Raw genomic sequence first — 537,230 nt, forward strand, 5'->3', positions numbered from 1 at the left:
ATAACTGGCCATATTTTGTTTAAAATGTACATTACCATATACTGACCTCTTGTTGCTTTTATACAACAACTTTATTAACATCACACGAGCAAAGGTGCTGTTGAATTGAATATCTACATTGTTGTGATTACTGCCTATAGCTGAATCATTCTTATTGGGCTGGTACAACATTCATGATTGTCCACACTTTATGACAGCTTTGTAAGTATAGTGAGTAATGTTTTTGTAGTCTCTCTCTTTCTCTCCCCTCTTTAAAAGGTGAACCCCAACACTGACCCCCCTCACCATTCTAAACAGCACTGTGGCAGCAGTGGAGTCATTCAGGTTCCTGGGCACTACCATCTCACAGGACCTGAAGTGGGAGACACATATTGACTCCATTGTGAAAAAGGCCCAGCAGAGGTTGTACGTACTTCACCAGCTGAGGAAGTTCAACCTGCCACAGCTGCTGTTGATACAGTTCTACTCAGCAGTCATTGAGTCTGTCCTCTACACTTCAATAACTGTCTAGTTTGCTGTAGCTATGAAATCAGACATCAGAAGACTACAAAGGACAGTTCGGACTGCTGAGCAGATTATTGGTTGCCCCCTGCCCCCCCGAACTATACACATGAAGAGTGAGGAAAAAGGCTGTAAAAATCACTCTGGATCCCACTCACCCAGCCCATTACCTTTTTGATCTGTTGCCTTCTGGCCGACTCTTCAGAGCTCTGTGCACCAGAACAGTCAGGCACAGGAACAGTTTTTTCCCTCAGGCAATCCATCTCATAAACATTTAAAGCTGCCCCATTGAGCAATAATTATGAGCAATACACAGTTTAAGTCTATTTATATTATCTAACATATCCTCTTCTGCCATTACATACAAAGAAAAAAAACGTTTTGCACTGTACATAACATGCTGTATTTTTGTACTTATATAATGGATTTGTTTTATATTTGCACTACGTATGTGTGTGTATGTATGAAGGTGTGTGTCTGTGTGTATGTACGTATAATTATATATATATATATATATATATATATATATACATATTTTTTTTTTTTATCTATGTCTTGCTGCTGTTTTTGTATTGTTTTGCACTGGAAGCTACTGTCACCAAGACAAATTGATAGGTGGGTTTGGGGCAGATGCAATGAGTGCCAAGTACAAACTAATTTAATTGTGTGCATGGGTTGCTGGCCCAGGCCGACTCCCCTCAACCTTCACAAACCGACATCCTGCAATAGGGAAACAACAATCTGCTGCAATGAGCAACTGGGAACAGACTCCAGTGACCACTTGGTAAAAAGTTTGCACCTAATTTGTCATAGTGTGTATGCATTTGTGCATAGTAAACCATAAATGGGTCTGATACACTCATATGCTTGATTGTTAACAAAGAAATTCACTGCAATTGTACAGTGTAAAAAAAAAAAAGTTGATAAAACTTAAAAAAGGCAACAACTGCAAAGCGTTTTAGAGTTTACTCAACTTTAGACAAATTAGTTTTACCAACTTAACAATCAAATTGGATTGTAAATTCCATGAATGTAATACAATAATTTGAGGGAACTCAAAAATATAAATGATTATTAAGTTCAATAAACTTTCATTTTAAAGTATAGCTCACCATAATTGTCAATATTCTTGAAAAGTATGTAAAAATATTATTTTTAACAGATCTATATTTCAACATAAGATCATGTACGTATCAGCCCCAACAAGAGTACAAATAGTTGGTCTATCTTAAAATGTATTGTAGATTACAAGTACTTCAAATTTTAGAAGCGGAGTCAACTCTATAAAGAAAGAAACTTAATCAAATTGAACTCTAATCACTCTGATGTGACTAAACAAAACACAACTTTTTACAGCAACACAATAAAAAACACAAAGTGCTAAAACATCTATTAATTCAAAGCAGTTTATTTTCAAATTATTAACATGTCCTCATAAGTCGTTGACCAAACACACATAAATAAATTCAAGTGAAGGGAATTGTGGGTAGTGTCTTCAGCCACAAAGCTTCTCCAGTGGGCATGCACAGTAGCAGACAAAACAGTGTTCCCACAGATTTCGCCCCATGCATTTTCAAGCTCTTTCCATAACTTTAACAAATGTATAACATCCTTAAAAATGAGTCAAATAAAATTCCCACATATTTCCTGATTTTCCATAGTAGAGTCTGTCCTTACAGACTTACATTAGTGAAATGTAAACTTCAATTTCACAGAGGTGCACTAAATGGACCATCATATGCAGTTATATTGCCAAAAACCTTTTGTCAACTAGTATCGTAAGGGAAATATAAAATCCAAAATCTGATGAAAATATTACTTGTATAATTTATTTATGATATGTAAATATTGATATTAAATAAGACAATATTCCTTGTCAAAGAATATGATTTATGCCTTCTGTAATCTCATTTAAGAATGCTCAAAAGCCTGAATGTTCTACCTTCACCACCAAACTTGATATTGTATGTGCTCACTGTTTAAAAATGCAAGTTTTTTTCTGAATTAAATGGCATAAAATTCACTTTTTTCGACATTAGATATCAACTTCTGAAATTGAGCTTATCTGAATTTTTTTTTTTTTTTACAGTGTAGCATTAGGGGAATAGATCAACAGTTTAGTCTCCCATAATTTACTCACCATAATGTTGTTCCAAGCATGTATGATTTACAATCTTCTGAGGAACTCAACTTTGGGGGTATTTACATTTGGTCACTTCATGCGTTTTTGTTGATCACTGATTTCTATCAATTCATTTATATTTACATTTATGCATTTGGCAGACACTTTTATCCAAAGCGACTTACAGAGCCCTTATTAGTTTAATGCTTTAGCCCACTATGCCACCACCAAGACCAAGTGTAAATGCCCTCCAAAATGGATTTGAGATGGATATAAATTTGAGATGGATGTATTTCATTCAAAACTCTGTCAAGTGTAAATGCATCTGGTTGTTCAAGCCACATAGAGCAGGTAAACTTTACTCTGCCCAAACAGCACTACATCAGTATATGGAAAAAAAACTAAACATAACAGCTGCTGCCAAATATTTGCATAGGACTCACGTCACACAATACATAATAACAAATTAAGACATGGATGCCCGTTGTTGGGGAGACAGAAATATTTTCTTTATTTATTTGCTGCAGATTGCTAACAAAACTGAAACTAAACACTGAATATGAGCGCAGCTGACACACATGATGCATCTTACCTATAAGAAGCTCGAGGGGAAAAATATACAGCTCAAACACAACGGGGGGTAAAGTCACATTACATCAAATAATAAATCGTATCTTTTAAATTTGCTGCCCTGCATTAGCATAATAACGAATGTGAACTCAGTTTTATCGGCATTTAGCACAGGAATTGAAGATCAGATTTATATCCATTTGGCGGAGACACATTGATGTGGCCAAGTACAAATGGAATGTTCTTATTCAATTGGATAGCAATCCGATTAGTAAAAAGGCATTAAGTGACAAAGTGTAAATACCCCCTTACATTTTCTAAGAAAATCCTGTTTTCTTTCCCTGATGTAGGCTTAAGCCCTTGATGCATAGTCCCAAGTTTCTGATCTTTTAGAAGACATATACACATTTCACTTCACAAATGTGTTTTATGACTTTGTCTTTGTTCGACCAGTAGTCCAACTGTCTGTAATGTGCGCTGGCTATAGTAGATTACTACTGAAGCATGCATTCAGTACAATGCAGAAACGATCATCAGCTGTGTTTTAAAGCACTCGCATAAGTAGGTGGGACTATTGTCACATGGCAGGTTTCAACAAACCGTCATAATCTTAAAGAACTGATGAGGTGATATGCAAGAGGAACTAGGCTAACCTTATCTAGGTTTAATATAGCTAGCTAGGTAGCTGCCTGATAACATCAGTTACTGTAACATTGTGTACCAAATGTTGGGCAAATCATTTGTTCCTACTTGAGCTCAGCAAGCTAGCAAGGTTACTCATTCAAGTCATAGTCACAGTTAAATCAGAGATTAGTTGGCTAGCTTGCTGCACCTCAGTTAATTAACCACTTTGCCCAAATTAATATGCTTGTAGCTTTGTAGTACATTGCTTGGAGTATGCAACATGTAGGCTGACATCTTAAACCATGACAGACCAGTTAATGAGAAGTAGATTGATTAATGCAGACAGTTATTTTTATTTCGTGCGACCCCAAGTCCTCATGTGCATACATTATGTTTTGTCTTTGCTATTTGTTACGCAAGATTCAAGATTCAAGATAGCTTTGTCACACCAGCCATATACAAGTATATAGAGGGGGTGAAATACAGTTCCTCTAAGACTCTGTGGTGCTAAATACAAATTAAGACAACATGAGAAGACAGAGTGCAACATTTAAGGCACAAGTGTCACAAGGTGCTAAAAAAAAAAAAAACATTCCTCTTGCTGCATTCCATTCAACTAGGAAAGTCTGATTTTCCAACTTCCTACTGAGAAAAGTGCAATGGAATGCCACTTGAAGTTGTAATTACACCTTGGAAATTAGTGTGAAAATGTTAAACTCTGATTTTGCCGAGATGCATGTGCATGATGTCACACAATCTTGTTGGCACCCAGGAAGATGTACAAAATAAGGGATAAACATTCACTTTTATTAAATAGTATCAATAAATTGGGAGTCACGTAATGCCATGCGAGGATCGGATATGTGAATGGGGAGCTCTGCACACTGCTAGTTTTAATACTTTAATGACATAAACCGGTGAGATTTAATACACTCGGTTCCATAACTGTTCTAGGAGGACAATATGTCAAAGAACTCAAAATTCTCGAGCTCTGGAGACATTAAAAGACACTTATGTGCTCAAGCTGACGCCCCCAAGCAGGCAGAAATCCTGGGAGTCGACTTAGATGAGGAGGTGCAGGAAATGCGGCGAGAGATGCTGAACATGTCGGCAATGCTGAAGGTCGTTGCTGACTTGGAGGATCTTGCCATTGAGGCGAAGTTCACTGATATGGTTACAAGAGTCGGGGATGCCGCCAGCGACCAAGGTGGATTTGGAGCATGTCTGGGAGAAGTTGGTGGACATGGAGAACCGTAGCCAGCGGAATAATGTCCATATCGTCGAAGTCCTTGAGGGAGCAGAGGGACAGGTTACTGTGAAATTCCTGTATGTGCTCTTTCTGATTCTGCTCGACATAGCAGGCCATAAGCTGGAAATCCAGCGAGCTCACAGGGTTGCTGTTCTGCAATCCAATAAAGATCTTGTGTTATGCGAGGCAAGGAGTAAAGGAAGGCTTTCTTGGAAGAACCACATAATTTTTTTTTTCCCCAGACTTTGCGAATTTGACAAGAGAGAAATGTGATCGATTCAAGGAATGCAAGAATCTTTTGCATTAACAATAGGTCGCTTTTGCACTGATATGACCCACACAATTTTTTCTGATATGTCATAATGTTAAATGTTAATATGAGTGGATTGTCTCTCTCCAAATGGAATGTGAATGGGTTGGGGCACCCAATAACAAGGAAGGTTATTTCTCTTCTTAAGCGTAAGAAATATGATATAGTGTTTCTTCAAGAAACACATCTTTCTTCATAGGAAGCAAAAAAAATTGGTAGTATGTGGAGTGGGCATTTGTTCTTTAGTGCTGGCTCGAGTAAGAGCAGGGGATTCATTAAGCTGATAAGTAAACATCTACAATTCAAATGTCTCAAATAGATTAAAGATAAATTAGGAAGAGTCATTATTGTTATAGCTGAAACTCAGGGGCAAAGTCTTATTTTGTCAAATATTTTTTACAAATCTTGAAGGGATTTTGCAAACCACTGGCACCCCTCAAGATGTAATATTGGTAGGAAACTTTAATCTTTTGATGGACTCAGTCCTTGATCATAGTGAAGCAAAGGTGTGCAAGCCCCCTAGAGCAACATTGACCCTTCACAGGATGTGTAAAATTCTTGGTCTTACAGATATTTGGAGACTTAACCCATCTGGGAGGAACTATACATTTTTCTTCATCATTTCCTAATTTTAGCTGTGGTTGATTGCTCAATTGGAGACAGTTTAGTTTCAGGTCACACCCTGGTGTTTTTAGAGGTGTTGCCAATAATATAGTTGGCAATTTAATTTATCCCTTTTGCAAAATCCTGAATTCCAACTAATGTTAAAGGTGGAAATCTATATGAAGACCAACTGGTCCTCAGTATCCTCTGTGGGCGTGGCTTGTGAGGCACTTAAAGCCGTTCTTAGGGGCCGGATCATAAAGTATGCCGCATTCACCAAAAAATCCAAAGTACAAGACCTCATGGAATAGGAAGGGAATATTAAAAGTGCCGAGGCAGAGCAGAAGCACCAAATGTCGTCTAATGACCACAGAGAATTGACCCGATTGAAGTACAGATATAATACTATTTTGTCACAGAAGGTGTAGTATTGGCTATTCAGGGCACGACAGTCATACTTTGAGTCGGGGGACAAGGCAGGGAAACTTTGGCTTGATATATAAAACAGAGAGAATCTTTTTCTAACATTCCCACAGTGAAATCAGCTGGTGTTGAAATATTTACCTTGGCCATTGATATTAATAATGCTTTTAAATAATTCTATCTTGATCTTTATAGGTCTATATCTTCATCTACTGAAGAGGATATTAGAAACTTTGTGGAACCATTAGAACTTCCTGAACTGAAGGCTGAGCAAAACAATTATCTTGATTCTGGGGATAACCTTTGAGGAGTTTGGCGAGGTAATTAAGGCCTTGCCTATAGACAAGGCTCTGGACCAGATGGCTTTGCTGCTGAATTTTTTTAGATCTTATGCAACAGAACTTGCTCCACTTTTGTTAGAAGTTTATATGGAATAATTAAAGAATGGAAAGCTTCCGCCAACCATGACACAAGCCCGGATCAGTCTAATTCTTAAAAAGGACAAAGATCCAAGTGAGTGTAAGAGTTACTGTCCTATTTTCCTTAAACAGCTAGACATTAAATATTGTCAAACATTTTGGCTAACAGATTAAGTTATGACATCTCTTCTGCATCTAGATCAGGTGGGGTTTATTCAGGCTGTAACTCGTCTGATAACATTAAGCGTTTTATTAATCTCATGTGGGCAGTGGCGAATGATCAGACTCCGGCTGCTGCCATTTCGCTTGATGCCTAAAAGGCATTTGATATGGTAGAATGGGATTATCTTTATAAATTTTGGAAATGTATGTGTTCGGAATAGTTTTATTGTTCTCTCTCGCCCTGGAACTATTAGAAATATATAGCGATAATAAACAAGGAGAATTTTCCAGGGGTGGTGGCGGGAGGTGTGGCCCAAATATTTTATTATTTGTCTCCGACCCTACTAGATCTATGCCTTGCCTCCACAGAATAATTAATCCATTTTCTAAATTCTCAGGAGACAGACTGAATTGGCCTAAATCCAAAGTTTTGGCACTTACAGCGTACTGCCCAGTAATGGCTTTTCAGCCGTGGGCCTTCCAGTGGACCAAACAGAGCATTAAGTATTTGGGTATTATATTCCCAGCAAATTTTGGTGATTTAGTTAGAGTTAATATTGACCCTTTAATAAAAAAAGTTTCTCGAGCGATGTGGGTAGAGATGTTGGGTGAGTTGCGACATGCGACGAGAGCGAATGCCACCTTGGCGATTTATATACGCTACTGTCACTGTGTCTGAGCGGATCAATACGTGCTTGCCATGGATCAGCGGCAACTCTAGGCAGTTGATGTGCCAACCCAGCCAGCGGCTGCGTGCCCTTTGCACACAGGGTCCAACTGGGAGGTGTCGGTAGTAACTACAACGTTAAACTCCCGAAATCGCATCCAGCGCCAGCCACGTTGGCCCTATACCCGTAGGTAGAAGGCTCGATGTTGGGGGCGATTAGAGTGGCTTTCCCCTGGAAGAAGGAAAGCCGCGACCGCAATGTTGATATGGTCATGAGCTGTCTGGGCAGCTGCCTCGGTGTGATCGCTGACCAGACACGTTAGGCAGCCCTCATGGCCGTCAGAAGTGTAGAGGTAATGTCCGCATCCAGGAATGACAAAAAGAAGGAAGGCCATCTTGAGAAGATGCATCTTTAAAAAGACGTTCAATGTCAATGTGTACTCTTTTAGAGAAATATACTCTTTTAGAGGGCTGTCGAAGTGCCCAGAGGCGTAGTCTGCACTGGCGTGTATAAGAAGAGGAAAGCCGCAGAAAATGCGCCGTATCTCCAACAGCGTATGCTCTTATAGAGGTGAGTGGAACAGCAGTGGGTTTACTCAGCTCGCTGAAACACAACCACTCGGCTCAGAAGAAAAAACCTGTCTGAACAGACACACGCTTCCCTCCTTTTATACCCATATGTCCGGGGGAGGGGCATGCAAATTCTGTTCACCAATACTCATTGGCCTTTTCTCAAAGATAAGAGGTAACCGAGGCTCTCAAGTGTAATGCTGAGTAACGAGGCTGACGAAGAGGTGCGGATCCAAATGCAGTTTGAACTTTATTTAGCTGAATAGACAGGGCAAAACACAAAGCAACAACCCACGATGGGGAAAAGAAACGTAAACTCGATAAGGAAACCACGGTAGACACAAACAGGGAACTAGGGAGAGAGGCACACACCAGGCTAACATCAAACGACGATCGACAAAGACAGCACAAAGACATGGGGTATAAATAGACAAACGTGGGAAAGGTGGCCAATGAAAGAACAGAACTCAAACAAGGTAACAAGGTGATAAACAGAAACCAAAGGCAAATTAACCAGGGCAGGTGTAAACAATGAACAGTGAATACTGAACGCTAACAGAGGGTTGTGGAATCAAATAAAGGACTAAAGTGACAACAAGATGGAAAACGAGAGGGCAACAGTGAAACGAGACAGGGTGGACTATGGAATTAAATAAGGGACTAAAGTGAAAACTTAAGAAGTGAAAAGTGACAAGATAGAAAACAAGGGGGCAACAGAGAGACAAGACAGGTTAATCATTACATAGCCCCCCTTTAAAGATCGGATTCCAGACGATCCAAAACAATAAAAAAAACACAAAAGACAAAAAAGACCCACAAAGAAAAAACAAAATGAGGGCACCAGGGGCACACACACAGAGACAGTCCACGGGGTACAAGGGGCACTGCGACAGTCCACGGGGGCCATTAGGCAGTCCAGGGAGGTGGAGAGGGTAGACTGGTAGACCATGGAGGCCGAGAGGGCAGGCAAGCAGTCTATGGGGGTGTGTCAAGGGACCAGGGTCAGGTGGCCGCAGAACAGAGGCCGGTTTAGATGGCCCGGGAGCTGGCCACCTGGCAAGGACAGGGACCGGGTCGGGGGCCTGGGAGGAGGCCACTGGGCAGGGACTGGGTCAGGAGGCCAGGGAAGAGGACTCAGGACAGGAACAGGGGCAGGAGGCCTGGGTGGAGGCCACAGGACGGGAACAGGGTCAGAAGCCCTGGGAGGAGGCCACAAGACAGGGACTGGGTCAGGAGGCCTGGGAGGAGGCCACAGGATAGAGGCCAGCTTCGGTGGCCTGGGAGGTGGTCGTGGGCCAATGGCCGGTTCAGGGGACCTGGGAGGTGTGGCCACTGGGGGAGCTGGCGGAGCCGTGAGGCGGAGCCAAGGAGGACCTCTGAGGCGGGGCAGTCGAAGACTTGGGTGGCGGCGCCAGAGGAGGCATAGGCAGGGCCGCAGGAGACCCTGGGGGCGGAGCAGAGGCAGGCAGAGCCATGGTGTACCCTGTGGGCGGAGCCGTAGAAGGCTTGGGAGGCGGCGCCGTGGAAGGCTCGGGAGACGGAGCCGAGGGAGGCTCGGGAGGTGGAGCCGGGGAGGCGATGGCGTAGAAGGCTCAGAAGGCGGAGCTGAGGGAGGCTCAGGAGGCGGAGCCGAAAGAGGTTCTAGAGGCGGAGCCCTAGAAGGCTCTGGAGGCTCGGAGGCCGTAGGAGGCTCGGGGCTAAGCCCTGGAAAGCTCAGGAGGCGGAGCAGAGGGAGGCTCTGGAGGCTCAGGAGGCGGAGCTGAGGGCGGTGGCGCCGTAGACAGTTCTTGAGGCGGAGGCCTGGAAGGCTCCGGGACCGGAGCCGAGGAAGGCACAGGAGACGGAGCCAAGGAAGGCTCAGGAGGCGGAGTCGCAGAAGGCTCTGGAGGCGGAGCCGCAGAAGGCTCGGGAGGCGGAGCCGCAGGAGGCTCGGGAGGCGGAGCCGCAGGAGGCTCTGGAGGAGGCTCGGAAGGCAGAGCCGTGGGATGGCTCGGAGAGGCTTGAAGGGTAGAGCCCTGGGAAGCTCGGAGGGGCTTGAGAGGCGGAGCCCTGGAAGGCTCGAGAGGCTTGAGAGGCGGAGCCCTGGAAGGCTCGAGAGGCTTGAGAGGCGGAGCCCTGGAAGGCTCGAGAGGCTTGAGGGGCGGAGCCCTGGAAGGCTCGGGAGAGGCGGAGCCCTGGAAGGCTCGAGAGGCGGAGCCCTGGAAGGCTCGAGAGGCTTGAGGGGCGGAGCCCTGGAAGGCTCGGGAGAGGCTTGAGGGGCGGAGCCCTGGGAGGCTCGAGGGGCTGGAGCCCTGGGAGGCTCGAGAGGCTTGAGGGGCGGAGCCCTGGGAGGCTCGAGAGGCTTGAGAGGCGGAGCCCTGGGAGGCTCGAGAGGCTTGAGAGACGGAGCCCTGGGAGGCTCGAGAGGCTTGAGAGACGGAGCCCTGGGAGGCTCGAGAGGCGGAGCTCCGGAAGGCCCGAGAGGCTTGAGAGGCGGAGCTCGGAAGGCCCGAGAGGCTTGAGAGGCGGAGCCCTGGAAGGCTCGAGAGGCTTGAGGGGCGGAGCCCTGGAAGGCTCGAGAGGCTCGAGAGGCGGAGCCGTAGGAGGCTCAAGAGGCTCTGGGGGCGGAACCGTCAGAGGCTTGAGTGGATCGAGAGGCGGAGCAATCGGAGGCTCTGGAGGCGGAGCCGTAGGAGGCCCCGTAGGCGGAGTTGCAGGAGGCTCGAGAGGCTCTGGGGGTGGAGCCGTAGGAGGCTTGGGGGGCGGAGCCCTGGTAGGCTTGAGAGGTTCAGGAGGTGGAGCCCTGGGAGGCTCGAGAGGCTTGAGGGGCGGACCCCTGGTAGGTTCGAGAGGCGGAGTCCTGGAAGGCTCGGGAGGCGGAGCTCTGGAAGGCTCGGGAGGCGGAGCTCTGGAAAGCTCGGGAGGCGGAGCTCTGGAAAGCTCGGGAAACTCGGGTGGCTGAGCTCTGGAAAGCTCGGGAAACTCGGATGGCTGAGCTCTGGAAAGCTCGGAAACTCGGATGGCTGAGCTCTGGAAAGCTCGGGAAACTCGGATGGCTGAGCTCTGGAAAGCTCGGGAAACTCGGATGGCTGAGCTCTGGAAAGCTCGGGAGGAGGAGCCCTGGAAGGCTCGAGAGGCGCTGGCTCTTGGACGGTCACGCCATTGGCTCTTGGACGGTCGTGGCTACTGGCACTGGCTCTTGGACGGTCAAGGCTACTGGCGCTGGCTCTTGGACGGTCGAGGCTACAGGCGCTGGCTCAGGGACGGTCGAGGCTACAGGCGCTGGCTCAGGGACGGTCGAGGCTACAGGCGCTGGCTCAGGGACGGTCGAGGCTACAGGCGCTGGCTCAGGGATGGTCGAGGCTACAGGCGCTGGCTCAGGGACGGTCGAGGCTACAGGCGCTGGCTCAGGGACGGTCGAGGCTTGCGGCACTGGCTCATTGACGCTTGAGGCTTGCGGCACTGGCTCATTGACGCTTGAGGCTTGCGGCACTGGCTCATTGACGCTTGAGGCTTGTGGCACTGGCTCATTGGCGCTTGAGGCTTGCGGCACTGGCTCATTGACGCTTGGGGCTTGCGGCACTGGCTGGGTTACCGTGGTTGGCGAGGATTCGGCTCGCCACGGTGACATGCATGGGCTCTAGCTCGCCACGGTGACATGCGTGGGCTCTAGCTCGCTCACCGTGACATGCGTGGGCTCTAGCTCGCTCACCGTGACATGCGTGGGCTCTAGCTCGCTCACCGTGACATGCGTGGGCTCTAGCTCGCTCACCGTGACATGCGTGGGCCGGGAGGCGGAAGCCCGTCTTCTCCTCCTTCTCCGGCAGACGAGGAGGACCGCGCTGGCTCGTTGACCGGCGCGAAAGGACGAACCACGGGCTGAATGGAGGGTCAATTCTGCGGGAGGCGCTACGGGGTTCTCCTCGATGATGTCCACAGTTAGATGAGAACCGCAGATCTGTAGGGTCTCCTCAACGAACGCTCAAGCGCCCAGTCGCGCGTTGCCGGTGGCAGCCGCTCCTTCAGCCCATCATTCAGGTTGCCTCGGAAGAAGACCACGAGAGAGTAATTAGGAAAGTCTGAAATGTTTGACAGAGCCAGAAAGTCGTGGATGTGGTCTTCTATAGGTCGGTCCCCTTGCTTCAGGCTGAGCAGATCGTAATTCGCTTGAAAAACTGCTGGATCCATAGGTGGTCGATCGTTCTGTAATGCTGAGTAACGAGGCTGACGAAGAGGTGCGGATCCAAATGCAGTTTGAACTTTATTTAGCTGAATAGACAGGGCAAAACACAAAGCAACAACCCACGATGGGGAAAAGAAACGTAAACTCGATAAGGAAACCACGGTAGACACAAACAGGGAACTAGGGAGAGAGGCACACACCAGGCTAACATCAAACGACGATCGACAAAGACAGCACAAAGACACGGGGTATAAATAGACAAACGTGGGAAAGGTGGCCAATGAAAGAACAGAACTCAAACAAGGTAACAAGGTGATAAACAGAAACCAAAGGCAAATTAACCAGGGCAGGTGTAAACAATGAACAGTGAATACGAACGCTAACAGAGGGTTGTGGAATCAAATAAAGGACTAAAGTGACAACAAGATGGAAAACGAGAGGGCAACAGTGAAACGAGACAGGGTGGACTATGGAATTAAATAAGGGACTAAAGTGAAAACTTAAGAAGTGAAAAGTGACAAGATAGAAAACAAGGGGGCAACAGAGAGACAAGACAGGTTAATCATTACATCAAGAGAGACCCCTAGTGTCACTACATCGACACAACATCGAGTGAGTGACAGAAGGGAAACAACCAATAAAATTTTATATATAAAAAAAAAAAAAAACATTTACCAAATAGTAAAATGTAACAGAACCCAAAAACACATATTACAATACACTCAAAATAAACAAGGAAAGATTTCTTTTACAAAAATGTACACCTTAATGAAAACTACTTAGGGTTCATAAGATTGCAAAATGACTGATAACACTAATACCACTTGGCCTTAATCGATACAATTAATGGAGACTGTTAAAGTCATAATCGAGGAAAGTGAGATTGTGACAGCAATACAAAACAAATCTTACACAAAGAAATAAACAAAAAATAATACCAACTCAACCATGAAAAAAACCTTCAACCCCACAGGGGATTGAATGCCCGAGCATTAGGAAGTGACTGGTCCCCAAAAGCAGTAGCATGGCTCAAAGTGTGAGGGGTAGGCAGAGAGCAGTATTAAGATGGCTGCTCTCACTCAGCCTGCTCCAACACATAAGAAAAGGGACATAATAAAAAACAAACAGATGTTACGACCTCAATTTAAAAAGCACACAAGGTCATCTAGCTCACAAAAAAATAAACAATTTTCCTACCCAGTGATCCGTTGATGTAACACTTGCAACAGTATAAACGATAATCATACAATAGCTTCTTTAGTGGCTATAACAGCAAGAGCTGGCACTCCGACCTGGGTAGCCTACTTTAAGCTGCAATGCCTCTCAAATGGGAGCCCTGAAGGCACACCGCACTGAAACATATAGCTGTGTCTCACATGAAATTAAACGTTAAAATTAAAAATGCCCCGAACACACACAGCATTAAACTTACCTAAGAGTAAGCAGCACACCACTCACAGTATGTCTCAGTAACCCAACATCACACTAAACAAGTAAATCATATAGTCACTGAATTACACTGGGATCAAACAGCTAATAGCTAAATGGCTAAAAACACATACCTCCGTAGTAATGAAAGGAAGAGGCGGGCTTTCGACCATGACGCACTCCAGAAGGCACAAACAACAGGCTTATATACTGTAGCGGGGAGATAGCTCATTGGCCACATATTTAATGATTGTGACGTTTTAAACACGTCACAAACCTCTCTACAAGTTGATTCTGTACATATATGTTTTTCTTTTCTGTTTCATTTGTTGGAATCAATAAAAAGTGTTAATCGGAAAAATAATATCAATAAATTAGTCAAAGTTCCTATATTACATGATATTAAAGCTTGTTTAACAAACGTTAGCAGAGTAGCAGGTATTCAAAACATGGTAAATTGATAATCGTACACCTGTAGCACAAATGCTAGCATTGCAGATTGTTTAAGAATTGGATTGTTAGGAGACATCTCTGGTGACATTCAAATACCTGCTAAGCTAATGGGAGTGTTGCAGTTTTGTTTCCTTAAATGTCATCTTCCGAGCATCTGGTATTGGAATACTTTAATCAGAGATCAGAGATATCAAGTGGAAAATTCCACATTTGATTTGAATGGAACTCAGCATCTGTACCTAAACTCATCTTCACCCCTCACCCAAAGAGATTTAGCGAGTATTAGCTATACACATTAGCTACTTATGTATTTACTGTTTTTAGGGTGCAAGTTTCAGTTGCTTGCCAATTATTTGCCACCTAGCTATGTGTGCAAGCTACCTAATTTAGTTAACCTATATTGAGGGATGTAGCTAATGCAGTGATAATCTTGCAGCGGGGCGGAGCAGGTAATGTGGCGTCGGGAGGCAAGGGTGCGTCTCGAGGCTCTGGTGCTGAGAGAAGACTCGAAGCACTTACCGGTTAGTGACTGAGGAGGAGGTCCCCTGGACTCGTCAGAACCGGCCGGCCGGTGAACAGTCGTGGGGCTGAAGGCGAGAGGTCTGCGTCCAGTGTGCCGGGACTGTTGAGGTGTGGCGGCAGAGTGCCGTGAGAATGGCATTTGCGGGCCAGGTGACCCAGAGACAAAGGAAATAGCTCTTTTATTGAAAATGTGGGTAACGCAGCCCGAAAGGGGTGCGGCAAAGGAAATACATTAAACTGAGGATTCTCGCAGTGAGAACTTGAGCCATCCACAAACGCTGCCTCGGTGTGATCGCTGCCCAGACACACGAGACAGCGCCTGTGGCCGACAGGAGCGGAGAGCACTCTACCGCGTCCAGGAACTACACAGGGGCAGAAGGGCATCTTTATAAAGACGCATCCTGAAAAGGACGTTCAATGCCAGCTGTGTATATAGTCTTTTAGAGAAAATAACTCTTTAAGAGAAATAAACTCTTTTACTGTGCTGTTGAAGCGCCCAAGGGCAAAGCTGCACTCGCCCGTCGTCTCCTCCTTTGACTCAAGTCGCTGCTTGCCACTCACATCCCAGGCAACCTCAACGTGGTGGCGGACGTGCTATCACGTCAACGCTTGCCCAGTGGAGAGTGGAGGCTTCACCCCCAGTCGGTCCAGCTGATTTGGGAATGCTTTGGAAAGGCTCAGGTAGACCTGTTTGCCTCCCGAGAAACCTCCCACTGCCCACTCGGATCTCGTACTCCTCGCAACAACCCCTCCCTGGCGAATTTCCCTGAGGAAGGACCTTCTTTCTCAGGGAAGGCGCCCGGAGGTTAAATCCCTCCCGGCCAAGCCTGTTCCCCTCCTGGGATCTCTCAGTAGAGACCTCCCTTCGAGCTGCTAGAATCAGTCGGACTCAGGACCCTCTCCCTGAAGACGGCCGCCCTGATCGTGCTTGCCTCCATCAAGAGGGTCTGGGACCTGCAAGCGTTCTCTGTCAGCGACACCTGCCTGGAGTTTGGTCCGGCAGACACTCATGTGATCCTAAGACCCTGACCTGGCTACGTGCCCAAGGTTCCTACCACTCCCTTCAGGGACCAGGTAGTGAACCTGCAAACGCTGCCCCAGGAGGATGACTCCTCCCTAGCCCTCTGGTCCGCGAATTCAGCGGAGGAATTCGCCGACTGAATCCAATGCGGGTACTCAATCTACCCTGTACTGGAATAGGTGCTCCACAGGACAGGCCCCTATGTGTATTTTCCACGGTACGGTCCCCTTGCGATCGGACCTGCGTCTCCCTTGGGCAGTCCTAACGGACACTCGGTCGCCGTGTTTGTAGCAACTCCTCCCTCCCAATGAGGTAGGATCTACCACCGCGCAATTCTCCACATGTGACCTAAAAGCCCATGTGATTGGTATTTCACCACTCTTTAACACCCCCATTCTGGGCAGGTGTGGTCTCCACAGGGTCTTTTCCCCCTGAAAGAATAGGAACTGGGTAAGATTGCCTTCCCCGATGCATATGATAGTGTTAAGATGGCCCCAGCCACTTTAACTCTATACAAGAAACATAGAGAGAGAAAAGGCGCAGCTGGCACGGCCAGCTCCCATGCTTGGCACATCACCTTGTTCCCCCCCTGTCGGGTGTAAAGAACCAGAAGGCTCTGACAATTTTATGGGGCATGGGGTAAGGGTACGTGCAGTCTGACACAGCTGGTTGCTTTGGCACGTAAATGATCTGCCCCCTCCTGTGTCAGCAGTACACGTACACAGTTCAGTGCATGGCGGGATTTAAATTGGACCCCTAGTGTCGCTTCTTCGACACAACGTCGAAGTGAGCGACAGACGGGGAACGTCTAGGTTACGAATGTAACCTCCATTCCCTGATGGAGGGAATGAGACGTTGTGTCCTCTCGGCCACGTCACTGAACCGAGCCACTGTTGCGGCCAAACCATTTTCGGCTCCTCAGAAAAATCCAGAATGAAACAGATGTATTTCCCCTCCTTTAAACCCATATGTCCGGGGGCGGGACATGCAAATTCTGTCTGAAAATTTCTCATTGGCCTTTTCTCATAGATCAGAGATGCAAAAGGCACTCAAGAGAGACCCCTAGTGTCGCTTCTTTGACACAACGTCTTGTTCCCTCCATCAGGAAACGGAGGTTACCTCCATAACCTAGATGTTTTGTGTGACAAACAGATAAAAATGTAAAAGAATAATTAATAAAAAAATGAAAACTCTGTCATCATTTACTCACCCTCACTCATGTTGTTTTAAACCAATATGTCTTTCTTCTGTGAAACAGATATATTTAAAAAAAAAAATTGCGACTCACTTTAAAGCTTAAAAACATCCAAAAGTGTCATACAATTTGTCAGTGCAACCCATGCATAATATTCAAAGTCTTCTGAAGGCATGCAATCACTGTGTATGATGAACAGATTGATATTTAATTCTTTATTCACTCTCAAATCAAATTATTGATGAGCCCAAATCATTGTCAAAAACATCAAACCTCATTGGTTCTTTAATGTCAAACAACCAAACACTATACTTTTTTGGAGCTTTTTTGTCATTTTCGAGCTTAACAGACCCACCAAAAAAAACAAAAGGGGTTTGAAACGACATGAGTATGAGTACTGTAAATGATGACAGAATTTTTCTTTTGGGGAAATCTATACCTTTAGGACAACAGACGCTCAGAAGATCTGAGAAAAAGATCAGAGGAAGTGAAGAGAGATCTGAAGAAAAAATAAAGCATCTCATAGGTGGATGAGAGGGAAGAGGAGGCAGAGATTGAATCGATTGAGATCAGGGAGTGATGGAGATTTGGAACATGCCACAGGTGTGTCTGTGACGCCACATGCTGTTGTGTAAGCCAAAGAAACTACAGGTGTTGGGTTTCTGTACAAACGCTCTTCCTTCTGACTGTGAGGAAATTGGAGTCGACAGATCTGTGAAGTTCAAGGCATGAAAAAATATAAACAAGAGATGCATCACTCACAGCATGGATTGGAAATCAAATGTACACACAGATATCAAAATAGGGGACATTGGTGCTAGTTGTCACACTGTTTACTCCAGTGAATATTTCTCATATTATATTTTTAAAATTCAATTCAAGTCAATTTTTGTATGTGCACATACCTTGAAATCTTGGCTACAAAAAACAATAAAACAACTGAAAATATTTACTGTTATTGCCCAGGAAAAAATATATATTTTATTAAACACACATTGACCAATAGCAGGGCACATTATATGTAGCATTATACTGTATATGCCCTGACCTGACATTTATGAAAAATATACGTTCAACCGTACATCACCCAGACATCTATTTCATGTGTGTGTTTACATCTGAAGACATATTTTTCACATTGTTTGCTCTTCTGCATAATGTCTGTAAGATGTATGTCAATTGGTATATCTTGGATGTTAATAAGACATTCAACAGATGCCTTTGATAAGTTTATGATTTAGAAAGATAGTAAATCTGATCTTTTTAAGATGTTTAGCAGATGTTAAATAGATTGTGATGCTTTTCAGGTTAAAAGATCTAAACCAGACATTTTGGTGATGTATGTGTGCTATCTGGGATGTTATATAGTTAACTTTGACTAGTGTGGTTTTAGTGTTCACTTTTTTACCTCAACAGCTATTACAAAAATATGATATTGAAATTTTAATTTAGAGGAAATGATTCACACATTTTTTCTAATTTAAAAGTTTTTTTTAATTAAGTGTTTGGAGACAAACCATATAGTTACTGATATATAGCTTGTATTACAACTTCCCCATATAACAAATTTCACTTTCACACATAAATTTACATGAAAGGACTTTAGACTGAGACTCAATTGCTGTTTTATTTGTGCTTGACTTTCATCCTGGTGAGTTATGCAGTAAGGGAAAAAATACATATTCAGTTGATTGCACAATAGCTACTATGATACAGAACTTAATATTATTTATTTTTCATTTATCAGGTTTAAGGCTTCCATGGCAACATCAATTTACGTGTTTGTTTGTCATTATAGCTTTGCTCAGAATTTCTTCCATACTGTACTAATTGCAATCTATTTCTCAACCAATTTTCTATTGTTTTCTCTTTATCTCCTCATGTGTGAATTTAAGTTTGAGTTAACTTAATGTGTGTTCACACTTGTAGTTCGGTTCTCTTGGTCCTCTTGGTCCGGACCAAAAATGAAAATGATACATTTAGTCCTGGTTCGTTTAGTATTCACACTGGCATTTTTAACACCGAGCCTAATGATACAAAACCAAAGGCATCAGAGAAAAGTCTCAACCTGATTGGACAGCTTTTATAATATATATTTTTTGACGGAACTTACCGAACATCCAAAACAATGCTGACGAAATGCGCTTGTTGGATGTATATATGTATATATTTTTACCAGCTGAGAACAAACAAAGAGTTAATAAAATGTGTAAAGGAGTCAAAACAATGCCAGGAATTCCTCCGTTGTACACACAAACGAAGATATGCTGCAAGGACAGCTGACGGGCGGTTCCGACGCCAGTAGCAAACTGTAATGGGAAACATAGCTCCAATGATGAAAAGAACCATTTATGCTTGAGGTCAGTATTACTTCCTGTTTTTGGTCCATTTAGACATCTTTGGTCAATGTTGCGTTCATATATCAATCAAACCGTAGCCTACCAGAGTTTTTTTGGAAGTGGACCGAGACCCACTGTAAAACAGTTAAAGGATGGGCAAGGAGGAGGCGAGAACCGGCTTGTCAATATAAATAATAATTTAATGAAAACTCAAAAACACATAAACAAACACACATGACGGACATGCCCGTAATTCTCTCTCTCTCGAACAATCGTCACCGGCCGCCTTTATCCCTCGCGCACCTCATCAGGCCGATTGGGGACCAGGCGCGCGATATTCCGACCCGGCCCCGCCCCCCTCCGTTCCACACCCACTTTTCAGGTGGTCTCGGTTCGCTTGTTTAGTGCCCACCAAGGTTCAGGTGACAGTGTTCACACTTGTTCAAATGAACCGCACTAACAGAGCAATTGCACCAGAGTTCGTTTTAATCGAACCAAAACTGCCAAGTTAATCTTGCTGTGGTGTCATCTCTGTGTTCGCTCTCACGCACATTTATTCAATTTAGAATTTTGAATCAGTTCATGCTGTCAATGTTTCTGTTTTTCTGTCACAATTAACAATCTCTTACCTCCTTAATGCCAACCTATAAAGGACAATTTTTTGCCCTTTTTGATAGATATACCATAGCCTATATGCTTTTAAACATCAAGCAATAACATAACATAAGCATTTACATTCAGTTTCCAATTATGCATTTGGCATATGCTTTTATCCAAATTAATATTTTAATATATTAAATATACATTTTTATCACTCCATCTGTTCCTTGGGAATCAAACTCATGACCTTAACATTACTAGTACTCTCCCGTACCAGTTGAGCTACAGCCACACTATGGCTTTGAGAGGAGAGTAAAGCAAGGAGTAGTTTTGATGAGAGCTCAACCTACCGTAGCCATCAAATTTTCTATTTTGATTTCTTACATCAGAGTAGCAGCTGTGGCAAACTGCCTAATATTCCATTCAACACACTAACTAATTGTCAAAATACACATAGTTTTGAATGCCTCATTGTTAAATTCAACTTTAGCTGTATTGACAGCATCTGTGGCTTAGTGCTGATTACCACAGAATAAAATTAGTTTTTGGAATTGTACAGGATTGTACATACAATGGGTATATGGGACAATCGTAATGATGTGTTTAAAAGCAGAAATGTGAAGCTCATATTTTTGTTAGTGTTTAGGTCTGCATTAATTATTCTGTAAAAATGTCTAAATCATACTTCTGAAGTGGGACTTCTTTTCAAGGCAGGGGCAGACTTAGCACTAGGCAAAGGTAGGCATCTGCCTAGGGCCCCCAGAATCCAAGTACCCCTAAAAATACAAATAATATGCTTTGTTATTGTCCATCCATCCATCATCCATCCATCATCAATCCATCTTCAACCACTTATCCGTAGTCGGATCGAGGGGCAGCTGCCCAGCAGGGGGCCCCAAACTTCCCTATCCCGAGCCACATTAACCAGCACTGACTGGGGACCCCGAGGCGTTCCCAGGCCAGTGTGGAGATGTAATCTCTCCACCTAATCCTGGGTCTTCCCCGAGGCCTCCTCCCAGCTGGACATGCCTGAAACACCTCCCTAGGGAGGTGGCCAGGGGGCATCCTTACCAGATGCCCAAACCACCTCAACTGACTCCTTTCGGCGCAAAGGAGCAGCGGCTCTACTCCGAGCTCCTCACGGATGACTGAGCTCCCTATCTCTAAGGGAGAAGCCCGCCACACTTCTGAGGAAGCCCATTTCAGACGCTTGTACTCGCGAACCTAGTTCTTTCGGTCATGACCCAGCCTTCATGACCATAGGTGAGGGTAGGAACAAAAACAGGATCCTTGCGAGAGTAAAGATCTGGTCCGTCGTTCCACGACCAGGATGAAAACCGCATTGTTCCTCTTCAATCCGAGGTTCGACAATCGGCCGAACCCTCCTCTCCAGCACCTTGGAGTAAACTTTACCAGGGAGGCTGAGAAGTGTGATACCCCTGTAGTTGGCACACACTCTCTGATACCCCTTTTTGAAGAGGGGAACCACCACCCCGTTCTGCCACTCCTTTGGCACTGTCCCAGATTTCCACGCAATGTTGAAGAGGCATGTCATCCATGACACCCCCTCCACATCCAAAGCTTTCACCATTTCTGGTTGGATCTCATCAATCCCCAGGGCTTTGCCACTGCGGAGTTGTTTGACTACCTCAGTGACCTCCCCCAGGGAAATAGAATCTGATTCCCCATCAGCCTCCGGCTCTGCCTCTAGCATAGAGGGTGTGTTGGGATTTAGGAGTTCTTCAAAGTGTTCCTTCCACCGCCCAATAACGTCCTCGGTTGAGGTCAACAGCGTCCCATCTTTGCTGTATGAAGCTTGGATCGTTCCCCGTTTCCCCCTCCTAAGGTGGCGGACGGTTTTCCAGAAGCACTTTGGTGTGGACCAAAAGTCCTTCTCCATGGCTTCTCTGAACTTTTCCCACACCCACTGCTTTGCCTCCCTCACGGCCGAGGCCGCAGCCCTACGGGCCTGTCGGTACCTTGCAACTGCCTCCGGGACAACAAATCCCAGAAGGCCTCTTTCTTCAGTCGGACGGCTTCCCTGACCACCAGTGTCCACCACGGTGTTCAAGGGTTACCACCCCTTGTGGCACCTAAAACCTTGAGGCCTCAGCTCTCCACCGCGGCTTCGGCAGTGGAAGCATTGAACAATGCCCACTCCGGTTCAGTGTCCCCAACCTCCGCAGGGATGCCTGAAAAGCTCCGCCGGAGGTGTGAGTTGAAGATCTTGCGGACAGGGACCTCCTCCAAACATTCCCAGTTCACACGCACTACTCGCTTGGGCTTCCCAGGTCTGTCCAGAGTCTTTCCCCACCCCTGACCCAACTCACCACCAGATGGTGATCAGTTGACAGCTCTGCCCCTCTCTTCACCCGAGTGTCCAAAACATATGGCCTCAGATCCGACGACACAATTACAAAATCGATCATCGACCTTCGGCCTAGGGTGCTCTGGTACCACGTACACTTATGAGCATCCTTATGTTCGAACAGGGCGTTTGTTATAGATAATCCATAACTAGCACAGAAGTCTAATAACAAAATCCACTTGAGTTCAGATCGGGGAGGCCGTTCCTCCCAATCACGCCTTTCCAGGTGTCCCTGTCATTTCCCACGTGTGCGTTGAAGTCACCCAGCATCACTATGGAGTCCCCTACTGGGGCCCTATTCAGGACTCCATTCAGGGTCTCCAAGAAGGCCGAATACTCTGAACTGCTGTTCGGTGCATATGCACAGACAACAGTCAGAGCTTTCCCCACCACAACCCGTAGGCGTAGGGAGGCGACCCTCTCGTCCACCAGGGTAAACTCCAACGTAGCGGCGCTCAGCCAGGGGCTCGTGAGTATCCCCACACCCGCCAGTTGCCTCACACCCTGGGAAACTCCAGAGAAGAATAGAGTCCATCCCCTATCCAGAAGTACAGATTCAGAGCCAAAACTGTGCGTCGAAGTAAGCCCCACCAGATCCAACTGGTAACGCTCTACCTCCCTCACCAGTTCCGGCTCCTTCCCCCCCAGTGAGGTGACATTCCACGTCCCTAGAGCTAGCCTTTGCAGCCCGGTTCTGGTCCATCGAGGCCCACGGCCTTCACTGCCACCCATATTGCAGCTCACCCTTCTCCTGCGGTTTCTCCAATGGGTGGTGGGCCCTAGGGATTTAGAGGGGGGTTTCACGTCGCTTCTTCTGGCTGTGCCCGGACACCAGGCGCTTGCCGATAAGCCCTCCATCTGGGCCTGGCTCCAGACGGGGGCCCCAGGCTTCCTCCGGGCAGGGTAACTCCTCCTCTTTCCCTTTTTTCCTTGGAGTCTGTGTGAACCATTCTTAGTCTGGCCCCTCACCTGAGACCACTTTGCCTTGGGAGTCCCTACCAGGAGCACCTGGCTCAAGACAACACAGCCCTCAGGATCATAAGGGCACACAAACCTTTGTTATTGTCATTAATGCTAAATGACTTGTGCTGAAATTTTAAATATTACTGTTACAGCACATATATTATTGATGTTGCTGTTCTCTTCAGCACTATCAATGCAAGTAACCTCCTTACCCCTCAGATCAGGCTGTAATGGAATATTCCAAGATTTTTATGCATATACACAAGTTCGTTAACAGGTGAAAGTGGGTCAAACGGCTTGGCAAGATTTGTGTGATTTCACTGTATACTCTGTTGCAAGTTAAAAGTTGAGCTACATTGTTGCTAGTTCAGTTTAGTTTGAATTTGTTAATGGAATCCAGACTTCCTAAGGCAACACTATCTTTCCAAACGGATCAGATTGCTGCACAGCCTGCACCCAGAGCCGGCTCCAGGCTGCGCTCAGCAGGGGGGCATTTATTTTCAATGGGTGGGCACTAGGTATGGGGACTTTTTTTCGGATATCAGATATCCTATATTTATTATTGCTACTGCCTTTTCTGTTAGCTATTACCATGAAGTGATGCAACCCATACAATAAACACATAAACCATTTAGGCCTACACATTGTTGCAAGACGTGCAACTCTTAAGAAATTTGATTAAATAAGGGTTAAATAGGCCTATAAAAAAAATTGCAAGACCGACTCTGACAACAGCTTTATTATTGCTAACGAACATACACATAGTGTCATACACACTGACAGGACAGTAGTTCTCCACGGCGGGAGTGACATTTCAGGACAACGGACAGCGTAAAAAAAACTGAACTAAATAGGCCTACTAAACTATTAGTCTCATCACAACAACATAACGTGACAACACAATATATTGAACTTTGACAGTACATAATGCCAGTTAGATAAATACACTAACAACCGGTCAGCATGAAACTTTAAATTTAACTTACAGTTAGAAAAGCTGAAGACGCCGCTTGTGAGATGATTGGAACTTCCTGAGAACAGCGTCCTTCCATGCACCACAACACTTTTTTGTCAAGTCCTTCTCGAATGCAAGTTGAACTAGTCTGGCCTTTCTTGTGTGAAGCATGCTGCTTCTGTGTTCTGAAAACACATTTTTGAGCGTGGAGAATGAATTTTCGCAGGTCGCGGTAGAAGCACCAAATACCAAAGCCAGTTGGAGTGCCGTCAACACAGTGGGCATCGCCTTAAGCGTTTTGTAATGTTTGGACAACAGTCTCTGAATTGTCCATTTCTCCTCTGAGTCGTTTTCCATTTGGGACTGGAGAAATCGACGTGTGACGCAGAACTCCAACTCCACTATCTCCACTCCTACTAAATCCATAATGTGTGCTAGCTTGGGAAGCTACGATGTTAGCGGCCACGCCGGCCACGGAGTCACAAATGTTAGCCGGGCTGTCATTGTCTTGCTGTATGGGGTCAGCAGAATCGTTAATCGGCGTGGAACTTGAAGGAGAAACTGTGGTTTTGAACCATTTCCTAAAGTCCATTTTTGGAGAGTTTTGAATGCAGCGCGCCAACTGAAAATTATTTCATTCATGTATTAACGATTTAACGTGCGTGATTGGGGGGACGGCAGGGGGGTTCCTCACAGCGCCACACTGGTTTTATGTTGGCTTTATTATATTTTCAGATAATGAGCAGTTTGTAGACATATATTTTTATTATTTCTCACTGAAATGTGAATTAAATTAAACTGATATTTTTTTGTAAATTATATCATAATTCAATTTTGGGGGGCATAAAAGACATAAAAGACCCCATACCGCCGGCGCTGCCTGCACCACCAACCGCCGCTGCTTCCACGAGCAGAGCACTGTCTATAGTCACTAATACACAGTGTTGATGATGATTATTATTTGTGCGTTGACGCTCGTATATAATTTTTTTTTTTAAATAATTAAAATTCCCAGACTGTTGCCAAGTTTTTGCCTTATTTAGCAGCGTAAATCTAGCAAACTTGTTTATGTTTTCACATTTAAAATTTATCAAGGCCTTCTGGAAATTTGTTAAGTCAACTTTTAGTATAATAATTTGGATATAGTTAATTCAAGATCAAACTGATGGAGCAAAAGTGCATTTTTTTTATTATTTTTTTAATGTGTTGTCAGACATAATTATTCACTCCTTTTTAGAAAGATGGCATGACCAGGGGAAAAGACACAAACGCGGACACATTTATTTGGCTTTTTGCACAGTCTAGAGCTGTAACAGAGACTGATGAGGTATCTCAGAACACTTACTGTATTTCAGTGATATCTTTCAGGCTGTAGGAATTTTTTCTAAATAATGATAATAATAGAAAGGATTAAGGCACCTCTTAGAGAAATTTCATGTAAATGTGTCATTGAAGAGGGCCCCATTTCTGCACTTTGCCTAGGGCCCCCAAATGACTAAATCCGCTCCTGTTTCTAGGTGTATGAAATCAAGCGTACCGTCAGTTCAGGTAGGTTACATGAGTCAAGCTCTCAATCAGCTGATGCTCTGCTAATCATGACATCTACCAATACAATTCAGATGCTTATCAGAGCAGTCCTATATAAGCCTTCAATTTATTCACTGCCTTAGCTGCCCTGCACTTAGGCTGTCAACTTATTTCTGTAGATTAATCTAAATTTCTGTCAGAGGGGAAGAGTCTTCAGGACATCTTCGGCTTGAAGGTGGGGCAAAATGCCAGAGAAATTTTTGCACTATTGAAGTAAGCAGCTGTTTTTATACGCTTACTCTGGCTTTATGATTGGTCGGATTAAATGAACATGCTTCTCCTAGTTTTGTTTTTTAAGTCAACATGTTTGGATAATATAGCATTTTTGGCCTGTTTGGCAGGGGGGAGCCCCAGCCGTGACCCTGGAAAACCGCAGTCCCCTGCCCCAACTCACACTCCTAAAAATGGGGGCAGAAGATGACGCAGAGGCATTCATAAACCTGTTTGAGCGAACGTCTGAGTGCTGGAGCTGACTGTGTTACCATTGGGCGGCCAGGCTCCTCCCACTCTTGTCCGGGGAAACCTCCTGGCCTACAACGACCTGAAGAAGGCAATCCAGCAGCGGGTGGGTCAAAGCCCAGAGCAATACCGGCAGCTCTTCCGGGCCCTGAAGCTGGGGAAGTCTGACCATTTGCCTTTTCCCAGCGGCTCCGAGACATGTGCCAGAAATGGCTGCTGGCGGAATCATAGATCAGGTGGTACTGGAACAACTTATCCTTCGGTTGCCAAAGGAAAGGCGGACTGGTCCATTGTTGCTGGATGAAGCTGTCCGACTTGCAGAGGATTCCCTGTGTGTTCCCCTCCTCCCTCTCACTCTGCTCTCTCCTCAGAGCCCATTCCTGCCCCGCGGGGGCAAGGACCTCCGCCACCGTGACTAGTTCCCCGCGCAAGGTAGTAGACATACACCCGACACAGCTGTGGGTATGGCGTCTGGGCCGGGCTGCTGGGGTTGCGGGGATCCGGGACACTTCTGGGATCAGTGCCCAGTGATGGAGGTGGGGACTGTGGTCCGGATCCCCGACACCCCGCAGGCTGCCCCTGACCGAGCCGGAGCGTATTGGATAATGGTAAGGGCCAAGGGGGCTACTCACCAAGTATTGGTGGACACGGGGTGTAATCAAACCACGAACTTGGTTGGAACAATGCTTGGTTCAACCCGAGGCATTGGACACAGCTAAAATGGTGAAGGTGAAGTGTGTGCATGGGAATATTCACAAATACCCTGTGGTGACACTTGTGATAAAATTTCGGGGAACAAAACATAGGGTGGAGGCCGCGGTTAGTTCCTGCCTCACCCATCTGCTGATTTTGCAGAAAAATTGGCATGAATTTAGGAATTTGTCTAGCGGATGTGTCCAGCGTAAAAGCGATGAGATGTGATATGTGCGATGCTCTAGCAGGGGAGGCGGAGCCGGGGCCGTCTTCATAAGCTCCATGTCATGATGACGTGAGGCTGCAGCCCCTCCCATCCTCAGGTGAATTCCCAAAGTGGATTTCCCTTTGGAGCAGTCGCGAGACGAAACCCTCAAGTGAGATTAATCAATGTTCAACAAATCCGGCCGAATGTCGCACTTTCGTATCCCTATTTTGCAATTATAAACGAGTGGTTGTACAGTATAGAGTGATGCAGGACACTCAAACAAAGGAAGATACAACCCAGCTCTTAATAACGTGGAGTCGCACAGGAAATGGTTTTCAAGGTGGCTCACTATAATCCGATGGCACATCACCTAGGGGATAGAAAGACACTGAACTGCTTAATAGCCTTTTTTTAATGTCCGGGCATTGCCGGCGATTTTTGCAAGTGGTGTGCGGCTTGCCGTGAATGTCATCTGGTGAATCCACCAGCCACCCCAAAAGCACCATTGCGCCCCCTTCCACTGATCATTTTCCCATTTGAGAGAATTGGCATGGACCTTGTCAGGCCATTAGAGCAGTCAGCATGTGGACATAGCTTTGTATTAGTCCTAGTGGATTATGCAACATGATATCCGGAAGCAGTAGAGATCCCGGGTGGGGATTCCAAAAGTAATTGTCACCGATTAGGGCACAAATTTTATGTCACGGACACTACGCACGCTCTCTGAATTATTGGGTATTAAATCAGTTCGCACCAGCGATTACCATCTGCAGACAGATGGCCACTCAGACAGATGAGTGATTTAATAAAACCCTTAATAACATGATTCGTAAGTTTGTGCACAACGATGCTAGGAATTGGGATAAATGGCTCGACCCCCTGTTATTTGTGGTACGAGAGGTCCCGCAAGCCTCTACACCATTCAAGCTGCTGTATGGGCGACGCCCGCGTGGGGTACTTGACACCATCCGCGAAGCTTAGGAGGAGGGACATTCAGATAGCAAGAATTAAATTTAGTTCTTTCTTGATCTTAGAGCAAAACTGCACACACTGGGGCAACTAACACAGGAGAATTTGCTTCAAGCTCATGAACGGCAGTGCTGACTGTATGACAGGGGTACTCAGCTAAGTGAATTTACACCGGGAGATATGGTTCTCGTATTACTCCCCACATCAAGCTCCAAATTACTCGCCAAGTGGCAAGGACCCTTTGAGGTCACACGACAAGTGGGGGAATTCGATTATGAGGTTAAGTGAACCGATAGAGTGGGCGCACATCAAACATATCTCCTCAACCTCCTGAAATTATGAAGGGAGGCAATCCCTGTGACGTTGGCTATGGTAGTTCCGGAGAAGGTGAGGCTCAGCCCGGAGGTTAACAATAAACCTAATCATAACACTGCAGTCACTTGCGTAGACCAACTCTTGCTGTATCAGCGCACAGAGGTTGTTAGGTTCCATCTAGAATCTGCAGATGTGTTTTCCCCTCTACCGGGTCGTACGAACCTCATCCAGTATCACGTCGAGACCGAACCGAGAGTGGTGGTACATAGCCATCCCTATCGCTTGCCCGAGCACAAAAAGAAAATGGTTCAGGAATAATTGGATGCAATGCTCGATATGGGGGTAATAGTGGAATCCCACAGCAATTGGTCCAGCCCGGTTGTTCTAGTGCCTAAGAGTGACGGGTCTGTATGGTTCTGTGTGGATTATAGGAAAATCAATGCTGTTTCTAAATTGGATGCATACCCAATGCCCTGCATTGATGAGTTACTCGATCGGTTAGGTACTGCTCGATTTTATTCGACATTGGATTTGACAAAGGGTTATTGGCAGATCCCCCTTGACACTAATATCCTGCAAAAAAACCCTGTTTCGATTGCACCAATTTGTGACACTTCTGTTTGGCTTGTTTGGGCCCCGGCTACATTTCAGCGGCTCATGGACTGAATCCTAAGACCACATACAGCTTATGCCGCTGCCAATTTAGATTAGATCATCATTTATAGCAATGATTGGCATCTGAGCAGCACATTCAGCATCTGAGGGCGGTCCTGCGGTCACTGCGGCGGGCGGGGCTCACAGCAAACCCCAAGAAATGCCCGATTCTCATGTGGAGGTATGGTATCTTGGGTTCCACTTGGGTCACAGGCAGGTGCATCCCCAAATAGACAATACTGCGGCGATTGCCAAACATCACCAGCCCGCTGACTAATCACAATAAAAAGGGGGCTCCAGACCCGGTCCAGTGGATGGAGCAGAGCCAACATGTGTTCAGTCAGGTTAAAGCCGCACTTTGTGGGAGGCCGCTTTTGTATACACCTAATTTCTCTCTCCCTTTTCTATTACAGACTGATGCTTTAGACAGAGGGCTGTTGGCCGTGCTCTCACAGGTGTTGGAGGGGGACTGTGAGGAGCGCCCGGTGCTGTACATCAGCCGTAACCTCTTCTTCAGGGAAACCAAGTACAGCACCGTGGAAAAGGAGTGTCTTGTCATCAAGTGGGCGGTTCTCACCCTCCGATACAACCTGCTGGGGTGGGCAGTCTGGGCCCAACCTCTGCTCGGATCACACCCAACTCCAGTGGCTTCACCGCATGAAGGATACCAATGTGTGGATTACCTGGTGGTATCTGGCTCTCCAGACCTTTAAATTCAAGGTAGTGCACAGCCCGGGGGCACAGATGGGGGCAGAGTGAGTGACAGAAGGGGAACATCATGGTTACTGTTGTATCCTCTGTTCCCTTATGAAGTGAACGAGACATTGTGTCCCCCTTGCCACGACACTAGACCTACCACTGTAAATGGCTGTACCTTATTCTTGGCTCCTCAGTGCAAAAACCTGACTGACAGATGCACGCCCACTTCCCTTTATACCCGTATGTTCGGGGGCGGGACATGCAAATTCTGTCTGCCAATTTCTCATTGGCCTTTTCTCAAGTTCAGAGGTATGCAGGGCTCTCGAGAAAAAACCCTTGTGTCACTACATTCGACACAACGTCTCGTTCCCTCCATCAGGGAATGGAGGTTACAACAGTAATCATGGCGTTGTGAATGTGGTAGATACAAAATGTATCATTATGCAATTTTTAACTGTGCATAATATGCTTTAAAAATGACTGTCCATGAACCATGTAGTTAAATCCATTAAAATAAGTTGGACATGGGATGTCCTACAAGACTAAGCAAAAAGACAGGAAGTCACTTGGTGGACATCTGTTTTTTTGTGGGATACAGGAATTCACAAAATATCACATTTAGGTGACTCTATGACTCCCTATGAACAACAGACACAAAACCTCAAAATTCAACTGTCCACAAACCACTTTAATTTTGAATAGGATAAATTGTAAGTGGGATCTGCATATCTCAGTTCTGGGAAGACTTACAAAGCTAAAAACCTGTGCTCCTGTGCTCATCACAGTCTCCGCTATCTATGGTGTGAATTTCAAGAAGATTGGAGAAAGTCAAACATTTAGTGCAATATAAACTCCAAGCACAATTCTTTTTTTATTTGGAAGAAATGACTGAGATGAGCACGGAGTGCATGTTTGAAGTGTCTAAGAAGTCTCAGTCTAGAGTTATGGAGATCCAACCAGCAATTTATCCTATACAAATTTGTACATGGTTCGTGGACAGTAACGTTTTTAGGTTTTAAAGGATGTATGTTGTTCGGGGGCATCATAGTGTCACCTAAATGTGATTTTTAATTTATAAAATGATCATCTACCTTGTCACATATTGAACATGGGATCATCCCAAATACAATCTGTTTATAGGCGACAAATAGATGGGCTGTGGACAATCATGCTTGTGGATTTTCTTGCCATTTATATGTAATATTATCAATCAAACATAGTGCATGGTACTGAGGACACACCTATAAATGTGTTTATGTAACTTAAAACTTAGAAAAAAAACTTATAATTAACAAACAATTGACACTCCGCGAACCATGGATTTGCCACCATTAAAATAAATTGCTTGTGGGCACTTCCTGCATGACTAAGCAAAAACACAGGAAGTTCCCACGTGCAATTTATTTTAATGATATAAATGCATTTATGTAACTTACAACATTAAAAAACTTATAATTAGCCAAAAATGACTGTCCACTGTCCACCTTTTTGCTAGCCTTAAAGTAGATTGCACATGGGAACTTCCTGTGTGACCTGGTGAAAATAACCTTAAATTTGATGCTAAGACCTAGAGGCTTTGAATACTTCATCTTTGGGCCCTCATAAACAGGGTATTAAAAACCTGTGTCTCTCACCGATTGGAAAATACAAAAAAAATCAAGAATCTGAGTCATTTGGAGCTTTCTTAGGGGAACACCTATAGAAATGTATGGAATAAATTGCTCATGGGATGCACTCTGGTAGCATTCCTAAAGGTCAGACAGATGCCAAATTTCACATAGTGACACATTGAGTGCCCCTCTTTACTATATTAAGAGGACTAAGTCCTAGGTAGCAGAAAAGTATTTTTCATTATTTTCAATATATCTCCCTGCTTGTCATAGGAATCAATGAGTGTAGAAGTACATTCATCAGATATTTTAATACTTAGCAAGCAGCTATGACCTCCAAATTCTAGAAGATGATTTGAGGGCCCCTGACGGTCAAGGATCTTGCATTTCAATAACCTGTGACCTTTTGACCCCTACTTTCTAGACTTTCTATCTCACTTGCCCATTTAAACTAATGCATTTTTCATAAAGGGTCTGTGGATGACACAGGGCCAATTAAGTGAAAAAAGGTTAACACTGTCCACCAACCACTTACCAAAAATTAACAGAATTAATTGCAGGTGGGACTTTTCTAGAAAGGTCCCGCAGCCCCAAATATCCTGCGGTGGTGGCCCGAGGCCCCTCAATTTCCATATTAAGAGGATTGATTGGGTATTTATGCAGGAATCTCTCACACAGGCCTCTTCAACTCATGCCCAGACAGAGCCTCTTGAATGTTCAGTCAGCTCGTTTTAGAGTTGGTATCTAGTTTCAGGAAGATACTAGAGCCCCCAAATTATGGGGCCCAATTCGGGGGCCCCTGAGTCTCTAGGATCTGGAGTTTCAAGTTCCTGCAACTTTTTGACCCTTCTCATCCGGATGTTTTACTCGCCCATTAAACCAATGCAATTTTCATAAAGGGTCTGTGGACAACATCCCTAATTGGGCCAATTAAGTGTAAAACAAGGTCAAATGGTGACAGAACTCTGGACACAGCCTAAGGGCACCCTGATGCATATGTCAATTTCGGGGAGATTGGATGTTTCTATATAAAAACTATATAAAAAAGGGTAATTATTTTTTTAGAGTTTATGTAAAATTCTCTCACATAGGCCTAACTAGGGTTAGGGTTGGGATCTACACTCAGGAAGGTTCTAGAGACCCCAAATTGTGGGCCCGATTTGAGGGTCCCTGATTGTGGAGGATCTACAATTTTAAGGTCCTTTAGCTTTCAAAACCCCCTTTTCTAGATGTCCAACTTGCCCATTAAATCAATGCAATTCCATATGGGTTTAATGGACAGCCTTAAATGTGGTGCTAAGAATGGCTTTGAATATTTCATTGTATGGCACTTAGAAACAATATATTAGAAAGCCGTGTCACTCAGAGTTTAGGAAGTACTTTAAAAAGTCAAGAAAAATATTATAGAAAAAATAACTGTCACTTTTCATTCACAAATCAGCCAATTAAGCACTTAATGAACTCATTCAGACTTCAAACTTTGCAAACTGTCTAAAGGGCTCCTGATAAGCTATAGATTTCAAATTGGAGTAATTTGGTTCTTTCTGAGGGGTCTCCAAGAAACACCTATAGAAATGAATGGAATAAAGTGATCATGGGATGCACTGAAGCATCGCTCTTTGAGGTCTTACGGACCCCATATTTCACATGCTGATACATCGCGTGCCCCTTATCAACATACTAAGAGGACTAAGGCCTAGGATGCAAATATTTTGTTTTTATTATTTTCAATAGATCTCTCTGCCTGAGACAGACTGCCTGAGAGGCCTAAATGCACCAGTACATTCATCAGATCATTTATAGTTATTAGGATGAGTTTTGGGATTAAACCACATGCACGGCTCTCAGGGCTTCCCACTGAACAGGTTTACATAACCCACAAGTCTTGAAAATTTTGATTTTACATGAAAACTGTCTGTCCACGGACCACCTAATTTGCAGCCTTGAAATAGATTGCACATAGGCAGTTCCTGTGTGACCAGGTGAAAATAACCTTAATTTTGGTGCTAAGATCTGGGGGCTTCGAATGCTTCATCACAGGGCCATTAGAAGCAACATATTGAAAAGATGTGTCCCTCAGAGTTTGGGAAGTACTTAAAAAAAACAAGAAAATATTATAGAAAAATAACTGTCACTTTTCATTCACAAGTCTGCTGTTGTGTATGCTGTTTACTTTACTAAATGCCCCGTGGGCAGTAGGAGGTTCGTGGGCACAACCCAAAGTGACCATGACAACTCGAGAGTGCCCCTAGAGGTGTCCATATTGCGAGGAAAGGTTGAAAATGAAACTTACCCCAAAGTAATGGCAAAGTGGCAGATGGCCATCAAGTTAGTGGGCAAGTGGGAGTCCACAGAAGGGGTATGATCCATTACCCCTACTATGGGTCCAATGGCAATTTAAATGAATAGGGCTCTCTCCCACAAACTACCTAGGTTCCCTTACTATAATTAGCCAACTCTACAGGATCAACTTTTAGTTTCTTGATAAGTTGTTTGATTAATTGCCATCATAAAATGTATTGGGACATGCCCTAAGGATAGTGAGGATTTAATAATATTAAGAAGAGGTTCTGAGATTACAGGAAACACCTCTGTCAGGATCTTTATGGGTATGGGGTCTAATGTACATGTTGTTGTTTTTGATGCTATACATGTAATACATTTTTCTTAGCTTTTCCTGATCTATAACAGCAAAGGCCTGAAGTTGCTCTTAGGGAATACTATGAGACATTGTCTTTTGAGTATTCTTTTGAATACTATGAGACGCTGTCTTTTGAGGCTGTGGGAGACGGTTGAATACATGTCAATTTGTTAAGTAAATACATTCAGAAATATATATATGTGTGTGTGTGTGTGTGTGTGTGTGTGTGTGTGTGTGTGTGTGTGTGTGTGCGCGCTTGTTCGATACTTTTTTAGGTTACTAACTGGTAATTATAAGAGTATTATGCTATACATGTGGTTTATGAGGTCATTTCTAGTTTCGCCATAATTAAAATGGTGTTTTGGGCCCTAGAGAAGTTTTGATATGCCTTGACATTTGTGCTTTTTTCAGTTGCTTAAAAACCTATTAATGGCTAAAATCTGATAACACTGTATTCAACACAAACTGGGCAACATGTGTGTACATGTTTGTATTTTTCAGAAAATAACATTTAATCAACATTTGTCCACAAGACTGGATCTTTCAGCCTAGAGTTTTTGCTACAAAATGATGTGAAAACCATCCTGGTCACTCATTCATACAAAACAATATAGTAATTTAACTTTTGCAAGACACGTTTGGTGTTAGAAAGGTCATATGCGAGGAGGTGTGAACTATCATGAATATGGATGTATTTCACACCTGAGGAGACAATGACCTCTCCCCTGGGCCTATCATTGAAGAATGTGACAGAAAGACTTTATGATCAAAATCAAGTTTGAAGTTAAAAGAAGTAATATGACTATATTTTCTTTACATAAAGACTTTACTTACATTTAGACCTACACTACCATTTAAAAGAAGTCTATTCTGCTCACCAAGACTACATTTATTTGATCCAAAATACAGTAAAACATTGATATTGTGAACTCTTTTTACAATTTAAAAGAACAGTTTTCTGTTTGAATATATTGTAAAATGCTATTTGTGATCAAAGCTGAATTTTCAGCATCATTACTGCAGTCTTCAGTGTCACATGAGCCTTCAGAAATCATTATAATATGCTGATTTTCTAATATGGGCATTTTTAAAGTGCATTTTACTAATTTAACCTGAACAGATATTTGCAAGCACAAGCTTTGTTGATGATAATGAAGCAGCATAAACACTAGATAAAATAGAATTGAAACATTCATATTATTTTTATATCATATTACATACCATATTTATATCATACAGCATACAATTTTTAGCCGAACTTGCGAACTAGAACTCGCTTATTAGGACATATTTCAAATTTCACTACTCTGAATCCTGGCTGGCAAGTCTGGAAACAGTCCCACTAGTAAAATATGTACATGTTTATATAAAATAGCATGTCAACTAATGAAAACTAAACAACTTACTCATCTGAAATTGTATCCTCGGCTGGTTTGAGTAACTTCAAAATATAAACGTTCATCGGAGTCCCGCTCATCTGAGGAAAATGTCAAATCTTCGTCACAATCCAGGAGTTTCCTCGCCTGTGTATCTTGCAATCTTTCAAACGCACAGAAAAGTGAATGAACTAGATGCTTTTTAAGGCACAGTCGGGGCGTTTACCATTTGCATTGATCGTCTCAGCATATTACCGTAAGAATAGCGCCCTCTGCCCGTGGGTGTGATCACATTAGGGATAATTAGCTAAGCCAGGAGAAATTGTACATCGCTTTGTTTCATACAGATTACAAGTAGACATTTTAAGCTTTCTTTAGACATATGTTTCATGTTTGTGTGATAGATATTCACGGAGTTTCAGTTTGACAGTTTTCAGATATATGCTCGTGAACATAGAGACTGCTGAAAGCGCACCCTTTTTATTTTCTTTATTTTACAAAAGCAAAAGATTTTGTTGTTATTATGAGTGCACACAAATAAAAGTAGACACTTTATAGTCTCTAATGATGTCTTACACTTATCTGTATGCCCTAAAATGACTGAGTATTTTATGTTGTTTCCACTGTAATGACCAAAATATCCAGCAGGATGCGCCGCCACGTCCGTCAACCCCAGAGGGTTAAAAACATACTAAACGTGGGGGCCTGGGTAGCTCAACAAGTAAAAACACTGACTATCACACCAGGAGTCACAAGTTCGAATCCAGGACGTGCTGAATCACTCCAGTCAGGCTTCCTAAGCAACCAATTGGCCCGGTTGCTAGTGTGGGTGGAGTCACATTGGGTTAACCTCCTCGTGGTCACTATAATGTGGTTCTCACTCTCGGTGGGGCACGTGGTGAGTTGTACGTGGATGCTGCAGAGAAGAGTGTGAGCTTCCACAAGCGCTTGGTCTCTGTGGTAACATGCTCCACGTGATAAGATGCATGGATTGACATCTCAGATGTGGAGAAAAAAAAAACATATTAAACAATGTGTTTTTATTGTGAGGGTTAGGTTTAGGTTTAGGGATAGAATATATAGTTCACACAGTATAAAAATCATTATGTCTATGGAGAGTCCTCATAATGATAGCCGCACCAACGGGTAGGTGCCTGCATGCGTGCGTGCGTGTGAATGAGTGTATGTGTGTATGTGTTAGTGTTGTCAAAAATACCGGTTCTCCGGTACCAAGTCGGTACTGAAACAAAACATTTTTACGATACCAGAATTTCTGAAGGTACCGGAGTACCGAGTACCGGGTCTACCCGGTACCCATGCAGGGTCGGGAACTTTTGAATGCTCACAACAAGCAAAAGATGGTGACAGGCAAAGTAGCTGCTGCTGCGGAGTCTCAATAGAATCTTGTCGAAAAGAAAAGTAGAAAAAGCCAGGTTTGGAAATTCTTTGTATTTGAGGCTGATGAAAAGGGAAACATCATAAAACCTATATGTAAACGGTGCTTTCGCAATTTTCGGATGAAAGGAGGAAACACATCAAACTTAATAAAGCACCTGAAAGACAAGACACACTGATTAATTCAAGCAACCAAAGCAGGTTAGTTTAAAAGCATATTATCATTTGCATTAGGGCTGAAACGATTAGTCGACATTATCAACAACGTTGAAAATAAAAAAATTACGAGAAAAACTTTCATTGTCGAATAGTCGTTTGATCTCATTTAACGTAAAATGAAATCATATTAAACTGTAATGACGCGCGAAAGCAGCACTGCAGTTCGCGCCTGACATAGGAGTGGAATAATTACACAGATCACAGTCCAGATGCACTTTAAACTTTCACAGCTTAATTTTATGTAGTTCCCAAAGTATTATGGAATTATATAAAAAAAAACAAAATTCAGTAGCAATCTCGTTGTGGAATAAGTGTAGCCGGAGCTCTTTAAAGGAAACATCCCGGCGTTACAAATGCAGTTATATTTTATGTGTTATAGCTTTATTCAAGTTCAAATAATACAGAAGCAGGTCATGTTAATAACTTTAAACTTCAATGAGTTGCACGAATGTCCTGATCTAAGGGGGAGAGATTGAAACTGCACCCGGCTGAGTGAGACTCTGCCTCGGGGACACTCATCCCTCGAGCGCGCAAGCTTAATGCAGCTAGATTAGAACGCGATGGCTCTCGACTTATTTAATCATAATATATGTCACTGTGCATTTCTTATCGTGAAGAAAATTGGCAATATGCAGCTTTATTAGTATGAGCGCACTTTGCACATTAGTTTGGAAATTGTTTTTTATTCATTCTTTTGTATGCTTGTTTATTTAGGTTTTTTTTTAGTACTTGGTAAAAACTTAAAGTAAAAGTTGCAAAAGTTGAAGCAAATCTTATATAAGTGTTCAAAAATACTTTAAGCATACATTGTACAGTTTTGTTATAATTCAAAAATAATATATTTAAATTAAAGTGTTGCTCAATGGCATATTTCTGTTCTTAGTTCTGCTGCTAATGTTTTGTTAACTTTGTTAAAAGGGTCATATAATGGTACATGCACTTTTTCAAGTTGATTGTACTGAAATGTGTGTTGGCTGTGCCTGTACACAACCATCCTATTATGATAAAAATCCATCCAGTGTTTTTGTTTTAATCTCCTTATATATTTTCCCCTGCCTCAAATCGAGCCGTTCGACCGTGTGACGTCACAGGGTCGGACGCCCCTCCCAGGATTGTTGATTGACAGCAGTGTTTCAACACAGACCCACCCTCGCTCGTGAGCGAGCTGTCAATCATAGTCCGTCATCATTGTTGATACACTGGAGCAGAATGGCGTCTAAGCGATTGTGGTGTTCTGTTCTTCGGTGTAATAACGAACACAGCAGTCATTTTAATGTTCCTAAATCTGAACTGCTGAAGACGCAGTGGCTGAGTTTTGTTTACGATGGGAATATTCCCCACGAGCAACGTCAATGCGTTCATGTTTGCGCGAATCATTTTTCACCAGACTGCTTTATAAACGAGGGTCAGTATAAAGCTGGTTTTGCTAAGAAGATGCTGCTGAAAAAAGATTCGGTACCAACTATTTATATTCCCTCTGCACCTCCAGAAGAAGTAAGTGTAACGTTTTATTAACCTTTATATTAATCTTTGCAAATCGCTTGCACGCTTCACAATGAATGTGGCTAATGTTTACGGAGGGGCGGGGTGACCAAAGCTCATTATCATTTAAAGTAATATGCACTGAAACGGCATGCTGAAATCAGAGCTGTTTTTGAGCAGGTAAAATTAGTGTTTTCTTAAAATACTAATGAGAATTTTTAATAAAAGTATATTACAAAGTTTTCATTTAGACCCTAAAGATTCATATTAACTTGTACAAAAATGGCATTATATGACCCCTTTAATAAAAGAGTGTTGTTTAGTAACCTGTTTTTGCTTTGGTACCAAAAATGGTATCGAGTACTGTGAAATTTCAATGGTATTGGTACCGATTACTGAAAATTTGGTACCGTGACAACACTAGTATGTGTGTGTGGATGATCCTGTCTTGGCACAATGGTGCATCGTCAAACAGAGGGCACTCCATTGGGGGCATTTGAGCCAGAAAAAGTTATGAGCCCTTTCATTTGATGTCCTCTTTTAAAGGGCTTTCCAGTTTGGGTTGTTGTGGGTGGTCTACTCTAATTAGGAAACCAACCTTAGATCAGGTCAGCTTTCTTTCTCGCTCTCCCTATTTCTCTCTCTGTTCCTCTGCCCCATTCCCTCAGTCTATTGCAGGTATGTATGGAATCATGCTGTTCTTGTCATGGCTCAGAATAGAGAGCTGTTACATATAATTGCATCCTTACAGCTGCCTACCTAACTTATCAATGTATTTATACAAGGCACCATAACAGCATCAATTCCAAGACAAAATATTATAAATGGTTATCCTAGTGAGCAATACTCGTTATAACATCTTTTTTCTATTGAACAACATTATATTTGTCAATATAATAAATTAAAATAAACTTTTATGGCACTAACATTCTGATAACCATGTAAGGGACTGATATCTCCTATGATTGAAATTGTGCATGCATTAGTGTATGAGAAAAGGCTGCTTTTTTCACACGTGAAAATGAATGTCTTCCTAAAATCTCAGCAAGGTGCTTAATCAAGCAAAACCAGTCAAACACTAATCACTGATTTGTGTGTAATAAACATCCAACAAAACAAAACAGGACAATTATATGAACTAAAATGTCAGTAATTATTCAAATCTATGGATTCTGATCTATATAATTTTTTTTAACTTTGGCCTCCTTCCGGTTGAGTCACGTAACGTCGTGAAAGCAGATCGATTACCTGGAGTCATCGGAGAGGGAATTATCTGCTAATCCGCTAGCAGCCAAGGTGGATATGGAGCATGTCTGGGAGAAGTTGGAGAATATGGAATACCGTAGCCGGCGGAATAATGTCCTAAGGATGCCAGTAAAGTCTGTGCATGCCCAAAGCAAGCGATGTCCTTCATAATGTCAACAGAGTAAGTCATCTTGTCTCTTGTAAGTCAAGAGCAGATGATTAATTACAGTGATTAGTAAACACCTACAACTCAAATGTCTCAAACAGAGTAAAGACAACCATAGAACATGACAAAACTTGCAAGAACTGACAAACTAACCAGGGATACAAGGGCTTAAATATAGAAGGGAACAAACAAGGGAATGAGGAACACCTGTGGAATCAATCAGGGGAAAACCAATCCATTCAATTACATAAAATGAAATTACAAAGGACTACAAAAACTAACAGGAACAAAACTAGACAACAGGGAATATGTGACAGAGCATTGTGCGTGCATTAGTGTATGAGAAAAGGCTGCTTTTTTCACACGTGAAAATGAATGTCTTCCTAAAATCTCAGCAAGGTGCTTAATCAAGCAAAACCAGTCAAACACTAATCACTGATTTGTGCATAATAAACAACCAACAAAACAAAACAGGACAATTATATGAACTGAAATGTCAGTATTTATTCAAATCTATGGATTCTGATCTATATAATTTATTTTAACTTTTTAACTCCAAAAAAAGTAAAAAGAAAAAAGAAATTGTCCATGGAGTGTAGGGAAAAACATGTTCTTCAGGGGGGCACAAGGGCAAACAGGCAGTTCAAGGGGTCACCAGGGGCAAACAGGCAGTTCAAGGGGGCACAAGGGGAACAGAGGAACAAGGCAAGATCAGGGAGCAGATCAGGCGGATGGCCAGGAGACCAAGGGGACCAGAAAAGATCAGGCGGCGACCAGTAGACCAAGTGGACCAGAGCCGAACAGGGGACTGCCAGGAGACCAAGGCGACCAGAGCAGATCAAGCGGGCGGCCAGGAAGTCAAGGTGACCAGAGCAGATCAGGCAGGTGGCCAGGAGACCAAGGCGACCAGAGCAGATCAAGCGGGCGGCCAGGAAGCCAAGGTGACCAGAGTAGATCAGGCGGGCGGCCTGGAGACCAAGGCAACCAGAGCAGATCAGGCAGGTGGCCAGGAGACCAGAGCATATCAGGTGGGTGGCTAGGAGACCAAGGAGACCAGAGCAGATCAGGCAGGTGGCCAGGAGACCAAGGAGATCAGAGCAGATCAGACGGGCGGCTAGGAGACCAGAGCAGATCAGGCAGGCGGCCAGGAGACCAAGGAGACCAGAGCAGATCAGGCGGATGGCCAGGAGACCAAGGACACCAGAGCTGATCAGGTGGACAGCCAGGAGACCAAGGGGACCCAAGCAGAACAGGACAGGGACTTGGTCAGGAGGCCTGGGAGGAGGCCACAGGACAGAGACTGGGTCAGGAGGCCTGAGAGGCGGCCACAGGACAGGGACTGGATCAGGAGGCCTGGGAGGCAGCCACAGGACAGGGACTGGGTCAGGAGGTGGAGCCACTGTAGGAGTCGCCGCTAGTAAGGCAGACAGAACTCTGGGGGATCAGGCGGAGCCACGTGAGGAATAGTCTCTGGATATTCGGGCGGAGCCGCATGAGGAATAGTCTCTGGGGTATCGGGCAGAGCCGTGTGAGGAATAGTCTCTGGTGGAGCGGGCAGAGCCTTGGGAGAGAGTGGATTATGAGGGAGGTTAATATGCTCGGTGACCTATATGAGAGTGGATTGTTGAGGTCCTTTGAAAATATGGTTCAACATTTTGGGATTCCCAGGTCTCAATTCTTTAGGTATTTACAGCTGCGAAAGATTTAAACTTGGTTTTGGAGGAGGGAGTGTGGGCTAAGATTCTAAAAACTTCAAATCTACATCTACAGATGTAAGGATGCATCTTATACAGTTTAAGATTTTACATTGATTCTATTGGACCCCCTCTAGATTGTAAAGGCTTGGTCTTAAAAACACACCCACCTGATGGCGATGATAATTAGAAGATGGGGACACAACCCATTTTGTTTTGGTGGTTTGTTAAGATCCAAGAATTTTGGTTGAGGGTTCAGAGTTTTATGTGTGATATATTGGGCACTCAAATTTCATTTTGCCCCAGACTCTGTATTTTAGGTGATAGTGATGGGGCAGTCATTAATATAGGGGATAGTTACATAACAAATTGGGTCCTAGCCAGTGTTATGATCGGCAGACAGATCTCAGGGGATGAAGTCGGCTGGAGCGCCCTAGTTTCAAGAGTGGCACACAGAGATGGGCAGGGAAGTGGCATTTGAGTGAATGTCATATAGAAGGCTAGGTAACCTGGATTTATTTAATAAAACATTTAGCAACTATTTAGCCTTTTTAGAAGGTTCTCTGGGAGGGGCAGTGGAGGGAGATTTGTAGTTTTAAATGTATGATTTTCTTTTATATATATATATATATAATACTGTATATCATATACTGTATATTCTAAAGTGTTTCCTCGTGTCTGTTTTTTTGTTTTGTTTTTTGCATTTGTATGCGTGTATAATTTCATTTTGTGTTGGACCACTGGATGTTTGTAGTGTGTGTGTTGGTGGGGGGGGGGGGGGGTATAATTTGATATAATTTGATTCTGTGTGTGCATGTTCTGTTTCTTCAATCCTGTATTTTTAATCAATTAAATGTTAATATAAAAAAACTTGGCCTCCTTCCTTATTCTCCCTGTGATCAGTCCGGGCAGCACTTCAAGAGCAAAACAAGATTTCAATTTTTTTTTTAATAGTGAAGATCTGGGAGGACATTGTGGCCTTTTGTGATGATCAAGGTTTTCATTGAACCCACTGATTGAGCTTTCAGCTCTTCATTCATAATTGAAGGCCATTAACTCCCATGGTAAGTGCCTGTAGTTTAATTAGCTGGTCTGATGGCCTGGGTTCTTTACTAGTGAGCACTGAGCTTTAATTGAGTCTTCGGTCAACAGGCAGACAGGGACAGTGGTCTAGTTCACCTTCAGCATAAAGAGCAGTTATGGTGGACTCCTTTCCATCTGTTCATGTGTGTCCATGGCAGTATGAAAATATGTTAATATGTGTTTATACAAGTTAAATTATCAGCATAATTTACATGAAAAATTTACAGTAATTGAAAAATTGTATAAATGTTATTCCAGAATGTTTTAAGAATGTTCCAAAGATATCTTGTGTGCTTCAATGAAAGCAAGGAAATCTGCAAAAACAAATCCCTTTTTGTTAATGTGATCAATATTACTTCATTTTGCTTATGTGATTGGAAACTGTGATAAAACTTTAATATCTCTTCTTCGTTTTATATAATTTTATATATTTTTTCAAAACCCTAAAATGTTCTGCTTATTTCCAGTTCCCCATCTGTCGCTCACTTCGACGTTGTGTCGAAGAAGCGACACTAGGGGTCTCTCTTGAGTGCCGAATATGCCTCTGATCTATGAAAAAAGGCCAATGGGAATGAGGCAGACAGTATTTGCATACCACGCCCCAGACATATGGGAATAAAAGCGGGCAAATATGTCGAGTTCATTCAGAAACTTTCTGCAGAGCCGATGGTAGTGTTGCAGTCAGCTGCGACTCACACACCTGTTCCTGTTTTCTCACGGGGCTCCTGGGCAGGTGTGGTCTCCGCAGGGTCTTTTCCCCCTGAAAGAATAGGAAACTGGGTAAGACCCCCTTCCCACAATGCGTGTAAGGGCCCCAGCCGCTTTGGCTCTATGCGAGAAACATAGAGAGAAAAGAGGCCCGGCTAGGCTCGGCCCATTCCCAGATTGGTAAGCGTTGCCTTGTTCCCCTGCTTAGGGTAACCAAAAGGGTTGTGACATCTTTTTATGGGGCATTGGGGAAGGGTACGTGCAGTCTGACACAACTGGTCGCCTTTGCACGTAAATATACCTGCCCGCTCTTGTGTCAGCAGTACACGTACACAGCTCAGCGCATGGCGTGATTTGAATTGGACCCCTAGTGACGCTTCTTCGACACAACGCTGAAGTGAGCGACAGACGGGGAATGTCTAGGCTACGGATGTAACCTCCGTTCCCTGATGGAGTGAACGAGACTTTGTGTCTTCCCGGCCACGTCGCTGAGCCGAGCCACTGTTGTGGCCGGACCATTCCGGCTCCTCAGAAAATTCCTGAATGAACTCAACGTATTTGCCCGCTTTTATACCCGTATGTCTGGGGCGGGGTATGCAAATATTGTCTGCCTAATTCCCATTGGCCTTTTTTCATAGATCAGAGGCATATTCGGTGCGCAAGAGAGACCCCTAGTGTCGCTTCTTCGACACAACGTCTCGTTCCCTCCATCAGGGAATGGAGGTTACATCCATAACCTAGACATTTTAAACTAGATTTTGAATCACAGGACAGGTTTCCAATGTTGTCTCAGCCTTTTAGACCCCACTGTACAATCTACTGTACTGTATGTATGAGTGAGTGTGTGCATGTGTGTTCTTCATTTGATTTTCTGATCTCTGTCTTTTCCCCCATTCCACATCTTCTTCCTCAGCATTGTTCTATCAATTGTTTTCAATCCTCTTTCTTCTCTCTTTTACTCTCCTCAACCTAACTGAGCCTCCGTTCAGGATCACTCTATTTTCTTATATCTCCCACCCCCTTCTTACATCTGTTGGAGCCTGTGTGTGTGTGTGTGTGTGTGTGTGTGTGTGTGTGTGTGTGTGCGTGTGTGTGTGTGTGTGTGTGTGTGTGTGTGTGTGTGTGTGTGTGTGTGTGTGTGTGTGTGTGTGTGTTTATGATTGTGGAGGAGTTGTAGGGAGGGGAAGCTCAGCTGTTCATAAGATGTGATGGGTAGAGGTGAGATTTTCTTACACTTTTCTCATTGCAGTGGAGCCAGGGGGCAACTGATGTGAACAGAACAATAGCTTTGGCACTTCTCCACGAGTCCAGACCTTATTGTATACCAGGAACACAATGGTGTATTTCACAAAGTATCCATTCAACATTGTGTCAAAGTTTGTCTGTTCCCATACAAACATGGTCATAGCAAGAGAATTCTCTTGGAGAGCAGACAAAACACAGATTACATGCATTCTTTATGGGAAATTTCCCTCTGAAAGTAAGGACAGGGGAAACGTTCCTCCTGTAGGTAGATTATGGTTTTGTAATGTGGCAACTCTTGAACATTTTGCTGACCGACCAGCCCCTTTGGGGTGCCCTTATGCGTTGCATACCCTGTTTTTACAATCCTGGGGACAACAATATAGCATACTACTTCATGAAATGCTTATCGTGGAATAATAGCAGGTATACAGTGTATTCTCTGCAGTAATTAACAGTATGTGGTAAGCTAGTATCCCATTCCGAGCATAGCCATTATCACTGAATAAGCTATATACAATAAGTTTAATCTCCAGATCAATAATTCTCATTGATGTCTCAAGGCTTTTGCCTGAAGACGAACAAAAAGAAACATTAGATCAGACTTCCAGTCCATCTGTTTCACCCCAACGTGATGGTGCATGCTCAGATAGTGTGTTTGTTTGTTGATAGACTCATTTGCAGGGCTCTTTAACAGACTGTTATTCAGGATATTTTGGCATTGACAATTGCCCTCTATTTCTCTTAATTGAAAATGTGTGATTCTGTCCATCTCTCTCCGCATCCAAAACTATGGGATATAAGGAAGATGTCATGATATGCTAGTGTCTATGTGACATTATCCTTGTTAAGTCTCATACAACAGTATGAAATTCATTCCTGCTGGCTTCTTCTACATTAAGGGTCTTGCAGAATTCACATTGGGTAAAGTTTCAGGTAAATTAAGCACTGTACCTTATTTCACATTTTCAAGCTCCTCTTTACTAATTCTTGTGTGATTACATTGTTTTGTTCAATCTTTGCACCCTGGTAATCATCAGGCCCAGACAGAATATATAGACTTTTTCACATTTTCTTGGAATTCTTTGAAACTGATTTAAACATGTAAAATCAAACAGAGCTGAGACACTCTTGTTGATAGCATTGAAGTCTATAATACCTGCCAAAAGCTATTCTGTTTCATCTCAATTGCAGTTGCTTGTTTGGTGCACTATTATGTACTGTGCAGTCCAAGACCAAGGTTTCAAAAGTCTGCATATTCCGTCTGGGCCTGATGATTACTAAGGAGCAAAATATTTAATAAAACATCATAATCACACAAGAATTAGTATAATGCAGAACTTTTAAGAGCCCTCCAAAACAGGTAAAACATATATTACAGCTATACTATAATATAAATATAGTATAAAATTATAATATGAGGAAATATGTGTAATCTTATGAAAATTGCGTAACTGTGATTAATTATATTGCTTAGATTGATAAAAAAGTAAAAAATACCACTGTTTGTACCCATGAGCCAAAGTGTCTTATTTGATTATCTTATAGTAACATAATAACACTTTAGAAGCATTGCTTGAGCTTTGACTAAATAACATCAGTGATCTGTTTTTGACCTCATGTGGTTCCACTTTCCCCTTCAAACACTGATCCCAGTCTTGGACTCTGTCCAAGGTGAGAAGATGAAATGAGATCTGACATATACTGCACCGAGGGAGCAGCCATAACTACGAGCACTGACACTCCAAGATTGATTGAGTGTGTCTGTCTTGGCTCAAACATGAGGCAGCAAACTACTAGACAGAACAAACTCTGCACTGCACTGCATTTTAGTTGTCCCAGCCCGCTTCCAGTTTATTACATTAATGCTGGGCGGCTCACCTCCTGTCAGCAGTAGAGTGACAGAAGTGAAGATTGTGACAAGGTCAGAGCAGGGTTCACAGTCTAACCAGATTACAAGGAAATTAGGAGAGTGTGCATGTTGCCACTGTTGCCTGGGAAATCACAGTTACTTTTTTGGAGTGGTGGTGGTGTAGTGGTCTAAAGCACATAATTGGTAATCTGGTATTCAGAAGGACACTGGTTCGAACCCCACAGCCACCACCACTGTGTCCTTGAGCAAGGCACTTAACTCCAGGTTTCTCTGGGGGGATTGTCCCTGTAATATGGGCTCTGTAATTCGCTTTAGATAAAAGCGTCTGCCAAATGCATAAATGTAAATGTAAATGTGCTTTCAGCTCATTGGAGAGTGTATTTTAAACCACAGGATGATCAGACTGTCTACACAGTCTCTTTGGAAGTATAAATGTGTGCATGGGAATGTGTTCATGCTGGTAGTTGACACATATCATGTCCATCAAGACTTCAAGTTGGACTTGGAATGTGTAAGGGAAAGTGTTTTACCATCATGTCCCACTGCAGGACATGTCAATTTCCTATGCTCTCACATGACCTTACGTTCAAAATACTGCCCGCTTTGGCCACTGGGGGCAGTGCTTCAAATTTCAGTAAGCACAGACCAACTTTAATTCATGGAATGTCAACCTACTGTTTGCAAATTCACAATGAAATCAGTCTGTTAACTACCTATAGGTCAGATTTGGCCTATATTGTGTGGACCAAATATGCCCACAAGGACAGTAAAACCTAAAATCACCTACAATGTACAAACCAGCGAACTGTCCTCATGTCCTCATTTTATATTGAATATAAAAATATTCAATATAATGAGAATGTAAAAATGCAAAAGGGTTATTTATAAGTATTGAGGATATCAATATAGCAGACAGACTTGGCCCAAGTGTGACCTCAAGCTGGCACTGATGGCTTCATGTTGGCAATGGCATGCATCCTGTCAGCTAAAGATGGGCCATGTCTTGTATTGGCGGCTCTGCATATGTGACAGCAAACAAAATGAGGGCCAATTGTTGGTGGGAGGTGTGTGGCCCAGATCAGGCATGTGAATCTCGAGCCACATTTGAAAAGTTACATTGATTTTATATTTTTTTAAATGGATCCCTAGATTTTATTCGTCTTCTTAGAAATAATAATTTTAATAAATGTTAGAATAATTGATCAGCGAAAAAATCAAGACATTGTTCATTGTTATAAGTCTTTCGTAAACCACCTACATCATCCATGTTTGTATATATTTATTTTTTTCCATCACATTTGTTAAATATTTAATATTTATAAAAAATAGGTCAAGGTTGGTCAAGATTACATTCAAAGAGCAAATTTTAATTCAGCAGTAATCTCTAACTACAAAGTTATCATAAATTGAGCTTCTTTAGCTCAGATAACAAAAGAAATTCAGCTAAAGTGCACGTGCGTACACGATTTGACTGACAGGCAATGTCTGAATCTAAAATGTAATTGGATCTCTTACCTTTAAGACGAGACTTTCTTTTCTACATCCGGACCATTGGTAGTTGGGTGTTTAAATTTAAACTGCTGTTCCCACCTGAATGCTCTTTTTTTTTTCTTCCATGAGGAAAGCTATGTTTCTATTATAACACTACATTGCATTGTGATATTATCCTTGTGTCTTCTTGTAAGTTGATATTTCTGTAGTCTAAGCAAATGAGGAACGAGACCACTTTCAGTGTTTAACTGTCACGACCTCGCTCACCTGCACCGTGTCTCGTGTCGTCTGCACCGTGTTTCGTGTCTTCTGCCCCGTGTTTTTCTGTTTCACCCGCCACTAGTCACTTTCCATGTCACGCTCCCTTGTTGTCCGCCCGTGTTTTCTGTTTTACCGTTCACGCTCCCTGTCATGTCTTCCTTGTTGTCCGCCCGTGTTTCACTGTCTCTGTGAAAACTACACTTCCCTTCTTCCCGTCGCTTCCGGCCCTGTCTTCATGTTATTGTCCGCACATGTCTGTCATTTTGTCATTACCGTGTCTCGTTATTTAAACCCCGCTGTTTTCCCTTCCCGTTGTAGTGCGTTAACGTTCCGTGTCTCTGATGTCTGGTAAGACGCTCTCTGTTCGTGTTCCCTGCCATTCTGTCTACGCATTCGTGGTTACCCAGCTATCTGTCAGTCCGTCCGAGGTTACCCTGCTCTTTATGTTCTCTGCCTGTTGTTCCCTGCTCGTTGGAGGTTACCCTGCTCTTCGTGTTCCCTGCTTGTTAACCCGTTCATGTTATCCCTGCCCTTCGTGGATGTTCTCCAACCTATGTTCATCTGTGTGTTAGTTTAGTTTTTCCCATCATGGACTTTTCTTTTGTTCCAGTGTTTGTTTATTTTATGTTATCAGTAATAAAAGCCGCATTTGGATCCACACCCCTGTCTGCCTTGTCCCGCTTCCCTCACAAAATCATAACATTAACACTATCACACAAATTGAACCAAACAAATAAATTAGCTACTAATTTATTGCGGTGCCTGATATATAAATTAATCAGTATGTATTCATAATGAAACAGTAATCGATTGTATTATTCAGATGTAGTCTGTTGCACCCAACGTTGACCATAAGTTACTTTATCTCACATCTTCAGTGATGTAATCTGTTATAATTTACAGTGCTTTATTGTTCAGTTGATTTTATTTATTTTTAGTAGGTTCTGATAATGCAGCATGATTTAAAAATAACAAGTGCAGAAATGTATATATGTTTTGGTATGCATCTATGTAGTTCACCAGACATTATTGTGATTATAATGATGATTCATAAGGATCAGTGTATCGAAACAAAACAGTTTAGTGGTTTATGTATATCTTTCATTCCCCTTCTGTCACTCACTTGACAATGTGTCGATTGTAGTGACACAAGGGGCTTCTTTCGGGAGCCTCGGATACCTCTGAATATGAAAAAGGCCAATGAAAAATTGGCAAACAGAATTTGCATGTCCCGCCCCCGGATATACGGGTATAAAAGGCAGGGATTGTGCGTCTGTTCAGTCAGATTCTTTTTTCGGAGCCTAGCGGTTGTGTGATCAGCGAGCTGAGAAACTCACTACTGTTCCACTCACCTCTAGAGAGCTTTGTTGTTGGATCTACAGCGCATTGCCAGCGGCTTTCTCCCTCCTCTGTATGCAAGTGCAGTCCATGGCCCTGGGCTCTTCTACAGCTTTTTAAAAGTGCAACAACTCCTCTAAAAGAGCAATCATTTCTCTAAAAGATTTAACGCATTGCGTCAAATGTCTTTTTAAAGATGCGTTTTCCTCAAGATGCCCTTCTGCCTTTGCGTTGTTCCTAGATGCGGTAGATATCTCTCCGCTTCTGACGGCCATAGGCGCTGCCTCATGTATCTGGGTCGCAATCACACCGAGGCAGCGTTTGTGGATGGCTCATGTACTCATTGCAAGAACTTGACCAATTCCTTCCTTAAAGGGAACACCACTCCAAACGCCCCCCAACACCCCCCACCGCGTTGCTCCTTCTTCCCACGGGGTTGAGGACCGGGCTGGCGATGGAGGTGATTTGGGTGTTCAGCAGGCATAGTTTCACGAACCAACCGCCCCCAGCACGCTCGATTGCTTCTGTCCAGGCTCGATGTGAGACTGGATCACCTCATGGCCAGTCTGATGTCTCAGTTGATGACGTCAGACTGCAGGATGACGACGTCACCGCTGAATCAGAGATTGTTGCGCCGTCTGCCGCGGAGGACTCAGCTGGGCTGCCAACTTTGGGTTTGCCCACCCAGTCAAACCCATACAGGCAATGTGGCACTCTGGACGTAGAAACTTCCACATCCACGACTGTACAATGTTCACAACCCCGGCCGGCCGGTTCTGACGAGTCCAGAGGACGCCTCACTAGGACCTCCTCCTCAGTCACTAACCCTCCCCCTGCCAGGTACGCAGAGGGAGGTAAGTGATTTGAGATTTTTCTCAGTACATATGCCTCAGGACGCAACTTTGCCTCCCGACCCAACACTACCTGCTCCCCGCCGCTGCGAAGCCCCACCGGGTATGTCAAAAACAATCGTCCCCTTAGTGCCCCTCTCGCAGAGCATGGACGTGTGGCTTACTCTCTCCAACCCATCGTGCTGGCTGGCCAGGATCATCCGACTCGACTATGCGATTCAGTTCACCAGGCATCCACCTCGTTTCAGCGGCATCCGCCCCACTTCGGTGCACAGAAAAAATCCAGCACCCTGCGCGTGGAAATCGCTACCCTTTTGCATGCGATAGAGCCTGTCCCTCCAGCCGAGATGGAGAAGGGTTTCTACAGCCCTTACTTCATCGTACCCAAAAAAGGAGGTGGGTTGAGACCAATCTTGGACCTGCGAGTTCTCAACCGGTCTCTGCAAAAACTCCCGTTCAAGATGCTCACGCAAAAACACATTCTAATGTGCGTCTGGCATCAAGATTGGTTTGCAGCGGTAGGCCTGAAGGACGTGTACTTTCACGTCTCAATTTTGCCCCGACACCGACCATTTCTTAGGTTCGCATTTGAGGGCCGATCGTACCAGTACAAGGTCCTCCCCTTCACCCTGTCCCCTCAAGTCTTCACGAAGGTCGCAGAGGCCGCCCTTGCCCCGCTAATGGAAGTGGGCATCCGCATACTCAACTACCTCGATGACTGGCTGATCCTATCTCACTCTCGAGAGGCACTATGCTCTCACAGGGACCAGGTGCTTAGGCACCTCAGCCGTCTAGAGCTTCAGGTCAACTGGGAAAAGAGCAAGCTCTCCCCGGTTCAGTGTATCTCTTTTCTCTAGTCTCAATGATAGCATGCCTCACAAATGAGCACGCACAGTCAGTGCTGAATTGCCTCTCATCATTCAAAATAGGCACTGCGGTCCCTCTAAAACAGTTCCAGAGGCTCCTGGGGCATATGGCATCCTCAGCCTCGGTCGCGCCGCTAGGTACTCCTCCAAAGAGGGTTAGGGCGCCATGTGCAACAGGCAAGCAGCCACCATTTCCTGACGTTGGCACATCAACTGCCTAGAGTTGCTGGCTGTATTTCTTGCCCTGCTGAGGTTTCTCCCTCTGATCCAAGGCAAGTACATCTTGATCCATTCAGACAGCACTGCAACTTTAGCTTACATAAATCGAAAAGGCGGCGTGCGCTCTCATAACATGTCACAACTCACCCTCCATCTCCTCCTTTGGAGTCAGCACCGACTGAGGTCACTGCACGCCACTCATATCCCGGGCAGCCTCAACATGACAGCAGACGTGCTGTTGCGGCAGGCTCCGCTCAACAGGGAGGGGAGGCTCCACCCCCAGGTGGTTCAGCTGATCTGGGACCGTTATGGCAAAGCACAGGTAGACATGTTCGCTTCCCAAGAGAAGGAGGCAAGTCCCCTCGGGACAGATGTGCTGGCACACAGCTGGCCCTGGGAGCTGCACATGGATGGATTTTGAATCTGGAATATTCTAGAATATTCACATCAGATAAGTGCAGTCTTGTAGATTCAGATTATGTTGAGTGAATCAAGTGATATATCTGTGTATTAATTAGTAAACATGTTATGTCCCACACATGTAGCATAATATCTTACCTTGACATATCTTAAAGCCATACTATATCATTTCACGTTATGTAAGAGTTCTGTCAAATTGAGTAATCTGAAATGTTGTTGGTGAAAAACAATGGACTGTATGATGACAGTCCTTTTTTGTAGATGATTACAATGAAGCAAGGTTAAATCTACCAGAAGATGTTGAACACACAGATCCTGGGACAGAGTATCCTCCAATAGAAGTCAAACGAAGAAGAATGAAAGTTATATTTTCTGTGTGAGAAAATGTGTGATTTCCAACCAAAATGTAATAAAGTGCTTCATTAGATCAATATTAAATATTATTCATAATAAAAACATCAATATTATATATCTCTCTCTCTGTAAACAGATCATAAGAACTTCCTAGTACACCAAACAACTTTTACTCATTTATTCCTCACCTCCAAGGGTATTTGTTCAACCTTGAAGTCTGTCTTGGCAAAAATGAAGCCAAAGAAAATGTAAGGTTCGGTTGCATTTGACTTTTTTTTTTTTTTTTCTGTAAACAATTTATGAAATGTTTATTATATTTACCTATCAATCTCTTTCTGTATAGACCATAAAACCTGTCTAGTGCACCGAAGTTCTTACACACATTGGTTCCTGACTTCCAATGTGATTTCTTGTAAGAAATCTGTTTATTTGTGATTTAATTATTTATTCAACCTGTAAAATTTTCTGATATGCTTTGTAATTCACTCCAGTCACATTTATTTATAAGATTGAAATAACTATATAATGTTGATTTGTCTGTCATTAACTTGCGACTTGATTCTTTTGAATTTGTTCGCCAAAAATATTGATTCACTGATTCGTTAATTGACTGTTTTCGTAAAAAATTAAACGGTTAAAAAAAAATGAAAATGATCAAATTATTTATTCACGTTCATGCTATCCCATATGTGTATGTCTTTCTGTAGGTCCATGCAATGCAAGTGAATGGTAATGAGAACCTTGAAGGTCCAAAAAGGACATAGAGGCAGCATAAAAGTAATCCATATGACTTCAGTGGTTAAATCCATTTCTTCAGATATGATATGTGTGGGTGAGAAACAGATCAATATTTAAGTAAATTATTACTGTAAATCTACACTTTCTCATTCTGCTGTGGAAGTGACTTCCACACATTCAGCCACATACTGGTCGGGGCAGGTCAACGGTGGAGATTTAGAAAAGGACTTACATTTTTATCTTTCTCACCCACACCTATCATGTTACTTCTGAAGACATGGATTTAACCACAGTCATATGGATTACTTTTATGCTGCCTTTATGTCCTTTTTTGACCTTCTGAGTTCTGGTCACCATTCACTTGAATTGTATGGACCTACAGAGATAAAATATTCTTCCAAAAACCTTAATTTGTGTTCTGCAGAAGAAAGTCATACACATCTGGGATGGCATGAGGGTGAGCAAATGATGAGTTCATTTTTCTAACCAACTATCCATTTATACCTTTGACAACGTACAGTCATGTGTTGATCATGACCGAGTTTTTCCCACAAATCAAAACAAAGCATATCTTTCATTTTGTGAACTGCTGTGCATGACTATACAAAAAAGACAACAATATGGCCCAAAAATTATTCAAATTTCAATTACATCCTGATGTCAATGTAATGTCATAACTCTAAAAAAAATTTTTATCTAGCCCCTTTCTCATTATACAAAATTGCTAACTAAAAGAAAGACAAGCCATCTCCTCTTGTTCAGTCGGTCAGCATATCCTGATCTTTGCTCGTTCTGCGCTCGACCCTGCTTAATCACCCCTAAATCGTATCTAGCAATGCCTGTGTTTTAATGATTTGTATTTATTTATTTTTTTAATTTTGTGTCCTTAGCTGCTGTGAGGGGTGGCAAAATTGCCTGGCATGCAACACCACTGACCAGGAGACTGAAGTTAATGTAAATAGATGGCTTCAGTTTGCCCCTGAAAGAGATTGAGGAAGGAGGAAGCAGTTAAGGAGAAAATAATCGGTTAAGGAGAAAAGCTTACTTAAACAAGTAAGCTTTTAACTTACTTGTTTAGGAAAATTCTGACTAAACTCTCTCTCTCTCTCTCTCTCTCTCTCTCTCTCTCTCTCTCACACACACACACACACACACACACACACAAAGAGAGAGAGAGAGAGAGAGAGAGAAGGAGAGAAATGCAGCTAGCTTTCAGCGGCTTAGTACAGTGTTGTGGCAAGAGGGACACAACGTCTCGTTCCCTCCATCAGGGAATGGAGGTTACGACAGTAACCAAGACTGTACAAAAGGCGCGGATGCCCTTAAATGTCCTGGACGATTTCGACCAATCACAGCGCACAAGGTTGCTATAGTGACATTCGTGCTGAGGCGAACTGTGAGGGAGAGAGAAGAGGCATCACAAATGTTAGTGAAAATGCTCGATAGTTTCAGTATAGTTAATCTGTAGTGTTCGACGATTATTCAGCTGGTATATATATACATTGAGTCGCTGTGTGCGTATATGCCAAGTAAGTTCATATTTCCATGTTTGTTCCGTTAGTATTCAGAAACTGTTCAGTCTATGTTCATCAACATGAGCGGTAGCCGATTAGTATAGATCGGCCTGTATTACTTCCTATTCGGAGTTTCTGTATATTACTTTATGTTTATGTATTAGACATTATGTTATTATTGGTTGTACGGATACTTTGGAGATGATTATTATCACGCAGTGATCAGTGTCTTATCCTGGGCATATGGCATGCCTAGTTAACCCATTTATGTGTTATTAGCCCCTTCTTGTGGCGATGTATAGAATAATTATTCTGTCTGATAGGACTTCTTTAATGGGATTGTATATAGCCTGAATGCTGTTAATAATGTTTATGTTATGTATAATGTTTATGTATATTAATGTTTATTTCTTGTTTGATTTGTTATAGAACCACACACATACATACCCATATGTAAATCTACCAGCTCTTCAGTAAACAAGTGAAGCTTGAACCTGCTTAGTGTGTCTGTTCAACCAAGCGTCAGCTCATACAGTTCTGACCGACTGCCTGCTGTGTTTCACATCCATTTAAAATTAGTCTACAATTGAACCTCTCCATTTCAAATGGTCCTTCGAGCCGGATAGTGAATCACAGCAGAGAGATGACATCCCACTTTGAGCTAGATACTCCTGTTGTTCGACCTAGACGACAGATAAGGCTACCTGCACATCTAGCAGATTATCAAGTTACTGATTCAGCGAATATGAAGAGATCATTACCTCTGTTTCCGCCCACGGCTGAGAGCGTGTCACGATCATCTTCTCCAGAGAGCCAGTCACCGTATGCAGATGATCTACTACTATGTGATGAATGGCCAGATCGAGCAGAAGATGTGGCACCAGAGTATAATGAGCTCCGCCTCCAAGACCAACAGCTATACGATATTAAATCGATGTGGTCTGAGATGAAAAGAGATAGCAATGAGCTTCGCAGTCAGATCCTACCTGAAATATTGTCCACGCTGCGTGGGCTCCAGGCGGAGAAAGTCACGTTAAAGCAGGAGATTCAGCAGATAGCCACAGGAAGAGGGAACCCTGGTTGACCAGTAACGCCAGTTCCAGCCCCTCGCACCCATGTGCCACCATCCGCCCATAGACAGAGAGGTTCTGCAGAGTATGCTGGAGAGGTTTCTCCAGACCGATCTGCCCAGTGTGAGCAGCTGACAAAGCAGATGGGAGACTTCACGTTTTCACCCAGGTCAGAGCACCCGTATGCTGGAAGGAGTCGCCCTGTCCCCTCTCAGAGGTCCTACGCCCACTTAGCACAGCCTGTAACAGCTGTTCAGCATGACGATGAGATGCCTAGTGCCAGACGCAGCCGTCACCAAAGTGATAGAGACTTCTGCCAGACTCCATGCCCAGAGCTGACGCCTAGAGCAGAAATGCAGCATGTCTATGAGCAGGTATACCGAGGCCCTAAGCCTACCATCCCCAGTCTGACAGCAGCAGATCCCAGACAGTTTTCGAGATTACGGATGGCGCTAGAGAACCTTCTGCCAACGAATGCGAGTGAACGCTTTAAGTATCAGATCCTGACTGATCATTTAGAGCTAGAAGAGGCCCTACTAGTAGCAGATTCCTACTGTAACTCTGTGAGACCCTATACAGACACTATGCGAGCTCTTGTGAAAATGTATGTTCAACCCCACAAACTGGTGCTGCGAAATATCGCTGAAGTACTAGAAGGTTCCAATCTCAAACCAGGTGACGTTAAAGCATTCAAGTTCTTCGCCCTCCGTGTACGCTCATTAGTGAGTATGTTGGAGCAATTGGGGTCTGAGGGAGCATCTGAATTAGAATGTGGCTCACACGGCAAGCTTCCAGACTCCAAGGCAAGCTTCCCCACAAGCTTCAGATCAGCTTTACGAGATATGTCCACCCATCTAGGATCACCGTCCCCACCCTCATCGACTATGCAGACTGGTTAGAGTATGAGCTCCAGGTCCAAGACGACACTGCCAAGACAGCTACTTATGCTCCACCCTTAACTATTAAGAAGCGAGAAGGTCGTTACAACCCCAAGCCTCCTGGGAGATCTACAAGTTTCCTGCTGGGTACAGAGAAGCCTGCTGCAGACAGTGAACACAGAGCGTACGCTCCAGAGTCCCGGCCTAGCTCCGCCAGGTACCAAGAGAAGTTATTGTGATAATGCCAGTCATTTCCTTAATGGATGCCACAACTTCAAAGAGTTAACAAAGGATCAGAAAGAGGCCTGGATTCGTAAGAATAATCGTTGTTGGAGATGCGGCCGCAATCATCACGCTTCCAATGCACACTGAAAGCCTTGTGCAAGACCTGTAACAGGAAACATCTCCTTATATTGCATGATCTAAACGAGAGAGCTGTGACTGCCAGAACAGTGCCCAATCCCCCAGAGAACTCCTGTTTTGTGAGTACCACGAAAGACATCCTGTTCGTTGACCATTCTGTCAGTAGCCGTAGAGTTATGTTGAAAGTGAGTAAGGTGATCATCACGAATGGAGATATATCGTTAGAGACATATGCAGTGCTCGACAACGGGTCTGAGAGGACTATCCTCCTTCAAGCAGCCGCACAGCAGTTGAATCTCAGAGGACAGCCAGAAGACCTGATACTGAGAACAGTGAGACAGGATCAGCAGGTGCTTCATGGGGCGGCCATTTCCTTCACAGTATCATCGGTGTCTCATCCCCACAAGAAATACCTCATCCAACATGCCTTTACATCTGAGAGACTAGGTCTTGCTGAACACACCTACTCGGTGGCTTCCTTAAAGAAGAGGTATCGACATCTAACTGGCCTCCCGTTGCAGCAGATGGATAAAGTGCAGCCGATGTTGCTGATTGGGTCAGATTGCCCACACCTCATGTTGAACCAGTCCGGTTAGGCCCACCAGGTGGACCTGCTGCAGTCAAGACCCGCTTGGGATGGACTCTTCAAGGTCCTACGCATGAGATTCGTCGTGAGATTAACACGCACCAGTGCTTCTTTACCTCTGTCATCCCTAACGCAGCTCTGTTTGCTCACGTAGAGAGATTATGGCAGATGGATGTGATTCCGTACCGCAGCGACAAGGTGGTGACGAGATACAAGCTAGACCAAGAAGCTATTAGGCTCTTGCAGGAGAAGACCGTGAGAGTGGAGGTAGAGGGGACGATGCGGTATGCTACGCCACTGCTTCGGAGGCAGAGCATGCCACAGCTGACCATGGCCGAAGAAGCCGTTCTCCCTCAGCTTAGGAGTGTTGAGAGGAGACTGCTTAAGAATCCAGATCAGGCTTCGGCCTACCAGGCTGAGATCACTAGGCTGAAGGAGGCAGGGTACATAGCCAAGCTGGAACCGAGAGAAGTTGCGAGCTCTACAGAGTCATGGTACATTCCCCACCATATGGTGCAACATAATAACAAGAATCGGGTCGTCTATAACTGCTCCTTCCAATATGAAGGTCACAGCCTTAATGAGTTTCTTCTTCCAGGACCCACGCTAGGCTCATCACTGCTAGCAGTTCTGCTCCGCTTCCGAGAGCATCCGGTAGCCATAAGCAGTGATATTCGAGGTATGTTTCACCAGGTGAGACTGCTCCCTGATGACATGCCCTTACTCAGATTCCTGTGGCGTGACTTGAAGCCAGAACAACCCCCTGACATGTACCAGTGGCAAGTCCTCCCCTTTGGTACCACATGCAGTCCCTGCTGTGCCACTTATGCCCTTCAGAGGCACGTCATAGACCACAGCCAGTCTGGAGACCCAGTCAGAGAGGTAATTGAGAGATCATTCTATGTTGATAATTGTCTACAAAGTCTTCACTCCCCCCGAGAGGCCCGAGACCTAGTTGATCAACTATGTTCTCTCTTATCCACCGGAGGCTTTGAGCTTCGACAATGGGCCAGCAATTGCCCGTCAGTGATTACTCACCTCCCTGCTGAGTCGAGATCCAATACCTGTGACTTCTGGCTTAGTCAAGGCCAACAAGACGTCCATGAGTCTACGCTCGGATTACACTGGCATTGTCAGTATGACACCCTACATTACAAGCACCGAGCTAGCCGTTGCTCCACTGTGACAATGCGCAGCATCTACCATGTACTGGCCAGCCAATATGACCCCCTCGGTTATATTGTCCCTTACACCACCAGGGCGAAGATATTGGTACAGCGATTATGGGATAAAAAGCACAACTGGGATGATCCGCAGTTACCTGAGGAACTCCTTACTTCATGGTTCGAGTGGGAGAAAGAGTTGAGTGGACTAGAGAAGATATCCTTACCCCGATGCTATGTCAGCTCACAGATGGATCACCTGTCCTGCAGATACGACATCCACGTTTTCTGTGATGCATCTGAGCAGGCATATGGTTCCGTCGCCTATCTGCAGACAGAAGACAAAGAAGGTCAAGTAGAAGTCATCTTTATCGCCGCCAGATCCCGCGTTGCACCCCGCAAGCAGCAATCTATACCCCGCTTAGAGCTGTGTGCCGCTCTTACTGGAGCACAACTCTCTCAACTCCTGACTACAGAGCTTACAATTCCCATTCACTCCACCACGCTCTGGTCAGACTCCACCACCGTGCTCACATGGCTTACTTCCAGTTCATGTCGTTACAAGGTGTTCGTAGGAACACTGGTGGCAGAGATCCAAGAAATAACAGCTTTGTCCACCTGGCGCTATGTCAGATCCGCAGACAACCCAGCGGATGACATCACGCGAGGCAAGCCTCTTCATGACCTTGCTACAGGGAGCCGGTGGAGCCAGGGAGCGGCATTCCTCAAGCTGCCACCTGATAGTTGGCCCGGACAGCCCTCTCTGTCGTTTGAAGATCCAAGCAGTGAGTTAAGACAGTCAGCCTTCTCTGGGTTAGTGACCACAACTGCACACTCTCTTCAGTCACCGCACTATAACACGCTGTCGGCGTGCCTGAAAGCCTATGGGCAGGAGCTTCACGGGGCGGCCTACACCTCCAGTGCTGATCTCCAAAGAGACGTTCAACAAGCAGTCCTTGGCCAAGCTCAATCAGAGTCCTTTCCCGATGAGCTGAAGCTTCTAAAGTCAGGCAAACCAGTGTCAGCCACAAGCAGACTGGTTTCACTTTCCCCTGAGCTTGACGCTGCTGCTGGATTGATTCGTGTAGGAGGCCGTCTCCGACACTGTGAGGTACTAGAATAGGATGTTGCTCATCCGGTGGTCCTCGACCCTCGACATCCTACTACAGAGCTAATTAGGATTATGATGAGAGACTGCGTCACCCCGGAACAGAGAGACTGTTCACAGAGATCAGAAGGACATACTGGATTCTGAGAGGCCGAGAAGCTGTCCGCCGATACCAGCGCCAGTGTACAGAGTGTAGAAAATGGAAAGGTCGTCCAGAAATTCCCCTCATGGCCGACCTACCCCTGACCAGACAGAGATATTTCCGTCCGGCCTTCTACTCGACTGGCATGGACTTTTTCGGCCCTTTCATAATTAAGATCGGCTGCCGTAACGAGAAGAGGTGGGGCATAATCTTCAAGTGTATGACCATCAGGGCAGTCCATCTCGATTTTCTCACCAGTATGGACTCTGATACGTTCTTGATGTCTCTACGGCGGTTCATTGCATGCTGAGGGAAGCCTTATGAGTTATTGAGTGACCAAGGTACCAACTTTAAGGGAGGGGAGCGGGAATTAGATGACTCTTTCGCCACCCTCCAAGATGAGCTACAGAGTCACCTCGCCAGCCAGCAGATAAAGTTTGTTTACAACCCACCAGGTGCCCCTCACTTCGGCGGGTGCTGGAGAGAGAGATCCGCTCGATCAAAACAGCCCTCAGAGTGACCATCGGGGCTCAAACTGTCACTGAGGAAGTCCTAAGAACAGTTCTGGTAGAGGTCGAAGGTATTCTCAACTCAAAGCCCCTTGGGTATACCTCCTCGGACGTGGCTGACCCTGATCCAAAGGTACCTAAGGTAGTCTACCAAGAGTCTGAGATCCTGAGTCGCAGACGCTGGTGCCACAGCCAACTATTGGCTGATCATTTTTGGAGACATTTCCTCAAGTACTACTTACCTAGTCTCCAAGCGCGCCAGAAGTGGAGGACCGAGAAGAAGTCGTTGGAGAGTGATTGTCGACCCCCAACTTCCTCGTGCTCTCTGGCCAGTAGGCAGGATCACCCAGGTGTTTCCAGGCGCCGATGGGCGGGTCCGGACAGCCAGTGTAGATGTCAAGGGTAGGACTTATACACGGATCGCGGCTCGCCTCATCCAGCTTCCAGCTCTACCTGAGGATGACCAGGACAAAATATAGACCTTTTCGAGATGATCGAATTCAGTTCTTGAATTCGGGGGCGGCTGTACAAAAGGCGCGGATGCCCTTAAATGTCCTGGACGATTTCGACCAATCACAGCGCACAAGGTTGCTATAGTGACATTCGTGCTGAGGTGAACTGTGAGGGAGAGAGAAGAGGCATCACAAATGTTAGTGAAAATGCTTGATAGTTTCAGTATAGTTAATCTGTAGTGTTCGACGATTATTCAGCTGGTATACATATACATTGAGTCGCTGTGTGCGTATATGCCAAGTAAGTTCATATTTCCATGTTTGTAAAGTATGGATCCTTCAGGTCTACCGCTGCGAACCAATCTTGATGCAAGAAGCATGTCAGAATACGTTTCTGCATTAGCATCTTGAACGGGAGTCTGTGCAAGGCCTGGTTCAGAAACCCTTCTCCATCTCGGCTGGAGGGACAGGCTCTATCGCATCCTTGCGCAGAAGGCTTGCGATCTCCGCATGCAGGGTGGTGGTGTTTTCACCCCAGGCAGGTGCCTGGTGAACTGAATCGCATAGGTGAGTCGGATGGTCCTGGCGAGCCACCGCAACGGGTTCGAAAGCATAAGCTATGCATCCAAGCTCCAGGTGAGGGGCACTTAGGGGACGATCACATGTGACATACCTGGAGTTGGGGCCTCGCAGTAGGGGGGAGCAGGTGACAACACGTCGGGGAGCATTGCTTCGTCCCGAGGTGGTTGTGCAGTAGGGGGGAGCAGGTGACAACACGTCGGGGAGCATTGCTTCGTCCCGAGGTGGTTGTGCTGAGGAGAGGCTTGAAGCACTTACCTTGCTTCACGTACCCGGCCTAGGGCGGGTGTCTGATCGCTGTGAGATCGGCGGTTGTGGGCAAGTGACCCAGGGAGTGAGGAAACTGCTTCCTTTGCGACAACATGGGTACCGCAGCCTGTTGGGGGTGCGGCAAGCAAAAGAAAGGAAACAAAAGATTTTCTAACCGGCCCTCCACCAGGGAATGGAGTGGTCTGGATGCAAGCTCCGTGGCAGACATCTCTTTCCCTGGGTTGACGTCTCTGGAGCACTTGGGAGCCTTCTGGATCTGGGAGGTTGTCCGAGATTGGCAACCAAGATGGCGGCGCGGTAGCACGCAGCGGCCACTCCGGATCCACAATGGTGCTATTTTTGTTAAAAAAGCCCGACTTTTGCAACACATGGACATCTGAGCAACCGGTGTTCGTGTCTACCATCGCCAGACACTACTGAAATATAAGACTCATGCAAAAACCAAGCTGCATGATGACCTGCAGGAGGCGCTACGCGTACTCGGCTTGCTGCGGAGACCAGGCCTCCAGCCCTCGGCGTCGCCTGATGCCGGTGGCCGGGGGAGAGGACGTCGTAAGCGGTGTGCGAGAAAGTGGAAGCGTGGAAAGAGGGCGGGGGTCCATGCTAGGCTAAAAACAAACCCTAGCCGGCCGGCTCTCCTGTCTATCCTGCTCTCAAATGTTTGCTCCCAGGACAATAAACTGGACTATATCCGACTCCAGCAGGCTACGCAGCGTGAGTTTAGAGACTGCTGCGTCTTTGTTTTCACGGAGACGTGGCTCAGCGACAGAGTTCCGGATGCCGCCATTCAGCTAGACGGGCTCGGCTCGTTTCGTGCCGACAGAAATACAGCTCTCTGCGGGAAGACTCGCGGTGGTGGCTTGTGTGTTTACATCAACACGGAATGGTGCAAGAACTCTATGCTAGTCTCTAGTTACTGTTCATCGCTGTTGGAGCTTGTGACTGTTAGATGCAGACCTTTTTATCTACCACGGGAATTCACCACTGTTTGCATAACCGGAGTTTACATTCCTTCCTTAGCGTTAGCACTCTGTGAACTGTATGGGGCTATGAGCGAACTGCAGAACGCTCACCCCGACGGACTGTTTATTGTCGCTGGAGATTTCAACCATGCAAATCTCAAGACAGTGCTCCCTAAATTCCATCAGTATGTTGACTTTGCAACGAGAGGGGCGAACGCGCTTGATCTTGTTTACACAAACATCCCAGGCGCGTACCGGGCGGAGCCCCGCCCCCACCTCGGCTACTCAGACCACATCTCTGTTATGTTAATTCCAGCATACAGACCGCTCGTCAGACGCACAAAACCGCTTCAGAAGCAGGTGAAAACCTGGCCAGCAGGAGCCATCTCTGCTCTTCAGGACTGTTTTGAGTGTACTGACTGGCACATGTTCAGGGAGGCTGCAACATATGGCGATTCTACCAACTTGGAGGAATACATAGCATCAGTGACCAGCTACATCAGCAAGTGCATTGATGATGTCACTTTCTCCAAGACCATCACCACACGCTCCAACCAGAAGCCGTGGATGACTGCGGAGGTGCGCACGCTGCTGAGGTCCCGAGACTCGCCTTCAGAGCAGGCGATAAGGCAGCCCTAAGAACAGCTAGGGCCAAACTGTCACGGGCAATCAGAGAGGCAAAGCGCGCACACGGCCAGAGAATCCACAGTCACTTCCAGGACAGCGGTGACACGCGGCGCATGTGGCAGGGCATCCAGGCCATCACCAACTACAGGACAACATCAGTTGCCTGTGACAAAGATGCCTCCCTTCCAGATGCGCTGAACGACTTCTACTCTCGGTTTGAAGTGCAGAACGACGTGATGGCGAGGAAGTCCACCCCTCCTCCCAACAACCAGGTGCTCTGTCTTACCACGGCAGATGTGAGGAAAACTCTACGTAGAGTCAACCCACGGAAGGCTGCTGGACCAGACAACATTCCTGGCAGAGTGCTCAGAGGATGTGCAGACCAGCTAGCAGATGTTCTTACCGACATCTTCAACATCTCTCTGAGCAGCGCCATCGTTCCAACGTGCTTCAAGGCCACCACCATCATACCCATGCCAAAGAAGTCTTCAGAGTCCTGCCTCAATGACTACCGTCTCGTCGCACTTACACCCATCATCATGAAGTGCTTCGAGAGGCTCGTCATGAGGCAGATTAAGACCCAGCTGCCCCCCTCACTAGACCCACTGCAGTTTGCGTATCGTTCAAACCGTTCAACGGACGATGCCATCACCACAACCCTCCATCTGGCCCTCACCCACCTAGACAATAAGGACTCATACGTTCGAATGCTGTTCATAGATTTCAGCTCAGCATTCAACACAATCATTCCCCAGCACCTGATTGGAAAGCTGAACCTGCTGGGCCTGGACACCTCCCTCTGCAACTGGATGCTGGACTTCCTGACTGGGAGACCTCAGTCAGTCCGGATCGGGAACAGCATCTCCACCACCACCACACTGAGCACTGGGGCCCCCAGGGCTGTGTGCTCAGTCCACTGCTGTTCACTCTGCTGACTCACGACTGTGCAGCAATGCACAGCTCGAATCACATCATCAAGTTCGCCGATGACACGACCGTGGTGGGTCTCATCAGCAAGAACGACGAGTCAGCATACAGAGAGGAGGTGCAGCGGCTGACGAACTGGTGTAGAGCCAACAACCTGTCCCTGAATGTCGACAAAACAAAAGAGATGGTTGTTGACTTTAGGAGAGCACAAGGTGAACACACTCCGCTGAACATCGACGGCTCCTCTGTGGAGATCGTCAAAAGCACCAAATTCCTTGGTGTTCACTTGGCGGAGAACCTCACCTGGTCCCTCAACACCAGCTCTATCACCAAGAAATCCCAGCAGCGTCTCTACTTTCTTCGAAGGCTGAGGAAAGCACATCTCCCAACCCCCATCCTCACTACATTCTATAGAGGGACTATTGAGAGCATCCTGAGCAGCTGCATCACTGCCTGGTTTGGGACTTGCACCGTTTCGGACCGCAAAGCCCTGCAGAGGATAGTGAGGACAGCTGAGAAGATCATTGGGGTCTCTCTTCCCTCCGTCAAAGACATTTACAAAAAACACTGTATCCGCAAAGCAACCAGCATTGTGGACGACCCCACACACACCTCACACAAACTCTTTACCCTCCTCCCGTCTGGCAAGAGGTACCGAAGCATTCGGGCTCTCACGGCCAGACTGTGTAACAGCTTCTTCCCCCAAGCCATCAGACTCCTTAATACTCATAGACTGGTTTGACACACACGTGTCCTGAGTTGCACTTTAATTACTGTCACTTTATAACTGTCTGCTACCTCAATAACTGCTATGTGCATAGAAAATTATCTCATAGTATGTTATGTTTACATTTTTAGAAACTGTCATCTTTTTGCACTACTGAGTACTGGTCGGCGCTGCACTGTCTATTGTCCTGTTCATTGTCAGAAATTTGTTGTACTGTCCTGTACTTTTTGCACATGTTTGCACGTGCACTTTATATAGGTATATATAGGTTTTTTATATAGGTATTTTATTTCGTTGTGTTGTCTCATGTGGTCCTGTGTTGGTCCTTTGTTGTTTTTATGTAGCACCATGGTCCTGGAGGAACGTTGTCTCGTTTTGCTGTGTACTGTACTAACTGTATATGGTTGAAACGACAATAAAAACCACTTGACTTGACGTGACTTGAGACGTGGGGCGTCCGCTTCTTGCGGGGAGCTGTACGCTGGGGCTGATAGCTGGGCCCAGGCTGGGGTGGAGAGAACTGCTGGGCAAAGCCCTCTACAGTGTCGCCGAATAGGCCGATCTGGGAGATTGGGCGTTGAGAAAGCGAGCCTTGTTGGGGTCCCGCATCTTTACCAGATTCAGCCACAGATGGTGTTCCTGGACCACGAGGGTGGCCATCGCCTGTCTGAGTGCATGCGCTGTGACCTTCGTGGCCTGTAGGGCAAAGTCGGTTGCTGAGCACATTTCCTGCAGCACATCAGGATCTGGACTACCCATGTGCAGATCTATTAGACCTGGAGGACTTGTTTTCAGCAGTGAAAGGTGCCCTCCACGAACTCGTCAGCTCATCATGCACCTCCGGGAAGAAAGAAACCAGTGGGGGGGGAGGGGTCGTGGTTGTGAGTGGCACCCCAAATCCAGGAACCAATCGTTCAGTCGAGTCCGCCAAGACACTCTCCGATGCAGCGTCAAAACTCTCATCCAGCTCAGGGGCTCCGAAAGAGACATCAAACTGGCCGTAAGGTGAGCCGGTCTCATTTCGGAACCGGACGGGGGCAAACAAGCGTGCTGGGGAACGGGTGGTCTGTGTGGATTTACCCAGTGAAACCACGCCTGTTAAATTCCAAAAATGACCCCCAGCGTCATCCCTGCCGGCCCTATACCCATGGGTAGAAGGCACAATGCGGCTAGAGTTGCTTTTCCTCAGAAGAAGGAGAGCCATGACCACAACAAACGCTGCCTCTGTGGGATCTCTGCCCAGACACCAGAGGTAGCGCCTGTGGCCGTCAGAAGCGGAGAGGTATCGAACGCATCCAGGAATGGCACAAAGATGGAAGGGCATATTCAAAAAGACGCGTTTTAAAAAGATGTTCAACGTCAATGTGATTACTCTTTTAGAGAAATGTATACTCTTTTAGAGGGCTGTCAAAGCACTCAGGGGCTTAGTCTGCACTGATGTGCAGAAGAAGAGAAAAGCCGCTGAAATTTGCCGTATTTCCAACATTGTATACACTTTAGAGGTGAGTGGAACAGCAGTGGGTTTTACTCAATTCGCTGAACTACAACCACTCGGCTCCGAAGCAAAACTCTGTCTGAATAGATGCACGCTTCCCTCCTTTTATACCCGTATGTCTGGGGGAGGGTCATGCAAATTATGTTTGCCAATTCTCATTGGCCTTTTCTCAAAGATAAGAGGTAACCGAGGCTCTCAAGAAAGACCCCTAGTGTCACTACATCGACACAACGTTGAAGGGAAACCTTTAGTTAAGATCATTGTATCTTGTTTTGTATGTGCACTGAACAAAAAAACATACAAAATTAACAAAATTGTAATTTGTCCAATTTTCTTTTTTTTGCTGTGCCAGACAAAAATTGCTATACTGTACAGGCACTGGTTTTTTGGTGCATTCTTCATTCTATTCTATGTGAAAATGTAAACCAAGGTGTTCTTGTTGGAACTCCTGAATCAGGTGACACTGATGCCCTGGTGAGGGCTGGATGGAGAGGGATCAGTGTCTCCCTGTGTCCCCTATGTCCTACCTGCATGCTGACAGGGAGGACAGGACCCATTCTGACCCCTGGCTTTCACTCCCCTGAGGTAGCTAACTTCATTTTGACAAAATTGAGTTAGATTAAAGATTATCCCTGCATATTCAGCAGCCCTCCCTGTTTCGTCTTCCACCTATATGGCCATCAAAACAAAAGTGAACACACACGCTCTCTCTCAGATATATACATATTCATGTGTGTCAACCTACATATAATGCCATGGACAGTATGTATTGTGTAGTATTTTGATGTGGAGTATGTAATGGGTATATTTGTTCACACAGATGTATTTGTGTTTAACTCGATAGACAGCTCTCATATGAACTGCTTTATGAATGTTTTTAAGGAATAACACACAAGGGATGTTAAAGGAATATGTCACCCAAGTGATAGTTTACGCACACCTCTGTCGTCCCAAACCAGAGTGACTTGCTTTTTTCTGAAGGGAGACATTTTGAAGGTTCATGCTGCTCTTTAAAATACAACCAAAGCATATAGTGGGCATGGGCTGTCAAGGGGCTATAAAGGGCATCAAAGCACCATGATAGTACATACAATTAATTCTCTGTATCCCAAGTCTTCTGAAGCCATAAGATATAGTAGCTACATTTTTGCAAAGCTCATTTTTAACTTAAGCATTTTGCTGGCTGGATAGCTGCTATTTACAGATATTTGTGTATTTTTTTAACTAATCAACTAAACCAGGGTTGTGCAAAGCACCATAAATCACTTATTGCCTTAATGCAGACAATGCTGCTGGATTTCTCCCATCTTTCTCCCTCCGTTGCCATTGAGTGTGTGTGCATGCGTTCATGTGCGTGCGTGCGCGCGCGCGTGTGTGTGTGTGTGCGTGCGTCTGAATGTGGGGGTAGCTGTGTGTAGATGAGTCTTGCCTTGGCTCTTATGAAAGCTTTATTGGATTCCACCATCCCCAAAGGGAAAAAGCTTTAAATGTCTTTGCAATTATACCTCTAATAACAGCACTGTGCACTTGGGCCAAGCCAATGATAAGAAACTGCAAGTTAGTCAGTCAATAGAGGGGCTATTAATCTCTGTCACCTGCCTGTCAGGATGAGTTGGGCGACAACAGAGGCATCTCTTGACCTACACGTGCGGCCTGGAATCGTTGAGGTTCTCAGTCAGAGCGTCAGACTCTATCAGAGAGGAGGGCGAGTAAGTGTGTCTCTATAGAGCAGAGGAGAGAATTCTACAAGATCTCACAGGACTCACTTTAGGCTGAAGTGTTCAGACAGCGATGTAAAGAGAGATGGCCGTGAATGAAGAGGATTAGGTGCTGCCTTTAGTAATTTGCTAGATACACTCGTCGGTGTAACAACACCTGTCTCTAATTCTGTACTTTGTTTAAACTGAAACAGTTATTCACTATACTATATGTAAATGGATAAACTGATTCAATGAGATGTTGCTGCTTCAAAGTAGGCCTTTTTCTGTAATGATATTGAAGGAAAATTTTACTCAAATATTAAAAATCTTTTTTTTTTTGTCTTCTTCCTTTTTTTTTATATTCACTTTTTACTGCTGATCTCCAAAAAAGCATCCTAAAAAGTAATCTATGTGCTCATCTTTTTATTTTTGGAAGAGTATTCCTTCAAGGCAATTTATTTAAAACTTTCTTTCTCCCTCCCTTCGTCCTTTCTATCTCAATTTCTTTCTTTCATTCTCTCTCTCTCTCTCTCTCTCTCTCTCTCTTCCCTCCCTTCTTTCTTTCTTTCCTTATTTCTTCATTCCATCCTCCTTTGGGCTCATGCTTTCTTTCTCATTCCTGGATCAAACACTCATCATGAACAACCCTTGTTCTTTCCAGTCTCCCCTCTCTCTCTGACCTTCCTCCCCTTCTCTCACTGTTTGATGAGGGGAATGTGATTTTAAATTGCCCTTGCTGTGATAGTTCTCTTAAATATCCGGGTCACACAGCTGCTGAAAGACACTACCCGAGCCGCATTGGAAAAATAACTAACAAGGAAGTGGAGAGGAAGAGGAAAAGAAAAAATTATTCTGGTGTAGATTATTGCTGGTGCAGTTTACATAATGGAATGTGTGACCTGGATGGTCTCTATATATGGAAATTTTTTAGATATTTGTTGTGATCTTTACAGATTTCATAAAGGTCACCTGATGTTTTGAGTGCAAGCTGAAAGGAAGTTTGTAGTGTTAGTGCTGATCATAATGCCAGGGTATAGCACGAGCCCTGAAAACAAACAGACTGTTTAAATGTAAGAAAGAGGAAGAGGGGAGAGATTTACAGAGGGGAGTGAAAAATTCAGTGTGTATGCCAAAGAGGAAGCGCTGCAAGGTATAACATAGTGATCCATCCAAGACATTCCACCTTTCCCCATTCATTTTTAATGTGCCATATATCTCTGCTACACCGGGACATGACATCTACCCTGAAGTGTGGGAGACTTTCATCAAGGATTCTGTGTGAGTATTTTTGTGGGTGTGTGAGTCTGTCTGTCTTGGAAACAGAAGTGCAGGCCAGTGAGAATGTTTCTCTCTGATAATTAGGAATATCTTCCAAAAACTAATTTCAACAAGTTTAAAGATTTGCATATGTTGCATAACCAAATACAAAAACTAAAATCGTAATGCAGTGCTTGAAGTAGGCGGAAGTTACCTCACCGGTACGCAGTAACTGCACTTCTCTAATTTAGTCAACAGAGTAGTGATGGGAAGTTTGATTCTTTTCCACGAACCAGTTCTTTCAGATGGTTCATTTCTATGAACTGGTTAACTGGTTAAAAAAATGTATTCACCAGTTAATTTACATCGTACCGTAATGACGTCACTATATATAATGCTAATACACCGCCGTTGTAGAATACATGCACAAACATTTTCAATAAAGCCATATGTAAGTGTGTATTGCTGATTCTAACATTTAATTCAATTAAGTTATAATAATATGGGTGTTTATTTGTCATCAGTATTTCATTCAGTGATCTTACAATACATCCTTCATTAAAGTTTTGCACCTAAAGCGCCCAATACTGACACTGATATACAAATGTGGATGTTCAAGTCAAGTCATTTGTATTTTTATAGCGCCTTTCACAACACACATTGTTTTCAAAGCAGCTTTACAGAAGATCAGGCATTAACAGAAGATAAAACTGTAATGTCTATAATGTCAATGAGTCATCATTGTGTAATTAGATAAAATACAACTGTTAATGTGTTTAAAAGTAAGTAATTAAATAATAATTGTATTTATAACCCCAGTGAGCAAGCCGAAGGCAACTGTGGCAAGGAACACAAAACTCCATAAGATGTTGATTAATGGAGAAAAATAATCTTGGGAGAAACCAGACTCACTGTGAGGGCCAGTTCCCCTCTGGATTAACGTCATGAATATAATGCCAATATTAGTTATGTACAGTGAAAGTCATGGTTTAAAATTATTAATCTAAGTAAGTGTTAAGGGACAGTGTTTAAGCAAAGATTTTGTATGAACATTAAGATTAATGACTAATGTCTTTGAAGTCCATCCTGGATTAACTGCATAAATTCACATAGATGCAATTGTCCTTGTTAATTGGCTGATGAAGGCTTTTGTTGGCAATTGATAGTCTATGTATTCCATTCCAAGAGTGTAGTCCATCAATAGACCAAGGTGATGCAGGCAGATATCAGTGAGGTGCATTGCAGTTCAACCTGGCCAGTAATTTCAGTGAGGTTCTGTGTGGTCCATCCTAAATCCAAGGTTCAGACAATGGCGTATGAAGTATCCCATGTCTTATGGTTGGAGTTGCCATCAGTTCGTCCTCTGAAGTCCATCATAATAGACTGAAGTGATGTTTGGCTGGCACTGGCTGCATTTAGTCATCATCACACAGCGACATGTAGCAGTGGAGTCCAACACGAAGCAGGAATTGAGCTGGATCCAGCCGGTTCTCGTGACCTCAGTATAGGAGTCCGAGGTTGAGACAGGGAAACAAATAAAATAATATTTGCATAGATGCCATTCAATTTATTGCAGAGTTATAGATCATGATCAATGTTTCTGGTTTCTGGTTCCGGCAGACCTAACTAAAGCAGCCTAATTGTGGGTTGGAGGGTAAATTAGGTGTATGCCTGGCTAAAAAGAAGAGTCTTTAGTCTAGACTTAAACTGAGGGAGTGTGTCTGCATCTCGAACAGTGTTAGGGAGACTATTCCATAGTTTAGGAGCCAAATACAAAAAGGATCTACCTTCTTTTGTGGATTTTGATATTCTAGGAACAATTAACAGACCAGAATTTTGTGATCTTAGTGAACGTGATGGAATATAGCATGGTAGAAGGTCACTTAAGTACTGCAGAGCTAGTCCATTCAAAGCTTTGTATGTAGTTAACAGAATTTTAAAATTCATACGAAATTTAATAGGTAGCCAATGTAATGATGATAAAATGGGGCTAATATGATAATGTTTCTTGGGTCTCATTAGCACTCTAGCTGCTGCATTTTGAAGTAATTGAAGTTTATTTATTGATCTTGCTGGACATCCTCCCAGTAATGCATTACAATAATCTAGTCTTGAGGTCATGAACACATTAATTTGTTTTTCAGCATCAGCAACAGTAATTTGATTTTCAAAGGACAGATTGGTATCAAATATAACACCTATGTTCTTCGATGTTGAAGATGATGTTAAAGTACATCCATCGAGAGTCAAATTATATTTTAGTGGCTTATTTTGAGAGTTTTTTTGTCCAATAATTAGTACCTCTGTTTTGTTGGATTTGAGTAGAAGGAAATTTCTGGCCATCCAATCATTTATTTCATTGATACACTCAACTAATTTGGAGAATTGTGAAATCTCATCAGGTTTTGAAGAAATTTAAAGTTGGGTATCATCAGCATAGCAGTGGAAACTTATTTCACGATTCCTGATAATATCTCTCAGGGGAAGCATATACAGGAGAAAAGCAGAGGCCCTAAAACTGATCCCTGTGGCACTCCATACTGTTCTTTTGTTTTGTTTGACAATTCCTCATTTACATTGACAAAGTGGTAGCAATCTGCTAAATAGGACCTAAACCATGCTAATTCTCCACAAAATGCAACATAATTCTCTAGCCTATTCAAGAGAATGTCGTGATCTATCATGTCGAATACAGCACTAAGATCTAAAAGCACTAGAAGTGAAATGCAGCCGTGATCAGATGATAAGAGCAAGTCATTTGTAACTCTGATAAGTGCAGTCTCTGTACTGTGATGAGGCCTAAATCCTGAATGAAATTGTTCATATATACTATTTCTCTGTTAGAGAGAATGAACATATTTGGGAGGATACTACCTTTTCTAGTATTTTCGACATAAACGTGAGATTTGAAATCATCTTCTCCAGGATCAAGTTGTGGCTTCTTAATAAGCGGTTTGATAACTACCATTTTAAAGTTTCTTGGAACATGTTCTAAGGATAGCGAGTTAATAATATTAAGAATAGGTTTTGAAATTACAGGAAATACCTCTTTTAAGAGCTTAGTTGGTATTGGATCTAAAAAACATGTTGTGGCTTTTGATGTTTTGATAAGTTTTGTTAGCTCTTCATGACCTATGAAAGCGAAGGATTGAAGTTGCACATTAGGAAAATGATGAGACACTGTTTTCTGAGGTGCTATGCCAGATGATTACATAATTCCAATTTTATTTCTGATATTTTATCTGTAAAGAAATTCATGAAGTCATTACTCTTGTTCTGCGGCATAATATCTGGTTCTGTTGAGGCTTTATTCCTAACCAATTTAGCCACAGTACTGAATAAACACCTAGAATTGTTGTGGTTATTTTCTTTGAGTTTACTAAAATATGCTGACCTGGCAGCTTTTAGTTCCTATCTGAAGCTACAGACACTCCATGCACCACGAAATACTTCTAATTTTTTATTCTTCCACATGCACTCCATTTACCAAGCTGCTCTATTGAGAGCATGAATGTGATCATTGTATCATGGTGCAGGGCTTATTTCTTTAATTTTCTTTAATCAAAGGGGGGGGAGTTGACACTATCAAGAGTGCATAAGATGATTGAATTTATATTTTTTGTTATTTCATCAAGTTCTTCTAGGCTTTGGGGTTTACTGAGTGTATGAGTTTATTAGTGAAGCTATCTGTAGTGGTCGAAAGAATAGTTCTATCTGAACAATAGTGTGGAGTAGAATGAGTAACATTAGCTGATCGCAGCATACTAGAGACAAGGTAATGATCCGAGATGTCATCAATCTGCGGCAGAATTTCTATAATATCAACATCAAGTCTAAATGCCAGAATTAAACCTAGCATATGATTATGGCGATGAGTTGGTCCTTTTACATTTTTTCTGACTCCAAGAGAGCTGAGAATATCGATAAATGCTAATCTCAATGTGTCATTTTCATTATCTATTTGAACGTTGAAGTGACCAACAATTAAAGCTCTATCTACAGTAACTTCAAGATCTGATAAACAATATGCAAATTCACAAAGGAAATCAGAATAAGGGCCGCGAGATCTATATACAGTAGCAAGGGTAAAAGACCACAGAGTTTTTATTTATATCTATTTCTGACGGTGTCACATTAAGCATTATTAGTTCAAAAGACACAATTACACCCTGTCCTCTGAGTAACACCAAAAAATTCACTGTAACTTGTACCAACACCTCCTCCTCTACCCTTCAGTCAAGGCTCATGTTTATAACAATAACCTGGGGGAATAGATTCATTTAAACTAATATATTCATCTGGTTTAAGCCAGGTTTCAGTCAAACAGAGCACATCCAAAGTTTGATCTGTAATCATTTAATTTCAAATTAGTGATTTGATAGAAAGAGATCTAATGTTTAGTAGCCCTATCTTTATATAATGTTAATCTTTAATTATTTGATTTGATCAAGTTTGACTTTCGTCAAATGTTTTCTAAATGATTTAGTGAGGCCAAGTCTCTATATGATATCTAGGTGATACAGTCTCTATGTACTGTAGTTTATGTGACCTGTGTGGCATCTTAAGGTAGCTAGCAGACATTCAGATTAATTTATGTTCTTCCCAACCTGGGCCCCAGTTAGTCAAATACTATAAATTTTAAGACTATGAGCCAAATTACAAGAGAGGAGAGTGGCACCTTCCCTGGAGGGATGGAGTCTGTCTCTCTTTAGCAGGTCAGGACTACCCCAAAAAGTCTCTCAATTGTCTATAAATCCAATTCTATTCTCCAGACACCACTCAGTCATACAGCCATTCAGTGACTCTAATCTACTATAAACCTCGTCACCATGACGAGCAGGGAGGGGGCCAGAGCATAATACAGTGTCTGACATTGTTTTTGCAAGTTCACACACCTCATTACATCATCACACATCATTAGTGCTGACATGGATATCAATTTTAGAGAGTCTACGTGTCAGCAACAGGAACAAGAAGTCCAGTGACGTGTCCATGAGATGGTATATTTGATGTGCGCCCCCTGTATTGGTTCGGTTCACCTCATAATCGAGATCTCCCATAAGAAGTGTGACCTCAAAGGGTCCTTGCCACTTAGCGAGTAATTTGGAGCTCGATGTGGGGAGTAATACAAGTACTTTATCTCCCGGTGCAAACTCACGTAGTTGAGTACCCCTGTTATACAGCCGGCTCTGACGTTCTTGAGCTTGGAGCAAATTCTCCAGTGTTAATTGCCCCAGAGTGTGGAGTTTTGCTCTAAGATCAAGGACGTATTGAATTACGTTTTTACAAGTTGAAGGTCCCTCCTCCAACGTCTTCCATGGGCGCTGCCCATGAAGCAGTTTGAATGGGGAAAACCTGGTGGAGGCTTGCTGTGCCACTCGCACTGCAAACAATAGGGGCTTATCCCAATTTCTAGCATCTTCGTGTACAAACTTACAAATCATATTCTTCAGGGTTTTATTAAGTCATTCCACCAGGCCATCTTTCTGCAGATGGTACACACTGGTGTGAACTGATTTAATACCCAATAATTCGTAAAGTTCACGGAGTGTTTGTGACATAAATGTCATGCCTTGATCAGTGAGGATTTCTTTCGGAATCCCCACTCAGGAGAAAATTTTGAAGAGTTCATCCACAATACTGTGTGCTGAGATGTTGCGCAGAGGCACCGCTTCCGGATATCGAATTTCATAGTCCATCAGGACCAATACAAAGCGATGTCCATGTGCAGTCCAGTCTAATGGCCAGTCTTCACGGTATGCCACACACCACCTGTGAACATCATCGGGAATGCCTGGACAATAGAAATGGGCCATTAGTTGGCTCAGTGTTTTCCTCTCCCCTAAGTGACCTGCCATCGGAGTATAATGAGCCAACATTTCCCACCGGCTCTGCAGTATTAACATCTGGGATGTATCCTCCATTGTTTGAACATCCTGCTTCACTTGATTCAACCGCTCTCTTATTATTGCAAAATATGGATATGAAAGTGCGATGTTTGGCTGGAGTTGTGCCAGAGGGTTTCGTCCCTCTACTGCTCCAGAGAAAAATCCCTTTTGGGAATCCCCCTGAGGATAGGAGGGGCTGCAGCCTCCCCCTCCCTCACGTCACCCTGATGTGGAGCTGACAAAGTTGGCCAGCCACCTCACCTGCTAAAGCATTGCACATTTCACATCTAACAGCCTTCGTGCAGGACCCATCGCACATATTCCCTTCAACAGATTTTGGAATTTAGGACAATTAGTTCCCAGGATTAGCTGATGGGTGAGGTGGGGACTACCACCACCTCCACTGTATACATTGTTCCCTGAAATTTAATAACAAGGGTCACTACAGGGTAGTTGTGAATATCCCCATGCACACACTTAGGAGAGAGGTGAGGCACTGAAGTCGCCAGGGGAGGGACAATCCCTGCAAATGAGGAGCCAGCTCCAGCAGTGGAATACCACACCTCCATGGTTCTGGGCTGGGCTGTGGAAAGAGAGCAGAGTTAGAGGGGAAGGGGGAGGGGGAGGGAGAAGATATTGGGGAAAACACAGGGGGAGGGGAGAGAGAGTGTGAGGGTACGCCACCATATGGTCCTCCTCCTGTTGGACCGCTTCATCCAGCGGGAGATGGCACTGGATCCATTCCACTGTCCCTTTCGGTAGCCGACAGATCAGCTGCTCCAGCACCACCTGGTCAACAACTCCCTCGATGTCGCGGTCCCCCGCCAGCAGCCACAAGCAAACGGGCGAATGGTCCTTTCCAAATTCATTGACCAGAAGACCTGGCAGTGCTTTTCTTGGCTCTGGTCAACCTGCTGCAGGATTGTTTTCTTCAAGTCACAGTAGACTAGGAGACTAGCTGCCGGAAGTTGTTGAGCTGCGAGTTGGGCTCATTGCCAGGTCTTTCTCCAGGCTGAGGAGGGTCCAGGGCGCCTGCTGGTCCTCTGCTTGAGCTCTAAGGATCTCATGGAAGTGGTGATCTTGGTCCTGACAAAGCTCAAGCAGGGCCTGCTGGTGGCAGTGGTTCAGGCCAGCGAGGGACTTGAGGACTTCAGTCAATGGCGAGTACACCATGAGGTGTATTTTCTTCAGTTCAATCCTGGTTTTTGGCACCAATGTAACAAACTTCAGGTCAAGAGAGGAAGGAGGACACAGGGAACTGGTTTCTTCCACTCACAGGTAAGGGTTTTTAATGAACAAACTTCAGCGCTTACAACTTCAAAATAATAACACATCAGCTTCACAAATAGACTTCAGCTTCACAATAGGTCTCTGGACCCAGACTCTCTCGACTCTTGCCGGTGGCATGGTCCCTTATATACCGCTCTCACCAAGCTCATTGCAATTGGAAACAGGTGTTCATCATAATCTGGCTAAGGCGTATACACACTTACCGCTTTCTCTCTCTCCAGATGGACACTCGACCACGCCCCCGAGCATTGAGTGTTCATTTGGATAATCTCACCCACGAAGATAGTTAAAGAAACCTGCCGTATAGTAACCCCTAAATGTATTTATTAATTTTTAAATAAAAATATGTTGTGAACAAAAGCGATCTCAGAGTATCATTTACCAATAATAATAATAATAATAATTTAATACTAACTGGGAGAGTACCTGCACTTTTTTTCTTCTACTTCAAGCACTGGCATAATAACATTTAAGACATGATGTAAGTTGTTCCACTCACACACATGAACACCCACACTTCCACAAGCCTTCCATCATCTGTGCTGTAAAAGTTAAATGCCTTGGGCGGTCCCTGCCTGGCTCTAAACGCTGTAGAATATCATTGTTTGACTGCTGCTGTAAAAACAGAGTGCCTCACTCATTCTTCCATTTATCACTTCATCCCTCCATCTGATCTCTCCACTCTATATCTCATAAATCTCCTAACCTCGTGCGCTTGCTCTTTCTCCACTTCGTATATATCCACATCATATTCATTTATTCTTCAGTCTGAACTCTTATCTTTTCACTTTTTCCTTATAAATGTGAGTTTTACAGCGTACAAATCCTTAATTTCTATTTTTCCTTTAACATATGCATTTTCCTTGTTTTTATCCTCTGGCTTTCCTGAATAATTTCTCTGTTCCTTCCTGTACCTTCCTCCTGTACTACTCTCCTTTCCCTCTATATGTTTTGCAGCATGTGCTTTATTACATTCGGCAAGGCATTCTTAAAAAGATGTCAATTTATGAAAATGTGTGGCTGAAAAATTAGTATTCACCTTCTTGCAGGGTACAAAGAACAGCAGCGACTACAATATTTTTCCTTTGTTATGAACCTGCACAATAATTATTAAGAATAATTTGTGACCTCGGTGAAATTGTGTTTTTTTTTTCTAGTGGTTAAATAAAGTATACACTTTCGCTTAGACCCCAGCTGATATTCCGCAGTCTGGCTGATTAGACTCCTGTGTAATTTTGCTCAGTTGCAGTTTTTAATAATACCCGGGATAGTTGCCAGCACTTATTCACTCTGCACGATTGGCACTTATGGAAATGAGTACTTACACCCATGTTTTTCTCTATATGATCGAGCCTATATATGTGTATGTCTTTGTGTGTGTGTGTGTGTGTGTGTGTGTGTGTGTGTGTGTGTGTGTGTGTGTGTGTGTGTGTGTGTGTGTGTGTGTGTGTGTGTGTGTGAGCGTGTATTTATCACTTTGTGGGAACCAAATGTCCCCATAAGGATAGTAAAACCCGAAATGTTTGACCTTGTGGGGACATTTTGTCGGTCCCCATGAGGAAAACAGCTTATAAATCATACTAAATTATGTTTTTTGAAAATGTAAAAATGCAGAAAGTTTTCTGTGAGGGTTAGGTTTAGGGGTAGGGTTAGGTTTAGGGGATAGAATATAAAGTTTGTACAGTATAAAAACCATTATGTCTATGGAAAGTCCCCATAAAACATGGAAACACAACATGTGTGTGTGTGTGTGTGTGTGTGTGTGCCCAGATGCAGCAACAAAAAAAAAACATGAAACCAGCCTAAGCTAGTTTGCTGGTCTTAGCTGGTTTGAGCTGGTCATAACTACTCTCACATCCTGACTGAGCTTGTGATTTGTTAGTCTTGCTGGTTTCCTTGCCTGACCAGCTGATAAGTGCTAAAAAAACTTTTAACCAGCCAACCAGCATAGGCAATTTTAAGATATGCTGGTTTATTTTAGGTTGGTTTGGGAGTGTTTTCATTTATCCAGGTCTTTACAAAATGTCAGCTGGAATTAAGGTCAGTTTATACTTCTGCACTAAACCTACAGAACGCTGTTGGCTCCATATAGTGGCCTGTGCAATGGTTTGAATTTATACGTTGTTGTGTCTGCATTGTTCTGTGATTACACAGAGTGCCAGTGTCTTATAATAATATTAATACCTTTTATTTATAATGCCCATTTCTTGCACTCAAAGTGCTACAAGATTAAATAAACACATAACATACAACAGCAACTACCATAACATCAAATTTAAAAAGACTAAACACAAAATGACTAACATACAGCAGCAACCACACATAAAACTAATATTAATAAATATTAAAAGACTAGCTTAAATAAATGAGTCTTAAGTAACTTCTTAAAACAATCCAAGGTTGGGGCGTTTCTAATAGTAAAAGGAAGAGCATTCCATAGCTTAGTGCCTCTGAAAGAGAAAGCTCTTTCCCCCATAGATTTAAGTTTGCAGGAGGGCTGCTGAAGAACAAATTAATTGGCAGAACGAAGAGAACTGGAGGGAATGTAGGGCGCAACAAGACTGCAAATATACTCTGGTGCAATACCATGAAATGCTTTATATGTTAAAATGAGAGTTTTAAAATCAATATGAGCGTGAATGTGAAGCCAGTACAACAGCGAGAGCACAGGGGTATTGTGTAGACATGGTGAGGTATGTGTAAGAACACAAGCAGCAGAGTTCTGAATATACTGAAACCTATTTATGGTTTTTGCTGGTAGGCCAGAGAAGAGGGCATTTCAGTAATCCAGCGTAGAGGTGAAAAAGGCATGGATAAGCCTTTCTGCATCAGCCAGAGAGAGGAAGGCACTAAGACGGGCAATATTTCTAAGGTGATAAAAGCTGTTTTGGAAATATTTTTAATGTGTGCATCAAATGTCAACTGAGTGTCAAAGATGACACCCAGGTTCCTCACTTGGGAGGAGAAAGGCACAAGGCTGTTGTCAACCATCAATTTGAGATTTAGGTCAATGTACCAAGCTCAGTTTTGGAACAGTTCAGCTTCAGAAAATGATGCTGCATCCAGGTACTAATTTCATGCAGACAAATCTGTCAGCACAGTTAAAGTGCATTTAATATCAGGGCCAGTACTGATGTAGATTTGTGTATCATCAGCATAGCAGTGATAACCAAGGCCATACTTCCCAATAATCTGCCCAAGTGGAAGCATATAAATGCTGAATAGAGTGGGGCCCAATGCTGACCCCTGTGGGACACCCTGATGCACTGGTATAGTCTCAGACTTATTATTACCTAAGATGACAAACTTACAGCGACCTGTAAGATAAGATCTAAACCAGTCCAGCACTGTCCCAGAGAGACCAAGCCAGCTGTGCAGCCTATCCAGTAAGATGGTGTGGGATATAGTGTCAAATGCAGCACTGAGGTCTGCATGTACCTGTGTCAGCTGCAATAAGGATGTCATTCATGACCCTCACCAATGCTGTCTCAGTGCTATGCCCAGTTTTACAACCCGATTGAAATTGTTTAAATAAATGATTTTGAGATAAGTGTGTATGTAATTGTGCTGCAACAGCATGCTCCAGAACCTTTGCCAAAAAAGGAAGATTTGATATGGGTCTATAATTTGACAAGTCAGAGGCATCACATCCAGGCTTTTTTGGGACTGGTGTGATTTTGGGTGAAGGGAGAACCGATCCAGAATTTAATGAAGAGTTCACAATTGAGGTGATATGAGGACTAATAGATAGAAGATAGTCCTTGAGAACAGATGATGGAAGGGGATCAAGAATACAATTAGTTGAGTTCATGGACATAATGATTCTGACAATGAAATCAATATCGACCATTGCAAATCTTTAGTTACTGGATTTGTAGGTAGAATCTGAGGCAGCTCAGACAGAGGGACAAAAGCTATTGAGTTGTTTATATTCTTAATCTTACCAATGGATTAATTGAGAAACATACTACATTAGTCAACAGATGAACAAGTAGGAACATTGGCTGGATTAAGTAGTCTATTAACTATCTTAAATAATACATTCGGTTTATCTACCCCATCACTAATGATTTTAGAGTAGTAATCCTTACGTGCAGCATTGAGAGAGTTATGATAATCAGTTTGGTGTTGAACAAACATATGCCTGTGAACTGTTAGTCTAGACTTTATATTGCCGCTCTAGTTACCTACCTCTGGCCTTCAGTAAACGTAACTCAGTTGTATACCAGGGACATGGTTTCCTAAAGGTGATAACACGTTCTCTCAGTGGTGCAAACTCCTCCAACATAGTAAATAAAACAGAATTATAGTCCTTGATTGAATTGAAAATTGGAAGCACAGAATCAGAATTAGTGAAAAGGCCATAGTCCATGTGCTTGATATTTCTAAATGTGATAACACGTTCAATCAAAGGTGTTGAGTTCAAAAGTAATGAGCTTATAGTCACTTATACACATTTCAGTGCTGTCCTGCGACTGAATAGCAACACCAGTGGAGCAAACCAAATCTAATCCTAACCTATGAGTAGGAAAGTTGACATGTTGGGTAAAACCATCAATAATTTCCAAAACATTGACAGCATTAACACAATTCAGATTGTCAACATGAATGTTAATATCTACAGTTAATACCATAGCTGAACAAATAGGACATAGAAGTGTCAACAGTTCAGTAAGTTCAGAGAAGAAGAGTGGGTTAGGTTTAGGAGGATGGTAAATTAGCAGTACAAGAACAAACAAAACACCATTGATTTGACGAAACAGAGGGAGCTGATATTTCATTGATTGATACATCGGATCTGTAAATAACAGAGAGTCCACCACCTTTACCAGTGGATCACAGCATATCAATAAACGTATAACCGGATGGGGCACACATATTGAGATAGAGGTAGTCATTGTCTTTATGCCACGTTTCACTGAGAGAGAAAACATCAAGGTTTCTGTCTGTAATAATGTCAGAGATGAGAGCAGTTTTATGATTCAGTGACCTTGTATTTAAGTGTGCAAGTATAATCCCACCATGCTTGTCAGAGTGAATATCAGGATAACATAGGTTACAAGGACAAATACACCGGCAGATTGAGTAATGACGAACCAAGCGCCTATGACTTGACCAGGATATGGTGATGCCAGCTCCAGTAATGCAGTGTTTCTGGCGAGAGCCTCTGTGTGCATATCAAGGCCGACGGAAAAGTTGCATGGAGCGCAAAGTCTGAACACTGTCAGGACAATGTCAGGACGGGCATGATGTAGAAGAGAAGTTCGGAGAAGGTGTACCTTATCATAGTGAGATCCACTTGTTTAATCCACTGCTTTGCACAAGTCCCTGATATAAGATGGAGATGTTCCAAATAGTCAGAAAAAGCCACATGATGACATACAGTGCAGATTTAGTACCCCTCATGCTCTGATCAAAATCAAAGCAAAAATGCTGAGAAAGCCCGATCCCGACTCAGAAAGCAGCAGCAGAACAGGTCAGAGAGACAGTAGCACATCTGATCCAAGTGAGGTTCGAACAATAAAATCAAATTATAAAAAAGCAACCCAGCTGCAGAAACCCCGGCTGCAGAAAATGTAAATTTAAAATGAAAATTTGAAAACTAACAGTAAAAACAAACAAACAAACAATAAAGCCAGAGTGGAGAAGTGGCAGCTAACATATGCCAGCATCCTCACCGAACCGGAAACAATTCTAATAAAAAAATTTAAATTACAAAAAAGAGTTTTCTTGAGAAAAAACCTTTTCATTTCTGAAATAATTGTAAATTTTATTATGTGCTTTTACATTTTCTGACAAATTAGAAGTGTTCTATTTTCATAAGAAATATAATTATTGACTGTACACCATACTATCAAGCATATGGCCAAAACATTACACATATCAGAAAGATCTCAAGTAGAATACATCAAGCATATTGTTTGACTTACATAACAAATCTATATATATAATGAATAAAAGCCCCCCTTAACATAAAAACATGAATCTGACAGTGAAATGAGCCACTGAAGGACTTTGTCACTTTGCAGTGCTGACAGTGTTACTGCCGACTGCTGTACACTACCCAGCAGGGGTCAGAGGTCATGTCAGAGGGGTCACTGCAGATTGTGTACCCTCACACAGATTGACAGATGGGTATGTCTCTGCAGTGCAGGTCAGTGTGGGCAGAGTAGGACTACAACGGGTCAACTGATGCACCACTTGGCTGACGCAGCAGGCACGATTTCTACTTACTCTGCATTGTTCCTACCCGACCCAGTGCTGAATAGCTTGATGCTGTGATAACAAACAGTGCAAATACAAGTCTTTTAAGTAACTTTTGGTAGTTCTATAGTGCCAAAGAAGAAATGCCTGTTTGTTCAGTACTGATTATGAAAGTTTAGAGACCCCCAAGAAATCTAAATTGTGACTTAATCCATATCTGTTTGCTTTGAAGCATCTACATGCTAGTTTACTTCTAAACGTTCACAAACTATCAAGGAATTTCATGGGATCTTTAAGGTTAATTTTATTTACAGTATTTGTTGAGCATTCATTCCATTTGTTCATTTAATTCTATATTTTGACTCCATAGGGACACCGGAGGACAGAAGGATGCCTGCCACACCAGTCTCATTATTCATCAACAGCTTGCAGAGGCTTTTAACTGCATTTGCATATTACCAGGGAATTGAGGAAGATGTTCTCTGCTGGTGCCCGGACAGGGTGCTGTGTGTCTGCTTTGCTCTTGAGGAGTCATTGAGTGAGTCGGAAAGAAGTCCAGTCAGACGGCATGTTCTCTGTCTGTGTTGCTTTAAACTGCTCGGCTCCACGGCATTAAGCATCCTCTCCGTTTAATGAGTGTCTGCACAGTGAAGGGGCCTGCATTCCCACTCTCCTCGTCTCTCATTAACATGCCGTCTGAGGGGATGGGCTGAAATGGAGAAATAATTGGCAATTTAGTGGTGTGTGTAGGATGAGAGGGAGGGCAGGGTCATCCCTCGCTCAGTTTTTTAGGGGATCCTTTTCTGTCATCCCTGCTGAGCCGCAGGCGGATAATGAGCAGTCGCTGGCACCATAAATAGGCTTAAAATAGAAAGAAGGAATAAATAACTTTAATAGAAGAGATAGTGGTGGGAGGAGAGGGAGAAGGTTGGATGCTACCTGGCTCTGCCTTTGACCCCTCCCCCTGTTCACTGTCCATCTCACCGCATGCCCTGTCCCACTGTTCTGTCTCTGTCCTTTTCTTCAAACCCATCCTTAGCAGGACAACTGCTGGACAAGGACACACACAGACTTGTCCAAAAACACTACAGTGTTGTTGTCAGAAGCACCATGCCTGTGTTTTGAGTCAGAAATTTGAAAGCAACTTCCAAAGAAAAAAAAGTTTTGTATCTTTGATAATTAAGCTGCATGATTATTAGATAAATGCTGTGCCAGAGACCACGTCTAAATTTGGTCACTCCATTCGAGTCTTTTGCAGATAATTTGATTGAAAATCTTGTCTTAAAATCTGGTTTGATCTTCATCTTTTACAATATATTAAATTATTGTATTATTCTTGTATTGTTTTTGTAAATTATGAACACATCATATAAACTTTCAGTGCAGGTTGTAAAAAGTATGTGAACCCCTAGGCTAATGACGTCAACAAAAGTTAGAGTCAGGAGTTGGCAAACCTGATATCCAATTAATGAAATGAGATTGGAGGTGTGGGTTAGAGCTAATTTGACTTATAGAAAGCACTCAAACATTTTGAGTTTGCTATTCACAAGACGCATCTGCTGATGTGGACCATGACTCCACATAATATTCATATTCATACTCATAATATATATATCGAGCGGTCGCTATTTCATTGAGATATAAGCAAGCTGAATTCCCACGGATTCCATTCATCTCTGCTGGATTCTGACGGTGCATTACAGCAACTTCTCCCCCTCTCTGCACTGGTGCACTGCAGAGATTGCCTCTGGGTGCTTCGGTAGAACAAACTAAAAGAGAATATTCAAAAAGAGTATAATTCCTAAAAGAGTATATTCTAAATGAACAGCACACACAGAAACATCTTTTTAAAGACGTGTCTTTTTAAAGATGCCTCTCCGTCTGTGTGTTATTCCTGGTTGCGCTCGTTATCTCTCGCCTTCTGACGGCAACAATCGCTGTCTTTTGTACCTTGTTAGTCCAGGAGCGCAAACTTTGGCTCAACCTGGTCGAGATGAGAGAGGCCGACAAGGCACAATTCCTTAACACCCCCATTTCCCAGGCTGGCCTATTCGGCGACACAGTTGAGGACTTTGCCCAGCAGTTCTCGGCAGTGAAGCAGCAGACGGAGATCATCCTGCCCAGAAAGCGGCGTGGTTAAAGACCCTGCACCCCGTCTGCTCATTGCCATGGGCATCCCCCTGCGGCGGCTGGCATCGAAACCCCTGCAGGAAGCAGACGCTACCTGTCTCCCGGCCGGCCACCAAGAAGAAGGCTTCAAAGCGCCTTGGAGACGGGCGACCCAGGGACCAGGAGACCCACTGTTCCGGAGCTGGTGAACTGACCACTCCATCCCCCGGAGGAGGGCCGGTAGGAGAATCTTAATTAATTTCGCCATATGCTGAAGTAGCTGCAGTACCCAAAAGTTTAACAAAAGAGCGGTTTCCTTATTCCCTGGGTCACAGATCCAGTGTGCACAGCCATCACTACGATGGCATCACCAACGTCCTCCATTTTGGCAGGTCTGGCACAAACACGCCCACACCCGGACAGTTTCGACGGACTGTGGGGACGATGTACCTCCTCCCCCCTCCTCGACCAATCCTCTGGTGGGTATCAGGAGCCAGGTAAGTTCTTCGCTGTCCCTCTACTCAGCATAGCCACAGGGCTCAAGCCCCTTCAATGTGGTGCCTCTGGCTCAGCCACGCCGCGAGGCCCCACCCGTAGGTATGTCCGACAAGATTGTCCCCTTAGTCCCCCTCGTCCGGAGCTTGGACATGTGGCTTGCGCTCTCTAACCCGTCACGATGGTTGGCCCAGACCGTCTGACTCAGCTACGCAATTCAGTTCGCCAGCACAAGGTTACCATTACAAGGTCCTCCCTTTCGGCATGTCCCTGCTCCCTTGCGTCTTCACAATGGCCGCAGAGGCAGCTCTTGCCCCGTTAAGGGAAGTGGGCATTCGCATCCTCAACTATCTCGACATCTGGCTAATCCTAGCTCACTCTCGGGAGTGTTGTGTGCGCACAGGGACCTGGTGCTTACACACCTCAGCTGGCTAGGGCTTCAGGTCTGCGAGGAAAAGTGCAAGCCCCTCCCCGTTCGGAGAAGCTCTTTTCCTGGCTTGGAGACTCAGTCTCGATGATGGCGCACCTAAAGAAACGGGAGCGCACAGACAGAAGGACCATCTTCCTCAGGGACGGGGCACCATCTGGCACCCGCGATTAGACCTCTGGAATCTCCATGTCTGTCCCCTGGGCGGGATGCAGAAGACCTAGGTGGCCAACCACCCGCCATGTTAGACCCAGACTCAGGCTAGGGCCCCCTCTACGAGGTGCCCGTATGCCTTGAAGTAGCATCTGTTCAGCTAAGTGGTGTTCTTCCCAACGGAGATGCTCAGTCGGATCAGTGATTTCCCCCCAAGAGATGCGCAGTCGGATCAGTGATTTCCTTCCTGCAGGAGAGATAGGAGGGACAGATGTCCCCCTCCACCTTGAAGGTGTATGTAGCCGCTATAGCAGCATACCACGACACAGTGGACAGTAAAACACATAAATGTGTTCCCGCACATATGCCTACGATCAAGAATTGTTGCTTTGCATAAAACTGGAAAAGGTTTCATAGTTATCTCAAAGAACTTAGACATTCACCTGTCCACAGTTAGTCACATTCTCTATAAATGGAGATGATTTAGCACTGTGGCTACTCTCCCTAGAAGTGGCCATGCAGCCAAGATCACTCAATGGGCAAAATGCAGAATGCTCAATGAGGTATAAAATCCAAGAGTGGCAGCTAAAGACTTGAAGGAATCATTGAATTTTGTTAACATCTCTGTTCATGAGTCCCCTATACTGAATATATTAAACAGGCATGGTGTCCATAGCAGGACACCACAAAGGAAGCCGCTGATTTCCAACAAAAGCATTACTGCGTGCCTGAAGACCACCTTGACACTCCACAATGCTACTGGGAAAATGTTTTGTGGACTGATGAAACTAAAGGTTGAATTTTTTGGGAAGCACACACAGCACCACACACCAACATGAAAACATCATCCCAACGGTGAAGTACAGTGAAGGGAGCAACATGATTTGGGTAAACTTTGCTGCTTATGGGCCCTGGACCTCTTGCCATCATCGAGGCAATTATTTATTCCCAAGTTTATCAAGATATTCTACAAAATCCACCTTTCAGAGTGGCCCAGTCAGAGCGCAGACCTTAACCCAAAAGAGATGCTGTGGAATGACCTCAAGAGAGCCGTTCACATCAGACATCCTAAGAATATGGCAGAGTTGAAGCAGTTCTGTAAGGAAGAATGATTCAAGATTCCTTCTGAATGTTGTTCAGTCCGATGAGTCCCATTTTATTTTACATCATATGGATGGCTGTGTATGTGTGTGCCATTTACCTGGGGAAGTGATGGCACCAGGATGCACTGTGGGAAGATGGCAAGCCAGTGCAGGGTGTGTGATGCTCTGGGCAATGTTCTTCTGGGAAACCATGGGTCCTGCCATTCATGTGGACGTCAATTTGACACGTATCACCTACCTAAAGATTGTTGCAGACCAGGTACACCATTTCGTGGAAATGACATTCCCTGATGACAGTGGCCTCTTTCAGCAGGATAATGCGCCCAGCCACACTGAACACATTGTTCGGAAATGGTTTGAGGAACATGATGAGGAGTTAAAGGTGTTGCCCTGGCCTCCAAATTCCCCAGATCTCAATCTGATTGAGCATCTGTTGGATGAGCTGGACCAACAAGTCTGATCCACATCGGCTCCACCTTGCAGCTTACAGGACTCAATGGATCCGCTGCTAATGTCTTGATGCCAGATACCACAGGACACCTTCAGGGTTCATGTAGAGTCCATGCCTTAGTGGGTCGGTGCTGTTTTGGTGGCATGTGGAGGACCAACAGCATGTTAGGCAGGTGGTCATAATGGTTTGGCTCATCAGTGTATATATTCATACAGTGCATACATACTTTATAGTAAGTATGCATATATACATAAGACTTTATAATAAGGTTGTATTTGTTGACATTATAAAATGCATTAGGTATAATGAACTAACATTGAACAATATTTTTAACAGCATTAATTAATCTTGGTTAATATCCATTTATAAAATCACAGCTGTTCATTGTTAGTTTGTTAGTTCGTAATGCATTATTAACTTGTATAATTTTTTATTAGTATATTTTGAAATTAATATTAACTAATAATAGTAAGTGCTAAAAAATAGTATTGTTCATTGCTAGAGCTTGTTAATCGATGTAGTTAACTTACTGTATGTTAACGAATACAAACCTTTTTATAAAGTGTTACCCAAAAATATATAAAATGCCATTCAAATGTCTGATTTCTAATCTCATTTAAAATCTACTTTAATCCTAGAAATATCAAATCAAATCCCTTTATTATCACTCAACCATATACACAAGTGCAACAGTGGGTGAAAGTCTTGGGTGCAGTTTCAAGCAGCATAGCAGTCATGACAATGATGAGACATATAACAATTTACAATAAACATCAGATTTACATATCTAATATGCACATAATTACACATAACACAATATACAAATAATAACATACAATGTACAGTATACAATACACACAATATAGAATACACATACACATAATATAGAATACACAGTATACAATAAAAATAGTATATATAAAATATACAGTAGGTTGTACCGTGCTGTATTGACATTCAGGCTGTCGGTTGATAGTCAGTTGCCAGTGTGTTAAGAGAGAATATTATTTATGACAGTCCAGTGTAAGATTAATAAAGTGCATAGCTGATGTATATTGATAGTGAGAGATCAAGAGTTCAAAAGTCTGATTGCTTGGGGAAGAAGCTGTCATGAAGTCAGCTGGTGCGGGTCGTGATGCTGCGATACCACCTGCCTGATGGTAGCAGTGAGAGCAGACCATGGCTCGGGTGGCTGCAGTCTCTGATGATCCTCCAGGCTTTTTTCACACACCACCTGGTATATATGTCCTGGAGGGACGGAAGCTCACCTCCGATGATATGTCTGGCAGTTCGCACCACCCTTTGCAGGGCTTTGCGGTTGAGGGCAGTGCTGTTGCCTTACCAGACAGTGATGCAGCCAGTCAGGATGCTCTCTACAATGCTGGTGTATAACCGTGTGAGGATGTGGTGGTTCATTCCAAATATCTTCAGCCATCTCGGGAAGAAGAGGCACTGTTGAGCCTTCTTCACAACGGCCTCAGTGTGGACGGACCATGTGAGTTCCTCAGTAATGTGGACATTGAGGAACTTAAAGCTGCTGACTCTCTCCACCGGTGCTCCATTGATGGTGATGGGGCTGTGTTCTCTTTCTTTTCTCCTGAAGTCCACCACAAGCTCCTTGGTCTTAGTGACGTTGAGGGAGATGTTGTGCTCCTGACACCAGCGTGTCAGAGTGAGTACCTCCTCTCTGTAGGCTGTTTCATCATTGTCAGTGATCAGACCTACTGCCGTCAAATCATCAGCAAACTTAATGATGGCATTGGAGCTATGTGTTGCCACACTGTCATATGTGTACAGGGAATACAGGAGTGGGCTGAGAACACAGCCCTGCAGGGCTCCAGTGTTAAGGGTCAGTGATGAGGAAATGTTGCTGCCCATTCTAACCATCTGGCATCTGCTTGGTAGCGAAAGCTCTGCTACAGAGACAGTGAGAGTGAACTAACCTTTGGCTCCAGCTGTGAGAGCTCTCTCCTCAAAACAAGCATAAAAATTAATAAGCTCATCCGGGAGAGAGGCAGCGGTGTTCACGGCAGAGTTTTTATTCCCTATGAAATCAGTTTTTTCCCATTCCCTGCCTCATGCTTCTAGAGTCTGTGGGGTGTAACTGTCCTTCAATCCTGTCCATGTACTGGCGTTTGTCTGCTCTGATAGTTTTGCGGAGGGCATAACTGGCTTGCATTCCTGGAATTAAAAGCGGAGGTCCATGCATTAAGTGCCACATGAACATCGCTATTAATCCATGGTTTTTGGTTCGGGTAGATCCGTATAGATTTAGTTGGTACCACATCATCTATGCACTTCCTAATGAAACATGTTCCGCTATAAGTGTAGACCTCAATGTCGTCATCAGAGGCGGCCCAGAACATCTCCCAGTCTGCGTGATCTGACCAGTACTTGATCGTTCTGAGGGCGGGTGCTTCCTGTTTCAGCTTCTGCCTGTAAGCGGGCAGAAGCAGAATGGAAGAGTGGTCCGATTTGCCAGATGGTGGGTGGGGGAGGGATTTGTAGCCATCCCAGAAGGGAGAGTATCAGTGGTCCAAAACCCGGTCCCCTCGTGTGTTGAAGCTGATGTGTTGGTAGTATTTTGGTGCTATTGACTTGAGGTTGGCTTTGTTTAAGTCCCCGGTCACAATGAACGTGGCCTCAGGGTGCAAGGTTTCCTGCTTGCTTATACTACCATACAGTTCCTTGAGTGCCCGGTCTGTGTCGGCTTGTGGCGGAATGTACACAGCTGTACTAATGACTGCTGTGAATTCCCTTGGTAGCCAGAATGTTCGACACAGAAGCATGAGAACTTCAAGATCAGGAGAGCAAAAAGACTTGATAGAATGTACATTCCTCTGAACACACCAGTATTTGTTGATCATAAAACATACACCACCACCTCTGCTTTTACATGAGAGGTCTTTTGCTCTGTCCGCTCGGTGCATGGAGAACACCACGGGTTCGATGGCTGAGTTTGGAATCTCTGCATCCAAGTTTCTATAAGGCAGATAATGCTGCTGTCCCTTGTCTCTCATTGGAAAGAGATCCACACTCTCAGCTCACAGAGCTTTTTGTCCAGAGACTGAACATTTGCCAGTAGAATACTGGGTAACGGGGGTCGATTTGCAAGACGTCTCTCCTTCCCCTTTTCCGGCTGCGTTTTTGAAAACAACGGCATTGAGGTATTTAAAGTCTGGTTTTCAGTGTGCTATTGCAGAACCAATGACCAAAAGTGTTTGTCTATCGCATACAATAAGGCAGACAACATCAAAGACAAAAACATAAGAATTGCTATGCTGATAATATAATTTGTAATAAAAGAATATATAAAATGCTAAATAGAAGCATTTACACAAGTGGATTCAGATTTTGAATGGCACATATTACGCTACGATTTAAAACCAGGTACACTTGCATGCACAATAAAATCCACAAGACGAACACATCCACTGCATACATGCAAAACTAATCTGTAAAGAAGTGTTTTATTTTTCTTTTTTCTTTAGTCATGTCTTATTTTGCCTAGGCCACCATGCGAGCTACTACAACTGGTGGCCCCTCCAAAAAAAATGCATGACTCCCACTGGTTTGTCCTAATTAAAGGAACTATAGCCAAAAAACAAACCCCACAAAGACAGACTGACTCATGACAACTGTGCTTTACTGTAACATGAAACCAACAGGAATTGGGTTTCTAAATTAGAAAAGGTCTCAAAGGTCAGATGAATTTGTAAAAATGTTTCATACAGTAACTGTTAACAACTGTTAAAAAGTACTCTTTTTTCAGGAATATTTGAACCCAAAGAATCAGTGGTGGTTCTAGCTTGTGCCACCCCCAGCAAAATTTATATACTGGGGGTGGGGGGGGGGTTGTGCAACACCCATGTCGCCCAAGCCAAAATTGGCCACTGTAATCTCGTCATTGTGTCATCTCGGCACAGTTTTTGATGGAATAAGATGTGATAATGAACATTTTGGACAGGTGGGAACATCAAGGCAGCAGGACTGTGAAATAATTAAAACTTAATTACAAGCTTTTCAAAAGAAGCGTTCTCAGGTTTTGCTCTCCTCACCTGTAGATTAGCCTCCTCTTAATTGCTGCCTCACAAGAACAGTAGCATTAGACGATTAACAAAGACTTTATTTGTATGTGCAATAAGACATAAACAGGCTATGGTTCACAGCTGTGGTAGAAGTATAACTGGGTTTTATTTCTAACTTGGTGGCTCTCATGTCTGGCAGTGGCAGGGAAGAGAAGAGGAAATCTGAGTAATTATTCTCAGTGTGCAAGGGAGCCAGCTGGGGACCCCTTCAACAACATAGGCTAATTTATATCTGCATGGCACTTTCCCAGTTTGTGACAGAGCCCCTATCCACTCTCCAGACTCTCCTGTCCGTACTTCTGGGAGTCCTTGTGCAGTTACCACAGTGCTTATAGACCACACTCCAATCTTCTGCTATTCTGCTGCAATGTGTAGCGAAGGAGCGAGTCATTATGGAAACAGGCTGATGGCTCAGATATTGTGAGTCACTCTCAGTTCAAATGGACTATTGCCTTCTTAGATTTAAATTTTATTCATTGACTTTTAAATGAGAGGTTACACAAGGCTTTTGTTTTGGCATGTCTGATTTCTTTTTTTAAAAGAGGCCTACTTCAGTAACAAATCATTTATTTTATGAGAAGTTAAAATGATCTCTCTGTATTTATGGGGGTTGGTGCAACCAACTAGTGGTCAACTAGTCAATTAGTTCTGACACTAGTTGATAAATTGGGTGCGTGTTATCACTTGACTTAAGTTGGAGACATGCACGCTTTCTCACCTGCATCATTCTGTCCACTCACACACACTCTCCATCTACACAGTGGTAGACCAGACTAGTTGACTACTCAGGACAACTAGTAGAAATGAGTTGTCACACATGCTCATATTTGAGCACATGGCTATCTCTTCAACCTGTAATCCTACTCACTAAAGCCTAAGACTGTTTAGCCTAAGACGGACCACTTGTATTCAAATTAAGGTGAGAAAATAGAATGCCCAATATACTGGATTAGGACGTCCCTCCGTACAGGTAAAAGAGACTATCAACTCGAGAACATGCATGTGCATTAGCTTGACAAAATAGCATTTTTAGCATGATCAGAGCTAAAGAACCACAATTTATGATACCATTGTTGTCAGATTTAACTACTGATTTGAAATATGTTGTTTGATTATAATCTTGACCAATTATTTTGGAGATTTCGGCCTTTCCCCATTCAAGTAGATAGGAGATGTACTTTTATACCACATGTATTCATAGAAAATAGCTTCTAGGTAATATTCCAAAGATGGCCGACGAGTGCCTTGAAAAGGGACTCTGCTAAAGCTTAGCACAAAAGGCACAACTCAAGCTCATTGCCTTTGATGGTTTGAGTTGGCGACTATTAGGCAGCTTAAAGTCTCAGATCACACAACAAATAGTGTAGTGTGTGTGCACTCCTGCGACTGATGATGCATTTCAAATGTGTGCACTGAGCTGACAAGCAAGAGACCAACGGCCAATTAATTATATATAGAGAGCAAGGCATTGGAAACCAGAAGACACAAATAAAATAGAAAATAATATAAAACATTACCCCCGTCTGCTGAACCGCTGTCTGTTGTGTAGTGTGAGCTTGGCTTAAACTGGTTAAGAACAGAATTTTATGACCCGACTATAGATTTTACACAAACAATAGCAGCAACTAAAAACAACTACTCCCTATCACCTAGTAGAGAGTAAATTAGTACCAACATTTACTTGGATATTCAAGAACATTGCTGAGGTATGTGAATCTCTGCTCTCTCAAGAATAAAAGTGATCAAAATTAATGACTTTTGACAAATAATTTTATTACATCTTGTAGCTGCTCAACTCAGTAAGTGTATAATTGATGCAAACACTATTATCTTCTACTAGAAATATGTTATGAATTCAAAATAGCATCAGCATGAAGAACAGCAAAGAACTGAAATAGCTGTATGAATAAGTGGATTCTAAGCACGCTGTTGTATTTTCCATGTGTACAGCAGCTGTTGATTTGATCTTCCTTTCAGCAGCTAATTAGAATCTTTTAGTTCCTGTGAGAAAAGGTCAGTTTCTCCCTCTCCACAGATGCATTAATAAGCCAAGTAACAATACACTCACCTCTGTGTACAGGTCAGACATCTCCTTTAGATTAAAACAGCCATTTCCCTCAAGCCCCTCCTCCAACTTAACTCTCAATTAAACCCACTCTTCTCTTTTGATGTTACAAAAAGGTAGGGGTGCATACTAGTCTTAGTATTTTTTTTATATTGTTCGTGCATTTGGTAGACTTTTGGTTCTCTTACGAGAGGTTCTCTCGTATTGCATAAGCTAGCTTACGCTACGGGAAAGATTAATCTTTTCTGAGATATTGAAGCCAAAAAATTATCCTTAACTTTGTATCCATTGTCAACGCAGTGCAGCAACTGCATACCTTGAGCGGGCTAGCTAGCGAGCTCATAGGTTGCTCTGCGGCAACTGCTGCAGCCTATAGACGAACTTGAGTGAACTTGTGTCCAATGACAGGCGCCCGTGCCGTCACTGTATCAAAGCCCGCCAAAATGGGCGTGGCTAGAGTGCATATAAGCATAAGTTCGTAGGCTGGAACCCTGATTTTCATCTATTCAGCGAAGCTCTTCGCATCTCTGAACTGCAGAAGCCGCGTCGCCGTTCGAGGGGCATCTAGTAAGCTTGGACAGCGCTCGAAGAAGCCGGCCGTCTTCGCCACCCTCAGCCGTCCTGCGAGCTACGCCATCCGGTGACGTATCCTTTTTAGAGCAAGCTAGTTCCTCAGCGAACTTCACAAAAAGAGCAACAAGCGTCTTTTTAAAGATGCCTCGCACCACCTGCGCCTCATGCCGCGCCACTCTCAGCGCCGGAGACCACCACCTCATATGCGCTCTCTGCCTGGGACTGAAACATGCAGAGCTCGCCCTCGCTGACGGCGGATGCGACCTCTGCGAGGAGCTTCCGATGTCGACCCTGCGGGCTCGACTCGAAGCACTCAAAACCGAAGCCGCCTCACCGCCTTTCGTTTCGCCGCGCAGAAAGAAGCGCCGCTCCCAAAGGCTGCCGGAACCGGTGTTAGAAGCAACTACCTGGCCGGAGCCTCTCCCTCGAGCCTCGCTTTCACCCTCCCCGCCCCCCCGGGACGCACAGTTGCCGCCGAGCGGCCACACTGTTGCCATCTCGGATGATGAGGCGGAAGATAAGGGCTGCTGTTCCATCATGGCTTCGGACAGCGAGGAGTGGTCAGGCTCCCAAGCCTCCTCCTCGGCCCAGGAATCCAGCAGGACCCGCGCTGGAGTCGAGGAAGAACTAACGCGCCTCCTCACACAGGCCGTCGACCACCTCGGGCTCGAGTGGTCACCGCCCTCTGAGCAGGCTCCCAACAGACTCGACGGCTGCTTTCTTCAGAGCCGTCGCCGCTAGCCGCGGCCGGGCCGCTCCCTTCCTGCCGGAACTCCACGCCGAGCTCTCTAAATCGTGGAACGCGCCTCTCTTGGCCAGGAACCGATCCCATGTCTCCACCTCTCTGGTGTGAAAAGCCCCTCTCGGTGGACGGCGCCACCGAGAGGGGCTACTCTTCCATCCCCCCGGTCGAGGATTCGGTAGCAGCACACCTTTGCCCGCCCTCCGCGAGATGGCGGTCTAAGCCAGTGCTCCCGTCTAAGGCCTGCAGAACTACTTCCGCCTGTGTTGGCCGCGCCTATGCCGCCGCCGGCCAAGCCGCATCTGCTCTGCATTCCATGGCCATTTTACAGATCCTCCAAGCGGACCTTCTTCGAGAGTGGGATGAGAAAGGCAGGCACCCAGAGGCTGTTTCAGATCTAAGGAGCGCGACGGATCTCGCCCTTCGTGCCACCAGAGCTGCAGCTCAAGCCCTAGGAAAGTGCATGGCCGCGCTGACTGTGACCGAGAGACACCTATGGCTAACGCTAGCCGACATGGGAGAAGCTGAACGCTCCACGTTCCTCAACGCGCCGCTCTCTCCATCCGGTCTCTTCGGTTCCGCGGTGAGTGGCATTGTTGACCGTTTCTCGGAAGTCCAGAAAGCCACCCAAGCCATGAATCTCTTCCTGCCTCGTCGCGCTAGCTCCTCTGCAGGCCGCCCACGTGACCAGCCTCCTGCACGAGCCTCTTCACAGCGCCCAGCTCAGCAAAGCCAGACTTCTCAGCATCGACAGGGCGGCCGCCCTAGAACGCGCTCAGACAGCCACCGCAGACCGCCGCCCCCCACCGCAGGCCTCGGCCTAAGATTGCGCTGAAACCTGAGCAACCGAAGTCCTCCTAGCTTTGTTAAGGAAACGACGGCTCAGTCCCGCCGCGGCCGGACCACCGTCAAAGCTTCGCCCCCTGTCAGTCCCCTTCTCTCAGGCTACTGCAGTGGTGGATTCAGCAGCCAACAAGCCGGTGATACTGCCCGCTTGCCTGCACTCAAATGCCGTTTTCACGGCGACCCAAAGAAATCTTGTGAAAAGCAAACATGCCTTATGTGTAGAAAATGTGCCCACAATCCAGTGTTCACCCCTACACACAAGCATTACACTTCCCGTGTCCCTATCAGAGCCCACTCACATAAAGCAGGCACAGCCAGCTCGAGTGTTAGAGTCAATAAACGCGCCCACGAATCCGTGCGCGTGCCCCTTCTCTGCCCGCTCTGTCACACGGCCAGCAAACACCTCTCTGTATGTAAGTCCCATGCCTGTGACTATGCTCGCGCATCACTTCACAGATGTGACTCTTTCCCCATTCACCTCAATCGGGAAGTCACTCACAGAACAGCCTGTCCCTGCTGTCTGCGAGCAGTCATGCATAAGCACAGTAAGCGCGCTCACGCATTCTGTTCAGCTCGCTGTGTGCGGCAATCAGGGCGACTTGGCCATTCGCCCTCTAGCGTTACACTTCAAAGCGTGGAAAGCTATCCCAGGGATATCCAAATGGGTGTTAAGCACAATAAAACAGGGCTATTTGCTACAGTTCGATCGCCGCCCTCCCCGCTTCAGAGCGCGGCTCGAAACTACTGTGAACACGGCAGCAGCCTGCATGCTTCGTTCAGAAATAGCAAACCTTCTGTGCAAAAGGGCCATAGAGAGAGTGCCACCTTCTCTGAGCGAGTCGGGGTTTTACAGCCGTTATTTTCTTGTTCCCAAGAAAGACGGTGGCCTCAGACCAATATTAGATCTCAGGGTTTTGAACAAGGTGCTCGCAAAAAGACCGTTCAAAATGCTTACAATCAGGAAACTCCTCGCGCATGTGCGCCAGGGGGACTGGTTTATTTCTCTCGATCTGAAAGATGCCTACTTTCAGATTCAGATAAATCCCCATCACAGGCCATTCTTGAGATTCGCCTTCGACGGCCAGGTTTATCAATACACCGTCCTTCCGTTCGGCCTGTCTTTAGCACCCCGTACTTTCACAAAGTGCATGGATGTGACGCTCGCACCCCTGCGGAGTCAGGGCTTGCGAATTCTGAACTATTTGGACGATTGGCTGATTTTGGCACAGTCACATACGGAGCTTCTGTCTCACAGGACAGTTCTCCTCAGTCACCTGAACAGTTTGGTTCTTGCAGTCAATTGGACCAAGAGCTCACTACAGCCCAGTCAGGCAATTTCCTTCCTTGGAATAGAACTAGACTCCATGGCGATGACGGCTCGCTTATCTACACAGCGCGCGCGCCGTGTTCAGCGACTAGCCGCGTCCTTTCAGATGAACAGCCTCACGCCTCTGAAAAAATTTCAGAGAATGCTAGGTTACATGGCCTCAGCCGCAGCAGTACTTCAGCTGGGTTTACTGTGCATGCGCCCGCTTCAGCATTGGCTAAACACCCGAGTGTCTCGCCGGGCTTGGGCCATGGGCCGCCAGCCGATCAGAGTGACTCAGACCTGTATCTCAGCTCTGCAGCCCTGGGCAGTGGCCGAATGGTATCAGCGGGGAGTGACGATGGGAGCTGTATCTCGCCGAAAAGTCATCTCGACAGAAGCGTCCAACACGGGTTGGGGCGCGGTCTGCGACGGCTCTCCGGTTTTTGGCCTATGGTCAGTTCAGGAAAAGCTCCTTCACATAAATTGTCTGGAAATGATAGCGGTCGAGTACGCGCTCGTGCGCTTCCTCCCAGTCATTCAGGGTCACCACGTCCTGGTCCGTTCGGACAACAGATCTGTGGTATCCTATCTAAACCGTCGGTGTCAGATCCAGGAACCTCTTCCATCTGACAAAACGCATACTGAGTTGGTCCCAGTGCCACCTGCGCTCGCTGAGGGCAACGCACGTGCCAGGCCACCTGAACGACGGCCCAGACAGACTGTCCAGAGACAATATTTCCCCAGGGGAATGGTCCCTGCACGCTCAAACAGTCCAGAAGTTATGGAGCATATTCGGCAGAGATAGACCTCTTTGCGTCAGAAGAGAACTGTCACTGCCCAGTATTTTTCTCAAAAAGCGAGGACGCGCTGGCCCAGGACTGGCCCAACCACCCGCTTTACGCCTTCCCTCCCGTCTCGCTATTGCCACAGGTAATGCAGAGGATCAGGGAAATGCGTCACTCGGTGCTCCTCATAGCCCCGAACTGGGAGAATCAGACATGGTTCCCGGAGCTTACGCAGCTGTCACTTGCAGCCCAGTGGCCCATTCCAGTGAGAGCAGATCTCCTCTCTCAAGCTCGCGGCACGATCTGGCATCCCCACCCAGAGCGCTGGGCGCTGCACGCGTGGGTGATCAACGACTACCCGTCGCTTTGCCAGAAGGAGTAATAAACACTATCATACATGCTAGAGCCCCTTCCACGAGAAGACTCTATGCGTCCAAATGGTCTGTGTTTTCAAAATGGTGCACCGACAGAGACCTGGACCCACGGACATGTGTGGTGTCGTCGCTGCTCGTGTTTTTACAAGAGCTGCTGGATAAGGGCAGATCAAAGTGTACGTGGCGGCCATCGCGGCGTTCGCTGAACTCCTGCACGGCCAGTCACTGGGAAAAAATGAGCTGGTCATCCTGCGATTGTATACTGCGCGCTCCGCCTCTTTCAGACGCTCTGAGAAGCTTTTAGTTTCGTTCGGAGGGCGCACCAAAGGTTTCGCCGCCTCGAAACAGACACTGTCTAGATGGATAGTGGACGCTATTGCTGCCGCGTACGCGTCAAAAGACCTACCATGCCCGTTAGGCATTAGGGCTCACTCCACTAGAGGCATGGCCTCCTCGTGGGCATGGTCCAGCGGGATTTCCATTCACGACATATGTGTGGCAGCGGGCTGGTCTTCCCCTCCACCTTTGTCAGATTTTACAATCTGGAAGTGCCCGCCCTGCAGGCAAAACTACTAGCGGTTTAATACGCTACAGCTCCCCTGGTGAGCTGCACTGATGGGACACATTCCACACAGACCGGCACCGCGCTCTGTCTTTTCCTTCCCACTATGTGCTTATGTATTACACACACACTGGCCCGCACTCTTGCCGGCCAAATATTATTCCCCACTCACAAGGGCTCCCCGGGTCCCCCCACCCCCGGGGCTCATGCAGTGGATGCTTGGCGCGCACGGCGTTGACAATGGGTTCCCGTAGCGTAAGCTAGCTTACGCAATACGAGAGAACCTCTCGTAAGAGAACGAATCGGTTACCTTACGTAACCTCGGTTCTCTCTAGAAGAGGGAATGAGTATTGCATAGCCGGCCGTGCTCGCGCCACGAGCGATTTTCGCTTCATTCAATGAAAACCAGGGTTCCAGCCTACGAACTTACGCTTATATGCACTCTAGCCACGCCCATTTTGGCGGGGTTTGATACAGTGACGGCGCGGGCGCCTGTCATTGTACGCAAGTTCACTCAAGTTCGTCTATAGGCTGCAGCAGTTGCCGCAGAGCAACCTATGAGCTCGCTAGCTAGCCCGCTCAAGGTATGCAGTTGCTGCACTGCGTTGACAATGGATACAAAATTAAGGATAATTTTTTGGCTTCAATATCTCAGAAAAGATTAATCTTTCCCGTAGCGTAAGCTAGCTTACGCAATACTCGTTCCCTCTTCTAGAGAGAACCGAGGTTACGTAAGGTAACCGATTCGTTTTAGGTTCTCTTAAGTAACTGATACAGAGAGGAACACTACATGTTTGAACAGAAACTTTAATTATTCTCAAAATGTCTCAAATATGGGGATAACATAATAGCCACCTCTAAGTAAACATTGAGATGTGTGTCCTGCAGATGCTAAAGAACAAATTAACTAATGTAATTCCTGTTACTTTAAGAAGACTTGAGCACAGTGACCTCACTGTTTCCTCCTCCACCAGATCTCACAGCATCTTTTCTACATCCAGAACTTAATGTGATTGCTTTTGGAAGCTTTATAATGAGGCAAGTACAAATCCAATATAATTTTAAAGGCAGCATTGGTCCAGTCTTCACTGGCTTTGACATCCCAAAATCCTGCACATGCAGATTGCTAATTGATTGAAAGAATACAAATGGTGTCTGATGGAGCGGGTAAAAGCAGTAATTCGTTTATAGATGCTCAGTTTTCCATTTCATTTTCTAGCAAAATATAATCAATGTAGTTAATAAATATTTGCTTGGTTCTGTCTAATGACCCCAGCACACTCACAAAGAAGTTCTTTGTTCAGAGCCAAAAAGAAGTTTGGAACAGCTGAGCAACGACATACTGTTTGCGAACATTCAGACACCGGCCACACTGCTGTTGGAGGCGTTTAGAGGTACATTTATATATGAGGACCAGTGTTGGGTAAGTTACAAAAAAAAGTAACCCACAGCAAATTACTACTTTTCTAAAAATAATCAGATTACTTAATTGAAATAGTAATCACATTAATTACTTTACATTTAAGATATTTTCAAAAACTCTTGACAATGATTTTTTGTTTTTTATGCTCAAATTCAAAATAATGTATATTTTCTCTGTTCATTGTCTTACCCTTCAGCTGTCAGAGAAATGCAAAAATACATAAGAATTCACATTTTACACATAATTTTTTTATTTGTAACCCAAGTAATGTACTTAAAAGTAATTATTTTCAATGAAAGTCAGTAACTGTAATTTGATTACAAGAATTTAAAATATGTGTTGCAGTAATTGTTGTGCTTAAATGTAATCAGATTACAGTAACTAAGTTGTAAACTAATTCCACCCAACACTGATGAGTACGCTGAAGACTGCATGTAAAACATCAACAAATATGATATTAAAATGTGTTAATCAAGTCAAGTCAAGTGGTTTTTATTGTCGTGTCAACCATATACAGTTAGTACAGTACACAGCGAAATGAGACAACGTTCCTCCAGGACCATGGTGCTACATAAAACAACATAGGACAAACCCAGAACCAGACAGTGCAGTACCGACCAGTACACAATAATGACTTGAAGCCTCAATCTATGAGGCTTCTTTTTTTTTCTCAGGCTTATTCGTAAATTGTTTTCACCATTAGTACAATTATTATTTAATATTAAATATTATTATTTTTTTCTCTCCTGTCTGGTGACGCATTGTATTATATTGATATTTTCTTTTTTCATATTTCATTTAATGGGTTTTATTGTAGGGGGATGTGTCATTTTATGACTGTTGTGCAGCACCTTGGTTAGCAAAGCATGTAATATACTTTATATGCAGTAGATAATGTGTAATTAGTCTAGTTTACATTCTGAATGCATGCTGCTAATGCGCTAACAAGCTACAGTATTAGCAGCCATAATTTGCGCCAATTACACTTTGTAATTTATGATGACACTGGTACTACTGCAAATATGTGTGTATAAATGTGTTAATGGGTAAAATAAAACAAAAGAATGATGATAGGCATATCTTACTCAGGGCAGATATGTGATTGGCTTCAGCTGCAGACCGCACATGATTGAAGTAGCATGCAGTGTATGGGCACTTAAAGAGTATTTTAAATCCTTTTGTAGATTAATTAAACCAACAAAAAAAAATTGCATGACATGTTCTTGGAGAACGTCTATGTGAACGATCGTACAGATGTAGGCACATTTGTTCTAGCTCACTATAAACTCTGCATGCCATTGGGTTCATGTTGACTGAACTGGAATTAGTTGTCTGCCTCAAAGTAGGTGGAGCTCCAGATCACACCTACCGATGACTTCGACCAATGGCAGTAAAAATGTGTACATTTTTTCTAAATTACATCACACCCATTCTTTCTTCAATTTCGTAGGAAGTGTGTAGGGGCCTTAAAGCTCACGTTTTTGTTTTAGATCATTAGACATGACATTATGGTGCCTTGGAAGGCGAAACCATTGTCCTTTCGAAGTGCCTTCATATGCAAATCACTGCCTGTGAAGTCACTGGCTGACTGCAGTAAGGCAACTGTTTAGCTTTTGGATGCAGCCTTTGTCTAACAGATCTTCCTTCCTCTTCCTCTAGTAGACATCACTGCTTTCTCCGTCAGACTTCACTTCTTTCTCCACTCCTGAAAATAGCAATCCAGAGAAACAGATGTAGTAAACCACCTTGCAACTCACCAGAACATACACTCCGTGTTCATGTGATTCATGGAAGCACATACATCCTCACAAAAAAGGTCAAATGGTTCACCAATGGTCTAAAGTTGTTGTTTTTCTACTAATCTGGTTCATGCTGTTTTCATCTTCCCGGCAGTATTGATTTGTCTTTGGTTCATCTGTAGCGAGGACCTATTCTTGTCACACAGACACTTAGGTGAACAGTCCTTTAATTGCTTGCCATCTATTCTGAAATAACACTACCCTGGGGTCCCATCGTATGTTCACGGTGGGATTGGGTATAGGGAAAGGATGCAAGCAGAGTAGCTGTTTTGAGAAATCAGGAGAAAGTCTTTACCTGTGAACTTGATTTATCTGTGAAAAAGATTAGGTTTAAAGATACTCCTTGTCAAATGTCAAGGTTACTTTCCAATGTACAATAACTTCTGTGCATAAAATAGGTTCAGGGTAATTACTGAACAATGACCTTGAACAGACAAACACACTGTTTTGAATGATACATGGGTTATTGACCCATAACATGTCCATGAGCTTTTTTCAACATCAAGATTTTAAGTTCAAATTTATATGATTGTATAAGGGAAAATCTTTTAATATTTTCACAATTCTTAATCACCTTTCTGGCTTCACTAGTTCATTTTAAATGGTTCTGCCATGTCATGTTAACTCATTTTTGTTTGTATAGTATTTTTCACACTACACATAGTTTAAAATCAGCTTTACAGAACATCATGCCTTAATGTGTATTCATTACTAATTAAATACAAATTACAATTTCTATATTATAGTATTATATATACTAAGTATTTTATAGTCTATCAAGTCAATTTCATACACACACTGTTACACACATACAGTGTATATATAGTGCTGGATAGATTACTTCTGAATTGTAATCTGCTAAAGGTCATTTAATATTACTTTTTGATTATTACTGACCTAATGAATGGGCACTAAGTCAGCATAGTCTGCCATCATGGCTGCCTTGTCCCAGTGGCTCCGTCCTCGGATTCACTGCATCTCTGACCTCCGAGTCCCCAGCGGCTCTGCCCTCACTCCTGTGGTCTCCTATTGCCTCATCTGTTCAGCCCTGGTCTCTGGGCCATCTCTCATCTCCTGGCCACCTGCCTGGTCCACTCTGGTCTCCTGCTTGTTGCCCACTCTGTCCCTCCTTCTTAGAAGTTTTTGTTTGAGAGTCAGCAGCCACCCAACAAATGTGTTCTACCTAGCAGCCAATAGGGGGGCTAGTAATGTTGGACTTTAATTTTGAATTTGTTCTTTTTACTGTTTCACATCATATGATTTCCCTGTTTTTCATGTCACCCTCATGTCCTCTGCATGTCATGTATTCAGAGAGTAGGCAAAAACTGTACTCAAGTAAAAGTGCAATTACTTTTAAAAAAAAATTTACTCAAGTAAAAGTAAAATTACTAACATAAATAAGTACTTGGAGTAAGGAACATATTAAAGTACTCTAGTGAGTAACTCATTACTTTCACAAATGGCATAATCATTAACTGCCCTATTTTCCATTGCATAATACACATTTAACATGTATTACAGAATAATTATTAATGGAAATTGTCATCCTTCATCATGTTGTTCCAAACCCATATGACTTTCTTCCATGCAACACAAAGAGATATTAGACAGAATATTTGCCTGAGTTACTACTTTCAGTGAATTTGTATTTTCTCCATATTGTGTGATTGTTGTTCACATTATACAGGGTCAAACAGGTTTGGAACAACATGAGGGTAGGGAAATTACAAATATTATCACTTTAAAGGGATAGTTCACCCAAAAATGTAAATTCTCTCATCATTTACTCAACCTCATGCCATCCTGACTTCCTTCATATGGCTGACTTCCTTACTTCTGCAGAACACAAATGAAGATTTTTAGAAAAATATTTTTGCTATATAGGCCAAAATGTTGATGCTCCAAAAAGCACAAAGGCAGCATAAAAGTAATCCATAAGACCCCAGTAGTTAAATCCATATATTAATGAGTGATATGATAGGTGAGTATGTGAAACAGATCAATATTTGTCATTTTTTGCTAAAGATTCTCCTCCCTGCCCAGCAGGGGGTGCTATGCAGGGAAGAATGTTAATCACCAAAAACACAAGAATGTGATCTGTTTCTCATCCATTCATTCTCATCTCACATTGCTCCTGAAGATACTGATTTATCCACTGGAGTTTTATGGATCACTTTTATGCTGACTTATGTGATTTTGTTTAGCTTTAAAATGTTGCCACCCATTCACTTGCATAATATGGACCTACAGAGCTTAAAAATTCTTCCAAAAATCTTAATTTGAGTTCAACAAATCTCATACATATCTGGGATGGCATGAGGTTGAGTAATAATGAGAATACATTTTTGGGTGAACAATCCCTTTAATATCCCTTCAGACCTGGATGAATTTGTCAATAAGAGGAGGTTTGGAAACATTTCTAGTAGGGATGTCCCGATCAGCTTATTTTTCCCCCGATCCGATATTTAAATATCTGCCAATACCAAGTACCGATCCGATACTTGAATTTGCCTAGATAAGAGCTGTAGACTGTTTTTTGCTTGTTTACAAAAATAACCAAGTAAACAAAGTAATTAAAGATGTCTTCAGCTTAATGCATTTAACTTAGTGCAGCTAACATTTTTATAAAAATCAACTTCTACTTAGAATGGTGAAATAGATTATTTTTACTTTAATATTGAGGTACAAAAACAAATCCACTGAGTTCTGTATAGATTAATAGAAATCTTACATACAAATGGTGTAAACAGCTTTACTTTAATAGTCACATCAAAAAATGTCTTCTATAAAAACTAATTCAAAATTTCGCAATTGCACTTAAGTGGTGTAAACAGTTACACTTGAACAGGCCCAAGTTAAACAATAATGAAACAGTTATTAATAGTTCTGTTGTCAATATCAAAATGCCAGTGTGACATACTGACAACCAGTAAAAACCATGAAAGCATCACACACTGCAGAGATACATTCAAAAATAGTTTCATAACAAGCTCTAAAACATGCTCCAGTGAGAGATCAATATCTATGATCAGTTTACAGTCATTGAGTTTTGCTGTAACACAAATCACTAATTATTAAGCAAATGCATGAAGACGCGGTGTCGTTATTGAAGGTTAAACAGTTATATTTATTATTAGTGGTATTGTGACCAACATTAATCTGATTTAAATTGGGATGAGTGACTGAAGATGAGATATTGAGAGCACCTGAAGAGTGCACGTCTTTGATTGACACGGAGTCCAGGTTCCCATGCTGTCAGCCCTTTGGACGCGAGTTCAGATTTCCCCATCCCTACTCGCAAGAGGAGGAAACTCTCAGTTGGTGGGGTTAACCCCACCCCACCCATGGGTTCCCATCACAGGGTTTTGTGCACGATAGCACCAGTGCAATCCTTCCCAGGTAAAGTCTCACTTCCAAGTGCACAGTTTTGAGGGTTTTCACGATGGAGAGAGACTCACAAGTGCACAAGCAGTGTCACCACAATAAAAAATCTAAAGAATCAAATGAATCAACTAATCAGAGGCCTGGGTAGCTCAGCGAGCATTGATGTGGACTAACACCCCTGGATTCGCGAGTTTGAATCCAGGGTGTGCTGAGTGACTCCAACCAGGTGTCCTAAGCAACCAAATTGGCCCAGTTGCTAGAGAGGGTAGAGTCACACTGGGTAACCTCCTCGTGGTCGCGATTAGTGGCTCTCACATGGACAGTTGTGCATGGATCGCGGAGGGTAGCATGAGCCTCCACGTGCAGTGTCTCTGCGGTGTCATGCACAGCGAGCCAAGTGATAAGATGAAGATTGACGGTCTCAGAAGCGGAGGCAACTGAGACTTGTCCTCTACCACCTGGATTGAGGTGAGAAACCACACCACCATGAGGATATACTAAGTAGTGTGAATAGGACATTACAAATTGGGAGAAAAGGGGATAAAACAATTTAATTAATTAAGTAATCAAGCATAGCTATAGTTCAGGCAGGCCACGATAGGCAAAGCTCAGCATCAGCTGACACCCAACTGGCCTACTTCCTCCAACTCCAGGATCAAGGTCGGCATATATATATTCATCACAGCCATTCATTGGTATCTTGGAGTATGGGTTGGACAAATCCAATGGCTAATCCAATGGTTCAGCTTGTGGTTACTTCCATAACCTCCATTCCCTGATGGAGGGAATGAGACGTTGTGTCGATATAGTAACACTAGTGGTCACTCTTGGGAGCCTGAGACACCTCTGATCTTTGATAAAAGGCCAATGGGAATTGGCGAGTGGTATTTGCATGCCACTCCCCCGGATATATGGGTATAAAGGAGCTAGCAGGCATACCGCTCATACCGGTGCATACCGAGAATAAGTTCCCGGTCATTTCAGTGGGTAGTTCAGCATTGTGGTAGGAGGGACACAGCATCTCGTTCCCTTCATCAGGGAACGGAGGTTACCGAAGTAACCAGGACATTCCCTATCTGTCACTCACTTGACATTGTGTCGATGTAGTAACACTAGGGGTCCCCTACAAACATGCCACAACTAGCTGAATTGTGTTACGTTGCTCGGCGGTGTGAGACGGGTAGACTGCTGTGTGCTGCATAGCCAGTGCCCTGGGCTGGCAAGCAATCTCCCCTGATGCTAATATGAGTGTCGAACAACCCTTTAGGGGCAAGTCGACTGCCCAAAGGATAAAGATAGGCTAGCCCAGTTGTGCCTCTTCCCTCTGTATTCTTTTTCTCCCCAGAAAAAGAGAGAAATCATTAACCGACTGGGACACCAGTGTCTAAGTCACTCCCAAGGGGAAGACACTGTAGAGACCACACTTCGCCCAGAGAGAGGGGGGGTATTTCGAGTGGAGATACGTTACACGGTCTTGCCAAGTCTAGTCGGAAGTATGTAATGTGGAGAAGTCCCACGGTAGGTCCTACCCAATAGTAGAGGAGGCTCTACGAACATGGGAACTGGGGCAGAGGGGCCACTGCCCAAGGAAGACGCAGTTTACCAACAGGGAAACATTTCAGCTGAGATATACGTCGCAAGAGGTTACCTACGGGGAACCAGCGGATGCTATCCCTGTACAGGGCTTAGCAAACTCGGCTGCCACAGGGCTAGGAGGAAGTCAACCAGGGAACACATTTGTGAACGCTACTGGGAATCAACAATGCACGTCTTCAGCTCAAGGGAGGTGAAAGATGCTATGCGCAAGTGATATACCCGGCCGGCTGACCTGGACTTACCAGTTTGTTCCTGCTAAGACACAGGACAAATTTGGCTCAACCCGGAGATTGTAGAATCTTGTAATGGTGTTGGGTGTAGCCCAGCCCGCTGCTCTGCAAGTATCTGTTAGAGAGGTGTCACTGGTCAGAGCCCAGGAGGCCACAAGACTCATAGTAGAATGGGCTCATAGCCCTGCAGTGGGCGGCACATGCTGAGCTTGGTAAGTGATAGATATGGCGTCAATGATCCAGAGGGCGTTTCTCTCCTTCCGTTATCCACCAAAGCAGACAAAGAGCTGCTCAGAGACCCTAAAGCTCTGCATGCAATCCAAATAGATGCGTAAAGCATGCACCAGACAAAGTAATGCTAAGGCTCCTGGGGCAGCGCTTGCAGGTTCACCACTTGATCCCTGAATGGGGTTGTGGGAACCTTGGGCACATAGCCCGGTCGGGGTCACAGGATCATGTGAGAGTAGCCTGGACCGAACTCCAGGCACGTTTTGCTGACAAAGAATGCTTGCATGTCCCCTACCCTCTTGACGGAGGTGAGCACCGTCAGGAGGACAGTCTTCAGGGAGAGTTCCTTAAACTCTGCTGACTCTAAGGGCTCAAAGGGAGCCCCTTGTAGGCCTTGCAGGACTACAGAGAGGCCCTACGAGAGAACGAGGCACGGTCTGGAGGGATTCAACTTCCTGACACCTCTCAGGAACCTGATGATCAGGTTGTGCTTCCCTAAGGACTTACCATCCACTGTGTCAGGGTTTGAAGCTATAGCAGCTATGTACACCTTCAAGGTGGAGGGGGACAGACATCCCTTCAACCTCTCCCGCAGATAGGAAATCACTGAGCCGACTGTGCATCTCTAGGGGTCTTCGCATCTGGAAGAACACCACTTAGCGGATGCCACTTCAAGGCATACAGGCACCTCGAAGAGTGATGGTGCCTACCACGACAGTTGGTAGACCACTGAGGTCTTCTGCGTCCCATCCAGGGGCCAGACATGGAGGTTCCAGAGGTCTGGTAGCGGGTGCCAGATGGTGCCCCATCCCTGAGAAAGAAGGTCCTTCCTCAGGGGAATTTTCCAGGGAGGGGCTGACATGAGGAGTGTGAGGTCCAAGAACAAAGTCTGAGTGGGCCAGTAGGGTGCTACTAGGACAACCTGCTAGGACGAATGCATACTTGTGTAGTCCAGGCACCAGCTGTTTGCTAATGTGTGGCACCTCTGTCAGGGTGTACCAGAGCGGGTAGTGGGAGGATTCTGAGGAGGCAAACAGGTCTACCTGTTCCTGCCCGTATCGACTCCAAATCAGCTGGACCATTCTCTACTCTCCTTTGTGGGTGACCTGCCATGACAGCGCATCCGCTGTGGTGTTGAGTTTGCCCAGGATGTGCGTCGCTCGCAGTGACCTGAGGTGCTGCTGACTCCAGAGCAAGTTGTGACATGTGAGGGGAACGTAAACCACCTTGGCGGTTGATATATGCTACCATTGCCTGGATCAGTGGCCAGAACCTCTGCAGGGCGAAAACTCGAGGCAGTTGATGTACCAATGTAGCCATGGGCCTGTCCAGGAGCCGGCAGCTGTGCACCTGTTGCATAAAGCACCCCAGCCCGTCTTGGAGGCGTCGGTCGTTACCACCACGAGTTCTAGGGGAACATCTGCCCGTAGAAATGCAAGGTCATTCCAAGGGCTGAAAATGCGGTGGCAGATTGGCGTGATGGTCATGTGATGTGTCCCGTGCACCATGCCCATCTCGGGACTCGAGTCCTGAGCCAGAGCTGAAGTGGTCTCCCCGAGCAGTGTGGCCACCGCTGAGGATGCCATATGCCCCAGGAGCCTCTAAAATAGTTTCAGTGGAACCGCAATCTTCTGCTTGCATGCCTTCAAACAGGTCAGCACTGACTGGGCACGCTCATTCATGAGGCGTGCCATCATCGAGACTGAGTCCAACTCCAGACCAAGAAAAGAGATGCTCTGAACCGGGAGGACCTTGCACTTTTCCCAGTTGACCCGAAGCCCTAACCGGCTGTTGTGCGAGAGCACCTGGTCCCTGCGCGTGCACATTATGTCTCGAGAGTGAGCTATGATTAGCCAGTCATCGAGTTAGTTTAGAATGTGAATACCCACTTCACTTAGCGGGGCAAGGACAGCCTCTGCGACCTTTGTGTAGACGCGAGGGGACAAGAACAGGACGAAAGGGACGACTTTGTACTGGTACGCCGACCCTCAAATGCAAACCAGGGGAAGGGTCTGTGTCGAGGTAGAATCGAGACGTGGAAGCACGTGTCCTTCAGGTCTACTGCTGCGAACCAATCTTAATGCCGGACACTCGCTGGAATGTGCCTTTGCATCAGCATTTAGAACGGAAGACTGTGTAAAGCCCGGTTCAGTACTCCCAGGTCCAAGATTGGCCGCAACCCATCGCCTTTTTTCGGTACAATGAGGTAGGGGCTGTAGAACCCCTGCTTCATGTCAGCTGGAGGGACAGTCTCTATCGCACACTTCAGCAGAGGGTAGTGATTTCTACGTTCAAGGTGGTGGCGTTCTCGCCCTTCACCGAGGTGAAGTGGATACCACTGAACCTGGGCGGGCGCCTGGCGAACTGAATCGCGTAGCCGATTTGGACTGTTCGGGTCAGCCATCGTGATGGGTTGGAGAGTGCAAGCCACGCGTCCAAGCTCGAGGCGAGGTGTAAACCGGGGTGGGGCCCTGTGGCGGTGCTGAGTCGAGAGATATCGAAGCACTTACCTGACTCCTGATACTCACCAGCAGATCGGTCAAGGACGGGGGAGGAGGTGTTTCGTCCCCATGGTCCATCAAAACCGTCCGGGGTTGAGCTTGTTTGTGCCACAGCTTGGCGCAGGGGCAGGGAAACCGCCACCAGGGTGCTGGACCTGCCAAAGAGAAATGGTGGATGGTGGTTGGGGTGACGGCTGTACACACCGGTTATGTGACCCAGGGAATGAGGAAACTATGACTGGGTGACCACGCCCGAAGGGGGAAGCCCAGCAGAGGTTTCCGTGTCTGAGTGGATGAGCCCGCTCTCAGACTCTGCGCTCGAGAGCTCATCACCTACGCGGGCACCAAACAAGAGGTCAAACTCGCCCTGAGACGAGCCGCCACACTCATCTGGGCACCTAACTGGAGCAAAACGAGCACCGCATCCAGGAATAACACACAACCGGAAGGGTATCTTTAAAAAGACGTGTCTTTAAAAGATGTTCCGATGTGTGCTGCTTTTATCACATACTCTTTTAGGTGGAAAATACTCTTAGTAGATCTGCCAAAGCACGCAGGGGCCATCTCTGCAGTGCACCCATGCAGAGAGGGGAGAAAGCAGCTGTAATGCACCGTAAGGATCCAGCAGATGTGAAATGGAAGCCGTGGGAAATTCAGCACGCTGAATCAGACCGCTCGGCTCCAAAGAGAAAATCTGATTAAGCGGTATGCACACCAGCTCCTTTATACCCATATGTCCGGGGGATTGGCATGCAAATACCACTCGCCAATTCCCATTGGCCTTTTATCAAAAATCAGAGGTGTCTCGGGCTCCCAAGAGTTATCCCTAGTGTCACTACATCGACAAACGTCGAGTGAGTGACAGATAAGGAACTAAAACTAAAAGTAACAAAAATAATGAAATTATTGGAACTAAAATACATTTTCATAACTCAATTAAATGCATTCTAGAACGAGCGTTTTTTCCTGAGGCCAGTGTATTTTTTCAATTGTTTGCATTGGGACTATTGCTAGGCTATTCCACCCTGAATGCTGCGCACTTGATGTTTTTTCTGGTCGCCGAGAGTTTAAACATTTTCAGCTTTGGGTAAAACGCATCGCTCGTCACTGTCACTTTTTACCTAGCCGTCTAATCACAGTGGAGGAAGGCCGGGAAAAATACCACACCAACCGTCACATCATAGTTGTACAAAGACTGAACAACAGTGGAGGAGAATTTTATATTGCTGGTCTCTGAGTATTCATGTCTGTTACCAGAAGACATTCCCGGACTAACACAATATTAATATGAAAAATAATGCTTCAAACTTTTGTTACGTTCATGTCCTACCCACTCCGTATGGGACTTGACCGGCATCTCCGGCATGGGAGGTGGGTGCACTAACATGGAGGCTAAAGGCTAAAGCCTCTAGAGTCAATCACTAGAACACCACTTGAGGTCAGGAGAGTGAGGTTTATACACATTGCACAGCTATCTGTCAGCTGGCTACTGTTAAACTCACCCCCCTAAACCTCACTCCCATCTAGGTCACAGCACCATTGTTACTCTCCTGTTCTACCCGCTCACATGGGACTTGAACCAGCGTCTCCGGCATGGGAGGCGGGTGCGCTAACAAGGAGGCTAAAGGCTACAGCCTCTAGCCTCAGTCGGTTTGTTCACATTGCACAGCTATCTAACAGCTGGCTACCATTAAACTTCCCTTCATCCAAAGCAAGAGCCAGAGCCAAGTACTCTTCCTTATGCTGACATTTTTACATTACATTTACATTTACAGTACTTGTTGATAACACAAACTATCTGCGAAATGAGATACTTGTAACACATTACTTCTGTCGATATTCTGTATCACAGCAACCAAAGCGTCTTAGCAGAAAAAATGCTGCGCCACCAAAGCACTCTCAATTGCTCTCAGCTGGGCATTTTCAGAAGAGCACCTGGAATTTTCAGCTGCTAAAAAACACTTTGGCGGGCAAACAGCCTTAATCTGCTCACACAACCTGGCTGTGTTCTCACCTGCACTGATGATTCCTCTGCAGGGCACTTCGACGAGAGCACAATTCATTTTGTGGGGTTTTCCAAACAGAATTATAATATTAATCACTGTAGAAGTGAGTTGTGACTGACTGTTATCACCTTTCAGCCCCCTGAAGCCCTCAGAGTGGAGGGTGATTGTCTTTGAAGAGAATAAGGCATAGGGACTATCACTTCTGATTGGATCGCGCTCGCGGGAGTTAGATACGATGAAACAGTCTGATTTTTATATTTAATGCAGACGTTTTACATAGGTTTCTTGGATATGCTCCACAAGTATTTACCTTGCTCTTCCATTTAGTGTAGTGTGATTCAAAACACTGATATGTTGTAATGTTCATGACTTGCATAATGGCTCCTGCCTTGACATTAGTGAAGACGATGATGCGCTGTTTTAGTTTGTGGGCAGGTATACTGTATAGTCACAGGGTCAGTTTTATCATTATTTGGATTTCAAGTCAGTGGAAAGTGGCTGAACAAGGTTGAGATTACTCAGTTTCTGTACAGTTCACACTCTAAAACCAGCAAGGTAGACAGAGGAATGTGTGTGTGTGTGTGTGTGTGTGTGTGTGTGTGTGTGTGTGTGTGTGTGTGTGTGTGTGTGTGTGTGTGTGTGTGTGTGTGTGTGTGTGTGTGTGTGTGTGTGTGTGTGCGTGTTTTTGTGATTTACGAGGACAATTTTGTAAGTTACAAATTAGTAATTACAAGGGTATTATGCTATAAATGTGATTTATGAGGACATTTCTAGTGTCCCCCATAATTCAAATCGCTTAAAAATCATACTAAACAATGTTTTATTGAAAATGTAAAAATGCAGAAGGTTTTCTGTGAGGGTTAGGTTTAGGGGTTGTGTTAGGTTTAGAGGATAGAATCTATAGTTTGTACAGTATAAAAGTCATTATGTCTATGGAAAGTCCTCATAATGATAGGTAGACCAACATGCGTGTGTGTGTGTGTGTGTGTGTGTGTGTGTGTGTGTGTGTGTGTGTGTGTGTGTGTGTGTGTGTGTGTGTGAGCATGTATTTATCACTTTGTGGGGACCAAATGTCCCCATAAGGATAGTAAAACCTGAAATTTTTGACCTTGTGGGGACATTTTGTCGGTCCCCAGGAGGAAAACAGCTTATAAATCATACTAAATTATGTTTTTTGAAAATGTAAAAATGCAGAAAGTTTTCTGTGAGGGTTAGGTTTAGGGGTAGGGTTAGGTTTAGGGGATAGAATGTAAAGTTTGTACAGTATAAAAACCATTATGTCTATGGAAAATCCCCATAAAACATGGAAACACAACAAGTGTGTGTGTGTGTGTGTGTGTGTGTGTGTGTGTGTGCGTTGTGTGTGCGCGTGCGTGCGCACGATTGTGTTAGTTTTACTCCCGCAGTATGCTAAGCATTGAATATTAAAGTTTGATCATGAGCAAAATCCTTGTGAAGTGCCGAGGTGGTGTGTAATGTTGCAGCTTGGTCTTTTCGGAGGCAGAGAAGGAGTGTTTTGATGGGGATATGCTTCCTCTTGGTTGCGGCTTCCATCCCTATATTGTATTGATTGTATTACATGTAAACACTATCAAAAGTCATAAACATTGTTGCCCATAGACCATTTATATATTTAGCGCCTTTAAATACAATGCAGGTGGGCACTTCCTGACTTTTTGCTTAGTCATACAAGAAGGTCCCATCAGCAGCTTATTTAATGCCCCCCAAATACATGGTTCATGGACAATACTTTTAATGCAAATTATATATTGCTGAGTTGTAAGTTGCATAACTGTGTTCCACGGAGTATGCTGTGTGCTATACAGGATGTTTGATTGATAATATTACATGAAAAAAATATTATTAAAAGTTGTGGGATCTTTATATATCAGCCCTAGATAAACTTAGGATGCTGAATCCTGTACTTCTGTGCTCATCTCAGTGTCCTCTATCATTTGTTGTTAATTTCGAGAAGCCGAAAATATTTTGACTACATTTTTTACTTCCTCCGATCCTCTTGAATTTCACATCATAGATAGAGGGGGCTGAGATGAGTACAGGAGTACAGGTTTCAGCTTCCCAAGTCTATCCAGAGCTGAGATATGGAGACAGATCTCACATACAATTTATTCTATTGAAACATTTATGTGGTTCATGGACAGTGGAATTTTGAGTTAAAAGGGTGGAATGTGCTCCACTGAGGGTGCTGAGTGCCGAACAAGTGCTCCTATCAAAATGAATCAAGTAAAAAAAATGTCCACCAACCATCTATCAGGTGCCATTTAAATACATTTTAGATGGTGGAATTTTTTTCTAGATGCTGCATTTTGAGAAAATAAATATACAGAACTCAGCACACCCCCCTGATGCTATCGCAACCACATACATGTCTTAAATACTTTAATATAGTCAAAGTGGACAAATAATGTATCCGTGGACAGCCCCACCCCCTTCCGCACACACACCAAGAATCCTCGGACCAACAGTGAGGAAGTTGTTTAATTTAATAGATAAGTGAACAAATAGTGTTTGTTGCCAGCCCGGACACACCCCAACAGTTGGCCAATCAAAGGCTCACTTCTGTGGGCTCTTCCCCCAAAATAGCTAGGAAGGGGCTATTTAGTGTCTCTGTGGAACATGGGGGGGGGGGTCCTATGTGATGTAATATAGTAGTTATTTGGATGGAGAGATAGAAAGGGGGAGGGGCACCCCTCAGCTACTTGTTCAAGCAGGCACATCGCTTTTGCATTTCCACAGCGCGTTTGAGGCCCTCGACTTGTCCCGAAGTCCTCTCACTACAACGGATATAAGGCAAGTCCATCTACCATTTTCATTACTTCTTTAAGAACAATTCACTGCTATTAAAGCAAAATGCCATTAGGCAAATTCGGAGCTGCACAACTTAAACTACAGTGTTGGGGGGGGGGTGATTCATGTAGAGCTACCCTCTCCTTCATTTAACCCCATATGGAACCATATCGCCAAAGTATATTGTTGTATCCAATATTGTTTGTTTGCCAAAGTGGTCCTGACTATAATCAAGAATATAGCGATTGTTCAGGCAGGCCACGATAAGCATAGCTCAGCATTAGCTGACACCCAGCTGGCCTACTTCTTCAATCCACAGTAGTCTCTCTATCAAGGGCAGCCTATATACACTTATCTGCCACAACAATAAAACCACCTCCTTAATAATGTATAGGTCCCACTTGTGCCACCAAAACAGAACAAACCACATCTCAGAATAGCATTTTGAGATTCTATCCTTCTCACCACAATTGTACAGAATGGTTCGGTTTTTTTTTTTTTTTTGCACCATTCTCTATATACTCTAGAGACAGTTGTATGTGAAAATCCCAGAAGCTCAGCAGTTACAGAAATACTCAGACCTGCCTGTATAGGGGGGCCTGGGTAGCTCAGCAAGTATTGATGCTGACTACCACCTCTGGAGTCAAGAGTTCAAATCCAGGGCGTGTTCAGTGACTCCAGCCAAGTCTCCTAAACAACAACATTTCCCGGTTGCAAGGGAGGGTATAGTCACATGAGGTAACCTCCTCGTGATCGTGATTAGATGTTCTCGCTCTCAATGGGGGCGCATGGTAAGTTGTGCGTGGATCGCAGAGAGTAGATGAGCCTCCACATGCGGAGTCTCCATGGTGTCATGCACAACGAGCCATGTGATAAGATGCGTGGATTGACTGTCTAAGAAGCGGAGGCAACTGAGACTTGTCCTTCGCCACCCTGATTGAGTTGCGTAACCGCTCCACCATGAGGACCTTCTAAGTAGTGGGAATTGGGCATTCCAAATTGGGAGAAAATGAGATAAAAGATAAAAAAAATTAAAACAGCCCATCTGGCACCAACAATCATGCCACGGTCTGGCATTTTGTTGACATAACATCGTCATGTCAACGAAGTTGTAAAATTGGCTATAACTTTACACAGAAAATGTTGGTATGTGATTTTATCATGTTTACATGCATATTGTTTATTTCTTAAGGCTATACTTTTGAAAAAGTATTTTGACATTCAAAAATTGGCCCCATTCACTTCTAGTATAAGTGCCTCACTGTAACCCTGTGGTTGCTTTTTTTAAAGAAAAGGAGGGGCAAGTCAAATAGAATTTTTGTGGTAGTCAATATTTTGCCACAAATGCTGTCGATTAAGTATAACTTGTATTGAACACGGAACATTCCTTTCAGCTCCATCAAAAGCATTTGTGGCATACTTTTGATTACCACAACAATTTATTTACACTATTTTGAAAGCAAAAATCGAGGTTACAGTGAGGCACTTACAATGGAAGTGAATGGGGGCCAATTTTTAAACATTAAAATACTCAATGTTTTCAAAAGTATAGCCACAAGATATAAAGTATATGTGTGTAAAAATGATATCAGTTCGACAAAATCACATACAAACCTTTTCCGTGTAAAGTCATAGCCAATTTTACAACTTCGTTACCATGACGATGTAATGTCAACAAACCCTAAAATGACTGTAAAAATGGCCATTTAAACAAATTTACAGCTTAAATAATACAGAAGTTTTAACAGAATAATGAATTTAAGTGCTTTTATAAAATGTTGAAGGAGGGACGAGTCTAAATAATTTTATGTCATAATCAACATTATGCCACAATTGCTGTCGATTGAGCTTAACTTGTATTTAACCTGGAACATTCCTTTTAAGAAAACCTTGTTAAATGTGTTAATTACTGCGTAAACTCTGTGTGGCAGGGTGGCGGGCGGGGCCGGGTCGTGATTCTACATACTCGGTCCCTTATGAGGCTAATCAAGCCTCCGAGAGGGTTAAAGGCTGACTGCGGAGGAATGTGCGGGAGAGAGAGATCATTTACGGACATGTCCGCATGTGTGTGTTTTTGTCTTTTGTTTAAGTTATTCATTAAAATATTGTTTTATTGACAACCGGTTCTCGCCTCCTCCTTTCCATTGAACTGCGTTACACTCTGGTTTCAGAGTAGGAGGTGTGCACACACAGATGTTTATGCACACACTAATACAGCAACTAAATAATGCAAACTTCTGATATCCTTGATATATCAATCTCCTGAGAAATTATAATATGCATATTATGATAGCAGCGCTGTCTTCAACCTGATATCCCCCAGGTGCCTAGTTGTGGGAAAAGTCATTAATGGACGAGCTGCTGAAACTGATAAGTGAAGTGGTTAATCTCTGTCAGATTATAGTTTTGCCCCCTACGTAGTGTGCTACCTCCCCAAAGCTTACAGACACACACCAATAACAGGGTAAACCAATAATTTGAGTAAGGAGTCAGTGTCTCACAAACACATGAAAATGTATTTAAAATAAAAATACCTCAGTTTAAATGTATCAAAATAAAATACCAAATACTGTGTGGAAAAAAAAATTATCAAAATAAAATACAGTTGTACGTATCTTGAAAATACACAAAATATATGTCAATTTGGCCATTCAATGATGTATCACTATTAGGCTGAATAATTAGTCTCTCTGGACCTATTCTGAATGCAAAGAAAATATTGGTGTACAACTGCTTAGAAACTTTTGATTTCATTTCACCTACCTCTTCCCTTCCCCTGCCCAGAAGGAAACAAGAAAAAATATATAATAATGAAAACACCTTTATTTATTTATTTATTTATTTATTTATTTATTTGTGTTATACCATGGTTTTGGGCATATCACCTGATGTAAACTATGGTAATGGTTTATATTAAAGTACCATCTGGTGCTATCACTGTATGGCACTGCCACAGTACTTTTTTGTAAATGTTAGATAATATAAGGCAATCAATTAAAGACAAGTATAAACAGGTACATGATTACAACTTAAGTAGTACAAAATGCCAAACAGCAGTCATTTCTATACTTATTTCTGTCCAGGTTACACTGCAGCATGCTATTACTTGTGGTGAACCTATTAAATAAATCAAGTGTGAAACAGTGGGTACATATTTTGCTATCTAGCAAGGAGTAATGCTTTACACACTTGACTAGCTAGCTAGTAAATACACAAGCAGTTGCTGACCCCAACACCGATTCGCTAGCAAGACTGACTAGCTAGCGCTAATGTCTAGTGCAAGTGCTATCATTATTTTCCCCTTGCCAGTGCTTTTTTATTCCTTCATATTAACTGAAGGCAGATCTGAATGATGTTCCATTTTAGATTGTTAGCTAGTGATTTAGCTAACGATAGCTAGGGACATGCAAGATTTTAAAATACAAAGTAGTAGTATTTGTATTTCAAATATCTGAAATACTGCCCATCCCTGTCTATAGTTATATTATATAAAGTCTATGTATAGCTTGTGTGTGTGTGTGTGTGTGTGTGTGTGTGTGTGTGTGTGTGTGTGTGTGTGTGTGTCCATAAGGGTAACCCAACATTTTTGACATTGTGAGAACATTTTGTCAGTCCCCAAAAGACCTACTTTCAGATTCAGATAAATCCCCGTCACAGGCCATTCTTGAGATTCGCCTTCGACGGCAAGGTTTATCAATACACCGTCCTTCCGTTCGGCCTGTCTTTAGCACCCCGTACTTTCACGAAGTGCATAGATGCGGCGCTCGCACCCCTGCGGAGTCAGGGCTTGCGAATTCTGAACTATTTGGACGACTGGCTGATTATGGCACAGTCACATACGGAGCTTCTGTCTCACAGAACAGTTCTCCTCAGCCATCTGAACAGTTTGGGTCTTGCAGTCAATTGGACCAAGAGCTCACTACAGCCCAGTCAGGCAATTTCCTTCCTTGGAATAGAACTAGACTCCGTGGCTATGACGGCTCGCTTATCTACACAGCGCGCGCGCCGTGTTCAGCGACTAGCCGCGTCCTTTCAGATGAACAGCCTCACACCTCTGAAAAAATTTCAGAGAGTGGTAGGTTGCATGGCCTCAGCCGCAGCAGTACTTCAGCTGGGTTTACTGCGCATGCACCCGCTTCAGCATCGGCTAAACACCCGTGCGTCTCGCCGGGCTTGGGCCACAGGCCGCCAGCCGATCAAGGTGACTCAGACCTGTATTTCAGCTCTGCAGCCCTGGACAGTGGCCGAATGGTATCAGCGGGGAGTGACGATGGGAGCTGTATCTCGCCGAAAAGTCATTTCGACAGACGCGTCCAACACGGGTTGGGGCGCGGTCTGCGAGGGCTCTCCGGTTTTTGGCCTATGGTCAGTTCAGGAAAAGCTCCTTCACATAAATTGTCTGGAAATGATAGCGGTCGAGTACGCGCTTGTGCACTTTTTCCCAGTCATTCAGGGTCACCACGTCCTGATCTGTTCGGACAACAGATCTGTGGTATCCTACTTAAACCGTCAGGGCGGTGTCAGATCCAGGAACCTCTTCCATCTGACGAAACGCATACTGAGTTGGTCCCAGTGCTACCTGCGCTCGCTGAGGGCGACGCACGTGCCAGGCCACCTGAACGACAGCCCAGACAGACTGTCCAGAGACAATATTCCTCCAGGGGAATGGTCCCTGCACGCTCAAACAGTCCAGAAGTTATGGCGCATATTCGGCAGAGCAGAGATAGACCTCTTTGCGTCAGAAGAGAACTCTCACTGCCCAATATTTTTCTCGAAAAGCGAGGACGAGCTGGCCCAGGACTGGCCCAACCGCCCGCTTTACGCCTTCCCTCCTGTCTCGCTATTGCCACAGGTAATGTAGAGGATCAGGGAAATGCGCCACTCGGTGCTCCTCATAGCCCCGCGTTGGGAGAATCAGACATGGTTCCCGGGGCTTACGCAGCTGTCACTGACAGCGCCGTGGCCCATCCCAGTGAGAGCAGATCTCCTCTCTCAAGCTCGCGGCACGATCTGGCATCCCCACCCAGAGCGCTGGGCGCTGCACGCGTGGGTGATCAACGACTACCCGTCGCTCTGCCAGAAGGGGTAATAAACACCATCATACACGCTAGAGCCCCTTCCACGAGAAGACTCTATGCGTCAAAATGGTCTGTGTTTTCAAAATGGTGCACTGACAGAGACCTGGCCCCACGGACATGTGGGGTGTCGTCGCTGCTCGTGTTTTTACAAGAGCTGCTGGATAAGGGCAGATCCCCATCCACGCTCAAAGTGTATGTGGCGGCCGTCACGGCGTTCGCTGAACCCCTGCACGGCCAGTCACTGGGAAAAAACGAGCTGGTCATCCGCTTCCTCAAGGGAGCTAGAAGAATGAACCCCCCGCGCCCCCCATCGGTTCCTATCTGGGATCTTTCTATAGTTCTCGAAACTATGAAAGCCCCTCCTTTCGAACTGCTTCAATCTGTGGATTTGAAATATCTTTCACTCAAAACCGTTTTTCTGAATGCCCTGTCATCAGTCAAACGTGTGGGAGACCTTCACGCGCTGTCTGTCAGCGCTGCGTGTCTTGAGTTTGGACCAAGTGACTCCAAGGTCATTTTAAAGCCTAGACACGGCTATGTTCCCAAGGTGATCGGTACTCCTTTCAGAGCACAGGTCATTTCCCTATCGGCGCTGCCAGCATCCGATAGCAAACGCGACGCCAATCTCCTTTGCCCAGTCAGAGCACTGAGATTGTATACTGCGCGCTCCGCCTCTTTCAGACGCTCTGAGCAGCTTTTCGTTTCGTTCGGAGGGCGCACCAAAGGTCTCGCCGCCTCGAAACAGACACTGTCTAGATGGATAGTGGACGCTGTTGCTGCAGCATACGCGTCAAAAGACCTGCCATGCCCGTTGGGCATTAGAGCTCACTCCACTAGAGGCATGGCCTCATCGTGGGCATGGTCCAGCGGGATTTCCATTCACGACATATGTGTGGCAGCGGGCTGGGCTTCCCCTTCCACCTTTGTCAGATTTTACAATCTGGAAGTGCCCGCCCTGCAGGCAAAACTACTAGCGGTTTAATACGCTACAGCTCCCCTGGTGATCTGCACTGATGGGACTCATTCCACACAGACCGGCACCGCCGCTCTGTCGTTCCCTTCCCACTATGTGCTTATGTATTACACACACACTGGCCCGCACTCTTGCCGGCCAAATATTATTTCCCCACTCACAAGGGCTCCCCCGGGTCCCCCCACCCCCGGGGCTCATGCAGTGGATGCTTGGCGCGCACGGGGTTGACAATGGGTTCCTGTAGCGTAAGCTAGCTTACGCAATACGAGAGAACCTCTCGTAAGAGAACGAATCGGTTACCTAACGTAACCTCGGTTCTCTCTAGATGAGGGAACGAGTATTGCGTACTCGTGAAGCGAAAGTCACCACGAGCGACTTTCGCTTCATTCAATGAAAACCAGGGTTCCAGCCTACGAACTACGCTTATATGCACTCTAGCCACGCCCATTTTGGCGGGCTTTGATGCAGTAAGCGCGCGGACGCCTCTCATTGGACGCGAGTTCGCCCAAGTTCGTCTATAGGCTGCAGCAGTTGCCGCAGAGCAACCAATGAGCTCGCTAGCTAGCCAGCTCAAGGTCTGCAGTTGCTGCACTGCGTTGACAAATGATACAAAATTAAGGATAATTTTTTGGCTTCAATATCTCAGAAAAGATGAATCTTTCCCGTAGCGTAAGCTAGCTTACGCAATACTCGTTCCCTCATCTAGAGAGAACCGAGGTTACGTTAGGTAACCGATCTGTTTGTACCTTATAAAAACCATTATGTCTATGGAAAGTCCCCATAAAACAAGGGAAACCCAGTGTGTGTGTGTGTGTGTGTGTGTGTGTGTGTGTGTGTGTGTGTGTCGCGCGTGTGTGTGTGTCCATAAGGATAATCCAACATTTTTGACATTGTGAGGACATTTTGTCAGTCCCCATGAGGAAAACAGCTTATAAATCATACTAAATAATTATTTTTGAAAATGTAAAAATGCAGAATGTTTTCTGTGAGGGTTAGGTTTAGGGGTAGGGTTAAAGGATAGAATATAAAGTTTGTACCTTATAAAAACCATCATGTCTATGGAAAGTCCCCATAAAACAAGGGAAACCCAATATGTGTGTGTGTGTGTGTGTGTGTGTGTGTGTGTGTGTGTGTGTGTGTGTGTGTGTGTGTGTGTGTGTGTGTGTACACACAGGGGATCCTTATAAAAATCCAAAAACTGTTTCTCCGTGTTGAATTCCCAAAGGCACAACATCATTTTTATTGACTCGTATTACAAGCTTCCATTAATAGCCGGTCAATAATCAGTCAGTTAAGTTAACTGCGTGTGTATGTGCATGTGTATTTGTTTTCATGGATTATTAATTTCCATCAGTGCAGAAAGGCACACCTGTGTGCCATATAAATCTCTGTCACTCACACACACACACACACACACACGCACACTGTTCACCCAGGTAAGAATGGTCTGTTGATCCCTGAGCTCTCAAAGCTGAGAAAGAGGTCTATTTTTGTTGATTGCTGCGGGGAGTGGGGGAGGTAGTGGGACACAGACTACTGTAAGTTCGTCCAATCAAAGCCCTCCATGCTTTGTGCATGCCATGTTGAGGAGTTAAATGTCATGAATTCTTAATGCTTAATGAGCCCATCAACCCTTGAGTAAAAGTGCTCTGTGGTGATTTTGCTAATTGGCTTCAGTGGCTTGCAACTCTCCCATGCCAGGCTGGACCTGGAGAAGAGGAGGGAGGGAGGAGGAGAGGGAGGGAAGTGTTGGTCTGTTTTGGGCTGGGGGTCCAAGATGAGAGGGTCGGCAAGGTTGAGTGGTATGGAGCGCCTGTTCCTGGTATAAGCAAGTTATTTCCCTACCACTCTATTGCTCTTATTAGCTTGCAACAGTAGGAGGTTGGTAAAGCAACCTCTGTGGTTTGTTATTATGCATATTTATGTAACCCCAGTGATAATACCTGCTATGTTAAAGCTGGGGCCTGGGTAAATATTTGTTTCACAGTTATGATTACCTATAATAATCACATGTATTTGCCATTCCCTTCAGCAGCAATAAAGACTATTGAATCCAATACTGGTCTTTATGAGTCTTTTTATATATTTGAATAACTCAATGAATTAAGAAAATGTGAAAAGTAATAAAATGTGAAAATACACTCTTTTTAAATAAAATAAAATGTCAAATTACATCCTGTTAAAGGATTTACAATTTCAAAAAATAAACCAAACACTTATCTTCACAAGTGTTAAACACCCTGAGTTTGTATGTATGTATAACTCAATAACACAATCCTCCAGTTGTATTAAACCAAATGAAATATTCAGCAACTTAAATTCAATAACAAAACTCACTTAAGTGGGCCCACATTCACGCTCTCACACACACACACACACCCACCCAACGTTGCAGGCCTGGTGTTTTCCAGAACGCGACGTGTCCCGCGATATGATGATGTCGTGGCTTCGGCTTGCACGAGCTCTGTCTTTCTCTCCCGCGATGCAACAGAGGAACTCGAGGCTTTTCCGGTCACCCCGAGCGCTATCTGTTTTGACGTTACCAGAGGAACTCCGGGTTTCCTGGTCGCCCGGAGCGCTATCTGATTCGCCTCCTCTACGATGAATGTGATCCGGCTCGTCGCTCGTGCTTATCACCACACGAGCGCATGGAGTGAACGTGCTGAGTGAAATCTATGACAAATATCACCAATACTTGCTAAATAAAGTCCTTATTAGCAAAATACAAATACTAATGACTGATTCACTCGGTATATACAGGATTATCGTGTGAAAAATCCTTTTATTCAGCCTCTACAATCCTCTTGTTCTCCGACTCGTTTCTGCTTTCTCCTCTCTCTCTCAGCCACGCCCTCCTTTTTCCAATTGCGTGAGACGTGAGTACGTCAATAAGACATTAAACAATATTATACATAAATATATAACTATATTTATACGCATGAAAACACTGTAAAGGCACATAATAAATAAAATACACACATTATAATGTAAATAAACATATTACTTTCAAACAGTAAATTAGTGTCTTTAGACTCACTGGGCTACACCCTCCCCTTCTAAATGTTTGAGGTCCCATCAAACTTTTGGGTCTTTACAGGTGTTTAATTATTTTTCTTTCAGGTACTCTACTGCATTTACTGGCAAGTAGCCAGAGGGTGGCACCAAACAGTGTTACAATTACTTCTCCTACCCTCTGAAACAAAACTGCAGTGGACTGGCATACCATGGGTAATGGTATATATCGGGCGGTTTGTAGATTTACCTAACTCATCATAACTGAGTTTAACTACAGGCTTTATTTCTCTTTTAGACCTAATTTCTCTAGCAGGCTCCAGACCATTGAGATTCATTTCACCGTCAGGTTCTTCCGGAAAAGGTAAGTTATCCCCTTCTACCACTGGAGAGTTAGGTCTTTCAACTTCTTGCATTGTCTCATTATCATGTCTTTCCCTTTCCAGAATATCACCCATCCTCTTGGGCTCAGAATTTTCAACCGAGTGTATTACTTTCCTCTCACTGTTGTCACAGCTCCTGGATGGTTCACTCTCTACAGGAACAGACACTCTTCTTTCCTGTAGAACAGATCTCAGATTCTGGGATTCTGGTAGTCTTCGAAGTTCTTCCATGGTTTCTAGAGGTATGTATGCTACATCCACATCCTCGCAATCTGAAGATAACTCATCCTCTTCATAACTTCCTTCCACAGGTACATCGGCTGTTCCTGCTTCATGGAGAGGAGGTCGTTGAAGAGCCTGGGACCTTGTCGCTGGTCTCTGAGGTACTTTATTTTCCTCGGTCTCCTTTGGCATTCTCACCAGGTATCCGATAGGCAGAAGATGATTTCTATGCAATGTCTTGACAGTTCCCTTACCTTTCTCAGGTTTTACACGGTAGACAGGTAAGTTTGGCATCTTACTGACAACCACATATGGTAAGGAACTCCATTTGTTTCCCAGTTTGTTCTTTCCTGCAACTCCTAGATTTCTCATTAGAACTCGATCTCCTTCTTCAAGTATTTGATCTCGAACTCTTTTATCATGGAGTCTTTTGTTCTTCTGGTGGCTTTTGTTTGCAGCATCTGAAGCTACTTGGTAGGCCCTTTTTAGATCTGTTCTTAGCTTAGATACATATTGCTGGTAATTGTCTGCTTCACCTGCAGATGAGACAGAGAAACAGAGATCAATTGGGAGTCTTGCTTCTCGTCCAAACATGAGGACATAGGGGGAATATCCAGTTGCGTCGTTTCTTGTACAATTATAAGCATGTACTAGTTGACTGACATGCTGACTCCACTTTTGCTTCTGAGACTTGTCAAGAGTCCCAAGCATCGACAGCAACGTTCTGTTGAATCGTTCTGGCTGCGGATCCCCCTGAGGATGATATGGAGTCGTTCTTGACTTCTGAATCCCTAACATCTTCAGCAACTCATGGATTAACTTGCTTTCAAAGTCACGCCCCTGATCCGAATGTATACGTGCTGGTAATCCGTAATGAACAAAATACCTTTCACATAACACTTTGGCAACCGTGAGAGCTTTTTGGTCTTTCGTCGGAAAAGCTTGAGCGTACCTAGTGTAGTGATCAGTGACTACAAGGATGTTGAACACTCCTTTTGAATCAGGCTCCAGGGACAAGAAATCGATACAAACAAGATCCATGGGACCATTGCTGGTGATCTGCTTCAATGGTGCGGCTCTTTGGGGTTGTGTCTTGCGAAGAATACACTTTCCGCAGTTCTTTACATATTGGTCAATTTCATTTGACATCTTTGGCCAATAGAAACGATCTTTTATTAAAGCAGTGGTCTTATCTACTCCTAGATGTCCAGTTTCATCATGCAGGGACTGTAAGACCATGGACCGATACTTCTGCGGTAAAACAAGCTGAAAACACTCTTCATGTTGTTGTCTCTGTACCACCCTAAATAATAGTCCTCTTCTTACTACAAGTTTGGATCCCTCTTTCTGTAGTAGGTGTACTTCAGGATTTTTGTCCCTGGATAATGAAAACAACTGCCCTTTTGTCACAGCATGTCTCACTGGAGAAATAGCAGGGTCTTCTTCCTGAGCTTTTATTAAGTCATGGGAACTCAAATGCTCAAGGGAACCAATGTCTAGTCTGGTGGGAAATGCATAGCATTCAGGTATGACTTCAGGGGACACCCCCAACTGCTCTACACACTTTTGAGTGTTCATTGTTTTGCACAGGGCCTGGATACCAGAAGGTGATATTTCATGCCAATCTAGTTCTTCTGTAGTGGGAGAAAAGTTACGCGACAGTGCATCAGCATCAATGTTGCTTTTACCAGGTTTATACTGTATGTTGAAGTTGTATGTGGATAGCGCAGCCAACCACCGGTGACCAGCTGCATTGAGCTTTGCAGTGGTAAGTATGTAAGTAAGTGGGTTGTTGTCTGAGTTTTCTCACTTCTTTCTTCAGAGCTTGTACTTCACAACTTTCATCCATAAACTCTAATGCTGGCTGGCTTTTCGGTTTCTTTTCAGAAATCGCGTCATCCTTTGACTTAACGGTTAACTCTGCCACCATAGTTTGTAAGTCTTTGATATCAGTTGCAAGCTCTTGAAAGAATGGATCTTTGATACTCTCGCTTCCAACTTGCACTTGACGAACTGTTGGATTAGACTTTCGTCTTTCAGTTTCTCGTACCTCCTCTTCCCGAATCTCATGTAGCAGATCTAGGAAATCAGGTGGGTTACTCTTTCGTTCCCTTAGCCGTAACTGAAGCAGCATGATGTCAGACTGGGTTGCTCCTCTGAGGAGTTGCTCCAGACGTGCTTTTCCAGCAGACTGGGCAGGTAACCCTCCTCTTTGTACAACTCTGATCAAGATTTTCTCAAGTCTTCTCAGAAAATTCGACAAGCATTCTCCTTGACGTTGCCGTACTGCTCTGAACTTGAAATACAGATCTTCACCAGACTCTGAGCTTCCAAAAGCACTCTCTATGGCTGTTAAGTACTCTTTTGGAGATGCTTCAGCATTGGTAAACCTTACCGCTTGGATAATCTCCAAGGCAGGTCCACGTAAACTCTCCATAATCCTTAACTTCTTTTCTTTTCTGAACGATCACTTTCCTCAACCATGAGCATTGCTTGTTCCATCCAATTCTCTAAATTATCTTCTCCAGCTGGAATGGGAGTGATACCCGAAAATGTCCTCAGCCGTCTGAAGGAACTGCTATCACTTGAGATTTTGGTGGTTTTAGCAAGCAATTCACCCACCGCCCTGATGATAGACTCAGGCGTAGAAGCATTTAACAAGTTAGGTAAACTTGACTCTTGATGTTCTTCTCTTAGCTCTGATTCATCAGGTGCTACAAAACTTTCCCTTTCACCATCTAAAACATTACTCTCCATTCTGTCAGCACTCAGGATCCATGGATCTGATCCATCCACAGGCAATACATCAAGAGGGAGTCTCTTTCCATGCACCTTCTCACGACATTCACATAGCACTATCAGAGACTGAGATTCCTGGCTATACATCCGTCCTCTTACCCTGACTCTTCCAAGGGCTTTGATAGAATGCATAGTGTCTTCAATTTTAGAAACATCTGTCTCTTCTGGAATTCTACTCACAATGATGGCATAATCTGGATCAATGCCTTCACCTCGACACCAACTTTTCAAGTCAGGGACTGAGAAAGGGGTCTGCAAACAAGCCATAGCTAGAGCTAAACTGTTACTTTTTACTAGAAAACTTCAAACCTGATTTTCTTTTTTCTCAATTACTAATGCTGCTGCAGTAATAAGGGAAATGGATCCCAGCGGTGCCTCCAATTTATGTAACCCCAGTGATAATACCTGCTATGTTAAAGCTGGGGCCTGGGTAAATATTTGTTTCACAGTTATGATTACCTATAATAATCACATGTATTTGCCATTCCCTTCAGCAGCAATAAAGACTATTGAATCCAATACTGGTCTTTATGAGTCTTTTTATATATTTGAATAACTCAATGAATTAAGAAAATGTGAAAAGTAATAAAATGTGAAAATACACTCTTTTTAAATAAAATAAAATGTCAAATTACATCCTGTTAAAGGATTTACAATTTCAAAAATAAACCAAACACTTATCTTCACAAGTGTTAAACACCCTGAGTTTGTATGTATGTATAACTCAATAACACAATCCTCCAGTTGTATTAAACCAAATGAAATATTCAGCAACTTAAATTCAATAACAAAACTCACTTAAGTGGGCCCACATTCACGCTCTCACACACACACACACACCCACCCAACGTTGCAGGCCTGGTGTTTTCCAGAACGCGACGTGTCCCGCTGATATGATGATGTCGTGGCTCGGCTTGCACGAGCTCTGTCTTTCTCTCCCGCGATGCAACAGAGGAACTCGAGGCTTTTCCGGTCACCCCGAGCGCTATCTGTTTTGACGTCTACCAGAGGAACTCCGGGTTTCCTGGTCGCCCGAGCGCTATCTGATTCGCCTCCTCTACGATGAATGTGATCCGGCTCGTCAGCTCGTGCTTATCACCACACGAGCGCATGGAGTGAACGTGCTGAGTGAAATCTATGACAAATATCACCAATACTTGCTAAATAAAGTCCTTATTAGCAAAATACAAATACTAATGACTGATTCACTCGGTATATACAGGATTATCGTGTGAAAAATCCTTTTATTCAGCCTCTACAATCCTCTTGTTCTCCGACTCGTTTCTGCTTTCTCCTCTCTCTCTCAGCCACGCCCCTCCTTTTTCCAATTGCGTGAGACGTGAGTACGTCAATAAGACATTAAACAATATTATACATAAATATATAACTATATTTATACGCATGAAAACACTGTAAAGGCACATAATAAATAAAATACACACATTATAATGTAAATAAACATATTACTTTCAAACAGTAAATTAGTGTCTTTAGACTCACTGGGCTACATTTGTTTATAGTATTTTTAGCCTTATACAGAATGGGGCACATGAGAGGTTTTCAGGTTTTCAGGTTTCTGTGGCAAGCAATGTTAATGTCAGTGCCTAGGATTAGTTCACTCAAAAATGAAAATCCTATTGTCATTAATTATCTTACATGTTGTTCCAAAACCTGAATGAATTTCTTTCTTTTTGCGGAACATAAAAGTTCCTTAGAATGTTATCCTCAGTCACCATTCACTTACATTGTATTGAGAAAAGAAAGATCCAATGAGTGGAGAGATATTTGAGTTTTAAAAGTGATAGGGGCCATGACAAGCTTAATAAAGCAAAGAAGTGACACAGCACTAAAAGCAGCGGTCCACGGAGAGAAAAACCTGCATTATTAGCTTTACTTGTGGCTGAAACAGAACGTTAAACACTGTGACATCACCCTAAACAAACTACTTTTAAAACAACATCACGCATAGGATAAACGGCAGCTTCATTCTCATAGGGTGCTTTAGTTTGTCTAGGAGAAAAAAGTAAAAAACATTTCTGAAGTGTAATATAGCCTTGAGCCTGAGCTCCTCCCCATTAGGCCTTCAGAATTTCTACAGAATCCCTCAACATGGCAGTGAATAGGCATCTAAAGTCATATTTTCAGATTCATCTGCCAATCAGATTGATTTATTTGTTCTTAGTGGGTGCGGTCTTTTGGAGGCCTTCTAGCTGGCCTTGAGTGATGCAATCACGCTTTAAGTGATGTATATAATAGGAAAGCAAAGAGCACGAGATCTTTAGCTGACGAGTCGGCTGTCATCACCATTGAGAAAGAGATCCTTATAAAAACCAGATATGTAAACAGGAAAGAAAGAAAGGGTGATTTTCACTTCACGCAAATTGTTAAGTGCTTTTTGCATTCTTATAGCAACATCAGAAGTTTTCTAAGTGTAAATTAGGCTGGCAAGTTACATTCAGTGTCAGTTCAAGTTTTGAAAAATAACCATATGCCCTTACAAAACTAAATGTATTGCAAGCAACATTTAAATCGCATATCTGGATATAGTGTACGATGGCTCCACAGATGGCCGCCTCGGTGTGGAGCTCTCCAATTCTTTTGTTGTTTTTGTTTGTTTTTCCTGTGTTTAGTAATCTTTTTCCAGTCAGTTTTACCAGGGACGAACTGCTGAACATTCGGCAGCACATACCCGATAATCTTTTCCCGGTTTTTGAATATTCTGACATTTTACTGAACATTTTAGTCGGGGGCACAGCTGTGTTGTTTAAACGTGCTACAAGACGCAGGCAAGGGAGACGAGCTGGCGCGCTGGTTAAACTCCATCAGCGCGGCATTCGAACAGCACTGCCGAGCATTCATCTTGCGAATCTGCGCTCTCGAACAGACGAACTGTTGCACTGTGCTTCACAGAAACCTGGCTGAGTGAAGCCATTCCGGACAGCGCATTACATCAGCCGGGCTTTCAGCTGTTCAGAGCGGAGTTAACGGGGAAAACGAGAGGTGTGGAATATGTTTTACATCAATGAACGCTGGTTGTACGGATGTAACAACGTTAAAGAGGATGTGCTGTCCTAATTTGGAAGTGCTCTTTATTAACTGTAAGCCATTCTACCCGCTGCGGGAGTTTTCTTAGTTTATTCTGGTGTGTGTTTACATTCTTCCAAACGCATCTGGGAACATAGTGTTGCAACAGCTGGCTGATCAAATCACAGACACAGAACAACAATACCCAGACTCAGTTATTATTATTCTTGGGGACTTTAACAAAGCAAATCTAACATGTGAACTGCCCAAATACAAACAGCACATTACATGCCCCACCAGAGACAGGAATATACTGGATCACTGCTACACAACAATAAAGGATGCATATCGCTCTGTCCCACGTGCAGCTTTGGGACTCTCTGATCACTGTCTGGTTCATCTTCTTCCAAACTACAGGCAGAAATTAAAATCAACAAAGCCAGTAGTAAGGACTATTGAGAAATGGACCAATGAAGCAGAGCTGGAACTACAAGCCTGCTTCAATTGCACTGATTGGAGTGTTTTTGAAGCTGCAGCTAAAGACCTGGACAAGCTCACAGATACTGTTACATCATACATCAGTTTCTGTGAGGACATGTGCATTCCTACCAGGACATTTTTATCATTCAACAATGATAAACCATGGTTTACAGGAAAACTCAGACAGCTTCATCATGCCAAAGAGGCTGCTTACAGGGGTGGGGATAAAGTCTTATACAATCAGGCCAGGAACACACTGAATAAGGAAATCAGAATGGCTAAAAGAAGTTACTCTGAGAAGATGAAAAACAAGTTTTCAGCTAACGACCCTGCATCAGTGTGGAGTGGCCTGAAACAACTTACCAATTACAGGACTCCTACCCCAACCCTGTGGTGGACCAACGACTGGCTGACGACCTGAATGTGTTCTACTGCAGATTCGAAAGGCCCAATCTCACACCCCACACGCACTCGGACCTTCACTTCACACAAACATTAACACCTCCTGCAACCCCCCTCCTCCCCCCTCCTGCTATTCAACCTGCACTCAAGATCTGTGAAGACAATGTGTGCCGTGTCTTTCGGAAGCAAAGGTCAAGGAAGGATTCAGGCCCAGGTGGCGTCTCACCAGCATGCCTTTGATCCTGTGCTAACCAACTGGCCCCCATCTTCACTCAGATCTTCAATAGATCACTGGAGCAGTGTGAAGTCCCATGCTGCTTCAAACGCTCAATTATTATCCCTGTCCCTAAGAAACCAAAAATCACAGGACTTAATGACTACAGACCTGTCGCCCTGACGTCTGTAGTCATGAAGTCATTTGAGAGACTGGTGTTGGCCCACCTGAAGGACATCACTGGACCCTTTCTAGATCCCCTTCAATTTGCTTATCGAGCGAACAGGTCTGTGGATGATGCAGTCAACATGGGATTGCATCATGTCCTGCGGCATCTGGACAGACAGGGGTCATACGCAAGGATCCTTTTTGTGGACTTCAGCTTGGCTTTCAACACCATCGTCCCAGCTATTCTCCGGACTAAGTTAAACCAACTCCTTGATCGCATGTCTATCTGTCAGTGGATTACCAACATTCTGATGGACAGGAAGCAGCTTGTGAGACAGGGAAAATTCACTTCCAGCACCTGTACCATCATTATTGGTGCCCCCCCCAGGGATGTGTGCTCTCTCCACTACGCTTCTCCCTCTACACCAATGACTGCACCACCAAGGATCCTTCTGTCAAGCTCCTGAAGTTTGCAGACGACACCACTGTCATCTGCCTCATCCGAGATGATGATGAGTCTGCATACAGAAAGGAGGTTGAACGGCTGGCTCACTGGTGCAATCATAACAATCTGGAGCTGAACACGCTCAAAACGGTGGAGATGATAGTGGACTTTAGGAGGAACACCCCAACATTGACCCCCTCACCATTCTAAACAGCACTGTGGCAGCAGTGTAGTCATTCAGGTTCCTGGGCACTAAAATCTCATAGGACCTGAAGTGGGAGACACACATTGACTCCATTGTGAAAAAGGCCCAGCAGAGGTTGTACTTCCTTCATCAGCTGAGGAAGTTCAACCTGCCACAGGTGCTGCTGAAACAGTTCTACTCAGCAGTCATTGAGTCTGTCCTCTGCACTTCAATAACTGTCTGGTTTGGTGCAGTCACGAAATCGGACATCAGAAGACTACAGTGGACAGTTTGTACTGCAGAGAGGATTATTGGTTATTTATAAATAAATAAATATATATGGGAATATATAAATATGGAAATAAATATATGTGGGAATAAATAAATATAAAAATAAATGAACATATAAATAAAAAAATTAAAAAAACAATGCAAAATAAATGAATAAATACAAATAAAGTTAAAAATAATTATAGAAAATAATAAAGGAATAAAGTCATACAATAATAAATTCAGGAATACATTTAATTACAAACTAATTATATTTGTTTTATCAAGACATTTATTCCTTTATTTATTTTTGTATTATTACATTTATTTATTTATTATTTTTGCAGGTTTGGGCCTCAATACAACATAGCAAATATTATTTAAATGTAATTAACTGCGGCCTGATACCAATATGGTCAAATCAAAGCCGTGTTGACATTCACTCCAGTAATTAATTGATACTCTTAATTAATATGCTGTAGTTTCCTTTTTATATTCGTCTTCATTTATTCTGTCCACCATAGAGGGATGTCACTCTAGATAGCATGTTGTCAGCTTAATAAATCGCTATCCACAATATGCAAAGCTACAGCTTGGGGTTAACACATCAGACACCTGAAGACAAGTGCATGTGTGTGAGAAAATGAGTAAGTGGGAGTTTAGAAAAGATGGATGGAGTGAAAAAGAAAAAGACATGAGGGGGTTGTGTTACGATTGGTAGCACAAGGACTTTTACCTCTCATCCTAGCGACTCCCCTGTGTGCTCATTGACTAGTGTGAGCCGTCGCCGCCTCCCCTGCCGTCTGTGGCCAGCTTCTTCTAACCACTGCAATTGGCGTGACCGGCACACAAGCACACACTGCCTGCCCCTCCCCTCCCTCACCTGCAAGCACTGTGCCATTCCCAGCATCGCTACCAATTACCATCCAGCCCAGCTGCCAGGTCTAAATCTGTGGATGAGAAGAAGAGGCATGTTTGCTGATTCAGCCCCTGCAGAGCTTTTACTCCCTAAGTATGGGATGTGGAGTGGGCTGCCACTGGTGGACATCTGAGGAAAGACACTGTCCCTACAGTCTTACCTTCCCACGTCACTGTGACGCCCATAAATATCACAAGTATCGATCTAGTTGAGATAATTGTGTTGAGCATGCTGTGTTCTCAATTTGCAGTTTGTGATATGTCATTGCTGCATGCCACATTCTCGATTGTATCAGTGACAAAGCAGAATTGTATTTGGTTGGGATATGCTGCTATTCCTATGCTATTCCTATTCCTAAATAGGATAAAAGAATAGTTCACCCACATATGAAAATTCTGTCATTATTTATGTCATTATTTATGCACTCTAATATTGCTCCAAATCTGAATGACTTTTCTTTCTTTCAAGCATTTCTTGGCTGCAGTTGTGCTAGTCGAGCTCCAAACACACTGTTTATGAAGAAGGGTGTTAGGAGCACTTAATCCATTGCTTCTTATCTGTGTGTCAGATTATGGACATGTCAGAATGGACCACAGTCCATAACAGCACCGAAGCGAGCATGTGTGTTGGCCGGCCACTGTTGCGCTTCAAACATGAAGCAGCAGTGTATTTCAAGTGCATTTGGGGAGGCTGTTCTGTCTCGCTCTCGGTGGGGCGCGTGGTGAGTTGTGCGTGGATGCCGCAGAGAATAGCACGAGCAGAGGCAGATTAAGGTGGTCAGGGGGCCCTAGGCAGGCGCGGAGTTTGCGTGGGGGCAGGGGGAGCATTGCCCACCCCCCCTGGTGGCTGAAACGGGTAATTGCATATTTTCAACAAAAAAAAATATTGCATTGTTTAAAAAGATATTATAAATATTTTAAATAACACAAAACAACTAAATGGTGGTAGGTAATACATCTGATTTTATATACTGCTTTAGTAAAAAAAAAAAAAAATTCAGGGCTCTGGGTCATGTGATAGGCCATGTAATAGCGCAGTTATGTGGTCGGACTCGTTACACCAAAATATGGACATAAAGAGATTTTTAAATCGTCGAGCTCCAAATGACACAAATAGTCAGTCATCGGGATCTAAGGATACAACACAAACAACAGTAACCGATGATGACGATCTGCAAACAGACACTGCTGTGAAATTGGAGGGAACACCGAGCAGCTCTGGATCAGCAGCAGCAGCAACCGCTAGCAGTCCTGATGTTCACTCCACGCCCACAGATGCGCTAGCTGCAGGTAACACCAACAAAGATGATCTTGGAGAAAAACACAGCTGTCCCAAATGTTTTAAATGTTTCATGAAGTAGGCTACAACAAAATGCGAAATATAACTTTGCCACAATGTGTTTCAAAAGTGGAGAGTATTGTGTGATTGTGTTAATTTTTCCCTCTCAAAATGTTTTAACCTGTTAACCTGCACCCCACTCAGGGGCTCACAGCTGAAAATGACATACCTGAATTAAAATAAATATAGCTCCTGAGAACAGTGTACCACAGGCACAATTAAGGTCTCTTTGGAAAGAAGACACTTGGCACTCTACTACCAATAAATCAAAGTTGATAATGCTCAAACAAATAAAAAGTTATAAAAGTTGAAGTGCCTCATAAATAATGTGAACTTCAAAAAATGTTTTATTATTTCATGTACAAATATATAAAAATAAACCTGGAGGAATCCAATTAGGTAAAGGATTGAAAGCCACAAGTCTCATCAGTTTATATTTCAAATTTGAGGAAGATATAATGAAAAATGGGGTTCCTGCAAGCTTTTTTCCAAGACTATGTCAGTTCCCTTTCTCCCTTCCCCTGCGCGAGGCACATCCCCAGAAATGACATCCCCAAACTAAAATAATTGTAGTTACTGAACAATTTGCTCTACATGCACAATTTAGACATATTTAAAAAGAAGACACTTTGGAGTTTATTACCCAAATGTAAAAGTTGAAAAAAACTTACACAGACAAACATTTATAGAATTTAAAGTGTCTTGAAGATAATTTGTACTGCAAGTAACATTGCATTATTTTATGAAAAAAATAAATGAAAACAAACCTGGAGGAATCCAGTTAGGTAACTGATTGAAAGCCACAAGTCTCATCAGTTTATATTTCACATTTGAGGAAGATATTATGAAAAATGAGATTTCTGCAATATTTTTTCCAAGACTATGTCCAGGTACCAAGAAGCCTCCTTGGATACCTCAAAAAGCAACCTAATGACCAAATGTTATGAAGGGTACTGCAAGCTATTTTAGTCATCATATACACTGTTCCATGCTTTTTCAATTGTTTCATGAAGTACAACAAAATGCGAAATATAGGCCTAACTTGTTTTTTAATCCCTCTCATTACCACAATGTGTTTTGAAAAAAGGAAAGAAAAACTTTAAAAATCTTTTCGTTTTGGTTGAAGATAATATTTTAACAGTGCAAAAGTGGTCCACATTTCATTGATCCTAATTGTGTCAGAAGTTCCGAACGAAGATGCGATGCGAAGTCAAGTGGCTGTTTATGCGAAGTTCTACCGGTTTACAAATATGACTGTATTGTAGGCCTACTGTTTTTTTCTTGGGTTAAAAATAAATATGTGTTTATTTAGCATGTTTGTTTTGTCCATATGTGCTAGTGCTGAGTTCCCCAATAGACCTTTTTCACAGACGGCGATGACGCGTTTCCACCTTATGTAGCAGCGTAAATCTCACGAATATATGTTCTTTGCATTAAAAATAATAATAAAAAAATATATAAATAACGGTAAAAAAGAATTGAAAAAAATCTCACGAATATTTTTATTTTATTAATTTTTAAAATATTGAGAGTAAATTTATAACATTATTCTTTGTGTTATATTACCATGGAATTCGTTAAAAAAAAATAATTACCACAGCTGTGAGGGGGTTTCTATTAAAGCTGTTGAGGGAGTGACAGTAAATTTGGCATCATCTCAAATTTTAACGTCTTATTCCACCACTCTCTATTTTTCTCCTTTTCTGGAAAGTCATTCAAACGTAATAGTTGATTTTTTCTTTTGGTCTTGGGGCAAATGGGTAAGTGAAAATAATATTTGCTGTGATCTCCCATTCACCGCTGTCGAAGTTTACCCTGCAATCGTTTACTTCCGCGTTCCAAAACCTGGAGTGTGAAAAGGTCTATTGATAGGACATGCAGGTCCCAGCTGCTACAATGATTTTTTTTTTTTGCCCCCCCTGGCTCGAATGTCAAACTCCGCCTATGGCCCTAGGCTGCTCTTTGTGTGCGGCCCCCCTTAATCATTTGCTGGAAAAATTTATTTAGTGCCATACATGGTCCACATGCAAATAGTAAGGTGAACCTGCATACACACACACATTGAGACAACCAATACTACAGTGTTTCCTCTACATTCCTTAAAGTGGTGGATCACCACAGTAATAAAATTTCACCACACCACATAATTAAAATGAGAAACTGAACATTACAAACAAAACACAAATCAAGCACAAGGCCCAGTGTTTAGAAGCAGCCCTTTAATTATGATCAAGAAACACCGGCACTACAACCAAAACTCACATCAACAGAAATGTAAGTGAAAAAAATACCAGATTTTACCCTCTGCCACCACAACCACAAAACAATTACAAAGGAAATATGTAACTATAAACAGCAAAGCAACAGAATTCCCTGCATTCAAATTTCAACTGCAAGCTGGTAACCGCTTTTTTCTTTATAAACCAACAGGTAGGCTACAGCAAATACATCAGTGCAGAACACCTTGATTTTCTGAGGCAAAATCACCTGTCCTTTTCTGCATATCGCGGCACTATTTTGTTGTCCGTTATGCATAACGCGGCAGCTCATTTTAGCTTATCACGTCCCAGTTTTGAAAAAGAGCGCTCCCCGCTGGCGTTGGTTACAGGCAATGTCATAAATAGCTGGAGTGCTATATCAACATTTGGAAACACTGATTGTAGTTTCCTTGCTCTTATAAATTGCAGCAGTGACATTGCTGAGGTGTCCTCGTTTTCTTTGATATATTGTCTGAATTGTCCAGTTTTGTCCACAAAATCCTCCTCTAGATCACTTGCATATTTCTTCTGCAGATTAGCTTCTCCTGTGCGAAGATCTTGAAGTATCCAGTCAATTTAGGGATTGTTTTTCGTATATCTTGGTCACGTTGTTTCTTTAACCTTTGTATTTTCCATTTTGGTGCTCCACTATCGTACTTTCTTTCGGACATTTTGCCGCTATGCCGTCTAGCAATAACAGTGACGTAAATGAAAATGATTGACATGATTTGACCAGCAGCTGATTGGACAGATGTGTCTCATCTATCCAATCACTAGCTTATTTTTATTTTTTTATGTTTCTTATGGACCAATGAGGGTCTTTTTTGTTCACGCTGAAGTCAATCCGGGGCCCCTGCACACGTGGGGCCCTTAGGCTGCAGCCTATGCAAGCCTGTGTGTTAATCCGCGCCTGAGCGTGAGCCTCCAAACGCGCTACATCTCCATGGTAACACACTCAACAAGCCACGTGATAAGTCGCGCGGATCGCCACATGGATTGAGTCAAGTCACTACACCACCACGAGGAATTAGAGCACATTGGGAATTGGGCATTCCAAATCTCTTCCCTCCATCAAAGACATTTACACAAAACTCTGCAGCCGCGTAGCAACCAGCATTGTGGATGACCCCACACACCCCTCACACAAACTCTTCACCCTCTTGCCATCTGTCAAGAGGTACCGAAGCATTCTGGCCCTCATTCGGCCAGACTGTGTAACAGTTTCTTCCCCCAAGCCATCAGACTCCTCAATACTCAGAGACTGTGCTGACACACACACACACACACCTGTACACATCCAACTTTTGCACATGTCCAGAATTGCACTTTAATTCTTTGTCACTTTGTACCTGGCTGCTACCTCAATAACTGCTACCTCAATAACTGCTATGTCTATAGAACACTATTTCATAGTATGTTATGTTTACATATGGCATTTTTAGAAAGTGTCATCTTTTTGCACTACTCAGATTACAAATGTGTACTGGTCGGCACTGCACTGTCTCTTACTGTGCCTATTGTCCTGTTACTTTTAGTAATTTATTGTACTGTCCATACTTTTTGCACACGTTTGCACATGTACAAAATGTTATTTAGTCTGTGTAGTCTCATGTGGTTCTGTGTTTGTCCTATGTTGATTTATGTAGCACCTTGGTTCTGGAGGAGCGTTGTCTCATTTCACTCTATACTGTACTAACTGTATATGGTTGAACGACAATAAAAACCACTTGACTTGACTTGACTTGTCTACAGGTTCACTGAATTCAACAGATGAAAGGTAGCTATGAAATAGGCTACTGTGTAAATTTAAAATTAATTGATTTTTGATTGTTTAATGTATAAACAACATGAATAAAGTAAAACCTTATGAACTATTTTAGACAAGTTTGAATAAATGAACAAGACAATCGCTAGAATTAATCAGTTTAATTAGGGATGCGCAATATATTGGCAGCCAATATATTATTGGCCGATAACCGGGAAAATCCAAAAATTATTATTGCTCCGATAATGGAATTGCTGCCAATATTTTCGCTAATAATTTAAGTTTTATTTACTTGCGGCTGGACTTGTCTTTCCTTAAGGAAGAGACACAGGCTGTCTTAAGCGACAGTGCGCATACATAACATGTCTGTTTGAGTGAGAGCCAAGCTCATGTTGCTCTGGGAGGATTATTCCAATATTTTGGTGCTGGTTTTAGTCATCTGTTAGTATCAATGGGATTTCCCATTGTCGTTTTTTCAAACAAGCACTTAAAATAAGTGTACAATCTTATTATTTGATTTGCACAATTGGATGAATGTGACACCTATTTCTACTCATTGGTTAAACCTGCAATGTCATCTGTCCTTCCTTATTCCTTTTCTTCAGAAATAAATCCTTTTCAAATAGGACATGTTGAGCACTAAATCACTGCAAGTTTATCACAATGAGGACAGCTTTTTTTTTTTACAGTCAATGCGGTGCTCGCGATGCCGTTTCAGGAGCGCACGTTGCCATGGCAACAATCAGAAAGGACTTTATTTTGCCCTGTATATCTGTATACCTTTTTTAAAGTGAAATATCGGTGGGGGTGTACATTTGTGTCCATATACAGTATGCTATTTGTTAAACAGAACAGCTACAATAGTTACAATTAAATTTTTAGCATACAACATCTAACCATGAACTGATTGAATAAAATGACACCCTTATCTATTATGCAGTTGGCTCTCTTTAACATCTGGACTATATGATCTGCATACAGACAAGATGTTAACTTCACTATATGCGTTCAACCATTATGCAATAAAATATTATTTATGGACAGCAAATGTGTTTAAAACTTAATGGGAATTAAGTAAAATAATGCTTAAAGGCTATTCTAGCCACAAATTGATTATGTTTTTAAAATTATTACCCCATTATAATAGCTAGCCTTATTAACATTAGGCCTATCCTCCATGTGAGTGCCTTGGATATTTGGCTTTATAACAGGATTCTCTAAGACCAGGTTGGATTAACGGGCAACACTTTTAATACACTTTTGGTGTAGGCCTATTACATTATCTTTTGGATAAAAAGAAATGTTTAATAAAACAGATTATCAATTACTGAGATGATCATGAAATGAATAATTCTAGGTATTCATGCTTTCAGCATGAGGGGCCATTTTCAGGTTCAGATAAGTAGGTCTAATGATTTTTTATTTTATTTTTTTTATAAATCATGCAAAATGTAACTTCATGTCTGCAAAAGTAAATCAGGAACAAGGCTCGTTTATTTGCATTTTATTTGATAAATTCAGTGGAATGGCTAGCTGGCCTCGGATAGGCGGTGAGTGAAGAACTGCGTGCGACTTGCGCCCCAACAATGAACTTATCACTTGCCAAATAAAGACTGGAAAGCAAAAGGTGTAACTACGAATGAAAAACTATTTTAAATAGAGAATAAAATAAATAATAATACACGGATAATACAGACTGAGATCCTTCCCTCAAAAAATCCTAGATCCTTTTGTGTCCTTGTCCTGCGAGGCATCCGATGAACATTTATATTTCCCCTTATGTTCCCCTGCAATTATTGGCTTGATTTAATTATCATTAATAATAACAACAACAATAATTACCAGATTACAATGTATATTTAGTTACACCCCATCCCGCGGTGACAATAGCTAGTTGGTGAGGTCATTGGTTGTCGTATCCATGTGGTCATCTCTGCAATAAACATGCAGCAGTCAGACGTTTTTCTAAGAAATATTAATATTCTTCAATAAAATGATTAGAATCTATCTGCAAAAGCAATCGGCAAACATGAACTTGGTGAACTCTTATTTGCTATGAATGGGATTGAGGAAGAACAGATGATGGTGCGCATTGACCAATCAGTGGAAACTGGATTGACAGGCCCGACCATAATATTAAGATATAATATAAGTTGTAATCTCTAGTTTATATGCATGAATGAAAAATGTCTTCCCTTACGACACAGTACACTTGACATTATGTCACTAAGCTGATGCATATAAGGAGTGTCCTTCTATATGACCTAATTGAAACATCTCTACAATAACGCCAATTCTAATATTAGCTATGGTGTTTGTGCCCCGTCCTTTTAGGCTCGAAGCTGTCCGTTATAAAAGCGGGCATACAAGCACCATTCCTCAGAATTTTCTTCTTTCACTACAGCGATTCATATCTCATCTAGAAGCCCTCTCCTACTTCACCATCGACAAACACGAGTCAGCGGGCGGGATCTTCATGGCAACGAGAAGACTCTCCGCTCCCCTGCAATGTTCCAGCAAACATTTACTCCAACCTTGAAGCTTTGCTGGTGAACGGGCCGCTTCAGCTTCCTGATTCCCAGCAGTGCTTCGGCAGGAGTTTTGTATCCTTATAAGCTATTGTGTTAATGTGTGTATGTATATATATATATATATATTTATAAAAAAAAATTCTGTCTTGAGGAATCTCCAGAGCAACATGAAAAACCTCACCTTGATGAATGTTTCTTGCAGTCCGGATCACATTCCGCAGATCTGCCATGCTCTTCCTGAAAGTTCATAATGATCTGACAAAATCCTGGTACACGCCCTATTCAGCTCACTTTTACAGCGATTCCACTCTTCTCAATAAAGTGGACCACGAGGAAGACAAAGGTTATGCCTAAGTACCTCCCCAAATGAGGCGGTAGCAGCACATCTCTGCCCGGTGAGTAGAAGGGTGTGGAACTCACGTCTCCAGCTGGCCTTTTCAGAGGCTCTGTGGATAGATTTGCTGAGCGATACGTCAAGACTCAGACACACTTACAGGCTAATGCCAAATCTCAGGCAAGCGACTGGCTAAAACCTCAGCACTGCCAAATGTTTCCGCCTAGCCGCTGTTAAAAACCATGCAAGCCATAGTCCAAACGAAGTCGCGTGCCGACAGGAAAAATTCTTCCAATGGTGAGCATTGCATTATATCATGTTGTTTCATATGAATTAATAAGCCTGCTGTCCCGCTGCGTGAAAGCATTGCAAGTCCTCACGGGCATGTCAGATCTGATGTTTACAATGATCGAGCACAATCTTTGGTCTGACCACAGGATGTGCCGGTGTTGCACGCACGGAATGCAACAAACACATGGGGATTTACAGTCATTATTTCCTCGTTCTGGAGAAGGATGGCAGGCTTTGGCCCAATCTAGTTCTGAGGCGCTTGAAACGTGCACTCGGGACATGCCCATTCAAAATGTTAACTCAGAAACAGGCCTTATTGCACATCTGTCCTCAGGACTGATTTGTTTCAATAGATCTGAAGGTCTTGTACTTCATGCACCAATTGCACCGCGTTAAGCGGGGTGTACATGGTGCGTGTTCTGATACTCGGGAGGTTGTGAGCCCTAGCACACGTTATGAGTCAGTATGTCTGGTGTACAGGTGCAGTGGTACACAACACGATTTTACGACCTGGCGAATTCTGAAGCAATCACATGAATTTCATGTTATTTATCATTATAAGACATAAAACCAGAGGATGACATTGCTTTAATTTCTTGTAGCTTGCGATTTAGAAATAAAAAGATGATTGGGATGGCCAGGGGCTGCATTAGCTGAAAACTCATCGGCAGATTTAAAAAATAAATAAATAATAAAACATGGATAATTATTCCAAATGCTGTCCAACATTTGACAGATTCAGATTTTGAAGGGAGGCTGTGTGATTTTATGACTTTATACATCAGTCATAATGTCAGTGTGTTGCTGCTGCCAATTACTGCATGACAAAAAGTGCACAAACTGTACAAGATTAAAAAGAAAGTGCGGAAAATTCTAACATTGTTTCTGACGGTTATACTTGGATTTAATCTAAGCACAAACATGACCTTTAGTGCAGAATTCAGAGTTATTTTAGTGGAGTAGGCTATCTGTATTATTCAACTTTCATCTGTTACTGCTTGTATGTGAGCTTCCCTCCCTCCAGGACATATATAACAGGCGGTGTGTGAAAAAAGCTCGGAGGATCATCAGAGACTCCAGCCACCCGAGTCTTGGGCTGCTCTCACTGCTACCATCAGGACCCGCACCAGCCGACTACATGACAGCTTCTTCCCCCAAGCAATCAGACTTTTGAACACTTGATCTCTCATGATCAATAATCAGCACTGCACTTTATTAATCTATTATCTCACACTGGACTGTCAGAATTATAAACTACTGTATATATATATATATATATATATATATATATATATATATATATATATATATATATATATATATATATATATATATATATATGTTTTTTTTTTTTTTTTATATACTCTTTATCTATTTTTTTTATTGTATGTGTATTCTATATTGTGTGTATTGTATACTGTACATTGTATATTATTATTGTGTTGTGTAATTATGTGTACATTAGATATGTAAATTGTGTTGTGTAAATATGTTGTTTATTGTAATTGGTATATGTCTCGTCACTGTCATGACTGATTTGTTGCTCGGAACTACACACAAGACTTTCACCTATTGTTGCACTTGTGTACATGGTAGTGTGACAATGAAGTTATTTGATTTGATTTTGATTGATTGTATGTTGATAGTAGACATACTGTAGAATTCTTTATAGCCACATGTAGCAAAGTTTAAAGCTCTTGTTTTAGCACAGCGGTTGATTGACAGGTAGAACTTTCAAACTAGAACTCCTTGGTATCATATGACACGTGCTTGGGGAGTTAATAAAAATCTATCACATATCCACTATCACGTATATACAATTATAATATGGGGGGTATAGCATATACCCCCCTAAATGTAGCCCTAGAACTGAAACAAATGCAAGTATGATTAATAAAAATAGACTATAACAGGAATTTTTCAGTGGTGTCCGTCAGAGTGATAAAGACTGTTTTCTAGCCGTATGGTAAATGATTACTTTGAAGAGCAGAGAACAGCATGGCATTTCTGTAGAATCCTTCCCAGTGATGTGGTCATGAATAATATTGGAAAAACCAATGAATTGGAACGCACACACCTCATGAATTCAAGCCAACAGCGGCAAATATTTTAGACAGTTTTAAAAATTATCAGGACCGCTTGTAATTCCTCTCACACACTGTGAGCTGTGACCACACAAGCACCAACGATTTCCACGCGTCCTCTCCTGAAATTTGGTTGGGAGCTCGCAACACAGCCTAAAATAGCACCGTGTACACCCGCCTTTACAGGCGGCTTTTTAGATTCACGTTCGAGGGAACTGTGTATCAATTTAAAGTACTTCATTTCAGTCTGTCTCTGGCTCCCCACACGTTCACGAAATGTATCGATGCAGCCCTCGCCCCATTGAAAGTGTTTTGAATTACCTCAGTGACTGGTTATTACTAGCCAATCAGAGGCATTAAGGAGCGAACAGAGAGACTTGCTGCTTTGCCATGTCAACTGGGTAAAAGCACACTTTTTACTAGCCAGTATATCTCCTTTTTAGGAGTTCATGCCTGCGCACCTCATGAATGACCATGTACAGACTATTCTTCGGTGTCTGTTTCAGTTCAAACTGAAAAAAACATTACCACTGAAGTCATTTCATTTTCATGCGTATCGCGGTGACTCGCCACTGTCTGGCTGCTCTAGCACCATAGACAGTGCCAACTTTCTACCAACAGGGTGTAATGCTGGGTCACGTTTTCAGAAGGAAAGTGCTGATCACAAATGCTTTCAACACAGGTTGGGGTGCAGTGTGTAATGGACACCCGACTTTCGACACCTGGACAGGTGCAAAACGGCCGTGACAAGTCAGCTAGTCTTTCTAGCTTTGAGAGCTTTTCATTCCGATATTGTGAATCACCACATTCTGGTTCATTTGGACAACACAACAGTAGTGGCTTTATATGTCGCCATGACATGCTGGCCCCCTTAAAACCGGTGAAATGCAAGTATGCGTTTCGTCTGGTGCACATTCTATCATCAGCAAAGTCTGAGTGGACATGGAAACAGTACTGTTAATTGAGCCAAAATGGCCCAATCAGTCCTGGTTTCTGGAGATGGTAGAAATACTAGATGGGCCTCCATGGGAAATACCACTTGAAGAAAGATCTTCTCTCTCAAACAGAAGGCACGGTTTGTCATCCCCAGCCAGACCTGCGAACCGTACACGTGTGGCTTTTGAACGGAGCACAGCGGACGAGCCAGAATTGGCTTGGTCGGTTATGAACACCATATTACAGGCAAGAGCGTCGTCCATGAGATGCCTTTATCCACTGAAATGGAATGTGATCACTAATTGGTGCTTTTCACACAAAGACAAAGATCCTGTGAACTGCCCCATACCTGAAATTCTTACATTTCTGAAGAGAGATCAGATACAGGGCTCACTCCGTCTTTGCTCAAAGTTTATGTGGCAATTATATCTGCATGTCGTTCAACTGAAACCAGCACTTCTATAGATAAACATGATTTAATCATAATTCCTAGGGGGCAGGGCAGCTAAATTCCCCTTGCCCGGCTACAGCCCCAATTTGGAATCTAACTTGGTCCTAAAAGTGCTCGCAGGGCCTCCCTTCGAGCATCTGGACTATGTTGAATTGCGTGTGTTTTCCGAATCATTACCGAATCATTGCTGGCTTTGGCTTCAGTAATACAGGCTGGTGATTTGCAAGCGCTGTCAGTTGACAATTCATGTCTGGAGTTAAGTCTGGGTCTTTTGAATCCACTTTCAAACCCAGAACATGCTATGTGCCTAAGGTTATAACAACACCCTTCAGAGCACAGGTGGTTCATCTTCAGGACTTTTTCCCTCCTCCATTTAATTTGGATGAGGAACAGTCCTTGCATTTGTTATGCCCTTTGCGAGGGCTACACACATATATTGAGCACACACGTTAGTTTTTCTGTCTGACCAACACTTTATGTGCTGTGGAGGATGCACTTAAGGAATGTCCTTCTCCAAGCAAAGACTTTATCACTGGATCGTTGAAACGGTCACCCTGGCTTACGAGTCGAAGTGGGCAAATTGCCCAGTTGGTGTTAACGTACACTAAACTAGAGGCGTGGCCACTTCATGGGCATGGACGAACAGTGTGTCCTTACAAGACATATGGTTTGCATCAGGATGGTCTTCTCAAAACACATTTGTTAGGTTTTACAACCTAGACATAACGTCTCTCTCAAACATGTTTCTGTCTAGAGCGCTTGCTATTTTATTGGCCAAATATATACTTATGCCCCTCTTTTTAAGTACAGGCTCCCTGTCACTTTACATAACCGCCTGCTTTGGACCATTGTGTTCCCAAAGTTACAGGCACTTTATTTTAAATAAACTTCCTTTCCCACTTGGTTTGTGAAGGGGTTAATCCATACTAAATTACCATAATTCATATATATATATCCTGGCTGACCATGAGGGTCATGCACTTGCAATACTCATGACGGTTGCTGTCCCGCGGGACTGCGCCGTCATGTTTCCTCTCTGGAAAGTTATATTGTGTAGTACGCCGTGATGGGACTCTATTACTCATATGCGTCAACTTAGTGATGCAATGTCAAGTGTAAGGGAATGTCTCTGTTATCTACGTAACCTCGGTTCCCTGAGACAAGGGGAACGAGACATTGCATGCTGGCTGCATTACAAGACTCAGAGTTCTTAGAGGTGCGAGTGATGCACTCTTTGTCCCTCAGTCAGAAAATTCTGAGGAATGGTGTTTATGCACCTGCGGACAGCTTCGCGCCTAAAAGGGTGGGGCTCAAACACCATAGCCAATATTAGAATTGCCGTTATTGTAGAGAGGTTTCAACTACGCCGTGTAGATGGACCGAGATGTTTTCTTGCTGAAAAACCAGCAGATACAACATAAATGTTTTGTGATAAAGAGAGATAACGGAAATGTGATAAATGAACGGTTTATAGGTTATTTCGTTTTGAAGACAAAAATGAAAAAAAAACAAATTATCCAAAGGTACACAGACCACCGTAACATGATGATGCCACTAGATGGCGATAATAGACAGAATCTGTGTATTCTCTTTTCATTCCATACTCATTTTGAAATAAAAAAAAAAAACAGAAAACTACAACTTGTCTTTTTATTCAGCAATTATTTGCCTTTGTAAATCATTCACTAAACAGGCTTTTCCCCTTTTAAAAAAATGCATTATGCATTCAGAAAATTCAGTTTTAGAAAAAATTACCTTACTAACATTTTTTGTAAATTCTGTTTTCCAATAATCTGTAACACACTCTGTAGGCTGTCATTTCCCGAAATGACCATGGAAGTTTGCATAAAGGCTAACGAGGATTGAGACTTTTAACCTACTTTATGTACTGCTGTTCCTCTGAGGATCATAGATGCTGGATCCTAGTATAGTGTGGGGAAATGTAATCATTACCAGAGTTTCTCCCTGATTTCTTCATGAAAGGGAGATTCGTTTAAAAAGTTTAGGAACCACATTTATATATATATATATATATATATATATATATATATATATATATATATATATATATATATATATATATATATATATATATATATATATATTATTTTTTAAATCATTGCCTCTGTAAATGGGATACATACTTTCTCTCCAATAAGTGGTTTCCCAGGACAGTGTGTTTTTATCAGCAGGCATCCTGCAGGGTAACCAACCCAGTACATTGTCTCTGGAACCAGGGCTAAAGTGTTGACTCTGATGAGCCCTATTCTTGTCAGGGGTTCCAAAGAGTGCCTGAAAGACCCTATTTGTCTCCCTAATCTTACACGAAATAACATTTGCATTCAGCCAGCTGCCTGTAATAAAGGCTGGCAGTTATGAGGCCCGCTTCTATGTATTATCATTAATCACAATTAAATAGAGCTTAGCGCTTGGCGCATGAATATTTACAGTGTGGCAGGGGCCATCTCACACTGTAAATTCATAAATCATTTGGCCAGATTATGGAATTTATGGCTGTTTTATTATTCATGATCTGCCTTTTATGTGGTGTTATATTTATTTCCCTTCCAACTGGATGGGCACGTTGAGCTGGGCTTAGTGGGCTGTCCATCATACCTGTCATACACATCTGGGCTGTCACACACATACACCAACAGGGAAAACAACATGCACTTTTCATCCACACTTCCTTGACAACCTGGGTCCATCTCTTGCTCTGATTCTTGCACTTACTCTACAGCACATCAGAGAAGCAAATTAGATTTTTCTGCATAGAAAGAGTGTTCAAGTGTTCAGAATGGAATACTAGCTTACTACATATGAAATACTGCACAGTAGACTGGCTTCCTATTTTTTATATAGTAAGTGAAACAGTTGCCATTATTCGTCAAAAGGTATGATGCAACAAATATAGAACAGGAATATCTGAAACATTAGCACCACATTGAGTAAGAAAAATGTATGTGTAAATGCATATGGAATCCTGATAAATGTCACAGAAAATCAGCTTGATATAGTTGTCATTTGTATGAATATAGTACTCATTTATCTTGTAATAAACAAAAAAAATATTTATCCTGTGATAGTATACTTATATAGATCAATAATGTATGATATAATCATAAAAAACATGATTTTATGGAAGAGCAAAAAAAGTGACATTATAACATCTCATTTTGTTTTCATCTGTATATCGGGTCATGACCCTATACACTTTTGTTAATTAAGCAGTTATAATATATTTATAGAGGAAATTGAAAATCACAAGATAACGTCACACTAACATGTCAGCACCCAAGGAGATTTACAGTTAAGAATAAACATTCAAAAATAGTAAAATTCACTATTAAATAATATGCATCAATAAGTCAAATTTCCTACATTACATTTGTAGAGACTGGTGAATATAAATCAGTAAATTATACATTCTTTTGACAATCATACTGTACACTTGTAGAACAAATGCTTGCATTCCAGGGCATTGATTATCCCTTACTGTTGACAATCGAACACCCTGCTTTTTGTTTGCTTCTATATCATCTTCCAAACATCAAGCAATGGAATGTCTTTACTGTCTGAGAAATTAGGAAAATGTCACATCCGAATTTGAATGGAACGAAGAATTAGCTAAGTTTAGAATCGAATACTAGCTTACTACTTACTGAACACATTTTGGCACATGTAGTAGGTAATCTGTGTATTCTATGCAAATAGAAAATATGCATACTATGTACTGCAGCAATAGTAAGAGGAGTATGAATATTCTGAACATATCCTGTGTTTGGCTTCCTTCTAAAGTAATCTGATCTGTCCTTCTCTGTGTTTCAAGTTGTCAAGAGCTTCATCTCGAGGCTGAGTCCAAAATGCTTCACCCAGAGTGTTACAGCTCCATTGGGACATATGACATGATGAATTCCACTGCATGGCATCACTTCCCCACAATGCAGCTTTCCCGTTATATCGCACAAAGAGCAACAGATGGCTTTGATATGCATTCCTATAAGAGAGACTGTGAAGTCACTATCCACCCCCTCATTTTCTGGCTGAGAAAATGATGAGGGCTAGAAAAATGGAGTGGTATAAAAGATTCTGCATATGAATTTATGTGAGAGTGAAAACTGTTAATTGAATATTTTCAGGTTTTGCACCTGAACATTTTTACACTTTTCATATTCACCATTATTCTCAGCGATTCGAAGGCTGAGATTTGCTTGATTTTGATTGCTGTGATTAACAGCTGATTTAGCCACTGACCTGCACTGTGCACAGCTGTGGCCTGAGCCTAGCCAATCAGAGCTTAAGTGCACCTTGTGTTCAGGGTCAAGACGGCCGGGCCCAGCAGCCGAGAGGCCACCAGCAGCTTCCAACTACAGAGCCAGCCTGAGAGACTGCACAATGTGCACAGCCCACAGTGGGTTCTTAATGTTTGCCCAAGCCAAAGCAGGTAATGCCCACCTTATTATAATGAATGCAACGTGCCACCAATCTGATCTGTTTATCTTTTATGATTCCATCAGGGTAGTTAATATGAAATAATTTTGGGAAGTTGACATGTCCTGCAGTTTGACATTATATAGGCCATCTAAAACTATTTTAATTAGGGTGAATTCAGTTAAAATGGGCCACTTTTTGTTTAATCTTCTAAAAACCTGTCAAATTAAGTAGGCATAGAATCAAATCATGTTTATTTTTGTAATCCTTTATAATTCTTTATATAATTACAGTATGTTTTTATTCCACAGCAATTAGTCTGTCAAAAAGACAACCATACCATTATCATGTAATATATATATATATATATATATATATATATATATATATATATATATATATATATATATATATATATATGAATGTGTGTCTGTATCAAATACAAATCTGTCATATCCATTCCTGAGGGAATGTATGGCAAATGTTGGATGAACAAAAATAGACTAAGCTGTGTATTGCACATAATTATTGCTCAATTGCAGTTTTAACTGTTTATGAGATGGATAGCCTGAGGGAAAAAACTGTTCCTGTGCTTGACGGTTCTGGTGCTCAGTGCTCTGTAGCACTGTCCAGAAGGCAACTGTTCAAAAAGGTAGTGGGCAGGGTTAATGGGGTCCAGAGTGATTTTTCCAGTCCTTTTCCTCACTCTAGAAGTGTACAGTTCTTGAAGGAAGGGCAGGGGGCAACCAATAATCCTCTCAGCAGTCCAAACTCTCATTTGTAGTCTTCTGATGTCTGATTTCACAGCTGAACCAAACCAGACAATTATTGAAGTGCAGAAGACAGACTCAATGACTGCTGAGTAGAACTGTATCAGCAGCTGGCAAAGGAAGTGCAACCTCTGCTGAGCCTTTTTCACAATGGAGTCAATGTGGATGTCCCACTTCATGTCCTGTGAGATGGTAGAGCCCAGGAACATGAAAGACTCCACTGCTGCCACAGTGCTGCTCAGAATGGTGAGTGGGGTCAACTATCCACTGATGATAGTCCACTATCATCTTCACTGTTTTGACTGCACCAGTGAGCCAGTCATTCAACCTCCCATCTGTAGACAGACTCATTGTAATCTTTGATGAGGCTGATAACAGTAGTGTCATCTGCAAACTTCAGGAGCTTTGGTGGTGCAGTCATTTGTGTAAATGGAGAGGAGTAGTGGGGAGAGCACACATCCCTGAGGTGCACCACTGCTGATCGTACAGGTGCTGGAAGTAAATTCCCCCAGTCTCACTAGCCGCTGCCTGTCCGTCAGAAAGCTGTTGATCCACTGACAGATAGAAGTGGATCATGCCAATAAATCAATGAACAATTCATTTCATTTTAAAACAAAATTACATGACAAATGTATCATAGGACAATGAACGTGTGTGTGTGTGTCTGAAAGTTTCTTAAACTGTGTAGCATCACAAAAGTTAAAGGTTGTTCACTTAAAAACATTACAATAATACTTTAGATATAAATAGGATATTTTTTACAATCTTTAGACCATTACAATCATAAAATTACATTAAGTTATTCTACTAAAACATGAGAAAACCATAGTTCTTGCCTAGGTTTTCTGTCAAAAATAATGTTGGTTGATTGAATAATTCCATATACACAAAATATAATTTAAAAATATAAATGTTACTCTTTATTCTAGGCCTTAAAAACTAGTAGGCTTATACAAATTATTATTTACTGTATATAAGATATTCCTAAAGAATGAGGCTTAATGTCAAACTGAAGTTGAACTGATAACCCATTGGTGTAATTAAATTTAAAGTGAACATTTTTATTAGTTTGTCACCATTTAATTTAATAATTTGTATTCATTATTTTATTATATTTAATTTAGCAATGCACTATATTATAGTAACTCAATATTTGATATAGATTTATTATATGTATGTTCCTTCCTTTTCATTTTGTTGGATGTTGGTAATATTAGTTCCGCTTTCACTTGTTTCCGTGGGGAGTGTAATAAGGGTGACACTCTCTCTCGTGAGGTAAACAAATGACAGGAGACTGGAGGATGAGATGTTTCTGGACTCTACAGGTGTTACTGTTAATGCTGTTTGCTCAGCAATCATTTACTAAAGATGTTTGAATTATACCCCATCTTGTATTCTGCGTTATTATTATGATACCTGTGCCTTGCGGAGACTGAGATGCTGCTACCGCAGATAATAATAAAAAACGCTTCATGCAGGACGCACCAGTTTAGTGTAAATAAAGCGTTTAGCGCACGTAAGCAAATGGAACCGAACTCAGAGCACTTCTGTTACTCTAAGCAAGAGAGGGAGTTGTGGAGCACAGAACCACTCTGAAAACACAATGCTCTAATTTAATATAGACTGGACAGAGCAGCGCAAATAGACTTTGAAGGGAGCAGACGATTTATTTATTTAATTAAATCGCAGCCCTTTGCAATTTAATAATCGCACAAGGTCATATTGCAGTTTCGATTAATTGTGCAGTCCTAATATATATATATATATATATATATATATAGACAGAGCGACAGGTCTGTAGTTATTAAGTCCTATGATTTTTGGTTTCTTTGGGACAGGAATGATGATGGAGCATTTGAAGCAGCATGGAACTTCACACTGCTCCAGTTATCTATTGAAGATCTGTGTGAAGATGGGGGCCAGCTGGTTAGCACAAGATTTTAGACAAGTGGGTGAAACACCATCTGGGCTCTGTGCTTGGGGGATGGTCTCTTGAAGTTAGTAAATTATCTCAAGCCACTACACACAGGGTCGTTAGCTGAAAACTTGTTTTAAGCTTATCAGAGTAGCTTCATTTAGTCACTCTGATTTCTTTATTCAGTGTGTTCCTGGCCTGATTGTACAAGATTTTGTCCCCACTTTACTAAGGGATATCATTTTGGTGCCTTTATATTTTACAGTTCATCACTGTATGTATTATAAAATTGTATAATGTTAATGTACTAACCTACTGAGACTACAGCTATCTGCTTTGCACTTTAAAGTGTACTTTTACCACCATAGTTAACGAGGTTGTAAAGCAAGGCCACATGATGACTTAAATTTCACCAAGAGTGGCCCTTTCAGGAGTGATATCCAATAAATACAGTATAAACAATGCATAGGGTCACTAAGACAAACACAAAACACTATCAACGTCACACTAAAAGAATGCAATAAGCATGAACTAAAAAACATAAAATACATAACACACCCCAATATACACAATTGATTTCCAAAAAATAAAACATAATAATTGTAATAAAATATCATTAAATGTGATGGGTCACATTGACTTCTGGGAATGCCAAAATATTGTTTATCATAGCAATTTTAATGATAGTATAATGCAAATGTACAGTACATGTATTGTCTTGTTAAACAAAATATAAGATTTCAGAGTTAACTATAAGATAAATCATACTTTTTTCTTCTTTGTTTTGTTAAATAAAATAAACTGTAGCATTTTTACATTCTTTTTGTGTTAAAATTACAAACATTTTACAGAGCAGTTTGAGAACCTAAAATAAACACTTCCCCCTTATACACAAATATAAATTTTAACCTTAAGTATATTTGATGTTGATAAAGCTCATGGACATGTTTTGCATGACGTACCAATCAACAATGCTTTACTTTTTTATAATAAACAAAATGACATGACAAATGTATCATAGGACAATGAACGTGTGTGTGTGTGTGTGTGTGTGTGTGTGTGCGTGCGTGCGTGCGTGCGTGCGTGCGTGTGTGTGGGGCGGGCAATGGCAGGGGGATCAGGAACCAATTGAATGTGGCAGGGAGTTCAAAACATATTGTCAATCTGAAGCAATATTTGCACATATAATAATAATACAAGCCATCCTTTCCTGCATTACTAAGTTTGACATATTTCAACTGCTTCTGCAGATGTGGAGGACAGACAGCATAGTCACTGATATTACAGTAACGTTTCCCATTGGATGGACATAATGTACTTTTCCTTTCCTGTATTGTACAGCACTACATCTCTTCTCGCTGAACTTTAATAAAAACTGTATTCCCTGATCTGTACGTCTGGACTCCAAATAATGAAACATATTGATCACTGAGTTGGATCTCGCTCAATAGTCAAACTGCAGCTGCAATAGAGCACAATGTTAGACATGGTCCAAACAGCATGCAAAGTGAGAGAGAGAGAGAGAGAGAGAGAGAGAGAGAGAGAGAGAGGTGCACCATCTAGTGGTCATAAAACCAACACTCGTGGCAGATGAGCGGCATGGTATTAAAAACTTAAGTTTAGAAGTGCACATTTATGAGCATTTAGAGCAATGTTTCACAACTGGTTTTGCTTTAGGACCCAGTTTTTACATGTAGTGACAAAACACAGTACCAAAATGAACAAAAATGTCCTCAAAGTCCAACATTGAAATGTATTATCAACATGAACTACATAGGCCCAACAAAATGTGAAATATTTAACATGACTTTGGCATGTTAGTTATTTGCATTTTTCATCAAATCTGAAACTCATTTTAGGCCACGACCTAGCAGTTGAGAACTAAGCTACTGTTTTACAATACAGAATCTAATGTGAAATATGAAATACTTGATAATATACACTCACCTAAAGGATTATTAGGAACACCATACTAATATTGTGTTTGACCCCCTTTCGCCTTCAGAACTGCCTTAATTCTACGTGGCATTGATTCAACAAGGTGCTGAAAGCATTCTTTAGAAATGTTGGCCCATATTGATAGGATAGCATCTTGCAGTTGATGGAGATTTGTGGGATGCACATCCAGGGCACGAAGCTCCCGTTCCACCACATCCCAAAGATGCTCTATTGGGTTGAGATCTGGTGACTGTGGGGGCCATTTTAGTACAGTGAACTCATTGTCATGTTCAAGAAACCAATTTGAAATGATTGGAGCTTTGTGACATGGTGCATTATCCTGCTGGAAGTAGCAATCAGAGGATGGGAACATGGTGGCCATAAAGGGATGGATATGGTCAGAAACAATGCTCAGGTAGGCCGTGGCATTTAAACGATGCCCAATTGGCACTAAGGGGCCTAAAGTGTGCCAAGAAAACATCCCCCACACCATTACACCACCACCAGCAGCCTGCACAGTGGTAACAAGGCATGATGGATCCATGTTCTCATTCTGTTTACGCCAAATTCTGACTCTACCATCTGAATGTTTTCAACAGAAATCGAGACTCATCAAACCAGGCAACATTTTTCCAGTCTTCAACTGTCCAATTTTGGTGAGCTCTTGCAAATTGTAGCCTCTTTTTCCTATTTGTAGTGGAGATGAGTGGTACCCGGTGGGGTCTTCTGCTGTTGTAGCCCATCCGCCTCAAGGTTGTGCGTGTTGTGGCTTCACAAATGCTTTGCTGCATACCTCGGTTGTAATGAGTGGTTATTTCAGGCAAAGTTGCTCTTCTATCCGCTTGAATCAGTCGGTCCATTCTCCTCTGACCTCTAGCATCAACAAGGCATTTTCGCCCACAGGACTGCCGCATACTTTTTTTTTTCCCTTTTCACACCACTCTTTGTAAACCCTAGAAATGGTTGTGTGTGAAAATCCCAGTAACTGAGCAGATTGTGAAATACTCAGACCGGCCCGTCTGGCACCAACAACCATGCCACGCTCAAAATTGCTTAAATCACCTTTCTTTCCCATTCTGACATTCAGTTTGGAGTTCAGGAGATTGTCTTGACCAGGACCACACCCCTAAATGCATTGAAGCAACTGCCATGTGATTGGTTGATTAGATAATTGCATTAATGAGAAATTGAACAGGTGTTCCTAATAATCCTTTAGGTGAGTGTACTCCTGCTACTAATATAATACTGCTCCTTTCCAAATATTGACATGACGATCATCTACACATGTGATTTAGCTTTGATTTGGACAACTTCAGTATTTTATACTCATTCTGCAATGCTCATAACAATTGAACCAATTCTAGTTTGACAGAGAGACAGTATGTATGTGGGTGTCAGCACGCAAGCACACATGTGTGTGTGCAGGGGCAGCCCAAGCCTTTATGGTGCCCTAAGCAGAATTTGATTTGGGGGCCCTCGGTGCTGCCAATATGACTGAATATTGTCAATGCTTGATTATTCGCACACTATAAATCTAACACACCCCTTATCAATTTTATTAGTTGTAGATGTTATTGCTTACAACATACCAATGTCTGCCTGGCATGATTTTACCCTTCTACGGTTTTAAATGTAACAGTAGCACACCTATATTTACCCAATCCTGTTGTCCCTCTGTTACCAGTTTTGTGGACTTCCTAGAGAACAATTTGCAGCAGAAGCTGTAGACAGTATCATTTCTTTTTGAATAAGTGAGCAGCTCCACTTACATTTTTTCCCCATTAATTAACTTTCTGTAGGTGTAGTGGAAGCTTAGGCCATCAGGTTTTTCAGGGAATGTGAAGTTTTCCTTTATAGGCAGTGGCCCTCTGCTTACCAGATCAGTCCTTTCAGAGTCAGATGACCACATCAGTGGATGCACGTGCTGGGAAGTGCTCCTCGCATGCAGAGGATGGACCTGATGAAAGATGAAAATAATAATAAAAGCTAGCCATGTTAGATGTCATATTAAAAGGTAATGCAACTGTCTGTCAAAAACAAAGGCATGGTTTATCCATATAAATATATTGATCTGGGATTGTTGAAAAATCATCATTAGCTGTAGCACTGGAACTTGGGGCAGGTGGCGTTGGTTGTGCCCCACGTCCAAAATATTTCAACAGTGCTCCTAGGGAAGTTTCATAAGAGTTCATATTTGACAGAATATTTGACAAAATATGTTATTTTCTCAACACAAATTATTATACACAGCAGCAAGCCATCTGTACACCTAAACAACAACTCTTAATCTATAACTAGCTAACTGAGGCATAATGATATTGGAATATAATAGCAAAGACCCCAAAATGGTAGACTAATGTAAATAATGTTAAGCTGTTATCAGTACAAAGTTTATGGAACAGAAGCTTATTTTTATTACAAAAAATATATACACAGGAAAGTTATTTTTACACAGAAGACAAAAACTTTAATCTAAACTTGCTAAGTAATATGTGGTACTATAATATATTAAGATGTCAAGGCTATTTACTGATGTTTAATCAAACTTTCCTAAAAAAGCAGATATGCTACAAAGGCTATGTTAACTAACTAGCCAGCTAATGTTAGCTCTTAACAGCCTAGCTACTTAACATACCTTTATCATGCTGTTTTTCTCTTCCTCTGTTTTCTTCTTTTTCCTATTCTCTGTACCAGAGGATATGTCCTTTTTTGTGACATTGCTGTTTTGCTGTCTGAATGTGCTTGCATCCTGCAGCCCATTAACATAATATTGCGTTTTGTATAATGACAGTATAATCACACAAAAAAAAAATGTGCTCTTGGGGGCCCCCTGGTGGCCACCGGGGCCCTAAGCAGCCGCTTAGTTCGCTCATGCCTTGGACCGGCTCTGTGTGTGTGTTTCTGTGTCTGTATACAAGCGCTCTTTTGTGCTGTCTGAATATTTCTAATCTCTTCTTTGTAAAGAGTGTACTCTGCCATGGCCCACAATGGATAACAGTCTGAGATGATGAAAGGATGGATGGATGGATGGATAGATGGATGGATGGATGGACGGACAGACTCACAGACAGACAGATAGACGATACAGTTGAAGTCAGAAGTTTACATACACTTAGGCTGAAGTCGTTAAAACTATTTTTTTAACCACTCCACATATTTAATATGAATATAAAAATTATTGTGAATATATTGAAGCAACAGCTCAAGACATCAGCCAGGAAGTTAAAGCTCAGTCGCAAATGGGTCTTCCAAATGGACAATGACCCCAAGCATATCTCCAAAGTTGTGGCAAAATGGCTTAAGGACAACAAAGTCAAGGTATTTGAGTGGCCATCACAAAGCCCTGACCTCAGTCCGATAGAAAATTTGTGGGCAGAACTGAAACAGCATGTGCAAGCAAGGAGGCTTACAAACCTGACTAAGTTACACCAGTTCTGTCTGGAGGAATGGGCCAAAATTCAAGCAACTTACTGTGAGAAGCTTGTGGAATGCTACCAAAAACGTTTGACCGAGGTTGAACAAATTTAAAGGCAATGCAACCAAATACTAACAATGTACACTTCTGACCCACTGGGAATGTGATGAAAGGAATAAAAGCTTAAATAAATAATTATTTCTACTATTATTCTGACATTTCACATTCTTAAAATAAAGTTGTGATCCTAACTGATCTGAGACAGGGAATGTTTTCTACAATTAAATGCCAGGAATTGTGAAAAACTGACTTTAAATGTATTTGGCTAAGGTGAAATAAACATAAACTTCACAGACAAACTGACCGTCCGTCCGTTCGTCCGACCGACAGACAGACAGATAGATAGATAGATAGATAGATAGATAGATAGGGCCTATGGGTTTTATGGATTATTATTTTATACTTTCAAGTAGAAACACTAGTAGCAGTAACAGTGTTGTTTTGGCGGAAACTATGGTTACCACTATCAACTGTTTAGTAATCAGCTCAATGTGGGCGAAATTCCAATCTAAACTGATCACCCCATGCCCTACTAAGGAAGGACAGAGATCTTGATGTGGGGAGCATGGCATTACAGTTTGAATGTACCCTTCACTCTTGTGAAAGGGCCCTTTGTGGAAAAAAAAATAACTTTATAACTTTTGTTTGGAACGACACTTCGAGTGGCGTCCCATTCCTGAAGTTCCCTTTAAGGGCGCAAAAATGCAGTTTAGGACACTCAGCTGCAAACGACGTCGTCGTCTGTTGATGGCGTCAGAGGGGATTTCCGGGTGCGACGCTTTGGGATGTTGGCTAGCAGGCTAACCGAGAGTAGCGTCAAAACACTGATTCTACAGCGGTATTGATTAATGTCAAGAGAAGCGAATATGAAGGGGGTAAACTATTCATTTTTCCGTAAGTGTTTTTTAAAGTGAAGTTGCTGTGATCTACCTAGATTATTATAGCTCAAAATTAAAATGTCAACAACGCGGCCCCTCCTCGGGATGAAGCGAATCACCGAGGTTACCTGCACAGAGCCGCCAGGAGGAAGGCAGTCTCCTACCGCCATTAGAACGCAGCCTGAATCGCTCACCGTAGACGAGTTTGCGGTCCATGAAGACAAACAAACAGAGCTCAGATGCAGCAAAAATAAAGTCGAGCAGGTTTTCCAAGTGACATTCACGATAATTGGGTTGTTGGATCATACTGGAGACCATGGGAGTAAGGCTTCCAGGCAGATCTGGCTCCAGTTGAAGGGGATAAAGGAGGATGTGTTAAAAGCGAAGGTAGGTAAAGTGAGCGAACTGTCAGTGTTTAGGGTAAACAATGTTGATGCTGTAATCGACTAGCTTGTTTGTTTGACTGTCATATATAAAAGGACTTATTTTAGGTCATGTTCAACGCAATAACTGGAGAAAGCTGATGGCTTGGAGTGTGTTGTAATTTCAGTTTTGCTGACCCCAACAAAATCATTTGTCAGTATTTTACTTAACCCACTAAAAGCATGTTTACTGTCACATAACTCAGCATTCCAGTAATAAGGTATCACAATTGTGCTTTATTATAACTTCACTTGAAAATAAGAATCACCAAACTCTGAACTTCCTGCGTCATAGTCAATGCAAATGGGTTTCGTATCGGTGTATTTCATTATGCCTCAGCTGAGAAACACACTAGTAAGCTTTAACGCATATTTATAATCAACCCTGTACATTTGTACACAACTGTTTCCCATTACTTTGGCTTAGAACAAAATTAGTTACCACCTCGACGACAACAACGAAACACCAACACCATTGCCATTGTTTGCAAAACTAATAAGGAAATTAAAACCACTAAGTGCCAGTAAACGTGGAATATCCTCAATGTTAAACACTGGAACGGAAACACCAGTAAGTAGATGTGTTTCGCCACCTCATGCAGTTCCTCTTCGTCTAAAACATTTTGATTATTGGATTTATTTCTATTGTCAGTTATGTGGAATCTCTCAACTCTAATTATTCAGTCTAATATCTGGATGCCTGACAGACTAGTCAACATGGATCCAATTTTAGTCCCTTTTCTATTCAAACACCAGATAGGTACAGGTATCTGCTTCTCACCTAAACTGTGTCATGAATTTTCTTATGTGGGTCTTTGACTTGGAACTATTTGCTTAGTCAGGACAAGACGGGAGGCCCCCAGTGTATTTCACTTTTGGTTTTAGTTACTTCTCAGAGTAGTGGCTTTTGGCCTGGTGTCATTACTGGTACTGTATATGAGTATTCTTTTTACCGTAACTTGCGCACTCAGATCAAAGAAAGAAAAAGTTCAGCAGAGTTGTGGCAGAATGGTCCACCCCAAGGGGTTCCTGTGTTGTTTTTGCAGTTTGCGATCTACTCTTGTATCAAGAAAGAGGAAGAAAAATTTTTTCATTATTCACTTGCATAGGCACACCAACTGACTAGTACTACATTTGCATAAGTTTTGATATGACTGTCTGTCTTATGTTAAAGAACCCAAAAGAAGCCCATTAATGCACTCTAATTGTTTTTCTAGATAATTGAGTTTTATAATATGTTTGCTAGTTTATGTTTTCCTACTTGTCAGATAGTGTTTTGTTCAAAATTGTGTTTGCCTACAAGTCAAGGACTCTGACCTAATGTTTTATGTTACTTTCACTCAGTGTTGGAACATTGTGAAATGAGAAGCTCTTTGTTTTAACTTGTAACAATCGACATAGGGGTGTGGTTTCATACTTGCAATAGCTGTAAGGCTTTTCACACACTCATTGATATGATAATGTATAAATGAATCCACCCTAGAACGAGGTAGCTGTACACTTTGTGGTAGCTGTACACTGCGTACTGTGTCAACAGATGGCATAGCTCTTGGTCATTTAGGCTCTGTCCTCAATAAGAAATCAATACTCGAGGCCTATCATATGTACATGCTATTAGTTTGACTGGTTTGTGCTGCTTTTTAATTTATTTACAGTATTATTTTGAATTCTAGACTCAACATTAGGATTGCAGCGGTATACCGGTATACAGAGAATCTCACATGCGCTTGCACATCTCCTTTCCTCCTCGTCTGCCTGTCAGACTCGTCAACTTGCGTCACACACAAATGCAGCGGAGAAAATGTCAGAGAGAAGCGAGGTCTGACATGAGTTTGTGTGTGAATTAAAGCAGTGTTTCTCAACTGGTTTATTCGGACGCGGTCGCGGACAGCAGGGAAAGAGCAATGCCGTGGTTCCAAGATATTTCGGCACCGAAGCAGAATTAATGATTATCTCGCAAACAGCTAAAGTAGACATGGGCAATTTACAGCCCACGGGCTGGATCAGGCCCTCCACATGTTTTAATGTGGCCCGTGGCTCATTTATCGTAAAAGCGTTTTTATTTTGTATTTTTTTGTTAACATGCATTGAGACATAACGCGTCTCCACAAGCATTTACCATGCTCATGGTTGCCAAATAAGAGACGTAACACCCCCAGTTTGAGATGTGAACTTAGGCAAATTGGAAATATTCTGCCAAATGTAATACTTAATTTGTGCAATCTGGCAACCATGCACGCGAGTGCGCTATTTCTATCTGGCTTTCCCCTATGAACAAACTTGGCGATCTGTTGTGCAATATTCTGCTCAAGGAAAAGTGTTATATGGCTACTCTGTGTCCATTCTTAAGGCTGCTTATGATGTTTGGTGCTACTAATTTTGCAGGTAAACCTTCTCAGTGATTAAATTAAATATAAAAGTAGATCTCTGCATCATTGACACACAGAGGAGTAATCATTGACATGCGAGCAAAAGCAATCCAGTGACATATATGTATATGTATTTATTATTTGTGCAATTTAGAAATGTTGAAGTCCCTTCGTGCCTGTATGTTAATCTAACTCTTGCAGTATTCATTTATCATAATCATGCAGTCTGTGTTATTCAGTTGTGTGCTGAAAGTCAAACGTTGACATCAACAACAAAAATAATGTCACTTGATGCATGTCCTTGTACTGGAAAACCATGAACAAAACTATGCAACATAAAAGGAAATGCAACCCAAGATACATTAAATACAGGTTACGTTTAATCTATGGCAGGTCACCACTTGATTTCCAATGTAAAATCTGCCTCCTGAAGCAAAACCAGTTGCTGTTAAAGGGACAGACAAGAGCAGTCTGCAGTATATGTTAACTGTTAATAATCATAGGACATTACTTCAAAAGCTCACACAGCTGATGTTATTTTTCATTTAGTAGTTAATTTAAAATATAAACTAACATGCTTTAGTTATATAACATGTTATAGTTGCATGCTATTTTTATCATGTTTATAATTCGATTAATTATTATAATTCTCTTAGCTTATTTTTTCTATTAATTTTTTTTTCAAAAGGAAGACTTTTGTTTTATACATACTACAATAAAATAAATGGTTTCAAGTTTCAATTATAATAAAGTATTTGCTCAAAAATAAATAAATAAAATAACTCTTCTCTTTTCACTGATAATAGTAATTGTGTAATACCGTGATGCTGTGAAACCGTGATATTTTCTGAGACGTTATCATACCGTGAAAATCTCATACCGTTGCAACCCTACTCAACATTGCATTTGAAGGTTTGCAAGGTATGCATTGTAATATGTTCCTGCTGTATTTGTTTTGTAGGAGTATGTGAAAGGCCTGTGTAACCCAGAGCTTCAGAAGGAAGAGCGCTACCCTGTGGACATGCATTGCATTTTTGCTGGTGCTCGTGGACTCTTTTTGGACCGGTTGCTTAGGGACACAAGTGCAGAGGTCCAAGTGGTGGAACCAGGCCGTCTGAGGTTGATCGGTTGTGCAGAGGCTGTCGTCATGGCGCAGAGTCGTGTTCAACAGTTTGTTGTGCTCTTTCAGGAGAAACAGAGCTTGCCTGCTGATAAGGAACCCTTGGTTAAGCGCACCTTTAAGACCTTTGTTGAGGACAGGGCTGATAAATATGCCATGGAGCTGCTCTTGCTGCCTAGTGCCCTCAAAGAGGAACTTCTTGGCTTGGCCCAAAGCCCAACCCAGCTTATGGATCTCATAGACCTAGACCAGGACCGGTCTCAGACCAGCACACCCGTAACAGACCTCTCCAACCGTATCCTGGATGCCACTTTTGAGGACAAGTCCTCAGGTCCTCCACCCTCTCCTGACATTGTGACTGGTCTGAATGGTCGGCCTTGCTGCAAACGGCGGTCATCTGAAAGTGAGCAGAGAGACACTAAACGACAATACTCATTGGAGAGGAGAGAAGAAGAGCAGTGGGTAGAGCGACAACGAGAGCCCAGCCAGACTCCTGCAATAACGCCTGCAAAGGGGGTGCAGGGCGTAATGGGGCTAAACTCTAGTGAGGGGATGAACGAAGGTGAGACGGTGAGTCCTGAGACTAACTTGCGCTGCCTGGTTAACTTCTTCAGAACTATGGGCTACCAGCAGGAGGTTGTAGAGCGAGTGGTGCGGGAGACGGGCCAGACGGACGATACATTCTTGCTGCTGGAACGGATAGTGGAGGAGACTCAGAGGACCCAGAGCACACAGGGTTCACAGCGGACCTCTCGCACACCCGACCCTTCACCATCTGCAAATGCTTCCTCCACCACCACCTGTGCCAGGCTCAAAGAGAAGGAACGAGTGCAGATGCGAGCTCTCACAGAGATCAAGTGCAAAGAAAACATTAGGCCTCCCAGTAGTAATGGCAAAGGTCAGAAAAATCCAACAAGCCATGTGCCACTGGCTTCAGCGACTCTCAAAAGAAACAATGGCGCACAGAATGACATGTGTGAAGTCATCCTTATTGATGATGATGATAACGACCTGACAGAGGTGGAGAGAAAGCCTCGAATTGCAGGGCTAGATTTGAAGTCAGAGTCCAAGTTTGATTACCTGCCGCGTGGAAGCTCTCAAACGATGGTCCCGGTGCGGACGGAGAGTGTGACAGCTCTCCGCAGCTCCTCTCAAGGCCCTCCTCTCCGCAACACGGACACGCGACCAGGCTGCTCTTATCAGACTCTTCCTGGAAGGGCTCCACTACATCGCTCTGAAGCAATTTGCACCCCTAAACCAGCACCCCTCACCGGTATGTCTCGTTTCCAGCAATCCCTGAGAACCCCCTACCGACTAGTCCTACAGAACGAACCTGGTTGCCCTGATCTGCGACACATCATCATCGATGGCAGCAATGTGGCAATGACGTAAGTTTCCATCAGATTGTGTCATTTTTGGTAGGAATAATGCAGCAGTAATTTAGACTCTCTCATTCTTTTGGATACGTAATGGAATAATTCACCCAACATGAAAAGTTCTCATGTACTCACCCTCAATGTAGTTCCAAAGATGTATGACTTTTCTTTTTCCATCTAATACTAAATTAGTTATTGTACAGAATATTTAAGTTGCTCTTTTCCAAAAGTAATTTGTAGCTTTGTAAGAGGAACTGACCAAATAATTAATTATACTAAGAAATATTCCTGTCCACCGTAGCTCTCAGTTGGTCAAGAGAGCAAATGCCATTTGGCTTCATTGATGTCAAACATGGTGCACCCTTTTTTTTTTAATCTAAACCCAAATTAGATTTGAGAGCTGTTGTGGAGGGAAAAGTTAATAGCAACATAAATGTAATTTGTTTTCCTCACACAAATCTATTATATGGTTTTAGAAGACGTGGAATGTAGTGTACAATTAGTGGTGACTACTTTTATAGTGCTTTTTTGCCATTTTTGGTGTTATAAACCTTTGGTCAACATTTAGAAAAGAACAGTGTGAAGATTCTTCAAAATGTGTCCTTTTGTGTTCCACTGAAGGAAGATAGTCATACCTTTTTAGTCATACATGTTTCAGGTTTAGCAATTGAATAATGCTTGTGTTTTCAAACTATTGTAAAGGACAGGTGTGATTGATGCTTTTTTTTTGGAGACAATTCAAGGAATTGTGAAAAGGTTTTTGATTGTGTAAGCATTCTTAAAGGTTAAAGTAAGTCTCTTCCAGTAAGCTTTGTGAGTTTATGAACTGTAGTTTGTAAATGTTTGTGTATGAAATCTTAAAACCAGGTGCAACCCCCTTCCTTTCTGCAGAGCTGCATGTCTTTCTCACCTACACTCCCTCCCCCCTAAAAGGCAACCTCTCAATGGGTCTCTCCCCTTGACAGCCCCTTCTTATGCCCTTTAAGCAGCTTACCGGAGGTGACTGAGGTTCTTAGAAAAAGCACTAGTATAGAAACTAAGGTGTTATAACAGAGTGAGGAGAGAAAAATATATTTTAAGACCCTGTTTTGCTCACTAGTAATAGTTGTGGGGTAAGGTGTAAAGTAGTTCTTAAAATACCTTTTCCCCTTTACAAAAGACGTGGGCATATACTAGAAAGATGTGAGACATGGGGTGTGCTTGAGTTTTTAAGAAATATTCCCACTAACTCAAATAATATTTAAGAAAGTATGTGTATGGTATGCATAATTAGAAGGTTGTTTTAAGCTACCCAAGGAAACAAAGTCCTTTTGTGGGACAGTGATGCACTACTGCAGAGCATTTGTACCTTGACTAATTACTCCATTTTATTCATGCAGAGCAATGAACAGTCAGCCTATCACATGTTCAACCAGTCTTGAAGACAAGAGCTCACACAGAGTTCCTCAGGGCTGATTTGTATGCTTGCATGACAATGAGACAATCTAAATCCGTAGGTGAAATCTTGTTTCTGTAGCAGCCCAGAAATGTAATTATCAAGAACTGCCACAGCAGATAAGAAAGGTGTTGATATTTTGCATTTGGGGTTGAAGTCTTGATGTCATTGTGAAAGAGAGATTTGACTTTCAGCAGCAGGTCAAAGGCCATGGGTGTGAAACTGGTGCCGTGTAAATGCAGCAATTCCTGATTCTGGTGAAATGATGTCAATCATGGCTCTAGTCTGGCTCTTATCCAGTATTTTGTTTCCATTTCATTTCTCATTTTTGCTGTTTTCTTAGGTGGTATGATTGTTTTGGCCCCTCGACCTGTAGAATGTTTGGGTTCTAAAAGGAAAAAATCCCATGTATTTTTTCCAGAGTACAGCAGTCGAGTTATAGAAGTAAAAATTCCATTAATTTTCTCCAGAATGCAACAGTCGAGTTCTGGAAGGAAAAAAAAATTCCTAAACCAAGGCCACATTAAAAGTGAGTGATCGCTGATGCGCTCTATACTAGCATTGACTATAGTAATTCAGGACAAAGGGCAGCTCTGGATGTTTGGTCCTCATGTGTCTCACCTGACTCTTTCAGTGCTAGATATTCAGGTCAGAGTGAAGACTCACTGGATAAGATCTTCATTAGGATGAGATAGAGGTAAACCACAGGGGTTTTTCATTTGGTATTTTTTGCCATAAATACAAGGGAGAAATTAAAGTATTTTTTGCATGTTTGGCAATTTACATTTACAGACTGGGAAAGTTATTTTACTCTACGTCAGTGGAGGTTTATTTAGTAACATTTCCTGTTTAAATTAACTTTCTCTTTGAAAGTGTTCTAGAATTTCCCCATGACCCCTCTGTGGTTCAATTGTGTGTGGACAGGTGGGCGTGTGTGTACACCAGACTACATCTGTGTGTGTGTGTCATTCTGTCTGACCGCTCTAAATGGGTGGAGAGATGTGCATCTATTTTTGCACGCTTTTGCGTGCGTCACTGTTGAGGCTAATCGAGAATTGTTAAGCAAAAGGAAGTAAATGACAAACAACTGTTTTCAGATTCATTTACATCTGACGTTATCTCTTTATCACTGAAAGTTACATTGTGAAATTAAACTCAGTGCTATTTCCTGATTGCATCAATTGATATTCAAGAGGGAAACTTTTGTCTTTAGTTATTTAATCAGCCTTTCACATGACTTAACCAATTTTATGTTTTAAGTATGATAATATACTATTCCAAACATGGCCCACCAAAACCACCAAACTAGCTACGTTTATTTGAAACCAAATAATCAGTTTATAATCTGACTGATAGCTGAGTCGGATTTAAAAGCCTTCATGTAAACCCCTCAACTGATCCAATTGAGCTTGGCCCCCTGAAATTTCCAACTGATTTAAAGGGGTGGTTTAGACCTAAAATAATCAGTTTAAATAAAAATATTAGCTACTGTATGTAAACGTTTGCATCCAACTACTTTCTTAATCTGATTCTAAAATGACTTGCTCTCAGGCTCAGAGTAGTGGTGCATATGTATGATCCGTGCGTATGTATGACATGATACTCATCGTAGGAACCTAATTTATACAAAGCAATTACAACACTCATTATTAAGGGTATGGGGGCTCATGCTGAGAATTTTTTAGAGCACATGTAGAGTTCATGACATCACAATGCAAAAAAGAACATTGTGACATTCTTAATAGAATCTTTAAGCAGCATGTGCGGCTATACAGCATTCTGTGTTCCATTTCATGTACGCGACTTCACTCACTTCCTCACATCGTAACCATAATTTTTAATGCATTTCTTCTCTGCCGTACTAACAATCGATACTATGTAACAGATTAGGAAAGTAAATGTTAAACTATGTTTTACAAGAGATGAATCAAAGTGAACAGCTTAAACATCCTCCTCAAAACTGTTACATTTATTACCCACTGTTGGTTAGAGTAGACTTAGAAAACCAAAAAATCGAATATATTGATAGCCTATTAATAATGATATCTAGGTTTTAGACTTAGACTATTTGGATTGTAAAAGAGTAAAAACTCTTCTTCTGACAGTTATTTAACACTTCAAGCACCCCTTCTCTTGCTATATTAACCCTCTGGGGTCGACGGACGCGCCGGCGCGTCCTGCTGGATATTTTCGTCATTACAGCGGAAACAACTTAAAATACTCCGTCATTCTGGGGCATACAGATAAGTGTAAGACATAATTTGAGACTATAAAGGGTCTACTTTTATTTGTCTACACTCACAATAACAACAAAACCTTGTGCTTTTGTAAAATAAAGAAAATAAAAAGGGTGAGCTTTTCAGCAGTGTTCGCGAGCATATTTCTGAAACCCGTCACAAAAATGAACTGAAACTCTGTGAATACTTATCACACAAACATGAAACATATGTCTAAAGAAAGCTTAAGATTTCTACTTTTAAATAAAACAATTAAAATTTAAAACAAATATTCTCCTGCAATGTAATCTGTATGAAACAAAGCGATGTACATTGTTTAACGGTTCATCTAATTATAGGTAATGTGATCACACCAACCAGCAGAGCGCGCCATTCATACGCTAATTAGAGATGCACCAAAATTAAAATTCTGGGCCGAAACCGAAATGTACTTTTTTTTTTTTCTTTTTTTTTACCTATTTAAGAAAAAAAATTATAATTGTATTAATATTATACTTTTTCATTAATTTCATGAATTTAATGAATCTGAATTGAAAAACTACAAACCAATAAAATAAATCACACTTTTATTGAAAGTAACACACCAATATTGGACAAAAAATATATTTAAATATTATTCTTCATTCAATTCTGTAAAAATCTAATTTTACAGATTTTATTAACAATTATCCAAATAATGTAAAGTTTTAGAAAACTATTATATGAAAAACAACAGTCAAGTAATGAACTTAGCTATCATCTTTCAAAAAGTTTAATTATGCAACAGTAATTTTTATTAAAACAAAAAGGCAGAACACAGAATGGCAGAGGGCCTCTATTCCACTAATCTATATATAACTATAATATATAAATATATATATAGATCAGTGCTCTATTCTGTTTATGTAAATGTATGTACACTTTAAGTGAACATTATTGTGCAAAACAACAGTGCAAAACAGCAGTAATTGAACTAAATCCAACCTCAACTGTAAACGACAGATGTATCCTCAAGTGAAGAACAAGTGTAATGTAATTGCTATACACATCATATTGGACCGATTTCTATTTAACTACAAGTGACAGGTTTCTCTTCAAGAACAAAAGTTGCTAAACTTTCTGACAGTCTCTCCTGTCAGAAAGCTCATCAAGAACATGAGATGCTGCACTGAACAGTCTCTCACTCTCTGTGCTGGTGCTTGGGCAGATAAATACCTGTGCGCAATCCGTGCAAGCAAAGGAAAGCGGTCTTTGTTTATGCGACAGTAGTCAAGGGGGTTGTCGCTTCTGGCGTAGTTCAGCTAGATACGCCTCAAGTTGTGTTGTAGCTGCGCTAGTTGTGACAATTTCCTGTAGAATCTCTTGCTGTACTGTGTGTGTGTGTGTGTGTGTGTGTGTGTGTGTGTGTGTGTGTGTGTGTGTGTGTGTGTGTGTGTGTGTGTGTGTGTGTGTGTGTGTGTGTGTGTGTGTGTGTGTGTGTAGGTGTATATATATATATATATATATATATATATCTTGAATGTTCTGCTGAACAAACACTGCAGATCGCAAATGTGATGTCCTTATCAGAAACTTTGAAGAATTTCCACAGCGCTGACATGATCGGCCTTTGTTTGGCAGCGCCGTGATAAGGGCTAGATCGATCCAGAGTGAAATCTGAGCACTGAGGGGCGGGGCGAGGAGGTATATATTTTCGGCCTTTTTTCTCTTTCGGCCGAAAACCGAAAGTGCCATTTTCGGCCGAATATTTTTGGCGGCCGAAATTTCGGTGCATCCCTAACGCTTATGTGCTGAAGCGATCAAGGCAAATGGTAAACGCCCCCGACAGTGAGGTTTGATGTAAACACAATTCATTCACTTCACTGCGCGTTTGTAATGATACACAGGCGAGAAAACTCCTGGATAGAAAGGAAGAGTTAACATTTTCCTCAGAAGAAGAGCAGGACTCCGATGAACGTTTGTATTTTGAAGAGAGACTTGATCCAGCCGAGGATACAATTTCGAACGAGTAAGTCATTTCGTTTTCTTTAGTTGACATGCTATTTTATATAAATATGTACATATTTTATTAGTGGGACTGTTTCCAGACTTGCCAGCCAGGATTCAGTGTATTGACAAAAATGACTCCTAATAAGCAAGTTTTAGTTACTTTAAATGCTGTTTCGGCTAAAGCAGGTATTTAAATTGTATGCTGTATGATATGTAATATGATATACAATTGTATGAATGTTTAGAATATATTTTATCTAATGCTTATGCTGCTTCATTATCATCAATGCTTGTGCTTGCAAATATCTGTTCAGGTGTTAGAAAACTGTTATTTTAAATTGTAAAAAGAGTTCACACAATGTTTTTACTGTATTTTGGATCAAATAAATGCAGTCTTGGTGAACGGAAGAGACTTCTTCTAAAACTTTTATACGGTAGTGTAGGTATAAAATCTTTATGTAAAGAAAATGTATAGCATGTTACTTCTTTTAATTTAAAACCTGATTTTGATCATTAAGTCTCCTCACATTCATTCTCTTTCTGTCACATACCTCATTGATAGGCCCAGGGGAGGGGTCTTTTTTCTCCTCAGGTGTGAATTACAATCAATATTCATGATAGTTCACCCCTCCTCGCATATGACCTTTCTAACACTAAAATTGTCTTACAAAAGTTAAATTAGTATATTGTTTTAAGTGATCTGGATGGTTTTCACATAATTTTGTAGCAACAACTCTAGGCTACAAGATCCAGTTCTCAAAAGTCTTGTGGACAAATGTTTATTATTTGTTATATGGCCTTATTTCAATTACTTAAAAATTTTGTTTTGTAAAAACCACACATAAACTTTATTTTCTTAAAAATACAAACATGTACACACATGTTGCTCACATATTATTGTAGCCCAGTTTGTGCTGAATACAGTGTAATCAGACTTTACCCATTAATATGTTTTTAAGCAACTGAAAAAAGCACAAATGTCAAGGCATGTCAAAACTTCTCCAGGGCCCAAAATACCCTCAGACCCCAGAGGGTTAAATGCCTTTTTTTTTTATTTAATTTTTTTTATTAAATGCTTTGTTGCACAGTCATTATTTGCTTCTTGATTTTTCCACAGCTTTTGCTGAAGTCCCTATTATTTTGTTGCCATTCCACATCTGTAAAATACTTAAAGTACAACTCTCACCCACCTGTCTTTACTTTTTACTCACATCCAGCGGTGCCCTCAGTTATATTGTAGGAGGAATGGGCATGAGGCCGAACATGATATTGGATGCTGCTTCTTGGGCTGGGCTATATGGCCAAAATTCTTATCACGATAATCTTTTTTCATATTGTTCAATATCAATATTTATCACAATATACATTTACACATTGCACTTTTTTTTCGTTTTCTTTTTTCCAAAGTTGATGGAAGAAAAAATGAATTCTAAACAGTCAAAATAGTCTCTATAAAACTGCACAGGGGTCCAGAGACAGCCAAAGCAGTGGGGTCTGCAGGATCTTTTACCAATTTTACCGTCTTTTACCATTTATAAATTGAAAATGAATGTTAAAAGATCATCTGTTTGTTCTGAAGCATAGTGACAGCAGTCCAGTATTTGTTGGAATATTTTTACATTAAAATTAAATATTTTATTGTGACTGTGGAATGATGCTGAATGTGGGTTCAGGGGTGTTTAACTCATGTGGCGCTTCATGTCTACACACATGCAGGGAAAAGAGGCAACGCATGCAGAGCAGGACAGGGCAGAAATGATTCAAGATTACAGCTCAGAAAGATCAGAGCTGTTGTCCACATCACTTTTGTTCTGTCGCGCTCTTCACTAGAGACGATGAGAGGGCGTTGTCATGAAGTCTTGCGGTGTGAATGGAATCAATCCTGTGTCCGACGTAACCTAAGGCAGCTAGCATTAGCAAGTTCATCTAGTCAGCCCTACGTTACCATTGGCACGTTGTGAGCAAAGTTGTGAGCGTTTTCAATTCATTCCGATGAAAGCCGAGCATCATGCTCGCAAGGTGGATTGTAGGATTGGCAGTGGTGCGGAGAAAGCTCTCTCATAGCGCTGTGAGCGCCATTGAGCGGATTTCGGTCAACCCAGTGGAAACGCAGTCTGAGAATGCCGAACTGTTTGTGTTTTAGCGACACAAAGTGAATATCGAAAATTCCTCAAAAGCTTATTGTGGATTTTCTTTATCGTGATATATATAGTTTTATTGCCCAGCCCAGCTTCTAATTCTTTGTTTGCCAAGTAAAGGGAGAAGCATAAAAAAAGTGTTTCTGGCATATTTTTAGATATCTTAACAAAGCAAAAACACCTTTTACGGACTTTGGTGTCATGTACGGTGGCTGTCTGCCTCTTTTTACTCTTTTTCAGAACACGGCAACTGACGCGCTTTGTATGTGCAGAAGTTTTGTTACAGAATACATATAATGCACATGTAAATAAAAATGTGTATTGGATTGCAATTTTTAGGGTACATACAGTATAAACCATACATTCTGAATCTGCAGTCGGATTTAATTTCTTCGGATTGACAAAAATTAGTGCACGTAAACATACTCACTGATTATGACCTTTTGACCTTCCTTCTGGTTCTCCCCAGGCATGGACTTCATCGGATCTTTTCTTGTCGTGGGATTGCCATTGCTGTAGAGGCCTTTTGGCGCAGAGGTCACAGAGAAATCACTGTCTTTGTACCTCAGTGGAGACAGAAGAGAGACCCCAACATAGCTGGTAGGAGTTCAGTAGACCCTTCTGATAAGACATTTGCCAGATGTATCAGCCCACCAGGATTTATTTTTTATTTGTATTTTTTTCTGATTATTGCTGTGCAAAATGACTGAATTTTCAGCAGCTTTCTCAAAAATGGTTATTCCATGTTGTTGTTTTGCAGTCAAAACTCACCACTAGTTGTTTAATTATTATCAGTGTGTATAATAACTGAATATGCAGCAAGTATGCAAATATAAGGTGCAAGACAACAATTATACAATATATATTTATACATTTTGCATTTATCAAATAAAGATGATAACTTTGGTCACAATGTGGTCTTTTTAACAATTTTTACATAGTGATGCTCAATTTCAAATGTAATTGCAGCAAGACAACAGCGGGACATTTCAATTGACCAATTTTATTGGCCTGGAAATCTAAGTGTATGTGTGTGTGTGTGTGTGTATGTATATATATATATATAATACATTTCAGTTTTTTTATGTGGAAGAAAAGTAGTACAGACAAAAAAAAATTAAGATTGTTGTGTTTGGTTGAATTTGCATTAATTATTGTGATCACAAGACTGCAAAATCCTAGAAGGACTGATTGATTGAAACTGATTGATTGTTAAAGTGGAGAAAATTGCGTTCTCTTTTATATGAAGTTAAAATGCTATTTTCCACCTATTTTTACAGAACAACACTTTCTGACCCAGCTGGAGAACTTGCGACTTCTCTCTTTCACGCCTTCTAGAGAAGTGTGTGGACAGAGGATTTCCTCTCATGATGACAGGTACAAGATTCAGTCTTAGTTTGAGCTAAATAAATCGTGCAGGATTATTTCTGTCTGTTCCTCAACACATTATCACACAACATTGACTTCAGTTGCTTATGGCTTTTCTTTTATTTATTTTTGTACATATTTTCAGGAAATCATTCTCAGATTCAGTGCATTCAATTAAAAGAGACAGTATTTACATTTATCTCTGTCTAGCCAGTCTGATTTATGACTTTTCTCTGACAGGTTCCTGCTTCATCTGGCTGAGAAGACCGGAGGGGTCATCGTCACTAATGACAACCTGAGGGACTTTGTGAACCAGTCAGAAGCGTGGAGATGGATTATTCAGGAGAGGTCAGCTGTATACCCATATTTTGTCATGCACTCCTTTACAGCCAGATGTTATCTAGAACACTTTCAAAGCTTTCAACTCATGTTGTTAGTAATCTGATTTTATTTTTTTGTTATAATTTAGTGTGTGTTCCCTGAAATTTAGAGCTATATGTTTGTTCTTGTTTTTTTCCAGACTCTTGCAGTTCACCTTTGTTGAAGACCACTTTATGATCCCAGATGACCCACTTGGAAAGCACGGACCTCACTTGGATGAGTTCTTGCTTAAGGAGAGACGGTGAGTTAAAAATATTTTTTTTCAGTGTTGTCACAAGTTCACAGGCTTTTTAAGGTAAATCATAACTTTTCTGTCCTCTTGCAGAGGTAGTAGCCCTATCATGCCTCCCTTGAGGACAGACCTCCGAGCTAGTCCGTCAGTATACTCCCAAACCACGCAGTCAACACCACATCCCCCCTCCCCATCGCACTGGCCCCACTCTGGCCCTCCTGACTGGCACCTCCCTCAACCGTCCCCCTCTCCACCCCCCCAGCGATCACCCTCAGAAACCACCGAGCTCAAGAAGAAGTTGTACGACATCTTTCCTGACCAAAAGCAGCGCATTGACCGGATTCTCAGCGACAATCCATACATGAGGGACCTGAATGCACTGTCAGGCCTCTTGCTGGGCTAATGCAAACTCACACACCAAGCACATTTTTACTTTTGGCTACATCCCAGTCTAAGATGTGACTGTGGCAAACAACAGCGTAAGTGCATGAGGTCACAGGGCTTTTTTTTGCTTATCAAAGACTGCCATGTTGGAAAAGTGCTGCTACAAGCATTTTATTTGGATCTCTGTTCCATTAACTAGACAAAAATATCTGTGGCCCTCCACTTTGACTGCAAGCACAGTAAACTTCAGTTATGATTTGTTTTCAGCAGGAACTTTAACTATACGAGAATGTACAGTTTGAATGGCATACATTTAAAGTAAATATTTATGAAGAATAATCTTCCTTTCCTGTAAATTGTGTTCAAAAATCTTTATTCTAAAAGGTGTTCCAGCTACACAGTTGTTTGAACGGGCTTTGCTGAAATTATGGCTGAAGGACAAATGTTAATTTGGTGTTTTTTTTTATATGATTTTGTTTTAAATGTTTTTTTTTGTTTGTAAATATTTACATTATGGAGCCAAACAAGTGCTAGTCTCCAGTAACTCAAAAATGCCCTACTGTAGTGCCCTGTCATTTGCTTGCACAATAGAATTGCTCCACTCTGTCCAAAGTGGCATTACTTCCTGATTACTAATTTTAGTTTGTTTACCATTTTCTTTCCCCATCACCATATTAATCTATTTTTAGGAATCCCTGAAGACCCCCCATGTGTCCTAGGAAGTAATGAGTCAGTTCAGGTTAAATGGCTTCAAAAATTTCCAGATTACTCGGCGACCTGGCACTCCCTTTCCACTTCTCTGTTGTGCAATCCACCACCAATGGTTACCAAAGGCCAAATGTGACCATTAGAGGGCGCTGTGGGTTTATTTGTTCGCATTATTTAATGGAGAATGAATACAGTGCACAGTTGAAAAAAATGCTGTTTTCTCATTCATTTTAAAAACTGTAAAAGCATTTATTATATTACTACTACAGTGAAAATATATTACTATTCTTTAAACTGTAATTGTTGCCATGTCAACTTGTCGCTGTTTCTGAAATATGTCTAGCGTTGGGTTTTGTGAATTGGTATTCAATTTTGGGAATAAAAATGCATAAGCGTTGAACCCATAGTAGCATCACAAACTCTGCAGGCACTGTGGGTATCTCACAGTATGGCTGTTGAAAGCTTTTTGGATGGCAGTGTTAATAAAGGCCATTTATGTGTTTATCATGACTTCTACGGAATGTTGTTGTTGGGTTTTTTTTTACATACAAAATTAACGGATGGTTTTACCATTCACATTTTAATGGGGGCAGAACGTACACTTCAAACTGGATGGCAGTGTTTATTCGAATGAGAGAAAGGATGTTTTACTGCATATGATCGTCTACGACAGTAGGGGGCGACATTTCATACAAATCCAGTGCTCGACGCTTTAAGCATGAACATTCAGATGCTTGAACGGTGACAGAGATCTTAATTATACCACAGCATAAAATGCGTGTACGTTGTCACATTTTATTTCCCTCTCTGCCCAAGTAATTTCAGAAAATCATTTATTTTACTTTTTGAGAGAAAAGAAAAACTGCATAGCGGATATTGGCAAAAAGATCACAAATTATTCTTTGTTTTTCAATTATTTTTGTGATAACTTTCAAAACGGATTCATTTTGACAGGAATCTTAGGAATTCGTTTTGGCAGTGTTACAGAAGGGGTGTCCTTGTCTTCCTCTGTTACCTGGCTTGTGGCTCAGGTTCTCTAAAGCAACCCAAGATGAGACTACTTCAATATGCAAATCCAGCACACCTGTAGTTTGAACTGAGTTTTACCAGTCAACTGCATGCTGTTACAATAGTACTGGTTTCTTTGCAACAACAAAACAAAAAAAACACAGCTACTGTCACACAGCAGATGCTCTCAGACTTCTGGCAAAGCTTAGAACAAGGCTTTTTTTAACTGAGAAATAAAGATGAACACTTGATGCTTTTATATAGTGTTTACTCAAGTTCTGCATAGAAAATGAGCTATCATCACTTTGGATTAGTGATTATGTAGGCCTAATTGGTATTTTCTACCGAATTGCTCTGGTTCACTTTGTTAATTTATTCGGCTCTTGTAGATTCTTAGTCAATATTGCGGATCAATTTAGTATGAATGGCACTTTGTATTAGGTTGTAATCAGTTGTAATTTAAGTATATTAGCATTAATCAAACTTTTGTATTGTTTAGACTTGAGTCTAAAAGTTTTTAGAAAAGAAAATGGGGGCTTAAAGACATAAAGCTTAAAGAAAAGCTGAAATCATCAGTCTAGTCTCCCATCTGTTCCCCCATCTGTCCCTTTTTCTGCTGAACATGGTGAGAGAAATCTTTATTTATTCGGTCATGGTCGGGCGGTTCAAATACCATCAACATTCCAGAAAAGCTCAGCATTCTCAGGAACACAAAGTTTCTACTCCCACAAAATTTCCCGCTTGTTTCCCTAACTTTACTTACATTTCCACAGCCTCCATCTTCCTCTCTCGCTCCTTCTGTTTGGACAATGTGCTTGCATAGTCAAAGTAATCTCCCCCCTCCGTACCCATTGGTTTAAACTGACCCTGCAACACTCATCTGCTTTTATTTCCAGTGATAAGATATATTCCCATTTAATCTTTAACTGTAACCTTTCACTTAAAGGAAGCAAGACTAACTGAACAGAAGCAAGAAGAAATGTAGTAATTCATTCATAAATTGCAAAAGTATGCATGGAAACATTTAGTTCTGGTAGACCTCATTGAATAGGGTCATTGTTAGCACAGATTATCATTAGCAAGGAGGCTGAGAATATTTGGGGAATGTGGATAATATTAGTTCCATAGTTTGTGGCGATGGACTATTCCCATAGTATGCAAATAGAAGCTGAGCAAGATCAAACGCTGACTGACTACAGAGGCCAGTTTCATATTTGGTATCTATACTTAAGCACTGTTTGTATTGAAAAGTTGCAACAATATTGAAACATTTTCTTCATACAGAGTAACTGAAAATGAAAATTATCATAATACTCACACTCATTTTGTTCCAAAATCATATGACTTTCATTCTTCTGTGAACATAAAAGGAGTTGCGAGGCAGAATGTTAGGATGTCATAAATAATCACTTCCTTTGCATCTTTCCGTACAATGAAAGTGAATGGTGACAGAGAATGAAAATTATGCCTATTATGTCATTTTGTGTTCCATGGAAGTAAAAAAGAAACATGGTTTTGGAACAACATGAGGATTTAACTCATCTCACAGAAATAAATGAAGCAATTTTTCAATAATGTAAAGTATGTCTGCATTAAGGGGTTTGCTGACAGGGCAGTTTCAGGCTGCAGTTGTCAGTGATCTAGTGAGATCCGGAGTGCTCTGGTATTTTAATATGGTGGTCTGCTCTAAGGCAGAGAGAAAAATAGACTAATATGTGTGACTAAATCCTGTTTTGTATCCTTAGTGTGGCACACTTGTTGCTCCCGTGGCTAAGGGAGGGGCCACTCCTATTCCTCCATCTGCTGCAGAGCTGTAAATGATGTTATTTCCTCTCAGTAGCTGAGTTGGCAAATGTGGAGACTTAAAAGAACACAGGGCTAATTTACAGTGAAAGTCTAGTCACTATCACATTTTTTGTTTTTACTTTTCAAGAAATATTAATATTTGTCCATGATGTGCAAGACCAAAGATGAAGATGAAACCTAATGATTCATAATTAGTCATTATCTATATACTGCTACACTGGTGAAGTTTCATCCTTAGTGACATCATTAAAATTATGTCACTTTGTAATTATCGGGTCGAGTTGTGCTTCTTTGAGTTTTGGCTCTATTTGCACAAAGGTTGTTGCCAGGATCTCATTTACTTCCAACACCTGTTTTATGCAATTTAGATAAATACAGTAGTTACCTCTTACTAATGCAGATGAGACTGCTAATGTGTTTCATGTCTGATAGATGCATGGAAAAGTTAATAAGTGTTGTTTTCTTATTGTCTGTAACTCTGGACCTAAAATATGGAACAAACAGAATCTTAAGTTACAGCTAATACTGTTGTATGCACATATCTGATTTTGTCTTTGTTAAATTCATGACATTAAAAAGAACATATCAGCACCATATAAAAAGGTCAGAATAGTTACAGAAATTATGTACAATGGAATGACAGCAATGGAAGTCTCTGTTTTACAATTCAGATACATACACACAAACAAACACACACATATGACTATTTATGTACGTATTTATACACAGTGTGTGTATATATATAGATATAGATACATAGAGAGATATGATATTAATACTATATACACACACACACGTTAAAATTCTGCACTAATATTCAAATAGGTTATTAGATCTGATTTATTGAATAATAAACACAACAGTGTAATTGTTTGTTTTCTTTTTTCCAACAAAAAAAAATAAGAAAAAAGCAATAATTTATTAATTGAAATAAATATAAATATATAATTGGCAAGACACAACTTGCTGTTTTTTGTTCTACCTTTTGTCTCATAGTTGTTTTTAGTCACTTTGTTGTGTTTCTTGTATTTGATTCAATTATTTTCCCTGTAGTTTTGCCAATTATTTTCCTGTGAATTGTTGTGCTAATAAAAGGTGTGTGCACTTTTCCACATCTAATGGGACAGCTGCAGGCCCTTTTGGTGCCTAGAAATAGCATTTCTGTGTTAAAGAATCACTTAAAAATAAACATGTAGAACACTTTATGGTGGTTATCATCTGAAATATGATAGGTACCCAATTGCAGGTAAAGGTATCCCTGTTCATTCTAGACAGGGAACTCTCTGGAGTCCTCAGTCAATAAATAATTTAAAAACCTTTAAGTAGACACAGCAACAAATAGACTTGTGTTGCTTAATTACACCGTCACAGCCTTTTAGGCTAATTAAAAGAATAGTTCACCCAAAAATTTTAATTCTCATAATTTTCTCACCCTAGTGATATACCAGGTGTGTATGACTTTCTTTCTTCAGCAGAACACGTTTGAAGAAAAATATCTTAGCTCAGTAGGCCCTTAAAATGCAAGTGGATGGTGATCTGACTTTTGAAGCTCCAAAAAGAATTAACAGTCAGCATAAATGTCATCGATACGACTCCAGCAGTTAAATGAATGTCTTTTAAAGTGGCACGATCACTTTGGTGCAAAAATAAATAAATATAAATACTTTTTAACTCTAAACCATTGCTCAGTCAGCAGCTGTATGTATGAAAGCCCTTTTCCACCACATCAAATAAAATACATATCTAGCACACAGCTCATTATTTTGAGAACCAATCTCCTTATTTTGAGATAATATCTCATTATTTCAGGAAAATATTTCATTATTTAAAGAAAATATCTCAATGTTTAGAGATTATATCACAACATTTAAACCATTTCCATTTCAAAATAATCACATTATATCTCTAAAATCATTGAGTTAGTATTCAGTGGTATCACTTTATTAGAAGTGGCCTCAAGGTATACATATATCCCTAAGAACAGAGAATGAATGTGACAATGGATGTAATCATTGAGGTCTATCCAGGGGTGACACTATAAGATTAGTTATATTAGTCAATATTGCATTTTTAACTCCAGTAAGGGGATAGCATATACCTTTTCTCCTCTGATGCGCAGGATTGCTGATGTGGCAAGGGCAATGGCTACCTTTGCATGCTGTGCTTGATTGTTCTGGATAGACTTAAATTTTTTAATTATTTTCTAAAATTAATGGGATAGTATCTCAAAATATTGATATTATCTCGAACATTTTAGATATTATCTTGAAATAATTAGATAATTTCTCAAAATAATGATTTTATCTCAAAATAATAAGATATCTCAAAATATTTAGATATTATCTCAAAATAATTAATCATGTGCTAGATTTATTATTATTTATTTTTTTATGTGGTGGAAACAGGCTTCCATAGGTACAGTATGTGGTTTGAAGTAATCGGGTTGGCACATGAGACACGCGAGAACTGACGCATGTGCGACACACACGGAAGAGCGGTGCTGTTTACAACTGAGTAGGAGAAACGCTGTACATAAGCTTCACTGGTTTTGGTTTAGATATGTATTTCTATCTGTATGTTTACTCACAATTATATATATATATATTTTTTTTTTGCATTCCTGGATGTCTCAACCAAGAGGAGAACGCAAGATTACATCTGTAACATGGCAATGCAAATACATGAGACTGCACTCCACTCTCTTGTGAAACTTACCGGAAGCGATGGTTTATAGTTAAAACGTACTTAAATACTGATCTTTTTTTGCACATAAAGCAATCTATTGCTGTAGAAGACGTTCATTTAACCGCTGGGATCATATCGATGACATTTATTCTGACTGTCTGTGATTTTTGGAGCTTCAAATGTCTGATCACCATCCACTTGCATTTTAAGGCCTGTTTGAGCTAAGATATTTTTCTATTTTTCTTCAAATGTGATCTTGTGAAGAAACAAAGTATACACGCTTGGGATATCACGATGGAGAGTAAATGATGAGAGAATTTTCATTTTTGGGTGAACTATCCCTTTTACATCACTAACAGACTGACAGTTGCTCACATGGTGGGCCTATTGGGATTATGCAATCCATTGAAATAAATAGACTGTAAGATATTCAATATATTCATTGCGCTATCTAGAATCATCAACACAATTTCTGTTGCCTGCATCCTCGCAGACAGAAGAACTTTCAAATAAATCGTCTAATTGTTGTCTGTTAACCCAACGTCCCCTTCCCGCGTTCATGTGTCTGAGTGATGTTAGACGGAGGCGCGTTCACGTAGCCCCAATGAGCAGCTCTCGTGTAAAAATACATTTTCGACAGCTTCCAGTTAGCGCGCGAGACCGAGACTGCCGGGCGACCGCAGCGTCTCCTTTTTTAGTGAATGTTGGAACACAAACATTTCAGTGATTAACGGACTTATAACCCAACGAGGATCGACGTGTATTGGATTACATTTTTTATTGTTAATTTTTTGCAGCATAAGGATATTTCTCTAGAGGTAAGCGGTGACTTTAAATCCCTCGTTCGAGGATAATGGCTCTGTTGTTGATTTTACTGGGTTTAGCGGACAGCGGTTAGCCGACCATGCTATCTAACCTTTTACTGTCTTTTTTAAAACACCTCTTGTGTATGCTTATTGTTCTGTTAATACATTACAGTTGCAGGTGTGGTTCATATAAAGTCACGAAGTGTCTAAGTTATAAGTGATCTAAAACGCTGCTATTTGGTACATGTAGCCTTTATTAGCCTGGCTAGTCTTCTCTGTGTACTAACTGAGACAAACACTGTTTATATTAAGCTACAAAGTGCTGCTATTATAAGTGTAGTAACGTGACAATTGCAGTTTATGTCTCTCTTAATAATATGATGCGTGCAGCATGCTGTTTGTGGGTTGTTTGTATTGTATTTGTGAGGTTGCGGCCTCGTTAATTGCCATTGAATCAAATGAGACCGACTGTCTCAAACAGGACTGACCAGCTAAATCGGTAATATCAGATATGCTTATGGATGAGATTGCTTTGAAACAAAGAATGTTCATGTCATCAATGCCCGTGTCTTTGCTATGCATGGAATTAAATGTTAACCTTCCTTGCTCGCAGACGCATTGAATTGGCAGCGTGATCATCACTCTGTTGTGTTTACCAAGCTGCTGGTTTGCATGGATATGGTACGGTTGCATCATTGTTGCCGGCTAGATTAGGACTGAATTGTGCTTTAAGGTTTTTGTTGTTGTCTACCCGTAAAGATCTGTTTAAGCACCTCCCCTATCGATTACTGTAATTAGTGTAATTTGCAGTTGGTTGAAGAATCAAAATTAGCTTTATTGCCAAGTGATAGGAGAACCAAGTGCACACAGAACATTACAGTGAGACAGAATATAAAACAAGATAAGAGTATAAATAAACATGCAAATAATAGGACATATAACATAATGGTGTTCACTTTTTTCACATTTTATGTTACAGCCTTATTCCAAAATGGATTAAATTAATTATTTTCCTCAAAATTCTACAAACAATACCACACAATGACAACATGAAAGAAGTTTGTTTGAAATCTTTGCAAATTTATTAAAAATGAAAAAAATCAGGCTGTAACGTAACAAAATGTGGAAAAAGTGAAGCGCTGTGAATACTTTCTGGATGCACTGTATGTACAAGTGCAAGGGGTAATATATGTGCAAGGTAGGGGTATGTATAGTTATTGAATTAAATATGTGAATTTACATATGTACATGTGTTATGTATTTACATTATTGCACTATGGAGGAGTGGGTAATAACTGTTCTTGTGCCTGGATGTTCTGGTGCTCAGTGCTCTGTAGCACCGGCCAGAAGGCAAAAGCAACATAGGGTCAAGTGAGCGCAATGAGCAAATATAATCCAAATCAAGCATCGCATTTTTTATTGAAATGAAATGACTTTGTTTAAAGTGCATTACATTTTAAACAATCGTTCATAGATCAAATATAACTTCCTAAATGTGCACGCAAGGAAATTGAGGTAACAAAAGTGCATATAAGTGGAAGAGCATCAGTAATGTGGAAAACACTCATACATCTACATATTGTTTGTCAAAAACACCAGACGGTCAACTTGATCTGCAGCAAGGGCTGAGCGTTTTTGTTGACAATATTTCCAGCTGATGAAAACTCATGCTCAGCTCTGACCGATGTGCCAGTAATACCCTGGACTGTTTTAATAATGGCCTCGTCATGACATTCACGAGAAAACTCTTCGGGATGAGGGATGGAGTGATATAGCAATGGTTTCTTACACACTAAATGACATTGGTTTTGTCAACAATCTCACCTTCGATACTCCAGAAACCGAAGAAGTGCCACACAACACTTTTAAGATGTTTCGGTGGAAGATCCTCTCCGACCCAGAGTCCTCACTCTCTTTTTCAGCATTTTTCAAATTATCAACGCAGCCGTGCCACATCTAATGGGTTGAACTGGATATGCAAACAAAAACAAACCGCGTCAGCTACTTCAACATCATATCTCATGCGTATCCTGACACACCTACAGAATGTGCATTTTTTTTTCTAATTATTATTAGACGAATAATCGAAATTCGAATTTTAATTTGACTGCTCTAATTTGAATGTAAAGAAATATAAAAATATATAATCTGAATGTAAAAATACTGGACTGCTGTCATTATACTTCAAAATTAATAGATAGTCTTTTAACATTCAAATCCAACTGGATTGATAAACTCTATAAAATATTTGTATATTTTGGTAGAAGATACCTCAGACCCCACTGCTTTGGTGCTGTCTCTGGGCCCCAATGCAGTTTTGTAGATATTATTTAGACTTTTTTTTTTTCTTTCTGCCAACTTGGAAATTAAAAAAAAACATGTGCAAATGTATATTGTGATAAATATTGATATCAATCATGTCTTTAAAGTAGACTCCACAGCTTCAGAGTAATTGTGAAGTAACCTGACTCTGTTTACAGTAGTTGAAACAGGAGGATTGAGCAGGAAATCATGCCATTTCATGCTCTCTATCCCATTTAGCTAAGCTATCCTTCTCTCTACCCTTTTTTCTCACTATAACACACCACTTTTCTCCCTGCCCTCGTGTGCCACCAATATGCCTACTAACTAAAAGCTACAGTCATAATTGTGATGACCATCTTTCCAACTGTAGCAAACAAGAAGCCTGATTGTTTATGTTGTGTGTATGAGCTTGTGTATGTGCACTGAACTGAGTGTATTCAGTCTTCACATTCTCTCCCTCAGTGTTCCATGTCAATACTGGTACTGAACTTTGCATTTCTAGATTAGCCTGTTTTGTATTTAGATGATGCAATTGCTTCTCATAGAGTAATTGTCATTTTAATATTTGGGCTACTTTGTTTTTTGTTTTGCTAAGCTTTATTTTATGTATTTTATACATTTTAAACTATTTGCATAGTGTCCAGAATAGATTCTGTAGTTTTCAGTACAGTACATTATAGCATGCTTGCAGATTTGACATGTCTCTTGATTGACAGTTGTGGCCTGTGAAGCTTTTCCTGTTTGGTCACACATCAGACAGAGTGGGTGTCGTTTATTAGCACTTATTCACTTTGACTGCATAATAGCTCTTGAATTTTCAAGATGCAAATTCTCCACCCCCTGTCTGCACTCCACATACTTAAATAGAAATGCATGCCCTAATACTCAAAATGCCTTATCATGATTATGTCTAGATCTAACCTGCTTGCCCACAGCATCAGTCTGATGATGGTTATACAGTAGGGATGTGTAGAAGGACTAATTTCACTGACTTTTAAATGAAAATTTTGAAGTCTACTAGTCTAAAAAGAAGCCAAACTTCTGAAAACGGTAAAAAAAAAAAAAATGCGACCCATTCCAAACATCTATTCCAAATCCGACACTAAATTCCACTGAAAAGGGGCTTTTATCTGCGACATGCTGGCCTTGAATTATGATAATTTTACATTTAAATATAGAACATGACACGCATTCACTGAATCAACGTAGAGCAACTTAGCCTGTTCTGAATGAAATTCACCAAGTAAATGTAACTTATTAAAACAGTCAGGACATTGTTGAAAATAATTATCATGTAGGGTAAGGGAAATCTTCGAGAGAAAAAATATGCTCTGAAAAGTTTCACGTTTTTAATGACTTGCAGTCGTGCATTAGCCATTGATGTAATATGACAGCTGCTCGGTAAAGAACATTAACCAATAACAGTTACAATGTAAAAAAAGAAAAAGAAAAGTAGCTATAGGATAGAAAAAATAGGCCTGTGATGTAACCTACAATCAACTTGATTTATTCTAAACCTGACGTGTTGTGCACACAGATTAAAAGATTGTTTAACATTTTAAGCAGTCGGCACCTCGTTGAAAATGGCCTTCTTAATCAGCAAATTAAAAAAAGCTCATTAAAATAAAGCTACTTGCTCAAAAGCATATATTTTTTGATGAGTAAAATTAACACGTCAACATGGTCAACTGAGGCTGTATCCTGCTCTTGAAAAAGCCTGCACAGCGGAAAAATAACATGCAAGCATGCACACATTTAAAGAATACTCAAATAGGGACTTTCAAACATTTGGAAATTCGATTCCCGCACCTCTACCGAAAGGATTTCATAACTACTTTGCTGAGTTTGCTTGTCTAGCGAGAGGACATTTTACTGTGCGCACCACGAGTGAGAGAGGGAAGAAGCACATGCAGCCTGAGGTGAAATTAAACTTTGTATCTGCTCCAGATATCCTATTTTTTTTTTAATAATATTTGTATTATTAATTCTATTTAAATATGTAACCTTAATGACTTAATCGCAGCTGCTTTAAAAATACGAAGACAAGCATAACTGTGTATAAATGTTGATGAGTTTAATGGGGGGAAATGTTAACTGACTTAATTCCAGTGTTGACTAGTAGCATCAGAACTGTTTAGTTGACTAGTCTCGCACGTCCCTATTATACAGTAGCTGAAGGTTACCTTAGTAGCCCAGCCCAGTGCTCTCTGCATATAGAGTTACGGCATAGAGCTCTAATGGACTCTGTGCATCAAGAAGATATCTTGGAGCAGGAGATAATGGATGGGATAGAATTGCTAATGAAGTGTGCTTATTCTGCTTCATTTCCCCCTATTTGTCTTCAGATAGAAAAGCTTCTGTTTCCCTTTTGAATTTAGAGGCCAAATTGGAACAAGTGTATTGAAGATGGTCATGCAGATGCAGTCTGTTTGGCGGTGTGTTAATAGTGGGGGTTTTCTATTCACTCTTGGTCATATCAGGCATTTTTACAGGTCATGAAAAGACCAAGTGTAAATGCCCTCCAAGACAGATTTGAGACTAATCTAAGATCACTCTACCCATCTCCAGAGGTGGTTTGAGACTCATTCCAGGCAAGACTTGGTCAAGTGTAAATGCATTTGGTTGTTTAAGGCACATATGCAAACTTTACTCTGCCTAAACAGCACTATGTCAGCATGGAGAAATTGCGAAATATAGCAGCTGTGCAGGGAATTTTGTTTAATTAAGTTTAATTCAGTAAAGATTCACTGCAAAAAAAACAAAACCTAATGTAATCAAGAGTTTTTGTCTTGTTTTCCACATATTCTCTTAAAGAAAGTCTAAATATCTTATATTTTGTTTCTCAGGTAAATGTATCTTGTTTTAAATAGGCTGTTTTTAGATATTTTTCAATATTTAAATAATAAATATTGTATTCAACATTCTCCAAAAAAGAATGTTCTTCTACAGTATAGCTATTAATGTAAATGTACATTGTTTTAAAGGAGTTTTTGATATTATTTTTGGAAAAGACTTATCAAAGACTGATCAAAAACTTTGTTGCAGTGTATAATTGGCTAAGACTACACTCTCACCTTTATTTTCACTTCGATCCATCTTTAACTCACAAAAACAATCTTCTTAATAGAGCTGTGTATCGCAGATTCACTTCACAATAAGATACACGTGACACATAGGCTACAGTATATTATGATTCAATATGTTTCAATCCATTACGTTATTAATCTAGCTACATGAGGGACGAGTGTTCCCGCGCCAGAGGGTGCCTCAGTCGGGGTCAGTTTCAATCTCTTCCCCCTTCACACGCTCATAGACGTGGCACTGAACGCACAGAGAAATGCCATTTTTGTAGTTTGTTTATGATGCACTTCCTTATAATTTGAACTTTAATAAAGGATGCATTGAAGATATAATGCCAGGTTATTTGCTTTTTAGATGCTCTGACTTGCAGGTTTTGCCTAAGTGGAATGCCAGATCTGGCTCTGCTTTATTTCACGATGACAGTGCTTCTGTATTTCCTTATTTTGCATTTTTGCATTATAATTCCATTATATTTTGTGATCTACATTACCTGAAGCTGTTTGGAAAGTTAGAGTGCATCTGGACATGTTTTCAATTCCAACAATTGTTGGAAAAATTACTTGTGTCATGCACAAACTAGATCTCCTAAATGATTACCCAAAACTATAGTTTGCAAATATTAAATCTGTGGAATGATTAAAAAATCTGTTTTAATGACTTCAACCTAAGTGTGAATTTCTGACTTCAACTGTATATCCCATTACATCCCATTGTGTGTACCAAGGGTGCATTGTCATTGTTCAGTATGCGGCCTCTAGAGGCGAAATAAAAACTATCACTGATGCCTCGTGGTTGTTGTTTTGACTCGTGAGACTGCACATTGAATGCAGTGGAACACTGAACGGAGCTGAACAATGCAGATCTAAAACACCAACAACTAAAAGGTATGTATACAGTACAATATATGTTGTCATATCATTATAGAATAATTATTTTCTTGACTAGATGCTGCATTACTCGAGAACAGCAGTATGTTTGCTGACAATCTGACAGGATGCTAACAATGTGACAAAAACACGCAAGTCCTACTCAAATGTTTAGATGTGAGGAATATTAAAATTGATTACCATCTATTTGCATTAGTTTATATCCAGGCATGTTTATACTTTAGCCAGCTAAGATGTATATTTAAAGGTAGTGAGTGATTTGAGAAAAATATCTTCATGCAGTCAAGAGAAACATATAAATATAAAATCTGATTTAAATAAAAAATGTTATCCTCACAGTTATACATATTTTTGTCATTTTGATTAGATGATCGGTGTGTGTGTGTGTGTGTGTGTGTGTGTGTGTGTGTGTGTGTGTGATGAGTTTCTCATGGAGAATTTAAACGAGTGTAACAGCGCAAAATACAAACAAAAAAACATAACTGAATCTTATAGAATCGTTAAAAAATCAATAAGACATTGCAGTTAATTTATTTGTTTGCCCTAGTTTCACATTAAAGACCCCATTACCAGAAGTGGAGTGATCGTTGTCTTGGTTTTAAGATAATAAAGAGTGTTTAACGCATGCTTTTCATGAGAAGATAAACCCTAAGGCATGTAAAAAGTGTAAAATGCTGTGTACGTACTGGTTCATTGTTAGTTGATGTTAATTTCAACATTTACTAAATACATTTAAAACATTTCTGTTATATATTTTAACTTTTGTTAATGCATTTACCTTATTGTAAAGTGTTACTTACCAATTAGATGTTCACACATTTGACCTGTAATATTCATATTTTAATTATTTTCAGATGGCAAAGGCTTTAAAGAAAGTACCAATGTGGGAGTATTTTACTGAAGTGTCGCCAGGAAAAGCACTGTGTAATATCTGACAAAATAATATGCATGGGGCATCAATATCTGTACAAATTCCACCATCATGTTGAGTCATCTCAAGCACAACCATCCAGCAGTCAGTGAAGAGGAGAAAAGAAAAAAAAAAGGACCGAAAGATCCTTCTCAGCCATCAGTGTCAACTTTTTGAAAGCAAGACAGTATGAAGGATACAGATTGATGCAGCTAACATTGAAATGATTGCCACTGACAACCAACCATTTTCAGTCGTTTCGGACCTTGGATTTAAAAGGCTCATCTCCCTTAACCCAGTTACTAGATTAAAGATGAAAAATTTTACAAAAAAAAAAATGCTTGATTAAACATATTGCAGAGTTTTGACAAAAGTTAAAATTACACTCACCTAAAGGATTATTAGGAACACCTGTTCAATTTCTCATTAATGCAATTATCTAATCAACCAATCACATGGCAGTTGCTTCAATGCATTTAGGGGTGTGGTCCTGGACAAGACAATCTCCCGAACTCCAAACTGAATGTCAGAATGGGAAAGAAAGGTGATTTAAGCAATTTTGAGCATGGCATGGTTGTTGGTGCCAGACGGGCCGGTCTGAGTATTTCACAATCTGCTCAGTTACTGGGATTTTCACGCACAACCATTTCTAGGGTTTACAAAGAATGATGTGAAAAGGGAAAAACATCCAGTATGTGGCAGTCCTGTGGGCGAAAATGCCTTGTTGATGCTAGAGGTCAGAGGAGATTGGGCCGACTGATTCAAGCTGATAGAAGAGCAACTTTGCCTGAAATAACCACTCGTTACAACCGAGGTATGCAGCAAAGCATTTGTGAAGCCACAACACGCACAACCTTGAGGCGGATGGGCTACAACAGCAGAAGACCCCACCGGGTACCACTCATCTCCACTACAAATAGGAAAAAGAGGCTACAATTTGCAAGAGCTCACCAAAATTGGACAGTTGAAGACTGGAAAAATGTTGCCTGGTCTGATGAGTCTCGATTTCTGTTGAGACATTCAGATGGTAGAGTCAGAATTTGGCGTAAACAGAATGAGAACATGGATCCATCATGCCTTGTTACCACTGTGCAGGCTGGTGGTGGTGGTGTAATGGTGTGGGGGATGTTTTCTTGGCACACTTTAGGCCCCTTAGTGCCAATTGGGCATCGTTTAAATGCCACGGCCTACCTGAGCATTGTTTCTGACCATGTCCATCCCTTTATGGCCACCATGTACCCATCCTCTGATGGCTACTTCCAGCAGGATAATGCACCATGTCACAAAGCTCGAATCATTTCAAATTGGTTTCTTGAACATGACAATGAGTTCACTGTACTAAAATGGCCCCCACAGTCACCAGATCTCAACCCAATAGAGCATCTTTGGGATGTGGTGGAACGGGAGCTTCGTGCCCTGGATGTGCATCCCACAAATCTCCATCAACTGCAAGATGCTATCCTATCAATATGGGCCAACATTTCTAAAGAATGCTTTCAGCACCTTGTTGAATCAATGCCACGTAGAATTAAGGCAGTTCTGAAGGCGAAAGGGGGTCAAACACAGTATTAGTATGGTGTTCCTAATAATCCTTTAGGTGAGTGTATAGTGACAAAGGACAAGGTGCCATTCATTGCCTTCACATTGTCTGACTGTTGGTGTGGAACTACAGAATCCCTGATGAGCCTTACTGGGCATTTAATCTAAATGTCAAGCCCATGACTGGATCACACGTACCCAGTTATATTCGATAAACCTTCCTGAACATGTTAGAAGATTAGGATATTGCAACAGAACGTGTAGTTCTTGTCCTAAGAGATGGGGACGCAAACATGGAAAAGGGTATGAAACTGGCTGATCTTCCTGATTTAAACTGCACAACTCAAAGCTCATTATTAATAATGGCCTATCTAGTCAAAGAGGACTGGACATTATTGGCAGTTTGAAAAGCTGTGCAACTGACTTTGGCCACTCTGTACTGGCCAAACAGATGCTAAAGACCATTTAGGAGGAGCTGGGTCTCCCAAAACACAACATAATCCAAGCAGTCCAAACTATCTGGAATTCCACATTTCACTTGCTACAGCGAATGTATGAACAGAAACGGGCACTGAATGTGTATTCTGGTGATTCACAGCATATCAACTGCTTATCTGCCACACAGTGGGAAATTTTCGGTAACCTGATTGACACTCTGGCTCCCGTAGAAGAAGTCACAATGGAGATGAGCCACTCTGAGTCTTCAGCAGCGTGTATTATCCCCAGTGTGTCTGTTCTGAAGCTGATGCTGCAGGCATGACAGCCTGACAAAGCGGTTCTCCAAGGCAGAGGAAACCAAAATTCTGGTCATAGCAACTCTTCTAGATCCCAGATACAAGGGCCGTGCCTTTGCTTCTGAAGAAACACTTAAAAAAGCAAAACTATGGCTAAAGGAGGAAGCTGAAGGGCATGGCAAGCACAGAGAAGAAGATCTGAGCCCTTCTCCATAAAGTCCTGAGTGGGATGAGGAGTGAGTCAGATCTAGAGGTAAAGAAGCAGAGAATCCATCAGCCCGCATTAGTGTATGCCAGTATGCCAGGGTCCTTGGAGCAACAGCTGTGTCTCAGGAGCTGTACAGCTTTGAGAGTGAGCTTGAGTTATATTTATCAGAGCCTGTCATTGAAAGAAGTGACATGCCTCTGCAGTGGTAGCAGAAAAATTAAGTGCGATTTAAAACACTTGCACTACTGGCCAAGAAATTCCTGTGCCCCCCACCCTCCACTGTGCCAAGTGGAAGAGTGTTCAGTGGAGTGGGCATAATTTATGACCCCAGGAAGAGACGACCAACTCTGCTTTCTGCATTATAATTAGTAGTTTCTTAACTTTTAATATTAAAATAGAACTGCCAGAACTAGAAATAGATCACGTTATACTTTTGATCCATTGTAGTTCTTTAACCAGACCTGATCAAATTTCTCCTGTTAAACACAAGTTCGAATTTTGTTCTTTTAAAGTGTTTTTTTTATATTCGTTTTTGATGTATCTATTTTTATTTATGCTATTTGGAATGTTACTCTGGTTAAGTTTGGATATATTTCTTTTATTTACTTTAATATTCATTAATATAGTTCATATTAGGGCTGTCAAATTAAAATTCGAATTTTGAATATTTGTCAATTTAAAAAATCTAAATGCACATTCGAATGCAAAAACAGTGCATTCTAATTTTAGGTGTGTTTGGAGGCGCCCGAGACATGTTGACGACATAGATGACGTGGTTTGTTTTTGTTAGCCTATCCAGCTCAACCCATTAGATGCAGCACGGTTGCGTTGATAATTTGAAAAAGAGAGTGAGGACTCTGGGTCGGAGAGGATCATACTTACACCAAAATATCTTAAAAGTGTTGTGTGGCGCTTCTTCGGTTTCTGGAGTATCGAAGGTGAGATTGGTTTTGTCAATAAAGTAATTGTGAGTTGTATAAGAAACTGCTGCTATATCACTCCACAGCATCTAACTTGAGAACACACAGTCTTCTCATCCCGAATAGTTTTCTCATCCTGAAGAGTTTTCTCGTGAATGTCATGACGAGGCCATTATTAAAACAGTCCAGGGTATTACTGGCACATCGGTCAGAGCTGAGCATGAGTTTTCATCAGCTGGAAATATTGTCAACAAAAACGCTCAGCCCTTGCTGCAGATCAAGTTGACCGTCTGGTGTTTTTGACAAACAATATGTAGATGTATGAGTGTTTTCCACATTACTGATGCTCTTCCACTTATATGCACTTTTGTTACCTCAATTTCCTTGCGTGCACATTTAGGAAGTTATATTTGATCTATGAACGATTGTTTAAAATGTAATGCACTTTAAACAAAGTCATTTCATTTCAATAAAAAATGCGATGCTTGATTTGGATTATATTTGCTCATTGCGCTCACTTGCGTCCGCTTGTGGGCTTAGGAGGCAATATAGTACTTTATTCCTCTAACATAAAGAAATGTCTTTAGAATTTGAATATAATTCGAATATTTCTATTATTTAAGAAATTCTAATTTAGTTTTTCAGCCATTTTGACAGCCCTAGTTCATATATTAATATTTATATATTTATTTTAAAGTACAAAAATGTTCATGTTTCAGTCAGTACTGTTTATTTTTGTAATAAAGTTAAGCATTATTTTACTTTCTTGTTTTTTTTTATTCAGTATCCATTCTAAAAACTATCGGTCAATTAATCAGTTATCAGCTTGTCTTCCCAACTTGGTTATCTGTGTCTGCAAAATCCTATATCAGCCAACCTCTAATTTGTTTACTTTCTTTGGTGTCTTGTAACTTGGGCTGTCAAACGATAAAAAATGTTAATCTAATTAATTACATGGTGTCCCGATTAATTAATCTCGTATACAAATATTTGTTGAGAAAGCCCCTCATATAACAATAATTCAATATATACAGTGAGGAAAATAAGTATTTGAACACCCTGCTATTTTGCAAGTTCTCCCACTTAGAAATCATGGAGGGGTCTGAAATTGTCATCGTAGGTGCATGTCCACTGTGAGAGACATAATCTAAAAACAAAAATCCAGAAATCACAATGTATGATTTTTTAACTATTTATTTGTATGATACAGCTGCAAATAAGTATTTGAACACCTGAGAAAATCAATGTTAATATTTGATACAGTAGCCTTTGTTTGCAATTACAGAGGTCAAACGTTTCCTGTAGTTTTTCACCAGGTTTGCACACACTGCAGGAGGGATTTTGGCCCACTCCTCCACACAGATCTTCTCTAGATCAGTCAGGTTTCTGGGCTGTCGCTGAGAAACACGGAGTTTGAGCTCCCTCCAAAGATTCTCTATTGGGTTTAGGTCTGGAGACTGGCTAGGCCACGCCAGAACCTTGATATGCTTCTTACAGAGCCACTCCTTGGTTATCCTGGCTGTGTGCTTGGGTCATTGTCATGTTGGAAGACCCAGCCTCGACCCATCTTCAATGCTCTAACTGAGGGAAGGAGGTTGTTCCCCAAAATCTCGCAATACATGGCCCCGGTCATCCTCTCCTTAATACAGTGCAGTCAGCCCTGTCCCATGTGCAGAAAAACACCCCCAAAGCATGATGCTACCACCCCCATGCTTCACAGTAGGGATGGTGTTCTTGGGATGGTACTCATCATTCTTCTTCCTCCAAACACGGTTAGTGGAATTATGACCAAAAAGTTCTATTTTGGTCTCATCTGACCACATGACTTTCTCCCATGACTCCTCTGGATCATCCAAATGGTCATTGGCAAACTTAAGACGGGCCTTGACATGTGCTGGTTTAAGCAGGGGAACCTTCCGTGCCATGCATGATTTCAAACCATGGCGTCTTAGTGTATTACCAACAGTAACCTTGGAAGCGGTGGTCCCAGCTCTTTTCAGGTCATTGACCAGCTCCTCCCGTGTAGTTCTGGGCTAATTTCTCACCTTTCTTAGGATCATTGAGACCCCACGAGGTGAGATCTTGCATGGAGCCCCAGTCCGAGGGAGATTGACAGTCATGTTTAGCTTCTTCCATTTTCTAATGATTGCTCCAACAGTGGACCTTTTTTCACCAAGCTGCTTGGCAATTTCCCCATAGCCCTTTCCAGCCTTGTGGAGGTGTACAATTTTGTCTCTAGTGTCTTTGGACAGCTCTTTGGTCTTGGCCATGTTAGTAGTTGGATTCTTACTGATTGTATGGGGTGGACAGGTGTCTTTATGCAGCTAACGACCTCAAACAGGTGCATCTAATTTAGGATAATAAATGGAGTGGAGGTGGACATTTTAAAGGCATACTAACAGGTCTTTGAGGGTCAGAATTCTAGCTGATAGACAGGTGTTCAAATACTTATTTGCAGCTGTATCATACAAATAAATAGTTAAAAAATCATACATTGTGATTGCTGGATTTTTTTTTTTAGATTATGTCTCTCACAGTGGACATGCACCTACGATGACAATTTCAGACCCCTCCATGATTTCCAAGTGGGAGAACTTGCAAAATAGCAGGGTGTTCAAATACTTATTTTCCTCACTGTAATGATGAAATAATTATACATGGTTATCTTTAAATATTTTAAAATTGTATATATATATATATATATATATATATATGTATGTATTTAAAATATTCAGATAATTAAAATGCATTACATTCTTGTGGCAGAATAGTTAATCATTGATAAGGCAATACAAAAAGCGGCTTTAGAATACAATGTATTGTTTACTACCATATTATTGATCATAAGTCAATCATTGGCATACAGTTCACAGCAATCCATTTCACAAGTGATTTGTCAATCGACTCCAGGGGGGAGTCGGCGTCTTTAATTACTGAGCCTCCCAGGTCCCCCTCTTCTACTAACACTTATTAAGCATTTGGTCACTGAAGACTGAAGTTTAAGTCCAATCATCCATTATGTAGGTCTTTAGCTGCACAATTTTACGGGATCTTCGTTGCCGTATGGTGTGCGTCATTATGCACCACACATTCTCAATTGGAGACAGGTCAGGACTGCAGGCAAGGCAGTCTAGCACCCACACAGCCATGCACTTGTAATCCGGGCAGTATGTGGTTTGAAGTTGTCCTGCTGGAAAATGCTGGGACATCGCTGGAAAAGACTGTGCTTGATGACATATGTTGCTCCAAAATTTTACATATCTGTCTGCATTCATGGTGTTCTCACAGATGTGCGAGTTACCCATGCCATGGACACTGACACCCCCCTAGCCCATATAGACACTAGCTTTTGGACCTGAAACTAATAAAAGCTTGGATGGCCCTTGACTGCTTTGTTTAAAAAAAAATAAATAAATAAATGTCAGACCAAAGTTCAGACAAAAAAAACAAAGTTCCACTGTTCTACTTTCAAATCCAGAGAAATCGGCAGTGCTTCTGGACAGTGTTGAAGTAGAGCTTTGCTTTGCATATTAAAGTCTTAACTTTCATCTGTGGATGCAGCGGTGAGTGGTGTTGACTAGGACTGAAACGATTAGTCCACGTTATCGACGTTGACAATAAAAAAAATTTTGACAAAAAATTGTGTTTGTGTATAGTCGTTTGATCTCATTTAACGTAACTTGGGATCACATTAAACTCTATTGATGACGCGTGAGAGCAGCACTGCAGTTCGTGCAAGACTGTGGAGAGGAAGAATTACACAGCTCAGAGTCCAGATGCACTCTAAACTTTACAAACAGCTTCAGGTGATGTAGGTCCCAAAGTATGTGGGAATTATTCAAAAAATAACAAAAGTCAATTCAGAAGCACTCTCTTTGTGGAATAAGCGGAGCCAGAGCTCTTTAAAGGAAACATCCAGGCATTACATCTTTAATTCAGTTTTAATGCGTTATAGCTTTATTAAAATTCAAATAGTACTGAAGCAGATCATTTAATAATTACAAACTCTGAAACTGGCATTTCTCAGTTGTGCAAATGTCCCGTTCTAAGGGGGAGAGATTGAAACTTCATCAGGCTGATGCACACACTGTCGCGGGGACGCTTGTCCCTCAAGTGCGCACTTTCTGCAGCTAGATTAGAACATGATGGCTCGTGACTTATTGAATCATAATATATGTCACTGTGCATTTCTTATCATGAAGATGATTGGCAATACGCAGCTTTATTAATAAGAGGCAGTTTTTTTTTTTTTTTGCAAGTTAAAGATGGATTGACATGAACAAAGTTATACACTGCAACAAAATACATTTTTGATTTGATTTTGTTTTGGCTTGTTGTCCTATATAAATATCTAGCTCTCCTTTAAAACAATGTACATTTTCTTTAGCCGCTATACTGCTGAAGAAAAAATTGTTATCTGACAATGTTCAATATAATATAAAAAATACAAATATTTCTAAAAAAGATGCATTCACCTGAAAAGCAGTATAGAAGATATTTAGACTTGCTTTTAGTGAATAGAAGTATATTTTGTCTTTACTGCTCTCGCAGAATTATAACCAAGTGAAAAAATTCACTTATATAAAAAACACATTAATATTTAAGAAACATTCTCTTAAAGCAAGTCTAAATATCTTATATGTTGCTTCTCAAGTAATTGTATTTCATTTTTTTTGAACAATTTTAATGGAAAACAAGACAAAAAAACTTGAGAATAATAGGATTTCAATGAAAGTTAATTGTGAGGCGGCATGCACTCGTTCATCTAAAGTGTGGGAATTCTTTAATTTAAAAGGAAACAATTCCATGATATGTCGTCTTTGCAAAATGGAGATGGCCTTCCATTCTAGCACCACCCGGTTGCAGCCGCAGATGACAGAGCACTGTAAGTTTTTTTTCAACTCCCCACTTTGCACTCGATGTTGGAGTAGGCTATAATACATTGTCGACACCTAAAGTTTTCGCTTATAGTTATTAATAATGCGCTTATAGCTATGAATGTCGTGAAAAATACATAGAGGACACTGACAACGCACTGACAGACAGGACCAAGCAGGTAACATTTAATAAAGTCTCAACTTTCAAATTTGGACATTCAAAGAAAATTAAACTATAAATAGGCATACTATTTTGTGGCTCTTTAATGTGTCGTGACAGATTGCCTCAGTTAAAGCTGCTCGTGAACCGATCATCTTTTCCTTGGTTAATTTATAGCATCAAATAGGCTAAACATGAATGTAGCCTACATCAGAAGGACTGTTGTTTTAACCGCGGAAAGATGTCAGTACAGTAGCCAGTAGCCATTATTCAAATTCAAATCCACCGACGTTAATCTTCTCTCTCCTGACTACTTTGTCGGACAAAAATGGCGTATTATGATTGATTGATCAGATCGCCAGTCAATCAAACTCCCAGCAAATGTTTTTTTTTTTTTACATTTTATACACCCCCACCCCTGATGAAACCAGTATTACCGGTGTTGTCACAAGTCGATTAATCGAATCGAAATCGATTCGGACTGAAAAAAATGAATAGTTAGATTAATCGATGCATCGAAAAAAAATAATCGCTAGATTAATCATTTAAAAAATAATCGTTTATCCCAGCCCTACTGTACAGGCATGAGTCTTGTGCATTTCATGTGGATTTCTTAACTCAGGGAGGTGGAGAAATGAGCTGCGTGTCGTATCTGAGTTTCTTTCTTCATCAAAACAGAAGTGAATGTACTCAATTGTTTTGGACGGTCCAAAATGCATATTTTAGGTGTATCAGAATAATCCACATGACTCCCAGTTAACAAATAAAGTTCTTCTGAATCCAAAGATTGATTATTTTTAGAAATAAAACAATACGTCTGTACATCTCTGTGACACTCGCTCATGAGAGGGATGAGGTAAAATGTTCACTGCACACCTTCCAGTATTTGAGAGAATGTAGTGGTGTACTGATATCCAGTTTCAGTGCGATAAGCCTGAGCTTCAATCGCTCATGATCATGTAAAGGCAATAGATGAAAAGTTTATATTTTTCCCGCCATAGCTACATTTTCTTTGGGGTTTCTGGAGGTTGAAGCATCCAGCAAATGTAAATTTTGGGTGAACTTCTTTTAAGCACTCAAAGCCGCTGTCACTTAGTTATGATCTGTTGGATGAGAGCTTGCGGTTTGATTGGACTCGTATAATAACGCGGCAGCAATTGTGATATGACATGCTGGTGTTATGGACGTCGCCATTTTAGTCACTGTCTCTATGGTTACAGCTGTTAGAATAAGGTTGTGACTTTGGTTGTTCGTTCATACAGACAGCATTCAAAATGCAACTGCAACTGTATGCTGTTATATGACCGGGACATTGCAAGACTCACACCTTTAAGTAAATACGGTTGTCAATCCCAATCACTGACTGTGTAAATAGCCTTAGATTTTTGCAGATAACCGATAGTTTTAAAAAGCAACTATCGGCACAGTTTAAAAGGTAAAGCTGATATATTGGTCTACCTCTTCTTGAATACACTTTTATGATAAACATGTTTTACATTTCTGAATTAATATTCATTGTAATATATTTTATTGCACTTAAAGTAAAAATTTGTAACAAGCATCTAAGAAGCCTTATTGTTGTCATGTGACATGAAATTATAGGCTATATCAATGAGGACTCCGTAGACACTCAGGGCTGTGTGTCAAGGTCAGTAATAGTGGTGGGTGACAAGACCAAAATCTTATATCACGATATGAGTAATTTAATATAATGATATATATATATATAGAGAGAGAGTTGAAGTTGTTTACATACATTTACGTTGAAGTTATTAAAACTCATTTTTAGCCACTCCATAGGGCTGGGTGAAACAACAAAAATGATCAAGGTTTATTGTTTCATATCATTCGGTATCAATAATTGATACATTTTAATAACCTTTTTAAACAAAGACCAGTAGAATTTTTTAGTTTTATTTAACCAATGTATTTTTAATTTACCCACTCTAAGGCAAAACATTTTTAATTATTTTTGTTTAAACTAAATAAAATTTAAACAAATATCTTCTATCTTATATGAAGATTAAATAAGTGTTAAAGATACTCTTCAACTTAATAAATAAAATGTTACACAATGTGTGCAATGTAAAAGTGTAAACGCAGAACAATCAAGGCAAACTTTGAGGTAGATCAACATCTGTAAGATGTAATAAAAATACAAACCTCTAAAACTCCGTAAACAAAACAAGAGACAAATGTAATAAATAAACCAACTTTGTCTTTTAAGTAGAGTGACCAAACATCATTATGTAATAACCTATATTAACAGATAATAACTATACACAAACATTTTACAAAAATAAACCTCAAATAGTAATATTCACATATACACTCACCAAAGGAATATTAGGAACACCTGTTCAATTTCTCATTAATGCAATTATCTAATCAACCAATCACATGGCAGTTGCTTCAATGCATTTAGGGGTGTGGTCCTGGTCAAGACAATCTCCTGAACTCCAAACTGAATGTCAGAATGGGAAAGAAAGGTGATTTAAGCAATTTTGAGCATGGCATGGTTGTTGGTGCCAGACGGGCCGGTCTGAGTATTTCACAATCTGCTCAGTTACTGGGATTTTCACTCACAACCATTTCTAGGGTTTACAAAGAATGGTGTGAAAAGGGAAAAACATCCAGTATGCAGCAGTCCTGTGGGTGAAAATGCCTTGTTGATGCTAGAGGTCAGAGGAGAATGGGCCGACTGATTCAAGCTGATAGAAGAGCAACTTTGCCTGAAATAACCACTCGTTACAACCGAGGTATGCAGCAAAGCATTTGTGAAGCCACAACACGCACAACCTTGAGGCGGATGGGCTACAACAGCAGAAGACCCCACCGGGTACCACTCATCTCCACTACAAATAGGAAAAAGAGGCTACAATTTGCAAGAGCTCACCAAAATTGGACAGTTGAAGACTGGAAAAATGTTGCCTGGTCTGATGAGTCTCGATTTCTGTTGAGACATTCAGATGGTAGAGTTAGAATTTGGCGTAAACAGAATGAGAACATGGATCCATCATGCCTTGTTACCACTGTGCAGGCTGGTGGTGGTGGTGTAATGGTGTGGGGGATGTTTTCTTGGCACACTTTAGGCCCCTTAGTGCCAATTGGGCATCGTTTAAATGCCACGGCCTACCTGAGCATTGTTTCTGACCATGTCCATCCCTTTATGGCCACCATGTACCCATCCTCTGATGGCTACTTCCAGCAGGATAATGCACCATGTCACAAAGCTCGAATCATTTCAAATTGGTTTCTTGAACATGACAATGAGTTCACTGTACTAAAATGGCCCCCACAGTCACCAGATCTCAACCCAATAGAGCATCTTTGGGATGTGGTGGAACGGGAGCTTCGTGCCCTGGATGTGCATCCCATAAATCTCCATCAACTGCAAGATGCTATCCTGTCAATATGGGCCAACATTTCTAAAGAATGCTTTCAGCACCTTGTTGAATCAATGCCACATAGAATTAAGGCAGTTCTGAAGGCGAAAGGGGGTCAAACACAGTATTAGTATGGTGTTCCTAATAATCCTTTAGGTGAGTGTACATGGCTTCATTACAAATTTTGAGCAAGGAAGACAAGTTGGTTCACACTCTGGTTTTAATGCTGCCCTGGTACATGTGACCACATTACCCCCTGTGCTAAATTTTTTTTCAAATGGGGTGCTGGTGGCTGGGATGCACAAGTATTTCTTCAAGCTGGTTCACTCTTGGGAAGTTTCACTCATGTAGCCTCCACTACTCCAGCGGTTCTGACTCACTGTCAGCATCTGGAGACATCATTTAGCTTTCAATTGTAGACTTTGTTGCTTCTTCATACTCGGAGGTGGTTGTGGTTGGGGGGATCATCTAATGTGCATCATCATTAGAGTTTAATGTGATCTCATGTTGCATTAATTGAGATCAAACGACTATTCAACAACAGAAATTTGGCAATTCTTTTTTTTTTTTTCGAAGTTGTTGGCTAATTGTTTCAGCCCTAGATTAGAGCCCTACTTAAGCAATGCATACTTAATTGAGAAACAATTAAAGGAAACATGAACATCTTTTATTTTATTATTTACATTGAAATTTTACTTTAAATAGGCTAAAGAAGCGTGTTCAATAGCACATTACCATTTTAGCACATTTTTGCTCTGGTATTGAAATTGGGATCGAGAACCAAAATATTTCCATGGAATTGGTACAGACTACTGAAATTTTGTATCGTGACAACACTAGTTGAAACCGTATTCATTTTCTTCATCTCAGACATTATTATTTGTCCTTTACTTATAGACAAGACATTTCCACTGTATTATTGCAGACAAGTCAGTGATACATTTCAATAACCATACCTTTAACTTATTTTATAGAAAAGGCTGCCTGCAGGTGTTTTGATCCACACTATGACTAAATAAGGCAGGACTTTGCAAACCCCATTTTTCAAGCGTGACCCCTCACATCTGCCCTTTCTAATGATAATGCAGGAACAAAAGACTTCGCAAATGGTCTTCAGCACTTGTACTTTCAAATGCTTTCATGTGTTTTGCAATAATAATCAGCTTCATTATATTTAACAGCTCCATTTTACATATAAGACTGTTTTAGATCAGAAGATCCTGAAGACTAACACCTTTTACAACAGAAACTCTCAAGGAGATGTGTTTTTTGTAAGAGGTATCACAAATGCAGCCTTGTGGAATTTGTTGTTTTGGTTTTCTTATGACTAGTTTAAATCTACAGGGCATTTTTTGATGGGGTTCAAGGACCAAAGGTCACACAAGACAATTGGAGCCCTGTAGTGACATGCTGAAAACGGCAGTGGTGATCATCTTCCAGGCTTTAATGTCAGTTTCAAGAGCTGAAAGGTCATTCTAAGCATGTGGGTGTGCGCTAGGGTATTTTGGGTAGCGGTGAGAGTGTGGTGTGTGGTGATACTTGGTGGTAAACATCTTTGTGCCTTGTATATGATTTGGGTTGTGATGTCTATGCCCTTAACTTCTGTATCCAAGACTGGTGACACTGAATTTATTGTAGTTACACATTCTCTCTCAAATAATTTTTTTTTCATTGCAGTGCATTGAACTGAAAAGTTCTTCAAAGCCTGTATGACTTTCTTATTTCTATGAAGCACAAAAGATGTTAGGCAGAATAACATCTCGGTCAGCATTCACTTTCATTGTATAGGAAAAAAGTTTCAATGAAAGTTAATTGTGACTGAGGCTAACATTCAGCCTAACAACTCCTTTTGTGTTCCAGAATCCAGATATTAGGCAGAATATTAGTCTCGATCATCTTTCACTTTCATTACATCTTTTTTCCCCCCATACAATAAAAGTGAATGATGAAGTTATATGGGTTTGGAACAACATGAAGTTGAGTAAAGAATGACAATTTTCTTTTGTGGGAGAATTAACTCTGCATTATTTTTCTTAATTGTTCCCTCTGAGGGTTCTGTGGTTTTATTAGTGTCGTTTATGAGTACCGTGTCTACCTGTCAAGTTGAGTGTTTGTAGGTTGGCGGCTGCCGCAGCAGTTCCATGTTGTAATGTCTCTTTGTCTGAGCTGCGCTAGTAGAGGCAGAGACAGCAGCAGCAGGAGGAGGAGCTGTGCAATCTGACACTGCTGGGCACATGAACAGATCCCACCCCTTCTCCTCAGGGAGAGAGATAGCGAGCAAGCATGCTGACTTCAGTCTGACATTTGACTCCTCAACCCACAGGCAGCAGCGGTGACTGTGCAGGCGGTACTCTGCCTCGTCCGTCTCTCCCTTCTGCGGTCATTCTGAGTTTACTTCTCTGTGAAACACCATATTGCTTCCCTCTCTGGTTTCTCCTCTGGAGAGCTGATGGGATACTCAAAGTCCAGGGAGTGGTCTCTCTAACACGGATCCTATAATGAACTTTAAGAGGGGGAGAACGCGAATCAGCTCTGCTCACCCCTGTATTTCGCCTTTTTTCTCTCTCCCTGGATTGCTTAAGTCTCCAGCCAGGCGTTGGGAGCTGGATCTACGTGTAACATTCCTGGATTACTTCGACTTTAGTTCTTTCACCTCTTGCTCCACCAACTTTCTTTGTGTCCTGGACTGTACTTTTAAGGAGATGTTTATTACCTCAAAACACACATCTCCTGTTCTACATTGAGGAATCAACCAGGTGGTTGCTAGAATTAGTTTCGCAAGTCTAGGTGTTTATGAAAAACTCTTCCCTTCCTCCTTTGGGGAGGTCAGGGGCAGGGATAACTTACCACAGCCCGAGGTGACCTGTTGGAGCAGTTTTGTAATAAGACTAAGAAAACTAGGGTGAAACGGGAAAGGAGGGGCCCTTGCTTATGGGTTCTTTTGTTTTTATGGAAAGAGCATGAAGATTAATCAGTCTGTTTCCCATGTCTGCCACTGTTAGGCTGCAACCTGTGTACTCATGGAAGGGTATGCTCAAGCTGTTCTCTTGCATAGCAGTCCGAACTGCTAGTAAACCTAAAGGTAATGGCAACATGCTCTCATTACAGCTTGCATGCACACTACCCACTCACCTGTCTGAGGCAGGCCATGTGCAAGGGCTCTGTTTTGTTCACGTCATATTTACCATGTTAACACCTGGCTTACCCCTTTTGTTTTATATGAAAGAAAGCAGCCCATTCACACAATTGGTTTTCTTAAGGCCTCTGGTTACATTCCTGGGTTTTCTGCTCCTTACAAAGAAGGGAAAGTTGTCTGTTTTGAGAGACAACACTTGCTATTTTGTTTTCTTTGTCTTTTGTACATGTTTGTAGAAAGCTTGAGTTTATGGTGTGGAAGTAGGGCTTCAACTGAGCTGTCATCAGATCTACAGTGTGCAACTGTGCATTGTCCCAGGGTCTTTCACACCGATGTGTTTTTTTTCTATGGTACTTTAGTAGTGTATTCTGGGTACATGTATGTGGTTTGGGTTGGTGTGGTGGGGGGTTGAACATTAAAGTGAGACTGTACAGTCAGGGCAGGCTGGGACTTGTCTACCTGCTCAGGCAACACTGACTCACAGGCTGTAGGATTACATGCATTTATGTGACCTGTGCTTAATGTCTTGATCAAATGTCTCTTAGTTTGACCGTTTTTACAACTTTTACAACACAGCAGTGAAGTACCACCCCTCACCCGTCTATCAACCTCTACACTAAAACAAGAGTTTAAACTTTGTTGGTTACATTCAGATTTGAAAGGAAATTACCATCTGAATGGAAAATTTGAAAAAGCGAATACATGAGCATGAAAACTTCACTTTTTTGTTACTAGCGCATGTACTGTAGATCAGTTGTTTCTGCAGCGCTCAATGTTGTGTTGCTTGGTTTTAATTACTTTATAATGTGTTTATTGATTGTACAATACATATGGTATTGTATATTGGGTGTTGTATCGATACAATAGAATATTTGTTACACCCCAACCATTGACTGGTCCACCTGATTTAGGCTTCTATACCTATACTTATAACTGCTGAATAATTTCACCAGGTACTTAAATTGACCGGCCTTCCATTCAGAATGGCATCTGATGAAATATTGAAGTGTGGCCTAATGTGGAGAAATCAATGCTAAGCCCAGCCGGTATTGTGATGTCTGTGCATTAGTGCTTAACCATGTGGAAAGGTTGTTGCATCTGATTTAATAGACTTTGCATTAGAAAAGATAAAATGGAGTAAAGCTGTATTCTAAGGGGCAAAAAAAAGCAAGTCAGGTGGAGTGATGCATTTATGTGCAGTGTTGCTCAACATCACAGTATGAGGAAATATCTTTTCTTTTCCTGAACCTCAACTCTTCCGCGCTGATAAATCTTCTGATAAAATCATTTGTTGTTCAGTCGCTTTAACAAAAACAAAAGAGACCAAATAGGAAAAAAGATTGCAATATGTGTAACTTTCATACTAGAATTCAAGAAATGTGCCACAAATCATTTGACTTCACTAGTTGAACTGAAGAACACCACCGAATTTCAGAAATAATAAAACACAAAGTTAGATAGCATTTAGAAATGTTATGCTAAATGTTCGGGCAATTTTAAAGTAATTCAGATCTCCGTTGGATGTTTGGTTGCAGGGTTAATCTCAGGCTAATCAGTCTTAATGTCTTAAATTCAGTTTTCCAAAATGTAAGGTCGTTAAAAAGTCTTAAATGTCTTAACTGATACAACAAAAGTCTTAATTATCATTTAAAGATGTCTTTAAGTTTGGAAGTGGAAAGACAGGAATCCTGATATGACCTAATGTGATAATTAAAATAAATGCATGCACTACATCCTTCAGAGTGAAAACGTGGCATTGTTGTATTTTCTCCAAGCATGTGGGGTCTTGTGAGTGTTTCCAGCTGTTGCAGAGCAGTTTGCAATAATTAAGCCATATCGGAAGTTTATGACAAGCGATCACTAATGATCGTCTGTTGATGATGATATAGTGTTGATGAAATATGATAATGTTTACATTTATTTGTTATATTGTAATACATTGTATTTTATTGTAGGAGTATACATTTTATTTCTTATCTGTTTGAATGAGCAACTAGAAGCAGTGAAGTGCATACATTTCAAAATAAGAGTCCCCAGTTTATTTCAGCCTTTAAAGTTAAAAGTTCAGCACTATGAATCAAATCTATTTTATTATTATTTTTCTTGGTTATTGGTATATTGGTTGCACCCATCAACTGCATCTGGAATTTCATTCAGTTTGAACTCTTGTGGCATCTGTCTGGCCCTCCCTATCACAGACAAAGACTAAGAACTTTTAATATAGGTTACTAATTTTAAAAAACTATTGGCAGATTTATTGCCTTTCAACAGATCATCATATCCAATAGAAATCCAAAACGGTGGCTTGTAACACTTAAGCACTTGCTAGTTGCAAGTTTATTCTTATTGGGTGAAGCTACTGAGATGTTATGTTTGCTGTTTTTCACTTGGACTCCCAGTACTATGTATTTATATTAGCAAAAATCTAACCAAACACCCTCTCTGTCTTTCTCACTCTCTCTCATTCCAGAGGTCAAAACATTTCAAGGAAAGAAGAAAGACGTACTTGGGAATCATATGGACGAAGGCAAGTGTTCCGTGTTATGTTCTCGCTGTTTGAGTTCTGTTGTTCTATTTTCAGTAAATGTAACATTTTAAGTTATCCAAACATAGTTCTCTGCCAATTCCCAGCCTTTAGAAATGTAGGTTTGCTAAAACTTGCAACAGTTATAGGATTTTCTTGGCCATGTTACTTCAATTAATTTTCATGAGAATGTGGAAAAGAAGTGCCTTCAGTGGAGATAATAGGGTAAAATATGGGGAAAGATAGATACGAGTTTGTCCAGCATCCAAAGAAAAAAAGTCTAATCACTCTCAATCCCCATCTGGAAGAGCAGGGCATATCTGTACCATCAGACCCCTATTCCCTCTGTCTGATCCACCAGAAATGGTCAGTGTGGCCCATCTCCAGCAATACTTTCCTGTGACGCATTATACTGCTTGATTTTAATGTATTTATCCACAGGACCTTGTGTACTAAACTCTTGTCTGTGCCTGCCATCAATTTCATAAGGACTTCTTCCAAAGAACTGTCATCCAGAAGCCTGATTATTTACAAATGAAACCAGTCCAAAATCTTTCCCTTCAGTTCATATTATTGAAACGTATCCCAGAATATATCCCACAAATCTCTTCTGCAATCATAAATGCATACTGTACAAGCTTGTTACCATAGTACATACAAACCACATACAAAGATTCAGTTTCTTATAGCCCACAAAGCTTTTATTATTCATACTGTATGTATACTGCCTATAGATCTCAAGAATTTAAATTATATCCAAAAGAGAATGCTATAGACCACTATCCACATTGCAAGGACTGCAGCAAGCATAAACCCAATGCTAACACCTTCTGAGTGAACAAAGCATTTTACTACAAACATATTAGTACCAGGCCTTACATTGGATTTGCTAACTCATTTTTGAAGTTTGACATTAACTCTTTCCCCGCCAAACACAGAATTTTCCGGGTTTTATGAAAAAAACGCTTCCCCGCCAAACACGGAATTTTCCGGGTATCCGTGTTTTAGGTGGTATACGGTAAGGAAGACCCGCACGCATCTTTTGAAAGAGTACGCAACTCTTTGATCAAAGAAACAGACTGCGATCGTCTCAAACGTGGAGTGGAACACCATACTAATACTAAAGCACTTGTTTGATAAAAATTCCTTTTTCTCAGCTTTTTGTCCGAAATGTTGTTTTTGACAAAACCTACCTCTGTTCAAGTGGCAATAAAAAAAAGAACAAATGAAGATAAAATAAAATCGGTTTTTTTTGCCTAAAAGCAGAGGCTCAGATCTTTATTTTGATATATAGCATCTTCATATATTCATGGAAGAAAATATTCTGTGGGCCATTAAAGTTTAGCAAAAATCATCAAAAACCCTGGCGGTGGCTGGCAACTTTTTTTAAAAAACGCTGGCGGGGAAAGAGTTAATTAGCCCCACCATGTATTATATGGGTGTAGCTGTAAATATATACAGTTGAATTCAGAAGTTTACATACACTTAGATTGAATTCATTAAAACTCATTTTGAACCACTCCACCGTTAAAGGTACAGTTACGTTAACTGTGCCTTTATGCAGCTTAGAAAATTCCAGAAAATTATGTCATGCCTAATAAGCTAATTGGAGGTGTATTTGTGGATTTATTTTAAGGCCTACCTTCAAACTCAGTGCCTCTTTGCTTGACATTGTGGGAAAATCCAAATAAATCAGCAAAGACCTTTTAAAACACAAAGTTAGATAGCATTTAGAAATGTTATGCTAAATGTTCGGGCAATTTTAAAGTAATTCAGATCTCCGTTGGATGTTTGGTTGCAGGGTTAATCTCAGGCTAATCAGTCTTAATGTCTTAAATTCAGTTTTCCAAAATGTAAGGTCATTAAAAAGTCTTAAATGTCTTAACTGATACAACAAAAGTCTTAATTATCATTATGTGGACATCCATGTCTGGTTCATCCTTGGGAGCAATTTCCAAACAACTGAAGGTACCACGTTCATCTGTACAAACAATAGTATGCACGTATAAACCACGCTGCCATCATACCAGGAAGGAGACGACTTCTGTCTTCTAGACATGAATGTAGTTTGGTGTGAAAAGTCCAAATCAATCCCAGAACAACAGCAAAGGACCTTGTGAAGATGCTGGAGGAAACAGGTAGAAAGTATTTATATCCACTGTAAAACGTGTCCTATATCGATATAACCTGAAAGGCTACTCCGCAAAGATAAAGCCACTGCTCCAAAACCACCATAAAAAAGCCAGACTACAGGTTGCATGTGCGCATGGTGACAAATATCTGATGACATTTTTTTTTTTTTTACCGTTTGGTCATCATGACCATCGTTATGTTTGGAGGAAAAAGGGCAAGGCTTGCAAGCTGAAGAACTCCATCCCAACCGTGAAGCATGGGGTGGCAACATCATGTTGTGGGGGTGCTTTGCTGTGTGGCAGGGATTAGTGCACTTCTGAAAATAGATGGCATCATGAGGAAGGAAACGTATGTGGATATTTTGAAGCAACAGCTCAAGACATCAGCCAGGAATTTAAAGCTTGGTTGAAAATGGGTCTTCCAAATGGACAATGACCCCAAGCATATCTCAAAATTTCTGGCAAAATGTTTTAAGGACAACAAAGGTAATGGAGTGGCCATCACAAAGCCCTGACCTCAATCCGATAAACAATTTGAGGGCAGAACTGAAAATGTGTGTGTGCGAGCAAGAAGGCCTACAAATCTGACTCGTTACACCAGTTCTGTCTGGAGGAATGGGCCAAAATTTCAGCAACTTATTGTGAGAAGCTTGTGGAAGGCTACACAAAATTGTGAGAAGCTTGTGGAAGTCTACCCAAATGAAACAATTTAAAGGCAATGCTTCCAAATACTAACAAAGTGTATGTAAACTTCTGATCTACTTGGAATGTGATGAATAAAATAAAGCTGAAATAAATCATTCTCTCTACTATTATTCTGACATTTCACATTCTTAAAATAAAGCAGTGATTCTAACCAACTTAAGAAAGGGAATATTTTCTACCATTAGATGTCAGGATTTGTGGAAAACTGAGTTTAAATGTATTTGGTTAAGGTGTATTTAAACTTCTGACTTCAACTGTATTACTTGTTTCACCTATTAATTAGCTGCATTCTCAGTAACTGTATTCAAGTGCATGGACAAGTCCTTAATTAATGTAGATGTTTTTACATTAAAGTGCCTATTCACTCAAGCACACTGCACATGAAGACTGTATATTTACTGATTAATAGGATGCTTAATTTGACACATTCATTTAGTGCAAATTTTAATTCTATAAAAAAAACGTGTACATAAATTCCATGATAAAAGTACATATTTTCATACCATGCAAGCAGTTAACTCTTCACTAAGCCCTGCCTTAAGTGTTTCTGACCAATCCTGTCTTGCAACTGTTGCCATGCCGCCATTACTCTGGCAAGCGTTTGCCTTTTTACAATGAGAAACTTTGGGAATAATGTGTGTTTGAGTAGTTTTAAGTGGGATTTTATCGAAATTATAAAAAATTAAAAAACGTTGTTGCTGGTCAGTTATTAAATTGATGCGAGGTTCCTAGAGAGGATACACAGTTTTTTTTTTATTGTATTTTTTAATTTAAATAAATATTTAGAAGAGCTTGCTGTGGATTAAAGTGTGTCATTCCTCATTCCCAAATGATACATGTATAATAACATCATCGCGGACACCTACATTTCCTCCAAGGTAAATTAAAGCCAAAAACCTAACAGTAAACCATTTACGTATTGATTCAAGTCTTTGTACATGTGATAGTAAATAAGAGTTCACAGCATCTAAATGAGGGTGTTATTGGAAGTTGTAAGCCGTTCTTTTCACTTACACGAATGTTATGAAATTTGTAATCACTATCAAGTGATGCGTCCATTTGAAGCATGCACATGTAGGCCTACAAAGAGTGACAAATAAAAATGGTGCATACAAAACGCAAGAACGTGTACTATGAGAACTGGACACAATGACGAACTCAATGCAAAACAACTGTAGGCTTGTTCAATGATATGTGAATAAAACAAACAATATATTGAGTTCTTAAGCCACTTCATCTGCCACAATAATGCAATTGATTTCAAACTGAATGTCAGTGTTCTATTTTAATGATATTATATTATTTTTATAAATATTTTATGTAAATATGCATTATTTTCATCAAATAATGATGTATGCCATAAATTGTGATTTAATTCTATTAATTAATCATCATGTAATTAATTCTATTAAAAATTTTAAAAGATTGAAAGCACTAATTAAATGCATCCTTTGCAATTCTGAAAACTATTGTATGGCTACAAAAGACTTGTAAAGAGACATGATTTAAAATGCACGATTCATATGGACTACTTTAATGGTGCCTTTATGCTTCTTTAATGTCATTGTAACAAGTTCGTAAGTGGGGAAAGGAGGAATCGGGAGTTTTTTTACACTCTTAATGCAGCTCAAATAAAAATAACGCTTTTCAGTGGCCAACATAAAATTGCTGCTTTTCAGCCAGACAGTAAAGCTTCCACAACACACTCTACACTTGGGTTAAGCTCTCTCTCCCCTCGCTGGCGTCTGGCTCGCTCTTTAATCTTTCTCCAACTCACTGCAATGACAAACAGCTGTTCGAGACAATCATTACTAGGTGATGATTCTCACCATTCTCATCTCCTGATCTCACTCTCCATTCACAAGCTCAACCACGACCCACACCACCACAGTCATATTAAAGCTTGACATAATGGCTATGACACACAAAACACACATTATCAGAGCACTGTAAAACACACTTCATTAATGGGCTATTGACGAAGAGAGCGATCACTTTTGGGGATGTGGACTTTAATGTGCAACAAACAATAATTTTTATCCATGCAAGTGCATTTTAACTGAATTATAAATAAACAGTGTCTGTTCAAATTTTCGGCCAAGTTTTTTAGCCTTTTTGTCTCTCTTGGTCAAACCAAAAATAGTATTTTTTTTTTTTGTAGTGCATCCTTAGAACTCGATTATTTTGCCTCAATTAAAAGGGAAGTTTAGTAGAATAATCAAAATAATAGCAAAGATTATTATCTGGTGGCAACCTGTGAGATCATGGTTTAAACACATGGAGAGGAAATTCTTGCATTACAAAGGTGGATGTGTAGGAGCTACAAAAGCTGCAGAATTCCAGAAATCCTGCCCATTTAAAACTTGAATTAATAAGTAGGTTGTTCTTTACCATTATTGTGTAATTCTAGTGGGTCTGCTAGTGAAACTTCTAGTTAACTTGTTTTCTTCTGTATGACTCATGTTTGAGGTTGCAAAGACTTTGACAAAGATTTTCCCAAAATTTTGTCTCGCACATGCAGATGTTCAGCTCAAATATACCATTTAGTTTTAATAATTTTAAGACTATAAATAATGTTATTTTGTCATCTTCTCTGTCAGAAACCAGCCCATATCTCTTACCGGACATGTGGAGTCTAAACTCATGCCTTCGGCATGACAGACTTGCAGTGTTGAGGATTCGACAGCAAACATTAGGATACTTGAGACATGACTTTGACTATATTGCAATTAACTGTGAATTTACTTGGAAATGAGTGACAACACCAAAGGCTCGAGCTTGTTGTACATGCTGCAGGGTGATTATTGTAGGCAAGCCTAAAATGGGTGTGAGGAAAAAGTACCATTCTATTATGTAATTGAAAACAATTCTGCTGTGTGAAATATACTTGCAATATCCTAGTTTGCAAATAAATTATGTCTGGACCAGTTTGATGGTTACATTGAACATGTGTAAGATCAAACCTGTAATTAGAATATGGTTAGAGCTGTTCTTTATATTTATTGTATAAATGGTTCTACGAGTATGTTTATTTTTTTCTTTCTTTCTGAAGTAGTTGCATTACAAATCCATAATAAACATGAGGTATTTTTTTTTTAGACTAAAAGACTTACGTTAAGATTTTAACTTATTACTTTTTAAAGAGTCATAGGTTAAGGCCAGAAACATACTGGACGCATGTAGGGCTGGGCGAAAAGACTATATATATTGTGGTGACGACATAAATTGCCAATTGATAGAGATTTTGCTATATCGTGTATATCATATGTTAATATCCATGTGCACAGCGTGGCCTTATATAAGTGGGTAGGGCTTCATGTGAGACTGAGAGTATTTAAGATGCATGGATAGGATTAAAAAAAATATTAGGAAGCCGGCCAATTAAATTACATGCATTTCGTGTTCAGCACACTTGATATGCTTCTCATCTGACACGCTCATCTGTGTTTCATGTGAGCGTTGCGTGCGCCATCTCTGGAGCACACAAGTGCACACAAGTCCCACACAAGCTTCCCGAAATTTACAGGAAATCGCAGAGCAGGATCAATTGTGCTACTATATCATATTTTGACCCAAAATATCTCCACAAAATGAGATGACTGCCAAACAAGTTAAGAAAAAGAAGAGAATATTGTTATTAATATAGGAGCGACATCTGTGGTGTAGTTTCACAAAAGCCAACACGGAGCAGAAAAATATAATTGTAAACTGTCGCATGATGATAATTACTCGTAATACAAGGATTCTGCCCATGACAGAATATGATGAAAACCAAGATGCACTCTGCAATAATTCAGACATTTTTCCTCCTCCTTTTTTTTTTTTTTTTTTTTTTGCAAGAAGTGTGTGTGTATATATATTTATTTGATATTTATTTTGTGCAAGAACTGCTTATTTTTGTTGAATAATTTTATGTATTTGTGTATTTTTGCTTTGGGAAGATCTCAAGTTTGAGGAAAGTTTATAATGATATTGGTCAACATCATAGACTGAAATGTGGCATAATGTGAAATTTAGCATTATGGTAAGAATAATTTTAAACCAGGTTTCATATTTCTGTACTTTGACTAATGTCAAGCTCCAAATAAAGAGGAAATATTTAAATGTAATTCACTGACTGCATTACCCAAAAATAGGCATTTCAAATGGTTTGTTTATGCATAAGCCAATTTTTATTATCCATCCATCCATCCATCGTCAACCGCTTATCCTGTGTACAGGGTCGCAGGGGGCTGGAGCCTATCCCAGCTAACATTGGGCGAAAGGCGGGGGACACCCTGGACAGGTCGCCAGTCCATCGCATAAAATTGCATTTTATAAAAATTACTGTGTTGTGATATCGTTATCGAGATATAACTGATATAATATTTTGGTCATATCATCCACCTCTAGACACCAGTATGCGAAAGCAGACCCAAATTGGCCAAAGCATTGTAACCATGTGGTTACACTGTACATAAATGTGGTCCTTGTGTGACTGCAACAAACCTTTTAAGGATCACATTCAAATATCTGTGTCATTAAACCTGATGTTATTATTCAGGTAGCTATCTATAAACATGTTGACAATTTAACTAACTTTAACTATTATGATCAGCAAGATTGTATTCAGACAGTTTCTCCACCATGCTAGTAGTTTGCCTAAAAGAGACAACTGACCATATAAAACCACTAGTAAACCACTTACTAGTGCCTGCTGTAGCAGCCATTGTGGCAATGCTGAGAATGCACATACTTGCATTGCATTTGAATTGCATTACAATATATTTAGAATGCAAAGATGTGTGAATTTGAGCTCACGTAGCAGAAGCATTTGTTTTCAAATACTTGCATAGTATGTGTTTCGGGGCTCCCACAATGACTTGCCCAACTTACTTTGTCATTACCTCAGGCTAATGTTACTCTGATATCTTGGCTCAGGCTCTGTTAATCTTGTGTATTAAATTTACCTGGCATTGCAGACAGCGTTTATAAACCCTAGCTCAGGCACCATAGGCTTTCAGAATTCCCTTTTTGTTCTGTATTCCTAACCCTGTAGAGGACCTGACAATGAGTCTGCTCTAACTGCTTCCTCTGGGGTTCCAGGATTTCCTGTTAAATATAATGGACTGCAAATTTCAAATGATACAGCAGCTCAGCACTGCTGGAGGAAAGAGATCTGCCACAGTTCTCCTGATTCCCAGACAGTTCAGAGCTTAAAGAAAATCAGCAATGCCATAAGGACTGCTGATTGGACTACCTCATAATGGCAGTCTTTTTTTTTCTCCCAATATGGCATGCCCAATTCCCAATGTGCTTTTAAGTCCTCGTGGTCGTGTAGTGATTCGCCTCAATCCTGGTGGTGGAGGACAAATCCCAGCAACCTCTTTTATGAGTGGCGCAAATGTCCCGATCTGAGGGGGAGAGATTGAAACTGCACCCGGCTGAGGCGCACACTCTGTAGCGGGGACGCTCGTCCCTCGAACGCGCACTTAATGCAACTAGATTATAACGCGACTTATTGAATCATAATTTATGTCACTGTGCATTTCTTATCGTGAAGATAATTGGCAATACGCAGCTTTATTAATAAGAGGGAGTTTGTTTTTTAGTGAGTTAAAGATGGATTGACGTGAACAGAAAGGTGAGAGATGGTAGTCTTTCCCCCCATTATACACTGCAACAAAATACGTTTTTGATTTGTTTTTGTTTTGGCTTGTTTTCCAATATGAATTTGTAAAACTCTTTTGAAAAAGCAAATTTTTTTTAATCAGCTATACTGCAGAAGAAAAAATTGTTTTCTGAGAATGTTGAATATAATATAAAAAATGCTAATATTTTAAAATATCTAAAAAAAAGTCTAAAAAACGATGCATTCATCTGAGCAGAATAGAAGATATTTAGACTTGCTTTTATAGTATAGATCTTGAATATACCTATATTTTGTCTTTACTGCAAAACACTTGATAACAAGAGATTTGTTTACAGTGAATTTATTTACTGGATTAAACTTATTAAAGTCTTTTTCCCCCTTTAATTCAGTGAATGTCATTTCCTCTTTATTTTCCTCTTTATTGTTTAGTAAGCATGTTTAATACAACCTTTTAAGTCGGGACACAAGCAGAATAATCGGTTAAGAGCTAATGATTAATTGCAATAATCGCTGAATAGTTGAGTAATAATTCTAATAATCATTTGGTTGATTATCAAAATAATAGTTAGTTCCAGCCCTACTCGGCACTCCCTGGGATTCGAGCTAGCGAACTCCAGGGGTGGTAACCAGCATCTTTACCACTGAGCTAACAAGGTTGGTTGATTTGAATTGCCTCTAAATCTTACAAATGACATTAAAGAATATTTAAGATAATTCATCAGAAGTATGAACAAATACATGATGTTTTAACATGCTGCTCTGGAATTCTGTTTTTCCCCCCTTGGGAAACAGATTTCTGATGGATTGTTTTTTTTAGCCTTGGCAGAAGTAGCCTGTTTTGCCTGCCAACCACAACTTATAAAAGTCAGTAACCATAAATAATTATTTCTCACCATTCAGGCTGTATCTCTCAAACTGTAAATTTATTGTAAACTTGACCGTAGTGTTTTTTTTAATCTGTTCCCAAAATCTCCAAAATCCAATTCATTTACGCTTTTTCCTTTTAGTGAGAGACATTCATCAATTCAGCTGTCGTCAATCCTCTGCTTAATGGAGAGCTGGAGCGGTACTGTTGTAACAGTACAAGAGCAATTGGCTGCTCCAGCCTGTTTCATGGTTGGCTTGCTGTCTCTCTGGCTCAACAAGACACTTTTTGCTTCTCATTATATCATTAGTCATGTTTCCATCCAAGTTACAAATTTAATTTATCCAAAAACATCAAATATCACAAAAACTATTTGCGAATGAAGCAGCGTTTCCATTCCATTTGTTCAAAAGAACAACATTGTCACTTTTGAGGAAAATGGCCCAAAATTGAAGTTTTAGCCACTGGGGAAGCCACTGTGTCATATAAGTTAAATGTAATAAATTACTTGTGGTTTAGAGCACCCAGACAAAATATTCTGTGTACCTCATGTTTGTTTGTGATCGGAGGCAAATGCTTTTTATCTAGGAATGAAAACGTATTTGCTTTGAAATTTCAGAATAACCAGAGCATCATTTCAGATGCTATGCAGTGATATTGGTCGACTGCTTAGTACAGTTATGAGTGAATTGTTCAGTCACATTACTTATTCTATGTGCACCTATGTGTCTAGTTTATGCGCATGACGTCTTATTGAATAAAAAGTGTATGCACATGACGTCTTGTTGAATAAAAAATATATCCACTTTGAGCAAATGTGTACATTTTTAAGCCAATTTTATATTTTATTCGCATCTTGGTATTTTTCATCCAGTAATTGTATGCAATATCCCAAAAATGCTCATCTCCACATGTAAGCTCAGGTGTAAACTGGGGGCTCTTCCGGGATTTGAAGCCTGGACTTCTCATGCCCCAAACAAAAATCGAGACTCATCTTCCTACAGAACTGTGGAAAAATATTTGCCCCATACTGATTTCTTCTGTTTTTTTGTATTTTTTATGCAAAATTGTTTTAGATCTTCAAATGAGATATAACATAAAACATAGGCAACCTGAGAAAAGTCAGAATGCAGTTTTCAAATATATATATATAAAATAAAAATAATTATTGAAACAAAAAAGAGATCCAACACTTATATCACCCATGTGAAAAATGAACTGCCCCCTTAAATTCAATAGCTGGTTGTGTCACCTTTAGCAGGAACAACTGCAACCAAAGCTTCCAATAACTGGAGATCAGTCTTTCATAACGCTGTGGTGGAATTTAGGCCCACTGTTTGCAGACCTGCTTTAGTTCATTCACATTGGAGGGTTTGAGCATGAACTGCCCATTTAAGTCCTGCCGCAGCATCTCAATCGGGTTCAAGTCAGGACTTTATCCTTCCAAAATTTTTATTTTGCTTCTTTTGAGCCATTCAAAGATGAACTGACTTATGCTTTGGATCATTGTCTTGCTGCATAATACAGCTGTGCTTGAGCTTCACCTCATGGACTGATGACTGGATGTTCTCCTTAAGGATTTTCTTGTAGAGAACAGAATTCATGTTTCCCTCAGTAGCCGCTATCGGGCCAGTGCAAGCCAGGGCCATAAACTGGTCAGTTGTGGTCAATAGCCTTGGGCCACAAGACCAAAATCACCCTGCATTCCCACCTTCGGGCCAAAAGCCCCTCAGCATTGCCCTAAAACCCACCTTTAATACGTCGCCCTGGTGCAAACATCACACACCCTGCCCATTTCAAAAGCAAAACAAACATGCATGTTATCTAGTTATCTAGAATATCAAGTGTATATTATATGGAAATGTTAGCTAGCTAGCAAGATAATTTAACATTGACAGCTCCGTGACTTTAAATGCCATGGTATCCCGAGTTGTCTCTCCACTTACAGCAGGACGATGTCCCAGGACATTGTCCATGATCTTGAAACATGGAAAGTTTTTCCTTTTGGCACCGCGTTGTCCATTGTGCATATTAATGGATTTGTAAGGTGTCCGGAATTAGGATTTGTAAGGTGGGTGTACTCTTAATTTATGCCCCCTATTTTTTGTAAAGTGTCCCAGCAAAGGAAGAATGACCTGTGTTATAAACAGTGACATGTAAGACTAGTCTTGCATATTTAGTTCACCCCAAATGGGCCAATAGTATTTGCACACTGTCACTTAACTTCTGCTACTTGCTACTCATGGAATAAGGATCATTATGAAATTAATATTAGCCACAGAAGAAGTGCAGATTTTGCAATCAATACTGGCCCAAAGACTATAGGAATTACATAATTATGAATTTTGGGTGAACTATTCCTTATTCCTTAGTCCATCCACACACGAAAATTGGACAACTATTCTCGAACCTTGCAGGTAGTCTACGCCAGTCTTTACTGGGTGTTTTTAGGGTATATTTGCATTTATTCACATGCGACTGCAGTGTTTCCCATGGGATTTTGTGAGACTATGAGGGGGGGTGGACCTCCGATCCACTAGTTGAGAGCAAAATAAAGAGGCTAGTTTTGTGCTCTTAAAGCTGCAGTAGGCAACTTTGAAATACATTTAATTGAGAAACAGCACCCCCAATTCTTCCCCATATACATGATGCTCTTCACCCCCAGCCAGGGTTTAATTGACAGCTGTTAACAAACAGAGCCAAGACCTGCCTCGCCAAAAGCGATTGGCTAAAATTAGATGGATTGACACTACCCGACCCACATTTTTCACTCAGACCTAGAGTCTGTGGTGCTGACTAATCTCTCACAGGGCCTCATTTAACAAGACACCATGTTTATATAGAAACATTTTTTTCAATTAATAAATACTACCTACTGTAGCTTTAACAATTTCATGCTCTAACCATTCTGAAAAGCAGGGTACAAACTAGGGAGGTCAGTTTCAGCTTTATCTGCTAACGATAGCTAACTAGTGAAGGCTTAAGCAGTGTTATAGTATACCAATTAACCTAGTAATGCTAACATTCATTTATGTTAATCATCATGATGCTAACTTCGCCAGTAATATTATCTGTTTGCTCTTGTACACTGATGATGATAAATTGTGTCGAGTAGTGTATAAATGCAGTGGATACATCTAATGTTCTACGTTCATGTTGGAGAAAAAAATCGTCATTGGATAGTACATTTTTGTATTTAACAACCCTCTATGTTCATGTTGGAGAAAAAAAATCGTCATTGGATAGTACATTTTTGTATTTAACAACCCTCTATGTTCATGTTGGAGAAAAAAAAATCATCATTGGATAGTACATTTTTGTATTTAACAACCCTCTATGTTCATGTTGGAGGAAAAAAATCGTCATTGGATAGTACATTTTTGTTTTTACTTGCCAAACGTTTGACCTCATGCAAGCACAATGTAACAAATAAAATATATTAAGCAAACAGAGAGAGGGGGCCTCTTCATATATATTCACAATATAGTATATTGTAAGATTTATTTGATTTTGCTTTATGATTTTAATCACATTTTGGCTTTTAAATTTTTTTCAAATTTCACATTATATCAATTTTAATGATGTCATGAAATTACATTTTTACTAATGAGACAAGCTGTTGTCACTGTTTGAAATTTCATACATATTATTAACCAAAAAATTCACAAGGTGGGAGCCTAATAATGAAAAGTAGATGCTGACAATTAATTGTCAAACAAATAATTGCGATTATGATGATTAATTGCCTGTTTTAGGTGTTTCACGAATATGATGATTAATTACCATACAAACTAACTATAACCCAGCCAACCAGTATAGTTATTATATTGTATTGTATTGTATTGTGCAATAGTAAAATATTTCTGCCTTAAATTCTTCACTTTCACACATTATTGTCTCATGAAGGAAGACTTTGAGATTGTGTTTCTTGCATTTTGATCATCTCCACAGAAATAGAGCAGGATATCTCATCTGTCTCACTGCGTGAATAAACCCCATTTGCATTACATGGCCGTTAATTGAAACTGGAGTCCGTCTGCGTTTTTGCACAAAATTAATACGTTTATACCTTGTTTATTTTTCACGGGAGTTTGGCGAAAGTCTCTGTAGACGGCGTGCACATCAGAACGCTTGAGAAGTGATTCATCTTCACAACTGAATGACACAAGTGCTTTTTCCTGTGCTCATACAACACCATGCAGGGAAAGATGAGGCTGAATCCAGCTTCAACTGTTTGTATTCAGTAAAGGGACTCTGTGTTCGAAACTACACAACTCCATCACTGGCGACTGAAATGTTAATTTCATATTTAAAGTGCGGCATCATTTTATTATGTTATTATTCTTTGATTTATTCGCAATTTAGAGGGCTGAGTTAATGTTACTTACCTCAAAGATTACTTCAGTGCATATACTTCAGTGCATATATCTGCGAGGAACTGACTGACTGGCGCGTAAAAATATTTTAGATGAGAACTGTAAAAAATTCGGTTCATTATGAGACCGTGGCGGGGCAAATTAGACTAGTCAATTAATGGGAAACACTGTGATTGGATTAGCTACTCATGTGCTAGACTGTCATGTTTTTGGCTAATGCAGGACACTACTGAATGATGCGCATCAGAGGGGATTTAGAAGTGGGTATACGCCGTATACCTGCGTATACCCTGCACTACATCCCTGACCTGTAGCACAAATGCTAGTGTAGCAGCATTGTTTATCAGTTGGGTTGCTAGGAAACATTCAAACCCCTGTTATGCTAATGGCAGTGTTACAGTTTTGGTTTAAACATAATTTTCCAAGCATCTGGCAATGGAATTCCTTTATTGTTGGAGTTTGGATAATTCAAGTAGAAATATCCCACATCCGACTTGAATGAAACACAGCACAAGTGTCTCGCTTAACATTGACTTTCACCGTGCCTCAATCCTCAGTTGGCCTTCTTAGGCCCAAAGGCCATTGACCATTGGCCCCCAGTAAGCCCAGAGGAGGCACGATTAAGCCCCAGAAGTGAAAATGGGGACGCAACTGGCCTTGCATGCACTAGCACGCCTTCATTTGGCCCGACAGTGGAAACGTGGCTAATTATTGCAAATCGCCCTGGTCCTGTAGCAGCAAAGCATCCCCACACAATCACCAGCATGCTTGACTGTAGGTATGATGTTCTTTTTGTGGAATTCTGTATTTGATTTACACCAGATGTAGCAGGACCCGTCTTCCTAACAGTTCCACTTTTGACTTTTCGCCCTACTACTCTTGGAGTCTCAGACCTTTATTGATACGTGAGAGGTCTGCAGTTCCTTAGATGTTGTCCTTGGCTTTTTTTGTGACTGTCTGGATGAGTCATCGCTGTGCTCTTCGAGGAATTTTGGAAAGTCAGCCACTTCTGGGAAGCCTCACTAGTGTGCCAATCTTTCTCCATTTGGAGATAATGGTCCCAGAGCCTTTGAAATAGCTTTGTAACCCTACCCAGACTAATGTATTTCAATCACCTTTTTCCTCATCATTTCTGGAATTTCTTTCGACCATGGCATAGTGTGCTACTGGGTAAGACCTTTTAGCCAACTTCATGCTGCTGAAAACATATTTAGGTCTTGATTTGATTGAACAGGGATACCCAGGCTTGACTGTAATCAAGCCTGGGTATGTCTAGTCCAGCTGAACACCATTATGAATGCAGTTTCATAGATTTGGGGATTTAATAACTAAGGGCAAATACTTTTTCACACAGGCCCAGTTGGTATTTGGTAACTTATTTGCTTCAATAAATAACATTCTCATTTAAAAACTGTATTTTGTGTTTGCTCTGATTGCCTGTTTTATGTTTTATTTGATTACATTTTTTTAAACAATTTGTACGAGATGTACACAAAAACAGAAGAAATAAGGATACGGCAAATGCATTTCCACAGCACTATAAGTCAGCATCCTTTGTTGTTTCTGAAAAATTTCAACCCCTGTCAACCAAGCCAACCCCTAAAACCTACCCTGAGATTGCAGCAATTGATAGATGAGAATGTTGTTCTGGCTTAAGTCTGACCCTACTCCTATAATCTGAGGCCACTGATTGGTTGATAAGAAGGATGTTCCAGGCTAAGAATGCATACATAAGCTTTACAGTGATACACTTAGCAACAAAATGGTTCTATCACCTCTGAATAGAAGTGGGGAAATAATGTATAGTTTGATAAAATATTGCAATATTTTTTGTCATGATATTGTATTGTGTGTGTGTGTGTGTTATTTTTCCACATTCATTTTATGGTCATGTGGGAAAAAAAACGTTCTTTAACCAAAAATCAATCTAGTACTTAAACAACAGTCCATTAGATGCCGCAGTTATAATGCTTTTTCGTTTAGATAGAATGGAAGTATTTTGACGTCACCCACAACACAGAAAAATTATCGACAGCATGAATACTTCAGATAATCCACTTTCCGCTATCAAATCCAGAGTTTGGCAGCATATTGTTTTGTTCAGGGTTTTTCCTGCACTAAAAAGTTAATAATATTCTTCACACATTCTGCGCTGTACACTCACAAAATATGCAGCGTGAGCCATCACAGACCAACTAGCGCAAGGAATCTGCTTTGCTATATTATTTTGGCATCTGCCAAAATGAAGGTTTTTCAAATTACACATCACCCAAACTAAAATGTATCATGATTTTACAGTATTAACAGTAACTGTGGAATTTTTACAAAAATGTTAGTTTCATATTAAAAATACAAATCTATTAGGCGGAATTTATTTGACTTTTTGTGTAGGATGTGTCTGTGTTTGAGCTACTATTTTCATACATTTTCAACAAAACAAAATAAAAAACATTTAGAAAGAGAAGCCACATTGACCTAACCACAGAAATAAGGCGCTATGTGTGGTCTTATGTATGATTATGGCTTTGCACTATAAATAAAAGTGCAACAACACAAAGGGCTTTATGGATATATTATGGATGGAATTTCCTTCTGTGTCATATATAGCATGTTCTGTTAGAAGGGTGTTTGATATTAGGAAATAAAATGGCCTTGTTTGCGTTCAGATATTCCTAAAGATATTACTTAAATCGTTAAAAGTCTGATGAAAGGAAAACTATTTGAAAACAAAATATATTTATGGTGTTAATTAAATTAAATAAGGTGTTAAGTTTAGTTAAAATATGTGTTGAATTTCAAAGGTTCCATATACTTGGATGATGAAAAATATCTTATATCCAATGTAAACATGAAATGCAAATAATAATTGATACAAAAATATATTAATTAAATGCAGTTTTGTATAAACCAGCTTTGCTCATGTGGATGACCATATTCATCAGCCACCACTGATGACAAAGGCTGCTGTTTGTTTAAACTATTCCTTTAAGTTGCAAGGAATGCAGAACTTAATATTTAATATATTCACTTGTTATAAGGCTTCTTTTTTTTTAAAGGCCAGTCAAATATAATACTTATTTGAGGGTCTGTATTGCATATGTCCACAAATAAATGGTTACATATAAATTATTTCAGTAACTTTTTTTATATTAATTTAACAATGCATTTGGTGATTTGGGAAGTCCTTTGAAGAATAATAAGCAGTGAGTAAAATATCACAATGTATCATTGTTTTGAATCGCAATGCACCAAAAATAAAGAACGGCAATAATATTGCATTGTGACCTTGATATTGAGTTTATATCGCCAGTTACCTTGTGATTCCCACACCTACCACTGAACCCTTGGTCTTTGACTACAGGCCTAGATAGGTATGGAGGAAGTGGTGATTGTATAGCAGCAGGTTTTTTGTGCTTGTGCTAATTTTGGCCTTGTTTATTATACCCAGAGAGCTGCTGAGTGAGAGAGCTAAAAATACTTGGGCTTTATCAGAGCAGATGTGTTTACTAGCAGATTCTAAGCCATCTACATGCATTGCTCCCCGTCCATCCACACTCCCACCCTCTCCTCTGGCACTGCCCTTATTCCTCTACAAGAGACGATTTACTGTGCCATACACACTGTATATCGTCCTGTACACACTGCTCACTGCTAGTTGCCATAGGAACCCTTCTGCAGCAGACATGCGCTCTCAACATCTGAATTTACTGTCTCTGTCTGGCTTTTAAAAAGCAAGAGAATCTGTGCATTTTGCTCATGCCAGAAATAGCTGCCCCAGAGGCCCACTTTGAATTTATCAGTAGCACTAGACATTTATATCTCTGAGCCACTCAGGGAGAACAGGCAAGCAACTTAGAAAGGCATTCCTTGGCTCATAGCATGGTTGAGACTGTCATAGCTCTGTTTAGACTTACGACTGTGTATCAGCAGAAATGTGCACGTTTTACCCTGATGCTCATATTTAAAATGTCTACTGTTTATTTTTCGAGAAACATTTTTGTCTGCTTTAACAGTTCCAACTCTTCCCTCTCTGTTCTGTAGAAATGAGTCGCCAGACTGCCACAGCGCTGCCCACAGGAACCTCTAAATGCCCTCCTTCTCAGCGCGTCCCAACCTTATCGGGCACCACCGCGTCCAACAGTGACCTTGCCAGTCTGTTTGAGTGCCCGGTCTGTTTCGACTATGTCCTGCCCCCCATCCTGCAGTGCCAGAGTGGCCACTTGGTTTGTAGCAACTGTCGGCCTAAACTTACCTGCTGCCCTACCTGCAGAGGCCCGCTTGGGTCAATCCGCAATTTGGCCATGGAAAAAGTGGCCAACTCCGTGCTGTTCCCATGCAAGTATGCCTCGTCAGGCTGCGAAGTCACGTTACCGCACACAGACAAGGCAGAGCATGAGGAGCTTTGTGAATTCCGGCCATACTCTTGCCCGTGTCCTGGCGCCTCATGCAAGTGGCAGGGCTCGCTTGATGCTGTCATGCCCCATTTGCTGCACCAGCACAAGTCCATAACCACGCTACAGGGTGAGGATATTGTCTTCCTGGCCACAGACATCAACCTGCCTGGTGCGGTGGATTGGGTCATGATGCAGTCATGCTTCGGCTTCCATTTTATGCTTGTGCTGGAGAAGCAGGAGAAATACGATGGTCACCAACAGTTCTTTGCCATTGTGCAGCTGATCGGCACACGGAAACAGGCGGAAAACTTTGCCTATCGGCTTGAGCTGAATGGCCACCGGCGGCGACTCACCTGGGAGGCCACGCCACGTTCTATCCATGAAGGTATTGCCACCGCCATCATGAACAGTGACTGTCTGGTGTTCGACACCTCTATCGCTCAGCTGTTTGCAGAGAATGGCAACTTGGGCATCAACGTCACCATATCAATGTGCTGAGGACTAACAGCTGTGCATACTTGAACACACACACATACATGCAGACAAGCAAGATTTCTAAACACCGCAGGATACCTTGAGTTGTGCATTGGGGACAGGGGCATAGCTGACCTAGGGAACTCTTTGCTGTTGTATGCTCCAAGTTATCAAAAAATAAAAACAACTTATTGGTTGGAGCTTGGCACGTCCAACCAGACTTGGCTCCTAGGTTCTCAATTTTATGCTACAATGATATATGTTAAATTGTTAATGTATTCTACATTTTTGAGAGTAACAGTCATTGACCTTGAAGTTAGAGGGGAGCCCCCTTTGTGGAATGGACGTTTGCAAATGTGCTGTTTGGAATGATGGAAGGCACACTGCTGGATGGCGGTTGGGGAATATTGATCAATTTCAGGGTGTTTGCTCAAAAGTTGCAACACTTAAAGCAAGTTCTTGTTTCCCCAAGACATTTTGCATTTCAGTTCAGATAAAACACTAACTTTTATTTTCAAATATAAGGATTTGTTTTATTCTAGTCTCATCTTTCTTGCCTTTTTTTGTTTTGTTTTTTGTTCCCCATACAGAAAGTTTCTGGTAATTGGTGCATGACCACTGGATAAATTCATTAACATGTAACAAGTTCAGATTTCATTTTAGAATTTGTTTGTTTCTACCAATCACTGCAGTGAGTCTCCTGTTTGTTTCGAAGGGATGTTTCAGTCATAACTTGGCACAAGCACATCAAATCAAGTTACAAAAATAAGGAAGCCAATAATTTCTTCAAATACGATGGGACGCATTTTAAACTTGTTAACAGCTGGATTGAATTTGTACAGCACAGGCGAGACCACACAATGTTGATATGGAACCCCTCCATTACAAACACTGGAGAAACCACTGCATTGAGTATCAGGATAGGAACAAGAGCAATTACTACAGTTATTAAAAATAAATTACTTTTAAGAAAATGAAATGAAAAAGGCTGTTGTAAAATTGTGGCTAATCTTCAGTGTTTGTAGATAGTGTTGTTCTTCAGAAGACCTCTGTCTTTTTTTCTCTTTTTGTAAGTCAATATTTTTGTTGCTGTTATTCTTTGTATGTCTGTATTTCTGTTTTTGCAAGATAGGGTGAAGCAAAGCCAAACATCTATGTGGAGACATTGTACTGTTGCTAGTCCTGATCTCTAATTTTGTTTTGTTTTATTGTTTGTTTTTGTTCTATTTTGCCAGTAAATAAATCTATCTTTTTCATACCTTCTTGAATTTCTCACTCTTTATTGTAATTTACTGGGGCTGGCTTTATCTGGTTTTCTTTCTCTGTTTCCCCAATTTCCTGATACTTGCATTGTCTGTTCCCTGTGTCTAGGCTAGTGCTTATCAAATTATTCTGCTTCAGGACCCATATTTTACATATTTGGACATCAAGTGGCAACCCAACACAGTAACCAATGTGTCCATGTTGGCATCTGCCTAATTTATCTGGCTTCTAGATTTTGTGTCAAAATTTTCCAGAGCTTGATTGGATGCATTGTTTTTGTCATCAATAAGAGTGTTTTTTCTCCTTTTAAAATTTGGTTATGTTTATTTTGCAATCAAAACTGTGTATGATTATTTGTGTAGTTCCATTTTATTATGTACATTTTCCATTGTGTTTCCTGCTATCTGCTACCAAATTAGAATACACTTGTAACCCAACAGTTGAGAAGCACTGCACCTTATCGCCATCCTTTGGTGCATCTGCTCTGTATTGTGTAGCTAGAGGGCAAACTATATTCTGTCACAACTAGAATCAAGCTAAATGAATGGAGTAGTTTTATATTGCTTAGGATTACTCAAGTTGTAGCAAGATTGAACAGGTAATATTTTTAGTGCAGGTTTTAAGAAAATACTGCTTGATTTTTACCCTCCATATCGAACTGACAGGCTTCAGTTAAACTGAATTAATTATTAATCTTAAAACATTTCCAAACATGCCTTACATATTCAGGCCAAAGCTGTCATTCAGGTATTAGCATCATCAAATAAGAATGCCTTCATTGTTCTTATCTCCCAAAAGAAGGTCAAATGTAAACCGTTGGCAGTTTAATACATCTAATTAGCATATTAATGAAAACTAGCAACAATATGTGGACTAGATGTCACAGTAAGTTACTTTTAAAGCATTTTAGGTGTTCAGATAGAAAATTGCATTTGCATCTGATGTACAGTGCATCCGGAAAGTATTCACAGCGCTTCAATTTTTCCACATTTTGTTACGTTACAGCCATATTTAAATGGGTTAAATTCATTATTTTCCTCTAAATTCTACAAACAATACCCCATAATGACAACATGAAAGAAGTTTGTTTGAAATCTTTGCAAATATATAAAAAATAAAAACATAAGTACATAAGTATTCACAACCACTCAAAATTGAGCTCAGGTGCATCCTGTTTCCACTGATCATCCTTGAGATGTTTCTACAACTTGATTGGAGTCCACCTGTGGTAAATTCAGTTGATTGGACATGATTTGGAAAGGCACACACCTGTCTATATAAGGTCCCACAGTTAACAGTGTCAGAGCACAAACTAAGACATGAAGTCCAAAGAATTGTCTGTAGACCTCTGAGGATTGTATCGAGGCACAGATCTGGGGAGGGTACAGAAACATTTCTGCAGTATTGAAGGTCCCAATGATCACAGTGGCCTCCATCATCTGTAAATGGAAGTTTGGAACCACCAGGAATCTTCCTAGATTTGGCCACCTGGCCAAACTGAGCAATCGGGGGAGAAGGGCCGTAGTCAGGGAGGTGACCAATGGTCACTCTGAAAGAGCTGCAGCATTTCTCTTTGGAGAGAGAACCTTCCAGAAAAACAACCATCTCTACAGCACTCCACCAATCAGGCCTGCATGGTAGAGCGGCCAGACGGAAGCTGTTGGAGTTTGCCAAAAGGCACCTGAAGGACTCACAGACCATGAGAAACAAAAGATTGAACTCTTTGGCAAGCGTCATGTCTGGTTTCCTCCAGACATGACGCTTGCCATTCAGGCCAAAGCGTCATGTCTGGAGGAAACCAGACATGACAGTCTTGAACATCTCTGGAGAGATCTGAAAATGGCTGTGCACCGACGCTCCCCATCCAACCTGATGGAGCTTGAGAGGTCCTGCAAAGAATAATGGGAGAAATTGCCCAAAAATATGTGTACCAAGCTTGTAGCATCATACTCAAAAAGACTTGAGGCTGCAATTGGTGCCAAAGGTGCTTCAACACAGTGTTGAGGAAAGGCTGTGAATACTTATTTACATGTGATTTTATTTTATTTATTTATTTTTTTCATTTTTTATTGTTATTACATTTGCAAAGATTTCAAACAAACTTCTTTAATGTTGTCATTATGGGGTATTGTTTGTAGAATTTTGAGGAAAATAATTAATTTAATCAATTTTGGAATAAGGCTGTACATTACAAAATGTGGAAAAAGTGAAGCGCTGTGAATACTTTCCAGATTCACTGTATAACCATTCAGATTAATATGACCTAGAAAGCAGTATTTCCATTTATTTGAAACCCTGTGAATGAACATGGAAATATTATGGAAATTATATAATCTCAAACTTGACATATCATAACCAAATCTATATGCTTATGTAAAATTGTACTTCGTTTTCATCATGCTAAACATAACATTAACATTTTCCAATCTGAACATTATTAATGAACACTATGAAGAACACTCATAGTTAAATTACACCTTTTAAGAGTCACAATTAACATCCTCCACAGAGTTCATTTCTAATCTACAGTATAAACAGCTAATAGTCTGCTTTGCCAACATTAGCTTATTTTGATGTCAGATCAACAGGAGCATAATTACATGAATTACAATTACAACAGATAAATTATATATTATTAATGAAATAAAGGAAAAAGAATAAGGGATCTTAATCTGATTCATTACCAAAAAGCCATTCTTTGTAGATGAGGGAATCATTAAATAAAAATTTGTGTTGAAAATACTTTGAGAAGAAAGTCTTGAGCACCTTTGTGTGCATTAGTTGTCTATCAACTGCAATCTCAGAGTTTGCTAACAACTTGGGGATGATTGACAGCTGAAGGGAAGCCCCCATCAAATGCCGCATTTAGGACTTCATCTAGAGTGCTGGCGAAAACAAAATCCAGGTCAGCTCGCACATGGGCAGGTATTTCCTCCAAGTCCTTCTCATTGCGCTTGGGGATGATGATTCGTTTCAGATTGGCCCGGTGAGCTGCCAAGACTTTATCCTTTATGCCACCCACCTGTAGAGAGACAAGACACGTCTTGTGAGTTAAAATATATCAATTACTTTTAATGATGAACGATCTTTGAATTAGTACATGAACAATGCGTGTTCGGCTGCAGGTTGTAATTTGCCCTGTATTTTTATGCCCTACAGGTGCGATTGTGAAAATTGCTTTTGGGTTCCTCACCGGTAGCACCAGTCCCCTCAAAGTGATCTCTCCTGTCATGCCCACATCAGAGCGCACCAGCCGCCCACTCAGCAGTGAGGCCAGGCACGTTACTATGGTAACACCAGCCGAGGGTCCGTCTTTAGTGACTGCACCTGCTGGGAAGTGCAAGTGGATGTCGGTACCCTCCAAAAGATCATTGCCTGAAAGGTTTCAAACACATTTTGCAATTTAAATCAGTATATAAAAAATCTGTTATATATATTAGGTAAGAGTGGAATTTAAAATGGAAAATGAGAGCAAAGAATGAATTAAATAACTAACAAAACGAGGAATGGGTCTCACTTGGCTTTGCTGTTTTCGCTATAAAAGTTTGTGTGTACAGGTGTACATTTAACTTGCCATTTGTGAGGTGGTAAGTCTTGGCATTGCTGCGGAGCCAGCTAATAGCTAGGTGGGCTGATTCCTTCATGACATCCCCCAACTGTCCTGTCAGGGTCAACTGCCCTTCCCCTTCCATACGGCTGGCCTCTACAAACATGATTTCCCCACCCATTGGAGTCCAGGCCAGGCCTATCGCCACACCCGGTAGGGTCAGTCGCTCTGATACCTGCACACATGGTCATATGAAAGCATAAAAGTTCTGAAACACAAACTTCCTCAAATATTTTCATATTTTGCATACTGTATGTCTGGAGGGAGATCTTCAACCATTAAAGTCAATTTCATAAAACACCAACTTTGGTTTGCTTTTGTACTAAAGTAAAACCATCTGTCCAAAGTGAGTTCCCTGCCTTAACCCCATTTAGCACACATCATTTTTGTTATGACTATACTGTGTGTGTGTGTGTATATATATATATATATATATATATATATATACACACACATACACACACACACACACACACACACACAAAATAGTTAGTTCCGGTCCTCAAATCTGATTGGACGAGAGACGTTCCATGAGCACTAATGGTCCGACACCATCAGCACTCTGATGCTTCATTGTGTGTATCACTCCGCTTGTGTTCTTTCTAAACTAAAGTGTAAAAGTCATGCATGTGTTAAGAGTTACAAGTGTCTCTCTTACATGTATTTTTTATTTAAAAAAAATTACATTACATATGTTAGCCAGCAGGTGGTGGCAAAATATATTTTTGGTGTAATATGAGCAGTTGGTGACGTGAAGTGAATCTGCATCAGCCGTTTACATATAACAGTGCTCCGTGACCCCTCTTTTACTACTACACAACTACAGCTAGAAAATAGCTTCAAACGAACAACTTCAGCATTACGGCTCATCACAGCTGAGAGACACAACAGACTGATTAATTACACAACTCAAGGCGCTTAGATGTTACTGGAGTTTCCACATTGGAGAAAAAGTACTGTTTAAATTGGCAGAGGACATTGCGGTATCTGTAGTGAATGACTCTTGCGCACCGGCTACCGCGAAATAGGGAGAATTACTCCCGCTTGGACAGCTATTTTTCCACTTAGAAGATCTCTGCATGGGTGTGGCAACAGGTGATTGCACACGCTCCGTCCGTCTCTCTCGCTCTCTAACACACACACACACTAACATCTATCCTTGTTTATCCAATAACTTGTTAGAAACAGCACAAGCCGTGATACTACTTCTGAAGTGACATTTTTTAATTACTAACAAAGGCTTGGACACATTTGAATCAGCAATGGGTTTTATTTGCAAATGGAAGAAACACAAAAGAACTGTCAATCTCCCTCGGTCTGGGACTCCATGCAAGATCTCACCACGTGGAGTTGCAATGATCATGAGAATGGTGAGGAATCAGCCCAGAACTACACGGGAGGATCTTGTCAATGATCTCAAGGCAGCTGGTAACACACTACGCCGTGAAGGACTGAAATCCTGCAGCGCCCGCAAGGTCCCCCTGCTCAAGAAAGCACATGTACAGGCCCATCTGAAGTTTGCCAATTAACATCTGAATGATTCAGAGAGAACTGGGTGAAAGTGTTGTGGTCAGATGAGACCAAAATTTAGCTCTTTGGCATCAACTCAACTTGCCGTGTTTGGGGGAGGAGGAATGCTGCCAATGACCCCAAGAACACCATCCCCACTGTCAAACATGGAGGTGGAAACATTATGCTTTGGGGGTGTTTTTCTGCTAAGGGGACAGGACAACTTCACTGCATCAAAGGGATGATGGACGGGGCCATGTGCCGTCAAATCTTGGGTGAGAACCTCCTTCCCTCAGCCAGGGCATTGAAAATGGGTTGTGGATGGGTATTATATATATATATATATATATAGACACACATACAGACACACACACACACCAACACCGGTGGCCAAAAGTCTGGAATAATGTACAGATGTTGGTACTTTAATTCACCAAAGTGGCATTACATTTATTAGAAAGTATAGTCAAGATATTACTGGTGTAAAAAACAGCATCATCACTATTTGAAAAAAAGCTATTTTTAATAAAATCTAGACAGGCCCCATTTCAAGCAGCCATCACTCCAACACTTTATCCTTAATCCTTAATAACCCAAATTGCTAATTTAGTACACAGTTGAAAGCTATTTGTTTCGTTAAATGAAGTTTACATTGTGTTTATTTTTGAGTTGCCACAGTACACAATAGACTGGCATGTCTTAAGGTCAATATTAAAAGAAACAGCTTTCTCTAGCAACTTGTAGGTCAATCATTGTTTTGAGGAATGAAGACTATACAATGCTTGAAACTGCCAAAATTATTGTTTTTGTATTGGAAGGCCAGATGTACAACTAAATAAGAGGATAAGTACATCATAGTCTCTAGTTTGAGAAATAGACGCCTCACATGTCCTCAGCTGACAGCTTCATTGAATTCTACCCGCTGAACACCAGTTTCATGTACAACAGTAAAGAGAAGACTCAGTGGTGCAGGGCTTATGGGAAGAATTGCAGAGAAAAAGACACAGAAAAAGTTTTGAAACAGAAAAACAAAAAGAAAAGGTTAGAGTGGGCAAAGAAACAGACTTTGGACAACAGATAATTGAAAAAGAGTGTTATGGATCTTAACTCCATTGAGCTTTTATGGGATCAGCTAGACTGTAAGGTGCGTGAGAAGTGCCCGACAAGACAGTGTACATTTGCTGTCCCCTCAAAATAACTCAACACACAGCCATTAACGTCTAAACCGCTGGCAACAAAAGTGAGTACACACCAAAGTGACACATTGCCCTGTGATTTCTAGAAATCACCCAAAAATCTCCATAGGGCTTTTCACACTGTGCTCAGACGATCAGACTATCTAGCTAATGCATTTTCCTTCTCTAGCTTGGTACACAAAGGTGTAGTGAGGCTTGAAGTGTGTGCTTTGAATTCTAGAAACATTTCATGCAGAGATACAAGGAGATTTCAGGTATTTATTTGATGCTAACCTCCATCTCAAAAATTGGTGGGCCAAGAATATCCTTAAGGGCAATGTGATCGATAACAATGGGCATCTCTGGAGGTGCTGCTATCCCAGAATCCTCCTCCTTGCTCTCTGTAGTCTTTTCTGAAAGATAGAAAGAAATTATGGTAAAGTGGTAAACAAAGAGGCTACATAAAAGGGAACTACAGGGTTCCTGTTGCTGAAGTGGAAATACACCAACTGTTTAAATGTCTACCTTGAATGCACGGTAAGCTGCTTTGGATAAAAGCATCTCCCAAATGTACAGTACTGTGCAAAATTCTTAAGAAACTGTAAGATGTTTCACAAAAGCATTTGTCTTAAGATGGTTATTTACATCTTCAGCTTTAGTGTGTCAATAGGAAATATAAATGTTAGACTCCCAAACATTAGTTTTGAAAATGGAAAATATTAGAATAGAAGAACAGGGAGCCCTGCAACAGATGTCATGTCCCCCACAAAACCCCCCACGAACATCAAGTCAGTCTGGGATTACATGAAGAGACAGAAGCAATTGACACAGCCTAAATAGAAAGAAGAACTGTGGTGAATTCCCCAAGAAGCTTGGATCATCCTGTCTGCCCACAACCAAGAAAAACTGTGTCCAGGTGTACCTAGGAGAATTGGGGCTGTTTTAAAGGCAAATGTGGTCATACCAAATATTGATTTAGCTTTTTTATGTTTACTGGACTTTGTATGATGTTAAGTGATAAATGAAAACTATTATGTCATTATTTTTGAAGACATCCTCACTATGCAACCTTTTTCTCAAGTGCCTAAAACTTTTGCCCAGCACTGTATAATTGTAAATTTACATTACATATCAATAGGTGCTTTCCCACCATAGGGCCGAACAGTTACCGTTGCTGTACATGCATGATTGTTGACAAGGTTTTCCATTGTGGTTAGCTAACCATGTTGAGAAATTTGCAAAGGGAATGGTTTGTATTCACACCATTACCAAACCATACTCAAGTGGAAATGCTACTGAAACCATTACTCAAGGGGTGGTCACACTAGGATTTAAGCAGGCAATTGTTTTTTCATACAACGCAACGGACAGGATATGATGTCATGAAGGAGATTTTCTGGTGCAAGTAAATAATACATCACAAATAACAAATATTCTTAGGGCTGCAACTAAAGATTATTTTGATAATCAATTAATCTACAATTACTTATTCAATTAATCATATAAAAAAAGACATTTTATTATTTTATTAGAATATTTGTTTACATTTACATTTATGCATTTGGCAGACACTTTTATCCATAGTGACTTACAGTGCACTTATTACAGGGACAATCCCCCCGGACCAACCTGGAGTTAAGTGCCTTGCTCAAGGATACAATGGTGGTGGCTGTGGGGATCGAACCAACGACCTTCTGATTAATAGTTGTGTGCGTTAGCCCACTACGCCACCACCACTCCTATATTTAAAAACAGACACGATAAAGGGCGTAAGGATTTGTTTTGATTTACATTACTGAATTCATTGATTTTATACTCTCAAAAAACGTTAATACTAAACAAATCCTGAATCCTGAAAAGTAAGTTCAATTTATTATTATTATTATTATTACTTTCAGTACATATTCAAAAAAGTTACTTTCATTACTTGTAAAATTTTGTAGAACAAAAAGTACTGTTCATTAAAAGAGTAAAATGATCTATCAGGGATGGAGTGTGACAAAAACATCAGCCCTACAGATGACACGAGAATAGATATAGAAATAATTCTGCCCAGTTGAAAAATCCATAATTATGTTAGATGCACAATCACTCTTTCAACGAATGCAGCAACCGCCCAACGTTAAACTGCCTGCTTATCATGATTTTCTTTGAAGTGTTTATAAAGTACTCTCATGCGCTGGGCAACTTGGGTCATGTTTTTTACACTTCATCTTGTCTCCGTTGTTTTTCAAATGAGTTTCATCATACAACACATTTTCAATGGTCTGTAAAGTGACGTCACTGTCTGAGCTTCTCCGTGCTCACGGTATATATCCAAATAATCGATAATGAAATTCATTGTCGATGATTTCCATTATCGAAAACAATCGGTTTTAACGATTATTCTTGCAGCCCTAAATATTATATAAAAATTTTAAATATATTGAACTCGTATGTATGAAACAGAGTGCTTAATTTCTGCGCATGAACTTGTGTTCCTGGTCTACCATGTTCGGATGTGTTTGAATGGGAGTGAATGGAGCATGAACTGTAGCGTGACTGCCCCCAAACCATGCGCAGACTGATGGTGACAAAGTGGCTAATTCAAGTTTGTGTGTTCATTGTCTGTCACATTTATGTATCAACATTATGACACCATGTATGGTTGACTGACAGTCGAACCACACCATTCAGAAAACTAATAATAATAACTTTTACTGTGCCTGCACTTACAGTGAGGAAAATAAGTATTTGAACACCCTGCTATTTTGCAAGTTCTCCCACTTGGAAATCATGGAGGGGTCTGAAATTGTCATCATAGGTGCATGTCCACTGTGAGAGACATAATCTAAAAAAAAAAAATCCAGAAATCACAATGTATGATTTTTTTTAACTATATATTTGTATGATACAGCTGCAAATAAGTATTTGAACACCTGTCTATCAGCTAGAATTCTGACCCTCAAAGATCTGTTAGTCTGCCTTTAAAATGTCCACCTCCACTCCATTTATTATCCTAAATTAGATGCACTTGTTTGAGGTCGTTAGCTGCATAAAGACACCTGTCCACCCCATACAATCAGTAAGAATCCAACTACTAACATGGCCAAGACCAAAGAGCTGTCCAAAGACACTAGAGACAAAATTGTACACCTCCACAAGGCTGGAAAGGGCTACAGGGAAATTGCCAAGCAGCTTGGTGAAAAAAGGTCCACTGTTGGAGCAATCATTAGAAAATGGAAGAAGCTAAACATGACTGTCAATCTCCCTCGGACTGGGGCTCCATGCAAGATCTCACCTCGTGGGGTCTCAATGATCCTAAGAAAGGTGAGAAATCAGCCCAGAACTACACGGGAGGAGCTGGTCAATGACCTGAAAAGAGATGGGACCACCGTTTCCAAGGTTACTGTTGGTAATACACTAAGACGTCATGGTTTGAAATCATGCATGGCACGGAAGGTTCCCCTGCTTAAACCAGCACATGTCAAGGCCCGTCTTAAGTTTGCCAATGACCATTTGGATGATCCAGAGGAGTCATGGGAGAAAGTCATGTGGTCAGATGAGACCAAAATAGAAATTTTTGGTCATAATTCCACTAACCGTGTTTGGAGGAAGAAGAATGATGAGTACCATCCCAAGAACACCATCCCTACTGTGAAGCATGGGGGTGGTAGCATCATGCTTTGGGGGTGTTTTTCTGCACATGGGACAGGGCGACTGCACTGTATTAAGGAGAGGATGACCGGGGCCATGTATTGCGAGATTTTGGGGAACAACCTCCTTCCCTCAGTTAGAGCATTGAAGATGGGTCGAGGCTGGGTCTTCCAACATGACAATGACCCGAAGCACACAGCCAGGATAACCAAGGAGTGGCTCTGTAAGAAGCATATCAAGGTTCTGGCGTGGCCTAGCCAGTCTCCAGACCTAAACCCAGTAGCGAATCTTTGGAGGGAGCTCAAACTCCGTGTTTCTCAGCGACAGCCCAGAAACCTGACTGATCTAGAGAAGATCTGTGTGGAGGAGTGGGCCAAAATCCCTCCTGCAGTGTGTGCAAACCTGGTGGAAAACTACAGGAAACGTTTGACCTCTGTAATTGCAAACAAAGGCTACTGTACCAAATATTAACATTGATTTTCTCAGGTGTTCAAATACTTATTTGCAGCTGTATCATACAAATAAATAGTTAAAAAATCATACATTGTGATTTCTGGATTTTTTTTTTAGATTATGTCTCTCACAGTGGACATGCACCTACGATGACAATTTCAGGCCCCTCCATGATTTCGAAGTGGGAGAACTTGCAAAATAGCAGGGTGTTCAAATACTTATTTTCCTCACTGTATGTCTATTTGAGACTTTCCAGTAAGGGAGATAATAGACACAGGGGCCGGAGGGGAGAATACTAAAAAAGAAAGAGCAAGAAAGAAAGCTGTCTGAAATAATGGAATATTATGGGCTGTAGAATGAGGCCACATGGGTCCAGCTATGGGGGACAGCAGGTGCTATCTTATTTTGTGAGGAAACAATAAGGTGTGGTCTTCATACATAATAAGGAAAATAGCTTCAGGGTGTATTTACAAATAGTATGTCTATGGGTCTAATTAGTTGTTGGTAGTTTTTTAGCCCTGGGCAAGACTCACTATTATGTACATGAACCTTGCTGCCCACAGATCATGTGACTAGACTATTAATGACATGCAAAGGAGGAGTGTCATGTTTTGAAGAACAAAGAACGAAAGGAAATGGATATGCCATGCAGAAGACAACATGAAACTGACTCTATTTAGTCTCTTCATAAATGCCCTGGACTTATTATTCATGATTCTGTTATTCTTAAGAAAAAACATTTGTTGAATAATAATTGATTAAATTGTAGCAACTTCCTCCATCTCTGAAACAACTTTTATTTCCTGCTGACATAACCAAGGCTGATTGAATAGGCAATAATCAGATAATTTATTACAGATTTATTACAATTTACAGATAATATTACAGTGTACATTTTGCTATTCAGTGTTGGTTGTAATCTGATCACAATGTAGTTTGTTGCTGTTAATTATTTACTTTTTTATTTAAAAAGTAGTGTAACAACATTAAAAGTTTAACACTATTAAAAGGCACTATTCCTTTAAGAGAATGAGACTCATGCCTCTTTTTATGAGGAATCAGAAGGGTGGCAGCAGGGGCGTGGTCGAGTATTTGTACAGAGAGAGAGAGAAAGCGGTAAGGGTGCACACACGTGAGCGCTAGATGTCTAACACCTGTTTCTGACTGCAGTGAGTAACGGGGAGAGTGATATAAGAAGGAACCACGCCAGAAACGGGGAGAGAGTGTTGCGCTTCAACAGCCAGAGTGTGTTCATTTATGTTGAAACTAAAAAGCTGTTTTAAGTTACATGTTATTAAAAAACCTACCTTTTGAGTTGAAGCCCCACGTTTCCCGCTTCCTCCTTTCACCATCCACGAACCCCGTTACACACAAACTAAACTCTTCATTTATTTCTCTGTAATTCAGAGACTAAGCTGTACTGAATGTACCATGAGAGTCTAGATAATAACAGCTGGAAGTGCACGAGACATGATGTGAAGACTAAGAAAAACACCTGCTAAAGTGAGCAGCAGAGGATTGGAGAAAGCAACAGGAATTGAGGCATACATAAATCACTCATTTCAAAGCTTTATTCAGTCTGCAAATAATGTCGCCTGGCAACAGGAACATCCACATTTTGATCAGAGGAGGAGCTAAAAGGAACCGTTCACACAGTGATGCAAATTCTGTCATAGCATCATATGGGCCACTTTTATAATACTTTCATGGTTCTTTTATTGACATTTTAGAGCTTGACAGCACAAGCCCTCATTCGCATTCATTGTATGTAAAACAGTGGTCACTAAATGTTTCCAATAATTTTCATTTTTGGGTGAACTATCCCTTTAAGAAAACCCCTGACCCTCATGTCTCTAAATCTCTCCTCGCACAGGGGCCATGCAGGGGAGGATTGGGAAACATTAGGGCTAAATCTGATTTTGAACAGAGCCCCAACTGCCCCCTCCTCTCCTTTCTCTGACTGTGTTAACTCGCATGGCTATAACTCCTGTTACAGAAGAGCAGCTGCAGCGAGACACAAAAAGGAGGGGTGCCTGCAGCCGTCTGTTAGCACGCTTTACCCTCCCCCAAACCTCAGGGGGTCCATGCTTGGAGAGATTGATGACCAAATGTGCATGTGTGTGTGTGTTGAGGTTTTACATTCATTTGAATCTGAAGTGTGAGAGTGTTTTTTTCTTCTGAGTTAGTGTCTGATGTTTTGTCAGCGTGGGGTACCCACATTCAAGGCTCATTCACACCACCAACAACATTGTCGCTTGTTGTCGCAAGCCCCTGTACTATAAAGTCGCCAGTGACCGTCATTACTGATGTCGCTCAAACTTTATTGGTAGACTGCATGTATAGCCATAGTAGCGTTTGAAATCCTTGCACAGATGATACTGCCGGTAAAACTAAGATATCGTTCTAAATGGAAAAGGAATCAATTCTCTTGACTCTAAAATTTACCATTCTGCAAGGGAGAACATTATATAACCTGCAGCTATAAATTTATATAATCTATCAATATATGAATGAAATCCACACATAATTATTTTATTAAATCGGTTTACATGGTTACAGACAAATGATATAGAGCAGTGAAATCCCTCACAACATTATAACTTCTCTGCCTTGTCTGCACTCCACACCAGTATCTCACAGGAGACGGATGGTGTGAGCTCCACTGCCTTTCTGTTCTATTGGTAGATGCTCTTGAATGTCATTTGCATAAAGTTAAACTTTTCTTAACTTTGTCCTGTTGCACGCCATGCCCACATCTTGTTGCAAACGATCATTGTCACTCGTGAAATCGAAAATGAATGGCATCCTGTTACTTTGTCACTCTGTGTCGCTTGTGGTGTGAATAAGGGCTTCACTCCTAAGTCTAAATTACACCTCAAGAGTTAGCGTGCATCTGATTGTGTCTGTATAGCACAGTGAGTGCGTGAGCATGTGTGAGTGTGTGGGGCTGTGCTGTCAGCAGTCTGTATGTGGCAGGGAATGCTAAGCTGTTTCTGAGCTGCTGCTGCTGTCGTGAAGTGTAGCATAGTACAGAACAGTACAGTACGGTACAGAAACTCACCCACTCTATCTAATACGCAGTTGTCTTACCTGTTCCATTACCCAAGCTAGGATTTAAATTTGTATAAAATTTTGTCACTGAATTCTAATTCTGCCTCAAGAGTGTGTCCTTAACAAGCATGATGTGACAAGCTGCCAGTGTAATTTTCCTGTCCTCAATCAAAGCAAAATACTACTCTATATGAAGCAACATAATCAAAGTCAATCAGATCATTCTTAATATTAAATATGCAGTGAAGTAGGAATGCAACGATTAAAGGGATAGTTCATCCATAAATGAAAACTCTCTCATCATTTACTCCACTAAAGGTGTTCCAAACATGCATAACTTTCATTTCTTCAATGAAATGTAGAAGTTAGACAAAATGATGGCCTCCATCTCTATTCACTTTCTTTGCTTATTTTATCTATTTACTCTTTTAAAGTGAATGGTGACTAAGTCTGTCAGTCCCACACATTCTGCCTAACACATGTCCTAAACAGATGTGCTGTGATGCCACGCACGGGATAAAAGGTATCTTTTCCATGTAAATCAGTGTTTTTGTCCTAACCAGCCATGACACATGACGAGCAACAGGACATTCTATTTTTTAAATAGTTTCTATTTCTGCATGTCACGCCGGCCAGAGCAGTCACCAAATGGTCTAAAATTATTGTTTTTGCAGTATATTAAAGCTGGCATCTCACTAGCCGGTTCAAAACAACTTGATTTTGGTGGGGGGTGTTACACACATACCGAATGTAGTGCTTGAGGTCTCGCTCTCTTCAGCCGGAGCTCTGTCTCACACACACACACACACACACACACACACACACACACACACACACACACACACACACACAGGTTCAGAATAGCAGAGGGGAGACATACCTGCTCATACTTCCCTGTCACGTGGAGATCGGCGAAATAACAACAGGTGTAACGTTTTAAAATAAACAATCGTAACAGACTGAATTCAAATGTGATTCATAAATTAACTTTGCCCAGTGTATGTGTGTGATTGTGTATTTATCCCCTCGGGTTTGCTGTAGAAAGTAAATGCCCATACCGGGCTTGAGTGAAAAAATTAGTTGCATTCAATAAACTGTTTCGTCTTTTATTGATCTGTTTTCTGAATTTTTTTTGTCAATTATTCTCTTTTTAGTGTATTAATATTGCCGTGTCAGGTTGAGTAAATAATTACAGAATTTTAATTTTTGAGGTAACTAACACATTATATAAAAAATCAAAAACAAATATGACATTTTGTTCCAAAAATAACAGATTAATTGATTCTCAAAACAGTTAGTTGCAGCACTAAAGCTATGCGAAGCAGGATTTCTCTGCTAAGCTGGTTGTGACAAAAATATAAATCAAGTGACCAGGATTTCTTTTTTTTTTTTTCATTTTCAGAGTTTTTCCTACATAGAGAATTATTAGGCGTGCCGCCTCCGGCTGTCTACAAAAGTCTGGTAGGTGTCTTCATGGAATACTCGCCGGTTCGCATTACTCGCGTGAACATGAGTTTAAACAAATTTAATCCAGCGTTCAAACTCGCGCGAGCAATGTGAGGCGAATGTTTTTCCGCGTTCTATATGAACGCACCATAACACGTAGATGCTCATCTCACACCCCCGCTGTCGTAATCGCAATGTAATCATCATGAGATCATCACGATAAGATCAATCTTATGTGAAAAATAACACTAAAATTACAACAACAATAAAATGTGTGTGTGTATATAAATATATATATATATATTGGTTTTGGATAGACTAAATTGACAAACGCTTATTAATAATACTTATTGCTAAAATGTTTAGTGTTCAGTGACTAAAATGTCAACATGACTAAATGTTACTAAAATATGACAAAAATGTCAACAGTTTTCATTGACTAAAACTGTATTAAAAAGCCCAGACTTTGTCAAATAAAACTTGACTAACATATTTTTTTAAAAAATAGGATAAGGTTGACTAAATATGATAAAAACTAAAAAGAACATTTGACACAGGATTAAGACTAAGACTAAATTAAACAGCTGACAAAATTAACACTAGTATTCAGTTGCCAGGTCATTAGAACTGTATTAGCGCAAAGCCAATGTTTACATGTTTTTAATATCACTTTTTTTGATCAGTATGGTACCACCTCATTTTGAGCCAGGAAAACCCCTGAATTGTATGTAATTTTATCACAATATGCCTGGTAAGGACATTCGTTCAGGCTTTATCTTTGTACAAAATCTAATACCTTCAATAGTAAGTCTATGACTGAATCAATCCTTAGGGAACTAATATAACTCCACTGTAGAAACAAAATTGAGAAGAGAAACACATTTTGAGGGTTGAGTCCCTCTTTACCTGCATGTTGTTCAGTTGGGGATTCTGCTCTAGAGATCTTTCGACCTTCAGCGACCTTCACAGCCACTGCTCGACAGATGGCCCCAATCTTCCTCTCCAAAGAACGCACGCCTGCCTCTCGTGTGTACCTACAAACACACCCAAATCACTTATTACAGCTGACACTCCAGGTCCGGGGCCATGTATTGATTGCTTTTTAGCAGATAATCATCCAAAAAATTAGCACCTCTGAGGTAATTAGTAAGCTTTGCAAATGTGCATCTAATTGACTCTCCCTGATAAACTATAAATACACTTAAAAGTGAAGCTTGGCCAATACTGTTTTAAAGGCAAGAGCGAGACAGCGGAGTAATATTACAAGATTCAGTTTATGGAAGGAGACCCGGTTGGACGACCTCATCTGTGACATAAGCTGACCCTCTGTTCGAACTGCTTAATACGTGGACATCTTTGCATTTCAATCCTTAGGTATGCTAGGTATGTTTTATATAAATATTTCTAAATTATAAATGTGATATTAATGAGGAAAGTCATCTAAATTCCACTATTGGCAAAAATAATTCCACTTTACGCCCCTTAAACTAGACTTGTTCATTATTTTCACATTACTCCATGTTTCCTGTTTATATGTAAATAATGTAAAGCAGTCAGGTCTACTACTATCCTGTGCAAATATATCTACCACAGTGTAAACGCTATAGTAAAATCTCTACTTTTCTAATATTGCACAGGATATATATATATATATATTCAAACACACCCCATATGCGTTGATTATACATCTTGCATATTTTTGCTATTCAGCGGCAATGTTGGTGGCATGCTTTATGGACAGCTAATACCAGCACATCTGAGTGTGTGCATGTTGATAGAGGGAGAAACTCATTTGTAAGTGTGTGTGATTAGTTCTTAATTGACAATGACTGCTCCTTGACCTGTCTGGACACTTTAATCTTTTCCTTCTGTTCTGCATGTGGGTTAAAAGGAGGCGTTATTATCCCAAATCTCTTTAGAATACAGAACACAGTGTGTTAGGGATGGATCATGATTGTCGACTAGTATTCTGACAACCGACAAGTCAATCAGTGGGATGAATATTTTATCTAGATGTTCATTATATACTTATATACTATATTTTAAGCAATGCTACCTTAATTAGTGTGCTATTTTTTAGCTATCAGACACTTTGCCTAGTACAACCCGTAGGAAAAGTTGCATCTTTAAATCAATCTACAGACCATGCATATTCAGCCAAACGTCTTTGCCCAATGCATCACGTCTCATGCTGTTTTTTAGTATCTGGTGACGAGCATTGCGTTTTTAAGACTTTGCGTATAGTTAAAAATTATAAAACTTTTAGAAACACATCCCCAAACCACTTCAGTTTGTTCCATTCCATTGCACTCCATTTAGCCATTTTTTTATGGAAGAACGCAACTTATGTAAATGCCCATAAAGAAACCAGCCTAATTACCAGTATAGGACTTCCTTAAGACCCAACAGTTGACAAGTCAATTTTGAAAATGTGTAGTTTTGCACATCGTTAGTATTCATACTTGCTAATTATATCCTGTGTGGTGTCTTGTGGGATCTGTAGTTGTTGTGGGGTCAGTCCATGCTGCTCCAGCTGATGAGGGATCAGGTGCCGGTGGGCTATTTCTACCTTCTCCTCCTGTGTGTACCCTAATGAGACAAACACAGTGCATATTCAGCACACAAATTACACTAATGAAGTGTTCAACTACAAAAACCATCTGGTCACTTATGGGATTGAGTTCATTGTGTTCAAGTTAAAATTGTCTGGAATCAATCACTGATAATGTCACATCATCAATGCTGCATCCTGCTGTCCTGTTTTGTCCAGTGTTGAACTCTGACCTGGCACCTGGTGGACCTCCATTCTGTCCAATAAGGCAGGGGGGATTGTCGCAGTCGTATTTGCAGTGGCGATGAAGAGCACTTGTGAGAGGTCAAAAGGTACGTTGAGGTAATGGTCAGTGAAGCTGTGGTTTTGCTCTGGGTCCAGAACCTGATAATGACCACAGTTAGAGAGAGACATAAGTGCATTGGTCTTCCCATTCAAAAAACATGCCAAAAACTCACAAAATGTAGTAGGTATGCATTATGTGAAGTTAAGCAGGAAGGGGGAGTCAGCTTCCAAAATGACTCGTCTACTTTCTCCACATTGTGACGTCACACTGTGGTAAACATCTGACCGCCTCCACAACAACACATCAACACCTATTTTACCATGAATCACTTTTGTACCCCGCCAGTATTGATGAGCAGTGAGTTGGCAAGGAGAGAACAGGTCAGGCAAGAGCAAAGAGCCAGTGTTTACTGTCAAGATTAAAGGAGCGATGTTTCTTAAAGGGGGTCTGAATGAGGGTCGAAAATGATAATGTTTTACAAATATATGACTAATATTATAAGTGAACCTCGTAAAACTTTTAAAAATAATAAAAAAATAAAAAAATAAAAAAGACATGTCGTGAGCCCATTAAATCCTGATCCCTTCCAAAGGATGTCAAAAAGGTTTTAAAATACATATACGAAAATATATATTTTTATACATATAAAGGAATGCTTTAACACAAGTTACATTACAAGTTAGACCCTATATGTTCACATTTTGTGTGATCCACACCAGTGTCCCCAATATCCTGGCCCACAGATATGGGTCAGGTCCCTCCTTCAATGTAAGTCTAGGTAAAAAGAAATTAACAGTTTCCAGGTGAAAGACAACCACTTTGAAAAGTAATTGCCCATCTTTGCAAGCCGCACCATGTTGATTTTAAAACAACGCAAGATGAGTTATTCATTGAACTAGCAAATACTGCTTTACCCATTTTTACTCGTAAGCAGGTGTCTGATATAAAACTTGATAAAATAATTAGATATTTAAAAAATTGTAGAGCTAGGGATAAATATGGATTAGATTAGATTTTTTAAACAACTTATAATGAATCAATCATAGGTCCTTTAACTTTTTCCATGGAGTAGGAATTTTCCCTACTCCATGGAAATTTGGAGTAATTGCACCAATCTATAAATCTGGAAATTATGTAGAAATGAGCAATTATAGACCAAAAAGTATTCTTCCGGTAATGTTTAAAGTTGCTGAGAAATGGGTGGCAGAACAATTAATTACATATCTTAATAATCGTCCATTTCCTCTACTATATCCTATGCAGTTTGGTTTCAGAGAAAATACTCTACAGAACCTGCTAATTGTTTTATGCTGGAAAATATCAAATAAAAAATGGTTTGAGGTGTGGTTGGTGCTGTATTTTTTTTATTTAAAAAAAGCTTTTGATACTGTATATCATGATATTTTGCTTTCGATGTTATAATTTTTTTTATTTCTCAGCTCATGGCATTATATGGTTCAAATCTTATTAAGAAAATAAGAAACAATGTGTAAGTTATAAATACATCAGAATATTTAGATTATAATATTGGTGTTCTACAAGGATCTGTATTAGGTCTGTTGTTGTTCAGTATGTATGTAAATGATTTACCAAATGTCTGTCCCTCAGATGTTGTTTGTCAAATGTATGCTGATGATGTTGTTTTGTATGTGTATGCAAAAAGTCAAGTTGCACAGAAATTGACTTCTGTCATGGATCAGGTTTCACAATGGCTTACTAAATCATGCTTACATGAAAAGAGGTATCTCCTGTAATTTAAGAACCTCTTCTTAATATTATTAACTCCTCGCTATGCTTAGGCCATGTCCCAAGAAACTTTAAAATGGCAGTTATCAAACCGCTTATTAAGAAGCCACAACTTGATCCTGGAGAACTGGCTAATTATAGACCGATTTCAAATCTCCCGTTTATGTCAAAAATACTAGAAAAGGTAGTGTCCTCCCAAATATGTTAGTTTCTACAGAAAAATAGTATATACGAAGAATTTCAGTCAGGATTTAGGCATCATCACAGTACAGAGACTGCACTTATCAGAGTTACAAATGACTTGCTCTTATCATCTGATCACAGCTGCATTTCCCTTCTAGTGCTTTTAGATCTTAGTGCTGCATTCAACACGATAGATCACGACATTCTCTTGAATAGGCTAGAGAATTATGTTGGCATTTGTGGAGTTGCATTTGCATGGTTTAGGTCATATTTAGCAGACCGCTACCACTTTGTCTATGTAAATGAGGAATTGTCAAACCAAACAAAAGTAAAATATGGAGTGCCACAGGGATCAGTTTCAGGGCCTCTGCTTTTCTCCTGTATATGCTTCCCCTGGAAGAGATTTTCACAAATCGTGGGATAAATTTCCACTGCTATGCCGACGATACACAACTTTATATTTCTTCAAAACCTGATGAGATTTCACAATTCTCGAAATTAGCAGAGTGTATCAATGAAATAAAATCCTCTAAAATATAATTTGACTCTCGATGGATGTACTGTTACATCATCTTCAACAGCGTAGAACTTAGGTGTTATATTTGATACCAATCTGTCGTTTGAAAATCAAATTACCAATGATTGTAGAACAGCATTCTTCCACCTAAGAAATATTGCTAAATTAAGGCATATGCTCTCTGTTGCTGATGCCGAAAAATTAATTCTGCGTTCATGACCTCAAGACTAGATTATTGTAATGCATTACTGGGAGGATGTCCAGCAAGATCAATAAATAAACTTAAATTGGTTCAAAATGCAGCAGCTAGAGTGCTAATGAGACCCAAGAAACATTATCATATTAGCCCCATTTTATCATCATTACATTGGCTACCTATTAAATTCCGTATTTATTTTAAAATTCTGTTAACTACGTACAAAGCTTTGAATGGTCTAGCTCTGCAGTACTTAAGTGACCTTCTACCATGCTATATTCCTTCACGTTCATTACGATCGCAAAATTTTGGCCTGTTAATAGTTCCGAGAATATCAAAATCCACTAAAGGAGGAAGATCCTTTTCATATTTGTCTCCTAAACTATGGAATAGTCTCCCTAACACTGTTCGAGATGCAGACACACTCCCTCAGTTTAAGTCTACACTCAAGACTAATATATTTAGCCAGGCATACACCTAATTTACCCTCCAACTCACAATTATGCTGCTTTAGTTGTGTCTGCCGGAACCAGAAACATTGATCATGATTTATAATTCTGCAATAAATTGAATGGCATCTGTGCTTATATTATTTTATTTATTTCCCTGTCTCAACCCCGGGACTCCTATCCTGAGGTCACAGAACCGGCTGGATCCAGCACCATTCATGCTTCGTCCACTGCTACGTGTTGCTGAATGATGATGACTAAATGCAGCCGGTGCCAGCCAAACATCACTTCAGTCTATTATGATGGGCTTCAGAGGATTAACTGATGGCAACTCCAACCATAAGACATGGGATACTTCATATGCCATTGTCTGAACCTTGGATTTAGGATGGACCCGACAACCTCACCGAAATCACCGGCCAGGTTGAACTGCGTTTCACATCCCTGATCTCTGCCTGCATCACCTCGGTCTATTGATGGACTATACTCTTGAAATGGAATACATAGACTAACAATTGCCAACAAAAGCCTTCATCAGCCAATTAACAAGGACAATTACGTCTATGTGAACTTCTGCAGTTATTCTAGGATGGACTTCAAAGACATTAGTCATTAATCTTACAGTTCAAACAAAATCAATGTTTAAACACTGACCCTTAACACTTACTTAGTTTAATCATTTTAAACAATGACTTTAACTATACATAAGTAATATTGGCATTATATTCATGACGTTAACCAGAGGGGAACTGGCCCCCACAGTGAGTCTGGTTTCTCCCGAGGTTATTTTTCTCCATTAACCAACATCTTATGGAGTTTTGTGTTCCTTGCCACAGTCGCTTTCAGCTTGCTCACTGGGGTTATTAATACAATTATTATTTAATTACTTATTTTTAAACACGATAAACAATCATATTTTATCTAATTACACAATGATGATTCATTGACATTATAGACATTACAGTTTTATCTTCTGTTAATGCCTGATCTTCTGTAAAGCTGCTTTGAAACTATGCGTGTTGTGAAAGGGGCTATACAAATAAAAATGTCTTGACTACATCTTAATGTCATGAAAACAGTTTGTATGTTTTTTCCAAAAGGGCATATCATGATGTAAAAGCAGAAGTGTTTGTCCATGGACAGAAGCTTGAGGTAGTAAATTAATTGAAATACTTAGGAATAATAATAGATTCTCAGCTTTCTTTTTAAAAAAATATGTGAAAGTTGTTAGCACAGTGAAATTTTATTTAGCCCATTTTAGATTTATCAGAAACAGTTTGACTAAAAAGGCAGTAGTGTTAATTATGAATTCTATGATACTTCCACATCACAAAGTGCATGACTACATGGACACAAACTTGTAAGTCTATTTTAAAAACCAGTTGAGACTGTTTATAAGCAAGCTCTTAAGGTTTTAGATAAAAAGCCAAATAGTTTTTATCATTGTAGTGTTTTAACTAATTACTCTTTTTTTTATTTGATTAAATTTGCTGACTTAGTACTTGTTTTTAAGATTTGAAATGGTTTTGGACCACCAATTAAGGATTATACATATCAAATAACAGGACACAAGAGCGGGTATAAGGGGTGATTGTAATATACCATTGAGAAGAAGTACCTTTGGCCAGTTATCATTTGTTTTTAGAGGAACCCATGAATGGAATAGACATTCAACAGAACTAAAAGAAGTAAAATACATAAAAAGTTGTTGTGTTTTTTCTAGAAATTTGAAAATGTGGTTGCGGTCGAATCAAAATTGTGAGTATTTGTAGAGATTCTGGTATGATAGTTTTGTATTTGTGTAATGACAACTTTATTTGTTTGTTTGTTTTTTGGTTATTATAACATCAACCTGCCTAGGGACTACAGATGAAAATCAGCCAGTTTGGCTAAATCTGGCACATTTTACATTTCTTTTGTATTATTAATGTGTATTGTCTCTGATTAAATAAATATAAAAATAAATAAGTTGAATATTTATGATTTGGGGTTTAGAACAAACAGTAATAGTAATGCTTGCCTTAGCCTATGCAAAATTTAGTTTTAAATTGTAGACCCTGGTGAAAGTTAGTGTATGATTTGTAGGATGCACTGATATGAAAATATTTGGCCGATACCGAAACTGATTTTGCTCAGAAATTAAATTTAAAAATGTACAAAAGCTTTTTTTTGTTCTAAAAATATATAATTTCCATTGATCATGGATTGGATCTGTTGAACACACGACAAGCTAACATTTTAAAGAGGGCCAGCCAAAATGAAAATAAATAAAGATTTTTAAAAAAATGACAAATGCATAAATATCAAAGCATAATGATTGATGTGAAAAAATATTATTTTATATTATTTTCTTACAATTCCCCCCTCAATTTCCCAGTTCATTATTGTGGTTTTTTTCCTTATTGATAACTACCTGTATATCTACAAACAGCCATCATAAACCAATGTATTATGAAATGCTTTCCTACAATAAGCCTGCTTCACCTCAGCTTCTGACAAACTTAATCTCTCAGTTTTCTGCTGAGCTTGCCATGTCACGTAACAAACTCCTCTATATCTCTCCCTCTATCTGATGCACAATGAGTGTGGTAATTTGGCTTTACAGTATGAGATGAACGCCACTCCCCTGGATGATTTTTAGTAGTGATCGTGTGATTACAAGATGCAGACTGTTGATCTATGTTGAAATTTTAAGATGCACTTCCCTCACTCGGATGGATTATTGCAAAAGTATGTCACACCAAGAGATAAGAGGATTACAATCAAGATACACAGATGCACAGTAGGAACAGCTGCGTCAGAGTGTGTATGAGAGACATTTGGATATTTATCTCAGGGAAAACAAACAGGCTCATGTGTAATCGGGTGTAAGCACATGGTAATGTGCATGTGATATTGTGCACATTCATTGAAAGCAATGGGCAGAGAGACAATACATTATATTTGTATTGTTTTATTATAGCCATATGACATATGCTAAATACAAGCGAAAATTGTAAGAATGTTGATGCCGCTCTTTTACATAAAATTAAAGTGAATGGTGACTGTGGCTGTTCCTAACATTCTGGCTAACATCTCCTTTTGTGTTCTATAGGATAAAGAAAGTTTGGAACAACATGAGGGTGAGTTAATGATGGGACATTTTCATTTTTGGGTGAACTATCCCTAGGTTCTCCAGTTATGCATTCTTACACAGATTTTACACCAAGTGGTTCCTCACCTTGATGTGCTATGGTATGCATGCACATACCAACAAGCCTTGCACAATAAACTGATCTTGCAGACCACACATGGTTTAACTTCTTTCTTTTTTTCAGTAGGATGATATACAATAAATTCAGTGTTTTCGTAACTCCGAAAACATGTATTTGCATGCCAAAGTCTATTCTGATTCTGAACTGCTCCAAACAAATTAATCTTTCATTATAGTTTCCAGAATATTGTCTAGCCTGCAAAAAGTCCAACTATTGCATAGAGGGCATGGTAATACCATCCTCGCACTTTAACAGAAGTACCTGTAAAGTAAGTATCATTGGATCTTCTCTAAAGTCTATTTCTCTCTCCTCTCATATCTCTCTTCAAGATTAAAATCTCTTCAATGACAAGGGCCAATAATATAGCTAATCTAAGTAGCTAACACCAAACTTTCCAAAGTCCTGCAGTCATTTTGAACTTAAGTGTGTAATATTAATCAGTCACAACGTTTTCCCCTAGCAGACTACATATATATCTGTCTATCGATCAAGGTTATCATTGTAAACTAAAACTAAATGTACTATTTGTTTCGTAAACTAAAATAAAGCTTAAAATCAACATAATTGGTTTCTTATTATACTAAACTGAAATACATTTTCATGGCTCTAAAAAAACTAAAATAAAATAAAAATAATCATAAAAGATATTTTGTTTTTGTTGCAATAGGTTTTTGAAACTTTAAACCCGCTATCACCTTAACATGAAGATTCCACTAGGTGGCGATAGCACTAGAAGATTACTTATTGCCCTCATTACATTAGCAAAGACAGAGCAGGAGGGAATTACTTACAGTACATCATGGAGAGAAGCACAGCAGGTAGAAAACTAGGGTGACCAGAATAAAAATGTATAATAAAGAATGAGTGTTTCAAAACTTTTTACCGGTAGTGTGTGTGTATATATATATATATATATGCATGTATCGCGATGCCTCAGCTGTGTCTGGGACTTTAATTATGACAAATTTGAACCTTTATCGGAATGACTGTTTGTTGTGTTGCCAATGCATGATGTTAAAACAAAGAGAACAGAAACAATATGGAATCCAGTCATTTATTCTGGCTTTCTTTCTCACACACATGCACGCATAAACACACACAGTCTTTTCACTCATTGTGCCTTACACCTTTTACATTTCATTTGGAATTGGTATACATTTTTGTTTGATGTTCAGTTTTCAGAGTTGTGACAAGACTTCCTTTCTCATGTAAAATGCACTGAAAAAGGACTTTGTGGTTAAAGTTAAATTAAAAAGAAGCATTCTTAAATTGGATTCATGTGTTTTCTTCTACTGTAAAATCAGTAATGAAATTCAGTTGGTCTTAGATTTTTAATATTAAATGTATTATTTAAAATTTTTACATTTGGGTGTCCAGCTATACGATTTAAGCTAAATTAAACATTTTAAACTATTATAACCTTGCTATCTATCTGTCTGTCTGTCTATGCATCCAGCCATCCATCATCAATCAATCCATCCATCCACAGGTTGCAGTACTGTAATCAGCATGTAGTTTCTCTCACCTCCAACAGGGCGGCGGCAGGGTCTCCCTGCATGCTCTTGCCAAGTTTGTCCACCTCGTCCAGTAAAAAGACAGGGTTGTTTACACCAACAGTCTTTAGTCCATTTATAACGCGGCCAGGCATGCTACCAACGTACGTGCGTCTGTGGACAGAGACAGATGGAGAAAATGTGGGAGTGAGAAAAAAGGAGATAAAAGAGGAAGAACGTAGAACAAAGGAGTAAGGAACGATCAAGTGTGATCAAGTGTGCACAGGAGCGTAGACTCCAGGAGGGATGATGGGGAGGTAACCCCCCCCCCACACACACACACACTATTTATACCACAATCAATGGAAATTCTTCACACTGTAACCCCCCCCAATGTTCAAGCCAAACCTACGCCCTTGGATGTGCAAAAGAAACATAAAACAGGTAGACTGAAATCAGACAAACAAGATACACCACAAACATTGATAGGAAACTGCTTTTCAGAACCAGCATATTGACCTGAAGTGCAATTGTTTTAACACAGTGGCTACTTTCACACTATCATTATTAACCCGCTTTGTTTCATTGATGTCTGTTCTAATGAATTTTACTGTTTAAGAGTGATTTTAACGATTTCACAGGGTAACATCTGGTTACCTATGTTAATGTGTGACATTGGTTTGAATGGGAACTGGTGATTACACTTGTCTTTATTTTATTTGAAAATTTTAATGCAGCATAGTCTGAAATCTCTCAATAATTGGCCTCTACACTAGAATAACATTTATTTATGACAAATAATACATTGCTAAAATTATAGATCTCTTTTCATTGGTTCGGTTGGTCTAGTGGTAGAACGTCCACTAACAATGCATATCGACCTGGATTCGAATCCCCTATGATCATCTGTATTTTTATTTAGATTGTTATAACAGCATCCTCAGTGTTGTATGTTTACAACTACCCATGACACCGCCAAAAGATCTTTCAGAACAGGGCTTTTTTTGTTTCGTGGAGAGCAAGTACAAATGCCATATTGACCAATTGGTGAGAATTAATGAGAATAAACTCTGAGAAAGCATGAGATATTTCTTCAGAATCTTAATAATTCTGTTTATTTGGCAAAATCTTAAGATTTTCAATCTTAAATTGGTGTGACAAAAAGCCTCTTAACTGGGGGGCCTGGGTAGTTCAGCAAGTAAAGATGCTGGCTACCACACCTGGAGTCGCAAGTTAGAATCCAGGGTGTGCTGAGTGACTCCATTCAGGCTTCCAAAGCAACTAATTGAATAGCTTGAAGCCTCCACACACGCTAGGTCTCAGCGGTAATGCGATCAACATACCACATGATAAGATGCGAAGATTGACGGTTTAGGCTGCTGTAGTTAGGTCTGCTGGAACCAGAAACAGAAATCATGATCTATCATTCTGCAATGGCATATATGCTAATATTATTTTATTTGTTTCCCTGTCTCAACATCTGGACTCCTATCCTGATGTCACCAGAACCAGCTGGATCCAGCTCCATTCATATTGGACTCCACTGCTACGTGTCGCTGTGTGATGATGACTAATAGCAGCCGGTGCCAGCCAAACATCACGTCAGTCTATTACGATGGACTTCAGAGGATGAACTGATGCCAACGCCAACCATAAGACATGGGATGCTTCATATGCCATTGCCTGAACCTTGGACTTAGGATCGACTGGTCAGGTTGAACTGCGATGCACCTAACTGATCTCTGCCTGCATCACCTCAGTCTAATGATGGACTACACTCTTGAAATGGAATAAATAGACTTTCTATTTAGATAGGCTATTTGGGCATTCCAAATTGGGGAGAAAAAAAAAAAAGCTAATTCTCAAATTCTATAGATTATACTATAATTGCTGGCTGTCAGATGCAGTTACAATTTTGATTGAGGATTTAAAACAATTTTATAAATATTTTGTCTATTTATGTGTGTCAGTGTCCCAGCTCTATTAAATCCGTCACTTTGTTGATTTTCAGGTTAATCAAGTCATTAATCATTATGAAGAAATAAAAGTAATTGAAAGTACAGTGTATTGTTGACACATATCAGCCTATGCTTTAATGTTGCAAATAAAATAATTCCACTAGCGATTTACTGCTCTAACAAGTGTAATCACCTGTTCCCATTCAAACCAATGTCCCACATTAACATAGGTAACCAGATGTTACCCTGTGAAACCGTTAAAATTCGCTCTAAAACTGTGTCAAATTCATTAGAACAGACATCAATGAAACAAAGTGAGTTAATAACGATACCAGCATTGTTTTTATAATGTGCAAAACGTCTTTTCTATGCAAGCAAAATTAATCACATGCATGCGCAAATCCCAGTTAACCCAAGTATACAGTAGGTCTCTGCAAAACATTAATGGGTGTTTTCATGGGTGGACATTTTAAGTATTCAATGAAAGCACGGAATCTCAATGGTTTGAAAACAAGCCAATTTTTGTTCAGCAGATACATAGGTCTCAGTTTAAACCTTCCCCAGTTGATCCATAACACTGGCTCTGCTTTGCCCTAACAAAAAGTTGTAAGCTGGTGCTGTAGCATGACGTCATTGCATACAAAAATGCCCCATTTCATTGGGGCATCAACCAACAAAAACGACTTCACTGACCCCTCCCTCTCCCCAGCCAAACACTGGTATTGCTCTTTTGCATCAGTATTTACAAATGCACAAGTGAGTTTTGCTACAGTTTCTTTGCAAAAAGTAGTTGCAAAAGTCAAGTGAAGATTTAAAGTTGCAGTGTCAGATTTGAGAGGTTGTAAGTGCCGATTTGTTGTTGTACTGCGAAAATGAATTAAAGTACAAAAGTTAATGTGTAATAAAAGTTTGTGTCTGTAATTGTATTTATGTGAATATAATTTTACATATATGTGACTACTTGTCTGCAATTGTGAATTCAAAACACAAACTTTGAATTATTGTCTGTGAGTGCAGTTTGCAACATTCATTTATTCACAAGTTTCCACATCGGTGCTGAGAGTTTAAATTTCAACTTCCGAGTAAAAATGATTACTGTACAAGTTCTCAAATCTAAATAAGCAAGTTCTTGAGTTTTGCTACGGATTTACCTTCATAGAATAGAACCACAATGAACACCTAATGAAGCGAATCATGCCATGCAATGCGATGGAAACTATCTTCTATACACATGCTTGTCTCGTATGTTGCATTTTTTTTCATGTGGGGTTCTGACAACACGGAGATTTGAGCTGTGAGTCATCCAAAGGTTTTAGATACAATCACTGTCCCATGGGAGCTGCTCCCACCAGTTCACAGCTATCGCAAGAATAGGAAAGGGTTCACTTCTGAGCTACGTCTTCAAACAAAAAGCATTAAATACGCTCCTGTACGTAGCTGTATGAACAGAATAATTTGGGAGTCACACCTGTTAGTAAATGCGCTGGTCAATCCAAAATACTGACTGTGTGAACAAAGCCATTAAGCTTGGATCATTCTGAAGACATTTAACAAAGTGTTATAAACACTAAAAATCACTAACAGTATTTTCTCCAACTGGATTGACACAAAGGCAGGATACGAAAACTGCCCTAATAATAGTCATTAGCGGCTGTAACATTGACATTAAACTTTTAACACACTACTGTAGTATAACTGTAGAGTGTAAAGTAATGCACACTCTTTTAAAGAACCAAGTAATAAAGAGACAAAGCAAGAGAGTGTGTGGGAAAAGTCTATTAGTGCCGTTTGTTCAAGGATACAATTTGCATGTGTTTGTGCTTGAGTATGAGTTTGTTAGAGCTTTGATTTTAACCAACCAGAAAACTCTGAGACCTGCCCTGGCCCGCAGGGTGCTGTGATGTTATCACCTTCTAGTTTCTATTGTGACAGAAGATCAAAGGGACCATCAAAGACAACATCACGGTGCAGGTCAAGGTTTAAAGTTTCTCCCATTATTGAAGGCATATGTCATGTCTCTTTGGTAGACCCATCATAGTCTGACACCTCAATCCGGCCCATCTGCCCACATTTGCATCACCACATGCTACATATGTTGGCTAAGACTCATTATTAAATGGCAAGGAAATGCTTTAATGGTTATTTTGAAATGCAAATGTTTGAATGATCTTGCATTAGTCATAACCCAACACCAGGGTTAATCAGAGTATCATCAGGGTTAGGTCACGGAAATTTGCAATACAGTGGGGTATACGTGTGTGTGGGGGGGGGGGGTTCACACTTATGCAACCAGGTTATTGGGAGGTTTTTTTTTTTTTTCCCTCAAATATTAAAGTTTGTTTTTCAATTGAATTGTTCACGTTATAGGTCACATTAAAGGTTGAAAAAGTTCTGACATGATTTATCTTTATCTCATTCTTTTACATCAGAAGAACCTGGCATTTTAACAGGGGTGTGTAGACTTTTTATATCCACTGTATACAAATACATACTGTACGTAGTTTGAGTGTGTAAGGAGTCTGACTCGGTTGCATGTTTACAGTGCGTCATTGCTTGATGGCAACACTTTGTTGGCAGCAATTCTCTGATTGGTAGTGTTGTTCTTCAACAGAAATTCAGCTAATAAACAAGTCATTTTTTTTTTTATGAAATGAAATTGAAATAAAGTGGACATAACCTCAGAGCTCAAGTTAGATCTGTTTTTAAAGCTATCATTAAAAAATCTATTAGACTCTGGAGAAAATTAATAGGATTTTTACTTCCGGAACCCGATTGTTACACTTTATTGGAATGGAACTGTCAATATTAGCCATTTCTTTTCACTTTTTGAGTGTAATATGCATCAGGGTCAGTCAACAGACTGTGTTAAGAGATATATGGGCATGAGGCTGAGACAATTACCATATAGTCTTCCAGTGTGAAGATAAGGTGTTTTAAAGCTGTACTACCTTTTGCTGCTTAAACTCTCACCTGTGGCCACGGATGTCTGACTGGTCACAGACTCCTCCCAAGGCGATGCGGTGGAACTCTCGACCCAGAGTGCGGGCGATGGAACGTCCAACGCTGGTCTTTCCCACACCTGGGGGTCCCACAAAACACAAGATGGGCCCCTTAAGAGAACTCTTGAGCTGGCGCACAGCCAGATACTCCAGCACCCTCCTCTTCAGCTTCTCCATGGCATAGTGATCATTATCCAAGAGTATCTGTGCGGCACGGATGTCCAGGCAATCTAATTAGAGAAAGATGCAATAGACTTAAAGTAGAAATAATATCTCATAATATAGAGTTAATATTCATGCACATGAATGGGGTTCTGTGGCTTTGTGGTTTGAACTGGTCCATTTTGGTTTCTGTGTGGTTGCTAGAGCATTGCTAGGTGGTTACTAGAGTGTTCTGGGCGATTTCTGGATAATTGCTTAACAGCCCAAGTCAAAAGAGCCCACCCCCAAATCTTATATGACATATTGGGGGGGGCGCTCCTTTTAATAAGTCTGTGGGATTTCTTCACCCGTTTAAATGTCTGGTTGTTCAAACACCACTAATTTACCAAAGAGTAAAAAAAGAGAAAATGTGGGTTATTTTTATTATACCAATTCATTTTATTGTCATCGACTGATCATTTTTAAACCTTATAAAAGTAATATCAGAGCTCGCCCACTGCAGCCGCACACATGTTGTATAGATTTTGAAAGGAATGTAAGTATTATATCAGAGACATATGCATCATTCTCCACACCTCATATAACCAGACACAGACATATGTGCAGCTGTCCCATAAAGTAAACTTAAACTAAGCACAGAATTTTCTTTATGGTTCTCACAAATCATGGAACGTCTTTTCTGCATTTACAGAACAAAATCCCTGTACATCCACCTCTCTATTCCCAGGCTCTTTCAAGCACCAAAACCACTAAATCAGTTCTCCTCTAATGCTGTCCCACCCTTGAGCGCTGAGCTCAAAATACTGTGCTCGTTATGTACATGAAACTTTCCCAGCAGAATTCCAGCCTCAAGGTCTGTTACACATCTAGCAAGAGAAATAAAGAGGTATGTAAGGCATTGTATGCATGTGTTTGTGTGTGTGTGTTCAATCACATGTTTGTTTGAGTCTGAGCTCTTCATGGAAAGTCAGGGATCCTATTTCAAGGATCCTGTGTGTCATGGTCTGTTTGGGTGAATGTGTGTGTGGTATAGGTAAAACAAAAAGATTTAGCTATGCACATGGTATAATAATACAAGACACAGAACATGAATGAATATAAGGTATGTTTAATACTTCTCAACATATGGTCAAACACTCTAGCTGTACTTGTGTACTCTTGTGGCCATGGAGAAAATGACAAGAATTAAACAAATAAACAGCTCCAATACTCCATCTTCTGGTGGCCAAACACAATGCAGCCATTTCCTTTGCATAAATAGATTGGAACTGGCATATTTATTTAAACTTAAAAATGAATATTTAATTTTATTACAAGCTTATTTAATCCGCTTACAAAGGTTTTACCTAGAATTAAAATTGTTCAAGTTGAAAAAGTTTAAAGATAATGAACCCTTTTTGTTATTGTCACTTTTTAACCTAGAATTTTAATTAAATAAGTAAAAAAAAAATATTAAACAACATTTTCGACATTCTAAATAAATTTATTTTAAATAATTAGCAAATTTATGGGGGACCATGCCATCTGTTACAGGGCTCCCTGTTCTTCTATTCTAATCTTTTCTTGTGGCACATAGGAGGGCGGGGCCAGACCGTGATGATGCATGCCCGGCCCCTAATAAGGCTAATGATGCCAACGAGAAGGATAAACGCAGACAGCCTAAATATTACTTTTGTTACATTGTCTGGTTCTCACCTCCTCCTTTCCGGGCTTTTACCCTGTTACATGCCGCCGAAACGGGATGAAAAGCCCAGAAAGCAGGAGACGAGAACCGGACGAAGTATCAAAGTAATATTTAGGCCATCGGACTTTATCCATCTCGTAGGCTTCATAAGCCTGATTAGGGGCTGGGCGTGCATCATTACGGCCTGGACTCACCCTCCTCATGCCACATTTCTATTTACAAAAGAAATGTTTGGGAGTTTAAAATGTATATTTCCTATTGACACACTAAAGCTGAAAATATAAATATCCATCTTCAGACACATGTTATATATATATATACTACCAGGGGTGGTAGCCAGCGTCTTTTACACTGATCTACCCAGGCTCCCCGAACAAAGTAATTCATTTTTTTAAAATCTGACATACTTGATTTAAAGCTGAATTATGTCATTTCTGCAACACTAGCGCTACTGAAAAGAGTTGTAAACATAAACGTTTTCAAATCAGCTTTCTGAATATGCCCCTTGTCTGCCATTTGTCAAACAAAGTGATAGTCCCACCCCCAACACACAACACTGGTTGAGTAGCATTGTTGGGGCAGGTCTAAGTGGGTCGCCCAAAACAAAGACACAAATTTTTATAGTGACACAGACATGAGTGTGACAGTTTCTGAAAATGTACCTATAAATGGCTTACATCTTGTTGTCTCTGCATATTAAGCTGAGATAGAAGAAATGATTGTCACACTGAAAAAGTTCCATACAGTACTTCAGCTTTAAGGTTTGATGCAAATATCTGTGATTATTAATATGATCAACCCCGTTTAAAAACCTTCCTGTAATTGTAAAATTATTTTAAGGTACTATTGTTCTGTTAATAAAATCATTCTTACCGGTAGTACTCTTGCTCCATGGCAGCTCCACCATCATCTCCAGGTAGTTGCGGGTGAGGACGTACTCTGGCATGGACTGCGGCATCTTTTTTAATCTATATTAAAGGTCACATACAGTCATTACAAATCAGTACACCACACAAGAATGGTTACAGCCACTCAGATACGTGTCATAACACGTGTTGTGAAAAACAAAAAAAGTGCTTTATATCTCAAATTGATTTTAGGTAGATGAGGAAGAAACCTTGGACTCCTCCTCTAGGAGACAAATATTTAAAGAAACTTCCCTATTTCAAATATTAACCAGTCAAATAATATTGCCAATAATAACCATGTTTATATTAATAAATTAATACATTATTTAATATGTTACTACTTAAGATAAAGATTCAATTGTAAGCTTAAGATTTCACCCTGAGAAAATAGGAGGAATGCAGACAGTGGTCAGTGAAGCATTCCTTGCTGTCTGGAGTGCATAGTTATGATTTAACTCTACTCTTTAGACAGTGGATAAACATATCAAATAGTTAATCGTCCAAAATGAACACTGTTTGCAAAATGTCTACTGATAGGGATCAAAGGATAATACACACCTTCTAAGCTCTTTGAGACACACGTGCAGTGCTGCCTCTGGCATGGCTGCAGCCTTCACCTTCTTCTCCAGCAAAGCCATATCATCACCATCTTCATCCTCCCCCTCATCCTCCACCAAGAACTGACGGCCTGGGAACACTCCACCTTTACGGATGGCCAGCACCTTCGAGAAAGAGGAAGAACAGCAGTTTGGACCAGGAAGTTGTGGAGGTTAAGGGTAGAAGTTAAAGAAGTTGTAAGGCTTACTCTCTTGTCATCGCCAGGTCTGAGTTTGCGGGTCTTCTGCAACAGTTTGAGCCCCTCAATTTGTCTAGTGAGCAGCGGAAGAGCCTTCTTAAACCGCTCCTCCAAGTCTACTGCATCCAGCACCTGCCAACAACAATATTCATTTCAAAAACATAATGGCACATATGACCTGCAGTGTGACATGGTAAACTCTATCTAAAACTATTTTAATTAGTTATTTGATATTTTTTTTTATAATTTTAATGCCTCCAGCTTTAATAACCTCATATTATATGAGAGATACAGATGTACTTTTAAATTAATTTGTCAAATCGCATGACTATTTAAAATTAACTAGTAAAATCATAAAAGGTTATTAATAAAAAAACATCACATCACCTAAAATATACACTTTGCATTAATATACATTTCAGAAAAGGTCATTGACATGTTATACATCAACAACCTATATGTAATAATTATGGATATGCACAAGATATTGACTAATTGAGGACTTGTTCAGCACCAACTAATCCACTACTAAAAATACTACTCGGATACCACAAATTGATTTTCCTTTGTGCAAAAGCAAAACAGTATTTGACTGTACTTTCCCTCTAAATCTCTCACCAAATCTCGCAGTTACAACTGAGTGCATTGAGAAATGTAATGAGAACTGAATTAATGCTTTTTGTTTATTATTTCATTTTTGCCAAAATAAATGCAAAGTTGTTTAAGTTAGCTTATTTTGAAACAGTTCTTGGTAACGTTTGTTAATAAAGCAAAGTCTTAGTTTCGCATGCATGTCATACCTTTTATTTGTAACTTACATTTTAATTCACAAGTAATAAGTTACTTGTTTTTTGTGGGTTAGTGTCAAGGCCACATTAAGGTATGCGGGGCCCTGAGGCTTACCCCTCTGCTGGGCCCAGCCAGTTGTTGGGGGGAAGCAGGATGTTTTTACTCTATGAACGTGCTACATGGCCCACTATCCCTGTTGCACAACATCTCTGTGTTTACATTTGTGCCTCCCACCGCACGTATTTACATTAGCTTGCTCCTACAAACGTTGACAGGGGAAAATAGCATGACCGATGCTATTCTATATATTAGGGGGGTTTCAGCCCAGGTAAGCCTGTGCATTAATTTGGCCCTGTTTAGGGTACTCAACAACAAAATTACCTTAATTATTAGTTTATTAGTTTTAATAAAGGCAAATTCAATAAGGTATGTTTCACAATCACTCTAGGCAAAACAAACTGACTCAAGAATCAATATAACCCTTATTACTGGTGTACCTGCAGTTTCTCTTTGTTAGAAGTGCGGATCATGGAGGCCAGGACATCAGGCAGTGTTTCTTTAGGTAAACTGTCCAACAGCCGTCTGAGTTTCGCAACCACAGGCACCGACATGTCCAGCATCCCGACCAGCTGGTCAAAGAGAAGCCAGAGCCCACTTATAATAGACTGAGTTAAAAGCTGACTGCCAATGAAATGTCCTGCACATTTGGCAACAAATGAAGACCCTGTATTTCATTCATTCCGTTTTTAAATAATGACTCACTGTATGGATGACTGGTGCCAAAACATTGGCTGCCATTAGCTCTATATATACAAAGTGCTGCCTTTATTTGAATGGTATTCTTCAGACATCTATCCCCAAAAAATCTATCAAATCTCCAAGTGGGATTACTGTATATCATTATCATTGCTGCCAAGACAATGAAAGTATTTGGTGAAAGACTCTCAGCCAAACTAAAAAAGCTAGATTTTCAAAGTAAAATAACATGTATTAACATTATTACATTATATTATATTATGCTAATCATATTTTTTCATCAAAGTTCATTAAAATAGTTGAAAATGTCATGAAAAACTTCTCCACTGACCCCCAGCAGTACCTTCCTTGGACCCCTGATTGAAAACCCTAATTATACACAGAATGCATTTATGCAAACATAGATAGTTCAAGTCCTCTAACAGCATTAGACAGAGTAATACGAACTTGAGCTTTTCAGTTGCACAAGCAGTTAGAGGTCAGGGTACAACATCAATACACACGTTTATCAGTGTACCACGAGACATCATAAAACACACCATCGCAATATAAAGACAAACGACTACCAGCAAGTCTTTTTCCTTGTGTGTGTCAGCCCTCTAACCTGTACAGCAGCCTGATAGAACCTCTGTGACAGCTCCCCCAGCTCTCCATCTCCCTGGTCTCCATCTGTGTACTGCTCCAGTTTGTCTAGCTGTTCAACCTCTGCCACTAGGAAAGGTGTTTCCTTCAGCAGCTGGGTCACACGGAAGCGACACAACCCTGTAATGAGCAGTGTGTAGTGCGGTTTCGGCCAGTTACTGCCCACTACTTGCACTGCCAATCCAGCAGTGCCAATGCTGAGGCAGAAGAGATTAGGGAAATTAGTCTTGTATTATACAATCAAACTTATCTTGTGAATTCATGTATGTTTCAAAGTGGTTGACCAATATGGATTTTCAATAGTCAACACCAATAACTAGAGAGCATGGTGGCCGTTGACCACTATAATATATCTGTATACATTATAATACAATTTAATGATTAAAAACGAGACATCAAAATTTAATGAACAATTGTTTTACACAATATTAGTTTTTTTTTAAAACAGTAAAATATTAAGTAAATCATGGACATAATCCCAGGCTGTTGGTAGATTTTGGAACTGACATTATAAAGTATGTTTATTTTGTTATATTTGTAAAAAGGATAGTTCACCCAAAAATTTAAATTCTCTCAACATTTACTCACCCTCAAGCCATTCCAGATGTATATGACTTTCTTTCATCTGCTAAACTCGAATTAAGATTTTTAGAAGATCTCACCTCTGTGGGTCCATACAATGCAAGTGAATTGTGATGTAAAGGAAACATAAAAGTAATCCATATTTTCTGATGTGATATGATAGGTGTAGGGGAGAAACAGATCAATATCTGAACAGTTTTTACTACAAATCTTTGACCAGCCCCAACCAGTAGTTTGGGAAAGTCACTTCCAAGCCAGATTGTGGAAGTGAAAGTGTAGATTTTCAGTAAAAATTCTATTCTGTTTCTCACCCACACCTATCATTCCCCCAAAAATGATAATTCTCTCATCATTTACTCTCATGTTGATTCACCCAAAACTGACTGGATCGCTTCAGAATACATAGATTTAACCACTGGATTATAATAGTTTACTTTTATGCTGCCTTTATGTGCTTTTGGAGCTTTACTTGCATGGTATGGAAAAAAAGACATCCTATCTCCATTCAAAGATCTTAGTTTGTGTTCCATGGAAGAAAGTCAAATGAGTTTGAGATGCCATAAGGGTGAGTAAATGAGTGAGATTAATAATTTTTGGGTGAACTATCCCTTTAAATTTGAATAATTGAGAGTTGCACAGGAATAAAGCAAACTGGTCATCTTCAAAATATCTCTCTCCTCACAAAGACAGCTATTTTGAACAATTTTCTGTCTTGTTTACATTACATTTTCCCAATTTATTTGAGAGATTCCAATTACTTAGGCTATATTAAAGTCATTTGTCCAAAACTGGGGATGAAATGTGTAACAAAGTCTGTAGTAAGGGCTACAAAGTCAAGGTTGACTGAAGACACGTATATTTATTTACATGTTCAAAACATTGACCAGCTTACAAAGTCCATCTGCTGCACCAACGAATATTCTGGAAAATAAGCCCTCTTCAACATGTAATAAGTAAAGTCAAAGTGTTGGTTTGTGTATAAATGTGTAGCATTTTTCAGCTACAGACACTCTGAGCAGCAGAATTCCTAAACATATTTTGTCTCATCGTTTTAATCGAAAAATAGCATACAGTTGTTAACTTTACCTTGGTAACCATAGTTTACAAAAAAATACCATAGCTAGCTACAACATTTATGGTTCCTTACAGCGTTAGAAAGTCTCAGAAACTTACTGTCATTTTGTTTTACACACACACATACATTTATATATCAAATGCATAACGAAGAGCTATAACGCATAACAGAGCCTGCAGTTTCATAACGAACCCCAATGACAGTTGCATCACACTGAAAAGTGTCACTCACTGATCCTGCAGCTGGTTTCACTATTTCTGACAACACAGACCCACCTGTGTAAGGCCGGGAGCTCATCGCTGTCGTGCTCGGGGTCTCTGGTGTTAGGAATGACCCCGATGATGGTGCTTTTGAGCGAGGTCCCCTTCAGCAGTCTGCTCTTCACTAACTGCATGTTTCTCGCAGTATCGACGCTGATTCGCATGGTCGAGCCGGGCAAAAGTACTCCATCATGTGTACACAGCAAAGGCAACCGGCTGGGGATCTGAATACCGCTGCTTGAAGACATTGTGCGGGATTTGGACAGATGTTTTTAGGCGAAAACTAATCACAGTGCACTAGATAATCAGGAACGCCTTCGTCGTATGACAAACTTGGGCGAATGAAAACAGGAAACTGATCTACGGCATGTACAGTAGGACAATCTTTGTAGTGTAAACGGAAACGCCTACTTTTATGTCCCCAAAAGTGAGCTTAAACGGACAAAAATGTATTTGGGGATATTCGTTGACGTTCTTAATGTGATATTTTACTAATTAATTGTTTTAATAATATTTATTTTAATCAAAAAATTCAGAAGTGAGCTAAATCTAACAGAACTGTTCTATTTAGCAACGCCCTCATGTGGAAAAACTACTAAAATAATGTACATATTTTATTATTTTCTTTTCGTGTTAGACTTTAGTATTTATAATTAGCTTTATATACAAAAAAAAATGGTATCTCATTTATATAGCTAAGTAAACGTGTGTATGTGTGTGAAAGGTGAGAGAGTATTTGTAAAGAAACCAAACCCATTTACACAAATAATGCGTGTGAACACATGGGGGTGATAGTGAGAGATTTATTTTTCAATCCATGTTACAACAGTTCCCAGAACATTCTGTGGCAGGAGTCCAAATAAATAACCACGACTAAAATCTGTGCATAAAACATATGAAAATATGGTATCAAATCCACCTGATCTCATAAAACGGCATTTTATAGGACATTTAGTAATAATTTGGTGCAATCTTTCAACATTGGACCAGCAGTAAAGCACAAAAGTACAGAAACTTTGGGTAAAAGCAACCATTGCCAACCAAGCCAGCAGTCAGCACAACATTTGCATGCAAATGATACGTACAAAAGAAGCTCCATGTTACTTGTACATCTTACATAAACAAATTCAGGAACATTTACAACGTGGTGATGACAATATACAATTTTGGCATACATCAAAAACACCATATTTATTTTCCTAGGAAATATAAGTCACAGTGGCAAAGACTTTTTGTAATTACCTAAATACAATTCTACAGTGCAGAATCAAAGCTGCTCTCCACAATAAAGCATGTGCACAGTGCATACTTGGTCATATATTAGCAAAATACTGCATAAATATAAAAATGCAAACAATTAAGTGGGCAGTTGGGTGGATGGACGTATAAAGGCATGGTTTTGAATGATGGAGAGCAATAGTTGCAGGGTTAGTACGTTTTTTCCAAGTGGTGAGATGGCTGCTGCTTTTTTCATCTTGGGAGACTAGGACAAAAGACACACAAGCACGCTGCGTGCCATTACATAAACCGAGTAACACCCATTTACACCTACGCCAACAACATAAAAACAGGATCAGAATGCTTGCATCTGCTGCTATGTTGTTTTTTTTCCTTTCCTCCAGTTGAGGACTTCACAATCTAGAAATGATCAAAGAGAAACAGCACGTATAAGTGGTCACACCTCTAAGATTTGACATCATTTTCTCACCCTCGTGCTGTTCCTGACTTATGTAACTTTCTTTCATGGAACACCAGAGGAGAGTTTTAACAGAATGACAGCCTCAGTCACCATTCACTTACATTGTATGGAAAAAAAGATGCAATACAAGTTAATTGTGAATGAGGCTGTACATTTTCCTAACATCTCCTTTTGTGTTGTATGAAAGAAAGAAAGTCATATGGGTTTGTTATGAATAAATTATTCTTTAAACATTACAAATGTTCCCCCCTAATATTATAAAAAAAAACATCATCAAAACAATCATTGTTCACAGTAACAACCATAATTCCAGTCAAGACACCACAAAGAATTGGTAGAAGGCATATACCAGGCCAGTAAGGATCATGTCATGGTTTTAAGTTATATTACATCTCTCAGACAACATTGGACAAAGGCTGAATCATGCAACCATCTAATTTATAATGGAGGGGATAAAGATTCAATCCCCTCTTTCTCTTTCACAAAGGCCAATGGTCGACCACAGACAAACATCAACAAACAGCACAAGCTTCCAGCTTTTTGCTACTATGGGCATACATTTTGGGATTGAGGGGATGGTGTGGTTATCAACAAAATTTGTTGGAATTGTGGAAGTACCCTTCTTGTGGTTGGAATCATACATTTCCCAAACCTTTCCTAGTGGTAAAACAATTAGAAGGACCTCAACTGTCATACCTCAAACCTCCAAATAACAATGAGTAAGTGAGAACCATCATTCACAAAAATTCCCAATTACAAATTACAAAAACAAGTACTCTCTGTTTGTTGAATCTATTGAGGGGGGCCTTCACACCCTTAATCGATTCATCAAATCAGAGTTGAATCAATTAAACAGATCAATATGTTAGACTACAGTACCACAAATGTAAAACTAAAAAGGGTAATAGTATAAAAACTTAAATCTGCATCTGAAAACTGCTTTTCACTTACAGTCATAGTTGCCATCTTCTGTTGAGAAGCAGTCTTTGAAAAGGCAAAGCATGGTCCGATAACAGTTGTCTAATAAGAACTTTGGTGTAACAGATTTCCAACCCTTGTAATATGGGTCCCTCAAGTGATCCCAGATGTGCTGTATGCTCTCTGGAAGTTCTCTCTGTTTGGACAGAGGTACAAATGAAGATATTTTTACATTAATAAAACATACTACTCACAAGTAACATCTGCAACACAGACTGAACAGATTCAAGAAGTCAAATCCAATTTAGTTTTAGCCAGTCTGGATTACAATATGCCTATGTTTATTTATTATTGCATGTGATATAAAATCCATTAGAATGCTTCTCTCATAAACAGCAAATGCAACAGATGTTTGTATTCAAAACGAGAAACATTTGGGGCCCTATTTTAAAGGTATAGTTTACACAAAAATTTAAATTCTCTCATTATTTACTCACCTTCATGCCATCCCAGATGTGCATGACTTTCTTTCATCTGCTGAACACAAATTAAGATTTTTTAGAACAATATTTCAGCTCTGTAGGATACAATGCAAGTGAATTGTTGTCAACATTATGAAGCTCCAAAAATCACAAAAGGCAGTATAAAAGTAATCCATAAGACTCCAGTGATTAAATCCATATTTTCTGAAGAAATATTAAAGGTGTGGGTGAGAAACAGATCAATATTTAAGCCAATTTCTGATAGAAATGATTCTTCCTGCCCAGCAGGGGGCGTATGCATAAAGAATGTGAATCACCAAAAACACAAGAAGAAGAATGTGAAAGTTAAAATGGAGGCTGACTGAGCAGGGAGGAGAATTTATAGTAAAATTTGACTTAAATATTTATCTATTTCTCAATCACACCTATAAAATCACTTCTGGAGACATTGATTTAACCACTGGAGTCATATGGATTACCTTTATGCTGACTTGTGTTGTTTTGGAGCTTCACAATTTTGGTCACACATTCACTTGCATTGAACGGACTTACAAAGCTGAAATATTCTTCTAAAAATTGTCATTTGTGTTCTGCAGAAGAAAGAAAGTCATACACATCTGGGATGGCATCGGGTGAGTAAATGATGACAGATTTTCATTTTGGGGTGAACTATTTCTTTAAGAGCTCTAGCATTAAGTGCAGCGCTATGCCATAAGTGGGCATGGCCATTACATTTTGTACTTGCATGCAAGCATGCGCTAAGGCTACGCGCAACTAGGTTTGGCGAAATCGCATGTGCAATGCGCAAATGTGCTGGATTAAGTGCAGTTTAATTCTGAGGTTTTCACCAGCTATTATTACACTGTCTCAGTCCAATTATATAGTTCATTCCCTCAAGCATCAGCGATATAAACCAAGACAGCACATTCAGAAGAAGTTGGTAGTGTAACGGACTGTATGCAGTGAATTAGAAGAATTGAAAATTACATTCTTTTGTGCATTAATATGCATCCTTGATGATTGTTGGGCATATTTCTATAACAGTGACGCTCCTTTTATACGCATGGAAAATGTGATTCTCCTCAAAATTTGGCTGTAGGCTCAGTTAAATTATAGAGAATGTAAATATTATTAATCCCTTTCATCAAATCACAAATCATGGCTAGTATTAACAGTGACTGTATCGGCATTTACTTCACTTCTACTGGTTGATTTTGATAAATGAATTTATTGAAACACTATAAAAATAAACCAAAAATATTCCTAAACTGAAATTACACTTAAAAAATCAAAAAATCATGGCCAACCAATTCCAAACATTTTACTCTCTCCAACTTCTTCCACCAGCCTGTTTTGCAGTGACTTAAAAATCATCTACAACAACAGGTGGAAAATACCTTTAGACTTACAAATTAGACCATAAATACAATTGTACATTTAAAAATAATAACAATAATAATTGAAAAATAAACCATGACCTATAGATAGGTTAATACAAATCTCATTGTTTTGTATTCTTTCCATATAAGACTCTTATAAAACTCTGAGTTTGAACATGAACTTTATTGCCAACTGCTGGTGGAATCTCCAAACTGCAAATGCAGGAACTGAGTTGAAACTTTGTGCCAAGTTAAAACATTGTTTTCAAACGTCTTAGCGCAATTACATATTTCTCAGGAAAATAGCAAATTGCGCTTTGCTCCACTTCATTAACATGCAATACACCCACAGTTTGCACGCATACACCCACAATTGCGCAAACACTCTGACCCATGCCCACTTGCGCTTTGCGCTGGCACAAAGATTTTGATTAATTAGCACTCTCACGAAAAGTGGATAAGACGTGTCCAAAAGTTGGCTATGAGACAACAAAAGTAAGGAGTAGCAATGAAAGACAGAATGATTCTTAATGTGTTAGCTGCTGTCATTATTGTTCTAACCTCCTCATCTCTGGGATTGTGTTGGTTATATAGCACCTGGAAATTTCTGATGAGGTTCTCCAGATTGGAGAGGTATTGACGGCGTGTAGGATGCCTCTCTGGCAGCATCCTTAAAATCTTCTTTATACCCTCCTGACTAACCAAAAGCCACAAATCCTGTAAATCACTCAGCTCTACCGGCTGCTCTTCATTCCTCTAAAAAAGTGAGAGAGGAACAAGATAAGATAAAAGGAATGAGACCAGAGGAAACTGTTATGATGAGGGAAATGTTTGATTTGATTAGAAAGTTTGTGATTTACAGACATGGATTATTTTACAATCCTTGTATGAGTTTACGAGTCAAGTAATGAAAGAATAAATGATAGTTAATGATAGAGTTAGGTCTAAGGTAAGCACTTGTATGGTAGTTCGGGCCAAGTGTTTGAGCCTCTATTAATAAAGTGTGATAGGATTTCAAGTACAAAGTACATTTTACAAATCAATCTATTTTTATTGACTTGTTGTAAGCTATACATCAACATTAAGATGGATCCATGGCACAACAATTAGGCAAATTCTCATTATTGTAATGCAAAAATCTTTATTATAATAATATATGTTGTATTGTCTTTAATTTATGCTGATTTCAATTAAAAAAGAATACATTGATCACAGTTAAACATGACTGTATTATGCATTGCATTATTTTATTTATTTAGTTAACATGTCCAGACACGTTTTGTTAAATCCCTCAAAAGTCTTATAATTGTGACTCAAATCTGACTCAACAACCTTAAATCTATGGTGGTTGCTGATAAACCGGGAAAATTAGCAAAATAATTTGGGAAGTTGTGGAGAGTGTTTCTTTATATGATGATGGAATATGAGTCAGTGGGTTGAATGAGGACTGGGTCATTGGGGTAAAAACTCACCAGTCTGCTGATGTTGCGCAGCCTGAACACCTCCTCATAATGCACTTGAATGGTATAGTTAATGGGAAAGTTTGTTTTCTGTAAATGCCAAAAGTAGAACAGCTTAATTGCATATCATTAATTCCCATTATCTCTCAGTAGCCTATGTGACAGACTTTATAATAAAAACATCTATTCTCACTTTATGCAAGTTCTTCTTTTTCAGACATTTACCACAAGAGTTGTTTATGACATGTTTATATGTTCTCAACATATATCAATGTAAGCTTTACAAAGCCCAATATGTTTCAGTTTCATATGTTCCCCGTTATGTTTCAGAATATAAATAAGCAATATTAAAGGCATTATGCATCTGCTTACCATATAGCGTCTCCTAAGAGTTATGTTTAGGCTGTCCCTTACTGTTTTCAGAGATGCACAGAGATCTGGTGCCGCACTAATGCACACTGGTAATACACAAATAAAACCTACAGGAGCAAAAGAAGAAACAAAGTGATTGAAATTAATGTAATTGCCTGGCAAAACATTATTACAATAATTTGTGTTTTGTCCTTAAACCTTCAGGTTTAACAGGTTTGGCTTTATTTTCTCTTAACACATTCAACTATCCTTTTCCAAAAAAAAAAAAAAAAAGTTTCATAATTTCAGATGATTCTATCACTTAAGAATAGCATTATGTCCCTAAACAAGATATTTGTAATTTAAAAGCCCATAGCTTTTTTTCTTCTGTTTGATATTTTTTTAGACAATACAAAAACTTTTGTTGTTTTTACATTTACTCAGAAATGTTTTGAAGATGTGTTACAACGGGCATTAATTAGTTCATGATGTTTACAGCTCCAGTTACTATTGCTGATGATTTGGTGTTTTTTGCAATGTACAGTATGATAGAGATACTGGTATGTGATAATGTCTCTTTGAAGAGCATGACGCAAAAAGTGGCTGATGAAGTGTGAAAGGTTGCTACTGTGACTCCTAGAAACAAACCACAAAACCACAGATCGACTTACAAGGAGAACAGAGTGTTAAAATACTTTGACAAACATTTTGTTGCACAGAAGCAAAACTAAATCTGAAATCACTTCCAAATTGGCATCTCTCCATCTACTCTCCAAAAAACAAAAAAAAAGCCTGATATAAACCAAAAATGTATTTTTGGTTTATATCATAATGCCACAGCACTACAACTTCTCTAATGCAATCCACATGTGGTCAAGGGGAGCAGACATAACATGCATGAGAAGGACACGCAATGTTTAAACAATCATTTTCCAGAAGATTAAAGTAAAACTAAAACAGAGGAATTGTGGTAGTAAACCTGAGGCCACGGCTCGGCCTGATCCTGTATCTATTTTAAAAGGAGGCTTTTATTGTTAAAGATAAGCCATTCTGACTGCCTAGCCCAGAGCTGTAGACAGGGCACCAGCAGTCATCTGTCACTTTGCTGTGGATCACAGTGCAGTTGGCCTCTGTGGTTGTGCTGCACAAAAGGCAGTTGCACAGACATCAACAGTCAGCGAAGTCTTCGAGACCATGAAACAGACTTCCGAGGGTTAGAAGAATTTGTTGTACCGCAGGACTTGGACTATTTTGTCCAATCACTCAACTCCCACATCTCAACTAACTTATTCTGGCATCCTTGCCCTCTCTTTTACATTCTGCATCAGTCTGTCTGGCTCAATCTCCACAGCACAGGAAGTGGTGACATTAACAGTCACTTCTTAGCATCAAATGCAGTGGCTCTCCTCAAGCATATGCTCATCCTGACACTCATTTTCAGAGAATGAAGGTGACCAAATATGCAGATGTTCATACTACACACTCTCAGAAACACTGAGAGTGTCTTAAAGGGATAGTTCACCCAAAATTGAGAATTCTTTCATCATTTGCTCACCCTCATGCCATCACAGATGTGTATGACTTTCTTTCTTCTGCAGAACACCACATTTTAAGAAGAATTTCTCAGCTCTTTTGGTCAATACAGTTGTGGTGGTAGGAGCGAGATCAGGAGATGAGAATGGTAAGAATCATCACCTGGCAATGATTGTCTCTAACACTTGTTTGTCATTGCAGTGTGAGTTGGAGATGGATTTAGGAGTGAGCCAGACGCCAGTGAGGAGAGAGAAAGAGCTACAACACGCAGCCAGAAACTGTGCTGAACGGTTTCCACTGAAAAGCGGGATTTTGAGTTTAAAATAAACATACAGTTGGAGTTGGATTCGCCGTCTCCCAATTCCTCCTTTCCCCTAACTGTGAACTTGTTACAACAATGCAAGTGAATGGGTACCAAAATGTTGAAGCTCCAAAAAGCACATAAAGACAGCATAAAAGTAAGCGACACCAGTGGTTAAATCTATGTCTTCAGAAGCAATATAAGTGTGAGTGAAAAACAGATCAATATTTCAGTACTTTTTTTTTTTTTTTACTATCAATCACCACTTTCACATTCTTCTTTTGTTTTTGCAGATTTGCATTCTTCATGATTATCGCCAGCAAAAAGGACTTTAATATAGATCTGTTTCTCACCCACACCTATCATATTGCTTCTGAAGATTGAGATTTAAACTCTGGAGCCTGATGGATTACATATATGCTGCCTTTATATGCTTTTAGAGCTTCAAAGTTTTGGTCACCATTCACTCGTTGGAATGGGCCAACAAAGCTGAAATATTCTTTAATAATCTTGGTGTTCAGCAGAAGAAATAAGGTCATACACATCTGGGAGTGAGTAAACGATGAGATAATTTTAATTTTTGGGTGAACTATCCCTTAAACAATTTGTTGTCTAAGCTTGCGCACACAATCAGCCAGAGCAATTCCCACTGAACATATCTGTGATATTTGTCATAAAGTGTAAGCACAAAAGAGTCTCTCTCCAGCTAGCTCAGAAAGTAATCTTTTTCATCTTCTGCAAAGTATGTCTAAAGCTGTGACATCTGAAATTCCCACACCACTCACAACACTTCCAAATAGTTTGAGTGTCGCTCATAGCTGCACGTGTCAGTTTAAATTCTTTAAACCCAGACATAGAACAAAATAATTCCTCACAACACTATATATGATCTTGCCAGGGTCAGAATGACATATAGCCTCAAATTAAAGAATTTAGTTCACTGAATCACTGGACTTCACTTACCTAACAACACCCTGAGGAGCCGGCATTTGGGCTTGAGCATGGTTCTGCTAATACTCTGCTTATTAGCCTTTGCACTGTAATGGGGCCCCGGCACAAACCTCTCTGAACTCCGGAATATTCTTCTGTCCTCTTGGTCTGTGGAAAGACATATTCAGAATGAAATCAGTGAAAATGTCGCACCAGTTAGATAGTTCGATATAACACCAATATTATGTGTACAATATCACACAATAGTGACATGATGTGCACACAACTGCACTTCCCTGAACTTTTTAGACAAAGAGAATCCAAACAAGAACCATGAATGGCACACCAAAATTCATACAGGCCTACTGTCCTTTTGGATGAAATTATGCAATATCACAGACAGACCTACCACATCTGATTTTAATGACAAAATAAAAATAAATAAAAAAATACCACAAACACAGTTGTAAGAAAAGGGGTACAGTGTTTATCCGAAGGGCAGGAACTCTATCAATAATATTCATCTGTTTTTCTTCTGCAGTCATATAAAGCTGTGTAAAAAAGAATCCAGATGTTATCTCTTTTTGCCTCATTCTGGAGGAAAAATAAAAATGCATTTTAATCCTAAAGGGAGCATAGCAGAATCCTGACATCAACAGCAAGTTGCTGACTAATATCCATTTGATGAATACACGGAACAGCATGTGAAATTGTGTGTGTGTGTGTGCGTATGTCCCTTTACCAGAAATGTCATCAGTAGTCTACCTTTAGATTTATTTCTTGGATATGGGAAATTAGCAAACCTTTTACATCAAATAGAAAATATATCAAACTGCATGAAGTAAAAAGCTGAGAAGTACACACCACGTGAACGCATCGTAACCTACACATCTTTTATCTCACGCACCAGCACGTTTTATTATTATTAATATTTTATTGTTATTTTCTTCTTCTATTTAGCAGTCAAGTCGTTTTCTATTCATAGATCAAAGCCAAATCAAATATTACACCAGTTTGATTTTTATCTCAATCAAGAATCAAATGCGCCTTTTTGACAAATCTAGGTCTGAGATGAGTCCAAATGGTGTGAGAAATACACATTACAGATAGGCTACATACCTACCAACTTTTCATATCTTCAGATCTTTTTGTTTGCATATTTGAGCCAGCTTGTTCCTACAATGACTTGATTTTTACATGAATTGACAGTTGTTCTTTGGTAAGAAATAAAGATGACTTTGAATATTAAAAATAAATTTTACAATTAGAGTAGGCTATTTAAAATATAAAGAGTATATACTACTACAGCTAGGCCTACTAATAATACAAATAAATAAATAAATTATAAAACACGGAAAAATACGCCAATATACATAATACAACAAGAAGCTAATACATGAATTATGCACTAGCAATGCCGTTCGCGTTTGACAAAAAGTAGTTATTAGTTTATTTTGGCGTCAGAACATAATTCACCTTAAATCTCAAAAATAAACCAAAAGCAACCCATAAACTGACAGTGCTTGAACAATGCTATATTTCGATGAAACACGTTTTTTCCCCCTTCGCGCAAAATTCCTTTGTAATACGCATTAATGACAACGAATGCGCTCACTTGAGCAGCGCGCGTGCAATTCAACCATTCAACAGTGCAACGAAAGTAAATAAGCCACAAACCTTTCGATGCGATAAGCCAGGCTCTCTTTAATCAACCACATATAATTGTTTGCATAACCTTGTGGATACGACCGCTGACAGTTCCAGGCGTGCAGAAAACTGGATGAAGCATTAAATTCGCCTCCTTTTCAATGCAATGTCCACCCAGATGACTTGGAAACTCCCTTTCTTAATATTACATCTGTAGGTTTAAGTCGCTATATGCCCATTTACAGCCTTCTCTACTGAGAAGTGCACACCGAGTAATTAGCGCCAGTCGATGGGACTCTTACTTTCACTTTTCAGTGGACTCAACTTAACTCATCAGTTGCTGAATGCGAGCAAAAAGGTTTTACAGCCTACCTGAAGTTAAAAGAATGAAGAAACCCTTACTTTGCCACCACTGCTACTGTTATAGGTATATAAATAAGTCTGAGTTACCACAAAACAGACACCAGACAGAGATTCGGCCCCCATAACATTGCAAAATCGGTTATCAATGAACCATCGATACACTTTTGGTCTATCAGTCATACCTAAGAAACATGTAGCCAAGTGTCACTTCAGCCAACTACAAAGTGTCTTTGTCCCACTCTCCCTCTAAATCTCATTCACCCACACACATTACTGATTCCTACATTTACTGTGGTTCTGTGGTGGCAGGCTTGGCAGAGTTGTACACATTTGGGAATTTCTTGACAAAACGACTTTTTCGGCCTTCAAGTCAGCTTGCAATACAATGGACAATGGATGGGCATATGGGTGACCAATGCTTGTTGTGCGTAGAACACCATTGTCAGTGGCCACAATGGCCCCATTGTTTTGTGGTACCTATAATCTGTATTTAGGGGTCGATACAACTATCCGTGATGTCCTAACAAAGGGCAGAGTTACCGAAGACCCAAGACGACAAATGAGATGGGCATTCCAAAGCCCCCAACCCCCCAAAAATAATAAAAGCAGCCAAAACACCATCTGCCAGCCCAGATTACATCACATCAAGATGGAAACCCCCCAATGGAAGAAAGGAGACAGAAAACGTCTAAACTTTCTTAACATCATTGAGAACTGGGTTATTAAAACATTCCCCAGAATATCTCAACCTGCATTTGCTTTTTTACACAGTCAAAAGCAAATCTAGCTTAGTCAAATTGGCTTTGATAAACTAAACTGACTTGAACAGAACATTGGGGTTCATTTACAGTTTGAGGGTTGTCCAATCACCAATAAATACATTACAAATTGCAGTAAACACACAAACAACTTTACACTCAGAAGTACTTCCAGGTTCCTTTGATTGCATCAGGTTAAGTCTAAGAATCAACAGATGACTGTGGATGACTCATTTACACACTGGACTAGAAACAGATACAAACAACCTCACAGCATGTTACTAGTCTTAAAGGGATCATTCAAATTCTCTAATCATTTAATCACCCTCATGCCATCTCAGAGATGTGTTTGACTTATTTAGAATAATATATTTAGCTCTGTAGGTCCATACAATTCAATTGAATGGTGATCAGACTTTTGTAGCTCCAAAAATCATATAAAGTGTGTTTAGAGGTAAATCCATGTCTTCAGAATTGATAAAGGTGTGGGTGAGAAACAGATACAAATGTAAAACCTTTTTAACTCTAAATCTCCACTTTCACTTCTGAAAGGCACATGTGGTGCCTGTTTAGTTTCACATCTGAAAGTAAAAGTTAAAGTAAAGATTTGTTAAAATGGGACTTAAATATTGATGTTTCTCTTTTACTTTCAGAAGTGAAAGTGGAGATTTAGAGTTAAAAAGGTTTTACATTTGTATCTGTTTCTCACCCACAACTATTACCACTTCTGAAGACTTTTTATTACTTTAATGTTTCCTTAATGTGCTTTTTTTGGAGCTACAAAGGTCTGATCACCATTCACATTGCATGGTCCCACAGAGCTGAAATATTCTTCTAAAGATCTTAATTTGTGTTAAAATTGTGTCTTCTGGGATGGCATGAGGGTGAGTAAATGATAATTTAAATTTTTCTGTAACTATCCCTTTAAGCACACTTGTACATGTTGTGGCCTTACTCAGTTTTGTAAATCTATACTACAAAATTCCATTGCAGTAACTTTTGAGATAAAGAATGGTAAATTATTTTAGATTAAGGGTGTCATTATAGTGTGGTGATTTGTCAGCAGGGGAGTTTGGTAGAGGGTTTTATTCCATTGAAATTGTGGGTGTTAGTGCAATCAGAAAGTGACTCGGCAAACAGCCAAAAACAATGTTTTCATCATCCATTTTCACTGTTGAAGATTTGCAGTGTGAGGTTTTGTGTAAAGTACTGAGGTAATGTGCTTCTACACAGATTACAAATGTATCTGAGATTTTGCAGGACACAGCTTGGCATCATTCAGGATTAGAGCGTGCTCAACATACCACTCCAAAACATGTGTACAAGAGTATCTCAGGTTAGATCAGTGATTAAATGAGTTAGCAAGTAAGCGTTGACTTACAGAGTAAGGTAAACTATCAATGTACTGCACTAAAATAAGCAAATTAGATTAAAAAATAAATAAAAAAAAAACACACTACATTTTTTCACTGTGCTATGTTAATATGTAATCATGTAATCTTAATATCACTCTGAAGAATATTTGGATCAAATAAAGCCTGTGTAAGTTCACATGAAAGAGATTAATACAGCATAATTTTTCTCTCTTTTTTCCATCAAGGAATGACCAAAGTATAACAATATTAAAAACAAGAGTGACTCATAATGAGAAAAGTACAAGACCACTGAGGCTTCCACTACAATGAAAAAATAATAATTCTCCCAAAAATGAAAATGCCCTCATTTTATCCCATCCCAGGTGTGTATGATTTTCTTTCTTCTGTTGAACAAAAATTAAGATTTTAAGAATATTTCAGTTCTGTAGATCCACATACAATGCAAGTGAATGGTGGCCAGAACTTTGAAGCTCCAAAACACAGACAAAAGCAGGAAGAAATTAATAATTACAGCTTCAGGTGGTTTAATCCATGTATTTTGGTTTGGGGTGATAACAGACCAAAATATAATCCCATATATTTTATATAAATATAATTTTCACTGTACATCTTGCCATGGCAGTCTCTAGGCACAATCATTTCAATCTCGATTACACATCTTAGTGCTTGACGCATGCACAGAGCGCTAGATGGCATTAGGAAGTGTAATCGAGATTGAAAGCATGATCGCCAAGGACACTTCTGTTGTAAGGTTTTTAGTGATTTTTATATTTTTGTCTGTTCTCATCCAAAACCGATCGGATTGCTTCAGAAGACATAAAATTAAATTAAGAGTCTCATGGATATCCTTTATGCTGCCTTTGTGCTTTTTGGAGCTTCAAAGTTTTGGTCACCATTCACTTGCATTGTATGGACCTACAGAGCTGATATTCTTCTAAAAAATATATTTATTTGTGTGTTATGGAGAAGTCATACACATCTGGGATGGCTGGAGGTTGATCAAAGCATTTTCATTTTTGGGTGAACTATCCCTTTAAAAAAACAAAGGGGTTCAGTGTGGAACGGTGTAAACCTGCTTTGCCGGTGTGTTCAGTTAGACAAACTTTAAGTCTTTTGACAAACATGGAAATACTGGACAATGTAAAAAAGGTTTATTTACAAAATTCTCACACTTCAAGAAACAGGACTATCTTTTTTTTCTTTTCAGTTTAAGTGATTAGTGCTCCAACACGATACAAAAACAGCAAGTTAAAACAGATTTGCCATTTCCCTTGACAAAAAAACAAACAAACCAAAAACCTAAAGCTATTTTACAAAGTCTGTTTTTACAAATTTAGGAACAGCATTTTTAACCTTAAAAAAAAAAAATTAAAAAAAATTCAAGATGTGAATAATTTAATGTTTTATGCAGAATACGATTCATTCAATAAAATGTGGATTTAGCTGGATTTCATTTGCACTGTGGTACATTTTCAAGGTTATGTCCATTTAGCTTGTACCATACATATATAATGGATGATATGATGTAGTCTTCTGCATGAAATTCACTCTGAAAATATTTGTCTCTAGATGCAACTGCTCAGTATGAACTTAATGATGAAACAGAGTTGCTTTATACGGAGTACAGTACCAATTGTAGTTTGTGTTTTTTATAGTCAAGCAGGACAGGGTCATTGACCACAGGGACCATGACCGCTCACAGCTGGCTCCAGTTAAAGGGGGAACTTCCTTGAGCTGTCACCAAAATGTTGCTCCTATACTTGTGGTAGGAAAGTTTTGGAGCCACAGCAATGGGAAGCCTGGAAAAATGGTAGTATTTCACATAGTTTGCTTGCCAGACGTGAGGACATTAGAAGGCATAGCGTGTTCTGATGTCTTCCAGTTTCTTAGACACCTCTGGAGGTGTGCGATCCAACTCCTCAGCCACACTCTTCTGCTTATGAGGGTCCATGGAGTTAAACTGTTCACATAGGTCTCCATCTATGACATTCTGGAGAAATAAATGCAAATTCAATGAGAAAGAGGGGCAAAATAAGTAGTTACTGAGTCTCTGAAAAGTGATGCTCCTATTTATCAAAAAGTTATTTTTTACCAAAATTGTCATCCAGTACTTACACTGACAACTACAGCGTGGGTGCAGCATCATGCAAAAGCAGCACTTTTTGGTTACCAATGTCATTGTACAAATGCACTATCCGTGATAAGCTATTTGCAAAAGTGTGATATGACTAAGGAAATAAAACTATGCATTTATGTGATCTCAACATGGTTAAAATAATAATAATAATAATATATTATATATAAATTTTTTTAGGGCTGTCAATCGATTAAAAATTAATCGAATTAATTACATGGTGTCCCGATTAATTAATCGTGATTAATAGCATATACAAATATTTGCTGAGAAAGCCCCTCATATAACAATAACTCAATATATAATGATTATACATATACATTTTCTTTTCACAGTACTAATCATTTCTTACGGGGAGAAAAAATTACTGTGTGCACCTTTAAAGCCATGTACAGCATTGATTGTGTTTTGTATTTTAGCTCTGACCTTCACAGGGAAATAGTAGGAACGAAAGCTGAGGTGATCTCTGCCACACAGAGGGGGAAACTCAGAGCGCATGTGCATCTCTAAATGCTGGAAGAAGTCATGATCCTGAGGACAGATGAGAAAGACAAATAATCCTTAAATCTGCACAATTCAAGTTAACAGCCTGGTTCAACCTCAACTACTAAGAGTGAAAAAATTATGACAAATATGGTACAATATTTAACACATTATGCAAAACCTCTTTCAGGGTTGCTGCAGAGCTTTTAAAATCAAATTTAAGTCTTTAAGACCCTTTTCAAGACCTGAACAAATAAAAGTAACAATGTATCCCCAAACACCACACAATCTCAAAATAAATCATGCATCACAGCCTCTTAAACAGGCAGGGGCTCACATTCAACATGGCCATAACATTGCTTGTCAGTAAATCACGGTAGGCTATTTTCAAGTTTAAATACTCAAGACATGTTTTCCACATATATACAGTAATCACTTTATAATTGGCATTTATTTATTAATGTACCATTATATAAATAAATACAAACTGATAGTCGACAAATATTGGATATTGCTGATACGATGATGTGTTGAAAAGCAATTAATCTGCCAAAAGTTTTTAAAACTGATAGGCCCTATTAAATGTTCTTATGGTGCGTTCACATACAACGCAAAGAAAATGTTCGCCTCGCAAACTCACGTTTGCACCAGTAACGCGAACCTGCAATTTTTCCCCCTTCTCTTCCGGGAAAGGACAGGAGGAGGGGCTTCTACGAAGTACAAATAATAGCTGGAATCAAGTAGATGCTCATATTTTCAGAACTTACAAGGTAGTCCAACATCCTCGCTCACTTTCCTCCAAGCAATGTCTTTTTTGGTCTGGTCTCTGTACATGTATGATGCTGTGTCATACAATTCTGGGTGCACACACACCCAGAATTTTTAAATGTTAAAAATTTAAACTCGCGCGAATGAAGCGATTTCGTGTGTTTGAGTTGCATCATTTGCATTGACTTTGTATGTAATCGTGCCGCTTCACGTTGTATGTGAATGCACCATTAGTATTTCCTTCCTGTGATGGGGAGGGCCAGACAGAGGCCACAAGAGTTCAAACTGAATGAAATTCCAGATGCAGTTTATGGTGCAACCAATATACCAATAAAGAAAAATATTAATAAAATTGATTTGATTCATAGTGCTGAACTTTTAACTTTAAAGGCTGAAATAAACTGGGGACTCTAATTTTGAAATGTTTGCGCTTCGCTGCTTCCAGCAGCTCAATCAAACAATGATCTGAAGCGTATTACAATATAAACAACTAAAAGTAAACATTGTCATATTTCATCAACACTATATCATCATCAACAGACTGGAAAAACTCACAAGCCCTCACAAGCTTGGAGAATATATAACACTTTGAAGGATGGAGTGCATGCACTTATATAATAAATCATATTCTTTTGAAGTTTGATACATTAGGTCATATCATGACTCCGGTCTTTCTGTCTCCAAATTTAAGACCTCTTTAAATGATAATTAAGATTTTGTTGTATCATTTAAGACTTTTTCAGACCTGAAATTTTGGAAAAAGTTATGTAAGACATTTTAAGGATCCGTGGGAACCCTGTCTTTTTCAACAGCATAAAGGTGTAACTGGCTTGATAACTGAAGTTGCACCATAAATGTCACAGTCCCTACTCTGCCTGCCTGAAGGAGCAAACACTATAAGAACCTCACCTCTTCTGCGGTTTTAGGATAAAAAGGACCATTGCACATTAGCACCCTTATGTTACTGTTTTTGTGCTTTAAGGAACTGTACCTCATGAGAGGTGAATGGTACCAGGATACCAATGCCTCCTGATAGTGTAGTGTACACCAGGGACTCCGATCCTCCAGGGATGAGGGTGGTTTTCTGGAGGGACAGCACTGTCTCTCCAATGTGATAGTTAATTATCACCTCAGCCTGCGATCAAAAGAGAAGAAAAATTATGAAAACGGGTATGCATTACAATGGGACATGAGAGGTCCAAACGTTTAAGCATTTACAATACAAATCACAATTATTAAAGCTGAAGTTTATAATTTTTGACCACTACCGTCAGCAAACAGATTTTTAAAAATGAATAACTGCCCCTGTCTTCCATTGTTTGTACAAACGGATCACACAACTGTTCGAGCCAATGTTGCTGTGTTAGGTCGTACAGGCTGCTCAAACAAAATGCTTTTCAAGAAATTCATATTTACCAAAATTGGACAAAATGACACTGCAGCATGTATAGACACACATAGACGAGATAAGTTTCACAGTAATGGATTCACAGCAACCCATCCAGTCCACCTCTGTCCTGCTTACACATGCTTTTGGCATGTCTGTCAAAGATAGACGCAAGTCATTGGTGTGCAAACAGGGACTTTCCCTTGTGCCCACCAAAACATTTCCATAGAATGATCTCTGAATGGTCTGAACCACAGAAGAGTGTGGACTAGCCAAATGTTTGGGCATTCAAGTCTGGGTGTATGTGTGTTGGGGGGGGGGGTTTGGTCAAAATCACTGACCAAAAAACAAGCAGTTACTCTTTCAAGGCTCTTTCGAGTAATTTCTGGAGCCTGTGGGAAAGAAGGTGTTGAGTAAAGGGTTCAGCAGATGCTTCTAACCTTTTGTGATGCTCCGTTAAGCAAGCCTCTGTCCCACAATGCTTTGTTTCCTGTGGGGTCCTCATCAACATCATCGCTGGTGTTGGGGGGCAAACGAACCTGAATATAAACATGTGCTCAGTATGCATTTCATGTCTGTAGCAATTGATTATGACACCTCAGTTTATTCTATTTTAAAGGAACAGTTCAGGCAAAACTGAAATTTCTGTCATTTACTCACACTGCTGTTGTTTCACAAATTTAAGGCTCTCTCTTACATGGAACACAGATGATGTTACCAATCATTTTCATTGCACATTATTTCCCCATTCAAAGGAAGTGAATGTTGACTTAAACCAACACTCAGCCTAACATCTTTTGTGTTCAATGGAAGAATGTCATATGGATTTGGAACAACATGAGGCTGAGTGAATAATAATATAATTTATTTTGGGGAGAATTATCCCTGAAAATTGACATTTTGAAATTTAAAAATGTGCAAATATGCATTATTTGCAAATGAAATTCTGGATTGTTTTAATTGGCCTAGCAAATATATTCAATAACTAGCACATCAGTAATTCTCGTAATCCCAAAGTTCTCAAAACCAAACAAGTGACAACACTCACAACGCTGATGTTTCCAAACTTATCAGCGGCGGCCATCGTGTCATAATCAAGCAGGCAGGCAGTCGTGACCCAGCGAGGGTAAGTATCGTCAGCAAAGATGATGAGCTGGTTTTCGTTGCGTCGGTAACGCACCCAGAATAGACTCTCCTGAACATCAGACACAATCACACGCTGCCCAATGGTGTGGATGCCCGTCACTAAGTTAGGAACGTGCTGCAAGAACAAGATGAAACTTAGTGAATGCAGTTTAGTAGAATGTACTATGTGCAGCACTATATGAAATGAAAAAAAAAAAAAAAAAAAAAAGTAGACTACAAACACCAGACAATCCTATATATATTTAATATCCTATATTTCACAAGAGAAAAGGAATAGGGTGGCTAACTTAGTTCACTGAAAATGTTAATTTCGGTCATCATTTGCTCACCCTCCTGTTGTTCAAAACCAAATATGTTAGGCAGAATTGCATCATCTTTTTTTTTTTTCATACAATGAATGGTGACGGGCTGACATTTTACAAAACATTTCCTTGTGTAGAAGTCTAAGTTTTATTTGTAGTGTTACATAGCAACATCAATAACGTCATATGAGTTGTGTGAGTGATTTTTTTTTGCTAAAAATAAAATTATAATTAAACAATTTAAGAAAATCCTCCATATAATACTTGCAAAACTATGCTGCCTGAGGTTGTTTGAATGTTTTTCACGTGGTTATGCATCAACAAAGACGAGCAAATGCAGTGTGTCACAGACATTACTCATTCAACACTTAAAAAAAATTATATTCATTTCCTTTGGGAAAAGGGCTTTTGTGACTCTTCACCTTGTTCTCACACTTGCGGAGAAGTTTCTTCTTTCCCAGGTCATAGATACGCAAGAGTTTGCCCACTCCCACCAACACTCGCCCCTGAAAGGGAGCAATAGCCAGGGGCACGTCCTCCACAGGCGTCTGTTAATCAGAACCCATGTTAAAATCAATTCACCTTCACATTTGTCTTGCTTAAAGGAAGCTGACAATACCAGTAAATGGATCTGGAATCATGAGAAATTAAGAATAAAACTCATCTTAAATTATTGATTCTTCTATTGTCTAATTTAAGATAAAAGCTAAGAATATTTTGTATTCTGGAAATTACTTTGCAATGTACTCATCTTTTTCCTTAAATCAACATTAAAGTCAGAAACCTTCTTATGAACTACTTATAATATATCCTAATACGCCTGAATAGATATGGCTTGGATATATAGTTGGGACAAAGAGTCACTGAACATCAATCTAGAGACACTATCCAAACAGTTAAATTTAATAGAAATTAAGCCCTGGACAGAGCACCTACACATTTTGTAATTGGCCACAACTAAATAATTTCTAGGGCACATTTAATTATATGTGGGAAATCCCCAAATTATTAGCCCTCAGCTCACACATGGGACCAATCAAGGGTTTCATGCCAAGTCATTTCCTGTTTCACTCACCTTGTGCAAAAACTCTAGCTTGTCCCCACCCCCTACCAGCCGATAGGTATAAATATATCCCCCACCAACGGAGCGGGGATTTAGTATCATATCTCTGGCTACGCCCACCAACACATACCAGTCATCACCTCCACTGGAGAAGCGACATACAGCCACACTGCAGAATTAAAGAGACACACACACAAAAAAATTAACAAAGTTGAGATGAGGGAAAAAAAAAAAAAGAAGACATGGCAAGATGGTATACCTCAAAGGGATACATCACCCAAAAAATTTAAATCTCTAATTTACTCACCCTCATGATATCCCAGATGTGGATGACTTTGTCTTCACCAGAACACATTTGAAGAAAAATATCTTAGGTCCTTAAAATGCAAGTGGATGGTGATTTTTCTTTTGAAGCTCCAAAAAGAACAGACAGTCACAGCATAAATGCCATCCATATGACACCAGCTGTTAAAATTAATGTCATCTTAAGCAACACAATTGCTTTTGGTGTGAAAAAGATTAGTATTTAAGTACTTTTTAAACTATAATCCAACATGTGGGTAAGCTTCATGAGAGGGTGGATTCCAAACGGTCTCTCGTGTGATGTATTCGTGTTGCCATGATACAGACATAATCTCATGTTCTCCTCTCAGTAGAGACATCAAAGCACACAAATGCATCATTGTGAGTAAAGATAAATACAGATCTAGACCAAAACCAACCACCTGCATTGTTTCTCCCATGTTTCAAATGCCTATTCGATTACGTCACATGTGCGTACCGCTGCCGATTGGACTTAGTTATAAAAAAAACAAAAAGTACTTAAATATTTATCTTTTTCACATCAGAAGTGATTGTGTCACTTGTAGAAGACATACATTTAATGGCTGGTGTCCTATGGATGACATTTATGCTGACTGTGCAATAGAATGGAGATTTCTCTTTTGACACTCCAAAAATCATTTGAAGGACCTATTGAGCCTAGATGTTTTTCTTCAAATGTGTTCTGGTGAAGAAAGTAAGTCATACACACCTGGGATATCATGAGGGAGAGTAAATAATAAGAATTTTCATATTTGGGTGAACCATCCATTTAAAGAGACCATATTTTGTAGTTTTATCAATCGACCCTTTGCTAAGCCCTGCATTAAAGGCGTTTGGAGTAATCCTATTTTAGCAACTGTTGCCGTGCTAACTTGTTTCTCTTACAAGTGTTTGCTTCTTTTTTTCGATGAGTCTATGGGAGTAATGTGTTTGAGCTGTTTTGGGGAATTTTACAGAAATGACCCGCAAAACCAAAAACATTTTTGCTGGGTGACTTGTAATAGTGACGCGAGGTATCTAGAGAGGATATACGCAGAGTTCCCTCTTTTTAAAAAAGAAATAAATAAAAATCTTTAAATAGTGAGAAGAGCATGCTAAAAAGGAGTCAATCCTCATTCTCAAATGAACATGCATTACATCAGAGGACATTTGCTCCAAGGTAAAATTATCCAGTAACAATGTTAACATTAATGCAATTTACATATTGATTTAGGTCTTAGTAAAAAATAAATAAAAGGAATTCTCAGCATCATAGTGAATGACAGATGTTTTGAGCAATTCTGTTCACATACATTAATAATATCAGGTGTGTAATTACTATCAAATGTCACTTCTCTTTTTGTGTGACTGATGATTGTTTGCCTCAATTCTGATGCACATACTCGTTTTCGATGAAATTACTGTAAAACTTTACAATTTTTTACAGGGTATCTGCAGGTGTCAGCTCATCCAATTTAATACTTTTTAATACACTTTTCAAAAATATTTAATACTTGCTCATTACTTCAATCATTATTGGACCCTATTGGCACTATTACCCACCACAAGATGCAACATGTCACATATTAAAAATACATTTATTTTATATGTATTACATGTGAGAGAAAAGGGCTGGTTTGATGTATGCCTACTGTGAATATTTTTCTGCATGCTTATGTTCATTACTATACACAAAGTTCCAGACTGGATGTCACTTACATAAACATCCATTTGAAAATCTTACATAAACATCCATTTGTTAGTTTTTTATTGCACTTATTGTGTCTCAAGTAAAACATGAGTACAAATGGCCCTGTAATATTGACACTACCAACAAGCTTCTCCTTGAACAAGACCAAATCTAATTATATATGCTGTCATGTATAGCACTCCTGGGCTTCCATACACAAAAGAATGAAAGAATAAATAATCAATCTATTAATTTGAATAAAAATGTGAATAAACAAATTAAACAAATTTACAGACACATTTTAATGTGTCTATTTAATTAATGTTTTAAAATGTACTTCTATTTAGCAATAAATCAGCACATTAATAAGTCGTTTTTAAATGCACCTTTTAAAGTGTGTTTTAAAAAGCATTTGGCAATTGCTTTTCTTTATCGTTTGACTTTTCTTTTGCCATTTGTCAATTCATACCAGCTGAAGCCCAGCAGTGCCAGTTAAAAAAAGACTGAAGGAATAAATAATCAATCTATTCATTTGAAAATAAAAACTTGAATAAATCAATAAATTTATAAATGGACAAATAAAAAGACATTTAAATGTGTTTTATTTAATGTTTAAAAATGTCATATTTAACAATAAAATTGTGCATTAATAAATTATATTTAATTAAATTGAGTCTTTTAAACGCATTTTAAAAAGGTATTTAGCAATTGCTTTTCCTCATTCATTTGCCAATGGATTTTATTCAGTTTTGTTTTTCCTTTTTTGAATCCCCATTTCTCCCTAATTTGGAATGCCCAATTCCCACTACTTAGTAGGTTCTCACGGTGGCGCGGTTACTCACCTCAACCCAGGGGGCAGAGGAAAATCTGTTGCCTCTGCTTCGGAGACAGTCAATCAGCGTATCACGTGGCTGATTGTGCAGGACACTGCGGAGACTCCACATGGAGGCGCATGCTACCCTCCGTGATCCATGCATAATTTACCACGTGCCCCATTGAAAGCAAGAACCACTAAATCGCAACCCACAAGGTTACCCATGTGAGTCTACCCTCCCTAGCAACCGGGCCAATTTGGTTGCTTAGGAGACCTGGCTTGGGTCACTCAGCACACCCTGGATTTGAACTCAGGAGTCCAGGGGTTGTAGTAAGTGTCAACTCTCGCTGAGCTACCCTTTAAAAAAAAAAACCCCATTGGACTGTTGACTCGTGAGAGCAACCAATGAACTTTTAACAAAGTTATAAGACACACCCCACGTGCCACTCGAGTATACACAGTGATGTGTCCAGGATGAGAGCTGGTAATCGTGACGCTGTCAACAGAACCACCACGCTGAACCACGTGACGGAGGTGAGCAAGAGCAGCAGCTCATGTCGCTGGAGAAAGCTGATGGGCTTTCTATAACATATACTGAAGAAAATGCACATCGCCTTTCAGTTATATCACATTCATTTTAAAAAACTATATTCATCTTTACATATTTAATTTTTATTAAAATAATTGCCAGTGTATGATCGTCAGAATGACGGTCAGATGATGACACAGAGAAGGCAAGCGAGCACACTTTTGGGGAACAAATGGTAGAGTTTAAACTAATGTCGTGTATTACTTGTTTGGCCATTATGACCATAGTTGTGTTTGGAGGAAAAAGGGTGAGGCTTGCAAGCCAAAGAACACCATCCCAACTGTCAAGCATGAGGGAGGCAGCATCATGTTGTGGTGGTGCTTTGCTGCAGTAGGGACTGGACACTTCACAAAAATGGATGGCATTTTGGAAGGAATATTATGTGGATATTTTGAAGCAAGACATCAGCCAAGTTAAAGCTTGGTCGCAAATGGGTCTTCCAAATGGCCCCAAGCATACCTCCAAAGTTGTGGCTAAATGGCTTAAGGACAATAAAGTCAAGGAATTGGAGTGGCCATCACAAAGCCCTGACCTCAATCCCCCCTGACTAAAATCCGATAGAGAATTTGTGGGCAGAACTTAAAAAGCATGTGCAAGCAAGGACTACAAACCTGACTAAGTTACACCAGTTCTGTCTGGAGGAATGGACCAAAATCCCAGCAGCTTATTGTGAGAAGCTTGTGGAAGGCTACCCAAAACATTTGAGTTTAACAAGTTAAACAATTTAAAAGGCAATGCTAACAAATACTAACAAAGTGTATGTAAACTTCTCACCCACTGGGAATGTGATTAAAGAAAAAAATATTTTTCTACCATTATAAACTATTATTCTGTCATTTCACATTCTTAAAATTAATAGTGAGCCTAACTGCCATAAGACAGGGAATGTTTTCTATGATTAAATGTCTGGAATTGTGAAAAAACTGAGTTGAAATGTATTTGGCTAAGGTGTATGTAAACTAGGGATGTGCTGAACAACTAATTTCAGAAAACAAAATAAAAATTATTTTTTTTAAAAGTGCTGAAAACTTCTGCATATTTCACGACGTGCATTCGTGCATTAGCCATTTATCTAATATGGCAGCTGCTCGATTTTTATTATTTTTTAAAGTAGCCATAGGACATTAGACCTGTGATGTAGACTACATTAACCTAATGTATTCTAAACATGACGTGCACACAGATCAAAAGATTGTTTAACCCTTTAATCAGTCGGCACCTTTTTGAAAATAAACACCTTTTTGCTCATAATTTATTGATGAGCAAAATTAACAGGCCGAAAAGGTCCAGTGAATGACATAACTCACCTGAGGCTGCAATTCTGCGCTTGGAAAAAGCAGACTAAGTGGGAAAATAATTTACAAGCATGCACAGATTTAAAGACTTAAATGTGAAAACATCCATAGTGACTTCCAAATGTTTGGAAATCCGATTCCCGCACCACCACCGAAGTGATTTCTCAACTACTTTGAGGAGTTTGCTGAACTAGCGAGAGAACATTTTCCTGCACGGGCTTGAGTGAGATGGGGAAGCACACGCAGCCTGAGGTGAAATTAAGCTTTGTATCTGTTCCAGATATCCTCTTTTTAAAATAGTATTTTTGTTATTAATTCTATTTAAAATATGTAACATTAATATGACAGTAATTTAAGCACTGCCTCTGTAAAAATCCAAAGCCAAACGTAAATGTGATAAAATTAGGGCTGTTGAGTTAACGCGTTAATAACGTGCGATTAATTATACAAAAAATAACGCGTTAAAAAATGTGCGCATTAATCGCATGCTTGTAGTACCACCTGTATACTCTAGAGGGCAGTAAGTGAAATTACAGCTGTGTGAGCAACACACAGTTACAGAGAAGAAAACACAGATGCGCGTTACTAAGGGTTCAAATGCGAAATAAGGGATCTCAAGATGTGTTTAAAGATTGAGTATTAAACTATATTTAACTTGACACAGTGACCTAAACACTTTGACGCAACACACCCGAGACGCGACACAAGCATGTCTGATGCAGGTCGTATGGTAGGGTGACCACCTTTTCCATATTTTGAGGTACAGTCCCGAAATTGGAAGCTTTGTCCCGCGTCCCGTAAGTCATAAGCAGTGTCCCGCATTTCAATTTTGTCTGTATAATTTTTTATCTTTATTATTATTATTATTTTTTCGGCATCATTTTATTTCATCGTCCTTTAATTAAAAAAATCACTATAAAAAAAGTTAATAAGAAAACACTGAACATGCGCAGCCTTTTTTTCTAGCCACAGCGGGGAAAAAACTGCAACAGAAAAATGGGTCTATCCAGAGCTCCCATGAAGAAAAAGTGTCTTTGTATAATAAAGAATTGGAGAAAATATATACATGGTTAAAACCAGTTACAGGTGACCCTAAAAAAGGAGAGTGCAGGGTATATAAGGGTATGCCACCGAAGTTTCACAGACAGCTCTGCTGAAGCATTTCAGTGCCCCAAACATGACAGCTCATATCTTTGGCTTTGAGCAATGCTGTCACAAACACGTTCGTGGAGAGGGTGTTTTCACTGATGACCGCTGCGTGGACAGAGACAAGGAACGGTGCATCGGTGGACCTCATCAAAAGTGAACTCCTGGTGAAAGTGAACACCTACACCTGCCAGAAGTTCTACAGTCAGAATGAATGAGAAGGCTCTACTTGAAGCAGCCAGATCAGACAAAATTTTTTAATTCAAGATGCACTATTCCGGTAAGATCACATTTAATCTTTCTAGTCTTTAATAATGGAATTGATGTGCTTATTTGGAAATGTGCTTTTTAACGATTAGATTATTATTTGAGTAGGTCTGAGCTGTTAAAATTAGTTTGTATGGTAGACCTTATGCCAAACTGAGTGACGTTCACAGCGCCGTCATTAACATTTAACATCACTGCAAAAATACATTAATATAAAATCAATATTTATTCACCTAGTAAGTTATCTCTCCCTCGTGTCCCGCAAAATCAGGTCTGCTGACCTGCAACAGAGCAATAGCCAGGTGGTAAACCTATCGTATGGTCTTTACCTCACAAATATTTAATTACCGGTTAAGGAGGTGTCCTTTAAACTGTTACACCGTTTTTACCAAGTCAATCTTTATTTAAGAAACATGCTCCCTGAAATAGATGCACTTTGCTCCTTCTGTAATGCTGTAGATGAATCTGCCCCTCATCTTTTTTGGGAATGTGCCCACGCAGTAATATTTTGGAGAATTTGTTTTAAATATATTATTTAAATACTCTTTGTACCTCCAAAAACTCCAAAGCATTGAAAACCATTACACTATGTAATTAATATAATTAAACAAGCCCTCATAATAAATCTCCAACTGATTGACAAATTCACTTGTGAAATGGATTGCTGTGAACTGTATGCCAATGATTGACTTGTGATCAATAAATAAGTAGTAAACAATACATTGTATTCTAAAGCCGCTTTTATATTGTCTTATTAATGATAAACTCTTCTGCTACAAGAATGTAATGCATTTTAATTATCTGAATATTTTTATATATATATTTGTATATGCGATTAATTAATCGGGACACCACGTAATTAATTCGATTAAAATTTTTATCGATTGACAGCCCTAGTTAAAATGTTTAATGTGGGAAAAAAATTTACCAACTAGTCATTCCAGTGTCAACTAGCAGCATCAGAACAGTTTTGCCTTGTTCAGACTGTCAAATCAGATTTGTGGCAAATCCAGAATGTATCCAGATGTGTTTTTGATAGTCTAGACAGCTAAAAACCCACATGAAATCTGATTTAAACCACATCGGCAGGTGGCTTAAAATGAGATTGAAATCAGATTTTTTTCAGATGCGTCTCAGTCCGGACATTCTGGCTGCTCAATTTGGATTTCAGATGTTTTTTTGCGTCATTCTTAATGCTACACACAATTCAAACAATAAATGTTGTATTTATACTCTTGCCTGTGACAGATTGCGGTAGCTGGCCATTCAAACAGAGCGGGGAACAATGCTCTCTCCAACTTATAGTATGAAAAAAAACAAACATGAATGAAGCTCTGAGGTATGTTGAAAGATAGGGTACAATTTACTGAAATGTGTCTTCTCTCATGTAATCACCCAGTCTGTGAACATTGAAATGACAATGGAGAAAATTAATGGGGAATATCTCGAGCCCCGGAGCAGCACTCATGGGACCCAGTGAATATGTACACTGAACCAGAGATTATTTAGCAGAGATGGGCCACTTCTATTAAAATGAAATGGAGAAATTGGAACGCCCAACCAAGGAGCTCTGAGTGCCCAACAGTCAACGGATTTAGAACGTCCCACCTTACAGTTAAAAGAGCCAATCACCTTTTAGATACAGACATCACCTGTCAGTCAACCCTAAAACGCATATGCGCATTAGCTATACAAGCCGGGAAAATCGGTACATCCGAATATCACACTAGCAGGACTGGTACAGGATGGCAACAACTGCCAGAGTTACACCAGGAACACACAATCCCTCCATCAGTGCTCAGACTGTACGCAATAGGCTGAGAGAAGCTGGACTGAGGGCTTATAGGCCTGTTGTAAGGCATCACCAGCAACAATGTCACCTATGGGCACAAACCCACCTTCGCAGGACCAGACAGAAGGGCAAAAAGTGCCCTTCACTGACGAGTCAGTTTTGTCTCACCAGGGGGTGATGGTTGGACGAAGGAAAGCATGTTATACTGAGGCCTGTTCACTAGAGCAGGATCGATTTGGAGGTGGAGGGTCCATCATGGTCTGGGGCATTGAGTCACTGCATCATCGGACTGAGCTTATTGTCACGGCAGGCAATCTCAATGCTGTGCGTTACAGGGGAGACATCCTCCTCCCTCATTGTGGTACCCTTCCTGCAGGATCATCCTGACATGGCCAGTGAAGAGCCCAGATCTCAATCCCATTTTGCACGTCTGGGACCTGTTGGATCGGAGGGTGAGGGCCAGGGTCAATCCCCCCAAAAATGTCCAGGAACTTGCAAGTGCATTGGTAGAAGAGTTTGAAGAGAACTGGCAAATCTAGTGCAGTCCATGAGGAGATGCACTGCAGTACTTAATGCAGCTGTTGGCCACATCGGATACTGACTGTTTCCTTTGATTTTGAACATGCATTACAATGTCAGTCTTCATTCAAGCCCACGTATGAATATTGTCAATTCCGTTTCTGAGAATATTTTGCCAAAAACTGCGCCGTTCATGGCAATCTTCCATTCATTCCCATGGGAAGTTCTGCAAAGCTTGTCAGAACGAGCAACGGTAGTCAAGGGGTCAACTAAGTGAAGGGTCAATTGAAATGTAGGTTTACATGATCTTATCCCAGCCTCTCTTTGATTCTGAATTAAAATTGTTCCTTTAAGACTTTTAAGTGTCCTGCTATGATTAGCTTACACGAGTATTGAAGTAGTTCACACTGTAGTTTATCAGAGCAGTGCAATTAAATACTGAATATGCTTATATTGAATATTGAATATGTGTCAACATGGGCAGTCATGTGTTACATGTGCTCATGATTCTGACATATCTGATTAAGCATGATTCTGTCCTAAACAGATGCAACAATGTTCCATTTTCTGTCCACAGTAGACTTAAATGAAAAAAATAAAATAAAATAAAATTGCCAAATCAATCAGACCATGTTTAATCTTTAACATACAGTTAGTTATGTGGAGCAGGAATTAAGACCAATAAGATATCAGGGTGGGCTAGTTTACCCAACACAAAGCCTTAGAAATAACAATCTATAAAAAAGAAAATATAGCTGCAAGTAGCGATGGCGGGCCCAAGCCGGTGGCACCGCCACCCCCGTGCATTTAGGGTCGCTGTGCACGATGGGCAATAACATAAGCTCGCTTTGACCGTCGAGGAGACGTGTGCTGTAGAGCTCGCATCAGCGCGGGCTCTGCAAAAGTGCGCATGGAGGGCACATATCGATATTCTGATACCTAAAATGAAAAATGAGACACCCTACGGTCTCATGGAGTTAATGGACACACGAAATAAGTACACAAGACTGAAAATTCATATGAAGTGTGCCATTTGGGACAGGGCCTATGACCGTGAACCACAAGACCGGAGGGAGGGAGGGAGGGCGGGCATCGACAAAATCTCATCTACCGACCTGATGTTTTGATTTTTTATTTAATAAATATATTTGTTTGACAGGGAAGCTGTGCGCAAACAGGAATAAATATATTAATTTATTTATAAAAATAAATAAAAAACACCCCAGAAAAAAGGGCACTTTCTCTCGAGGAAGAAAAAGGGCAGGTGCTCAAGCCCCCTTTCATGTCTATGTGTGCACGTGCCTGAGGGTGAGTAAATGATGAGAGAAATATCTTTTTGGGGTAAACTCATTTTATTTGAAAGACAATCTAGGCACATAATAACACTGCATTGATGTGACTGTTTATAACTATTTCAAAATGTACAAGCTCACACTTTAAATGGTCAGTGCTTTGATTTTTAAATCATTAAAATAGCAACAGATCAGTGAAAAAAATGGAGATTGAGTGATTATTTTTACATTTTACATGCCATTCAAAAACGTGGCATTTTACAACGTAAGACAGAAATAAAAAAAACTTTAAATAATACCATTTGTACTTTCCAATGACTTGGGATGTCTATGTTCAGGGCGATTTGGAGCTTCAAAGTTCCAACAGAGAAATTCCCTCCCCCTCCCCTCCCCACACACACACACACACACACACACACACACACACACACACACACACACACACACACAGACAGAATGGCAGGGCCACTATGTCTGTCAGAGAGAGAAAAATTCCAAGAAATCCACATTCAAACCACAATATCTGACTTTCTGTTGGTCGGAGCTAATGACTGTAAATTAGAAAGTTGTTCGGCTTGACGAGAACAATATACACGCCGAGTTTTGTAACTGTAGATAGAACTAACTAAGTTATAACACACTTTATGTGTCCTTTTTTAGTCCTAAATCAATTTCCTTGCCACGGCCAAACCATTCGAGATATCAATAATCCGTCCGGAATGTAGCATCCTCAATGTCTTGACTTCATGCCGACCGAGTTTGGTGGCGATTGGATTCATTCTCTAGGAGGAATATATTTAATTCCAGAGCATGTGTTTCCAAACAACCCATAATAGCCGACTTCCTGTTGGGCTGGCATGAAACTTAGAGCACGAAAGTTGTTCGGCCCGATGAGATCTACAAGTGTACCGAGTTTCATATTATTACATGCCAGCATGTTTGATATATGGACAAGTGTTCGAATCCCATTCCAGGGGGCGCTGTCGAGCCCCCCTGCCACGCCCGGGTACCATCTTCGGCCCGGCCCTGATGGCCGCGGGTTCTGACCCGTGTGCAAAGTTTCAAGTGTTTGAGCACGTTAAAGGCCCCAAAACCTTGAAAAACAAAAATAAAAGCATTCTCACTCAACAGCCAAATCATCCCCCTCCCCCCAGACACAGAGACGTAGGGTCAGTGGGAGAGGCAGAGAAAATTCTCCAAAACATCCACATTCAAACCAAAATATCTGACTTTGTTGGTCTGAGCTAATGACTGTAAATTAGAAAGTTGTCCAGCTCGATGAGAACAATATAATTACTGAGTTTTGTGACTGTGGGTCAAAGTATAAAACCAACCCTCTCACTTTTGTCAAAAGGTGGCGCTACTGAGCCACTGCACCACGCCCGTTTCTGAAACTTTGCACATGTCTACTGGCTAATAAATGTGATGTGTCTGTCGAGTTTCATGCAATTTCAAGAATGCTAAGAGTCTCAAAAGCATCAAAAAAAGAATATTCGAGTTTGAAGCATTGCCGCGGCAACAGTATCCAAGATATCAATAATCCTTTCACATGTCTACATCTGCCGTGTGTTTACATTACACACCAAAAGTTTTAAGTAAATCGGGTAAAAATAAGAGGGTGATTTCAAAGCATTTTGAAAGTGACACACTTCCTTCTGCCAGTTGGTGGCGCTATAACTTTGACTCACAATAGTCACATCCATGCGATCGGCCTGTTACAGCGAACACACTGCTGAAGTTTCATCGAGATCAATTAATGTATGCAGAAGTTATAACACACTTCCTGTTTCTCTTTTCGCGTCATCATTTCGTTTCCTCGCCACGGCCAAACTGTTCGAGATATCAAAAATCCGCCAGCAATTTTTCATCCTCAATGTCTTGACTTCACGCTGACCGAGTTTCGTGGCGATTGGTGGAATTCTCTAGGAGTATTTCAAATTCCATTGCATGCGTTTTCCAAACAACCCTAAATAGACGATTTCCTGTTGGGCTGGGGTAAAAAGTAAAAGTATGAAGGATATATGAAACGATGAGATCTATGTGTGTACCAAGTTTCATATTATTACATGCAAGCGTGTTTGATTTATGGACCAAGTTTTCGGACCCCGTTCCAGGGGGCGCCGTCGAGCCCCCCTGCCACGCCCCGGTACCAGCTTCAGCCCTGCCCTAATGGCCGCGGGTTCTGACCCTTGTGCAAAGTTTCAAGAGTTTTAGAGCACGTTAAGAGCCCCAAAAGTGCCCGAATAATCGTAAGAAAAATAATATTCTAACGAAAACAATAGGGCCTTGCCTTTTCAAGGCTTGGGCCCTAAAAAGCAATTTCCAAAATGTACACTTGCTTGTCACAACTGGTATGGACAATACTGATTTACATGGAAGAGACTGCTTTCATGTCTTATTCCATCACATCTGGTCAGGAAACTGTTTTAACACACTCTAAATTGTGAATAAAATGGTCAAGGTGGACTGAGGGAGCTTTGCATTGTAAATCTGAGTATAGTACATCAATCTCTTTAAAAGACCAAGGTTGATTTATAAATCCCCATTAATCCATCATTCTCTCTCGCTCAACGTCCCTCACCTGAAGGCTGCCTCGTTCTGCTCCAGCTGCACCAGGTCCAATGTGTTGCCCTGGATGGGGTTGATCATGCGTACCAGTGAAGCCCACTGACCAGAGCCTGCCTTAGGTGCCCCAAAGATAGCTTCTGGAAGGCTCTCATTCAAAAAGGCTGCTGCCATTTCTGCAGCCAGCTCCCTTTCATCTTCTCCCGCAGCCTCCACCATTTCCTACAGTGTACAGAAAATAACTTGTTTAAAAGATACTTGCTTTTTAAATTTTTCACCAGTTTGTGTTGTGACTGTTTATTCTGTCTGGAGATGCATTCAAACATCAGCATAGCTGCATCAATATCATTTCAATAGGAGCGACTACCACAGTACCCAAGGCTTTCATATTTCATCGTACTTGTTACTTTTACAGCTCATCTACGTGGAATTACCCATGGAAACAAGAGTCATGATTGGGCAGCCGCAAAACAGCAACACAGACATGATGGGCAATTTCCCACTCAGCTAGAGATTTCATTGAAATAATGAGCATATGAGTCAGACTCAAGACACTGACAGGAGAGACATTTCAGAGGAAATGAAAAGAGGGGGGACAAATGCATAATTTCTCTACGTGGCCATGTAAAGGGCAGTTTCACTGACCTCGGCCATCTGCTGCTTGCGCTGAGCTTTGGTGGCCTCAGTGTAGGTGTTGTGGTCCGTCTCAATCAGGATCAAGTTGTTGGTCTCTGGGTGGATGACAAACTTGCGAGGCGTGTACTGCAGTGGGAATGCCACCTGGTTGAATACAGCACCCAGTTTCTCTAGAGCCAAAATCCTGAGGGAGGGAATAAGTAAAAGATTAGATGGATAAGATTAGATATTAATAAAGCCAGAAAGTCAAAGCCTCCCAGTTTCCTGATTGTAATTTGGCAGAAAATCAGACTTGGAATATCATAAAAAGATACAACAGCAACTGACTCCTCACATTTCAGTGATGTTATCACAAACCATTTTGAAATAAAAGTTAAGTATCAAGCTTCAGAGGGGCCACTAGTGCAGGCCTCATAAAAAAATTATAATAAAAAAAAAGACTTTAGAAAATATTTAACCAATTTAAAACTGTAGTGTATAATTTCTGCACCACTAGTGGCACTTCACGATATTACAAAAATAATGACCATTTCCAAACCACTTTCCCTCGCAGTATTGGTTTGGACATACACACACACTCGCCAAACAGAAAGATGACAAATTCCTCTATTAATTTATATCAGTTTTGAATAGACAATTTTTAAGTATCAGAAAGAGTGACAATGCATTATGTGGGCAAGTTCAAAGCAATGAGTTTCTTTTAATAACAATATCAGATTATGTCTTCTTACTCAGCAGCACCAGCTCGTGAAAATGCAATGAAAATATAGAACAAGACGAAAAGAAATTATTCAGAAAAATAGTTACCAACTTATTAAACAGTAAAAAAAATAAACAGATATATGTGAATACTGACTATAAAAGTGGGACAATTCGCTTACAATCACTCTGTACTGTTGTGTGTAGAGCAGTTAATTTTATAGTTGAATCCTAAATAAGTAATATTATTTATTAACAAAAATTTGAGTCACTGTGGTAGTTTATGGCAGAACTATGGTTGCCATGGTACATGGTAAATCTAATTTTCAATTTTAAACTGGAAACAACTGATTTTCAGTTTCAACAGATTTTTTATTTATTTGTACAATTTGAGCATGCATGTTTGTTTTTGGTGTCTGTAAAAGAATCATTATGATTTCTGTAAAAGTCTGTCTGAACCAGAAATGCTTTAGTTATATAAATATATAAAAACATAAGTAAATGGATAGAGTAAAAACAGGGGCCATGTTACACAGCTTGAACCCACAGCTGAACCCTGTGGGTTCCAGGTAAACACAAAATATCAAAGTTGGATCCTGGGCAGAGAAAGTTTAATAATCCCAGATATGGGGTGTAAATTTCACTGAGGAACAAACTTCGTCTTCTTACTAATCTTGCTGTTAGTCAAATAATATTCAAATTTTAAGATGAGTCTCAAAGATTGGCTCATTAAAAAAAAAAGGATGATATTAGTGACCATGTAGGAGCTGAAGTCAGTAAAACAAAAGTAGGGATGAAAACAAGCCACCTAAAGCTAATTATGTTTCTTTTGGGTGTAAATGTATAAAAGGGAGTGTGTGTGGTATAGTGTAGTAGGGCTGCCCACGACCAAAGATTTTTCTAGTCGACTAGTCGCATGTTTATGATATATATTACACACACACACACACACACACACACACACACACACACACACTTAGGGGGGCATCAGAAAATGGTTTGAGTTCCAGGACTGAGAAAGAATGTTATAAGTAACATTGCTAACACTGTTCAACATTACAGAGAAATACTACCGTAATAAGCGAGATGCAGCAACACCGACAAAAGCGGTAATAATCCTGAATGTGTTGGAAAAACCAGCAAGAGACTGTCTGAACATTTTGTTAATTTATAGCGAAATGCACATTCAGGTAGAGCAAACAGATGATGATCTCAGGGATCGACGATGGTCAGAGGTCACCAATAGCTGATGCCTTTGACGATGTCAAGACGATATTTGGTTTGTTTTCCCATTAATGTATTAAATTATTATTATTAGGCTATTATCAAATTAATATTATAATAATTTGCCCGTAGACACACGGATGCGTGCTTGAAGAAACACTTCATTATATTATTAAGAACAGATGACAGAAAATGGTCTATACGCATGTATGACGCGCTGATACGGAGGCGTGCAGTCTCGAGGAACACGTGCATGTAAACGGTTCTTACTCTTTGTTCCTGTCTTCTGATTTTTTTATTTCGCAAGAACAGCATCATCAAGGAGTGCTGCAAATGACCTCAGACATCAATTCAGGAGGTGCTTTGAGTTCAGGTTACTTTATTTCCACAGAGCAGTTTATGTATATTTTTATGTATTCATTTGTGCAAGTAATTTTCCACCTGCATGTTTAGATGGATTCTTGTCTGATGGTAAATGGAAAGGTGGTTACTTATATATATATATATATATATATATATATATATATATAAAATAATTAAAATGTTATCACTTCATTATTTATTTATTTGCCTTTTCGTTTCGAAAGTGCAATTTTAATTTAGAAATGTATTTAAGTTTGTTTTTTTTAATAAATTATTTAATTTTCAATGCAAAATAACTAAAGCAAGAATATTCACTAATCCCTCAGGCCAATGTAATTATATTGTGAAGGAGGGAACAAAATTAATATTCATTAACATTTTCCTGGATAACGGCATACCAGACGGGTAGAGAATGCACAGATGAAGCTTTGCTAGAGAGATGTTCACAACTTGTAAAGCCATCTTTCAGAAAGTTGAACACCACACATTTTAAATGCACTTATTTTTTTTCCAGTTTCATTTGAGCTGTTAAAATAAATAATTTTAAAAAAAGTTCAAAGTTTGAAATCAAGGTGTCTTGCTTCATTGTGTTGGCTTAGCAGTAATACCTGAAGTTTTTTTCCGACCAACCCACCAATCAAAACTTGGTCGACCAAGATTCTTCTCATCAACTAATGATTAATTGACTATTAGGGGGCAGCCCTATAGTGTAGTTATTAAGAGTTGACAGTCGTTATACATGTATATTCTGTTAAATAGGTTTATATCGATTTGTATTTGTTTAATAAAAAAAAATAGTCTAAGCAATTTTCTGCGTTGAGGCATTTCATTATTTTTACAGTTATTACTACAGCTATCTGGGCTTCCAGAACCCTGTCAAAAGCTCCCAGTAAATACACACACACACATATAGGGCAAACACAAATAATCCATCTATTTTAAGATGGAAAAAATCCTGGGGGAAACACTGCATAGAATTAAGTTTTTCAAGGAAATGTGTGCCCAGTTCGAAAGCTTAAACAGAAAATACAAAGTTGATGTTATGCAGTGTGTGTACAGTACACTCACCTAAAGGATTATTAGGAACACCATACTAATACTGTGTTTGACCCCCTTTCGCCTTCAGAACTGCCTTAATTCTACGTGGCATTGATTCAACAAGGTGCTGAAAGCATTCTTTAGAAATGTTGGCCCATATTGACAGGATAGCATCTTGCAGTTGATGGAGATTTGTGGGATGCACATCCAGGGCATGAAGCTCCCGTTCCACCACATCCCAAAGATGCTCTATTGGGTTGAGATCTGGTGACTGTGGGGGCCATTTTAGTACAGGGAACTCATTGTCATGTTCAAGAAACCAATTTAAAATGATTCGAGCTTTGTGACATGGTGCATTATCCTGCTGGAAGTAGCCATCAGAGGATGGGTACATGGTGGCCATAAAGGGATTGGCATGGTCAGAAACAATGCTCAGGTAAGGCCGTGGCATTTAAACGATGCCCAATTGGCACTAAGGGGCCTAAAGTGTGCCAAGAAAACATCCCCCACACTATTACACCACCACCACCAGCCTGTACAGTGGTAACAAGGCATGATGGATCAATGTTCTCATTCTGTTTACGCCAAATTCTGACTCTACCATCTGAATGTCTCAACAGAAATCGAGACTCATCAGACCAGGCAACATTTTTCCAGTCTTCAACTGTCCAATTTTGGTGAGCTCTTGCAAATTGTAGCCTCTTTTTCCTATTTGTAGTGGAGATGAGTGGTACCCGGTGGGGTCTTCTGCTGTTGTAGCCCATCTGCCTCAAGGTTGTGCGTGTTGTGGCTTCACAAATGCTTTGCTGCATACCTCGGTTGTAACGAGTGGTTATTTCAGGCAAAGTTGCTCTTCTATCAGCTTGAATCAGTCGGCCCATTCTCCTCTGACCTCTAGCATCAACAAGGCATTTTCAGCCCACAGGACTGCCGCATACTGGATGTTTTTCCCTTTTCACACCATTCTTTGTAAACCCTAGAAATGGTTGTGTGTGAAAATCCCAGTAACTGAGCAGATTGTGAAATACTCAGACCGGCCCGTCTGGCACCAACAACCATTCCACGCTCAAAATTGCTTAAATCACCTTTCTTTCCCATTCTGACATTCAGTTTGGAGTTCAGGAGATTGTCTTGACCAGGACCACACCCCTAAATGCATTGAAGCAACTGCCATGTGATTGGTTGATTAGATAATTGCATTAATGACAAATTGAACAGGTGTTCCTAATAATCCTTTAGGTGAGTGTATATGTGCGTGTTTACCTCAGTGTGTTGGTGGAGATGGCAACGATTCCCTCTGGACACTGCTCGGATGCAAATCCTGAGGCATATTCCAGAGTTTCATATGAAAGAGGGGTCAGGTGGAAACGAGACTGATAAGAGTAACTCAGCCAAGAGCGACTGGACATAGCCAGAACCTGCAGTGGTTAAAGGTCACATTAAGTCAGCAAATTGGCATACTATGTGAAAATCTTTACCAAACAAGAAACTTTGGGATGACTCACAGCTTCCTGGGCCTGCATCCGGACTCTGAAAAGCTTAACAGGACGAGAACCGAGATAACGGGTACGAGTATCAGACAGGTCTCCGGTTACTGGGTCCAGGACTGTACGCAGTAACACTCCGTTCTTAAACAAAATAAGTAACTGGGTTATAACTCAAGCTGTGAATCCATTTCAACAAGCACATGGAACATTAAAGGAGGCTTTAGGAAAACTGTTAGCCTCAGTCATCATTCGCATTCTTTGCATTTTCTTACCATACAATACCAAAAATTACCAGAAACTGACTAATATTACCTTGTGTTTTACAGAGGAAAGACATACAGGTTTAAATAAAAGTGAGGTTCTTACCTGTAGCCCAATGTTGAGGTAGAGGAAGCCGATGGTGCCCTTTTCTCCAAGTTCATCCTGCTTTTCCACTCCACCCATCTCCACGATACAAAGAGACTCCGGCTGAGCCGGAAGAGCCTGCATACTCAATGGCTGCAGACAGTCCTGTGCAACAAAGAAATGACACACTTCATACACAAAACCACATAAAAATGACTGTGACCATAAGCATTTGGTGGGTTCAGGATGCAAAAGTCAGCAGAATGAAAAATGTATGCAGATCAGTTAGCATCTTACTGATGGATCCAGGGAGATGATGCGGACAGTATTATCCACCAACCCGACAGCCAGGAAACGAGAGCGCTGCTCACCAGGGGGCACGTTTGCCAAACTCATGCACACCACATCTGCAGACATCTCTTTCCTCTCTGTATATTCATTGAGCTGCCCAGACTATGGGAAGAGAGGGTAGCAGAATCTTAAAAGACAGGACATTTCAAACAAAATATTGAAACTGTGACAGTAAAGACATCCATACCGGGTCCATCTCAAAATAGACAAGCTCTCCTCCAGTCAAAGCAATGACCACCTGCCTCTGATTGACAGCACAGCGGACGATTGTCTTCTTCCCTGGAGTCTTCCATTCATTGACTCGCTTATCCGCACGGATGTGACGGATCCCGTCAGGGTAGACCTGTTGCAGCAAATGCAACAAATCAGTGGAAACCATACATAAAAATATGCTAGAGCTTTTTATGGACATATGGCAATGTGATTTTAAATTTTTTTTTTATTACATAACAGTTCTACAGTGACTGTTTTTAAATGCACAAAGAATATTCCAATATTAATCAAAATTGTCATTCCGGTTAATCAGGTGTCATGTAAATGCATTAAACTGATTGCTTAAAGCACATTAAGCAAACGTTATGGTTTCTAAAAGTTGAATTAGACAGTTGGCATTTACCTATATTAATCAGAATATGGGATCATACTTGCACCTTAATCGAATATTCATTTATATTTGTGCATGTCCAAACAAAGATAATTCTAGCTAATGTGCTGAATTACATATGTAAAATAAGATTACATGTATTTCAATAGCTGCGGATCATATAGGTCTAATGTCTTTTCAGATTAATGACTTAAACGGAGTATAGAAAATGCTGTGTTTGTAAAAATGGTCATTGAGAAGTCAGACAATGGTGATGATGGCCCAAGGGAGTTTGATTTACAACAAGCCACTAGCAAGCTTTAAAATGGGTTAGTGACCGGGAAGGCGATGTAGGTCAGGGAGATGTCGCTCACTTGTACAAGTGCATCTTCCCCTAGCAACGAGCAGGACAGGGTGGGTGTTGTGCCCAGGAATCCAGAGTCTGTCACTTCTTCCACTGTCTCCCCGATAGATAGCACCAGGGTGGCATTAACAAAGGACACAATGATGTAGGCATCAAATTCATCTGTGAACAGCAAACACATCATGCTCAAGCAATTATTTGGTTAACCCTTTACCACATGTGGGATAATTTGTAACTAGAAAGACAAACCAACACTCCAAGACGTCAAATATCTAAAATGAATCATTAGTCCATCAGTGCACGCTGGCATGTGTGTATTTCCTTCAAAAGGTTGAATTTATTCTTTTAAGAGATGAAAGATTTTTAAATTAACAACCTGCAGTAAGTGAATATGCCCATTTTTAGAATGAAACAGTATTTCACTATTTGCTTAGCTCACACAAGAATGCAAAGTCAAAATGAAACTGATTCTCTAAAAACACTCTTGTTAGCAAACCACAGTCTAAACCCTACAGAGAACAGACAGCACACACAGGCCAAAGATTTAATAGCAAATCACATGATTTCTGAGAACTATCTGGAGTCTGTTGTTTTTAACTAAATGTTACATAATGTGAAGCAGCAAACTCGGTACTGACAACAGGCTTATTTGTTATAAATAAATACATTTTGCATACATTTTCAAGCAAAAATATTAATAAAAAAATGTAAAGATCTAAAAATTCCTTCAAATTGTAAGGTATTAAAATCCACTACATTATCAGAAAAATAAATTTTTACATTTAATATAAACACATTTTGGGTTGAACTTTCACAAAAAACAACTATGTTGTGATGTAGATTATTACAGTAATAAAATACTTGATATGCCGTAAAAATAAATTTATCGTATCGCCCTCTCTTATCACATACACTCCTGCAGTCATTAGCCAGAGCCTTAAATGGAGTTAACACCTCCCTACATTTCCTTCCTGTCGAGGAGGTAGTGAGATGTCTAATTTTCCAGATAAAGATTTGCACTAATTTCAATCTCGTCAACCTTATTTAGGACAGCAGTATATATTGTATGTTCAAGCATGCATACATTCTAACCTAATATATATATATATATATATATAAAACACACACACACACTCACACTCTAACCTATATATACACACACACATATACATGCACACACAAAACATATGCGAGTGGATGTCTTTTACCTTCCACGTGTCTCCTGACAGTCCACACAGCATTGGGGTTACCGGGCAGTTCAGAAACGGCCATTTCCGACACCTAAAAAGACATGCACACACTTGAACACATTTCTATAGAAATAACCTCCGGAAAGCTGAAGTGTAAAACTACAAAAGCTGCACAGGACAGGTGTCAAAGTTTCATGTTGTGAAAACTATCATGGAAACTTGATTTTTAACACAAACCTCCAGTCCGTGTCTCAGAACTCTCAGTGTAGATCTGGGTCCTCTTCCACATGACACATACAGCTGTGGGGTGTCTTCATTAGCCAAATCGGCAATCTGTAGAAAAAGTAATTTTCGATTAGTTTAACAGCACTTATTGCTAAGTTTAAGAAAATACTTTAGGGTATAGATAAACTGATAATCAGATTTTCCAATATTTTTCGAACATGAAAGCATTTTTCTTTATTCAGATATCGTTTTTGTAATATCGGACCCACCGATAACTGTTGCCATCTAGCGGGAGTTTCTGAAATTGTGCACAAGACGGCCACTGCAGCAGTGCATGTGAGAGGAAACAATGCTGGGGGTTGTCACAAGTAACTTGCATAACAGCCATACATGCTCTAGTGAGATGCATTACATAAATGCTTGATGTGTTGTTTAAGTGCTAAGAAATGTAGACAAACTTGCAAAAGACAAGTTTGTAAAGACAAATACTACAAAGTCCCAAAAGATATAACATTACTTCACATTAATCAAATCAAAGAGCCTTGGATGAGTGCATGTTGGAAATATGACCGTTTAATTTTATTCTCTGTTGGCTGTGTTTATTAGTCTTGTAAAGTTGACGTTCAGGTAGATGCTCTTGTAATGGAATGACAGGCAGTATATCAGAATGGCCACCGTATGGCAGCAGTTTTTAATGAGAAACCACTGGTTTAAAATTCCATAAATTATATAAAAATATTATTTCACTATGAATCATCTTTTATGTGATTATAGCTCTGTGTAAATTAATTACTTTCCTGAGAATGCTTATTCTATTGGACTAGTTTACTTTAGCCTATTAACCCTCTGGGGTCGACGGACTGTCGTCATTACAGCGGAAACAACATAAAATTCTCTGTCATTTTGCGGCATACAGATAAGTGTAAGACATCAGAGACTATACAGGGTCTACTTGTGTACACTCACAATAACAAAACCTTGTGCTTTTGTAAAATAAAGAAAATAAAAAAGGTGAGCTGCCATCAGTCTCTGGGTTTGCGAGCATATACAGTGAGGAAAATAAGTATTTGAACACCCTGCTACTTTGCAAGTTCTCCCACTTGGAAATCATGGAGGGGTCTGAAATTGTCATCGTAGGTGCATGTCCACTGTGAGAGACATAATCTAAAAAACAAAATCCAGAAATCACAATGTATGATTTTTTAACTATTTATTTGTATGATACAGCTGCAAATAAGTATTTGAACACCTGAGAAAACCAATGTTAATATTTGGTACAGTAGCCTTTGTTTGCAATTACAGAGGTCAAACGTTTCCTGTAGTTTTTCCACCAGGTTTGCACACACTGCAGGAGGGATTTTGGCCCACTCCTCCACACAGATCTTCTCTAGATCAGTCAGGTTTCTGGGCTGTCGCTGAGAAACACGGAGTTTGAGCTCCTTCCAAAGATTCTCTATTGGGTTTAGGTCTGGAGACTGGCTAGGCCACGCCAGAACCTTGATATGCTTCTTACAGAGCCACTCCTTGGTTATCCTGGCTGTGTGCTTCAGGTCATTGTCATGTTGGAAGACCCAGCCTCAACCCATCTTCAATGCTCTAACTGAGGGAAGGAGGTTGTTCCCCAAAATCTCGCAATACATGGCCCCGGTCATCCTCTCCTTAATACAGTGCAGTCAGCCCTGTCCCATGTGCAGAAAAACACCCCCAAAGCATGATGCTACCACCCCCATGCTTCACAGTAGGGATGGTGTTCTTGGGATGGTACTCATCATTCTTCTTCCTCCAAACACGGTTAGTGGAATTATGACCAAAAAGTTCTATTTTGGTCTCATCTGACCACATGACTTTCTCCCATGACTCCTCTGGATCATCCAAATGGTCAATGGCAAACTTAAGACGGGCCTTGACATGTGCTGGTTTAAGCAGGGGAACCTTCCGTGCCATGCATGATTTCAAACCATGACGTCTTAGTGTATTACCAACAGTAACCTTGGAAACGGTGGTCCCAGCTCTTTTCAGGTCATTGACCAGCTCCTCCCGTTTAGTTTTGGGCTGATTTCTCACCTTTCTTAGGATCATTGAGACCCCACGAGGTGAGATCTTGCATGGAGCCCCAGTCTGAGGGAGATTGACAGTCATGTTTAGCTTCTTCCATTTTCTAATGATTGCTCCAACAGTGGACCTTTTTTCACCAAGCTGCTTGGCAATTTCCCGTAGCCCTTTCCAGCCTTGTGGAGGTGTACAATTTTGTCTCTAGTGTCTTTGGACAGCTCTTTGGTCTTGGCCATGTTAGTAGTTGGATTCTTACTGATTGTATGGGGTGGACAGGTGTCTTTATGCAGCTAACGACCTCAAACAGGTGCATCTAATTTAGGATAATAAATGGAGTGGAGGTGGACATTTTAAAGGCAGACTAACAGGTCTTTGAGGGTCAGAATTCTAGCTGATAGACAGGTGTTCAAATACTTATTTGCAGCTGTATCATACAAATAAATAGTTAAAAAATCATACATTGTGATTTCTGCATTTTTTTTTTTAGATTATGTCTCTCACAGTGGACATGCACCTACGATGACAATTTCAGACCCCTCCATGATTTCCAAGTGGGAGAACTTGCAAAATAGCAGGGTGTTCAAATACTTATTTTCCTCACTGTATCTGAAACACGTCACAAAAATCGCCATTCATACGCTAATGTGCTGAGACGATCAATGCAAATGGTTGTCTTAAAAACAACAAGTTTGTTCACTTTTCTGCATGTTTGAAAGACAGCACAATACACAAGTGAGAAAACTCCTGGATAGTGATGAAGTTACAATTTTCCTCAGAAGAAGAGAGGGACCTCTTTGAACGTTGATGAACGTTTGTATTTTGAAGAGAGACTTGATCCAGCCGAGGATACAATTTCGGACGAGCAAGTCATTTCGTTTTCATTAGTTGACATGCTATTTTATATAAACATGTACATATTTTATTAGTGGGACTGTTTCCAGACTTACCAGCCAGGATTCAGAGTATTGACATGTGAAATGTGTCCTAATAAGCAAGTTTTAGTTACATGTAAATGTTGTTTTGGCTAAAGCAGGTATTTAAATTGTATGCTGTGTAATATGATATAAAAATAATATGACTGTTTAGATTATATTTTATCTAGTGTTTATGCTGCCTCATTATCATCAAAAAAGCTTGTGCTTGCAAATATGCACTCAGGTGTAAATGAGTAAAATATGCCCATATTAGAAAATAAGCATATTATAATGATTTCTGAAGGATTGTCACACTGACGACTGCAGTAATAATGCTGAAAATATTTTACAATATATTCAAATAGAAAACTGTTCTTTTAAATGGTAAAAAGTTCAAAATATCACAGTTTTTACTGTATTTGTATACATTATATACATTTGCGTGCCCACCACCATGCTTATGCTGCTAAGCTAGCACCAAGAAAAGCTGCGGTCGGAAAAGATCGAAGTCAGCCATATATCATCGGAGCTTTTGCCAAAATCACAAACGAAACAGTGAAATGTGGGCCCAGTGCACAGCAGCTGTCTCCAATTATATGGTTGATGGTCTCCTATCATACAGTTGAGTTTTAGAGATCTACTTCAAACCTTTGACAAACAGTACAACCTGGAGTGGCGCAAGTACTTCACCAACACTGCTATCACTGATCTGTACAATAAAACGAGGGAACTAAAGATTTGAATGCGGCTGACTTTGTCGCTTTGACCACAGATGTTGTCAAACATAAACATGACCCCCTACATGTCTGCGACACCATTATATTTCGGAGGATTGGAAACTGGAGGCAAAATGTCTCGAAATGACATTCATCCCAGAGAACCATACTGCAGAGGTATGGATGGTTATATCATTTTTAAACGTATAATAACAGCAAATTGTTATTGCAGTGTTATTAGTATTATTAGTAGTAGTATCAATAACATTTTATTTTAATGTGCTATGCAAAGAAAACAAAATGCAGACGAATGACGATGCAGTTTTCACCATGGCTCAAGCAAAAACTGAATAAGAATGATGTGTCTCTTTTAGAACAAGCACTCTTGACATAATTTGTGAATATAGGTCTATCACCTTGCAATTTAATTATGATGTGGGATGTAGTTTTGTAGTCTGTTTTTAAAACATTTTAAATGTTTCATTTTTATAACCATCAGACGCGTGTCGTTGTCGCAAGTGTTGGTTATATGCGGTGATGTCAGTGTGAAAATATGGCAGGGCAAATTAATTGTAATATTTGATAATAATAATACATTAATTGAAAAACGAGCCAAATATCGTCTTGATATCGTCAAAGGAATCAGCTATTGGCGATATCATCCTCTATTGGCACAACCCTAGTGTGTGTGTGTGTGTGTATATATATATATATATATATATACACACACACACACACACACACACGTACATACATACACACACTTAGGGCAATTGAGGGACTTGTTCACAACTATTACGTTGTACTACGTACTATTGCACGTGGCGAGTTGTGCTTGAATGCAGTTTAGAATGGTGTGAAGCCTCCACACGCGCTACGTATCCGCAGTAATGCGCTCAGCAAGCCACAGGATAAGATGCTACGGTCTCATACTCCACCACCACTAGGATTTAAGAGCGCATTGGGAACTGGACTTTCCAAATTGGGGAGAAAACTACTATATGCATACTATTACTTTATGTAATTATCTGTAATGTAGATTGTGAATAGTACTATTAAATAAAAAAAATCTTATATTTGTAGAAATTATGAAAGGGGTGTGAACATTTGAGACGAAAGGGAATGCAAACTTATCTTCTCAACTATATACTGTTTATTAACCTCAGATTAATGTATTATCAACGGTCTTTTCTTCTGCTTTCTAGTTTCTGAACAGCAATCTAAATTGAACAATTCTGTGATTTGGCAGCCATTTGGCTCCTTAATGTTTCAGTTTAGGAGTCAATGGATCCTTAGTCATTTTTTAAGTCTGAGCCCTGACTTGAGGAATAGATCGGATTAGAGGCACTGTGACAACATTACGTCTAAAATGGTAACATGCCCCATTACCCATACTGATGTCTGATTTAATATAAAACGGCAATTTGATAGCTAGAAAACAAGCATGTCACAATTGCACAGTCATCCAAACAGTAATTCATTGCCAAACATCTGTTCTCATTACACATTGTTATAACATTTTCCATCAGTTATTTAGACACAGGCCTGTAGCCATTCAAGCATCAGTTACATTTCAAATGTATTCCCCTTTAGTTGAAGACTGACTGCAAAAAACACATTTCACACACCTGGCAGGACATTATGGGGGAAAGATTTTCCTGCTCATCCACCAGTACCAGGTTCTTTAAGGGACGGGGTTGGAAGAAGAATGTGTCTCCCTCCTCCAGAGGCATGGCAGAGGAAAACTCTGGTTCTTCATCATCATCACCCAAATGGGCAATCTGATACAGGTAACTAAAAAACAAAAATGTAGCTTTGCATTCACACTTTCAAAGTATTGTGTTTACCAGTGCATGCCAGCAGGCAGATTTATGAAGTGTCAGGTTAAACGGAGCATTGGAGCAGGCTGGAAACACTCACACAATGTAGGTTTCTAGCCACTGAAACTACTGCTCCCACATTGCTCTTTTTGATGTCAGCTTCAATTAGATATTTTTTGTATGAGGAAATGACACCATAGATTAAGTGTTTAGGTTTAGTTAATCAGGTACCCAAATAAACAAGGCTTGTCTCAGAACAAAAATGGGCATTTTCCAATCAGTGGGCGTTTTCAAACCGGAATGGGCATTTTTCAACTGCTTTACACAATTTACCTACAACACTGAGATTACCTACATTCGTTGGATAGTCTAGAAATGCACACCCTGGTTTGGAAACAGCCACCGATTACTACACTGAGATTAGATAGTTGAAAAACACCCAATACGATCTGAAAACGCCCACAGATTGAGAAACGCCTAATATTGTTCCACAGAGACCTATACTTCAAATAGATAGAAAGATCAGTTTAAATCATCAAACCTGGAACAACTTGTGAAAAATAGAAATACAACTTACTGGTTTCCAAACTCAGAGACAACAAATAGGAAGCCAGTCTTCAAAACACACATAGCTGTAGCCACTGGGATGGTATCAAAATACTTCATCCTGATCTCTGTTACCTAAAAGATGTGAATGAACAAACAATATGTAAACCAGATACACAGCATATCACAATTCAGAATCCCAACTTCTCATGTTCTCGGTATTCTGAGATCAGATCTTTCTCAAGATTGTCGCAGACATTTCACCACTTCATTGGCATCTTGAAAGTCTTTGATTTTGATCAGTAAAATGTTACACTACTTAAGACTGGGTACAATTTTTAATATTCACTTTTTATTCACAATGATTTTGCTGCCTTTATAAAATCAAACATCATGAATACCACATTTAAAATTTTTAAATTTGGCCAGTAAGTTTCCTAAAGACTGTGTAACTCCAATAAATGTATTCAATCCGATACAAACATTTGATGCACACATGGTTTTGAGTTGTTAAATCTGATTAATTCCTGTTTCAATAAATTAATTTAAAACTCTTATTTAATGATTAATTTGTGTCACTCAAATTTTCTCACAAGTCTCTACCTGGCAAGATCAGATATCACAAGATACTCTTCACCAAACAGTCAGAGAAGAGACATGAAGATTCATCATTTCAGCCTCAGAGAACTTTGTTTCAACTCAACAGAAAACCTTGCTGTTAATCTACATATAATATAAATCTAATAAGATATATGCAGTTGAAGTCAGAATTTTTTTTTTTTTAACCACTCCACAGATTTAATATTAGCAAACTATAGATTTGCCAAGTCGTTTAATACATTTACTTTGTGCATGACAAGTATTTTTCCAACAATTTTTCACAGACAGATTGTTTCACTTTTAATCAACTATATTGCAATTCCAGTGGGTCAGAAGTTTACATACACTAAGTTAACTGTGGCTTTAAGCAGCTTGGAAGATTCCAGAAAATAATGATAGGAGGTGGTGTACTGAACTGGAGGTGTACCGGTGGATGTATTTTAAGGCCTACCTTCAAACTCTAGCCTCTTTGCTTGACATCATGGGAAAATCAAAAGAAATCTGCCAAGACCTCAGAAAAACAACTGTGGACCTTCACAAGTCTGGTTCATCCTTGGGAGCAATTTCCAAATGCCTGAAGGTACCACATTCATCTGTACAACAAAAGTATGAAAAAAAAACACCATGGGACCATGCAGCCATCATACTCCGGAAGGAACATTCTGTCTCCTAGAGATGAACGTTGTTTGGTGCGAAAAGTGCAAATCAATCCCAAAATAACAGCAAAGGACCTTGTGAAGATGCTAGAGAAAGCAGGTAGATAAATATCTATATCCACAGAAAACTTTGTCCTATATCGATATAAAAAGAAAGGCTGCTCAGCAAGGAAGAAGCCACTGCTCCATAACCACCATAAAAAGCCAGACTACAGTTTGCAAGGGCACAAAGCTCTTACTTTTTGGAGGAATGTCCTTGGCCTAATGCAACAAAAATTTAACTGTTTGGCCATTATGACCATCGCTATGCTTGGAGGAAAAAGGGTGAGGCTTGCAAGCCGAAGAACGCCATCTCAACCGTGAAGCATGAGGTTGGCATCATCATGTTGTGGGGGTGCTTTGCTGCAGGAGGGACTGGTGCACTTCACAAATAGATGGCATCATGAGGAAGGAAAATTATGTGGATATATTGAAGCAACATCAAGACATCAGACAGTAAGTTAAAGCAGTCGCAAATGGGTCTTCCAAATGGACAATGACCCCAAGCATACCTCCAAAGCTGTGGCAAAATGGATTAAGGACAACAAATTCACGGTATCAGAGTAGCCATCACAAAGCCCTGACCTCAATCAGATATAACTTTTGCGGGCAGAACTAAAAATGCGTATGCGAACAAGGAGTCCTACAAACCTGACTCAGTTACACCAGTTCTGTCTGGAGAAATGGGACAAACTTCCAGCAACTTTTTGTGAGAAGCTTGTAGAAGGCTACCCAAAGTGTTTGACACAAGTTAAACAATTCTAAGGCAATGCTACTAATACATACAAAGTGTATGTAAACTTCTGACCCACTGGGAATGTCATGATAGATATAAAAGCTGAAATAAATAATTATCTACCATTATTCTGACATTTCACATTCTTAAAATAGTGATGCTAACATACCTAAGACGGGGAATATTTTCTATGATTAAATGTCAAGAATTGTGAAAAACTGAGTTTAAATGTATTTGGCTATGGTGTATGTAAACTTCTGACTTCAACTGTAACTATTAAATTATTTACCTGCATATATTTTTGTACTATAACATCACTGTTTCCATATTGGTGCATAATAAAATGTGGAAAAACATGCCTTGATTGATCTAGTATAGCTAAACTTAATCTAAATTAAGACATTAAATACTAATAAAGGCTGAATAATATATATCAAGTACAACAATATAAACAAATCTATTCTTGAAAACCTCTACAGATCCCTAAACTAATTAAAAAGACAGATGACCCAAACAGGTCTCTAGATCTGTGCTCTCACCATCTCTTCATCAGTCTCCAAGGTAACCTTAAAGATGTCTCCCTGCTCTGTCTGAGCCAGAAAAAAAAACATGGACTTGGTCTTGTGGGTGGCAGAGCACACAAAGATCATGCCTCGCTCTGGATCATCCAGGTCATTCTGTTACATGCAACAACATAAAAAGCATCATATGAGAAAATGGGAAAAGTGGAGTCATCACATCTGTAAGCACAATAACTGAAAACTAGGACAAGTCTATTAGAGTAGATATAACCACCACGACAAATATAACCAACACGAAAAATTAAGATCAGAGAACTTTTGAGTGTCTTCAGTTAAAGTCAGAGAAGAGACATGAAAAGCTCATCATTTCAAAACTCTTTGTTGTTTACATATAAACAGGTGGATGGATGTTCAGTGTATTGTGCTCAAACTGAGCTCCACACCAAACAACCTTACCCTTCTGCGTGGGATTGGGCAACGAATATCTGGCTGGTCCCCAAAGTTTTTGTAGGTGATGTAGTTCTCAGAGCAAATAAGCACACCGCTGGGTCCATCAGAACCACCAGGCACTATGACACAAAGGAAAGAGGACCAGATAACCATAGAAACCCATATGATCCTCCGATAAATTAGTTTTCTCTGAAAGCAAAACTTTGTTCTTGCTGAGTGCATGAAGATCAGATATCACAACATTCTCTTCACTAATCAGTCAGAGAAGAGACATGAAGATTCATCATATCTGACTGAGGAGTTAGGTAAAAGAACATTTGTTTTAACTCAACAGAAAACCTTGCTGGTAACCTACATTCATGCAAAGGGAGAAGTAAAAAAACACAAACAACAGTCTATAGTGAAAAACAGGAGGTGAATCACATCAATCCTGATCATCTTGACAACAATTACTATAAAACGAGTGTTAGACAGCAAATTAGTACAGCTAAAGGTATAGCAAAACAAGCATTTGAAAATCTTGAGAATCCTTGTAAGCATGTAAAGCCTAACACTTTTACAGCCCAACACTTTTCTGATCAGCACCTGTAATGAGAAAGTTGCCATGTTCCTCCAGCGCCTCGCTGTACTTGCGTACCACATGGTTGAGGCCCAAGTCCAGCTCATAGAAGGTCAGAGTCTGTTGTGTGTTTGCTGCAGCCTCCCCTGTGGGATCATTATCAGCCTCCTGCAAACCATTGAACACCACAGGTAAGAACCATGTGTCACCAAATGCGATTAACCATGACATGATCAAAATCAATGTTTGATAAGTTGCAGCCTGATACACATCATATAAATCCACTTCACTAAGATGAAGTAATGTAGCAAGATTTATGACACATATAAAAGACTTAATTTTTTTAGACTTTTATTACTTTATCAATTGTATCTTATTCTTGTTTTATTGGTTTTAAATGTTTTTTTGCATTCTTAAGCTGTATTTATGTGATTGAGGTGGTTTGCATTCCAGATGAAACTGGTCAAGTGTAATTGCATCCGGCTATTCAAACCACATATGTAAACTTTACTCCACCCAAACAGCGCTATGTCAGCACTGGAAAAATGCAAAACATTACAGCTTTCACAGAATATTTGCATTGGGCTCAGTCACGCAGTAAATAATAACAAAGAAAGAAATGAATCCAGGCGTAGGAGACACATACATTTTTCCCTCATTCATTTGATGCAGATCGCTGATGTTACAAACACTGACATTAGCACAGCTGAAGTGCATGACTCGTCTTAACTATGAGGGGCCCAAAGGGAAAAAACACAGTGCGCTCATTCACAGACACACACTCTCGTTGGGCAGTCACTTGGAATCAAATAATAAAAGCACATCTTTTTAATTTACTGCATGGAATTAGCATAATTATTTGCATATAGTGGAGGAATATAAGATCAGATTTATATACATTTACTTTCGTTTAGCAGAGACACAGTGTAATCTGAATTAGCTTTTTCAAAAAGGCATGAAGTGACCAAGTGTAAATAGGCCCAAATGTAAAGATGTCCTCCACTAAAGAATCTCTCAAGAATGACCCTGACCTCATAGTCCATCTCTAGGCAGGCAAACATGGGGTTCTCAAAGCCCACATCCACTCCAACCACATGGTACACGAGTGTATTAGCCTTGTGTGCCTCCAGAGGAGAGGAGATGGTAAGGCGGGCAGCTGCATCTCTGTTCAGGATGTATACCAGCTTCTGCTTTTCTATGGCACCTGAAATAATACAGTTAGAATGGGAGAGGAGAATGCATATCAAAATATTGCTTTGAATTTCTTTTTGCAGCATTTTATTTTTATTAACTACTTTCCTAATGCATTGTGAACTGCTACTGCACACTTTCATTGAGTGCCAAACAATGAAAAAAGGGAGTTTTTGATTACACTACACAGAGCTACAGTAGTTTTACCTATCATAACAGCTCTGCCTTTAGGGTCCACAGCAAGGAACTGCCCTGGTACGATGCGTCTGCAGCCACTCTTGCCAAACGTCTCCTGGTGTATCTTCTCAAACATGTTCTTGGAGGGATGGTACTCCAAGATTACAATACGACCAGAGTCACTCCCTACCACAACATAGTCTAAAATTACAAGATGAGAGAAGAGATTAACATGACTCCAAATCTCTGTATTCTGTATAATCCATTTATCAAGCAACAGAAGACAAGGGGACTTTAAAACCCTACAACTGTCTCTATGGCTGATGTTTTCATCTGTTTGTGTGTAAGCATGTGTTTAGGTGTGCAGCGTGTTTGACCGGCAGACATCAGTTAAGTATAAATTATGCATATAAATCGATTCAGACTTTAAGTCGCAGGACCTTTCAGATGATGAAAAAAAATTGTAACAATGAAAATATAAGTATTTTTTCTGGAAAATACCATAGTATACCCACTTCCACTGCAATAAAATTATGATCTGAACTTACCTTTAGTTCCACCCGTCAGCCTGAATGCCATAAGGGATCGGATGATACCAAACACCTCCATAGTAAGCAGAGTGTGGACCTTCCCCGTGTTGGCATCAGGACGCAGCAGCTCCAGAATTTTCCCACGGGAAACAACAATCTCCTGCAGCTTAGTTCCTAAAAAAATAAATAATACAAATTACATGCTTCATTCTAGCTAATAAAACAAACTTGGATACGAACTTTTGTTCAAATTCAGACTATAATAAAGATATCCAGAAAACCAACAAATACAGGTGGTGTAAATTGTTTTCAAAGATTTCCTCAGGATTACATGTTATACTGTACAATCAAATGACCCATGTGATATACCTGAGAAGTTGCCATGGATGGCATAGGAGATGCCAGTGGCCCGCTGCAGTGTCAGATTGTACAGAAACATGGCTGCTGTCGCTGGACCTTCAGGCTCAGGACAAAAGACCTAAAACAGCACCTGCAACCACATACAAAATAGTTTCCTTAGTAAGTAGATAGTACTGGGGAAAACAAACAAAGATGGCCTTCTGATATAAAAGACAAAAAATGTGCATTTACTTCGCATAAATACCACGAAAGTTAAGCTTCAAGCACTGCAGAACTAGGTAAACTTTACACTTATGGCCCAAGAAGACAGTCTTATTAAAGAGACTAAAAAAATTATTAACCATATCATTACTAATGAGCAGAAAACTATGCATGCTAGCTTTAAAACACAAAGCTAGGGTGAAACAGTCCGTACTTATAGCAACACCATATTTAACTTTTTATGACAATACCGAATCTGTTCAGGGAGAGGACGTTTCTGAATTTCTCTTTACATCGGCCGTCGAGTCAACCAGCATGAATCAAATATTCAGCAAAGCAATTGTTCATGTATCTATACTTTAGCGTAACTGCATTACACATAAGCAGCTAATTAAGACCGAATCTAGTACTACTGGCACATAAACTTGCATGAATTAGCAGGCAGTCCATTCATCTTAGCCGGTTGGCTAACAAACTTCGTAGTGAGAATAAAGGTTATAACTGTCATTTTTGAATAGAGATTTATGTACGACAATGGTGTCTGGGTTATTCAGGTAATATATTAAAATTGTTTACCGAAATAGCAACTATGATGTTGTAGATTTCAATCAGATGAAAAATATGTATTTCTTTGGCCTTGTCGCTCGTTGTTTCGAAACGGCGCATAAGCGACAGAGGGCTTTGCAGTTCTGTGTCTGGCCAAATAAACGCCTGAGAGAAAATGTCGGCACAAAAAAAGAGAATTAGGTAGAAACGTGTAAGAAATCGAGATTCCTTTTTTGTTTTTTACAGTTATATTATTTCTATTTGCTATTTTTTGAATGTGATGTTATGTTATATATATCAGAATCAGCTTTATTGCCAAGTATGCTTACACATGCAAGGAATTTGTCTTGGTGACAGGAGCTTCCGGTGTACAACAATACAAACAATACCAAAAACAGCAGCAAGACATAGGTAATTAAAACAAAAAAGAATAAAAAATAAACAATTATACATATAGCCTACGTACATACACTCACCTTCATACATACCCACATACACACAGTAGTCCCAATCTATTACAATCTGTTATATAAAGAACAAAAATAGAGTATCTTATGTAAAGAGCAATGTAAGTAATGGCAGAAGTGGATATGTTGGATAATATAAATAGACTTAAACTGTGTATTGCACATAATTATTGCTCAATGGGGCAATTTAATTGTTCATTAGATGGATCCCCTGAGGGAAATAACTGTTCCTGTGTCTGACGGTTCTGGTGTTCAGAGCTCTGAAGCGCCGGCCAGAAGGCAACTGTTCAAAAAGGTAGTGGGCAGGGTGAGTGGGGTCCAGAGTGATTTTACCAGCCTTTTTCTTCACTCTGGAAGTGTATAGTTCATGAAGGGGGGGCAGGGGGCAACCAATAATCCTCTCAGCAGTCCGAACTGTCCTTTGTAGTCTTCTGATGGCTGCACCAAACCAGACAGTTATTGAAGTGCAGAGGACAGACTCAATGACTGCTGAGTAGAACTGTTTCAGCAGCACCTGTGGCAGGTTGAACTTCCTCAGCTGGCAAAGGAAGTACAACCTCTGCTGGGCCTTTTTCACAATGAGTCGATGTGTATCTCCCACTTCAGGTCCTGTGAGATGGTAGTGTCCAGGAACCTGAATGACTCCACTGCTGCCACAGTGCTGTTTAGAATGGTGAGGTGGTCAGTGTTGGGGTGTTCCTCCTAAAGTCCACAATCATCTCCATCGTTTTGAGCGTGTTCAGCTCCAGGTTGTTTTGAATGCACCAGACAGCCAGCCGTTCAACCTCCTTTCTATATGCAGACTCATCATCTTCTCGGATAAGGCCGATGACAGTGGTATCATCTGCAAACTTCAGGAGCTTGACAGAGTGGTCCTTGGTGGTGCAGTCATTTGTGTAGAGCAAGAAGAGTAGTGGAGAGAGCACACATCCCTGGGGCGCACCGGTGCTGATGTTACAGGTGGTGGAAGTGAATTTTCCCTGCCTCACAAGTTGCTGCCTGTCCGTCAGAAAGCTGGTAATCCACTGACAGGTAGAGGTGGGAACAGGGAGTTGGTTTAATTTAGTCCGGAGTAGGCCTATAGCTGGGATGATTGTGTTGAAAGCGGAGCTGAAGTCCACAAAAAGGATCCTTGCGTATGTCCCCGGTCTGTCCAGATGTTGCAGGACATGATGCAATTCCATGTTGACTGCATCATCCACAGACCTGCATGCTCGATAAAAAATTGAAGGGGATCCAGAAAGGGTCCAGTGATGTCCTTCAAGTGGGCTAACACCAGTATCTCAAATGACTCAAATGATTCAGTGTGTTCCTGGCCTGATTATACAAGACTCTATCCCCACCCCTGTAAGCATCCTCTTTGGCATGACGAAGCTGTCTGAGTTTTCCTGTGAACCATGGTTTATCATTGTTGAATGATAAAAATGTCATAGTAGTAATGCACATACCCTCACAGAAACTGATGTATGATGTAACAGTATCTGTGAGCTCGTCCAGGTCTTTAGCTGCAGCTTCAAAAACACTCCAATCAGTGCAGTCAAAGCAGGCTTGTAGTTCCAGCTCTGATTCATTAGTCCATCTCCTTACAGTCCTTACAACTGGCTTTGTTGATTTTAATTTCTGCCAGTAGGTCGGGAGAAGATGTACCAGACAGTGACCAGAGAGTCCCAAAGCTGCACATGGGACAGAGCGATATGCATCCTTTAATGTTGTATAGCAGTGATCCAATATATTCCTGTCTCTGGTGTGGCATGTAATGTGCTGTCTGTATTTGGGCAGTTCGCGTGTGCGATTTGCTTTGTTAAAGTCCCCAAGAATAATAATAACTGAGTCCGGTATTGTTGTTCTGTGTCTGTGTCTATATATATATATATATATATATATATATATATATATATATATATATATACAGTGAGGAAAATAAGTATTTGAACACCCTGCTATTTTGCAAGTTCTCCCACTTGGAAATCATGGAGGGGTCTGAAATTGTCATCATAGGTGCATGTCCACTGTGAGAGACATAATCTAAAAAAACAAAATCCAGAAATCACAATGTATGATTTTTTAACTATTTATTTGTATGATACAGCTGCAAATAAGTATTTGAACACCTGTCTATCAGCTAGAATTCTGACCTTCAAAGACCTGTTAGTCTGCCTTTAAAATGTCCACCTCCACTCCATTTATTATCCTAAATTACATGCACCTGTTTGAGGTCGTTAGCTGCATAAAGACACCTGTCCACCCCATACAATCAGTAAGAATCCAACTACTAACATGGCCAAGACCAAAGAGCTGTCCAAAGACACTAGAGACAAAATTGTACACCTCCACAAGGCTGGAAAGGGCTACGGGAAATTGCCAAGCAGCTTGGTGAAAAAAGGTCCACTGTTGGAGCAATCATTAGAAAATGGAAGAAGCTAAACATGACTGTCAATCTCCCTCGGACTGGGGCTCCATGCAAGATCTCACCTCGTGGGGTCTCAATGATCCTAAGAAAGGTGAGAAATCAGCCCAGAACTACACGGTAGGAGCTGGTCAATGACCTGAAAAGAGCTGGGACCACCGCTTCCAAGGTTACTGTTGGTAATACACTAAGACGCCATGGTTTGAAATCATGCATGGCACGGAAGGTTCCCCTGCTTAAACCAGCACATGTCAAGGCCCGTCTTAAGTTTGCTAATGACCATTTGGATGATCCAGAGGAGTCATGGGAGAAAGTCATGTGGTCAGATGAGACCAAAATAGAACTTTTGGTCATAATTCCACTAACCGTGTTTGGAGGAAGAAGAATGATGAGTACCATCCCAAGAACACCATCCCTACTGTGAAGCATGGGGGTGGTAGCATCATGCTTTGGGGGTGTTTTTCTGCACATGGGACAGGGCTGACTGCACTGTATTAAGGAGAGGATGTATTGCGAGATTTTGGGGAACAACCTCCTTCCCTCAGTTGGAGCATTGAAGATGGGTCGAGGCTGGGTCTTCCAACATGACAATGACCAAGCACACAGCCAGGATAACCAAGGAGTGGCTCTGTAAGAAGCATATCAAGGTTCTGGCGTGGCCTAGCCAGTCTCCAGACCTAAACCCAATAGAGAATCTTTGGAGGGAGCTCAAACTCCGTGTTTCTCAGCGACAGCCCAGAAACCTGACTGATCTAGAGAAGATCTGTGTGGAGGAGGGCCAAAATCCCTCCTGCAGTGTGTGCAAACCTGGTGAAAAACTACAGGAAACGCTTTAATTGCAAACAAAGGCTACTGTACCAAATATTAACATTGATTTTCTCAGGTGTTCAAATACTTATTTGCAGCTGTATCATACAAATAAATAGTTAAAAAATCATACATTGTGATTTCTGGATTTTTTTTAGATTATGTCTCTCACAGTGGACATGCACCTACGATGACAATTTCAGACCCCTCCATGATTTCCAAGTGGGAGAACTTGCAAAATAGCAGGGTGTTCAAATACTTATTTTCCTCACTGTATATATATATATATATATATATATAGACACACGTTGCTCTCTAACATGGCAAAGTGACAGTTCTTATTAACTGTACAGGTCTCTCTCTCTCAAGTTAATTCAAATTTATTTGTTCGTGTTTTCCACAACAGGCGTTGTTTCATAGCAGCTGTAGGCTACATGAAATTATGCTATAACAGAAAATGAATTAATATAATGCCAATATATGTTTAGAACTATTTGTGGTTAAAGTAGTAAAGTGTTGAGGGTCAATGAATAAACAAAATTATTTTAAATGAAATATAATTTTTCGTGTTAAAGTCCCTGAAGTTATCTCTTCCTTATACACATAGATGCATCGTCCTTTGAAATTGGCTGATGATTTTGTTAGCGGTTAAATAATTTTCTATGTTGTCCCAAGTTGATATAGCTATCATTCAAAGAGGAGCATCGTAGTCTGGCTGGAAGCTTATAACAGATCATTTTGGTGAACTCCATCTTGAGCCGATGGAGTGGCACATGAAGAATCCCATGTCTTTTTTTGCATCAATTCATCCTCTGTAATGTCTGTTTTAGTGGACTGGAGTGAATTCTGCTGGCACATGCCGCAGTTGGTAATCATCACTCAGCGACACAGTGGGATTCGGACATCAGGCAGGACCAGAGATTTAAAAGGGAAAAAAATATAATAAAATTAGAATAAATGCCATTCAATTAAAAACAAGGTTAAAGAATTAGATAAGTGTTTTCGGCTCTGGCAGACCTAATTAAAGCAGCATATCTATTAATTGAGGGATATATTAGGTGTTTGTCTGGCTGAATAGATGAGTCTTAAGTGATATGAGATATGATGACACGTGATATGAGCTCGAAGCGATCATTTGTGTTCCTCAACTGCTTTCGGGTCCTGAAATAACGTATAATGTGCGAGTAAGGGCAGCCGGTGGACTTTCTAGTGCCCTCCTAGGGTAATATGGTGGCCCCCTAGGGAGTTTGTGCCCAATGCAGACTGCGTGGTCTGCTTATATGGAGCGGCGGTACTGATCAAAAAATTCTTTTTTAGCGATTTGCTGCATCATATTTTCAGCATAGCTTTAGGCTTACTCCTAACAGACCCACCCTCGCCCCATGCAGTTGGATGCTATACAGTACATCATCCTACATTCTAAAAAATTATTTTGGAGAAAAGACCCAAGAGCCAATGAGCACTGTCAGTATCAGTCCTAGGTCTTGGTCACCCTATTTGTGCCTCATCCAGGACAGCTACTCCCAGAAATGCTGTATAATTCATTCACAATGTGTCTGAGGTTGCACAGCACATCCCACAGAGGCATAGATTAATTTATCCCATTCTTTCTATAGCCTATACTATTATTTGTTTTATGATCAAATATTATGAGAAAATACAATATTTGTGTTTGTGTGACGTTTGATGGTGTACAGTATGCAAAGTAGACACAGGACGGCAGTATTGCATCAACTGTGATCATCGGAGATGAGAAATAATTGTAGTACAAAATGTCGTGTGGGATAATAAAAGCTGAAAACTTCACACAATTATATTACCCCAAATTCATAAGAACATTCGGCTTTTTGCCTGTTATATGCACTAAAACAGATGTTTATTATTATTATTTAAAATATAATAAGAGACACGACTCTTTTAGAAGTGCATTTTTTTTATCAAGCATTAGTTGGGAATAGTTTGAATTAATAGATGATCTGATGCTGAATTAATAGATAATGTTGCACTTGTGTATATGGTTGAGTGACAATAAAGGGATTTGATTTGACTCAGTGTACGCAAGCGAGCGGTGTGAATGCCATCAGTTCCTGATGCTCACAGGGAAATGTAGTTTAAATGTAGGGAGACGCGAGTGCATCACCATGAGCCTAATTTCTTTCAGCGGTTGTGTAATTAAATACATAAGAAAAAGACAAATTATTGGGTAAATTACTTGATAAATAGCAAATGTTATCTATTGTTTCATAAACACACTTTTAGCGATAAATATCTAAAGGACTACATATCCCGGTATATACTTTTAATGCGATTGGAGAGTGTGGGTGAGGGGTGTCTGGTTGAGGGGATGGCTGCCCGGGTGCGCGCTGTTGTCTGAGCTCCAGCACGATATTCTGAACACAGATGGAGCGTGCGAGAATTACATTGATGCACACTGTCCAAGGGGCTTAGAGACTATCAAATAACGGACAGCAGGACAAAATCTCAGTGCACATCTGCATCAGCGCGCTGCATGCGTGGACGTTGGAAAAGACCACCGATTGAAAACCATTTGAATAATCAGATTGAAGCTGAATGCTGTTCATTTAGTGCAACATCTAGAACTGCCTGCAGAAATGTACATTCCAGAGAGGAACTGAACTGGGTGTCTATATTTCCGAAAGCTGTCCTGTGCTAGTTTTATTACGAATAAAACCAGATGAAGTGTTGTGCATCTTAAAGGGCATTTTGGAGGTAAGGATACATTACCATCTTGATAAAATGCATGTTATTTGTGTCCATTGTTTGATATAACATGTTGTGGTCAATGCTTGCATGCGTTTCAATCTTTTTTTATTTTTAAAGCAGGTAGACCTAGATAGTTTAGCTAGAGAGGTCCCTGATCCTCATCATGCATAGAGGCATTTAAGAGGGACCCATCGCTGGCCCCTTTGTGTCCAAGCTTATCTCATTTATGTGAGGGTCTCATTCCACTCTGAACACATCTTACCGATCTGCCAGCGTTGCTTAGATACAGGAAAGAAGAAATGGTCGGTAAGGGATTTTCTTGGGGTTGATGTGACAGGGTAACCTAATCAAGTCTTTGTCTGGTCCCTATTAAGTTAAAAGTAAAGGTGCAAATGAACTTAAGATAATTGAGTGCAAACTCAATAAACTGTAATCAAATGACCACATAGCCTTTTGAACATGGTGGATTTCAACATCACCTGTGTACAGAAATGAACTATGTGCTGTAAAAATTTTCACCCTGGCTGATCATGAGTTCATAGATTTGAGCAGACAAGAACTTCCCAGTTTAGATTAATTTGCAGGGAAATTATACATGTGCTTATTATGTTGGATAAAACGTGCACTGAATTATTATTATTATTATTTTACCTATAAATGTGCTGCATGTTGAACTTCTTAATGAAATGGATTTATTCAAGTTAAGCGGTTAAAGGGTAAGGGTTCTATCAGGTAGAAGTACTAGGTGCACTCAGTAACTTTTTGTTCATGTCATCTTGGAATAACAGTGACACCTAGTGGTGTTGGTGCAGCAACAACAAATGCCATTGTAGAAATTCTCTATTCACAATCAGCCATGATTAATTTAATCTGAGTGTAGGTGTCCATTAGCAAAATGGTTACTGAGATTAAGTATGTAGTATCAAAGTCTTTCTAGCAAGTCTGTCCACTGGTGACCATCTTTGGAATGCTCATGGGAGACTATTTCCAGTCATGACAGTACAGCTCCTATCTACTTGAATGGGGGAACACTGGAATCTCAAAAATGGTTGGTCAAGATTATGATCAAAGAACATTTCAAGTCAGCAGTAAATCCTGACAACACTGGTATCATAAAGTGTGCTTCTTTACCTCAGATTACATAAAAAAAAAAAAAACATAGATTTTCCAGGCTTATATAGCTAATAAGTAATTATATTACTTTATTAATATGCCTATTAACCCTATCAAGGCAACTGCACAAAACATTCATGTCCTTTATGTTTTTTCAGTCTTGAGTGCTGCAGATTTGTTTATATAACTAGACTAATATTAACAAATATGGCCATTAACAATTAGCTATATAGGTTTTGTGCCTCTAAATTAATGTGAGGTCCTTGTCTAATCTCTAAGGCTTATGTTTATTTCCTAGAATTGTTATTATATATGCAAGTGGCTATGAAACAACTGAAGGAAGCTGGTAGATTATTATAGGATTTAAAACTGTAATTGACCTCTTTCTGTAACATTTAGACCATTTTGTGGTGCTTGAACTGCCATTAATAAGATGCCTGTCAAAAAATATGTCACTGTAAAACAGTAAACACAACATTGCTCAAATTTGCTTCAACACAAATATAAATATATCAAGACATGAATCATTGCTAATTATATGTGACACTCATTTATCATTTCTTAACTGATTACATCCTGTTCAGTGACAATCTGAGAGGATAGGTTCTGTTGGAGTTAATCGCATGACTCTATGGCTCTCTTTCAGCCTATGGTTAATTTGCAGAACTATCATGTACCATGGACACGTAGTCAAAAGGAATCTGTTTTGCAGCTCACTGTGGATATCAATCCAAGTTAAGCATTAAAATGAGGAGCTCCTAAGGCATAATAAAGGACCAGTTGTTTCTTATACCAGCTGCAACATTATTCACAGTGACTCAGAGGTGAAACCATGTAATGAATAAATCATTGCATTGAATATTTTAATTACTGCGTTGCATAAACAGGCATGTCCTTATCTTGAAATTACAATCTAAACTTTTCAAATGTCAATAAAGTGTAAAACAGCTAGGAAAGAAACTTCAAATGTAAGTCTGTTGTTCCATTTGACGGATGTTCATCATCTTCTGTAACTAGGCTAACATAGCATCAGGGGAATTTCATGAGCCAGGAAAAGTCCTGCTGACTTGGTCTTAACTAGGTTAACACTCCATACAGATAGAGCATGCTGTCAACGAGTCACAAAGAGCTCGTAAATAGTTTACTCTATTGGAAACCTTTTCCAATCAGGCACTCAAACTGGTTTGTTCACGGTGCTCCAACAGCATGGTCACCTGAAATCAATTCCTCTCACTTTAAATGGCTCAACTCAAGAGTAGAACAATTTACAGATATAGTTGCTTCATATTCTTTATTTGGAGACAACATGGAGTGTACAGAAAATAACAAATAGAGCACCTGCTCCAGAACACAGTGTATTTGTATGTAGGTCTGTATACAAGTGTGGATGTCCTCTGGAAGACTTTTATTTCACAGAGATCAGATCCCAGATCCCAGAAAATGTATTGGTTGCACATCAGTATTACATTAGATACTTATTATTTGAATTCAGCGCACTGTAAAAGGTAAAAATGTTGATTATTTCACCCAAAAATGGGTTCACCCCCCCTAAACAATAAATAAAAATAAACAACAACTAAAACATTCTGCCATCAACTACTAATTCTTTTTTTTCTTAAATGTGATCCTGGACATTGTTTCTCATATAATAAAACTGAATAAGGACTGGTCTGTAAAAATGAAAAATAAAAACGAAAGGAAAAAAAAAACCCAAACTAATGTTTTATACAATTTAGTAGAACTGGTGTTTTGACTGGTGTCAAAAGAACAATTCTTTCACAAATCAGACATTGTCACTTCCCTCATTAAACCTTATGTATGCACCAAGGAAAGCTAGAGCAGATGTCAAGATTTTTAGTGAATAATTTCTTACATTTTAGTCTGTTCCTCACACATAGCTTTCATATGACCAGAGGCATCATGCCCATTTTGAGCCAAGAGGATTTTGAATGGATTATCTGAGCTACCAAAAACATATTTGTACATTGAATAATTAAATTAAATTATTATTTAATGTAAAAACAGTAATTCCAGTATAAGTCATCTGTAGAAAAGAAACCAGTGTTTTATTTTTGCCTATTTTGTTTTTTCTCTTTCTTTTTTTTTTTTTTTTACAAAATGTTTCAGCTTACATCTGGACTTTTAAGGATTCAGATCTCTCTTTTTTGTTCAATTTAGTTGTAAGAGATCAGTTCATTTTCATTCACACAGTAATTTTTTGGAACCCATTCAACTTAAATATTGTTATAAATTGTAAACAAATACTAATGATGACAATAATAATTGTCATTATTATTATTATTATTGACTTTTAATTACAACAGTAATATATTTAAATCGTGCATTTTTTTAAACCCTCACACTTTTATTTTGACATTCTGAACTCTCCAGGAAGTCCTGTCTGTTTGTAGGCAAGCTCACAGTAGCTATTCAAATTCTGGCAAAATGCACCTCAGGTGCCGTTCTTAATGCATATTATAAGTGAACTGAACTATTGAGCATCTATATCTGAGATGTTGTATTTGAGTAGCGTTCAAATATTGCGCACTGCTGTGAACGTTAAATATAGCTGTGAGTGCATCACCAGCCTGTGCATGAGTTTGTGTCAACAGAGCAGCACTATTCACTAACGTGATGGCACTGCGCATACTATGTATTTACTAATTAAACACCCTTTTGCACATCTTCAGGTGGCTTTGAATAAAATGCACGAGTCATATTAACTACTTTAATGGTGTTTTATGGTTCTTTTATGTTATTTTTGGAGCTGGACATTAACAAACATGACTAACACACAATATTGGATTTCTATCGGGCTCGTCGGAATGATACCCGATCTGTCTAAAAGCTTCAGTATCGGAGCGTGCATCCCTAATTTTTATAACATTGTTATGGTGCTTTTTGTATCATTTTGGTGGATGACAATTCCAGTTCTCATTTCCATGGATAAAAAATTGGCCATCCCTTTTTTTTTTTTTTTTTTTTTTTTTATTAGCTTGTGTTAGACAGTAGAATGTCATATAGGTTTGGAACAGCATGAGATGAGGAATGATGACAGAATTGTAATTTTGGGTAAACTATTCCTCTACGGAGCTAGCCAGAAAAAACAGAGTGTCTAGCATCCAACCTTCTAACATTGTTTTGTCAACATGGTTGGCATTTCCAACAACGTTGCAATAGTAAAAATGGAACGTGTCAACAACATCACGAAAATGTAAATGCGGTTACCTGGTTAAAATAACTTCTGATGGTGTAACCAAATATAGATTGATTAAATTGTATTATATCATATTTGTTACTTGAAAAAATCAAGTAATTTAGATTTTACCACATAAAGCAAATTTTTTTAGAGAACCTAACAAAACATTTTACACTTAGACAGGAAGTGAACGTGGCACTCTTAGCTTCCCTCCCAAGGCCTCACTATTTAAACACACATTAGTTATATTAGATTATTGCAGTGTGACATTGAAAAAGCACACACAACTGTAGCCTCCCTCTTTCGCTAATTGTATGTTAATCCAAATTAAATGTTAATGAAAAAGGTCTAGGGCTTATTTTAATTTAGGAAATTGACAGATTTAATAAAGGTATAACATCCATTGTTGCAATGCTTTTTATACCATCAAAACCTTCCTTTCTAGTGTGAGGGACTTATCTTTGAGCTCGGTGTGAGGTGGTGAGATAAGGGTTAACAGCATTAAGGTTGTGCTGTGGTGTTCTGGAGCCCCGTTGCACCTGGTTTTCCTCTCGATCGATGGGCTTTGCGACAGGTCTTGGCACCAGGCCCCTGTGTAGGTGGTCTGAGAGGATCTCTACCGGATAAGCGAGGCAGGGACAGATACATTTTTTAGCAAAGGAGAAGAAACACTGTCATGCAGAGAAAGTGATGAAAAGCATAATTAAGTAAAGAATTGTGCAGAAAGAATGACTGAGAGAATGGAGAGGTAGAATATGGGATACAGTAGGCTGAAAAAGTGACTCTTTCTGGAAGCCAACTTGAAAAAGATACTGTAAGAGAAAGAAGGAGGTAGACAGAGATATAAGGAACTTTTCCACTGCACGTTACGGTTCAACTTGCCTCAACTCTACTCACTTTACTTTTCTGAGCTTGCATTAATTTTTTTACTTTTCCCTACACTGTTGGTAGGTCCGGAGGTAGTCGTGTGCGGCCAACAGCTGATACAATTCCTGAGAGACATTTTAGTTTCGATCATCGCTAATGAGTGGACGGTCCGCACTTCGTTTATTGACCACTGCATGGTTTTGCGCTATTTCTTTTTTCACAATTCGAAAGTTGCGTGAAAAAATTATACTGTTATCGCTGTTGCTAACTTTAAAACTAGCAGGTTGATGTCACGTGTTGGAAATCCAGTGACACTGGTAGTGATGATTCTCCTGACCAATCAGTGATTTTCAGGATTTTGACGTCACATTTAGTATCGGCTCGGCTCGCTTGGAACCTCGACCGAGGTGGTACTAAAAAAGTATCAGGTACCAGATACTATCCACAGTGGAAAACCATAAAAAAGCGAGCTTAGTCGAGTTGTACCGTGCAGTGGAAAAGTCCCATAAGATAGAACAGCTACAGATGCATGGATAATTCATGTATAGACTACAGGGAAACACTGAGATGTTAGGCATCAACCCTTTACAACAGAAAGAAGGTCAGTAAGGTGACAGGAGTGGGAACCTAAATGCAGATTGACCCCAGACTATTGATTTGTGGACATTTAACTCAGTTTATGTAGAAATCATTTGAAAGTCAATGGTCTTTTTGTTTATTTTATTGCATAAATCCATATCTATAGAACACATTCATTTTCCAGAGAATCAAAACTCAATAGATATTAAGACTTGTTTTCAGATAATGAATCTTGGATAGTCTATTTTGTCTTATCCCATTGACAGAATATTTTTATTTATTTTCCATTTGTTTTAATAATAAAGCTCACCAAATGTATTAGTTAATTTCTTGTTTTCTATATTTTAGAGTATTGGTATGGTTAGTCACTTGACCTGGCCTAATCACTGAAATTAATGTCAAAGTTCCTGAATAGGAGCCTACACACACACACACACACACACACACACACACACACACACACACACACACACACACACACACACACACACACACATGTTGTGTTTCCATGTTTTATGGGGACTTTCCATAGACATAATGGTTTTTATACTGTACAAACTTTATATTCTATCCCCTAAACCTAACCCTACCCCTAAACCTAACCCTCACAGAAAACTTTCTGCATTTTTACATTTTCAAAAAACATAATTTAGTATGATTTATAAGCTGTTTTCCTCATGGGGACCGACAAAATGTCCCCACAAGGTCAAACATTTCGGGTTTTACTATCCTTATGGGGACATTTGGTCCCCACAAAGTGATAAATACACGCTCACACACACACACACACACACACACACACACACACACACACACACACACACACACACACACACACACACACACACAGAGAGAGTTTAAGAGCCTTGAGCATTGATGTGGGTGCTGAGTCAGATACTTGCTGCAGCTGTTAAGAGCTCCTAGGGCGCACAAACACAAATGTCTTGTGAGGCTATGCAAGAATAATACTTTGTGGCTATTAAATCATTTGGTGGTGTGCTCACTTTAGATTACAATGATATACCACGATACAAACGGGTTTCTAGATTTTTGCTTTCCTTTTCTTTTTTCCGTGTCACACTTCTAACTCCAGAAACTATTTCTTTGGGTTGGTTTATTTATGAAATTCTGTTTCTAGCACTGTAAAATGTGGTAACCAGCTATTGTTACCTTAAGGAGATATTTCTACCTACTGTAGGATTCATAATTCAGTGTACAGTAGTCATCGATAAAACAAGTTCAGTTGATAATGGATGATCAGTGTTAATGCTGTTAAAGCTATAAATAAATGCATGTCGCCGGCAGATGCATAGTAGGCCTACACAATACAACGGGAAAAAACAAGAAAAATCCCTGTATACTGTAGTTTAGCTTGCAAATATTTATTAGCATACAGCAGTTCAGTCAAAGACCTTCTTCTGGCATTCTATTCATTTCTCTAAAGATTATTTCAGTTGCAAAGGAAATATCACTGTTACCATCATAATTTACCTGAGAAGTTTCACCAATGATGCTGGTGATGCGCTCAACTGAAGTTGGTGGACATCCTCCTCCTCCCAGCTAGAACTTAATTTTTTTTTTACACTAAAGCTTCATGTCAAACTATATTATTGTTTGATTCACAAAACAATTAATTTGAAAACTCTTTCATTAATGTTCGGCATATTCCTATTTGCATTTAATGCTGTCTGATGCCTTCCTTATATGGCGTTTTCATGGCTGTGGATATTGATAATTGTGAATGAACATGCACAAGCATGAGTTCTGGTAAGCTGGCTGAGACGTACATGGAGAACAGCTCTCAACCAATATATAGTTTTTCACATTCTAAAAAGCCGCATTGGGCTAAAAACTGTTTTAATCAGGTCTTTACAATTGGTCTTCAGAAGAAATTGGACTTAGAACCTAAGCTCTAGTGTAGTTTACAGAACAGTTAATTTTAGATGGACCATAGGTTGAGGGCAAACGCAAACTGAAACAATTCGTTGACAATGCCTGAGGCTGACAATAAGAATATGGCGACAAGCACCAGTTCCATGCTGCCAAACATGAAGAGGGAGTTTTGACCATCTCCTCTTTAATAAAAGAGCTACAAAAACATAACACCGATCTCACAGTGGAGATGGCAGTAAACCTAATGATGGCCCTTTTGCCTGTGCAGACATCCTTGGATGCCCTTCCGGCTTACTGTAGAGGTCTTCACGGATCCACCCGAACCCGAGGACCCGGGACACGACCCAGGATTTTTCAGATATTGTGGTTGGAGTTCTTTCGCTTTGTATATCTAAAATCTATGATCAGACACGTCTCAGAGAGCACAGATGACAGCAAATTAGGGATGCTAATGTCAGCGGCAGTGGCACTGAACGAGCAATTGTTGTTATAGTTCAGGGGTTGAGAACATGTGTCTCTTTGTAAAAAACACATGATTGTTTAAAACTTTCTAGAGATACTTTTCCAGCAGAAAGTGTGGGTGCGATTGCAAAGCTTGAAGTCACTGACACTGTTTTGGTTTCCTTAGACTTGTGGAGTAATATTAAATCTGTGAAGTGGTTAAAATATTAGTTTAAATGACTTCAACCTAAATGTTTGTAAACTTCTGACTTCAACTGTAGATATATGTATACCTATTTCAATACTTACCATTGTTCTTAACCAAATCTTCTTTTCGTTCAAATGACATCATGATTTCATCTTTTATTTGGAGAGGCAGAACTCCTAGAATCTGCAAACAAATACTACAGAAACAGATACTGGATGGAGGACATTCGATGCCAAATTTCATGCGTTATTATTGTGCCCCAAACCTGCATAAGATTCTGCTCAGGATACATGAGCCTGACAGCAATTGGTGCAAACTGGAAGCTAGCTCTTGCTACTCCTCATCTTTAAAAGCCCTGGTGTGTAGTAGCTTGCCCTTTCCCCCCTCTCAACACTGTTCAAATCCAATTGTTGTTTCAACTTTGAAAATCTGGCTTCAAATTAGGACGCATTATAGATAGAGTTTTCTCCCATGGGTAACACCAATCTGTTGTAATCATCCATTTCCCCCTGCACTACTGGACTCTGCATTTTTAACCTGGAGTAGAAAGGGACTGTCTACATTAAAAGATTTAATTTATTTTTATTTCAATTTTAAGTTGCAGCAACTTTTTCAGTTCACCATTTTATTAAAACCTATTCTCCTCATTCCCTCAGATCCCACCTGCTTCAGGCATTGACAACCTTTATGTAGGTGCCATGTTAAAAGGCCATATATCTTGCCTTTATTATCATATAGAGCCTGAACATATTCCAGCTTTACATAAAATCAAAGCAGGTTGGGAGAAAGAGTTAGATTTATATCTATCAGATCAGGTTTGGGAGAGAGCTTTGGAGGACGTAAACTCCTCTTCTTCCTGTGCAAACTTAACCTAATTCAGTTTAAGGTTGTCCATAGAATGCATCTCTCTAGGGCCAGACTAGCCAATCTGATACTGATGTTTCCTGTAATAGATGCTCTCAGTCACCCGGCCACTTAACTCACATGTTTTGGACATTTCCAAAGCTAGAAAACATTTGGAAGTACTTCTTTAAAGTGAAGAGTGAGATGAATGTGGTCACTATTCCACCATCGCCTCAGATAGTCATATTTAAAGCTGTAGCATTTAAAGCATGTAAAGCTGATTCTGATTCTGATTCTGATTTAGAATCCCAGAGGAAAACTTGTCCCTTACCACAAAACAGTCATTTATTTTACTTCCCTTATTGCCAGTCAAAGAATACTCCTGTTGTGGAAGGCCCAAACCCTCTGCTGCAACTTGGCTCTGGGATCTGATTAAATTTCTTAATTTTGAAGAAACATTATTTGCATTTAGAGGATGTATATCAATGTAAATGTGTGGAGAGTTGGATTGATGTGTTAAAAAAAAGAACAGATTTACGGATGTTTGGAATTCACTAACATACACATTTACAAATCTGGGGTGTACGAAGCATTTGTGAATCCTTAGGAAATTTTTCAGGAAGGTAAATTTGATGTGCAAATTACTCAGAATATACTCATATATTTATAAAAGTTTCATGAATGAGGTACTTAACTGCAGGTTTCTACTTTTTACACAGTACAACGTTTTTCTATGGGCTTGCAAAGTTAAATCCTTAAGTGCCTTGAAGGTCTGTGAATGTTGTTTTCTTCTCAGTACAGTCATGGTCAGCATTACATAGCAGAGACGTGTCAGTGGGTTATCATAATAGACCAGCTTCCGTGGGCTGAGCACAGAGGACCTGACTGGTGGCTTCCCTTGTGGATATCTGAAGTCTGCTCTGTCAAGCAAGGCATGACGAAGGGTCTACAGTTGCCCGAGGAGAATATGACTCAAGGAAAGGGAGCATATTAACTCATTGCTCTTGGGCACAAAAACAAAGAATGGGCACAGATACTGTAGCTATGCATGCTGTTAACTGATCCAGTGTTTCCTTTGGGCAGTGTCCCAATTAGCACGGATATGCTGTACATTCTCAGAGCAGAAAGTACAAAGAGAAAGTGTTTTGCATGTGCAATGTACAATGTAAGGACACAGTCAAAAATATTGACAAGAAATGGGTTATTGTTTAAGTAAGATTATTGTTAATTTGGTGTAGGGATGTCCCGATCCGAGCCCGACCCAAATCTGATACTTTAAAGTTTGTTACTTTCAAGCTCAAAAAAAGTACATAAAATAACTGTTAAAACGCCATTAAAGCAGATCATGACTCATGCATTTTATTCAAAGCCACTTGAAGACGAATGATAGCTCTGTGAATCACAATAGGCTGTGTTAAATAAGTAAACATATAAAATGCACTGGCAGTTGCAACGCGTTATTGAATGGCGCAGCTCTGTTTACACACACACACACCCGCGGCTATTTTTAGCCTTCACGTGTGCACAATATTTGAGCGCTACAAACGAACAACATCAGATGCTCAATAGTTCGGTTCAAGTGAATTAAACTGTGAAATACAAAGCGTGGTAGCAGGGTTTATTGAACAGAGGATTGAAACATTGATGTAAACATTGTGAGTAAATCCAGTTGAACAGAGCGGCAAACAGCAGGTGAGTAATATCCAGACAGTGTATAGACACGATGAGCGATAACTCACAACAATTTTATGATACTTGCAGGCAATAATGAAGACGTGCGTGCGTGCATGCGTGAGTGAGTGAGTGAGATATTTATGCAGTCTTTGATTAGCTACTGTATGCAGGTGCAGGGGTTCCAAAAAGTGACTGTGTGAATAAAAAGTGAGCTGATATCTTACAAATACATTGAACAAAAAAAGAGATCTGAATCCTTTAAAGTCCAGATACAAGTTAAAACAAATTTTGGCCAAAATTTCCACGGATGACTTGTACTTGAATTTCTGTTAATTTTGCTGATACATTATCTTGTATACTAGTTAAAAATAAAGTGTTTCTTAATAAGCTTTGAATTTATAGTGAAATAATGTGTAGTTAAAGGTTTGTGTTTCTTTGCATATTAAACAGTACTTCCAGTTATTTCCACACAATAATGCAAAGATGTTATAAACTGATTATGCAAAAAAAAACAACTCTGGTATCGAATCAGGATCAAAAGTGGAACGGGTGTGTAATTTGGTGTGTAATTAGGAATTTTCGTAGATAAGAAGTTAACTTTTCTCATCTATGCCAAGATAATTATGACATTTAAGTTATTCAGGCAGAAACGTGTATGAGTCAAAATATACCTAAGCTTATATCTGCTTTTATGTTGGTTGCACAAGACAAATGGATTGTCCTTTGAGAGGGTATTAAAAGGAGGAATGGACCAATAAGAATAATACTGAAATCAGAGCCTGGAATTTCTTAGAGAACAGAAATAAAAAAAAGTCTGAAGGCTAAACAAATTTAAAAGACATTTGAAGCTGAGAAAAAAAGAAATCAAGACTTTTGAATTTAATTTGACATGTAGACATTGTTCCCATGTTTTCCAGTTTTTTACTCACAGGCAGAGATCTGGACCATCATTTATTGAGTTTGATGCTTGAATCCCAAGGCTAGTAAGGGTTTGGACTAAGAGGTCATAGTTTCTTTTGACATTTTTGTGTCTCTGAGCAAGTTTAATGTGTCATTGTGATGCAAAAACTGATGTAGACATGCTCTAAGGCACTTTGAAGTTTCTTCATTTTGCTAAGCATCTTCCACTCATGATGTTCTGTTTTGTTCAGCCTGGTCTCATGAAGTTTACGTGAGCATTACAAAGTTTTTGCAAAACTGAAATTACATGCTTCATTCCATGTTTGGCTGCAGTTTCATAGTGAAATGTCCAGTGGGCAGAGGTGGGTAGAGTAGCCGAAAACTGTATTCAAGTAAAAGTACAATTACTTTAGAAAGTATCCAATTAAAAGAGTACTCAAGTAGTGAGTAACTCATTACATTCACACATGACATAATGGATGTTAACTCCCCTATATTCCATTACATAATACACATTTAACATGTATTACAGAATTATTATTACTATTAATGGAAATTCTGTCATCATTCACCATCATGTTGCTCCAAACTCGAATGACTTCCATGCAACACAATAAGGAGATATTAGACATAATGTTTGCCTGAGTCACTATTTACTTTCAGTGAATGTATTTTTCTCCATATTTTGAAAGTGAATGGTGACCGAGTCTATCAGTTCCTAACATTCTGTCTAACATATTTTGTGTTCCATATAATACAAAGGGTCACGTGGGTTTGGAACAAAAGGAGGGTATGGAAATGATGGCAGAATATTACATTATGGCTCAGCTATCACTTTAAAGGGATATTTCATACAAAATGTTAAATTCTCTCATCAATTACTCAACCTCATGTCTTCCCAGATATGTGTGACTTCCTTTATTCTGCAGAACACAAATGAAGATTTTTAGAAGAATATTTTAGCTCTGTATGCCAACATTTTGATGCTCCAAAAAGCACATAAAGGCAGCATAAAAGTAATCCATAAGACCCCAGTAGATAAATCCATGTCTTCAGAAGTGATATTATAGGTGAGTGAGAAACAGATCAATGTGTGTCATTTTTTGCTAGACATTCTTCTCCCGGCCAAGCAGGCAGCTATATGCAGAGAAAAATGTCCATTTATCCATCTCCATCCATCTTCAACCGCTTATCCGAAGTCGGGTCGCGGGGGCAGCTGCTCCAGCAGGGGGCCCCAAACTTCCCTATCCCGAGCCACATTAACCAGCTCTGACTGGGGGACCCCGAGGCATTCCCAGGCCAGTGTGGAGATGTAATCTCTCCACCTAGTCCTGGGTCTTCCCCGAGGCCTCCTCCCAGCTGGACGTGCCTGAAACACCTCCCTAGGGAGGCGGCCAGGGGGCATCCTTACCAGATGCCCAAACCACCTCAACTGACTCCTTTCAACGCAAAGGAGCAGCGGCTCTACTCCGAGCTCCTCACGGATGACTGAGCTCCTCACCCTATCTCTAAGGGAGAAGCCCGCCACCCTTCTGAGGAAGCCCATTTCGGCCGCTTGTACTCGCGACCTAGTTCTTTCGGTCATGACTATAGGTGAGGGTAGGAACAAAAATTGACCGGTAGATCGAGAGCTTTGCCTTTCGGCTCAGCTCTCTTTTCGTGACAACGGTGCGATAGAGCGAGTGAAATACCGCCTCTGCTGCCCCGATTCTCCGGCCAACCTCCCGCTCCATTGTCCCCTCACTCGTGAACAAGACCCCGAGGTACTTGAACTCCTTCACTTGGGGCAAAACCTCATTCCCTACCTGGAGTACGCACTTCATCGGTTTCCTGCTGGTTTCCTGCTGAGAACCATGGCCTCAGATTTAGAGGTGCTAATCCTCATCCCAGCTGCTTCACACTCGACTGCTAAGCGATCCAGTGAGAGCTGAAGGTCACGGACCGATGATGACATGAAGACAACATAATCTGCAAAAAGCAGCGATGAGAATCCCCAGCCCACCGAACCGCACACCTTCCCCACCCTTACTACGCCTCGATATCCTGTCTATGAATATCACAAACAGGATTGGTGACAAAGCGCAGCCTTGGCGGAGACCAAAACCCACATGGAATGAACTCGACTTCGTGCCGAGGACACGGACACAGCTCTCGCTTTGGATGTACAGGGATTGGATCGCCCTAAGAAGGGACCCCCCCACCCCGTACTCCCGCAGCACCTCCCACAGTCTCTCCCGGGGGACCCGGTCATACGCCTTCTCCAGATCCACAAAACACATGTAGTGGCATGATGGGCATACTCCCAGGCCCCCTCCAGGATCCTTGCGAGAGTAAAGATCTGGTCCGTCGTTCCATGGCCAGGACGAAAACCGCATTGTTCCTCTTCAATCCGAGGTTCGACAATCGGCCGAACCCTCCTCTCCAGCACCTTGGAGTAAACTTTACCAGGGAGGCTGAGAAGTGTGATACCCCTGTAGTTGGCACACACTCTCTGATGCCCCTTTTTGAAGAGGGGAACCACCAACCCCGTTCTGCCACTCCTTAGGCACTGTCCCATATTTCCACGCAATGTTGAAGAGGCGTGTCATCCATGACACCCCCTCCACATCCAAAGCTTTCAGCATTTCTGGTCGGATCTCATCAATCCATGGGGCTTTGCCACTGCAGAGTTGTTTGACTACCTCAGTGACCTCCCCCAGGGAAATAGAATCTGATCCCCCATCAACCTCCGGCTCTGCCTCTACCATAGAGGGCGTGTTGGGATTTAGGAGTTCTTCAAAGTGTTCCTTCCACCGCCCAATAACCTCCTCGGTTGAGGTCAACAGCGTCCCATCTTTGCTGTATACAGCTTGGATGGTTCCCCATTTCCCCCTCTTAAGGTGGCGGACGGTTTTCCAGAAGCACTTTGGTGCGGACCAAAAGTCCTTCTCCATGGCTTCTCCGAACTTTTCCCACACCCACTGCTTTGCCTCCCTCACGGCCGAGGCCGCAGCCCTTCGGGCCTGTCGGTACCTTGCAACTGCCTCCGGACAACAAATCCCGGAAGGCCTCTTTCTTCAGTCGGACAGCTTCCCTGACCACCAGTGTCCACCACGGTGTTCGAGGGTTACCACCCCTTGCGGCACCTAAAACCTTGAGGCTGCAGCTCTCCACCGCGGCTTCGGCAATGGAAGCTTTGAACATTTCCCACTGCGGTTCAATGTCCCCAACCTCCGCAGGGATGCTTGAAAAGCTCCGCCGGAGGTGTGAGTTAATAATCTCGCGGACAGGGACCTCCTTCAAACGTTCCCAGTTCACCCGCACTACTCGCTTGGGCTTCCCAGGTCTGTCCAGAGTCTTTCCCCACCCCCTGACCCAACTCACCGCCAGATGGTGATCGGTTGACAGCTCTGCCGCTCTCTTCACCCGAGTGTCCAAAACATATGGCCTTAGATCCGACGACACGATTACAAAATCGATCATCGACCTTCGGCCTAGGGTGCTCTGGTACCACTTACACTTATGAGCATCCTTATGTTCGAACATTGTGTTTGTTATAGATAATCCATGACTAGCACTTCTCCGGGAACCAGCACCTTATCGTGGTGGAGAGGTTTGTGTGCCCTTATGATCCTGAGGGTTGTGTTGTCTGGAGCCATGTGCTCCTGGTAGGGTCTCCCAAGGCAAAGTGGTCTCAGGTGAAGGGCCAGACTAAGAATGGTTCACAATGACTCCATGGAAAAACGGAAAGAGGAGGCGTTACCCTGCCCGGAGGAAGGCCGGGACCCCCGTCTGGAGCCAGGCCCAGGTGGTGGGCTCGTCGGCGAGCGCCTGGTGGCCGGGCTTGTCACGGAGCCCGGCCGGGCACAGCCCGAAGAAGCGACGTGAAACCCCCCTCTACATCCCTTGGGCCCACCACCCATTGGAGAAACCGCAGGAGTCGGGTGCGCTGCCATATGGGCGGCAGTGAAGGCCGTGGGCCTCGACGGACCAGACCCGGGCAGCAAAGGCTTGCTCTGGGGACGTGGAATGTCACTTCACTGGGGGGGAAGGAGCCGGAACTAGTGAGGGAGGTGGAGCGTTACCAGTTGGATCTGGTGGGGCTTACATCGACGCACAGTTTTGGCTCTGGATCCGTACTCCTGGATAGGGGATGGACTCTATTCTTCTCTGGAGTTTCCCAGGGTGTGAGGCGACGGGCGGGTGTGGGGATACTCACGAGTCCCCGGCTGAGCACCACTACGTTGGAGTTTACCCCGGTGGACGAGAGGGTCGCCTCCCTACGCCTATGGGTTGTGGGGGGGCAAACCCTGACTGTTGTCTGTGCATATGCACCGAACAGCAGTTCAGAGTATTCGGCCTTCTTGGAGACCCTGAATGGAGTCCTGAATAGGGCCCCAGTAGGGGACTCCATAGTGATGCTGGGTGACTTCAACGCACACATGGGAAATGACAGGGACACCTGGAAAGGCGTGATTGGGAGGAACGGCCTCCCTGATCTGAACTCAAGTGGATGTTTGTTATTAGACTTCTGTGCAGAGAAAAATGTGAATCACCAAAAAACAAGAAGAATAACAAAATAACATATAGAGACAAAACATACAGATACATTTTAAAATGTACTTTATTTGATAAAATTAGTTTACCCTTTATATTAGCATACAGTATATATAGAAAAAATAAGATTTATTAATATTATTATTAATATATTAAGATTCATATACTATTAAATAAGAATAACAAGTAAGGCCCAAGGATTTTAAAAGTGCATGTGATGTTGTTTCTGCGACAGCACCAAAGCTCCGACACTCGGTGTATACGTCAGCGTCCGAATTTCACTGTACTGAGGATAGTGGACACTGATTTGTTGTAACCTGCCTAGGGACTACAGATGAAAATTACATTATTAGCTAACTCTGGTACATTTACATTGAAGTATAAACTGAAATGTTGATTAATGTGCATTGTCCCTGCTATTTAAATAAATAAATAAATAAATACAAAAATATAGTGCACTCACTGCCATTCACTAAATAGTAAATGAATGAACGATTTCAGACTCTCTTCGCCATATGATCGCATCACGCCTGTTTATCTCTCATGTGTGCCCCTCGCTGTGCACATGCCGAAATGCCTGTTCGTGTTCCAGTTGTCAATCACGCAAACAGCAGGTAGTGATGTGAAATCCGATTCTTTTCCGTGAATCGGATCTTTCGAACGGTTCTTTTCAATGAACTGGTTAAAAAAAATTATTCACCAGTTCATTTATGTAATCACATAATGACGTCACAATTGTAAGCCCGTTTATCGGTCTTACAATTGTGAAGACAATACGGGTGAAGGTCTCTGCGCGTTACTGTCTTTCCTTTTACACAACACAACAAGATTAAATGAAATACATTTTCTCTTATGTATTACCCCGTTGTTCCTCGCATGTTTTTCTCTTTTACGCGGGTCTCACGATCACAAGCACATCAGTTTTGGATCATCAAACAGAGGTAATTGCTATATACCTAAGATCGGTCACATTCACGTTTACACAATCAAAGATACTTCAGTATAGAAGAACATTTTCTATCTGGAAAAAATATATTTTTCGAAAATATTCCAAAAAATTAATTACGTTATAAATGTAAAAATATGACATGATAATCACACATTTTTCCCAAGAGAGGCCTAACAAGCAATAATGTATCCATCTTTAAAAGGGTTTAATCATTTCACATGAAATTAGATTAAGCTTTTGGGCCAAGCCGTTGAAAATTACTATTTTATGATTAGATTAATCCTCAGCTGGGAGACAGTTAACCCTACAGTCACTGGACTGGGTTTCCCCTCCCTGCTACCAACCTTATAGTAAGACAGACAGACAACATTAAATTTGAGCTTTTGAATATGTGATAGCAACCTGGCCAGCAGCGAGTCAGTACATACAAGTCCACCCAGCATGTGAATGTCTGCTTTCTCTTTCAGTTACATTTCTGTTGCAGCCAGCTGTGAGGTTTCGTTGCCAAGGGAACACAGACACCTTCTCTACAGTGTTCGGCTCACCCTTGCTGAGCAGTCACACTGGTCAAGATCTCCAAAAAGCAACTTAAAAACAAAAGAGGGAGAGAAAGAGTAAGATATGGTCAGTGAATGTTGTTTGTGTTTTACCTGTGTAAGAGTCTTAAGAAAGGAGGAATAGGGAATTAGGAGTTATGTAAGGAATTTAAATTTTATTTCTATAAAGCATTAACTGAATGGAGTCCAATGCGAGTGTGAATTTGTCTGATGAGCCTGCTGGACGTTGTGGGTCTAGCAAACTGTAACTGTGCTTTTGCTATTATACAGTATATGGGGAGTTTGCAAATTGGATGGATGTAGGAGGATGTGATGATTGGTGAGGAAATGAAGCATGAATATGAATAGAACCAACTGGAAACATCATTCAGCTTTAAGATGATTTTGCATTTCAATGGCGATTATATACAGTATATGGCACACTTCCACCCTTTTTAGACATTGCTACAAAGGTGATGCTGCCTGCATGTGCATTTGTGTATCACACAGATAGGACTACTTACCTGTATTAGGTGGCACCAGCTGCCCTAAAATTCTCTCAATCTCTTTCTCTCCATAAGCCTGTTCATTTTGTATTGGAGTTCCAAACCAGAATTAAAGATCAAATACATTTTATAAATGTATAAAGTTATAATCATCAATTGTACTATTGTGTTCATTTCACCAGGAAACTTAAGCAAAACATAGAAAGAGGCACTTAAATGTCAGTTTGCAAAATGTATAGTAACATGTTCTTTGAGAGCATGTTCTATGAGAGCAGGTTGGTTTTGTTAATTCTGCAGACTATTGTCATGATCACAGTTATTATGTGAGAAATGTTGTTTGTCTCTAACAAACTGATGATGTATTAATGCACTGGATCTAAAAGAGTTCAGTGTTTTCATTTTAAAGGGAGATTCTGGGTTCAATACAAGTTAAGCTCAATTGACAGCATTTGTGGAGTAGTTTTGAATACCATATAAATTAATTTAGACTCATCCCTCCTTAAAAAAAAACAAAGCAAAAATTGAGGTCACAGCGAGGCACCAACAATGAAAGTGAGTGCGGCCAATTTTTTCGAGGCTTAAAAAGGCAGAAATGTGATGCTTCTAATTTGATAGAAGTCGTGATTATACACACCCGGTGCCTTATCAGGCTAATTAAGCCTCATAGAGGGATGGTGGTGCGACGAGCGAGAGAGATAGTTTACGGACATGTCCGTCATGTGTGTGTGTTTGTCAAAATATTGTTTGTTTCGCCAGGCCAGTTCTTGCTTCCTCCTTTCCATTGAACTGCTTTACACTGGTGCCGAAACCCAGGAAGGAGGAGGGATACGGTGTAGCTTGTTCCTTGGCCACTCCTCCACCCTCTAACGGACGACAGTCATGCCTCTCCGGGCAGATCGGAGGGAGTCCTCCAACCCCTGGCGGACTGAACGCCCCGCCGCATTCTCAGGGAACAGAAGGGGTCTCCCCCATCCCTGGCAGCGGTTCTCCCGCTCCAGGCGGTCGGCAACGAGCCCCTCCCCACTCTCGGTCGGCGGTCTCAGACCCCGGCGTGTTTCAGCGGCCGGTAGGGGACTCCTCCGCCCCTGACCGCTCCATGGCTCAAAAAGTGGCCAACATATTACAAGGACAAAAAAAGAGAGATAACAGACAGCACAAAATGGGAAACATTTTGTACATAAAAATTTAACATTTAATTATAAAAGGAAAATCTGGTAATACTTTACAATAATGTCCTATTCGTTAAGATTAGTTAATGCATTAGGTATCAATGTTAGGAGGTAGTAAGGGATAATACTGATGAACACAGAACTCCTAGCTGACACACACACACACACACACACACACACACACACACACACATCCATCCATTTTGGTTGGACTGACTCCCATGTTATATTGCGTGTTAGCTTGTTAGTCTGGAATAGGGTTTGGGATGGTTGAAGACCCAAGTTAAGGCAGCGTGGTCTGTGACTATCTTAAAACGTTGTCCCTCCAGGTAAGGTCTCCACTTTTCAATAGCCCAGATGACAGCCAAGCACTATTTCTCAGACAAGGAGTATGATTTTTCAGCACCATGGAGCAATCTGGAGGCATATGCAATGACATGTTCTTCACTCTCTGCTACCTGAGTCAGCACCGCTCTCAGACCACTATCGCTGGTGACAATCTGGACTTTGAATGGTTTGCTGAAATCAGGGGGAGACAAAAGAGGAGCTTCAGATAAGGCTTGCTTGATGTTATCAAAAGCCTTCTTGACAGTCCTCTAACCAGGTCCAAGTTGCGTCTTTTTTGTGGAAAATGTGTAGGAATGCTGCTCGCTCTGAGAAACAGGGAATAAATCGATGGTATCATCCTGCTAGGCCCAAGAATCTCTACAAGTCCTTGAGGGACTGTGGAGTAGGGAACTCCCTCACCACTTTCACCTTAGTTAATGCTGCTCCAATTGCTCTTAGTCTTTTACATCCTTCACTGTACCTCATAGCAAATTTGCTAGTTTGTGATTGCTAGTTTGGGATTGCAGTTTTGCAGGATGGTTTGAACAATCTCCTTTTCAGACATATCACTCTTGCAGGTCAGACACTGAGCTCTATACTGGAAAGCGAAATCTCGGATACATTCCTGGGCTCCTTGTCTCCTTTCCAAAAGCCATTTTATTGTTTCTGCTTTGTAATCGTCGGATAAGAATGATTGCAGAAAGGATTCTTTGAACTGCTCCCAAGAACTTACATTTCTCCTCTCTGCCGACCACCAATCTTTGGCCGTTCCTTTCAACACCGAGGTATGGGTGGCTAACACCTTTACATTGCAAAGGGGACATAAAGCCAAATACTATTCGCACCTTTCGATGAAGGAGACAGGGTTGTCACATATGAAAAACATATCTGATATCTAATCGTATAATCTGAATCATATTATTTCCCAAGGACATGATGTTATATTCTTCTAATCAGACCTGTTGTCTTTAGGTAATCTAATACAGCCTTAGTCACTTTTGAATTGTTATACAATAAATGAAAATCTGTCATCCTTTCTTTTGTCACAAACTACTCTCTCATTTCCTACCTATTTTTTACTTCCTGAGAAGAGAACCATACCTTTTGTGACAGGCTCTGTAACTAGTCATTAAACTATGTTAACATATACAACTTTTGATTTAAAAAATGTATTAGTATACATTGAAATTAACATTAACCAAGATTAATAAATGCTGTAAAAGTTTTGTTCATTGTTAGTTCATGTAAACTAATGTTGTTAACAAACTAATGTTAAGAAATGGAACATTAAGAAGTGTCACCTCACATTCTCAGTGGTTGTCATGTAAAACAATAAAGAAATGGTGCATTTTAAAATACCTCTAATTCATCCACAAACTAGGAAAATCATATAAATCCATACAACTATATATTAAGTACAATATATTTGTACAGATATTAGATAAACATAGATAGATAACACCTTTTATTAAAGTATAGGCCTATTGATCAAGGAACAAAATAAACAATGACCCATTTCCATATGGTTCCAAATTAAAGAACATGACTGGATGTTGACCTTAATTAAGAAACAAAATACTCAAAAATAAATAAGAAAAATAAAAGAGAGGCTTCCGGTTTGACGAACCAGGAGATGGCAGCTTAGAGAACGTGCTCCCGACAATTTCGGACAAAGTAACCCACTACAACCCGAATATTTAGAAACAAACTTAATTTAAAGTGTGATTTAAGACAGTGGGTTTTGAGAATGCCCAGAGGGAAAAATAAAAAGTCAAAGCAGACGGAGTTACTCGACGTCGAAGGAGCTAGCTAAATTTCATCGCCTAGCAGCGTAATGGAGGACGAGGAGGATATGCATACGCAACTCGAGCGGATCAAAGTGAGACCGAGATTCTGGCCTCATACTTAAAGAGCTGAGAGAGTTCAGAAAAGACAGCAGTCAGCAGCTGAACGCGATTCGGGAAGAAATTAATAAATCCAATACGAGGATCGAAGAGGCGGAGAGGAGAATTGACGCGACTGAAACACGGTTACAAGTGGCGGAGGATACCGTGCAGGAACTGCTACACCTTCAGATCCACCTAGACGCTAAGCTGACTGATTTAGAGGGCCGCCCAGACGAGAAAATATTAGAATTCACGGTGTTAAAGAGGGAGCGGAGGAAAATTCCCCATCGATGGTGGTGTATGTGGAGCATTTGCTGCGGGAGGGTTTGGAGCTTCCAGCTACATTTGAACTTCGAGTGGAAAGAGCTCACCGTGCCTTGATGCCGAGGCCGCCCGGGAAGCCACGCCGAGATCCATCGTTGTCAAGATGTCAAGCTACAGGATGAAAGAAGAGCTGTTGAGAATGGCCTGGCAAAAGCGAGGATTTCAATATCTCGAAAAGAGTCAATCTCGATCACGACTACTGACGCCGGATGTCTTGAAAAAGCTGAAGGAATATGCCAAGCAAAAGCGGTATTGAAGGAGAAGAAAATCCGATTTCAGACGCCGCTCCTCGCCAGGCTTAGAGTTTTCTACCAGGAGGGAGTTGTGATGTACGGTTCGGGCGGAGGAGGCTACGGAGGATATGGCGAGGAGGGGTTCCCGGTGTCGATAATTAAACACCGGACTCGCTTTTGGAGCGGATCCAGCGGTTCACGTGGCACACCGTCAAGAGACCAGGGAACCGACACAGAGCTGGCAGGGCTTTAGATTTTAAGGAAAGATTACAGGCTTTCAGACATCAGGATTCAGGATGACTACTAGTTAACTGAGAATTGCTTGGTGCGAAGTTTACTGGAAATATAACGGGTGAGTCTGTTGAGTCGTTGTTTTCTTTTTCCGCTTGGGACTCTCAGTAGAGAGAGGAATTAACGCTAAATCCTTTAACACGTCCTGTTTACTAAAGAAGCACTGAACGGGCTGCATAACTAATTAAGTTTATAATGTAAATGTCGGGAGATTTTCTTTTATGTTGCCAAGACAGTCATGCATGAAGGCCCTCACCCATTCGTAAGGGGGGAGGCTTTACCTCAGAGCCCTTTTTCCATCAGGGCTTCACCAGGGTCAATATTAAGACCCCACAGTTGGAAGTCTTTTTATTTCTGTCTTTATTGTTCTTATGGTGTTCTCGGTGTCGCAGCAGTTCTTGCTGCCGTTCTTTGTAGTTTGTGGGGTATATATTGTGATTCTCTTTATTACTCATGGTCATTTAGGGTTATTTTTATTTATTTTATTATTATTATTATTTATTATTTTTTTATTTTTATCTTTTTTTTTTTTTTTTTTATTTTTTTTTGTCGCTTATTTCATTTCTCATTTTTCCTCTTAGTATACACTGAATGCAATCAGTTAAAATAGCAACTTATAATGTGGATGGCCTTGTCAACCCCATCAAGAGAAGTAAGATATTAACTAAACTAAAAAGAGAGAGAGTTGAGGTGTGCTTTTACAGGAAACACATCTTTCGGATACAGAACATGCTAAATTAAATCGATTGGGCTTTAAGCATCAGTACTCATCATCATGATACGTGCGGGCACAGGAGGGGGTGGCAGTATTGATATCCAGCAAGACTAGTTTCGAACCCATTTTTGAAAAAAACGACACGGAGGGAAGATTTATTCTGGTGAGGGGAAATTTAGGGGCTCATTGGTTACCCTATTCAACATCTACGCTCCTCCTAACTCTGACTGGAAGTTTTTTAAACAGATATTCGATTTGATAACAGCGGAGACCCATGGGGTCCTAATCTGCGGGGGGGATCTCAACATTAGACTAAATCCCAAACTGGATGCCTCAAGTACACACACAGTCCAGCCCAATTGGATAAGTAAAAAGATCAATCTGTCTATGAAAGAAATCGGATTAATTGATATCTGGAGAGAATTAAACCCTTCAAAGAGAGACTACACTTTTTTTTCAAATCCACACTTGGTGTATTCGAGGATTGATTATTTTTTACTTTTGCTCAAGATCTAAACAGGGTAGTTGGCTGCGATGTGGGGAGCATGGACCTTTCAGACCATAGCCCCATTTATTTAAAACTAAATCTTGAACAGTACCGGAAAGACACTTTATGGAGGTTGAACACATGTGTACTAATTCAGATGAAGGAACAAATTAAGAGGGATATTGCTGAATACTTAGAACAGAATGACAATGGGGAAGTTCCCCACCAATAGTATGGGATGCATGTAAAGCTGTGCTTCGAGGCAAGATAATTGGGTACAGTGCTCACCTAAAGAGAGTAAGACAAAAAGAGTTAATTCAGTTAGAAGTAGAACTAAAACAATTGGAACAACACCACAAAGACACAAATGATGGGAAAAATAGAGAGCTACTTAGGAAGAAAAAGAACTAAATAAATGAGATTTATACAAAGGATATACAAAAAAGTTAATTTTACAAAACAGAAATATTATGAAGGGGGCGGAAAGCCAGCAAATTATTAGCATATAGGCTGAAAAAACAACAAGCAGAGAATTCAATTCATAAAATAAAAAATCCTATTACTAATTCGATGCATTACAAATTAAATGAAATACAAGATTGCTTTGAAAATTATTATAAAAAACTATACTCCCAGCCTCAAATAGAGGGAGAGAAAATGGAAGATTTTTTTCAGAAAATTCATCTGCCCAAATTGAATAGTGAACAAAGTAGGAATCTTGTAGCAGAAATTACAGAGAAAGAAATTCGATCAGCCATATCGCATCTTAAACCAAATAAGGCACCAGGTCCGGACGGGTTCCCTTCCGAATGGTACAGAGTCATGGAGGGTTCTTTGACCCCGGTGCTGCAGTCCACCTTTAACTGGGTTCTTAAAGAGAATAGTATACCTCCCTCTTGGAGGGAGGCGGTAATATCCTTAATTCCGAAAGAGGGGAAGGACAAGTTTGAATGCGGTAATTTTAGACCAGTAAGCGTGTTGAACCAGGATTATAAAATATTTACCCATATACTATACAAACGAATAGAGGGACTGCTACCATTAATTATTAGTATTGACCAGACGGGCTTTATTCGCGGAAGACAAACTCAAGATAGTATTAGAAGGACTTTACACGTAATTAATCATATAACAGAGTATAATTTAGATGCAGTACTAGTGGGGCTGGATGCAGAAAAAGCTTTTGACTGTGTAAATTGGTCTTTTTTGTATAAAGTTTTGGACAAATTTGGATTTCACAGTACCTTTATTAAAACATTACGAGCTTCTCACGATAGCCCAAGGGCAAGAATTAAAATAAATGGGGCTGTCTCTAGCCCCTTTTCATTAGAAAGAGGAACAAGACAGGGATGTCCAATTAGCCCCTCCTGTTTGCAATCTTTATTGAGCCCCTGAGCCAATGGATCATTCAGGACAACAATATTAAAGGAATTGTTATGCGTGGGGAGAACAAATTATTTCGTTGTTCGCTGATGATGTACTGGTGTATTTAACTGACCCTGAGCAATCGTTGGCACGGCTATTTGAATTATTGGAGCAATATGGATCCTTTTCTGGTTATAAGTTGAATGTTCCAAAAACACAAATTCTATGTTTTGATTACAACCCTTCTGTAAATATGAAAAATAAGTATAATTTGAAATGGGACTCGGTTTCAATTAGATATTTAGGGGTGAACATTCCAAGGGACTTGACAAATTTGTTCTCACTTAACTACCTCCCCTTGAACAAAAAGATCAGGGAAGACATAAGGAGATGGGATCTTTTACCTTTCCTCAATTTCGGATCACGCGTGGAATCTGTCAAGATGGTTATTTTGCCGAAGTTGGTGTATCTCTTTCAGTCTCTTCCACTAGATATTCCTGACCAACAATTCCAGGAGTGGGACAAGCATATTTCAAGGTTCATTTGGAAGGGACGAAGGCCAAGAATTAGATACCAGAGTTTACAATTGTCAAAAATCAAGGGCGGGTCAGCTCTCCCATGCTTAAAAGACTACTATATTGCTGCTCAACTGAGGCCATTAATATGCTGGTGCAACCCAGATTACTGTGCTAGATGGAAGGAGATTGAGGGAGCTATATCAGATGAATTTCCAATTCAGGCTGCAATTGGGGACAAGGATTTGCTATTCAATTTAAAGGAATTGGGAAACCCATGGATATGTTTGTCACTTAAGATATGGAGCAAGGTAATAACTCACAATAACCTGAAGGATGGGGTAAAGGTTCTGAAATGGTGTGCATTCGATACAGATTTTTTGCCTAATAGATGGGACGCAAGATTTAAGAGATGGACCTTGCAAGGTTTGACAGCATACTGTACATTTTTGTATAAGGGCACTATAAATAGCTTTCAAAATCTGAAGAGGCAATTTGGCTTAGATAAGGATGATTTTTACAGATTCCTTCAGGTCCGGCATCATATGGACCAAATGCAGAAGAGGTGTACAATAGTAGGCTGGGATAACATTTTGTTAAAAGTGTTTATGGAGGCCTATTTTGCTGGCTCTAACCGAAGCTCATCTCAAGAATATACAAGGGGCTACAACAAACAAAAGGTAGTTCACTGTATGTAAAACAAAAATGGGAACGGGAAGGAAACTTTGTTCTAAAGGAAGAAGATTGGGAGAACTTATGTAAGATACAGTGGAAAACTTCCAGTTCATCTCTATGGCGAGAGTTTTGCTGGAAAAACCTTGTGAGGTTTTTCATTACTCCAACTCAAAAGAAGCACTACACCAATTCTTCAGCGTGTTGGCTGACATTGTGGGTGCCTTGAAGCAAATCATTTTCACATTTTCTGGTCTTGTACAGTGCTGATCCCATTTTGGAGGGAGATATATAAAGTTTTGCAAAGCATTTTTCAGACGGATATTCAATTTAAATTTGAGTCTTTATATTTAGGGGCCTTAGCAACAGAAAATGTTTCTTCTCATGTCAAATACTTATTTCAGATCCTAAGTGCTGCTAGTAGAAAAGCTATTACTAGAAGGTGGTTAAAACCAGGAAGACCTATCGTAGAGGAATGTATTGACATTATCTATGATATTTTCAAGATGGAAAGGATTACCTTTGCTTTGAGATTGCAACAGGAAACTTTTTTTGAAAAGATGGGAAAGATGGATAACGTATATTACTCCATTACGCCCATCATTTGTTTAAAGTGGATTTTGGTTTTATTTATTTATTTATTTATTTTTTTCTCTACTTTCCCTCGGTAGAGGGCTTTATGAGTCATTGAGATTTACCCCAACATGTTTGTTTAGTTCTCATTTTGATTTTACTATGTCTAAAAATGGTTATGTGTATGTAATGTAGAATGAAGGCCTAATGGGTCCCTGATTACTATAGTAATGGTTACCGAGTCTGTGATACTTTTCTTTGTTTCTGAGTTATTAATGTACATTTACAGATGACTTAAGGAAAAATTTGACATGTAATATCATTGACTTTATTGTATGGACCTGTAAAATCAAAATAAAAAAAGAATTAAAAAAAAAAAAAAAAAAAAGAAAAATAAAAGAATACATTTATGAACAATTATACATTGTATAGGGATAGTTATATTTCCAATAAAAAGAAGTTAACAATATAATTTGATAAAAGTGTGATTTTTATTGAAAATCAACAATGAAAAAGAGATTTGCCAAAAACACACATAAAAGTCAAAACTTAAGCACGTTCACGCCTTTTAGAGCATCACGTGTATTGCACAGTCCCGTAGTTCATCTGTTTATTGGTAAGAGATGCAGAGTAGCAGAAATAAATGCTATCAGACGGGAATTGCTGTAACAACATTAAATGATGGAGCCCCCGGCGTCCTGCTTTTCGCATTGCACGTCATCTTGAAGTGGTGGCTTTAAGGATAGAAACATCTCAAACAAGTAGGCAAGAGCTTTGCTGCTACCATAGAATGTAAAAGCTGAAATGTATTTTTATAATTGGATAGGATGGAGAACATTATGCGATCTCAAGCGACTCACCCACACACGCAATCACAATTGCGTGATTTAATCTGCCTTAGCAGCAGCAGTGAAAGCAGCACGAGCCACCTGTTTGCTTGATTTCTCACCATAGTCCTCTAATAGCTATAATTGAGCTGTTGGCAACACACTAATGTATGTTAAAATACATTATTTCGTTGCTTTTACTGTGAAAATATGCCTTTGCATATTGCTTACAAACTTGGATATGATTAATGCAGTTGTGATTATTAAAATTTTTTTAATTGGTTCCTCAGGCAAGTCTGCACAAATTGGTTGTGAAAGCAGTGAAATTATTGCACTTCTTTTTTGCCTGCACTGGTTTCTGTGCTCCACATCTTTGGTAATTTAACTCAGCAGACGCTCCACAGAGAATGTGTGTCTCTTTTCAACAGAAATCTATGGTCACAAGAGAGAGTTCCAAAGATAGAAGCACTTCAACTGGAGTGCCTGCAAAAAAATGAGCTTGAGAGACAGACATCCATAAAGATGATGAAAATGTAAAGTCTGTGAACAAAAATGAGGTGAAAGAAGGTTTGGGAAATGAAATGAGAAAAAAGAAAATGCAGAGAGAGATGGTAGACAAAAGAGAATCTGCTTTTTTTTAGAAATGATCTTGTACATTATAGCATGTACCATAAAGATGTGCCAAATATTTAGTGCAATTAAAAACAAACAGCTTGCTATGCCTCCTCATGGGGTGCTGTAGATGTCCATAATGAATAGTTTTCACATAGAGAGTCATATACTGTAGGTCTTTAAGTCAGCTTGTTTTACTTGTTACAATGCCTATTTTTATTGTGTTGCTTCTTATTTTCTATTATTTCTCAAAATCGTATCTACAATGGGGTCCAAATGTCTGAGACCACTAGTAAAAATGGCTCTATTTTGCTCTTTTTCTTTTCTTCAAAATCTGATGATCCATTTTATCTCAACATGTTCCAAAGATAATCATGCGTGCTTCAGTGGAAGAAAGGAAACCATCTAGGTTACTGTTGTAACCTCCATTCCCTGATGGAGGGAACGAGACGTTATGTTTAAGAAGCAACACGAGGGGTCTCTCTTGAGAGCCTCGTGCATCTCTGTACTTGAGAAAAGGCCAATGAGAAATTGGCATACACAATTTGCATGTCCTGCCCCCAGGTATAAAGGGAGGGAAATGCGTCTGTTCATTCAGGATTTTGCCTGAGGAGCCGACAAAGAGGTTCGGCCGTAACAGTGGCTCGGTTCAGCAACGTGGCCAGGAGGACACAACATCTCGTTCCCTCCATCAGTTACAACAGTAACCTTGACGTTCCCCATCTGTCGCTCAATTCAACGTTGTGTCGAAGAAGCGACACTAGGGGTCCAATTTAATCATGCCATGCGTTGAACCGTGTACGTGCACTGCTGACACAGGTGCAGGCAGGCAGTTGCATGCCAAAATGACAGGCCGTGTCAGACTGTACATACCCTTCCCCAACGCTCCATAAGATCGTCATAACCTTATGGTACCCAGAAGATATGGGGGGAACAAGGCGACATGCCAAGCATGGGAGCAAGCCATGCCAGCCGTGCCTTTTCTATCTCCATGTTTCTCGCATAGAGTTAAAGCGTCTGGGGCCATCTTAACGCTATCACACGCATCGGGGAAGGCGTTCTTTCCCAATTCCTATTCTTTCAGGGGGAAAGACCCTACGGAGACCACACCTGCCCAGGCTGGGGGAGGTAAAGTGTGGTGGAATACATCACATGGGATTTTAGGAGAATGTGGAGAATGGCGCAGTGGTAGATCCTACCTTATTGGGAGGGAGAAGTTGCTACAAACACGGCATCCGGGGAGCCGAGTTAGTGGGATCTCCTGGGATAAGAGCGCACGGTTTTACCTCAGTGGAGGGAAAGGGCGCTAGGTGCAAGCGGTACACCCGTTCAGTTGTTACCGAGTTCTACTCAACCCTGAGATTGTAAAATCTCGTAAAGGTATTGAGTGTTGCCCAATCCGCTGCTCTGCACATGTCTGCTAAGGAGGTGCCTTTGGCCAGTGCCCACGAGGATGCCACACTTCTCGTTGAGTGTGCTCGAACTCGCAAGGGGGTGGGCACGGCCTGGATGTGATAGCCTCTGTTTGGAGACAGTGTTCCCTTTCCGCTGTCCACCAAAGCAGACAAAGAGCTGCTCAGAACGTCTAAAACTCTGCGTGCGGTCCAAATAGATACGTAAAGCACGCACAGCAACAAAGGGGCTGGGTCTGCCTCCTCCCAGGGCAGTGCTTGCAGGTTCACTATCTGGTCTCTGAAGGGAGTCGTAGGAACCTTGGGCACGTAGCCCGGTCGCGGTCTTAGGGTGACATGAGTGTCTGCCGGACCGAACTCCAGGCAGGTGTTGCTGACAGAGAACGCTTGCAGGTCCCCGACCCTCTTGATGGTGGCAAGCGTGATCAGGAGGGCCGTCTTCAGGGAGAGGGCAAAGAGTTCCACTGATTCTAGCGGCTCAAAGGGGGGTCTCTGAAGGCCAGAGAGGACCACTGAGAGATCCCAGGAGGGGAACAGGCTTGGCCGGGAAGGGTTCAACCTCCGGGCGCCTCTAAGGAACCTGATAACCAAGTCGTGCTTACCCAAAGACTTGCCGTCTACTACGTTGTAGTGGGCCGCAATAGTGGCAACGTACACCTTCAAGGTGGAAGGGGACAGCCTACCCTGCAGAAATGAGAGCACTGACACGACTGGGCACCTCTGTGGGTCTTCAGACCTGGAAGAACACCAATTCGCTGAAAAGGACGTTCAACGCTGCTGTGTATTGCCCTTTTATAGAATTAAACTCTTTTACAATATTCTCTTTTAGACAGCGCTGTCGAAGCGCCCAGGGGCAAAGTTGCACTGCCGTGCAGAGAAGGAGAAAGCCGCTGATATCCAACAGCATACGCTCTTAAAGATGAGGTGAACAGTTTTGTGAATCGCAGCTCGCTGCTCATACAAACGGTCGGCTCTGAAGAAAATGTCTTAATGAACAGACGCATTTCCCTCCTTTTATACCCGTATGTCTGGGGGCGGGACATGCAAATACTGTCTGCCAATTTCTCATTGGCCATTTCTCAAGTTTAGAGATGCGCGAGGCTCTCAAGAGAGACCCCTTATGTCGCTTCTTCGACACAATGTCAAAGTGAGCGACAGACGGGGAACTGACCTTTTCTGCAAATATATATACTGTACATACATACTGTATATATGTACATACATACATAGACATATAATAAACATACAATTCTAAAATTCTCTCCCTCCATAGTCCCACTATGAGAACCCCCCAAAAACATAAAGTATCTACCCCATTTTCCATTAAAAGAATCCCATATCCCCAACCTTCTACATGTTACCTCTTCGAATGCTGCCACCCTTCCCATCTCCTCACACCACTCCCGAATTGATGGTGCTCCCACCGACTTCCAACCGCTTAAAACAATCTGCCTGCCTTTCATTGCACTGGTGAGGACCCAATATTTTATGTATTTGTCACCTACATCGATGACTGCCCCATCACCCAAAACACAGAGTCTGAGGCAAAATGAAATCTCAATGCCCAACATGTCACACACAAAATTCTGTACCTTCAACCAAAATTCCTGAATCTCAGCACACCACCAAAAAACATGGGCCAAGTCCCCATCCTCTGATTGGTAATCCCAGCAGGTAGGTGTGTATTTAAGACCAAGCCTATACAGTCTAGAGGTGGTCCAATAGAGGAAGGTGCAGGAGAGAGAGATCGTTTACAGACATGTCCGTCATGTGTGTATGTTTGTCTTTTGTTTAAGTTAATCATTAAAACTATTATTTATATTTCCAAGCCGATTCTTGCCTCCTCCTTTCAATTTACAATACGTTACACTGGTGCTGAAATCCGGGAAGGAGGAGGGATGCCTGTCGTGGAGTCCTCGAGCGCCGCTGCCTTCTGCCGGGGGAGGGAGTAGCCTGACCGCCCTGACGTGGTGAATGGCCGCCGTCCACGAGGCGAGTGGGCACTGGACTCCCCGACCGCCTGGAGCGATGGAGCCGCTACCAGGGGCGGAGGAGTGCCCTGCCATCCCCCAGAAACGTGGAGGGGTTGACAGAAGACTGCCGTCCGCGAGGGGAGGAGGGAAGTGACTCCCCGACCGCCTTGAGTGGTAGGGCTGCTGCCAGGGGCGAAGGAGTGTCCCCAGGAGTCGCTGTGAATGCGGTGGGGCATTCTTTCCGCCGGGGGTCCTGGGTCTGACTCCGGTCTGCCCGGGAATGAGCGACTGTCGTCCGCCTGAGAGGGTGGAGGAGTGATCGAGGACCATGCGAAGGTGTATCAGAGAACCGTTTTTTTTTTTCCATCTCTCTCTCTCACTGCCACATTGGCCTTTTCCCTCTCGTTTAAATTTTACAGTGTTTTTTTGGGGGGTACTACACGGTTACAGGAAGTACCCCCCTATTTAATTATTTCTGTTTCTGAATCTCCCTCGTCAAGGTAGACGGGGATGACCTGCCGGCAGAAGGCACGCCCCTCCCCAGGGAAAGGGGGGGTGTACGTCATGCCGGGGGCACCCCAGCCTGAGAGAACGAGGGAGGAATGTGGCAGGGCAGAGGGCAGGTCCGGGTCGTGATTCTACACACCCGGTCCCTTATCAGGCTAATCATGCCTCCGATAGGGATAAAGGTCGACTGCGGAGGATGGTGCGGGAGAGAGATTGTTTACGGACATGTCCATTGTGTGTGTGTTTGTCTTTTGTTTAAGTTCATCATTAAAACTATTATTTATATTTCCAAGCTGGTTCTCGCCTCCTCCTTTCCATTGAACTACGTTACAAAGGCACACCCTTGTATCTGTAGATACAGACTTGTAATTTTTTAGAATCCCAGCCCACACTCCCTCCTCCAAGACGGTACCAAATAAAAATATTTCTCCCATAATCTCTTGATAAAGGTGAAAGCTCCATTCCCTAGACTCTGAACTAGCAGGGTGAAATACAATGATTCCTCATGACCTTTTCCAAAAGCAGTAATCACCACTCCAGAGTATCTGCCACTTTAGGGGGTGTATGCTACTCCCAAAAATAGTACAGAACAGGTACCTAAAAATGGGAATCCCAGAATGTTGAGCCAAATATCCAAAGGATCTCTACACTCCACTCTCATATAGGTCACCGAGTGTAGTAACTCCCCCTCACAATCCACTCTGACCAGCAGAAAAGGGACTTATTAATATATAATTTTGGGTTCAGCCATATGCTCGAAGCAGCATTCAAATAAATGTCTGAATTAAGATGGAAATAAGATAATGGAACAGTTGAAACTTTTTCAAAACACAGTTTTTTCCCCTTATGCATTTCATAGTTATATTTTTGTGCTGGAATTTGGGTTCAAATTTATTAAAGAAAAGTATTTTGAGAATGAGACACATTTTGGCATGTAGCTCTGTGAACTATTCTGGCGGTGCACAAATTTATTTGTATTTTTAATTATGCATGGCAGTATTATGTGCAATTTTCTTTTCCAGAGCAGCAGACTTTTAATAATGGTAAAAATGTGTAAAAAGATGTAAAAATTGTTTTACAGTTTCCTCGCTGAAAAATATTGGACCAGTTGTCTGACCATTTGAATGAGACCTAATCAGAGCAAAAAAGTAAAGCATTGGTTTATTGTCTTGCTTAGAATTTGGGCATACAAAATGTTGTTTTTTTTGTTGATAATTATGAAAAAAAACTTATAACATTTTTGATTAACTAACATGAGAATCATTATTAATTCCATCCCTGTATTTTTTAGATGTTATAAATAATTGTACTCTTGTCTATCACCCTGTAGTATGAAAGCTTGCCTTGAATTAAGATGAGCAGCTGTAGACAGCTGGATGTCAGCATGACTCTGATCCTGATGTGCTGCACCCTCTCTGACTGACAGGTCTCTCTGGCAGCAAACTGGCAAAAAAAAGAAAGAGCTCACACAGGGGAACCAGCACCAGCATTCCAGAGATTATATATTTGGAGATTACAGGACAACTGCAGGTCAGGACACACTGCCTCGTTGATATCAGAGTTCCCCACCCAATCCACCTCACCAATTCAGTTAAAAGCTCTCATTGTGAAATTGACTTCAGGACTGCAACGGAACAGGCATGTGTATGTACTCTGCTGCTATCTTTCCTGCTCATCGATGCTAGACAGATGCCATGTTAGAAGAAAATCTGATGGAGTGCTGACCTTTCTGGAGGTATTTTTTAAATCCAGCTCCTTGCAGGTCATAACTTTCTAAGCTGTTTCTCTCCCGAGACCACCCAGATCCTTTTTTTGTGTTTGAATCATTAGATCCATTTCTTCAAATGTTTTTATTGAGTAAATTTTTATTATGCAGGGAGCTGGAAAGGGTCAAAGTGGTCAAACTATCAAACATACTTTTTTGACTGTCAAATATCCAAGATTGGAACTTTCAGAGTGCAAAGTGTAACTGTTGGAACCGGAGGGCAGTTTAATGCCAGCTATGCAAAGACAAAGAGTTAATTTATCTGCAAACAGTTTCCATTGAAGACACTGTAAAGATGGGGACAAGCGCACTAAAGAGAGAACACTAAAGGCTGAATACCTACAGGATACGTAACTACAGAAGATCATAAAGAATATTTGGAAAGGTTTTAGGATGTACATTTGAGCTTTTTTTTTAAGTTTTTTTTAATTACAAGCCATCAAGAAAACTCCACCCTTTTCCTCCAGTGTCTACAGAGTTTCATCTTACCAAAATTGCTAGCTAGACGGAGTGTACAGACGCAGACAAACAGGATTACAGAGACACGCTCCAACAAACCTCGACTCATACAGAACCGTAATGGCACAGACACAAATGACTGCCTTGCTTGTCTGGCACTGAGATGTCAAAACCACAGAGTGGGCTATTCCTCCAACTGTCTCTGCGTGGAGAGTAGAACGCATCACACAAACGCCTACAAGCAGACAGAATTTTAGAGGTGAAAGACTGGTGTGTTTGAACTGTGGTTATACAGACAGTTTCAAGGCAAGCAGAAAGAGAGATCTGGTGGTGATCCCATTGTGTTGCATGGAGAGAACAAAAATTGAACGGTAAAAAGATCCACAGCAGACTAATGACACATTGAAAGGAGTAGACTGACATACGGAAAGAGCATTTTACACACCAGTTTTTGTGTGATTTCACAGACAGAGTGAGTCGTTTTGTTTATCTTGTTGCCCTAGTACACTGATTAGTACTGAGTCAGGACTGAGCACGGTGGCAGGTGCCGGTTTATGGCAGTGGGGCGGGCACATGCCGTCTGTGCCTCAGCAGCGAGAGGGACGCTTGGGGTTTGGCTGGGTTTGGGGCTGGGCTGCGTGGGTGGGAACTCAAAGGATGTCACCTGGAGCTGGAGCTGGAGCTACGGCTGCGGGAGAACGAGGAGCCCGGCGATGCTCCCTGCGGGTCTGTGTGCTCTTGGGATCCCTGGCACTCCTCTTTCTTACCTCACTCTTCTTCTCCTTTTCGCTGAGAGGAGGTGCCACCCTGCCTTACCTTGAACCCCCAGCATGGGAAGAATCCCACAGGGTTAAACTAGTGCCCAGCTATGCTGGTTCCCACCGGGTGATCCCTCCAGAGAGCACCCAACAGAAGACATGCGCCTGTGCTCGGTGTGTGGGCGACCCGGGCGTCTCCGACTGGTTCGATGAGAACTATGACCCAGATGTCTCACCCGTGTGGACACGGGACAACATTCGGCTGCCTTCAGATGTATATTACTGGTGGGTGGTAAGTAATCCTCTTATAAATCTCACCACTACTTTAACATAACATTGTGTCCACACCAGATGCAATAAAGTGACATATATAAACTTCTACAGTACAATGCAAAAGCCTTAGGCATATTAGTTGTTGAACAAAAACATTTGCCTTATGATGGTTATTTTAATAGGAAATTTGACTTTTAGATTTCCACACATTCCTTTTGCAAATAACTGTGCACAAGTGTACCTAGGAGAACTGGTGCTGTTTTCAAGGTATATTGATTTCGTTTTTTTAAGTTTACTGCAATTTGTGTGAAGTTACTTGATAAATAAAAAAATTATTCATTATTATTATGCATCATTTTTGAAAACATCCTCTCTATACAATGTTTTTCACAACTGCTGAAAACATTTGCACAATACTGTATATTAAGTTATAGTCCAATTATAATTAATGGTCCAATTCCACCATTATTTGGCAAAATATGTTACAATATGTGAAAACAGTCATTTTAGTATATATTTAGTATATTTGTATCAAAACTCAGATTTACATAGAAAAACACCTTCCCAGAAATCTAATCTAAAAAAGCATGTTCATGTATGATTTTCACTAATATCATTCACATTCTTGTCTGTATATACATATGTCATAACCAACCACAACAGTGGTAAGCAACTAATGACATTTTATCTTAATTTCACTTTGATTCTATTTCTGTAGCATCACTCTTGGTAGCCCTGCACACTGTGACATCTCAATGGTCCAAAATCCTGCTCAAGACTGGACATTAAACATTTCTGATTGGCTGTGATTGTGTCACATCATGCAGCAGTTTCATGCTCAGCTTGGACTGACAAATTGCTTGATCCTGAAAACATGTTTTGAACCTGGTTTGGGCACAGTTTTAGGAATCCTCTCACTTTGTTATGGTTAAAATGTTGTTAGACATTGTTGTGGTTAGATTTTCTGAAAAGCTTTTTGCCTCACACAGACCGTAATTTAGGTGTAATTTAAAAATAGTAAATTAAGCACTTTACAGTGGCTGTAAAATCATAGCGTAAGAGTTCCTATTGTACTTTATTAAAAAAAGACCTCCGTTTGGGGTGTGTTTCTCCTTTAAAGAAGAAAGTATAGGCCTCTGTGAATGTGCTTATTCATCATATTTATGAGATGGAGCCAAGAGGGTGTTTTTATTAAAGAGAACATGAGTAATGTCTGAGGAAAAATTAAAATAACTGTGTCAACTGAGGCAGAATTACAGAAATACACTTTTCAGAGTGAATTAAATCCAGTGAGGGTGCCTTATTGTATTAAGCAGCAGAAGTTTAAAGATTTGAGGAAGAGGATTGAGAAAGATTTTGGGGAGATGGTTGGTAGATACCATTTTGAATAGAACTTACAGTATATATTTTTCGAAGGCAATACGAGTGCTACTTGTCAATGCAAAACTCACTACCACGATGCTAGTGTGTTGTGAGTGGTTGCCTGACCATTGCTATACAGTTGCTAAGGTGTTCTGACTTCTTAGTGTTATTAGTGCATAGCTATGCGGCTGGAAAGTTGTTCCTTACTAGCCCAAGTCAAAAGAGACCACCTAAATCTCAATGATATTCTGGTCCCTATATATTGTTCGGGTCTCTCTTTCAATTTCTGCAATGTTTTTCAAAGTCCTGTTTTATTGCCTGCCAGATGATAATTGATTATCAGATCACTTATAAAAGTTATAAAAGTGGTACACCTCTCCTAAAACCATACAACACATACAATACAATTGATAACAATACAGAAAACACATAACACAAACCATGCGGAATAAATTGCACTGAAGTTCACCAAGCTGAGAATGATAACATAAAGTCCTTGGATAGATAGACATTGCAATGCATGTACAGTTCTGCCTTGTGAATGGATAGTGTGGAAAAACAACACAACCTCCTGATTGAATTTCAGGACCTCTGTCTGGCTGGAGTAAATAATGTCTTAAATGAGCAAACGTAAAGAGGATTAGGGAAGTAGAACCAGCCAGAGCCAGAGAAGAGAGGAAAGATTTTGAATTCTGTTTTGATTGTGAAAACTCTAGTATATGCAAACATACAGTATATACATTCCGAATTAGAGACACAAACACAATGGTTCCCTTCCTCCAATCAGTCTCTTTGTATAGGACTTAGATGGTCCCAGAGTAAAATCACTGGCTGGCATCTGTACCCAGAGAACATCTGCCAAGAATTATTGGGTCCAGTGGAGAGCTGGTGAACTCTGCCAACCAAGGGCTGAGGGAACCATGAGTGGAGGACTGGAGGGAATGGAAGCAGGGGCAGAGAGTGAGAGAAGGGATTTGGACAGAAGCCAAGCCATGGAGGGAAGTCAATAAATACAAAATATACTTCTAAAAGGGCTGGTCAATGTTTCAGACCTCTAATCTGATTGGACAAGTGAATTTCCAAGAGTACTGCTATTTATTGTATCACTGGGATGATATACTGTGTGCATTACTCCACTTTGTGTTCGCAGAGTTCTAGAAGGGCTGTCAGTCTGTGAGATGTCTGGCTATATGCAAAGTTTGAAGCTAATAGATATGGACTAAAAGCAGCAGATCTTTAATTTTTTGGTTAATCTTAATGGTTAATACAAAAAGGCCTACATCCCTACCCTAAACATTAAACCTAAACCTAACCAATAATGTCATAAAAAGCAAATGCAAGAAAAACATATAATGTTTTGAATGTTAAGGCTCTGTCCAGTATTAAATCAACAAAACCTACTTACTTAACCTAAATCTTAAACCTAACCAATTGTGTCATAAAAAGCAAATGTGAGGAAAAAACATAGTTGCTGAAGCAACCACATCATTTTGTGGTGTTTAATGACACTTGGCTAACGTGTTGACTCGCATGCTTTCTGGAGCTAGCACTTCGGTCCTTGAATCGCAAGTGCTACACTCAATCAGCTGAGCTACTGTACAGTTTGACGGTATTTGAACATGCTTGTAAATGTAGTTGGTTATGTAATGCAAATGTTAAAGTGAAGTTAAGTGTTTTAATGTCATATGATAGCATTGTGTGAGGAACAGGGCAAAAAGTGTTTATGAACTGATTATCTAGCATTCAACTCTTGATTTGTATAAAAGGGAATGCAAGTCATTGTTATTGTAGCCCATCTAGTTTTAGATTCACCATGATACTGCCGCAAAATGTACAATGGGCCATGTGAAGATTTTTTTGGATTTTTTGGTTTGGACATTCAGTACAACACAATGCTTGCTCAGGTGTTAATGCTAAAAATGATAAAATGTGCACATGTGTTTTTTAGACTTTTTTTATATACTTAAATATTAGCAGAGGGCTTTGGTGGCTAATTGGCTGCCTAGATGTTCATTTTAGGATGCATGTGTGTATGGGCAGGTGTGCAGATGGCTCAAAGTTAAAAGAAAACTGCCCAACCTTATGCTAATTTCTTTCTCTCCTTCACTTTTTTTCTTCACTTCCCTCTGGGCTCTGTGCAGATGTTGCAGCCTCAATTCAAACCCCACAATATCCAGCAAGTTCTACAGAAGCTATTCCAAGTAATTCCAGGCCGTTCCCCTTATGGTTCATGGGACCCTGGCCGCTGTCTACGTTGTGCTGTTGTGGGGAACTCGGGCAACCTCCGTGAGGCAGGTTACGGTCCAATGATTGATGGCCATGACTTCATCATGAGGTGAGAAAGAGTCTTGAAATGGAACTGGGAAAATAAAATGGAATCTTGTGGTAGTATTCTAAATTCCCACAGTCATGAAAAATCCTGGAATATCAGAAATTAGTGTTGTGATGAGTAAAAATTGCACTTAAGCATCACAATGTCTGATTTGTGAGCCAACAGATCTTTTGAATCAATTACTTTCAATGAATTAGGCAAACCAATTCACAAATAAACCAATTTTTTGCACATTGGTCAGATCATAATGATTTTTAAAAATCCTTATCTAGCAATCATAAACTACTGGAAGTCATACAAATTCATTGATCAGAAATGTGGGAACCCTGTTTATATCTGAATCTATTGATGTTTTGAAACTGCCAAGTAACATGATTGAAATTAATGCCCTTTCCTTCAGAATGAGATGTATTTTCTGGGGTACAAGTCACCTTCAGATCTGGTGGTTTGACATTTACAATTGCAGGTTTCAGTCGAATGAACATTGCAAAGGGCAGCTTGTGCATACCGTAGAGTTAATAATGACCTGGGGGGAAAACCAAGGGATGGAGTATGTTTAGTAGAGATCAGAGAGACTGTGAAACAGAAAGAGATGGTGTAAATTGAGGTGCTATTTCAGTGAAGTCTTTATTGATTCAGATTAGAACTGTTCAAATTAATCTTCCGTCCTCCTCCGTATCCATCTCTTTTTTTTTCCTCTTTTTGTTTTTTGCCCTACAGCAGCTGTCTCTTTGTCTTTTTATTTGTGTTTAACTGCTGTCTGCTCTCATTCTGGCACTGTTTAAGTGATGGCGGGTGTGCTCTCTCTCAGTCAGATGAGTTTGCGTTTGCTGGTTATTGCCTAACAGAAAATTCTATTGGCTGAAAACATTTCAGTCAATGTTTTAAATCAGCTAGCATCTTTGTATTATACCCACTGCTACATGGCAACAAGGGGTTTCATGTACTGGTAATGCATATTCGTGTTCGAGATTTGATTATGAATGAACACGTTCAGTACTGCTATGAAAATCGAATTTACCAGTTACTTGTCACAATGTATTTATTTTTTACCAGTTTTTTCACATTTATTCTGTTTTGAGTATAGTGGATATGTTTCAGAATGTGCAATAAGTTCCAAGAGTCTGAAAATGTTTCTATTTAGCATTTTTTATAAGTAATATAAACATTTAATTAAAGATTTTATTATCACAATAACAATTTGATTACAGAATGCACTTGAACTGGCATTACTTAAATGTTGTACAATGGAGTTAAAATGGTCAAAGTCACATAGGGGGCCTGGGTAGCTCAGAGTATTGAGGCTACCTGAGGCAACCCTGGACTCTTGTAGCCTCTATGTCTGTGCCCATCATAGTAAGGAAAGACTAAGAATAGTTTTTAACATTCTTTAAATTTATTTAAAACTATCGGCTGATTAATTGGTTATCGGCATTTCCCACTATTTTGTTATCGGTATTGGCAAAATTCACAAGAAAGGGGCCTGGGTAGCTCAGCAAGTATTGATGCTGACCACCACCCCTGGAGTCATGAGTTTGAATCCAGATGTGCTGAGTGACTCCAGCAAGGTCTCCTAAGCAACCAAATTGGCCCAGTTGCTAGGGAGGGTAGAGTCACATGGGGTAACCTCCTCGTGGTCGCAATTAGTGGTTCCCGCTCTCAATGGGGCGCATGGTAAGTTGTGCATGGATAGCGGAGAGTAGCATGAGCCTCCACATGCAGAGTCTCCACGGTGTCATGCACAATGAGCCACGTGATAAGATGCGTGGATTGACTGACAATTTTTCTTTCTCTGTTCTCCCATTTTGACAGTCACAAATTAGCTTTCATTTAAATATTTCAGCATATTTCTCTCATTTACATAATTTTGGCTGTTTTAAATATTTTTTTAAATCCTGAAAATGTGTGTATTACCAGGTTTAAAAAAAATCTCTTTTTCAAATTTGCCTCCTGCACTTTGCAGTTCCATAAGCAAAATCATTATAAATATGAGTATTGTGCCATGTACTTTGGCCTTCTTTAACATTGGTTTGTGTTTAGATTTGATTGGTAAATAATTTTCCTGGCTTTGAGAAAAGCTTTGAGTCTTAAGAAGATAAATAAAGACGGAGAGAAACATGCACATTTGTTATTGTGCATTAAAATCTCCAGGACTATTACATCTAGAGCTTTTTTAAATCCTGCTCCTGAGATTCCAGGCAGACAAATGCAAACATAACACTTAAATAAACATAATTTCTTAGAGATACAAGGTAGTGTTTGTTGAAAGAACATGAGTGGTAGAAATCTGACATCCATCAGAGCAACAGATGTGTGTTCCTGATAGAAAGCCGACCATGTAGTTGAAAGCAGTTTTTCTGTTTGTTTCAGTGGAATGCATTTAATACTGTCCAGAACTTTTATGTTTCCAGGAAGTGAGGTATTGTGTTCTCAGTCTAATTTACCCGGGGTCTGTGTGTTCCAGGATGAACCTGGCACCCACTGTAGGCTATGAAGAGGATGCAGGCAGCCGAACCACACACCACTTCATGTACCCAGAGAGTGCCAAGAACCTGGCGGCTAATGTTAGCTTTGTGCTGGTGCCTTTCAAGACTCTTGACCTGTTGTGGATCACCAGTGCACTCTCCACCGGCCAGATCCGCTTGTGAGAAGAGTAACACTGACACAAAAATAAAGAAAAACAGCTACACATCACTTTTTCTTACCCACATCTCTTTCTCATATTTTTTCACACTAACATGGTCAAAATTGCGTAACTGGTAGGTTTGGGATCGATGCCTTTTTCACGCATCAATCAGAACATTTTCCAGATGATTATCAGTCTATATCAGCATTTCTTAAGATGTAAATAATAGAGGTAGACCGATATATCAGTTTTACTGAAAAAAATCAGTAATGTTTGTTGCTTTTTGGATCTATCTATTATTTGTAAAAATCAATGCTGATAGTTGACAATATTTTTATTTTTTTCATTTATTCCTCTGTGGCCGGCACAACTTGGTTCAACAGTATAACAGATGCCTATAGAGGTGAAAGAAAAACAAACACTAATACCAAATTGGGATATGTTGCATCTAAATCTTTCATCAAAACATCCATATTTTTATCCTCACTTCAATGCATATTTAGTTTTTTTGATCAGATAATCAAGTGTTCTGAATTGAAGCGAGGGTGTGCAAAGATAAATCTGACTATATGGAAAACCTGACCCATCAGCACAAATATTGTGTCTGCAACTATATATCTTGTAAATAATAAAAAACCTCATATGATGAAGTATTTCTTTGCAAAATCCCTCATCTGGTGTATATATTGACTACAAAAAGCTTAATTTGGTAAATACTTAAATATGGAGCATTGTAACGGAGAAAAGTCTCAGTCGTTTCAAAATTAGAGTCTTAGGTGAATTTATTCATGTTGGACTCTTGTAGCCTCTATGTCTGTGCCCATCATAGTAAGGAAAGACTAAGAATAGTTTTTAAATTTTTTTAAATTGATTTAAAATCTATCGGCCATTTAATTGGTTATCAGCCTTCCCCAACATTTTTGTTATCGGTATTGGCAAAATTCACTATCGGTCGACCTCTATTAAATAAGGCTACACCGAACACTTAAATCTTCTGCAAAGAAGGGGGCCTGGGTAGCTCACCTAGTATTGATGCTGACCACCACCCCTGGAGTAGCAAGTTCGAATCCAGGTGTGCTGTGTGACTCCAGCAAGGTCTCCTAAGCAACCAAATTGGCCCAGTTGCTAGGGAGGGTAGAGTCACATGGGGGAACCTCCTTGTTGTCGCAATTAGTGGTTCTCGCTCTCAATGGGGCGCATGGTAAGTTGTGCATGGATAGCGGAGAGTAGCATGAGCCTCCACATACAGAGTCTCTGTGGTGTCATGCACAGCGAGCCACGTGATAAGATGCGTGGATTGACTGTTTCAGAAATGGAGGCAACTGAGACTTGTCCTCCACCACCCGGATTGAGGTGAGTAACTGTGCCACCACGACATAGTATGTAGTGGGAATTGGGCATTATAAATTGGGGAGAAAATTAGGAGAAGAAAAAAATCTACTGCAAAGGCTTAGCAGTATTTGTTGGTAGCTTGGAGTCGATAGTAGTTGCGATGCCCTCCGCCTTCTCGAGCTGAGTACGCACAATTGTCTTTGTCTCTTCATACATATTTTTCAACACAGTGTTAGTAAAGTGTGAGCAACAATGTAACAAACTCAGATTTCATTTCTTCTAACATGTTAAAAAACACGTTAAGCAGCTGCATATTCGCCTGTGGCAAATTAATTAATAATTTTTTCCTATGGTTCTGCAATTGTAGGTTGTACCTGTTTACTGCCTTTCACTGCACATCCTCTCCATTCGCCATGAGATCTGTTCAAATAGTGGGATAGTAGATTGGTTGTGTACCCGGAATTTGGCAATTCTGCCTTGCACTTTTTGCACACAGTTTTTGATTTTTCCAAGTATTGGCCTGCTCCATCAACTCTGAAGTGACTTCAAACTTTGTTTTGCCCTTTTCCCAAAACTCTCCCATTTGTTTTTCCGTCTTAACATTGCTCCCTATGCAAAAAATCTTCTGCACTATTGTAGGGTTGATAGAGGTGACGAGAATACCATGTATTAAGTACAGTAAATGTTGATCAACACCTTGTGGTCTCCCAAAGCTATTATGCCAGACTACATTAAATGGAAGACCAACTGAGTGTGAATTGGAAAGCACAAATTACCACTAGGCATCATATTTAAATGTCGGCTTATGGTAATGTATCGATGCCTCAAAAACATTTTGAGAATATAACGTTCTGATCGATAATCAATGTATCGATATTTTATGACATTCCTAAAAAGGTTATTTTAGAGCAAATGTTGACCCACAAATAAACTTATACCTTTTGATATGCACACAGTGATAATGGCCATGACTGTGACATTTCGGGAGTGACAGTTGTGAGAGTGAATCCTCGAAATGATCGTTCTATGTGTGTAGAGAATACAGAAGTCGCTCCTAAAATTGTGATAGTTGATATTAATAACGTAGCATATTTTTGGCATCTCACAACTGTTAACAAGAAACAAGGATGCCAACAGCTTAACCTGTTGGATTTTAGATAATTACAGACCAGAGAAATATTAGTGACTGACAGAGATTTGTGTTTTATGCTCAATGGCATCACTGCAGTTTGGAATATATGGTTACATTTTTTTTTTATGACTTGTTTTATTCAGTGCAGTCTTCAAACATCAGTCATGTTTACATTTAACATACAGTGAAGAGTAGTGTTAAGGAATTGGATTAAATAATAGTGAGAAGGAAAATACAATGACAGAAACTGGATTTAATAATTTAGAATTTTTCTGGAGTGAATTCTGTTTTAGAATGTGGTTGTCACTCCTGCAAATTTACAAAAAAGAATAGTGACAAGCACACAGAAGGGGAGAGACAACCCTTTTTTGCTTTGGTGTGTACTTGGCCAATGAAACATTAATTTATTCCCTCTATGAGCACACTGCAGTGTTCTGTACCCAGAAATCCATCATTCAAAGCACACCAACAACTATATTCTCTGCTTCAGTGAGAGACACTGGAAAGTCAGCATCAATTCAGTTCACAGGTCTTTAAGAAAAGATAGATAGAAGTCTGAAGTAGGATAACTTATCCTTTATCTCTCCCTCTTTCTTAGTACTTATGCTCCAGTGAAGCAGTTTCTGCGTGTGGACAAAGACAAGGTAATATATTCTCATCCCATCTCATAATCTCAAGGAGCACACATTTCACATCTGTACTGAATGACTTGTGTCATCATCTACCCACACTAATGTTGTTCCAAACCCCTATGATTTCCTTTTCTCTGTGGAACACAAAAGATGTTAGAATCAGGATCAGAATGAGCTTTATTGCCAAGTATGCTTGCACACACAATGAATGTGTCATGGTGACAGAAGCTTCCAGTGCAAAGAAAATACAACCATATATACATACATGCAAACTTATACATATAGTGACAAAACAAAATAAGATATAACAGATAAATAAAAAGAGAAATATACAATAGAGCAATAATATTGTTTGAATATTTGATATACTGATATAGCAGGCAAAATGTTAGCCTCAGTCACAATTCACATTTATTATATGCAAAAATATGTATGCAATGAAAGTGAATGGTGACTGAGGCTAACATTCTGCATAGCATCTTTTGTGTTCCAAAACATAAAGTCATGGCTTTAGAACAACATGATGGTGAGTAAACAATGACAGAAGTTGCATTTTTGCATAAACTATCCCTTTAAGGCACTCCTTTATGGTGGCTCAGAGGTGCACATCACAGCCAAATCAGTAAAACAAATAAATGCTGACAACACAATGAATCTAAGCCGCAACAGAATGAACTGAAAATAATCATTTGTTTTACTATTTGAAGAACAATCTTGTATTCAATCTGTTCTGGGCGACTACAAATCTCCTCATGTCAAGTTTGGTTATTGGATCCTCAAATAATGTCCTGTAGGTGCAGATCTTCAATCCGGCTTTCTTTAAATACATCCATGACCGGTGGACACGTCATCATGGACGCTACCCATCCACTGGCATGCTAGTCTTGTTCTTTGCTCTACATGTGTGTGATGAGGTAAGACCCAAGGATAGCAAAATAGACTTGTATATTTACAGTCCTTGTATCCAAAAATATGATTTAATAAGTCCTTTGATGCATAAGTGTTTTGGTGCTTTTTTATATCAGGATATTAGGTTACATCTACATACAGTACATGCATAATGTAAAATGTATATCTTAGGTCTTGCAACTGGTTACCATTTCTTTTTTTACCATTTCAGTTCATAAATTCAATGTATTTTCTCAAGTAAAATTTATTTTAGATGTGTCACACCGCAGGACATGTCAACTTTCCAAAAGTAATTTAATGTCCTTTACATTTGTTATGAAATTCAAAGTAAATATATTCCATACTTGACGTATAAATTATCTTCCAGAGCTTGTTCGTTTGAATACATTACCAAGCACTGGGAGAAGCTATGGATGATTCTGGGTCTGTCTCTACAGGTGAATGTATTTGGTTTTGGGTCGGACAGCCGGGGAAACTGGCATCACTATTGGGAGCAGAACAGGTATTCTGGAGAGTTCCGTAAAACCGGTGTCCATGATGCAGACTATGAAGCCCAGATCATCGACAAGCTTGCCAAGGCAGGCAAGATCTCAGTCTTTCCTGGAAAATTAATATAGGTACCAGTTGCGAAGAGATGGACCAGATGATGGACTAAAACATACAAAACCACCTATTATTCACTAAACACGCTTGGTGTGACTGTTCAAAGTGATCAAGAAGTGATTTATCATGATGTTATTACCATTCTGGGCTGTCACGATTGTACAGTATTCTGGGCAGCATCCCCCATGATGTGGTGGTTTTGAAAGGAGATACTAGTAATTTGCGCTGTTCCTTGCAGGCCTACCTCAACCAGGAAAAGGAACTCGACTAGCAAGGGACACCGATATCTCCTCACCACTAAAGAGCATGTTAGGTTGAAATTAACCAGCAATCACCATAGTGTATCATAGTACTCTTGTAATCCTCTGTGATTCATTCATTAAAAGCTTGGACACAGTGGTGGGTTGTTTCACTTCCGTTATAACGCTCCACAGCAGTTAATTCCTCATGTCACCAGGCGCATGTGGCTGAGTGGAAGTTTACATGTTACTACTGTTAAACTGAGCTTTTAGTCTTATTGAATATTTTACGCTTCAGTTGTTCGTGTTTATGGGACGATCATGCTAACGGTTTGCGATGACCCTGCATCACTGTGCTCGCAGCAATCTCAACTTTCTTTTTGTTTGGATAATTATTGCTAATTAATGTTGAGCCTCCGATTGATTTAGTAGAGGAGGATGGGCTGATGTTAACATAACTGAACCACTGACATAGTCCAATATGAACACATGAGCAATATATATGAAATATACTGTATGTGGCATACATTTAGAAATATTCAGAATGATAATCAAGCTGTGGTGATTGTTTTAGAGATGCACTGTGAACAGTGGTAGAGCTACAATATTAAGCTACTCTTGTAAAGCAAAATGTAACAATGTTAAAATGCTGCCACGAAGGGTTTAGTGATGGACAACATGAATTGTATATGGCAAAAGCATTGGATGTAGATTAATCCAATAGATTTCATCTGTGAAGCCCAGTGCATTACGATCAGGGCAACTTATGAGTCTCATCCTGCTACGTCATGTATCGCCATGTGAAATTCATGGGTGTACTTGTTTTCTTGAAAGCCTATAGTATATTTAACTCTTGACACTCCTTTGCTGCTCTTTAGCCATTTAGGTCAAGGTAACCTTTTGACATTTCTGCACAAGGTTTTGATTTCTCTTGTATCATTTGTAGAAGTTGAAGATTTGTACAGATTTGTAGAAGTTGAAGAGAACTGCGAGAACACCAAGATCTAGGCCCAGTTTTTACATTCAGGTGCCATAATTCTTTTTCCAATGTAGACATATCAGCTTTTTCAGTGTGTAAATGCACACACACACACACACGCTTACGTGCCTTGTCCTTGCTTCTGGACACATCCTCTCTCCAGAGCACAGCTAACCTTAGAACATGCATAAACACATGCTATTGTTTCTTTTCCCCTTTAGTCTTCTTACCAAGCTTTAATTGATGCAGATTCACGCACACACAAATCTGGGCTATAAACTAGGGCACAGATAGTCCGCCCACCAGCTGTCCTCCTACCCACACATGCTCTGGGAACATAATTCAGAGATTCTCCTGGGTGCCACCATCTCATCCTCATGTCTGTTCTACTTAGTACTAAGCTGAGTGTCGTGCCTTTGGGATCAGGGAGGGAAAAGCTCTCCTGAAGACCTTCTCTGCTTTTGATTTTAGAGCTACCTACTTGCATTTGCTGTTGCAGAAAGTCTACTGTAATCCGTAGAAAATCCAGACCTGTGGCTACACAATGGAGTCAATAATGTTAAGATTTTTATACGCGTAGTTGTCTTTTGAAGGTTACTGGATACTGGATGAACCCGAACTGTGCAGTTAAGCCTGCAGTGACTTTATTATATTTAAGCCTATTCTGGAGGATTTCTATTGGATTTTTCAGTTTAATTCTAATGTTATGGATACATAGGATGGCTGCCCTCTTCTTGGTAGATTATTGAGTTGTGCAGTTTGTCACCAAAGAGTTTTATCACATTACAAATCTTATTTGTATTGTTAGACATTTAGATGGTGTTTGCTAAATTTGGATCAATGACAATTAGTTGGATCTTGGTCTTTTACTTGAAGGTTCTCCATGTACCTTGCTTTTAAAGTATTCAGTTGTATAAATTGGCTTGAAGGGCTTTTGTTTCTTGGTACTGTGCCACAAGAAGACCATACTGCAGAATGATATTCAGGAAGACCTCAAACATTTTCTGAAATACAACTTAATGTCCACCTTCTTTGTTCTCTCTGTTTAATAAGATTTGTGGTCAAATTATGTGACCTCTTCCATATAGGCAAAATTAATTACTTTGTCCTTTGTGGATCAATATTGTAATGTTGAAAGAGCGTAGGACGTTTTGTATACCTTTCATTGAATCGTTTGTTTGAGTAAATTATTGGTTGGCTTTGGGATCACATAAATCCCCTTCAGAATACAGATATGCAATAGATTGAGTGATGCTTGTTTTAGGTAAACAAAGAAAAAGAGTGATTAAATTCAAAATTAGGTAGTAGTATTTAGATCTCCCTTTTGAACAGAACTGCACTAACTACTAATAATCTTGAAAACTGCACCATCAAACAAAGCTGTAATCCCTCAATACAGACTGTACAAATCTTCACTGTGCCACTGTGTATGCTCTCATTAACTTCTCTTTAATGTTGTAGTGACTATTGGGTCAGTGTTCTTTCTTTTCATTATCTCTATAAATAAACAGTTTAAAATGTTTGTGCTTTGCTGTGATTCATTGATTGTATAAAAGTAAAAAATTGTAGTACAAGTTGTTACTGTGACTCAATTTAATTTAATTAAGTTTTAACTGGATGATGCTAGTTTAGATGTACGATGTTCACACGGTTGAGCACCTGTAGGAGTGCGCACTAGTGGTACGGAGTTAAAACTAAAATTAATTGGTCGAAAGTTATGGGAACCCATATGACTTTTCCAGCTGATTTTTAGAATTTATTTTAAGATTGCACTCAAATTTTAGCCTATATATTTTAGAACAGAGCAGAAAAACTAGTTTGCCATTGAAATTTCCTTGATTTAAAATGTTTACAATACAATGACTTTTAAAGGCCTGGAAATCAGTTTTCAATCTCTAGGGCATACAACAATTAATTAATTTGGATTTGATTAATTATTAATAAAGCACTGTTTGATGAAAAACACCAGGTAGTGTGCAACTGATGTAATAGTTTGACAAGCTCTTTCAGAACTAATTTTATTCCTGAATGCAACTCATCCCAGCACAGTAGATTTATGTCAGTCATGTTACACCATTCCAATGCGTAAAGAACACAAGTCATATATGCATTCGAATTTATTGCGATTTATTATTACTACTGACAAGTGATACATTTCATGTGACAGATGATTGATGGCTGATTTACTCAAAACTAGTCAAAAGTTAAACATTAATTTACCTTGAACCATTACAACAGCTCTCCCAATAAAGAGACATATCCATAATGCCAAAGTTTTTATTGCAAAAGTTTTGATAAAAAGACAAGTTCTAGTAGTATGTTAATGACAATGATTTTCTTCTCATTATATATTCTAGTAGACAGCAATGGACATGAGAGAGCTTGTAGCTAGCAAGACAACATTAACTTTGTTGATCTAAATGTAATATTCCAATCAAAGAGCATGCTTTGCATCAGAAACTGGACAGTTTAATAGATCAGTTATATGCTCATGTGTTGCCCAGATGCAGTCCACAACGAACAGAGAGTGGGCATCAAGAAGGTTCCCTTCCAATCCATAATTGGCAAATGAGACATTTCTATACAATTTTCACATTTTCCAGCCTGGAATGTCAGGCAGAACAGAAGCAGGTAAAGGAAATCTCTCCTCTCTAGATTAAACTCCACCTACACCTCTCTCTCTCCTTAATTTTTACCCAATTTAAGTCTGGCAAACTCATTGGCCAGCTGCAGAGCCTCCTGTATGCAGTGCGTGTTTCTACCCGTGGCCTGGGCGGACATGTCTTTGCCACCTCCTTTTCCATCCAGCAGAGGGCACACTTCCTGAACCCATTCGCTGGCCTTCAGGCCCCGGTTTGCAACTTCCTGGAAACACACACACAGCAAGTGATGATTACTGCTGTGGAGATTTTAAAGTGATTACTGCTTATGAAAATATGTGTTTAGCACCATGAAAAAAGCCTCACTAATATTTAACCAGCGCTACATTTTAAAGAGGGGCAGGTTAATTATTTTAAAAGAACTCAGTCCTCTTTTTAAAATAAGGTTCTCTTCTAACCTGGGGCACTTGACACAAGCAGATAATTTTGCCAGCATCATTGTCGACAGCAAAGAGCATAGCAGCAGTCTGGGGAGAATTTGTCTTCAGCACCTTCAGAGACTCATTTAAAGCCTGTTGAAAGCATGGAGGAGACCTTACAGCATGACAACAACATGAAACGGCATTCGTAATCAGTTTTACTTAATGCAATGTATTTTTGAGTAACAGGACATTAAAATGACAGCAATTTCATTTTATCCATAAGGAATTGATTGTACCATGAATTTTGATTTCCCGTTTACTGAGATTTTCATATAAAACTACTGTGGCACTGCATTCAGTTCTAATTTTAAAGGACAGGTGGGAATGTTACCTTTGCAGATGCACCACTCTCCATCTCCATGACAATTAGAGGTTGGTTAGGGTTGCTGTCGATGATCTCCTTAGTCTTCTCCAGAACCTAAAATAAAGGCCATGATGTTGCTTATAGTCAGTCATTTGCTTTCCAAAAATCAGTGTGAAATTACATCTGTCAGATAGCCTTTCCATAATATCTAGGTCTCTTACCCTCTTCTGTACATCAGCCTTGCTGGCACGGTCCAGGTCATCCATGATCTTCTTAAGACCCTTCAAGGATTCCCTCATCTCATCCTTTTGCCACTGAGAGATCACAGCAGTTCCCAGGGACTGAGCGTGCACGCACACACACACACACACACACACACACACACACACACAGTACACTTTAAAATGGTGGAAATCAGCGGTTTAGACACTTCATTCCAGACAGGCAGGAGCTTATTTCTTTAGATGAGATAAGGGCTCACCTCTGTCATATCAGATATCTCCTTTTGAACGTCTTTATTGGGGGCAGTCTGAGCTTTTACTTTCTCTGCCATGGCATCTAGGCCCAGCTTAAGGGCATCAGCTTTCCTCTGAGCCTGAGAACATACATTCCTCTGTCAATGACTTCACATACAACAAAGTATCAAACCAAAATGAGAATGAGCAAATTAATGTTAGCCCCATCCCCTCAAACCTTATGAGCCTCAGCTCCAGTGACTGCCACAATCCTCCTGATTCCTTTAGCGATGGCCTCCTCTGATACAATCACAAATGGTGCAGCGTGACTCGAGTTCTGCAGGTGCCTATGGGTAAAAAGAAAAAGACAACTCAGAGCAGCCAGATTTAGTATACACAGGAGTCCACACAATTTATCCTTGAGTTTTATGTCTTTCTTACAACTAGGGCTATAAAGCTAATCAACATCATGAATTTCCCAACGATATTTAATGTGCTTTTTATTTCGTCGTTAATGACTAAGCCTTTCCTAAAGACCAGTTCCATGCCCGCTCCTTATTAATGACTTGAGCCAAGCAATAAGACAGATTTTAATAGCATCTCTGATTTAAACATTAGTAGCAAAAATGGCGAAAGGCTAGGCTAACCAGGGCAAAGTTCAAACTAGTTCCTTTTAACTGTCAGTTTCAGGGAATTGTTTTTTTGAGATTTGTTTTGCATTCTCACAGAAAAATGTGCACTGAAAAGGTCAGTGAGGTGTGGTATTTAACACACTTTCAAATGTTTTAGTAAAAAATATACAGAATTATAGTGCTGTTTATTACTATGAATTTTTATTTTGGTGCATATAGCAAAATATTTATTAAATATTCTTTGTGTTCATTTTGCTATAAATTGTGGAAAACTTGGCTTAGTTATTTTTAACTAGAATAAACATATATTTTACTTTCTGCTTTTAAAGTTTTTAATTTAATTGGCTACAACAAAACTGAAATATTACATTGACATAAGTATTCAGACCCTTGCACCTTTGGCAGCGATTACAGCATCAAGTCTTTTTAGGTATGATGCGACAAGCTTTGCACACCCAGATTTGGGGATTTTTTGCCATACTTCGCTGCAGATCCTCCCAAACTCTGACTGGTTGGATGGGGACCATCTGTGGACAGCCATTTCATTTTCAAGGGGTTTAAGTCTGGGGTCTGGCTGGGCCACTCAAGGACATTCAGAGTTGTCCCTAGCCACTCTTGTGTTGTGTGCTTAGGGTCATTGCCCTGTTACAAGGTGAGAAGTTCCTGAACGCTCTGAACCAGGTTTTCATTAAGAACCCTAGCCAGTCCCCGCCACTGAAAAACACCCCCACAGCATGATGCTATCACCACCACGCTTCACCGTTGGGATGGTATTGCGTAGGTGATGAGCAGTGCCTGGTTCCTCCAGACATAACATGTGGAATTGAGGGCAAACAGTTCAATCTTCATTTCATCAGACCAGAGAATCTTTTTTTCCTCAGTCAGAGAGTCCTTTAGGTGCTTTTTCATGTGTCTTGCACTAAGGAGAGGCTTCCATTAGGTTACTCTGCCATAAATCCCACATCAGTGGAGTGTTGCAGTGATGGTTGTCCTACTGCAAGTTTCTCCCATCTCCACACATGATCTCTGGAGCTCAACCAGAGTGACCATCAGGTTTTTGGTCACCTCTCTAACAAAGGCCCTTCTCCCCCGATTGCTAGGTTGGCCAGGCAGCCAGCTCTAGAAAGAGTCCTGGTTGCTCCAAACTTCCTCCATTTAAGTATTATGGAGGCCACTGTGCTCTTGGGAACCTTCAATGCAGTCACAATTTGTTGTAGCCTTCCCCAGATCTGTGCCTTGACACAATCCTGTCTCTGTGCTCTGTAGGCAGTTCCTTTGAACTCATGGCTTGGTTTTTGCTCTGATATGCATTTTCAGCTGTGAGGCCTTATATAGAGAGGTGTGTGCCTTTCCAAATCATGTCCAATCAATTGACTTTGCCACAGCTGGACTCCAATCAAAGTGTAGAAGCATCTAAAAGATGATCCAGAGGAATGAGATTCACCTGAGCAAAGGGTTTGAATACTTATATTTATTTTTTATAAATTTGCAAAGTTATCTAAAATCAGTTTTTTACTTTGTCATTATGGGGTATGGAGTGTAGACTGATGTGATTTCTTTAATTTATTTTTTTAGAATTTCTATTTATGGATGATGGGGGCCACTCTGCTCAGTGAGGCCTTATATAGAGAGGTGTGTGCCTTTCCAAATCATGTCCAATCAATTGAATTTGCCACAGCTGGACTCCAATCAAGCTGTAGAAACACAGTGTCATGGCAAAGGCTGTGAATACTTATGTACATGTGATTTTTTTTGTTTTTAATTTGAATAAATTTGCAAAGATTTCAAACAAACTCCTTTCATGTTGTCATTATGGGGTATTGTTTGTAGAATGTTGAGGAAAATAATTAATTTAATAAATTTTGGAATAAGGCTGTAACATCACAAAATGTGGAAAAAGTGAAGCGCTGTGAATACTTTCCGGATGCACTGTATATACACACACCAGCCCTACTTACAACCCATGTCAAATACAGTGTTATACGCCAGTGGGGTAAACCCACTTATGACACATTTGAAGTGTATGTCAAAGTCTGCCGTTCATACGTTCCACCGCAGAACTCAATGGAAGTGAGGGAGCCTGCAGGGCTGTTTGGGTCAGCCAGAAGCTCCTCCACAGGGACACCAATAGAGACCACTCTAACAGGATCAGGATACGTCTCATCAAACACTGCCCGAAGACCCTGGATGGCTTTAGCTGCTGCAAGGGGAGAATCCAGAGCATAGACTGGCTGGAGAAAGAGATACACAGATGCAACTCGTTATGTTTGAAAAGATACAAAAGAATACAGAATACTCTTACTCTCAAGGACAAGTTAACTTTGATGCTGCCATTAAAATGTAAAAGATTACAAAAGGTTGAATAGAGCAAAAATGCAAAAGTTCAGTTTCTATAATATCTGCACAGTCAAAACATGTGGAGAACGTTTTGACTGCCTTGAAATTTATATGAATGCAGAGCTTTAAATTGAAAATTGACTGCCTTGGTAGACTAAAGTCTGATGAATGGTCTGACCTTGGCATCACGAATAATCGCGCTGGCGATCTCCTCTGTGCGCCGCACTTCATCTGTGCTCATGGCTGCTTTAGCTGTGAAGTCAAACCGCAGACGGTCAGGAGCAACCAGAGAGCCCCGCTGGTCAGCCTCTCCCAGCACTGAACGCAAGGCGAAGTTCAGGATGTGTGTGGCGGTATGGTTACTCATGATGGGCCTACGACGAGTCTGAGAGAGAGCGAAATGATGTTATATCTTTACCTATAAACATTAATTCTAATACTATGTCCTAACCACGCACAACATGATAAAGCAACAAGTGGAAATCACATCTCCGCCATGTTAATCTATTTTTTTTTATCCTAACAAGACACAAGACAATTTGCTGGTCACTTGAGTTCTATATTTTTTTTTTTAAGAAATCTCATTGGTACAAATTACCACAACACAGCTGTTAAAGGGACAGTTTACCCAAAATGAAAATTCTGTTATCATTTATCTACCCTCATATTTATCCAAACTCATAACATTATTCCATCCTTGGAATACAAAAGGAGAGAGGTAGAATATTAGGCAGACTGCTTGCCTCAGTTACCATTCACTTTCACTGGATGGGAAAAAAAGATGCAATGAATGTGAATGGTAAATAGTGAATAACTCTGCCATTCCACCTAGCATCTTTTGTGTTCCAGTAGAAAAACAAAGTAATACGGGTTTGGAACAACCTAAAGTACATGACCGAATTTTGATTTTGTGGGAAAACTATCCCTTTAAACGCTAAATATCCTCCAATCCGCTGCGATTCTGTATCTTTGCAGCAGCATTTCGCTTGTGAGAACAGAAAAAATATTTTATATGTTATGCCAGGTTAGGACATTGTAAGATGATTTTTACAACACAGCATAGAAACCAAAAAAAGAAAACAAATACAATGACAAAAAGTGTCTCGCACCTCATCAACATGCAAAGTTACGCGGTCTCCAACCTTCATTGTACCGTACACTGTACCAATATGCAGCACATATCCTCCTCGCACCTGAGTATTCTTCACAGTAAACTCCATCCTCTTAAAGAGCACAACCAAACATGACAAAATTAGGCACACCTTTAGACAGTTCAACTCCTTTGCAAAACTGCTTTCAAACAGTTTCTTACATCCTCAGTGGAGTCATTCTCTCGGAGCATGTAGCCTTCATCAAAGCTCTGTCCACCCTGCTCAGCGTAGAAGGAGGTCTGATCAAGCAGCACTCCGCACTCTTGACCTGTGGTCACCTCATCGACAAACGCACGCTCCCTCCTCAGAGCAAACACTGTGCCCACCTCCAGTTCAAACTCTGAATGAAAAGCTCATAGCAGTCATAAAGGCACAAAACTTATAGAACATACAAACACTGAATTGTGATGACCAACAAGAAAAGCATCGGTATGACTTACTATAACTGCCATTATCATCTGAAGTGTAGTGGTACTTGGGGCCATCATCAGTGGCAGGGATGCCCTTGTTCCTCAGCTCCTCGATGGCATAAATGTCCAGCATGATGTGGTCCTCGTCCCCGGAGCCTTTGCCCTGAGACTTCAACTATGTGCAGACACTTTAATTACATCCATTTATATTAACAACTTTTAAATCCAATCTTTAAAGGGATAGTTCACCCAAAAAAAATAATATTCTCTCATAATTTACTCACCTCCATGCTATCCTAGATGTGTATGACTTTCTTTCGTATGCTGAACACAAACAAAGATTTTTAGAAGAATATATCAGCTCTGTAGGTCCATACGATGCAAGCAACTGGTGGCTAAATCTTTGAAGCACCAAAAAGCACATAAACAAAATATAACTTTTTTGGAACTTCAAAAGGTCTGATCACCATTCACTTGCATTGTGAGGACCTACAGAGTTGAGGTATTCTTCAAAAAGTCTTTGTTTTTTGTGTTAAACAGAAGTCATAAACATCTGGGATGACATGAGGGTGAGTAAATGGTAGAATTTTTTTTTCAAGCGATGAAATAAAAAATTTGTCCAGGCAGTCTACTCAATATCCAGTATATCTATGGTTGCCATTGTAGTGACTTAAAGTTTAGTATATTACAAAGAGACTTAAACAAAAAAAGTGCAAGCACTCTTCAGTCCAGGCATGCACATATAAAGCAGCCGTATGTCGATCAGACAGTGCACAGGTACGTCAGTACTTGGCACTACCACTACTGAGGAATCTTTAACTTTTCAGCATTGATTTGGTGGTGAAATACCAGTACTTTTGACATAACTAGTTCAGACTAGGGCTGGCCGATTTTTTTATTTAAAATCTAGGAATCAAGGTTATGCATAAAAATATTAGCAAATGTTTTAGTTAGATATGTTGTCAATCCTTCTAAATCTTTATTAATCAAAGGCTTAATAAGAAAGAGAAAAAGTTTCATAGCACTTGATTGATGCCGCCTCTAATCTGATCAGCTGCACGTGTGCACTCCAAATGAACGTAACAGGTAAACAACGTGGACATTGATATAAAAGACACTGGTTATATTTCCAATTTGATTGCACAATGTGATAGTAGCTCAACTTCATCCTTCATGCATTTATATACTAGCTTAAGACCATAACTAGCCTCAGCGTTCTGCACATGTTGGTGAATGATCTCCTTTCTTTCCTTTAAATATCCATAATGAAGTGTCAAGTTACATGACAGTTACCGGTGCTATAAATGGGAAAATCAAACACCACTGCTCCTTTAACCATGATGGTTCAGGTAGATCGCTAATTAATGCTTTGTTCTGTGTCCTGTTATAGTGTTATGCATCTATAGCCAACATTTGTCAAGCGATCATTTTTAAAAACTTTGCGAGTTGAATTGTGATAAATCATTTCAAATAGCTGCAATGCTCAGCGTGTACTGCATGCCCTGGACTCTATCTATAGGGTTTTATACATACAAATAGTTTGATATTAGGGATAGGCATTTTGGTCATTTTGTCTACTCAAGCACTCTGACTAATTAAGTACTCAAGGGGCAATTACATGTTCATAACTGTATATATAATAACATGTCTGACAAACGGCTATGGCTGCTGCATTCAGTCTTGTTGTTCCAGTGTAAATAGACTATTTATTATTATAGGCTGTTATAAAAGTGTGTTACAAAATGATTGAATTATCAAAATATAATGCACCATATTTTTTTCATTATGTGAAGATTCACTGTCCACAACTCTGAAAGAACGTGCACAACGCGCATCTGTCTGTTCTTCCTTTAGGTTACCGTAGTAATTTTGTTGTGCAATTTTTTTAGTGACTGTCTGAAAAGTATATTTTCAAATAACAGGAGATGCCATAACCATTGCGTTTTATTATGCATGTTAAGTTGAAGTTCAGTTTTGGAGATGCTGCATTGTGTTCCATTTAACTGTGCTCTGTCTAACTGTTTGAAACTTGTGCCTGCTGTACACTGCCACGAGTGCCTGGTGTGTATGTGTGTCCAAATGTTCACTCTTGTGAGGAAAGCATTTATGAAGCATTCCATTCAACTCGGGAGTCTGAATTCCTACCTTTCAAATGAGAGTGCAACGGAATGACACTTTATATCGGATCTCTAACTTAGAAACTCGAGCAGAAATCTACATTCATTTCGTCGAGATGTAGGTGTGCGTTCCGTCATGCAGGGAGGTTTAGTCAGTGACAATCATTCACTTTTATTAAATAATATCCATTAACAATTCAAAGTTCTTACATTAAACAATAATATAAGGTTTTTAGCAAACGTTTTGCAGAGACAGGTGTTTAAAACACGGTTAATTACAAAGTCATATCAGTTTGTTTGCCATGAGAAGTCTCTGATAATTAATGTACCCCTCAAAGTCACAATGTAATCAATCTCAAAATAAAAAAAAGCTCGCTCTTTGGCACATTTGTGTTTAGTTGTCAGGAAATTGTCACTGGATTTCAAATTAAGTGAAAAGTCACGTCATGCGCGATCACTATCGATCATCATTTTCATGATAGTTCATTGCTGCCACGTTCGTGTACCCGAGTTATCGCGCCAATCCCTATTTGATATACAATAGATAAACTAGAAAGAACATGTTATTTGATTCAGTTTGGAATTACTGATTATATAATATCGCCCTATTTAATCTACAAACAGTTACGTGGCTTGGAGTCAGATTTTTACTGTCTGTCTAAAAGCCTCTTCTGGTAAATGCAAAATATGAATTAATTAATTAATTTCAACCTGAGCAGCTTTCTTCTCCTCCTCAAAGGCCTGTATGTCCACCCCCATTCCTCTCTCCTCAGCGATCAGGGCAGTGAGGTCCAGAGGAAAACCATAGGTGTCATAAAGTAACCATGCAGTGTCACCTACACAACAATTGTAATATTTATATAAAATTCCAACCATAAGCTATGATCATTAGAAGAAGCAGTTAGGCCCTTTGTGGTAGTATGTGCTTTACCTGGAATGGTCTTGCTGTCTCCCAGACTCTGGATCTTGCGGTCCAAAATACGACGTCCCCTGGTAAGGGTTTTCAGGAACTGTTCCTCTTCCTCATTGATGATGTCCTTAACCATATCAGGGTCTTTCTTCAATTCAGGGAAAGCATCACCCTGTGGAGAGTTAAATTCTTTAATGGTTAAAAAGTGAACACAACACTGCATGAGGCTCTACATGTTGAAAAGTTGATCTAATGAAAGTGCATTTCAGTGGTGAATTGGGGACCAAAGAGAAGGATCTTAATGTGCGTAGAGTAGGAAGGGAAAAAATTAACGTGTCTGAGAGGTAGGGGCCTTACCAGGGATTTAACCACCACATCCACTAGGGAGGCAAAGAAGCCCCTCTGTGCACCCAGCTTCTCATGAGAGTATCGCACAGCACGACGAAGAATCCTCCGCAGTACATATCTGCACACATAAAAACAGGGTCACGTACCAAAAAAACATGTATATAAAAAGATAGAAACAACCAATGTGGATAACAAAGTAAACAATTACACAATCTCACCCCCTGCCTGTGTTGTCAGGTCTGCCGCCATCAGACAAGGCAATAGTAATGGTGCGGGCGTGATCAGCCAGGACACGGTATGCCATGTCGTTACCATCTGTGTCCTCGGCACCAACCTTTCCTGTGTACGGCCTGGCACCTGTACCCTAAGAAACACGGATATTCTTCAAGTCTACATACCAATAAGGGTCTCAATGCTTTTCTAAAATTCTTCCTGTACCTTCTGAATGGCCTCGAAATAAGGGATGAAAAGGTCAGTGTCATAGTTGGACATCTTGTTTTGCAGTACAGAGACCAGACGCTCCAGTCCCATGCCTGTGTCAATGCTCTTCTTGGGCAAAGGCTTTAGCACAGTCTCTGACTCCCTGTGTACAGAGGTGAGGTCAAGCCATGCATATGTGCATGCCAAGAATTGTGTGTTGTAATAGTTGTTTAATTCTCATCACATTACGATTACATATGACATGTTTGCATTTAACCAGTTACCAGTATAGTGAAAAAATGGGCTGTAGTGTACCTGTTAAACTGGATGAACACCAGGTTCCAGATTTCAAGCACATTGGGGTCATCCATGTTGACCAGGTGGGCGGCATCTCTCCCTCCAATACGATCATAGTGGATCTCACTGCAGGGTCCACATGGACCTGTGTCCCCCATCTCCCAGAAATTATCCTTCATACTGCCTGGCAGGATACGACTGTCATCCATCCTGAGACATAGAGCACAGATAAGCAAGAATATATAAAATATAAAAATATAAATGTCTTCAAATTTCATGTTAATAATTGATAAGTTACAGGGAATTTCACCAAAAGGTATGAGCCTCAGTTGCTATACACTTTCATTGCATCTATGCTCCATACAATGAATGTGAATGGTGAAAGGTGTAGGTTTGATTTGAAAGTTGGTAGGGACATACTGCATGAAGAATAATGTTCAGATTCTTGGTATTAAGAAAATTAGAATGTCAGTCTGGTAATAAAGGCAAAATAAAATTATTTCCTTATGCAAGAAGTCTCATTTCCTATTTCTCTAACACACTATATTAAAGTGTGTGTTAGAGAAATATGAAAGGCATAGTTCACCCAAAAAAATGAAAATTCTCTCATTTACTCACCCTCATGCTATCCCAGATGTGTATGACTTTCTTCTGCAGAACAAATTAAAATTTTCAGAATACTTCAGCTTTGTAGTTTCATAAAATGCAAGTGAATGGGTGCCAAAATTTTGACACTCCAAAAAGCACATAAAAGGCATAAGCACATAAGTGATCCATACGAGTCCAGTGTTTTAATCCATGTCTTCAGAAGAAATATGATAGGTGTGGGTGAGAAACAGACCAATATTTAAGTCCTTTTTGCTAGAAATTAATCTCCCTGCCCAGTAGGGGGCAATATGCATGAAGAATGTGGATCACCAAAAACAAAGAAGAATGTTAAAGTTAAAGTGGAGATAGAGCAGGGAGGAGAATGTATATATATATATAAAACAAAAGGACCTAAATATTGATCTGTTTCTCACCCACACCTATCATATCACTTCAGAAGACATGGATTAAACCACTGAAGTTTTATGGATTACTTTTATGCTGATTTATGAGATTTTTGGAGCTTCCATATTTTGGCACCCATTCACTTGCATTATATGAACCAAAAAAGCTGAAATATTTTTCTGAAAATCATTTGAGTTCAGCAGATGAAGGCAAGTCATACACATCTGGGATAGCATGAGGGGGAGAAAATGAGAGAATTTTCATTTTTGGTGAAAAAAATATTAGCTCGTTTTATACATATTTTTGTTTCTGAAGAATAAACTGGTAAAGAGCCGACTATTAGTTCTGGTGTGACAATATTTATCTTGAAATGAATGTTGCTAAAACCAAGGTGTGACGAGGAGGGTGTGGCTGAGCCTTGAGGGTGCACAGCCGGCACCGCCCTCCTCCTCATCACACAAGGATATGTGATTGATTTTAGAAAATGTCTGTCTGTTCATAAGCCTACAACCATAAAAGAAAATGAAGATGAACTGGTTGTCAACTATAAATATTTGGGTACCATCATGGATAACCGGTTATGTTTTGATTAAAATACAGAAGTTATCAGTAAGAAGGTCCAACAGCAGTTGTTTTTTCTTAGGAAAATGTGTTTTAATTTTTTTTTTTACAACTGTTAAAGTCTATGTTTTATCAGTGCTATGGAAACAGTCTTATCATTACCTATGTATGATGGTATGGTTTAGACAACTGAGCCTTTGTAATAGACTAAGATTTGAAAAAACAGGCCAAAATAGCTAGTAAAATGAGTGAGTTAAGAACAGATGTCATGTGTTTGATAAGCAGGTTAAAATCCGTTCACACCACCAGCAGCATAGCACAACATAGAAACACAATCACATTCATTTTTCAAGAGCTGTCGTGACCGTTGGCAACAGAGATGGCCATGGGGAGCGACAAGACAATTTGAGAAAATTTCAACTTTATACAAATAACAAGCAACATTCACAAGTGACTACCAATGAGAGTGAATACAGGAGCACACTTCATCCATCTCCAGGCAGTGAATGTGATACTGGAGTCAAGTGCAGGCATGATAGAGATGTTAAAGGTTTCTGTGAGCCATTTCACAGTTCTATATCATTTGTCTGTATACAAACATATGGGCTAATAAAAGGATGCATGGAAAACAGTGTCGGCTTTCCGAGTAAGTTTGATTCATATATTGATATAACGTTAGTCTTGTTTAACGATAACCTGCAGCAGTGCTTAATGCATCATATGTAAAATGCTCTCCCCTAGAGAATATACATTTTTAGAGGCAAAAGAACTGATTATTTGTAAAATTAGAATGATATATTAGTTTTATCAGCAGTATCATTTGTAATCAGCATTTTGAACGCAACTATGGCCAGTTGTGCAGTCAACCAATAACGTTAGTGGCAGCAGCCACAGATCGAAACATCTTGCGACATTAAGTGAGAATGCTGCCCACGGAGTGAACAGGGCTTTAGTGGGAAGGCTAATACCATCATTACTCAGCCTGGCCACCCCCTACCAGGACAGTTTGCACTGATGGCTTCTGGGAACCATTTAAGGCTGTTAAAGACAAGGACTTAGAGTACATTATTTTGACCCAACAACTATTCGGATGCTGAATTTTGTGAGAATGAGAGAGAAGATAACTTTCGGGGAGGGATGTATGACCGTGACATGTGAATTGATTGTGTTTGTCTATGCATTTCTGTATGTACTTGATATGATGTTTTGCTAAATCTTTGCGCACAAACTAAATTTCCCTCAGAATACAAATCAGTTTGAACTTGGACTACTAGGGTTGCACAATATGGAGGTAAAATGTCATATACGATACACTTATTGGATTATGGGACTACAAATTTTATTGAGCAGTACACAAAAAATATGCTTGTTTAAATCTATTCTTTTCAAGGATTGGACCCAAGATATAAACAGAAATCCACCAATGTAATCTCCAGAAAATACATTTATAAATGTATGCAGTAATCAAAAACGGCTATGACAGGTGCATCCTGAACAGCGCTGACAAAAGTAATTAGTGCCATGTGACAACGCTGTTTATGCGCTGCTTCAGAATTGGTCAGACAATAATTCACACATGAACAACGATACAGAGAAACTTCAATAGTTATTCAAATAAAAATAAAGTATAGTCTAAAATTTCCTACAAATTGCTTCACAGATTTTGTTCTCACCCCAAGTCCAGCCAGATCTGCTTACACTCCAGGTCAGGCTCCAGGCCTGCATCATCATGACCACCAAAGTAGGTGACATAAAGGCGTTCAATAGGAATGCCAAATTCCTTTGTCAGCAGCTCCAGTGCCATTTTGCAGGCCAGGTGCTAGAGACAGAGTGAGCAGGGAAGAAAGAAATTAAGGGACACTGGGGGTGAAACAAGGCCATATTTAGCAGTTTCAATGATAATTTTAGCATCACATAAATATAAAAGCATAAAAAATATCACACACCACAAAAACACAAAGCATCAGTCCTATAAAAAAAAAAAACAAGCAATGATTTTATAATTCGTAATGCCCAAATACTTTACTCGCTCCATCTCTTACTTTAAAATAGTCTCCAAAGGACCAAGAGCCCAACATCTCGAAGAAAGTGTGATGGTACACATCTTTTCCCACATCATCCAGGTCATTGTGTTTTCCGCCGGCACGAATGCACTTTTGTGTGTTTGCAGCCCGGCGAAGTCTGGCCATAGGGTGAGACGGGTCGATTGTGTTCAAGAAGATGGGCTTGAACTATAGAGTAGATGGAGGTTTAATCAAGTGTCCTATTATTTAAGCACTTACATTACACGCTATTCGTAAATAGGCTCAGATCTCTTTACCTGGTTCATGCCGGCGTTGGCAAATAGCAGAGTGGGGTCATCCAGAGGGATGGTGGCAGACGAGTGGACGTACTTGTGCTCATGATGCCGGAAGAAGTCGATGAACTTCTCACGGATCTGTGCAGCAGTCAGTGAAGTGTCCATGCTGATTCTGTTTTTCTCAGGAGACTAGTGAAACACACACACACACACACACACACACACACACACACACACACACACACACACACACACACACACACACACACACACACACACACACACACACACACACACACACACACACACACACAGTCAGCAAATCGGTTTTGCCTAAACACAGGGTGCAGAAAACATTCAGGTGCTTTGTAATGTGGTTAATTAAAAATCTGTTATGGGCAAGGGCACCTGCTGCCTGTATGAACAGCACCAGGTGCCAACACACCTCAAGATCACCAAGACCGCACTGGGTCATGAAAGCGATGAACCGTGTTAGTGAGGAGGCAAAGCTTGCAAACCCACAATGATGCAAAACGTTTTGAGTGAACCAGAACTCTTCAGTATTACATGCAGAAAAATCATGCTAGGAATGACATGTGACTCATCCTTCTTTATGGGGATAAAAGTTAATCGTTAATGTGAATGTGCCCAAAAATCACAAACAAAAAACATAAAATTATAAACATTACTAAACAACCCTTAATATCTAGAAAATACAAATATAAATTAAACATTCCATCCAAAAAAGTATTATTTGGCTCATACACTGATGCTGAATAATGCAGGAAACCTTTCAGTAGATGGAGTCCTCAAGTGTGCTCAACAACAATCAGCCGAAATCCCTGCATTAACTAAAGCGCCACTCCCATAACAACAGTCCCAAAACATCACGATGTACTTGAAAACATCAACTCCTAGCAGCTCAACCCATGCATGCCAGAACCTACAACCGTAGTGGAATAGTGGTTTAAACTGCAAACACATCAGCACACAGGTCTGAGAAGATTAATATTTTATTTGAAAAATAGCTGGACTTGATTTTCAATATGTAATAATCTGCATTTTGCAATATGATGCGAGTAACTGCAGAAATAATTAAAGTCAAATGGCTGTTCTCTATGAAACACTCTTGTGAAGAATCATCAGAATCAGACCTTCAACAGCAAGGACCATGATGCTTTCACACAAACATACTGTAAGTGAGCTGGTCAATCCAACAGCACAGACTAAGACCTGCACACTGTGAGGTTCACCTGACAACAGAAGAGAGCTTTGGCACAGAAAAGAGTGAGATGAAGAGCCATAGATAATGATGCTCTATGCTCCTAGAAGAGGTAAAGAAGATTTAAAGAAGTTCTTCAGTACAGTTTTAAAAACCTCCAAGACTTCATTCCCTGAAGAATTGCAAAAGCAACGTCATGTCAGTTTTCATGCACACTAGGCAATACTAGAGATGTAAAAATTAAAGGTATATTTAAGATACAAAAATAAATGCATAAAATATAATTAGGTGAGAAAGCATGCTTTTGCTTTCAGCTGCACTGCACTGATCAGTGCTCTGTAATAGGCCAGATCCCTTTAGACCACTTTGAGAGTGATGCATGCTAGTGCTTTCTTATGTACACCAAAACCTCCATCCTGATTTAAATAATCAGAATAGTAAAGCAGGCTTTATGTATAGGTGCGGTGGATAATACCGTCTTTCAGATTTATTTTACAATTGTCTGCTTCCATAAGCACGAGACATGGCTCGAGACAAGGCTAAGCTGACAATTCAGTCATTCACTGAAGCTAGCATAATTCCATTTGCACGGTCTCATGGTACAGGCTCAAAGACATATTATATTACATGATGAAGAAACATATACAAAAGAAGCAAAACTTACGAATAATATTCTTTCAACTGTTTCAGGAACCAGTCACACTGCTTCCCACACGCCGGTTGAAACAAAAAGTAGAGATTGAGTCCCTCCTCCAACATACATGATTGGTTGAGGAATGGCACAGCTTCAGTTTACGCAGATTCTATTGGTTTAGCGTGCTGTCGATCAATACAAAGACGGGACTGGATATGTCAGTGTGGCAGTAAGCGGAATTGGATGACGCAATGATATAGAAACAGTAGAGTTATATTTACGTTCTTTATTTTAAAATATAAGTGGATACAACCTAAATGTATAATTTAATTTAGTTTTCTTTTTGTCTTACTTTAGAAGAATTTCTCTTCTAGAATCTAGAAAGGAGACATTTACCGTATCAAAATTGCACCAGTTCTGAATGTAATTTAACAATACGATTTTAATTATAATAATACCAAATTTATAAGCATCCAAACATTTAATCATGGCACAATATTAAAACCTACATATGATGGAAGGCTGTATAATACAAAAGATAAGACAGATTATTAACATAAAACACGCATAAAAGGACAATACAAAATAAAACATTGTGTGCGCATGTAATTCTTTCAATATTATGTATGTGGTGTGTCAGAGAGTTTACAGAAAGCACTGCAGGTGGCGATCAAATACAAATGTTCTTGTTTATACACACACAACCCAACATTAAAGATTTATACGGGCAAAAGAGTAAATAGCCATAAAAAGATTTAACCCTTAAACGAATACCTTGGGTCTATCTAGGACCTAGGACCTAATCAGGTCCCAGTGACCCAGGACCTGATTTCACCCCTTGTTCATCATCCATACAGTTGGCATATATACAAATAATACCATAAATAGTTTTTATATATCAGTTAACGTCATACAAAGTCCAGTAAACATAAAAAAATGCTTAATCAATATTTTGTGAGGACCATGCAATCTGTTTCAGGGCTCCCTGTTCTTCTTTCCTATTTGCAAAAGTAATGTTTGGGAGTCTAAAATGTATATTTTCTATTGACACACTAAAGCTGAAAATATAAATAACCATCTTAAGACACATGTTTTTGTGAAGCATTCTAATTTTTTTTTTGCACTTCCATAAATTAATTCATATTTCTATATTTACTATCACAGGATATGGATTTATTTGATTATTACAAGAGAAATTAGTACTATGTTCATACAAATTACTTTTATAATCACAGATTTTTTGTGTGACAGTGGTGAATTATCAGTATTCCATAAGCGTGTATACGTACATATTGTACACGCTATTTCTTAATCAAGGTGGCGCTGATGTTTCAGTGACTGACTTGATTTACATTTGACATTGCTATTTGATGAAGAGGCATTGTGGAAGTGGAAGTGTAACACATGGACAGAATGGTTTGGCTGTTGTCAAATGGGGGTCCAACTGAAATTTATGTTGAAAGTTGTGTATTTAGATTAAAATAGTACCTGAGAAAATACTTATGTGTACTGTATCTTATGTTACATGTAGCTCAATATATGGTTGTGAGCAAGTTGCATCTCATGACATTTTTGTGTGAAAGTAATTAATCTAGTTCTAGATTTGACATGATTTGTTGCATCATCTTTTGATATATGAAAAATAAAACAAAACAAGTCAGAATATATTATTATTTATTATTTTATAATTGTCTTGAAAATTTTACATCTGTGCATTTTGTAGATCCATATGTGATAGATTTACGTACTGGGTCTCTATAGACATGAATGTGTAGGAGTGTTTGGTGAAATTCCCAAGCATTTAAGGGTTAAAACCAGCTGTAAACCATATAATTTGATACCATATGGGTGGATAAATCATGTGACAATAACAGCACTATTATTGACAGACAAATTTACCTGTAATAAAGGTCACCTGCTCGTTGGGAAGGTGACTCTTTAGAAATCACAGAGTAATTCAATTGTTACTTTGTCTAAAATCTCCAGTTGCATTTTTCAAAGACTACAAATACAAGATCATGTCTGCAAACATACAATAGCTGACCAAATGTAAAATACATGTATGTTTTATTTGGTGTAGCCTTGATATGTCTATATAGAACAGTTTATAGATAAATGGAGGTATGTAACAAGACATATCCCTTACAAAAGAGTACTGTGGTGTGGTGGTACAATAGTACATTGTTGCTATTAGGCAACAGAAAGGTATGTGATATACTCCATGGTAGTGAATGACTACCAAATTCATGTACCATTGTAATTACATGGTTCTCCAAGGGGCTTCAAATAATACCATGGCATTACTATGGAACATGAATAAAAACATGATATCGCCATGGTACATGTCCAAAAAGAAACATGCTAATATCATAGTACTTTTTTTTTTAGATATCATATTTATCATCATATTTACATTGTTTATGGATAAATTATACATTTTAAAGGGATAGTTCACTCAAAATTAAAAAATCTCTCATAAATGAATCACCCTCATTCCATCCCAGATGTGTATGACTTTCTTTCTTCTGCTGAACACAAACAAATATTTATAGAAGTATATCTCAGCTCTGTAGGTCCATAAAATGCAAGTGAATGGTGACCAAAAACCTGAAGCTCCAAAAAGCACATAAAGGCAGCCTAAAAGTAATCCACCCGACTCCAGCAGTTAAATCCATGTCTTCAGAAGTGATATGAAAGCTGTGGGTGAGAAAAAGAAACAGATCTAAGTCCTTTTTTTAAATAAATCTCCACATTTGACCAGCCCTGACCAGTAGACGCCAATTTGCACAAAGAATGTGAATTGACAAAAACAAAAGAATGTGAAGTGAAAGTGGAGATTGATAGTAAAAAATTACTTAAATATTGATAAATATTGAAATTTCACACCTATCATATTGCTGCTGAAGACATGGATTTAACCACTGCCGTCGGATGGATTACTTTTATTCTGCATTTATTTGCTATTTGGAGCTTCAAATTTCTGGCCAACATTCACTTGCATTGTAAGTTACTTGCACCTTTCTTTTCAGAAACAACAACAACAGAATTATAATGTAAGTACAATAAACCTTACACACTATGTATGTAAATAAATATACAAAACAAAATATGTAATTAAATGGTTCACCCTAAAATGAAAATTATTTCATCATATACTCACCCTCATGTTGTTCCAAACCCTGATAACTTTATTCTGTGGCAGGACTGACCGCTTCACTAACTATTTATTTAATTGTATAGAAAAAAGATGCAATATAATAAATGGTTACCAATGGCTAAAATTCTGGCTAACTTCTTTTGTGTTCCATGGAGGAACGAAAGTCACACAGGTCTGGAATTACATGAGGGTGAGTAAATGATGACAGAATTGTAATTTTTGGATGAACTGTCCTTTTAACACAACTGTAGCAGGTCAAGAATAAATTTTTCACATCTTTTACAACAGTGTGAATTACACGGAATAGTCTGTGGCTGTCTACAGTATATTGTACATGCTTGCCTAGATTTCTGGGAGAGTGTTCATGTTTTTCTTTTTTTGGCGAATAATGATAGTGGCTTCTCCTTTGACATCTCTCAGTCTGTCTGAGTCAAAGTCGATGAGCAGTTTCCTCAGTCCAACACGGGTAGGTTTGAAAGAGAATTTCACCATCACATTCTGACCAGGTTCAATATTACTACTATAGGAGAAAGAGAGACACAATAATTTAACATAAGTCAACCATAGTTCCCCATCTGTCACTCACTTCGACGTTGTGTCGAAGAAGAGACACTAGGGGTCTCTCTTGAGAGCCTTTCGCATCTCTGATCTATGAGAAAAGGCCAATGAGAAATTGGCAGACAGAATTTGCATGTTCCGACCCCGGAGATACAGGTATAAAGGGAGGGAAATGCGTCTGTTTCATTCTGAAATTTTCTTTGGAGCCAACTGGTTGTGTATGCAGTGAGCTGCGAGTCACACACTGTTCCTCCCATCTCTGAATAGCGATTGCTGTTGGATCTATGGCGCATAGATCCAACATATGAGGATATTTCCTCTGGACTGGAAGTGTAAGTTATCAGTCTGTAACTTTAGAACAGCGTTTATCAAACTGGGGTCCATGGACCCCTGGGGGTCCTTTTCAAATTTCCATGGGGTCTGTCGGAAATTCCTGAATTGTGAACATTGTGTTGCAATGTTGTAAGCAAATAGACAATAAAAAGCAATAAAAAAACACTCGATACAAAGCTATTGACTGCTATATACATGTATATATGACATAACATAAGTTTTGAACAATATATTCAAACAGACCATAGGCTATAAGTTGTAGATTCTGGACTGCAAATTTTAGTGTGGGGAAATCCGCCTATTGCCATGGTAAAAGCAACTTCTCTTATTGGTGAATGAATATCGCTTTACGTGCGTTATTTACAGAAGTTTCTGTGGATGATATTGGACAATACCCATCTGACATTGAGACATGGAGCTGTTGCTCCATCCAGTAAAAAGAAGGGGTTTAAAGCTGCACTTTTTTCCCTCATTAATAAACTTTTACTCCTAAAGAAATTAATTGACATTTTGAAACATATGTATAAAATCATGAATATTCACACAGGATGAGGACTGTAGTCATTTTAGTAACCTTATAAAAGCTATTTAAATGTATATGAAGAGGGTCCTCTCATGGGGGCTGCCATGTTATGATCACATGACCAGCCGAACACTACCCACAGTAACCACCTTGATATTGGACACGTTCACTCATGGATTAAATGAACCATGGCTGACTGTAATTATGAATTTCTACAATGGCATCTGAATCTGGAAATTGAAACTATTGATTTTGAATGATAGCTACTGCATCCACGCAGCAAGGAGTCATTGTAAGTCCAAGATATCCCCCCCTATCTGAGGGTTGTCCCCCCCCCAAAATATCATTAAAATATGTGTATTGTAAATAATATAATGATATATTCTTAAAATAATTGTTTAAGAAATAAAATAATACAAATGCAAACGGGGCAACAACAAAAAAACCCTTGGTGTTGGTGTCCCCTTCAAAAATTGCTCTTGAGAATTGTTATGTTTATTGTCCCCCCCCCCTCGTCTCGTTTGGAAGGCTGCGTCCTCCGGAGGTCGCATTCGTGATCGATCTCGTTTCAGAAAAGCGAGTAGGACACTTCGAATGCGACATTCTTTCATGGGAATTCGGAGGATACATGAGGTTTATCTTCGTGGGCACTCACAACTCACAATTCTTTGCTTCAACGGAAATGTCTAAAAAATGTACGCCAATTTGCCCGTAAATATGATGTTCAAACGCAAGGAATGTTAATTCCCAAGTTGAAGATCTGTGCAGAGTATAACAGGCCTATGTATAATTATATTAACCTGTCAACACTCCCGTTTTTCCCGGGAGTCTCCCGTATTTCACACCCATCTCCCGCCCCCCTCTAATTTTGTTATTTTTCCGGGGAAACTCCCGTAATTTGTACGGCCCAATCCTCGTTATATGTATGAATAATCACATAAATATATTATTCCAAGGTTGTCCAGTTGCCAGATCTTGTATCAAACGCATCCTATTCAAACAATCGACACCTCATACAAATTTCAACCCATTTGTGATCTCAACCTGGCAACCAGCAACACAGTTGCGCTGTTGATATTTGCGCAGTAAATTGAACCAAGCATCACTGGCAGATGGGAGGAGAAGACTCAGGTGGTGCTTCGGCGAAAAAAACTAAATATACATGTAAAAAAACAGCTGGACGGATTTTGCAATGTGCGTCGCACTGATTTTAATATCGGACACGAAAATGACGTTACTCAGCACATTAAATCAAAACGGCACGATTTGTATGCATTTAGCCTGCCTCTGCCATCCAGCTGTTGACAGGTATGATAACATATAATTCAAAAATAGTATTAGACTAAAAGTACACCTGTAAATTCAATTTTATTTTCTCTTTACATCATTATAACTCTCCTCAAATGTACCTCATACATTCTCTTCTAAAGGGACTTTGTTCTCCTCTCACTCAAAGTGCTCGCACTTGTTAAAGAGTGGTGTTCTGTCATAGCAACCATGTTACGTTCCATTTGTCCTACAAAGGCCATCTCGTTTAAACGAGGCTTGTTTAAAGCAGAGCCATATAAAGAGAGAGTTGCGACAACTCAATTGACTCCAATGGAACGTTTTTTTTACAGCAATGGCGGCTCGTGGAGCCTCCCAATAGTTCCCGGAAGTAGCAGCAAACACATGCCGCGCCGTAGAGATGCAGCAGAACAAACCGTTTGCGACGCACTTTTAAAAGGTGAGACGTTTAAAGGGTAACTAAACCCTAAACCAACTTTTTTTAGTTAATGATCTGTAAGCATGGGGCTTTATTAGTACTGGTCATTGATTCAAGTAATTTTTTTGACATTTGTGTATAAAGTGTTTTAATTCTACAATATATGGTGTAAAAACGTCTGAGTGCTGCCCTCTTCAGGTTGAACGGTGGCTACTGCAGTTAAATTTTCCTATTGGCTGTTGCGGTACTTCGTGACGTAAGCGGTGACAGCTGACGTAAGCAGGTTCCAGCTCACCACGCCAGATTCATGTACATGTCATCTTGCGACCGTGTGAGGAATAATAATAACATAGAGTCTGACAGCAGCTGTCAATTAATCCGTCACTACGAGTCTCAGGTGCCCCCTCCCCCCCACTCAGCCCCGCACTCGGTTCGTTCCCTCTATCCCCGCCGGGGTCTGCCCACTTTTCCAGCATTTTCAAATATTTCTAGTGGGTGGAGTCAGACTCTGAGCAGGTGTTTAGTTACCCTTTAAAGGATAATATTATCTTATTCTGTATATTATCAGTACATCTAAATAAAAATAACTTGTAAATTAAAACCTTATAGTTGAGTATTACTCATTAAATTAGGTGATAAGGGATGTTATCGGATAACTAACAGATTAGGCAAGGATTGGAGCTGGATAAAGTTAGTAACAAATTGTTTTACCAACAATTGTAAAATCTGTTCTCTTGATTCAGTTTCATCCATCGTTTTTTAAAAAAAAATTAATATATTATTACACATTTATTAAAAAATAAAAACTGAAGTATCACATGGTCCTAAGTATTCAGACCCTTTGTTCAGTATTTAGTAGAAGCACCCTTTTGATCTAATACAGCCATTTGATCTTTTTGGGAAAGATGCAACAAGTTTTTCACATCTGGATTTGGGTATCCTCTGCCATTCCTCCTTGCAGATCCTCTCCAGTTCTGTCAGGTTGGATGGTAAACGTTGGTGGACAGCCATTTTCAGGTCTCTCCAGAGATGCTCAAGTCAGGGCTCTGGCTGGGCCATTCAAGAACAGTCACGGAGTTGTTGTGAAGCCACTCCTTCGTTATTTTAGCGGTGTTCTTAGGGTCATTGTTTTGTTGGAAGGTGAACCTTCGGCCCAGTCTGAGGTCCAGAGCACTCTGGAGAAGGTTTTCGTCCAGGATATCCCTGTACTTGGCCGCATTCATCTTTCCCTCGATTGCAACCAGTCGTCCTGTCCCTGCAGCTGAAAAACACCCCCACAGCATGATGCTGCCACCACCATGCTTCACTGTTGAGACTGTATTGGACAGGTGATGAGCAGTGCCTGGTTTTCTCCACACATACCGCTTAGAATTAAGGCCAAAAGTTCTATCTTGGTCTCATCAGACCAGAGAATCTTATTTATCACCATCTTGGAGTCCTTCAGGTGTTTTTTAGCAAACTCCATGCAGGCTTTCATGTGTCTTGCACTGAGGAGAGGCTTCCGTCGGGCGACTCTGCCGTAAAGCCCCGACTGGTGGATGGCTGCAGTGATGGTTGACTTACTACAACTTTCTCCCATCTCCCGACTGCATCTCTGGAGCTCAGCCACAGTGATCTTTGGGTTCTTCTTTACCTCTCTCACCAAGGCTCTTCTCCCCTGATAGCTCAGTTTGGCCGGACGGCCAGCTCTAGGAAGGGTTCTGGTCATCCCAAACGTCTTCCATTTAAGGATTATGGAGGCCACTGTGCTCTTATGAACCTTAAGGGCAGCAGACATTTTTTTGTACTCATCTGTGCCTTGCCACAATTCTGTCTCTGAGCTCTTCAGGCAGTTCCTTTGACCTCATGATTCTCATTTGCTCTGACATGCACTGAGCTGTAAGGTCTTATATAGACAGGTGTCTGGCTTTCCTAATCAAGTCCAATCAGTATAATCAAACAAAGCTGGACTCAATTGAAGGTGTAGAACCATCTCAAGGATGATCAGAAGAAATGGACAGCACCTGAGTTAAATATATGAGTGTCACAGCAAAGGGTCTGAATACTTAGGACCATGTGATATTTCAGTTTTTCTTTTTAAATAAATGTGCAAAAATGTCAACAATTCTGTGTTTTTCTGTCAATATGGGGTGCTGTGTGTACAATAATGAGGAAAAAAAATGAACTTAAATGATTTTAGCAAATGGCTGCAATATAACAAAGAGTGAAAAATTTAAGGGGGTCTGAATACTTTCCGTACCCACTGTATAATATTTATAATACATAAATAATTATATTACTATATATAGAATTGTAAGAATTGTAAACAATAAGCTTCATTTCACAAAATTTTACATGTACGTAACTGCTGCTAATAGTTAATAGTTCATTGACCCATTGTGCGGTGCAAGCTGGAAATCACCTGTCATCAGCCTGCCTCCAGCCTGTCTCTGTACTATCTGAAAAGTCATAAATATGACATTAGTTACCATGAGATTAGTGAAAACAATGAACATGAGGTAACATAAAAAGGCAACAGAAACCCTAGCCTGAAATAAGTTGAGGCAAATAACGGTAAGCGAACACTAATCCTCAAATATTAGCTGATTTGATCTTTAAAAAAACAACATCCCTGTAACAACATACTCATGCTACATACATACATATGTCGGTGTGTTACATAAATATATAAAATAAATGCATTTATTGACTAATAATTACCAGAAATTGCAGTTCTGTCACTCTACTCTAACAGTTTGAAATGCCCGCCAAAGCACTTCCTGGAACTATCTGAAGTCTACGTGAATCACGTGACGATCAAGCATTTAGAACTTCCGTTGTCGCAACTCTCTCTATATGGCTCTGGTTTAAAGGAGGACACTCGGTATTGTCACGAACCCCGCTCCTCTGCCCCATCCCCGCTTCGTCGCACACACACTCACTCCCTCGACCTCACTCCCTCGCTCCGCCCCCTCGAGCTTTTCACGCTCTTTTTGCTCGCTCGAGCCCTCACGCCCACTTTGCTCCTACTCGCTCACATGCTCGTAGGTTATCTCCCTTCCTCGAGTTTCTCACGCGCTTCCAATCCTCCTGCACATTAGTTTCACCTGCACTCATCTCATCACCTTTCATTGTTTACACCTGCACCTTCCCCTATAAATACCACAGCACATCCGTTTCACGGGTGTTGGTTATTGTGTTTAGCTAGTCTCGTCTAGTTCTGACCTCCTCTTGTTTACCCCTTAGCTTGCCAGCTCCCCTTGTTCCCCTGTCTTTGATCCCACTAGTCCCGTCTAGTTCTTCGCCCTAATTGTTAACTGTTTTCCCGGCTTCGACCTCCCGCTCTCGTTTACCACTCTCTCCCGGATTTGCCCCTTACGATACTTTGAATCCCCGGCTTTTGACCCTACGCTTCCCTCGACAACTCTTCACTGGATTTGCCCTTTGTACTTTTGCCTGCACTGCTTTCTATTAATAAAGCAGTTTCATCCAATGTCATCCGACATTGTGACTGTCTCATCTTGTGTGTGTGTGTGTGCGGGTTACAGGTATACTGCTGCCTTCAAAGGACGCATCCTACCTAGCACGCAGCCTTCGAAACGAGACACAGCCAACATGTATTTTATCGACCACAATGAGGGTGAATATTCACAAGCCATAGACCAGCACTGGGTCCCTATTTCTGACTGTATATATTTATAATTATTTTGGTTAATCTTGCTAGATGAAGTATGCTACTGTCATATTAGTAGTAAAAGTTAGTAAAAGATGACAATTGACGATCCAGCTTGACGTCAAACACAATCATATATTTTCTCACACAGTGTCCCTTATTTTAACCAACCCATCTGTCTAATAGTGATCAATATTAGGTAATTTATTAGGTAATTTAATTGTATTTATGCAGTATACAGTATGTTTTTTTTCTCACTTCAGTGTAACTGTCATTTATGTGAATATAAATCGCGTCCCATCCGATACCGATAGGAACAGAGCTGTAGGAATAGGCCTATTTTACTGTTGATTAATTATCAACAATAATGTGATATTATAGTAACAAAAAAATCAATCAGTCCTCAACTGTTTATTTTTCTTCATAAGTATATGGAGCTTTACTCATGTTTAAACTCATGCTTTGACTATGGGGGAAATTATAATAATTTATGAAAAAATCACTAGGCAACTGTTTGAGATTTGTGGTGTTCTCAGTGATATTTAATCCTGCGGATTACAATTTCTGAAGTGAAATTTGTAATTACTAAAGGAGGCTTGGACGCATCATTTGTTTTGAAACAACAAACAGTGACAGCAGATTATGATCCGCCGCGTAATGAAGTAGTTCCATGCACAAATGCTTTTTTATGACCATACTCGGTTTTTCCTAATTGTTTTAAATGCACTTGTTCATTGAACTGTTGTATATAAGCAATATCACACTCGCAATCGTGCTATATGGCCCTACATCAGCACTGCTGTAATTACCTACGGCACTCAGCCTGAGGCCTCGTGCCTGCGGCCGAATCACAGCAGTGCTGATGTAGGGCCATATCGCACTCTTGCTCGTGTGATATTGCTTAAATATATATATATATATATATACATACACACATGTGTATAAATTATGTATCATTAAGCCAAACATCATGTTCTTGATGATTGGGCGGCCAATTAATTTGAAGGTCTTATTGGTTGGATTACACAATGAAACATAGCAGTATGGTCAATAGAATTCTTTTCAAGGCAGAACAATTCTGAATGATTTGGTAACTATGTGATATTACTCTGTCATGTGTATTACCCCAAAAGAAATGCATATAACTAGACATAAGTAATATTTTCCCAGTAATATTCCACACCAGTTCTTCCACTTTAATACTATGGTTATGGTTATATGGGGGCCTGGGTGTCTCAGCGAGTTTTGACACGGATTACCACCCCTGGAGCCGTGACTTCGAATCCAGGGCATGCTGAGTGACTCCAGCCAGGTCTCCTAATCAACCAAATTGGGCCGGTTGCTAGGGAGGGTAGAGTTACATGGTGTAACCTCCTCATGGTTGCTATAATATGCAGTTCTCGCTCTCAGTGGGGCATGTGTTGACCAAGTGGTGAGTTGTGCATGGATGCCACGGAGAATAGAGTTGGCCTACACACGGGCTACATCTCCGCGGTAACGCACTCAACAAGCCATGTGATAAGATGCGTGGACTGGCGGTCTCAGACACAGCGGCAATTGAGATTCGTCCTCTGCCACTTGGATTGAGGTGAGTCACTACTCCACCACGATGACATAGAACGCATTGGGGATGGGGCTTTTCAAATTGGGGAGAAAAGTACAAAGAAATAAATAAAATACTATGATAATACTATCTCTTTTTCTATGCTAAAACCAGTACATACTGTGTTTTTATTTCCTTTGCTTCTGTTAGCCCTGCCCCTTCGACAGTAAACATGCCTCCTTTAAGACTAACAGGCAGCGGATTGGTGAATGAGATGTGTGCCGTCAGCTTACGTGATACAATCGCTGTTCCAATAATCTAGAATGAAGAAATGTTTCAGTTATTAGGAAACATGGTCTGCACTAAGAGCCGAGGATATCATGAGGGTATGTGTGGAACAATTCATTACCTTGATATGAAGTGTGGGCATTTTTAAGGGTATGTTGATTTCTTGCAGGATGATGTCATCCTGTGTACTGGATTGGAGGAGCGCTGTGACCCTTATGATGTGATGCTCAGACAAACATGCTCCATAATGGTCATATTGAAGTCGCAGCACCTCTTTATGAGCTAAAAATGATGCATAGATATTTTTGAATTTATTGTCAAAAGGCTCTAAATGAGAGGTCAGTATTTCACTATACTGCACAAGCTTAATAAATATTGTTCAAAATGACTAAAGTATTTGGAAAATTTATTTTAGTAAAAGTAGGTGGAACATCTATTAAGTGTGCTACCCAACTGAGGTTATTCTGCTAAAACACTGTGAACTGGAGGGGTACTGACTTCATACATCCATTAAAAATGACCATGGGACAATTTGGTGAAAAGTAGTAGCAAAAATGGATGGTGAAGAAATGTGCAGCTAAGTGAATTAAAGTGATGAAAATAATTTGTTTGCAGATGCCACTTGATTTTACATTTTGTTGTTTAATGCAATGAAATTCTCTCAAAGTTTCAGAATACTTTTTGGTGGCCATTATGTACAGTATATTTCCTAATTTTCCTGGTCGTACCTTTGTGAGCTGGCACTGTGAGAGAGGTTGTCTTTCTCTGGCACTCTCCCCTGTGGATGCTATTATATGTTACTGCGTTCAATTTGACTGTGAGCTGTGCATCTGTGTCCTCCCCACCAGCATTATACACCTCTATGATCACATCAAAGTCTGTGCCATGGACAGCTGGAGCATGCTTGATGAAGAGCTCAAGCTGCACTGTCTCTTCATTCTGTTGAGCCACTTGTCTTCCTGCCTTTTTATAAACCTCTCGCTCCATCATTGAGCCTGTGGAGGAACAGGGGAATTGTATATGATACACATGAAAATAGAATAAGTTAGCATGGACAAATATACTTATAAAATACAACTTGAAATCTTAATCGATTCTGTTAACTTCCTTAATACACATTCCTGGTCTAATTGTGAATGATTTATCTGTACACATCATTCCAAAGGAAATTGTGTACAAGGAAAAAATTTTCTTGTTATCTTACCGTATATCAAAATGTAATCACTTGTACCACCTTTGAAATGACTTACCAGTATGGCTGATGTCATTAATTCCCTCTTATTTTTAAATCCCTCCCTTCCAACCTCCTGACATATTGAATATCCTTTCATTATGTAGCATGTTGTGAAAAACGTTTTATGAGACAGGTCAAAAATCTGTTTAATTTCAGATAAGTGCAGCTCAATACATTTGAACCTATTGAGTGCATACTACAGGCAGGCTCGTTCATGGATGTTACCTTCAGGATATTTGTAGTTCGCAGTAATGTCTTCTCTGAAATCACCATAGATACTCTTAGTGCTGATGTTCCGCCCTACTGTTTTGCTATTCTGGGACACTTGAGTTCGCTCCCCATCTGGATGAATAATCCAGACAACGAGATCTGCATTTATCTCCCTCTGGGACTCCCACGATATGGACGTTATTCCACCGGCTACGGTTTTCCATGTCCTCCAACTTCTCCCAGACATACCAAACACTTAAGTTGGAGTCGCAGCTGTGTTGTTCAAGCGCGCTATGAAAAGTAGGGGAAAAAATATTTTATAATAGGCCAAAAACACATTGATAAAGGAGTTTTAAAGAAGTTTTCAGCTAACGACCCTACATCAATGTGGATAGGCCTCAAGACATTATTAACTACAAGAAAACACCCCCCAACTCTGTAGGGAATCAACAATTGGCTGCAGATTAGAAAAGCCCAGTCTCACACTCCACACCCGCTCTGACCTTTACTTCACACTAACACCAACACCTCCTGCAACCATCCTCCTCCCCCCTCCTGCTACTCAACCTGCACTTAAGATCTGTGAAGAGGATGTGTGCAGAGTCATCTGGAAAGAAAAGACATGGAAAGCACAGGACCCAGATGGTGTTTCACCATTCCCTTCAATTTGTAGATGACACTACTGTCATCTACTTCAAATCTCCACTCACTTCCTAACAAAACAGATGAACAACACCTCACCAGTACAAACAAGGGCTTTTCAAACTCTGCTGCCTTGTGATTCACAGAAACCTGGCTGAGTGAAGCCATTCTGGACAGCGCATTACATCTGCCGTGCTTACAGCTGTTCAGAGCGGATTGCATTGCCATAGAGATCGTGAATGCATGAATTCGTTTTTCAGCATCAGCAACAGAGAGCATGTGTCATAACTGAGGTGGAAGAATGCTGTTCTACAAACATTAAACAGATTGGTATCATATATAACACCCAAGTTCTTCACTGTAGAAGACGATGTAACAGTACATCCATCGAGTGTCAAATGATATTTTTAGAGGTTTTTGGTCCAATAATTAGTACCACTGTTTTGTCGGAATTGAGTAGAAGGAAATTTCTGGCCATCCAATCATTGATTTCATTGATACACTGAATTTCCGTAGGGTTTAGAAGAAATATAAAGTTGGGTATCGTCGGCATAACAGTGGAAATGATTATTCCATGATTAATGATAATATCTCCCAGGTGTAGCTTATTTAGGGGGTTCAATGAAAGTTCACTAACTGGTTAGGTTAGCAGTGCTGTGTTATGCTATTAGCTTAGCTGTACTGTGTTGAGCTGTACAATATGGCATCGACAGGTTGCGCGTTACCACTTGTGTGGTTATTTTCCCCGGATTTCCCGTGAACTTTGTCGCCATAGCAACCAACACCAGTGATCTGTGATCTCTGAACGTCAGCGCATTCCACAATGCACAAATAAACATGTGGCAGCGGGGGCGTGGTCAAGCGCCCGTCCGGGAGAGGAAAGCGGTAAGGGCGCTTACACCTGAGCTAAATTATGCCTAACACCTGTCTCTAATTCCAGTGAGCACGAGGAGAGCGGCATAAAAGCAGACACAGAGCCTACAGTCAGGGAGAGATGACAGACTAACCCAGTGCGCTGTTATTGTGTTGTATGTGATAAATTATATTGTAAAGAACAACGAGAATTAAAAAGCTTACCTTGTGAGGAAGACGTGTTTCCTGTCCTCCTTCATGTGTAAAGTGTCACACTGGTGCCGAAACCCGGGGAATTTAAAGGAAACAACATTCCAAGCATGGAAAGTGGTCGCCCCATAGAGTCCTCCCAGCTGGCAGAAGTCCTCCAGTCCCTCGCGACGCTGCATCAAGGCCACCAGCAATCCCTGCTTGAGCTCCGGCAGGACCAAGATCGCCGGTTTTTCGAAATCATGCGGGCTCAGGCAGAGGACCGGCACGCCATCCGGAGCCTCCTCAGCCAGGAGGCTGCGTCGGTCACAACCGCGACCCCGGACACCCGCGCTACGCTGCCCCCCCATGCTACAGAAGATGGGGACAGCAGATGATCCTGAGGCCTTCCTCGATTTGTTCGAGCGCTCAGCAGAAATCTGGGGCTGGCCCCTCGAACAGTGGGCAGCCCGCCTGATTCCCCTCCTGTCTGGGGAAGCTCAACTTGCGGCACAGCAGCTGCCGGCGACGAACCTCCTGGCCTACGCCGACCTGAAGAGGTCTATTCTGCAGCGGGTCGGTCAGAGCCCGGAAGAGAATCGCCAGCTCTTCCGGGGCATGAAATTAGTAATGTCCGATCGCCCGTTTGCGTTCGCTCAACGGCTCCGGGATGCCTGTCGGAGGTGGCTGCTCGCGGGGGACCGTGACGTCGAGGGAGTAATCGACCAGGTGGTACTGGAACAGTTCGTTCAACGGCTGCCTCGGAAGACGACGGGGTAGGTCCAGTGCCATCGCCCGGCGTCGCTGGAGGAAGCTGTTCGGCTGGCGGAGGACCACTTGGCGGCGATCCCGAGGGCGGACGAGCCCTCTTCTTCTCTCTCTCTCTTTCCCCTTCCCTTGTGTCTGCCCCTGCCCTCTCCCCCTCCCCTATGTTCTCTCCCTCTGTTCTCTCCCCAGGGCCCGTTCCTGCCCCGCGCAGGCGTGGAGGGTTCCAGAGACCAACTTCCCGGCCTTGGGAGAATGTACCCTCCCATTGCCCGTCATTCAGCCGCTCTCCTCCTCAGGTGGGGGCGCCCGCCAGCACAAGTGCGGCCGCAACGCCTGGGCCGGCCTGTTGGAGGTGCGGAGACCCAGACCACTTCCGGGATCGGTGTCCGCTGATGGAGGTGGGGACGGTGGTGCGGGTCTCCGACGTCCCGCAGGCTGCCCCCTGTCGGGCTGGAGCATACCGGATTCCGGTAAGGATCAGGGGGGGTATTTACCAAGCTTTGCTGGATACCGGCTGCAATCAGACCACCATCCACCAACGCTTGGTTCAACCCGGGGCTTTGGGTTTAGCTAAACTGGTGAGGGTGAGGTGTGTGCATGGGGATGTTCACAAGTATCCCATGGTGACTTTGGCGATTAAATTCAGGGGAAGAAACCATAGTGTGGAGGCAGCGGTTAGTTCCCGCCTCACTCATCCGCTAATCTTGGGTACTGATTGGCCGAGCTTTAAAGATATTTTAGAGGGTATTTGTGCGGATGGGTCCTGCATAAAGAGTTGTGCGGTGTGCGATGCTTTGGCAGGGGAGGCAGAGCCGGGGCCGTCCTCGGCTGCTCTGAATGATGAGGAAAGGGGCGAGGTGGACGCCCTTCCTCTCAGGGAATTCCCTGAGGGGGACTTCCCTCTAGAGCAGTCGCGGGATGAAACCCTTAAACGCTCTTGACCAAGTGAGAGTAATTGATGGTCAACAGCTTCGGCCAGGCACGGCGTGCCGTGAATGTCAGCTGGTAAACCCACCGGCCACCCCAAAAGCGCCATTGCGCCCTCTACCATTGATCGATGTCCCCTTCGAAAGAATATACCTGACCCAACCATTATGGACCCAGCAGTCCGACTGTTGGATCTTCGTCAGGGGAATCAACCCCTGGAGGCTTATGTGGTGGACTTTCATGCCCTGGCAAACCAGGTTAACTTTGGTGAGGTAGCCCTTAAGGACATTTTTTACTATGGGCTAAATGAGCCAACCTCTTCTTGTATGCCTGGTGGTCGCTGTTCCCTCAGCCTGGCTCAATATATTGACCTCACCCTACTGTTCACTGGTTCAGCGTTCACTGTGGGGGAGGCCGAGCCAGTGTTCCACAACATAGCCGCAAGACCAGAGCCCCCAGTCTCGAAGCCTGCCACGGCCCCAGTCTCGATGCCTGCCACGGCCCCAGTCTCAAAGCCCACGCCTGTCACGGTGAGCGAGCCTGCGCCCACGCCTGTCACGGTGAGCGAGCGCCTGTAGCCTCGACCGTCCCTGAGCCAGCGCCTGTAGCCTCGACCGTCCCTGAGCCAGCGCCTGTAGCCATGACCGTCCCTGAGCCAGCGCCAGTAGCCATGACCGTCCCTGAGCCAGCGCCAGTAGCCATGACCGTCCAAGAGCCAGCGCCAGTAGCCATGACCGTCCAAGAGCCAGCGCCAGTAGCCATGACCATCCAAGAACCAGCGCCAGTAGCCATGACCGTCCAAGAGCTAGTGCCAGTAGCCATGACCGTCCAAAAGCCAGCACCAGTGGTCGTGCCCGTCCAAGAGTCAGCGCCTCTAGAGCCTCCCAGGGCTCCTCCTCCCGAGCCTCCCAGGGCTCTGTCCCTCAAGTCCCTCGAGTCTTCCAGGGCTCCTCCTCCCGAGCCTTCCAGAGCTCCGCCTTCCGAGCTTTCCAGAACTCTGCCTTCCGAGCTTCCTGAGCTTTCCAGAGCTCCGCCTCCCGAGCCTCTTAGGCTCCGCCTCTCCAGTCTCTCGAGTCTTCCAGAGCTCCTCCTCCTGAGCCTCCCAGGGCTCCGCCTCTCAAGTCCCTTGAGTCTTCCAGAGCTCCTCCTCCTGAGTCTTCCAGGGCTCCTCCTCCCGAGCTTCCCAGAGCTCCGCCTCTCAAGCTTCCCAGAGCTCCGCCTCCTGAGCTTTCCAGAGCTCCACCTCTCGAGCTTTCCAGAGCTCCACCTCTCGAGCTTTCCAGAGCTCCGCCTTCCGAGCTTCCTAGAACTCTGCCTTCCGAGCTTCCCGAGTTTTCCAGAGCTCCGCCTCCCGAGCTTTCCAGAGCTTCTCCTCCCGAGCCTCCCAGGGCTCCGCCTCTCAGGTCCCTCGAGTCTTCCAGGGCTCCTCCTCCCGAGTCTTCCAGGGCTCCTCCTTCAGAGCTTTCCAGGGCTCCGCCTTCCGAGCTTTCCAGAGCTCCGCCTTCCGGGCTTTCCAGAGCTCCGCCTTCTGAGCTTCCTAGAACTCCGCCTTCCGAGCTTCCCGAGTTTTCCAGAGCTCCGCCTCCCTAGCTTTCCTGAGCTCCTCCTCCCGAGCCTCCCAGGGCTCCGCCTCCCAAATCCCTCGAGTCTTCCAGGGCTCCTCCTCTCGAGCCTCCCAGGGCTCCGCCCCTCAAGCCTCTCGAGCCTCCCAAGGCTCCGCCCCTCAAGCCTCTCGAGCCTCCCAGGGCTCCGCCTCTCGAGCTTTCCAGGACTCCGCCTCTCGAGCCTTCTAGGGCTCCGCTCCTCAAGTCTCTCGAGCCTCCCAGGGCTCCGTCCCTCAAGTCTCTCGAGGCTTCCTGGGCTCCGCCTCCCGAGCCTCCTATGGCTTTTCTCCCCGAACCTCTTACGGCTCTGCTCCCAGAGACTCTAGAGCCCCCTCCGGCGCCACCTCCATCGGCTCCGCCTCCAGAGCCTTCCAGGCCTCCGCCTTTAAAGTCTCCTATGGCTCCACCTCCCTCGGCTCCGCCTCCAGAGCCTTCCAGGGCTTCGCCTCTAGAGCCTCCTACGGCGCCACCTTCCTCGGCACCGCCTCATCAGTCTCTCAGTGGAGTCCTCCTTGGCTCCGCCTCCCACGGCTCCACCCCCAGAAACCCTTCCTCACATGGTTCTGCCAGCTCCCCCAGTAACCATTACTCTTCCCTGGCCTCCTGACCCTCTTCCTGTCCTGTGGCCTCCTCCCAGGCCTCCTGACCCTGTTCCCAACCTGTGGCCTCCTCCCAGACCTCCTGACCCAGTCCCCGTCCTGTGGTCACCTTCCAGGCCCCCTGACCCAGTCCCTGTCCTACAGTCGCCTTCCAGGCCCCCTGACCCAGTCTCTGCCCTGTGGCTGCCTCCCGGACCTCAACCCAGTCACCTACCAACTTCGCCTGCCTGCTCAGTACCACATCCACCCCACAACGTCGGGGTCCAAGGTCCGCTGGCGCGGACTCTGGAGGGGGGGGTACTGTGAGAGATCAACCAAGCTTGATTCCACCCTCCACTCTACGATCACTCTCTCCGGATTACTAATCTAACACACCTGTTCACCATTAGCAACCTCATCAACACGCACTATAAATCACTCACCATAACCCCAGTTCAGGTTCAAGCCTCCAACAGGAACAGACCTTTCACCATTGTCTTCTGAACCCCTGATGCATCCCGATTGCTGAAACGTAACGTAGACTCACCTGAAAATCTCTAACATCTGTGTCCTCGCTCTGTTGTCTCCAGGACTCCTGTTCGTATGGCCAATCGCCAGTTCTCCTGTATCCCTCCGATCCGCCAGTGAGTCTTCCGAACCTGTTTGCTAGTGACTGCTTCTGAAAGAGAGGATTTGTATCACTGAACTGTGACTACTCGATGCCCACATTCCCGAAGTGGTTGTGCTTACCGGTTGCCCGTCCACCGAGTGATCTTCACCGTATCTGCACCTGAACTGACTAAATACTCACCTAACACTCTTGCCACCTAAAATAAAGCTGTGTTTGGATTCACTTACCTCTGCCTCCTTGCTTATATCCTGACAGTTACATTCATACGAGCAGACAGAGAAGTAAGTTTGAAGTAAGTTTGTAGCAGAAGAAATAGAAATAAACCTTGTGTAAATGGTCAGCTTTTCACTAAGCTAAAATGCTATTTCTATTCATTTAACGTGCACGTTACCTGTTACGTTCCCGTGTTGTCTGCCCTGTGCTCTCTGTCTCACTAGTCACGTTTATGTCACGTTTCCTTGTTGTCTGCTCCGTGTTTTCCGTTTCACCCGTCACCGATCCCGTTCCATGTCACGTTTTCCCTGTTGTCCGCCCTGAGTCTCACTGTCCGTGTGTGAAACTGCACTTCCCACAATTCCCGGATCACGCTCCCAGCCCTGATCACTGTGTCTGTTATTTTGTCATTACCTTGTCTGTTTATTTAAACCCCGCTTTCTCCCCTTCCCTTTGTCAATCGTTATCGTTTCATGTTCGTGCTTATGCCCGTGTGTGCTTCATTCGTGTTTGTGTTGCCATCTTCACTCGTGTTTGTTCTAGTTAACCCTGCCCTTCATAGATGTTTGTCAACCTGTGTTCACCCGTGCGTTATTTTGTGTTTGAGTTTACTTTTCCCATTGTGGACTTTTCATTTGTTCCAGTGTTTGTGTTTTAGTTGGTAATAAACCGCATTTAGATCCGAATTCCCTGTCTGCCTTCTCCTGATTTCCACACAGTCATTACATTACCAGGCACAATCATATTTTTTTATCAAGAAAATTAATGTAGGATCATAATGTCTTTAGTAAGTCCTTTGATATTAGGGCAAAAATCATATTCTTGATAATACTTTTTGTAGTATTTTCCTGTAAACATATCTAAAAATCCTTAAAACAAGATAAATTTGATTGATCTTGTTTTAGAATCAACACTGCATAAGATAATTAGGTTTTTCAGAGAATGTATTTTTAACATGTGTATTTTGTCTTACAGTACTGGCAGAGTTTTTATAGTCAAGTGATAAACAAGTGAAAATATCTACCAGTGCTGAAGAAGTAATTCAAAGTATTTAGAATACCTTACTGACCTTGAGTAATCTAACAGAATACGTTACCAATGACATTTTACAGCATGTATTCTGTAATCTATAGTGGAAAACATTTCAAAAGTAATCCTTCCAATCCTGCATACAAAGTAGCTGTGGTCTGATAAATAGGACCTAAACCATGTTAATGCAAGTCCACTAATGCCACCATAATTCTCCAGCCTATTCAAGAGAATGTTGTGATCTATCGTGTCGAAGGCAGCACTAAGATCAAAAAGCACTAGAAGAGAAATGCAGCGACGATCAGATGATAAGAGCATGTCATATGTAACTCTGATAAGTTCAGTCTCTGTACTGTGTTTGGGCCTAAATCCTGACTGAAATATTTCTCTGTAGAAATTAACATAGTTGGGAGGACACTACCTTTTCAGCATTTTCGACATAAATGGTAGATTTGAAATCGGTCTATAATTAGCCAATTCTCCTGGATCAAGCCGTGGCTTCTTAATAAGCCGTTTGATAACTGCACTTTTAAAGTTTCTTGGGACATGTCCTAAGGAGTTAATCATATTAAGAAGAGGTTCTGAGATTACAGGGAATCTGTCTTTTAAGAGCTTAGTTGGTATTGGATCTAACATACATGTAGTGGCTTTTGAGCTTTTGATAAGTTTTGTTAGCTCTTCATGAACTATGGCAGCGAACGATTAAAGTTGCTCATGAGGAAAATTATGAGACACTGTGTTCTGAGGTGCTGTGACAGTTGATTCAAATTTTATTTCTGTAAAATTTATTTCTGATTATTTCAATTTTATCAGTAAAGATATTCATGAAGCCATTACTATTGTGTTGTGACAGAATATCTGGTTCAGTCGATGCTTTATTCCTAACCAGTTTAGCCACCATACTGAATAAAAACCTAGGATAGTTGTGGTTATTTTCTATGAATTTGCTCAAATATATTGGCAGTTTTTAGAGCCTGTCTGTAGCTACAGACACTATCCTTCCATGCACCGAGAAATACCTTCCACTTGCACTCTAATTTCTGAGCTGCTCTCTTGAGAGGATCAGTGAGAACATTGTACCATGGTGCAGGGCTATTTTCTTTAATTATCTTTAATCAAAGGGTTTAGACACTATCAATAGTGCTGGAGAAGACTGTATTTATATTTTCTGTTATTACATCAAGTTCTTCTAGACTTTTTGCCTTACTGATTATGTTAGACAATTCTGGAACATTATTAGTGAAGCTATCTTTAGTGGTCAAAAGAACAGTTCTACCTGAACGATAGCATGGTGTAGATTGAGTGTCATTAGCTGATGGCAGCAAACAAGAGATGAGGTAATAATCTGAGATGTCATCGCTCTGTGGTAGAATTTCTATAGTATCATCATCAACTCCATATGACAGAAAGAACTGTACACTTCCAGAGTGAGGAAAAGGGCTGGAAATATCTCTGGACCTCTGGACCCATTTCACCCTGCCCACTACCTTTTTGAACTGTTGCATTCTAGCCGGCGCTACAGAACACTGATAATACTGCAATACACACCTCTTCTACCATTATATTCACTGTATATTACAGATTTGTATTTGAACATACTAACATTTATTGTTAGATCATGTTAACTAATGTACTAAACTAATGTTAACAAATATAACCTTATTGCAATATGTTATCAAAAATCCTTTTGAAGCCATATAGGAACAGACAAATATTTAAGTAATTATGAACTTATAATCTTGCTCTCCACTAGATCTCAAAACTAACATGGCATCTTTAGGCTCATTGCATCAGGTTTGATATCTATGTCTTCAAATGTCAAAGGTTCTCGAGACCAAACCTCATTGAAGTTAAACCTGATGCGATGAGTCTAAATCACATTCATAATATGGAAGAGAACAGCCAGGGTGGTCTTCACCTTTTATGTTTCACAGAAGAAAGAATGTGGGGCTTGGAACACCATGAAGGTGAGTAAACAATGACAGTTGAACTTTTGTTTTTGGGTGAACTATTCCTTTAACTTGCTCCTCACCTTTGCACCAGGGATTGAAAAGAAGGTAGAAAGTCTGAGGCTTGGTTTGCTCCATGAACTGTCCATCAGCTGAGAGCAGAACAACAGCCATGCGGTACAGACCCACTGGAGCATCAGCAGGGTTGTGGAGGGTCAGCATTACCTCACCCTGAGCATTACGCTGACTGAATCACCATTTCTCATGGTCTTGCTCTGAATTTGACACCTTTAAAACCACTTCATTATTCTTACCTGTAACACAAACGTGAGAAAATGATTCTGGCTTAAAGGAATAGTTAACACAAAAAGTTTAATTCTCATAATTTACTCACCTTCATGCCATCCCAGATGTTTATGACTTTCTTTTTTTCTGCTGAACACAAACAAAGAGTTTTAGAAGAATATCAGCTCTGCAGGTCCATACAATGCAAGTGAATTGTGGCCAGAACTTTGAAACTCATAAAGCATATTAAGGCAGTATAAACGTTATTCACATGACTCCAGTGGTTAAATCCAAGTCTTCATAAATTATATGATAAGTGTGCATGAGAAACAGATCAATATTTAAGTACTTTTCAACGATAAATCTCCACTTTCAGACAGCCCTCCTACGCGCTCTTCTCTCCTAAGAGTTCTTATTCTTTTGTTTTTGGCAATTCGCATTCTTCGTGCATACCCCCACCTACAGGGCAGGGAGGAGAATTTACAGCAAAAAATGTCTTAAACGTTTATCTGTTTCTCACCCACACCTATCATATTGCCTCTGAAGATATATATTCAACCGCTAGAGTCTTATGGATTACTTTTATGATGCCTTTATATGCTTTTTGAGCTTCTGAGTTTTGGAACCTGGTTGACCTGCATATGGACCTACAGAGCTGACATTTTCTTCTAAAAATCTCTGTTTCTGTTCCACAGAAGAAAGAAAGTCATACACGTCTGGTTGTACATTTTGGGTGAGCTATTTCATTGTAATTCCAGCTTTACAATATTTTTAATAGTTTTATCCCCTAAAACAACTCATAGTTTGGTTTTAGAAAGACACGTTCAGTGGGTCCCCCTCGTCACAGGGCCTGGAACAGCATTCCCAGTTGTCCCAGCTGAAAATAAAATAACTGGTCATCTAATTTGGGTCATAAAATAAGTGATGAACCTGCATTGCGTAATCTACAATATAATATTCTCTCCATTACCCATGACTTGTATTCTGTAAGTTTACTCACCCAGGTGCAGGATCAGATTGAGCTGGTGGTCTGGAGGCTGCGGAAAGGGTTCATTATACTGCAGCACCACAGAGAAGGGTTGACCTCTGCGCACCAGCAGATGCTCCATTTCCATCTCCTCTGTGTGATGAGCATGGTTATTCTCATAACACTGCAGATCTATTCCACTCAGTATTGCTGGACACATAAGAATGGAAAGCAATTTCTAAGCAACATTCTAAATATCCCTTTAGTATATTTTTAAAAAGTAACAAGTGGCCAGGTCTTGGGTTTAAATGCTGAGAAATCTTTGGCAGAAAAACTCTAATAAAGTGTTTTAATTTGAAATATCACTGCTCGGACATCTATTGCTTTTCATATGGGTTTATTTTTATTCTTAAAATTCATCTTTTCATCTTTTTTTTTAAACTATAACTTTTAAACTTTACATGCAGTTTATTTCGGTGGCTAAATTTCATTTAAAATGTAATAAATGGATGGATAAGTGACTGTCATGTCACTGTTTTTTTTTCCCCAAGGACACTTATTTTAAAAAGATTCTCAGTTTGAAAGTATGTATCTTCCTCTTATGTCTGTCTTCCTGTTATTTGCCCTAACTGTATCACCGGTGTTCCTCCTCTCCTTGTTGTCCCAAGTGTATATATATATATATATATATATATATATATATATATATATATATATTCCTCTTGGTCCTTGTTTCAGGGTTGGTTCTTGTATGTATAGCATTTTAAACCAGCATATTGCTGTTGAGTTTGTATCTTCTGTTTATTATATTTGAAAGTTCTGCCTTTAAATCCTCTCTCTCTCTCGTCTCATTCCTACACAAACCTTGACAGTGACATGGTTGCCTATGAACAGGTATGTCACAAACCCAGCCTTGCAAACCCATTGGTAACAGACCTCACATCTGCAGAACACAAACAAAGATTTTTCAAAGAATAACTGTTCTGTTGGTCCTCACAATGCAATTGAATGTTAACCAGAACTCAGGTGGTCCAAAAATGACAAAGCAGCATAAAAGTAATCCATAGGAGTACAGTGGTTAAATCCATAACTTCTTAACCAATATGATAGGTGTGGGTGAGAAACAGATCAACATTTAAGTCCTTTTTATGATCAGTCTCCAACTTTGTCCAGCCCCAACCAGTAGGTGGCCGAATGTGAAAGTCACTTCCACATACTTGTGAAATTTTAGTTAAAAAAGGACTTAAATATTGATCTGATTCTCACCCACACCTATCATATTGCTTCAGAAGACATGGGTTTAACCACTGGAGTCTAATGGATTACTGTTATACTGACTTTTGGACCTTCGGAGTTCTGGTCACCATTAACTTGCAATGTGAGGACCAACAGAGCTGAAATATTCTTTTAAAAGTAAAATGCATTTCTTCTGCAAAACACAAAAGATATTTTGAAAAATTTATTATTTTTTATTAAAACTTTTTGCCCATACAATGACATTGACTTTCATTGTTTGGATAAAAACATGATATTCAAAATATCATCTTTTGTGTTCCACGAAGGAGAAAGTCGTACAAGTTTGGACGGTGCAAAGGTGAGTAAATTACAATTTTTATTTTTGGTAAACTATCACTTTATGAAGTGTCTCATGAAGAAACAGTAGCCTATGTCTCATGAAGAGTTTTAGTGAAATGTTTAGAAATCTTCTGTTCATTGATGTACTTGCATGCAATTTTGTGTGCATACTATATATCTCAGTAAACTTTTACAGTATTATAATTGTTTTTTTCTTCATTTTTTTTTTTTTTTGTCTTAACATGCATTGGGACCAAACAGTATGAAAAATTCTTAGAACGAATTAAATTTTAAAGACGTGTGAAGTTTCACGTTGTGGTTGCAAGGGTGTAACTTCATGATTTAAATCATTTTTAATTTACTGAAAGTGTTGTGAAACTGGAAATTTCCTACGACAATATGACTAAATGTTCAGTTTCATACTTGTATATACAGTATATCATATATCTGCTTATTTCATACATTGCTACTTGCTGATATATTTACTTTTAATATTACTGTAACGACACTTTATCTCAGTCCAAGCTGAGGTTAGAAAGCTCAGACCTCACAAGGAGCTTCGATATCGTACCAAACAAATTTTCACAGTCTGCCAGGACCTACATCCATATTTATACAAACAATGCAGGATATTTATAACCCACTCACACCTACCTGCCCAGCAAGGAACAAAACCATCTTTGTAATTTGGACTAGGGTAAAAAGACCACAGTGGATTAGATCATCTATGATCTGCAGATATTTGTTGAGCAGATGTTTTTCATGAAACCTACAGTCAAGAGTCCTAATGGGAAAGTATATTTCCAGCCCTCTTTGTGCCATTATTGACTACACAACTGCTTTAAGTAATGTCTTTATGTATTAGTGAGTTGACATACACAACTTGTTTAGTGGATAGCATGTGCAATAACACAAAGAATAAACCATCTAAACAACAACAAATGAATACTAATCCGAATTTAATAACATTATAATAAACAAGATTATCTTTTTAACAATGTGTAAAGTATTTAACAGATGAACAAAATAGCATATTTTATTGTTATTTTTAGTCATGTGACTATACTCAATTCTGAATTTGTGCCAAGTCATTTATGAAGTATTGCACCTCAAACATATTAACTGACAGTGATTACTTACCATTATGGTTGGCCATTTACTTTGTAAAATTAGGCTCTTGATTCTTGCTTTAAATTTCCGCAGTTGAGATGCTGTCCCGCAGAACTGTCTTCGCTCTTTTCTTTTAAGGGGTCCTTTTTTTTATAATGAAAGTTAGTCCACGCCCTTGACAGCCTATGCCATCTCTGTTTACTTTCCATTTTTCTTTCAAGCTTTTGGTATTAGATACTGACTCACACATCCTCTTTGACCTTCATTACCTCTGTATAACATTTCTCACACACACATACAGGAACCTCAAGCAGCCAGAGGTGTGTGTGTGTATACAGACTGATCTATGAGTGTATATGTACAATTCGAAAGGGAGAGACTGCTCAAGTCATGCCTTTGTCAATATTTCCCTGTGGAAAGAGAATCAAGGGTTGAGAATGTACTTCATCTTAAGTCTTTTCTTTTGCTGGAACATTTGCCTCTTTTCCATTAGTGCCTGGGTCACACACAGGGGCTTTTGTTAAACAGAGAAGTTGTTGATGGCTAGCAGATAATACCTCTGCAGTATTCCATAAATCCACTCCATCCCTATTTCTCTGACTCATAGTTTGATACTTTCAATTATTAAATGATCAGTAAGTCTCTGATTTTAGCAATGGGAGAAAAGATAAGCCAAATTAATGCTTCAGCATGTTTAAGGCGATGTGAGTCAAACCTCGAATGTTGGATTTATAAATATTTTCCTGGCATAACCAAGTGTAAGCAATACATTTCACTTCAGTTACATTTTTTCCAAGGTCCAGAGCATGGAGGCAGATGAGATGCATTCAAAGGCTCCTTATTATAAATGGGGACTGTATTGATTTACTAACTCGAAGAACAAATCAGAAGTATTGAATTGATTAGTTGTTCCTCCCAACACTCCCTCTGTAAAACTCTGAAGAAGTAATTCTATTAGGCCAAATAATGTTTAGTATTGAGTAAAATAGCATGCAGGATACACAGATTCAACTTTCATTATAAGGTGTAAAGTGTTTTGGGGGTTTGAACGTTTAAGTCAGGGGTTCAAGGACCAGTGGGTGAGAACAGAGAGAAACCATTAAAATTTCTGATGTCATTTTGTGAGAAATTGTTTGTTCTTTGTGGAGTTAATTAAATTCCATTAAGCTCCCTCACTGATGTTATGGCTTTTAACAAATAGGAGTCACATACAGTAGATCATTAGAATTTTTTCCTAAAATAGAGTCATGGGTCTGCTGTACTGTCTGAAGTGGAATAGAAAAGAACAATGACCTTTGCAGCCACTAACTCGGCAGTGGATTCTCACCATGCTGTTACATTAATACTGTGGTGTTTGACCTACAGAAGAATCTCTATCTTGCTGATATGGTGAGAAGCGACACCCTTTCACACCTACACATGGACAAAAACATAATTGTGTGCTTATGCGTGTTACACTAAACTGAGGAATGCTGGAACAGTCAAGTTGGAAGAAAAATGGATTCTCCACCAAACCACCTCATTAATATGAACAAGAATACGATAAAATGTGTATAACAAATCAAAGCTTATTTCCTAAATTTCACCCTGATCTCGCCTTGGCTCTCTTGCAGGGATTTACGATTTATCCAAAGGAAGAAAAAGTGTATAGGGGATTGTCCTATTTGGAGTCCTTGACATCAAAACGTTTGAAAACCACTTCTGTAGGCAATATGGCCTGATATTAGAATTCTATATAAAAATGTATTGTTTGTCTAATATGAGGTCCACCAGCTTATCTTCAAACGTTGTGTTTGATTTGTATTAATATTTTCACAGGTCTTAAACTGTAATTTTAACAAATTGGAACATACAACACACTGTGTAGGCCTATCTGGTTTATTAACCACGATGCACGTGAATCCACACTTTATGTACCCTACTGTTCGTTATACTATATTTTTCGCTTTAATTGTCTCAAACACTAGTAGCGTTCGTTTAAAACGTGTTTATTTTGTTATTTTATTTTTTATTTTTACGAATCAGTTCACGCAACATATTTAAAAAGTTAATTTGTCGCCATCTAGTGTTGTAAAGATCAAACGTATATGTAATAGGCAAAAATTGTGTTTGAACGAATCTTTTTGGTGAGCGGATACAAAAGAATCAGCTCATTGGGATGAATAAAAAAAACCCAGACCGTAATCTCGCGATAACTCCGTGGCATGTGCCCGCGCCCACAACTCATCGTCAGGTTTCTCCCATGTTTAATGCAGTAGAAGCTCAAGATATATCTGTATACTGTTGTATATTATGTGGTGTTAATACAAATTAAATAAAAAATAAACACAAAAAAGACGCTCAAGATAAAGACATTGAGCTATTTTTAATCAGGATCAGGAACAAGTTTCTCAATTGAGTGACAATCCCCATTTTTCGGAAATACACCATGCGTGTTTCACAGAGACACTCAGAAGACGAGTGGTACAGTAAGGCCAAAATGTTCACAGACCCCAAATTAGTAGGCTAATTGCTTTTAAATCCTGCCTTTTAAACCAGGCATTCATTCAGTTTCCAAACTATAGTAAGTTTGGGGCTTGTTGCAAAGTTACATGGAACCCAAATCTCCCTGAAAGGAGGCTGGGAGCCTTGGAGTCGTCGTGTGCTAGCTAGGCTGCTTGTATCATCTACTACAAATTTAATTGTGACTGTTTTATTATTTTCAAAATTGTGAATTTTTTACTTGCATATTAAAAAAATTAAAATAATAATCAAAAGAAAGAAAATAAACATAATCTCGAATATCAGTGCATTCACACCACTAGAGGGCGAAAAAAGCCCATATATGAGTTCGGGTTGCCGAGCGGTCTAAAATGGCAAAATGTGACGTTTGCGTGGTGATACATTTTGAAAGATTTACGAGTCTTAAATAATACGATTTGATTACATTGTATTCTATTACAGTTACACACAGGGACTCAGGTCGAGTCCGGCCTCAGACAGTGTTTGTAATGTGTTCAATTTTATTTAAGTACTCGAAATAATTTAATGCATACTGTTCCAAGTATGATAATATATACTAATGAACATTATTTGTTATTGTTATTGTTCTAAAGATAATACAAATATTAAAATAAACTTAATTTATTGTCATTGTTCCAAGGATAATATACAAATTAACTTAACTTGATGTTACTCTTCCATGGTTAATAAAATATGCAAAGGATCTTTGTTGTTGTTGTTATAATTGTTATTGTGGTGTACTGATATTGTATGTTATAATACTAATTCAATCAAATCACTTGTAAATGTGTTATTTGTATTTTACAAATTTGCAACCGAACCGTAATATGCCTGAAGTAATAATAATATATAAAATATACAAATTAACTTTAAAATATTCAAATTAATCCACAAAGTGAAAATGTGAACCGAGTTCTCGGCTGACACAATCTTATGAATTTAACATCTTTACAAGTGGTACTACAAAGATATTGCAAAGATGAGCTCAACCCAGGTGCTGTAGGGAATGTTTGTAGTGTGGGTCAGTGCAGGATGAAGGAGTTGATTAAAGGTTTTTAAGAGTGATTCTCTTTTAAATGTTTCATATAACATAAGTTGCTTATGTTCTGAGATTAATAACAAATAAAATTGCCATGAGGACTGCATGTTAACTTGACAACAGGAGTGTTCTTGAATTAATAAATAGTTATAACAATACCATAATACCAAGTCAATGGTGTGACCTAAACGCGGTGTTAAGAGTAGCTATTACTTAAATTCTCGACCTGTGTGCACAAAGTAAATAAGAGATTTAAAGAATTTGCTATTGTTAACAAGTTTTACATGTATTGTCTTTTGTCAATGATTCAGACTTTTTTGTTATACAAAAAGATAAATATATATAAGAAGGTTAGTGCATTAGGCTGGAAACCATCGGTTTCCTCTTAATACATTTTGTTTTAACCCTAGGACTAGTGAGTGATCATGCTGTTTCTTTATAAGAGAAGAGGTGAAGGTACTCACTTTTTTCAGCTTACTTATAAAGTTATTTATTACACCAGGTACACAGAGGTATGGGCCTGACCTATATAATCACTGTAAATATTGCAATCACACACACACACACACACACACACACACACACACACACACACACACACACACACACACACACACACACACACACACACACGAGAGAGAGAGATAGTTGCATGGGTTGTGACAACACCTGTATTACCAGGTTCAGTTTGATTCCTCCGAGGTGAATGTGCTCCTCTCTGCTCAACGTTTTTCATTGCTACATTTTCTTTCATACTGAGAAGATATGGCAGATTTTCCTGGGATGGTTAACACTCAGACAAGCTCATATGAATCTCAAAGACGCTCCGGATTCCTATCAATCGTTGATGTGAACTTCATCAAGACCATTCCTGGTATCCTTCTTCTGGCTGAGATTGTAAGTTGGAAAAAATATTTAGTTTTCTCTATATAATGTTGTTTCCATGCTTAATCGCTGCTTTATTATACACTGCCTGTCGTCTCACAGTGCACATTCGTCGTGGCATTGTTTCTACAACCTTATGCAACGTTACAACATTTATTTCTGTCCAGAGTTGCATGAATTTTTGGCAGAGATGTAGTCTTCTCCAGCACATCCAAACTACTTTCAATGAGGTTAAGGTCAGGACACTGTGGTGGCCAATTCATGTGTGAAAATGATTCCTCATGCTTCCTGAACCACTCTTTCATAATTTGAGCCTGATGAATCTTTTCATTGTCATCCTGGAATATGCCCATGCCGTCAGGGAAGAAAAAAAAAATCCATTGATGGGATAATCTGGTCATTCAGTATATTCAGGTAGTCAGCTGACTTCACTTAATGTTGCTGAGCCTAGACCTGACCAACTGAAGTAACCTCAGATTATAAAACTGTCTCCAGAGGCCAGTACAGTGGGCAATATGCATGACGGGTGCATTACTTCATGCATTTCCTTTCTTACCCTGACACACCCATTGCTTTGGAATAGGGTAAATCTGGACTCATAAAACCACATGACCATTTTCCATTGCTCCACAGTCCAATTTAATGGTCCCTAGCAAATTGAAGTCAATTTTTTCTGATTAGCCTCTCTAACAAGTGGTTTTCTTGTGGCCACACAGCTGTTTTTTTCCATATCCTGTAAGTTCTCATCACATTGTGCATGTGGAAATGCAATTACTTTCACCATTAAACATAGCCGTGAGTTCTACTGTCGATTATTAGGATGTGACTTAAAGCGTTTTAGTGATCTCTGATCACGATCATTAAAGATTTTTTTCTGACCACATTTCTTCCACAAAGCTGATTGTTCACCACTATGCTTCCAGGTTTTGATAATGCGTTGGACTGTTCTTACCCCAGTTCCAATGATTTCAGCAATCTCCTTTCCTCTTTCTTTGCTTGATGCAGGCCAAAAATATGCCCCTTTTGAAACACAGTAGCATCTTTTCCACGGCCACGGGATACATCTTCCGAAATGGTTGTTTAAGAAATGAGAAGCTACACAATGCATCGATTAGAGTTCAAATAATTGTTGCCAGATGAAACATATTAATCACAGCAATAATGATCCAATCATAGACTGTATCTAAGTATCTGCTTAGTTTAAAAAAAAACAATTGGGCCAGGCAGTGTACATTTGAGTCTTTTACACTTCATTATGTCTCTTGAAAACTATTCTTTCTCCCTTTGTCAAACACTCACACCCATTTTTCTTTGTTTCTCTGTGTATTCAAAACCCCATGAAGCCTATGTGTGACTCTGGCAGAATGCCAATATTAATGAGAAACTTAGTCTGCCACTGGATTATGACCCATACTAGGACTGTGTACTAGGACTGTTGGTTTGGTTGATAAACCAAGCCAGGCTTGTGTACTTTGGATTACAGCCATAATGTTTCATCCAACTAGGATATTATGCCAATGTTATATTTATAATGAAAGACGGCAATGCAAGCTTGCACAGGGTTTGCTTAAGGGTGGATTAAGTGTTTTGTGCTACTTTACATAGGGTGTGTTTCTACACTGAGCCAAGATAAGTGTATTGATAAAGGTCAAGTGTAAGGCTCTGTGAAGATTAAAATTAAGTTTAGATGGATTTATAAACATATTTCATAAAACATCAAGTTGTGAATATGCAATAAACCTGTCACATCATCTGCTGTCTCTTCTCCTAGCCAGTTCACACGACCCTCATCCCCTGCATACTAATCCCTCACTGGACTACAACTCCCATAATACATTGCCTCCCACCATTTTCTCTCACACCTGTTCATTGTTGCTCATTATCTGTGTATTTAAACCCTGTTGTTCAGTCATTCTGTGTGAAGTCTTGGCAATTCTGAGCATTTATTCCTGGTTGGATTTTTGACCAGTGCCTGTTTATTGTGGATTTTGTCTCTGTCTTCCCCATTTTGGATTTGTCAGCGCCTCTGGACTCTTTTCTGGTTTTGACCTTAGCCTGGTTTGATCGCTCTAAATCTGCATATGGATCCATTCAGCAATAATTATATGACTGAGAAAATATTTAGATTTAAATTGATATTTCTGCATATCAGTATTTAGGAAGGTGATCACCTTATCTGTCTTCTCATTAGTCACTAGGGTTAATACCCTTAAAGGAATAGTTCAACCAAAAATGAAAATACTCTCATCGTTTACTCACCCTCATGCCATCCCAGATGTGTATGACTTACTTCTGAACACAAATATTTAAAAAAAAAAAAAAAAATATTTCAGCTCTGTTGGTCCTCACAATGCTAGTGAATGGTGACCAGAACTTTGAAGGTCCATAAAGCATATAAATGCAACATAAATGTAATTCATATGACTCCAGTGTTTAAATCCATATCTTCAGAAGCGTATGTGATGGGTGTGGGTCAGAAACGGATCAAGTCTTTTTTTACAGACAATCTACACGTTTACTTCCACATTCTGGTATGGAAGTGACTTTCACATTTAGCCACCTACTGGCCTGGGCTGGTCAAAGGTGGAGATTGGCAGTAAAAAAACGACTTAAATATTGACTGCTGTAGACCACACATCTGAAGACATGAATTTAATGACTGGACTTTATGTGCTGTTTGGACCTTATGAATTCTGGTCACCATTAACTTTTTTAGAACAACTTCCAAAAATCTTCATTTGTTTTCTGCAGAAGAAAGTCATACACATCTGGGATGGCATGAGAGTGAGTAAATGATGAGAGAATTTTCATTTTTTGGGTGAATTATTGCTTTAACAAAATTCTCCCTTTAATACAAACCAAAAATCATGAAATCATTGTTAAAACCTTAAATATAAATATAAAACTTAAGTTTAGTGAATCTTTGAGATGTTTCTGTTTTGTGACGTTGTACTGTAATAGCTTTCTTAGGATTAATTCTGTTGCCTGCTAGGTATCATGCATCATACACAGATTGAAATCTGAGAGTTTAATCAGATGAATAATGGATTATGAAATTTTGATATTCGTTGTACAGATAGCCTACTCATAAAAAGACATGTTAACTTATCTTTTATACAGTATGTTCATATTTATGATTATGCTATTGGTACAGTTCTAACAGTAAATTTGGCACTAAAAATAGCAGTAATTGTTGGCTTATAATACACAATAGATATTTATAGATGAGGATATTTATAATCAGGATGATTCACAATTAAGTCACTTTAATTTTAAAGCTCAACAGACATTTAGTGACTAACAGAATAACACTGAATTTGCTAACAGGAGGTCAAAAATTCTGCTGCAGAAATCAGTCTGTGCTTGAGATCTACAAGCCTGATGAGACTCCCACAAACCTTCGTGTTTTGATCTGGGTTGGGGTCAGTTTTTGGTTCAGGTTTATTATTAATGAAAAAAATAAATGGACCTCAGTCACAGACACACGCGAACAGACGAGTTAGGGGCTGTTCACACCAAACATTATTTTGCACTGGGTTGAACGAACATCTTTGACCATTGCAAGGCGCCTTTCTGTTTCTTCAGCATCTTGTGCAGGACCCCGACTTTTTTTACACACCCTGTCAAGTTGATGAGAACTTCAATGTTTTTAAATGCATCTCAAGACACCTGCTTTCTGTTTCATTTATTGCGCTGTCTAGCTTGTTTTTAGCAGAGGAATCACAAAGATTTGATGTTCTGAAGAAGTTTAGGTTGCAAAGAGGACTTAATGTGACAAACACAATTCCAGATTGTTTTACAAAGATAAAAATGGTAACCAATAGTTAGGGGTCGCCGTGCCTTGTTAAAACCTTGTATGTTTACTTTTATGAACGTTGCACTTGATGCTTGCATAAAATATAGCCTATTGCAACAAATGTACTTGCTTGGAGAAGACATTTATAAAGAGAGTGAGCGATTTCAGGTTCAGGTCAAGTTTGGTCTTAAAATCTGATGGTATGTTTTAGATCCGTTCAGGCTTAAAATCTGTCAATAGGCTGGTGCCAAAAACGAGTTGTAGGTGTAAATGACGTAATACAGTCAACAGGTATGCATATTTATCCACCCAAACTTACATTTTAGAGTGAAAAGTACGGTGGCCATGAAGTGCAAAACATTACAAATCTAAAAAACACAATGGAAAATCCAAAGACAAAATAACAATTCAGAAACTCATCAACAAATCAGAAAACACAACAGCAAGACAGAAAACACAACATCAATTTAGTTCAGTTTCTTGTGTGATCATGGTCACAGACTGTATTTTTCAATGATCTTTAACATACAGTCATCTCCATCGTCTGTTCAGGTTGTTGGGTTACTGGTGTGGCCACTGATTGCCAGTAGTAAATTTACCACAACACCTGAATATGGCTGGGTGATGTTTGTCAGCGTGACACTGTGGCTTCTAAGCATCGCCGTGTTCATCATGCTATTGCTGAGTTTGCATGAGAGGCTTTCATCAGTGCCCTGGCCTTTTGTGGTGAGACACAATGTCATAGACCGTTTCCTTAAAGGCATAGATCATGCAAAAATGAAAATTCTTTCAGCATTTGTTTACCCAAATGTTGTTCTCAACCTGTATGACTTTATTTTTTCCATTAAACACAATAGGAGACATTTGGCAGAATGTTGGATTCTGTCATCATTCCGTTTTTTTTTTATTTTTCTTCCATTTATAATAAAAGTGAATGGTGACTGAATGGTCATTCTGCCTAACATGTCCTTTTGAGTTCCACGGAAGAAAAAGTCATACAGGTTTGGAACAACATGAGGGTGATTAATGATGATTATTTTGTATGAACTATCTCACTCAAAATAATTTGTTTCAGCTGAATAATAATACATTATTATTATTATTATTTGTGGAAAACTAAGATCCATTGACTTCTTTTCCTTGCCTCCTTGCAGCTCTTTGTGTTTTATGCAGTCGCAACTGTTCTGTACTTAACTGCCTTTTTGACTGATGCAGCATCAGTCCCAATCAACAATGGTGAACTGGGAACTTCTGCAGTGAGTAAAACCATCTCTTGATATCACACTACACAGACATACAGAAAAACCATGAGTTGACCGAGTAGCTTTGAGCTGTGTCTAACAGTACACTTCCAACACCATTCCTAAAGCAAATAAAGTCTTATCTATGAAACACCCACTGATAACAGCATGGCATCACATTGCTTACCCAGGTCAGGTGATTTAGGCATTTACAACACCCTGCATCTCCATGACCTAAATTAGATCAACAAATGAACAGACATCGATTTTTTCAGAGATGCTGATTAAAGTGATAATCTTCCCAAAAATTAAAATGTTCAAAACCTGTATGACTTCTGCAGAACATACAAGGAAATGTTAAGCAGAACATTAGAGACCAACAGTGTCCTTTACTGTTCACTTTAATTGCATCTTTTTTCCATACAATGAAAGTAAATGGAGACTGAGGCTGCCACAGAACTATCCCTTTAACAGTATAACTTTAAAGCATTTTAATTGTACAAAGCATTTTTCATCTCTCACTGGTACAGTATAAAAGGTCCATAAAAAAGTATTTTAGATGATGGCAACATTATAATAAAACACTTTCAGAGAGAATTGATGAGCAAAAAGGGAAATGGTTTAACAGTACATTTTGTGGATAGTTATGTTTTATAGGGCTTTAAAACCACATTGGCCAGAGTTCAGTGTACATTGTTTAGAAGCACCTGACAACCCTATAAAACATGGTAGTGGAAGAGTTCAACCATAGTTCTTCTCTCCTCCATGCGTAAAGGTCAACAGTTGATTTCTTTATTATTATTTCAACATCTTTAAATATACATATCTTAGTAGTTGGCACATAGCATGTCAATAAGATTTGGTTACACTTTACAAATGGAGTTTGTTAACATTAGTTAACATGAACAAATAATTAACAATACTTTTACAGCATTTATTAATCTTAGTTGCTGTGAATTTCATCATATAGTAATACATTTAAAAATTCACAAGTTGTATATGTTAACATAGATAATGCACTTTGAACTAACATGAACTTAAAATGACAATTGTATTTTTATTAACTAACATTATTAAAGATTAATAAATGTTGTAAATATATATTGTTCATTGTTTGTTCATGATACCTAATGCACCAAATAATTTAAACAAATGGAACCTTATTGTAAAGTGTTTTTTTCCTTTTTTAGTACCATTATTTTAGGTACAATTTACAGAGTGACTATTTGCATTACATGTAAATAGCACCTGCCCACACAGTGCAGCTATTTACAATCAAATATTCTGGTGAAAACACAAAAATGAAAGACAAAGTGCACCTCTGTGTCTCTGGCGTAGTGTGTAAAGGTGTTTTGGATGTGTATGTTTTTTGTGCGGATGGACCTGGGTTCGATTCCCAACTTTTCCCCATCCTGTTTCCTGTCTCTAAATATTTCCTTCAATACTACAGATTTATACCACTTTATATTAGGTGGCCTTAACTACTATGTACTTAAACATTTGATACAATGTACTTATTATGCACATACATTTAAAGTATTTGCATTTAATTACATTTGTAGTTACACAGTTAACTTGAACCTTAACCCAACCCTTACCCCCAAAACGCTAACTCCTATAAAATATACCAAAAAAATAATACATTAATAGAATTTGAAAAATGCAGTTTAGAATTTATTGTGGGGCCAACCCTGGAACAGTGGGCCCCTAGAATCATTACCACCTTTCTCTAGCCCTGTGTGGTATCCCAAGTAAATACAATAAACACACTGCAGTGATGCCCATATACTGTTATAATTTATAATTAGTAAATAATAAGCGAGTATCTGCCACTATATGTACTGGGGTGAAAACAGCATCTAACACTATTTGCACTTGGTGCAAAGATTCTTTTTGTTGCTATTTACATTTAGTGTAAAAAGTATCAATCACTATTTGCATTTAGTAGAAAAAGCTGCTGCATTAAATTCATGTGAATATATAAAGAAAAGTGTAGCTGTGATTGATCACCATGTTTTCCACAATTTTAAATATGCACTCATGTATAAAAATGACGAGCAAAATTAAAATAGTTTTAGATGGAGTATAGCATGTCACACCGCAGGACGTCAAGCTGGGGTTTAGCTTATGGATCTTATGAATACATTCTTAATCATAAAAATGATTGTAAAACTGAGTGAAACATAAATGTGTAAAACAAGCCATTTGTTTTTTGAACTGAACACTTCTTATTACATTAAAACATAATTCAGATAGTTGTATGATGACTCTTTTATTATTTGTATTCATATACTGTATTTCTTCTTGCAGTTTTTTGCCATAGTGGTGACACTATTGTATACAGCTAGCAGCTTCTTCGCCTACTTAGGTTGGAGAAGTAATGGCCAAAACGCAGCTGCAACCACAGTGCCTGTGTAGACGTTCCTCTGATCCACACACTCTCATTGTGGATGAACACAATCCCTGTGTAAGCACACTTTGATGAGGATATCACTCCGATTATTTGAGATCACTGAAAGCCCTCTTCAGGAAAGGCAGAGTGAAGAAACCCAGCTATATTGGCAAATGTGACATAACTGGTGTTTACTTTGTCCAGCATTACTGCTAGATGGTTTATAACAAGGAGACTGTGTGTACAGAGACTGTCACCACCACCCCATTCACACAGCAAATACTATTTTTGTAAGATATCCTTAATGACTTGAGCAAATATGTATTTAAGTGTTGAGGTTTCTACGTTACTGTAAAGTTATACTTCAGTGTGCATAACTTGATTATTTGTTTTAAGCAATTATGACAATTTTTGATCAAATATAATTAAAGAACCATTGTATTTATTTCTTCCAAACACTAAAAATGTCTCTACATATATACACATAAACAAATATACACAATTACGCAACATTCAACTAGCAAGAACGACATGTTCTAAATGAATAGCACAGTAAAAAAGGTCTGAAACAACAATACAAGGTACTATTTTGAATAGAGTTTGAGACATTCCTTCCCATGCTTACTTCCAAAACGGGGTGACTGCCATAAAGAAATATCAACTTAGAAATCAAATATATGACATTATTTGATATATATATATATTTTTTTTTATAAAAGCAGTAGTAAATCTGTCATCAGTGCCATGCTGCTTCTAATGCCTGGTAATTGTATATTTTTAAATGCTATCTTTCACTGGGGGAAACCTCAAGTCCTGTCAATGATTGAAGAGTTCTAAAACAATTTAGAAATTGTCATCACACCAGGCACATTGTATAATACTTAAGCTATACCTTTTAATTGCAAAAGCCCTTTTTATTAATCAAGTGAAAGGAATTATTTTTGTAAAATTATAAAAGCATAAAATAGAGTGTGGAAAAGAAAAGTAAGGGGTTCTTCAATGAAATTATATACACTGGCCACATTGAGCACACTTTTATCTAAGGGAGGCTCACAGACTTCAGGCAGAGCTCTATTCACTACAGCTTTCTACGTCAATGTGGCCAGCAACAGCAATATTGTTTTGCTGCACAATAGGCTGACAAGATATGAAGGAACGACACTTAAGAAAGTCTGGATTTCTTGTAAGGTCACATGAATACCATTAGAAGACTCATACCAGAGAAGCTGACAGTTCACCTGAGTGTTAAGTTTAAACATTAACTTGGATTCCCTTCTGGCAAATTTGTATAACAGTGAACGTTTTCCTCTGGGATTTGTCAAAGGAATTTACAACATATAAGGTGGGTCTTTTTAAACATGTAATTATCCATGTTAACTCTTCATTTACATAAGGTCTCCATTTTCACTGGTTCAGCTAGATTGGGAGGCAATGCTGGAGTGCAAAGGTGAAGAGGAAGCAGAGTTTAAAGACTTCACCACCAGCCCGGTACTAAGGTCCAATCCTCGACCCTCCTTTTCCTAGAAGCAGAAAATTGGGCAAATAAATTCATAATTTCATAATTTGTAGCCTAAGAATTACATTTGAACCGGGTGGAACAGCTTTATCCAAATATTAGAAGCGATCATAATTCTGAATATACATTTCTTTAACATTTTGAATTCTGTATTGTACAGCTAGTAAAGAAATGCAACAGATTTGTACTTACTGCTCTGTAATCAATGAACATCTCTTTAAAGGCCAAAAAGTCAGTGAAGGTTAATAGCATGTCAAGTATGTCACTTGACACTTCATCTTTGTGCTGACTGAGGATGACACATCAATAGGGATAAGGGAAGAAAAGTGAGACAGAAGCAGATTTACATAGTATACTGTTGCGCAGAAAGCAATTTCTGTCACCATTACTGTGTATTCATTTAGTCAAATGCCTCCTTGTGGTAAATTATGTGTATTACATTATGAAGACATTGATTAGAATGACTGAGAAGGTATTGAAAAGCAGTTTTGACTGCCATTAAGCATTATGAATCCTTAAAACAGTAGTCCATTTTTTTTTATCCATCATCAAGGATGCAACTACATATGGGGCAAACATTTGTATTAATTATCCATTGAAAAAATGGTGGTTACGGCAGTGTCTATCATACATTTCAATAAAGTACTACCATTATGTATTTTCTGTATTGAAAAGTAGATTTAAATACTATACGTGTCAAACAGTGAACACTATGAATGGTTTAGTAAGGCAGATGAAATCATATAGCATACTTAATTGAATGGGTGAAGGCATCCATTTTGAAACCAGGAATTCGTTCTATCAACTGTTGTTCCAGGTGCTTCTCAAGAATTTCAATCTGAGTACGCAAAATGTAATTAATCACAGCTAAACATTTTCATTTCAGCAAAATCATAAATGTATGGTAAAAAGTTCAAAGTACCACATACATATTCATTAAAAATAGGCGTATAGCTGAGCTTGTTCTCCTCTGACTCATCAAACTCAAGGTAATATTTCTCCATGAAAGACTGCTGAAGATGTTGGAATTCATCCTCTGGGAATAAAATTGCATCAGTTTGACCACATGGATTATTGAAGTTGGGTTAATCTCACAAAAAAAAAAAAAAAAAAAAGACAAAGGTCACATTTCATCTCAAAATCAAAAGAAAACAAAAACGTATTGAAAATATATATTTGCATAAAGAAAACTAAGCCTATTTTTAGGACCGTTTTTTTTTTTTTTTGCAATGTGATTATATTATATTGATTATATTATTATTATTTCAAGCACATTTTCCCACAAATGAACCGCATCATGATCTTGACATGTTTCGTGAAATTCACCCGGATATACACAGGACAGAGAATTAAATTATTATAGAAGTGCTGGTTGATAGAACAGATTAATAGTAGAAAACATAAATATTTAGATGGATTCATAGAGTAATAAATAGACTAATACCCATTATAATATCTTCAATGTTCCCAATCACCATGTCAAATTGTGCATCAGCATCAGATGACCTGAAGAAACGAAATAGAATGGAGAAAAGCAGGATTACTGATAAAGTTACACACAAGTTGACCCGAAAACACACAGTGTACTCACTTTGAAACAGCAAAGTCCTCTTCCTCCAAATTCTGCATCTCAACGATGTTCTCGTTGGCACCCAGTAGTTCTTGTGGGTTTGATAAAAAGCAAATATAATGAATTAACAGATGTCAGAGCTACAGAAACTACGACTAGCATTTAAATAACCAGCGAACGCACGCAACCGTACATTTGATAACAAATAAATGAAATGGTTAACAGGTGCTTGACGGCCCATTGGAGCGTGATCTTAAATGACGGGACGGTTTTGTGATTTGTAAAATACCTTTGATTATTTTCGGTTCAAAAGTTTATAATTATTTATAAAGAGATTACCTGTCTCTCGAGCATCCATCAGAAATCACCCGAACGGTCTTCCAGAAGTCGCTGCAACCACGACAACGGGGAAACGCGTACTGTTTTTTAAACGTGTCCGGGTAGAAACAATATTGCTTTCTTTTAGTTCCGCCTCTTTCAACCAGCTCAGAAAGTAGGCATTTCCGGACAATTACCTCTGCTCAAACTTATCTATTCCTTTAAATTAACTTTTAGTTAGTCATACGGTGTTTAATGTTTACAAAAGTAAACATCCTTACCGATCACACCAAGAGGCACCTCAGTGAAAAACAGGATAGATTTCTTTTGGGCAGGGGTGGCTCAGCGGAGGGCAGTGGTGGCCCTTGAGCAAGGCCCTTGAACCTATCTGCTCCAGGGGCGCCGTATCATGGCTGACCTTGCACTCTAACCCCATCTTAGCTTAGCTTAGCTGGGATATGTGAAAAATAAATAATTTCACCATGTATATATAATGTGTGACAATTGATAAATTAAATTAAATTTTGGGTTACACAAAATATGTCTGTCATAATTTTGAACAAGAACACTGATCTTCTTTATTATGAAGAGGCAGGAAAGCATGTCTAAACCAGAGAACTTTTATACTGTATCACAACCTCCACGCTTATCATAGGATAAAGTGTAATGTCAACTAGCGTGTTATGACAGTAAGTCACCATTTGTGGATGTCATACAAACAAATGGGGAGAACCATATTGACAGCTACCTATTAAAAATGTCTTCTCTTATAAAACAATAATTTTATCATAGTTAACGCCACACAAATTCATTCCAAAAGGATTGTTTAGTGTAAAACATGTTGACGATAAGCAGTCAAGGTGGTCGATTCATTAAGTGATGAGTTGTTTCCTCATAAAAGCAGTTTATTCAGCACATTAAAACATCTCCTTTAGAGACATCCATAAAAATGGCTTCTTGTCTCCTCGCCTGTGTGCAGGAAGGTCTATGGGGTCCTTTTTTGTTGCTAATCTGGTAGGTTACCTTGGTAGAACAGCTCTGTCTAAACCATAACCAATATGACATGTTTTTCATGATTTTGAAACTTGGACAATGAATATATGGTTTTCTAATCAACAACATGTTTTGAAACTTTAATTAAACTTTAATGTATGGGCATGTGATCTGTTAACTCATATCCTTACACCAGTGGCATACCTTGGATAATTTTTATGGTTTCTATTTGGTCTAGTTGCAGGCCCTCTCTCACCCCGGGCTCTAGGGCAGCAGCCCATCCTACCCTCCCTCAAGTTACACACCCCTGCCTTACATATATGGCACCTTTTTCCTTTTTTTATATACTTAATAATTTTTACCTTTTTTAAATGTTGTATTGTTTGCATAATTTAATACGTGTAAAATGGTGTTCATTGCAAACAAGGAATGAAACGTTTATCTTGTTTATTTACTTTATAGTAAACAGTTCACACATACAAGCAACGTGCATATTACAGGATTCAGGTTTTCAGTATTTACTAAGACAGATATACAAAAGAGAACACACACAAAGAAAATAATAGTAAGGGTACACAAATATCCTTTTTAGAAATAATCATCATAAAAAAACTCTGTCCAAACTCGGTTTTGAAGGAACTTTATTTAACAAATATATTATTTTGGGTCACGTACATGACGTCACTGAGCGTCGCCCCTGAGACGCTGCGTCTCTTTGTTGGCCCAGCAGCAGCGTTGCTGCACTGTTGTTGTTGTTTTCTCTGCTGCTGGAAAAACTGTAATGCTAGCAAGCTAAAGAAGTATTTGGCATTTGTTTTGCTCCAGGTTTCAAAAGATACACTTCTAACTTGTGTCACTTGGCGTGTCATAATATTGAACGCAACCCAGTCATGGACTCGGACGAGGGTTACAATTATGAATTCGACGATGAGGAAGAGGAATGCAGCGAAGACAGCGGAGAAGAGGATCCCGCGGACGACACCCTGGAGCTCGCGGAGGTGGAGCTGGTCGATCCGGTAGTGGCTGGCGGAGAAAGGGACGACTGCGGGGAGACTGGAGGCAGCGGCCTCGGGCCCGGACAGGATGAGGAAGACTACCGCTTTGAAGTTCTCACCGCCGAGCAGATCCTTCAGCATATGGTGGAGTGTATCAGGGAGGTCAACGAGGTCATTCAGGTAAGTGTTTTTGGGGTATCCCCTTGCTTCAGATCGCCCTGGATTTGCCAATATTGCAAAGAAGTACATTTTGCCTGGTTCTGTGAAACTTTGTCCCCGCTGGTAACTTAAGAGAAGTGAAAAGCTGTTTTTTGAACCAAATAGAAATAAAAACGAGGCTTGGTGTGTGTGTATATATATATATATATATATATATATATATATCTCGTTATGGTCACAGTGTTGAAAGAGCACGTGTGCGTCATCCAGCACTTTCACTGAGTACATCAAAGCCTTGGTCAACACAGCAATGAATGGCATAAGATGCTATAAGTTTACATGCACAAAAAACCCTAGTGCAGAAAATCAGTGCTTTATTGACATTACAAATTATTGTACTTTTGAAATTCCAAAGTTACTGTAACTTAGCACTGCACAATACAAATATAGCTAAATAAATAACATAAAGTAAAATGGCAATTTTGCTAATCATATGTATATTATAATATCTACATAATCTTAGTTCGCTAATCACAAGCAAACCTGTCCCAGCTTGAGTACATCAAAGACAATATTGGCATGTCATCATATGTTTCATGTCTTTAGGGCTTGTTGTTGATAGTCTGATAAAAGAGCTCAACATCTTCATCTGTTCAGCTAGGATGTGGGTGAGGTTCTGTTAGCAAATGAGAATTGTCTGCCTGGCCCCTATAACAACATGGTGGAACCGAAGATTTATCAGGGCTGGTTATGTGTCATTAATAGCACAAAAATAGCCCATCAAAGTGTATTTTGATTTGTGTACACAGCAGTAATGATGGAATTTTCTGATGCAGCACTTTGCATAACCAGAGGCTTTTTGGAGTAATAACTGTCTTCTGAATGGGGGTAATTTGACATGGCATTCTGCTACATGCAGGTTGATTGTTTTGTTCCTTACTAACATATAGAAATTAGATTATGATAAACTGTATTTTGACATGGCTATAGATTCTGTGTAGTAATTGGTCAATCAAAATCATCTGTACCGGTTCAATTAAAGATAACATATTGACACTTGATTCTGGAAGGCACTCTATGCTGTTACAGGTTAGCCTAAGTGGCATGATATCTGTTCATATCAGTTATAGTAATTTCCAAATGAACAAGTGCTTGCTCTGTTTGTTTGTCGTAATACAGGGCTCAGTCCTGCACCAAGAGATCTGTCTTCCTGCAGAGTTTAGTTTCTTCCCTGCGGTAAAAGACCTACCTGACATTTTCAGGTCAATCTGAAGACCATGACTTGCTGGTTCCGGAGTGCATGATTCAGGTTTGCAAATTAACTCTGAAGGTTGATCTCCTAGAGCTGGGATGAGAACAGCTTAAGTGTGGTTGCAAATGCCGGAGGTTATGCTGGTCATGTGCCCCCATATCCTCTTTGGAGTCTGGCGACCTGTCAATAGGGCCTTTCCCACTGGCATTACTAAAGCAGTTTTAGGTACTTTTCCTCGGGACTAGTGCTTTTCATTACGTTTCCTCAGAGCCGTTTTAGGGGACATTTTTAGCTCCTTCTCCGGAGTAAAACTTTTGGGGCGTATAGGGACTCTGGGAGGTGCTGCTAACTGTGATTGGTCAAAAACCTGCATTGAGAAAGGAGAGGAGCTCCACAGCCACCTTTAGTAAACAAACTAGCTGCTAGCCTGCTACTCAGAGGATTGTGCTAATTTTTCAATTACCTTAACAGAAATAACATTCAAACAAAGTATCCAAAGAGAATCACCCGTTTCGTGTGTGAGTTTATCGGGTGACACACTTTGAGTTTTCATCACATCTGTACTGTGTGACTATACCAAAAATAAAATGATTTCTGGATTTTTTCCTGGGATAACAGATATAAATAATCAGATGTTTATTGAGAGTGGGTAATTTAACTTTTATTGAACACTAAACCGTCATTAAATCTAGTTTACATGTCGGAAGTATTGCGTCAAGATGTCTTTTTTAAGTCAATGAGTGAAGAATTGGTGATTACTTCATTACTGTAGATTATGCTGACTTATAAAAGCCTTTATTGAAAATTATCTTGTTGATAAATTGTTGCATTTTCAACATGTTGTCTGCTGAGTTCAGTGTGAGCGCCTTTGTTAAAAGGCACCTCCGCCGCTTCGTCTCATCTCTCAGGCTGCAGCACAAAACACTGCACACATGCCTCGCGACCCCAGTTTAAACTGTAACCTGAAGACACAAGCTGTGTCTGAAAACTGGTAAATGATGCTATCGGAGTCTGTATAAGGATGGATGAAGGTAGAATGAAATAAGGTGCTTTTTACACTGTTCAGATAGTTCCATCCATCCAAAAACACTGTTGTTTAAACTATTAACTGATAAGGCGGCTGCAATGTTTTGCACAGTTCGTATAAAACAGCCCTAAACAAACAAAAGTGTAGCTTCGATCCCAGCATTCTCTGTCAGTGTTATTGATTTTGTTGTTGCTATTGAAACTCATGTGAAAATAGCGTCAGAATAAAAATGGTTGATACTAGGTGATGTCACTATGGTAGTTCCTTTTGTGAATGCGAACGAAACAAGGGTAAAGTTCCTCATAAGAGGATAAAGGTACTGAGGGAAAAGTAACAGGATTGTAAATGGGAAAGGGCCTATTATGCACCTTGACATTTTTGCCCAGATGAACCTTTTGATGAAATATTGCAGATCAGGCTTTATTCATGAAATATTTCAGGCTTTGCCTTTCTAACGATCCAGAGGTAACCTCTTGTTATCCACAAATTATGTCATTGCTGCTTTGTGGATTTTGTCCTTCCAGACAGTTAGTTAGGGTCCTAATGAAGTCTTTCATGGACCTCCAGTTGACTGGATTGCTGTATGTTTCCCATCATATTATAAATTCTGTTATGATTTAAGCAGAATATGAGGTGATTATATGTCCATTTATACCACCTATAAATGAATTTGGAATGTATTTATATTTATTTACCTGTTGCCATGAATTTTAGATACTGTAGGCATGGAAGTCCCGGCCACTTGTGGGAGAAAGCAAAGCCCTGTTTCCATAGTTACTTATTTATTCCTATGAGAAAAACGAGGAGAAATATCAGATAGATTTGTCTATTTTAACAATGAAAAACATGACGAAAAGCTGTTATGTAGTTTTCTGCACTTCATACAAAGCCAAAAACACTGATCTGATATATATTTTGATTTATATCTGATATATCTTATTTTAAATAGGGAAGCCAAAAGAAGAACGCTGCGGCTGCAAGCTGTTGAGCTGCAGAGCCATGCATTTCAGCACTATTAGAACAGAAGTCTTCATTTACGATTTTGTTTAGGGATTTCCACGGATGGTAGACATTCGGCTAACTGGATACCAAAATCACTATTCAGTATTTCTACATGTGCAATATAGGTCTTCAACCCGACCTGAACTCGATGAAAAGAATTAACCGTTGGTTTTGGGTCAGATTTTTAAGTATAGGGCGAGTTAGGGGCTGTTATCATCGTCAACACTTTTAATTATATTAATTAATATGATTATTGAAGTGTTTTGTCCACACATTATATTTGGAAAAGATTGTTAACATAAAACACGCAAAATTTAGGTAAAACCTGTGATATGGCTTATGCGATTTCAATGGAAAACCTTTATTTTTATATTACAATTTACAGCCTCAGCAAACAATGCTAGAAGACTTAAACTTTGGTAAGGCTTAAATAGTAGAGATACAATAAAACTATAAACAAAAGACACAAAGAAGGGGGGATTCTATGGAATGATATTCCGGACATTATTCAAAAGGAATTGCAAATTGTATTTGCATTTGCGTTTTCAATTTGTGGACGCATAAAATGTGACAATCCAAACGCAATTGCAAATCGTGCATTACGGTTTGGATTTTCGTTTAAGTGAACGCACAGTGACTGCCAGATTTCAAATGGAAAAGCAAAGTCCGTTTGCAACTGTGTTTCCCATATCTTAGGAGTTTTGGCCCTGTCATATTTAAATAGCAATTTCAATTACCACGTCTGCTTTTTCACTTTCTCAGCGTCGCGTATGTAGCCAGCCAAAACTCAAATGGAATACTATTTTTTTTTTTAAATTTTTTTTTATTGCAATATTAACAAACAGAACAAGACGATACATACAAGAAATATAAACAATCTTTCAAAACAAAAGAGAAATTATGGTTCAGAATACATTAAGAGAGGAAATGTGAAAGAAATTTAAATATATTCAACAATAGTCTAAAAAGAAAAGAGAGTAAGAGAAGAAAGAAAAAAAAGAAGAAGAGGGCACAAAAGAAAAAAAACATTAAGAGAGAATATTAAACATGGCACTAATTCTGGACGTTTTCATTGCTTTCTTGTTAACAGAAGTTGAAATTGTATTTAAATACATCTTCAATTCTTCTTTGAAAAAGCTAAAGTGGGGTTTACTTTTCATATATTTACATTTATGGATATGAAACTTTCCAATATATAAAAGAAGGTTTATACAAAAACATGCATTAATTAGATTCTTGTCTTTAACATAAAATCCAAAAAGAATGTGTCTATATGATAAAGAAAAGTTACATAAAACCTTTTGGACAATCAGAGCATCAATATTGTTCCAGAAAGACCGAGTAAAAAGACATTCCCAAAACAAATGATCAACAGTTTCAGAGGAGGCTTCACAAAAAGAGCAGGAAGTATCAATATCATTTCTAAATTTCTTTAAAAAAGTATTTAACTGGATAAAATCTATGAATAATTTTATAGGATATTTCTTTAACTTTATTAGTTAGAAAGAATTTCTGAGGATGTGACCAAACATATGACCATTTAATATCATAAAAAGGTTATTCCAATAAGAAATGGAGGAAGGAATTGAAGTAACAGGGTCCAAAAATAATGACCTAATTTTATAATTGGATTTATGTATTGAAAAACAAACAGAACCAACCACAGTAGATTCAGGGCTAGGGGGAGAAACAGAAGTCACTGTAGCACTATTATTGTTTCTAAACAGCATACAGATTTCCAAAGAGATGGCCTTGAAAACTATATTAAATTCTTTACTAGATACTGGGAATTGGTATCCTGAAACAAAATCGGAATAATTAAATAAATTACCTTCACTATCAAATAGCTGGTTTACTAATATCACCCCATTATTGAACCAGTTTTCAAGAAATAAAGATTTCCTCTTATGAAGATTATTACAGATGTTCCAAATTAAAAAATTGTGTGGCGAGAAATTATGCTTGTAAATAAGTTTCTAAGCCATAAGCATCTGCTGATGATAATTGGAAAGTTTGACAGGAAGTTTACTAATTGAATAATTGCACATTAAAAGAAAATGTATACCTCCTAATTGAGAAAAAATAAATCTTGGGATTATACTCCAAATAGAAGATTGATTGTGAAGGAAACGTTTAAGCCAATTAATTTTTAAGGTATTGTTAAGAGAATCAAAATCAATGAAATTTAAGCCACCTTTATTATAAGAATTCAAAATAACTGATTTTCCAATACTCAAATGGAATACTAATTCCCTTAGTATTTCCATTTCCGATGCCTTACACAGAAACCTGTCAATCAGGGTCAAGGGTGGGATTATGCTATGGGGCGTGTTTGTCTTGGGAAGTGACGTCACTCACAGTCGAAGGTCAAGAGGTGATGCCCTGAACAGACGCCGATTTATCAAATCAAATCAAATCACTTTATTGTCACACTACCATGTACACAAGTGCAACAGTAGGTGAAATTCTTGTGTGCAGTTCCGAGCAACATAGCAGTCATGACAGTGACGAGACATATACCAATTACAGTAAACAACATACTTACACAACACAATTTACATATCAAATGTACACATACTTACACAACACATATACAATGTACAGTAAACAATACACACAATATACAATACAATAAGTAGGAGTATATGAAATATATATATATATCTATGAAGTAGTATATTGAGGAGAATATGTTGACAGTCCAGTGTGAGATTATAGATGAATAAAGTGCAGTGCTAATTATTGATCCTGATAGACTGTGAGTGATGTCACTTCCCAAGACAAACACGCCCCATAGCATAATCCCACCCTTGACCCTGATTGACAGGTTTCCGTGTAAGGCATCTAGTAAGGGAATTAGTATTCCATTTGAGTTTTGGCTGGCTACATATGCGACGCTGAGAAAGTGAAAAAGCAGACGTGGTAATTGAAATTGCTATTTAAATATGACAAGGCCAAAACTCATAAGGTATGGGAAACACAGTTGCAAACGGACTTTGCTTTTCCATTTGAAATCTGGCAGTCACTGTTCGTTCACTTAAACGAAAATGCAAACGGTAATGCGCGATTTGCAATTGCGTTTGGATTATGTCACATTTTATGCGTCCACAAATTGAAAACGCAATTGCAAATACAATTTGCAATTCCTTTTGAATAATGTCCGGAATATCATTCCATAGGATTCAATAATGATGGGGTTGCAATACATTTTATAAAACACAAAATAAGCAGTAATATGCATTGCATAGCAACAATTAGGACTAGTACAATCATAAGCAGTTTTCATTATTGTTTCTATAATAACTACTTTGTTTGGCAGTAAAAAGAGTGCTTCTGGAGATGAGTATACATTCATACTCAGTGCTGTGTATGAAACACATAACAGCTTTTCATCATGTTTCTTTTTTAAAATAGCCTAAACTCTGATATTTCTCCCTGTTTTCTCGTAGGAATTAATGAGCAAATATGTTAACAGGAGGAATCGATTTCCCTCACGCTAAACCACACCCTCAGTGTAGTATGACGTGTTACTGACTGTATCTATGGAAGATAGATGTGTAATTGAAAAATAAAATATCGGAACAATAGCCAAAACTGATTTTATTATGTTGGCTTGACACAGCTAAAATGCTCTCATTGTGCTTGTGTTAGGGCTTTCCCCCAAAAAATTTATCTCCAAGAGTTTTCAAGCTACATTCACCAAACTCGGCACAGACCTTCAGACTGTTCTGACTTGATAAGTAGGCTTTATTTTTTCTAACTGATCATACTTAAATTCTTTCGCATAGAGTATTATCAAATAGAGGGATCAAATATCCCAAAAAATCCTATAGCCTGGCTCGGAATGTTCATGATTTCTTCAGCTGTTAAGAAGTTTAAATGTAAAGCCTGTTTTTCTTTCTTATCCAACACCTAATGCTGTATGCATATCTCTCTCATTACAGAATCCTGCTACAATCACTAGAATACTTCTTAGTCATTTCAACTGGGACAAAGAAAAGCTGATGGAGAGGTAAATGTTCTCCAGTGCCATTTCATGATTTATGTCTGCAAACACGCAGCAATTCAGGACCAAAATTTGAGAAGAATCTAACATTTATCTGTCTGCAGGTACTTTGATGGTAACCTGGACAAGCTGTTTTCAGAGTGTCACGTTATAAACCCCAGCAAAAAATCTCGGACACGCCTCATGAACACAAGATCTTCGGCACAGGACATGCCATGTCAGATCTGCTATCTCAACTATCCTAATGCGGTCAGTGTCCCCCTGCGCAATCAATTTCATTGCCTCAATGATCAATCAATTTCCACTGCTGCAATACTGATAGATTATAAGGAGGTCCACATGGAAGCTTTGTCCCTAGAACTCCACAGAAAATGGCTTTGCAGATTTCAGCAGAATTGGAACACTCGTCACAATTCTGCACATCCGCTGGCTCTTGAGTGTTTTTATTTAATATTTGGTCTAATTTGAATGTGCTTTATGCTATCATTAAGTGTAGTATTCTGTTGTGTTTAGCAGATTTACCACAATTAACTTATTTTAGGGTTCTCAGTCATGGAAAACCTGGAAATTTAAAGGAAGTTTAAAGTTGTAAATAAATAATAGTAATAAAACATTTTTTTAAATGAGTAGGCCCTATGCATGAAGTATGCTTGTTATGCTCAGCTCTAAAATTGTTCCTCAGCTAGATATTGCTGTTCTGTAGAGTAAAACATGCTTTGCAAGTCATACTTGTGTTGGATTTATGAGCGAATAATTATTTTGAGTCAGTTCTTTTTAATGAATCATTCTGAATGAATTATTAATGTTAAAATGATTATTATTAATGAAATATTATTTATTGCATTTTATAAATTAGGGATGCACCGAAATGAAAATTCTTGGCCGAAGCCGAATAATAATGAAACGCTTGGCCGAAGGCCGAATACCGAACATGGTGTTTCACATTTTTTCCATTTTTGACAATTTTTTCACCATTGCATTAATTAAATAGTAAAAAAATTGTTTTTACTATTTTGTCTTGCTTTTCAGAGAAAAAAAAAAAACAAATTACAAAAATCAAATTTAAAAATATTTATTTAACACTGAACAATTTTTAAAGATTCCAGCAGATATTATACAAACAAAGCACAATATAACTTCTATAAATTTACTAAATAAATTAGTAAAAAAAAATAAAAATATATTTGGCCATCTTTGAAGCCCCCCTTCTTGAATAGCCTATGTTAGGCCTATAACTAACTGCTGAAAGTAGTTGTAACTCAACAAAAAGTGCATTGAAATGTGCAAAAAATGCGGATGAACCCACAACAAATGAATAACTGTCCTAGACATAAGCCTACTTAGCCTACTTCTTCAGAAAACGTGGCAGGTTCTTCTTTATGAAAAGTAGCTTCTCTGCTTTCTCACATGAAAGTCGGTTCCTCTTCTCATCGATAACATGAGATGCAGCACTAAACAGTCTCTTGCTGTCTGTGCTTGTGCATGGAGCAGACAAGTACCTGGGATCAGAATAGTTACAATTTTAAATATTGCAGTTTTCTAAAAGTTGCTCATTTCAAAACAAACAATGTCTCAGAGATAATGAAATGGTTGAAAACCGGTGTAGGCCTACTATTTTACTACACTGAAAATAGTACCAAATACATAATATAAAATACAGTAACACTTTACAATAAGGTTCCATTTGTTAACATTATTGCATTAACAAGCATTAACTAACAATGAGCAATACATTTGTTACAGTATTTATTAATCTTTGTTAATGTAAGTTAATAAAAATTCAATTGTTCATTGTTAGTTCATGTTAGTATAAGTGCATTAACTAATGCTAACAAATACCACTTTTGATTTTAACATTGTATTTAGTAAATGTTAACATTTAAGATTAATAAATGCTTTTAATAAGTGTTTTATTGTTAGTTCATGTTAACTAATAGCCTATTAATGTTAACAATAGAAACTACTTAAGTTTTACCAAAATATAAATAAAATCTTAAATTCATTTCCCATACAAGTAGCCTACCTGCGTGCCATCTGTGCCAGGTCGGGAAAGCGACCTTGATTGGTCCTCCAAACTTGAGAGGGTTATTGCTCCTGGGAGTGGGGACTTCTGAGAGATAAGCATCTAACTGTTGAGCTGTTGAGCTTGTCCTCTGTCTTGCAAATGGGTTATTCTCTTGGAGGATCTCATCGAACATGTCAGACAGCGAGACGGTGCACGGCTCATCTGTAGTACGAGCCCGTTTTCTCTCTGCGCTGTGCATCACCTGACCGTCTCCATCACCTAGCGGCTTTCCCAAATCCAACTCGGCCTGGATCATTTCTCGTGTGCGCAACTTTTTCCCCACATCCAAGTAATGATCTTTATATCGTGGATCATACAGTCGCGATACAGTACAGGGGTTCTGAGTCCACCTGACTAAATCGTGTGCTGACAGCCTCTAAGAGCGCACTTTTAGTTGTTTTCACTCCGTGGTCTGTTTCAGCCTCTTTGTTTAAAAGTCGCTTTAGTGCTGCAAGTAATGGTATAACGTCTGCCACAGATGCATCAGATGAGCTAATTTCTTTTGTTATCTGCTCAAAGGGGGCGAGAAGAGAGAGAACGTTCTCGATTAACACCCACTGGTATGCGGTGAATGTCGCGGGCAGATCATGATCTGCTATGTATGTAGCCAGGACTCGCTTTTGTGCAAAAAGGCTTTCCAGCATATAATATGTACTGTTCCACCTTGTGCTCACATCTTGTTGGAAACGTTTTTGTGGCGTTCTGAGCTGTTCTTGGATAGATTGTAGACGCGCATAGGCAAGCGGGGAATGTTTGAAGTGGCCAACAATTTTCCTGCCTAACGCTATCACATCCGCTATACTGCGCTGACTCAACAATCCCTCGTTGACTGCCAGTTGAATTGTGTGTGCCATACACCGTATGCCTTTCAGATTGCTATCTTCCATGGCTTTAGCCATATTTCTTGCGTTGTCACTGACTACCGCATGCACTTTAGATCGGTCGATATGCCAAGTGTCAAACATGTTGGCGAACGCCTCTGAAATGGCTGCAGCTGTATGGGACCCTCTAAACTCTTGTGAGTGCAGCACAATCTTTTGTAGCTTGAAATCTGTGTCGATCCACTGCGCAGTTAAACTCAGCATACTGGTGGGGCTTACATCCGAGCTCCATATATCAGTCGTGAAGCTGAGGGCTGCAATATCTGTAGCCAAGAGCTCATGGACGTGAGTTGAAACGACGTTATACATCTCAGATAAGCACACGTCTGAGAAATGCCGTCTACTAGGTATGGTGTAACGGGGCTCAATATGGTCTATAAGCCTGCGAAATCCAACATCCTCTACAACCGAGAATGGTTGATCATCCAATGCGATGAATTCCATTATCCTTTTCGTAATGCCTTTAGCTTTGGCACTGTCACTGGCAAACTTTTTGGCCTTTTCTAAGAAGTCAGCCACAGATGGAGTGGGTGTCCTGGGACTGGGAGGAGCTACTTTTCGCTGCTGTTGCTGCCGCAGTGTCTTTCTCGTACTCTGCATGCTGCTTGGGGTGTCTTGATTTTAAGTGATAAATTAAACTTGTAGTGCTGTAAGTTTTTGCAGATGCACCCCCTCTGGACAATTCAGCAGAACAGTGTCTGCAAACGGCCGTTTTTGCCTCTTTCTCGGACACTTTAAAGTGCTTCCACACCGCCGACATTTTTGCTGCATTTATAAAGCGCGCGCCTCTCACTCACGTTACTATTTGATCGCGTCATCAAAAACGTCATTGTTCGGAAAAATTTATTCGTTCTTTTTACTTATTCGGCTGAACACCGAAAGTGCTTATTTTGTTATTTTTGGCCGAATAATTTCGGTTGCCGAACATTCGGTGCATCCCTATTATAAATCCTTATTCAGTTATCACAAATGACTGGAAAGGTCATGGAAAAGTCTTAGAAATTAATTGGTCAACTAGTGTGGGAACCTTGACTTTCAGATTTTTCAGAAATGGCAACATCCATAGATATCGTCTGGGCCTATAGGAAACTCATGCTCTGGTTCTGTGGTTTTTTGAATCACATAGCAGTGTGGACAGGTTGGACATAAAAATAACTAAATGTTGTTGCAATGTGTGATATGTGAGAGGTGGTATGCAGTACATTTTGACATCTGCGTTTGCATGTTAGTCCGCTCTGTGCTGCACACTACGGTTACTTGGCCGCAGGAAGGATTTCTGATGAGCTGCTTTCACCGCTAATCTCTTCAATGGATTTCTCAGTTTGTATACAAAGCGGCAGAGGAACAGGAGGGTCTTTGGATTTGCACCTTGAGAAATGTTGTGTGTGAGTGAAAGCGAGTGGATAGATTAAGAAGGTGCATGGATGCATATATTGTTTGATCAGATTTTTCTAGAGAGACAGCAGCTATCTGAAATAAAACTCTGGATTAAGTTGCAGCTGGGAATTGGAAGCTGCTTGTTCTATTTATTCCTTTGGATCGCAATTACGAAGTATTTAACAGTAGCAGCAACCAGTGGAAGTTGCTTTCTCACTGCTTGTGTTCTTAAAATAAACAGAGAGGTTTTCAAGGTTCATTTGGGTAACACAATCCAACTTAAAGGTGCACTCAGTCATTTTGATTTGTTGTGTTAGCCAATTTGGCTTGGATTTATATTCACTGTTAAAAGTGTTGATGCATAATTGTGCAAAAGAAATAGTTTCGGTTGGCGAAAAAGTTGTGCAAATGTGCTATTTACAGTCAGCCAAGATTAATTTATTCTCTGAGCGAGAGTCCAATAATAGGGAGGCTACTGAGATGAAATGAGAAGTATTTGGCTGGTTAAGTGATCTCAATATGATAGCACCAATAATGCAACCCATAGTAATGCAATAATGCATATGTAGTAATATAAAACGGCTTTTATTAGGCTTCTGATTTGGATAACAGTTTTGAAAAATTTATATTTTTCAAAAGTACTATTAATTTCTGTATGAATAAAACATTTTATGTAGACAAAGTTACTGAGTGCACCTTTAATATAAGGCAGCATGTAAAAGTCAAAGGTTTGATATTGATGGATCTGCTTAACTTCAATCAGATTAAGCGAATATGTAATGTATTGGTTTATTAGGCCATTTACTAATCTCAGGTTCTCATTTTGTTGTTCATTCATTCATTAATAAAGCTGACCACCACTCAGTTCTCATGAGATGTTCCCTTAATACCATTAGTGCCTGTGGTGTTGTTGTAAGCAATGCTCTGCTTACGTCAGTCCTACCACAAATATTAAGCTGATTTATCTTCCTTACCACATCGCCTGTTCCCCCTAGTGAGACAATCTGGCCTTTACTACATAGGAACCAGAAGATATAAAACATGTCAAAGGGATTCTTTGAAGGAGTAGTAGATAAGCAGTATGCTGACTCTTCTGTCACCTGTTCAGAACTGCTTTGTAAGATTCTTATTTGAGCCAAAACAACAAAACAGTCTTGTTGGCTGTATTGATCTGTTGAAGAGAACAAGGATCATTGTGTTTCAGGAGCACACCATATAGCTAGGATTTTCTGCTTTTCTGTTCTACATGTTCAGTATATTGCAGTGTTTGTCATTTAATATGATCGTGTTATTGATTTAAATTTTCTTCGATTGTTGACATCTGTAAAACTGTAAAGACATTTAGTGATGTGGGTGGTGCACACAGTATGACTTGTATGGTGTCACATAAAGTTGAATTTTGGAAATTCTGCACCCCTAGCATCACCAAATGGAATTGCAAGAAAAATCGCTGTTTTCAAACAGGTTCCAGAAAACTCCATTTGGTTGTGCAAACAGATAGTCCCGTCTCAAACTCTTAATTGGTTGTACAAGTGTTGCTTTGGTGCTTTGAATGGAACACTCAATCAAACTGAGCAAAGTTTGTTGTAGCAGTGTTACACTTTTAGGTGAAATCAATCTACAAATTAATTATTTAAAGTGCCTCTGCACATTAGGATGGGGTAGGAGAACATTTTAATATTGAAAAAATTATACACGTCAGCTTTAAATCTATGTGTCCCAGTTTCGAGTCTATGCCCTGTCTCCAGTATTATTTCCTAGCAATTCTTTACTGTCCTGTTTAGTTAAAATTAAGAAAAAAATTTGATTTCTAAATGTGAAATTGTTAACCATTTATTACAATCATTTATACTAATTGCAAAGCATGCTCGTTTCATTATTTGTAACTTTCCTGATTGTTCTTTTGCAGTACTTCACTGGTCTGGAATGTGGGCACAAGTTCTGCATGCAGTGCTGGGGAGATTACTTAACTACCAAAATCATAGAGGAAGGAATGGGACAGGTACATATTCAAAGTCTTTCTAAATAGAGCACCGATGCCTTCAGACCTTCTACTAACTGCTAGGTACCAAACCATTAATCAGTCTCTTGGTGTAGACTTTGCATTAGACTATGCCTTAAAGTCATAATAATATTTCCTGAAACATCCTGTGTATGATTGTATCTATTTAGCATGCAGCATTTGCAGATTTCAGTTTCTTGCAACTTGTATGACTGCATATAGTCTGTCAGTGGAGCCTGACAGTCTCAGCTGGTGTAAATCCTGCAGCTATTTAGTATTTATCCATTCACGCTTGCTGTAGCAGCTTTCCTATGCCTGCCAACTGACATTTTGCCTGTTCTTCTGACCTATTGTAACAAGCTTGTTTGTTTCCATTGTAGACCATTTCCTGTCCTGCTCATAGCTGTGATATTCTGGTGGACGACAACACAGTCATGTAAGTGCTTGAGAAAATAATCACTTGTTGCTTTTGAGATCTGAAAACTTAATTGAATGAGGTGTCTAGTTCATTTAGTAAGTGAATTTCTTTAGTAACTCTAAACTCTTTAGTAACTCTCTTGCTGGAGGTGTGAGTAACAGCATACCAATTCCTGTCAATTCAGTTAGATTATTCTTGATCCACACATATGATCTCCCTGCTTATTTTATATGCTGGTACAGGGTGTGATCATTTACTGTGCACTTGGCCTTGATGTATAATGAATATAGGCTAATATTAAGAAGCATGCATGGCTGTTTTTTTCCATGATCTAAATATGTTTCAATTCTTTCTCCAGGAGACTGATTACAGATTTGAAAGTGAAGTTGAAGTATCAGCATTTAATAACAAATAGTTTTGTAGAGGTATGTTTCACCTCAAGGCACTACTATACACCATGGCCCCTTAAAGTATTTGAACACTTAAATCTATCCAAATGACAATGCATTTGATCACATAATATACAATGGTGCAAGTCACTCTCCCTGTGTGACTTAATCATAATGTTCCACTGAGTGCGGGCGTACACAGTGTGATTTTTGGCTGTTGTGTGAGCTCCCGACTGTTTTTTTCCAGTTGGAAGAGATTGCATGGAAATTGGTGCTCGTGTGGTCGTAGCTCGCATCGTGTGAGAGGAATTATAAGTGGAGCCAAGTGACTTACGAGCAACTCACGACCTCCCAATAATTTGTTTAACTGTCTAAAAATGTGGGTGTTGTCGGCTTGAATTTGTGAGGTGTGTGCGGTTGAACGAGTCGATTTCTACATAAAGTTGACCAATCAGGAGGTGTTACAACTCACACGATCAATGAAAACTGTGTTCATGAAACTTTTACACATTTGGAAAAAATGGTCATGTTGAAACTGTTTTTCCCATATTATTCATGACCACACCACTGAGAAGGATTCTACAGAAAGGTCATGCTGTTCTCTGCTCTTCAAACAAATAACTAGACAACAATATTTATCACTGATGGACAGAGTTTTAAAATTTCCATCTATCTTTTTCGTCATACAGTTGAAGTCAGAAGTTTACGTTCACTTAGGCTGAAGTCATTAAAACTAATTTGTTAACCACTCAACAGATTCGTATTAGCAAACTATAGTTTTGGCAAGTCGTTTAGGACATCTACTTTGTGCATGACACAAATATTATTTCCAACAATTGTTTACTGACAGATTGTTTCACTTTTAATGTAGTATATCACAATTCCAGTGGGTCAGAAGTTTACATACACTAAGTTAACTGTAGCTTTTCTGTAATTTTAGAATTACTGAAAATTATTTCAAGCCTTTAGGTAATTATCCAATTAGCTTCTGATAGGCTAATTGGGGTCAATTGGAGGTGTACCTGTGGATGTATTTTAAGGCCTACCTTCAAACTCTGTGCAGCTTTTCTTGACATCATCTGAAAATCAAAAGAAATCAGCCAAGACCACTGAAAAACCATTGTGGACCTCCACAAGTCATCCTTGGGAGGAAACAGTTAGACAAGTATCTATATCTACACTAAAACGTATCCTATATCAACAAAACCTGCAATACTGCCCAGCAAGGATGAAGCCAATGCTCCAGAACCTCCATAAAAAAGCCAGACTGCAGTTTGCAATTGCACATGGGTACACAGATCTAACTTTTTGGAGAAATGTCCTCTGGTCTGATAAAACAAAATTTTAACTGTTTGGCCAGAATGACCATCATTATATTGGGAAGAAAAGGGGGGAGGGTTGCAAGTCGAAGAACACCATCCCAACCGCGAAGTATGGGGGTGGCATCATCATCATGTTGTGGGGGTGCTTTGCTGCAGGAGGGACTGGTGCACTTCACAAAATAGATTGCATCATGAAGAAGTAAAATTATGTGGATATATTGAAGCAACATCTCAAGACTTCAGCTAGGAATTTAAAGCTTGGTCGCAAATGAGTCTTCCAAATGGACAATGACCCCAAGCATTCCTCCCACAGTTTTGGCAATATGGCTTAAGGACAACAAAGTCAAGGTATTGGAGTGGCAATCCCAAAGCCCGAAAGACCTGAAAAATCATGTGCGAGCAAGGATGCCAAGAAACCTTACTCAATTGCACCAGTTCTGTTTGGAGGAATGGGCCAAAATTCCAGAAACGTTTTGTGAGAAGCTTGTGGAAGGCTACCCAAAATGTTTGACCCAAGTTAAATCATTTCAAGGCAATGCTACCAAATTCTAACAAAGTGTATGTAAACATCTGACCTACTTGGAATGTGATGAAAGAAATTAAAGCTGAAATAAATAATTATCTCAACTATTATTCTGACATTTCACATTCTTAAAATAAAGTAATGATCCTAACTGACCTAAGACAGTGAATGTTTTCTACGATTAAATGTCAGGAATTGTGAAAAACTGAGTTTAAATGTATTTGGCTATGGTGTATGTAAACTTCTGACTTCAACTGTACTTTCTTTCATTTCAGTTCTAGGGCTACATATGTGTGTAGCATCTGTTATAATTGTATATGCAGACAAGTGGATATGTGATAGATTTGTTTTAACTCCCCAAACATGTGTCATTCAACCTGTCATTAAAACGCTGCACTAAAACCACTTTTAAACTTTGCAACGTGTGGCTTCACATGGACAAGACCTCACAGATCTTCTTCAGAATGTCTGCTATCAACATGCAAGCAGTGAAACAGATGAGAAGGACGTGGCTCTCATCATATGAGAAACAAGGGCAGCATCGTCAGCGAAGAGTAACTCTTGGATAAGTTGCTCCGCTGTCTTGGTGTGAGCCTTTGAACAGGCTGCCATCGATGCGGTATAGGATATAGACACCGGCCTCATCATCGAGGTCTACTGTGGACCTTTGGAGCATCATGCACTTTCTTTTTAATCTTGTACATTTTAGGCACTTTTTTATCATGCAGTAACTGTCAGCAACACACTGACGGTATGATTGATGCAGTCATGAAATCACAATTTGTAGTAATTACCCATATATACCCATATATAATAAATATATATATATATATATATATATATATATATATATATATATATATATATATATATATATATATACATATATATATATTATTATTATTTATTTATTTTTTAAATCAGCAGATGAGTTTTCAGCTAATGCAGCCCCTGGCCATGCCAGTCTTTTTTATTTCTAAATCACAAGCTACAAGGATTAAAGCAATCTCCTCCTCTGGCTTTGTCTTATAATCGTCTTATCATGCAATTGCTTTGGAATTGGCCAGGTTGTAAAGTCGTTTTGTGTACCACTGCATCTGTGCGATTATCAGATAAACTGACTCGCAACGTGCAGGCGCACACGACCTGAGTGAGAAACAGTGTCAGAACTCGCACCATGTACGCCCAGCTTAAGTTTGACAACATAAAAGTGTCCACATATTGTTTTATAGAATATCACCCCTTTTGTCATTCAAAACCAAACCAACTTATTTTTACGAAATTTTTTGCTTGAAAAGTGTGCTTGTGCTGTCTTTCTTTAAAATGGCAGATACCAAATTATGCAGCTGTTTCCATTGAGCCTTCTTAGGTGTAAGGTTTGTTTACTCTTATCCCTCTTCCTCTGCAGTGCAACCGACTGTTAAAATGGTGTCCGGCACCTGACTGTCATCATGTTGTCAAAGTACAGTACCCAGATGCCAAACCTGTACGATGCAAGTGTGGTAGGCAGTTTTGGTAAGACACTGAAAAGTTGGTGAGATCAGATACTTCTGGTGCTTGACCTCAGATCAGGTTTAGGGCTTCCACCAACTCAGGGATGTCCTGTCTGGCCAATGACATACTAGAACATGGGAGACTCCTCTAGATGGCACTGGTAACCATATCCAGTTATTATAGCAACCTGTTTTAAGATATTTACCTGTTCCTTTAAAGGTGAATTGTGTAATTTATGTGCTACTACCATTACCAAATGCAATTGCAACAGTGACTGGTGTCATATTTCTTGCTTCCATTATTCGAACCAAAAGCTAGTTACACCCAGGGCTCCAGACTGCGACTAAAATGGTCACAAATGCGACCAAAAATCTTGTCACCATATGCTACAGTCAGTTTGTGGGCGTTCTTATGCGGTTTCATCAGATATAATTTAGTGAGTTATTGAGTACATCTATAGAGTGTGCACCAGTGTGTGTTGCGCCGTTTTCATCTGTTGTGATGAGTTCGCAGCAACGCATGCAACACCAACAAATCCAGCACGAGAGAGTTGTGACCAAATTACTCTTTTGAACCGGAATGAATCACTAGAAAAGAACTGGGGGTTTGAACTCAGGAGCTCAGGTTAGTTGTGTGAATCAGATTCACTTTCTCAGCGAATCGGCCATCAGTGAGCTCTCAACTGCGAGTGCAGACATTACAAATAAAGAGTCCCATGTGTATTTTGGGCTTCTTTATAATTAAAGGTCCCGTATTGTGTACCACTTTTTTTCTCCTGGTAATTATTGTTTGGGATTGGAGTAGCACAATAAACTGCATCTGGGATTTCATTCAATTTGCACTCTTGTAGTCTCTGTGTCTGGGCCATCTGGTAACGGTAAAAGACTAATGCAATATTGTAAAACAATTTATTTACTGCATGTATATACTGTATATATATACTGTGTATATATATATATATATATATATATATATATATATATATGAGATCAAGCTTTTGACACTTAAACATTTTATTAATTAAAAAAAAAGTATCTCTTATATTTGTATAAATTATGAAAAGGGTGTGAACATTTGAGACAAAAGAGAATGCAATTTTATCTTCTCATCTATATAATGTATACTGTTTATTAAACACCAATTAATGGGTTATAAGCTGTCTTCCTTCTGCTTTCTATCTTATTTCTGAACAGCAATCTAAGTCGAGCAATTCTCTGTGATTTGGCGACTAAAAACAGCCATTTGGCTCCTTAAAGTTTCAGTTTAGGAGCCAATGGCTCTTTAATAATTTGTTTTAGTCTGGAGCCCTGCTACCCCAAACTCAGTCCATTGATTGAGACAATATTGCTACTTTGGTCTTTTCAGGGTGCTCAAATGAACTGGAAAATGTTTTGATGGTGCCATTGTTTACAATTTTTAGGGAAATCAACCTAAGAATTGCTCACTTATAGTTGGGATAGGCAAAGTATTTTAAGATCGGAAGAATTAAACACATCACCTAATTTTGTGAAGCAAAGTAGGGATGGGAATGGACCTTTTTCACAGACTGGAATGACGTGTGTGACGAGGAAGAGGGCATTTCCCGGCTGTGAGGTTGCACGACCGGGTCGTAAGTGTGCATGTCCGGTGCCGATCAGCAGGAGAGTGAGATAAAGGGGAGCCGGAGATGCCAGTTCGAGAGAGAGAAGCACGCAGCCCCGTTGCTTGTGTCAGTGTTTGTTTATTTTAAGTTACGTTTGACAATTAAATTTGTTTACTGTTCAGCCGGTTCCCACCTCCTTCTTGCCCGTCCTTTTAACTGTTATAGTGGTGCCGAAACCCAGGATTTATTGGAGGATAACGTCGTCATGAACTAGGCGAAGTTATCAAGTCCCTCGCTAGCATCCAGCAAACACAACACCAGGCCCTCATGGAGTTATGCCTGGAGCAGAACAGCATTTCTAACTCCTGCTCAAGCGGAGCACCGACAGGCGTTCCGGAGCCTGATGGACCGAGAGTGGGCTGCAGCTGCGACCCCGGAGCCATCATCATCTGTGACCCTCATCAAAATGGGACCAAGCGATGATCTTGTGGCCTGTCTGTTTCCGCTCCTCCTGGGAAGCACAACTAGCAGCCCAACAGCTTCCTGCCACAAGCTTCTTCAAATATCGAGATCTGAAGATGGCCATCGTGTAACAGTTTGACAGTATTCCTGAACAGAACCAGCAGTATTTCAGGTCCCTGAAGTTCAGGAAACACGGCCGCCCATTTCAGCTCCGGGATCCCTGTCAGAAATGGTTGCTGGCTGAGGCAACCTGCGGCGCTGTGAATATCATCGAATTGGTGACACTGGAGCAATTCATCTCCCAGCTTCCTCTGGGAATGGTAGAGTGGGTCCGGTGCCACTGCCCGGCGTCGCTGGAGGAGGCCTTCCAGCTGGCCTAGGACTACATGTTTCCTGGAGGCAGCGATACAGAGACTCTTCCATCTCTATGTAATATGTATGTTCTGTTTGACTTATGTTTGAAATTGGGAAATAAACTGGAAAAATTCCTCTCGCTTTTGTTGTTGACATCAACAACAAAAATAATGTCGCTTCTTGCATATCCTTGTACTTGAAAACCATGAACAAAACTATGCAACATAAAAGAAAATGCAACCCAGGATACTTTAAATACTGGTTACATTTTTATTATGGTGGGTCGCCACTTGATTTCACTTACAGTATATTTTAATTGTTAATAATTATAGGACATTACCTTAAAATCTCACACTGATGTTATTTTTAATTTAGTAGTTAATTTAACATGCTATGCTAACATGTAAACTAACATGCTTTAGTTATATAACATGTTATTGTTACATGCTATTTTTAAATCATGTTTATAATTCTATTTATTATTATAATTCTGTTATCTTAATTATTCTGTTTATTTTATTTTCAAAAGGGAGACATTTTTATAATAAAGTGTTTGCTCTACCTAATCAGCTTTCAATACTTTAAGGGTCATTGTAAATGATGATAATAATAATAATTGTGTAATACTGTATACCTTGAAACCGTGATATTTTCTGAGACTGTTATCATACTGCGAAACTCTCATACCATTGCAATCCTAATTCCAATACTACTTATAGAGATTCTTGCTTAGTGAATCTCCTTAATTCTTTTAGTACTTTTGAAGAAGGTTCTGTACCAGTTATTTGCAATTCATATGAACAACCAGCCAGCAATTACACTTAATTCACAAAAGCCTTAAATACAAATTAGTGTAGTAACAATTCTTGGTTCATTTCAAGTTGGATGTAATGAAAATAATGCTGATGTGGACAGAACACAGTACAAAAATACTCAAAATGTGTTTACTGCTCCAGAGAAAAATATATTTGAGCTAAATCTGAACCGAATGAGAAGAGAGGGAAAGACTGGGTTCAGTGAAATAATACGAGACTATAAATAGATAACTCATCCTTCTATTTTGTTGTCCTTGCTGGTTGCACAGAATAACAACCATACTGTGAGGCATGCGGTCCAATTTGCAAACAAATTGCTTTTATGAGCTGGTTCTTTCTATCAAAAAGACTCCTGAGTTAGTCTCAAACCCATGATTTATTGGCTTGAATCTGTTTAACAACTCGCTAACTTACTGACTTAGTATCAGCTGGAGTGGTTCTTGACCTGTTCACTAAATGGCAAGTGTACCACTCTTTGCACACAGATTGTTTAATGGCCAGATATTTAGTTTGTTTAACCCCAGATACATGTTCTTGTCAATAATACCATGTATGTTATGCAATGTCAGGACCTTCCAGAGTAAGTGTGTTTCTTATAAAGTTTTTATTGGCCAAAATGATTTATTGTCCAAGTATGTCTAAGTTTGTGTCTCTGCCTGGAACTTTATTTTTAACTCAGATTTTTTTAAAGCAAGTTTAATTTTTGAATTGAGGGAAATAAAAGACAGAGACTTGGTAAAAGTGTTAATGGATTGTTCGGAAGCTTTTGTATAAAGATGAGTTACATGTCCTTGAAATCTGTGTTTATGATGAGAGAGAGAATGCTAACATGCTCTCAATTAATTCCTCAATGCAGCTTCAACTGTGGAGAAAATTGGCATGATCCAGTTAAGTGTAAGGTATGTTGAGACCATATCTTTCTGATGTTTAAAGCCAGCTAGAATTGCTCAAAGGGGTTGTGAGTGTTTGAACCTATCAAGCAATTTTTGTGTCATTTGTACATTTATTACTTTAGCAAAGCTTTTGTTGTTATTTCTTGCAACATACTTTTCTATAACCACACCCTTAATTATTTAATTTCTTCACTTTGACCTGAACACTGAAAGCCAATAAAAAGTTCTTATTGAACCTAGGCAGTGAGTTGATTTTTCCTTAGAAGAACTCCCCAATTCCAATGCCATGCTTGATCTGATAATGGACTTCTGTTCTGAAATAAACTAATGCACATTAAAAGTAGAAATGGCTACTGTGTTTGATATGGCTAGTGTTTTTTGTCTGAGCAAAGAAAACTGACTACCACCTCTCCTACTCGCAGCATTATGAGGCTGTTCTGAGACTTGCCTTAATATTGTGGGGGGTAGTCTTGACAAAAACAAAGGAAGCTTCAAGTCCCTTGTGCTTCTCATATGGGTATTACAATCATATTTCATTGCAAGGGAACAAGTGATCTTCATAGGCATTTCCACAATTCCCTGCTCTTGTACAAGTTGTTTTGACATAATATTCCATAGCATCAATCCATCACTTGCTCAACCAAAATGATTGTTAAAAATTAAATTTATGTCACTATTTAATCCCCCTCATGTTGTTGCAAACCCATTCTTCTGTGGAACACAAATGGAGATGTTAGACAGAATGTTAGCCTTGGTCACCAATCACTTTCGTTACATCTTTTTTTTTTTTTCCATACAATGAAAGTGATTGATGACAGAATTTTCATTAATTATCCTGATATTGTAAGAAGAATAAAAGTGAATCAATTCATTAACGTCCTCTGGCTTTATTTCCCTGCTACTTTTCCAGTGGCTCAGGAAATGGATTAAGAAATGTGATGATGACAGCGAGACATCAAACTGGATTGCTGCAAATACGAAGGTCAGTGGTATGGCTTTGATGTTGCAAGACTTTCCCATCATTCAATGACCCAGAGAGATAACGTCCGTCTTCCTTTTGTGTGACAGGAATGCCCAAAATGCCACGTCACCATAGAGAAAGATGGTGGCTGCAACCACATGGTATGTCGGAACCAGAACTGCAAAGCAGAATTCTGCTGGGTTTGCTTGGGACCCTGGGAACCACATGGATCCGCTTGGTACGTCCAGATCCTTGGCTTTCCTCAGCTCACTTCTCTTCTCTGATGGGCTTTCAAGTCTGACAGTAACATTACAACTGAATTAATTCTGTTTTAATTGTTTGGTTGTTTTAGGCAGTATGGCAGACTTCATTATGCATTCCTGATTGGCTATTACTTTAGAAATGCTGAAAACCTAAATAACTTATGCAGTTCATACAACCCCAATTCTAAAAATGTTGGGACAGTATGGAAAATGCTGATAAAAACAAAGATTCTGTTCACCTGTACAATTTTAAAAGCACTTCAACAACACATTATTTTAAGTTGTTTCTTGTGAATATAATAGTTTGTTTGAAAATATACACATTTCAAATCAGATTATTTTAAAGCACCCCAAAAAAAATGGGACATTTGAGTGTTTACCACTGTGCCACATCTCCTTTTCTTCTAATAACACTAAAGCATTTTGGAATTGAAGACACAAGTTTGGTAAGTCTAGCTAGCAGAATTTTCCCCCATTCATCCATTTTGCAGGTCTTCAGTTGTGTGTGTGTGTGTGTGTGTATGTGTATGTATATATATATATATGTGTATATATACAGTGAGGAAAATAAGTATTTGAACACCCTGCTATTTTGCAAGTTCTCCCACTTAGAAATCATGGAGGGGTCTGAAATTGTCATCGTAGGTGCATGTCCACTGTGAGAGACATAATCTAAAAAAACAAATCCAGAAATCACAATGTATGATTTTTTAACTATTTATTTGTATGATACAGCTGCAAATAAGTATTTGAACACCTGAGAAAATCAATGTTAATATTTGGTACAGTAGCCTTTGTTTGCAATTACAGAGGTCAAACGTTTCCTGTAGTTTTTCACCAGGTTTGCACACACTGCAGGAGGGATTTTGGCCCACTCCTCCACACAGATATTCTCTAGATCAGTCAGGTTTCTGGGCTGTCGCTGAGAAACACGGAGTTTAAGCTCCTTCCAAAGATTCTCTATTGGGTATAGGTCTGGAGACTGGCTAGGCCACGCCAGAACCTTGATATGCTTCTTACAGAGCCACTCCTTGGTTATCCTGGTTGTCTGCTTCGGGTCATTGTCATGTTGGAAGACCCAGCCTCGACCCATCTTCAATGCTCTAACTGAGGGAAGGATGTTGTTCCCCAAAATCTCGCCATACATGGCCCCGGTCATCCTCTCCTTAATACAGTGCAGTCGCCCTGTCCCATGTGCAGAAAAACACCCCCAAAGCATGATGCTACCACCCCCATGCTTCACAGTAGGGATGGTGTTCTTGGGATGGTACTCATCATTCTTCTTCCTCCAAACACGGTTAGTGGAATTATGACCAAAAAGTTCTATTTTGGTCTCATCTGACCACATGACTTTCTCCCATGGCTCCTGTGGATCATCCAAATGGTCATTGGCAAACTTAAGACGGGCCTTGACATGTGCTGGTTTAAGCAGGGGAACCTTCCGTGCCATGCATGATTTCAAAGCATGACGTCTTAGTGTATTACCAACAGTAACCCTGGAAACGGTGGTCCCAGCTCTTTTCAGGTCATTGACCAGCTCCTCCCGTGTAGTTCTGGGCTGATTTCTCACCTTTCTTAGGATCATTGAGACCCCACGAGGTGAGATCTTGCATGGAGCCCCAGTCCGAGGGAGATTGACAGTCATATTTAGCTTCTTCCATTTTCTAATGATTGCTCCAACAGTGGACCTTTTTTCACCAAGCTGCTTGGCAATTTCCCGTAGCCCTTTCCAGCCTTGTGGAGGTGTACAATTTTGTCTCTAGTGTCTTTGGACAGCTCTTTGGTCTTGGCCATGTTAGTAGTTGGATTCTTACTGATTGTATGGGGTGGACAGGTGTCTTTATGCAGCTAACGACCTCAAACAGGTGCATCTAATTTAGGATAATAAATGGAGTGGAGGTGGACATTTTAAAGGCAGACTAACAGGTCTTTGAGGGTCAGAATTCTAGCTGATAGACAGGTGTTCAAATACTTATTTGCAGCTGTATCATACAAATAAATAGTTAAAAAATCATACATTGTGATTTCTGGATTTGTTTTTTTAGATTATGTCTCTCACAGTGGACATGCACCTACGATGACAATTTCAGACCCCTCCATGATTTCTAAGTGGGAGAACTTGCAAAATAGCAGGGTGTTCAAATACTTATTTTCCTCACTGTATGTACACACACACACACTGTAAGACTACTTAAATAGGTACACCTGTACATCTACTTATTCATGTGATTATCTAATCAGCCATTCTTGTAGCAGCAGTGCAATGCGAGTTGGGAAAAATATGATCTCAGTAATTTCAACCGTGGCATGATTTTTGGTGCCAGACAGGCTGGTGAGTTCTCATCAAAACATCATCGACGTGCAGCAATGACAGCTTTGCAGATCCTTGGCATTCTAGCTAGCAGTTTGTCCAGATACTCATGTGACATTTAACCTCACGCTTCTTGTAGCACTTGCCATGAATTTGGCTGTCTTGTCGGGCACATCTCACGCACCTTAGAGTCTAGCTGATCCCATCAAATCTCAGTGGGATTAAGATCCATAACACTCTTTTCCAATTATCTGTTCTCCAATGTCTGTGTTTCTTTGCCCACTCTATCTTTTTGTTTTTATTTTTCTGTTTCAAAGTGTCTTTTTCTTTACAATTCTTCCCATAAGGCCTGCACCCCTGAGTCTTCTCTTTACTGTTGTACATGAAACTGGTAATCAGTGGGTAGAATTCAGTGAAGCTGTCAGCTGAGGATATATGAGATGTCTGTTTCTCAAACTAGAGACTTTGATGTACTTATCCTCTTATTTAATTGTACATCTGGCCTTCCGCATCTCTTTCTGTCCTTGTTAGAGCCAGCTTTGTCTTTAAAGACTGTAGTGTACACCTCTGTATAAAATCTTCAGTTTTTTGGCCATTTCAAGCATTGTATAGCCTTCATTCCTCAAAACAATGATTGACTGACGAGTTTCTTGAAAAAGTCGTTACTTTTTTGCCATTTTTAACCTAATATTGACCTTAAGACATGCCAGTCAATTGCATACTGTGGCAACTCAAAGTCAAACACAATGTTAAGCTTAATTTAACAAACCAAATAGCTTTCAACTGTGTTTGATATAATGGCAAGTGATTTTCTAGTACCAAATCAGCAATTTAGCATGATAACTCAAGGATAAGGTGTTGGAGTGATATATGCTGGAAATGTCTAGATTTACAGTGCATCCGGAATGTTTCACAGCGCTTCACATTTTGTTATGATACAGCCTTATTCCAAAATTGATTAAATTCATTATTTTCTTCAAGATTCATAATGACAAAGTGAAAGAAGTTTGTTTGAAATCTTTGCAAATTTATTAAAAATAAAAAACTAAATAAATCACATGTACATAAGTATTCACAGCCTTTGCCATGACACTCAAAATTGAGTTCAGGTGCATCCTGTTTCCACTGATAATCCTTGAGATGAAGTTGATTGGAGTCCACCTGTCGTAAATTCAGTTGATTGGACATGATTTGGAATGGCACAAACCTGTCTATATAAGGTCCCACAGTTAACAGTGCATGTCGGAGCACAAACCAGGCCACAAAGTCCAAGGAATTGTCTGTAGACCTCCGAGACAGGATTGTATCGAGGCCCAGATCTGGGGAAGGATACAGAAAACTTTCTGCAGCATTGAAGATCTCCATGATGTCAAGCAAAGAGCCACTGAGTTTGAAGGTAGGCCTTAAAATTCGTCCACAAGTACACCTCCAATTCAGTACACCTCCTATCAGAAGCTAATTGGCTTAGTTTCTTAAGGTTTACGTCACTTTCTTGAATTTTCAAAGCTGCTTAAAGGCACAGTTAACTTGGTGTATGCAAACTTCTGACCCACTAGAATTGTAATCAATTAAAAGTGAACCAATCTGTCTGTAAACAATTGTTGGAAACTTTACTTGTGTCATACACAAAGTAGATTTCCTAAATGACTTGCCAAAAGTATTGTTTGCTGATATTAAATCTGTGGAGTGGTTAAAAAAAAAGTTTTATTATCTTTAAACAAGTGTATGTAAACTTCTGACTTCAACTGTATTTATACAGTTGCAATCAAAATTATTCAACCCCCTGTCCAGCAATACGTTCTGGTGATGTGAATTAAAACACATCAACTAAAACCTCTGTAAAAGGTTAAGTACGTTTTTCATACACATTTGAGTGATTTTGAGAACAAAGGTTTCAGTTTACCCAAATAAAAAAATAACAATCTCTCCACAAATGTCATATAAAAAAATATTCAATCCCCAAAGTCAATCGTTTGTGGAGCATGCTTTACCCTTAATAACATCAAATAAATGTTTCAGGTACGTGTTCTCAGGCTTCGGACACTTCTCTGTTGGAAGTTTTACACATTTCTCATGAACAAAAGCTCCTTGCTCATGTCGTGGCAGATTCTTCAAAACAGCAATCGAAGCGTAGGTGAGTCAAACATTTCTAGGAGGCACGAAGTTTCTGATTCCAAAACTAAACTTTATTATTAAAATAACAAAGCCGAGATGGTTCATGAAGCATCTGTAATTAGACGCTTTAGAACATGCCTATTTATACAGTTTCTGTTCTCTTTGAGGTTGGCCTCTTCATCCAATAAAATTAACCCATAATATCATCCAATAATATCATCCAATGAAATCTTATGCCTCGATTATTTACGTCATCACTCCTAACAGGACGTCCTTGCTTAACTAACTTCAGTTGTTGCAAAAGCATAACTATTTCATTTTATATGTATAAAACCCACTGTAATCACTTAACATGGTTACATATTTTATATTAACTAAAAATCATTACGTTCCGCATTAATTTGATTAGTATATTAAATTATTTCAGTTTTTTGGTCACACAACACATCCCTGTGAGATGGAGAAGTATGCATGCTGCCACATTTGGTGTTCTTTTTTTATCCTTGAGACTTCCTTTTCCTCTTGACGCATGCACCCCGATTCATCCCAATACTCCCTATACCACATATTGTCTGCATAAAATCATGCATTGTCTGATTCTATTCTATTAAAAGTATTCAGAGAATTGTCCTTAAAAGGAGAGACAGAGAGAGAGACTGTGACTCTCTAAGCTGTATTTTTCCATTGTTCTGCAACTTGATTATCAAACTGAGTAAATGATAATTAAATAAATGATTAAATATGTAACGTATTGAATAACGTTCATAATGCAGTTGATCATAGTACGTTGATTACACATTTTTAGATCATTGCATATTGCATACATGTTAATGCAACCATCAAAATTAACTAAATGATTAAATTAAATTATACCATACTCATTGACATTCTTTGGTTTCTGTGCTGCCACTGCTTCCTTGAAATACCAACAAAGATTTTCAATAGGATTTTAATGATGGACTGAAAGGGCCATTCAAGGACATTCCACGACCCATCCCTGAAAATTTTGGACAACTTGGATGTATCCTTGGTGTTATTGACTTGCTAGAAAGTCTAGTGATCACAGAGCTTCAATTTACACATTGAAGGCATCACATTTTTGGCCAAAATACCTGAAAGAGTCCATGGTGTCAGTCCCATAGTCAGGATAAACATTATTATCAGGAAGACTTGCAGACTTGAATGAAATTTAAGCTGACATTTATTTGATGAATATAAACCGTAAAGTAATGTCTCTCTTTGGCGTAGGCCCCATCTGGCGGTCCAAAGAAGTTGTACTCAGAACCGTCATATCCTGCCAGAGAATAGGAGGCAGGGGCGAGGAGCCTACCCCCATGCAGGACGGGACTCAACTGGTGGTGGGGTGGTGGAGGTTGCCGTGTTAGCAACTAGATAGATTGTGAGCAGATACTGATGTGTACTACAAAATCACTTGCCATTATATCAAAAGTTTAAAGCTATTTGGTTCGTTAAATAAAGCTTAACATTGTCTTTGTATTTGTTTTTGAGTTGCCTCAGTATGCAATAGACTGGCATGTCTTAAGGCCAATATTAGGTTAAAACAAATGTCAAAAAAGAAACCGCTTACTCTAGAAATTGGACAGTCAATCATTGTTTTGAGTAATGAAGGCTATACAATGCTTGAAATTGCCAAAAAACTGAAGATTTAATACAAAGGACAACACGCTCTAACAAGGACAGAATGAGATGTTGAAGGCCAGATATACAACTAAATAAGAGGATAAGTACATCAGAGTCTCTAGTTTGAGAAATAGATGCCTCAAATGTCCTCAGCTGACAGCTTCATTGAAATCTACATGCTCAACACCAGTTTAATGTACAACAGTACAGAGAAGATTTTGCAAGAATTGCAAAGAAAAATACATTTTTGAAACAGAAAAATAAATAGTTAAAGTGGGCAAAGAAACACAGACTTTGGACAACAGATCGTTGGAAAAGAGTGTTATGGATCTTAAATCCATGGAGCTTTTGTGAGATCAGCTAGACTGTAAGGTGCATGAGAAGTGCCCAACAAGCTACATTTATGGCAAGTGCTACAGGAAGCATGGGGTGAAGTGTCACATGAGTATCTGGACAAACTGACAGCTGGAATGCGAAGAATCTGCAAAACTGTCATTGATGATTACTGAGACATAATTAGCAAATAAATATAATAGTTGAAATATGTTTTCACCCATAGGTACAATTGTAATCGCTATAACGAGGATGATGCCAAGGCAGCCAGGGATGCTCAAGAGGTAAAAAATATAAATACAGGTTCCCACAGTCATGGAAAACCTGGAAATATCAATGAATTCAAAAATTCTGATTTCCAGGCTTGGAAAAGCCATGGAAATATATATATATATGTATATATATTAGTTAATATAATTATTCTAGTTATTCACAGCTCTAAAAATGTTTTAGGCTATTAAATACTTTTTGTGAGTTTAATCTCAATAGTTATTTTTAAAAACTCTTGTCCTGTAATTGCAAACAACTGGAACGGTTATGGGAAAGTCATGGAAATTAATTGGTCAAACGATCTGGGAACCCTGATCAGTCCATTTGTGCTGGTATTCAAACGTGCAAATTGTAGTCTCATTATTAAACAGTTGGATGATCACATGGTACATTTTTATTATTTTTATATTATTATTATATTATTTAGATATTAAAACATTTTAAAATTACTATAGTTTACAACTAAGCAGTTTGTAATGTGTGCATGTGTTCACTCGTACATGTTCTGCAGCGTTCCAGGGCAGCCCTGCAGAGGTACCTGTTCTACTGCAATCGCTACATGAACCACATGCAGAGCTTGCGCTTCGAGCACAAGCTGTATGCGCAGGTCAAGCAGAAGATGGAGGAGATGCAGCAGCACAACATGTCATGGATTGAGGTGCAGTTCCTGAAGAAGGCTGTGGACGTGCTGTGCCAGTGCCGCTCCACGCTCATGTTCACCTACGTCTTTGCGTTCTACCTCAAGAAAAACAACCAGTCCATTATCTTCGAGGTAAACAGGATAATGAGTGTAAACTTTGATTCTTGTGATTGCCTGCTGTCAGCTTTGACAGGTTCTTGGATATTGTTGCTAAAACATGGGAAATCTGCAACTTCAAATGTTGGTTGGTTTATGTTTGTGTCCAGAATAACCAGGCAGATCTGGAGAACGCTACAGAGGTGTTGTCCGGATACCTGGAACGAGACATCTCACAGGATTCTCTGCAGGACATTAAACAGAAAGTACAAGATAAATACAGGCAAGTTCACATGTGGCACTGTTCTTTGTGAAGAGCAACACTACATCAGTGAATTAACATCAACGTGTCATTGGCAAAAGATGAAATAGAAGTCTGACGACACTTAAACAAGGGGTTTTCAAAATGTTTAATGCCAAAGACCCCCAAATATGATGATTCCTTGGTAAAGGACCTCCTTCCCAAAGTATAAAAGCAGGTATGTATTGTCATCCTGATTGCGAAGATTGTTACAGTATACAGATCCATTTACACTGTGTGATGAAATAATTGGCATTTATTTGTCATTTTTATTTTTGCCAAACCAAATTATTAAAATATTATCTGGAAAATATTTAATTTTCTTTCTTTCTTTACCCAACATCTGAATTTTAGAACAACTTTTTAAGTACACTTTTAATGTATTTGTATAGTGCTCTTTACATTCAATTTGTTCCTAAGCAGCTCTTTAGAAAGTAATGCCATTCAAACAGTGAGCACGCCATAGACAACAGTGACCGTGAAAAACACAAATGACACACATCAGTGTTTCCAAAGGTCATGGACAACCTTAAATATACAATTTAAATTTCCAGTATTGGAAAACTGTATAGATATGTTTTTTTTATTATTATTTCTTATACAACCCCCAATTTCCAAAAAGTTGGGACCGTATGAACAATTCTAATAAAAACGAGTGATTTTTAAATTATATTCACCCTTTACTATATTGAAAGCACCACAACTACATATAATATGATGTATTTCCTTGTGAATTTCATATTTTTTTTATTAATGTACAGTAATTTCAAATCTGATGATCGCAAAACAGGGGCAATTTAAGACTAATAACAATTTGATGAGTTGAAGTAACAAGGAGATGTTAAACAGTTGAGACAATCGTGTCATAGTATATAAGATGCCTCCAAAAACAGCCTAGTCCTTCAAGAGCAAGGATCATTCAAGACTTGACAATTTGGCAAGAGATGTTTCAGCAAATAATCCAGCACTGTAAAAACAATGTTCCCCAAATACAAATGGGAAGGATTTGGAGCATTTCACCCTCTACAGTGCACAATATACATTTACATTTATGCATTTGGCAGACGCTTTTATCCAAAGCGACTTACAGTGCACTTATTACAGGGACAATCCCCCCCAGAGCAACCTGGAGTTAAGGGCCTTGCTCAAGGGCCCAACAGTGGCATCTTGGTGGTGCTGGGGCTTGAACCCCCGACCTTCAACCACTGAGCCACCACTGCCCCCAATATAGTTAAAAGTTTCAAGGAATCTGGGGGAATCTCAGTGCATAAAGGGCAAGACGGAAACCACTTATGAATGCGTGTGATCTCTGATCCCTCAGACCTCACTGTCTTAAAAAAACAGAAACATGAATGAATTATTTAGAATATCAATTAACCTAGGTAAAAAAATATATTAAGTATAGAAACAACAGATAATCACAGTATGATATACAGTATCGGATTTGGTGTAAAGTAGTACATAGAGAAGTATTGTTTCATTTTGAAACCTTGCCATGCACAAATTGACCCCTCGCTAAGCTCCGCCCAACTTGGTTACGGTTGCTCGCTCTGACAAGCTCTGCAGAACTCCCCATTGGAATGAATGGGAGATTGCTGTGAACGGCACTGGTTTTTGGCAAAATATTCTCAAACGGATTAGACCATATCCGTGGGCTGCAATGAAGACTGACACTGTAAGGCATATTAATCTGTTATGAGTTTTTTTTTTTTGTTTTTTTCAAATAAATTGTTCAGTTATACAGTAATTTGAAAACTGTGGAGACTGTGAATCAGAATTGAACCAAACGATCATCAGTCACATAAAAAGAGCTATAAGAGAAGCTTCATTTGATCGTGATTACAAACCTCATAACATTAGTGTACAGGTGAACAGAACTGTTTATTACATCTCATGTCACACTCACTTTGATGCTGTGAACTATTTACTATCACCTTTACTAAGATCTGAATCAATACATAAATGAATTTAACTTTTTTTTTATATAGTTATTAGATTTAATGAGAAATTACACATTTTAATCCATTGCATGCTCTTAAGATTTATCGAAAGCCTTTTCCAAAAGAAAGAATAAACTCAGAATGTATCCTCTCTATGTCATACCTCATGTCACTTAAATTTCACCCAGCAACAATGGTTTTTAATAAAGTTATTTTTTATAATTTCTATAAAATTTTGCTTCAAACTGCTCAAACCCACATTACTCCCATTTACTCTCATCGGAAAACTGCAAACCAGTGTCAGAAAAATGGCAGGTGGCAACAGTTGCTAAGACAGGATTGGTCAGAAGCACTTTTAAAGGTGGTGCTTGGCAAATGGGCTATTGAACTTGATGTGAACAGACCCTTAGTGCTAAGCCAATTCTTTATAAAAAGCCACCTTGTGATGCTCCTTGTGTGCAGATACTGTGAGAGCAGACGGAGAGTGCTGCTGCAACACGTACATGAAGGCTATGACAAAGACCTATGGGAGTACATCGAGGATTGAGGCTACATCTCCACACCACTGACTCTTGGAGGAAAAACTCCTCCCACTAGAGTGCTGATGCAATGAAACAGAGCAGCACGGAGCCTCTGCTGCCTTCTCCCTGGCGAACCACCCTGCATTGCATAATTTCCCATTTTTTTTTTTGTTTTACGAAAAGCATAAGAGTAAATTATATTTAAATTAAAAAGAATATAAAAAAAAATTACATGTGCTACAGTATTGTTAGCAGCGTTGAAGCACAGGATTGAGAAATCCAACAAAAAGACAACATTTTGCTTGTTGTAAAATCTTGCCCTTGAAAATCTTTCCCCTAATTTTCAGTTTTGTTTATGGTTGTGTTCTGTTTGACTTTATTTTATAGTGTGTGTGTGTGTGTGTGTGTGTGTGTGTGTGTGTGTGTGTGTGTGTAATGGATTTCAATTTCAAAATGGCTTTAATAATTCTGACCATGTCTGCCTCGAGTGGCGAAATCTGTTTGGGTTGCTGAATGTTGACTGTAAGGAGGTGACTTTTGGGTTTCAAAAATGAGCAAAATAGAAAACAAACAAAAAAGGCAACAAATTGGTATTTTTCAATTTGTAAATATGCATGGATGTTAAAGAGTAAGAGTGGCATGTGTTTGCATCATTTTTTCAATATATTTATATTTACACATATATATATATATAAAAAAAAAAAACAAGTACACTTGAAGTCAGAAGTTTACCGGTACATACACCTTAGCTAAATACATTTAAACTCAGTTTTTTTCCACAATGCCTGACATTTAATCATAGAAAATATTCCCGGTCTTTGGTCACAAAGGATCACTACTTTATTTAAAAGATTTGAAATGTCAGAATAATAGTAGAGCGAATGATTTATTTCTGCTTTTATTTCTTTCATCGCATTCCCATGGGTCAGAAGTTTATGTACACTATGTTAGTATTTGGTAGTATTGCCTTTAAATTGTTTAACTTGGGAAAAACATTTTGGGTAGCCATCTACAAGCTTTTCACAATAAGTTTCTGGAATTTTGGCGCATTCATCCAGAGAGAACTGGTGTAACTGAGTCAGGTTTGTTGGCCTCCTTGACTTTGTTGTCCTTAAGCCATTTTACCACAACTTTGGAGGTATGCTTGGGGTCATTGTCCATTTGAAGACCCATTTGCGTCCAAGCTTTAAATTCCTGGCTGATGTCTTGAGATGTTGCTTCAATATATCTACATCATTTTCCTTTCTCATGATGCCATCTATATTGTGAAGTGCATCAGTCCCTCCTGCAGCAAAGCACCCCCACAACACGATGCTGCCACCCCCATGCTTCACGGTTGGGATGGTGTTCCTCGACTTGCAACCCTCCCCCTTTTCTTCCCAATATAACAATGGTTATTATGGCCAAACGGTTACATTTTTGTTTCATCAGAGGACATTTCTCCAAAAAGTAATATCTTTCTCCCCATTTGCACTTGTAAACTGTAGTCTGGCTTTTTTATGGTGGTTTTTGAGCAGTGGCTTCTTCCTTGCTGAGCAGCCTTTCAGGTTATGTCGATATAGGACTCGTTTTCCTGTTGATATAGATACTTGTCTACCCGTTTCCTCCAGCATCTTCACAAGGTCCATTGCTGTTATTCTGGGATTGATTTGCACTTTTCGCACCAAACTACGTTCATCTCTAGGAGACAGAATGCGTCTCTTTCCTGAGCGGTATGATGGCTGCATGGTCCCATGGTGTTTATACTTGCATACTGTTGTTTTTACAGATGAACGTGGTACCTTCAGGTGTTTGGAAATTGCCCTCAAGGATGAACCAGACTTTTAGACATTTTTTTTTTATGAGGTCTTGGTTGATTTCTTTTCATTTTTCCATGATGTCAAGCAGAGATGCACTGAGTTTGAAGATAGGCCTTAAAATTAATCCATAGGTAAAGCCTCCAATCTGAAGCTAGTTGGGTAATTGCCTAGAAGCTTGACATAATTTTCTGTAATTTTCCAAGCTGCTTAAAGGCACAGACTAAACTTCTGATCCAATGGAATTGTGATATAGTCAATTAAATGTGAAACAGTCTGTCTGTAAACAGTTGCTGGAAAAATTATTCATCTCATGCACAAGTAGAAGTAGATGACCTAAATGACTTGCCAAAAGTATAGTTTGCTAATAATAAATCTGTGGAGTGGTTAAAAAATTTGATTTAATGACTTCAACCTAAGTGTATGTAAACAACTGACTTCATCTGACAATTTGCTGTGTAGATTTGATTGTTTTCCCCTATATTTTGTCACCCCTTATAGGAGGTTTGGACTTGACATATGCTTGTCTTAAATCAGGAGTCCGTGTCTTTCCCTCCACTCTTCTCCCTTGCTCCACAGGGCTGACCAGGTCTGTAGTCTGCCAAATTAAGCAGATTATGCCATACCATAACTCTAAAGCTTTGAGAGCTGCAGGCTTTATGGTTGGAGAAAATGGGGCCAGTATAATTTAGAGCTTTAGAGTTAAAACTTTTAAAGAAGAACAGTGGTTTCCTCTGCTCTGCCTCTTTTGCTGTCATCCTCCTTTTAGGTAGATTTAGTATCGTTATATGATTTTTAAGAGTTATATGAATAATTTCTGAGAGCCAAATTGAGTGACATTCACTCATATATCCTTTTATACATTTTCTTTTGTCTCTCTGAAGTTCATTCTTCCCAGACCCGGCTCGAGGTTGCACATAGAGTAAATTGTACTCATGGACCTGTTGAGCTGCTTTCTTGATAGCTTATTTCAAATGTTTTGAATTGAGCCATTGACAAACAGGGTTAGGCATTTTCCACATTATCGATTTTTGCACACCGCAGAACTAGTTGTCGGAAGCCATTGTTATCTCTGCTATATCACAGTGAGACTCCTTGTTGGTTTAATTAATTTTGTGTACAATAACCATGAATTTGCACCTGAAATGGTTTCCAAAGGGCCGTTTGAGTCATGATATAGTTTGCAGGGAAAATATGGTGTAACCTTTGTACTGTTATTTGGAATTTGTGTACACTTGTTCATGCAAAACTACAATTATGTGTGGATACACCGTGACTGCCGTTGAAGCACTGAGTCCCCCTTTGCAGGCTTACAGTGATGCGGTCCAGGGATAGACACAGGTGGGACATGCACACAGAGTCATTGCAGATCACAAGTTGGAGTATTCAAACAACACCAAAGTGTCAATTTCAAACTAATGAATTTGTTTCCCACTTTCTGGGCCAGGTGGCTGGACGTGCGGCACACAAATAATGGATTTTTCTTCCCTTTGTTTCTTAAAAATCAGATGATAGTAAATGTACTAAAATGCATTCTCTTTCTGAGAATACAGTCACAGAGTCATTTTGTGTTTGCCTATTCATCTTTCGGCATTGTGTACTGACGATTGCAATTGTTTTTTATGTAAACAGTGTTGAGATGGTCTTCCAGATAAACATGCAAAATTTTGACAACAAGTTTCATACAGGCATAATGCAGAACAATAAAATAAATCCCTTTTTTTTGTAAGACCCCACAGCTTCCTTTCAAATGGGAATGCACAGCATGATCTGTAAAAATATGAATGGTTGTGCTACCCCTGTGTACAGCTTAGTGTGTGTGTAACTGTTCCCTCCAGCTGGTTTACTTCTTAGTTATGCCTATTTGATCTGGTCTGGTATTCCTTGCAGATCCCAATTTAACATTTACAGTAACAAAAAGCAGCTATTCTCATTTGGTTTAGACATCCAAAAACTTTTAATACTTTTGTAAATTTCTTTATGCTATAATTTTTATTATTATTATTTGTTATATACATAGTGTACAAATGTGTGAAATAAATAAAAATAGTTGTTCGTTTTGAAGAATATTAAAGTGCAAAGTGTTCCTCTAGTTTGATTCCCCCCCACCCCCTTGTGCTTGTTAAAGGGGCCATGACATGAATAATCAGATTTTCCTTGATCTGTTAATATATGAGGTCATTTTACAATAAAAAAAACATACTGTAAGTTTCAGAACTCACAATTTCCTCACAGCAAAAAGAGTATTTGTTGAAACCAAGCTACCAAAATGACTCATTCTCTACTTCCTCCACATTGTGATGTCATACTGTGGTAGATATTTGCATTTGCCTCCAAAAGAACACATCAACTTCCTACTTTACCTTATTCCTTCTGTAACCCCGCCCAGTAGTGGTGAGCAGTGAGATGCAAAGACAGAGCAGGTCTGTCAAGTTAAGAGCCAATCATAACAGTGGGTGTTTTCTGTCAAGTCTTAAAGAAGAAGCAGCACCAACACCTAGCGTTTCAGGGTCACGATGATGGTGGAAAACTATGTTTTACAAATATATGAGGTTTTTTTTTGGGGTGTGCAAAAACTTTAATAACATTATAAGTGAACCTCAAGGAACAAAATATTAATAATAATAATAATAATAATAATAATAAAAAGGCATGTCATGACCCCTTTAAGTCATTTGGATTGTCTTATCTATGTCATATTGCCTTGGCTCATTTTGCAGTGGCTACCAGTTTAATTTCTGTTATAAATAAAACAGGATCTCATCAAAGGGTCATGCGGTCAACAAGAAAAGCTCATACATGTATGACACCACATACTTTTCTATGTAATCAAGTGCAGCTCCTATCTAGTTGAATGGTGAAAGATCGAAATCTCCAAAACGATTTGTCAAGATTACGATCAAAGAACATATTTAAAATTAGCAGTAAAATATGCCAGCACTGCAGGGGCGTCGGACTGGGGGGGGGTAAAGGGTACCGAGTACCCAGGGCCCGAGGCAGGGGGGGCCCCTTAGAAGTCAGTTTTCTATACATACATATTTGGTACGGGGGGCCAGCAAGATGGTTTGTACCTAGGGCCCAAAATTTGGTGCTACGCCCTGCAGCACTGCTATCATAAATTGTACTTTCCCTCAGATCACGCTGAATAACACAAATGTCACAGGCTTGTATAGCTAATGCGCATGCGCGTTCTCAAGTTGATTTACAGACCTGTAGGTGATTGGCACTTTAATTTGTAGGGCGGGACTTCCTTTCTACATCCAGTTGTCATGTCTAGAAGGTATCCCTCTTTCGTCAATTTTACGATATTCTACAGATTATACAAGGCGTTTCAAATCGCATAGCAACGATGAGCGCTAGTAAAAGATTATTTTAAATGGTCTGTTTTGATAAATAGTAGTTTTTTCTTGTTCAAAAGCTTGTTTTCTGAATGTGAACTCGTACAAATAGTTCTGATAGTTTATAGCCTGGAAAAAAGTGCAGCTGACAGTTTTCATCTACAGAACAGGGTAAAGCTAATTTAAGTTTGAGAAAAGAATATAGGTCTAAAATATATTTTTTCGTTTTATAATTTAATGCTTTTTTTTCGTTTGGTAGTTTATTTGATTTAATACAGGATATTTTGCAGGCATTTTTTCAAAAGTAAAACGAAACAATAATTTAATAGAATTGGGCTGCAAAAAAAAAGCTGAAGTTTTTCACCAGCTAGTGTATTTATTTTTTATTTAAAACATCTTTATGCACAGAAATGATATGTTTTTAGTTCTGTGGGCTAATTCCGTGACAGTCTATTTTTTTTAATGGTGTGGAAAAGAAACTTTAGTAAATAAACAGATGGATACTGCGATTAAATTAATCGCAAACAGTGGCCATTCATTTGTTCAATGTGCACGAGATATTTGCAGGTGAAACTCGAAAAATTAGAATATCGTGCAAAAGTTCATTAATTTCAGTAATTCAACTTAAAAGGTGAAACTAATATATTATATAGACTCATTACAAGCAAAGTAAGATATTTCAAGCCTTTATTTGATATAATGTAAATATATATATATAACTGGATTGCTCATAGAATTCTAAACTGCCAGTAGTAGGTGAAGCTACCGGAAGTACTCTGGCGGCCATTTTACTATTCCCTACCGACAGAGGGCATCGCGTCCAGGGTTGCCAGATTGGGCGGTTTCCCGCAATCCCGCATTTTTATTGCGGGCAAAAATGGGTTTGGGCGGGTGGATAAAAATTGGGCTGGTTTCGGATCAGTTCGGCGGGTTTTTGTAGCCGAAAGATCGGTACTTCAGATCCTTCTTTCAGCGACTCTCTGTTCAGTAGCCTACTCTCACTCACTCACACACTCACACACTCACACACACACACACACACACACACACACACACACACACACTACAGGTCGGGCTGACGTGCCCCCTAAACTCACAACAGACACTCCCTCCCTTCAGCTCACGTCACGCACGCCGGCACTGCCCTCCCCTCAAACACACTAGATTGCGCGGGGTTTTCAAACTTAGCTAGCCGACTGACACTGACAATATGCCAAAGTGGGCAAAATATAGAAAAAGTTACAGGAAAGAGCGGGAAAGAGATCCAGACTTAAAGTCATGGATTGCACCGGGTGCAGAAGAAAGAAAGGCACACTGTAAATACTGCAACGCTGATATCCGTGCTCATTTAAAAGATCTTAAAGATCATGCATCCACCAAGAAGCATAAGGCAAGGTGCCAGCCAACGGTCAGACAGTTAGCAGAGTGGGTGAGTCCAGTAACCCTGACAACAATGACCAGAAACGACGAGAACTGCGGATAGCAACGTACATTGCGAGATGCACAGAACAAAAATCTAAATCACCTCTCTGTATTGTTCCAGAGACATGGCTCTTCTCATTCAGCACTGCGGGAAAAATATAATTTCCGGGTTTGGCCTTAGAATTAATTAATATGGACGTTTTTTCCATATTAATTTGTGAATATTTTAAATATTTAATAAAGGGGCAAAAAGTCATAGACAATGCGTCAATTTTTTTTTAATTATTTTATAAAATAAATATTTATTATATATTTATTATACTAATATATATATATATATATATATATATATATATATATATATATATATATATTTTTTTTAACTGCAGCATTTGCAGTTCAAATTCAAATTTTGGTGTTCAACTTTGTGTTTTAAAAATACAACAACCGTTAATTTTTGATTACAGGTTAAAAAAGGAAAAACGAATGGACGCAAAGTACACGGACCAATGGGTAATTTTAAAACTCGTTAATGATTATCATGTGTTTAAACGAGAAACAAGCCAAAACAAATTTGGGCGGTTTTTTGTGCATTCTCGCGGTTTTTGACGAGGTTTTGGGCTTGAAAACCTTGCTGGCATCTGGCAACCCTGATCGCGTCATGTGCAGCGGTTAACCGCGAAACAACACTCACTTAAGGATGCGGCTAAAGTGCCCACAGGTTGTAATTTATGACTATGTACATATTAAGCACACATTAGTCGTTATCCCCATGTAGAGTGGGCATAACGATCATTATCTTTAATAATCAACAGTAAAAATACAACACCAAAGTGTATTAATACCCCTTTTTAAAGCAAAGTTATCCATCTGCAGATTGTTACAGGATGCAATGTTTCTCTGCCTTCATAGTTTAAATCTGTTGATGCTCATTGTTCATAATGTTGACAAATTATACAACTGCATAATTTGCCAACATTATTAACCATTTTTGACTAGATTATATAGTAAATGTGAACTAATTTGGGGGGGGGGGGGGTGGATATATGTGTGTGTGTGTATATACACACGCACACATATTAATTTACCTTTACTTAATGGAATTATCCATTTGCATTCATTTCTGGAATATGTACATGGGTGATTATATAATTAGGGGTACATTTCAGATCAACAAAAAACTGAAAAAATCATTGTGATTTTCTGCAAAATAATCTAGTTGTTTCCATAATATACCCCCATATTGTTCTAAATTCATTAGTTGGCAAGCTTAAGCTCGAATTACTTTTTAAATATTTAAATGAAAATAAATATTCGATTCATTGTTTTGTCAACTGTGTTACAGACAAAAGTGATGTCATAGAAGACATAAATGAAGTACTACACATATGATAAAACATTTGTTTGAAAGTTCTTGAGTCTATTCACCAGGGGTTTTGAGGTTGTCTGTCTAACTGATTTAAAAAATATTAATTTTAAACTGAATAACGGATATTCTTTGGTATACTATCATCAAGGATGGATATTGTTTCAACATAATTCTCCATTACACTGAATTTAGAGTTATTAAATGCTTTAAATGCTTTATGTAATACTGTTCACTCTAGAGATGTCCTTTTTATCATTTTTATTACATTTTAGCCTACATTTAAAGATTTATGACACAAAAATCACACGTAACACAATTGACAGATAAAGTAACACAGTTGACAGGAGTAACACGGTTGACAAGATGCATTAGAAGAAAAAGAGAAACCTTTCTTTAAAATAAAACCTTTTATTTTGACAAGTGTCAGCAACAAGTAATTAAATATAGCTGCAAGCAGCAATGCGATTCCTCCTCAAAATGGCAAATCATTTAAAATTGATCAGTAGAGGGTTGGGGTTAAACCCTTCCAATGGAGGAATCCAAAAAACATGTATTTCTGTCTGAATCCTAAGCTAAACATTTTCAGTGTACAGGAAAATCCATCATACCGGACCTAATGGATCCTTGAGGCTTTTTGTTTCCAATGAGAAATTAGGTATGTACATTAAGTTTCCGACTAATTTGACAAATTGGGTGAAAATGCCATCAGTTTGAAAATTGGACATTTGAGGTGGTCTGTAAGCCCCCTAAAGATGTATGTGGGCCATTCTTGATTTGTGGGTTCCTGTTGGCCTGTAGTATCAATGTACCAATTTAGAACATTTTTGAACAGAAAATGAGACTTTTGGAAGTGGCCTGTAGCGCCCCTAAAGGGCTGAATGTGGGCAATTCTTGGTTTGTGGATTCCTGTTGGCTAGTAGTATCAATGTACAAAATGATAAATTTTTAACCAGAAAATGGGAATTTTGGGCAATGCCTGTAGCGCCCCTAAAGGGCTGAATGTGGGCCATTCTTGGTTTGTGGGTTTCTGCTGGCCTGTATTATCAATGTACCAAATTAGAACATTTTTGACCAGAAAATGGGAATTTTGGGCATGGTTTGTAGCGCCCCTAAGGGTGAATGTGGGCCATTCTTGGTTTGTGGGTTCCTGTTGGCATGTAGTATCAATGTACCAATTTAGAAGATTTTTGACCAGTGACTTTTTGAGCTATTGAGGCTAAAGGAGAATAATAATAATAATAATAAAACTGTCAATTACAATAAATTCCCTCCTATCAGAGGAATCTAATTAACTCTCTTGAAACAATGGAGAAAACAACTTTAAAAAATTCTGTTAATACTTAATTAGTCTCAATCACAAAACAGACTATAAGTATGAATCTCCCTGTACAATTTTGACTCTCTTCTCTGGACTTTCTTCCTTCCAGCAATTCTCTGTCTGATATGATACACAAAGCATTACTTCATTGATCATGTGTTTTCATTTATGCTCACTGGACAGAATTAGGATGACCAGCAATTACTCTAGTCTTTTTCACCATAATTTCATAATCAAATCTATTGTTAAAACTATTTTCTGCATGTTGTTCACAAAATCTCTACCTTGACATCAGAGGCTGTGGATCAACTTCAGGACTCAGAGTAACCTGGTTATCTATCACTTGCTTTCTCTCTCTGGACTGGTGTTGGGCTTTTCTCCAATATGCTTGTTTCCTTCTCTTCTCCCTCTCACTTAAATCTTTCACTGTCTTCACCTTTCCTAGCTTTTTTGTCCTCATGCCACGCACGTCCTTCTGTGTTTCTGTAAATACGCAGCCCTTCTCTCAGGATCAGCATCACGCTGAGCCCTGTACTGGCGCTGCTTCTCAGCTGTGTAATAACAATAGTTTTTATCAACAATACTCAATATAGGCATAAACTATGACAAGAAACCCAGCTAACATTGTCAACCGTGTTAATCCCTGTCAACTGTGTTACACTTGATGGGTAACACAGTTGACAAGTAACACAGCTGACATTTCTTCCATTTTAGGATCTTGTGCTAACTGTAGACCTTGAACATGTCCCCACATTACCTTGATCAACTCGTGTTTTTATACATTTTCTCTACATTTTTGTAAATATAATATCTAAAGTAAGTACACAAGACCATGTTGATAACACGGTTGATGAGCAATTCATCTACTCTATGTGTAGACTATAATAATGATTACAAATTGAAGAGGAGGAGTAGAAACTTAGCACACTGTATTTAAAATTCCCGCCACTGAAGGATGTGACATCACATGATGTTGGACATGTGACTTTGGAACAAACCACTGCTGATTTATAGGGGTTTGTCAATGGGTAACACAGTTGACAAAGATTTCTTGGACACACACAAAGTTAATAATTTAATAGATATAAATGAGTGAATTAGTTTTTAATATACATTTGCCTTGTTTTAATGATTATTTTTAACAAATAATGATGAAAATAATATATAAAAATATATATTGCAGTGTTAATTTGAAAGGCAAAACTTGACTTTTAGCAAATTGGACAGCACAAAAATGGCAATTTCCAGTACAACATATGCATTTTCTCCTAATTAACTTATGGAACTGGTTTACTTTTCTGCATGAAATAAAGAGAAATGTGCCCAAATATAAAAGTGATCATTGCTTGAAGTGAATATTCAGGGAAAATGATAAATACAACCCAAGGACTTGAAATGTACCCCTAATTATATAATCACCCACATACCAGCGTGTGAGAATTTAATTATTTCAACAATCCCCTGATCTTTTAAATCATAATTAGAAATAAGTTTATTGACATATGCACACAAGGAAATCATACATATTTATTTGTTCAATAACAAAAGCTTCCAAGTACACACAAAAATTGACTTAAACTGAACAATACAATAAAAATTTGCAGATATGTGGGAACAAATCTGCTAATGGATTTAACAACAATCCCACATTATTCAGCTTTCAAAAGAATGGTATCAAGACATGCCATCAGAGCTAGTGGCAACAGTTCTCCACCGGATAGCACTTTCTGTGCACTACCTGTTTATTGCACTCAGTGTCGAGAGCTCTTCCCAATATGAACACACTGATCGACATGAAGTCCTGAGGTGGATTTATAAGACCGTTAGACAGCGTCCTGAAAGTCTGCAAGACAGCTGAGAGATTTCTTCAACAGCACACACTCACAAGGCCCATCTCTGTCCCCACAAAGGTTCTGGATCTACATGGTGGTTCTGCATTCAAGGAACTTGAGGCAAACATGTTCAACCTAGAACCATACAACAATCACATCTTCATACTCAGTGCATTGCAGCAAGCTGCACAAACATCAGCCTCCACTTCATTGCCAAGGAAACATGTGCTGCATCATACTCCAAACGGTATCATACTTAAAAACGGTTTAATCAAATGCAAGTAAACGGGTGAGTTGCGGTTTTTCTGGATAAAAACAAAAATAACGTTTACATTTATCAACCGATTTCAGTGGTTCGTACATGGTGTACAGAAAGATCCATCTCTAGTTATTTAAACTCTCGATAGTTAGACTTATAACATTTTATTTGTCATGTATTTGGCTTTTTAATCTTGGATAAGAATTGTGAAGACCCCCATACTGAGATATAATTTAATTTTCATATTAAATGAAATAAAGTTTTCTTATTGTGGAAAAAACATTTTCTGTCTTTAATCCGATTTTAGCTTCTCTTGTGCTTACAATTGAGCTATTGAGAAAATAAAACAAATCAGCAAATCACACATCACACATGCAGGTGCTTTCTGTATTTTTATAGCACTAAAATATTGGATATTTACAGATAGATACTCCAAATATACAATAACAAAGATAACTGATGGATCCTTTATGATAATACATATTATATGGACGGTCCAACTACAGTGCAATGCAAATAGTAAATATAAGATAAAGTGAGAAGTAATAGTAAATAGTTTAGTGTATAGTCAATAAAATAAACAAACAGTATACAGCAAATAAAATAGTAATGAATAGTATAATTATATAATATCATAAGTACAATAATATAATAATTATAGGTAATAGCATATACGTATAATACTATAATAATAGCAATAGAATATGAAATATTAATTACAGAGTCAATAAAAATTAATAAGTTAAATAGTGACTAGTACAATAATTTAACACCGTAGGCTAACTATTATAGATTGATAAATCGCAAGTGGTATAATATAATAATAGCAAATACAATGTAATATTAATTGCAGAATAATATAGACAATAATAAAAATAGTAAATTATTCATTTCACTGCTATCCATCAATCATCTATAATCACTCATCCTTTGTTGGGTCACAGGGGGTTAGAGCTAAAATATTTTAGATTTTCAGGAAATTTACTTTATAATATAAAATATAAATATAAGATAAAACTATACTATAAATCATGTCAACTCACGTCTCAACTTTCACAGCTCGCAAGCAAGCTATTTTAGTCTGACTAACTCCGGTGGCCAACTAACGTTACTATTACTATGTAAGGGTTAATGCCCGACGAGGTGTCCATTGTCAGGTTGTCTTACGAGAGGTTCTCTCGTATTGAGTAAGCTAGCTTACGCTACGGGAAAGATTCATCTTTTCTGAGATATTGAAGCCAAAAAATTATCCTTAATTTTTGTATCCATTGTCAACGCAGCGCGGCAGCTGCAGACCTTGAGCGGGCTAGCTAGCGAGCTCATAGGTTGCTCTGTGGCAACTGCTGCAGCCTATAGACGAGCTTGGGCGAACTCGCGATCCAATGAGAGGCGTCCGCGCTCACTGCATCAAAGCCCGCCAAAATGGGCGTGACTAGAGTGCATATAAGCGTAGTTCGTAGGCTGGAACCCCGATTTTCATCTCTTCAGCGAAGCTCTTCGCATCGCTGACCTGGAAGCCGCGTCGCCGTTCGAGGGGCATCAAGCAAGCGTGGACAGCGCTAGAAGAAGGCGGCCGTCTCAGCCACCTTCAGCCATCCTGCGAGCTACGCCATCCGACGACGTATCCTTTTTATTCAGCAAGCTAGTTCTTACGAACTATTCACAAAAGAGTACGAGCGTCTTTTTCAAGATGCCTCGTTCCACTTGCGCCTCATGTCGTGCCCTTCTCAGCACCGGAGACCGCCACATCATCTGCGCTCTCTGCCTGGGACTGGGACACGCAGAGCTCGCCCTCAATGAGGGCAGATGCGATTTCTGCGAGGAGCTACCGATGTCGACCCTGCGGGCTCGACTCGAAGCGCTTAAAGCAGAAGCCGCCACGCTGCCTACATTCCGCCGCGAAGAAAGAAGCGCCGCTCCCAAAGGCTGCCGGAAACTGTGGTTGAAGCGACTGCCTCGCCGGAGCCTCTCCCTTGAGCATCGTTTTCACCCTCCCCGCCCCCCCGGGACGCGCAGTTGCTGCCATCTCGGATGACGAGGCGGAGGATAAGGGCTGCTGTTCCATCATGGCTTCGGACAGCGAGGAGTGGTCAGGCTCCCAAGCCTCCTCCTCAGCCCAGGAATCCAGCAGGACCCGCGCCAGAGTCGAAGGGGAGTTAACACGCCTCCTCACACAGGCTTTCGACCGCCTCGGGCTCGAGTGGTCACCGCCCCCTGAGCAGGCACCCAACAGACTCGATGGCTGCTTTCTTCAAAGCCATCGCCGCTCTACACCCGCGGCCTGGGCCGCTCCCTTCCTGCCGGAACTACACACGGAGCTTGCAAAGTCGGTGGAGCAGCTCCTTTTCGGCCAGGTCCCGTTCCCACGTCTCCACTTCTCGCGTCGGTGGGCGGCGCCACCGAGAGGCTACTCCTCCATCCCCGGTCGAGGACTTCGGTAGCAGCACACCTTTGCCCGCCCTCCGCGAGATGGCGGTCTAAGCCTGTGCTCCTGTCTAAGGCCTGCAGAGCGACTTCCGCCTATGTTGGCCGCGCCTATTCCGCCGCCGGCCAAGCCGCATCTGCTCTGCACTCCATGGCCGTTTTACAGATCCTACAAGCGGACCTTCTTCGGGAGTGGGATGAGAAAGGCAGGCACCCAGAGGCTGTTACTGATCTACGAAGCGCGACAGACCTCGCCCTTCTCGCTACCAATGCTGCAGCTCAAGCTCTAGGGAAGTGCATGGCCTCGCTGACTGTGACCGAGAGACACCTGTGGCTAACGCTAGCCGACATGGGAGAAGCAAAGCGCTCCACGTTCCTCAACGCACCGCTCTCTCCGACCGGTCTCTTCGGCTCCGCGGTGAGTGGCATTGTTGACCGCTTCTCAGAAGTCCAGAAAGCCACTCAAGCCATGAACCTCTTCCTGCCGCGTCGCTAAGCTCCTCTGCAGGCCGCTCACGTGATCAGCCTCCTGCACGAGCCTCTTCACAGCGCCCAGCTCAACAAACTCAGACTTCTCAGCGTCGACAGGCGGCCGCCCTCGATCGCGACTCAGACAGCCGCCGCAGACCGCTGCCCCCAGCGGGCCTCGATTTAAGGTAGCGCTGAAACCAGAGCAACCGAAGTCTTCCTAACTTTGTTGAACAAGCGGCGGCTCAGTCCGCCGCGGCGGACCACCGTCAAAGCTTTGCCCCTGTCAGTCCCCTTCTCTCAGTCTACTACAGTGGTGAATTTAGCAGCCAACAAGCCGGTGACACTGCCCGCTTGCCTGCACTCAAACGCCGTTTTACGGCGACCCAATAAATCTTGTAAAGAGCAAACATGTCTTATGTGTAGAACATGTGCCCACAACCCAGTGTTCACCCCTACACACAAGCATAACACATTCCGTGCCCCTATCAGAGCACGCTCGCATAAAGCGATTACTGAACCGCTCGAGCGTCAGAGTCAATGAAAGCCCACGAATGCGTCGCGCGCCCATTCTCTGGCCGCTCTGTCACACGACCAGCCCTATGTGTAGAAAATGTGCCCACAATCCAGTGTTCACCTCTACACACAAGCACTACATGTCTCGTGTCCCCACCAGAGCACGCCCACATAAAGCGGTTACTGAACCGCTCGAGTGTTAGAGTCAATAAATGCGCCCACGAATACGTCTGGCGCCCATTCTCTGCCCGCTCTGTTACACGGCCAGCAAACATTCCTCTGTGTGTAAGTCCCGTGTCCATGACTATGCTTAGCATCAAGTAACAGATGTGACTCTTTCCCCATTCTTTCCAATCGGAAGTCACTCACAAAACAGCCTGTTCATGCTGTCTGCGAGCAATCATGCATAAACACACTAAACGCAGCTCACACATTTTGTTCAGCTCTGTGTGCGGCAATCAGAGCGAATTGGCCATTCACCCTCTAGCATTACGCTTCAAGCTATTCCAGGGATATCCAAGTGGGTGTTAAGCACAATACAACAGGGCTATTTGCTACAGTTCGATCGCCGCCCTCCTCGCTTCAGAGCTGCTCGAAACCACTGTGAACACGGAAGCAGCGTGCATGCTTCGTTCAGAAATAGCAAGCCTTCTGTGCAAAAGGGCCATAGAAAGTGCCACCCTCTCTGAGCGAGTCGGGGCTTTACAGCCGTTATTTTCTTGTTCCCAAGAAAGACGGCGGCCTCAGACCCATATTAGATCTCAGGGATTTGAACAAGGTGCTTGCAAAAAGACCATTCAAAATGCTTACAATCAGGAAACTCCTCGCGCATGTGCGCCAGGGGGACTGGTTTATTTCTCTCGATCTGAAAGATGCATACTTTCAGATTCAGGTAAGTCCCCATCACAGGCCATTCTTGAGATTCGCCTTCGATGGCCAGGTTTATCAATACACCATCCTCCCATTCGGCCTGTCCTTAGCACCCCGTACTTTCACGAAGTGCATGATGCGGCGCTCGCACCCCTGCGGAGTCAGGGTTTGCGAATTTTGAACTATTTGGACGACTGGCTGATTATGGCACAGTCACATATGGAGCTTCTGTCTCACAGAGCAGTTCTCCTCAGCCATCTGAACAGTTTGGGTCTTGCAGTCAATTGGACCAAGAGCTCACTACAGCCCAGTCAGACAATTTCCTTCCTTGGAATAGAACTAGACTCCGTGGCAATGACGGCTCGCTTATCTACACAGCGCGCCGTGTTCAGCGACTAGCCGCATCTTTTCAGATGAACAGCCTCACGCCTCTGAAGAAATTCCAGAGAGTGCTAGGTTACATGGCCTCAGCCGCAGCAGTACTTCAGCTGGGTTTACTGCACATCGCCCGCTTCAGCATTGGCTAAACACCAGCGTCTCGCCGGGCTTGGGCCACAGGCCGCCAGCCCATCAAGGTGACTCAGACCTGTATATCAGCTCTGTAGCCCTGGACAGTGGCCGAATGGTATCAGCGGGGAGTGACAATGGGAGCTGTATCTCGCCGAAAAGTCATCTCCACAGACGCGTCCAACACGGGTTGGGGCGCGGTCTGCGAGGGCTCTCCGGTTTTCAGCCTATGGTCAGTTCAGGAAAAGGTCCTTCACATAAATTGTCTGGAAATGATAGCGGTCGAGTACACGCTCGTGCGCTTTCTCCCGGTCATTCAGGGTCACCATGTCCTGGTCCGTTCGGACAACAGATCTGTGGTATCCTGCCTAAACTGTCAGGGCGGTGTCAGATCCAGGAACCTCTTCCATCTGACGAAACGCAAACTGAGTTGTCCCAGTGCCACCTCCGCTGCGTGTCGGCCGGTTCACACCTCGCCGTCGTCCATTAAAACCTGACAATGGACACCTCGTCGGGCATTAACCCGCTTATACCATGGTCACTTGCCAAATAAAACATTTTTAAAACATTAGTTTATATTTTAATTAGGCTAAATCTAGTTTTTACAAATAATAACTTGCCTGACAGTTTATTTAGCAACCGGAGATATTTATAGTCCGCTCAGCTTGTAGAACCTTCAGGTTCAAAAATGCATTTTTTTTTTCATGAAACACAAAGGTAGGCATAGTTATTTTTTTATTACACATAAAACAATTAATCAAACAACAATCAAACAAAAAAAACAATTAGTTCTGCGCTCCAGCGATTTGCGCTTATAGAGGGCAATAAATTAATCAGATCAAAGAGAGGGTCATTTGCCTACATGCTAGCTTTTTTATTTACAATTAATTTCAACGTTTCCATTTATAGTGCAATTTGAAAAAGTCAGCCAGTCAGACATAGGGGCCTTAGAAGGAGGATCCACAAAAGCTGGGTACTGCCAATGATGGGCACTTGATGCAGACGGTACGTTGCTCCAGCTTCATCTCTCACGGACTGACGGAGCCCAGTAAGCCCGCAGACTGCTCTCGCATCGATGGCCTGTCACCGACATTATTTGACGGCTCTCCAGTCCAGCATCGGAGAGTCGACCTACAGCGGTGCTTCGGAGGCTGTGGTTAGTGTAGACCTTCGAAAGACCCACCACCTATGATAATACGATGATGATAATAATAGTTATAATTATAATAAAAGTAGGTCTACTAGGCCTAATAACATAAATATATATTGACATAAATTGTAAATACATCTTCGCTGATCTTTTTCATCATGTTCCCGAGGTAGTGGATACCCATCGGCTCCCGGCTGTACCACAATAGTATCCAGCTGCAGACCCGCAGCACCACCAGTTTCAGAACACCAGCGCCAGAACCTGAAGTGAGGGGCGGAGCTTACGTTCTAAACTGAGTAGCGCCACCTAACGTTTTGGAGAGTAGGCTACACCACCAGTTTCAGAACCCCAGCGCCAGAACCTGAAGTGAGGGGCGGAGCTTACGTTCGAAACCGAGTAGCGCCACCTAACGTTTTGGAGAGTACTTTGCTTTTATTACAAACGAAACATCATACTTTATACGTATGTTATAATGATACATTAAGGTACAGTACAATAAGCACTTTAAAACTTTGATCTTGTGTAATATAATTGTATATAGTTATCCGTTTCATTGTATTATGAGAGTTACTTCCTGATCATGATGGTGAAAAAAAATGCTTGAAACTTATGGGCATTTTATATAAAATATACTTTATTTCACGAGAACATGTGCAGCATGCATTTTTCTTTATGTAAAATAAAACATGTCAAAAAACTAAAAAAAGAGAGAAAATTCAGCATAATTTTAAAAGAAACAATAAAAATATATACAACAAATGACCAATTCACCCCTAGGCCCATTTTATCATGACAATCCTGTATAAATTAAACTTAAAATGTATCAAATGAGGAATTCACTCTCAGGCCCATTTTGTCCTTACATTCTTGCTAAAATAACTCCATGTCATCCCTGAACACAAAATGAAATAGAAAGGGCTCTCTGGAAGCTTCTGACTGTTCCAGGAGATTGTTGCGGGCCTTTTCCTTGTGGTCTTCATTCATTCGAAATGTCTCTACAAGAGATGAAAGCACCACACAATAATGTCAAAGTAAAAAAAAAAAAAAAACCTCAACTATAAGGTAATATTAACTCACAAACAATGCATATAACAGAGGAACGTGGAACAAACACTTTAACACCTTCACAAGATGTCTTCAAAACGTCACCGCAAGGCTCATTTACAACACGCAAAAATGTATCGAACGTATGACAACATATTCAAGCTTCATTAAGATGATAAAGTTATGCACAAATTAAATATTTAGCAGATAAACGCTGAACTTAATATATGCGATAATTTTTCACAACATGATGTCTAAAACGTTACACAAGTCACCATGCTCTCCGCCATGCTTGTCTCATTGTCAATAACTCCGCCCCTCACTTCAGGTTCTGGCGCTGGGGTTCTGAAACTGGTGGTGCTGCGGGTCTGCAGCAGCTGGATATGTCTCGGCTGTACCACACTTCGGAAGCGGATGTCACGGTGCGCTTCGGATGGTGGTAGAAAGCTTTTGCGTCAGATGGACATTTGGACACATAGGACGTGAAACTTTTTACCGGACACAGCGGATCCCCGGGTCTGGCAAACATAAAACCTCGGAAGTTTTCCTTATCTGGGTCATTCGGATCGTTGTGGTTTTTGGTGTGCGGATTGTAAGCCAGGGTGACAAACTCAACCCCATCCTCGTCTCTCTGGACTTTAAAAGACTGCATGGAGAGCTCCCGGTTGCCCTCCCTGCCACGCCGAGCCACAGCTGGATGTCAAACCAGACTTTTCTGACCAGGCCAAAGGGGCGTATCGGGAGACAGTACAGGTGAATTCTTTATGATTTCAAGATCAGACCACTGATCTATATATATAACTGGATAGCTCATGACGTCACAACAGTGAAGCTACTGCGCCGCCATCTTGGTATTCCCTAACATTCTGTACTCCTATGTGTCTCAATGGGAAATCGTCTGTTTTGGTGAGTAATTTGTACCCATCCAGTCACATTAAAACACATTTCTTATGTCTGCATACACTGTATCACAATGCAATCTTCCTAAATATGTAATTCATTATTTATTTTGACTTTAATTTTCCCCCTGCTTATTCTAAATGTGAGCGTGTTATGTTACTCTTTATTGCAGCAGCATTACGTTCAGCGGTGCGCGTGCGTACGTGTTTCAATAGAAACAAGTTTAAGAAACTGAGGTAAGATATCAGTAGACATTTTCAAACATATTTTTTGCAGGCTTTAAAGTTTTTATTCTGAATACATAATTATGTTTTGTAGCTTTTGTTTACGTTGAACGTGCATTGTGGTTATTTTCTTAGGATAAATGAATATTAGCTATGCAGCTAACGTTAACTTAGTGAGTTATACTGTTATTCATTGTGGTTATTTTCCTAAGTCAGCTTTTTTGGTCAAGTTGAATATCTAATTGCAGATCAACACCGGTTACATATGATAAATATAATGTGGGCTTTCATTAATTCTCTGTGTGTGATTTGTACTTTTTGCAGTGCAGGCCTGAATACGCTCCAGCTCACGGGCATCATTTATAAAGTGATCAATTGGAATAGACGAGGAGCAGGGCTGGACTGGTAATCTGGCCTACCGGACATTTTTCCGGTGGACCGACAAACTTTGGGGCCGATCAGGGTGGACTGGCCATCGGGAGAACCGAGCGGGTCGCTGTGTCGGCCGCGATAATCTAAAACGAGCCGCCGCGTTAGCGAACACTACCTCCCCCCCCAACAACTTTTTGACAGTTATGTCAAATCCCGGGCCGATTTCTCTTTCCAGTCCAGCCCTGAAAAGGTGCACATGGATATTGTTGAAGTTAAACAAGGTAAATTTGCCGTTTGGATTTCAATAAACATCGCACTGAATGCTAGATAAAACTGGAATTGGTTTGCAACAGGAGGAAAAGCTGTATGAGGAGTCAGCCTGGCTTCACTGAAGAGCTGTTTTAACAGAGTAAAAAATATTATACTGTCTGTTTTTATTTGCAGTGAAGATACTTTTGCAACATGCAGTATAAGTCTCATAAAATTACTGTGTTTCAGATAGTTATAACATTTAATATTAATAGAAAAGTTGACCCAAATATGTAAATTCTGTCATCATATACTCAACCTCATGTCCTTCCAAATCCATGTGACTTTCTTTTGCAGAACCCCCAAAAATGTATTTTGTATTCCATATAATGAAAGTAAATGGTGAGCAAAATAGCTTGTTTTGGTCACCAATGGCTTTCATTATATGGACAAAAACATTTTTTTAAATGTCATCTTTTGTGTTCCACAGAAAAAGTCATACAGGTTTGGAAGGACATGAGGTTGAGTAAATAGCTGTGCGTAAGGTCTTAAGTTGGGGTATAAAGTTCAAGGCTTCAGTAACTACTAGTTAGTTTGCAACTAAGTTGGTGCTTAATTTGGTTGCTCCACCTGTTCTTTAAGTCAATTTTTTTTATGTACTTGGAAGCTTTTGTTATTGAACAAATAAATATGTATGATTTCCTTGAGTGTGCATATGTCAATAAACCTATTTCTGATTATGATTTAAAATATCAGGGATTGTTGAAACAATTAAATGCTCACAAGCTGGTATGTACATGTTCCAGAAATGAATGCAAATGGATAATTCCATTAAGTAAAGGTAAATTAATGTGTGTGTGTGTGTGTGTGTGTGTGTGTGTGTGTGTGTGTGTGTGTGTATATATATATACACACACACACACTACTATATGAACTTGTGTGTGTGTATACTATGCTACATTTTTATATTTGGTTCTGGATTTATTCTAAGAGGTACTGTCTAGTTACAATATCAACACAAAGCTAGTCGTTTTTCTTAACTTTAAAATTTGTTGATGTGCATGCACCCCCCCCCCAAATTAGTTCACATTTACTATATAATCTAGTCAAAAATGGTTAATAATGTTGGCAAATTATGCAGATGTATAATTTGTCAACATTATGAACAATGAGCATCAACAGATTTAAACTATGAAGGCAGAGAAACATTGCATCCTGTAACAATCTGCAGATGGATAACTTTGCTTTAAAAAGGGGTATTAATACACTTTGGTGTTGTATTTTTACTGTTGATTATTAAAGATTATGATCGTTATGGACACTCTACATGGGGATAACGACTAATGTGTGCTTAATATGTACATAGTCATATATTACAACCTGTGGGCACTTTAGCCGCATCCTTAAGTGAGTGTTGTTTCGCGGTTAAACGCTGCACATGCCGCGATGCCCTCTGTCGGTAGGGAATAGTAAGATGGCCGCCAGAGCACTTCCGGTAGCTTCACCTACTGCTGGCAGTTTAGAATTCTATGAGCTATCCAGTTATATATATAGATCAGTGGATCAGACTCAGAAATACGTGGTTGGTGAACGCTGGTATCTTTACCGTTTTTTCTGTAACGCTTAATTATTGCTTTAAACACAGCATTACAGGTCATGAATCTAGTGTCAGTTATAATATTGAATTCCCTTATATGGCGGTTGATACCGGCTCTCAGGCTCCTTAGGCTTGAAACGCTGTACTCTCCTCCTGCCTTGGTTGTCTGGACAGCTGCGTAAAACTCCCGCAGGGTCTCATTCAGAGCAGCAGCGGTGTAATTTTCAAAGCTGGAGTCCATTTTTTTTGAACAATAAAGTCTCTGAGTGTATTTACTGCCCATTTCGTATTTTGTTTCGTGTTGATGTCATCTTTTTCGTCTTCTATTTGATTCAATTCTCCCGGTGTTATCTCTTTGTGTCGTTTCTCCGTTTTCTTTACATTTTTTCTTTCTTCAGCAGCATCCCAGTCGTCAAAGTTGTCATATTCTCCATAAATGTTAAAAGAAATAACGAAGTCGCTCATTGTTGTATTAGTAGGCTATGTAATATCTAGGCCTAACTAACGTTAGATGTTTGTTTTGATTGTTAACGGATACTTTGACTGCCTGTTGCTATGGTTACTCACAGCTGTTGTAGGCAGCGCATTTATTTATTAATTTCGAATGGTAAACAGGCAGTTTCACCAGAACTACTTTACTAGGTGTCCTCTATCACTTTTTAACGGACACCCTGCAGCCAATCAGAATCGAGTATTCACCCAGACCATGGTATAATACTAATTATATAACGACCAAATACAACCAAAAACAAATGTTCAGACTTACTTGTGAAAAGTAATTCCCCGAGAACTGTTTTCAATAGTGCGGCGATTTGTACAGCCCCAAGCAGCACGAGGCAGGCATTTTTCCTCAACTCCCGTTATGAGAGAAATGGGAATGTTGCCCTCCGCAATATGGCGGCCCGTTGACGTACGCTCCAGCGGCCAATAGGGCGTCTATGTATTTATTATGTCTATGGTTGGCACTACTAGAACTGTCACATTTGCTGATTGGCTCTATATGCCATAAAGATAAATCCATAATCATGTACAATAAATTGGCTTTCAATACTGTCGTCATGATTAACACAGGCTAACGATTGGGGCAAACTCTGTCATGTGACACTACATTTTTGCGTTAATGACAATTTTATCGACAAAAAAGTGTTTATGCGCTTGAGTGAAATGGAAAAATATTTGTGACATTTTAGCGATAATGTGTGTTTCCATCAGCTTTATTTTGATGTGCTAAAACATTTTTTCGCAAAATAGCTAAATCCTTAGACAGAAACTTAGTTAAAGACAACTTATAAACATTTCAAGACATATTTAGATGTTAAAGATGCTATTCGTCTGCATTATTTCAACTTCATATTTTAAATAGTTTAAATAGCGTGTTTGAAAGCAGAATTCTTATATAAACTGCTACATTACCCACGGTACAACAGAAAGCGCTTCACTAATCGGAGAACCAAGGCCAACGCAGCCCGCGCAATTAGCCTCCTCAATCACGTCACTGACCATCACGTCGGTCTCCCTTTACCATTAAACTACTTATCTAATAGTACAATTCAGAATATTTTGAAACAAACGTAAAATGTACTGTTTCTATACTTATAACCAACAACCTAAAATCAATAGTTTGATATATTCTTATCGTTTTTATTCAATTACATCATATGCAATGCTCCATGGGATTGTAGTTTGTACCCTCGAGAAAAACGGTAAGTACACAATATTGTACCTTTGTCAGATTTTCAAATACTTTTTGCCTCAATATAAAATTTGTAATGTTGTGATTCACCTCGGAGCTGTTTGGTTTGGTTCATGGCTTATAACTCTTTTACAGAGAATTTTATGAGATGCTTGTGCAAAAAAATTAATGGGGAAAAATACTTCCGGATCCAGATGCTGAATAAGTTGGCCTTGCACTACGGAAGCCCTGAACCGCAAGTGAGGAAAAGTTCCCATGCAATTTTTCCGTCCCCATGTTAACAGGTTAGAGCTTTTACACTGCACGCGGATGCAGTCCGTCGATCCGTTCCAGTTGCGGTGCACATACAGCAGTGCAGCGATGGTTTACGGACCGAGTCTATTTTTGCTGTGCTGCACCGCACTGAATTAAAGTGGCAGCGCATTGTTCACATTAAAATAGACATATATTGTCAAGAAACTGTAATAATTTCATCATATGTGCATAATTACAGTTAATGTGTTCTACAGTTACTAAATTACAGGGTAAAGAAAAACAAAAAAGTATGATTATAGTCCCAAAAGTTGCAAAATGCCATCATATATAATTTTTTTACCCTAAAAAAAGACAGTGAACCCAAATGCGTCTCATTCTTCTCCTTATTAGCAACAGATATAGCGCGATAGCTTTTCTTCTGTCAACAACTCAAACTACATGTAAAACAAAGTATCACAATGATTAAAATTAATTTTCATACTGTTTCAATGCCTTAAACAATCTCAAAGTTAACGTTTGGGTTTAAAATCAAAATTCCTTACACATTTTTGATTTTGTGGCACACAGAAACTGCGGCATATGTGAAAGCACTATAGCGTGTGCTGCTCCTGTACCGTATACGCACCGCAGACACCAGAGGTGGGACCAAGTAATTGTTTTAAAGTCCCAAGTCAAGTCCCAAGTAAAGGCAGGCAAGCCAAGTCAATTTACAAGTCCTCAACTTTTAGCTTCAAGTCTTAAACAAGTCATTAGTGCGCTTTGCCCAAATTAGTGTCAGAGTATTAATTACTATAGTAAAACTATTTTTTTTTATCGATATCTAACTTTGTTAGGCTGTAAATCTGCCATGTTCTGCCATAGACATGTATGTTACTGAACCATAGCTGGCATAATTAGTTAACAACTTACTTCTGTCTGTGGATTTTCAGATGCCTCACAAAATTGGACGTTGTCGACGAGGTGTATGTAATTTTGGAACCACAGGTTCTACGTTGCAATCCTTTTGTTGCCTTAAACGCTGTTTTTATTATATCCCAATTATATCACCTTTGGTTTAATTTTTGCTGTGTCCTTGTACTTAAATGCGCACCACAGCCTTCAAAGTTGGTCCAGCTTTCGTGGAAGCTGATTGGTTGAATATGGAGCGTTGAAATGCAGATTTGAAAATCAAATTAATCGTTTATTTGGGAAATTAATCATTGATTTACTGCACATTTTTTAATTATACAACTCTTATCTTTGGTTTTAAAAAGTACAAGTATTTCCAACTCAGACGGCTGAAGTCCAGGTCAAGTTGCAAGTCATTGCTGTCAAAGTCTAAGTCAAGTCGCAAGTCTTTTTTGATTCTATCGAGTCGAGTCGCGAGTCATCAAATTAGTGACTCGAGTCCGAGTCAAGATCAAGTCACGTGAATCGAGTCCACACCTCTGGCATACGCACTATACACGGAGTATGTGTGAAACAGGCGTTAGTTCCATCCTGAGCCTAACCGTCCGTTCAGACCAAGTGTGCCGCACAAGCCCTCAAAAGTCTCGATCGCCCCCCGGTGACTGGTCCCAGTATAGGTCATAAACCCCGCCTCCCCATGTTATTCAACGGGACGTGAGACCAACTAAACAATTAAATTACACTTCACATATCTTTTTTCCAAAGATAGTTTCTGTCATTTACTGTAGTTTCTATCACGTTGATGTCATTTCAAGTGTTTGTTTTCAAAACAAGTTTGTTATTTAGTTTGTAATTTACATAATTTGTAAATTAAATCCTCGCGACTGAACGGGGATGTCATGTGCAGACTTTCATGGTGGAATTTAATTGTAATAATATATTTTAATATAACAAGTTGTCTATGCTTTTGAAACACACTGTCTACTGCAGAAGTGAAGAGTTCCAGATGAAGAATGTCAAATAACTATCCAAATATTAAAATCAAAATTCCTTTAACAATTATAAGCACAAAACACAAAATGTATAAATACATTGTAGCCTATATGCATCGTTGACATATGTAACACCTGGAGTTATTTGCAAGTTTGAAATTGTTGTGATATTTCCGTTGTGTACTGGTAAATATTTCACTCAAATTCCATCACAATTTCTAATAATCCCACATGTCCATTAGAGGATATTTTATTCCAACTTCTGATTTACAGATAAGGCACTTGTGTAAATTTAAACAATGAGCCAGATAATTGTTAAATGTAGTTGTAAAAAACAGGAAGACAAACATAAAACGCATGACAGCAGCCATTATAAAAAATCATTCTGTAAACAGTAAAACATCTTGCTTTACATCATTCCCTTTGATCCCAATCACACAACTGGAAAGTGGATTACTTGGAATGTTTAAACTATATGATGAACATGATTCCCTGCCATAAACATTTGCCAACATGTTTTCATTTTAAAAAGGGTCAGTTCACTGTAACAAATGAAACATTGACACCAGAAACACAGGAAAAGGGTTGAATCAGTTCACACACACATCTTGGATAGGATGTCAAGTAAAACTAGTTAAGCTATTTGGTTGCTTAACAAATAGTCAAATAATAATTATCTCCTTGCAAAGTCAATGAAGATAACATTTGTATTCACATTTTCAAATTATTAGGTCTTGGGTGCAAAAAAAAAACAGAAACAGACTCCCGCAAAAGACGTTAATACCTTAAAGGAATAGTTCACCCAAAAATGAAAGTTCTGTAATTACTTTCTCTTGTTCCAAACTTTACTTTCTTGCTTCTGTGGAACACAAAATATACTTTGCCACTCTTTTCCATAATGAAAATCAATGAAGACATGGACTATCAAGTAAAAAAAAAACCAACAACAACCCAGGTTTGGAACAACATGAAAGTGAGTAAACAATGACAATGTTTAATATTGAGGGAAATATCAATTAGCATCTAAACAAAGACGTAGGCATCACCATCAAGATTTAGTCCTCCACTTTCAGCCATCCTTTCTTATAATCTAAAAGCAGCTCAAGGTAGTATTGCCACTCTGGCTCACTATCATATTTGACCTCAAACATAGTATTCAGTGGGTTAGTATGTGGCTTGTGGATACGTACCACCACTCCTCTGTACCACACTTCTGTTTTATCATTTTCCTCATACAAGTGGCGGATCCTCTTCCCCACTAGGTCAGGATATCTGTTCTCCATGGCCAAATGGGCAGACTGCACAGCACAACGCAAAGCCCATCTGCACTTATAACTATGTTTTTTGGAGTGGTAGGGACAGTTTTGACTGTATGAACTGTGCATGCATGAAAAGAGCTCCCTGTAAGGGTGATGTCTTTTGTGCTTCTTTTTCCTGTAAAGGCCAATGTTTCTGAATCTGTCATGTCCACACAACTTTCCTTGATCATCCAAAAAATCCATGACCTTCTGGTAACGAGTAACTGTGCCACTATGGCCCTCATTGTAGAAGACCTTCCTAAGCTTGATGACCACACTGGAGGTGCCCTCAGGCAAACCCTGAGATTCTGTGGAGCTCGATGTCCGACGTTGATAGGACAGCGAAGAAGTGCTCGCCATCTCTTCATCACTGCTATCTGAGGAGAGGTCATCGGAGGTCAACGGTCGTCCCCAGAAAGAATTTTCAAGCTCTTCCTGAGTTTCATCTTCAATCTTTACCTCCACATGCTCCACATTGCAAGCCACAGGAAATATTTCCCATTCTTGAGTCTTGCAGGAATTGACAATGGTTCTCTCTGGTTCCTCAGTGAAATCTTCCTCTTCTGATGAACTGGAATCAGCCAAGAATGTCCTCTTACAGGAAATCTTTATCCTGCCTTTCTTTTTCTTTAGACAATATGTATTTTCAAGCTTCTTCACACTTATAGTGGTTTCTGGTGTGAGTGGTTTTGAGGACCCTTCTAAGCCATTCACACGACTGCTAGATTCATCTGAGCTGTCTGTGCTCTCTCTCTTGTGCGTTAAGATGGTTTCTACTCCTGCAGAAAAAAAACATAAACTGCCTTCAGTATCAGCAGTTTTTGACAGCACACTATTCCAGCTAGATTTAACCGTTTAAGCATGTAGGAGAGGCAGAATGATGGGGAATGTGAGCTTCACAAGGGTTTATTAATTCCTAGAAGTGGGAGCAGACAAAGCTGAGGGCAACTTGACAAATGATATGATAAGAGGGGAGTTGTCTCCCTGCTTAGTTGATATGAAACCGAAAATGCTGTGTGTTATAAATCAATTACCAGTACTAATTAATGAAAATGAAATAAATATGAGCTGAAATTACATAGATTGATCTATATACATTTGTAAACATTTCTCGGAGAGTCTCGTATCTGTATTTTTCGACAGAGCTCCCCAGCTGGTATTATTATTATTATTATATTAATTATTAATATTATTATTATTATACATGAGAAACTAGGCTCAGAAAGGGTAAATGGGTAAAGAGGCTATTAACACCAAACATGTTCTTGTGCTAAAAAAAGCTAGTCGAGACTTGTTTTGAGGTTCTTGTTAACCTGAAACATTGTCTAAAAAACATTGCTGCTGCATGAGACACAGAGAGAATAAAAACAGCAAGATGTGTTGCAATGGTCAAAGACAGCTGTCTAGCACATGTGGGCTCTTGTGACATCAGTTTTTAAGTGTACATTTTAAAATCTGCACCACTGGAAACTACCGCAGCTACTTCGGGCTGATTAACAGTATAAATCCATGTAAACATCCACGTTAAGTGTAAATGCCTTTTGCTCTGCCGAATGTGTGATTGATAACTGGAATGCAAACATACAGCATATCTGCACGTGGTCCCCTATACAGGCTGCGTACTCTGCGTTTAGGGAGCAGTGGTACTGTGTACTGAACAAATTATCTAAATTCTTTCGACACTGAAAACTGTAACTACACTGGACTAACAACTAAAAGCTATGAAATATCAAAAGTAGGCATTAATATAACTTTTATTTATATTTTCCTGTGGGACATTGTTCACATTTTCAGTGTAATAATTACTAGAAAGGTTTCCAAACCTCTCTTCTTATTGACAAATTGAAAATGAAAATTCTCTCATCATTTACTCACCTTCATGCCATCCCAGATGTGTTTGACTTTCTTCTGCAGAACACAAATGAAGATTTTTTGAAGAATGTCTCAGCTTTTTTGGTCCATACAATGCAAGTGAATGTGTGAAAAAATAGATAAAAAAAAAGAAAAATCACATCAGTCAGCATAAAAGTAATCCATAAGACTCCACTGTTTAAATCCATGTCTTCAGAAGAGATATGATAGGTGTGGATGAGGAACTGATCATTTTCACATTCATGTTTTTGGTGATTCACATTCTTCATGCATATCACCCCCTGCTGAGCTGGGAGAAGAACTTCTAGCAAAAAATGAAAAATATTGATCTGTTTCTCACCTACACCTATCATATAACTTCTGAAGATATGGATTTAACCATTGGAGTCATATAGATGACTTTTATTGTGCCTGCATTTGCTTTTTGGAGCATACAATTGTTGGCACCCATTCACTTAATAAGTAAGTCATACACATCTGGGATGGCATGAGGATGAGTAAATGATGAGAACATTTTCATTTTTGGGCAAACTACCCTTAAAGTAATAGCTCAGCCATAATTTAATATCCCATCATCATTTCCCTATGTTGTTCCTAACCCTTGTGACATTCTGTATTCTCTGTGGAACCCAAAAGATGTAAGACAGAATGTTAGGGAATGACAGTCACAGTCACCATTCACTTTCAATATATATATACACTGTTGTCGAATAATAGTTATCCCTATCTTATCCTGTATATAATATTCTTCTCTCCCACCACTGAGAGGCCCCAACATCCAATTATTCACTTCGTCGACACGGGGAATATGTTGTGCTCAGGAGTAAAACAAAAAGACGTGAACTTTCTTTTATTCCTCGTGCTCTAAAACGGTTTATAAGTGACATATATATGGTACTTGATGACTTGACTGCAAGATGTTTTATTGCATTTCAGATTGTGTTTGCCAATAGAAAAGTTAATTGGTCTTTTATTTGAGCATTTAAAATGTTTTAAGAATGGCCTAATTATGATGCATGATTATGTGTTATGTTTGACGCATTTCAGGTTGTGCTGCTAAAAGGAAAACTAAACATTTCTGTTCTTTTTTTTGTGCTGCAATATCCTGCCTAGTCAAACTTTAAATAAATAAAACAAAAAACTATTCTGTCTAAAATGTAATTATTGTGTTGCATGGAAAAAGAAAGACATGTGGGTTTGGAACAACAAGAAGGTGAATGATGACAGAAGATTACATTTCCATTAATAGTAATAATAATTCTGTAGTACATGTTCAATATGTATTATGTAATGGAATATTGGTGAGTTAACATCTATTATGTCATGTGTGAAAGTAACGAGTAACACTATTTGAGTACTCTTTTAATTGGATACTTTCTTACTCAAGTAATTATTTATGTTAGCACTTTTACTTCTACTGGATTACAGTTTTGGGCTACTCTACCTAACTATGATCCCAGGTGAAAATTGCAATTGTTCCTAAGCAAATATGATAGGATTCTAGAATTAGGATGTTTTTTGTAATACAGCCCCTGATCTCCAGGACACAAAAAAGTATGTCCCACGAGGCCAGCATCTTCAAGCAGCATATTTGAAAGTATTCAAGCACAAATAAAATTTCAGAGCTAGACTGGCCTAAAAAGCAAAAACTGAGTAACTATGCCAACATTGATGGTGTTAAAAGTATTTTTATTGTGCAGCAAAATCTGGATAATAATACAGTTTGTAATTAACAGTTTCTCAGTGTGTCAGACGGGTTTGACTCAGATTCAATTACGGTCATAAATTATTTTGATGAAATGGTAGTTATTGCATTTTGCCTTTTCAAGGCAGTACAGCTGAGGGGAAGAAAGCTATTGTATGGACCATTTTTTGGTACTTGTGCAATGCACCATGCATTTTTTATTTGCATGGTTATATTCATTCAATTTAAAGGAAAAAATTGCGTTGCGTGTTTGAATCAAGGGTGTGTTGAGTTACTCCATCCAGGTCTCATAAGCAATCAAATTCCGGTTGCTAGGGAGGGTAGATTCACATGGGGTAACCTCCTCGTGGTCATGATTAGTGGTTCTCGCTCTAAATGGAGCGCATGGTAAGTTGTGCGTGGATCACGGAGAGTACCATGAGCCTCCACATGCTGGGAGTCTCTCTGGTCTCATGCCCAACGAGCCACATGATAAAATGCGCAGATTGACTGTCTCAGAAGTGGACCTGGATTGAGGTGAGTAACCGTGCCACCATGAGGACTTACTAAGTAGTGGGAATTGGGCATTCCATATTGGGAGAAAAGGGGATAATAATACATAAAAAAAACAAACAAAAAAAACAATTATAATATTTTATATATATATATATATATATATATATATATATATATATATATATATATATATATATATATATATATATACACATTAGTGCTGCACGATTAATCATATCGCAATCGCAATGTTAGCCTGTATGACTGCAAATGCTGCGATTTTATTAAATAAATAAGTGCATGTGTGGACGTGACTTTCTACACCGCTAATAAAAAGATGACCAGTCAGTCTCAGTTTAGGGAGTGGCACATGTGGTCATGTGAGTTTCTGGTGTTCAGCGTGGAAATCAGGTGAAGATAGATCATCTCTCACTCCCGCTGTCTGCAGCGCAAAGTGTTGCATCATTGATGAGATCATCATAAAATCAATCTTATGTGAAAAATAACATTCAAATTACACCAACAATAAAATTTGTGTGTGTATATATATTAGAGCTGCACGATTTGGGGAAAATGTCATATTGCAATTATTGAGGCTAATATTGCAATATACTAAACAAATGGTAACATGAGTCAACTTGCTTGGTTATCAAGGAAAATGCACAAATAGAACACTGATAATGCTGAAATGTGTATTTCTCAACTCAAACATACAAACTAGCAACAACAACTATAAATGCAGTGTTTTCAAATTAAAATAATATTTTTACAAAATTAAATAATAACATCTTTGCATTACTGCAAACTTGTTATTTTCCTCAATATTACACCTAAATAAAATGGAACAATAAATAAGAATCTCCATGAAAATAAGATTGTCCAAACAAACAGGGACATTTAATCAGGATGCAACATGTACTTTCTATAAACTGGATATAAAAGTGTGGTTCACTCAAACGACTATAACTGTTGTTGTCGTTGCTGTTGTGTGTTTTTTTTTTTTTAAATGACCAACTGGTATTTCCAAATCTACTACCTCTGGTACATTTTGTCCAGTGTGTGGATCATTTTCTGAAATCCCACTTTGCTAACAGTGCATCATGTCTCTTTATATCTCTGTGAAGACTTGTCATATGACACTCGCAAACACATCTGTAATTGTGCTTTGTTTGGATTACTGGGCTTTTTAATGTAGTTTTAGTCAATACAATTTTAGTCATATTTTAGTAACATTCAGTCATATTGATATTTTAGCCACTGAACACTGTAAACATTTTAGCCATAAGAGTATTATTGATAAGCATTTGTCAATCTTGTCTATCCAAAACATATACACATATAGCCTATATATATATATATATATATATATATATATATATATATATATATATATATATATATATATACATACACACATATACACACACACATTTTATTGTTGTTGTCATTTTAGTGTTATTTTTCACATAAGATTGATCTTATGATGATCTCATCAATGATGCTACACGTTACGCTGCAGACAGTGGGGGTGAGAGACGAGCTTCTCCGTGTTAAAGTGTGCATCACCCGGCAGAACTTTAAATCTCTCCCGGTCTCGACTCCCGCTCAGATTGGGTCTGTTCCGCGACTGGTTGAACACTGTTCGCACCGAGAATGACAGTTTTGGAGTTTGTGTTTATTTACATGGCACGCTCCCGTATTATATGAATTTTAATTAAGGATTAAATAAAGATATATCGCCAAGCTATGATCTGTGTTATTTTTTCTGGCCACCAGTTCAGTGTCAGTCTGCTCGGCATCCATTTTCACCTGATTTCCACGCTGCACACCTGAAACTGACATGAACACACGTGCCACTCCCTAAACTGAGACTGACTGGTCATATTTTTATTAGCGGTGTAGAAAATGGGCAAACAGCTCTCAGAGAGAATGGGCTCTGAGAGTCCACACATGCACTTATTTATTTAATATAAATCGCAGCATTTTGCCGTCATATAATCGCACAGGCTGACATTGCGATAGCGATATGATTTATCGTGTAGCACTAGTTAAATGTCCCTGTTTGTTTGTACAATCTTATTTTTGTGAAAATGTGTATGTTCTTAATTATTGTTCTATTTTATTTAGATGTAATATTGAGAAAATAACAAGTTTGCACTAATGCAAATATATTATTTAATTTTGTAAAAATATTTTAATTTGAAAACACTGTGCATTTATAGTTGTAGTTGTTGTTGCTAGTTTAAGATATTTGAAATAAGTTGAAAAATACACATTTCAGCATTAACAGTATTATTGTGCATTTTCCATGATAACCAAGCAAGTTGACTCATGATACCATTAGTTTATTATATCACAATCGCATATCGCAATATTAGCCTCAATAATCGTAACATCACATTTTCCCCAAATCGTGCAGCTCTAATATGTATGTATGTATAATTAACAGCCTTTATCACCAGTCAGTTTAAGCCTGGAGCCAGAGAGTCTTTTTTTAATTTTTATTAAACATCTCAGTGTCATTGGCTAGATTAGAATATACAGTAGGCCATATGGTCAAACTGGCATAGTGACAACACATGGATATGCTGTAAAATATCCAATCAGAGACTAAACTGGATGTGGTAAGATTGTTTCTAAAGTGGTAACCCATGTATGATAAAATGTTTGTTAGAAGGCTTCTCTTGAATGGGAGACCTTTTCTCAGGCCTAACAACTTATTAATTGTGTTTAAATTTCTCTTTATTAATAAAATTCCCAGACAGTTTGGTCTTGTGTTTAGTGGTGAAAGAGACCAATAGACCACTCATCTTTGGGGTCTATTCAAGAGGGTGTTCCAAGTCAAATAAAAAAAAAAAAAAAAAAAAACATCCATTCCATTGCACTCAATCTAGCTGTTTTTTGCATAAATGAAGAAATAAGTCTTTTGGAAATGCACACTTACACTACTCTAACTTTTCTGGTCACAAGTAAAACTCTACACCCATTTGAATTTGAGGGGAAGCATTCTACTGGCTTAAAACCCATGTTCACAAGAGCATACGTAAAATAACTTCAAGCCTCACTTAAAGGAAAAGTTCACCCAAAAACTTAAATATTCATATATCATAATATTGGCATATATACATTTTCTGGAGGTGCATGCTAGACTCAGCTGCACATCTTAGTACAGAAACTGATTGTGTGGAGCACTGCAAACTTGTTAATAATGTGTGACGCATGTCACAGGCATAATAAACAGAAGAGTGGATTTACTATACAAAGAATGGAGACTTCACCCACAAGCAGTGAACCAGGCGTGCAAGTGATAGGGGCAAACTGCCGTATCTCTTATCATCGCCCGAAAACACTAACTCGCCTTCATCTGAACCACTGTTAAAAAGTGAAGCCGTACGAGAGACCCAACATGTGCATGATAGAGACTGAAGGATCTGGACTAGGGATGCATCGATACCACTTTTTCTCTTCCGATCCGATATCAGAAATCTCAGTATTGGCAGATACGTTCCCGATCCGATATCAGTGTTGTTTTTTTGCATAATCAGTTTAGAATATCTTTACATTTTTGTGTGGAACTAATTGGGTGTGCTCTTTAAAAAGCAAAAGAAACACAAACCTCTAACTACATATTATTTCAATATAAATGTATAGCTTAATAAGAAACCCTTTATTATTAACTAGTATACTGAATAATCTGCCACAATTGGTGTACGAGTGTGTGGGTGATTGGGACACAAAAAAAAAAAAAAAAAAAAACGCTATATAAGTGTATACCATTTACCATAATGTAGCAGCAAAATTAACAGTAATTCCAGTACAACTTATCAGTAGAAAAGTAGTTCCTTGTTTTTTTTTTTTTTTGCAAAATGTTCTCAACTTTTATCTGGACTTTATGGATTTAGATCTCTTTTTTATTAATTTCGTTGTAAGATATCAGCTCACTTTTCATTCACACAGTTTTTGGAACCCATTCAACTTAAATATTATTATCATTTGTAAACAAATAATAATATATTATAATAGTAATATATCTCAATCGTGCACCTTTAATTTATAAACCCTCATGCTTTTATTTTGTCATTCTGAACTCTATAGGAAGTCCTGTAAGTGTCTGTTTGTAGGCAAGTTCACAGTAGTTTTATTAGCTTCTCATTTAAATTCTGATAAAAAAGCATCTCCAGTGCCATTCTAAATGCATATAATAAGTGAACCGAACGATTGAGCATCTACATCTGAGATGTTCGTAAGTAGCGCTCAAATATTGCGCACCACGTGAAGGCTAAAAATAGCAGCGATTGAGTGCGTGTAAACAGAGCTGCGCGTGTATTTTATACATTACACACAGCCTTTTGTGATTCACAGAGCTATTGCATGTCTTCAAGTGGCTTTGAATAAAATGCACGAGTCATATGAACTTTAATTGTGCTTTAAGGTTTTTTTTTGTCATTTGAGCTTGACAGTAACGAACATGATACCCGATCCATCTAAAACTTCAGTATCGGATCAGTATATTCCTAATCTGGACATTCAGCAAGCTGCAGAAAGGTTTAATGGCAGCCAGAGAGAATAATAGTTTTGAGATTTTAAACTTCAGCATTCAATGTTTTATATCTGTATGTATAGTGTTTAATAATGCACTGGTAATGTACACTTAAGTTTCTTTTGCCAATCTGCCCATTTGATCCAGTTATTAAAATAGTCGACTGTAAAATGGCAGAAGATTTTGCCAAATTGTAATTACAACATGTCCATTGATTTTATGGCATATACACATATAGTTGAATCAAAGATTAATATCTATAAAAATGTGTCAAATGATATCATGAACGAGAAAATCTGTTTTATTTTATTAACCTTAATTCTGTAACTATTCTTGTGTATAATATATAATCATCACTTGTATTCATTTCAAGTATCCATGTTCTTATACTTTATGCAAAGTGCATCTCTATCTGTATTTGTCAGCTGCACATTCATGCTGCAAATCTCCCATTCAACCACTTCCCATAGGTGTTCTATTGGATTCTGATCCGGCAACTGGGAAGGCTACTGAAGAACAGAGAACTCGTTGTCATGTTCATGCAGTTTGAGATGAATTTTGCTTTGTGACATGGTGCATTATCATGCTGGAAGTAGCCATAAGAACATGGATAAACTGTGGCCATGAAAGGATGCACATGGTCAGCAACAGTACTCAAATGGCCTTGGCATTCAAGTGGTGACTGATTGGGATTAACAGGCCTAAAATGTGCCAATAACACATTCCCTACTCCATCACATCTCTGCCACCAGCCTGGACTGTTGACACAAGACAGGTTTGAGTCCATGGATTCATGCTATTGGCACGAAATTCTGACCCTACCATCTGTGTGAAATCGAGATTCATCAGACCAAGCTACGTTTTTCCAGTTTTTAAGGGTCTAGTTTTGGTGAGCCTGTTCCAACTGCAGCCTCAGCTTTCTGTTCTTGGCCCAAAGAAGTGGAACCTGACGTGGTCTTCTGCTGTTGTAGCCCATCTCAAACCAGCTTGTCTGGCACCGACAATCATGCCACGGTCTAAATCACAGAGATCAAATTTTTTCCCCATTCTGATGGTTGATGTGAACAAACTGTAGCTCCTGACCCTTATCTGCATGATTTTGTATTGTACTGCTGTCACACGATTGGCTAATTATATAAATCGCATGAATAAGTTCTTGCTTTATTTATTAGATAACAAAGAAAACAATATATACAGGTCTATATTTAGATGTATTTTTCTTAGAATGGTACATTCACATTAATCTTAATTTTTGATAAGCTTAGAATTGTAATTATTATCACTGTTCAATATTCATTGTATTTTTATTATATCAATATTATCCCAATCATATCTCAGTTATCATACTTCTACATTTACTAATTTTAACAATTTTATTACATTTTATATCAATCATTCAGCAAATTCTCTGGTCATCTGAAATTATTTCATCTTCGGGAAGACTTGCGCATCAAACTCTATCTGCAAAAAATAAAACATTTTTAAATGATTAAAATAAATGAAATAAATTCTTCTAAACAAAGTATAAAGTACATTTCTGATGTTTGATGATGTATTGTATCATGTACCAAAATTTCATAGCAATCACAGAAAATAAAAGAATTAGTAAAAAAATGTAATTGATTCACAGCCATAATACAAGTGTGTGTATATAGATGTATACACACACGCGCGCGCGCGAGTACGCACACCGATCAGCAAAAACATTTAAACCACCTGCCTAATATTGTGTAGGTCCCCCTCGTACTGCCAAAACAGCGCCAACACGGTATTCTTCTCACCACAATTATACGGAGCGGTTATCCGAGTTTCCGTAGACTTTGTCAGTTCGAACCAGTCTGGCCTTTCTCTGTTAACCTCTCTCATCAACAAGGCATTTCCATCCACGGAACTGCCGCTCGCTGGATGTTTTTTGTTTTTGGCACTATTAAATTCGTTCAATTTTGGCATGAGTAAATTCTAGAGACTGTTGCGTGTGAAAATCACAGGAGATCAGCAGTTACAGAAATACTCAAACCAGCCAGTCTGGCAAAAAAATTTCCCCATTCTGATGGTTGATGTCATCATTAACTGATGCTCCTGGACTGTATCTGTATAATGTTTTTGCACTGCTACCATCCACGATTGGCTGGCTGATTAGATAATCGCATGGATGATTGTTGGTGCCAGACAGCCTGGTTTGAGTATTTGTGTAACTGCTGATTTCCTGGGATTTTCACACACAAGAGTCTCTAGAGTTTATTCAGAATGGTGCCAAAATCAAAAAACATCCAGCGAGCGGCAGTTCTGTGGATGGAAATGCCTTGTTGATGAGAGAGGTCAACAGAGAAAGGCCAGACTGGTTCAAACTGACAAAGTCTACGGTAACTTAAATAACCACTCTGTACAGGTGTTAGATAAAAAATGTTATTCAATAAAAAAATATACATTTGAAAACTATATTTTGTGTTTATTCAGGTTGTCTTTGTTTTATGTCATCTCATTTGAAGAGTGAAAACTATTTAGCATGAAAAATAGAAGAAATCAGGAAGGGGCAAATACATTTTCACATCAATGTGTGTGTATATATATATTTATATGTATGTATGCATGGGTGTGTGTTTATTTGTGTGATTCTGCTCAGGTTTCACCCAACAGAAATAGGATTGGCTTAGTAAGAACAAAAATTAAAGGGAATTTTGCACAAGGGTGAGTTAATGAGAGCATTTTAATTTTTAGGTGAACTTTTCCTTTTAGAAACTACAATAAGTAACAATGCACTATAACTGTTTACTTTAATGGGAACTCCTAAGTATATATTATTAGTTCCTGTCACTGCCAATAAGAACAGCAAGCCATTTGGTGCAACAGCATAATGAAAAAGAGCCTTTGTAAAAGGTGTCAGAAATTAGCTAAAAGCGTTTGCACACAGCAGAAAGAAAGAGCTTGGAAGCACAGAAGAACAATGCATTAAGGTAAGGATGTCTGATACAAGGAGGGGCATAACCTGATAAATCTAAAAAAAATAAGACAAGCTCTAAAACAACGAGTGTGAAATGTTACCGCAAGCATATAGCAAGCTTTTCCATCCCCCACCCCGCATTCCTCCAAATTAATACCAACTTCCTTCCCCCAGCAGAGATGCCTCAGATAATTGAAAGACATCCAAAGCCATAGCACAGTTCCGCTCCAAATTATATTTGATTAATAAACACCTGCAATAAAAATTCTATGAGTAAAAAAAATTGTTAGAAGTTAGAAAATATTGAAAGACCTCTCTGCAACTGTCAAGTGATCAACTACAAACAAAAGGTTTGGCATGTAATCAGAGAGAAAATAGTTTTTTGGGGCCAAAGTAATTAGGAAGGTACCTGGGCAATTTATGGACCCCATCTGTAGCAGTAGAATCTGCAAAAACAAATGTGTATCAAATCAAAATAAGTATGACAAAAGTATGATTTCAAATAAAATGTCAAAGTGAGAATATTAAATGAGATATCACTGCAGGTAAGCACTACATATAGCTGATCCTAACGTAAAAAGTTATTCAAATAAAATAAATGAACTAGGCATACAACTAGGCAAGTGACTGACCTTCCAAATTAAACAACTGGTTTGTGCAAATTTTCCATTATTGTCCGTTTGTACAATTTGACCTTTTTAAATACAGAGAGTATTTTCCTGCAACTAGGAACTTCCAACAAGGCCACAAACGGACTACAACAGCAAACAGGACAAACATCCAAGAAACCACACAACCTGATAGCTCTGCATACTATAGAAATGTGGAACTGCAATTGAAGGTTACTAAAATGGTAACACAAAGTTTCGGTTACACTCATGAATCCTAGTGTCTATTTAGCATTTCTGAACAAGCCTAAATTTAACCAAATTAAACCTAGATTAATCAAGTTTTAGAAATGTCTTCTGCACTTCTTATTTTAGAGAAACCTGTTATATCAACATAAAAATGCTGACCTCTAATCTAATACCCAAGAGTGCTTCCTATAATTGAGTATACCACAATGTGTGAAGCCACCGTAAAAACCACTGGGGGAAAAATCCACCATCACCTTAGTCCTAGACCCAATAAAAATAAATAAATAAAAGAGGCTAATATAATCATAAAGAAATAATACAATTGAAACAAGATAACTAAATTTTAGTTACATTGAAAATAAAGGCTATTCTTGCACATTGCATTTCAACACTTAATACCATTAGTCAAAAGCAACCCCTCCAGTTCTTTTACATTTTGTATAATCAAGGAGGCCTTAAGCTGATAAAGGGTCAACCATCCAACACTTACCAAGGAACTTGCATACATTGGCATGGTAGAGAAGGTTGAGAACATCAGGGTAGATATCTGGCAGATGTTTAAGGGACAGTAGCCTCCGGAGTTTCGAAGAAAATGCCTTTCGGTGGAGTTGTGTCAATTGTCTCTCCTCTGACAGGGTGGTGGGCCTGAGTTCCACCCGATGCTCCAGGAGGACCTGGTCTATGAATGTGCCCTGAACCTGAGGAAACAGCACCTCTTTCACCACCAACATGGGAATGAACACTGCACCTGCCCTCATTACATGAGGAAAAGGACATTCGCAGCTTTCAATGTACTTCTGAAGCTGGCCAACAACCTTCCTTAGAGCCATCACCATATCTTCACCTTTTAGCCATATCTCCCTCATTTTGGACCCTAAAAGGCAAGAGACTCTCTGAGTTTTGCTTGGATTAGAGACCGATTCTCTAAGGTCCTGTTTGGATAGCCAGTCCTTAAGCTCTTGACATGAGGTTTGAATAACACAGCTATATAGGAGTCTACAGAGGGACTGGTGAAGCTCCATAAACTGATGACGGGCATGTTTGCTGCTACTTATGATAGGCTTTGCCTCCACAGGAGACTGAGGAACCTCGACAGATTGGGTTGCTGGAACTTTTAGGACATCAGGGATTACTATCATATAATTGGACAATTTAAGGCAATGTGGGAGGATTTTACTGAGGGAGAATTTGGTCAATAAAGGTGGCATTGGAGGTCTTGAGGGCAGCAAAGGAACTGATTCCTCATTGCCCTTCACAGCTTGATTTGACTTGTCAGAATCTCCAGCCACATACTTTTCAAATAAGGGTGAATTTCTTTCTTCTTTAAAGTCACTCTTTATCATAATGTTGCAAGGCACAGAGCCAGATATACTTGAGTTCAACTCCCCTTGCTCTTCTTTGACCACAGAACTGTGATTCTGATGATTTACCTCCTCAGTGATCCTCACTTTAATTTCTGACTCATCTGGATCCAGTTTTTCTTCTTTGATCTTCACATTCTCTGGTGTTTCAATTGGACTGTTACTGTTAGCTGGTGACATTTGAGCTTCTTGTTTCAAGTTGAGCTCATTTTCACCAGAATTATACTCTACATCACTGTTTTGAATTTCTGGCTCTTCTACAAGTCGTGCAGCCTCAGGCTGTGGCTTTGGACTTTTTGAGCCACCTGGTGGAGCAAACATGCCTGAAGCTTCAAAATAGATTTTATAAGGAGCTAAGCTAAAAACTTTATTAATAACTGGCATTGGTGGGGAAGACGGTGACTGAGGCTCATCTGGCTGCTCATGGGTTGTATCCGTATAATTTTTTTTCCTGGGTATATCAGTTTCATTACTGTTTTCACATTCTTCTCTGTGTCTTTTAGATGGTGAAGCACTGTTGGGTGGATCAGCAACACAATGCCCATGAGACATGAGAATATTGCCAAATTCTATGTCACCGTCTACAAGTAAGCCATTTCCAGCAATCTCCAAGTGATCATGACTAGGCCTTTCAACAGCTGTGTTATTGAGATGTCTGTAGAGAGCCGATGGGGGTGGGAAAGCCCCAGAATGTCGACAAAACTCCAGAGGGGAGTCAGGTGTCTGCACCCTTCGTTTAGAGAAATCAAGAGGTCGCTCTGACTGATGTGTGGAGAAAGGAGGACATGACCTCTCTTGGAAGAATGCTGAGTTACTATTTAAATGCACTCCATATGGATGATAAGTGGGAAAGTTTGTGATCAGTGGATGACATGGACGTACATCAGAGCAGGAATTTGAAATATTGTTTGAATCAGGCAGTGGAGAATGTATCTGATGTATATGACCATGCTGAGCCTGCTTGTCTGTAAAAAGATTGGGATCAACTCTGTAAGCCTTAGTGCCATTCTGATGGTAATAGACGATGGGACATGGAGGCATTGGTGTGCATTTAGAAACATGAGAATTATCCCGATATACCTTTGGAGGAACACCACAGTGCATCAATTTCCCTGTCTCATTGGCAGGAGAGAGACCCTTGTATATTTGTGGGTGTATTGAGGAATGCTGGCAGTACTCTGAAGTGGAACCAATATATGGATATGTTGTGTTATAGGTATAGCTTCTATGACTTGGTTCCATTAAAGGAAGTGACCTCCTGGGTCCTTCTGTTCTGATAATTTGGTAGCCCTCGGTCTTTCCATCCTTTAAAGATACTCCCTCAGTGCAATGCTCCAAATGCATCACCCTATGCGGTGCCAATGCCTCTGGGCCCTTTTTATGCAGGTAAGCCAGATGACTGAAATGTGCAGTCCATTCATCTTCATACATGTGAGGAGACATTCTTTGTGGTCCATGTTCTACTATGCCATGGTTATGGCCTACATTACATCCACGCTCAGCGCAGCAGAGGCTATGACCATACACGGGTCTTGGAATAGCCAACCCAACAGAGTTTTCTGCACCTGTGAAGGATATGCCAAACCCTCCAATGTGACCCTTGGAAACAGCCACTGGTGAGATGACTCCAGCAGCTCTGGGACTGTGCCGTCTAGGACTACTGGCATAATAGGCCAACCTTTGCTTTGTTGCCAACTCATGCTGTACAGCAGAGTGGCCACCATCCACTGGGAAAGACATATTTTCAGGTCTATAAATGGCTGATGAATCAATCCCTGGGCTCGATCCATTTCTTACACAGGTCTTAGAAGGGCCCCATGAAGAGGGAATGTCAAGGGCATCTTGTCCGCTGAGAGAGAAAGAGAAATAGGCCCTGTTGTTTGGTAGAGCACTGTCGTGGGTATACCGGGCTAGGCGGTCTTCTCTGGGGAGTCCTGCAGTGACTACTGTGCCCATTGTTACTTCCATCTTACTTTGGACTAGAGGGTCCATGAAACTCCGTACCTGCTTACTGCTCATCATGGACTCCCGGCTGTGGCTTGACCAAGCGAAATCATAGCTATAAAAAAAGAAAGAAAAAAAATTCAAAAATCAGCTTACAAGTCAGGATGTGTTTTGTTTCTTAATTTTACAGTTATAGTTCTCCCAGAAAATATGTTTTTATGGAGTATAAGGCTCAGCCACCATTTCCATAGAATTAAAGTGAATTATTTTCAATTGCGATTTTGACTTCCAACGTTTACGAAATCAAGACAATCGAGATAAAACTATTATTGTCCCACATTCCGTTTTGTAATGAAACAACAATGCGTTATATCTTTAAAGCATTCTTTATTAAAGTTCAAATAATAAGGAAGCAGGTTATGAAAAACTCGGAAACGGGTATTTCCCTGTGCGGTCAGCGCCGCATCTATGAGTTGCATGAAGTGACTGGGGAAGAGATTGAATCTTCTCCCAGTTGATGCGCACTCTGGCACAGGGGCACTCGTCACTCACGCGTGTTTGCTGCAGCTACATTATGTGATGACTCACAATGTAGTGAATATCATAATATATTTCACGTTCACTGTGTGTATCATATCAAGAAAACTGGCGATACGCAGCTCTATTAAGAGAAAGTTTGTTTTTTTGTGAGTTAAAGATGGATCGAAGTAAACAAAGGTGAGAGTGCAACACTTAAATTATCCAAATATTGATCTCATAATGTTAAAGTGCTCGACTTTTTCCATTCTCCCCACTCTCCTCAACAGTTCCCTTTAACTGTCTTGTCTAATGATAAAGCAAATATCAATAAAACTTCTAATATGTACCGTCTGCAAATATGCAGATATCTTGTTTAAAAAATCCAGCATTTTCTTCCCGTCGAGCGCTCACCTAATATCTTCCTCTGAAGTGTGTACCCAGCAGCCAGAATAAAAAAATAAAAGTCAAAATCTGGATAACTTCATGTGTGCTATAAGTAAATGTCTTACTCACTAAGCACTATATGTATATATATACATTTATTTTTTTACAAAGTTTAAGTTTAGTGTGAAATGTAGAAAATATAGTGCTAAATAAGATTTTATTCATTTAACATTTAAATTATGTTCCTTACTAATATATATATATATATATCAGCAATGTATCGGCCTATCAGCCACCTTGCTCTCTGGATATCAGCATCAGCCATTAAAAAACCCATAATGGTCAATCACTAGCCTTAGCCCATTATACACTGGAAAAAAGTTTGATTAGTCTTTTTTGGCTTGTTTTCCAAAACAATATCTAAAACTCATAAAATAATAATATAAAAACTTACATATACTTCAGGATCTATACTGCAGAGGAAAGTATTCAATTTTTAATACAATATTTAATCAGGGCTCGACCTTAATGCTTGTCCAGGACAAGTGGATTTTTTCAGGGGGAAGTGAAAGAGAATTGCTCTACCGGACGAGATGACTGATTAAATCCTCAATAACCAAAAAAGAACCATCTTTGTGATAGCCTTAGCCTGTGTTACTCGTTAGAAAGTTCATATTCTTCAGTGGGAGGAGTCCTGATGTACCTGCAACAGAACATCAACTAGCATGGCTGCGGTATCAAGAAAGTCTCATTGGACCAAAGAAATGGAGAAAAAAAAATAAATAAATTGTAGAACACTGGCAGGAGCACCAGTGCCTATTTGCTGTTTCATCTGAACTGTACCACAACCGGGTGGAGAAAGAGAAGAGTTGGAGAGAAATTGCCAAATCTTTTGCAAATAGGTAGATTTTTCAGTAGGAAGTACTTTTTCATATTGTAACTAGGGCTGTCAATTTAACGCGTTAATAACGTGCGATTACTTTAACTAAAAATAACACATTAAACAAATTAACGCAATTAATCGCAATGCTTTCCTGAGAAATGCAAGCTTGTAGTACCACCTGTTTACTCCAGAGGACAGTAAGTGAAATTTCAGCTGTGTGAGCAACACACAGTTTATTACAGTGAAGAAAACATTAACAACCCTTCAGCGGACACACAACACAAACATGCGTTATGTTCTTGCATTCAAAACACTTGGAGCGCAAATACGAACTAAGGGATCTCAAGATGTGTTTAAAGATTGAGTATTAAACTATATTTAACTTATCACAGTGAACTAAACATTTTACTTTTATGACGCAACACAAGCATATCTGACGCAGGTTGTATGGTCTTTACCTGACAAATATGTAAATTACCAACAAGGTAAGGAGGTGTCCTTTAAACTGTTCCACCGTTTTTACCCAGTCAATCTTTAAGAAACATGCTCCCTGAAATAGATCCACTTTGCTCCTTCTGTAATGCTGTAGATTAATCTACCCCTCACCTTTTTTTGGGAACGTGCCCACGCTGTAGTATTTTGGGGAACGTTTGTTTGTACGTACCTCTATAATAACTAGTTTTTCTTTGCTTTATAAAGACATTTTATTTGGTTTTCACAGTATTGATAACTTAAGTTAATATTTTCTGATTAGTCGGTTTATTTTTCTTGCCAAGTTTTATTATACATAAGTGTAAATTTATGTCTATAAAGCCCCTATTTGCACTTTTTTGTAAAGACTTGAAATATTATTTAAAAACTCTTTGTATCTCCAACAACTCCAAAGCTTTGAAATCCATTGCATATAATGTCTTGGCATTATTGTAAAATATATCTGTAGTATATGTATACCCCTGGCTTGTTTCTAAAAAAAATAAAATAATAATAATAATAATAGTCTGACGCAGGTGTACATTGACGGGTCCTTAAACAAGTCCTCATAATAAATCTCCAACTGATTGACAAATTCACTTGTGAAATGGATTGCTGTGAACTGTATGCCAATGATTGTCTTATGATCAATAATATGGTAGTAAACAATACATTGTATTCTAAAGCCGCTTTTTGAATGGTCTTCACAATGATTAACTGTTCTGCCACAAGAATGTAATGCATTTTAATTATCTGAATATTTTTTATATACAACTTCCATGACAAGACATACAGTTGTGTAATATGAATGGTACCACGATCTGACGTCTTTGAAAGTAGTGTAGTGTGTAGGAGGCATAATGCGGTCAAATACATTTCAAAATTCCATCAAAATGCCCGTATTGATGAGGTATTCATATAAAACGCAGTGAGTTGTCTAAAGTGAACGTAAACAGTGGAGAGAAAAAAGCGGCTTTGTATTAAAATGTCAGACTTGTATGTGTAACTGTAAGCTAATAGTCCTGCTGCTGTATAGTGTGTCATTACAATCAAACAACCATATCAAGAAAACAAGAAGGCACTCATACTTGTGTAGCAAAAAAGTGAAAACTGAAAAAAAAAAAACCCACTTCTTTACAGTACATTTTTCAAAAGCTATTTTTTAATAAACCATATTTTTCCTCCGATGATTTTCAAACAGATTATGGGGTGGGGGTGCGAATGTTTTCTTGTTTCAAAAGGGAGTGTGGTCAAAACAATTGAGAGCCAATGAGACAATGCATCCTGAAACCTTTAAAACCTTGTGACCTTTCAAACTTGTCTGTATGCTTTTACGTAAAGCATATATTAGCTATAACATTCCCCCATTGATGCTCCCTTAAGAGCAAGGAGAGCATAATGATGCTCACAGGAGGGTAACATGCATGGGTTGAGAGTGACAGTCCAGCTGGGATTACAGTGGTGGAGACAGTCAATCACCAGGTGAGGCCAGCTTGGGGCTTCAAAGTGATGAAATAACACATAACAGCTTTCAGCACACAATGGCTGCGTGTAAAAAATCTAGTGGGCTTCCCACCTATAAAGATCTTTTGAGCATCATACATACATGTTGCATTTTGATAGTATATTTTTTATTAAACATATAAAAGATATTTGCAGAATGGCTGGGCATTATGAAAATCAGAAAGCTCTGAAGGCTGCATGGCCTATGGGACTATGAGTAATCTTGAAGGTTGAGCATATGCCATTTTATCTCACCTCAGCAATATTACACAGAATGGTACACAGTAGAGAATGCATTCCTCAAGCACTAGATGGTACAATCTTTTGTCAAACTATTCTGTTTACATGAAATGTAAACTTTCTTGACAAATGGGATTAATTGTTCTAAAAACTAATATATATTATATTAAAAAAAAAAAAAAAAAGACTAGCTGCCAGGACACCATTAAAAAGAAGCCAGAATGTCTGTTAAATACTGGTGGCAAACAGATAGAGGCTCAGGGCTCAACAATAAGGATGGCCCGCTGGCCCGGAGTGTGAGAGTTTCAGGCAAGTTCATGGAACATGGAGTTGCATTGTGATTACACTATGTAAAAACAAAATGTCCTGGGTAGTAAGTGTTATTTCCTAATTGCTTGTGCCTCAAAAGTATAAAACAAATGGCTAGTACTCCCCACAAACTTTGCTTTTGTAACTAGGACAGTAATATTTTGAAATGTACCCATTCAAACATTCACATAAATTCAGAAAAAACAACAACATATGAATCCAAATTAACATGTATTTATACTAAAGTAATAAAAAAAAACAAATGACTACAAAAGACTTAGAAGGGAGTCCTTTTTCAAGATTTACGATCACACAGTAAATCACTTTCATGAATCAGCCCCCAAACGTACACATCATACTTCCAGGCATCCAGCAAGGTCTTGATGCTGTTGTAATCCTCTTTGAGGTGCACGGAGTGAGCCAGAGGAAGAGATGGGTACTTGTTACCATTATGGAGCAGCATGGCTTTGAAACTCTTAGATGAGCGGTCAATGAAGAGGCGATACTCATTCTGGTTATAGGCGATTCCAATTGCCTCAAACAGACTGGTCACATTGTGGCAGAAGCAGAGCCCATCTTGATGGGTGAAGAAGCTGAAAAATGTTGGTGACGCTTCCTCAGATCTGCGACTTGCACACTTTCGTCCAACAAGTTCCACTGCTTGAGCCTAGACGTCAAAAGCTTGGCATTGGTCTTGATGAGACCAAGATCTCTAATCAAGTCGTTGAGGTCTTTTTGTTTGGGGTAGTATGGTTTCTCTCCTCAGCTCCACCTCTAAAATTGTCATCTGTATCTACAACGTCTTCCTCACTCTCTGACTTGCTGCTCTCTATCCAGAGTGAGTATGGGTAGCTCATGGCAGTGTGGCATCAGGGCGATGGATGAAGGAAGGACCAGGTCCGTGATAGCAGGTGCACACTTGCCAGTCCGACATTTGGAAGGGTCCACCATGCAGAAGTAGCAGTTGCTTGAGTGGTCAGTGGGTTCTATGGTATATTTTCAAATGTGTTAAACATTATATCAGTAAAAACTTGTACATGCAACATAACCATTGTAATGAGAAAAGTATGTGTGTGTAACAGGCTTGGCCAACATACAGAAGCAGGATACAGATGCTCATTATGTGCTGCACAGTCATTAAGAAAAAGAGGATCATTAGGTTACACCATTAGACAGAAGTCACATGGTCAGAGAAATGTTGGTGGCGAGCTGAAATTATGTAAGATGCAGGTCCATTGGCTGAAGATAATCAAATTGAACGATTTATGGGCTCAGTAAGGATAGCAGAAATATATAAAGCTGGAATCATGGAACTGGGAGGGCAGAACGTACAGGCGGCCTTCTCAGGTTTATTGGTTGCTCAATAAACTTATACCTCTGACATTTGGAACCTCTGACTCTTGAGAGATTTCTTGCAAAGAGTGAACAAACTTCAACTTTTCTCCACAACAGTTTCTGCAAAATTCTTGGGATAGCGAACTTCATGGCTCTCTTTTCCCCTCTGTGCCATCCAACAAAAATACATTAATTTCACCCATGACTAATGTGTAAGAGATTCTCACATTATTTTTCATTAATTATATTTTTTCAATAACATTGAAAATAAAAACCTTTTACAATTTAAAAAATGTACAAATTATATAACAAAAAATTATGACTAACAATAGTCCATCTTACCTTCCAAAGTTTTTTTGCAGTGCTCGCAGGTGAAATGAGGAGCCCAGGGTTTGCCTTGATCCCCGGCAGGCATGCCGAAATTTGCTTCGTAGGCCTCATACATCTTAGCAGATGCTTCCACGGAGTACTTTTTTGCTCATCTTGATAAATTGGCCACAGACATAGCAAAATGTGTCTGCTGACATGTCCACTTAGGCAGCTGGAACTAAACTGAACTGGTGGGCTTAAGGCCCCTGTATTTATACTGCTATTTCTATTACTGAAAGGTTCTAGAAGTTACTCCAAGTATACTCAACACTGAATCTATCTGGAATGTTCTGGAAAATGGGTACATTTCAAAATATCACTTTCCTGGTCACAAAAGCAAAGTTTGTGGGGAATAATAGCCATTTTCTATATATTTGAGGCATAAGCAATTAGAAAATAACACTTACTACCCATGAACCAAACAGGGTAGTAAGTGTTATTGCTCATGCACAAGTTTTAATGCCCAGCAAACTTTAATAAACTTGGTTTTCTGGGACGCGTTGAACATTGTTGCTACAAATACTGATTTAAACTTTTAAGACAGGTAATTTTGTCTAGCTGCCTGACATAGATGAGGCTTTGTCGATGTTGCAGAATGATTTGTGACAGTCTTGCACAAATAAGTTGTATCCAAATTCAACTATCCTGGATTATAGCTGTTTGATTTCCAGCTGTGATTGCAAATTAGCTATTGTTTTTAGTTCGTTTTTTGTAAAGAAAGTTTAAAATTGAATGGGGAAAATAAGTACTTTCAATATCTGCCTGGGTGATGCTAATAGTAAAATCATAAGTATATGTTTTATGATAGGGCAAGTAAAAATAGCATCTACTGGCCCAGCTGATGTAAATCCTTATTGCTGAGCTATGAAACCACTGAACAGATCCTAAAATGCGTTAAAAAAAAAAAACAAAACAAACAAAAAAAAAAACCACTATACTTAATAATAATAAAACAGCTTAGCTAACTCTAGCAAATTGAGGACAAGACTCTATTGTGGGTGCGAGGCGGACATGCAAGTGCATTCATGCAAATACATTTTTAGTGGAGAGACCATTTTGGACACGCTTTTTGTAAGGGTTTAGTCAACTTCCCTCAACATTTAGTTAAAATAAAAACATTTGTTAGACTAAAATTGTTTTGAAAAAAAAAATATAAATAAATAAATAAATAAAAGCTGCAAAGAGTACCGAGCACGAGACATTAAGACAGTTCGTCGTGATCCATCATAGATTTTTAAAAAGACTTTGTTTTCACATAAATCTTCAAGACAAGATAGATGACAAACCGCAATTGATCTCACGCGGTCTCATGGTCCAATGACAAACTACAAGCAAACCCGTAACAAATGGAATTTTGTCAACCATCATCAATTAATGAAATAATCTTCGCCGATCAAAGGCACATAAAAGTAAAGTTTGGAAGTTATTTTCACTTTTTAATGATTCCTATGCCAGCTTTTGCGTCAAAACTTACCTCACGCACTGAAATTCCTATTCGTCCCCGCCAATCCATTGAAACTGAAACATTCCAATTTCCAAAATATAAGCCAAATGGTTTGGAAGCGGATGAAACGTTTAACCGGAGAGCGGAGCTGCATGCTTTCACGGACAGATTCAGCACATTAAGCAAAAGGTTTTTCACATTACCAGTAGAAAAGTTTTGGTGGCCGCACGTTCAGCCAATCATAAGGCGACAAGAAGAAAACAGGGCAGGGCTTCGGAACAGAGGCGGCAGCATGAGTGTGTAAATGGTACAAGCATAGTACAAAGGAGTTGCAGCGTTAAAACCGTTGCAGATAGTTAATACAAATGTTTATGTATATATAAAAGAGACAATATAAACACTTTTGTGCAGCAAAAAAAGTAAGGGAGTTACTGGGATTCAAAGTCTAGGGAGAATGCATATATTTTGTATTTTTTTCCAATTGAATGAACTTTTAACAAATGAATTGAAAATGTGATGAAAAGTTTTATTGAAAATGTACATTAATTTCAACATTTCATCATGACAACATGCACTCTGCTTAAAGGGATAGTTCACCTCAAAATTAAAAAGATCTCATAATTTACTCACCCTCATGCCATCTAAGATGTGTATTACTTTTTTCATTTGCAGAACACAAAGATTTTCAGAAGAATATTTCAGCTCTGTGGGTCCATACAATGCTAGTGAATGGTGACCAAAACTTTGAAGGTCAAAAAAGCACATAAAGATAATCCATATGACTCCCGTGGCTAGATCCCTAACTCCTAAAGCAATATGGTAGGTGTGGGTAAAAAAAAAAAACAATAGATCTCAATGCACGAAGAACGAGAATCACAAAAAACAAAAGAAGAATGTGAAAGTGGAGATTTATTGTTAAAAAGTTTTAAATATCAGTCTATTTCCTACACACACCTAGCATTTAGCTTAAGAAGACAATTAATCAACTGGAGTCATATGGATTACTTTTATGAGGGCTTAATATGATTTTTGGAGCTTCAAAATTTTGGTACCCATTCACTTGCATTGTATGGACCTACAGAGCTGAAATATCCTTCTAAAACATTTTGTTTGTGTTCTGCAGAAGAAAGTCATACACATCTGGGCTGGCATGAGAGTGAGTAAATTATGAGAGCTATTTCATTTTGGGATGAACTACTTTAATGGCATAGATACGCAAGTTTTTGTAAATGTCCCAGAGAGCATTTAATGTACTTCAATGTAAGCAAGGAAATCTAAACTTTTTTTTTTTTTACAAAGGAGTTAACATGGTCAATGTCAAAAATTAGCTTACATTTGATTAGTGAAAAAAAAAAAAAAACGTGGAGAATCTTAAATATTTAATTTTGTTTCTTAATTTATTCATTATTTATTTGAACAAAAAAAAAATGTAAAATTAAAAAAAAAAAAAATCCCAGATTTGTAATGTTGTGTCATAACTGTACTGTATATTTGGATCTGAAGGAATATTGTGTGTGCCTGGTGTAATATATTTTCATTTTATCATTTAGTATTTAACTATATGAAGTGATTATAGTGTGTTTTATGCATATACTAAATGCCAAATGGTTATTCTTTTGCTAGTTTGAAAGAAAATATAATAGTTAGCTACTTTGCAGCTAGAAAAAGCATTATGTTTATGGTATTGTGATCATGAGTTCAAATGGAACATCCTGTTATTGAGCTAAAGACAAATGCCTCTGTTATAAAGAGAATGCTCATTATTATCTGATCATATGACAAACTTGGAGTAATACAGAATGTATAAAAATGCATCCTAGACTATATTTAGCTGACATCACATGGAAATCTGCTAAGGAGAAAATCACATGTAACAATAAATATATATTAATAAACAAAGGAACTTTACATAAGTACATCCTATATAAGCCTAAGTAGAGGGGGCAGAAGGCAATATTCTCAAGAAAACATGTTTGTTTTGAAACATTTTGATTAGAGAATGGAGGTAAAAAGAGAAGCTTGCTGTTTGATTTATATAATGTACTTGCGCGATCACTAAACCTCATTAGTTCGAATGGTATTATGCACAAAGTTTATTTACTCAGAGGCTTGTCCTGAATAAGCCTCTTATTAGATTAGATTAGATTCAACTTTATTGTCATTGTGCAGATTACAAGTACAAAGACAACGAAATACAGTTTGCATCCAACCAGAATTGTCACCGGGATGCAGAGCTAGAGATCAGTAGGTTGACAGCCGCAGGAAAGAAGCTTCCTCTGTACCTGCTGGTTCGGGTGTGAAGAGACCTGAAACGCCTCCCGAAAGGGAGTGGGGTGAACAGTCTGTGGTTGGAGTGGGAACAGTCTTTAATTATTAGTCAGACTCACTAACCTCTCCACGTATTATATTATATCGTGTTTGCTCAGTAAACTGGTGAACTTCTAATTGAGAAGACAATGTTCAGTAGATGAGGAAAGCTGCAGATGTTGTGGAAAAATGTCAGAGATTGTTCCCTCATTGCAAGAAATCCCTCAGAGTCAGGGGTTCCAGATGTCAAAGGTATAAGTTTATTGAGCAACCAATAAACCTGAGAAGGACAACTGTCTGTTCTGCCTCTCTGTTTCAAACTCTCAGTCTTTAAACACTTCTGTTATCTCTTCTGAACCCATAAATCGTTAATACTTGTCATCTCTAACCAATGGGATTGCTTGCCCCCATTGTTTCTCAGACCATCTGACTTCTTTCTAATGGTGGAATCTAGCAACTCATCTATTTAAAAAAAATATATATATATAAAAAAATAAAGTGTAAATTCTGGGTAAACAGGTTATGGTGATTATACATAATGAGTTTAACTAGTAAGCATCTTGTCTATTGGGTTAACATGACGACCATCTTCTATACTGGCTATATTGTGCCTTATGAATGCCTTTTCCACTCTGTATATTGTTGAGTGTGATATCATACATATGTTTCACATGATACAGCCTTCTGGCTCATACAATGCACATACTTTTTCTATATTTGACATTGAAAATATACTATACAGACAGAGGTAGAATAGAAAGTGTTGTGGAAAATCGCGAAGAGCTTCTCTAAGATACAAGAAAACTCTCTGAGTCTTGAGTTCCAGATGCCAAAGTTGTAGTTTATTGAACACCAACAAAGTTGAGTCCGGTCAGCTGTCCGTTCTGATTACACTGTCCCAAAACTCTCATTTATATACCTTTTTGTTATCTCTTATTCCACTATCTGACCAATGGGCTCACTGCCAGTGTCTTTTCACTTGCCACCATTAAGTTTTATATCTTTCTCTTATTAACTTTTGGTGGAAAATCTCTCGCCTAATTTTTTTAAATATATTTCTTACATATACAGTTGGCTATTTTCCATATCTTCGGCTTATGTCACAGTTTGTGTAAGGGTATGTAAGGGAAGCGTTGATTTAGAATCACTTGTGTAAGAGACAACAGCCTTTACTCATAACATACCTTTTTCCTTTCACCTACATTCCAGTATATCCTCATAATAAGTTGGCACAATATAATTTGATTAATGAAAGAAAATATATCATGTTTTAAAGATATACATCATACATCTAGCTTATTAAAGAAATACATAATGTAAGAAATACCTAACTTAGTAAAGAAATACATCATATATTCAGGGAAATACACCATAAAAGTTCATGGAACAACACTTTCTAACAGGTTTGTTCCTCATCCAACATGATCTAACAGCACATTTTATAGCCCCCTGATTTCTGGCATTTTTTCACATATCTGTCTAGAGGAATGTAATACTTCCCTTTTTATCTATCCTAAAACACATGTTTCCAGTCATCATGCTAACACTGACAAAATTTAAGAACAAAGAGATCATGTTGTCATGAACAGAATGTTGAACTAGAACTAAAAATGATGTAAGACAATGACACAAAAAGGTACATTTGTCAGACACCAATGTAAAATTTAGCTGCTAATGTAAACCCCCACACATGTGTGCACTTACTGAATGTTATGACCCATTGGAACTCCTAACAGAGCTGATAGGTATTCCAAACACTGCCAGACGGAATGATAAAACGAGAAGGGAGGGAGTCCACCAAAGCAGGTCAGCAGCGTATGTTTTCTTTTAAAATGCTGTTCCAAAACACATGATGCTTCTGTGCTGGTGTTCCAACAAGGCTTTTTTTTACCTAAGCAGCAAGATGTACTTTTTTATCAGCATTTCCAGGGAAACCCTACGATCTGCTTTACAAGCAAGGTTTTTCAGGGAAAAACAAGTCATAAGAGAGTCCAGTCCTCCCCATCACGTGAATGCATGCATGTCAATGTTTGCATGTGTAATTGAACAACAGGTTCCAAATTTCAAGCATGTTCGTGTCATCAATGTTTGCCAGGTGGGCGGCATGTCTGCCTCCAATACGATCTTAGTGGATTTCACTGCAGGGTCCACACTGAGGTTACCCTTCGTACTGCATGTCAGAATTACAACTCTCCTCCATTCAGAGACATTATTTATTCCCTAGATAACTCAGTAGTGACCCCTTAAAGTTCCTAATTCTCTATGAATTATTGAATTATTACCTGTGACACATTCTTTTCTGTCAGACTGAATGTCATTGTTTTTTTTTATTGTATTATCATGGAATTTCCCATGAGAGATAAACAAATAACTCTTTCCAAACAGAAGAAATGTTTATTATCAGCCAGGAAGAGCATCAGTTTGTGGCTGGAAAACATTGAAAATCTCTCTCTCAGAACATCAAATGTATATCATACAAAGTAGGTGTTTACCATTTCCCCCACGCATTAATCAGCTATTCTTTAATTATAAAAATTACATATTAGGTTAAATTTCACATTGAACTTTGTGCATGCATGATAATTTTCCAAAAAAAAACCAGTATATAATTTTAAAAGAACCTCCTGGCTGCTATATCCTGTTCCAAGGACCATCAATCCTCTTAGTACGAATTGAGCAATGAGAGAGAAAGACCTTTCTCTGTACAGCATACATGTAAAACACATTTATTCATACAAGAATGTATGGTTACAGATATTATCTCAGAATATAAATGATAAATATAGATATGAATATGATTACTTATAAATAAATGCATTTCATTTTGTTCCTTACAGTATATACTGACCTTGCAAAGGAAAAGACAGTATCATTGTGTATCCATGGCTTAAAATAATCAATTTTATTATATTCTGCCAATGTGCCGGAGGGAGAATCTAGAAATACTTGACACTATGTGTATGTAAGTGACTCATTGTTCAAAAACATCTCTAACCCAGCCAGTCACATTGAACGCACTTTGTGTGAAACAATTTTGTCTAAAAAAAAAAAAAAAGAAGAAAAAAAAGAGGTATGGCCATATTTTGAAAGTAACATTAGAAAATTCTGGGAAATCTGCAACTAGCTGTCTCATGATGAGGAAGCAAAAAAAAAAAAAAGTTATGGTGAGCTGAAGGTCAAAGCCTGCAACGCTTAGCAGATTAATTTGAACATCTATTGTGATTATAGAAGGTACAAACAATGCTTGAGATAGCATATTATTTAAAGTGGTCTTATTAGTAAATAACAATGTGTGACATTTTTTGCATAAATATTGTTTAAAACAAATCATAGTGCTTTTTAAAATTTGTTTTTAGTTTCAGCACAATCATTGTAGATTATTTTGAAAATGTCTTTAGAACAAAATGTGTGATGAAACATTGGCAGCCCAGGCTCTACTGTCTGTGGCTACTATGAGTTCACTCAACTGTGGAGTTACATCAGCCATGTCTATTACTTTCTACTACCTGGGGAAGCAGTGCCATGGGCTTGTACAAATCCCCAAATGACTACAAGCAGGAAATGTGCCAAGTGTTTACTCAACCTTAGTGATACTTCCAACATCAAACAATCAGCTTGGGTACACCTGCACTTATGGTATATTTTCAATATTAATCATAGAAATAAAAGTATTAACAAGCATATATAAGTTAGAGACTTGTACATGTGACATAACCATTGTAATGAGAAAAGCACGGTATATGCTCAGCCAACATAAAGAGCAAAAACCAGACACTCATTAAGGCAAGATGATCATTATGGTTAATGACAAGAAGACTCATTATTTTATTATTACATTATTTTGTTTGTTTCGAATGTACACTTTCTAAATATAAATTTACTTTTTAAAAATTAGATTTCGCCATTAGAAAGAAGTCAGCTGACCTAAGAAAAAATTGTGGCGAGCAGAACTTATGTAAAATGCAAGCCAATTGGTTGAAGATAACCAGGATGAGTGATTTATGGACTAAGAGGAGATAACAGAAATGTATAAAGCTGGGAGTTTGAAACTGTGAAGGCAGAACGGACAGCTGGCCTTCTCAGGTTTATTGGTTGCTCAATAAACTTCTACTTTTGACATCTGGAACCCCGGACTCTGAGAGTTTTCTTACAGAGAGAGATATTCTTCAATGATTTTCCACAGCACTAACCCTCAACAAAGAGCATTTCAGTGAACTGACCTTGACTGAAACAGATACTTTCTTCAACCCACATGATTTTACTCTCATTTAGCATACCAAACCTCCTCCACATTATACCCAGTATTCTGATGTCACTCCCTTCCACTACCTGCTTGATAAATGTTTCCCCTCCTGTTGGGGGCATCTGTTTTGAAGTCTGGCTTGCCAGCCAATGACAAGAGTACAAGTTGCAGCATCAGAAAGGGGACCATGTTTAATGCAGTGGCCATAAAAAAATACAAAAATGGATGAGCCATAGGGGATGGAATGAGGTCCCAGGTCACTAAAGACCTAAGGTATGCATTAAAAGGTTAAATTGTTCATTTATAGAATCACTGGATCCTAGCACTGAAGAGGAATAGACTAGCAAAGGCAGAAGGTTGACTGTCAATACTTCTATGATAATGAATCATCCTGTTATATTGTATCATCCAATAATTTTTACAGCCGTCTCTCTTATTATAGATGATCTCATTAAAATTGCACATGGTAATCATATAAGGTCTTAAGCATTCAGCAAAAATAAGCAAAAGTAAACATTTCTTTGAAGGACAATAGATGCCTTTATTCATTACCACATAGGCATAAATAAGACACATAAGTTATCCATTTACTTCAGCGTAATGTGTTATTGCATATGAACATTTGGAGCTCTAGAAAAGAAATTGCTGCAGTAAAATGTGAATATGAATAATTTACAAATTCTATGTAAAATGAAGATATACAGTACAAACTGTATTTCTACTATAGTAAAAGTGGTAAATGATAAGGGGGTACTCTAGAGGATTCTTTGAGGTTATTGTGATGTTTTGTCCCAAGACAATGGGAATCTTCAGTTTTGACACAACACAGATGACAGAGAAAAATGCAATCCAGCAGCCAGTTGTTTATTAAACCCAGTCTTCCTGCTTGAGTTAATGGTTGACCATAACTGGTATAGGAGTTCACAACTAGGTCATTTATTTGCAGAATCCATGTCACTTGTTTATTACCAAATTAAACAGTTTCCAAATAATGTATTTCAACAACGATACACACACCAATATTTTGCATTACTACTGTAGCCTTGTATGTATTATAAAGATACTTTATAAAGATACTGTCAAGAGAGAAAGTGACATGGTTGTTGAACAGAAAATGTATGGAATTTTGAATTTTAGAATGTTCTGAAAAAAAAAAAAATATATATATATATATATATATATATATATATATATATATATATATATATATATATATATGACCTCTCTTATTTTAGATTGCAGTTGCATCAGGTACAGAACATCTGTCAACTGTGCCTAATTGCATGCCCATTGTGATTGCAACTGCGTAGTCTAGACAAGCTGGTGTCCTCCGAAAGGCACCATGCTCCCAAGGGGTATGGGGCTTTCCTCAAGAGCGGGGTCTCAACAGGATTCCCTACAGCACTTATAGTTTCCATGTCATGCATATAGTCAACACGTCAAGAGGAGTTCTTTATACAGGATAAAACTCTATACAAGAAAAGATGAAAACATTGTAATTATATGTTTGTAGTCAGATGGCATTAATGTTAGTTCCAATGTGGGAACACAGTGAATCAATGTAGCAATAATTTATAATTACAAAGAATCTGTTATTTTGTTATTCATTTATTATTTCTCATTGTCCTAAATGGTGATAATCCAATTAATGCTACAATTAAAAATAAGCAGTTTCAGCTAGAAACAAAGCAACCTTTCCAAATACAACATAGCCTACTTAGAAAGTATGAGATAATGTTACTTACAGTATAGGAATATTCCAAGTTCAATAAAAGTTAGGCTCAGTAGACAGTATTTGTGGCATAATGTTGATTACCACATAAAGTAGTTTTGACTCGTCCCTCTTTTCTTAAAAAAAAAAAAAAGCTAAATTCTGGGTCACAGTAATGCACTTATAGTGGAAGTGAATGTGGCAAATGTGTAAACCTTAAAATACTCACTGTTTCAAAAGTAGTCACAGGACATAAACAATATGCATGTTCACATTATTGTAATGTGATAAATGACTGACTGAGCTTTTCCGTGCAAAGTTGTTTCCAATATTACAAAGATTTTACAACGATTTTACAAAGATTGTGAAACAAGATAAGGGAAACAGGAAACTGAAGCAAGAGTCCACAAAGTTTGCGACATATTAAACTAGTTCTGGGGAGGAGTGGATGGGGTGAGATGGGTTTGAAATCTGAAATAGTTTGTGCAATGCTCTTCCATAAAGGTCACATACAAGCATTATTATACCTGATGTATACTATTATGTACCACTGTGGCATGAGGGGGCGTGGTCATGTCTCTGTCTGCGGGAGAGGGAAAGCGATTTTGGCTGGTCACCTGGGCTGTAATTAATCTAACACATGGCTCTCATTATAGTGATGGCGGAGGGAGACCAGATAAGGCTGTGTGTGTGTGTGTTCTTTCATTAAACGAACTGACCTTGAACCTGTTTCGTTGTCTCCTGACTCCTCCATTGCCCACAATCTTAAACTTGTCACAACCACCAACTACACTTAATATGAAGCTGCACCATTTATTTTCGTGGGAAGTGACTATGCTTTGTAGTGTGATTATTGGACCTTTCATTATATTTGTATTACTTACTAAATTTAAAGCTACTATACTGTTTTGAAAGTGAATTGATAGAAAAGTCTGAGAAACCTGCAACTACAGAAGCTGTCTCATGATGAGGAAGCAAAAAAAAAGTTATGGTGGCCGAAGGTCAAATCCTGCAATGCTTATCAGATTAATTTTAACTGTTGTGATTATAGAAGGTAAAATACAAAAATGCTTGAGATAGCATATTATTTAAACTGGTCTTCTTAGGCCTAGTCCATACTAATACGTTTTCGTTTGAAAACGCATCTTTTTCTCTCCGTTTTGGCCTTCCGTCCACACTGAGATGGCGTTTTTGTCCACGAAAACTGAGCTTTTTGAAAACGCACTCCAAAGTGTATACATTTTAAAACGCCATTTTCGCCTTGTAGTGTGGCCTGTGAAAACGGATGCTTTGGAAAACGATGATGCATTTTTAGTCATGTGATCTAGCCAACCAAAGCAATCAGGATGGCGGCCTGTGTTATAGCGGCGCTGTTTTGCCTGATACTCACTTTGATAGCGTTGTTAAAAAATTACATTCCTTCAAAAGTGAAGGGAAGTTTACTCTGAATTGGTGTCCGGGGACAGAACCCGAGGACAATTGCGTTTCAGAATGTACATGCAATGGGGATTTCCACATGCGCAGTGACACGATTTAAGTGTTTTCATACGTTTCAGTGTGGACGAGCAACACTTCTTGTCAACGCTTGAAAATGTTAGTATGGATGGAGAGCGTTTTGAAACAAAAATGCCGTTTTTAAATGTATCCGGATTATTGTAGACGTAGCCTTAGTAAATTACAATGTGTGAAATATTTTGCCTAAATATTGTTTAAAAACAAAATCATAGTGCATTTATTTTTATGTATTTTTTTTTTTTGTTTCAGCACAATCATTGTAGATTATTTTGAAAATGTCTTTAGAACAAAATGTGTGATGAAACATTGGCAGCCCAGGCTCTACTGTCTGTGGCTACTATGAGTTCACTCAACTGTGGAGTTACATCAGCCATGTCTATTACTTTCTACTACCTGGGGAAGCAGTGCCATGGGCTTGTACAAATCCCAAATGACTACAAGCAAGTGTTTACTCAACCTTAGTGATACCTCCAACATCAAGCAATCAGCTTGGGTACACCTGCACATATATTAAGGGGAGATAACAGAAATGTTTAAAGCTGAAGGCAAAGAGGGAAAGAAACTTCAAAATTTTTCACAACATACTCAAGTCACCTGCATGCATTTTAAAATCACATTTAGATTTTATTTATGTTAAATTTCATGGAAATGCTGAAAAATAAAGTTTGCTCATGGTCTATGAATGAAATTATTATCATATAAACCTTCCCTATTGCTCAGAGTCCTTGAAAGAATAAAGGAAACCAAAATTGTGCAATTGTTTCCCCTCCTGTCGGGAGCATCTGTTTTGAAGTCTGGCTTGCCAGCCAATGACATGAGGACAAGTTGCAGCATCAGAGAGGGGGCCATGTGTAATGCAGTACCGATCTGATGACAACACCTCACCTGCTTTGCTAAACAAATAAGGATGAACAACTGTTTTGATTATATGCATAGAAATTTAATTTACCCTTGTTTGCATCATTAGGCCAAGCCTTCCTACATGAGTTTTTGACTAAAATGACTCAATATCTGCTTATTGTTTGATATGATGGATTCAGCTTGATACAGCCTTAGAACACTGTTCATCTGCCCTGCCCACTGTATACAGTAGGGTTTTAAAGTCTAAGACCACATAAAAACGGTATAATTTTTTTTATGATGAGAACACATTGATAATGCCTGAAAATAACAAAATTTTAGGATTTGTAAAAATCTTAAAGAAAAGTTATGATGTAAAATGAGGAAGAAATATGTAGGCAAATTTGCTACATAAACGTCTAGGTTACTGTTGTAACCTCCATTCCCTGATGTAGGGAACGAGACGTTTTGTTGAAAGAAGCGACACTAGGGGACTATCTTTAAGGCCTCGGTTACCTCTGAACTTGAGAAAAGGCCAATGAGAATTTGGCAGACAGAATTTATATGTCCCTCCCCCGGATATACGGAATCTTGGAGGGAATCTTGCATCTGTTCATTCAGGTTTTGCACTGAGGAGCCGAGAATAATGTTCGGCCATTGCAGTGGCTCGGTTCAGCGTCGTGGCCAACGTCTCATTCCCTCCATCAGGGGACGGAGGTTACAACAGTAACCTAGATGTTCCCCGTCTTCAACGTTGTGTAAAATGAAGCGACACTAGAGGTCCCTATTAAATCACGCCATGCGCTGAACTGTGTACATGAGCTGCTGACGCAGGTCCGGGCAGGCAGTTGCATGCCAAAGCAACAGGCTGCGTCAGACTGCACATACCCTTCCCCAGCGCCCCATAAAAATCATCATAAACGTTTTAGGTTCCCGGCAACCCAGAGGTGGGGAACAAAGTGACATCCCAAGCATGGGAGCAGGCCGCGCCAGCCATGCCTTTTCTTTCTCTATGTTTCTCGCATAGAGTTAAAGTGGCTGGGGCCATTTCCAACTCCTATTCTTTCAGGGGGAATACCCCAGTGCATACCATCATCTGCCCAAGCTGGGGGAATGGCGCGGTGGTAGATCCTACATGCTGCAAGGGAGGAGTACAAACACGGCGACAGGAGCGGGGACTGCCCAAGGGAGACGCGGGCCAGCCAGTACTGCAGAAAATACACACAGGGGGATTAGTCCACAAAGGCCCATCCTATGGCGCACCTATTCCAGTACAGAGTAATTTAAGTAAAGTGGTGGTTCGTGAGATAGGGGCATCAGCTTCCTGCGGGGAGCTCTACACTGGGGCTGAGAGCTGGGCCCAGGTTGAAGCGGAGCTGCCTGTTGTTTAGAAACCACAGGGGGATGCCCTCGGCGAGCAGACAGAGCACGGCTTGTGCTGGAACGGCGGTGAGGCATGATGTGGGAGATGGCCTCCATCTGCTTCATCACTGCCGAAGACTGCTGGGCAAAGTCTTCAACGGTGTCGCCAAATAGGCCAAACTGGGAGCCCGGGGCACTGAGAAAGCGTGCTTTGTCGGGGTCCCGCATCTCGACCAGGTTCAGCCACAGATATTGTTCCTGGACCACAAGTGTGGCGTCACCCTTCCGAGTGCCGAAGATGTGACCTTCGTGGCCCGGGGAGCACGATCGGTCATCGAGTTCAGTTCCTGCAGCACATCAGGATCAGGACTAACCAAGTGGATTTACAGAATTGGTGGATTTGCAGGGGGGCCATGGCATGCAAGGGGGAGACAGCTTGGGGCTGCTCCGACGTCGAGGGTAGTGAGAGCGGAGGAGCAAGGAAGCCGGTTTCAGGCAGTAAAAGGTGTCCTCTACAGCTTTGTCAACTCGTCAAAATCATCATCCAGCTTGCGGGATCCGAGGGAGTAAACAGACTGGCCGTGAGGCGAGCCGTTCTCATCTCGAACAAGCAAACGAGCATGCTAGGGGGAGGGTGGTTCGTGGGGATTTACCCGGTGAAACCGCACTCCCCAAATCGCCTTCATCGTCAGCCAATCGGGGGGCGGCTGAAGTGGATTTCTCTCGGAGGAAAGAAAGCCACGACTGCAATGTTGCCATGGTTATGTTCTCGCACTGAGAACATGAATCATTCATAAAACGCTGCCTGCCTGTGATCGCAGCCCAGGCACGTGAGGCAGCTCTTATGACGGATATCTGCCGTATCCAGGAACTACACAAAGGGGGAAAGTCATCTTTAAAAAGATGACAAAATTTTTTAAAAAGATGTTCAATGCCAATGTGTATACACTCTGCCTTGCAGAGAAGGAGAAAGCCGCTGATATGAGTCGTAGATCCAACAGCAAAAGCTCTACAGAGGTGAGGGGAACAGTAGTGATCTCAGCTCACTCATTGCACAACCGCTCGGCTCCGAAGAAGAAATCTGAATGAACAAATGCACGATTCCCTCCCTTTATTCCCGTATGTCCGGGGGAGGGACATGGAAATTCTGTCTGCCAAATTCTCATTGGCCTTTTCTCAAGTTCAGAGGTAACCAAGGTCTTCAAGAAAGTCCCCTATTGTCACTTCATTTGACACAACATCGAAGTGAGTGACAGATGGGGAACTATATTAACTCTTGTACAAAACGCAGTATTTCCTTGTTTCCATTAAAGCACAAAAGATGCAATTTGGAACATTGTCAAATCATACTGGAAAAACATGGATCATCTGGTTTGGCACAAACACCCCAAAAAATTTTTGGCCTATTTGTGAGATTTACGCATTTAAAATTCAAAACAAAATTCCATCAATTTTAATTGCTGATTTCAATTGATGGAATTTTTATTTGAAATTGAAATGTGTAAATTTTCAATAATGTTTTTTAGTGAACTTGTGGATTCCTCAAATGTGTATGCTGTCTGTGGTGATGGGGGGAATGGCCGTGTGACGTTGTCGTATTTGGGGGCCTGCGAGATCTCTTATTTCTCTCTCCTCCCTCCCCTCTCCCCTCATCCTGTTCCTATTCCCCAGACACAGGTAAGTCCTAAAACCAAACCGGTTCCCCAGTCCAATGGGCCATTCGGTTCCGTTTTCCCCTAACCCTCTTTGCTGTCCCCCATAGGTTAGTAAATCCGCTGCAGCGGGTGTGGGCTTGAAGTCTGGGCCAGTCTGCTGGAGCTGTGGGGAACCTGGGCATTTCCAGGACCGCCACGATGGGAATCAAAATACATAAATTATGCAGGTCGGAAAAGAGAACTAACAGAAGGAAAGAAGAAAGAATTACTGAAAAAGCTGACTAAAATCACCAACTTAAAGGAAAGACAATATCAATGGCCTGGGGTTAATTGGTATAGAAATAGTTTCTAGAAATGTAGTAGTTGAACCATTTGCAGAACCGATAGAAGAGGTGTACAGTCAGCACTCTTCCAAATTGGAACAATGAAGAGTGTCTGAGACAATACCTATTAACTTAGTACATATCCCATATCTGAGAAGTAAAATTCTGTATAACAGTAATACCTCAGAGAGGCCAGGGCAGAGAGGAGCAACAATCTTGTAGAACGTTGTACTGAATGTCACTACAGACATACGACCAGAGCATTGGGAAAGTAAGGTGTTTTCTATAGAGATATTGAAGGAGAGTTAATGCCAGTATACACTGCAAATGGAACAGTGGGAACTTTAGAAGTGGAAATTGTCTTAAGCAATGTATACATGAAGTAATAAAACTTTGTAAACCAAGAAATATATAAACAAATGTTCAATGCAATTTTGTAAATTATAAAACTTTGTATTCCTAGAAAAATATAAGCATATGTGCAATACAATTTTGTAAACTTAGTGATGTATAAGCATGTGTGATAAACCAACTCTGTAAACAAATAAAAGCAATGTATAAGCATTTCAAAGTAATTAAAACACTGTAAGCATTAAAATTATATGTAATCAGTTAAACGTTCATAAAATAAAGGGACATTTAGCCACCAAACTTTGTCATTAATAAATGAGATATAATAAATAAAAAGATAGTTAATAACCAAATGTTAAACAGTATATGATATAACCAGCAAAACCTCATAAATAATGAATGACATGGACAAAAATAATAAAGAGATGTGGAGAGGAAGGAGAGGGAGGGGTATACTACACAAGGAAGAAAGAAAATCCCTAATTAGCTTCCTTAACCCTTTTTACTTTGCATAATTTGAAAGAAGTTAATTCAATGTTTCTGTAACTTTTATGCACTGTGCAGGAACGGTAATTGCCTCAGGCCAAGGGGTTGCCATAGAGGAGCCATGGAACATTGATATAATTACCCTAAGAAGAGACATTATCTGAACGCAGAACAACTTGTGCAGGCTAGGAACAGAGGAAGAGCCTGCAATACCAATAAGTAGAAAACAAACAAATGCTGTTCTAAAATATTTGAAAAAAAAAAAAACAATAAAATCCCTTAGGAAAATAGTAATAAGTCCTCAAACCAGCAAAAGTCCAGGGGAAGTCAGGGGTTGGATACTTTTAGTGGTCCTCGTCTGGCCAGCCTGGTGATTAAGAATTAAGCTGGGGTTAAAGAGGCATAATAACCTAAATACATATACATTTTTGGAACAAGCAGCAGTGGAAGCAACACCAGTAGAACAAATGTGTACCGAGTTCAAAATATGTAAAGACATAATAAGGCAAGTCTCTAAAAAATGGGAGAAAAGGACAAAGGGGTTGAACACAAAATGGCCAGCAGAATGGACATTTGATGTAGCTATGTGCAGGGAAATGGAGGCACAAACAAAAAAAAAAATCACAAAGCTAAAAACAAAGGACAAAATAGAGAAGGAAAAAGAGAATGGAAAATAAATATTACAAATGTTTAAAAAGCAGGGATTAAAACTAATGGAAAGATAAAGACAATAACAGGATGATAAAAATAAGGAGAAAACAGAAAGACCACCTCCATACGCTCTCTCTCGTGAGCAAATAGAAAAACAAATGTCTCTCATAAGAGGAAAAATAGATATAGCAGGGGAGGTGGAAATAGAAGATGATACACCGAGGAGAGATGTAAGAGATTCCTCAGCATATAGAAACAAGAGAAGAAAAGAGGAAGAAGAACAAAGCTATGAAGAGTTAGGAAGAGTGCAACCTTATCGGGAGGTGTCATAGGCCCTAGAAGAATTACTGGAGAGTCAAAAAGAAGAACATAAGACTGATATAAGAAAGAAAGTCACACCTAAGAAAGATCTAGAAGCAAGGATAGTGGAGCTTGAACAAGAAATAACAAGAGACAACAAGAAAAAGAGATACAAAGAAGACTGGCTCAGCTGCAGCTTGAATAATTAACTGGAAAAATTAACTGGAAAAAAGATTCAAGCAGCTGTGAAAGAAAAAGAAGAAAAGTTAACAGTGATGGCTCCTGTAAATGCACCTACGCCTGTGGCCCCGGGGAACATCCCCATGCTAGCTGCCCAATTGGCACCAATGCCACCTGTACCCATCAACCAGCATCGAATGCCAATGTCAGGAACTGGCATGCAGCCACCAGCTCCGATGATAATCTACATGAACCCAGATCAACCAAGTAATAGAAATTGGAATCGACCATACCAAGGGGGAAGAGGACAACCTGAAAAATTATGGCCCCCCTGGGATATGTTGGGGGTGCAACAAGAAAGATTGCCCTATAAATCCATGGTTTATGAATTACCATCGAAAACAAGCAACATCCAATGGCAACAAGGATATCAAGCTCAAGCACAAGGTGGGTTCCACAACAGGGCTACTAGTGCTGCCCAGGGAATCCTATGGTAAGGGGTCAGCTTCCAATGATATTATCTGATGCTGATCACGATCCTATACTGCAGGTTAAAATAGAGGACAAAATAACACCAGTTATGCTAGACACTGGAGCCACATTCACGTGTATAAATCCAAATTATACCTCTCACCTCCCAAAGTCTGTAAATTATGTAAAGACTGTAGGATTCTCGGGACTAACGGAGCTAATTCCATTGACGGCTCCAGTAAGCATAAAAGTAAGAGAGAGAAGTGAAAATTCCTATTTTAATAACTGAACAGACACCAGTTAACCTGCTAGGAAGAGATGCTATATGCAAGTTGAACTTACAAATATGGTGCTCTCCAAAGGGAATATACATAGACAATAAAGGAATTAAACAAATGATGGTCACAAAGCCTCAAGAACCACACACAAATGCATATTGGTTAGGGGATTTAGGGAAAGATGTAATGAGAACAACAAACAAATGGGGAAAATATATTGAGGTACAACGGGGTAAGTCAAGCATGCTAAAAACTGAATTCCATTGTACTCTAATATATGATCAGAATAGGGATCCAGAGCTTGAAAAGTAATGGTTAAATGACCCAAAGGAACAGAAAGTGCTATTAGATTCACAATACATAATTATAGGACGAGAGGGAGCTGCATTACAAATTGAGAAAAATAATTTAATTGAAAAATGGTTCCAAGTTCCAACTAACGATGAGGAAGGGAGAATAGCAATGAAGAGCAAAGATCAAAGATAATCCTTTTTAAGTCGCCAGATAATATTGCATACCTGAAAATATTGTGCGCTACAGCTATGACAGGTGTTCCACAGGTCGTAATAACCACAAAAGAAAAAGAAAAACTTCTCAAGAACAGCAGAATTAATGCTCAAAATGGAAAAACCCTGTTGAATTGTGGTCTCGACGTGTCACAGCTGTAGGGTTGGTAAAATCTGCTAATCCAGTTAGGATAAAAATCAGACCAGGAGCAAAACCTCCAAGAAAACCACAATATCCACAAAAACAAGAAGCTGTAGAAGGAAGTAAAAAGACTATTGAGGGATTGCATAAGGTAGGGGTATTCATTGAAACAACAAGATATTGTAATACTCCCATATTGCCAGTAGCCAAAGCAGACAAATCAAAATGACGCTTGGTGCATGATTTGAGAGCAGTTAGTGAGGTTGTAGAATATTGGCCGGCAGAAGTGCTAAACCCACATATGCTGTTGACTAATGTTCCTCCTGCTGCCAATTATTTCACTGTAATTGATTTGTGTTCTGCCTTTTCCAGCATCCCTTTAGCAGAAGAAAGCAAACACCTTTTCTCATTCACCTAGCAAGGTAAACAGTATACATACACAAGAATGCCCCAGGGATTTAAGCATTCATCACATGTGTTCAACCAAGAGCTGAAAACCAATTGATAGCACAGTAATACAGTACGTAGATGATCTGTTAATTTGTTCAACAGCATTAGTCTTAGCTCTTATGTGTTAGTTCTTAGCTTTCACACATCTAAGACCAGACTTGGAATCCGACTCAATCAATGATGCAGAGGTAGATTATTTTGTTGATGGGTCATGTTTCAGAGATCACCTGGGGAATCACACTGGGTATGCCGTTGACAGAAGGGGAGACAAAAACATTCTCCCATTTGTGGTTCAGCATTGTGAACAACAATTGGCTGAATTAAAAGCATTAACTGAGGCCTGCCTGCTAGCAAAAAATCGAACCATAAACATCTATACAAATTCTGCATATGTGCATGGAGTGTGTCATTTATTTGGAGCAGTCTGGAAACAAAGGGGCTTTAAAAAGTGTTGAAACTCCAATTCAAAACAATGATCAAATAATAAAACTGATTTCAGCAATGATGCATCCAAAAAGATTGGCCATAATCAAATGTCAAGCCCATAAAAAGGCAACGATTTTGTTATCCAAGGAAATAACGCTGCTGATTTAAATGCCAAAAAAGCCTCAGGATGCCAAGTGGCAGTGATGGCAACAGTACAATTTTTACTTCAGCCTCAACCCCAATTGGATTATGTTGCACAAATGCAACACCAAGCTGGACTTTCCGAACACACAATCTGGCAGCAAAGCGGTGCAGGTAGGGATGTAAATGGAATATGGCGGTCCCATGAGGGACAAATGATCACGCAACTTAATATTTTAATATCTGATACGCATGGATTTGACCATTGTGCATGGGGCGAGGTGATTAGAAAAATAAAACAGCAAGGATATTGGTTCCCGTATCTACAGGCAATGATAGATTTATTCTTAGCTGAATGTGAAATTTGCGCTAAACATAATGTCAGGAAGGGCACATCCACACCAATTGGTCACATACTAGTTCCAGAAGGACCATTTAAACATCTGGAAAATGGATTACATAGACATGTTAAAACCAATTAGTGGCAAAAGATACATGTTAGTGATAATTGACAGGTTCAGTAGATGGGTAGAAGCAGTACCGTCATCAGATCAGGGAGCTCAAGCTGTGATAAAATTTCTGACCTGAGAAGTCATTCCAAGATATGGCATTCCATCTCAAATTAGCTCAAACAATGGCTCAGCATTTATTAAAAAAACATTGAAAACAGTGATAAAACAACTAAGGATAAAGCAAAGACTGGGATATGTTTACCATACACAACTGCAAGGGATGGTGGAACAGGTAAATGGAACTCTTAAAGCCAAGATCCTTAAGATTTGTACTGAGACTAAACTCAGTTGGGTTGATGCCCTACCTCTTGCATTAATGAAATACTGTATGCAGACGAACAGAATCATCAATCTGACACCACACAAGATGTTAACAGAAAGACCCGTGCTGGTACCATATATAAGGGGTCCTTATGAAGGCCTACCTCTAGAACAGCTAAATATGGAACTGAAAGCCTACATGAGACAATTGACTACTATACATAAAAATATATATTCGCAGGAACAAAGCAAAAGAGGGGCCCACAAAAGAAGAAGCACCCTGCCCAGTAGTTCCTGGAGATTGAGTGTACCTGAGTGTGTTCAGAAGGAGGTGGAATGAACCTAGGAGGTCAGGACCCTACGAGGTAGTAAGGGCAACCCCAACAGAGGTGCAGGTAAAAGGTATGACATCTGCGACATCCCCTGAGGCAGAAAGAGAAATAGAAGAAGAACAGGGAAACATGATTTAACCAGAGGATGAAAGAGAAACTGAAGCCCCTGACCAAGACAGGGATGGGCAAGAGGAAGAAAGTGAAGTACAGAAAGGAGAAAGCATTAATACTGTTACACCTCATCCTAGGATACCTGAAGATAATGAAACAGGAGAGGAAGAAAATGTGCTATAGGTTGAGGAGCCAGAACGGCAGGGTGAGAGAAGTTCTGTTAGTAATAATGATTTTGATGCACCTGATGCAGCAGCTACCCCTGACTTAAGAGCTTCCCAGAGAACAAATTCCAGAAGAACTCCAGAGACCAATCCCCAGACTCAAGGCAGGACAGATATCCTTATATCAACTTCTCACCAGGGCCAGTAGAATTTCCCACAATTAACTCAGCCCTTATGGAGTCTCCAGAATGGCATTGACCTGAGACAAGGTACTCAAATAACGAAAGCAAGTAAAAGGCGATCTCTTGGCTCCGTACATGACCATGAAAACTATCAAAATACTAAAGCAGAGAGACCTCTTAGCCCGTCATATGATTAAAAAGACTATCAGGATCATTATGGTGGTACAGAGCACCAGCCTACAAAAGTGCCATTAGAGACATCTGATGAAGATTCAGAGTTT

At 39.9% G+C, this 537,230-nt stretch overlaps 11 protein-coding genes, 2 long non-coding RNA genes, 2 other non-coding genes and 1 pseudogene across 26 annotated transcripts; 6 read left to right on the forward strand and 10 right to left on the reverse strand.

Annotated features, from left to right (window-relative positions):
- The first annotated feature begins 158,573 nt into the window (after window positions 1–158,573).
- LOC127622961 (NEDD4-binding protein 1) lies at window positions 158,574–175,471 on the forward strand. The gene is made up of 7 exons (XM_052097166.1): window positions 158,574–159,205; window positions 162,571–164,117; window positions 172,353–172,483; window positions 173,164–173,260; window positions 173,492–173,599; window positions 173,772–173,873; window positions 173,958–175,471. The coding sequence occupies exons 1-7, from the start codon at window positions 158,897–158,899 to the stop codon at window positions 174,265–174,267; spliced, it is 2,604 nt and encodes an 867-aa protein (XP_051953126.1). The 5' UTR covers window positions 158,574–158,896; the 3' UTR covers window positions 174,268–175,471.
- Window positions 175,472–181,121: 5,650 nt separating this feature from the next.
- On the forward strand, window positions 181,122–225,783 carry LOC127622962 (E3 ubiquitin-protein ligase Siah1). 2 transcript variants are annotated; one of them, XM_052097169.1, is made up of 3 exons: window positions 181,122–181,273; window positions 205,874–205,930; window positions 223,679–225,783. In XM_052097169.1, the coding sequence occupies exons 2-3, from the start codon at window positions 205,921–205,923 to the stop codon at window positions 224,527–224,529; spliced, it is 861 nt and encodes a 286-aa protein (XP_051953129.1). In that variant the 5' UTR covers window positions 181,122–181,273; window positions 205,874–205,920; the 3' UTR covers window positions 224,530–225,783. The 2 variants fall into 2 exon arrangements, with proteins under 2 accessions (XP_051953129.1, XP_051953127.1); XM_052097167.1 differs by lacking the exon at window positions 181,122–181,273 and adding an exon at window positions 202,556–203,349.
- Window positions 225,784–226,074: 291 nt separating this feature from the next.
- On the reverse strand, window positions 226,075–264,275 carry LOC127623317 (lon protease homolog 2, peroxisomal). Its single transcript, XM_052097726.1, has 15 exons — window positions 263,947–264,275; window positions 261,977–262,211; window positions 261,114–261,245; window positions 259,837–259,959; window positions 259,590–259,753; window positions 258,997–259,091; window positions 256,249–256,507; window positions 251,353–251,494; window positions 243,430–243,580; window positions 243,108–243,234; window positions 241,552–241,679; window positions 232,354–232,472; window positions 229,343–229,550; window positions 228,962–229,143; window positions 226,075–228,790 (listed from the first exon to the last, which is right to left on the reverse strand). Exons 1-15 carry the CDS (start codon window positions 264,177–264,179, stop codon window positions 228,569–228,571), a joined length of 2,520 nt encoding a protein of 839 aa, XP_051953686.1. The 5' UTR covers window positions 264,180–264,275; the 3' UTR covers window positions 226,075–228,568.
- A 447-nt stretch (window positions 264,276–264,722) lies between these two features.
- On the reverse strand, window positions 264,723–274,960 carry LOC127623321 (interleukin-34-like). Of its 2 annotated transcripts, none has more exons than XM_052097735.1 (7): window positions 274,662–274,960; window positions 273,018–273,152; window positions 270,242–270,348; window positions 269,882–269,959; window positions 269,007–269,165; window positions 266,582–266,744; window positions 264,723–265,569 (listed from the first exon to the last, which is right to left on the reverse strand). In XM_052097735.1, exons 2-7 carry the CDS (start codon window positions 273,055–273,057, stop codon window positions 265,526–265,528), a joined length of 591 nt encoding a protein of 196 aa, XP_051953695.1. In that variant the 5' UTR covers window positions 273,058–273,152; window positions 274,662–274,960; the 3' UTR covers window positions 264,723–265,525. The 2 variants fall into 2 exon arrangements, with proteins under 2 accessions (XP_051953695.1, XP_051953694.1); XM_052097734.1 differs by having other exon boundaries at window positions 268,971–269,165; window positions 274,662–274,957.
- A 3,305-nt stretch (window positions 274,961–278,265) lies between these two features.
- LOC127623315 (splicing factor 3B subunit 3-like) lies at window positions 278,266–317,961 on the reverse strand. Its single transcript, XM_052097722.1, has 27 exons — window positions 317,833–317,961; window positions 317,065–317,185; window positions 316,714–316,869; window positions 316,196–316,366; window positions 315,829–316,001; window positions 314,824–314,965; window positions 314,245–314,357; window positions 313,807–313,944; window positions 311,268–311,371; window positions 310,499–310,664; window positions 305,201–305,296; window positions 304,982–305,054; window positions 303,784–303,935; window positions 303,014–303,169; window positions 302,773–302,928; window positions 302,497–302,640; window positions 302,149–302,271; window positions 301,907–302,061; window positions 297,329–297,503; window positions 296,700–296,905; window positions 284,424–284,580; window positions 283,771–283,896; window positions 282,949–283,161; window positions 282,341–282,439; window positions 281,505–281,648; window positions 279,689–279,793; window positions 278,266–279,118 (listed from the first exon to the last, which is right to left on the reverse strand). Exons 2-27 carry the CDS (start codon window positions 317,132–317,134, stop codon window positions 278,978–278,980), a joined length of 3,654 nt encoding a protein of 1,217 aa, XP_051953682.1. The 5' UTR covers window positions 317,135–317,185; window positions 317,833–317,961; the 3' UTR covers window positions 278,266–278,977.
- LOC127623444 (small nucleolar RNA SNORD111) lies at window positions 311,841–311,916 on the reverse strand. Its single transcript, XR_007968068.1, has one exon. It is a non-coding gene; the product is annotated as a small nucleolar RNA SNORD111 (small nucleolar RNA).
- LOC127623445 (small nucleolar RNA SNORD111) lies at window positions 314,458–314,534 on the reverse strand. The gene has a single exon (XR_007968069.1). It is a non-coding gene; the product is annotated as a small nucleolar RNA SNORD111 (small nucleolar RNA).
- A 134-nt stretch (window positions 317,962–318,095) lies between the features above and the next one.
- LOC127623319 (CMP-N-acetylneuraminate-beta-galactosamide-alpha-2,3-sialyltransferase 2-like) lies at window positions 318,096–373,243 on the forward strand. Of its 5 annotated transcripts, none has more exons than XM_052097728.1 (8): window positions 323,823–324,213; window positions 341,877–342,033; window positions 357,670–359,613; window positions 363,098–363,291; window positions 365,753–365,932; window positions 368,977–369,022; window positions 369,805–369,924; window positions 370,357–373,243. In XM_052097728.1, exons 3-8 carry the CDS (start codon window positions 359,137–359,139, stop codon window positions 370,534–370,536), a joined length of 1,197 nt encoding a protein of 398 aa, XP_051953688.1. In that variant the 5' UTR covers window positions 323,823–324,213; window positions 341,877–342,033; window positions 357,670–359,136; the 3' UTR covers window positions 370,537–373,243. The 5 variants fall into 5 exon arrangements, with proteins under 5 accessions (XP_051953692.1, XP_051953688.1, XP_051953690.1 ...); XM_052097730.1 differs by having other exon boundaries at window positions 357,766–359,613; XM_052097732.1 differs by lacking the exons at window positions 323,823–324,213; window positions 341,877–342,033 and adding an exon at window positions 318,096–318,213 and having other exon boundaries at window positions 357,766–359,613.
- Window positions 373,244–374,002: 759 nt separating this feature from the next.
- LOC127623316 (alanine--tRNA ligase, cytoplasmic-like) lies at window positions 374,003–390,035 on the reverse strand. 3 transcript variants are annotated; one of them, XM_052097723.1, is made up of 22 exons: window positions 389,943–389,998; window positions 389,310–389,381; window positions 388,078–388,245; window positions 387,800–387,988; window positions 387,431–387,576; window positions 384,222–384,413; window positions 383,925–384,069; window positions 383,705–383,850; window positions 383,496–383,604; window positions 383,160–383,310; window positions 382,940–383,064; window positions 380,142–380,286; window positions 379,863–380,041; window positions 379,660–379,773; window positions 378,729–378,935; window positions 378,260–378,444; window positions 375,820–375,928; window positions 375,608–375,721; window positions 375,348–375,467; window positions 375,154–375,240; window positions 374,799–374,912; window positions 374,003–374,605 (listed from the first exon to the last, which is right to left on the reverse strand). In XM_052097723.1, the coding sequence occupies exons 2-22, from the start codon at window positions 389,358–389,360 to the stop codon at window positions 374,426–374,428; spliced, it is 2,976 nt and encodes a 991-aa protein (XP_051953683.1). In that variant the 5' UTR covers window positions 389,361–389,381; window positions 389,943–389,998; the 3' UTR covers window positions 374,003–374,425. The 3 variants fall into 3 exon arrangements, with proteins under 3 accessions (XP_051953683.1, XP_051953684.1, XP_051953685.1); XM_052097724.1 differs by lacking the exon at window positions 389,310–389,381 and having other exon boundaries at window positions 389,943–390,035; XM_052097725.1 differs by lacking the exon at window positions 389,943–389,998 and having other exon boundaries at window positions 389,251–389,368.
- A 2,865-nt stretch (window positions 390,036–392,900) lies between these two features.
- LOC127623016 (protein-glutamine gamma-glutamyltransferase 2-like) lies at window positions 392,901–416,480 on the reverse strand (annotated as a pseudogene).
- Window positions 416,481–420,614: 4,134 nt separating this feature from the next.
- LOC127623323 (plasmolipin-like) lies at window positions 420,615–428,344 on the forward strand. The gene is made up of 4 exons (XM_052097737.1): window positions 420,615–420,872; window positions 425,209–425,382; window positions 425,811–425,912; window positions 428,208–428,344. The coding sequence occupies exons 1-4, from the start codon at window positions 420,741–420,743 to the stop codon at window positions 428,313–428,315; spliced, it is 516 nt and encodes a 171-aa protein (XP_051953697.1). The 5' UTR covers window positions 420,615–420,740; the 3' UTR covers window positions 428,316–428,344.
- Window positions 428,345–429,660: 1,316 nt separating this feature from the next.
- On the reverse strand, window positions 429,661–431,810 carry LOC127623322 (ADP-ribosylation factor-like protein 2-binding protein). The gene is made up of 7 exons (XM_052097736.1): window positions 431,715–431,810; window positions 431,397–431,466; window positions 431,250–431,311; window positions 430,735–430,841; window positions 430,558–430,643; window positions 429,998–430,094; window positions 429,661–429,809 (listed from the first exon to the last, which is right to left on the reverse strand). The coding sequence occupies exons 1-7, from the start codon at window positions 431,731–431,733 to the stop codon at window positions 429,702–429,704; spliced, it is 549 nt and encodes a 182-aa protein (XP_051953696.1). The 5' UTR covers window positions 431,734–431,810; the 3' UTR covers window positions 429,661–429,701.
- A 1,579-nt stretch (window positions 431,811–433,389) lies between these two features.
- Window positions 433,390–471,094, forward strand: LOC127623318 (E3 ubiquitin-protein ligase arih1-like). Its single transcript, XM_052097727.1, has 14 exons — window positions 433,390–433,861; window positions 441,066–441,133; window positions 441,232–441,376; window positions 447,360–447,452; window positions 447,833–447,888; window positions 448,229–448,295; window positions 451,513–451,619; window positions 455,668–455,710; window positions 456,615–456,686; window positions 456,773–456,903; window positions 463,555–463,612; window positions 464,110–464,370; window positions 464,505–464,617; window positions 467,038–471,094. The coding sequence occupies exons 1-14, from the start codon at window positions 433,577–433,579 to the stop codon at window positions 467,120–467,122; spliced, it is 1,584 nt and encodes a 527-aa protein (XP_051953687.1). The 5' UTR covers window positions 433,390–433,576; the 3' UTR covers window positions 467,123–471,094.
- Window positions 471,095–486,181: 15,087 nt separating this feature from the next.
- Window positions 486,182–487,815, forward strand: LOC127623279 (uncharacterized). Its single transcript, XR_007968045.1, has 3 exons — window positions 486,182–486,315; window positions 486,482–486,545; window positions 486,858–487,815. It is a non-coding gene; the product is annotated as an uncharacterized LOC127623279 (long non-coding RNA).
- A 6,645-nt stretch (window positions 487,816–494,460) lies between these two features.
- On the reverse strand, window positions 494,461–521,463 carry LOC127623214 (uncharacterized). Of its 4 annotated transcripts, XR_007968037.1 has the most exons (5): window positions 521,061–521,463; window positions 506,778–509,707; window positions 505,840–505,876; window positions 503,870–503,950; window positions 494,627–494,656 (listed from the first exon to the last, which is right to left on the reverse strand). XR_007968037.1 is itself a non-coding variant. In XM_052097544.1 (4 exons), the coding sequence occupies exons 1-4, from the start codon at window positions 521,075–521,077 to the stop codon at window positions 494,605–494,607; spliced, it is 3,036 nt and encodes a 1,011-aa protein (XP_051953504.1). In that variant the 5' UTR covers window positions 521,078–521,463; the 3' UTR covers window positions 494,461–494,604. The 4 variants fall into 4 exon arrangements, 3 of the variants coding, with proteins under 3 accessions (XP_051953504.1, XP_051953506.1, XP_051953505.1); XM_052097544.1 differs by lacking the exon at window positions 503,870–503,950 and having other exon boundaries at window positions 494,461–494,656; XM_052097546.1 differs by lacking the exons at window positions 503,870–503,950; window positions 521,061–521,463 and adding an exon at window positions 517,080–517,694 and having other exon boundaries at window positions 494,461–494,656.
- Window positions 521,464–524,823: 3,360 nt separating this feature from the next.
- On the reverse strand, window positions 524,824–526,468 carry LOC127623379 (uncharacterized). The gene is made up of 3 exons (XR_007968052.1): window positions 525,540–526,468; window positions 525,345–525,447; window positions 524,824–525,069 (listed from the first exon to the last, which is right to left on the reverse strand). It is a non-coding gene; the product is annotated as an uncharacterized LOC127623379 (long non-coding RNA).
- Window positions 526,469–537,230: the final 10,762 nt, after the last annotated feature.

Source organism: Xyrauchen texanus, chromosome 29 (assembly GCF_025860055.1).
Source record: "Xyrauchen texanus isolate HMW12.3.18 chromosome 29, RBS_HiC_50CHRs, whole genome shotgun sequence".
Taxonomy (NCBI): domain Eukaryota; kingdom Metazoa; phylum Chordata; class Actinopteri; order Cypriniformes; family Catostomidae; genus Xyrauchen; species Xyrauchen texanus.

Coding starts and splice junctions, on each gene's coding strand:
- LOC127622961 (XM_052097166.1), top strand. CDS start 158,897: ATGTCAACAACGCGGCCCCTCCTCGGGATGAAGCGAATCACCGAGGTT. Junction 164,118..172,352: donor GGCAGCAATGTGGCAATGAC/GTAAGTTTCCAT, acceptor GGTTCTCCCCAG/GCATGGACTTCATCGGATCT. Junction 172,484..173,163: donor GAGAGACCCCAACATAGCTG/GTAGGAGTTCAG, acceptor CTATTTTTACAG/AACAACACTTTCTGACCCAG.
- LOC127622962 (XM_052097167.1), top strand. CDS start 203,253: ATGTCTGCCACTGTTAGGCTGCAACCTGTGTACTCATGGAAGGGTATG. Junction 203,350..205,873: donor AACTGCTAGTAAACCTAAAG/GTAATGGCAACA, acceptor CTCTCATTCCAG/AGGTCAAAACATTTCAAGGA. Junction 205,931..223,678: donor TGGGAATCATATGGACGAAG/GCAAGTGTTCCG, acceptor TCTGTTCTGTAG/AAATGAGTCGCCAGACTGCC.
- LOC127623317 (XM_052097726.1), bottom strand. CDS start 264,179: ATGTCTTCAAGCAGCGGTATTCAGATCCCCAGCCGGTTGCCTTTGCTG. Junction 259,092..259,589: donor TGTCTCAAAGAGCTTAGAAG/GTGTGTATTATC, acceptor CCTTTAATATAG/ATTAAAAAAGATGCCGCAGT. Junction 241,680..243,107: donor ACACAGGATATAATTAGCAA/GTATGAATACTA, acceptor GTGTGTTTGTAG/GTACACACGAGAGGCAGGCG.
- LOC127623321 (XM_052097734.1), bottom strand. CDS start 273,057: ATGCTCAAGCCCAAATGCCGGCTCCTCAGGGTGTTGTTAG. Junction 270,349..273,017: donor GCTCCTCAGGGTGTTGTTAG/GTAAGTGAAGTC, acceptor TTGCTCCTGTAG/GTTTTATTTGTGTATTACCA. Junction 266,745..268,970: donor ACAATCCCAGAGATGAGGAG/GTTAGAACAATA, acceptor CTGTCCAAACAG/AGAGAACTTCCAGAGAGCAT.
- LOC127623315 (XM_052097722.1), bottom strand. CDS start 317,134: ATGTTTCTGTACAATCTGACACTGCAGCGGGCCACTGGCATCTCCTAT. Junction 311,372..313,806: donor TGGAGACTGATGAAGAGATG/GTGAGAGCACAG, acceptor CACATCTTTTAG/GTAACAGAGATCAGGATGAA. Junction 302,929..303,013: donor TCTATTTTGAGATGGACCCG/GTATGGATGTCT, acceptor CTCTTCCCATAG/TCTGGGCAGCTCAATGAATA.
- LOC127623319 (XM_052097732.1), top strand. CDS start 359,137: ATGCCGTCTGTGCCTCAGCAGCGAGAGGGACGCTTGGGGTTTGGCTGG. Junction 365,933..368,976: donor TCCACCGGCCAGATCCGCTT/GTGAGAAGAGTA, acceptor CCTCTTTCTTAG/TACTTATGCTCCAGTGAAGC. Junction 369,925..370,356: donor CTCTACATGTGTGTGATGAG/GTAAGACCCAAG, acceptor CTGTCTCTACAG/GTGAATGTATTTGGTTTTGG.
- LOC127623316 (XM_052097723.1), bottom strand. CDS start 389,360: ATGGCTCTTCATCTCACTCTTTTCTGTGCCAAAGCTCTCTTCTGTTGT. Junction 375,929..378,259: donor ATTGAGTTCTGCGGTGGAAC/GTATGAACGGCA, acceptor TTTTACCCATAG/GCACCTGCAGAACTCGAGTC. Junction 374,913..375,153: donor AGAGTGGTGCATCTGCAAAG/GTAACATTCCCA, acceptor TGCTTTCAACAG/GCTTTAAATGAGTCTCTGAA.
- LOC127623323 (XM_052097737.1), top strand. CDS start 420,741: ATGGCAGATTTTCCTGGGATGGTTAACACTCAGACAAGCTCATATGAA. Junction 420,873..425,208: donor TCCTTCTTCTGGCTGAGATT/GTAAGTTGGAAA, acceptor TCGTCTGTTCAG/GTTGTTGGGTTACTGGTGTG. Junction 425,913..428,207: donor GTGAACTGGGAACTTCTGCA/GTGAGTAAAACC, acceptor TTCTTCTTGCAG/TTTTTTGCCATAGTGGTGAC.
- LOC127623322 (XM_052097736.1), bottom strand. Junction 430,644..430,734: donor CGCCTATTTTTAATGAATAT/GTATGTGGTACT, acceptor TTGCGTACTCAG/ATTGAAATTCTTGAGAAGCA. Junction 429,810..429,997: donor TGTTCATTGATTACAGAGCA/GTAAGTACAAAT, acceptor TTCTGCTTCTAG/GAAAAGGAGGGTCGAGGATT.
- LOC127623318 (XM_052097727.1), top strand. CDS start 433,577: ATGGACTCGGACGAGGGTTACAATTATGAATTCGACGATGAGGAAGAG. Junction 447,889..448,228: donor GTGGACGACAACACAGTCAT/GTAAGTGCTTGA, acceptor TTCTTTCTCCAG/GAGACTGATTACAGATTTGA. Junction 463,613..464,109: donor CAGCCAGGGATGCTCAAGAG/GTAAAAAATATA, acceptor CATGTTCTGCAG/CGTTCCAGGGCAGCCCTGCA.
- LOC127623214 (XM_052097544.1), bottom strand. Junction 505,877..506,777: donor CAATGTATGCAAGTTCCTTG/GTAAGTGTTGGA, acceptor TTGTTTTTGCAG/ATTCTACTGCTACAGATGGG. Junction 494,657..505,839: donor GGGGTCCATAAATTGCCCAG/GTACCTTCCTAA, acceptor TTTTTTCTGCAG/GAGTAGAAACCATCTTAACG.